Genomic DNA, 576,716 nt, shown 5'->3' on the forward strand with positions numbered 1-576,716 from the left:
ATGTGCCAAATGTTGTAATGCCTCAACCAGATAATAAACACTTCCATATTGAAAAAAAAATAATTACTCCCTTGGTGGGCTCTAGATTAATAGAATGCCAAGTTGGTTATTGTTTTTCTGTTCTGCAGAAATTAGTATTCTGATTCTCATTAGAATTTAATGAAACTTTCAGCTTACATTTCAGTAAGTTATAGCTTTCTTCTGTCGTGTTTTGGGATTTAGATAGTATTGTTGATTAGTGCTCAACACCACCTAGCAAGCCAGACAGCTGTCGTAACAAGATTCCAGCACTTCAGCATTGTCCGTGAATACAACCATCTGTAGTTTCCTTCCTCACTGAATCCCCCACCAGGAAGATTTGGTCGGCAAGGAGGCGAGGGTCTACTAAAATAGCCGGCATTGTTGGGCAAACTGACAAATGAAAGATGTGGGGGGCGTGAGGGAGTGGGGTGGGGCGTGGACAAGATGAGGTCACATATTGTTCTCGCTTTAGTTCTTTTTGCACAGCCATCTCCTGGGGAGCCTGAATGCTTGTGGAAGACCCTGGTGCAGCTTTGTTGACCTTCCTGCTGTAAGGTCAGTTAACCTGGTAAATTGCTAAGTCCAAAAACACACAGAAAAACACCCACAGAGCTTCACAGCTTTCCAGAGTGCAAACCAAAAGGGAGGCTAGATGGATGCTGCTGGAAGCATGTGAGCAGTTTGGTTCTTGACCTTCTGTTAACGATGCAACTGTTGTCTAAGATAAAACTTCAAAGTTGTAAAAGCCCAATAATTACTGAACAAGTTATTTTATAATATACATTTTATATTTCTAAAAATATACAAATGTTAATGTTATCATTGACAACCTCTTGCAGTTTTGTATTTATTTGTACAAAAAGATTTTTCTCTGAGAAGTACAAAGTTATACTGTTAGTGTTTGGAGGTTCTTCAATAGTAGACTGCATAAACAAGAAAGTTGTCAAATTTTTTAAAAGCTTCAGGTTTTGCACGTTAAATATTTGCTAATTCTTTATTTAAAAACTTGTCATATTCCAGTAGTTCCATTAAAAAGATACAATATATATTTATGTATAACAATGCTAAAAGCTGTATCAGTTAGAACTGCAACATGTTTGATTGAAACACTGATTTAAAAGCCGGGGTGCTCCATGCAGACAAATAACACAAGAAACAAAGCATTATGAGTCTACACTTTATTTTCTACTTTGAGATTACCACAGCTTTAATAACCTTTTACAATGAGAAGGAAAACCAATTGCTCATTCTTTCTACACGAGGAACACATGCAAAGACAACTCATTTGAAAGCCAATGAATTTGAAATTGTTGTCAATGCAATGGCAGCTCTACAAGGAATCCTAGCCTGCTGGTCTTATTGATTTCTATTAAACGGCTAAATCAGAATAGGCACTGATCAATAACTGTTTTGACTTTCAAATGATACTCTGTTCTATTTTCATGCTCTTCTCACATGCAAAGACTTATAATCTTCTCAACATGCATACTACAAGGGTAGAACAATTTAAATATCAGAATAAAAGGACATTTTAGACAACTGTCTCCAATTAGTAGTAAGAGAGGGCACAGTGGTTGTTTATTCTCTAAGAAATGCACAACGGCAACTTTGGGTTTCAGATGCATCAAATAAAACCACAATATAACCCTTGACAGTTTCTTTTTGGATCTATGAGTTGATTTGACTATAACATTTACTTCTTTAGGCTGTTTCCTCTCCAGATGACCAAGATTCGGCCTCAACATCTGATTCCTCAGAATGGACCATCTCACCCTCAACTATATTTTTACATAACACCTTCTTCACTTCGGCATTCCCCTGTTCCTGTTCTTTTGTTGGATCCAGGCCAGACAGATCAATATCCACCTTGGAGTTCCCATTAATTACCTTTGGGTTCTCCAAGTTCCCCCAATCCCTGTTGTCAGCAAATCCTTGATTATGATTGGTTTGCTCAGCAGATTTATTACAGGCATCGTTTGGTGTGTAAGTGGCACCAGTCTCCAAAGAGGACACCCAGAAGTCATTCTTTCCATCAGAGGTGAAGTGACTATGGAAACTGTTGTCTTTTACATCCTTTACTTTGAAAATATCGTTTTCATTCAGGGCACTGCCAAGGGAAACTTCAACAGGCTCTTCCTGATGTATGATTATTTTGTCTGATATTTCGTGTAGGTTATCATTCTTTAGATCGTGTTTAATCTGGTCACTCATTTCAGATTCCCTTGTTGTGTTTTCTGGGTTTTCCCACTCAGTTGTTTCTCCATCCTCAAGAAACTTGTGAAAGTCCTCAGCATCCTTAGTGGGATGTTCTTGGGATACATTTGATCTTTCCTTAGGAAGCGCCTCGGTTTTCTCTGTGGGAGCATCAACATCTTGTGGAGGATTTGAATCTGCTGTTACCAGTAACACAGAGCTTGGAGCTGCTATGATGCTGATGTCTTCCATATCTGACCTGCTGAGGAAATCTTTCAATTCAGAGTGATTTTCAGTTCCATCAACATGAGACACCAGATTGTGCTCACTGTCATCCTTTCTTGTCTCTGGGTTATCTACAGCTTCTTGATTAATAGGATGGATGTCCTCCTCAGTCAGCTTGTTTGTTGAATTTATCTCAACATATGAGTCACTAAAAAGTTGCCTCTCTAGAGCCACATCTTCAACTATAGTGGAAGATAGTTGTTCATAGTTTGCACTCGTTTCAGGCTCAGAGGATTCTGTCTCCTCTATTAACTTTTCAGTTCCTTTTTGCTCATTCACAAGCTGAGTGTTTGCTGAAGGTATTTCAACAGTTGGATCACTGAACAGTTGCCTCTCTGAAGCTTCTCTTGTAATTGTAGTAGCTGGTTCAAATTCAGATTTGACAATCTCACTAGAAGAACCTCCTGCTGCTTTTTCAGTCTCTTTTTGTTCTTTCACTTCCTCCTCAGTCAGAGTGCTTGCCAACTGTATCTCAGGAGATGAATCACTGAAAAATTGCCTTTCTAAACTCTTGCTTATAACTGCAGTGGTCAAAGCAGACTCGTAGTTTTCACTCTGTGTTGTGTTACCTGTAATTTCTTGTTCATTCGTTTCCTTGATGGATTTTTGATTCATTTCTAAGATATCTTCTCTGACTTTCTCATGTCCAAAATGAGTGCTGTAGCTATCTGTTGACAAATTTTCTAACTCTTGTTCCACTAGTCTGTCTATCTCCAGTTCCTCATCATAGTCTATATTAGTGTGTACAGTGGCTCCAGTAAGTTCTTCTGTTTCCTCTTCTGAATGTCCCTCAACAAAACTCATCACCATTTCTTCAACCTTCTCAGCATCTTTCAAAATTATATCATACTCACTTACTTTTTTACCTTGATCAGCATCCCTATCTTCAACATGAGTGTATCCCATATTATAGTCATCATCCACTGTCTCCTCTTCCACTTCCTCACACAGATCTTCCATGGTTCCAAATGTCTTTGGCTTGCCGTCAGCCCATGTTCCGCTTCCTGCCTCTCCAGCTTTCTTTTCCTGTTCACCTTCACTGGACTCACTTTCAACAATGTGTGATGCTTGAGTGTTGGCATCAGTGTCATCGCTTTTGTATCGGATCAGGGGACGAGTGTCTGCAAGAGTATTATCCTGAGCATAGCTGTCACTCTCCAGCTCTGTCCTCCATGACACAGAGACATTCTGCGAGTCCTCTTCATCCCCTCCCTCTTCTGTGTCAGGAGGTGGAACATGCTCCAGCTCCCATATAGCATGGTGTCCTTCATCTACTTGTGGCAGTACAAAGTCCATGTTGCCTTCTTGACCAACCTTTCTGTTCTCCTCTGGATCTTTTGTTGATATGTCCTCCTCTGGCTCAGCATGTTGCTTGTTCCCTTCATTTTCTACACCATCATCTATCCTTTCACTGACCTTTCTCTCTATTACACTGTCCCATGTATCCATCTCTTCCCCATCAGGATACAATTTGTCCTCATCATCCCTTTCATTAACTTCCACAGTGGAACTGCTACTTTCTTGTCTCATAATCACAGCATCAACATTCGAAATGCTTTCATCATTTCTATTAAAAACACTTTCAAGGGGCTCACATTCAAATTCAGGACTACTTGGTCTGGATTCAAAGGTCGGTTCAAGCATCGCTTCAGTTTCTGAATCTGAAGTCTCATCTTGAACATGCTCTGCCTTTGTCGACCCATCAGCTTGAGCCCTTAGATGTTCTACGTTTTCTTCTTCAGTTTCCCCTTCAAAGGCCAGATCCTTCAATAGTTCATCTGAGAAATTACATGGTAGCTCTGTTATTCTGACATCATATGATGTAGGGCTGAGTGCTGTGGACTGCTGGTTGCCAATTTTCTCATTTAAAGGTTCCTCCCTGCTAAGACTTAGCACTGCTGTATGGCTGACAACTGACTCAATGACTCTTTCTACCACTGTTTTATCTTCATCCTCAGACATTCTGTTGGATGCCTCTTCCTCATTAGGAGGTGATAAAGGTTCAGCATACGTGACTTTTTCATGAACCTCCTCTGGCCTAAAGTTTTCAGCTGCTCCATTCTGAACTATTTTTGGATAGGGGCTTTCTAGAGTTGCAGACTTTACTGCAGCTGTTTCTGCAGGTTTGCTTGAAGTCTTTGGGGGTTCTCTTAAAGCTGCAGGTCTTCTGCTCAAGAATTGTGTTGCAGTTATTACGGACCCTGTTCTGCCTTGGCCGGGTGAGGGGTAAGTGGTCTTGAGGCTAGCAGACAGCTGGATTGGGTAATTCTTTTTAACCCCATGGGGACTCAGAACTGCATCTGTGGCGGAGAGAAGTCATGAATAAACAATGAACCAAGCTGCTGGGATAAAAATGGCTTGTACAAATGCTTTTAGAAAAAAAATTAAATTAAACAAAGCTAATTAATTGGAAAATTCTGTCAAATATGGTATGATATCTAATACCACCACAGAACACTGTCTAATGAGTAAGATACAGTCTGCCTCACCAAACCATTATTAAAATCTATGTTCTCTAGTGGGTCTGGACACTAATGGGGAGATATCGATTTTCATTTCCTTCATTGATGTCCAGGCTACGGGAAGGGAACCCATATGGCTCAATAACCATTGGGGTCTGGTCGGCTTGTGTTGCAGGGCCCAAAGTGCCTACGTCAGCCCCTTTCACCAAGCCCCTCCATTCCAAAGCTCCTGCGCAACTAATGAGATTACAAACTGTGTCATGTACCCCAGTATGAGCTTCTACTTAGACTAAATGAAATTATTATCTCTAAAAACAGGAAGTATTCTTCTTCTCTTTTTTATCTGACATAGTTTACTACGGCAGCAAAATGACTTCATGTTCCTTATGTACTCTTAATGTTTCCATTAATTACCTCTAAATGAAATGCTTCTTGGCTTATTCAACAAAACTGCATCTCTTCCAAGGCCCTCACCATCCAGCAAAGCTCTGTGGAGTTAACAGCATGAGAAAATATTACAGTCATACACAAATAACACATTGTTTATGCATTAAAAGAGTGAAAGGCAGCACAATGCTACACACTGAACAGTGGGTGGGAAGAGCAAAAGTGCAAAGAGACTTTAGCTGCTTTCCAGCAGGAGCTCCACATTGAAGTCTGTTGTTATGGTAATAAGGAAAGGCCCCGCCACTAAGGAGCCATCTGCACAAGCCTCTGCCATCAATTCCTTTCACACACACACACACACACACCCACACGCACGTGCACACACCTACAGAATAAGGGGCACTTGGGAGCACACAACTGACGGCTGATATTGCAAGCAGCTCATGCAGCACTAATACCCATGTTTCCATTTACACATGTGGATTCCAGCACATAGACTCAAAATTAGCTGCATTGATCTAATTTGATCAAAATGTTGAGCATCGCAGCTAACCTGCAGCTCGTGATAACAACAGATCCAAAAGCAATAAATGATACAGGGGTTTGTCCTTCAGTAATGACCTCTCCTCTCCCTCCCCGTGCTGATACTCTAGACTCCCAAAGCTCATAGATCGGCCGCAACTCTCAAGAAGAGGGTGAGGGTCAATATTTTGAGGAGGGGGAGCATGAGTGAGGAGGCTCTGCTTCATAAAGGATACGTTACTCTGTTCAAAGCAGCAGAGGTTGCAGTAACAATGAAAAGACCTTAGGTTCAGACGGCCACTCTCGCCTCAGACAGCTTTTTGCTTGTCTGTTCTCATAGTGATGGATGGCTATTGATTTTTTTTGAGCTGCAGCCTAGATGTGTTTAACTAATAGTGTAAACTGAAGGTATACAATTTGATATACTTTACTGTCCTATTTTTATGCTTTATGTAGACACCCAGTGCACTCAAATTTCAGAGGCTTTTAATGTTTTAAGCCATGAATGCTTTAGGACGCCAGAATCCTCTGCTTTTAGTGCTGCATACCTGTATGTTGCAACTTCCAGACCCAGAGACATCTTCATCTGCATCAGGCTGTGGTTCTCCTGAAGGAGGTGGTCTATCTGCTGGCCCAACTCCACTTTTTCCACCTCCAGCTCCTCTAAGTGTTTCTGCCAAAACAGGGAGTCAAACAGGAAAGGGAAGCAGTTAGAGTAAGCATGATAACCTCTTTGTTCTTCTATTTTTACTCTTTACTCAACTCTTGCTAAAAGATGAAAGAGGTTACTTAAAAAAAGACAACACTTAGATGATCGTATAACTTATATATAACTATGACCTTTATCTATCCAGGTAAAATCATTGTGAAGATTAGTAAGCTGATCTGTTTTTCCTGGGAAGACAGGCACCAATGTAAGCCCACATTTGATGATAGTCATTCTGGAGCACAGTGGGGAGCAAACCTAGAAAGACCTCATCTTTGTGTGCTGGGACCTCATAAGTGACCCAGAGCAAATCCCAAACATCTATCCATAAACATGAGGCTCCCAATTGCTTTCAAACAAAATCTTTTCATTCTACTAAAATGCAAAAGAAGCATACTGAGTGAATTCGCTGAGAGTAGAATTTGAAAACAAAGTAAACTCTTTAGTAGACCTAAAACCTTTGCATGAAATAAATGCATTAAAAATGTTTTAGATTAATATTTGTATCACTGACAAGTGTTTAATTAATAAGTAATTCTCTTCAGACTTTGTCAAGTCAGAAGACATTAACACGCAACAGCAGACATGTCTAAACTCCATCTTCTGTCACAGGCTGCTAATTAAGAAGAATTCACATTAGGCTGTGGTTTGTCACTTTATGTTCTCAGCCAGGAATGACTCACTGTACATCCGTCTAGAGGCCTTCTCAGATAGAAGCAACCCAGTTCCACAATTTGCTGAATGCAAAAAGTCAAAGAAGCACTCATTCTATCCTCAATCAATAATCAATGTATCTAAATATCTAGGATTAAGTCTATGTATTAAGGCTGATTGACTAGTCATATTAATTTCATCATAAGAGTGATAAAATGGTAAAATTCTTTGTCATGATTATTTTTAAATACAAACAGTAACAGATGTGAGAAAACTTAAGTACATTTTGAGGAATCGTATAAATAAGTTCAATTCTATCAACATTTCACTGGTGTATCCTGAAATACTTTTTTCCATTACATAAAAATTACCCCTGGATCAGTACTTCAGTGTCTATGCTCTGTAATTGTTGTCTTTTCAAGCAGTGCTGAATGGTTGCTTATGCTGACCCAGGTTCTAGTCCTGCTGGAGGTTTCTTCTTGTTAAAGGGGCATTTTACTTTCCACTATTGCTACAGGCTTTGTCCAGGAGGAGGGATTGTTGCAAATCAGAGAGTCGCTTGGAATAGCTTGACTGCATTGCTTAATAACTAAACAATCCTAACTGTGGATGCTAAATTGAGTTTTCTTAGGTTTGAAAAAAATGATTAAAGATACAAAATATAATGTGAGAATTTTAAATCCAAACTAGAGCAGACTACTCACCCCAAGCTGCTGGATCTCCTGACAGTGTTCCTCACTGCGCTGGGCTACGGTCTTCTCCAGATGTAGCCTGACATCCTGAGCAGAGACAATCTCCTTCTCCAAGGTCTGAAGTTTTAGTTGGCTCTCACGTTTCTCTAGGCAAACTTGACTCAAACGACTTCTGGCCTGATCAAGCGACTCCTCCAGCTGAGCTAACTGGCCCTGGTAGGATTCTGAGGCCTCCTGCCAAGCTCTGGTCGCCCTCTGGGAAAACTCATGCCCCATCTTGAGGAGGTCTGGCGTCTGTTTGCTCCTGTGTATTTGGTTTGGAAGCATTTCGGCTCTGGATTGGGACAGAGTGGCCTCCAGGTGGGTCACATCTTCTTCGTGGGTTTGAATTAGGAATTTCATTTCATGTTCCAGCTGATTGACCTTCTCCCTGAGCCAGATCTGTGCTCTCTGTTCATCTTCCAGCTCCTTCCTGCTTTGCTCCATTTTTGTCTTGGCCAGCATTTTGGCCTCGGCTTCCATCTGTCTCTGCATCTCTAGGGCTTGTATCTCCTCAGTCAGTTTCTGAACTTCCACCTCTGTGAGGACCCTCTCCCTCCAGGTTGCATCCATTTCCAATCTCGTCTGTCTCAGCTCTTCCTCTAAGCCCCTCCTGCTTGTCAGGGTCCCCTGATTGTTGTGTCTAAAAACTTTGATCTCATTTGCAAGCATTTCATTTTCCTCCTCTAGACATTTGACCCAACTGAGGTAGGTTTCAAGGCGTCGGTTTAGGTTCAGCATCTGTTGCTTCTCCTCACCAAGGTGGTTTGGAAGGAAGATTTTATGCACTCCGTGGAGCTCCATGTTAGTTAAGAAAAAATATATTTTGGAAAATGAGGTTTCTTTCGGAAGTAAAGGGATTATGATTTGGCAGTCAGCTCTGTCTCGTCGTTCCAAGCCTGAGTCAGCGTGTGGGGTTTCCTTGTTTCTGAGGGAGCATCCCGTGAAGTCTGGTGGAGTGACTGCCAGCAAAAAAAGATATCTCTTTCTTGCTGGGTTTAATGAAGGGGCCGGGCTCATGGACACGAGGGGAGGAGTAAAAAGGGTGGGAGGAGACTGGAAACTGTGGAGAGAGAGGAGAGCTAACAAGAGGAAGGACACAGAGGGAGAGAGGGAACTGAAGCAGGATATCGGAGATGGGATGGAGGATTGTAATAAGAAGAGTGGCTTAGATAGGAAAGGGCAGGCAGAGGCCATGCAATTTGCAATATTAACTCCTTCCTTACTCAGTGCTTTGTTGTGATATGCATGATAATAGAATAGAATAGAATAGATAGCATTTATTGTCATTGAACAGAATTCAACGAAATTTCCATTGCAGCTCCCGTGCAAAAGGTCAAATATATACAGTATAAATAAGCAAACACACAATAATAATAATAACAATATATACAACTAAATTAACTAAAGGCACTCAACCACACCAAAGAAGTAGCAGCAGGTCCAATTATGGCAAAGTACAGATAATAATGCAGAAAAGCCACACATTGTAGTCTTTGGTATTCACGTTTCACCTTCTGTCACTGATAAATTAAGAGCTAAATGTTTAGTGTGTGGCTTTAAAAAAAAAAGAAGAAAAAGCTTGACTCAGGTTGTTGAAGGTTTGACAAAATGGGGACCGGTGAGCAGATGACTGTTTCTTAAAGGGTGGTCGTGAGTAAAATGTAAGGCATATGGTGCCAATTTATGGCACAATCAAGTAATGTTACCTTCAGTTGCTATGAATATGCTATTTATATCAAAACCTACTTAAAGGAAATTTGACTTTGCACTATAGCCTTATCAGACACCTAGAAATTGGCTTCAGTCTGTTTAAGAACCTCCCATCCTTTCTGACATTCCCCCTTCAGCACATCATTACAACAATGCTTATTCTTACTGTTCATGTATAGCCCTTCCACCAGGTGTTTGCTTATTGCTGCTGCTACTAGTCTGGGGGAGACATGGGAAATTGGTTTTCGATGGGTCTGGAGCTCGGCTTGGAGACTGAAGCTCCTGGGTGGAGCTTTGAGTAAATATGTGGTCCATTGCTGGAGCAGCATTAAGGCACCCTCAGATGGCTGCAATAATATATTCAAGGGTTTCACAGACATGGATGAATGAATCAAAGCAACACTTCAGATATGTTTTTGATTTCGGAATGACATAACATGATGTAAAGCTCAAAGTTGATTTTGCATAATCAACTTGTGCAAAAGTTGATTATTTTATATTGTGGAAAATAACATCATAGACCAAATCTAATCAACGTTTCCTCTCAGCTCCTGGATGCAACAGCTTGCAGATGATGATCAATGTGTAATTTATCTTAAAGACAAACCATGGAAATCAGTAAGTTGTAAGGTCCCACCAAAACTTAGACCAAACCTAAGCCCTTGATACTGAAACACCCCAAGCTCTCAAAACAAAGTGTTGAAAGACTGAAAATATAAATTTCACTTCACAAACTACCTAAATATATACATTTCTGTTTTTTTTATTTTCAGAAAGAAACTGTAGCACGTCTGTCTTACAAAAGCTCTCAGTGTGGGGGAAGTTTGACCACAGGAACAGAAAAGGTTCCCTTCAAAAGTTGTATGAACACCTGCTTTCTCGAGGTTTCCTAGTGAAGTAAAGAGAATAGTGAGGGGGTGGGCTTGTGTGTGTGCAGGTGTGTGGGCGTGCATGTATGCATGTGGTGTGTGTGTGGGGGGGGATGAAATATGTAATAATATTCAAGATATTTTAGTCTCTTTAATTCATGCATATGTTTTTCAGCTAAAAGCAGAAGGGTTTTGCAATAGCCGTGTGTAACAGGCTTGTCTCAGACGAAATAATCACTTCCTTTACATAATGCTCTTTTGCTTAAGATCAGTGGTTTTTCAGTTTAGAAGACAGATCATTTTTAAAAGTAAGACAAGAAATGGCAGATGAAGACATTCAGTATGCTTCAGTTGTCTTCAAGAATAAGAAACAACCACAACCAAAAAGTAAGTCATGTTTTACTCACACATTAGAGAAGAAAACAGAACATATTATTATTATTATTATTGGCTTATTTTGTCAGTTTTTTTATTAGGTAATTCTTAGTTGTAATATTGATAGTTGTTCGAGATACCTTCTTTTAAGATGTAAAGGATTAGTTAAAAAGAATAAGTCTCTCCAATTACTAACATGAAAACAACCCAGTTAAGGATGTTTGGAGTCCATCAGCGCTTCACTTTTTTAAAGCCAATGATTGTTAAAATATCCCACAGAGAGTCAGATGTGTTTGGGTATGTTTAAAGTTAACTAATACAAATTAATTCAAAATGTAAGGAATCCTTCACAGTTATCTTGTTAGTCCTCTCTAATTACTCTACTAACTCAAAAACTCTGTATTCTCTTCATATAGAATTTAGGTAAAATATTGGTTTCCATATTTTTCCATCTGATGATCCGTCCATGACTACAACAAGTATTATCTTAGGATTTATGTCATGATTCAAAAATTCTTTTTTGGGCAATAAATTAATTTTACTAGGAGAAATATGCTGAATAATACTGATAGGACACAGAAAGGAGAAACTCTAGTGTAAAGTCAGTCATTCAGGACATGGCAATCCTAAGGAAACTGGGCTCCTCTTGCTTCTTCAATAAGAGTAGGCCTCTCATTTCTTGGATCAAAGAGAGATTGTTAATTATTTTCATTTCAATAATTGCAGGTCCAAATAAGGAGGAAACTATTTATGCTGAAGTAAAGATGCAAAACGAAACACCTCAGGAATCTTCTGACTCAAAAGGTAAGTTGTAAAACAATTATTTTCTGTTACATAGGTTGTCAAACTCCAGTTCTTGCTTGCTGGTGTCCTCAAGTGACAGATCTGTCTCTGCACACACGTTTTTCATGTCCATTTCAGGATTCTGTAGAGCTTGATTGAATGGTAAGGAGGTAACAGCAGAGCCATGGTTGGAGACAGAAGTACTCTGGCTAAAACACCGTCACTGTTAGACAATGTGTCCCATCCCATGCAGGAAACTATTACTCAATGGGAAGCTGTGACAGACTGATGCATTGTAATTGCACAAAGGAGAGGTACAACAGACCCTTTATTTTAGCAGCTAATTGACCTTAAAACCATCACTGCTAACAAAGCTCAAAAAGTCTTTGCAACCTTCCAGTTATATAGACATTTTTTCTTTTTGAAATAAAATTTCTGCTTTTATTTGAACATTTTTTTCAGTTTTTTTTTCACCCTAACTCCACTTCTTGTAGTCTTTTGGGTTTTTTGCACTGATATATATGCACCTCTTGTACAATTGTTCTCTTGAAATTAATTTAATCTGACTATGCTCTTTAAAATCTACAGCTACTTTTCTCATGTTGAAAGTTTCTTTCCAATTTTCTTGGCAGTAAATTGGATCTTTTATTCTCTATTTAATTACTGCTGCTTGGTGAAGATAAACAATTTTATTCAGCAAGAAAACCTTTCACACAGTGTATTGCTCCCAGGTATGTGTGTACAATGTTTTTTTTTTATTCTTTGTCTCTGCCTTACTGGCCAACCTGCATCCCTGCATAGATAAATGGGTTCAGACAGTAGATGGTCGGTCAATCTCAATGCTGTTTTCAGCTCAAATCATTCAGAACAAAAGGGGAAAAATATATTTACTTTTTTGTTCACTGCTGAACTAGGAATTAATAATACTTGCTTTGCTTCAACAGGACTTTTATCAGAGAAGGAAGCAGAAAGAAGACGCCGCTACTATCAGAAGTTGTCTTGTTGTTTGGGGACATTTTGTATTATATTGGTGTTGGGAATCATAGGAATCACTGTTTATAGTAAGTGCTGTTTTAAAGAGGAAGATCCTGACTACATATTAGAGATTTTTACAGTATTTATAGTCAGTAAATCAAAAACTGACCTTCATTAGAGGTGGTTTTAAATCTAATTGGCATAATTCTATTACTTTCATACACGTTTAAAACAATAAGAATGTCTATATTAGACATGAGAAAAACTAGTGCTGAAAAGACAGTAAATTTTCCTCTGCTAAAATGATTAAAAAGCTAAAATTATCAGTTAAATTTCTACTAGTTAAAAAACATATTTTGTTCTTTTACCAGATGTATGGTATCATCAAAAAGAGCTAAACGAGCTGAAAGAAAGCGGGGCAAAAAACAAAAACTTAACAGACCAGATCAATAACCTGACACAAGTCTCAGAAAGCAAGATCCACAATCTGAGGATAGAAAAGCAGGAGCTCAAGGAGAAAAACCATAACCTGACTAAACAAATCCAGGATCTGGAAGGAGAAAATAGAAACCTGAAGGAACAAATAGACAACATGACGAAAACACAGAATGAGCTCAATGTCAGTCAAGCTCAGTGGAGCATTGATGAATACTGCCGTAAAGACAACAGTAAGATCAGATCTTCTATTATCTCAAAACAACACATTGTAATGACAGTTTCAGTTAAATATGTATTTGTTTATCTCTTGTTTAAGGGAGAAGGTGTGAACCTTGTCAAAAAGGCTGGCAACCTTTCAACTCCAAGTGCTATGTATATAATAATGCAAAAGGTTCTAATCAGAAAAACTGGGATGAAGCACAGCAAGACTGTAAAAGAAAAGTTTCACATCTTAGTGTTGTAGATAGTCAAAAGGAAAAGGTAAACGTGATGAATGAACTGAAACTGTTATGTTATGCTTTTAAAGTTTTTAACTGTTTCCCTTTTTTATCATGTTGATTTTAGGTTCATCTCAAAACAATTAGTCCTGCTGAACCAGGGATTGATGGATACTGGATTGGCCTGAGAGCTGAAGGAAGCAAATGGAAATGGATTGATGGAGCTGAGCTAGCTAACCAGTAAGAGACACACACTATCTTATACAATGACTGGTAATATCAGTAAGCTCATATTTAACTAATGTTTTTTTGTCAGGGACTGGATAAAAACAGCTGCAGTTGATGGTCAGTGTGTAACTTGCCTCAAAAAAGAATGGAAGTCAGTGAGCTGTTAGAAGAAGAATGCCTGGATCTGTGAAAAGAATGCTTTATCTGTTTAATTGGTCACATTAATTAGCAGATAATGTTTAAATCTCCAAAGGACATCAGGAAATATTTGAATGTAAATACAGGTAACCGATTAGGACTAGACTTTTATTTTGCTGTTTTCATCTCCCATAGAGATTAAAAGTCTGTTTGTTGACATCGGTTTACCCACATAACCAGTTTTTATTTTTAATGTATACATTTTTATAAAATTTATAAGTGTCCTGTTTAGCACATTAGTACATATTTTATGTGCCTATCTTGTTTTTTTATTGAATTATATAGGAATTATGCAAGAAAAGAAATGGTCTTAATCTCTGTACCTGTTAAACTTTATAAAATAATGCTTAAAGTAAAACCCACTGAAAGAAAAACAGAACTAAGTCACACTCAGTTGCCAGATGTTGTAAAACGAAGACTCTTTGTTGTACTTCTTCTGTTTATCCAGTTCTTCTGCTTTTAAACCTGACATGTGCGTACATGGTTTTTCTCCTATACAAACTGTAAGTGCTGAAATGAGCTTCAACACAACCAGGAGCAGTGAATGAGCTAAATGAGAAATTTATGCAACAAAAAAAAAAAAATCTCTTATTTGGAAAAACATCACATCTTGTGTGAAAAAGTTAATCTAAAGTCTCACCTGTAAATTAGCTGCCACTGTAAATTAAGGCTCCTTTCATGTTTATGTCATTGTTCTCATTTTTCCAGCAACAGAAACCTGACAATATAATAAAATGCTGTATATGTTTTTCCTTATTATTTTTTGAATCATCATTTCTTAGTGCTATTACATCTATAATCCAAATGCATTGAATTTGTGACATTGTGTAAAACAAATAAAAGCAGAATACAAAGATTTGCAGATTCTTTTCAGCCTAACTGAATTTACTGCTAAGACAAAATATTTAATGTCCAAATGGATAAACTTTGTGTTTTTGCAGATATTCAATCATTTGGAAATTGGTGCCTGCAAAATGTTCCAAAAACATTGAGACAGAAGAAACAGGAGACTTTGGAAGTTGATGAATGCTCAACACAGCACTTGTTTGGAACATTCCACAGGTGAACAGGTTAAATGGAGACACCAACCCTGATAGGCTCAGTCATTAACAAGCAAGGATGGGAAAGGTCTCCCTCTTTGTGAACCACTGAGTGAGCAAATAGTCCAACAGTTTAAGAATGTTTCTCAATGTACAACTGCAAGGAATTTAGGGATTTTATCATCTACAGCCTATAATATCATCAAAAGATTCAGAGAATCTTGAGAAATCTCTGGAAGAACGCTGCAAGGCCAAAAACCAACATTGAATGCTCATGACCTTTGATCCCTCAAGCAGCACTGCATTAAAGGCTGACATCATTCTCCAACCAATATCAGCACATTGGCTCAGGAAGACTTCAGAAAACCATTGTCATTGAAAATGTGTAGTGAAACACGAAGCACCAAATACAGCAACAGATATGTTAGTTTGATATGATAGTTCCCAAACGTTTAGTGAGTGTTGAGATGTGACACAGTAGTAAAGTTGTTCCTGTACCAACATTTGCAGGCATCAAAATCTAAATGAGTGAATGTTTACAAAAAATAAAGTTTTTCCATTTAAAATTGCATACCTCCTCTTATTAGTGAGTTCAATTGAATATAGGTTAACAAGGATTTACAAATCGTCATATTATTGTTATTTATGTTTTCCATAAAATAAAAACTCTTGTCATTAAAATCATTCATGAAAGTGAATTCTTGTTTGTGTACAACTAGATCTTATGGCTCAGTTTTTTAAGTTCTTTGTGTTTCAAAGTACAAAGAACCACTTTTTTGTATTATTCTGCAATGATTCTGCTCAGCCACTAGAGGGTGCTGCTTTAGTTTATGATAAAGGTTAGGAATAATTTTTTCATTACTATGGATTAATTAAAAGCAGATTTATGTCCACCAAAGTCTACTTATAAGAAAGTTATTGAATAGATGTTTTCCTATTTACTATACAATTAAGGATAAAGCCAAAAGTGTGGTTGCTAAAAGACAAACACTTTGTGTAGTGCCAAATATGTTCTATGGCAAGAAGATTTTAATTTATCAACAATTGTTTTGCCCAATTTAGATTTAATTATGAAGAAAGAGAAAGCTGTTACATCGACCACTTTATTAGGGACACTTTGGGATGATGATACTTACACACTGATGTAAAAGAAGTTCTAGAGGTTTTAGGTTTGTACTTCTGTAATTGATAATGTTTTACTGCTGTGACCTGTTTTCTCATGAATGTGCTGAAATAGGCAACGAAGATTCAATCATACTAAAAAAGCCCAAACTATGGTTTTTGTGTTCATTTTGTTGTATTTTCCAGTGTTATGTCCCCCGTCCGACCTGAGCAGAGAGCTATCAGCTGTTTAATCCAGGAGAGAATCTAGTCCAGAAAGAGGAACCTTCGATTTTACACTTAGATCATCGTTGTTAGCTGCTATTGATATGATGTATCTAACTTGATTCACAACATGAAATAATATTTTCAGCATCTATATGCTGTTTCCTTTTGGAAAATAATCTTTATTCCATCATATGACCCAACCCCAACTATTTCCCCCTTTTGCAGGTTTCTAGAAGCCAGTGTTAAAACCACAAAATATTTTGTTGGATGGCTCAAGATCTGTCACTCCCATTTTTAAGTAATAACAGACGACTGGGATGGGGAAATTTCTTTCTTTTTTTTTTTTTGCAAGCATAAGAATGAAGCTCGTTTGCATTCTGTTCCTTTCACTCAGATCATTGTAAAGGCCAAAAATAACACAAAGATATGCCAGATATTAAAAATAGTAAAAGTTTTAAATTGTCAGAGCATAAAAGATACTTGTGACTAAAGGGAAATTCTTACTTCTGCTAAATGGTGGTCGGCTTCTTGCTCAATTTTTTGTTCTTGCCAACAACCCAGACAAACTTTAGCAGTAAGGTTGTAGAGATGGCAGAGGACGAGGTTCAGTATGCTTCAGTTGCTATCAAACGCAAGAGACCGCCAAGAGGTGAGCTTTGTGTTGATATGTTTTATTAACATGATGCTATCTGTGGTTGTCTGATCACTGTCGACTGTAATGTGGATTTAATTAAAATGGGGTACCTGTAGAGATAGATAGCGAGCCCACCATTATGTTTCTGCCTGTTACACTATGATGTTCATACAGAACAGATCTATGTATTTTTCCACATCTCTACTTGGTGCCAATAAGTGTGGAGGACATTTAGTATGGTCAGTATTTTTTTTAAAATAAAAGTAAATAGGATTATTACCATCTATTTAGGCCGTCAGTTTCTTCAAATGTGATAAATTGCAATGTCAGGAAAGAAGATGTTAAAACGATGTAATTTTAACATTTTATTACATTTATTTTGCAATACTTAAAGACATTTGAACTTTCATTTATTTTAGCTAAAATACAAGAAGAGGTTGTGTATGATGAAGTGAAGATACCAAATCAAACAGCTCAGCAAACATCTGACACAAAGGGTAAGTTGTAAAATAAATAAGGTGATGCAAACATGTAATTACTGTATGTGTAAACTGTCAAGACAGGGTCAAATATTTCAACACTAAGTTGTGCAAGTTTCAGTTCAGATTAACTTTCATCAGAAAGAAAATAATTAATAAGAAAACACAAAATGTAAAAAAATAAATTGTTTACCAAACAGCAGCTGAGCCAACTGTCTAAACTGAAACTATGAACATCTCCTCATTTTCTCTAATTATATGCTTTTTTCACAAAAAGCTGCTGTACTAAAGTTTCAAGTGGTGCTGTTAATGAATTCACCTTGACACAGTCTTAGGGACTTTAAGAGACAATAAACAAAGATGTGCATTTTGAAAACTCAGAAAGCCTGGAAGATCAGTATGATGCATTTAGGATGACTTATTCACAAATAAGACAGAAAACATTGCTTTGTTGAATCTTTAGGATAATCAGTAGATACCAAGAATAATAATTTTATATTTCTCAATTGAAAATAAAACTTTTCTCAGCCATGTTTCTTTGTTAAATGATGACAATATATATTTTTAAACATTTTAAAATAAAAAAAATGTCAATATAAAACAAAAAATACTGATGCAAGTTTGTTGTGTCCTCATTAAACTGGATGTTGTATATTTTCTGATTAATTTCCGCAGGACTTTTGCCAGATGAAGAGGAAAGAAGGTTTTGCTGGTATAAGAAGTTGGCTTGTTGCTTTGGGACTCTGTGTGTGATTTTGGTCTTGGCCGTGATTGGAGTCTGTAAGTATGTACTGTAAACATGTGACCTATAACAAACATAAATGAGATAACTCTGTTAAAACATGTGGTAATGCAGTCTACATATTCTGGAGACATGGGTTCCCTTGGGTTTACTTGTAAAATAACCAATAGAGAGAACTAAAGATGCATTTTAAATTATTCTGCTTTTGAAAATATATAAGAATTCCAAATCTTTAATTAAGGAAATCCTGTAGCTGCTGGTTGTGTACTTTACAAACTAAAACAGTCAGGTGTTTGAAACTTTAGTTGTTTTCTTCCAAAAATAATAAGAATATTCTTAAAATGATTCATTTTACATGTGAAATGGACAGAAAAAGTCCTCGTACTTTTAGAACAACAGAATACATTTCTATTGGTTTTGTTTAGCAAATTTTGTTAAAGATTTCAAAATCCTACATGTGTTTTTATAAATATTTTATCCATATGTAATATGTAACATCTTGATGTCGTGCAGTTGTATTTCTTCACAAGAGCAAGTTGAACCAGCTGGAAATCAACCAAACCGCCTTGCTGCAGAAAAATGTCAACCTGACACAACAAAACCAAAACCTGACAACAGAACTTAATCAGGTTAAAAAGATAAACCAGGAGCTGCAGACATGGAAGAAAAACCTCACAGAGCAAATAGAAAGCATGAAAAATGAACAGAATGTCAGTCGAGCTCAATGGAGCATTGATCAATACTGTCCCAAAAACAAAGGTATGTTCAGATCTCTTTGTGGCTAAAGATTAGCTCTAATAATAATTATATTGGCCAGTCCAAATGTTTATTAGTTGATCTCTGTTGTTTCAGGGAGACGCTGTGTTTCTTGTCAGGACGGTTGGCTTGATTTTCAGTCCAGCTGCTATGCAGTTAATGATGCTGAACCTAGGAATCAGAAAACCTGGGAAGAAGCACGAGAAGACTGCAAAGGAAAGAGTTCAGATCTGACTGTTGTTGGCAATGAAGAAGAAAAGGTAAAGACAGGAAACTGTTTATATGAATTTCCAGCTCCAGTACATTTTCAGCACAAACTGTTGGCCTTGTAAGTGAAGTAAATATGTAATAATTTTATCTTATTGTCCACAGATGTTTCTTAAAGACAAAAGTTGGTTTAAAGACAACATTAATGGATACTGGATTGGTCTCAGAGCTGTAAAAGGGATATGGAAATGGATCGATGGAAGTGATCTGATCAATCAGTGAGAGACACATTATCTTTTAAACTGTGTATAAAACAAATATATCAGCCTTGATTTAACTGATGTTTCTCCGTAGATCCTGGTTAGAGAAGCCTGCAACTGAAGGTCAATGTGTTACTTCTCTGCAGAACCGAGAATGGAAATCAGTGAACTGTAGTGACAGGAACGGCTGGATCTGTGAGAAGAAGGCTTTATCTGTTTAAAATGAAATATTCAGATACAGGTTATTATTTGGAAAACCTAAACATAAAATATATAAAAATTCTGCTTAGATTTTCTCACAAGAGATAAACAACTATACTTAGCTATTAACCATAACAAGAAAAATGATATAATTATAATAATTGATGCAGTAACTGAAAGAATTAAAGCTGTAAATTTGCATGGTTTATGGAACTTGACTTAATAATAATTAATGCTTTGTTTTGATTGTTGATTCTATGTTGCATTGTGTTTCTGTGTTTGATATGATGTAAAGCACTTTGAAATGCCTTGCTGCTGAAATGTGCTATACAAATAAAATTTGATTGATTGATTGATTGATTGATTGATTGATTGATTGATTGATGACCGAAAGAATGAGATCATCGATACAAGCGGCCGAAATGGGTTTTCTCCATAGGGTGGCTGGGCTCTCCCTTAGAGAAAGGGTGAGAAGCTCCGTCATCCGGGAGGGACTCAGAGTAGAGCCGCTGCTCCTTCACATCGAGAGGAGCCAGTTGAGGCTCAGGCATCTGGTCAGGATGCCTCCTGGACGCCTCCCTGGGGAGGTGCTCCGGGCACGTCCCATCGGGAGGAGGCCCCGGGGAAGACCCAGGACAGAGACTATGTTTCTCGGCTGGCCTGGGAATGTCTTGAGGTTCCCCCAGAGAAGCTGGAATAAATGGCTGGGGACAGGGAAGTCTGGGCCTCCCTTCTTAAGCTGCTACCCCCGCGACCCAAACCAGGATAAGCGGAAGAAATTGGATGGATGGATGGATGGATGGATGAATGGATGGATGGATGGATGGATGGATGGATGGATGGATGGATGGATGGATGGAGTTTATTTAGCAAAGCCAGTTTCTCACTCACTAGGTCCTGCCCAACTCACCTTCCAGTAAAGTGCTGTGTAATGCAAGCTGAAGTACAGGTTTCTTGATTCGAGGCTGGACAACTGCATATCTCAGATTTTCAGGAACTACATCTGAAGATAGACTGCTGTTCACAAGAGAAAGAACTGAAGGACCTACAGTGAGATAAACTGCATTATCTGGAGAACTTGTTGGTTTTAGATGACTAACCACCTCCTGCAAAAATGACAAGGTTGAAAGCTGTGAAAAGAATCAGAATATGGCAAAAGGCAGAGGGGTCATGAGAGGAAGCTTCAATCTGGGCCCTGATACAATTGACTTTCACAACAAAAAAGTGCAAAACGTTTTTCCATGGAGCAGATAAACAATATTTTAAATAAAGCAGAAGGACTGTGACTGGGACCTGAGCTGAAAAGCTGGGTTTTGTTTTGTTGCAGGGCAAATTCATCAAATAATCCAATAAAACAGGCATATGGTTAAAAAAAACAAACGTGTCACTAAGTTAAAAACTGGTGAACCATAAGCTAAAACAAGATCAGGAGTGTGTCCATGCTCGTTTGTAGGACCAGTCACAGACTGCATAATATTAAAAGAGCCAATAATCCTCAGAAATTACTGAGCCACATGTAAAGCAGGAAGACACACGTGAATAACAAAATAACCAACAATAAGAATCCAGTCATACTTTAGCATTTCTGAAATCATTTCTGAAGTTTTCATTGTACTTTGGGGGCAGATAGACCACTGCACATGTGATGTTTGGGTTTAGTGTATTGACCGATGTTACGACTGGCGTCGTCAACTTAATTATGTAAACATGAGTGTGCAGGTGCCTGTCTCTGATTGGTTCCTAGACGACAACAAAGATGTCCAATTGGTGGCCTCCCCGAGGTGACGAATATAAAATCTGCTGACGCGGACTTCCTGCCATCCTTCCTCAGCTAATCTCAACTGGCCACACTATTTGTTATCATCATGTAAAGTTCTGGAGTTTGTAGGAGTGAGCTGCTGTTTATGTTTCTTTACCTGGTTTAAATTGTGTTGGAAAAATAATCTCCTGTTATTCATCTTTTACATACAATTATCACTCCGTTAATCCACTAAATAATCACCAGATTGATCCTTCACTGTATTGATGTTAAGACCGGCAGAAAGGACTGAACCTTTCAGATCTTGATGTTAGATGTTTTTTTTTTATGCAGATGCATCCTTTGCTACAAATAAACAAGTGCTCACTAAAGTAATCCTGTTTTATTGTACTTTAGACATTTTATTTTCTTATTTATAAACATGTTTTTTCCAGTGTTTGTAAGCTTATAATTTTGACTCTGATGAGACAGATAAAGCTCAGATAAAGCTCATAATATATATGATATATTATATATATATATATATATATATATAAAAAATTCCCTTCTCACCCACCGCGGGTGGTTCTTATCCTCTGAGCTCGGGTCCTCTACCAGAGGCCTGGGAGCTTGAGGGTTCTGCGCAGTATCTTGGCTGTGCCAAGGACTGCACATTTCTGGACTGAGATGTCTGATGTTGTTCCTGGGATCTGTTGTAGCCATTGGTCCAGTTTGGGGGTGACTGCCCCGAGGGCCCCGATGACCACAGGCACCACTGTGGTCTTCACCTTCCAGGCCCTCTCCAGTTCCTCCCTGAGGCCCTGGTATTTCTCTAGTTTCTCGTGCTCCTTTTTCCTGATGTTGCAGTCGCTTGGTATTGCTACATCTACCACAACGGCTTTCCTCTGTTGTTTATCCACTACGACAATGTCTGGTTGGTTTGCCATTACCATTTTGTCTGTCTGGATCTGGAAGTCCCACAGGATCTTAGCTCTGGCGTTCTCCGCCACCTTTGGGGGTGTTTCCCACTTTGATCTCGGGGTTTCCAGTCCATATTCTGCACAGATGTTTCTGTACACTATGCCTGCAACTTGGTTATGTCGTTCCATGTACGCTTTCCCTGCCAGTATCTTGCACCCTGCTGTTATGTGCTGGACTGTCTCAGGGGCCTCCTTGCACAACCTACACCTTGGGTCTTGTCTGGTGTGGTAGATCTGGGCCTCTATTGCTCTGGTGTTTAGGGCCTGTTCCTGGGCGGCCAGGATGAGGGCCTCTGTGCTGTCCTTGAGTCCAGCTTTTTCCAGCCATTGGTAGGATTTACTGATATCAGCCACTTGGGTTATTTGCTGGTGGTACATCCCATGTAGGGGCTTGTCCTCCCATGATGGTATCTCTGGCACCTCAACCTCCATTCCCTGTTGTCTGAGACATTCACTGAGCACATTGTCTGTTGAGGCTTTGTCCCTGATGTATTTATGGATCTTAGTTGTTTCGTCCTGGACTGTGGTTCACACTCACTAGTCCTCTGCCTCCTTCCTTGCGGCTCGTGTACAGTCTCAGGGTGCTGGATTTGGGATGGAACCCTCCATGCATTGTTAGTAGTTTTCTAGTCTTAATATCCATGGCTTTTATCTCCTCCTTTGGCCAGCTAATTATTCCAGTAGGGTATCTGATTACTGAGAGGGCATAGCTGTTTATCGCATGGATTTTGTTCTTGCCATTGAGCTGGCTTCTCAGGACTTGCCTTATTCATTGGAGGTATTTAGCTGTGGCTCCTTTCCTTGTGACCTCATCGAGGTTGCCATTTGCTTGTGGTATACCTAGGTACTTGTAACTGTCCTCTATGTCTGCCATTGTTCCTTCTGGGAGTGAGACCCCAGAAGGAACAATAACAGCCATAGAGGACAGTTACAAGTACCTAGGTATACCACAAGCAAATGGCAACCTCGATGACAACAAAGATGTCCAATATCTATCTATATATATATATATATATATAATATTATATATATATTATATATATAATATTTATAATATATTATATATATAATATAATATATAATATATATGATATTATATATATCATATATATTATGATATATATAATACATATCAATTATATATATCAATATGTAATTGATATATATTATCAATTATGTATTGATAATAATATGTTATCAAATAATAATAATAATAATAATAATCTGTGTTTTAAAGCATCACATCACCTAATAATAACAAAACCTGTTTGCTAATGTTAGCTAATGTTTGATGGCCTGATATGACTCCTCAATGAATAATATATTAAATTAAAGCATTATCCGGTTAATTGTGTGAAAGCAATACTTCAAGTTTAAGTTTTTATTTAGCTGTGTTTTACTCAGCTTTCATTCTGGGTACAGTTCACTGAACAACTCAGATGATTAAGACAGAAAGCTTGTTCAGCTTCCTGTACGAGACAGGAATAACCACACTGTCTTTCACTGTGTGGTTATTTTCAAAACGCCTGTTACAGGAAAACTGGTTTAACCCACAGTAGGGAGGGTCTGACTTTCATGTGTTAAACATTGCAAAAGAAAAAAGAAAAAAAAAGACACACACACACACACAGATATATATATATATATATATATATATATATATATATATATATCCATCCATCCATCCATTTTCTGTTCACCCTTGTCCCTAATGGGGTCGGGAGGGTTGCTGGTGCCCACCTCCAGCTACGTTCCGGGCGAGAGGCGGGGTACACCCTGGACAGGTCGCCAGTCTGTCGCAGGGCTATATATATATATATATATATATATATATATATACACTCTTAGCTGTATGCCAAGAGTGAGCGAGACATCGACTCACTGATCCACACCACCAGGATCTACAGCACAGACATTGGGATGTCATTCAGACAAGAGAAGTGTGGTCGGCTGATCACAAAGAGGGGCAAGGTCATCCGCACAGAAGGGGTCTCACTCCCAGAAGGAACAATGGCAGACATAGAGGACAGTTACAAGTACCTAGGTATACCACAAGCAAATGGCAACCTCGATGAGGTCACAAGGAAAGGAGCCACAGCTAAATACCTCCAATGAATAAGGCAAGTCCTGAGAAGCCAGCTCAATGGCAAGAACAAAATCCATGCGATAAACAGCTATGCCCTGCCAGTAATCAGATACCCGCTGGAATAATTAGCTGGCCAAAGGAGGAGATAAAAGCCATGGATATTAAGACTAGAAAACTACTAACAATGCATGGAGGGTTCCATCCCAAATCCAGCACCCTGAGACTGTACACGAGCCGCAAGGAAGGAGGCAGAGGACTAGTGAGTGTGAGAACCACAGTCCAGGACGAAACAACTAAGATCCATAAATACATCAGGGACAAAGCCTCAACAGACAATGTGCTCAGTGAATGTCTCAGACAACAGGGAATGGAGGTTGAGGTGCCAGAGATACCATCATGGGAGGACAAGCCCCTACATGGGATGTACCACCAGCAAATAACCCAAGTGGCTGATATCAGTAAATCCTACCAATGGCTGGAAAAAGCTGGACTCAAGGACAGCACAGAGGCCCTCAGCCTGGCCGCCCAGGAACAGGCCCTAAACACCAGAGCAATAGAGGCCCAGATCTACCACACCAGACAAGACCCAAGGTGTAGGTTGTGCAAGGAGGCCCCTGAGACAGTCCAGCACATAACAGCAGGGTGCAAGATACTGGCAGGGAAAGCGTACATGGAACGACATAACCAAGTTGCAGGCATAGTGTACAGAAACATCTGTGCAGAATATGGACTGGAAACCCCGAGATCAAAGTGGGAAACACCCCCAAAGGTGGCGGAGAACGCCAGAGCTAAGATCCTGTGGGACTTCCAGATCCAGACAGACAAAATGGTAATGGCAAACCAACCAGACATTGTCGTAGTGGATAAACAACAGAGGAAAGCCGTTATGGTAGATGTAGCAATACCAAGCGACTGCAACATCAGGAAAAAGGAGCACGAGAAACTAGAGAAATACCAGGGCCTCAGGGAGGAACTGGAGAGGGCCTGGAAGGTGAAGACCACAGTGGTGCCTGTAGTCATCGGGGCCCTCGGGGCTGTCACCCCCAAACTGGACCAATGGCTACAACAGATCCCAGGAACAACATCAGACATCTCAGTCCAGAAATGTGCAGTCCTTGGCACAGCCAAGATACTGCGCAGGACACTCAAGCTCCCAGGCCTCTGGTAGAGGACCCGAGCTCAGAGGATAAGAACCACCCGCGGTGGGTGAGAAGGGAATTTTTATATATATATACAGTATATGTATGTATGTATGTATGTATGTATGTATATATATATATATATATATATATATACTGTATATGGATATATATATATATATATATGTGTGTGTGTGTGTATAATATATAGCCTTAGAGCTACAGTGACTCCACAGATTTAATTCTGTATTTTATACCAATGAATATGCTGACAATACAAAGGCTCTTTGTGAAAGTTTTACGTCTTCTTCTTTTCCCAGATGACTTAATAAAGCAAATTATATTTCTGATTTCAAAAAAGCAGAAGTTCAAAATTGCCAGAGCATAAAACAGACGTATGAGTAACAGGAAATATCTACTTCTCCTAAAGACTGTAAAGACAGTAGAAATGGAAGATAGCGAGGTCCAGTATGCTTCTGTGGTTTTCAAAAGCAAGAGACCCCCAAGAGGTGAGATTTGTGTTTATATTTTAAAAAGTCCTCTGTCTAATATGATGCTGTTTGTGCTTGAGGTTATGTATGTGTTGAGTGTAATGTCAGTTTATTTAAAATATGGTAGCTCTAGTCTGAGAAATTCTCCATGAACAGACAATTTTTTGTTAAGCTGTTAAAAAGTTTACATCTGAGAATTTCACATCTGAGGGTAAACCCACAGATTAGACTGTCTCAAACATCCAACAGCATACATTAAGAAACAATTGTTGTAATCAAATATGTTGAAAACAATTTAACAAACCAAGGAATCTTCCAAGAAGCTGATCTTGCTTTGTTCTTTTTAAACAGAGCATAATTAAACATTTGCAGTTACAGTTGGTTCATCCACAAGTAAAGCTTATATTTTATGAAATAGGTAACAGTTTTTGTTTTGCATATACCAATTCATGTTGTATGAGATAGATGGTTGGAGTTAATGGTGCAGCAAAAGGACCAACGCTGGAAAATCCCACATAAAGTATATCTATCACAAGGATAGCAAGTGAGCTTATAGCATCAGCCCAGATCCTGCTGACGGGATCTGGGCTGGAGGTTCGCGGCTGTAAATAGAAGTTATTGCAGAACCTCAAGTCTTAATGGAAGATTCGGCCCAGAGCATTTAGAGTTCACAAAATAAACATCAGAGAAAATATTGTAGCAATAATTAGAACCGCAGCAAAAAGCCAAACATGCCACAATGAGATGAATCAAAATGTCTCCAAAGCATCGAGGGACTGATAGGGGCCACCGGGGGATTCCAGGTAGATTCCAGGTAAATTTCAGGTGGATTCCAGAGATGCGCATCACAGCGCCTGTTCATGCAGGGCCGGTCCAAGGTAATATGGGGCCTTAGACAGAACCCTCCTCCCCCCGGAACCCGTCCTACTAAGAGCCTCAGCATCACTAACATGTTTAAATATAGATAAGGTGAATCTGTGAGAAGGAGACCAGGTTTATTGGCCCAGTTTAAAATCAATCACCGATTATTGGTTATTTGCTGTGATGTATTTGTGATCAAACCCAAGTCAAACACAAAGGTTACACCAATTGTAGCCATGGTAACACAACAATAAAACTATAAAGATGATTCTTTAAACTTTTACAAAGTAAACTTCCTAATTAAATCCTAAATGTGCCATTTATTTTTTTCTCAGCTGAATGCATTAAATAAAATGTAATAACATTGTCATTCTCTATAAATGATGCTACAGGTTTAGATCTACGGTCTGTGTTACAATTAAACCATTTCTAGGGGCCCCTGAGTGTCTGGAGGCCCCTGAATGGCCCCTACCAGCAGCCACTGAGTTTTCTTTGCCTTGATATTCCAGTCTTATAATTCTAGGTCTCAGAGGTGCTAATATCAAACTATTATATAGAGTTAATCCCTTTGAGTTTTTTGATCTATAAATCAGTCTGCAGCCAGGTTGTTCTAGAGGTTAAATAGATATTATTAGGGCTTAATTAGTAAAATGGCAGCAAATTAGCTTATTTCATAACTTCATAACCAGAGACCTTCTCTCGTCTGGTCTGTTCAACAGCTACAGTCTCAGATCAGATCAGCCCTCCAGGACTGTCAGCAGCAGAAACAGAAACTTTATACTTGTTGGGGAAAATGTAGACTATATTTGCTTTGCATTTCCCTTCATGATGGCAATGATGGCATTCAATATAGTTAATTAGATTCTTGATTAATATGGGTTGTTGTTATACTGTGTTTTTGTTCAACGTGCCCCTTTTTAAAATTTGAGCCCCCGCCCCTCCAAAGGTCTCTGCACGGCCCTGACTATTGCGATCTGTACAAATGCATCCCTTCTGGTGAAAACCAACTAAGGAATTGTTTCATAGCGCTGTCAATTACCCCTGTGTATGCGCGCTGTTCAATGTGTCAAGGACAGAGAAACAACTTACCCTAAAAGAAAACTGTTTATCTGTCATCATTGGTGGCCATGCTCACCAGCCTTAGCATTAATGACAAGCTCTACTGTAAAGATGCTGTAGCATAGCAGAGAGCAAGAGGGAGGGTGTGAGCAGCGTGTGCACAAGCAAGTTTCTTAAAAAGCATTTTTTGTTCATTTTCCTGTGATGGATGCTTTTCCTCTTTTTAAGAAAGGATCATCTCTTACTTAAATGGATGCTACAGGATGCTCTCTATGTCTATCTATTTTAAATTACCTCAGTCTGAAGACATGCTGGTGGAAGAAAAGACACTGACAGAAACTTTCAGTTCCAAGCAAATAAGATTACATTTAATTTAAAAGATTTAGAAAATTAATTGTGTAACAAATGCAAGCTTTTGAGCCATCGTTTCTTTCAGCTAAAAAAGAGGAAGAGATTGTATACGATGAAGTGAAGAAACACAACCAAACGTCTCAGCAAACATTTGACACAAATGGTAAGTAGTTGAAAAAATAAATACATTCTAAAACAATATCGTAGCATATATTAACTCTAATAGAAACAACTCAGTAATTTTTGCAAGTTTCAGTTCAGATAAACTCTCAACAGAAAGGACGTGAATATTTTTCAAGTGGAAACTGACACATTTCACTGAGTTTTGTCTTTAATTCCTCCCCAAGCGTCAGCAAAAGCAATGACTAAACGGAGCATCATCCCATTTCAAAAATAGGCGTACTCCTACAAATAGCTGGAAAACTACAGTAACAAATGGTGCTGCACCATTGTACACTGTGGAGTTTCAGAGGGAAATGATCTACATATATTTTAACAACAAAACATCACAAAATGCTGCCTGCTGCTGTTACCATGCAAAAGCAACTGAAATATAAAGAGTAATATTTTTATTTACTGACAGTAAAGCTCCTTATTTTTCTAGTACTTAGCAAAGGAGCTTTCTTTGCTAAGTTATGACAATCAATTTTGTAAAATGTTAAAATTAGAACATTTCAATATAAAACTGCACACTGAATCAGGTTTCTCTTGCTATATGTAACTTCTACCCTCATTAAACTGTTGTCTTGTATATTTTCTGATGTGTATATGCAGGACCTTTGTCAGAAAGAAGCTACAGGTATCAAAAGTTGGCTTGTTGCTTTGGGAATCTGTGTGTGATTTTGGTGATGATTATCGTTGGAGTCAGCGTTTACTGTAAGTATGCAAAAGATAAAGGTCATGAATGAGGTGACAATCAAAGCTGGGATAATATACTGACCCAAAAAACTGAACTGATGTATAGCCAATATGTTTCCTTAGCTCAAAATTACAAACATTACAAATTACCTCATATATGTTTAAATCTGCATTACTATTATGAAATCCATAACATGTTGGTGCTTTTTGCAGTTGTACTTCTGCACAGAAGTAATGAACAGCAGCTGACACAGTTGAGAAGAAACAAAACATTCCTGCTGGAGGAAAATATCAACCTGACAAGCCTTAGCAACAAACTCAGCTCAAGTTTCACCATCCAGGTTCACAATTTGACACAACAAAAACGAAACCTGACAGAAGAACTTCGTCGAGTTAAAGAGAAAAACCAGGAGCTGCAGACAGATAAGGAAATTCTCACAAGACAAATAGAAACCATGAAGAAAACTTGGAATGAGCAGAAACCCAGGATCATCAATGAATACTGTCACAGAAGAAACAACAGTATGTTTAGATTTCCTTGTAGTAAAAGATTTTCCTTACTATTGGTCAATCCAAATGTTTATTAGTTGATCTCTTTTTCAGAAAGGAGCGGTTCTTGTGAGAGTGGCTGGATTTACTGTCAGTACAGCTGCTATGCAGTTAATGATGCTGAACCTCCAACACATAGAACCTGGAACGAAGCACGAGACGACTGCAAAAGAAAAACTTCAGATCTGACTGTTGTTGGTAATGAAGAAGAAAAGGTAAAGACAGAGCTGGGAAACTGTTTAAGTGAATTATATATATATTTTCTGTTGGTGGTGTAAGTGAAATAAATATGTAATCATTTTATCTCACTCTATACAGTTGTTTCTTGATGACACCAGTTGGGATAAACAAGGAATTAAAGGATACTGGATTGGCCTCTTGGCTGTAGGAGGGAAATGGAAATGGATCAATGGAAGTGATCTGACCAATCAGTGAGAGACATTATTTCTTAAATTTGTATTAAACAAATCTACCAGCTTGATCTAACTGATGCTTTTCCTTAGGGCCTGGATACAACAGCAGCCTGCAACTGATGGTCAGTGTGTAACTTCTCTCCAGAACCGAGAATGGACATCAGTGAGCTGTACTAAGAAAAACGCATGGATCTGTGAGAAGAAGAGTTAATCTGTTCAGACATGAAATATTCAACTTCTATAGGTTATTTAGAAAAATTAAAGCAAAATATCTATTTTATAGTTCTAATGTTAAATTTTTTCACCAGATCTAAGCAGTTATAGTTTATTATTCAATGAATTTAACACAGCAGTGTTATTTTAATTACTGTACTTGTTATAATCTAAGCGGTAAAATTGCTTAGTGAGTGCATTCCACCTTTATTGAACTCAACATAATTTTACTCTGAGGAAGTGAACAGTATTTAGAAAAAGTAAATTTCTTTCGGTGACATACAATAATTCATTTCACACATTTGAAATGGTTTTCTGCAGTTTGTTTCAGGGCCAAAATGAATAAAACTCATTGAAAAGAAGTTGAGGACTGATGTTTCTGTTTTCTTGAGCTTTTCTTTTGTTACTGTTGACGATTTTAAGTCAGCAGAGAGTGCTGCGTTACTACTAAAAATGACTGCTTTGACGAAATAATAGAAATATTTTTAAATGTTGCGGTGATGTGTCATATTACAAGTTTCGATGCATGTGCTTCTTTTAACATTGTTATTGTGAATAAAACTAATGTTTGTAATGCCAGTGACAGCTGACTCTGCTTCATGTTTTCTTGTCACCTTCTCACTAAAGCTCCACCAGGCACTGATATTGTTCCTGGACTACACAGAAGATCATCGTTACTATGTTCACTTTAAAGTAAACAGATTAGAAACATCAGCACATTCTCTTCAGTCAATACGCTATAATGAATATAGCTCCGGTTTCATTGTTCATTACTGGTTTCTCCCTTTATAATTACCGCTTGCTGCCTATGTTGCACATCTTGTTTACCCTGTTACTACCCCTGTAAAATTTATTTTTGTTTTTCATTACCCTTCCAATTATGTTCATTTCTGAGGCACAGCAATGATCTTCCCAGGTCAATTTGACTCAGGGATTTTTTTAATACGCAGTTGTGTCAGAATCCAAAACTTTCCCCCAAAATATTTTTATATTTCATCATTAACTCTATTATTAACAATTTCAATCAATATTTAGCTCAGTGATGTTCTTTACCTCTTAGAAATAAAGGATGAATGAGGATAATTCACTTAGTCATTTCTCACTTTGTTGTTAAGAGTTATTGTGTGTAGATATAAGGAAAAAAAAAAAACTAACTAGACAATATGGCTGAAAAACTTATCACAATATAAGCTTTCCATGTAATCGATATCAGTTGCCAATGACGATAAGTATTGATTACTTTTTTGGCTTAGATGTCTCAAATACTCCCAAACTGGTGGAATGACCTTTCCTGTTTTATGTGTAGCAAAAACTTAAATTGCTGCTGCATGTCACTCTTCAGGTTGTTGCTAAATAGTTTCCGTGTATCAGGACCCAGAATAGTGACATTTGTCAAGGCTCAATGACGTTCAGGTCGGATGAATGCGACCTGGCCCACAGACACAGGTCACTTTAAAAAGATTAGATACAGATCAGATTTAGAACCATATATCCAAGTTGTCAGGGTTTGTAAAAATCTAGTCTGTTTTTTTAGACAGACTGTCATGAAAAGATCAGATATGGGTTGCATAAGTTAAGAAAAATCAAATTTGGGTCACTTCAGTGTGACTGTAGAGTAACGCTCTCCAGATGACACAATATTTACTTAACATCTTTAAAAATCTTTTCTACATTTTGTTTCTGTGCCACACAAAGTATTTACATTCATGACAAATTGGCTGATGGCTGATGTATTTCCTGGCTCTCCAACTAATTTGTCACAGTTAATGATTTGTGGCCAACAAACGCTGCTGCATTACTTCTTATAAAAAGGCTGGGGTCATGAAATCATGACATTTTAAATATTGAGGTGATTATGTATGTTGTTAAATGCTTAGATTCATATACTTGTTTTACCATTATTATTGTGACTGAAACTGTAGCGAGACTGACAGTTGACTCTGTTTCATATTTTCATGTAGCCTGTTCATTAAAGCTCCACAAAAAAATATTGTTCCTGGGTTACATAAAAAAGATCATCATTCCTATGTTCACTCCAAAGTAAACAGCTTAGATTCATCAACACATCCTCTTCAGATAACATGGGCATCTGGTATTAGATACATTGTTGTCTGTTTATGTTCATTTACTTACAAAGAGCTACAGACAGTTTTCTTAAATTTAAAATTGACAGATAGTGGCTGTTCCTCAAACTAAACCAAGATTTTTATTCCCCTGCAAATTGGGGAGATTCTAAACTGTCACCACCTTCTTGTTTTTCTGCCAAGAAAATACGGGTAATGTCATAATTATGACGCTGAAATAACATTTTAACACCAAAAATCCATTTAAGAGCACATTTTCTCTTTTATTTTTATTTCTTGTTTGTCCTCCTGAGGCCCATTCCAGAAAGTTGGATAGACAAATTCTGAATAGGAGGCAGTTACTCCGAATAAACCTGCCAGGTTCTGTGATGCTCAGGATTTATGGTTTTAGAACAGGAAATAATAACAAAGTAACTCAATTCTGAGTCAAGTTACCCCAAAGTTAAGCAGGAGGATATGAAAAGCTCTCACTCAATGAAAGACAGCAAATATGACTCAACATTGCAACAGGAGGAAATACTAAGCTTCATGTCTGCTTTTCTCACCGATGGAATTACATCGGCATACGGATGACAGCATATGGAGAATATCAAAACATATCTCATTCACTAATCCCCTGAACAAATTCAGCTTAACTACAAGCACATTCCTGCTTTACACTGAAATTCCATTTCTATAACAAACATTTTTCTGCATTTGACGCAATTTTCATGAAGAGAAAATTTCTGGCTTTCACAAGGATCACATTCATTAAACATTCTAAGTTAATTTATCTTCTATGCATACTGATTCATCACTTGAAAAAACACCTGTCACAAACACATATACCCTTCTACAACATTTATACATTTTTAAAAGTCTAAAATTAATTTACAGACAATGTTAAGTTAGAGTCAAAGATCAAGTTTTGGTCAACAAAGAACAGCCACTACTAGGGTTTAACCCACTGTGGGATAATACAACTTTTATGTGTGAAGCTTTGTAAAAATGGAGAACAGTGTAATTAACCTCTTCCTCCTTTGAGGCTGCAAAAGATAAAATGTATTTTTACGGTATTACGGTAGTGAGTGCATTCACCGAATTCTGAATGTTTTACATGATACTAAAGCTCTTTATGTTGTGAATATTTTTTCTACAAGAGTGATTTATGACTTAAAAAAGCTGAAGTTCAAAATTATGGGAGCTTTAAATAGACTTGTGAGTGACATAAGATGTCCACTTCCGATAAACACTGCTCTTTTTCTCGTGATTTACTCGCCTCTTGCTGACAAAGAACTTTAACAGGAAGACTGTAAAGATGTCAGACAACGAAGTCCAGTACGCTTCTGATGATTTCAGAAACAAGAGATCGGCAAGAGGTGTGTTTTATGTTTACATTTTTTTAATAATCCTTTGACTAACATGTTACTGTTTATGGTTATGATCATTGTTGTGATTAAAGCTGCTGACTGAGAAATTCTCAAATAAAAATTTGGTTCCTCCAGGAACTTTGTAGATAAAACCACTTAATAAATTGTAATTTTTTTCAAACATTTAATTAAGAATCTATTTAATGTTTCAATACAACGTGTAAAAAAAAAGTTTAACTGACCAGGAAATCTTATTAGATGCTGATTATGGTTGAAAAAGTGTAATTAAACGTAATTAAAGGATCACACTCATTAAACATTGTAAGTTAATTTATCTTCTATGCATACTGATTCACCACTTGAGAAAACACCTGTCACAAACGCATATACCCTTCTACAATATTTATACATTTTTAAAAATCTAAAATTAATTTGCAGACAATGCTATGTTAAAGTCAAAGAACAACCACACCCAGGGTTTAACCCACTGCCCCCTCCCCTCCCCCCTCTGAAATCTTACCTGTTCATCAGAACCTTTATTGTGTCCATAGGCAACTTTAAATCCAAGCTGAATGAAATTACCTATGGAGTTCACTAAGCATCTATATGCTTCCATTAATTCAAATTATACAAAATAATAAGATAGAATACCACAACTATGCTGATGACACACAGCTATACATTAGTCTTTTACCAGGAGATTACAGTCAGGTTCAAATACTCACTAAATGTATTGAGCAGATTAATGTCTGGATGTGCCAAGATTTTCTCCAACTAAATAAAAATAAAACTGAAATATTAGTATTTGGACCAAAAGAGCATAGATTAAATATAATCACCCACCTTCAGTCTGTTGGATTAAAATGCTCTGACGAAGCCAAGAATCTGGGGGTGATCATAGATCCTGATCTGAACTTTAATAACCACATCAAATCTATCATAAAAACATCATACTACCATCTAAAAAATATTGCTAAAATTAGACGACTCATGTCCCTACAAGATTCTGAAAAATTAGTTCATGCCTTTGTTTTTAGTAGACTTGATTACTACAATGGCATTTTTACTGGAATATCAAAAAAAGCAGTAAGACAGCTCCAGCTTCTCCAGAATGCTGCTGTAAGAGTCCTAACTAAAACAAAAAGAGATAACCATATCAGTCCTGTTCTAAGATCCCTGCACTGGCTGGCTGTTGTTCAAAGAATAGAATTTAAAATCTCCTTAATAGTTTACAAAGCACTTCAAAATAGAAACCCAGACTACATTTCTGATCTTCTTCAACCATATATACCACCCAGACTTTTAAGATAATCAGAATCAAACCTGTTATTCCAAGAGTCTGCACTAAACATGGTGAAGCAGCTTTTTAGTTTTTATTGCCCCAACACTCTGGAATAAACTTCCTGCTCATTGTAAGACTGCCCCTACCTTGAGTTTATTTAAAACAAGGTTAAAAACCTTCTAATTTGATGTTACTTATTCTTATTTTTTTAAATTCTATTCATTCACTATACTCAAAATTTTAATGCTTATTTTGTCTATTTTTAATTTGCTTGATTTTTTGAATGTACTTTTTAATTTTCTTGTTCAAGCACTTGGACAGTCTTTGGCTGAAAGGTGCTATAGAAATGAAGTTGCCTTGCCTTGCCTTTAAACAGACTTGTGAATGACAGGAAATGTCTACTTCCGATGAACACTGCTCTTTTGCTCACAATTTACTTTCCTCTTGCTGACAAACCACTTTAACAGCAAGACTGTAGAGATGGCAGACAACAAAGTCCTGTGCACTTCTGTTGTTTTCAAAAACAAGAGACCCTTTTTATGTTTACATTTTTTAATAATCCTTTGACTAGCATGTTACTGCTTATGGTTATAATCACTGTTGTGTGTGAAGTGATTAATGCTGCTGACTGAGAAATTCTCAAGTAAAAATTTGGTTCCTGCGGGAACTTTGTAGATAAAAACCACTTGTCATCATTGCATGTGTAAACTCTTCTCTGACAGGCTCAGTTAACTTTAACATCACCAGTAAAAGGTGCAAGTTTTGGTTCACGATAAACAGCAGAAAAAACAATGACTAAGCTGAGACTATGCATATTTTACCCTTTTCACCAAAACTATTTCAAATACCTGTTGAACCACTGTAAAAACTGTGCTGTTAATAATCTCATTGTGACACACCACGAACTGTTACAAATTGATCAGCATGTACTTTAACAACACCAGAAGCAAAAGAAAGTCACAGTATAAAATTGTGCCTGCTCTCGTTACTACGCAAAGAAAAAAATGTAAAGAGAGAACTGAAATTAACATGACTTTATGCAGGATTTAGACTGAGCTCACTGATCTCATTTTTGATTAATTTATAGAATGGATGCCTATGCACCAGAAATAAGGAAGGGCCTGCAATAACGAAATGTTTTCAGTTCAATCTGGAGAGACTCAGACAGAGAAAGACAGCTATTAAAACAGACATACATAAATTAAAGTTCGTTGGCGCTTGGGCCCCGGCTGAGGACATCGAGCTGTGAATTGCAATAAGCTTGGATGAACATTCCCGATGCTGGTTAGGAATGTCATCCCCCAAAAAGGGAGAGCTAAGGCCAGGTGGGAGAGGCTACACTAACTCGGGCTTACGGGCTGGGACTTGAGTCTGCAAAAGTCGACATTACTGTGAAAGGGGGAAAAGTGATGTGAAGCTGGCAGATAAAGGCCAGCTGGGGACGCCACTAGGCATGGAATGGATGGATGGTGGTAGATGAAGGCCAGCTGGGTGCTGCGATGATGCAATGAGATAGTGTTTAACAGGTGCAAGGGGCCGGCTGTACATTACTGTCATAATGAGAAAAAGATAGAAGAGGGAATGGATTAAAAGTGAGAAGATGACTGCCTGGAGAGGAGATGCTAGAGCTAAGATTAGACTCATGGGGTGACGGTTAAAGGATGCAGGCGAGAGATGGGATCATTTTGGAAAGAAACCTGAAAATGAGGATGTGAAGGACAAAAGGAGAAAGAAAATTCACATAATTGTGACACTGTTGAATCTCAGCCATGTTGAATAATAATGTAGTTCAAATGACTGAATGTATCTGTCATTTGAACAGACAGATACATCCTGTATCTGTCTGTTCAAATGACAGAATGTTTTTTTGTTTTTCTAAAACAAAAAAACATTTTTTGTTTTAGAAAAATGAATAAACCAGTTGATGTGCTGTTTACTACTCAGCTGAAAGCTCACTCTTTCACCTAATGTGTTCATTTGGATTACAAGGAATTGATTGACCAAATGTATGAATCAGTAACAAATTATTAAAACCATGTCTGGACAAAGGAATGAGTCCATGCAAGCAAACATTACTGCAAAAAAGTTTTAAACCAGAGTCAGGATCAAACAACATGTATATGTCAAATGTTTCAAATGAAGAACTGCAAAAATAAGATATTAATAAGATGTAAAATGCGATCTGGGATAAGGATGTTCTTGTCTTTATATGTTTGCATAAGACAATTATTGTAAAATAAATACAATAAAAAACATGCCTTATGCCTTAATTTTTAGTTTTCAGGCTATCATTCTTGTACATCCCTTATTTTAATAAACAGATCTCCAAGACTTCTGGTAATTTCATTGTAATATTTTTTGCTTATTTCATAGTCGAGGAATTGTTTACACTATGTCTACATTTTTAGAGCATTGTGCTTTTGTTTTCAGAAACATAAAGTTGCCCTCAGCTGCAGTTATATTCCTTATATTTTTACCCTATTCTATTGCTCTGTGAACATAATCTTATTTGAACGAAAAGTTTAAATTTAGTTTGGTTAACTTTGCTTATAATACTAGCAACCCATCTCAAGCCCACCGTCCCTCTCAGTAACTTGTTTACTATGTTTGTTTCACAGGCTTTAAGACTCACTTTTCTCCACCGTCTTTCTTTACTAAATGATGACAATATTTTTGTAACATTTTAAAATGAAATAATGCAAACAAGATTTAACTTGCTGTAGTTTTGTCCAAATAAAAATGTCTGTCATATTTTCTCTTTGGTCTCTGCAGGACTTTTGTCAGACAAAGAAGCAAAAAGACGTCGCTTGTATCAGAAGTTGGTTTATTGTTTTGGGATTCTATATGTGATTTTGGTGATGGCCTTTATTGGAGTCCGTGTCTACTGTAAGTATGTAAAGAACATTTTTAAGACTGAAACAGGAAGATATTAGAAACTTTTGATGTTCATGAACAACCAAACTTTCCTTCTATATAAAATTTACAACATGACAAACCTCAAAAACATACTTCTTTAGAACAAATCAACAAAATATAAAATTGCATCTTCCTGTGTCTTCTTGGCAGCAGCCAGTCACTGCATGTTGGCATTTTGGATCGTTTCTGTCATATTTGAAGCTACACGCTTGACCCACATGCACAAAGAATCAGATAAATAAAGTTTATTTCCTTTTCAAAACAGATAAATATTTGGTTTGGTAAATGATTTCTTGAAGTGACTGGATCGGGATCGTCTTTGTGTGGGTGAGGTGAGGTGCATCCGCCGGGGGAACTCAGGTTAGGGGTCTGGAGCATGGAAGGCTGACGGAAGGTGAAGGAATCTGGTCCGGCATCCGAAGGCTGGAGGATTCTCCGAGGTTGCGGATGGGAAAGTCGTTGGAGGGCGGACAGCTGAGTATGGGAGTGGAGGAAAACGGAGGAGAGGTCCGGCTGCCAGCTGGAGCTTTCAGGAAACTGCTTGGAATCAGACGGTGGAACTCGGGCAACCAGTTTGTATAGATCCACGGGGTCACGAGGGAGGGAAATCCAAAGGCCAGAACACGGTCCTCACAAGAAGAATACTCTGCGTCACGAAGAAGCACCTGAAAACAGGAAAACAACGATGGATTACTATGAGTTGGATTCTCGGAGAAAGAACAGAGAAATAACTCAGGGGGCTCTGGGTACCATTACTGGCATAACACTCTGGCGCTGGAGAACCCGCCGCCTGCTCCTCTTATGCTGGCGATGATTATGCCAATTACGCACCGGTGCGCGGGAGCCGCCCTCCAACAGACCGCAACCTCATGGCTCCTCCTGGTGGAAAAAACAGCTCCCAACAAGACCAAACTCCAGCACCCAACAATTTCGCTCTGCTTGTTTCGCTACATTTAGTGCAAGACCTTCAATCTCCCCAAATCCAAACCACTGTTTGTTTTTTCAGAAACTGTACAGAGCAGATTAACAAAGATAAATAAATAGAAATATAAATACCACATGCGGTGGTCACCTAACGAGCCGTCAGAGCAGTTTCATGATGAACCCGATGTTTTCCCTCAGGGCGATGAGTCGCTTGAAGCATATACATGTGTGCTGTTCAGAATCCGATATATCTAATCGTTCACTTGTCATCATGTAATCAAAATATTTCCATTTTGCAGACCTCAACAACAAAATCAGTTCTGATTTCAAAACCTTGGCTCAAAACGTCACAAGCTGCGAAAAAAAAAGTTCACACCTGACAGCAGAAATTAGTCAAGTTAAACAGAACAACCACGACTTGCAGACAAAAATGAAAACTCTCAGAGAAAAAATAAAAACTTGTGAAGACCAGAAACACAGTCAAGTTCAGCAGATCCTTGATGAACACTGTCCCAAAGAAAACAATGGTATGTTCAGATTTCCTTATGGTAAAAGATTATACCTAATTATAATTATATTGATCAGTCCAAATATTTATTAGTTGATCTCTGTTGTTTCAGTGAATCGTTATAGTTCTTGTCCGAAAGGCTGGATTCACTCTCAGTCCAGCTGCTATGCAGTTAATGATGCTGTACCTAGGAATCAGAAAACCTGGGAAGAAGCACGAGAAGACTGCAGAAGAAAGAGTTCAGATCTGACTATTGTTGGAAATGAAGAAGAAAAGGTAAAGACAGGTTCAGAAACTGTTTATATGAATTGCAAATATATTTTCAACATCAACTGTTAGTTATAGAAAGGAAGGAAATATATATAATCCTTTTTGTCTCATTCTCCACAGAAGTTTGTTGATGGCACTAGCTGGAAGGACGGCGATGGTTTAATAAAAGGGTTCTGGATTGGTCTCAGAGATGAAGGAGGGAAATGGAAATGGATGGACGGAAGTGATCTGACCAATCAGTGAGAGACTCACTGTTTCTTAAGCTTTATATGAAATAAATCAATCAGCCTTCATTTATCTGATGTTTTTCCATAGAGCCTGGATACAACAACAGCCTGCAACTGATGGTCAATGTGTAACTTCTCTCCAGAACCGAGAATGGACATCAGTGAGCTGTACTAAAAGAAACGGCTGGATCTGTGAGAAGAAGGCTTTATCTGTTGTTAAGGAAGAATAATTTAAAATTAACTTTAGAAAAAAGTTTGGCTCTCTCTCTCTTCCTCAAACTCCCAGGCCCTCTCAGCGGGCGATGTGCGGCCACAAGGAAAACAACAATGCGTGTTAACGTCACAGAGTTACAGAGTTTAATCCCATACAAAGCAACGTATGAATCAACAACAAAGCTGCAGAGGAACAGAGATATGCATTCTTTACCTTATACAGACAAAGACAGACAAGACAGACAAACAAAGACAAACAAAAAAACAAAACAAAGACACGTCTTTGGAGAGAGCCGATGCAAAAAAGCAAAATAGTGGCAGCTCTCTGAATTTTTACTCCTGTACACGAAGTCTTATACTGAAGGTGTGTCTTTCCTTTTTAATATATTCCATTAAGGCGTAACCTTAGGCACTCAGAGAAACTTAGAAACTCCCTCTAATTTACACCAAAGATCAAAGGCCATTTGCTCTCTGGTAGAACAAAAGAGCCAACAGCTGCGTCCTGACCTCCTGGGTTCTACGGTCATTTTGGGTACAGAGAAACATGAGATAAGATTTCACAGATACCTGTGAAATCCGAAGTCTCTCCCGTTATCTCTCCTTACATAAATTCTCAGGAGAAACTTAAATCCAGTAATTTTGGTTCAAGGAAAGGTTATCTTTACAAACCCCAGTTTTGCTCCTCTGCTCTCAGCACCTCAAAAGATTGAGTCCTGCCAAAAATAACACATAAAATCAACAGAACAAAATTAGGTATAATTCCTGAGCAATTTTCTAATACTAAACAAAACATTTTCATTCAAACAATTTCCATTTGATTCTGATATAGTCACAGATAGTACAATTTTCAAATACATTCATCATTTACTAGATTAATAGTTCTACAATTAGATAATACAATCTTTATTAAAACATGCTATTAATACTTAGAAAAATGTCTTAGAAATTAAATGTTAGTGGTTTCAACCTTCTATGTTGTATTCAGTTTTACACCATCCCAGATGTTGGTTTCTGGAAGACTTTTGATCTGCTGTGAACCAAACAGGCTTCTCTCCCCCAGGCTCAAATGATAGTGCCTTGGGGAGATGCTAATTTTACGGCCTCCTGTGCTCTGACAACACAGCAGGAGGCCCATTGAGAGATCTGCATTTGGTTCCTGTTGTCTGAATGCTTGCCCATCTGGTTTAATTTTAAATCCTTAACACAAACCTGTTCAAAATTAAGAAATTTGTTCAAAATAAGAGTGTTCAATATACCTTTTACACATGCCGTAAGATTAACTGTATTAAGCACTAAAAATAATCATTTTTCCTCAACACTGTTTAAACATAAAATGTTAAGATTATTTGAAAAACCTGGAAAGAAAATATCGTAACATTTTATTAATTTTATTTTACAAAGCTGTCATGTTCTGCTTTTCTGTGTATTTATTTCAAGTTTCTGTGTCTCTGAGTCTCCCTATTGTCCCGTCTCCCCTTGATTAGTTCCCAGTTGTGTCTCGTGCCCTGATTACCTCGTTTGTATTTAGTGTCACCTGTGTCTCTGTCGGGTCCTTGTCTAAGCAGTCATTTGTTTGCGTGAAGTCTGTCTAGCTGTGCTTATCTAGTCCTTCGTTGCTCCAGTGCTACCGACGTTGAGCCCTGGCTTTCTGCTCAGTCGTGCTGCCTGGCAGTGGACTATTTGGTTTTGTCTGGACTGTGTCATCGTGGATCAGTATTCATCATTAAATCACCATCTGTTCTCATTTTACCTGGGTCTCAAGAGTCTGCCTCATCACCTTCCACCACACATCATGACAAAAGCTAAATATCTATATCTATAGTTTATTATTCATTATAATATCAACAGCAAATGTAATTTCATGTTAGTTTATTAACCCTCTGGCATGGCGTTGCCCTCAGGCAACAACCACATATCTGTACCTCACATTGCTCCTTTATTTTATTTTTGGGGGGGATGATTTAAAGTACCACCAGACATATTTTTGTCCAAATCAAATAGGTATTGAGGTTCATGTGACCTTGACTAACAGCAACAGGAGATGGATGCAAGATCATTTAATGGACAAAAGATGGATGGTTCATAAGTTGGGGTCATTCCCGATGAAAACATGAGGATCCACTGTACCACCATTATTTCATTGTTTGTTTATCCACAAAATTAACTTCAGTCCCAAAGGGCGACAAGCTGCTCATCAATTAACAAATGTTCCTATTCCAAGACAGGCAAAAACTGAAACAATACCTGCCACAACCAAAAATACGGGGCTGCAGGGTACTTCATATGGCTGGTGCAGATAGTGTTCCTTACAACTTGAAAACCTACACAGGGCGAGTCGTGCGACCACCAAATCTACCAGATATGGGAGCTGATGGAAATGTTGTTCTTTGCTTGGCTCAAATTCTACCAAAGAATCAGAACTACAAAATCTTTAAAAAAGAGCCTGCAGCCCTAACTTCAGTCACTGATGTGAATCTGGTTGCTACAACCCATAGAAAATCAGATAAACAGATGGTGATTCACAGGTATGTCAATAATCAAGTACCAGACATATGATATACTTTGTTTCACATCAGCAAGCATTTCCTTCCTGATATTTTACATACAATAGGGAAAAAGATTGATAGCAACACCCGTTGTGATTCTAACTCCCCTAAACATACACACATTCAAACACACAAATGCTCAAACAAAAACTATATTCATAAATAGTGGTTTTAGTAATTTGCTCAAATGTAGCATTCATAAATGAAAGTTAGTTGTTTATTTTATATTTTGTGAGTTGGAACCTCATCCAGTCATCCATCCATCCATCCTTTCATCCATCTATCCATTTTCTAACACCCTAGTCCCCTAGTGGGGTCTGGAGGGCAGCTGGTGCCTCTCCAGCTAACGTTCCAGGCGAGAGGCGGGGTCACCCTGGACTACGCTTTCCTACTGTTTTTTTCTGGGCCTATTAAAGTTTTCATGTTCAAGTTCATAATATGAACCTGAATGTTTTTAAATATAGAGGTGCTGTATTGTTAAAAGTTGAGATGTCTGTGATTGTTATAACATTGTAATTGTGAATAAAACTAATCTCTATACTGACAGTTGACTCTGCTTCATGTTTTCTTGTAACCTGCTCACTAAAGCTCCACCAGGCATGATTTTGTTCCTGGACTACATAGAGGATCATCATTACTATGTTCACTTTAATATAAACAGGCAAATATAGAGATGCTTAAGTTTCATTAAAGCACACATTTCATTTTGTTTAGTATTTCCTGATAAAATAACTTTTTATTCTTGCATGCAATTAAATTGCAGTTTTTATTATAATTTTTTAGATTCCACAACTGAAGAGACCGAAGATTCCTTTAATTGTTTCTTTTGGTCTTTGTTTTCTTTTTTCAGAGCTAGCCTACTTTCAATTACATTTTTTTTCTTATTAACCAGGTTCAATGTAAAAGCTGAGGGAAATTGGATCAATCTTTTTTTTTTTTCTCAGAGCAGCAATAAGTAAATCAACAACTATAGATAATTTTACTCTTGAAGGTTGTGTTTTTTAATGTGATTTTCTTCTTCCAGGGTGGAGTTCACAGATTTTCAGAGCTTGCAATGTTCTGTAAAACTGTCAGTATGCATGTTTGTCAGAAAATGGAGCTGTGTTCTGTTACAGTAACTCTACCTGTCAGGTCTAAATACCTATTAGAGACAATTTTAACAAACACAGGAAAGACAAGAGAGTTAGATTCTTTGTTTCTCGCGAGGAGAACGGACAGAGATGTGCTTTCAGTTACAAATCTCCTACCGCTCTGAAAACACATCTCCCGCTCCTCTGTTTTATTGATTTTAGGAACCCTGCCACACGGGGCGCTGCAACTCTAGGGGGTGGGGTCAAAGCATTTTAGTTGCAGTGCTACAAGACAATCACTAAACTAAACACATGGTATCTACAATCTAAATCCTTCTTGCTCCAAGCACGGCGTCGAATGGGACACGTTGTATAGCTTCAAAGCCTCCAAGCACGGCGTAGAATGGGACACGTTGTATAGCTTCAAAGCAACGGCTTTGTATCACAAAGAACAAAGCAGAGTTTCCTCTAGGGTTGTAAAACTCAGCTTGGAACAACTAACACCTCCATCTCTCAGGGAGGCCTGCTATGAATATCTGTCACCTCCCTCTTCCAAGGAGGGATTAGGAAGAAATCAGAATTAATGAACACACAGAAACATTATCTAAATGTAACTACAAGGCTACATAATACAACAAATATTTGATAATACTAATAATACAATTTACCCAACACTACCAAAGATAAACCACACAGAGACAAGAAGCATCAAATGCTAAATGATTAGAGTGGTTAATTTAGAAAACCTGCTCCTCATTGCTCAGACAATCAGACTGAGGCAACAATTTATCTTCTAAAACAAACTGACGAACAAACATCCAAAAAACAAAGCAAATAAATGATTCCAGGACTTATTAAATGTTTTAAACATTTTAAAGGTTAGCTGCAGCTCTGTGGAAGATGCTCCTAATGTTGCCAGATGTTAGAACCAGAAATAAAGAACTTAATTGATTTTAAAGAAGACATCTACGTTTATCCATGGAGAAGTTCATGTTGGGAAGAAGTGAACTGCAGCTCTATGAGAAGACGTTGGACACCAAATATGTTTCACACATCAAAAAGCAGAACTAAACAGCACATTTAAGACTTTTGTATTCAGTTAAAGTATATTGTGAACATTTTATTATGTTACTTCTTCCTTGTTCTGTCATTGTGTTTAAGTTAATTATACCAGATTGAGATAGAAGAATTACTGAATATAAAACCATGATTGTTTTTATGATTAACTGATAAAGACCCTCAAATATAGAAAAGCAATAGTTATATATTGAATCCACATAGTTGATAAATGGATAATTTGAACAAAAGTCAGCATAATTGAAAAAGAAAAATAACGTTTTGATTCTCATCTGTTGAAGGTAATCTTCAGCTTGTCGAAACCTTAGTTTAGATTTTTGTTTCTTTCAGAGGAAATTGAAGAAGCTGACTGTGATGATGAAGGAGTCGGCGTTGAGAAGAACATAGGAGCTGCTCCAGGTATAATACTGAAACAATTTAATTAAGGTACAAAATATTAAGCACAAAATGTCTGTAACTACCATGTCAAAAGTAATATTTTAATTTTAAAAAATTGTTTTGTTGAAATACTTGAAAGTAACATCATATTTTGGAATGTATTTTCTATCAGGTCACAAACTGAAAATATAAACACCAAAAATCCATTTAAGAGCACATTTTCTTTTTTAGTTTTATTTCTTGTTTGTCCTCCTGAGGCCCATTTCAGAAAACTGGATCACCAAATTCTGAATAGGAAACAGTTACTCCGAATAAACCTGCCAGATTCTGTGATGCTCAGGATTTATGGTTTTAGAACAGGAAATAATAACAAAGTAACTCAATTCTGAGTCAAGTTACCCCAAAGTTAAGCAGGAGGATATGAAAAGCTCTCACTCAATGAAAGACAGCTAATATGACTCACCATTGCAACAGGAGGAAATACTAAGCTTCAAGTCTGCTTTTCTCACCGATGGAGTTACATCAGCATACGGATGACAGCATATGGAGAATATCAAATCATATGTAGCAAACAAAGTTATACCGTTTCTGTAGTAAAATAGCGAGATTTAGCATGATAGTGTGATTTGACAGAAAATATAAAATACTTAATGAAATTCTCTTTAACAGAGGAAGTTCTAACATCAAGCTATCACTGTGTATCTTGATTGCTTACACATGTCATTCACTAATCCCCTGAATTCTGCATTGGGCACAATTTTCATGAAGAGAAAATTTCTTGTTTTCACAAGGAACACACTCATTAAACATTCTAAGTTAATTTATCTTCTATGCATACTGATTCACCACTTGAGACAACACCTGTCACAAACGCATATACCCTTCTACAATATTTATAAATTTTTAAAAGTCTAAAATGAATTTGCAGACAATGTTATGTTAAAGTCAAAGAACAACCACACCCAGGGTTTAACCCACTGTGGAACGGTGTGACTTAAGTGTGAAGCTTTGTAAAAATGGAGAACAGTGTAATTAACCTCTTCCTCATTTGAGACTGCAAAAGATAAAATGTATTTATACAGTATCGCAATTTAATGCAGTGAAGTGTGTAGTGAGTGCATTCACTGGATTCTGAATGTTTTACATGATACTAAAGCTCTTTATGGTGTGAATATGTTTTCTACTTGAGTGATTTGTGCAAATGACTTAAAAAAGCAGAAGTTCAAAATTGTGGAAGCTTTAAATAGACTTCCAAGTGACAGCAGATGCCCACTTCTGTGCTTTTCCTCATGATTTACTCGCCTCTTGCTGATAAAGAACTTTAACAGCAAGACTATAAAGATGTCAGACAACGAAGTCCAGTACACTTCTGTTGTTTTCAAAAAAAAGAGATCAACAAGAGGTGCGTTTTATGTTTACATTTTTTAATAATCCTTTGAATAACATGTTACTGTTTATGGTTATGATCATTGTTGTGATTAAAGCTGCTGACTGAGAAATTCTCAAGTAAAAATTTGGTTCCTCCAGGAATTTTGTAGATAAAACCACTTAATAAATTGTAATTTTTTTCTAACATTTAATTAAGAATCTATTTAATGTTTTAACACAATGTGCAAAAAAAAAGTTTAACTAACCAGGAAATCTTATTAGACGCTGATTATGATTGAAAAAGTGTAACGTGTAACGTCTGCTTTTAGTGTTGGTTTATCTACTAGGAAAAATATTTTTTATGAAACAGGTAAGTGGATTGCTTTTTTTTTTTACATAAAGTAATATATGCTGCAAAAGAATGAAAAATTAGCCCCATCTAACAAAAATGATTTGTAACTAATAAGTTTTAAGGACAAAAGTAGGAAAAGTAGAAACGCATTAAAATAAACACAACATAGAGAACAGAAAATAAATAAGAGAATCAATATGTGAATCAAAACTTCACCTGAGAATATTAACTACACACTGCAGCACAAGCTCCTTAGTGTATAGATATAACAAGACACAGAGACTCGTTTCTCATAAAGTGGGAAAGATAAATGAATGTGACATTCATGTGTTACTTCTTAAAAGTAAGAAAATATTAAAAACATAACTTTCCTACTAAGCTTATCTATATTTACAACTTTTGTGAAATAGTGTAAAGTAAGAAAAACTGACAAACAAAACTGGATGATGGCTGAATCAAAGCTGAATCTTACGTGTCTACACAGCAAACATTTGCAACTATCTGCATGTCAGCATTGCTTGGAAGGCATGTTTTCTGTTGTATCATGTCAAATGTAAATGGATGAAAATTGTTAAACACTGCCAGGGCTTTAACTAGAACTGCTTTAGTTGAATAAGAGAAGCCAAACTGTTTAAGTAAGTCTGGTGCAAAAAACAGGGTGAATACATGGGAAAGCACCTAATACCCAATAAAGGTAGGTGGAGGATTTGTTATCAGCTTGTTTCGTCTCTGAGAAAACAAGTTGATAACAACAGAAAGCTCAGGAAAATTAGGTATTTGGAATATCAAGATATTTTAAATGAAAATTGTTAAAAAAAATTGATCAAAATCAAGCGATTAAACCAACACAGCCTAGTTCACCAGGCCTGAAGCCAGCTTTCTTCCATGATCATCTCAATTGCAGGCCGAATTCCAACAGAAAACCTGAGAGGTGCAAAAGAGAGCAGCTAGGACCCCCCTGGGTGTCAAACATATCCAAAGAGGTGACCAAAACCTGAAACATGGAGCAGGTCCTTCACCAAACAGGATCAGGGCTGATGTTCATTTAAAAGAAATGCATCAGTCATGTATTCAATTGGGTCATAGAACAGTTTTTTTTTTCTTTTGTTTTATTTTATTGTTCTTTTTTTTTTTTTTGCTTTTCAGACACAGTGGCCTGTCCAATAAACTCATTGCACAGGATGTTTATTAGAAAATGTGCACATGGTAATTTTGAAATTTGCTTAATTTCATCAATTCCTGGTAACACAGAAAACTCAAGATCTGACTCAGACTCCACCAAAATCCTCAGTGTGCATCCACCCATTTCCAGAGCTGTGGGTAGCTCTTGCAGCACTCTGTGGGTTTGTTATGTGATGGGTGTGAATGCTTCACTTAATGAGCGGAACAAGCCATACAGAAAAAAACGGTCTCACCAGCTGGATGCAAGTGTATCAGTGTAACTTTAAACTGGAGATGTCTGATGTGAGGCTGTGCAAAAAAGAAAGGTCAAAGGCTTCTACTCTGTGTGCTGCAGGTGATAAAGTGCAGCATCAGATTGTTTTTTTCTTTATTTACTGAGACACTTTTCCTTTTTTATGAAAGATCAGCTCTGTTTCAGTTTGCTGATATTTTAACTTGTCTTCCAGTCTAGAGATATGCTTTCAAGTTCAAGCAAAAATATTTCACAATTGATTTAATTTAGAAAATTAATCATGTTACAAACATTTGAACCTTTTCAGCTAAAGAAGAAGAAGAGGTTGTGTATGATGATGTGAAGCCAAGCCAAGCAGCTCGGGAAACGACTGTCACAAAGGGTAAGTAAATGAAAAAATAAGTAAATGCATCAGTAAAATCTTGTACGCATCAACTCAGCTACAACAGACTCAGATAGCTCTAACATTCCTTAGCTGTTGCAAGTTTCAGTTCAGTTGAACTCTCATGAGAAACAAAGTGATTATTGTTGCCATGGAAACTGACACACTTAATTAACCCTTTTTTTATTGTTTCTCAAACAGCAGCAAACCAATATGATAGTATGTAACATTTAGAAGCTCATCTGAGCTAACCGATAACATTAATTCATAGAGTGAACACCCGAACAAATTAAATATGGAAGGAAGTTCAAGGTCAGACAAATTTTTTCAGCAGACATCATAGTCTTATGGTATTTATAGGAAAAATTGAAAACGCTTAGATTTCAGAATAAATTTTATTCATTAAAACAAAAGAAAGTTGGATATTTGGATTTGAAGTTTAGGTAATCCAATTTTGAAAGCAGCCTGTAGAACTGGTGCTAAGTTTCAGTGAGTGATTGATCATATTATCCTTGAAATTATTGGTGTTTTTAGTGAATAGATTTTAAAAAACATGCACAGATAATAAACAAAGGTGTATCTTCAGCCCTGCAGTGGCGCTCATTACAATAACACAATTTCTAAACAATAAAGATTACATATCCAAACAGTCAGTAATCACTTCATGTCTCTGATCACTGATGTGTCCTGTTTTGATTAGTTCTTATAACGACTTAGTTTCTATTATTCTTTTACTTTATGGTCTAATATTACAATTACAGTACATTCGTACATCTCATAACCCAAACCTAAACACTAAACTAGTAACTAAAAAGTGAGTATTATGTTTTGTGTTTAATGAAATTATGTTGAAGAAATTACAACAGTTTGAGCTTTACAGGCTTTAAGGCTCCTTCAAGTCCTTGGAAATCCAATTGACAATGATTATTTACCAAGTTGTTAGGTCTAGTCAAAACACCACTTCATCCGTTAAATGCATTAACTGCATTACATCTGACTCCCACAAAACCGCAGTGTGTATCCACCCATTTCTAGAGATGTGAGTAGGTGTTGCAATGCTCTGGAGTTTGTGATGTGATGGTTGTGAATACTTTATTATCAGCCAAAATATACATATATCAAAGTATCTTTTAATTTATTTCATTGTGAGCATGAATGTAAAATTATTCATTCTTTCGACTTTTATCATCTGTGTAGGTTTCAGTTGGCATTAGTGTTTTGAATTGTGATAAAGTGCAACATCAGAAATGTCTTGCTTTATTTCCTGTGAAAGACACTTTCCTTTTTTCACTAACGATCAGCTCTATGTCAGTTTGCTGGTATTTAACTTTCCTCAGTCTGTTACAGTCCCAGTAGACTGGCAGACAAAAAGACACTGACAGGTACTTTCAGTTTCAAGCAAATACGATCATTAAACAATTAATTTAAATGATTTCAATAATGTATTGTGAAACAAATAGACATTTGCTCTGTATTATTTTAGCTAAAAAAGAGGGAGAAGTATTGTACAGTAAAATGAAGAAACCAAACAAATTGTCTCTACAAACATCTGACACAAATAAGCAATTGGAAAAAAATAATTAAATGCTAAAATAATCATTGCATGTGTAAACTCTTCTCTGACAGACTGAGGGAACTTTAACATCACCAGTAAAAGGTGCAAGTTTTGGTTATATATGTTTGTCTGCTATACCCGTTTGTGGAATAATATTTTTCGGGTCCCTTCTCTGATACTGAACTATGTAAAGATCATGTATTCAGTTCTTTTTCTTCTACATTGTATGTATTGAAACATAATTAAGCTCATCAAATAGTTTCATCCCAAGAAAATTCACATAATTATGACACTGTTGAATCTCAGCCATGTTGAATAATAATGTAGTTCAAATGACTGAATGTATCTGAAATGTTTTAGAAAAATGAATAAACCAGTTGATGTGCTGTTTACTACTCAGCTGAAAGCTCACTCTTTCACCTAATGTGTTCATTTGGATTAGAAATTGACCAAATGTATGAATCAGTAACAAATTATTAAAACCATGTCTGGACAAAGGAATGAGTCCATGCAAGCAAACATTACTGCAAAAAAGTTTTAAACCAGAGTCAGGATCAAACAGCATGTATATTTATAGCAGGTCAAATGTCTCAAATGAAGAACTGCAAAAATAAGATATTCATAAGATATAAAATGCGATCTGGGATAAGGATGTACTTGTCTTTATATGTTTGCATAAGACAATTATTGTAAAATAAATACAAAAAAAAACATGCCTTATGCCTTAATTTTTAGTTTTCAGGCTATTGTTCTTGTACATCCCTTATTTTAATAAACAGATCTCCAAGACTTCTGGTAATTTTGTTTGTAAGGTTTTTATTTTTTTATTTTATTTTAATTTTTTTTCTTATTTCATAGTCGAGGAATTGTTTACACTATGTCTACATTTTTAGAGCATTGTGCTTTTGTTTTCAGAAACATAGAGCTGCCCTCAGCTGCAGATATATTCCTTATATCTTCACCATATTCTATTGCTGAGTAAACATCATCTTATTGAACAAAGAGTTTAAATTTAGTTTGGTAACTTTGCCTATAATACTAGCAACCCATCTCAAGCCCATCGTCCCTCTCAGTAACTTGTTTACTATGTTTGTTTCACAGGCTTTAAGACTCACTTTTCTCCACCATCTTTCTTTGCTAAACAATGACAACATTTTTGTAACATTTTAAAATGTAAAGGTATCAATATAAAACAATGTAAACAAAAAAGGTTTAACTTGCTGTAATTTTGTCCAAATAAAAATGTCTCATATTTTTTGTTTAGTCTCTGCAGGACGTTTGTCAGACAAAGAAGCAAAAAGACGTCGCTTGTATCAGAAGTTGGTTTATTGTTTTGGGATTCTATGTGTGATTTTGGTGATGGCCTTTATTGGAGTCAGTGTCTACTGTAAGTATGTAAAGAACATTTTTAAGACTGAAACAGGAAGATATTAGAAACGTTTGATGTTTACATCCATGGAGATTATGGAAGAACATTTAAAATGTAAATTAAAGTCATGGAAAATAGAAATTGGAATGGTTCAAAAACCAACTAAAACTGAAAACGTTTCTGTTGTTTTTGTTATATAAGGTTTTGTTCTTTACATATCTATATATCCTGTCTATGTACTTATTCTATATTATCACTACCTGGAATATGTTGATGTTTTGCAGTTGTATCTCTTGACAAGAGAGACAAACCCGAGCTGAAACAACTAAAAGACAACCAAACTTTCCTGCTAGATGAAATTTACAACATGACAAACCTCAACAACAAAATCAGTTCTGATTTCAAAACCTTGGCTCAAAACTTCACAAACTGCAAAAAACAAAGTTCACAATTCAACATCCAGGTTCAAAACTTGACACAACAACAAAACAACCTGACAGCAGAAATTAGTCAAGTTAAACAGAACAACCACGACTTGCATACAAAAATGAAAACTCTCAGAGAAGAAATAAAAACTTGTGAAGAGCAGAAACTCAGTCACGTTCTGCAGATCATTGATGAATACTGTCCCAAAGGAAACAATGGTATGTTCAGATTTCCTTATGGTAAAAGATTATACCTAATTATAATTATACTTATCAGTCCAAATATTTATTAGTTGATCTCTATTGTTTCAGTGAGACGGTGTAGTTCTTGTCCAAACGGCTGGATTCACTTTCAGTCCAGCTGCTATGTAGTTCATAATCCTGAACCTAGTAATCAGAAAACCTTGGAAGAAGCACGAGAAGACTGCAGAAGAAAGGGTTCCGATCTGACTATTGTTGGAAATGAAATAGAAAAGGTAAAGACAGATTCAGAAACTGTTTATATGAATTACAAATATATTTTCAACACCAACTGTTAGTCATGGAAATGATGGAAATATATATAATCTTTTTTGTCTCATTCTCCAAAGATGTTTGTTGATGGCACTAGCTGGAAGGATGGCGATGGTTTAATAAAAGGGTTCTGGATTGGTCTCAGAGTTGAAGAAGGGAAATGGAAATGGATGGACGGGAGTGATCTGACCAATCAGTGAGAGACACGTTGTTTCTTAAGCTTTGTATGAAATAAATCAATCAGCCTTCATTTAACTGATGTTTTTCCATAGAGCCTGGATAAACCAGCAGCCTGCAACTGATGGTCAATGTGTAACTTCTCTCCAGAACCAAGAATGGACATCAGTGAGCTGTACTAAAACAAACGGCTGGATCTGTGAGAAGAAGGCTTTATCTGTTTAAACATAAAATGTTAAGATTATTTGAAAAACCTGGAAAGAAAATATCTTAACATTTTATTAATTTTATTTTACAAAAGCTGTCATGTTCTGCTTTTCTGTGTATTCATTATAATATCAACAGCAAATGTAATTTCATGTTAGTTTATTAACCCTCTGGCATGGCGTTGCCCTCAGGCAACAACCACATATCTGTACCTCCCATTGCTCCTTTATTTTATTTTTGGGGGTATGATTTAAAGTACCACCAGACATACTTTTGTCCAAATAAAAGACGTATTGATGATCATGTGACCTTTTACTTTGAAGAGAAGCAGACCTTTTTATGAAGCAGAGCTGTATTCTACACCTTGACTCCTAAGTTAGAAATTACTTTTCTTCATGTTTAAATTTTGGGTAACTCTAACTAAAAATATTTTTATGTCTGTGAGTATGTAAAGAAGCATGGTAGATCATTTCAAAACATTTTTTAAATATAATTTACAGTATATGCTAAAACTGTGTTTTTTTGTTTGTTACCTCAGGGCAACATTGCACAGTTGGGGCCCTTTTGCTCAGACAATATTATTCTACTGCGTTGATATGCAGTTGATTACAAAATAATTATCAAAGCCAATTTTTTAACTTTATTATTGACTAACAGCAACAGGATCAGCAAGATCATTTAATGAACAAAAGATGGATGGTTCATAAGTTGGGGTCATTCCCGATGAAAACATGAGGATCCACTGTACCACCATTATTTCATTGTTTGTTTATCCACAAAATTAAATTCAGTCCCAAAGGGCGACAAGCTGCTCATCAATTAACAAATGTTCCTATTCCAAGACAGGCAAAAACTGAAACAATACCTGCCACAACCAAAAATACGGGGCTGCAGGGTACTTCATATGGCTGGTGCAGATAGTGTTCCTTACAACTTGAAAACCTACACAGGGCGAGTCGTGCGACCACCAAATCTACCAGATATGGGAGCTGATGGAAATGTTGTTCTTTGCTTGGCTCAAATTCTACCAAAGAATCAGAACTACAAAATGTTAAAAAAAGAGCCTGCAGCCCTAACTTCAGTCACTGATGTGAATCTGGTTGCTACAACCCATAGAAAATCAAATAAACAGATGGTGATTGATAGGTATTTTCCTTTCGAACCTAAATAAAAGAAAGAACCACAGACAACGTATATGAATTTTACGTGGAGCTTTTGCAAAAGGAGAAGGCTCTGAGAATTCTTCCTCCAAAGAATCCACAGGGCATTCTGGTCTGCCCTCACAACAGCTCCTGTTTTTATTGTCAAAGAAAAACAGGCAAGGGGGCAGTCAGGAAAAACAACAGAGGTCATAAAGCTTCTAACCCAAACATCTAACAACCGAGTTCCAGATGTGATATCTGATCAAAGGTCTGAGCTCGGTTCAAATCTCGGTCAGTACTGTCAAGAAAACAAAATACGACTGCTCACAAGTAGTTACTAAATTAAGAGGTGTTCTTTAAAAGGATTTAAGGTCTGAGAAACTTAGTGTTATCTATTTCTCGTAAAGTTGAACAGACAGTAATGACCTCCATACACACGTAAGGAAGAGAACACTTTAAACAGAAAATCACAATGATCTATAGGCTGAATGTAAAACTAAAGTAAGAATAAAATGATAATACCAAAAAATCTCTAACAGTGATTCACAGGTATGTCAATAATCAAGTACCAGAAATATGATATACACTTTGTTTCACATCAGCAAGCAATTCCTTCCTGATATTTTACATATAATAGGGAAAAAGATTGATAGCAACACCCGTTGTGATTCTAACTCCCCTAAACATACACACATTCAAACACACAAATGCTCAAACAAAAACTATATTCATAAATAGTGGTTTTAGTAATTTGCTCAAATGTAGCATTCATAAATGAAAGTTAGTTGTTTATTTTATATTTGGTGAGTTGGAACCTCATCCAGTCATCCATCCATCCATCCTTTCATCCATCCATCCATTTTCTAACACCCTAGTCCCCTAGTGGGGTCTGGAGGGCAGCTGGTGCCTCTCCAGCTAACGTTCCAGGCGAGAGGCGGGGTCACCCTGGACTACGCTTTCCTACTGTTTTTTTCTGGGCCTATTAAAGTTTTCATGTTCAAGTTCATAATATGAACCTGAATGTTTTTAAATATAGAGGTGCTGTATTGTTAAAAGTTGAGATGTCTGTGATTGTTATAACATTGTAATTGTGAATAAAACTAATCTCTATACTGACAGTTGACTCTGCTTCATGTTTTCTTGTAACCTGCTCACTAAAGCTCCACCAGGCATGATTTTGTTCCTGGACTACATAGAGGATCATCATTACTATGTTCACTTTAATATAAACAGGCAAATATAGAGATGCTAAAGTTTTATTAAAGCACACATTTCATTTTGTTTAGTATTTCCTGATAAAATAACTTTTTATTCTTGCATGCAATTGAATTGCAGTTTTCATTATAATTTTTTAGATTCCACAACTGAAGAGACCAAAGATTCCTTTAATTGTTTCTTTTGGTCTTTGTTTTCTTTTTTCAGAGCTAGCCTACTTTCAATTACATTTTTTTTCTTATTAACCAGGTTCAATGTAAAAACTGAGGGAAATTGGATCAATCTTTTTTTTTTTTCTCAGAGCAGCAATAAGTAAATCAACAACTATAGATAATTTTACTCTGGAAGGTTGTGTTTTTTAATGTGATTTTCTTCTTCCAGGGTGGAGTTCACAGATTTTCAGAGCTTGCAATGTTCTGTAAAACTGTCAGTATGCATGTTTGTCAGAAAATGGAGCTGTGTTCTGTTACAGTAACTCTACCAAAAATAAACCACACAGAGACAAGAAGCATCAAATGCTAAATGATTAGAGTGATTAATTTAGAAAACCTGCTCCTCATTGCTCAAACACTCAGACTGAGGCAACAATTTATCTTCAAAAACAAACTGACTCAACAAACAAAACGTCCAGAAAAAAAAGCAAAGAAATGATTCCAGGACTTGTTGAATGTTTTATACATTTTAAAGGTTAGCTGCAGCTCTGTGGAAGATGCATCTAATGTTACCAGATGTTAGAACCATCATCCCACAGCATCTGGCAGGAAAACTGGGACACCTGGGCTTCAGCACCCCCCTGTGAAACTGGCTGCTGGACTTCCTCACCGACAGACCTCAGTCAGTCCGGATCGGACAACACACCTCCGATGTCATCACCAAATGAAAAAAACCAAACTTTTTAAATATTTAGTCACTGATCTGATCGTTTCCATAGCAACGACCAGAAGCAGGACCCAGACCCACAGTGACCTCACTGATGACATCATGAACATCACAACAGATCAAAGAAGTTCTGGGGCTTTGAATGCTTGAATCTCAACACAATTCCAAACGCTTCAGTGAGATTCAGATTTTGTTTGTAGTGAAGATTTTTGTTTCCAAGATGAAAAACCTTTTCATTTTGCCACTCGGTTTGGGAGTAGGATATCTGGTGTCGACAGGGATGAGGAAACTTTTTGACCATGTCTTTCCCGGAAACGACTCAGATGAAAGTACCTCCCAGGAGGTTGAGAGAGATTTGTTTTGGGACGGGTTTCCATCGGATCCCAGAGAAAAACCTGACCCGGCTGGGGAAGTTTGTTCTGCTGAAAGTCTGAGTCATTTCTCAAGCTCCCAGGATGTTGAGAAAGATTTGTTTTGGGACGGGTTTCCATCGGATCCCAGAGATCAAGCTGACCCGGCTGGGGAAGTTTCTTCTGCGGCGAATCTCAAAGCTCAGGCTTTGATTTCAACAATTTTATGTCCGACGTGTTCAGAGAAGACATCGACAAATGGCGCATCCTCCAGGGTCTCTGACCTTAAATGTTCCCCAGACAGAGCGTCAGCTTCAACACACAAGAGCAGCAGTGGAGCTCCAGGCAGTAAGACTGTCCACAAAAACAAAACTGCCCTGAACAAGGGCAGAAGGGGTAGCTCAAAATCAAAAGATGAAGAAAGACCTTTGGAACCACTAGTACACAGTTCCCAAATAAAAAGCTACCCCGGACGGTGCAGTTTTACCCCAGAAGAAGAGGAACAAATTTGGAACAGGATGTTACTGATTCCCCCAAAGAAAAACTACCCCTTTTGGGATAGTTCAACCTCAGAAGAAGAGGAAAAAGATATGGGACCGGGGCCGTGCCGTGGTGGCTTAGGGGTTAGCGCGACCCGTATCGCGGGTTCGACTCCCGGACCCGACAACATTTGCCGCATGTCTTCCCCCCTCTCCTTCCCCGTTTCCTGTCAGCCTACTGTCATATAAGGGACACTAGAGCCCACAAAAGACCCCCTGGAGGGGTAAAAAAAAAAATTTGGGACCGGATGTTACCAATTTCCCAAAAGAAAAGCTGATCTAGATTTTAGAGGAGGAATAAACATTGAATTTTGTGAATAAACTATCAAAAGTTAACATCCTGTTTGCGGGTTTCTCTCCGGGTGCTCCGGCTTCCTGCCACAATCAAAAGTCATCACTGTTTGGTTAATTAGTTTCTAAATTCTCCTTTGGTGTGAATAAAACATCAGGGATGCACAGTGGCTCAGTGGGTAACACTTCTGCCTTGCAGTAAGAAAGTCCTGGGTTTGAATCCCAGCCTGGTTCTGTCTGCATGGGGTTTTCTGGTTCTCCATGTCCATATGTGGGTTCTCTCCGGGCGCTCCGGCTTCCTCCCACAGTCCAAAAAGATTTAGTGTGATTTATAATGGATGGATGTTAATAATAATAATTATTATTATTTGGAAAACCAACTTTCCCTGCATTTACACACTTTGAGGTATATTTCTACTACCTTTACTCAGACTGAAATATTTGTCCATTCCTCTTTGTAAAATTGCTGAGGCTTTTGGATTTAACTCTGGACTTTGACTAGACCTTTTTACCAGATGGATATGATTCCTAGTGAAAGGTGAATCTCTGCAGCAGATTCAAGCATTCTGCAGCCTCAAACTGGTTTTGAGTGTTAACCTCCATTAACGTTCGTTCACCAGGTTCACTGACCCCGCTGAAGAAAAGCATTTCCCTACATGTCTTGTCTTACTTCTTATGTCTTTCATTCAGTTGTGGCTTTGACATAGAGTATATAGATCTATATAGATCTCTCTATATATATATATATAGATAGATAGATAGATCTATATATACAGTACAGACCAAAAGTTTGGACACACAGTTGTGTCCAACCTTTTGGTCTGTACTGTATATTTAGATCTATATATGTATATAGATCTATATATATATAGATCTATAAATATATATATAGATCTATCTATCTACCTATATATAGAGAGATCTATATAGATCTATATACATATATGTGATACTTTTCTATTCAATTATTACACTAGAGCCCAAAAAAGACCCCCTGGAGGGGTACAAAAAAAAAATTGGGACCGGATATTACCGATTTCCCAAAAGGAAAGCTGATCTAGATTGTGAAGTTTTCTATGATCAGCGCAGAGATCATCCTGAGACTCCAGCTGTCATAAAGACATCCTCTGCAGAGGACAACCTCTGTAAAAGTTTCCCAACAGGTTCAGAAATTGCTCTCAGTTTTTAGAGCTTTCTGAACCTGTTCTCAAGAAAACATGTACAAAAGCAGGATTCATAATGACAAGCACACACATGAAGAGAAACGCCACACTCCACAGAAAATCCCACCTAATGGTTTCTCCTGCGACCAACCTACAAAACAACAAAGCTGTTTTTTTAGAGGAGGAAGAAACATTGAATTTTGTGAATAAACTATCAAAAGTTAACATCCTGTTTGCAGGTTTCTCTCCGGGCGCTCCGGCTTCCTGCCACAGTCCAAAAAGACTTAATGCGTTTATGATGGATGGATGTTAATAATAATAATAATAATAAATTATTATTATCATTACTATATATAAATTGATATATCTATCCATCTAGCAAACAAAATATATATCTATCTATAATATATACTGTATATACTGTATTCCCTGTATATATACTGTATATATATATTTAGATCTATATACATATATATAGATCTATACATATATATATATATATATATATATATATATATATATATATATATATATATATATATATAGTATATCCATAAAGTCAATGATTAATAGTTGTCCTGTAAATTCTGCAGTTTTTCCAGTTACCATGGGCTTGTTGACTGTTTCTATGGGAACGAGTCTCTGTGATCAATACTCTTTTTGCCTGACCGTTATTTTAAGTGGAGGTCCATATCTTTGTTAGTTCGCTGCTGTTGTTGATTAGTTTTATAGCCTAACCCTGCTTTAAACATCATATTTTTGGAATGTATTTTCTATTAGGTCACAAATTTTCGTCCATCTCACAGTTTTTCCCAACTCTGGGAGCTTATTGAATGACTTTGTTGGTTGTGATTCCCTTTAAAAGGTCACATTAAAAATATAGACTTGTTTTTCCTTATTTCACCACAATAACATGTTGATGTTTTGCAGTTGTATCTCTCCTTACAAGGAGAGATAAACCTGAGCTGAAACAATTAAAAGACAACCAAACTTTCCTGCTAGATGAAATTTACAACATGACAAACCTCAAAAACAAAATCTACTCTGATTTCAAAGCCCTGGCTCACAACTTCACAAGCTGCAAAAAAAAAGTTCACAATTCAACATCCAAGTTCAAAACTTGACACAGCAAAACAACCTGACAGCAGAAATTAGTCAAGTTAAAAAGAACAACTACGGCTTGCACACAAAATTAAAAGTCTCAGAGAAGAAATAAAAACTTGTAAAAAGCAGAAACTCAGTCAAACTGATGAATACTGTCCCAAAGAGAACAAAGGTATGTTCAGATTTCCTCATGGTAAAAGATTAGCCTTAATTACAATTATATTGGCCAGTGAGACGGCGTAGTTCTTGTCCAAACGGCTGGATTCACTGTCAGTCCAGCTGCTATATAATCAATAATCCTGAACCTAGGAATCAGAAAACCTGGGAAGAAGCACGAGAAGACTGCAGAAGAAAGAGTTCAGATTTGACTATTGTTGGAAATGAAGAAGAAAAGACAGAGCAGGAAGCTGTTAATATCACGGACAGATATATTTTCAACACCAACTGTTAGTCATGGAAATGAAGGAAATATATAATCCTTTTTGTCTCATTCTCCACAGACATTTGTTGCTGGAAGGATGAAAAGGGTAACTTCAAGGTTCTGGATTGGTCTCGGAGCTGAAGGAAGGAAATGGAAAGTCGGAAGTGTTCTGACCAATCAGTGAGAGACACATTGTTTCTTAAACTTTGTATAAAATAAATCTATCAGCCTTCATTGAATTGATGTTTTTCCTTAGAACCTGCTTCTCCATGTTTGGTTCTGATCCTGGCTATGTAGAGCAGACCAGAACCAGACGACCTGAGAGGGCTGGAAGTTTGATACAACAACAGCAGATCTTTAATGTATTTTGGTGCTAAGCTGTTTGGTGATTTATAAACCAACAACAGTATTTTAAAGTCTATTCTCTGAGCTACAGGTGCCAGTGTAAAGACTTTAGAACTTGAGTGATTTGCTCTGTCTTCCTGTTTTTAGTGAGAATGAGAGCAGCTGCAGCTGTCTGATTGATTTTTTTAGGCAAATCTGTGAAGACACAAGATAAACGCATGGATGGAGTTTCTAGATCTTTCTGAGACATCCGTACTCTAGTCCTGCAGATGGCAGTGTTACCCTGCCATCTAAGGTAACTTCCATCTGCAGATTAAAACCAAAAAGGAGCTGGTGCAACTTCAGGATGATCTTGTATTGACAGGCAGAACTTTGTTTAGGAAAGTAATATGTGTAGGCTATCAAGACAGGAGGAGGAGTTTAAAATATGTATAATTTCTTCTAAGTTTGTATGATTGAGTTGGAATTTGGTCATTTTCTTTTGTTTGATCGGATGCAGCATTGATACTAGATTGGATGTTGATGTGCATATTAACCCTCTATAAAATATTCCACACTTTGAAAAGGATTTCGCTCTCTTATATTAAACAGATATAAAACGTGAAGATCTTTTTAGCTACTTAATTATTTAGAGAAGATCTCTTAAGACAAGCAATTATTCAACTGTCAGATAAACCTTCACTTCAGGACCCTCACTGTCTGTTGTAGGACCTGTCTTTGCCTTTAATTTGATTTAAAAGCAGATTATTGTGCTATTTTCCAGAGAAAGCATTATGGATAGCTGCAACAGCAGTCTTCCTCTCCATGAATGTGATGCTGTTTCAGAGATTTGATGTGGACTCCATATTATAGTGTTCCATTGATTGGATGACTTCTTTTAATATCAAATTATTATGCAACCTATAAGCATGGACCATCTGTAGGGATCTGTAAAGGTGACTTATTTGTTTGTTTAATTTATTTTGAATACAGGTGTGCCGATCGATCAGCAACTGATCAAAATCGGCCGATTTCCGTGAAAAAATGTATGATCAGTGATCGCCGATCACGGACTCTTATTGCCCATCACCAAAACCGATCACCTGTATCTCACTTCGCAACCTGCATGTGCAGCTCATCTCCTCTTTCCTTCACATTATGCAAGCGCACGGCAACAAATCCTAAGTGATGCCATGTGGAACTTTAACGTTCTGAGGATGAATGGGGAAGTTTGCGTGTTGCGGCAGAAAATTCAGGGTTGAAGCGCGTCAACATGCATCAACACAACGAATCTAATATGATTTGTGCTTCTTCAGGTTTTCTGATTCCTAGGTTCAGGATTATAAACTACATAAAAAACAATCACCAGAACAAAACAGCCATGTTCTCAGGACGTTTTGATTTAGTAACTCGGGATTGTTTATTTTGATGCAGCCTGTGTTGTACACATTTGATTTATGTATAAATTAGGCCGTTGAGAGCCTTACTGTTAAATATTGTTTTATTGATTGCAGGTTTTCCAGTTGTCTTTTTGACTGAATAGCTGCTGTATTGTGCCTGCAAGTATTTTGCATGTTTTCTGTCTAAATTATATATGAATTTATTGCCAGATCATTTTTCCATTTTGGAAGGTCACATAGTATCATTTATAACTAACGCAAAAAATGAATACTTAGTCCAGGTGATCAGCAAAGATCGGTGATCAGCAGAGATTGGCCTCATGGGTGATTGGTATCAGCAACAAAAAACCTGATCGGAGCATCCCTAATTTTGAACATGTAAAATGTCAAAGAAAAAACAAAACAAATGAGAAAAAACAACCTTTATTATCAGGCACGTGCAAGGGGGGTTGGGGGGGGCTTGAGCCCCTGCCCTTTTTATACTTGATGCCCCTAGTGCCCTTTTTGAGTTTTTTTTTCAAACATTTTTTTAAAAATTTTTAATCTGTATGTCAGAAGCCTTGTTTGTGCCCCTCAGCAATAATATTTAGCTAAATATAATAATTTAGTAAAAATAAACTAGTCTATTAGTCTGACTGCTCTTAGTCTAATAATGACTCTCAGAGCCTCCATGTTGTTCAGACTCCGGGTCCATGGTGAGGAGGAGGAGGGGGCGGATCTGTGCCCTCTAACTATCAAATTATGGGCAAGAATATTCATACACTAGTTTGTGAATAAAAACGTAGGTCTGACATAAGAAAAACTGCTTCTATTTATATTTTCATAATCGTTCTTGCAATAGACACAGAAATGCTTTGGCTGCAGAGAAAACTTCTGACTTTAACTTCATCATTCTACTAAAGGCCCGGTTTGCTACAGGCAGTCTGAGTCGGTCCACCAACAGATATAAAGAATATCTATCTTTATATCAGACATCCTGATATAAGACATGGTATCGACTGTCACCGCGAGTCACAACGCAGCTCAAAGCCCCGGTACCACCCGGTACCACCTGGTACCACCTGCTCTCTGTTCGCTCTGCATTTCTCCTTAACGTTTTTACCAGGCGGGTTAAAGCTGCTGCTGACGGGATCTGGGCTGGAGGTTCGTGGCTGTAAATAGAAGTTATTGCATATTTTAATTAAGATTTTGTTAAAGGAAGATTCGTCCCTGAGCATTTAGAGTCACAAAATAAACATCAGAGAAAATATTGTAGCAATAATTAGAACAATGAAATGAATCAAAATGTCTCCAAAGCATCGGCGGACTGATAGGGGCCACCGGGGGATTCCAGGTAGATTCCAGGTAAATTCCAGAGATGTGCATCACAGCGGCTGTTCCTCCAGGGCCGGCCCAAGGTAATATGGGGCCTTAGACAGAACCCCCCTCCCCGCGGAACCCGTCCTACTAAGAGCCTCAGCATCACTAACATGTTTAAATATAGATAAGGTGAATCTGTGAGAGGGAGACCAGGTTTATTGGCAGAGTTTAAAATCAATCACTGATTATTGGTTATTTGCTGTGATGTATTTGTGATCAAACCCAAGTCAAACACAAAGGTTACACCAATTGTAGCCACGATAACACAACAATCAAACTATCAAGATGATTCTTTAAACTTTTACAAAGTAAACTTCCTAATTAAATCCTAAATGTGCCATTTATTTTTTTCTCAGCTGAATGCATTAAATAAAATGTAATAACATTGTCATTCTCTATAAATGATGCTACAGGTTTAGATCTACGGTCTGTGTTACAATTAAACCATTTCTAGGGGCCCCTGAGTGTCTGGAGGCCCCTGAATGGCCCCTACCAGCAGCCACTGAGTTTTCTTTGCCTTGATATTCCAGTCTTATAATTCTAGGTCTCAGAGGTGCTAATATCAAACTATTATATAGAGTTAACCCCTTTGAGTTTTTTTTATCTATAAATCAGTTTGCAGCCAGGTTGTTCTAGAGGTGAAATAGATATTATTAGGGCTTAATTAGTAAAATGGCAGCAAATTAGCTTATTTCATAACTTCATAACCTTTGACCTTCTCTCCTCTGGTCTGTTTAACAGCTACAGTCTCAGATCAGATCAGCCCTCCAGGACTGTCAGCAGCAGAAACAGAAACTTTATACTTGTTGGGGAAAATATAGACTATATTTGCTTTGCTTTTCCCTTCATGATGGCAATGATATAGTCATTCAATATAGTCAATTAGATTCTTGATTAATATGGGTTGTTGCTATGTTGCTGTTCGGAGTTTTTGTTCAATGTGCCCCTTTTTTAAATTTGAGCCCCTGCCCCTCCAAAGGTCTCTGCACGGCCCTGTTTATTATGCATTGATGCATAATAATTAAACATAAAAAGCAATACTTTCATATCTAACAGAAGTAGGAAGAAACAACGTCATCATCAGAGTTGCAGTAGCAGTATTTCTAAATGAATAATTTGACAACATATCATAAAAAAACTGTACTATGTTTCTTATAGATCTGACATAATGAATGCCTTTGTACTTATATCTTGTTCCAAGAATTGTACCTGTAGATGCTGTTCACAGACATTTGAGTCAACAGAACAAAGACTTGAAACACAAACTGTAGTGAAATAATTGTGTAACAAGTTCCAGAACACGAGACGACATTCTAAGTCAGTACCACTTCCACAATTTCTCTACAGCGTCTGTAACACCTAACTGTTTTTTCTCTGGTCTATTGTTTATTTCTCTTACAACTTCATCAAAATATGGTCAGCTTAATTCTATCCCTTCCACAATTTAATGCAAAACATTAACCAGAAAAGTCCTGCTTTTGGATTTCACAGAAGTGTGTTTGGGGAAGTTTTAACCCTCCTTTTATGTTTGTTTCTGAGGTACAGCAATAATGTCCGTGGGTCAATTTGACCCGGGGAGTGTTTAATCATGCAGTAGTGTCAGAAACCAAAAAAATCCTCCAAAACATGTTTGTATCTGATTATTGACTCCAATCCTAACCATTTCAATCAATATTTGTGCAATGGTGTTTGTTTTTTTTCTCACAAATGAAGGATCAAAGACAACAAGCTACTCATTTACCCATTTGGACATAAAAATGGAATTTACATTTTTTTTATGTCCACTGAAAAAAAAACTAGACACAAAAAACAATAATTTCCTTGAAATTGACCTTTGGCAATTTTTTTATATTACACTTTTCATTTTTTTCAATGGGTGATCTTTATAATTGAACTTGAGACACATATACTGTTCAGGGTCAAATTGACCCGCTGATTAAAATCAAGACAAATGAGTCATGCAGAGACTAAGCTGGATGCCAACTTGCATATGTATTTAGTAAAGCAGTATTTGAAAACAAATATTATGAAGACAATTCTCTCACACACAAATACATACAGTTTCCATGTATGTGTTATTTGTGAACAAAGCTGCAGTTGTGTGCACAAATCAAGTTAAAGGTTATGTAACTTCCCAACTTTCACCTGACATTTATTTGTCATTTGCTGAGTTCTGGGTTGATTTGCATTTGTCACTCACCTTTTTGAGACATTCTCACAAACTACAAGTTAGTATTTATTAACTAAAAAGACATCAAAATTTTCAAGTTACAAATAATCATGTTTTCATCAACTACAGAATCATTCAATAAATCAGATTATTATTGAAAAGTCACCAATTGAAACACATTTTATTGATTAACAATAAAAATATGATTTTTAAAAACATAAACATGAGTATAATGAAAAGTATGTATACATGCTTTTAATCCGACAAACAAAATTCATTGGGACAGATGTATATAAGACAAAAAAATAATAAGAGCAAATTTACCAAACCAAAACTAAAAACAAAAAAAAAAAAACACTGGTCAAAGTTCAGTTCTTCAACCTTTATTTAACCAGGATAAAACTCCTTGAGATCAAAGATTTGTTTTACAGGAGTATCCTGACAACAATACACTTAAACAGTTACAAAACACAGAACTAACACAGTTCTCAGATTCAGACATTGATGCAAACCGCAGAGCAGAAGTATGCAAATCAAGAACAACAAAGGGCAGACCTATAACACAAGGAAACTTTGCCAGTCAACAAGTCGGCTCTAAGTCAACATTAAGGCTGCAGATATGGCAGAGCAGGAACTTTACTATGCTACAGTGGCTATAAAAAGTAAGATAGAGCTTCAACCAAGAGGTAAGTTCATCTTCTGCATAAATTACATATATTCTACACATGTACTCAGTCTCAGCTTTTGCATATGTGATAATTGTGGTGATGTGAGAAGTCTTTCCAAGCAAAAACTTATTTTTGGCCTCAGATCTACTAAATAAAATTAGTTTTGAGCCACAAAACTTTCATAATCTTTTGAATAAAAGATAATTTATCAAGTTTTAAATTACACATATATTTTATGGGGTTGCTAAACAAAAAAAACCCATAAAAACAAAATATATCTGCTATATTGGTTATAAAACATATGAAGCATAAACTTTTATAGAATGACAGGATTTCACTCATTCAAATGTTTGAAATGCTTGGCAGCCAAGCGGCTCAGTTGGTAGAGCAGGTTCACCGTGTGCAGAGGCTGTAGTCCCCAATTCTGTTGTCTCTGGGTTCGACTCCCGGTCTCAGACTCTCCCTCTTTCTTGTCATATTACTGTTCATTAGGATCCACTAGTGCCAAAAATAGGTTTGAAATGATCATTCTTCTCATTCCATATCTCTTGAAAGAAATAGAAAAATATTCATTGTTTATAACTTTCCAACACTGGAGATAATATAATTCATTCATTCATAATGAATTACATTATATGTATGTCTTGTTCTCTACATCATGTATGTTTTAAAGACTAAATGCTGTTAAACTTATGGATCTTCTAACTTGTCAGTTACAAATGAGAATGAGACCGAGTATGATGAAGTAAAGGTGAACAAAGAACCACCTCAGGGTAAGTTAAACAAATCCACATACTTAAGCAGAGTATGTGTTTCTCTTTCTCCTTTCTTTATATGGTTAAACACATTGTTACATTAAGAAGATGAATAAGCAAAGCAATGCTGAAATGTGACACATTCAATAACTTTATATCACTTTCTTTAGACCTGAGGAACCCTTTTAGGTAAAATAAATGGTGTCCCATGAAACAAACCTCATTTTCTGAAAAGATCAGGTCAAAATTTTAAAACTGTAAAAGTTTTAATGGAAATTGTAAAAGTATTTATCTTTTATGAAATAGAAATTCTCTTGAAAGATAGGTTTAAGTTTCAGCAAATCAATTCTTCAAGATTTAGAAATGTGTTGTGATAAAACAAGATCATATTTCAATCTTTTTAGCTAAAACAGTGAAAGAAGCTGAAGTGGAGGAGCAGAATGAATGTGTTCAACGAACACCTGACCAAACAGGTATGTTTATAAAAAAAAGAGGAAAGAACAATATATTAGTAAAGTTTCCATTTAATGGGCAACATTTTTGTAGTTTATGTTACATATATATCTGTATAGAAAATGGGGTGGTTGAGGTTTTCTGCACTGGTTTTGATTTTCTCCAATTCATTTGGAAAAATTCTATCCAAGACAGAAGCAATAGTCAAATTATTTGTTATAAAACTGGTGCATCCTTGACAAATGCAGTCATTCTGTTATTGTGTTATAAAACAACTTCAAATTTAATTTTAGCTAAAACAATGGAAAAATCGGATGTGGAGAAGCAAAATGAGTGTGTTCAGAAAACTCATGACACAACTGGTAAAATTATAAAAAAAAGAGGAAAACAATTTATTATTATAAAATTAGCACCAGTTTTTCAATTTGTGTTAAAATCTTTATTTCAGAGAAAACGGATTGGGAAGGCAACTTAGCTGTTTGTTTGTTTTTTACCCAATGGATATGGAAAATTTGTAGCAGCAATAGATTTACTACAAGACTTGGTGCGTTCTTACTAAAACATACAGTTAGATATGTGGTTATCTTAAGAACACTTACAGGATTCCAGTTTTTTGTTATTTTTTAGAATGATACAAATTGATTGAGCCTGTTTCAAGTCTGTCATTTATGTTCTGTGTTGATAGATTATTCATCAAAAAATCTACATAAGTGTCCAGTTATTCAATAAAGTATCTTTACATCTGTAAATATTACTACTACTAAAATTATTTACATTTCCAACCAGTTCATGTTTAAGCTAACAAGATGTAATATTAAGGCTTTATTGTAGCAAAAGTCCTTATTTTAATCTGTGGGGGAAGCTAAAGATTATGTAGTGATGTGTCAGTATGACAAGCAAAATACAAATAATTATGAGATAAAATCAAAATTTCCACTATACTGTTCAATGTTTCTTCTGCTATTTAAATGTTTTTGTGGTAAAATTTACATAGTTTATGGAATGCATGTTTAAGTACATGGACTAACACACTGATGGAGGTCATTAGTTTATTTGATTAAATATGCCGACATTCCATAGTCAAATATATTTAATAATTCTGATTGGTCAGAAATCCAGAGTAAAAATGAGCAGGATGAACCAGAAAGTACCGTACTGCAATGATAGGGGGCAGTGTTTCACAAAATGGTTGAGAGGTGCACATAAGTACATCAACATTGAAAAGGCTGAAAACACACAGAATAAAACCTTCCTAGGATGACTCTAATTAATATTGATGTAAAAGACAGTCTTTTTCTTCTTGATGCTGAAGCAAAAAAGATTATATTTATATTTACTACAGACAAACAGGGGAGGAAAAGAGTTGTTCCTGGTTTTAAAGTTTCTTTTCCTTTCTTTATTTCTACCAGTCAAGGAAGCAGAAAGATTTTGCCGCTATCAGCAGCTGTGTTGCTGCTTTGGGACTCTCTGTGTCATTTTGGTGCTCAGCGTCATTGGAGTTTGGGTTTATTGTGAGTAAGAATGCCACTAATGATGTGACCAATACACAACCTTAGATACAGTTTTCTAATAATATTTTAGGAGCAAACGTTTGTTTATCCTGAAGTTAAATAGAACATATAATTCAGTTCTAAAACACAAACAACAAATTAAAATGAAAGAGTTACATTGATGGGGTTTTTTTTATTTTAATTTATTATTTCTGTTGCAACAGTTCGTGTGAGCACTGCAAGTGAGCTGAACCAGCTGAAATCATCCCAGAAGGTTCTGCTGGAGGAGAATCAGAACCTGACCAACCTCAACAACAAACTCAGTTCAGATTATAAAAATCTAACGATTCAGTTTGACAACTTGACTACGGCTTCTATCACCTTAAAAAACAACATCACCACGCTGGCTGTAGAAAACTACAACCTGACTGTAGCGACTACAATGTTAACAAAAAACATCACCACACTGACAACAGAAAACCGCAACCTGACAACAATTAATGAGGAGCTGAGGAAAGACAAGAAAAACCTCACAGAACTGATAAAAAACATGGAGGAAACCTGGAACGAGCTCAATGTCAGTCGAGCTCAGTGGAGCATTGATGCATACTGTCCTAAAAAAAATGGTGGTATGTTCATATTTTAGACCAACAGTTTGTGCTGAACTACTTTGTCATGTTCAAAAAATAATAATGATATTATGTAAACATATTTATTAATGGAATATTTTTATTTAAGGGAGAAATTGCACTTATTGCCCGAGTGGCTGGAATTACAACCTTTCCAGCTGTTATGCTTATAATGATGCTAAACCTTCTGATCAACGAAACTGGGAAGGTGCACGAGAAGACTGCAAAACGAAGAAATCAGATCTGACTGTTGTGTCTAACAATGCAGAAAAGGTAATGGAAGAACAATTTTAATTGATTAAAAATGTACACTGACTGAGAAAGTTGTAACCTCAATAATTTTGAGTGTTTAGTAAAGTTTTCAGTCAACATATAAATAGAACTCTCTGTTCTAATTCCTCAGGATTATGTCAAAACACAAAGTCCTGCTACAGGGGGCATTACTGGATTCTGGATTGGTCTCAGAGCTGTAGAAGGGAAATGGAAATGGCTCGATGGAAGTGATCTGACCAATCAGTGAGAAACACATTGTTTATTAAGCTTTGTATGAAACAAATCCATCAGCCTTGATTTAACTGATGTTTTTCCTTAGAGCCTGGATACAACAGCCTGCCACTGATGGTAAATGTGTAACTTCTCTCCAGAACCGAGAATGGACATCAGTGAACTGTACTGAAAGAAATGCCTGGATCTGTGAGAAGAAGGCTTTATCTGTTTAAACATGAAATGTTCAGGTTTTTGACAAGCTGTTTGGAAAACCTTATTCAAGTCTTATGCAATTTTCTGGTTTAGCTTTTTTAAAAGCTCTTTTTAAAAGGTTTTACAAGTTTCAAATGTTTTCCTGATGATTTGTCTGAAGTTGTAAATTTAAAGTTTATCAACAAATTCAAAAGCCAGACAAAATGACATTTACAGTTGCTGAACTTTTTACTGACAGTTTTTGTAGAAACTTCCTAAAGTCAACGCTTCAGCATAACTTTAGGATTCCCACTGCCTGTGAATCATTCTTCAATAGTTAAGATCATTTGTATATACTGTATAACTATTACATAAGTTATTTTGTGCAATCTATTACACAGAATAACACAATTGTTATTTTTAAAGATGTGAATAAAAAACATGTCTGCCATTTTTCTTTCTGCCAATTTGTCCCATCATATAGCTTATCAAACATTTGTGATGCCTGATTTTGATTAAGAACTCCAATAAATCTCTTCATATTAAAGCAAACAAACTGACTTTGGAAGTGAATCTTTAAGTTATCATGTTCCCTTCAATTGATGCAGATTTCTGGTGTAGATCATATTATTGCCTTTTCATATTACTGTAGCTTTAAAACATTACAGATAGGAAATAGAAGAAGTACACAAGACTGAGAGGAAGCTCACTATAGCACTGTGGTATTATGTTGTGGTCATGTTGTGGTCTGTCTAGACCACAACATGAAGATTATGCCTCCTTGTCTGACCTCAAGCAGCCATAACACTCGGTTGTACAATTTTACAGTGATGTATTTACAAGATTTTAGTTTACATTGGATTTTAGCACTGAAAATGAGTTATCTGTAACTTTTGGGTGAACTTTATGCCTACAACAATAAGCAAAAGTAATCTAAAGTACCAAGCAGACTGAAATATTCAAAAGTGTGGCTGGTTAAGATGAGCGGAGGAAAAGGATGAATGGTGTGTGGCAGTGTCATCTTATACGTCTCCTCTGCTTAGATAACCAGTCCATACTGGTTGTCCTGAGTCCAACAATCATGATTTACATATTCAAAACAATGCAGCACCTAACAACAGCAGTTGTAGCACCCCAACAATTATACATTGCCCTAAATGTTTATGAGAAAGTCGCTAAAAACTAAACATTACCCTTATTCTTTTTGTAATTTACCTACAAGTTAAAAACTGTGACCAACTGAGTAAAAAACACTGATGGATTGATTGATCCAACATGAACGTCAAAGCTCTGTAACTTCCAACTGCCACCATTTTGAACTGTAATACCTGTCATAAATACGTTAATATTTCAGTGATCCTTCATTTTTTCATGCTATATTAGATTTGTAAGTGAATAATTCACCCTGCACCAGTCATTATTTCCCTATATGTTTACCAAATAATGCATTACAGACATTGTCATCAAGAAACAACATTTTAATGCAGGTGAACTGTCGCTGTTTTTGCTTCTTGTAATGTCACATCACATTTCCCTCTCTGATGAAAATCTTGCTCCACTAAAATGAGCAAAAGGTTGATGTAACACCCCCACTCTGATTTGGTATTTATTTGACATTTACTTTAGAGATCCTGGGTTGAGCTGTATTTGTCCATCTTTATTTTATTTTTTTTGTCATTTTCACCATGTACAAGTTAGTATTCTATTAGGAATTTAAAACACATTGAAATTTCAAGTTACAAATTAGCATTTTAAAAAAAAAAAAAACACTGCAAAAACACAACATCTTACCAAGTATTCTGGACTAGTTTCAAGTGCAATTATATCAGTACACTTGAAATAAGACAAAATTGACTCATAAATAACCTTTCAGCAAGACATTTGAGTTTGTTTCAAGTCAATAATTTGTTAATATTGGGGATAAAGTATTAGCTCCACAGACAGATTAGTTTATAACAAGACATTTTTCCCACATTAAAGGTGAAACAATCTGCCAGAAGAAATAGAACTTTTTCATCAATATTAAGAATTTATTTACCTAAAACAAGCTCCTATATCTTGCAGAAAAGTTACTTATGAGTCAGTTTTGCCTTGTTTCAATAGCACTAAGATATTTGCACTAAAAATTTGACTAAAAATGCTTGATTTTGTGTTTTTGTAGTGCATTTATACTTAATTATTCTTTACAACAAACAAGAAAAGCAAAGACCCATTAAAACAAATCAACACTGGCCAAAGATTAGTGAATTTAGGCGTTGACCCAAATAAAAAAGCAGAAGTATGCAAACCAAGAGCAATAAAAGGAAACACCAACAGAGGAAACATCTACCCCTTTCTTTTACATCTCATTTGAGTTCTGATCCAGTCTGCGAGTCAAATCAAGATCAACATTAAGGCTGTAAATATGGCAGAGGATGAGGTGAGCTATGCTTCAGTGGCCATCAAAAGTAAGAAGCAGCACCAATCACAAGGTAAGTTCATCTGATTCTGTATAAATTAAGCATATTCTCCAACAGTTTAACTCAGTCTGCATCTTTCCGTACGCCAGGGGTGTTCAGACCTTTTGTCACATGAGTCAAAAGTACTCACAGGTCAAGGAAATTATTTTTGAAAATGTAACATCCCCCAAAATTATATAGAGAACTTATTTATCTGTGGTGGCATCATCCATCTCCTTTGGTGTAGATATGTTTATTTACAGTTAAGAGGTAGCAGTTATGTTCATCAGGAAGACAAGCTCTGTCTGAGCATGGCCTCCTTACCCAGTTTAAATGAGAAACCTTTGCTAAAATAAATCTGTTGCTGAACTGGAGAGCAGTTAGACTTTCTGAGCATCACAGCTCCCAACAAACTCAGATCCATGCACACAGTCACATATTGTACATTTTTTAATGAAAATGTTCAGTTACACATTTATTTTCATCTGAATATGATATATTTAATACCTGTACAGTTTTCTTCTATGGTTTAAGTTTTTGCTAACTGTAGAGTCATTTATTCCTATTTTTTCTGTTTATTATGACCTACTGCTGTCCTTTTTTCACATTGTGGCAAAAAAAGGTAGTTCTAATGTATCTATTTCATTCCTTTTTACCAGTTAGGCAGTAAATTAAGAATACAATATTTTTTATCAAACAAAAAAGCCTTTCTTTTTTCAAAATGTTGATCTTGGTCAAGAAATGGCTCAGATATCCCCTCATTAACAACCAGAAGTTCAATCTGGAGAGACTCAGACGGAGATAAGAAGACAATTAGAAGAGTTTATTGACAAACAGAATTTAAAGTCTTTGGCGCTCGGGCCCCGGCTGGGGATAACGGTTATCGCAGCGTTAGCGATAGGCTTCAGATGAGCATCCCCGATGCTGTTAGGAACGTCATCCCCCAGGGCCCGGCACTGGTGGTGGAGGTTGAAGAAGGGTGCGGGCCTCAGGACCGGGCGAATGGAGGAGAAGGGGTGGTGGTGGGTTGAGCTCGGCTGGAGAGCGAAGGACGCCATGAATGAAGGTCCTTATCAGCTGGGACTTGGTCGATGATTGGACATGACGTGGCTTGGTCCGGCGTTGATAGGTCGACGATTGTGGGCAGGTCGCTTCAATTAATGGGTCCCGGTGGGGATGAAAGAGTCTTCCAGTTTGAATTTGCGCCTAGGCTTCATATTATTAATATATTCAAGTTCCACTTCAATTTGAATTTCTTGAACATTTATCCAAAAAAATTTTTGACCTTGAAATAAATTGATTAGCATATTAGAAATAATATTGATTAGTTAGTGTTTTAGTTGTGCTGATTATTTTTAATGTGTTGCTTTCTAGTACAGTAAATGACCCAGTTCTGCATTTCATGTGTGATTGGGGAAACTATGACATACATTTTCTAAATTGTGTTGCACCGTATATTTTGACAGGTTATTTTATTAAAAGACAAAATAGCAGAGAATGAACTATTTCTGTACATTACATATGTTTGACTAAATGTATTTAAACTCACTGATCTTTCAGGTAGAAATGAGGAAGAGACTGTATATGACGAAGTTAAGGTGAATAAAGAGGGTAAGTATGAAATAGTAAAGATTTTTAAGTTTAACCATAACAAGCCTTAGAAAGTTCTTATAAAGTTACTTCAAATTTCAACCTTTTCAGTTAAAGCAGTGGATGATGCTGAAGTGGAGAACCAGAATGAAAGTGTTCAGCAAACTCTTGACACAAAGGGTAAGTTTACAGAAAAAGAAAGATATATAATATTAAAGTTCTCATTATTTGCCCCAATTCTAAGGACAAATCAATATCATGCGGAAACGTGTAAAATGCTGGTTAGCTAATATTTGAATTCTTTTTTGATGTTTCCATTTTTTGAAGATAAAAGAGAGGACAACTTGTTCTCCTTTTACACTGACTTTGAGAGATTTCTTTGAAATAAAAAAAAATCTTAATGAAAATAATTTCAACCTTTAATATTCCAAGTTGTTAATGCTTTTTTGTATTGAAAATTTAAAAGCAATCATGATCCAACACTATGGCATTTGCGCTGTTGCTTCAAATCCATATATAAGTCATTGTTTTCTTGGACAAGACACTTCATCTGCTTTGCCTGCAGATTTTATGGCAACCTTGCTCCTATCATTTAGCTGCAGGGCAGCTGTGACATAATGATGAATGTATAGCCCCGCTTTGGAGTTCTCTTGACTGGATAAAGTGCCATTGCAAGTACAGGCTATATATTAGTATTAGAGAGTAGTTTTTCTTTTTGGTAATAAAGTTAAAATACTTTATCTCCAGCTACAGACAGACAGAAAGAAAAATAGAGGCTTCTGTCTGTTTAGATTTTTAAGTTCATCTTTGTTGTTTCAATCTCTGTAGGACTTCTGCCAGACAAGGCGGCAGAAAGATGTCGCCGCCATCAGCAGCTGTGTTGCTGCTTTGGGATTCTGTGTGTCATTTTGGTGCTGAGTGTCATTGGAATCTGTGTTTATTGTAAGTATACAAAACTAAATGGCCATGAATATAACTTCTGGACATTTGATATGGTCTTTCTTATAACTTTGTTAGTTTATAAGAGTTCAATCTTGAACAAAAAAAAATTTTAATGGTGCTGAATCGTCTATTTCAGCAAGCTGGATTATTGGTTCAGATGGTGAATAATTTAAAGATGAGGGTCTTACCTCTAAAGATTCTCACCTTTATATGATTATAGATATGTCATGTTTATCTTTTTTTAAAAGGTTGTTTATATTGAAACTGAGTAGAAAGCAAGATTCAACTCTAAAATATTTTTTTTATGAAGCAAATTTCATTTTTTAGTTACAACAGTTCGTGAGAGCACTCCAAATGAGCTGATCCAGCTGATGTCAACCCAAAAGGAAAAAATCCAAAACCTGACTGACCTCAACAACAAACTCAGTTCAGACAATGCCAACCTGACTTCGGTTTCCATGGAATTAAAAAACAACATCACCACACTGACAGCAGAGAAGCACAACCTGACGTCGCTTAATGAGGAGCTGATGAAACAAAACAAAAACCTCACAGAAATAATAAAAAACATGACGGAAACCTGGAACGAGCTCAATGTCAGTCGAGCTCAGTGGAGCATTGATGAGTACTGTCCTAAACAAAATGGTGGTATGTTCATATTTTAGACCAACAGTTTGTGCTGAACTACTTTATCATGTTCAAAAAATAATAATGATATTATGTAAACATATTTATTAATGGAATATTTACATTTTAGGGAGAAGTTGCACTTCTTGCCAAGATGGCTGGAATTACCAACTTTCCAGCTGTTATGCTTATAATGATGCTAAACCTTCTGATCAACGAAACTGGGAAGGTGCACGAGAAGACTGCAGAAGCAAAATATCAGATCTCACGGTTGTGTATGATCAGACTGAAAAGGTAATTGAGGAACTGTGGAACAGCTTTAATAGATTAAAATGTACACTGATTTAAAAAAAAAGAAAGAAAAAGAAATCTCACCCCTAATAATTCTGGGTGTTTAATTTTCAGTGAGTATAAAAGCAGAGAGTCATGTAAAGGTTTACTTTTGTCTGATTTTATGTTGTTCTCAGGATTATGTCAATACAATTAGTCCTGATTCAGGTGGCGTTAAAGGATACTGGATTGGTCTCAGAGCTGTAGAGGGGAAATGGAAATGGACCGATGGAAGTGATCTGACCAATCAGTGAGAGACACATTATTTCTTAAGCTTTGTATAAAACAAATCCATCAGCTTTGATCTAACAAAATTTTTTTTTCTTAGAACCTGGATACAACAGCAAAATGCCACTGATGGTTACTGTGTAACTTCTCTTAAAGACCAACGTTGGAAAACGGTGAACTGTAATGAAACAAACGCATGGATCTGTGAGAAGAAGACTTTATCTGTTTAAAACATCAAGGATCCAGATTGAGAGCAGTTATCTGGAAAGCCCTACATTCAAATAAGTTCAAAGTGGACAAAGTTTGTAATTGAAAGGTTTGGTGTTTTTGCAACAAAATCAAAACTTAAGGTTTATGTATGCTTCTCATATTTATTATTTACATATGTAGAAATTTAAAATGATAGCCTGATTAGAAAGTTTAAGTGGAACACATTAACTGTTCATATGAAAAAGTTTGGAGTTCTTTACTTCTAAAGATTAGTAAGATGCATAACAAAAACATAACAGACTCAGTTTTATGTTTCCTTAAATTTTCATTAATTATAGTTTTTGAAGGGATTTTATATTACTCTAAGGGAAGTCTATTTTGTGGTTAACTTTCTTGGATCTACATATTTAGATGCAGTTGCTTGTTCAAAGAGATCATACAGAATACAATGTCACTTTGCTCATTAAAATCTGTTAAGCCTTATATTATTCCTCAGTTGCACAAAGATGATCATAATTTGTCTATTTTACAGGAAATGCCTTTGGAATTAATACTTTCTCTTTATCATGTTCTCCTGAGTTGATTCAGGTTTCTGCTGTAGATCAATGTCTGTGTATTCGCTTAGCTTTAACAAGTTACAGATAGATAGAAGTGCAGAAGCTTGTGAAGAAGTTGCTGACACACTGTGGAGTTTTGTATAGTTTCCATAAAATAACACCTCAGTAGTTAAAAATATATATTTAAAAATAGTTATTTGACCAAACAGAATTTAATCAGAGTAATTATTCATAAATTATATCGACATACATAAAGCCTATTTAAAGTCATATTTGTTTGCAGGAAAACAAATTAAAGAAAGGTGTAGAGATCAGAAAATATTTGTCAATTTTACTGTTTTATATTAAATGTTAAGTAGAGCAAACAAAATGCCCAGTTTAAAAATGTATGAAGAAAACTGATCCATATTTAAAATATAAATTATCTGGTATTTTATGCAAAATGAAATTCAAATATTTAAGCTAATAGATCAGAGCAAACCTACTATTTCATGAGTAGTATCAGAAAGTCAGTTAAATGTGATAACAAAACTTGTAAATATTGATTATATTAAAAAATCCAGAAGGTTTACTCAATTACTTTCAACATGTTTGTCAGTGTATATTTTAAAATCGATTATTTTGAAAAAAAAAAAAAACATGCAATATTTCATGCTACTACAATTGTAACAGTGAGTGTTATGTCTCTACCAAATTTGTATATCCAAATAAAATATTTCCCTAATTTTTCTTTGCAAAATGGGTTAAATTTAATTTTGATGGACAGAAGACAGCTTTGAACATCTGGACAACAGGTAAAAGCAACAACAAAACAGTGTTTCAAGGTATTATTATTCTAGTGAAATGCATCATGTTAACTCCTACATGACCAGGTTTTGGCTCAGTTCACCAAAGAAGAAACCTGAATGCTCTCAGTGCTGTCTGAACAATGTCAGGATTGTACTGTTTCACCTGCAGTTTAATTATTTAAATCAATTAATAATGACAACCTCTGGCAGTAGATTTTGTTTACTCTAAACTTTGACAAGTCGACTTTACTTTAAAAAATCTTGGAAATCGATTCCCTTGAAAAATGTGACCAAGTTTAACTACTATTCTTACGTTTTGTTTACTTAAGACCTTGTTGTATGAACTTAATTGTGTAAAGTTAATTTAACTTAGTTTAGTGAAGTTGTTTCAACTTAGAAATAGCAAGTAAATTATGCTCTTCTTAACTCAACTACATCAAGTTAGTCCAACTTACATGAACAGTACGGTTTACTTAGCAGAATCTAGGAAACTGATTGCCTTCAACATTTTATTTTAACAAAATTATATACTTAGCATAACATAACAGTCAATAACCCAACAGGAACCTGGATGAAGTCTGTCATGGCATCTGAATCCTGTGGATAATAAGAAAAGTACAAATTAAAAAAAGAATACGAAGTTTTAAAAGGTTAAAATATTTTTTTTCGTGGTGTTCCTGAACGCTATTTCCCCAAGCTCAGACTTGATCTAATTTTTCAACCCAGGTTTCTTTGTTCATATTTTTAATGGATTTGAGTCTTTGCAGTCGCTAAATCATCGTTTTAATAACAAAAAAACTTCCCATTTTACTACTATTAATAAGAAAAACGTTAAAATTAGTTTTATAACAACGTTCAAATATTATTTTTCCTACTTTACTTAAACGCAGCATGAGACAGCCGAGTTTGAGACCTCTATTGCGGCTGCGCAAATTGTTTTTCCCGGAAACTCCTCGGTTGTTTTGATGTCGGCTGGTTTTGTAGTCATTTATCATAAGGAGAAGCAGAACTTTTCCCTAGTCTATTTAGTTGTGTTTTACTGGAAAGAACACGCAGAATAACCTTTAAAATGGGCAGTCGAAGTTGATTAAGGAAACTGTGCGGTGAATGAAGGTAAACATTTACTTAAAGCAGCGATTAGCTGTCCTGTTCACTGGCTAGCAGAGAGCTCTTTACTCTATCATCAAAGTTGGGTTCAACATGGATTGTACAGCGCTGGAAGTCGACGCTTTCAAATTCGCGAAAACTGCTGTAACCTATGACCAGAATGCCAAATATAATGAGGCTGTGTTTTATTATAAGGTAGGTAAACAGCCGTTACTTGTCATGGTTAGCATTTAGCTGTATGCTTCCTGTAGTTAAGTCCACTTTCACTTATTCGCTCGATTCTTAATTACATTTATGAATCTGTATAGTTTCAGTTTTTATTTTGTTTAATGTTGTGATAACGTCATATAAATAGTCCTGACAGTGCTCATTGGTTGTGTTTTATTATTATTAAAACATTTTTTTTATTGGGATTCGTGTGTTAAAGGAGGCAGCCCAGGCTCTGATATATGCAGGCATGGCGGGGTCCAAACTGGAGGGGCTCCAGGACAAAGTGAGTGAATACTTGGACCGTGTTCAGGCTCTCCACAATGCAGGTAAATTCACCTGACAAATGTCAAACATGATGCTTTTCTGTTATTTCCCCTTGTTCACCAAACCTCTAATTGGTATGGTGTCCGCATAAAGACCTTTGTATTATTCAGATTTTCACACATTACAACTACAAATCTCAGTGTATTTTATGTGATAGACCAACACAAAATAATACACATAGTTTGTGAATTAGAAGAAGAAAAAAAATAATTAAAATTCTTTACAAATAATTTGAAAAGCCGCTCAAACTCAGATTGGATGCAGAGAAACTTGGACAGAGATTCTCAATTGGATTTAGTCTTTTGACTTGTCAAATTGAACATATCTATTTTAATCCGAACTCTTCTGTAGCCTCTTCAAAATGCAGTAGGTTTATCGTCCATCTGGAAAATCTGCCCCAGTCTCAAATATTTTGCTGCCTGCAGCAAGCTTTCTTCCAATGAATTCTCATTGTCTTCTTCATTCCTGTTGAAGAAAAATAATCCATTGTGAGCAAGGTGTGTTGATTGAAATGTGCAGTGTTAATTTTCCACCCCAGTTAAAGATTTACATTCTGGCCAAAATGTCTGTTTTTATCAGAGCACCTTTATTAATGCTTGCAGTGTCTGCTACAGCGCTGTTTACAAATTGCAAATAAGATTTTGATATTGCTTACTTTCAACTGTGACTTTTCTGTCTAATTTTTCCATTTAATCTGTATTTTTTCCATTTAAACGAAAACTACACCTTTATAAAAGACTTCTAATGATAAAAAAAGCACACTAAGTCCAAGACGTTCCCTTTAAATCCAACCAGTTTAACTTAACAAATCTTACTTATGTTCAACTTTGACCCCAGTCCAGTCCCAGAAGAGCGACCCACTAAAATCCCGCCATCAGGTGGATCTGGAGCGTGCCCACTTCCTGGTTACCCAGGCCTTTGAGGAAGATGAGAAGGGGAATGATGATGAAGCTATAGAGCTGTACACTCAGGCAGTGGAACTGTGCATCAAAACGGTATTTCTTCTTCTTTATAAATGTTTGTCCTCCTCCCAGTCACAGGTGGTACCCTTATCTTACCTTGTATATTCCTTTGTTCTGTTTTTTCTTCCGTTAGTCAAACGAGTCATCCGACCAAAATCTTCAGATGAAGCTGAAGCAGCTGGCTCGTCAAGCCTTGGACAGGTCAGTTCTGGTGCCGATATTTCCTAAACCAAAATGTTTGCACAAAACAGTTTTAAGCTTTTGTTTTGGACCATCCAGAGCTATTGCTTTAAATTAGTCAGAAGTCTTTCAAAAATTCAACAAAAAGTAAGATAAAGGATAACATAAATTTTTGCCTTTTTTTGTGCTAAGATCATTGTCAATCACCTTTAACCTTTTGGCATGTGAATCTTAGCAGAAAATACATTTAGCTAAAAATAAGGATTAAATAAGTTGAATTATTTATTAACAAGAAACAAAAAACAACAAGGGTTGCTTTGACCGACAGTGAGCATGCCTTTTTTTGCAGAGCGGAAGGTCTTAAAGAGTCGCAGTCCAAATCAAACTCGGCACAGTCTCAGGACAGAACGAAGCCCAGCAGCGGCTCTGGTTCTGGTGGACCGGTGCGTCAGTTTTTCCCCCTTGGGCCAGACTTCTCCCTCCATGACCGACAGCAGCCTCAACCAATCAGAGCGGTCCAGTCAAGTGAGCCCCAGGGTCAGCGGTACACATCGGAGGAGATCGAGGTCCTCAGGTGAGACTGTTAATGGAACGCATTAAAAAAGTATCCAAGTATAAAGAGTTAAAGTAACTATATATTATGTGTTATGACATTTTATTGAGTCCTGTCTGAACTTTAAAACTCTGATTAGTAATGATCTGAATCCTCTGTTTGGGTATGAAAGACTCTGCAATCAGTTTTCTGGATTCTTTTGTAGGAGTACATCTACAATCAACGGCATCGCCTATGTGCCCTTTATGAGTGTGGACTTAAAGGAACGTTTTGCCTTCCCTGTGCCCTTCTCGTGAGTCCTAATGATTTTTCTCACCCGTTTAAATTTAATATCAGCTTTCATAGATGTTTTGCCATTAGGTCCATGGTCTAAAAATATATATCGGTAAACTAAATTTGATTATCCATGCGATGAGCATAAAAGGCCAAACCTCTGACTTACCCGGTTTTTCCACAAAGTAAATGATTTGTTAACACTAAACAGGATATCTGGATGCCAAATATGGAGAATCAAAAGCTTTGGTCTAAATAGAGAAAAACTTCTATATAAATCGGATTGTTGAACAAAGATTTTTGCATCTGACTGCTTCAAATCAACTGAATGTTTTTCCACAGGGACAAAACCGGGAAACTCGCCCTGTCACCCAAACAGAAAGCCATTTTCTCCCGCTGGGTTCGACCAGATGAGATCTGCAATAATCCCACCATGATCATGTCTGTGTCCAGCTTCAGCATCAAACAGGTCAGACTTTAACTGATGTTTTTTTTTTTTCTTACAATACATTCTTAGACTAGAAGTGTAGTCACTACAATTTGTTGTAATTCATTATTATAGCATCATTAAATGTATATTTATATGCAAATTTCAAATTCACCCAGTAGGTGGTGTAATATCATCAAGTTTACAACTTTATAGCAGAACAGAAACATGTTAATATGCTAAACAGAAATAATGCACAGTTACACTGAGAATTGATGCAAAACTGTCAAAGTGTCTTATAAAAATGTAGATATTATAGCAGCAATTATTTAAAAGATAAAAGTTTTTTGTCTTTAATTCCCTGTTTATCTAGACGGTGGTCTCTGACTGTTCATTTGTGGCTTCACTGGCCATCAGTGCAGCTTATGAGAGGCGTTACAACAAGAAACTCATCACCAGGTACAAATGTAACTTCTGGGATCTCTGTGAATGTTTTTTTTGTTTTTGTAGCCGGTGATATTTAATGTAGAATATAAAATCAGAAATCATCAGTTTTGTTCTCCGCTGCAGCATAATCTACCCTCAGAACAGGCGAGGGGAGCCAGAGTATAATCCCTGTGGAAAGTACATGGTCAAACTTCACATCAACGGAGTGCCCAGAAAGGTTTGACTTCAACCATCCACTATCTACTAAGGAAGAAAAGTGCTGCTTGTACTTCAAATTTTCATCTACTATATACAGAGATTGTTTGAGGAGCCGTGAAAATAGCCTAAATCCTGGCTTAAGAAGAGGGTTTAGTCAGTGTTAAAACAGAAACTGAAATTGTTTTCTTTTTCTGTAAATGTCCTCAACTGACACAGCATTCGCTGATATAAAGATAAAATGCCTAGAATTCTTCCATAGTTTTTTTTTCCCCAACTGATCGTGATCTTTGGTTCAGGTGATTATTGATGACTACCTGCCAGTGGATCGTAACGGAGAGCTGCTCTGCTCCTACTCTAGTAACCGGAATGAGTTATGGGTTTCCCTGATAGAGAAGGCCTACATGAAGGTGATGGGTGGCTATGATTTCCCCGGCTCCAACTCGGTAAGGACCATGGCATCAAGCTGTTTTTCAGTTTGGTACTGTACCTACTGCTGTTAAACTCCTCAGATTAATTTACTTAAAGGGATAAAAAACTCACAAATAGCTCATAGGAACTGCTTACACGTCTCAGTAGAGTGTTGTTAAAGTGGAAATAGTGGTTTCATGTACCATTTGGATCTTTTCTTACATGTGTCTAAAGTCTGTGCACATATGTCCAGATTTGAACCAAAATTGGATGTTTTTAAAGATTAAAATTCAATTTTTTTTGTTTTTCTAGAATATTGATCTGCATGCACTCACCGGCTGGATCCCTGAGCGCATTGCTATGCACTCTGACAATCAGTCATTCAACAAGGAAGACACCTTCCGCATGCTCTTCCAAAGGTGACAACACACCAACTCACACTGTTACTTCTGTAACACCTCTTCTTTTCTAACCTAACCTCTCTCTAATTTTGCTTGGCTCTCTATGCATCCAGATTTCATAGGGGTGATGTTCTCATCACCACAGCAACAGGAGTGATGACTGAGGAGGAAGGGGAGAGATGGGGCTTAGTGCCAACACATGCCTATGCAGTTCTTGACATCAGGGAATACAAGGTTAGTATTTATTACTTTCCCATGCAGAACATTGAGTTTTAGGAGATTTATGAACATTTTACTTCACATCGCAGTTGCTACAAATTAATTTGGCACCCAAGAGGATTAACTTTGCTTTGTTGTGTCTGTTGCGCTTGCAGGGAATGCGTTTCCTGCAGCTGAAAAATCCGTGGAGTCATCTGCGGTGGAAGGGGCGCTACAGTGAGCGAGATGAGAAAAACTGGACTCCAGAGCTCCTTAAATACCTCAACTTTGACCCCAAGACAGCACAGAAGTTTGATAACGGTATGCTCATGCTGCTGCACACATAAAAGCACCTTCTCACCAGGCTTTAGGCTAAAAACATTGTTGTAATTTTCCTTCTTAAAGACATCAAGGAAATAAAGCACCTTTTATCACCTTCAGAGTGAATTTATTTATAGAGAAATTTAATAGAACCAAATGTAGGGCAAAGAGCTTTAGAGAGGTTGAAAACAGTTCAGACATTAAACCACCAAATTCCCCCTCCCCCAAAAAAACAACAAATCAAATATGTTAATAGCTAAACAAAAAAAATAATTAAACACATGAAGAACACAAAATAGAGGATTGTGTGCTTTAGAGATGTGTTAGAAGATGCATTACTTTAGAAATGATAAAACCACTTGACTTATTTTCACAGAAACATTACATTTACCTTTTGCACCTTTTGGGATGAAGTAGAGCAAAAAATGTCAAATTTACGAACAACTACTGGTATAAATCTTTGTTTAATAATTTTCTGTTTTGTTTTTAGGGGTTTTCTGGATTTCATGGGAGGATCTTTGTCAGTACTATGATGTCATTTATCTAAGCTGGAACCCTGCACTGTTTAAGGACTCCTCCTGCATTCACAGGTATTTCTTTGTTGACTGAACAAATCATGCTTATGTGTTTGTACAAACATTTTACAACAACATGTTAAACTAGGACTTTTATCTGCCTTCTCCATATATTTATTGCAAACTAATAAGTCAATAATCTGGCATTTGATGTTGTTGAAAGAAAATCTTCAGTAATAACAGTGTATTCATTGCTTTTTTGCATTTTTTTTACTTATTCAGGTTGCTTTTTCATATTTTCATTAAAATATGTTGTGCCTTATTTATTATATTTTTACATCAAAATAAAGGTTCAAACAGACAATAAGTTTGTTTCACTGGGTTGTAGGATGTTTTGTTCCTAGACTAACATATGTTTCAATTTGCAATCTGTTACTTTGACTAAAGAAATCTCTTTTTTTAACCACCTGCAGTAGCTGGGATGGAAAGCAGGGACCTGTTAAGGACGTCTACAGCCTTGCAAATAATCCTCAGTACAAGCTGGAGGTCCAATGTCCAGCAGGGGGAGCCGCTGTGTGGGTGCTGCTCACCAGACACATCACAGACAAGGTCAATCCCTGATTAACCATCATTGTGTCATATTTGATTTTTATTTAAACCTAATTTGCTGATCAATTTAGTTTGTTTGTTTCTACAGGACGATTTTGCTCAAAACAGGGAGTTTATCACACTGGTTGTTTACAAGACAGAAGGCAAGAAGGTTTACTACCCAGGTGAGGTTTTCGTTCCTACATTGCTGAGGTGTGATAATGTGCAGATCTGGCTTACCTTTGACCTAAAGTCAAACCGCAAAGTCAGGGATCTTTTGAAACAGTCTATTGGAGGAAACCAATTTTTCTTAACAAATGCATTTAGCTGTAAAGACCAAACATATCTTTTTAATAAATATTTCACTCCAGAAATAACACAATTGATTAGCACAAATCCAATTTCATTGACATTTAGGGAAAATAATTCAAACAGTGGTGTTGAGATTTTCCGCATTGTTCACTTTCTGCAGCCGACCCTCCTCCTTACATCGATGGGATCCGCATCAACAGTCCTCACTATCTGACCAAGATACGGCTGACCTCTGCAGGAACACACACCTTCACACTCGTGGTTTCTCAGTATGAGAAGCAGAACACCATCAACTACACTCTGCGGGTGAGAACTTTCTGTCCGAGCTTCTATTTAAAGGCTTATAGTCTTTCTATACACTCATATTTAAAAAGTAAAATTCAGCAATCCTGGATGGTTTTAGAACGTATCTTTTATTTGGCAAATTATTTGGATGAATATGATTGAGTTTAAAGTTGGTTCAGTGGCTTAAACAATAAAGAGGCTTTTGTATGAATTTAACTCGATGTAGAAGAATTAAAACCAACTTTAAAGAATTTTTTTTGGTGCCCTTATATTAAGTTATATTATGGACTCTTAGAGCAGTAGTTCTCACGCCATAAATAATAACCCATGTTCAGTGATACACCCATTAATAAGTAAGTAAAGTTTATTTATAAAGTGCTTTTCGCAGACATAAAATCACAAAGCGCTGTACGATAAAAGTCTTACTGTAGTAGGGAAAGAGAGCTACAAAAATCTAAATGCATTCATTCTGCATTGAGGAGAATTTTTCTTTTTTATTTTGTGAATGTATCATAGACATTTAGTAGCAGTGACTTTTTCACACTTCCATCTTCTCACTGTGATTTAAAATCCCCCTTTTCTATTATTCAGCCGAACTCGTGGCTGTGAAAAAACCCTGAGGCTGGATGAACGAGCCGAGGTCTTTTAAGTGTTCTGTTTTGTGTGCACGTGTGACCCAGATAGATCTGTTCAGTACTTTATAATTAATAGACTTTCCTCCCTCACTGCAAAATGCTCTTGGGAGGAGATGATGAGTTGGATATAAGATCTGTTCACCCTTAATGATGGCACGTTTCTCTTTATGTTTAACACTGTTGCATTTGCTGTAATCACTTTAGACTTTACCTTAAAATCATCTGAGGAAAAGAAATTCCAATCTCCCTTCAGCTTTGATCATTTTCTGAGAGGAAAACTGATTGAACTCCTTCTTGCTAAGAGTTTTCAGAAGAGATCAAAGTGGGGAGCTAACCTTTTTTAGAGAACATGTTCATGAATAAACTATGAATAAACGTAGAACCTCAGGAACTTTAAGAATGCAGAAATAAAAAAAAAACATGCCTGGCAAAAACTTGCCAAAATGAAGAGCTTGTTGTTCTTACTGCAATAATTGTTTTCTGTCTTTATGCAGGTGTACACTGGATGCAAATTCACTTTCGCCAAAATCCCGAATCCCTTCACCCACACTAAAAGGGTACGTTACTTATGCAGTTTGTGATGTGTTGTGCAGTCTGCAAATTGAACATTTTACCAATGCCAAGTCAACATTCTGATCAAAGCAGATTATATTTGTAACTCTGTCCTCAGATCAATGGCCAGTGGAAAGGAGTCAGCGCCGGCGGTTGTGGGAACTACAAGGACTCGTACAAAAACAACCCCATCTACCAAATAAACCTGGAGCGGCCTGCCCCCCTGCTGGTGGAGCTGCGTGGTTCCAGGTCAGATTCACAACAGAAAATCTATTAGAACAGGACTTCCCTTTGACTTTTTATGTTTCTGTATTGTGGCCATGATGGCATTAGCATCAATTATTCATGGCAAAAACAAAGCGCACCATGTCTTTAGTTTTATATTCAGATATATGTGATCTGTTATTTACTAGATTTGTATTGAAATTTAAATTGTAGCTGTAAAGAAACCAAACGTGATTCAACAATCAAAATGTTTTTTGAAGAAAAAATTGTTCAGTAGCTTGTAGACATAGTTTTAGCAGCAAATTCTTGTATTTAAATTTTTTTTTTAAGCAGTCGTTCACATCAAAGTGGAGATATTTTGAATAACTAATTTTCACAGCTTTGCTGCCTTGATTGTAAGACCCAATTTTGATCAACCTTCAGATTTCTGACTTCACATTTGACTCTAGAGAACTATTAGGTGTAAAACAGAGTTTATGTTCAGATCACGCAAAGTTTTTTTTTAGAGTTTGTCAGTGTGCGTCTGACCTTTAGCTTCATTTGATCGGTACCGATTCCTGACTCATGCCTACGGTGTTAATGGCCAAAAATCAACTGCTCTAAATTTGCAACATCCTGTCTGGTAGTTCCTCCTGGAAGTAGTGGAGTTTTTCTTACAATACATATCTTTCTTTAATAAATAATGGCAATATAAGTAATATAGGAGATGTTTTGGATGTTTTGAATCCTCCTGGTTTGGTTTAAGTGCTTTCTTTTTCCCACAATCCTTTACTCAGCAAGATTTGACCCATGCTGCTACATACAGAGAGTTTTGTTCTTTTTCTAACCTCTTATTCTGGGTTTCAAAGTGTTTTTTTTATCATCTTATGGATTGTGATACAGATTCTGTAGTGCTGAAAAGCAGACAGGGATTAACAATGTAACAGAAAGGTATCGTGATCCCCAGACATGGAGTTGCAGTGGGACAGTTAGTAGTTTATGGTTTACAAGAGACACAAGCTACTGTTTTTATCAGCTAAAATATTGTCTGAATAACCATGAATCTTATTGGCTGTTCAGGTGGAGCTGATAAACTCTCTTCTAACATAAAAGTCTTTGTTCCAAACTTAATTGCAGTTTAATTATTTTCCTTAGTGTATCAAATATTGTTTTTTGAAGAAAAAAAAACAAACATCGAAAATGAATAGTTGCCATTTGTTAGTTTTTTTACCCTATATGTGTTTCCAGTATGTGTTGAAGTTAGTGATCTCTTCCTCTCCCTGTGTTTTGCACTCTGCCTGCAGGCAGTACAGTGTCGGGTTTGAGATGGTAACCGTGTCAACGGTGGGTGATCCAGGAACGGCTTCCTTCCAGAAGAAGAACAGTGGAGATTACAGGTTTGTTCTCTAATGTTTTCTAACAACATTTATACTTAAATTTATTTAAACTACACACCAGTGTGTTCTGCTTAACCCTTTACAGCCTCATGCAATATATGTCAGAAAATGTTATATTGTCATAAATGGAATTGCGTTTACTATGAAAAAAATTCTTTTTAATATCAGTTGAATTTATAAATTTTTGTACAAAAATTAGATTTGATAAAGTACTAATTTATAAAATCTACCTGAAAATCTGAGATACAATTGATTCTTACTACGGTTAGTTAACCATTGAATCGATTTTTTTAAACTTAATTTATTGTTATATGATCCAATGAAATTCTAATTCTTAAAATTAATATAATTTTTTTATTGAATGTCCTAAACTAGGACTTTGTGTTGCCATCTCAGCCCCATATCTTTCACTACAGAGCAGAAAGCAAATGTAATAATTAATTGCAACATGTTTTTGTGAAACAACTTTATTAAAAAGAGAGAATTCTCAGAAACACATGTATCAAAATAGATACATTTGGACTGATATGGTTATTTAAGTAGGTGGCTTCTGCAGCCAGGCTTAGCTGTTATTTTCCTTTCACATCCCAACTGTCCAATACTTTGTCCTGTTTGTGGTTGTATGTGTAAACAAGTAAAAAAGTTCAAAAGGTACAAAGACTTTAAAATTATACCTGACCTTTGAGTTCTGTAAAAATGTTTCTGTCTCATAATCCAGAATTATTGCTTTTATGAAAATGAACTAGAAGTGTATATATATATATATATATATACTCATATATATATATATTCATATATATATATATATATATATATATATATATATATATATACACTTCTAGTTCATATATATATATATATATATATATATACACTTCTAGTTCATATATATATATATATATATATATATATATATATTTAAGAGCTCTGGAGATAAATCGGCAAAGTTTATGATCAAGTGGAGAAGTTGACGTCTGTTTAACCTTTTCCACAAGACATTAACTACAGACAGGCATGATGAGTTTAAATAATGGCTCTAATATTTTACGTCTAGGAAATTATAAAAAAACTTCAGACAGCAGCTTCAGTTAATGTGTATCACCTAACATCTAACTTTTTGTTTAATAAGATTTTCTATTTTTGTGCTTTTAAAGATGCGGTTTCTGCTACATGGAGTTGGACCACGTCCCAGCAGGCATCTACAACGTCACCCCCACCACCTTCTTGCCTAAACAGGAAGGACCTTTCTTCTTGGACTTTGCCAGCACTTCCCCCCTCAAAGTCTCCCAGCTCCAGTGAAGACAGAGTGCAGGACAAAAAACCAAACAGAAAAAGGGAAGGAAGGTAACGACGAGAGGAAGGCATTATGGGATCTTCATAGGACTGCAGTTTAAAAATGAGCAAAATAATGAGCACTTCCTGCAGCTCCAGGAGTTCAGAAAGTGACTTCTGCTTTACTTCCCCTGCCTTCACACAGTGCAGCCTCTCCAAGTTTAAATTGGCAGATGGTGGGTATGAAGGTCTCTGTTAAATGAACCAAGAATAATGCATAGTTCTATGAAAAACAAGGTTTGATAAACTATTATTAATAATAATCTAATCACGGGACACAAGACATTGGCATGAAAACACAAATGCAAAGTAGTTGCTACCCTGGTCAGTTTATGTTCACTCATCATTGGCATGGATGTCAAAACACTTTCGGTCTTTTTATGAGACATTTGAACTTTTTTTTCCCAAAGTGGAATAATTAAACAACATACTTTACAGTGCTTTTATTTATTTTTTATTTTTTTATGTGAATCAAGTCCACAGTTTATTTTTTACTTTTTCCCTAATCCACAGAAATTAAAATATTTATATACACTCAACTAATATTTGAATAAATTTCAGAGAAACCAACAAGATCTTGAAATAATTCTGGGTGAATATTGATCCTCTTCTTATCATCTGCTGAATTACACCGCTCTCATTCAGAAACAACCAATCAGAGCCGGGAGGTGTGTCTTAGTGCTGCTAATCACCCTTGTGTACACGCTGCTCACACTGTCCCTCTAGCTCACCACAAGGAGCTAGTTAGCATGGTTATGGATGATACAGATTTTCTGTAATGTTAAGTTGCTTCTCCACCAGTTGCACATTGAGCAAAGCTTGCATAAGGTTGATCGACTGTATCAGGACCTTCCTCCAGGCTCTGATTGGTTGTTTCTGACCGGGAACGGTTTATTTCTGCACATGGCAGTAGAAGCACTGGCATGAGCTTTCACAAATTATCTCACATGTTACAAACAAATATGTACGAGAAAACATTGTTCACAAAATTTAACACTGCAGCTTTAAGATAGTTGTATTATTTATTTCAATAGAATAATCACACACTGGAAAATTAAATGCAGGTATTTAACAATAACTGATAAAGAAGATTTTTTGTCCTCCCTTCCCTGCTTTCTTGTTTCCATTTGGAGACTTGAAAACATCAACACATATCTTTCATGTTTTTTTAAGAGTGGCTAAGAAAAATGGGTCTCATGCCATATTTTAGACCCAAGGAAAACAGGAATGGAAGTGTTTCAGTTATATTTATATAATATGGGGGGATTTTTCAATGTGAGATCAATCTACAACAATAAAAAATGAAGGATTTCACACATGTATGTATGTGTGCTTTAAGTACATTTGTAAAATGATTGCCAAGTTACTGAATGTGTCCCAACATCACTGTTTGGTTCTAAAGTTCCTAAAGCTCGTGAAGTCACTTTACTTCTGCTTCTACGGGACAAAAAACAAAACAAAAAATGTTTCCTTGAGTTAGTTATCAAATCAGTCAACCATGACTTAATATGATAGAGAAAAACCTGATGAGATGGTAACATATTATAAAGTGTTTCCACCAATTGGCTGCTAACAATGTCACATGGCAGGAAATGTTCTTCTTCTTCTGTACCTGGTTGTGGTTTTTAAACTCAGGAGCAGCACAGGGAATCCAGCATGGCGGCATCTGAATGATGTCTGCTCTTTGTGTCTCAGTGTGGTGCTGAGTGAGTCTTCACTGCAGCACCTGCTTCTGGCAGGTGTCACTGTACTGTATATGTTCTACCTGAGTCTTTATTGCCAAGTATCCATGCTCTGTTTATCTTTGCTGCACTTTTTTCATGTTTATCATGAAACTACAGCAGTGGAGGAAATTAAAATGTGATTTTCTCTCAAACAACCTGGTCAGATAAATATCTGCTGCTCACCGGGAGAATAAGACTTGGATCTGTTCTTTATGTTATACTAGATTTCACTCAATTATGGCTTCATCAATGAGTGAATATTATTAGACTCACTGGAGTTTAGTGCAGCTGAGATTATTTTTGACTTTTGAAACTGAAAAAGTGGATTTAGGACAAATTCTTCTCCATTTTGGTGAATTGAATTTGCTAAACTTTTGTGGCGTCAGTAGCTCCATCACAGCAAGGCATACTGTGATACTGCTAAACTCCAGAAATACTTTTAAGTGGATGAAATGGGTTTAATTTTATTTTCAATTTTAAAAGGCAGAATATTGTGACACTAGGGATTACTAGTTTCTCAAAAAAATGTTTAAACATTTTCAAGGAATGGCAAGTCATATTACATAACTCGTCATTAGTTTTAGATCTGCACAGATGATTCTCACATATTCTGTGCTTTCGGTTATCATGACCTTTCCATTCAGACTCATTAAATTTCCCAGAATGCTGTGTGCCAAATGCTGACTATAATATTTACCATACAGCATAAAACTGACTTTTGTTGACCACAACATTCTGCTGCTTTATACTCAAGTTGTTTTAAAGGTTTAAACCCATATTTTTGACTCACCATGTGCCACCATGTGCAGTAGTATGACTGGCTGTAAATGGAATGTTGGCTGGGCTGTTAAAGGGTAAAATAATATTTTTTACATGTTTCTTTGAATTGTCCATTATCTAGAACTTCTGTGTACCAGTGGATACATAATTTATTGTCATAAAAGCCATTTTTCTCTGTCATTCTATTTTATTTCTTTGATTTGTTTACCAGTGAAGTGGTCTACAAATGCAGCAGGACAATCTTGTACCAGCCTGTTGTATGAATGTTGATGTAATGTTTGCAGAACTTGCACTAAATGTTGAGTAGACTGATGTGATTTACTCAAAGTTTAAATACAGGGAAATGATTATATCAGTTTCTGCCTCCAAGTTACTCGATACAGGATGCATTTACCTACTTTGTTTATAAAAAGTTCATTCATCCATCCATTTTCTTTACATCACAACATTTCACTGAATTTGAGGTCATTTTAGTCATCCTGTTGTTGATTTCCTGCTATCTATGGACTCTGTCTCCTGTTGCAATACCTAATTTTGTACAGGTTTTGAAAACAGAAACATTAAGGGATGCTTTCAGATCTGTGTTTTGTAAAGCTTTGTTCCACCAACTTTCGCCATTACTGAGTTCGCTTTAGGAACTACAATAAGAAAATATAATTATATACATATATTTTTCTTAGCTTTTTTGCCTTTAGCGGTCATTAATTAAGTGTAAAAAAAAGCGGGATGCTACTGTTCTAAAATTATTTGTAAAATACATTTTTACATGCTTTAGCATCGTGTATTAGCAATTAGCATAGCTAGCATTATTACAACAGTTGTTTCTGTGTGTAAGACCCTTACCTGAACTCCAAGACTTTAAAAATTCTGCAAACATTTCTAAATCCAGCATGTTTCATCACTGGTGAATTTTAAAACCTTGCAAAGACTAAACTGGGCTACATTGTAATAAGTTCAGTGATCCTGTTATTACTCTCAGCCTGAATTAAACACGTCAGTAAATAGAAATACAGCTTTCAAGCCGCTATCTGATTATTCTTTTTTAAAATTCTTATTTAACTGGGAAAGTCCCATTGGGATAAAGAAGTTATTTTTATATCGTTTTGCTTTCTGATAATAGAAAAAGTTAACTTTCAGCTATTTTCACACAGTAACAACATCCCCACTGAAGAGTTAGTCTCACTTAGGAACCCTTTAGGACTTAAGTAAGGGTTCACACACAGGAGAAAGATGAGTTTTTTTTTCACGTGTGACTGACCTGTCAGGCTGGTAAACAATGTATTCATGCCAGTGTGTATTTTGTTTCTGACAAATGATCCCATATTTTACTTCGGAATGCATGTTAGTTCTAAGTTAGAAACATAAAAAATTGTCTAAAATGTATCTGTTATTTCTTTGCACTTCTTGATGTGACATCTGGGAAAATTCCAAACTTTTTCATAAATATTAGTCACTGATTAACCTTTCCAAATATTGAGTGGTGGACTTCAGACCCATTCCCAGATTATCAACACCACCAGTGATTTCTTAAAGATTTTTTTCACTAATCGTTGATACTCAGTTAATGTAAACCTTGATTTCATAGAGGTGCTTACAACTTACCAATGTTTAGCCATTCAAGCCAAATTGATTAGCTGCACCTGCTTTACTCATTTTTTTCATTTGATTACAATAGTTTCCATAATTTTGCAAATAAATTAGCTCACTGTAGTTTTTCTTACATCCACGTACCTTCCAGATGGTCATTTTTAACTGTGAAATAATATATATAATTTTTTTTGCTTTAATTAATATAAAAGTTATGCAACAATAAAATTGTTATCGACATCAGGTGATTGGAGCTGAGAAGTTTAGCAAGTTTGGAGTTTAGTTTATTTCAGATTTGCTGACGTAAACACTGTTAGGTAAGTCCATGATTTTTTTCTTTCCTGGTATGTTTACTATTGGTTGACAATATTTCAGCTACTGTACATTTTGTTTGTTTTTTTTTTGATAGAAATGTCATAAAATTTCTCCAAACAATTTAACTGAATTTTTTTGCAGAACCACATTTCTGCAAAGCTAGCTAAAATCTGCTATTTTTTTGTGGCAGTTTGTCCTAAGTCTAATAATGACATGTAGCAAGCAGCGTGGAAGGTCAAAGTTCAATGGCCAATTCAGCTGATCTACATTATATTGCTGAAAGGTATTTGCTCACCGAGTAACCAGAGGAATGCCTCATTCTTAATCCACAGGGTTTAATATTCTGTTGGCACACCCTTTGCAGCTGCAACATCATCTGAGAGGCTTTTGATGAGATTTAGATGTGTGTTTATGTCTGGAAGTCATTGAGCCTGATGTTGGTAGAAGCAGTCTGGACATTGTTTTCATCCTTTAAACTCAAAATTTATAGCAATGTATTTCTTTTTAAGTTAAATCAAGTTGCAGCTGCTGGGCTGATGAAAGCCTGGTGCAAAGACGGGATTAATTCAATTTTGGCGGCCATTAAAGTCAACAAGAGAAACAAGTGGAAAAACAAAACGCCTAAAGATCAACAGGAAACAAGGTGTCATTTATGTACTTGGAGACATTTCTAGGAAGAAGAAACAAGATTTTAATCTGTTGACGTGAGGATAAAATTGAATAAAAGTGTTATGCTAATTGGGGCAGATAGAATAAAACTAGACGATTGCCACAGTTTTGGTTCACATTTCACTTGAATTTCTTTCAAAGATTTATAGTCTTTGTTACATTAATGAAATAAAGGCTGAATGTACAGCGACATGCTTTCACAATTTTTTGCAGTGTTTGTGTTGATTGCAAAATGAAAAAGATTCTGATACAGTTTTACATCCAGTTAATAAAAAACCCAAAGTGACCCTGAAAAAAATCTTGAATCAAGATCTCTGCTATTCTAATAAAAACTACCCTGCATTGTTACAAGGCTACATCTACGTCAGTCACATCCTGTTTGTGAGTTTATAAAAAGCATTCTCAAGGCCTTCACCCATTTAAACCACAGACTTACAGGACAAGAAGCTCTTTGTGTTGGACAGCTGAACTAGATTAGGTTGGAGCTTCTCTAAAGCAGCACCGTGTTTCGCCGAGTGAAGTCCAATTGTCTTTTAAAGTTTAAATTAAACATAATGACTTTATTTAAAGTAAAAGGTTTCTTGGAAAGTTCTCCCTCCAGAGAAGTTCTGAGGAAAGAATCACAAGAAAGGTCCTGAAGATGAAGCCGATTTAAGAGCAAGCTCAAAATTGCACTTCACACATCACTGAGCGACACTGTTGGACTCTGTTGTCCTTCCACTCAACTTTCTAATCATTTGCTTGGATGCAGGTGAGTGGAAAGACACTCCTTGTGAAAAGTGTCAACTGTCTAGTAAGGATTGGTTGTGACATAACATTTTTAAGATGCTGAACTTTAGGCTTTAGCAGAAATAAATTCATGAAATTTATTGATCTAAGTAATATATCTATATAATAAACTTTATTTCTTGAATTGTGTTACTCAAAGTAATTCACTTCAATTGTAAAAAGCAAACTAAACTGTTTGAGCCTCACTCTGAACTAAGAGAAATCTGTTTTCCTAGAAACATTTTGTCTTTTTGTTCAATTACTTGAGTTTAAGTCCAAACTCTCCACTCTGAGCTTGAGGCAATGTGTGGCGATTACAAGATAATGGTTTTGTTTTCACTTCAGGACACTTCCAGGAAGCAGGTTTGGATTCTGGGGAAATCTTTACCTCCCATCCTCTGTTCTCAGCGTAGGGGTTTCTTATTTTCCCCTAAAAAAAAATGTATTTAAAAACAAAAAATCCTCTTCTCTCTTTGGGCAAAATGTTCCTTAAAGTTAAATTGATTAGAGGAATAAGGCTTTGCAATTTTGTCAACTTCTCTCTTTATTCAAGCTAAATTGCACCACTTGTGATGAAAGCAGACATGTTTAACAGTTTCTTGTTGTGCACTGAGGAATCTAAAACACGCGATGGGGTAAAATAGAAATAAGAAGCTGGAGCTGGTAATTTTCCTGAACTGCAGTTTGTGTCCCATAAACAATTTTTAACACTTAAGTCCTAAATATTAAACACATTTCATACAACACAACATTGTCTTATCAGTATTATAGAGTATAAGGCTAAAGGCTAGTTAGTTGTCCTCCACTGTGTTTCAGCTTCCTTTAAATGTTGAACTAAGCTGAGAACAATCCCTTACAGCATTCTATGAGCCATTTAACAGTTATATATAATTCAAACCCAGGTCAAAGGTTATTTGCAGGGAGCTGGTTTGTTGCTTCGTCATATAGTAATCCTTTTACTGGAGAAAAATGTAACTTTAATTCTTTTTATCATTTACCAGAGCTTGTTACGTCTGGTGGGAGAGTTCATGGGTGTGTGAAGGTTGTAAAGAAGCTTAAATTACACCAAATATAACATTCAAAGTTTTCTGTTTAACCATGGAGAGTGGAGTTGGACTACAGAAGTGGAAAGTAGCTTATTAACAACCCATAAGAGTTCCAGGAGTTTTTGGTTCAGAATTCAAGTCTCTGCAGAACCGCAGTCCCTCTGAAATATTTCCCGTTTGCTCCTCAGACTCCTTTGACGAGAACAACAGTTTGTCCCGGTTCAGTCTTCTGGGGACAGCTCTCCTTGTTTTTGGTGTTGCCGACTCGCGGCCGTCGCAGGTTGAGGAAACTGAAGCGAGCCTCAAGGCTGAAGCTCCTCTTGGTGTTGGAAGTCGAGATGACGTTTCCAGTCGGAGCGTTGTCCAGATCTCCCTCTGCACCTTCAGCTCGGTCACCTGCAGGTAGGAAGAAGGTCAGGTTTAATGATGGAGAAAAGAAAAGTTTAGTAAAGGTTTTTCAGTTATAGAAATGTACAATCCTGCCATCAGGCATGAAAAAAGTCCAAATTACTATGTGAAAACAAAAGTAGCACCATCCATCACTTTTGAGGTAACAGTTATCAAACTGCAGTTAGCACGATATGAGCAACATGTCTGTAAACCAGCAGACTGCAGGCTAGCTAAGCAGATAGCTTGACTAACTGCTGACAAAAGGTAGGGCAAAAAGGGGCTGACATACTGTGCAGAAATATTAAAAAATATTTTCCATTTTAAATAAAATCAATAGATTTTGCATATTTTGATGTAAAATTCTGATGTAAATCCATCCATCCATCCATCCATCCATCCATCTTCTTCCGCTTATCCGAGGTCGGGTCGCGGGGGTAGCAGCTTCAGAAGGGAGGCCCAGACTTCCCTCTCCCCAGCCACTTCTTCTAGCTCCTCCGGGGGAATCCCGAGGCGTTCCCAGGCCAGCCGAGAGACATAGTCCCTCCAGCGTGTCCTGGGTCTTCCCCGGGGCCTCCTCCCGGTGGGACGTGCCCGGAACACCTCACCAGGGAGGCGTCCAGGAGGCATCCTGACCAGATGCCCAAGCCACCTCAACTGGCTCCTCTCGATGTGAAGGAGCAGCGGCTCTACTCTGAGTCCCTCCCGGATGACTGAGCTTCTCACCCTATCTCTAAGGGAGAGCCCAGCCACCCTACGGAGAAAACCCATTTCGGCCGCTTGTATCCGCGATCTCGTTCTTTCGGTCATGACCCAAAGCTCATGACCATAGATGAGGGTGGGAACGTAGATCGACCGGTAAATCGAGAGCTTCGCTTTTTGGCTCAGCTCTCTCTTCACCACGACGGACCGGTACAGCGCCCGCTTGACAGCAGACGCTGCGCCAATCCGCCTGTCGATCTCCCGCTCCCTTCTTCCCCCATTCGTGAACAAGATCCCGAGATACTTAAACTCCTCCACTTGGGGCAGGACACCCCCCCTGACCCGGAGAAGGCACTCTACCCTTTTCCGGCTCAAGACCATGGCCTCGGATTTGGAGGCACTGATCCCCATCTCGGCCGCTTCACACTCGGCTGCGAACCGATCCAGCGAGAGCTGCAGATCACGATCTGATGAAGCCAAAAGGACCACATCGTCTGCGAAAAGTAGAGATGAGATCCTAAGGCCACCAAATCGGATCCTCTCAACACCTTGGCTGCGCCTAGAAATTCTGTCCATGAAAGTGATGAACAGAATCGGTGACAAAGGGCAGCCCTGGCGGAGTCCAACTCTCACCGGAAACGAGTCCGACTTACTGCCGGCAATGCGGACCAGACTCTGACACCGGTCATACAGGGACCTGACAGCCCGTATCAAAGGGCCCGGTACCCCATACTCCCGGAGAACCCCCCACAGGGCTCCCCGAGGGACACGGTCGAACGCCTTCTCCAAGTCCACAAAACACATGTAGACTGGTTGGGCGAACTCCCATGCACCCTCCAGGACCCTGCTGAGGGTGTAGAGCTGGTCCAGTGTTCCACGACCAGGACGAAAACCACACTGCTCTTCCTGAATCCGAGGTTCGACTATCCGACGGACCCTCCTCTCCAGGACCCCTGAATAGACCTTGCCAGGGAGGCTTAAGAGTGTGACCCCTCTATAATTGGAGCACACCCTCCGGTCCCCCTTTTTGAACAGGGGGACCACCACCCCAGTCTGCCAGTCCAGGGGAACTGCCCCCGATGTCCATGCGATATTGCAGAGTCGCGTCAACCAACACAACCCTACAACATCCAGAGCCTTAAGGAACTCCGGGCGGATCTCATCCACCCCCGGGGCCTTGCCACCGAGGAGCTTTTTAACCACCTCGGCGACCTCGCCCCCAGAGATTGGAGAGCCCAACCCAGAGTCCCCAGGCTCTGCTTCCTCAGTGGAAGGCATGTTGGTGGGATTGAGGAGGTCTTCGAAGTACTCTGCCCACCGGCCCACAACGTCCCGAGTAGAGGTCAGCAGCACACCATCCCCACTATAAACAGTGTTGGTGCTGCACCGCTTCCCCCCCCTGAGACGCCGGATGGCGGACCAGAATCGCCTCGAAGCCGTGCGGAAGTCTTTCTCCATGGCCTCTCCAAACTCCTCCCACGCCCGAGTTTTTGCCTCGCAAACCGCCCGAGCCGCATGCCGCTTCGCCCGCCGGTACCCATCAGCTGCTTCCGGAGTCCCACAGGCCAAAAAGGCTCGATAGGACTCCTTCTTCAGCCTGACGGCATCCCTCACCGAAGGTGTCCACCAACGGGTTCGAGGGTTGCCGCCGCGACAGGCACCGACAACCTTGCGGCCACAGCTCCGATCGGCCGCCTCGACAATGGAGGCACGGAACACGGTCCACTCAGACTCCATGTCCCCCACCTCCCCCGGGACGTGTTCGAAGTTTTGCCGGAGATGGGAGTTAAAGCTCCGTCTCACAGGGGATTCCGCCAGACGTTCCCAGCAGACCCTCACAACACGTTTGGGCCTGCCAGGTCTGACCGGCTTTCGCCCCCGCCACCGGAGCCAACTCACCACCAGGTAGTGGTCAGTGGACAGCTCCGCACCTCTCTTCACCCGAGTGTCCAAGACATACGGCCGCAGATCCGATGAAACGATGACAAAGTCGATCATCGAACTGCGGCCTAGGGTGTCCTGGTGCCAAGTGCACATATGGACACCCTTATGCTTGAACATGGTGTTCGTTATGGACAATCCATGGCGAGCACAGAAGTCCAGCAACAGAACACCGCTCGAGTTCAGGTCGGGTGGGCCGTTCCTCCCAACCACGCCCCTCCAGGTCTCACTGTCGTTGCCCACGTGAGCGTTGAAGTCCCCCAGCAGAACAAGGGAGTCCCCAGGAGGAGCACTCTCCAGTACCCCCTCTAAGGACTCCAAAAAGGGTGGGTAATCTGAACTGTCGTTCGGCCCGTAAGCACAAACGACAGTCAGAACCCGTCCCCCCACCCGTAGGCGGAGGGATGCTACCCTCTCGTTCACCGGGGTAAACCCCAACGTACAGGCGCCGAGATGGGGAGCAACAAGTATGCCCACTCCTGCCCGACGTCTCTCTCCCTGGGCAACTCCAGAGTGGAAGTATGTCCAGCCCCTCTCAAGGAGACTGGTTCCAGAACCAGAGCCATGCGTCGAGGTGAGACCGACTATTTCTAGCCGGAACCTCTCGACCTCACGCACTAGCTCCGGCTCCTTCCCCACCAGAGAGGTGACATTCCACGTCCCAAGAGCCAGTTTCTGCAACCGAGGATCGGACCGCCAGGGTCCCCTCCCTTGGCCGCCACCCATCACACAGTGCACCCGACCCCTTTGGCCCCTCCCACGGGTGTTGGGCCCATGGGAGGGGGGGCCCATGTTTCCTCTTCGGGCTGAGCCCGGCCGGGCTCCATGGGTAAAAGCCCGGCCACCAGACGCTCGCCATCGTGCCCCCCCTCCAGGCCTGGCTCCAGAGTGGGGCCCCGGTGACCCGCGTCCGGGCGAGGGAACACCAAGTCCAAGGTTTTCTTTCATCATTGGGGTCTTCTAAAATTCTGATGTAAATAGTATAAGAAATGGTATTATGAGAATGCTACTTTGGATGTGACATCTGAGAATGCTAACTAAAATGAAATAAGAAAATAGTTTCTTGATTTTAAATACAACATGTGAGAACTTGACTGATGGCACCAGAGCTCAAATCTCTTCATTCAGCCAAACTGAAGGGATGTAAACAATTTTCTCTCTGGATACGGTTCTGCAGATGGGTTTCTTCTCTGCACACGAGCCACTAGGTCCAACTGTCACTTTGACAAATTTTATGCTTTAGGGGAGCAGGTGTGAGCCAAGCAAGTAGCAGGAGATGGAGGACCTGAACTGAAATAGATACGCAAATTCCATCCATCTCACTTTGCTTTATTTATTTATTTTGCTCTGCTTTTGTCTATTTTCCTCTCTGTGTGTACAGTGTGCACACAGAGCCTTGTTACGTCTCCACAATTTTTGATGACCATTATTCTACAAAGACTTTTATCGAGGACCCAAAAATGCATGATTTTGCATTGGAAATAATCCCTGAAGTGGAAATTTTCTTTTTAAAAATATGTACACCCTTCTTTGAAGGTTACTTTTATGTTACAATCTTTGTAATAGAAGCAATTAGTTGTGTTTCTTTAAAACAGAAATCTACTTGTAATACAAGTAGGGCTGCAGCTAACGATTATTTTAATAATTGGTTATTCTATACATTTTTCTGATGATTAATTGGATAAAAAATGGCAATTTGTAGATTTTTTTTAATTTAACCACTTAACCTTATTTTATACAATGTTAAAATATTTTAAAAAATTAAATAAAATAAATTTTCTTTTCCAAATAAGAGATGTAGAATTATTTTAGTATAAGCTTGATCATAAGCCCTTTCTGCTACATTCAACATCAGAACAATGTAGGGCTGATCTGTTGACTACTTTTTTCAATTAACTAATTAATAACTGGACAACAAAAGGTGGGGGAAATTTACAGAATTTGAACCAAATGAAGCTAAAACTATGACACTTCTAAGTTCTGTGAAAAACATTCAGACATCTAAAATGCAAAATGCTAATATTTTTTGTAAAATTTTTGTTTAATTACTGTGATTTCACAAGCGGCCTTTTTTAAAGCCTGTATACTCTGATTGATGACTATTTGATTACCAAATTAGTAAATGATTATTTCAATAATCGATTCTTCATGATTAATCGTTTCAGCCCTGAGTGACCTCTTCTGCTGTAACTCACTCAAAACACTTTTTTCCCCCTCTAAACTGTCTCTGGTAAATCCAGGTGCATCTTCCCCGCCATCACCTCTTTCCAGGTCACATTCAGGTGACGAAGCGCCGCTGCACTCGCTGCGAGGTCCCAGCACGGGCGAGATGAGGCCAAAGTCCGACAGTGAGACGGTGCTGGGGAGGTCGAGGCTGCAGGGCCGGGAAACAAGAGCTGGAGACGACGTGGAGGAAGACGAGGAGGGAGTGGGAGATGGACAGTCGGATGAAGACGTTCCAGAGGAGGAGGAGCCGGCGAAGGGGCAGGGTGACAGGAGCTCCTGGGGGCTGCTGGGGGTCGACCCGAGGCTGCTGGTGGAGCGGGTCTCCGAGTCCTCCTCAGACATGAAGCTGCTCCCGCCACACGGCTCGTCATCGAAGCACTCGGAGGCCACTGGAGTAAAGACACGGCTGGTTTTAATACACAGCGAGGAAGAGGTCGAAAGGGTGATGGAGCAAAAGAGATAGAAAAAGATTTCAAAATAAAGAAAGAGTGGTGATATAAATAGACCTGAGAGCTGTCACATCTCTTTGTGAGGGGGTGCATCTCATTTTCAGCACACAAATCAAAAGCACGTGAATACTCAGTGTCCCGGCTTATTTTAAGCCTCACTCGCCTCTGCTCACTGTCTCCTTTAACTAGACTGCTGTTACCATAGTAACACACTCAAAGTTAATCTATAGGCCACACTGATGGATATGCAAGACGGATTCTGTGGACTAGTTTCCAAACCATGTGATCTGAAAGAGGAGGGAGAGTTTTGGGGGCATTTCCTCTGCTGAAGTCACTCTGCTGCTCATTTTTTGCTTCAGATAATAAAAACAACTCAAATAAAGCTCAGAGGTTGCTTGGATGAACTTCAGATGAAATATTCTAAAGAAAATGAAAAATAGAAAAACATGAATTCTTTTAAAAAAATTAAGTTCTTTTTCTATGTTAAAGTGGGATGCTGACCAAGACTGTTTAAATTAAAGTGGTAAAAGTTTAATGTCAGAACTCATTTTGCAGTGTTTACCATCGACTGCTAATCACTTGGTAGACGTAAAAAATTACTACTGTCTCATTGGCTTTTCTCATGTCCTGTAATTTCTCTAGAGACATAAATTAACAATCTACCAATGAATCTTTAGCATCAACAGAAATTTCAGTGGAGTCCTGGGAGAATACACTGAATTACAATATGACTCAAAATGCAACTGTTTATTGTTCTGGCATCAACTGAGGAAGCCTGTTTTATTTGAATTTTATTGTTATTATGGAGATTTTACTTTTAATTCTAAATTAATTTTTACTGCCATTGTAGTAATAAATGCCTGGTTTGTTAGAAAATGATTAGCTTTGTTTCTCCATGTTGTTCTGATGTTTTAGTTCAGAAAATGTGTTCTGTGTGCCAGCTTAATGTGTTCTTTAAGCTGCTTTTCTTCGTTAATCTCTTGTGTTTTTGCTTTAGACGCTTATCAGTTGTTAAAGGAATGACAACAAAGTCTTTAAAAAGGCAGAACCGCTGGCAGTGATAAGAACATTCCTCCTGTCCACTCATGAAACAGATTAAGGCTTTTTATCTCACAGTAAAACATCTCTACAAATCAAATTTCTGTAGGACGCAGTGTTTTTGTCATTGTTCAACTGAACAGTTAGGTTTGACATAAAACAACAAGTACTAACAGGACAGGGAAACCTTAGTAACCTAAAAGTTCATCAAACATTTCTCTGAAGCTGAACGAACCAGAGAAACCTGACTCTGAACTCACTGGAAATTCCATCCGACTCCATCTTGAAGCTGGAGACGTCGTCCCCAGAACTGCTGTCCCCCTCGGCACCGACTCCCGGTCTGCGCGGCCCAATGGTGGAGCTCCGGCGGCGCTCGTGGATTTCATCAGAGATCATCTCCAAGTTCTTCAGAGCTGTTCTGTACTCTCCTTTGGCCTGAGATAGTTTGGCTTGTCGCTCATCCACGTTTTTCTTCAGGTTCTAGAGGAGGAAAAAGGAGCAAACTGATAAATGATGCTACAAGATGGAAAGGTTCATTTTGGTTTAGCATGAACTGTGCTGAGAGCAGAATTCAGAAGTTTTGATTAAGAAGTTTGAGGAGAACATTTTGTGTTTGGAAGAAGTTAAATGTTACAGAAGTGCTTTCTGAAAGCTCAGTGTTGGACACATTTAAACTTGTCAACTTTTCATGATGTTATAGCATTTGTTTGAATTTTGCTGAAAATTATTTTTCATGCTTCTCTGTTGTAGACCTAAATCAAACGGTTTATGCACACAGGAACTGGCCATTAACCAGAATTGGCTGATTTTTCAGGTGGAATAATCCTAAATGGTAACTGGCTGACTGGAAACTCAAAATACAATCTTTAATTGAATTAGTGTTTTAGAGTGAAATCTGAAAAAATCTACACAAAATCAGATACACAAAAAAAAGTCATGTGACCACAATGTGATCATTTTTAGCCTGATGGGCACACAACAAGTCCAACAGGCACTGACATCAACCCTCTTCAGTGTGAAGGTCGTGACTGTAAGATGACTGAAAGATGCCTGCTTTAAGTAAGGTGTTTAAAACTGGAATCAGAGGAAGCACAGCAATGGAAGCAGCAATTTGACGGGAAAATATTTGGTGCATGTGACAAGACATGCTTTTTCTCAAAGTATGTTATTTTTTTAAGTAAATAACAGGAAAGCTGAACAAAGCACAGCAAAGTTTATCTGTTTTATCAGTATGAGGTCTTAGCCTCTATTGATCATAGAAAATATTTGATTTGGAAATATTGGCAGCCTTTTTGTTTGTGGAAATTTCAGAGTTAGGATAAAGATCAGCAATCTCTAGAAGACTTCTAATTTACTAATGTTAGTCAGGCTAAGTTGGCTGCAAAATGTTAAAGATATCCATCCATAATTGTTTTGTCTATTTTAAAACAGTCTAAATGTACTGTACATCCTTTAATTGCAATATCAACTGATTTAAATGAGTAATTACCCCTCAAGGCCAGAAGGCTACATAAATATTACTTAATACAACTTACTGAAGTTGTTAAAATATTTAGATTTTACTTATTTAAATCTTAAAAATATTTAGCTATTAAAGAGAAATTAAACTACCTAAACTTTGTATCTGCAAGTCAGAGCTTAACAACACTTAAAAATCAACAACAAAAGTCCGATTGTAGCATCTTTGGTTTTAAGTGTTGATTTTACATCCCAGCAAAAACAAAAAAAATTAATCCAGTAAAATCATTATCCAAAGTTGAAGCAGTAAGAGTTTAACAGTCATGACGTACCTCCAGTTGCAGGTAGTACTTCGCCTTCATCTCAAAGTAAGGCCTGTGGAGGAAAGGTCAGAGGAGAGGAGATTAGAAGGGGGTGAAAAAACACAGTACAGAGCAGTACCCACATCATCACCATGGCAACCTGCTGGAGGAGAAGGAGATAAAGGCATTGTGATGTTGGATGAGCAGGCAATGCAAAACAAATTAACACCCTGCCAAGGCAATGCACAGCAAGGCGGCAGCTTCTGATGCAGATAAACTGGATCCAAGAAGAAAAAACATCTAATTTATGCTTTAAGTATCAGAAAATATGAGTAAAAAATGCTAAATATAAAAAAATGGAAATTCTCTTATTTTAAAGAGAATTTGTTGAGTTTCCACATTGTCTACCTTATTTAGCCACGTTTTAGCAATAAAACATTTTTTTTTTCTTTTCAGAGAATATTTATATTTCATGTATTTATTTAAATATTAAGTCTGAATTTTGGAATACATTGATCAGCAGTAAATGTATACCAAAAATAGGCAGTTACATTTAGCATCATACGCTTCAGAGTTTTTGAAACCAAGAATCCAACAGCATGCTTTATGAATTACTGCACTGAGCTCTGATGCATTAAAAGCTAACTGCAAAGTGGGATACTGGTGGGTTTTTGGCAACTTACATCAATAAGGTCCTAAAATTTATATTCATCAGGTATTGGATTTGGTTGCTTCAAGTCTGGATTTTTATGCACTGCTGCTACACTCCCTCAAAATGCTCATTTTCAAACAAACAAGCAAACATATTTTCATCATTGTCATAAAGAGATCTTTACATTTCCTCTGCTTGTCCAGGCATGCCCTGCCTGCCTCGGCTCATTCGCCCTCCTCCTCACTCTAAGCTGTGAGATGCAGATAGAGGACATGACAGAGGATCTTACGCAACATTTCAGGTTGAATCAGGATCAGTTTTGAAGATGCTGAAAGAGTTTAAGACTTTAAAGCCTATAGTGTTGCAGAGCTGCAGCATGAAAAGCTAAATTTTAGCAGGCAAAAACAGGGTGTGCTGGAACTAGACTGGTAATTTTACATTTTAATGTTTTTAAATTTAGAATAAAATGTAAAATTTAAGTTCAACATGAAACCGCATCACTCAAAAATCTGTATGAATGTGTTCTGGTTTGCTCCTGTTGTCCAGTGAGCAATAAAATTTGTTCTGATGTAACTGGTCTCTGACTTTTCCATGAAACTTCACACAGTAATGAGATTTTTTATGCCTTCACATTTTCTATCATGTGATTCTGCAGTTCAGCTGCAACTTGTGACTGCGCCACATTTAGCCAGACTTCCCCTTTTTAGACACCTGTTTAAAATCACCTGACTGCTTTCTGTGGGGTTCAGTACAACAAGGTTTTACCGTTTTTAGATTAACCACTTTCCTCTGAAAAGAGAAGAACAATATCACCTCGTCACAAAAATAGAAAACTGAAACATCTTGCACCTGGTTTGGTTTTGTCACACTACTTGTCATTATGCTATTTTATAGGGACAGAAGAAAGATCATTATAAACTGATGCTGCTATGCTGAAATACAGTTCTTGGGTTTTCAGCAGAACATTTGGCTGAAATCAACCTCAAGCAGTCAGCCATGCAGCGACAGTCTGCTTGGAGGCCCTGCAGCTCGCCACCAAGCTGTGTCCACATGCTGGACCAGCAAAGGACAAGCTGTCAGAGCACATCCAGGCGAGACGCAGCTGAAAATACCACTGTGAGAAACCAGAACTCACACAAAAATATGCATGTAAATGTAAAATCCATTCTTACAAGTCCTTGATCTAGTGTATCAACATATTGTCATTACCAGTGGCAATTTCAGCATCAGAAATTCATGAACTTATGACAATGTATGAATATATAGTTTTAGAATTGCAGCAGTAGCAAAATGGGACATAAGGGAGAAGAAATTTGCTTTACAAAATATGGTTGAAATGATTACTGGTTTTAATGATTAATTTTGATTAAATTCTGCATGGTTTATATTAACATTTAAAATAAAATTACCATTTAAGAAGACAAGAAATGACCACACAACTGGAACTTTTAAACAGTGTAATGTTGTATTTTAGGTCTTACAGCAGATATACAGTACAGACCAAAAGTTTGGACACACCTTCTCATTGAATTCAATTAGAAAGTGTGTCCAAACTTTTGGTCTGTACTGTATATCTGTTTTTATCACATGCTGCCAGCCGCTACTATCTGCCTGGTGGGTTAATGTGAAATTTTATCTTCAGAATCTTCTGGTTTGTCTGTTTTATACTGTCTAAATTCTTGGACTTCTAGAACTGTGACCTAGTATCCGTTTCTACTCAGCAGGATTTCTAAAAACAACATGCATTTATTCCTGGAACTGTTTGGCATGTTTTACTTTCTCGAAAACATCAGTACAGCAGATGACGACAGGAGTTCCAGCAAGCCTTCACAATAAAAGCCTTGAACATAAATTTACTAGGTTTCTAGCATAAAGCAAAAATACATATTCAATCCAACTTACATAGATCATGACATCTTTTTGGACTTTTTCTCTTGTAAAAACCCAAGAGGTTGATACAACATATAACTAAAAAAGACTATTTATCATAACAACAATGGCAATAATTACAGTTTTGCTGCTGCTTTCACTTCTAATGAATAAAACTGAGCAGGTACAAACAATGAATGGATGAAATCAGACAACACAATTTTTATGACAACATTTCTGACAGTATTTAAGTCTTGGTGTGTACTTTGTTACAGGATTCTAGGTTTAATAATTCAATGATTTAATTCTGCGTGACTTTCAAAATAAAAAATATAGAAAAAAAAAGAACATCTGGGTGCCTTTTAAATCTAAAAAGCTTGAAGCTCAAGTCTTGTTAAAAGTTGCAGCAACAGCATTATGATTGATCTAATTTAATGTGCCAAAGCTGCAGATCAATGCTCTTACTTGGACTTGCTGATGGTTCGTTTCAGTTTCTTCTCCAGTTGCTTCATGCGGCCGATGGCTGCCGTGTATTTCGCCGCCGTCTCCTTGTGCAAAAGCTCACTTCTCGTCTTGGTGTGCTCCGCCTCCATCACCTGGAAGAACCATTGACTATTCACCTCTGCTTCATATTTGTTTAACAAATGATTACACTGTAAATTATGCTGTGTGTTTTAAAAACAAAATTCTTTACAAGACAGACCCATGAATTCGTCCATAAGTGTCCCCAAATGAATTAATTCATGGAAGTCTTGGTTTTAGATTTTGGTTGAGCATTAATCAAGACAGATTTCTATCGGAATAAAATCCTCTGCTCACCCGCTGTGTGGCGTGGTTCAACATCTCCTGCCAAGCGGAGTCGAACTGCCGGTTGTCTTCCTCCAGGAGCCTCTGCTCAGCCAGGGAGATGGTTTCCTTCGCTGCTCGCAGAACCTCGGTGGCTCGGTGGAAGTCCTGGGTGGCTTTCTGAGCCTCCAGCTGGGCCTTTTGGACAAATGAGAAGAAATCTGATATATTTCTGCCTTTTCAAATCAGACCTTTTTCAAACCAATTTTTTGACCTAAAGCTATCTGTACAGTTTATAGCATCAACACATCTTAGATAGTAAACTTTTAAAAATAATGTATTATGCATCCTTGAACAGGTTAGGTTAGGTTTATGAGCCATACAAAATATGTTCACTACATTTTTTGCACAGAAATCAACTTCATGTAATAAGATTATAGTCTGCACATTTCTCACCTCTTTTCAAAATTAGTTTTTTTTAGGTTCTCTTGTCACTTTAAATCCAGAGAAGCTGCTGCTGGTCACATCCCCAACCCAATATTTACATGTACACGTAAAAATGGCTAGATACTTGAGATGACAAGCAGTTCCAATTCAAATCCAGAAATGTGAAACCAGATTAATCCAATCAATCCTACAGACAGATTCAAATTCAACTGCATACATTTCAGTTTGATTCTGGTTATAATGCAGTTAATTGGTAAAAGGTTAGCAGATAGCATCGAGTCACTGACTTTGCAGCTTGTGGCGACATCAGCTTTACACCATTTGTATGAACACACAGTGACTATGCACACAACACTGTAACCACCCACTGAATAACTTCCTCAATTGTAAAGGGCTGCAGTCTAACCATGTGGTTTACTTAGAGATCTTTAAAAAACAAACTTTAAAGCATTCTGTAGACATTATTGAGCCTAGAGACATTAAATTCTCAGAAAGAGGCATGTGATATTAAATAAAACAAGCAAAAATTGCTCAATCACAAAGCTATTTGTTGCATTGCTCAAATGTTTTGTTGCATAACATCACTGACTTCGCCCTGGTGTTTCATGTGAAGCTTTAATGCCAAAGTTTCTCAGCTGCAGCAACAAATACAACACATCTTGTTTACACAAAACAAGATGTCTGTCACACTCCCAGACTGAAGCCTCATCAGTTGCATCACACGGGTGGAGAAGGTTTCACGTGGATGTGTAAGAATCAATTCATGTCACTGGTGAAAGTGCATAAATAATAAGTATAATGTTCAGAAATTGTCACTTTATAGAAAAGAGCTTTTTAAATGCAGGCACACAAATTAGCACTAAACTGTGTTTTATGGTAGAAGTTTAAAGGAAAAACAAAAAAAAGCAGTCGTGATAATAAATCAACACTATGCTGCAACTTTTTGAACAAAAAAACCCCACAAACATTTTAAACTTTAAAACATGTACTGTAAAGTAAAGATATTTACTTCTGGTTAATATGTTGAATAATGTTGATAACCTTGCATTTAACTCAACATAAGAAGTCTTTGAATTATGACTGTAAAACAAGAAAACAAGCACAAGCTGAACATGATGTGTCTGCGGATATAAAGAAAGTACATGATGTTAATGTGCTGAATCATCACTGTGCTGCCAGTTTATCTGTCTTAGAAAAAAATGTCTGAGTTGAATTTACTCTGCAAGGACATTTTGTATTGCATTACATGCAAAAAATATTATCTGTGATGAAGCATGCAGGTGTGAAAACTTTGGTGAATATCGAGTCAGATAGTGACTCCACTGAGCCTGTATGTGAACTCAGCTGTATATGAAGACTTGTAAACAAAATTAGACCAGCAGGTCATGCATGTTATTTAGCTGCTTTGGTCTGAAAAGCAGAAAACAATATCTGAGCTCTACAATCTTGCAGCAATCTTATAGAAATCTCTCCAAATCTAATTATTCCAAACCCATACTTTATTTTTTTATTGTTCTGTTTACTTGAATGTGATGTGGTCACATGAAAACCGATCAAGAATATTTCCTTTGCCAACAGTTTACGTCCAGACAGTCCGGGCCTCCCATCAGCCCAGCTGAATTCTGCAAACAGGTTGACATCACCACATGCTCACTGTAACTTCATTATCTACAGACATCGTCACGCCAGCGCAGCAAGATCCAAACAACTCCCGCCTTGTTGCAGTCATGGACCAAGCTTTGTTTTCCACCCAGAACCACAAGTTACACAACTCCATGAGACTGGGCCACTGTTCTCATTCCTATAAGTTTAAGTGTATATTCACTGCTGCATTGTGGTTACTAATGCCTGACTGCAGATAGATTTAAAGAGGGTTAGGGGCAGATGCTGATACAAAGCTCTCTGAGATAATAAAGCTTTGCATGAAAAGTAATAGTCTCTTGTTTCCTTTAATATGAAAACTCTGCATCACATATTTGATTGTAATGCATCTGCAACTGCAAGCAACAAGAACCTCAAGAGAGACAACTGGGTATAAAAAACAAGATGGATAGCTAATATAATAAGCTAAAATACCCAACCAACAGAACCTGTCTGAAAAGATGAGTCACTACCTGCATAATAAAGACTTTCATATTCAAGTCCACAAAAAACAGATAAGGTGAGGAGTAGATTAGGTTTTTAGCTTTTATTTGCAGACAAAATATGTAGGTTCCTGTAAAATCTGTTTTATTATTTTCCAAATTCTGATTAAAGTTTTCTCCAATTTCTACTTTTTTCCCCCATTCTAACCATTTTTATTCACCCACAAAGTCTCATAATGGGGTGAATAATGAAGAATTCAACAAATCAGCAGCCAAAATAGCTCCACATTTTCTGTTATTCAACATTCACAAATATCAGAACACTGATACTGCTTTTGGAAGCCATTTAAAAGTATTTCCCCATCATTTTTAAAGCAATAATAAACATTCATGTGTAAAAGAAAATTTCACATATTTTGGAACATAAAGTTATCCTTTTAGAAAATGATTTAGTTTAACTTAAAATATGTCGCATAAAGAAACAAGGTCTGCAAACAGTTTCCTAGTTTCCTTTGTTAATGTTTTAATTACTGGCATTTCATGATTTTCTGAATACGATTGTCAAAACTTGTCTTAAACTGAATTAAACCTGAATGACTTGCAACAAGAATGAATAGTTTGAGTTAATTAGATTGAACTGAGAGCTCTTACATTTCATCAATACCACTTTTTGTTGTATTTTGTTGACCTCAATTCCATTGGTTTTTGAAACATTAAATTATAGCTTTGAAGTTTTTAGTTGGCTTCAAATTGCATAATTAGCACACTAATTTTCTTTTGAGTTCTGCAGCTGTAATGTTTGTTTATTCTCAATCACCTTCCTGCCAAAGTTTATATGAACGGTGTCAAAGCAATGTTAGAAAAATCTGAGAACTGAAGTCCTTTCTTCATCAATAATAGAGATAAAACAAACAGTCTTCTTTTCCCTCTCCATCTCCTCCTCTGTTGTCACGTTGCCCACAATAAGCCCATCTTTCATGTGTTGACACCCATCCCACCCTTTTCCTCCCTCATTATGTCAGCACAGACATGAAACACTGCTGCTTTTACTTCAGGAAAAAACCCCCAAAAAACAGCAGATGTAATACCATCAGTAAATATGCTCCAAATAAACAAATTATCCATGAAAAAAACATATTTTTTCAACTTGTTATTGACCCTTAGTGTTGTAACCCAATGAAACTTTGTTCCCACTTTTTGTTGATTGCGTTTCAAGCCCACTGTTATTTTCATACACTCTCTGTAACAAATAAAGCCATTTACTTTTTTGTTCCGCCTCATCGTCTTCGCCCTACTTCTCTCAGCAGCATCAACAAGGCAGCCACAGGCAAGAGAAACATCAATGCTGTCACCATGCAGCAAGTGTTCAAAGACCCCACTCACTAAGTGGGACGGTGAAGAATAAGAAAATGAAAGGGGAAGCAGTAAATGGGAGATAACAAAAAGAAAGAAAAACTTTGCACAGGCACAACTAAGAATATGACCCATTTTTTCCATATCTTAATCTTAAACCAACCAATGTGATGAGCAGGAAAACTCTGTATCCCTTCTGTTTTACTGTGCCAACATGGATGAGTAAAATGTGTCTTAACATACAGAAGTAGACCAAATGCACATGAAATTCATACAAAGAATGACATTCTCAAACATTTGTCATGTTCCTTTAACTTCAGTGTGGCTTTAAATTTAAAACAAACATTGCTACTTCCTTTTAAGCTCCATTTAATCTACAAATGTGTTGTTACCGGAGCGGCTGGGTTCTCCTTTTAAAACAGCACATTACTGTTTAATACTGTGGTACTTTGTGACGTTTTTTTCAGTGCTGGAGCTTATTCTAATGGTAACTGTACTTCATGTTTAAGTTTTTTTCACCCATGTCTGAAATTCAACATATTTTACTTCTTCCATTAATTCACTGTGTTTTACAGTATTCTTTCTACTGTCTCCTCTATATTTCAATGTGTATCTTCTTCCACAACCAATTCCTTTCTACATCCCATTCTCTTTTGATTCTTCCCTTCCAATATCCATTGTTATTTATTTTGCTTCGATGAAATGAAATAAACTTAAATTTCCAAAATAATCTTCACATGCAAAACTGTGCTGATATGGACACATGCAAATATGGTGCTGCTTGTTTTCAGAAACCACATATCAGCTGATCTAAACACAGACACAAACATTCATTGTTATAAAATGCATCAGCGTGGTGAGAGAAAAATATTTTAGAGATTGCAGCATCCTGACAATTATATGCAATCAAATCTAAAGATTTGACCCCCAGCTGTTGTGCAGACTCCCATGAGGCTGATTGACACTACACATAATATCTGCCATGTTGTACTTCTTTTTGTTGGCCTAAAAATCTAGGAGGACAGAAGGAGATAATCATCCATAATGGCTCTCGATAAAAAAAGATTTTCAGGGAACTGAGTTTTCTGATCATAACACATTTTCCTTTAGACAGCCACATGATTTTCATAAAAAGAGAACCAATACTAGCGCAGACATCTTGATGCACCACTTTGCACAGCTGAATTCAGAATTGCTAAACCAAGTAAACTGAGTAAATATATCAGAACAAATAAACATGTTAAATAATCAGGACTGTGAGGGATGGGAGAGTACTGGAGTGCAGGAGATGATTCACTCTTGTTTCCAAAGTGACCTGAACTGGCCCATTTCATGATAAATTTGATTATCCTCATCCGTGTCCTCAATCAAATGTGGGAATTTATTTACACCGAAGAAAATCAGCTGAGATCCAGGGCTAAAAATACTGTCACTCTGCCTTCAAACTTCTCACTAAATCATTTCAACTTGTGTGTTTATTCCAACAAACAAAACCTGATAAAGCCGCCACTGGCCTAGATGGTCTGAGCACACTCTGGGAAGGAAACCACTTCTCGATTCAGCAGTAGGGAGCGCCGCCTCGGCTTTTGATGTCCACTTCACGCTCTTTAAAATGCAAATTAACACAGATATATGTTTGGAGCTCAAGGGTGGGAAACGTTCAAAGGAAAACATTAAAGTGACTGTAGTAAAACACAGCAGAAAGCCACAGAATCACTCTAATGATGAGACCAAACGGGTTGCAACAAAACAACGAACAGCGGCTGCGAGTTTGGTGATAATAAAATTAATTCCCCCCACAGTTTGACAGCTTTAGGGATGCTGCAACTGTACTACAAACACTGATGCTCTACTACACACCCACCATGTTAATGCACCATCCCAGGAGGTCAATGGAGGAGCAGATGGCTGTGACCTTCAGCCTTGTCTGCCTCCATCCCACCAACTCCTAAGTCTCTCCATCATTTCATCCATCTTTCCATCCCTTCCTTTGTTCAACTCCATCCATCATTACCCTCCTGTGCATTGGCACTACCAGGAAATGCTCAACTCCAGCAGATGAGAGATGATGATAAACAGGTGGAGGAGGAATGAAGGATAAGAAATGAAATGAGACAAAATATGATGACATATATAGAGAAAAAAATTTGGTTACCACGTAGCAGTTCATTATTAAGTTTTACTGTCTCTCTTATGTAAGAAATTGATTAAAACACTCTTTAATGCATGCATCCATCAAACAATGCCCATGCAGTCTTTTATTCTTCAATCAAAAAATGGACAGTTTTCCTAAAACAATATTAAATTCAAGATGGTTAAACCTTCAAGCTGTAAACACAATGTGCATTTAGAAATCTGAAACTATAAATGTGCTTACATTTAAATGAATAAGAATCATGTTATTTATTATTCTATGTCCATAAAACTAACTATACTTTATGTGCTCCAATATTTGTATATGCGGTATATATAGAAATGTTTTTTTTATGAATTATTAAGAGTATTAATGTTTCCTCTCTGAAATTAAATCTTTACTTTAAGCTCATCTAGGATTACAACAACCCTGTCAATTTGCTAGAGGCTGGAATAACAATAAAACTTTTCATTATCCGTCGAATCCTTCAGATTCAGGAGTTTACATATATTGAACAAATGCTACAGTATTTGTTCAAATTGCTTTTTAAAACCATAAGATATTTTGGGTTTACGTCCATAAGCTTCTCTCAATAGTTGGCTAGAATTTTGGCACATTCCTTCACTCAGAACTGGTGTAACTGGGTCAGGTTGCTCACACACACACAAACACACGCCCACACACACACACACACCCCCCCACACACACACCCACACCCACACCCACACACACCCGTCCAGCTCTATTATCTAAGAGCAGAGATCAGGGTTCATTGAAGGCAACTTCAAAACTATTGCCCTCAGCTTCTTTGTAAGTATCTAGGTGTTATGCTACTATCCCATCTCTGCCCAAACTTCACATCACACCTTAGCGCTAATTGGTTTCAGTCTCAAGAACGGAGGTAAGGAAGAAAAACAGCTTCTCTGGTCATGCCAGGATGGGATGTTTTCTATTGTGCATATTAAAGTATATTATGGTGTATTTAGTGTTATTATTATTATTAAAATAAACTAGAGAGGCTCTCAGGTGATTGTGCATTTCAGATATTGCAGTTGTGGTCCCTAGCCCCTGTGAATACCAAAGGTCCACTGTGTGTCCAGTCAACATCCATTTATCATCATAACTTCAAGGATTTCATACATTAGACCAATTCCGAATGACAAAGTTTTAGAAGTCTCACATACAACAATGAATGAGATGCTTCTAATTTACAGCCCTCATTATATTACTGTAAACTGAAATCCAAACCATTGAAACTCAACAGTCATACCCTTAACTCATTCACAGTTTGTTATAGGACCTCTGCTACCTTCCCGATTTATCACTCATCACTGATAATCAAAGCAAACCCAATTTATCTCCCTGCATTTTTCTTCTCCAAGCTCCAGTGGAAAATCTCCTCCAAAAATTCCATGTAATTTCCTTAACACTTCAATCACAGTATGTCTTTTCAAGCTTCACTTCCACACCTTTAAATCGTATATCTGCTGAGATCTTCTCAGATCTGTGGATCCCCAGCCTCTAAAACTGACAGGCCAAGGTGCAGACGACATAATGTAAAATAAAAAGTTATTTATCAAATTTCATATGGATGGGTTTTCATTAGATTTGCATGTCTGTTGACACTTTTCTTTTGCCACTTCGAGCACCAGACACTGACAGATGTCTTCCAAATGATTCTCCAATCCCAGTGTTGCACATTCCCATTCTAGGCCAAGTTTCTCTGACAAGATATCAACAAAACCTGCAGACTCACAGCGTGAGGCAGCACGACTGAGTGGGTGGCTGATTTCAGTTGGCAAAATTTATGAAGCGTGTTTGAGTCATTCTCTGCCAGAAAATCTGATCCTTTAAAATACAGAATATCAGCAGATTCACTGCATTTCTCTTCAATTTTAAAGCAGGAAGATAAACAGCAAGGCAAGGAGGTTTGATTTTAAAATGCGACACTAAAACAATAGAAGAGAAAACAAAACCAGAGAGAATGTTACATATTTTACATTTTCCTGGATGTTCAGAAACAGCGTGCTTAAATTTGAAACTTTATATCTTATAATTTGCAGCAAGACGTTTATGTTTGGCTAATGTTCGTCCTAAAGTGACTTGTTAGAACTGAAGTGGAATACTGAATCCCATACATATTTCAGTACATTAAAAAGTCCAACTCTACTGAATGTTTAAACTGAGACTGAGCAGACTCAGCAACACACACACCGACTCAGCAAACCTAAGTTCTGCCACCCTGACCCAGTTTCATGACTAATCAAGTTACCTTTAAGTGCACACACACTCCTCCCCATTGGACAATCTCAGTAACCATCAATGTAATGAAGTGTAAGAGATTGAACTCAAAGCAGTTTATCTTCATATGAAGGGACGGTGCACTTCTCTGAAAAGGTCATGAGTTTGATTTATGAAAAATGTATTAGCTCAGCCCAAATTGTCAATAAACAAAAAAGTTGTCCTTGATAGAGATTAGAGAGCACAGAACTCTGCATGGCAGCCAAATTTCTGACTATAAACAGTTACTGTGACAATTTGAAACTAAAAAAATAAATAAATAAAAAATGGGGGTTTTCCTAACAAAAAAGTTCCAGTGTTTTTCCTCTAATGGGTTCTGTACACGAATTAGCTTGGTTTCCTTCAGGTCACTTTAGAGCTTCATTAGTACATCAATGAAAACATTGTTTGTATTCGATTTTCCTTCTGTTATATTATTAATTTTTAATGATCAATATGCAAGGAAAGAAATTAACTACACAACATTTTATTAATGTCAGCACTCCAGCCATTTGATATCATTAACACAACCTACTGCTACATCATAAGGAAAGGTGCATATGGATTCATCACAGCTGTAAACAAAACTAGGGGTGCATAGAAATGAAAATTTGATAGATAGCCAATATTAATACTGCTGTTATGACAGTATTTATTGATGCATATTACTTCCTACACAGAGTAAACACAACCACACCACTTATTTTACTTCACTATTTCAGTGAAACACCCATAATGCCCTGCTGCATCACCATCACATTATTGAACAAATAGCACATGGCCAACCCCCTTCTGTGGTTTGAACACAGCCTCAAAAGGTCAACATGGCAGAAGGTCTTACAGCAATTAAGAAATTAAAAAGGAGAAAAAGGAGAATCCCATCCAGAATCCAAACCCCTTTATGGATTGGGACTGCTATCCCAGTCCAGAATGCATTTGAATATCACTGAAAATTAGGGGTGCACCGATTTATCGGTGCTGAATCCTTAATTTTGGGAGATCTGTGATCGGCCGCTTTTTTTACATGTGAAGCCGATCTTATCCACTGATGTTATCAACATCGACAAAGGTCTAAAAATCAATCCCTGTGCTTTTCTTTTCTCCCGTGAAAGGTTTGACTGACACACCGACCAACCAGGTCATGTCTGCACATTTACAGTTAACAATAGTCACCCCATTGTTGCCAATTCAACAACTTTCTTGATATATTAAGCACCGTTTCGGACCAAAAACTGGTATCGGCCAAAATCGGAATCTTTAAGTTAGGCTTTTTCAAAGATCGGTAATCGGCGATCGGCCAGAAAACTGCAATCGGTGCACCCCTTCTGAAAATGCCACAGTAACAAAAAACAAGTGACCAAAAAAAAATGACTTTTTTTTTCTTCTTTCAAACTGTTTTGAATACATTTCAATTATTGATTGATCGGCAACCGTATTGTACAGTGCTACCTGTTTTATTGGGTCCTTGTAAAGTCTGTGAAAACTTGCTCTATACATAAACTTGTACTTAATTGAAAGAGCAAAAAACCCTCAGTGACAAGTTCTTATTTCATATTCACCCTGCTAAGCAAACAAGTGCATCTAATTGTCTAAATGAACAAAGCTTCTTTGCTTTGAATTAAACGTATAACGATAAAAGTTTTGGGGGTATTCGGAAGGAAAGGTTTTTTACATAATGATTTGTACAAGATGTAACTGTCACATGGCCCAGAAATCTGATAATATTTAACCCTCTCACATCATTTTTAACTTTTATTTAGGATCAAGGTCGGCTGGCACCACCACCGCCACTATGGGGGTGGAGACCGTCATGTATCTGTAGCTGCAGTTATTTAGCTTCTTAATAACTAAAGTGGGGGAGAGACATTGTAACACCAACTATGTGTGCATTAGCCAAAGATAGAGATGGGGCAAAGTTGAAATGACAATAAAGAGGAAGAAATGCAAATTGAGACAACACAGGGACAAAGGAGAAAACAAACAAGAATAAAAGGGAAAAAGGAAATGAATGATAAAGAGCAGTAATACAGGAAGAAAATATCTCACATCCTCAAAAAAGCAGGAAGAACTAGGTGATAGAAAAAAGAGAAACAGCAAAAGGTTGAGAGAGATATATAAAAAATCACAATTTAAACAAATCAGGTTAGTCAAACTTTTGGTTCCAACCCAATTTGTGATCAACAACAAAACAAAATGTTCAAAAAACAGCAGCTTCTGTCACTGAACCTCTGAGGCTAAAAACAAAGCTGATAAACAGAACCAAAAACATCACACTCGGCTTAGCTGTGAAATGAGTAAAGTGTGAAAGATAAAGGGCCAAAGCAAAGCAGAGTGTGTGTGGCTTATTCTATTTATAGTTCTGCAATCATTAAAGTACAGAAATGGGTCTAGTTTTGCCCAACTGTGACCTGACCCATTTCCAGGAAGTAGTTTTAGGAAAGAAATTTGACACTTCGTGAAAAAACATTGAATTATATGACAAAATGAAACAAGTTTGCATCATTACTGAACTACCTGGTTCTACAACAATACTTCAGTTGCTTACATAGAGCTATTAGTCAGTGAGTTTCCTTTGATAGCTCACTGTAAATAGGAACTTTGCTTTATATAGTTATAAAGCAAACCATGGTTGGGTGCAGAGTAGAGATCTGAGAAAAAGATAAAAGCTGCTCTTCAGATGGTGGCCATTAGAGAGAAGAAGACAAATGTAATAGAAGTCACTGTAGGGACACCTGGATGAAAAGATGCATGAGAACAAAGCCGGATTACAGGAACAAATGATATTTCATGTGATTTCATGCAAGCATAGGTTAGAATTAATTTTATGGGATGTTTAATATTCAGAAGACAGTGGATTGATATACTTCTGGGTTTAAAAGGTTATGTATACAAAAGTGAAAATAGACAAGTGTTTCAAGTGTTTTTGAAGAAGTTTCAACCCCTCAAACATGTTTGCATAGAAACACAAAAGTGCCTAGTTTAATTTTTGCCAACCATAACAATTAAGCCAATAGTAGTAGAATAGTAGAAAAACAAAATATAAAAGAAACGACAACAACAAAAAAAAACAGATTTCTGCAGCTCATTCGCTGGAACCTGAATGAGCTGCATTCAGGTTCCAGAACCAAATGAATGCATAAATGAAGTTCCATTCTGAGCTTCATTTATGCAGAAAACCCCCTCCTTCGGAAGTTGCTGCTCCATATAAACATCTGAAGAGTGAAAATAAATAAATACGGAGAGAAGACCTAGATAAAACTGGGGCAGCAGGTGAGAGGGAAAAAATGCAATCGCATGTGTGTCCTGCTGGAAAACTGGGATGAATCTGAACTAAACGTTTAAAACACATTCTTTCAGTTATCTTAAAATGTTAAGCTAATTTGACACATCTATTTTGGAAGCATTTAGGAAGCAAATGAGGCAAATTCCTGAAAAATAAGTATTTAGAAATAGTAGTATTCTTCAAATAATATTGCTGCTGTGCAGAAACTTGAAAAATGGCAATTTTAACACAGTGTGTACTTTAATCCTGACAATGGCAACCATGAAGTCAGAGGCGTGAAGTCAAAAAAGAGAGAAGTTCATTTGCCTCATCACTTCACAGAAACTCTTTCACCACTGCCTGCATTTCAGCACACAGCTGAAAATGACCCTTCATAATCAGAGTGCTTATGTAGCTCCATGTGAGACCATTTGTACTCCTGATAAAAGATCCAAAAGAAAATGTTATTGGAGAGGAGAACTAAACTGCACACCAACACCTATAAAAGCTCCTGTGGTGTCTGTCTGAATGAGCTGCTGCAGCTGCATGGCGTCTTATCGAGAAATGCAGGGGGTTTCTTCCCTTTTATCTATACACACTGAAAAGGGAAGTAAGACTTTGTTTAAAATTATCAGTTCAGCCGCATCACAGAGTGAGTGTATCGTTTTAAACCATTACAAGGAAGGTTCAACAAGAAACAGCTGAAGGACAGAGGCAGAAGGGCCAAGACTGGCTTTAGGGTGGAGTGTTTGCCAGAAATTAGAAAACAGGGTGTGACCTCTTCAACTCAACTAAAGGAAGCAGTCCCCAAAGAATTATCTGAAGGAAAATGTAGCTAAATGCTGCAACATGAAGCTTTCTTCATATCTTCTGTGTCTGTTTGGGGACAAAAACAACTTCATTTAATTGTATTCAAAAATGCTTAATGGATCCCAAATGGAAATTAAATGTAACTCATTTAATTAAAGAGTTATTGCAGATGGGTTTGGCTGTAGGCAGGAAAGATCTCCTCTAGTGATCTGGATTATAACAAACTTGAAGAAGCCTCTGACTGAGGACAGTGTCATTAAGAGGATGGTCAGGGTTGTCCATAATTTTCTTGATTTTATGTGAAATCCCTCTTTGCACCATCATCATTTGATCTTTTTATACCTTCGACTGCAAAGAAGTCAAATAAATCTGATAAGCTCATAAGGTAAACAGACAAACTGGATCATTATAAATGGTAAAATTAAGTTGCCCAGCATTAGCTGCAGACAGAGCAAGTGGAGGCAGTAGGTCAAGGCCGAGGACAGATTTTTACACAATGAAACACAGTGCATAGCCTACAATACAGTTTTGCAGGCTATGCACATGAAAAATGTTTTTATGCTAATTTTCAGGTTTGCAAGCACAAAGAAAGAGGAAAAAATGGAAAGAAAAACTTCAAAAGAACCAGAAAATGCCTGAGAAGATAATTATGTTTGGACACTAATAGCCATTTACAAAATTTCAGCTCCAACATGTTTATCATTTAATTATAAAGCATATCAAGTCATAGTCATAAAAATACAGAAGAAAGAGTGTAGGACGTACAAAATGTAGATTAAACATCTTTTGTGTTCATTGCCATGTGGAAATGACTGACCTGTCTGGCCAATCTGCGGGCCTCCCAGTAAGGCTTCGATTCCTCCACTGGTTTCCCGATCTTCTTCACCAGTTCATCCAGCTTCACCGTGGCCTCCACCAGCACTGAACGGAACTTCTGCCTCGCATCCTGAGAAAAACAAAGAAATACAACATTTAGTGCTTTCAGCTGACAAGATTTGGGGGTCAGACAAGTTTGTCAAGTATTTGTGTTAATCACAAAAGTATTTTTTGTGAATTATTGTACAAGTCAATAAACTTTCCATCATTGTGTCAGAAGGTCTTCTCATGACCTCTGACCTGGTGGATCAATTTCCTTAAACATTATTCTGTGTCATTCTGTCGCAATCATAAAAGTAAAAAACAGATGTTTTTTTTACTACTACTGTGTTTTTTGTTTTTATATCTATCAAGCATCAAGCATTTCCTCCCGATACATCTGTGAATGTCACCGCTGACCTCTAATTCCCTTTCTGTTCAGATTGTAAATTTATTAGAGGAAATGAAACCTGACCTTATTTCTGCCTTTTCTGTGAGTCATGTCAAGTAAAACCCAAAACCACCAATTTAAAAACGAAGCTGTGAAAAACTGAGTCCAAATAATGAAATGGAAACATTTGTTTCCAGACAGAATTTGTATTTACAGTTCTTTGGGCTAAATGATCACACCATGTACCAAGCTGACACAGTTTTCATAAAGACAACTCTGTTCCAATAAAAAGCAGAAACATCAGAGCAATGCTAATTTGTTGTGAGCAGCTACTAAAAATAAATCCATTTCTGATTCAGCCTACTTAAACAAGAAAGAAATGTATTCTATATCAAAGTACTTTGTTCAAAATGATCTATTAAGGAAAATGATTCAGGCTTTCATCTTTTAAAGGTCATTACGCTTGTCCAACTGAAATAAACACTATGAGCAAACAACAGAAGGGCAATAAAAAGATGAAACATTTAAAATAATTTCAATTTAATATTGTTTCCCCTCAGCTTTTTTAAAAAAAATCATAAAATTTTAACTAGCTTTAACTATTTTACAGACATTTTGTAGATATGGCCTTTTCAATGCTTCACCCAAGAACCAGAGAGGATAAAGGAACCCTAAATAGATGTTATTAAAACATTTTAGTTTTCATCACCATTATGGTTCCTTGTATGAACAGCAAGCCTTTAACTTGTAGTCCAGTGTGTACCTGTTCAATCATTTTTCAGACGTCTATTGCAATATTTTGTAGACAAAAATCCGGAACACTCATCTCAAATCCACCTCCCTTTCTCTTACATCATAAAGGCATTTTGGCTCAGACATCAGCTGCTCACTAGACGTTTTTCAGTTCATTGTCTGTAAAACCAAGAGATGATTGTTCAAAAAAATCCCAGTTGATCACAGGTGTGTCAAAACCTCAGACCAGTTGTATGTAAAACATTTAAAGGTTGAAATTGTCTTGTTTTGCTGTATAGCCCAGGATACTCAAAGAATTTGTTTTAATCTGAATGAGTTTCTTTTCCTGGTTGAATAAAGATTACAAACAAATAAAGTCCATCTGGTTCCAACACTATGATACATCTAAATCCTCTTTCTATTCTGATGCTTGTCATGACCACATTTAGATACCTATGTACAACTGTGTTAACAAGCGACTGGAATACAAAAGAAATAAAAACAAAAGTAATTTTGGAAGAACTATTTGCCGTCTTAATGAAATAAAAAGTTCAGAGCTACAACTAGTCTTAAATCTGCATTTTAGGGAAAACTATTTACGGTTCAATGGTTTTGGTTTTGTAATCTACTTGACCGGATTTCTAGAGAACCAGTCACTAAGAGAGCATAAAGTGCTGACCTAGCAGTAAAAACCATAAGGAATTGTGACCTTTTTTAACCCTGGTCATATGTCGAAAAAAGGAAGACAATTTCAACAATATCTGTGTCAAAAGTGAAATGTTACAACTTCATTAAAAGTTACGAGCCAGCACTTCAACCTTTGAGTGATCAATGCCAAAAGTGCTGGACTACATTCATATAAACATGGCATTGTAAAATGGTTTTGAAGCAATGTGCCATTTTAGAAAAAAATTTCAAAATGTTTTAAAATGACTGATTTGATAGATGGGCTCGTCATTGTCGTTTTAAATTCTGGAATCTTCTTTGTAATTTACAAACTGCGTGTCGCATCTGAGACTGATGTAGCCGACAGAGGAGAACTTCTCCCTCCACTCAGATACTGGAACTGTGACGCATTTCAGCTTCTTAACATTCAATCTGAATTTCTTTTAATTGTTCAGTTGTAGTGATACTCCAATCAATTGGCAAAAACATCAGCAAACAAAATTCTGTCTTGAATTTACTGAATATTGAGACATGTTTGTTGATATTACTTGTCAACATCCTGAGTCCTTTCTTATTTAATCTTCTCACTCCAAATGTATTCTGTGTTTTAGGTCCAGGAACTGAGATAGCCGTGAAAGAAAGCTGATTTTTGGTCATATGAACTGTTTTCACAGTTTTCACAGTGAGCCTTTGATTTCACCAAATTTTTATTTAAAATGTCCTGATATGTCAAATTATCAGGATCCCGACCCTCTGCAGGGGTCCACAGGAACTGTGAAAGGGTAAACTACTGACAGAAACAGTTTCTCAACTATACAGCTTAAAATAAAAAAAAATAGAATTTTGCGAAAAGGTTGAATATTTTTTGTCACTCACAAAGTAGACTTTGTCCTCCCACATGGTAGGGATAAGCATTTTCACCATCTGGGTCAAAATGCTATTGAAAAATGTGTCTGACATACTTATCCTTACCCAGACTTATAAAAAATGTATATATATATTAATTCCATTACTTCCTGTTCACTTATATTTGTGTTATGGTGGAAAAAATGGTTAGAAGACAACCATTAAAATATTATTATATATACATCATGTTTTAGGGAAAAAAATGGAGATCATTTTCCAAGAAATTGTATGTACATTTGGAAAGAAATTATAACCTTAATTCAGAAAACTATTTATAGAGTTTGAATCTGATGCTGCTTGCCCATTGTACTTGAAATGCGTAAGAAAACAGCGTCATCACTGTAACCACTTATGTTTGCAATTCCATAGCTGTAAATCTTCTCCAGGTTAACAAGATGCTGATACTGACAGAAATACAACACTGCACCAGTGAGCCAGCAGCTGAAGAAGTGTCATAAAAGAAATGCTAATTATTTTTAGACATTTTTCAAAGGTACTCCGGTGAATTTCTCATTCTTTAATGTTTGCAGTAATGTCACTCAAAGACACAAATTCAGTCATACACTGATCTAACTTATAACTTGTATCTCTCTGAACAATGTTACTGACCTAAAACAAAATAAAGTTACAAACTTTTAGGAAGTTTTAATATTACACAGTTACTTCTACTTTATAATTACACTCTCTCTGCAGTTCTGGTTTATTTTCTTCTTTAACTTCCTATTCAGTTAGGAACCATTACTGAACGCTTCTATTAAGTCCCACAGCAGCCAGTGTATTTCCATAGCCCACAACAGTATACCCCAGTTTCGCAACTAGTTACAGTTTTCTACACTTGCTGACACAAAATAAAACTAACTTTACGGCTTGCCCTGATGACAGGGCAAAGCTCAAGCTATGATTCAACCTAAAAAAAGACTCTGTCATGTTGACCAGCAGTTGGACTTTTGGGGACAAAACATCTCTAAAGGGGAAAAGAGGCAGTTCCTCTAAACCTCTGGCATCGAGCTGCAGAAACAAAGTCTTAGCTGATGAGAGGTGGAGATCCCCACTGTCACATCCACTATTAGTCAAACATGACACACACACAACCTGCAGCACTTCTGGCACGCTGCACGTCAATGAACTGACCTCAAGCTCAGTCTCACATCTGTTGATGTCGTCGGTGGATTGATTTAGTTTCTCCAGCTCCCCCTAGAAGAGATAAGAGAATTCTGGTTTAAATACCAGGAAATAAAGAAAAAAAGACAGATGGCAACTTCTATCATAAAACACAAGAAAATAAGTTGCCGATGCAAATACAAAAAGTAACTAAAGGTAGAAAGATCTGTTGAATGCACTGACAAAGAATCATATAAACAAAACTGGATAGTGTAGGAATATTCAGTTTTAAAGTTCTCGTCCACCATGACTAAGCAGAACAGTAATTGCTTACTATAGCCATGGCAGTCAGGCTTTTCCTCACCGATACTGATTCATAGCTTTCTTTGAGATCTGACTGCAGACTGACTTTATTTGTTTTTCAACTACAACACACACAACAGGTTCTTTTATAAGAGTGGTAGTTTTGAATCAAACAGAAAACAAAGGCAGTATCACCTAAGATTTTAGTGAACTCAAAAAAATGGTGAGAGGTTTGTTTTTTTCTATGCGTTTAATTAAGAAAAAAAATGTGGGGATTTTTTTGTGTTTGAACTGCAGATCATCAGTCTGGGCCAATCAAGGGAAAACTGGCCGATTTCAAGCTCTATATTCAGAATTGGTGGCTCGTTAAGATTTAATGTTCACACATATATGTTGGTCTGACTATTGCAATTTGATATATTGTGCAGCTTCAGAGCACAATAATAAACAACATGTACTGCGAAATAAAAAGATTAATCTACAGTATTTCAATAGGTGTACCAATAGTACCAGTCGGTCATATACTGTATATACAGTACTTTACTATCAGTGAATCTACAGCTGCTGATTTTGAGTCCAGTCGGTTGATTGGTGATGATGTCAATGGCTGTAACCCTCAAAAATAGAAACATGAAAATATACAGAAGGGTATTTCATGTCTCCATTGATTCCTCCCTCCCAGTTAGCAGCAGCTGTTTGTGCAAGTCCAACACATGTTGTAAGTTCTGAGGATTTTTAAGTCAGTTTTATTTTAAATCATAAAAGGACCAAAGTTCACTATGGGTCTATGACAAAGAGCCAGACTTTAAACATGGACAAACAGATTGATCCTGGATAGATGGATGATGCAAATTTCCAGAGTTTATTGGGGGAGAACATGCAGAACAGGTCACCAGTCCATCACAAAAGACACAGGACAAAAAAAACACACACACACACATTGTGGGAGGAAGCTGGAGTACCCAGAGAGAAATCATGCATACATAACAAGCAAACACCAGATCTGGATTCAAACCCAGGACCTTTGTGCTGCATTATTAGGTTTTCTGTTAGAATAAATTTTCCATCAAATCTATTTATTAAATATCCAAAACGTCAGACTTGTTTATGTTAAAGTTAGTTATTCTAAAACTATTCAGGTTGTTTTATTTCAATATAGCTAATCCTGCTGTGTTTTTATGATGTAGAGCGCGTTGAACTGCCTTGTCTATGCAAAACGTGATTGAGTGATTGATTGACTTAATCATCTTGTTTATTCTTACATTTATTTAAGCTTTGCTTGTAAACCAGCTGTCCTATCTTTGAACAGTGATTTACATCCTGTATGTTTAATGGTCACTCATTTGGAGATGAAAACCGAAAGATTACAAATATTTAACAAGCTGAAATCAATAATTTCTCTGACTTAGAGGCTGATGTACGCTTGGACTTTGCAGGCAGCTCCAGGGGACACAAATGGCTGGGCAACAATTAGTCTATAAAATAAAACCTGCAAAAAGCAAAGGAAGGGAAGATGATACCTGTATTCTGGGGTCCACCTCCTCGTCCTCATAGTCAGCCTCGTCGTCTGACCTGTGCTCCTTCTCTGAACGGTCCATGTTGGAGGTGAAGGAGAGATGCCACAGCCGAACAAAGACTCGTTACAACCACCAGAGACACCGCAGACTCATCTGTCTCCGCAGGTCGCCAGCTGCAATCACCGCTTCAGACGGGAATCATCAGCCTAAAATAAATGACGTTCATGGAGGAACATGTTTGTTTCTGTCCGTCAGACCGCGCAGCAGCGTCTCACTTCGTTCCGCTCCGCTCTGTCCTCCCTCCGCACCGAGATAATGAAACAAACTGAGCTGACCGGAGAGCTCCGCTTCAGACCGGGACCGCCCCCTTACAGCGAGGCAGCGGACTGTATGAGGGGTGATCAGTGCCTCTGCCATCTGAAACAACTACATATCCTACCGAGTTCTTTCAAACCCCTGTTCTCAGAAATGAGTGGAATTATTTCCTACATTTTTCAGGCTTCTATTCTAGATGATTTGTACATTTATCAATCAATCAAGTTTATTTGTATCTCATTTCAGCAAAAGCACTTCAAAGTTCTTTACATTAAATAATTGTCCAGACTAGTTGTGTTACTGAAAGAGCTCTCCAGTTCTGCAACAACTTCATGTGCAGAATGGGAGACAAGCTGCCAGCCTGGGTGGTTTCCCATCTCAGACACTCTAAATATATTCAGATTATAAAGTCCAGAGGTGAATATCTGCTGCACTAATTGCAGCTGGAAGGTATTTCTGCAAATATGGCTGCCTGTAAGTGTTTCAGGACAGAACTCTTCATATAAATTACCCTACTTCTGAATTAAGCATAAATATGCTGATCATTTTTTGTTTTTCAAACCTAAGGAATCTGTAATTTAAAGCAATGATTGTGATTTTTGTCTTTTTATTTGTTCTGATTACTCCTCCATGGGCTGCCACCTTATTGTGGTGGAGGGGTTTGAGTGCCCCAATGATCCTAGGAGCTATGCTGTCTGGGGCTTCATGCCCCTGGTAGGGTCACCCAAGGCAGACAGGTCCTAGGTGAGGGACCAGACAAAGTGCAGCCCGAAGACCCCAATGATGAAGGAAAACCTTGGACTTGGTGTTCCCTCGCCCGGACGCGGGTCACCGGGGCCCCACTCTGGAGCCAGGCCTGGAGGGGGGGCACAATGGCGAGCGTCTGGTGGCCGGGCTTTTACCCATGGAGCCCGGCCGGGCTCAGCCCGAAGAGGAAACATGGGCCCCCCCTCCCATGGGCCCACCACCCGTGGGAGGGGCCAAAGGGGTCGGGTGCACTGTGTGATGGGTGGCGGCCAAGGGAGGGGACCCTGGCGGTCCGATCCTCGGTTGCAGAAACTGGCTCTTGGGACATGGAATGTCACCTCTCTGGTGGGGAAGGAGCCGGAGCTAGTGCGTGAGGTCAAGAGGTTCCGGCTAGAAATAGTCGGTCTCACCTCGACGCATGGCTCTGGTTCTGGAACCAGTCTCCTTGAGAGGGGCTGGACATACTTCCACTCTGGAGTTGCCCAGGGAGAGAGACGTCGGGCAGGAGTGGGCATACTTGTTGCTCCCCATCTCGGCGCCTGTACGTTGGGGTTTACCCCGGTGAACGAGAGGGTAGCATCCCTCCGCCTACGGGTGGGGGGACGGGTTCTGACTGTCGTTTGTGCTTACGGGCCGAACGACAGTTCGGATTACCCACCCTTTTTGGAGTCCTTAGAGGGGGTACTGGAGAGTGCTCCTCCTGGGGACTCCCTTGTTCTGCTGGGGGACTTCAACGCTCACGTGGGCAACGACAGTGAGACCTGGAGGGGCGTGGTTGGGAGGAACGGCCCGCCCGACCTGAACTTGAGTGGTGTTCTGTTGCTGGACTTCTGTGCTCGCCATGGATTGTCCATAACGAACACCATGTTCAAGCATAAGGGTGTCCATATGTGCACTTGGCACCAGGACACCCTAGGCCGCAGTTCGATGATCGACTTTGTCATCGTTTCATCGGATCTGCGGCCGTATGTCTTGGACACTCGGGTGAAGAGAGGTGCGGAGCTGTCCACTGACCACTACCTGGTGGTGAGTTGGCTCCGGTGGCGGGGGCGAAAGCCGGTCAGACCTGGCAGGCCCAAACGTGTTGTGAGGGTCTGCTGGGAACGTCTGGCGGAATCCCCTGTGAGACGGAGCTTTAACTCCCATCTCCGGCAAAACTTCGAACACGTCCCGGGGGAGGTGGGGGACATGGAGTCTGAGTGGACCGTGTTCCGTGCCTCCATTGTCGAGGCGGCCGATCGGAGCTGTGGCCGCAAGGTTGTCGGTGTCTGTCGCGGCGGCAACCCTCGAACCCGTTGGTGGACACCTTCGGTGAGGGATGCCGTCAGGCTGAAGAAGGAGTCCTATCGGGCCTTTTTGGCCTGTGGGACTCCGGAAGCAGCTGATGGGTACCGGCGGGCGAAGCGGCATGCGGCTCGGGCGGTTGCTGAGGCAAAAACTCGGGCGTGGGAGGAGTTTGGAGAGGCCATGGAGAAAGACTTCCGCACGGCTTCGAGGCGATTCTGGTCCACCATCCGGCGTCTCAGGGGGGGAAAGCGGTGCAGCACCAACACTGTTTATAGTGGGGATGGTGTGCTGCTGACCTCTACTCGGGACGTTGTGGGCCGGTGGGCAGAGTACTTCGAAGACCTCCTCAATCCCACCAACATGCCTTCCACTGAGGAAGCGGAGCCTGGGGACTCTGGGTTGGGCTCTCCAATCTCTGGGGGCGAGGTCGCCGAGGTGGTTAAAAAGCTCTTTGGTGGCAAGGCCCCGGGGGTGGATGAGATCCGCCCGGAGTTTCTTAAGGCTCTGGATGTTGTAGGGTTGTGTTGGTTGACGCGACTCTGCAATATCGTATGGACATCGGGGGCAGTTCCCCTGGATTGGCAGACTGGGGTGGTGGTCCCCCTGTTCAAAAAGGGGGACCGGAGGGTGTGCTCCAATTATAGAGGGGTCACACTCTTAAGCCTCCCTGGCAAGGTCTATTCAGGGGTCCTGGAGAGGAGGGTCCGTCGGATAGTCGAACCTCGGATTCAGGAAGAGCAGTGTGGTTTTAGTCCTGGTCGTGGAACACTGGACCAGCTCTACACCCTCAGCAGGGTCCTGGAGGGTGCATGGGAGTTCGCCCAACCAGTCTACATGTGTTTTGTGGACTTGGAGAAGGCGTTCGACCGTGTCCCTCGGGGAGCCCTGTGGGGGGTTCTCCGGGAGTATGGGGTACCGGGCCCTTTGATACGGGCTGTCAGGTCCCTGTATGACCGGTGTCAGAGTCTGGTCCGCATTGCCGGCAGTAAGTCGGGCTCGTTTCCGGTGAGAGTTGGACTCCGCCAGGGCTGCCCTTTGTCACCGATTCTGTTCATCACTTTCATGGACAGAATTTCTAGGCGCAGCCAAGGTGTTGAGGGGATCCGATTTGGTGGCCTTAGGATCTCATCTCTGCTTTTCGCAGACGATGTGGTCCTTTTGGCTTCATCAGATCGTGATCTGCAGCTCTCGCTGGATCGGTTCGCAGCCGAGTGTGAAGCGGCCGGGATGGGGATCAGTGCCTCCAAATCCGAGGCCATGGTCTTGAGCCGGAAAAGGGTAGAGTGCCTTCTCCGGGTCAGGGGGGGTGTCCTGCCCCAAGTGGAGGAGTTTAAGTATCTCGGGATCTTGTTCACGAATGGGGGAAGAAGGGAGCGGGTGATCGACAGGCGGATTGGCGCAGCGTCTGCTGTCAAGCGGGCGCTGTACCGGTCCGTCGTGGTGAAGAGAGAGCTGAGCCAAAAAGCGAAGCTCTCGATTTACCAGTCGATCTACGTTCCCACCCTCATCTATGGTCATGAGCTTTGGGTCATGACCGAAAGAACGAGATCGCGGATACAAGCGGCCGAAATGGGTTTTCTCCGTAGGGTGGCTGGGCTCTCCCTTAGAGATAGGGTGAGAAGCTCAGTCATCCGGGAGGGACTCAGAGTAGAGCCGCTGCTCCTTCACATCGAGAGGAGCCAGTTGAGGTGGCTTGGGCATCTGGTTAGGATGCCTCCTGGACGCCTCCCTGGTGAGGTGTTCCGGGCACGTCCCACCGGGAGGAGGCTCCGGGGAAGACCCAGGACACGCTGGAGGGACTATGTCTCTCGGCTGGCCTGGGAACGCCTCGGGATTCCCCCGGAGGAGCTAGAAGAAGTGGCTGGGGAGAGGGAAGTCTGGGCCTCCCTTCTGAAGCTGCTACCCCCGCGACCCGACCTCGGATAAGCGGAAGAAGATGGATGGATGGATGGATGGATGGATGGATTAAAACTCAGCTGCCTAGGGTTTTATGGTGAAAACATTTGACACTGTCTTCATCTAATTATGCTGACATAACAATAAACTTGATATACCGACGGGTAGGACAAACTAACAAAAAACCCACACAGAGTCTTAATAACTCCAAATATTCCAAATATACAAAAGGCTTCCAACAAAGGTGGGCCTCTTGTTTTTATTGGCATGGCACGCTTTCTGTTCAGGTTTTCACATCAGAGGAGATGGCACTGAGTGCTCAGAGACTGAAAGACAGGAGCCTGAGGTGACTTCTTACAGGTTGCATAACCGACACGACATCATGTGCCCGCACACCTCAAGGGCTGATGCTAATGGAGCTGCTCAAACAATCCAGATGTCTGGAAGCCCTTCTCTCACAAAAGGCCTCAGCACTGCTGTCAGGACTGTCCACTACCTTCTCTGGGCAAACACGTGCAATGGCAGACATTAGGTTTCTACTGAAAACTGGAGCATGATGTTCAACGAGAAACTCATGTGTCGGTTTATAACTATGAGTCTCGTGAGGCAAAGGCTTCTCACTTCATTATATACTTCTTATGTGTGATTTCACCCATCATAAACAGCACATATTTTATACAAAGTCCAGCCTAATAAAAAATTATTTATGCAACTCTCTTGGATTTACATATTGTACAAACACAAATAAGATTAAAATCTAATGGAAAGGCTTAGAGACTGATTTTAATGTGTATTTCATAATTTAACAGTCTGATAAATAAAACACTTGATATAAATGTATAAATTTTGATTCAAGTTACTGTACTTTTCATATTTTAAATAATTTAAGCCAAGCAAGATATTCAGACTACCCTATCATTTTTGGAAGCATTAATAAAAATGACAACATTATGTAAATTTTGTAAATATATCACAAAATATGTGATATATATATATATATGACACACATATGTGTTTAGCATATGTGTGTCATTGTTAATGTGCTAATGTTCTGAATAGTGTGTATTGGGATCAATGGTGTGGAATTTGTAACTGCTGTTGTGTCATGATATGGTACGTTACATTTAACCAGATATTATCCTCTCTTGTGTTTTATATTTAAGAGCAAACTGACTGTCCTGTAATGTAATTTCAATGTTAGAAGTGATGAGATAAGAATTTGACAAATTGATTTGAAAGTAGGTAAGGTAGTGAGTTTCCAGTTTTAAGAACCAACTTACCAGGTTAGTAAATCTTTGTCAGTGCAGCAGAGCCTATGATATACAGTAGTATTGCTGTCATTGGGCTTTCTGTTGATTAGGAAGGGGGTTTACCTGTAGTTTATTAATGAAAGCAGAGGCTAAGATACCATTGTTGTTAAAGAAGAGCTTGGATTTTCCTGTGTAAACTGACTAAACTTTAGAGTTTGTGTGCAGTGACTCTCTTCACCCTGTCATACACAAAGCAGGGTGAGAGAACATCATAACCTCTGCAGCCTAAAAATATCAGCATGTTTTAGGCTCTTTGGGATGATAGTGATTTTTCTGAATAACAGGATATGTCGAAGGATTTTAGAGAGGACAAAACAGTCTGCGGTATCCCGTCATTGCTCATACCTTCACCAAACTGAGAACCTACTGATCTCTGAGCAGAAAACTCAAGTACATTGAATCCAAAACAGCTTCACAGAGGTATAATTCTGCATTTGTGCTGTAAAAGCATTATTTTCAATTTTCCATCTTCATAATTTAAGTAAATGTATGTATACAATATGAAAACTAAATAGCAAAAGAATTGGCATATAACAATAACTTGTAAGCAATTTCTCAAACACATAGTAAAAATATGAACATTTAAGATAACACGAATTCTGTTGTTTTTATGTTTTTCATATATCATAAAAACCTCGAGCTCTCATGTGGTTTCTGCACACTGAAAACATGGAGATTATTTTTTATTGGTGTAAAACATGGAGCAAAACTCTAGTGAAATGTAGCCAGCTTGGTTCATTTCCTCAATTTGTAATATTTTCATTCTTAGAAGTGAAACCCTCACACCTCATGTCCTCTGTGAACGTAAGGCATGAGGATGAGGATGGTGTCAACTAAATGGTTAAACCGAGAAACGAAGTGTTTTGTGAGTTGTACATACCAGTCAGACAGTGGTGGCTTTCACAACCGAAGAAAACCAGATTGTATTCTCTTTAACTTAATTAGCTCTCACTCCCCTGAGACAGCTGTAAAAGTGGTTCTGACACGATCACCAACTAAATGCCTCAATTGTTTGGAAAGAAAAGAAAATTAATGTGAGAGTAAAGAAGACAAAAAAACAATAAGGATTCTCTGGAACCACTTTTCCTTCTTTTTCTCCAAGTTAGATAACCAGGGCAAAGTTTTATAAATGCAAGAATTACTAAGGATTTTCCCTCATAATTAGTGTGTAAAATGACTCATCGTCCTACCAACATCAGCCATTGTTGGCAAGAAAAAGGTTTTCTGCACTGCAAAAACACAAAATCTTACTAAGTGTTTGTGGTGGTATAAAACAAATTAGACCAAAATTAAGACAGAACTAGCTTACAAGGAACTTTTTAGCAAGATATGAGTTTGTCTTAGGTCAATACTTTCTTAATATTGAAGAAAAAGTACTAATTCCACAAGCAGATTATTGTGGAAAAATGTCTTGTTAAAAGTGAAATAATCTGCCAGTGGAACTAGTTGTATTTTTATTTAAAGTTCATGTAGGTTGATTTGTTATAAATAGATGTCATTTACCATCTACCCTTCTCACAAATGAATTGCAGTCCTAATGTTTTGTAGTTGGTCACGGAAAGTTTAATTTATAAACACAAATGTCTTTCACGCAGCTCCTGGTCTTGTGCAAAGTTTGCAGAACCAGATCTTTAAGAAATCCTGAAAACAATAAGAGTAACATTGAGTGAATGAAGCATTTAAAGCATTCAGATCCTTTTCTGTTCTGTGATAGACCTACTACTTTCTTGTTTACATTGACATTGTTTATAATTGACTTGTCATATTCACTGGACATAATTATTAAGACTAAAAATGTTAGTTTTGCTGCTGCAGCTGTGAATAAATAAAAACAGTAACTGTCGAGAATGTTACATAACTCTGTGGAGATATATCTTCTTGAACTGTTGTGCTGTATCATTAACCTTGTTGCAAGGCATAAAATCTGACCTCTATGCCCCCATCTCTTTGCTATCTGCTTCCTGATGAGAGAAGGATAAACAGGGACATGTTCTCTCAGCAAATAACTGCTTACAATGAAAAAACAACTGTTATTGTAAAGTACATCTTTGGTAGATATATAGATTAAAGCAATTTTCTAAAAGGTTTTTGTCAGCAAAAATTAGCCACGAAATATGATCTTTAATTACGTTGGTTGGCAAAAGTATACCTACACCTTAAATTATTTCACATTTTGTCATATAAAAACCTCAACATTTTAAGTATTTATTGGATGGTTCATAAATTTAAAAAAATATTGAATGGAAAGGGAAAAAAGATGGCTTTGATATTATTTCCAGGATTACAAATTGAAAAATCTTTATGGTACTGTTTGCTCACTAGTGTTTCATAGCTGAGAATGACAGGTAAGCTGGATTTGTATTGAAATTAAATTGTGTTACACCCATTAGGTCACTTCTTAATGTTAGTGGTAACACAGCATTTTATCGAGTAGTATAGAATTAAACGGGACATAGTACAAATGTATGCTCTATTGTTCAGTTTATTTGTAAAAAAAAATAAAATAAAATAAAAAAAATCAACATCTTTTAATTTAATTAATTTGCATTCAAAGTGTTTATTATCTCATATATTTCAGTAGGAAAATGTATCAACAGTGTTATGATTACATAAGCAAGAGAAGAGTCGAAACTGTTAATTAAGGTATGTTGCAGTGAAGACTGAAAGAACAGAAGAAAACAGTTTGAGTTTGTGATACAGCCAATTAAAATACAAGCATTGTGTGATATTTATGAAAAAGGTGCAGGGATTTTGCTTTCTCTGTTTGAATCCTAGAAGTATTAAGTAAAACTACACAACAGCACCCTCTAGTGGACAGCAACCAATAACACAATAACTTGACACGTTTCGACTCTGCATTTAAGATTTTCTTTCTGGTGCATATTTTGTGCAGGAATTTGTTTATTAAAAGAGTTTGACAGCCAAAGGTTCATATATTCACGTAATAGTGATAATTGCAGTTGGAATCTATCAAAGACACAAGGTGATTCAAAGTTCTGAACAGACAAATGATTGAACAGTGTTAAAAATGTATTTAAAACAAGATTTAAAAAACAAACAAAAAAAACAGGAACAATTGTTAAATTTAAGCATAGCATTAAAAAAATGATTATAGTCTGATAGTCTGAACTAGTAACAGACACAAGAACCTCTGCAGGACTAGGTTTCCTGGACAGGTGGGTGCTTATTTTAAGAACCAAAAACAATTACTTCTGGGTTCTGTTTGTTTCATTGTTTTTTGTTTCTTTGCCTGACCTTATTTTCAGTCATCTGAGTTATGTCTTCTACAACAGGCTTAGGTTGAAGGCAACCAGATTTGTGTCTATTTTGCATAAAGCTGTAGGACATTTTATTCCATCAACCTTCTCATGTCATGGATACACCGACTCAGTGACTGTAAGTAGCCATTTTTATGTTTCACTAAAATACAAACTGAAATTGAGAATAACCTAATAAATAAAAGTGGCTTGAGAGTAGAATCTTGAGGAACGTCTAATTTAGTCTTTGTTCTAAATGATATCAAAAGAATATTTTGTGTTGAACTTTTCCATATTTTTTAACAAATATTTTTGATTAGACGTGGGCCAGCAATTACCTATTATCAAAACAGCTTATGATTCAGAAAAAAGTATAACAGACAAAAACATTTATAAAAGGTCTACAGTTACTTTCTGCAATGACAAAAAGCATTGTTAAAACAGACATTAAACACCCAATGATTAATGATTATTACTAATGTTAGGGTTGGAATAAGTCTCTACATAAAATAAGTGGAAGATTTCTTGGCAAAATTTTTACTTATGCATGCAAGTAGGACATTTTTTCTGACTTCTTCTCACAGATCCAACCATAGTTTTGGTAGCAAATGCTTGAGTAGTACGCACTTGACTTCATGTACATGCAGCTGTCCTCACTGGTCCCATAGTAAAGAAAATGATTGGGTCTGCAAGCATAAGAGAAGAAAAAACAGTAAAAAATCTTATGCTCAAACATTATCATTCAGTACGTATTAATTATTTGACACATCTGGATTTTCAGATGTGTGGATTAAAAATTGACAAAAATTGACAAAAGTAACATTCTGAGCTGCATGGATGGTTTGTTCAAGACATGCCAAAGTTATGCTTAATACCTCATGAACAATTTCTGTACCCTAACTATTTCTTTAACACCCACCTTTGTTTACAGAAATGGATCATTTTCTAAATTTGCTAATTTAACTCTGAAAAATAAAACCAGTCTAAAATACTTCAGCATAATTTCCAACATTCACTGTCAAAGTAATTTTTAGAGTGACTATCCATCGTAAAGTAGTTTTACCTATAGGTCATGATGCTTCCATCCACCCACACCAGAGCCTGAGAGTAGACATTGTGATTGACTTGCAAGCCGATCCATGTGCTGCTTGTTCCCACAAGACCAGACAAGAAACTCTGTTTGGACAGAAGCACAGCTGAAATGCTCGAATCTAATAAGTTCATTAATGAGTCATATCTGACAGAAATGAGACAGAGATGCTGCATACACTCACTGGCCACTGTATTAGGTACACCGTTTTAATTGCATTTATAAATTGACAAAAATGTTGTATTAGCCAGCACACATGCACACTCTAAAAAGTGTTTTTGGCTGTAGTTCATTTTATGGACTTATTTACATTATTCTCACTTAATTCATTTGGTTATGTGATGACAACTAACTTTTTTGTGTTCAGTTAACTTAAATTCACTTTGACTTTACTTGAAGCAATTGAGTTCAATGCCAGTTTTGCATCCTGTCTGACCAACTCAATATATTATGATCATCCAACTCAATTCATTAAGTTTATCCAACTTAGTTTTTCTAAGTTTTTATAACTTAATTCAGTAAGTATATTTAACATGACAAATTAAGTCATTCTTCCTCAAATTATTAATTATTTTGTAATAAGTTATTCAAATCTCTTTAACTAAATTCTACAGGAAGTCATCTCAAACTTTTAAGTTGTTCCAAAGTAAAAATATTCAAAACATAACATTATAATTAAACATGTAGGTACACATTATCAATCACATTGCACTTTAAATACAGCTAGAATTTTGATGATTTAAAATGTATGTTTTAACATGTTATTTTAGTTTTTCAAAGCTCCTGTAAACTGAAAATAGAAAATAGTCTATCCATCTTAATTTATTAAGTTGATTTAACCTAATAAAATAAGAGGGGGGAGATATGCAGCAAAGGTCACCAGGCTGGAATCCAAACTGCGACTTAGAGTACTTTCTAAAAAGTGTATTTTCTTAGAGTGCACTCTCAAAAGTGTTTTGGAAACAATTTAGTTCAATGCCGCATTCATATAGATCCTGTATCAACTGGGGTGTTGCGGTGGTGCAGGGGTAGAGCACAACTCACACAAGGAGACCTTAGTTCTCAACGCAGCCATCATAAGTTGACCTTTGCTGCGTGTCTTCCCTCTCTGGCATTACCCACTTTCCTGTCTAACTACCCTCAAATAAAGACCACCTGAGCCAAAAAACCCAGGTCAAAAAGAGATCATTGATTAGTTTCTTTTTTCATTTGAAGTAAACTTAGTGATTTGATTAAGACTGACATAAATTTGTAATTTTAAGCACACTTAATGAATGCAGTTAAAAAAAACTTAATAAGTTAATTGGATGAACTTATATAATTGAGTCAGATGATCATAATATGTTAAGTTGGATGAACTTAGTAAATTTAGTTGGGTAGATATAATAAATTGAGTTGGATAGACATAACTTGTGTTGGTTAAACTTAATAAATTAAGTTGGATAAACCTAACTGAATTACTTTTACCAACTGAAGCAGTTCAATTAAGTTGGTTCAACTAGATGCATTTAGGCTTCTAGTCACAATGAAAACATCCATCCATCCATTTTCTGTACACTGTTGTCCCTAGTGGGGTCAGGAGGGGTGCTGGTGCCTATCTCTAGCAAATGTTTTGGGCGAGAGGCGGGGTCACCCTGGACAGGTCGCCAGTCTGTCACAGACAATGAGAACAACTCATTGGAATTTCAACAGAGCATTACAATGTTGTGAAAGGGGTTTTTAAGTCATTTTGAACACCAGAAATAGAAAGATCTACACAATAAAGTGACCAATGAATTTTTTATTCTTGCTGATGGTTTTGAATAATTCGAAACCACTGCAATCTCATAAGTAGGTTTGCTCTGTTTATCTGTTTAGAAAAATAAGAAGATTCTCATACCAGTTCTGTTTCATCATTGACAATCACGAGATCCGCGCCGTTCAACCCACACATGGTCCTAGCATCAAACCAGGTGCTTTGCTCAAAAGAAACCCAGTAGCAGCTCCCCTCCAATGTGTGCCATCCAGGGGAGCACACTGGGGAAGTTACTTGGGAATATATTGGGGGAATTATTGGGGGACATACTAGGGGATCTACTGGGGGGCATATTGGGGGAATTATTGGGGGACATACTGGGGGATCTACTGGGGGGCATATTGGGGGACATACTGGGGGAGCTACTGGGGGGCATATTGGGGGAATTATTGGGGGACATACTGGGGGAGCTACTGGGGGGCATATTGGGGGAGTTAATGGGGGACACACTGGGGAAGACACTGGGGGGCATTCCGGGGTGGATGGCAGGTGGGGCAATGCATCTAGGACACATAGCACAGCATAGGAAATATGAATGAGTAAATCAGAACAAGAATACAAGCTGAAGAACTATTAGGGACAGAAGTCAATTTTAAAATATAGAAAGTTCAAGAAAAGACTCAAAGTGAACAGGTTATTTCTTTTTCTAATTAGGTGAGAAATAACATCACAGCAGCCACACAGAAACACCAGAAAAAGTTCATGTGAAAGTGAACAAGAGTTTGTCCTTTTTTATATATCTGAGCCAGAATCTCAATATTAAAAAAAAAAAAAAAACTTTATTACATTCCTTAAGCAGAGGTGTAAGACTGTTCAGACTTTCATTTTTGGAAAAACAAACAAACAACAATAATAATAATAATAGTAACTAAGAAGCCTGTACCACTTTGTTTTTTTTTTTAAACATGTATGTGTCATTCTGTATGTTAAACTATTACCTGTTATCTGATCTTGTAGCTTTCTGTTTTCCTCCATCAGGCGCTTCATTCTCTCTTCATTCTCTTGAAGTATTTTATTCAGTTTGTTATTGTCGTCCTGTAGTAATTTTTTCTCTTGGAAGAGTTGATTCTTTTCATTTTTGAAATTCTGTTCATTTTCAAGTTGTTTATTTTTCTCTTGAACCAGATTGATTTTTTCTTGCTTCAGTTGATTGTTCTCTTTACTCAGTTTGGCTTTATCTTGCTTCAGTTGGTTTATTTCTTCAACATGGTTTTCCTTTACAGCATGTTCTCTGATGTCATTTTCTGATAGCAAGCTGGCATTGCATTCCGAGACATTAAAGACTTTAGAAAGCCCAACTAGAGGAACAAGGAAACATTCATTGTTTATGGTAAATCAGTGGAAAATATCTGTATTGTTGCTTGTTGGTGGCTACAAACACTAAAGGCCACTTGATCAAATATTAGTGAAATTGTAGCTTGGCAAGGCAATTCTTATTGATTCAGAAACATTGAAGTTGTATGTTTTTGGATCAATAATAATGATAACACTTAGAGTAAAGTGTTATATTTTACTCTAAGAAAAAGAACCACTTAGATAAATATTTAAAAGCTGCCGATTTCTATGACATTCATATTTAATTAAAAGAAAAAGAGAGAATTGCGCCATCCTTCATAAGAACCCTTTTAAAATGTATGTAATGTGGTTGTAAAGCGGGAAATGTGTGCGGATGCTCACCTTGCTGCCAAAAATAAATGTTGAGAGCTGATCGTATGATACAGAACAGAACAAAGCTGACTCCGACAATCTGAAGAATTTTATTACTTCCTGCAAGAAGAAGGAAAATTCAGAACTAACTATGTTCATTCAAGATAAAAATGTTATTTCAGTTTCTTCACTTCTTTCCGTTGTTAGTATTCATAGAACAAATGGCTAGTTGTAGCTCAGCCAGCTAAATATCATTAAGTATAGTGATTTATTGATATTCCAGTGATATTCTCATCAATGTAGATTGAATAAGATGTGATGTCTAACTCTGAGCTGATTAAAAAACTAATTTAAGACACTTTTTGTAACTTGCTCAAGGTTAAGGAGAAGGTTAAGAAAGTGTTTAATAAAGCTTAAAAAATAACAGAATTTTGTATACTTACCAATACATGGAAAATGGAATATAAATCTTGCATATTTCAACATGGTGGTGTATATTCTCAAAAGCAATGGGAGATTAATAATTTTCAGAAAGAGTTCTGAAGGCTTTTTATAGACTCGGGTATTAAACAAGACGAACTCAGCTCACCAAATTTGTATATATTGTATTTTGCTTGGTTAAATGTGTGATATTTGACTGTTGTAGATCCAAGCAAACATCACATGGTTCATACCAACATTTCTGTTTTTGTTAACATCTGAGCTACGGAATGTAATGACAGGCTCAAAAAGCGGAAACAAAGGACAAAAAAAAAATGTAGTTCAGCAGAATGCTAAATGCTAAGAAATATTATTTTTCTCATTTGAATTATTACCAGAAAACCTGTTTTACTGGAAGCATTTTAGAAATGAAGTACATTTGTCAAATACATGATGTCACAAATTCTCACACAAGTCTGCTTGGATTAATGACAGGATTGATAAAACACAATAACAAGCAAATAAAAAAAACTGTTATTGACAACTTTATGATTAATCATCACAAACATATATATATATATATTTCTTGATTTCTTACTTCTTAGATAAAGAGCCACACTTGAAAAGTTTTCTTTTTGTTTTATAAAAGCGACAAGAATGTAAATAATTACAACATACAAAGAAAACAAAATATTCTGACCTCTAGCCTTGACCATCCCTCTGTTGACTGGTACATTCACATAGTTTCTTACTTCCATTCTTACACTCTTACACCCTAGGAAAGGTTCTGTCTTTGACTGCTCTAGCAGTTGAAGTCTCCCTGATATTAGTGTGGGGTTGTAAAAGTCATCATGTCTTATTTGGTGCTGCACAAAAATTGCATTTTTGTCACCAGAAACAGGAAAAGAAAAAAAAAAAGACATGAAAAATATATAGACAGGAAATAACTATCAGTTAACTGACAGGAAATTTACCAAACACCTCAAATGATGACGCATTTGCTCTTGGAAAATCAACCAGTAAGAGTAATTTTTTTTTACCATTTAAATTGTGAATTTTTTATTACAAACCTTAATGGAGGGTATCAGGCAGTTTGTGTCCCAAACGACACAAGGTCAAAAACATAGTAACTGGGGCAATAGAAAAGAAAAAGAAGTTTTTGTAATAATGAGGATTTGGGCTGAGTTTGGTCTGTTCAGCCAACAATAACAGGAAGTAAATACAATGTGTTTAAAATAAAAGTTTGGCAGGGTTGTTTAGAAAGATATCGATTTCTTCACATCTCAAGAAGATCTACAACCATTGGCGTTTCACAGATCCAAAAGAATTTTTCCATACAGCTTCCCATCGACCAAGTCTTCATGCATGGAAGACTCTGATCGATGTAAACACAATGTTGGGAGGAGATAGCCCAAAATTTTGGCTTTGGGGTGTTTGGTCCACTGGAAACAGAGAAAAGACAAATAAGTGGAATGAGTTTTCATAAGAAAACCAATGAATTGACATATTTTAAATGAGTGACTTGATGTGAATTATTGAATGTGTCATGATAAAGGCATTCAGCATTCAAGACATAAACATGGAAGAGTCAATCTGTTAATTTTACTTATTTATTGAGTTTTTTCATTAATCCAAATCTCAAAATCCATCTAACTTGTGTTAGATTTAAATGCATTAAATCTGTCTCATTAAATCAGTCATGTACAGAGTTTTAAAGCACAAAATGGAGAGAAATATTATGGAGGACAGACACAGAGGAAGAGTTTACCCTGATTTCAGCAGTCTTCCATCTACCCCCCTCAGATACCAAATTAAGGTATTCTTCTCTATTTTACCATACAGGCCGATCCAGATTTTTAACACTCCTCCAATAAAAGGTCTCTGTTGGGAAGAATCATAGATGGAAAACCAAGCTATGATGTTTATGTAACGCAGAAATATCAACCATAAATACTGTTCAATTTACTGTGGGAAAATTTTCTTCAAAATGAAGAACTGTATTGTAAAAAACACAAATCGACTGAACAGAGTAAGCAAACAGAATCAGTTTTAACTTCTGCATATTTTAACAGGTAAAGGAGCACCTGTTCTGTCTCATCATTCAGCATCATGAGTTGAGCTCCTTTGCTCTCACAGTTTTGTTTGGCATACATCCAGGTGTTTGCCTCAGCAGAAAGCTGGTAGCAACTCGACATAAACCTCTGCCATCCTGGCGGACACTTTGACTTATTGGCCTCCACTATGAAATCAATGACAAAATTAAGACAAAATAAGGTAATAAAGTGCTTTAACATTTTCAAGCATTAATATGTAGTCAAAGTACAGCATGAAAAACTGTGGGAAACAAATCAAGTAAATGTTTTTTTTTTGTGTAGTTTACAGATAAATATTTTTAAAACAAGTTCTAATTCAAGATGGTAGAAGATGTGTTTATTTAAAAAAATGCATATCTGTTTTAAAAAATGTTCAATAAAGGATCATTCACCTGTACTTATTATTGCCCGAAGTTCTGATATCTGTTTTTCTTTTTCCACTCTTTCATCTTCCAGTTCTTTGTTTTTCCTTTCTAGTAAATCCTTCTCTTCTTGTAATTTCAATTTCTCTTGATACAGATTGCAGTTTTGTTGTTTTAGTTGCTTGTTCTCCTGGAGTAGGTCATTTTTCTCCTTTTCTAGTTCAAGTTTGTCTTGAAGCAGTTCATTTTTATCTTTAGCCATCTCATCTTTTTCTTGTTTTTGTTGACTATACCATTGGAGAAGTCGATTCTTCTCTAGACTCAGTTTGTATTTTTCTTCACTTAGTAGCTTGTTCTCCTGCAGTAGGTCATTTTTCTCCTTTTCTAGTTCAAGTTTGTCTTGAAGCAGTTCATTTTTATCTTTAGCCATCTCATCTTTTTCTTGTTTTAATTGACTATACCATTGGAGAAGTCGATTCTTCTCTAGATTCACTTTGTATTTTTCTTCACTTAGCAGCTTGTTGTCCTGCAGATATTTTTTTGTTTCGTTTTCCAGTTTGTCTTTATTTTGAAGCAGTTCTCTTTTCTCATTGAAAAGCTGATCTTTTTCTTGTTCCAGTAGCTTGTTTTTCTCGTTCAGACTGACTCGATCCTGATGTAGCTGTTTGTTCTTCTCAAGCAGCTCACTTTTCTCCTGAAGCAGTTTGTCTATTTGTTTAAGATGTTGGTCTTTTATTAAAAAAAGTTGTTCCCTCTCTGAAGGAAAAGCTGGGAATTCTTCCAGCAAGGTGAAATTGCATGCTGAGACATTCATACTTTTTGAAATTCCAACTAGAAATGTAAAGAGAATAGATTTATTGGACTGTATCTGGTACAACTGAAGAAATGCTAAGATAATTTGGAAATTATATATAAAAAAGGTGGTTTTGCTATGAATAAAATGAAGATATTCTTAACAGTATCATATCTGATATTGAAGAACAACCTCACTAAACAAACCATGTTATTTCTATTTTAACTTCTTTCCAGCCCTCATGGTCCCCAGCCTTTGGTTTTTACAATAAGGCAGTTTTTACTTTATTGATTTATAGCCTCATCTGTTGTTACTGATTAGTGACTGCTGGAATTGTGTAAGCTGCTTTTCCATTAAAAAAAACACATAGTACAAATCTGCTTTTTACAATAAAGTTAATTGTGTTCTTACGAACATTTTTGCTTTATTCATTTATGAACACATCTCTATAGTGTGCAATATGCTTCAAAAGATTAAGGCACTTTAACCTTTTCACATTCTGCCTAACAAAACCAAATTTCTTGTTTTATTATTATTGTTATTGGCTTTTCATCTTTGCAGTCATCTCAGTTGTTTTACAGCCGTTACTGTTTCTCCAAAATATTGTGGATTGTACTTTCAAAGTCGAAGAAGACAATAGGAAGTAGTAGGAGGATGATGGCGCAGCATGTTATCCCATGAATTATTATCATTATCATTCCATCCATCCATCCATTTTCTGTTCACCCTTGTCCCTAATGGGGTCGGGAGGGTTGCTGGTGCCCATCTCCAGCTACGTTCCGGGCGAGAGGCGGGGTACACCCTGGACAGGTCGCCAGTCTGTCGCAGGGCAACACAAAGACATACAGGACAAACAACCATGCACACACACACTCACACCTAGGGAGAATTTAGAGAAACCAATTGACCTGACAGTCATGTTTTTGGACTGTGGGAGGAAGCCGGAGTACCCGGAGAGAACCCACGCATGCACAGGGAGAACATGCAAACTCCATGCAGAAAGACCCCGGCCGGGAATCGAACCCAGGACCTTCTTGCTGCAAGGCAACAGTGCTACCAACTGCGCCACTGTGCAGCCCTATCATTATCATTATTACACATAATTGTGTTTTTTTTCAACATTAGCAGGATAGTCAGGTTTTGCTCAAATTTGTAATGGAGACACAGCTACAGAGATACATAGAGGATCCGCCCTCACATACAACACTGAAGAGAATAAAACTGGTGGGAAAACAGAGATGTGGAAAAGAACAACAGATCCTAACAGCAACTAGGTTGCTGCTATGAAAAATATCAATGTATGATGTCAGGTGTCAGGTTAGAGTGTATTCTGCTTCTTACCAGACTGATACCAAAGGTAAACGTTGAGAACTGATTGTGTGATGCACAACAGGACAAAGCTGACTCCAATCAGCTGGTAGACTCTTGCTCTTCCTATAAGAAAAACAAGAAGCACCACATGTATTAGATTCATAAATTTGATGAGAACTACAGTGGTACTTTTAGTTGTTTCTACATGTTAGGTTTTGGATAGTAGAGTTGACAGACTGAGGAGCCATAGATTAGGTGTGAATGCTCAGAACTTTAGTGATTTTATACCAAGGCATTTTTCCACCAACTGCGTTACCTACGGGTATATTAATGTAGCATGGGAGGAAGCTACAATTGCACCAACAACTCTGGGTTTGCAAGATGAATACTCATCTCACCGAGTAAATAAATAAAGGTCATACATAAAACATATGAATACATTTTCATATCTACACACTTGCATACAGTTCCATGAAAGTTCCCTTACAGACTTAATCAATTTTTTGCTTTTTTGTTACACTTGAACATTTCAGATCACCAAACAAAAATCTTTAAATCAGAAGATTATTATTCTGATAGTCAGACATATGCTCAGAGTAATCTGAGTATAAGCAGATTCAAATGTGGTTTGGAAACATTTTTCCTTAAATAAATAAAATTGTTATTTGTAATTTATATTTTGTATTTACTCAAATGTTCTTTGTCTAATAATAAGGTTAGTTTGATCTCAAACATTTTGATACACTGTAGGCTGTCTCTTAAAAAAATTAATCAAAGGTTGTTAATTACATTCAGATTCCAGAGATTTTTGAAACAAGAATATGATTAACTAGTCTAATTAATAGCACAAACCTCATCCAAAATATTAGAAATTGCATTTTTTCTAACTTCCCAGGTATTCTAATAAGCCAACTACTTTTGATTTATGAAACCACCTTTCTCTGATGCGAGTTTTCTGCTTGTAAAATAAATGGGACTGAGAGTAATAGGGCTCAATTCAATAATTTTCTCTTAGCTGTGTTTGGAACTGGAGCCATATTAAACTGAAAAAAATTGTATTTTGTAAAACTCAAATACTGATTTGAGTTAAAGAAAACATTCCTTCAGAATCCTACATTGTGTATATGTTATGCACAAAAAGTCAAAAGGAACAAATACACAATGATCAACATATGGTGTGATGAATCCTGTGTGTAGCCTGTTATATGATTGCAAGTCAAATGTCAGATTCTGCTGTATCCTGCATCACCTTAGAATTAGAAATTTTAATAAAAAATATTTAAGAAATTCTCACCTAAAGAACATCTCTGTCTCTGTGTCGTTCTGTTGGACGGTGAATTCATGTATTCATTTGCCTCCATCTTCTGATGGTCTTGGCTCAGTGGTTAGAAGAAGTTCTGCCTGAGAGTGTCTAGTGATGCCACTATCACACCCTTTTTATGCCAGTTGATTACAATGCAGTGGAAAAACAAGGTAATATATGGCCGATCTTAAAAATATATTAGGGAAATAAAATGTGGTGACAGGGAATTCACCAAACACCTTAAACTTTCTTTAGAAACGTAGGCTGCGTTTTCTATACAAGTAACTTTTTCAGGTTGAGGATGTTTGAACAAGCAGAAAAATACTACATGTTTAACCTTTAGCTTTTGATTAAAAACACATTTTTGATGATAAGTTGCAGGCTATTGTCTAAAGGAACCAGGGTGTAATCTTAATTAGCAGAATTTTTCACAACTTCACTGCAAACAACATTAGTGGTGAGTGTACCGTTTCATGGCAACGTAGAGATATAAAGTATATTCATTGCACCTACAAAAACCACACATATGTGTGGTACAGGATGTCCTTTATGACTTCATGTCCTGTACTGCTGTTATTATGGGTTGCTTTATTTCCTATTATTAGTGGTGTAAAAGTCTTAGCAGTCTTAAATTCTTAATCTATTACATTTCAGTGCATCAAAAGTACATTAAGTAAAAACACTAAAAACATAGCAGACAGCCAAATCATTAGGAGACAAAGAACAAATATGCTTAAGTTTTAAATACATTAAATCTGATATAGAAGGTAGTATTTGTGAAATTATAACTGTATCTGCCCTTCGTCATGAGGTTTGTACGTAAAATGTTATTGCTGTATGATATTGTTGAGCTGTCAAGGCTTGGTGGAGTTGAGCATACACCAACCGCTTTTTGTAGATCTAATAAAACTCTGCGGTAGAGGCAAGCCGTTTGGACATTTTGGTGTCAGACGGTGAAATGAAATAAATGCTGGCATGTCATCATACAGAGCATGTAGTAATTTTCCACACCTCGTTTTATAATGTTGCTCTCCTTTCTTTAACACTATAAACTTTATGATTTTAGTTTCTAAATCCCAAAATGCTCTGATTACACATTAGTGTGAAAGCTGCAGTCTTCCTCTTTTGTCATTATGCTGGGGACATGGAATGGACAAAAGCCTGGTCTCTGGGAGCCAGGTCCTCTGTTGTGAAGATTAGTTTTGTGTATCAAAACTAATCTTTGTGTACCAGGAAGGTGAAAAAGGCTTTTGGTAATTCTCAGAATGAGGTATTGTCTCTTCTATCTCACAACACAAATTCAGGGATAGTGATTTTCTCTGCTGATTCTACACTATTGTTAATTTCAATGACTGAAACTATGACTTCCATGCACAAGTCTGAGACAAACAAGCTAGAAGCTAGCTTAAAATGAGGATATCAACAATTTAAGTGAGATTTAATAGTAGGAAGGAATCAGATTCATATCGTACCTCATTTTAGAAATGGGAAGTTAAACTAAATTTGCTAAAAACTTGTGATTTCTCACATTAAGTTACTGTAGTTGCCCTTTCTATAATGTGTTTTTTGTAATAGGAACTGTTACAAACAAAACAGTTTGAAATCTAAAACTTAAACAAATTATTTATTTGACAGTATCAGATTTCATTTCATTGCATGTTACATTAAATTTACTGCAATTTTATGTAAATTCTACAGAAATTAATAGATTAACAATACACAAAATGCAATAATGATAATAATAATAATGCATTGCTCATTTATACAATCAGTTACAAGTAAGTTGTTATTGTTGAGTTGACTTGATTTGAAGGTCATTTCCATGTGTTTCACTAGTCAATAAAATGATCTATACCTGTTAAACCATCTCTGACCAGCAGGGGGACTGGTGAACACATGAAGCATCCAGAAATAAAACCCTGAGCTGAAAACCTCAGTGCTTCATGAAGGCCCCATTTGGCAATCAGGACTGTTCTCCACATGCTGCTCTGATATTATGAAGATTTTCCTGTTGTATTTTTTTAAATAAGATTCTCTAACTGTGCTGTTGCCACCTTTCCCTGTGTGCTTAAATGTGTACCACACCCACTAAGTGGGTTATTCTATTCTTCAGTCAGAATAGTACTTACTGTTTAATGGAATCATTTACATAATTTCTATAAAAGTCTATAAAAGTTAAATCAGTTTTTTGCATCAAGAGAAAAGTTTGCTTGGTTTAGGTTATTTCTGCTATTCTGTTTTATTGTTAGCTTGCTATTTCTGAAGCTCAGCTGCATTAGTTTCATACCAATTATTATGGGTTTTATTTGTTGTATATGCCTCTGTGTCATGGTTGTTCATGACAAAAATATTTTATTTTCAATGAGATATTTAATTAAATAAATATGTAACTGAAATTTGATTAGCATAGATATATAAATATTTATAAACAAAAATGCAAATTAAACTCAGCCAATTTAATCCTTATTATAAGACTGAATATATAAAATGGGAGACAGGAAATTGCATAAGAATGTGTGGATGACTAGTTTGAAGTGTTCTTATTTGATGATTATCATCTATATCAAGTTTCACTTCAAGTGTTTCTTCCCATGATTGCAAGCAATCACAAAACAAACATCTGAGGAAATTCATTAAAAAAAATACATTTATATACTTTATTCTCTCATTTTAGTTATTTATGGAGCAACTAATAGCTAACTAAAATATGCTATTATAATGTAACCTGTTAAGTATTACATTAAATAAAAACCCAATAGGCAGCAAATGTATTTCAGCAAAGGCGACTTTCAAATAGAGCAGCAAAATGGAAACAGTAGCGATATGAAGATAGAGCAGACTCTTTGATGGTCAGGATGAATGCAGAAGCTTCGCTCTGAGAAAGCAGAGTTGCTCAACCTCCACCCACATGCAGCCAGACCCAGTTCTACTCACACGGCTCACAGATGTGAAATCTATTTTTAACCTGTGCTCTTCAACCTGATGCTCATTTGATCTTTCGTGCGTCCTCCCTGTGCAGAAAATGGTTGTCTTTACTGGACCTACACTGCTGGTGTTGGTGACTTTGAGTCTTTTGTCTGCTGAAGAAACAGGTTAGTAAACAGTTTTTTTACTTAAAATATCTCTCACACTATATTGCTGATTCAAGACAACTAGTGTCCAAATTATAAGGCAAATAATCTAAATGTAGCTATGTTGAAAAGAATATACACAGTTTTTAAAATGAAAATTTCAGGGAAAAAGTCACGTTTTAAATATCTTGCCTAAAAATTACCAGGAAACTTTGTTGATAATAAATATTCAGAAAATCATCAATTCATAAATTTATGGATCACATTAAATAACAAAATAGGTTGTACCACATGCTTTAGGAAGAGTATAGAAATTGTAGCACAATGAAATGAGTTTAACGACATATTAAAAAGAGGTAAAACTGTTCATTGTATTTGACAAAATATACTCAGACATTTAATATTGATAACCCCGAAAATCAATCACTGTAAATCACTCCATAACTTTTTAAATCTTAATCACTTTTCCAAGGACTTTATTGATTTGGCATACAAGTTTAATTAATGTGTGACCAAGTGTCACTGCAAAACTAACAGGTAGAAATAATGTGAAGCATAAACCAAGTAGGTCAACATTTGTGGCTCTAGAAAAAAAGAACCTTGCTAAACAAATAAGACAAATAAGCTTTTTGATGGTAAGCTGCAAAGCGAATTAGAAGGTGAATCTATAACCTCACTCTCACTTAATTTGGGACAGACAAAACCAAAAGCAATGTTACCTAAATTGTTTAAACCATTAAATATAAGAACTATTCTTTATATTTTAGTAGCACACCACACGCAGTTTGTATTTCCTGCTTTGAACACTTTGTGAATTTCTGACTCAACAGTCATAAGACTCAACATAAAAAAAGCATTAAAAAAATGCTGATTTTTTTTTAATCAGCATTAGTTGGTTTCAGTGTGGTAAAAACATTTATTTCCTTAATAAAAATAAATTTGCCTAATCAACAGTATGTTCTATACAAATAAAACTGCTGTTTCCTTTATTTTTAACCAAAATGTTGTTTTTTGTTGCAGAAGCAGTTGTGAAGTTTTAATTAAATTAGACCAAAACGTTGTGACCCAATTTGAACAAAATAATTGGGTGCATTAAGCATTTCAACATCATAATCATCAGTTTAATTTATGAACACATCAAATATAAGGACAAAACTAAACACAAAACAATGTAAAATAATTAAAATTAAATGCCAAACATGATAAAACACAACAATGAAACAGATCAAATCTACTGCAAACCAATAAAAGTAGAGTAAAATCAAGTCTCAGCTGTTGAAGACCAATGAGTAAAAAGAAGCTTTGAAATAGTTTTTAAAATTGACAGCGATGAAGGAGCTGCCAATGAGTCGACTTTATTTTATTTATTAGTTATTTACTTTTCAAAAACTATCACTGACTTTAGTCCAAAATTATTTTTTAAGTCTGGGTATCAAATTTAAGCAATAACTATTACTAACTGAAGATTTTATGTTATTTCTAGAGGAGGCTTATCTGTTTTTATTAAATAACAGAAATCTGTGGTATTTTTACCAAATGTTGTCATGCGATTATTTTATATACCACATTTGATGCGGGGCTGGGTTAGCAAACCAACTCAAGTTGTGTTTGCTTTTAAATCTTGGTTTAAACACCAAAACTAAATTAGTATGTAGAAATCTACATTAATGTATCAGTGACATATTTTGTTTTTTGAACTGTGTGCCTTAAAGGTTCTTCTCTAAAGAAATGTTCATATTTTACACTGGTCACATTAAATCACCTGTTTCTGAATTTTGTTCATGATATTTTTAGCGTTTAAAAATAAATTTTCAAAATAAGTGCTTGATTATTTTGTTTGTAAGCTGTTTATCAGGTTTTGAAATGTTTTCAGCATCACATAAATTTTTTAACACTGTGAAAATGTTCTTTAAAACTTGTTCTTTAAGAGCTTTTATAAACTTAGAGCACACAAAGTAGGTAATGCCTGATGAAACTTCTGATATTTTTGTTTTTTATTAAAATAAAATTTAATTAAAAAAAAGGAGTTGTAGTGGTGGTGTCATAGTGAGGCTGAAGATGGAGCGCACCGTAAGGCTTTGGCCATTGTGTCGGTACAGGAATCACATTCCACATCTTCAGGTTTAGAATAATGAGCTTCAACTCTTGTTTTTGTAGTTGTCTCTATTAGAGCAGCAGTTTTACCAGAACAAGCCTTATTGTTCTGGTAAAGCTGAGCCCTCAGGGAACTGTCACTCAATTTCTACGTAAATCCAAACAGAGCAGCAGGTTGTCCCCTGGAAGGAGAGAGGACTGGTTGCTCTGGTTACCATGTCCCAGTTGAAGGAGTGGTTAAGATCTTGTTTACCTTTTGGTTAATTGATTTATTGTTTATGTGATAAGCTTACAGATAGGCACTAACCCCCATACTTTACTTTTGAAAGGCAATCAACAGAACTCATTATGAGTCTAGTGCAAACCTTATAATTTGTTCTTTCTTTCTCATGTTGCAGATTTCTTGATGGTCCGTTACCCTCAAAGGACCATCGAACCTCCAAGAGGATCCTCAGCCAAACTATCTTGTGAGGCAAATTATGACTTTGGAAAGTGTGGAGTGGTACATGTGGTGTGGCATAGGTTACAAGAGAATAGCGAAACAAGCAGCGAGCTGACTGATCCTGACCATTACCTAACCACAGTCAACGAGACGATCAGTGATGACAAATGGAGACGCAGACAAGTCGTGACAGAGATTATGAGTGTGACCAGAAGCGATGGTGGTCGATATCAGTGTAAAGCTACATGTGAGAGTGGAGAGCAAGCAATGGGACATTTCATTACCATCGAGGTCAAAAGTAGGTGTATCAGAAAATCATTGTTCTTAATTAGATTAAGATAACTGGCTAAAAAAGTTTAAATCATTACTGTTGATCTGAAATAAGACACTACACATTCTCTCCAGTCTAACGCCTTGTTTTGCTCTCTGTTATATTTTCTTGCAGGAAGACCATATCCCTGAGCTGCTTCTTTTCCAAAATGACAAGATAAAATGATCATGAGTCAAAGTATACTCCTCCGAAACAGTCTTTTGTCTTAAATTATTAAATTAGATCAAACTATATTTCTGTGCAGATTAACCTTTTTTCTGTTGTACTCCATTAGGTAATATGACTGTTTCTGTCAGTGATATTTCATGAATCTTCCCAACCTTTAACATGCTTTTGTGTGTAAGCAAAACCAGCAGTCATTTAAAACATTTGGTCAAAACAATCATGTTGAATTAAAGAAAGATATATTGTGTTTTATTGAAGAGTTCCAGTCATTTATGTGGAATTTATGCTTAAGTATTTGTGATTGCTTTCTATTGCAAAGTTTTTAATAAGATGAAGGTAATAAAATATGCTTGTTGGTCAGTTTTCTAAGATTTTTTGACAGTTGCATGGTTACAATCTTTGGCTCACTCCTGGTTGCCGATATATAAGGAAAGTAAGTACTTACAGACTGAGCACAAGTCTGTGGAGTGGAAGAAAAATCAAGCAATTGTTTTAGGAATTTTAAACAAAAATAGTAGCACGCAATAATATATCTTATAACCAAATCTCAGTTGTGTCTGACCTGGTTGGGAAAAACCTTCTGGGTGGATTTTCAGTTTTCTGAAGTCTGAAAAACATCTCACTAATTAAAATTTAAAAAGTTTAATTTATCCCCATAGAAACACTTGAGATGTTACCATTAAAAAACAGATTTAATTATTCCACTGAATAACTTCATCAATCATCAATATCTAAAGTTTTAAAGAATTTTTTTAAAATGAGCAAAAAAAGATCAATCAAATGATTACTTGGAAATGTATCAGCAGGGATAGTGTCAAGTTTTTTTGCGCATAACAAAAGGCACGGTCATGAGGATGCTGAATGTGCTGAATAAGATTTTGAAAGAAAGTGGAGAAAAGTAGGTCTTCATGATATAAATACATGATTCAATAAAGAAAATTATTTCTCTAAGCCATTCTGCTCAATTAAATATTATTTAAGTGAGCAGAGGTCTGATAATCTTTGTAAGTCAGAAAATGGCTACAAGGAAATAGCTGCTTTCTACAGTCAGGAAACTGAAGCTGTGACAAACAGAATTGGATGAGGATCCAACATAATAGTGAATAAAAGAGCCTAAAATGAACCACTGTTACTCAAAAAAATAAAATAAAATGCTGCAACATTTTAAAAACGTTTTTATGAGTCAATCTATGCTGTTTCTCTAGAAGAAGTGATGGTGGTCAATATCAGTGTTATCAGTGATATCAGAAACTCTTTTTTCAAAACAGAAATACTTTTTAAACTGTCTTCACTTTCAGCACATTTAAAGTGCATTTACTGTAATTGTTCACTTCTTCCAAGAACATACCTGCCGATTTGATATTCAACACATTGCTCTCTCATTTATTGAGCAATGTGATTGTTTAAGGCCTGTGAGTCAAACCACTAACAGGAAACGCCCTTGCCTGCTGGGTATTGTTGTTGAGTCCTCTTGAAAGTATAATCCACAGAGATTATGCTATGTGTCCTTGCACCGAACATGCAAACTGTTTTTAAAAGCTATTTTCAAAGTGTTAAGGAACTTCCAAAAATTAATATTTCAAACAAAATATATTTGCAAAAACTGTGGTGGTGGGCATGGTCATCTCCACAAAAGGTTCTGTGGTTTGAGTCTTGCATGCAAGCCTTTCAGGAAGTGGGTGCACATTGTACCTGTTAGTATGTTTTCTCATTTTCATCACAGAGATAAAAAAAACAGCATATGTTTTTTGGTGTAAAGATAATTACAGATTTAGCTGACTACAACTGGTAAGAAACATGTGTGAAAGTAGTGAAAGTATTAACTACAATGATTTTTACAGAAATCAGTTTTTATAGTAGTTTCAAAATCTAAGTTTAAGAAAGTAACAATTTATTTTAATGGATGGATGTCATCTCTGCATTTTAAATATCTCTTTTGTTATACTGTGGCTTGATGTCTTTTTGTGTTTTAAATAGCTGGTCACATAAAGAGAGCATGCATGTGTTTGGTGCTTCTGGAAACTTTGCAGTTGCTCTTCTCATCCTGGACAGGAAACCACATTGTCAGGTTGAAAAACTGCATCACAGAGACCCCACGCTGCTTCTGCTGGGTGCTCACTTATCATTAAAAAACATTTATGGAAGTAATTATTTGTATGTTAACTAGCAGTTTAACTGTTTTTATTTTTTGGATAATAAATTAAATTAAAAGAAATACAGTGAAACATTCTTAAAAACATCTCATCCCAGAAAACAGTTTGTAGATATTTTCGATCAAGGTATCTTGGCCAATAGTCTTTTCTTTGCTTTACTTTGCCGTGGAGGATGATTAACATCAGCACACTCATCTGGTAAACATACAGTATGTACTATCAATACATAAACAAATGTGTCATAGTCTTTGGTCACTTTTTATTCTCACTCAAAAAAAAATTGTGACATCAAGCTCTGATGAATGTGAAGATACATGAAATTCAGCTGACTGTATTGAGTTTATTTTATGTAGCCTGGATGTGAATATATCTTTGAGTTTGTGACATCATTGTTATTTTAAAGAATAAATGACTATTTGAAAGGACCAAACTGAAATGACCCAATCAAGGTTTACAGATCATCTTCAATGGATAAGAAGACATAGATGGTTAAAAATATTTTTAAAAGGGTACAAACAAAAAAGTATTTAAAAAAAATCCTCACCTGGTTCTATATTGGCATGCTAATGAACTGAAAATTTTTGTTGTACAAAAAATTTAAATACCTCCTCGTTCAAAGAGCAAACTTGGTAGGAAACCCCAAGTCCCTTATTGTAGTTTCCAATTTCATCCAGTAGACATAAATTGTTTTACTGTCCACATTTCAATCTTCTTGTTTGCTCTCTTTGGAAGAATTGTGAGATAATAGTCCAGAACCTTGTTGGGAATGTGCTGGTTTGATAAACTTGCTCTGAAGGAAAACTCTGGGAACACAAAGCCCCTCTTTCTTATTGACTGTCTTTCTCAGGACATATTCATTAACCACAGACTGGAAGTCCGCCTCTTCAAACAGCTTAGCCAGGAACTCTGAAAACAGTTAAGTAAAACAGATTGAGACTGTAAAAGAAATCGATCACAGAGGACTGCTTGTTATGCACCATATTTGAGAAACTACCACATAGTTTAACGGATATGCATTCAGACACTACATATTCACATTATATTTGGTCAATTAGAAGAATTTTTAATGTTGATGTCACACTTCAGATTTACTTTAGAGTCCAAGATGCTAAAACTTAAGGGCAATAGAAAAAAAAGAAGAAAGAAACTGTTGGTTAATCACAATAATATAGGCAAAGTAGACATCAAAAGAAACAGCTGTGTATTTATTCAATTTATAAATGAGAAAAATAAATACATTTTATGTCTCTTAATAGTCTGTGTTGAACAAAATACCTACATTGAACTTTACTGACCTTTAGAGAAGAAGTAGGACCTTGTTCCATCTTGACGGACATAGAAGTTGTCCCCCAGCTTGCTGCCAGATTTAAACCGGAGCATAGCGTGATCATAGAGGCCATAATCCCTGAACAGGATGACACCGCCAGGCTTCAGAACCTGAAAGTAAGATTCAGACCATATTAGACATCAAATGATGTTCCCAAAAATGTTGGCATGCTGTATGCATAGTATCAAAAGGAAAAATATGCTCTTAAATGAATGTTGTACAAACTAGGCCTGGGACTTTAACTTGTTAATCTTAATGGATCAATAACAGAAAAAAATACATAAAAAATATTGAACGCAATTAATCACACAGTGGAATGTAAACAGATGTGCTGTCTAACCCAGTGTTTCAAGAAGTCAAAGATTCTGAATTGAAAAACTTTGCTAATTGCTTCAAATATTGCCCTTGATAAGAATGCCCTTAATCATTATTAATTACTTACAAATCCAATATTCAATTAATTTCTCATCATGCCCCACCAACAGCAAAAACACAACATCTTAAACTAGAACACTTATTTGTGTCACTATGACACCCTCAGCACGTTTTGCTTGTCCATCTCTGTTTTTACCTTGCCAATGTTCTCTAAAGCCACCTTCATCTTATCAGGATGAATGGCCGACAGGACAAAGATGAGAGTAACAACGTCGACGCTGGCCTCTGGAACATTTTCCATCAGATGGTCTTTTGTTAAATCACACTGGAACGCACAGCAGCGGTCGGGGCGGTACAGAGGATTTTTCTGTTTCAACAGCACAAAACAAATCACATATACAACCTTCGTAGATGTTTTTAAATACTCTCAAGCACAAGCTTTCAAAACTAAACTGCACTCTACTGATCAGAGCTGCTGATTGTAATTAATTTTAATTTTTTGACATCAATAAGTCTGATTTCACTAAATCTTGAATCATTTTTGTCACTTTTTTAGTTATTGTGCATTAAAAAAGCAACTAAACTGTTAAATGTAGAATTGGGCTTCTATAATTAATCAAAAGTAATTCAAAGATTCACAGGTTGAAATCTTACTTTGACAAATTCAACAGCCCGGGGTGAGAAATCACATGCATAAACAAAGATGTTGAGGTCCTCCTCTAGCAAAGGGAAGATGCAGTTTCCTACTCCACAACCAGCCTCCAGCAGAACCAGCTTCTGGGACTCAAACTGAAAAAAGGTTAGAAAAAATACAGAATACTGTTAAATAACAATTTATTTAGTATGTGCATGTGTTGATATAAGTTCAAATTATGCTCACTACAAAAACTTTGAGACAACTCCAAAAATCTAACATTGACATTTCTGTGGAGCCAGTTGTTTCTACTGTTTCTTCAAAAATGTATCTATAGTAGTGGGGAATGGTATTATATAAATGTAAGTAACTAAATATCCAGACAAACATTACAGGGACAGAAAACGTTGTGTGGCTCACTTAAACGAGCCACACAACTTTTGGTCCTATCAGGTTTTCCTAGATGTAAAGATTTCCCTCAAAAAGTCTTTCAAACATAAGAAACCTACCACTTAACATGCTGATGGCTGCTTACATCTTTACACCCTGGCATTGTGTTATACTACATTACCGAATGCTATCAAGCTGCCAAATTCTTGGTTTTACAGTAAGTCACATTTGCTTTTAATCAGTTGATGAAGTTTATTTGAGTACTTTTTGAGAGTTTATTTGAGTACTTTTGGAGAATGATCTCGGTCTGCTAACCTCTCTACATGCTTGGAGGTCCTCAAACTCTCTGGTGGTCCAGTGTCTGTCTTTGAAGAAATTTGTAGTATTTCTCTTGTAAAACAAGTCCCAGTTTTTTTGAGCTTCTTTTTCAATTTTCATCTGTTTGAAGTCGGACACCAGAGTCCGCTCGCTGCTCAGTCTGTCCAGCTCCTCCTGGGTTAAATGTCCGGCTGTGGAGGTTGTTGCTTGTCCGCATGGAAACGTTTCATTTTTGGATTTCAATTTTACGGTTTGTGTAAGGTCAACTTCGCACTTTTCAATTCCTGTAAATGACATAATACCTTAAAACTGATTGGGTGCCTTGTCAACAAGTAAATTTTTTTTTAAAAGGCTAACATCTAGACATTTAAAAGTAGAATATAATTTGCTAAACTTTTCCACCGTTCGACGCCATCTTGTTCGTTGTTTTAACTCTACCGTGTGGAGTCAAAAATAGTAATTCCTTGTCCATTTCAGTGGCACCACTGTCTTGACATAGATACAAATTCCCAGTAAACATTAAATAAAACGTGAGATAACTTTAATAAATTATTACGTTGAGATTCTTGTTTGTTCATTAAAAACTTACTTACAACCAATTTTCGGAAGTATTTTATAGTGGAACCAAAAGCGGAAGTGCGTTGTTGTTTTGCTAATAGTTAGCATCCGCAGTTAGCACCTTTTCTTTATTTGGATTCTCTGTTGAACCCAGTTGAAGTAGCCAGATCTAACTCGGCGTTTCAGAGCATTTGACGCAAATGTAAGTTTTTAATAACTTCAAAGAAAGCCTCGACCATGAATGGGAGTACGAATCCGCTGCTGGATAAAGAGGAGCATGTTTTGAAGCTCGGAGAAAGCTTCGAGAAGAGGCCAAAATCTTCTTTTCACACCATCAGATGTGAGTGTTAGAGGCGCCTCTGTGTTTATTTACAGTCACAATCAGAAGCGACGATTGAGCAGATCATTACTAAATAATTACAACAATGTCATTGTTTTTGCTACAAGTATCTTAAAATTCGATTGGGACAATATGGATATACTATAAATTCATTCCGAAATAGTACTTGACAAGGTACTTGAAAATATTTTAGTTTAAAAATCTTAATTTTTTCTGAGTCAGAGGTTCATAGTTAGTCATCGACAGTCAAAGGTTAATAAAGATTAGGGATAGGAAAACAGAATACAATTACTAAACAATAAGACATTTGTAGACTTTATTATTCTGTATTCTACTTTTTTACACTAGGCATACAGTAGCTATGTTTACTTCTTTATCTACTCCCACGGATTTGTACATTTTGTCTGAAGAACCACAAACAAAGCTACAGACGTGATAATATTATTGGTAATATAATATTATATTATATTACCAATATAATATTATATTATAATATTATATTATAATATTATAATATAATATTCATCTAACTACAATGAAGATATCAGTTCCCATAGTTGCTCACTTTAAAGCACTTCCAGCAATCTCTGTGACTTAATCTTAGGCCCTCTTACCGGTATCAGGTGTGGGCTGCCACTATTACTTAGACCTGGAAATCTAAATTTTAATATTCATTAAATAAACAAAATCCCTGAATGTTTTTTTAAATATAGAACATTCAGGGATTTAGATTTTTATCATTTATAGAGGCATGCCAAGATGGTGTTACAGTGGAGGGATTCAGAGAGGATGACTTTTTTCAGATAAGAGTAAAAGACCTTTCCCTTTGAAACTTCTCTTTCATAGGAAAGTTTTGAACTTAATCAGCAATGCAAGAAGGTTACAATACAGAGGTACTATGAAATGGAGGTCGATAATTTACTGCTCCTAAAGTAGGCAGGCAAAATAACGTTTTATACATTATAATAACACTTTATATATTTTTACACCTTTAAATTAGAATTTGAAATAAAATTTGAATACTTTAAAGTAACAGTAAACATTTCTTGCTCCCCTTAAAAAAATTATAATAATTTTGAAAACATTCTGTTGCCTCTTTTGTTGTAATTGTGTATTTATTCAACCATTTTCTGAATGTTATAATCCTATGTAGCATTAACTTGTAAGTGGAATGAACTAGAGGCTACCTCAGCAGTCTGTAACCTAGTATTTGAAGCAAATCAATCAAGCTTTATTAGCAGACTTCAGTTCATAAATACACAGAAAGATAAATCATTTATTCATTAATTTATTTGAGATGTAATTAAATATCACAAAAGATCTCAAATGTATTATGGAGCAATTTAAACACGGTAACGCCATGCCGTTTGGCTTGGTTGCTTCTACATATACCACATTTAATGGGACAATATTTCATTTTGTGTTTGTGACTCTAGTCAGTGCAAACATTGTTAACTAGCCTTACATATACTGGAAACAACCAGCTCATCTAAATAAGCACAATATTTTAAACTGACCGAATTTGGAATGAAAGCTTTAAGAGACACCAGTACATTAGTACCACAACCTAAAGATTATTATAAACATACATATTAAGAACTCACCAGACCCATGATTAATGCCTCAATTTCTTTTTCAGATGACTTCAAACCAGCATCTATTGACACTAGTTGTGAAGGAGAGCTGCAAGTTGGGAAAGGAGATGAAGTTACCATTACACTACCTCACATTCCAGTAAGACTCTCAGAGGAGGGTGTGACACAAAGCAACTTTTACATTGCCAGTTAGGCCATACTTGACAATCCCTAAAACTCCAGTTTGACATATTGAGTAATGAGTAATATGTCAGTGGTTACAGTTTATCTGTTAATTATGTGACAACCTTACTATATAAATAAGTAAAGTGTTTCTGATTTGGTTAAAATGGGAGCTACTGGTCAGTTGTTTCCTTATTAGTTGAAAAATAGTCATTGAGATCCATCCGTCTGTTACATATCTCTAAAAATGCTTTTACTAATAAGTATGTAGCTAGGGAAAATAAAAAATAACAGAAAATTAAAATCAAACTTGTCTTTCAGGGCTCCACGCCTCCTATGACAGTATTTAAGGGAAACAAGCGACCATATCAGAAGGACTGTGTTCTCATCATTAACCATGATACGGGTGAATTCGTCCTGGAGAAGCTCAGCAGCAGCATCCAGGTGAAGAAAACAAGGTGAGGGAAAAATGCTTTAGACTTGAAGACAAACTGAACAGTTTTTCACAAAACAATCTAAAAGGTCTAATATTATGTATATGTGCTGTTTGCTTATGCTACAGGGCAGAGGGGAGCAGTAAGATCCAGGCCCGAATTGAGCAGCAGTCAGTTCGCTCCAGCCAGCCTAGCTCTCAGTTCCGGGCCCCAACCAAACCCGGAACTGGGATCAAAACCTCTCCCTCCCAAACTAAGGACAACCCCTCTCCTGAGCCGCAGCTCGATGACATCAAGAGAGGTGAGGAGGTTCAGCCGCGCACATCAAAGTTACCTGAATGCAAAATAGTAAAGGGGCAGTAGTATGTATTTTCCAGGTTCATAGTGCCATGTCATAGCAAAATCAAGTAACCAAATTACTTTCTGTTGTTATAAAAATGCTATATACTGTATATTAAATATAACTTATTAGAAATTTAACTTTGTAATTTAACATTTGACATTAGGCAGCTTGGAAACTGCAGCTCAGAGGCGGCGCTAGGTTAATACAGGTGTTTTACACAACTGAATGGTTGCCATGGAGATTAAATGATTTCTCCAACATATATGAAGGAATCAACTAAACACTCCAGGCAGGTTTTTGATGTGATTTGAAGCTCAAAAAATGTAATTTTACATAATACTACTCCTTTAAGATGCTGTAGATGAGCTTTAGAAGGTCTGACTTGGATCCGTTTGAAGAAGGAAGAAACTCTAAGCACGCTGATTCCATCCTGACAGAGCTGAGAGCAGAGGTGGAGGTTATAGAGCAGATGAGCAGCAGCGGCAGCAGCTCCTCAGACTCAGCCAGCGCCTCGGGGAGCGGCGACGACAGCAGCAGCAGTGACGGCGAGAACGACGCACCGCGGCCGCTCAGCCAGACCTCCCCCAGCCGCCTCCCTGTGGTCAACGGAGGAGTCGACCGGCAGCAGGGCAACAACCAGCTCATGAACACACTCCGTGAGTTTCTGATTACCGTTAGCTTTAAAGTGTCTCCAAGAAACAGTTTCTCATCTGTTTCTCTGCAGGAAACGATCTTCAGCTCAGCGAGTCGGGCAGCGACAGCGACGACGACTGAACTCTCTGGGTCAGCCTCTCCTCCTTCACACTCCTCCTCATCTTCCTCTTTTCTGCTTGATTCATTTGTTTCTTTGCTGTGATATTTGACTCCATCCTTACGTTGTAGTATGACTGTATTTTAAAAGTTTTATTTTAGTATTTTCTTAAAGATGGCCACCCAGACACATTAGGAGTTTATTTTTATTAGATGTATATTTTGTTTTGGAAGAGTTTTACCTGAGAGTGATGGAAGATTATATATAGAGCATTCATGCATATTTTAAGTACTAAAAGAAGCTAGTTTTATCAGCCGAATACTTCTATTTTTATTATTAAGTTTTGTTTTTATATTAAAATTAACAAGATAAAGGTTTCAGTCGGAACCACCCACTTGTTCCTCCCCGTATGTCAGACAAAGCTGTGGACATCCTCTCTTTATGTTATTGTTATTAGCACTTCTTAGCTAATAACACAAATCAAACTTGCATTCATATGCATTCTCTTTCTTTAAATACTAAAAGATTAACTGCAAAAAGTGTATAAATAGCCTTTCAGTTATTTCACATTTGATTCTTTGGTGGCTATTTGGCACTACAAAAAACAAGAGAAAGTGAATTTTACCTGCCCTATTTTTCAAAAAGAGATTCTATTGACTTTTCATTAATTATAGAGAAAATGAGGATGTTTATATCTGGTATAAAAGCTGCTCATACTAGTTCCTTATTATAACTGATGAATAACATCTTGGATGATGTTCTTTTCTCCCACCACAAGATGGCAGATAAGATTCAATATTAAAACAGAAACCTAGTCAATGAAAGACATCCATTGAGTAGGTTTATTTGTAATACCAAAAAAATGGGTTCTTCCTAACTTGGTTTGGTTTCTCTGGAAGATAACGTTGTGATTTGTTTGTGTTGGACCTTCGTTTACCCTAACTGTTACTCATTGTGTTCATCTTTCTCTGAAATAGCAACAGATGTAGATTAGAAAATGAATAAAGTCAACCATTGTGTATTTAAAACTGGATAACCAAAAAAAAAAAAATCAAAGAGAAAAAGGTTACCAGTTTAGTCGCAGCTCTTTTGTTGATTGCAGAGAGTGTTACTATCTGAGAGCTGTGTGTACTGTGTCTACCCTTCAGCTTAGACACATATCATTTTCTCGTTAATGTTTGATTTTTATATGTCATTTTTGGTCTTAATGTCAGGTACTTGAAGCATCATCTTTGTGTTTTAGAGATTTGACATTATTATTCAACCCTCCCGAGCCAATCATTGAGGCAGTTATTTAAAACTATATAAAGGCTCTACATTATAGGACACTTGGAACCACAAAAAGCTTATAGGATAACTTTTATTTGTTTCAGACATGTGTTGTTTGTTTGACCCAGAAATATACCAGGCCACAGGACCTTTAAATGCTTTACAGAATTTTAGTTTAGTAACAAAAGTAAATGTATTATACTCTGAAAATGCCAAAGAATAGAATTCACCTAGAGAAAGACATTCAGGATTGTTGATTGTGTTCAGTTTACAGTTTTACAGTCTTTCTGTGCAAACAGTATAATTGGTTACTTTGTTGTTTTTTTTAACTTAACTGCAAACATTTTTGTGTTTGGTATTATTATTTAGAGTTACTAATAAAGAAGAGTCTCAGTATTAAAATAACTAGGCCTAAACATAAAATTGTTTTTGTAAAAGATGTCATAGAGAAAAAACCTTTTATTATTACAGAGTGACTCATAATTACATTTGGGAATTTGTAGAAAGTTTTAGATCACATTTAAAATTACTTTACATACAAAATAGACTGTTTTACACTAATTGGAGTACTAAATAATCTCTTACTTACAAAAACTGACTTTTTTCTTTTCTTGTGAAAATGAATGCTCCATTGCTCCAGTTCTGACATGTATTATTGTGAGCAAAACCGCATCCAGACATACACTCCCAGTCTGTTGGTCCCAAACTTAAAGTAACCAGCAGACTAGAGACGTACAGCTAACAGAAATTTGAGTGAATATACTTTTACATCATTAAGGTTCATAATGTCAGATTTCATCACTGTCTTTTTTTTTTACTCTTTCATGCTCCAATTTATCTACATCAGTTGCAGAATCATTACAAATGCATGCTGTAGCAGTAAATAACAATAAATTGGGATCTTCCCTTTTATTTAAAAGAAGCTGGAAGGTGTGTTTTGCTAGAGGTGATCACAAATTTCATAATAATCATAAATATGTTGAGCTCATTCTAGTTGTGAGCTGGAAAATGAGAGGCTTAGTTATTTATTTTGGTGCTCAGTACTAAACGCAATACAAGCTTATAACTATATGTTTCTCTCCATTTTATGGATGAAAACACAAAAGGAACATGTTTACAGCTCTATGCCGAATATAGACTGGAAATAATGACTTCCAGCTTAAATGGACATTCTTCCGTTTTCCACCACGGACTTAAAAAATCCAACTTTGGAGTGCAAAGAGAATGCAAATAACCTAGCTCGCTAAATTAACTAAACAAACTAGATTGTCAACTTTCTAATATCCAAGGAAATATTAGTGTTGCTTAGTTTATTTTTAGGCATCTGGTAAATGTGTAAGGCTCAATTGTTGATTTACTCCAAAAAGAAACTAACATATTTTTTATTCTGTTGTTTCCCATAGAAACTGTAAAAGTCTTGCAAAAGTGTGCAGTTGTTTTACTTACTGTGTTGTATTTGTTATTTTAGTTTTGAGTCTTAGAAATGTATTTATGTGAAATTTGGATTGTATTAAGTTTGCAAATTTCAGTAAAATAGTTTCCCACATTCATGGTGAAGAATTCTGTTTGTACTTTGTGTACTGATGCATTCCCCCCTTACAAATTTATTCTATTTCTTTGTTTTTTGTCACACTGAAATGTTTTAAATCATAAAACACATTTTAAGGCAACACAAACATAACCTGAGCAAATGCAAAAAGCAATTTTTATATCAGATTGATATAATTTATTACAGGAAATATTATTCAAACCAGTGTGGCCCTGTGGGAAAAAGTAATTGTCCTCCCCAATAAATCATGAATTAACTTTGATTAACCACATTATTCGGAAAGGTTGAGTTTAATTTCACTAGCCTCATCCAGGCCTGATTACTCTCAGATGTGTAGAATAAAGAAATCACTTAAGCAGCACCTGTTTGACAACATGAAGTAGGCTGAAAGAAAGCAGTAGATGACAAATAGTTAATGAAATCAGTCAGAAAAAGGTTACCAGGCAATTTCTAAGGATTTAGAACTCCAGTTAGCCACGGTGGGAATCATTTTAAATATATGGGGGGAAAAAAAACATGGAACAATGTTGAACCTTCCCAGAAGAGGCCAGCAAACTCAAACTACTCCGAGAGCTTCAGTGACTCATCTAGGAAGTCTCAAAAGAACCCAGAACATCTGAAGCGCTGCATCAATCAGAGAAGTCAAAATTAAAAACCACTGCTGAGATAAAAGTTTCACATGTACAAAAAACATCTTGATGATCTGCTAACTGTTCCGGAAAAAAAGTTGTTGACTGACTAGACAAATGTATAAGATTAAAATAAGTGAGTCAAATCTGCCAGCAAGTCCAAAACTGAAACACAAAAAAGAAAAAGATGCTGTGGCTTAACTGTAAACAGGCGTTTCATGTTTAAAAGATTCTTCACTGGCTAAATTAAAACAATCCTTCAAAGAAGAGTGGGCCAAAATCCCTCTACAACAAAGGAAACAACTCATTTTCAGTTATCACTAATACCTGAAGTCAGTAGTTAAGTTTAGGGTGCACTTACGTTTACACTTATGGCCAAGTTGGTATTGAATGTATTTTTCTGCTTAATAATGAGAAAATCATTTTAAAATGACCTTTTTTTATTTCAATATTTGTTTCTTTGCTTTGATATTTAAATGTTTAATCTGAACCATTTAAAGCAAAAGACTCCGAGGGGCAAAACCTTTTTCATGGCGCTGTTTATATCACATTAATCCAGAATCGATTGGACAGCATAAAAAATATCTTAAAAATAAAATCCATACAATGAATAATTAGATACATTTCTGTAAATAAAAACTAACTTTACACATATTTTATTTTGTATATATTTAATAATTTAGGCAGGTTTATATATAAAGGTACGAAAATACAATTTATTTAATATTTGTTCTTTCTCCATTGCTTTTTGCTATTTCTGTATTAGTTGCAGAAGCAGCAAACAAAACAAAATATGGAAAAAGGGATTTTGAAATATCTAAAAAAAAAACAATTAAATTCTCACAATATTTGAAAATAACATTTTGCACTTTTTATGCTTCTAATTTTTTCATTTTTACCTATACTTCATCTATATTCAGCTAATTTTAATTTTAAGCATTTCTCAAAGACAATTTACTATCAGTCCAATTCTTCTCTGTTTGAAGATAGTGATATACTCCAATATTCATTTACTATAAAGAGCAGAGACAGTAGTCAAAAAGGATCTTCGAAACAAATGATATATTGCTGGTCTTAAATAATTATCGTCAAGTGAAACATATGTTTACATGAACACCTTCAGGTTTTATACTATCCACAACAAACTGTACACGGAGCTTTAATACAATACAGTACTTATTCCCTGCGATGGTGCAATAAATGAGTCACATTTGGGCATTTTTCTTCAAACAGTAACACAAAAGTACACAACAAATACATAAATAGCTTTTTGTTTCCCTTTGAATCAAACAAAACAATTAGATTTCTTGGTTCTGGCTCTTGCTACAACATGTCAATGAAGGATATATAAATTAACATCAACGACACATAATAATAATTAGAGCAATAATAATATAAAAGCTGTTCTGTCTTTTATATGAATCTGGTAAGCTTACAGTATGCACTGATGGAATAGAGATTAGCCGGGCAGTTTGATATGATGCATCAGAAAATTTCTCAGTAATGCACAAATCCGTATACCCAGTGTCTCCAACTTAAATCTCTGCAAGGAGGTGCCTGATTGGCTCTGAGATGAGTCCTCTGGCCCAAGCAGCTTCTCAAAGGCCCAAACCTGAGCGGTCCTCAGATGGTGCCCTGAGTTTTTTCTTGATATTTAGTTTTTCTTCTAAAAATGCCACAGTACTTGGCATCAGAAGAGTCACAAGAACATCTGAGATGCGTCAGTCTGTCCCCCGTTTTTTGTTTCTCTTATGTTGGAAGTCACTGCAGCACATTTCTTTGCAACATTATGGACCCTGAGTACCATGGTGCATTTGACTGGTAGACTTGAACCCATTAGCGTCCTTACCGCTCTTTGTTAGCTTGGTCCTCTAGTTTGAACACTACAGATGAGTCTCCCTAAATTAGCCCCTCCCACTCAGTCAGAGGTTAACAAGGGTCACCGTCCAGGGCAGGACGTGGGTTTGATGCAGCGTCCCTGGAACAGCACCAGATTGGCGGGGCAGTGGCAGCCGGCCACGCAGGGTTTATGACATGGTCCGATCTCATTCCAGTTGTCGCAGGTTTTAATACATCCAGGACCGCAGGTGTCATAGACTGCTTCATGTTTACACTGGGTGGCTGGGAGAAAGAAGTAGAAAAAAGAGAAAATCAGGACTTAAAGCATGAAAACTGGATGCAACAAACATCTCATAGCCTCATGCATTATTTTTAAGCACAAACACACTCGGTATGTAAATAGCAAAACATAACCCAAGCTGTTTTGTTAGCAAATCTATACAGTTAAATGCCAAATTCTTTACACTAGTTTTATGACAAGAATCACAAATTTTATTCGGGATAAAACAAACTTCCTATTTTTATCTCCCTTTAAGGATACCTCTACCATAAACACATAAACTATGCAACACTCTTAAGGTGAAAGGAAATCAGAAAGGCTAGTATTTAGATCTCAAGTCATCTCTATAAACTATTGTGTTTCTTCTATGTATTAGTCTATGAGACTGGCGATGAGTCACAAACACTAACCCATGCAGACGACGTCAGGCTTCCACTGTACCGGCACTCCTTCTCTCTCACAGGCTCTGCTGTAGGCAATGAAAGACTCACAGTAGCAGTTTTTATGGACCGGACACTCACACATGTCTGTCACACATGACCTGCAAAGAGCACAATATGATTTAGTGTAGAACGGCTTCACTTTCACAACATTAAGTCTAAATTTTCTCAGATATTCCTTGAAGTAAAATTTTTCAAAACAATCAAGATTCCTTTGTCTTCAAAGAATTTGGGAATGGCCAATTTGGGAATTTGGAAATTTTGGGAATTTACACTTTTTGTTAAATCAAGACACACCTCAAACACCTCAAAAATGATTGATTGGTTAAAGAGTAGCACAAATAGACAAAGACTCTTATCACAAGCTTAATCAGTGACAAAATGGCTTGTGGACAAAACAGTCAATTACACACACAAAAAAAATCTTGTTTCTACCTGTAGAACGGCCCAAAATCAACCACACGGTGGCACCTCTGAAAATCCCACGATTTTATCTTCTGGCATTCTCGGTGGGCCCGGAGCTTGACTTTGACTGTGCCGGGGCACAGGTGGGACGTCGACCTGCGAGGTGGATGCTGCTGGGAGCAAACATCATTTCCATCGACTCGCCATGACTCGGCAAACTCGTCCACGTCGAACTTCAATAAGCCATCACCCCCAATGGTGTCGTCTCGCTTCTGACCGTTGTAGTTCCCACAGAGGCCGCAAAGGCGACCGCGTAGGTGGGGAGCAGCAACAACTTCTACAAAACTGTCGCCATCCCAGGTGATTTCTAGACCTGCAGTGTGAAAAACAAAGCTTAGGGACTGTGGATTTTTAAAAAAAAGTTAATATGGGCTAAATTTTTAGTTGCCCAACAATATCCAAATATACTATGTGTCTTAATGTGCCCCAACCTGCAATGGTGGTGAGTTTAAGCAGGTATCCATCCAAATCGATGTGCACCCCAGGGCCGTGGTACGGCAGTGCAATGCGAGTCCCATTCCTTCGAACTGTGAGGTGCTGATGCAGACTGAGACTCAAAGCGCCGAGTCGAACTTCAACAAACTGAGTCCAGGAGAACGAGCGAGTTCGCCGAGCATCGTTCTTCACCAACACCTGCAATTAAGAGAAATTTGACTCATTACACTAATATTTAAGCTCAAGATCTTGATGTGAAGGTAAATCTATCAACCATTTCCATTTTTTTAACAGCCAGCTGTTTTGGAAAAGCTTGTTTTTAGAAAAGTATACCACTCATTTGTATTCATTCCAAGCAAATAACTCAAAATCTTTTGAGGTGGACTGGGTTTATTTTTGCCCATTCTTCTCTGCAGAATAGCATAACCTTTGTAGAAATGGATGGAAAGTGTCTGTGAACATCTTTTTCAATTATTGTCCCAGAGTCCAATTTAGGTTTAGGCCATTCTAACACATGAAGATGTTTTGGTCCAGTCCATCCCATTGTATCTCTGGCTGGTTTGGTGGTGTCAGGACAATTTGAGATTAGAGGAAGTGGATTTTATCATGTAGGTGACTTATGAAGGCTGCACTCGATTTTATATAGGGGTAAAGAGTAAAAGTGGCAAATTATAAATGCAAGACACACATTTTAGATTGTTAATCATAAGAATTTTTGAAAACTATGTTTCATTTTCCTTCCACAGTAGAAAAGTTTCCATATTGAGCTGAGGTGAATTTTTTCCTTCTATATTTCATCTAACTTGGGATAAGCAAATTCCCGCAACCTCTGTTTGCCTACCGTGAAGCTGTTGATGCTGTTTCCAGGTATTCCAGATTGGGTCCCACCACATTCACGTGTCAGCACATATTGACAAGTTCCCTGAAAGTTAAAGGTCCTGCCATCATAGGTGTTGTAGTGAGGGTCACCAAAGACTGTGCATACACCAGGTTCTGCACAGAAAAAAAGACGGAGAAAGGAAATGATGAAAAAAAAGACACGGAAAAGGTGCTTGTGCTGTTTAAATCTGAGTAACTATAAATAACTGCAGTGGAGGAGAAGCAGACCACGAAACATCACAAGCTTTAAAACAAATGTATCTTAAAAACTTGAAATCCAACTCCAGAAACGGAATTTATGAGAAATACAGAAATATTTGGCTCTAATCTGCCTTGCTCAGAAGTGAAACCAGTATATGTGGTGTGGTAAAAAGTCTGCCGTACCCAAATAAAACTACATTTTATTTTATGTGCAAATGAGGTTTAGAGGGTATTTGTATTACTGAAATAGACCATGCTGGGGGATTTCTGCTGAGGAAAAATGACCTGAGAACAAAACCACAGTCTGGACCAAAGTACTGTGAGAACTACTTAACCAAAGTGGCAGAAGTTTGCTCTCAGAAGTAAAGATTGACTCTTAGGATCATTTGTATATTCATGCAGGACTTATATATATATGTATATACAGTATATATATATATATATATATATGTATGTGGGGGTGGGCATGTGTGTGTGTGTAAAAAAAAAAGTCAAGATAAGTAAGAGATTATTTAATACTCCAATTAGTTGGACTTACTCACTTTCAGTGCAAACTGGACAGCAGCCGGTTCTGTTCAGGATCTTGTTCTGTAAGGAACGAGGTGGAGGCATTATTCATACTTATCAAAGAAAAAAAAAGACTGAAGAATGTCCGGCTAAAAGCGATAAAATTTATAACAGATCCATTTAATTAATGGGAGGACTGGAATAAACAGATTTTTCAGTTATTGGCCTGCAAAATACCAGTCAGAATCATTCAAGGAAAAATTGTCCAATGGTTGAATTGGTTCATATCCCTTCATAATCATAATGCATTGAATAAAAAACACAGTTTGAGTCATTGTTATCAGTACACAACATGTTGAGTGAAATTAAAAGTTTTAAGTTTCTTTCAACCTTGATTCCTTTCAGAAAAGATGACAAAGTTGCATGTGAAAAGCTAACTGACATTTACAAGATCATAAAACTTTGGACTGAATGTTTAGTAAAAACATGGATTGTTTTTCTAAATTTTTGCAGTTTTTCATTACTTCTAAAATGCGTAGCTCTTAAGCAGTGTGCACACACTTCTGCTAATTAGCGGAGCTAATTTTTTGAATTGCGCTTTTGCTAACTTCCCTAAATTGTTTTTTTTTTAGATAAATTCTAAAGTTGTAAATTACTTGGCTGCTTTGCAAATTTTCAGTTGATCAAAGTTAAACATCTGTAATGAAGTTTTGGTTATTGGTTGTTAAGAGTGTTAGTGTCGGTGTTTGTCTATTCTAATTTTGAAGCGGTGAAGACTGTTTACGCAGCAGATCCTTTTCTCTCATATTCTCTTTTTTCTCCCCAATAATTTTTTTTCAAACAATTAATATACAGGAACATAATAAAATATAAATATTAGCGAACAAGATATAAACTTAAATACAAAATATAATCTTTGTAATCTTTCAATGGAAAATATAATTTGAATCAAAGTCAGTGCTTTAGCATAGCTTCCACTAAATACTGCACTTTAGTGTTAGCAGAGCTAATGTTTATGATTATTGTTTTGGGATTAAAGTAACTTTTAGTTAGTGGTACCCACCAAAGCTCAAAAGAAATGGTTTGTGTTTTAATGAGTTTATAGTCAAATCAGGGATGCCACAAAAATATCAATGCTCCAACTGCGAGTAATGGACTTTGTGTAACAGGAACCTCTGCCTATGTGTTAGTGCATGTGTGTGCATGTGTGTGTTTCAACCTCCATCAGAAGAGCAGATCAGAGAACTCTTTTACACGCAGAGTTTCTGTTGCCTGAGGGACGCTCTTCATTTGCACCTGCTTCTAAACGAGGACCCTCACTGATGTAATGTTTTTCTAAACGTTAAGCCTTAATTTTGAAGCTCGAACAGCAACCCCCATTTTAACTCTAACTATCCTTTGAAAACCTGGACGGGCCAACTCTAAAGTAGAGTTTTCCTCCCCTGTCTTTTTCATGCGCACGCCACTCATCTGTCATCGCTCGTAGACGTTCTCTGTACTCCCAGCATACGCTTCAGTTCTATCCTCCACACAAAGACCACTCTCAGTCTTTGAAGAGTGCACACACACACATAGAGGAATACACACTCCCTTTCAAAATGCACACACAGTGACAGATTAGTTTTCAAGGGCCTAAATATAGGGAACCTCTTCTCTGCTGTCACTCAAACGTAATACAGACAAAAGGCTGTTCGGAGACACGCTGTCTCCAAAGGGGACCCAGACACTCGGGTGACCTGCTGCTGACCGCAGGAGGACGGCCTGGGAGAGATTGTGTGTGTCCATGTGAGCTTAGAGAGTGTGTTGTGTCAGTGAAGAGTCACAGTTGTGACCACTAAGGACAGGTGGAGCAGTTTGTGTGCTGTATACAACCAGATTACCATCACAAATTAATCCAAAACTCAGCCAACATGTGGTTTTCTCAGTTCTCCTCAGTACCAACATCCAGCTCTGTTTTAGAAAGAAGTGTTTTGAACATGTTTTCAAAGTTTGGATTCATAGTAGATGCAATAGGTTAACAGGAATTCTTTCATCTCTTAACATCAGCTGCTCCTAGACAACATTTAATCAACCAAATTATCTTTAATATTTCATTGTTGTTCAATAAGTGATGTCACCTTCATAGCAGCTGTTATTTTCTTCCTGTTTTCATGTTTGTTTTGGTGATACACCAAGAGACCAGAATGCTTTCCGTCTTGCTCAATCCACTGGAAAGTTAAACATTTTTTATAATCAATGAACAATGCACAATGTATTTTTGCACTAAACGGTTACATTTCAATATTGGCCACATTGCCCCTTCACTATTGCAAACCTTTAACAAATAAACTACATCATTTGGTGCACTTCTTTAATAAAATGCTTCCATTTTGGGCCTTGTGAAGCATTGCAGAGGTCTTAAACAATTTAATAGAGATTCAGAACATAATGTGAAGCAGTAAGCAAATTATCGTAGGTTTTGTTCAATTCATAGTGATTTTCTCCACTACTTGCAGTCCTTTTCACTCTGAATCTTCACAAACACTGGTGACGTGAGAGTGGGTGAGTTATAATTTGATGTTTTTATTTACCAAATTATAATTTCTGTGTCTAAATGACACAACCCTTGACATGGTGTTCTCCCATTCCAAATAAAACAACAAGAATGTCTATAAATAATGATGAAATTTAATCTGACATGACAAATCATGTTCTTTTTAGAGAAATTACAACACAGACCACCAACATCATTCTGTAGTCTCCAGCTCTGACCACGAACAACAGGTGAGGGCTTGTTGTAACCACTGGAAGCGTGTGAACTTGGACTAACACTGACACCAGCTCTGACTTCATGACCGGCACCGGTCGACGGTATGTCAGGAATCCACTCCATCACCCGCAGACCGACAGATGACTTCGGAGCGAACTCTGCGACAGGTGAACGCAGCGCAAACTTCTTTTAAACTCAGCATGCTGCTGCCATTTAACAGTTGTAGAAAAAATACCTAAAACCAACTACCTATGTTTTTTTTTTAATCTATGGTGAATATTGACCAGAAGGAAATTGTGCAAGCTCAGAAAGTCTAAAATATTAAGCTCTTATTCAAGTAAATATTGTTTTATTCTATTCACCAGTAAATGGTGGCAATTCCTACACATAAATCAACAGACAGTGAAATAACAATGTAAGAATATTTTATTTTTATGAAAAGATAAGAGAAAATAATTTTTGGTACTTTTTAGATCAGGCTAATAGTTTTTGTCAACATTTTGGGGCATTTATGACTTTGGAAATGACAGAAAGTCTTGAACCATAACATGGACCTGTAAGATATGCAGGTTGTTTGGGAAAAGACAAAATAACATACGAGTTGCAAATCCAATAAGCAAAAAATCCAGATGTACTTCTACAAGTGGAAGTGAATCTCTGTCACTCACCGAGGGGCAGCTGGTGATCGGCACACACTGTTTGGGCCGACACTCGACATTGCCTTTAACACAGGCACAAAGAGTGCAGTTCACTGACGACCACATGTCTCCTTCCTACAGACACAACAGGGTCGCAGAATTAGAGCACATACAGAATAAATTGGCACATTGCATTCAGACAGCATGTCATAAACCCAGCATCTGCATTTCTTTTGCTGCTTGCTAACTTAGTAATATTTGAAGCACCAATATTAAAGCAAAGGTGTGCAACCATTGCTTTAATCTACAGTAATTTGAGTAAATGAAAAAAATCTATACATAAAAATCTGATGCAACTAAGACAATATTTGTTTGCATAAAATAATGTTATTTTCTGCATCTTGATTGGAGTTCTAGTTTAGCTTAGACGCTATAATGATTATCCACCATAAGAGTAGCTCTCCAGCTCCCCATCCTGAATGAGATGATGAATGATTGATAAATAGATTATTTATCAATCTGTTCATCCCATCCATCCTGCCTCCATCCATCTATTAGTCTTTATCAAAAAGTATCTAATCTGTCCATCAATACTCCACTCATTCTCGTCCTCACCCTGTAGATTTTGTTCCGGACTCTGCAGTACTTCACCTCCTCCACCTTCACGTAAGACAAACACTCATCACAGCACTGACTGCCCTGGCAGCTGCCTGGACGTGAGCACTGCTTTCTGCACACCACTGTTGAATCCTTAAGGACAAGAAACAGAGAGTTAATCACTCTTGATCCTAGATATTGACACACACTGCATGAAAAGATATAGAAATATTTTTCTGAACTATCTGACAGTAAATCAGATAAAACATATCCGGTCATTTATTTGTTTCCTCGTGGTTTTCATAATAGTATTTATTTACCAATCAGAGGCTTAGAAAGCCAAAAAATTATTATCTGGGCTTTTTGAAATTGAGACTTCGAAGCAAGTATTACAATATTAATTACCGGTAAAAGAAATTTCTTCTAAAATTTCTTCAAATTAACAAAGCGTTAAGGACGCCACAATTGTTTGATCAAAATCTTACAACATAAAAACTAATTGTACCCAAATACAATGATATGTATGATTCTGGAATTGAAGACATTTTTTGGTCTGAGTTTAAGTCCAAAAAACTCAGACCACGTTTGGTCTGAGTTCAAATCAAAAATTCAAGTACAATCATTTTGATTGTACTTGAATCAAAAATGATTCAAGTACAATAACACCGTATTTTGCACTGTGAGGGAAGATATATTTAATATATATTTAAGAAAGTGGGAAAAAAAAACATTGTACAATCAGTCTTAAGCTCTAAACGAAGAATATTCACATTTCATATTGTCGAGAAAAGAGTAGTAAAATAAGTTAAACAGTTAAATCTGTTGCAATAAAAATGAATCTCGGAGAAAGTACCTTGCATGTGCAGGTGGTACAGTTGTTGAGCATAAAGCAAGTACCATTCTCATAGACATCGCTGTGGAAAAGACAACTTCCTAAAGAGAGATCAAACACCTTCCGCTGACCTGGAGGTGAAAGAGAATTATGTATGAAGAAAATCACATAAACAGTAAGAGCATTACAAAGGAGCTGAAGCTCAGACATACCAATACACCTGGGACAGCAATGTCCAGGAAGGGTGTGGCTCAGGTGAGCGGGGCATGACAGCACAGGACACACTTCCTTCATGCATAGAGTCCGTCCTCCCTAAAATAATTTTAAAAAAAAGATAAATCACAATTACCAACATACATTATTATGGTTTCATGTCTGTATCAGCCTCCATGTTTTTACACTCTGTCATAGATAATGTGATTTGCACATAACCTAAATATTTTGCCATGTGGGCCAAAATTGTCAAGCTGAAAATAAAGAGGAAGACATGCGGCAAATGTCACCAGGCCAGGAATCGAACCTGCAACCACCGCCACGAGACTAAGGCCTCAATACATGGGTTGTGCTTTGCCTCTGCGCCAACCCAGCACCCCAATTAGCATTACTTTTTAACTGGAGATAGGAGCCATACACAATCATCTGAAGAGCCAGAAATGGCTCCCCGGCCACACTCTGTGCACCTCTGGCCTATTTTATTGCTCAACCTCTGCTTAAAACAAAAGATAAATACAGCAAAAACTATATTTTTCCATAGCACGTTTTCATAGATACAGCTTGACACAGCATTTTAAATGTCAGACAGATACAGTAAAATCATTCAGCATCATAAGGAACTCTGTTAACTTTGTAAATAAACAAGGGAAAGTATGATAACAAGTTTGCTTGAGCATTTGTTTAAAAATCCTGGAGGGTGTCCTTATTGGGCGTCAACACATTAATACGTTCATGTGTTTATGGACCTGCCTGAAGGGTTTGTTTGTCTAAGGGGAGATGCTGGAGGGAAGCAGGAACATGGGAGGAATTAAAACGGGGAAAGCAGAGACGGATGTTGTTCCAACCAGAAATTTGTGACTCCTGAGAGACTCCAAAGCTAACTCATTTGCAGGACAGAGATCCTGTTGGAAAGGTGAATTTATGCTGAATGTGTACTCACAGTGCACATGCACTTGATGCAAGGTTTGCCTTCAGGACTGAACTCTTCCTTCTCTTTATAAAGGAGACCCTCAAAGATGCAACCTGTAGCAAAATATGTTAACCATATTTTATTTAGATGTCCTTTAAATTCAGCTCATTAAAACGCATTTTGTTAAGCTCATTAATGATATTTGTTTTGAAAATAATTCACTGCATTAAAACAGATGAAAAACACAGAAACACCAATTGAAAACATAAACAAATTTTGACTCTAGTGTTTTACAGTGAAAATAATACCAATGTCTGAATAGAAATCAGAAAATATTACAATAAATAATACTTAAAAGTCTAAAAATGTGTAAATTGGGTAATAAAAAAAAGCCAAATTATTTTGAGTACAAAGCAATTAAAATGATTAAAAACGCTGATGTTGATATGTTTTTAAATAAACTTCTTGAGTTCCCTCTAAATGAATATGAGTAGAATAAATAAATAATTATGAAAAGTTTTATCTGTTTATACATCAAAACCAATACTCACTCGGGCAGGTCGGGCAGCACTTTTTTGGGTGGATTTTTGGGTTCTTGCAATGAATGACACACTGAACTTCCGACTCTGTGATGACTCCTTCCTGAACAAGAAGCAAAATAATTCCTTCAGCTTCACATCTAAAATATATCATTACGCCTTTTTTATTTTCCAATCTTTAACTGCTATGACACAGTTTGTATCTTCCCTCTTATTTCCATCCTCATCATTGATTATTGCATGACAATTATGTTATTTTTATCCAGGCATGAGTTTATCTGTCCTTTGGACTTTTCCCAGTCTTCCCACTTCATAATCCCCACTTCTATCTGCTACCAGTCACATATATCTCAGAGACTCACCTGACAACGTCTTGTTATGCAGGGTTTGGTAGAGGTCATCCAGGATACGGAGCTGTTATAAGACCGTCCATCTAACAAGCAGCCTTAAGCAGACACAGAGAGTTAATGGTTAGATTTATTCTTTTAAATTCTCTTTACATTCTTAACATTTAGAAATTAACCAGCTGTGGCATGTACGGCATATTGAGAAGACGCAATTGTAACTATGCAGATATCTTTTAGAGGTTTTGGTTGGAAAACACTTCTTTTCTGTTCTGGAAATGTCTTCTATTAGACAAAACAGCGGCATTGTTTGTTTCAGGTTGTACCATGAACACCTGAATGCTTAAACTGGTCTGAGAGAGAAAGCAGCTATGCAACAATATCCCTAGAATAACACACATAAAGTAACTGCTGCAGCTGAGAATGAAAGTGTGATTTAGTGCATGAACTCATCTCAGGACAAAAACATAACATCCCAGATGAAACATTCATCATCCCAGATGTAAATCTCAAATATTACGCCTAGTTTTCTGCAAATGCTGAAAAATCTTTCTTCCGTAGATCATTTACGAACTGTAGGTTCACCAAGAAGAAAATCTGCAAAGACAAAATTGTGATTCATGAACTTCGTGATTAACATCAAAGGCAGCAATGAAACTGGAAGATGCTTCTAAACTGTAAGTAGTGTGATCAGATAACCTATTATTTCTCAAGATATTTTTATTTTTACTTCTTTTATGACAGGAACTACATATGATATGCAACTGTAGGCTTACTGGCTTTAAAGAGAAAACCAGCATCAGTGCATGTAGTCTCACTAGATGTGTTGCAAAAACACAAATTGATGTTTGATTCTTATAATTGCTCCTAACTATATCATTTTCTAACCCAACTTTCTTTTCTAATTTAACTATTTAAAATCCCTTCATAAAAAAAAATCTAATACTTTCTCCTCATGTTAAAGTTAATAAAAGAATTTCTCAAAGTAAAACAATACCAAAGCTGCATACAATATGTTGTAAAAAAAAGTTTATCTGTTTATCACCACTTTTTATGTCTCATAAAAAGCGGTCCCAACCTTATGAAATCTGGATTTTAACAATTCTGAAATATTAGCTACAGGGCTGCTTCAACTTTTTCCTGTAATAAACTCATATCTTGGTAATAAATCTTTATTTTGGGGGGACCTAATAAAAGTATTTTGTGATGAGAATATACAGGCCTTGGAAAAAGTATTCATACAACCCAACTTTTCCCACATTTTGTCATGTTGCAGCCACACATTCACTGAATGTGCGTTTTATTGGGATTTTAGCCTCTTTCTTTTCTTTTACCTTTTTTTATAAATACAAATCTGAAACCTTTAGCATTATTGTATTCAGTCCCATCTAACCTCACAAATTTAGAACAGATAATTATATAAAAGACCACATATTAGTAAAACAATCTGTGTGTGTGATTTGTTTATTGGAGAACATTTGTAAATAATAATAATAAAAACCAGCATCCTGAAAACCAAGGAATACACCACATGGATCAGGAATGTGGTTGTGGAGAAGTTTAACTCAGAGTTAGTTTACCAAACACCTGCTTTATCCAGGTTCTATATCAACTCTAATCCTGGAAACAGAAAAATGTACATATGAAACTCTAGTCCTCTGCCATTCCTCCACAAATCCAGCCTCAGAGCAAAGCATTTAGATTCAACAGCTACTCTTTACATAACGACCGCTCCACTGTCACCCACTTTCCTTTCAGCGCTGAATGAGAAGCCTATTCATTTCATCCCTTTTACAGTAAGCGGTCTCAGATCAATGTTTAACTTTTCATACACTGAAACCTAATCAGAGCCATTGATCTACTTTCTGCTTTGTAAAATAAATCCAGTGATGCAATATCACTGCTGCAGGAAGACTTGCAGTAATTTAGAAAAAAGGTTGAGTTCAGGTAACAAAATTCCACTGTTAAAGAACAACACAGTGGCTTGAAAAAACTTTCCTGCATTATGAACTTTGCCCACATGTTGTCCTTATACAACCTCACACTTTTATGTATTTTCTTGTGATTTTAGATGAACGGTCAGTCTAATGTCTCTACCAGCTTTGTAGAGACTGAAATGTTTTTCTATTCTTTGCAGAACAACTTCAGCTCAGTCAGATGGACAGAGAGCCTTGCTACAGATTCCCAACTGGATTTAGGTTTCTGGCCTCAATTCCTTTGTGTTGGTCTGTCAGATTAAATGCTGACAATGTACACTTATGGGTTCAAGGGGTGTGACTACATTTGCAAGGCACAGTCACCATCTCTTCCTAACTGCTTTTTATATTTTATCAGTGTAAAACAGCATCTGTTAGAAATATTTGGGGTACTTAGGACTTTGGAGCAGAGTATATAATACATCAAGGTTGAGTTCAGGTAACAAATAAATCTCACATGTTAAAACCAGCAGTCTGAAGATAGAAAAATAGCAAGATATCAAAAATAAGCTAAAGTACTGTGCACCCAATTTGAGAGAAAATGTGTCTTTTCTGCACTTCTTTGAGAGTTTAAGTGATAATCTAGAGCACTTTATGTTACAACAGGTAGTGCTATACTAAAACAGTTTGACTTGTAGTGTAAAAAAGGCAGAATCACAACCATCAGGCATTAATCAGTATATTGTGATCCCTTTCTCAGGTGTTTTCTCAGAATCAAGAGACCAACTTTTAATCAAGTTACTGTAATTAAAAGTAACTATTTTGACTCAAACTATTTCTAATTTATTTGTGAAAATTCACTATAACATTTCCAATAAATCTTATTCTCTTTAATAAAGTAAAAATAAATAAATAAATAAAAACTTCTGCAACTTTTGGCTTCCAAAAGCAATACCTTGTTGATGGCTTAAACAGTAAATGTACTTAAATAGCTAACAATAACATTCTGTACCCTCATTCAGAGGATCTGTTTAACTAACACAGTTGTAGTAATTGCTTTATTCATTATTCCTCCACTGCGGCACGTATAAACTTGTTTTCAAAAGCAATTTCAGACCACAGTCTTGTAATAAAGTGACGCATCCTGACTGGGATTCTCATCAGTTGTGAGAAGGATTTTATTAAGAAGTGAAAACACAGCAACAGGACCCACTGGTGTGTTTCCAGTAGCAAAGACAAAACAGAGTTCATCAGAAAGGAAGCTGGCCGCAGTGACGACGCAGCAATTTTCTCCACTTCTATTAATGAAGTGCTGAGTCGTAAAACAGAAAGCTGCAAACAAAAAGGTTGCGGCCCCTCAGAGAGCTAGAGGTAAGTGTGAGTGTTTTTATATTTCCATGGAGCCACATGGCTTCTTCATCAAACACATTTTCAAGCAATAAGGTCATTTTGGAGGCTTGTTTATTATTTAAATTTTAAGTTTGGTTGCAAGTTAGTTCCTTAAAAACATATTTCTTCTGAAGAAATCAGAATAAATATTTGGTTATTTTGTTGGCATTGTTTTTAAGCATCACAAACATGGCTCTTAGTTTACTGTAGGTAACTTTATTAATTTTTGCTTTGTCTGAATTGAATTTCCATCCATTTGACTCTGATTTATTTCAGTGGTAAACAAAAGTTACCTTAGACTTAAATGTGAAAATACATAAAAGAAAAACGTTCTGGAAAAAAAAACACCAAACAGTATTTTTATCATCTTGTTGCACTGCAGACTTTGTTTCAATACTTACATAAGAATTGAGGAAATACATGTGTAAAAATTGTGGAACAGCCTCCCATCTCAAGTGAGATATCCCCAGAACCGTATACTATTAAAAAAATCTTCTCTTTACACAGGATTTTGGCTGAGTATGATATACCCTTTTTATTTGATTATTTGGGCATTGTCCTTACATATTGATAGATTTTATTAGCTCGTCATGTTGTGATGAATTTCTTTACATTTGCTGCCCTTGAAGTTGTATTTTAAGGAGCTCTTAAGAGAAATTTAAGTGAGGTATACATTTCCACATACATGCTATGTATATTTAGCATCCAATACTAACATTTACAGATTCAACTATTTATTAACTTTGTGTTAAGCTATTACGCTGTAAATTATAAGAAAGTTCAGAAGAAGATTTAAACACACAGGTGATCGTCCTCAGAGATGCTTGAACGATTCTGATCCTTAAGACAAAGATCAGAATGATGCTGCCCATGCGGATGAATAAACAAATAAATCATCTTGGATGATTTCAGACTCATAAAAGTAACTATATTTCTGTTGCTTGTAAACCTGACAGTGAACCCATTCAGCAGCCAAACTGTCTCCACATGCTATGGCTGTGTGTATGTGGCTTCACATGAGGTGAAAAGACATCCAGATTTACTCCCACAGGTTGCATTGAGGCCTGGCTGTTTGCATGCACTGCAGTAAAGTGGTCTCTGAAGGTTTGGTAAATCTGTATGAGCTTTATGTTTCTGCGTTATAGCAGTTCTCCCCATTAAAGTCCTGCAGCTGCAGATACCACAGCAGGACAATAAAAGCTCCCAAGTTCATTATTATCATCATCACTGTTTATTTTACAAATCAGGGTCAGAAGACATAGTAATACATGCTCGTCTTACTCTGGATCTGTTCATCTGTCTTACCTTTGCACCGCTCACAGCAGGCGCCAGTCTGTTTCACCACCAGAGCACAGTCATCAGAGACCAGCGGACATTTCTCCTGTTTACAGTCTGCTTTCCCATCCTGTAGGAGAGAGACAGGAAGAGAGCACTGCTCAACTGTCAAAACTCTGACTTTAGTCTAACTATTATATCACATTCTCATTTTATCTCTTCCATTATTTCCATCATGTTTTATCACTATTGACTAAAAAGTCAATTGTGTTTTTTTCTTTTACATCTAAATGTTTAAAAACAGCTATCATGACCAAGATACCACCTAATAAAGATGCTTTAAAATTGTCTGGTAAAAAAAAAAAACATTCAGGCCTCATGACGTGCATTGTTCAAGGTAATCATCCAAATGTAATTATTTAATATTCAGTTTTTATTACTCTGACATGACCAACCTTGGGGTTTTTTATTTGAAGCACGAGCACTACATAAGCCTTCAATTATTTACATTTTTTTCTTCATATTTAACAAAAAGCCCTTAAGAATCTATATCTGTGACCTGATGACACTTTTTCTAAATTTATAGCCTGATGCAAATGGTACAAATCCTTTTTGTCAAATCTTCTCTTACTGTCCAGATTAAGAAAAAACTTCTCTATATATTATTAAAATGCTTTAGAAGGAATGCTGCTATTGTATAAACAGGAGCTAAGAAAAACTAATGATATGATTAAAGAAAGTGACACAGTGCTAACGAATGTTCTAGAAATGACAACCTGTTTAAAAATAATTGTTAAATAATAACATTTTTGCTTTTTAGTCAGCTTTATCCCAAATTTTAAAATAAACCTTCACAGCTGTGGGAGTAAGGAGTGAAAGGACTGAAATGTTTCTCTGATTAAATTTATTTAAAAGGAAAAGCCAATAGCTCAAAATACATCAGATAATGAATTGCAAGCTTATAAAAAAAGGCGCATTTGAGTTTATTTGGGGCATATTTTACAGCAGAAATATAAATAAAATTTTGACATAAGGCCTCTTCACCACTTTTGATTACAGCCGGGCTTGAAGCTACATGCAAATAATCTGTCGCTATTCTGAGTATTACATAGGTCAAGGGTCACATTAATCAAGTCTAGCATTTAAATATGTGTGTATGTGTTACAGTTGATATCGTTCATTAGTAGGGTTTTACTATTAAAACCCTACTAAAACCTTTTTGTTTTAGTAGGGCCTGTCTGCGTTTTATTTTTCTGTTTTAAGAGTCTGATTAGCTGTTGAAATCAGCCTGCCTGGGAGCTTCTGGCCAGGGATCCCAGAATCTTATGTTTCTGTGTTATAGTGTCCTATAACACAGAAACATAGAAACACATCTTTCTATAATATGTGTTATAGGACGCTGTGTTATAGCACAGAAGCATAAGAATCTTCACTCAGACCGCCGCTGAATGTGTGTTTCTCATTTCCAACCAGATGGAAGAAAGTTGTCACCCTGGTTCCTGCTGGAACACCCAAAATGACACTTTTTTCCTCTCATGAACTAGTTAATGAATTATAGAGATGTTCCTTACTTAGATTTATGTGTGCTTGGGTTGTTTTGTTATGTTTTGTCACAGCCAAAGAGTCGTGCTGAGACACTGTGAATAGGCTAAGCAAGAATAAACATTGGCTTCAGTCAATTCCTTTTGTGGTCAATTATTGGTTCGTAAAATAGCCCCGTTTTAATGCTGTAAATGTACCAAAATCAAGTTAATCTTAAAGTCAGGGATGGAGAAACTGAAAACATGGTTAGATTCTTCAGCAAGATATATTAATGATTGTTTTAAGTCAATAATTCCTTACCACTGATTAAAAAGTACTAGTTCCACTGGCAAACTATTTAACCTATAACAAGACATTTTCCCAAGTTTTAAGTGAAATAATATGTCAGTGGAAGTAGTATATTTTAGTCAAGGGATTATTGACTTAAATTAAGCTTCTAAAAATGTCCCTGTAGATTAATTTCGACTTATTTCAAGTATACTGGGATATTTGCACTAGAAACTGGATCAAAATACTCAAGAATTTGTGTTTTTGTGACATTTAGCTGTGCCTGAGCAGACAGATCAGCACCACCAAATGTCCAGGTCTGAATGAAGAAGATCAAATTAAACAGAATTACTGTACCTACTCTATGTTTTTTCCAAATTCGCAGCTTGGTTTGAATTTTGCAGTCTGAGAAATAAAATATGGCTCAGCCTCGACGCTTCAGCTGTGAATTTTCACACCAGCACAACAAACCTCCTGTCGCCTCCAGACACACTACGCTCTGTGTCCGTCAGCGCTGCTACAAGCACGGTGGGACCGGTCAGAACCGGCGTCGCTTAATTCTCTCAAGTTTCACACCCAGTCTTTACTGCCGTTTTCTTGCCCACTCGGAGTGTGTTTTACTTTACAAACTATGAGGGTTTGTAAAGCGGAGGCTGGCAGGTCCTGCGGCCTTGCGGCAGGAGGCTCCAACAAAGACGGATCAAACGAGTGCGAAAATAAACCCGGCCAGTTTTATATAGCTGCAGCTCTCCGAATAAACCCCAACCACACCGAGGTCAGATGATGTCATGACACAAGAAGAGGGAGGAGAGGAGCCGAGATGGAAAGAAGCAAATAATAAAGTGTAACAGGTTAGAGGGACGCTGACAACTAGAGGAAAATGACAAACTCAGGATGGGATTTTGGTTTGTTGAAGGTTACTCTGCAAATCTTAATTTTTTTAATACCTGGTCATCAAACTCAAAATTTCATTTTATTCCAGACAACAGGGATAAATTATGGCAAAATACAAGTCAGTTATATGTTAATGAGTTACAATATTCATGAAGAAGCAGAAGAATTTAATGACTTGATTAATGTCAGTTCTTATCCTGAAGCAAAGGGATTGAAGAATTTAAACTGGCAAAGATACTTTTAATTTACAGGATGCTAATATTAATCATGGCATAGTAGCATAAAATATTACCAATAAAAGTTATCAGAACATTTAGTAAATATAAATAGCAATGTACAAATGACATTCTTCTGGCTTTGGCTAAAGGAAACAAACCAGAAGAAAATCTCACAAGCACAGCTGAGATTTACATCCAGTTATATCTTATGTCCTCTTTTTAGGACAATGATAAAGTATTAATGCATTTATTTATCTGGGTAATCAGTTTCACTATAATTAATGCCATAGGTGAAAGTACTCATCAGGGTCTCACTTTGAGAACACAACCAAAACGTAGTGAAATGAAGAAAACAATGAAAATATCATAATAAATACCTAAATTTAAAAAATTGTGCTTAGTTGTCGATACAGTCTTTTAATAAGAGAAGGCAAAACCTAGCAGACAGTCAAACAGGATTCTAATTTAGTATCAGTTACTGCTCATTTAAATATTTTCTTACAAAAGAACAAAACTTGTGTTACTTTATATCTTTTTCTGCACTCTTAGACATTTTTAATAGACACCTTTTTCCATGTAACTGACAGAATCTGTTAGATTTTAATGCACCTTAGGGAAAAGTGTTACCAATACAACATGATATTTACATGTTGTAAATCTTAGACATGGTGTAATGTTCTTCAAGCCAAGAGATTTTCTTTTTTCTTCTAAATTTCTGTTCACTTCAGTATTTTGGAATAAATGCACTGTTGGAAAGAAAGATTGGCCGTGGATGTAAACCCACTAAACGGTGGAAATGTGACAAGTCAAAGTGCAAAACAACTAGAACACTATATTATCAATTGAGGATGAGGTGGTTCCTCAGACCACTGCTGTTTTATAAGTGTAGCCCCGGGCTCAGCCTGTAATTTTAAAGAGAAGCCGTGGATAAATTAGGAAAGCTACACAGTGGGTATTCAAGGAACTGCAAGGCAAAAGATTTCTATATATATTTAAACCGTAATCATCTATCATGGAAGACAGCCGTAGTTGAGTTTGTGAAACTTTCCCATAGACTGTTAAAGCTGACTGTAAACATGCGGTGAACTTGCTGCTATAAGTAAAGCAACAGGAAGCTTCTGAGTCTTGGTCCTGAGTATTCCTGTCGCAATAAGCAATAAATCAATTAATCGCATGATGAATTAAAACAAGCTCAATAATTCCCATTTGCACGATTTATCGTTTTTCTCTTTTCTCTCTCTCTTTCTACCAAAAACTGGATGACAAAAGTCCTCATTCTGGTGCTTTGGTCTCAACTGGCCCAGTTTCTGAAGAACTTTCTTTTTTACAGACACTTCATAATTCATTTTATTTATTGTTTCTGCTTTTTGCTTATTTATTTTGGATATTTACATCCAAATGTAAATAAAATGTCTTCCAGTTCCAGTGTTAAATGTTCATTAGAATTTAAAGTTTATTGGTCTCTGAGAATGTGTTCTTGTATTATTATGCCTTTACATATATTACTTGAAAATGGTCTTAAAACAACATTATCGTTCACTGCAAAATTTTCTGGGAGAATCTTTTGTCCAGCAATATTTGTCATTGTGACAGAACCAGTCCTGAGATCTGTTCTTATATAGCTACTTTTTTTTTTCTTAATTGACTTATCTGTTTTGTAAATATCCTTTATGATACCCGGCAAACAATGACACACTAAAACCCAAGGAAAACTGGGTAGCCAATTAGCTAATCAGTTAATTTGCTTGTTTTCATAACTTAATTTGCAGAAACATGCAACCTCCACACAAATGGTGGTGAATGCTCAAATATAAGGACAGTAAAACAGCACGACCAACCCTACATTTTGATATTGTAAATAAATGTATCTAAATTTGAAGTCGACCAAACACCAACCTTGTGTTCAACTGCAATTTAAATGTTTTAGTTTCTTTCATTTAGGCAGAATCAGTTGAAAACTCCTCAGACTAGTGGCAGTGTTTAATAAGAAGCAAAACCACATTTCATTGCTATTTTTGTTAAAATTTCAGTCCAGGTTACTTTTCTATCTAGTGCACAGTCATGCGCTGCTTATTTATTTTGGATAAAATAAAATCATTTCAGTTTGTGGATGTGACAAAGTGGAAAGAACATGATCAGTTTTGCAATGTACAGTAGCTTTAGGCATAATAAATGTTTGTGTTGCATTTAAAACAATTTTTAAATAGTAAAAACTTGTGAATGTGCCTTTAAATTCTGAAAATCAGCATCTGGAAGGTCATGTCCTTCTTTGTCTCTGCACTATTATCCATTAGCAGAGTATTGGTGGTACATGTGACCCACTCTGCTGCTACCCTTGTTGCGCCGGGGTCAGTGGTCACACCGGGTCACCTCGCCTTATAAACACTTGAAATACCACCACGGCACCAAGGCTGCTTGACTGTCTGTGGCAGAGACTGAGACCCCACCCCCACAACACACACAAACTTTAAGAGGGATAAGGCACTGGTATGCTTATAAGTGGGTTTGTGTCAAAGGGAAAGTGATGCCAGTGGGATGGTCTGTGGTTCTACAAATGCAGACGTGGTTTTGTTCGACTGCCTGAATTTACAACTTTTACTTTTCTTCACAGTGATCTACTTGACAAACTGTAACCCAAACTCACAGCTGAACTTTAGTTAATTGGTTAAAACAATCAATCACAAACTATTTCAGCTGCTAAGACGCCGGATTTAACCAAGAACAAGAAACTGCACAAGTAATCAGATTGTTTAAACTCAATCAGTGAAATTGAATAATTTACTAATGTGTTTATTGAATGTAAAAGGTCAACGTCTATAACCTAGCTGATCAAAAGCCTTTTGCTGTTAGCTGCTCAGCTCCAACACCACATATTCAGACTGGTTCGAGGAAAAGTCTCTAATTGGGAAAGATGAAAATATTAAACTCAGGGTGGATATTAAAAAATTATTTTAAAAAAGAAAGAAGGGACCAATAAAGGTTAGATTATGAAGGGCAGCTAGGTGTTTTTTTAAGACACTGCATTTCTGCAAAACATTGACTCTAAACTTTTGATGGAATGGGTCAAATTTACACAAAAACTTTAATTGACAAGATTTTATTACGTGATTCTATCTATGGTTTACATGATGTAGCTAATCTTGTAATCAGTCTTAATGTTGTTTACTATTGAAAAACAAAATGTTTCATAATGCCATTTGAGACAAAAGTTCTTATAAAAACACTAAAACATAAAATGCTGTACATCTGAGTTACTGAACAATATACAGTATTATCAACATAATTTCTTGAACGTTAAAATTAGGGTAGCTCTGCCACTCGGAGGCGACAGTGTTCACTGCTTCACTTCATTGTGTTTCTTAATTATTTTTCCATCTTTATTTTCCCTTTTCCTGTTTCACCCACATCCATAAAACTGTCCATCCATTTTATCCTGGTTTCCTTTTATATCAGTTCCTGGTTATAGTTTTCTACCTAAAACGGCCTTAAACTAAATGAAATATTTTCTATTATTAATTCATCAAAACAAGCAATTTTTTATACAGACTACTGTTTAATTCAAGACACACTTTTCCTACTTAAATGTACTTCAAAGAAAGCTGCTGTGCAGAAGAAAGAAAGATCTAAAGCTTTCATCTTGCAAGCATCCTTTTCCTTTTTATGTTTTCAGGTCTGGTAAAGGGATGGAGAGATAAGACGGTGTCACCTCATCACCATCAGCCCTTAAATTAAAACCCCATTTACGTCCATGGACTGTAACACCTCCCAGCCTCTCAAACCTTAATGGCCTTTTCTAAATGTGACCTTTCACCTCGCGTCCAAAACATAAAAGGCAAAAGCAGCACTCCAAGGAGACAAATGTTGTCGTGTCTCTTACTTTGTTTTTCAACAAGTAAGATAATTAATTTATCTTGAAATGAATATAAGTAGTATGGGTTGGATTAAAAAAAAGGTCATAATACATGAAAAAAGATCTCTGTTTTTAAAAAAGCACATTTAAGAAGAAAGTTAAGAACAGATGTGAAACAAACTCTGTGATATCAGTCCTGAAATAGCTACAAAGCCATTTCTAAGATTCACTTCTAAACTTACTCCAAGACCACATCAATAGCTCATTCAGCTAAATTGTATTTACATGTTATTATTTTCACTGGCAGAGAGAAGAGAGATCTTCTATTAACTTTTTAAAAGTAGTAACATAAGGATAAAAAAAGACACGTCTGTTGTTCAGCATAAATCAACAATGAAATAGTTTAAGTAGTTCTAACTTTAGATCGCCACACCATTATCACTTCACAATCAAAAGGAAAGTACGAAGAAGCCAAATTTCACTTCGAATCAAACTGCATTTGCTGCTCTGCAAAAGTTAGAAAACTTGATTGTTCAGACATGTAATTCTCACTCAATTTTTCACTGGAGTATGTCAGAAAAATCTCGTTAACTGTGACATTGTCTACATGTCAAGTCAGGTTTATTTGTTTAGCACATTTCAGCAACAAGGCATTTCAAAGTGGTTTACATCATTAAAACATCACACAGTCATCAATTACGAAAAACGCAATAAACATTACTTTTTGTCACATGCTGTCATCAAAATCATCAAGTAAATACACATAAAACATGTTGATCAGTGTTCCAGTTACTGCTAATCAAGACCAACTCTAAACAGGTGGTTCCAATTAAAATTAAATCACACATTTTTCTTACACACAATGTGAAAAGTGAAATACTTTGTGTCTTCCTCAAGCCATTGGTGCATTGCACAAAAGCTTAAAAAAAGATGATTTTCCATTTTGGAATTTCTGCAGATTTTTTATTATAATATTTAACTTTTATGACAACAAAACAAAATATAAAAAGGGTAGCACATCACAAACATCTTATTTTTGCCAATGGATGCCCTCAGTATTTGAAAGTAGCAAAGTACATTATATGCTTTGACAAATATTTGTTAACATTTTTGGGGCATTTTGTATTTGTTTGGATATGCACACTCCAAAACCAAAAGGCATAGTAGTACTACTTCCAGGAACATGATGAATTTCTGTTGATTGACTTTTAAAATAATTTTAAAAGTTGATCCACAGGGAGTCAACCTTGCTTCCACACTAAAGCCATAAGGTCGTGTAAATAACTGAATTCCAACAGTTTCTCTATCAGATATTTCAATAAAGCAAATAAAACGCACTTATTATGAGCAGAAAACAAGAGGGTAGAATGTGTTCCTATTTTGTAGTAAAAGCTAAACATGGCATTTATGCACATTAATTAGCATTAACATTATAGAAGGCAACAGATAACAGGGCTGCTGTTTTATTATCAGCTGTCTATCAAGTAAACCTCCGTCCTGTATTGATCATCTACTCTTTAGGTTGAACAACCTTTGACCTTCCTCAGAGATCCTGCTACCGGGTGTAAAAACGTCCTCACAGAGCTCTACAGGAATGTTTGTTTGATCAATTAACGGTCAGCAGGAGCTTTGACCCCTTCAGCGTCGGCTCTTGTTTTCTACAAGGATGAAATAATGCAGACTTGTTCTGCTATACATCGAAAATGCTCATAACAAGATGAGCTGGGAAAAGTTTGTTTGATTCAGCGTCACTTCCACGTGAAAAACAACTCGACTGATCAAAGCTCCCTGCTTTTCACATTTCATTATATTGTGTTTCCCGTCAACATCAGTCTATTAAATAATCCAGTATTTACACTGAGGTTTCATTTGAGATTTCTTTTCTCTTTCTCACAAAACAACCTCTAATCAGCATCTACAGCACAAATATACAGAGTCTCATATTCCGGCTCTGATTTGGGTCATACAGATATTTATTTTAGTCAGTTTCATAAATGCTGCCATGTGAAGAGATGGGGCACCATCTCTTCTCTTAAAAACCCTGCTCAAACAAATCTCAAATGAATTGTTTTGCAAATGTAGAACAGTATTTGGTAACATTGTTTACTTTGATATTTATGTCAAACATGCAAAATATGATGGTGAAATGTATATATTAATTACACTGTACAACAGAGGTATTAGTTAACAAATGACAAAATGTTTGTTTTAAAGTTGAGAATTGTTTTAAACATTGAAAAATACTGATTCTTGTTATTCTCAAATTATTTACTTTATTTTTTAAATGCTTTATTTAACCTGGACAGATCACTTTATTTCAACGTTTCAACGTTCTACATTATTTCTTGACATCAAAACAGCACACATAAAAACATTTTTCACTTTATAAAAAGAACAAAGATAACTGAAATTACAATAACGACAAACTGCAAACAAAATAAATCAACCAAAGATTTGTTTGGTTGATTTATCCTTCCACTTGAAAGGTTCAAGTGGAAAAATATTCTGGACTGCTGCGAGGTAAAGTTTTAGAAGCTATTTTGTTTCTAATTGTAGTTTTTGTCAGAGCAGCTTGTTTGCTCAGCTGTCAATGCTTTTCATGAGGAATGCAATTAACCAAGTGCACAGAATATCTTCATTTTCTTCATAACAATATATCTGAGAGACTAAACAAACTGCAAATGGCACAAATGTATTTCTTTTACTTTTTGTTTGCTCATCTCCTCGAATGTCTTCTTTGTTTTGTTTGAGGTTTTTCAACCTTTTTTTTCTGTCATCAACAGAAACAGAATTGGATTTTCAGTCACAGCCAAACCTTTAGAGTCTTGTTTTTCTCTTAATTTGTAAAATAAATTATATACAAGCACTTTTAACTTGATTTTATTTCATATCCTGTCCATCAATAGTCTTTATCAGTTTTTCCTTACGCGGTACCATGAAGCTGCTGCCTCTCTCCAGGGGTCATTGGATAACAGGCAGTGTAGAGGAGAAGTTAGAGTAATCAATAAACCTAACATCCATGTTTATGGACTGTGGGAGGAAGCCAGAGAACCTGGAGAGATGAGATCCAAATGCCATGATCCATTCTGGGATTTGAACCCAGGATTTTCTTACTGCAAAGTAAAGGTGCTACAGACTGTTTCAATGTCCCACTATTTTATATCCCTTAATAATCAAATAAATAAATAAAATTGGAATAAGTTAGAATAAAATAAAACAACATCAATCAGATTTTTTCATTGATATTTTGATGCTATTAAGCCGTGTTTCATAGTGTCTAGAGGACAGAATAGGTGATATTGTTCATAAATATCTTTATTTATGAACATATTTTCCTGGCTACACTTAGGCACAGTTTTATTTCCGTCTCGTCACACTCAAAAAAGAAAGCTTCCTCCTCCCATCCCAAAATGTTCACGTTTCTTTTTTTTTACTAAATCGTCCCCAGGTGCGAGTGTTTGTGAACAAGTATGAGTGTGTTATTGTATGGGTTTGCAGAGTTGTCTTGACTGTCTCCATGAAGTCCTGTGATGGACTGGTGACTTGGCCAGGGTGAATCCCACCTTTCACTTGTTGACTCCTGGCCACATATCTGTCAAACCACCCTGCAGGAACTAAGTGGGCAAAGGAAACAGAGGGAGGTCCTACTGAAAACTGAGCTATGAACAGGAACAACAACAAATATGTTGCACCTGCAAATAGGAAATTTACTTTGGTCCTGTGCTGTTTAGGCATGAAATCAACTGGTGAGTCAAGTCATAACGGGTGTCTGCAAAGTTAATCTTTCACCTCCTGTTGGGTGCATCATTGCTTCACCAGAGCAGATAAAGAGTGACATTAGATTTAAACGTTCTGTCCACACATCCTTAAAGAGTCTGAAGTTCATCTATACAAAAACAAAAGGCCTTGAAATGTCTTAAATCCATTAGAAAAAACACCAGTTGGCCTTTCATATGTTAATCACAGGCCTTGTGTTTTGTGGAGGAAGGACTTTTTCATCTTGTATATTCTATAGTTTATTTTTCAGTCACATGAGAGCATCTTCATTGCATGCTGTGTCTACCTTGATCACTGGTAAGTGTAAATTTATCGTCAGTTTGCTGGACAGTGTTCATCTTTGTCACTGGCTCACTTCTGTTGCCAATCCAAATCATGCTACATTCATTCTATGCAAAAATGTAAGATGTACTACTTAAATCTTAAATTTCATTCATACTGGTCTTAAAAAGGGATTAAAATGTCTTAAATTAGAGTTGATGAAAACTGCAGAAACTTTGTTTCACATTTTTATTTACATTTACTTTACACACACACTAAATGTCAAACAAGTGCAACACAAATATAATTACTTATAACAGCATTTGTTGAACATAAAGCTGAACTTTAGTTGTTACTTTCCCTGACAGGGATGTATAAATCCAGTTTTACAGAAAAGGGTTCTGCAAACCTTAAAACTGATGCTCATCCACCATTTTGAATTGTTTTTGCCATTGCTAAATCATTCACCAGAAATAACATTTCCTGACCTAAAAGCTAGGTTTAACTCTTCTGACTCAATGGAGGGACACAACAGGCGTCCGTGTAGGTCCAAGACATTCTGAAAGAACTGCATCTGCATGACGGGATGTGAAGGGGAAAAAAAGAGCCGATCTGGGGGTGAAGGAGGAGAGGAAGAACCGATGAGAGAGTGGAAAAAGACATGCAGATGGACAGACAGATAGACGAGGATGATGAAGAGAGTGACAGAGATGGACTGACTCCTTCCAAGATAACAGATCGCCATGGCGACCTATCTGTCAATCAGTCTGTCAACCACATCCACTCTCTGCTCTGCCTCAGCCTGGACATACACAATGGATTCTCTGTGTCCATACATGTGTGTGTCCATACTCTGGACTCAGTGAGCAGACCCCCCATCTCCTCCTCCTCCGACCCATGTATAAGTGACACTGGAGACCCAGTGGCTCGTTACCCCCCAAAGGGACTTCATGGTGACATGGGACCCTTTTTGGAAGTGCAGAAATGATTGTGTCGATCATACAACACTGAATTTAACTTTTTCTTCCACACAGTTTGGAAAAGTGAACTTCATCTTCCATCAAGTCACAATTATTCAGAAAAGATTGGAACAAAAAGGATCCCAACGTTTGGGGTAGTGAACAGAAAGTGAAGATGAGGGATGACAAACAGCAGCGAGTCAGTCACGCTGAAAAAGAAGCCAAAAAAACAAACAAAAGCATTTTACCTGAGAAAGCAGAACAAAAGGAGAAACCCAAAATCTAGAGGATGAAAATAGGTTAAATTTAAAAAAGAATGACCAGGATGTGTGTAAGGCTATGAAGGGATATAGTGTCTATGTGTGTGTAGAGGAAAAGGAGGGAGCGGGGGGCTGATATGTAAGTGTGTGGAGCGGAGGGGTTAAAGTAGAGATGAAAGGGCAGCCATTGCCTGCTGATGACTGATATCATTCAGCAGGACTTTGCTGATGTCTGCCTGATAACACAGAGGACAGGAGAACCTCCTGCAACCAACCAGGAGCCAAACAGTAGCTGAGGTTTACGATACATGTGAAGTATCAGAGGTTGGAGTAAAAAAGGTGAATTTGGGTAATTATTCTGTGAGCTTTCTAAATGTAAAGACGGCAATTTGCCTTGCAAAAGTATGGATAACAGAATTATCAAATGGAAAATTCATGTTTGTTCAATTTTTTAAAAAATGAAAATCTGAAGAGTGATGTGCATTTGTATTCCCCCAAAATAATTCAACTGCATTTAGTAGAGTTGGGCAAGTTGATCCAAGATATCAATAATATTGATATCATGTCAGCATCAGTATTGGATTGATGCTTTAATTCTACAGCATGAAATGTTGTTTAAATTTTGTATTGTAGTTTTTCAACTCTACCTAAAAAAAGATTTTTTTTTGATTTGCTTTCAAATGGTAATTTTTTGTGCTTTGTCTATGTAGGAAAAATGCATGGATATCATGTTAATATCATACTAAAGCACATAAACTCTGTCCAAATTCTGTCATACGTCTGGACAAATGATTAAAAAAAAAACAAACAAACTAACTCACCTAAAGGCTCTTTGGTATCAGATCGATATCAAAATATGCAGGATCGCACACCTCTAGCTTTTAAATAAAATCCTACGCAACCAGTTTAATTTAAGTAGTCACTAAATTAATAGAGTTTATCTGTGAATGGATTAATTTTAGCATCAATGCAGCTGTTCTTTACTAGAGAAGAACAGTGAACAAATAACATTATGAAGACTAAGGAACACAGCAGAGATAAAGCTGCAGAGAGGTTTAAAGCAGGGTTAGACTATAAAACTAATCAACAACAGCAGCGAACTAACAAAGATATGGACCTCCACTAAAAAAATAACGGTCAGGCAAAAAGAGTATTGATCACAGAGACTCGTTCCCATAGAAACAGTCAACAAGCCCATGGTAACTGGAAAAACTGCAGAATTTACAGGACAACTATTAATCATTGACTTTATGGATATACAATATATATGTATATAGATCTATATATATGTATATAGATCTATATATATGTACATAGATCTAAATATACTGCTCAAAAAAAATAAAGGGAACACTTAAACAACACAATATAACTCCAAGTACATCAAACTTTTGTGAAATCAAACTGTCCACTTAGGAAGCAACACTGATTGACAATCAATTTCACCTGCTGTTGTGCAAATGGAACTTAGTACAGACCAAAGTATTCAATGAGAATATTTCTTTCATTCAGATCTAGGATGGGTTATTTGAGTGTTCCCTTTATTTTTTTGAGCAGTGTATATATATATATATACAGTATATATACAGTGAATACAGTATATACAGTATATATTATAGATAGATGTATAGATATATCTTTTGTTTGCTAGATGGATAGATATATCAATTTATATATAGTAATGATAATAATAATTTATTATTATTATTATTATTAACATCCATCCATCATAAACGCATTAAGTCTTTTTGGACTGTGGCAGGAAGCCGGAGCGCCCGGAGAGAAACCTGCAAACAGGATGTTAACTTTTGATAGTTTATTCACAAAATTCAATGTTTCTTCCTCCTCTAAAAAAACAGCTTTGTTGTTTTGGAGGTTGGTGGCAGGAGAAACCATTAGGTGGGATTTTCTGTGGAGTGTGGCGTTTCTCTTCATGTGTGTGCTTGTCATTATGAATCCTGCTTTTGCACACGTTTTCTTGAGAACAGGTTCAGAAAGCTCTAAAAACTGAGAACAATTTCTGAACCTGTTGGGAAACTTTTACAGAGGTCGTCCTCGGACGTCTTTATGACAGCTGGAGTCTCAGGATGATCTCTGCACTGATCATAGAAAACTTCACAATCTAGATCAGCTTTTCTTTTGGGAAATCGGTAATATCCGGTCCCAAATTTTTTTTTTGTACCCCTCCAGGGGGTCTTTTTTGGGCTCTAGTGTAATAATTGAATAGAAAAGTATCACATATATGTATATAGATCTATATAGATCTCTCTATATATAGGTAGATAGATAGATCTATATATATATTTATAGATCTATATATATATAGATCTATATACATATATAGATCTAAATATACAGTACAGACCAAAAGGTTGGACACATCTGTGTGTCCAAACTTTTGGTCTGTACTGTATATATAGATCTATCTATCTACCTATATATAGAGAGAGAGAGATCTATATAGATCTATATACTCTATGTCAAAGCCACAACTGAATGAAAGACATAAGAAGTAAGACAAGACATGTAGGGAAATGCTTTTCTTCAGCGGGGTCAGTGAACCTGGTGAACGAACGTTAAATGGAGGTTAACACTCAAAACCAGTTTGAGGCTGCAGAATGCTTGAATCTGCTGCAGAGATTCACCTTTCACTAGGAATCATATCCATCTGGTAAAAAGGTCTAGTCAAAGTCCAGAGTTAGATCCAAAAGCCTCAGCAATTTTACAAAGAGGAATGGACAAATATTTCAGTCTGAGTAAAGGTAGTAGAAATATACCTAAAAGTGTGTAAATGCAGGGAAAGTTGGTTTTCCAAAATATTCGCTCAGTTGAACTGAAGATGGTCAATCTGAAATTAAACACGCTGAAGTCTCTGGATGAGATGCAACATAATGTAAAACAAATTCCAGGGGTCTAAAACTTTACAATGGCACTTTATAAAAGATAACCAGGATTTGTCTACAGGTAGTCTGGATTAATTTATGACGCTGTGACTTAAAATATTAACACAACAGAAGTGTCATGTTTCCAACCCGACTGTCACAACCGCAACATAACCTTCAAATACAACAGTCAAGATGCCAAGACTGTACAGGACTGTTTTACATCTGACACAATCTGTGCAGAACTCAGTTTCTCACACGTCTTCTGGACAATCTGTTGGCTTGGCTGGCGTGTGACTCCGTCAGCTGAATGCACTTAGATGATAACTAAACATGCAGATTCTCAAGGTAAACAGCAACTTTCTCCTCCTGATTTGTATGGAAGCTGTCAAACAAAGCTGTGGTAACATTTCCACTGTCAGCTGAGGAAAATGCAGCTCAAACTGTTAATTTAGCGGTTCCCGAAATTTAGGTCCGGACCCAGCTGTTGCTTGTCAGACACAATGTGCTAGAGATGGATAGGAGAAATAATCACAAATTAAAAAATGTTCTCTAAAGGATGTTTTCTTAAAGATCATTGAGGTTGTTTGTCATGTCATGATGTCTCTGTTGAGTTTGTTTATTAGCACATAAGTAAATATCTGCACATTTTGACAAGAGACAGCAGTGGATGAATATTTCTGTTGCTGTGTGTCAGAAAAAACTGCTGATCTAAGTCAATGGAAATATTTTTTTTCAAGTTTCAGGATCAATAAACAAATCTTTTTGATTAAAACAATTTATACACTTAATGGCTCTGATATCATCTATAAATTAGTAACACCTTCTGATGACTTCCAAATCTCCAATACTCCATGAAAACAAAATAATTTCCTTCTGTCTAAATAATGTGTAAAGGGACGAACAGTAAAAGGTTAAAAGATGTTTACTGGTGTCTGAATCTGGATAAAAGTTGTTGGCTTTGTTCATTTTGAGCAAATTAAACAAGCTAGCCAAAACTGACTGTCACTGTCTTTATTTTGGCTGCATTCAGACAGCAGCTATGAACTAAACAAAGTCATATGTCTCAACTAATTGGATACACCTGTTCAATTGGCCAACCACATGGCAGCAACCCAGTTCATTTAGGTCTCTATCTGTGGAGAATACAACCTGCTGAAGTTCAAACTGAATACCAGACCAGACAAAAACCAGACATTTAGTTACCAGATAGATTGTTTTGATCTAGTGAGATCTCTCTGGTTAAAGGACAAAATATCTGGCGAGCTGAGGTTCAGTGGATGAAGATACCTCTGATTAATGTCAGAGGTAACAAAGGCAATAATAGCTGAAATGACCATTTTCACAACACCTTATAACTGAGAAATCCCATCTCTGAATTAATAAGATGTTGAACCTAAAAGCAGATGAGCTGCAGTAGCAGAAAACCAAATCAGGTGCATTTTCTTGACATCCTTTGGATCTTTTAGATAAAGTAAGTTTTATTTAAACTCCACAGCTACTTGGTTGTTGTTTCTGATCATATGTGCATTCTTCTTCTGAGGGTTACTTTCAGCAGGATAATACACCATGTCACAAAGCTACAATCATCTCACTGTCACTCTCATAACAGTAATATCCCCCAATTCCAATGGCTCCAAAATCAAGAAGCACATCATAGAGCAGAGCATTCTGGGTAAAAACAACCAAAACAAACGCAAGAGTCTAATGCTAGAGGGAGAAATGGCTTGTGGTCTTTTGCAAGAAAAGAAATCCTACAACTGCTAAAATCAGACACCACTCCATTTTTGTTTATGAAGAAGGAAGTTGCACTCTGTCTCCTTCATGTTGTTTCCTTCAGTAGTTATAAGTGTAGTGCCACCACATTTGAGGGGGTGAACAGCTTTTTCAAAATATTTTGTTCATTTGACACAGTGCAGTGAGAAAGCAAACAGCACCAATTGAACCAAGTCTATCAGTTTGTTATGTGTGAAAACATCTTAACTTGTTGTGGAAGTCAGAGCTCAGATCTGGAACTAGATCTGGGATTCATTAAACACACCCCTCAGCATCACACTTCCTTGCTTCCTGTAGGATAAACTCGGGTCAGGTAACGGCATTTAAAAGCCAAAACTTTTCATTCAGCCAAAAATAAAGCAGTGACCAGAAAAGCCTCTCTGGTCCATTCTCATCCTCGGAAACAAAGAGCTCTACAGCAGTAATGGGGGATGTGGGGTCAAAGAGCACATGTTCCGGGAAAGAGTTGTCTCCCAACATTTTGTTGGTCTGTTTTAACAACTGCACCAAGGCAGGATAATGGGCACGCCTGGAAAAAAGAAACAATACCCACTTTGTATTTCACTGCAAGGAAAAACTGCATCATGACATTTGATTTTGTTTTAAATTACAAACTGCTTACCGATGCAATTTAATGCCAAAGTTTACCATCTAATCAAATCATTCAAAGCAAGCACTGATCTGTCACGAAAGACCAGCTGAAACTGTCCTGCTACTGTTGCAATCTTCCTATAAAATGATCGACTCTGTAAATATCCCTATCAATGCAAAAGGAGTTCATGTCATTCGCTCGGCCGGAACGGAAACACCAAGTTATATATTAAAGAGAGCAGAACAAACAGAGGAGGATTGATAACTTGGCATTCATTAATGTGAGCAGAGCAGAGAAGAAAGCGGGTTCCTACCAGGCAGACGCAGGTGATGCAGGGGTTGTCGGTGATGTTGGGGATGTGCAGGACTTCTCCTTCATTGTCACAGCTGGCTTCAGTGCCTGTGAAGGACAGAATAGTGAGGAGCATTCCTAATTCAAGTCTTAGAAATGCACCACACTATAGAACAATATATAAATTGTTCTGTAATTTCCATTTCTTATGAAAGTCTATCTATAATGCCAAGAGAATGTGACATTATCATCCCAAAACTGCTTTAAAAACTCTGTAAATTTGCTCAACTTTCCTCCATTGTATTCATTCATCTGTCCAGGTAAATGGAGTGACATTCGAACCCGGGTCTTAAAAGCACAAGTCAGTCACTTTGTTACGAGTGCAAATGTAACCTGAACCAACGAGTGGAAACGACTCCAAACACATGGGTTTATGGGTTGAAGCATACAGATGTCAACGTCTCAGAGCGCAGCGGCTCATGCAGGAAGAAATCTGCTCCAGACTGACTGCTCTGATGTTTACTCATGCGTCTGATCTGCTTTATTCAGAGCAACCCCCCCACGGTGACAGAGATGGGAAAAATATTATTGGATGGAAACGAGATGATGCATAGCCACAGATGTGGAAGTGATATAAAAATGTGGATGTCACTCAGGTCGTCCCTGCTGCTGAACACTTTAACATACAGCAGCAGCAGCTAGAAAATGAAACATGTTTGTTCAAAGCTCATATTTAAATCTTAATAGTTGAAATGATCCATTTCACGTTTGACATTGGCACGGATGACATAGCTTACAACACTTGACACATTTATTGGCACAGTTGGTGAAAAATATGTTGAAAGAAATGTGTTTTCATGTTCTCCCCAGACGTGTAGACAACAATCTATGTAAAACAAAAAAAATCACCTGTGCCTTATTAAAGATCCCATAAAATGCACATATCTAAAGCATTTTCTAAATGTAACTTTCTTTAATTCACCAGAGTGCTTAGTAGCTTTTAATTATTAATCCTTCTTTCTTTTCCACAAACATTGTTTTGTTTTTTTTTTTCTTTAAATACCAGAACATTTTAAACTAAAAATCTGGAGGTATTTGCAGTAAAAAAAAAAAAAAGAAAGAAAGTAAAAAGGATTACCACTGGATCTTTAAGCAGAAAAATGATCCAAAACATTTGACCAAATAAACACAAAAGACACAACAGCACAAAATGTACAATTTTCTATGGTCACCTGACTTCCGGATAGAAAAATTTAAAACAGGAATGTCCAGCTCTATTCCCCAACAGCTATCATCCTGCAACTTTTAGATGCACCCCTGCTCAAACGCACCTGAATCAAATGAATGACCAGTCCTCTACAGAGTTAAATGACAGATGAGGTCATTCAGTCATTCGATAAAAGTTTGTTGGAGAAGAAATACATGCAAAAGTTGCAGGACAGTAGTTCTTGAAAACTGGAGTTGGACACCCACGATCAGATTGTCTCAACAGAAGTAGCCAAAGCCTTGTGAAATGTTATAGGAGAACACAAAGTCCTCTCGAAATGAGGAAAGTGAGGGCTGTACAAAGTTTTAACAGCAGGGGTGCCAATGAGTGTGGCACCACTAATTCTGGTGAAAACAATTATTTACTTAAATTCGAATCCCGCCCCCCTACTAAACATATTCTCTCAAAATAAAAGTTGATGTTCCCTATGTTTCCACTGTCAAATTATGCTACTGCAATAAAATATTAAGTATTTTAAAGATTTTTATACACCTTTTACCCATGGGACCAATAAGAGTGGACGTTGCTGTAAATAGTGTTTAACTTTAGTGGCAGTTCTGACCAAATTGTTCTCTCTGGGGAATCTATGTAGAATAAAAGCCAATAATTCCCATTATGACTCATGTAAACATCTGATCCTGAATCACGCAGCCAATGCAATCAAACTCTTGTGTTTTCAAGAGGCTTCCATCACTTTGAGTCCCTGAAGTCATTCCCAGTTCTCAATAAATGACTTCAGTTTGCATCACTGCCTCTTCTGTAGGGGACACACAACATAGACACTGTAAAGGTTAAAATATTTTGTGCAACACCGGATCAATTCTTTTTATCTTTGTGCCATAACCTCTGACCTGATGTCTCTTCAGTTTGAGGAAATTATGATTGATCAGGAGTTAACCATTTCCTGAACCCACATCCCAAACTAAAGCAATGTGTACATAGTTTGAGTGGGACCAATATTCAGCATTTAAAGGGGAGATTTTCAGGCCATTCACTGATCTGTGACTACAATAAACAAAATGTATGCCAATCAAACGATGTGGTCTGCTCACATTAACAATATTGATTAAAAACTGGACCTTAAATAACAGATATACATGTTTTCTATCATCCGTAGTGGAGGGATTCCTGCAGTAACTAGTCGTGTTGTCTGACTTCGGCAGTAAAAACCAGCCTGTGGATTCGGGCAGAGCAGACAAACCCTGCAGACTCCACCACCACTGTAAAATTTACAACCTTCGAGCGTAATTAAAATTGCAGGGTTGTAAGTGTTTGGGGGGGGGTAAACGAGGGCGGAGAGGCACTGTGGATCCATCTGGGACCCAAAAAATCTTACTGTCTTGTTATTCAGCTGTTTGTCTTTTTCTCACAAATTTGTTTAAAGGTTACGTTGATTTTACCTCAGACCTATACACTCATCAAGCTGAGCAAATTATTTACATTCTCTGACCTTTATTTAACCAGGACATCAATAAAGATTAAAATCTCCTTCTTACATTAAACTGAAACTACCTCGAGCAGAACAGAAGAAAGAACCAAAGATGGCAGAAAATAGTGGGATAATGCTAATTACTTAAAAATACAAACTTTCTTCACTGGTTGCTCTAACAGGAGGGGCTGATCTTACTTCAACTGCTCCCTTTTTCTACATCCCACTGAGGAGCTTGAACTTGTTAAAGAAGGGAACCTGAAAAAGGAATCGAGTGAGCCAACTAAATGAACTACAGGTGGAAGAATTTAACCCTACAGTTAAATTCTGGAGGGTAAAGAAAACCACATAAAAACATATTTTTGAAGGGGAAGAATTCAGACAGTTGTAAGGAAAAGAATAATGAGAACAGGAGGCCATCACCTCAAATAAAACATAGATATGCACTGCCTTTTCAACACATTTGAACAAAAATAGTTTTGTGACTAAACTTTGGATTGTTGCTTTTGATAATAATAAATAAACGATTAAAATGTGTACAATTCTATTTAGAACCTCCAGCATTTTAATGTCTCATTGCACAAACCCAACGTTACATTTTCTAGCCAGCCTGTGGTTTCAGGATGCATTCATGCAATAGTGTTGAGCTACAAATAAGTCAAAGTTGTTGATTTTTAACAGATTAATGCATAAATAATCTTTTAAACTTTATTTGAGGCTTTGGGGTAAATTTCACCTATTTAGTTGTGCAAACAGTTTGATTTAAATCATTCATTCAGGTGCTTTGTTGTGAAGTACATTTAGACCAGAAATGTTGTACTTTTGATCACCGACAGAATCCTGCAGAGAACAAAATGACCTTCATTTCCACCTGCTGCACTGCCACGCTGTTTAAGTGTACTATGATAAACTGCTTCAGGTTGTATTGGGCCGAGGTTGGGTCTACTTTTTGGCATTTGGTAACTGTAAGTCTCAGCAAACAATAGTGAACTCTGAGGTTCCCCAGGGCTCTATTCTTAGACTACTTTTACATAGCATCTGTTGCTCAGATTATGTTTCTCTTGTTGTATTTCTATGCTGATGAGACACAAATTGATATTTTTGAGACTGACCACAGTAGCTTACAGTCTCTGAACTAGTCTGTCTACATAATCAACGAGTGAATGGGCATGGAATTCCACCAGCTTTATGAAAACACAGAAGGTATCGTTTTTCAGCCCAAAAATATAAGTAACACTGGTATCAGTGATGATAAAAAAACACAAAATATATAACAACCTTGGTGTCATTATGGGCTCAAACTTGAATTCTAACAATCTCATAAAATCTCTAAGTTTTTCTGTCAACACAGGATGCAAAAAACTGGTGCATAAGTCTGTGCTTGGCAAGTTATATTTTTGTAAAGGTGTCTCTAACAAATAATTGTAAAAACAAATAGTATAAGAAATAATCTAAATAGTATAAGCAGTTGATGAGGCAGGTGCAGCTCATGAATCCCTGGCCAGCACTAGGAAAATGGATCTTAAAGAACTGGTTTCCTGTTAATAAAACAATAGATTTCAAAATGATTTTAATGATCTTAAGGTGGCTGAAATGACTTGGGCCTAAATATAATTCAGAGATGTTGGTTAAGTGTGATCAATTTTGAAACTTCAGCTCATTTAAGTGGTATTCATTCAGGGTTCCCAGGACCAGAACCAAAACTCCTCAGTCTTGGAACCAGAAAACCAGATATATGCAGAAAGTGTTGGCTGCTTTAAATCACATTTTTATTTATCTGCACTTTTGCCCAAATTTGTATTGTTTTGTGTTGCTTATATGTTTCATAATCCCCCCCAACCCCCCTTTTTCATTCCTTGACTTTTAATAATCTCTGTATAAATGGTGCTAAACAAAAACTTCTTACCCTGAGGATTTCTGCTGATAATACAGACATATTTGAGATGGGAGAAGAAGGGATCTGTTCATCTGATTCAGATTGACTGTCGGGTTTGCCAAGGGAGGCCCATCTGATACATATTTTACTCTCATCTTCATGTGTTGGAGTCAGACAGAGGGATAACTACCAAAATATGGAGGACACATAAAAACTGTTATGGGGTTTGGATCTCGGAAGCTCTAAGTTGGTCCTGACAGCTTCTGGTCTTTATGTTCTTGGAATTAAAAACCATCAAGCCAAATTGAGTCTTGGAAACCAGGAGGAAAAATAACTAAATGAATCTGCTGCATTTTCAGATCATTAAGAACCGCAGAGACGCGCAAGTCCTATCAGTTGTGAAGCTGTCAAGAATCCCGCAACACTTCATCAGTTTTTCATCCACTCTGCATCTCATTCTCTAAAACTTCTGCAGTGCTGCAAAAAGTGGATGTCAGACGGAGAGCAAGCGTTCAGACACAGACGCAGCAAAGTTTTGAGGATGAAGGACAGAAAAGCGGTTCAATCTTCACAGCCTGTTTTTAACTAAAAACGATGTAATTATAACTCTCCAAGTGGCACAAACTATAATTTCAGCAAAGATCACAAGTTATCAGGGACCTTTTATCTTGAAGATTCAAATTATTGAGTCGTTTTTAGTTATTAAGTAAATAGTACAGAAATGTTAATCTACGCGCGATGGAAGAATGAAATAAAACATCAACTTCATTCCGTCCCCAGGACGCAGAGGGGATGATTTTGGTGAAGCTTCATAAGCCGGTGTCATCGTTCCTGATTCTCTGTGAAGTTCTAAGATTTCAATCATCTTAGTGTAAAATTGTGATTGATATTTAAAGATCAAGACAACAAATTGGCTGTCTTACTGAATCAAAACGCATGCGACTCTTTGTTATAAATAAACGTGTTTAACCAGGATCTTGTTTATTTGTTGATTCCCATGGTGATCATGCACCGACCTGCAGGCGAATGCCGAGGGATCGTACCCAGAACTTCACCGCTAAATTACCGCTGATGGGAAACACAGCGCGGCTCCATGGTTGGTGCGCTGAAGGCTGCAGGAGCGCAGAGACGCGGCAGCAGACTAAATAACAGAGGTTTGCAGGAGATTTTCTTACGCGCAGTGGGTGTTGTGATGTGTTATTATGAAGCCATTCGATCCCTTTAATCTTACCTGTAATTAGCGGAGAGGAAGAGCGGGGCGTTTGTAGAAGCCACAAAAAGCAGAGGAAAAACCTACAGGTGGACCGGGAGGAAGGGTTCGAGCAGCGGGGCGACATCATCGGTTTGCTCCAGGAAGAAAGGACCAAAAAGTTTGGATGCAAAAAATATTCCAGTAAAAAAAAATAAATAAAGATCAGAAATCCACAACAAGAGTCTGCCTTGCAACCAGCAGAGAGACTCCACAGTTTGTTAGCTTGCTCTGAAATGCGGAGCGACAATCAGACAGACGCGCGGTAATGACAGCGACATTAAAATGACAAAGACGCGCCTGCAGGCAGGAGACAGCGCGTCTGCACAGGTTCTGCAGGGGAAACTGAGTCCATTGTGAGCTTAAAGTCATTTATGAGGAAAAGAACAGTCACAAATCCAGTTCATGAGTGTCCATAGAGAAGCCGTGGAGCGCACTGAGCTTTAAAAATAGTAATTGTGGGGGGGGAAACAAATCTTAAATCTGAGGTATCAATCCAAAAATTCCGTTTTACGCACTGATGCTCGATGTTTGTCTGTTCAGGACTGCACGCAGCCTCCGTGTCTGCGCGGTGTTAAAAGCCGACCTGCTTCCACTCCTCCTCTGATATTAAAGCGGACCTCTGGTGTCGGAGCGCACCGCGGAGCCAGAAAGTCCTGCCTCCTCTGCGCAGCCCGGGACCTCCCTCCTTCCCTCTGGCTTCCAGACCTCTGCGAACCTCCGTCAGACGCAGTCTGTGGTCCGCTGCTTCAGATCTGCAGCTCCACGCCTCAGTTTGTTACTGCCGCCGAGTTTTTAATAATGACAGCGGACCCGCTTCTGTTTGCCAGCTACTGAACTTCTGCGCTAAAAAGAAAGAAAGAAAGAAAAACATATGGCTTTCAGAAATAAGCAAAGTCCCTCCTATAGATATTTAGTGTTTTGATTAATATACATTTACATATTTTGACTTCCAATATTTATTTAAAGAGCTATATACAACAGCAAAGTAAAACTTGATAGGCTAAATTGGTCAATTTTGCAAAAAAAGGGATAGTATTTCAGGATTATAGAAATATATTTTCAGAATTTTTATGTAAATTATGATTACCCTAATTATTTCCTCAGCTAGATGCCAGAATAAGAATTAGATTGTTGTAAAACTTTATTTAAAGCCAGAATCTTAGATACACTTACATTAATGTGCTCTGATAATGTCGTCATGGTTTTGTAAGTTTCTGATAGGTTCGTTTACAATTTTTCAGTTAAAAAAAGGAATCAATTCACCACTTCCTTGTGTGACATCATGGGGGAAAAAATAACAAAATAAGCCAAGATATCAGGAAGAGAAATGCAGACAAGTCAAATGTACCTTCAGATTTCTGAAAGAGCTACAGTTATTTATTCAAGAAATTTTCTGCTGCAAATCTCTTCCAGCCAGTATAATGTTCAGGAATAAAACTGTAAATCTGTCCCACAAACAAATGCAAAAGACCTTAGGAAAATGGTGGTTGGAGCTGGACATGTCATTCCACATTAAAACAATCCTGTTCTTACATGGACTGAAAGGTCGCTCACTGAAGAAGAAGTAGGTATTCCAAAAGCAACAGCGAAAGCTGGGACACAGTTTGGAAATGTGACATGAAGGAAGAGCTTCAGTGATGGGGGAAAGTCATGTGATCTAATGTTACTAAAATTAAAAATAGTCTTACTCATACTGGCATTTAGAAAATAGAAATCATTTTCATAGCTGACTTAGGACGGCAAAAGTTTGGTATAGTTTGAAGTTAGTAAGGATAAAAAAATGTGTGCTTTTGCCTATATTCTTGTAAAAATATTAACATAAAGTTTTTTTCTTCTTTTAAAACCTTTTGAACATTAGAATTATTTTTGATCAGCAACATACCTATTAAAACTCCTGAAACTCTAAAATGATTTTTGGTTTTGTTGTACCACCCCAATTTTTTTGTGGCCCCAGCTGGCCATCCTTTACAAAACTTTGTGGGGCCCCTGAAAAAGGGGCAAACCAACTTCCAACAAGCTATTTACTAAGGAAATGTATTTCTGACTTGATTTCAAATATTCATGAACAGGTTGTTGCTTTGTTCAAAGAATTTTAATTATAAGGTAAAAATAATCATATGACTTGATAATAATATGCTTTTAACCTTACCAACAACTCTCCTGTCTCATTTCATGGTTTTATCGTTCACACACTGGCTGCTGTTCCAGTTTAAAAAAGTTTGATTTACTCCCATTTGGTTTGGCCACCTGTTCTTAGACCTCCATGTGTTTTCAAAGTCGTGTTTATGCTTCTAGAGCCTTATAATTTTGAAATTTTATTTCAGCTTTGTTTAAAATGATCTAATTTGTGTTTAAAGTTTCTAAGAGTTTAAAGATAATAAGCATCTCATTAATAGTGAGAGAGAGTGGAGGAGCTAGATTTTTGTTCTAGATCTGAAATAAAGAATATATGTGGTAATTTGAAAACAAAACAGCTTTTAGAAGATTTCTGTTTTGTAGAGGTTTTGTTTTCAGTCAACATAGAATAAAATGCACTAAGCTCTAGTTGTCCTTGTGTTGTTTCAGCATTTGACATGAAAAAAATATATACATTAGCTTAATAATGGGTGTCATATGTTTCTTGAAAATGTATATGAGAAAATCAAGACCTGACCAGCCAAAGCAGATTCATGCATCTTTTTTGTGGGTAGCCACTGAAATGATTACCACCTTGTCTCAACATGTTGCACCAATTTTATTTTTTAGTTTGCATCCAACATCCTGTTTAGTTGCTCATGATTGACATCTTGTGACTATTGAATCCTGGTGTGATGAAGAAGCTTAAGTAAAGCTGCTGCTTCTCCTTTCCAGCAGCGAAGCCACCGAAGTGGTCCAAGAATCTGATCCACTCACAGAAACTGTTGCTGGGACTATCTTTCACTACTGAGCTACAGAGTGTCAGAAAGTGAAGTCAGACATTTTGCATCATTGTGTGGTAGAAGAATGAATGGACAGATGTTGCACCAATCACCCTGAATCATCCAATCTGAACTATGGACATGTTTCAATTTCAGTGGAACTGATTTAGCTAGTTTAGCCAATTGACTCCTTTTGATGCGGAGAAGCAGAGGCTTTACTTTGGTTTCCCTCCAGATGACGGAGCTCCTCACCCTTTCTCACCGGCCGAGTCCAGCCATCCTGTGGAAGAAGCTCATTTTACCCACCTCTAGCCATCAGTTTAGTAATTTATTAATGGAGATTTTAGATTTCAAGAAACCGAAGTCTCATTTTTAGCCTAATTGACACATTTAATCTTTTTTATTCAATCACAGATTGTTAAACATACTATTTTTTTTTCTAACTAAACAGTGTTTTTAGTATTACTGATCTACAACATAAACTAGGGCTGTGGTAGATAGACGAGCAGGAGTAAATCTTTACCAGAAACTCAGAAGGTTTGAGATTAGTCTCAGAAATTTTCAAGAAAATGCTTGAAATTTCTGAGTTTCAAAAGTCAAACATGTTTGGCTATTGAAAATCCAAGTTTCAGAATTTTGTTCTTGCGAATTTTTTAACAGTCGGAGCTCAGACATTTCCTCTTTTTTTTCTAGAAAATGTCTTCGTTTAATCTTGTTTTGTGGAAATTTACTCCCCATTTCTCCCTATGGTCGGGCTGATCCGAGCTCTGTCCCCCCAAGGAAATAATTGATTCCAATGTTTCATTATTTTTCTTTGCTAAAACAGTGATTTTAACAATTGGTTGAATAACTTTTAACAAAACTTCTGCTTGTTTCAATCATCTTAGCTGCTTTTCTTCCTTAGATACAAATACACTTTCTGAAACCGAGTTGCATCTTTGCTATGCAATAAAAATGCATATTATTCTCTGTGGTTGTTTAAGGAATGAGAAGCTCCTATTGCTAATACTATTTTTGGCAAAATTCAGTATAATATTGTTATGAAACTGATCTTTCTCAGTGGTCATGTCGCAGCACAATATGAGACATGCAATGTTATCAAGGCAAAAACATGGCATTGAGAGGAGACAGAGGGACAGTGATTGGTTGACAAAGCAAGAGGCTTCTCCAAACTCAACATGCTGTTTCATAATGCAAATCTAAGCACCGTGTTCTTATAAATCAGCAGGCTGGAGACAACATTTAAGTAGTTTCTGACAGACAAGGCAGGCTGCCTGACTCTGCCGCTGTGTTTGTGTGCGTCTGGCCTCTTTAAAGTGAAGCCCATCAGAAGCTCAGACGGGGAGAAAAAGCGAATCTTCAAAGAAATAATTAGGACCCACCCAGCAGCTTTTAACTGAGTGTCAGATGCTGCGCGCTGGAAGCACCACAGGGCTGGCTGAGGTGTGAGTGTGTGAAGAAGAGACGGCTACAGGGAGGCTCAAAGGAAACTGGCTCTGTGATGTAGAGAGAAGAAAATGAAAGCTTATGTTTTAAGAAGAAAGAGACAATGTGGAGAAAGAAAACATAAGAAAGGCACCATGCCTTATGGCAAATGGGTAAGGTTTGGTTATAGGAATATTAACCACTAGATGGCAACAGAGAAAGGTTGGGGGATTTGACCTGATCTGACCACAAGCTATGTAGCAAGAAAACTTTCTCACATGGTCACATAAACGTGGAAGGATGAAAGAAGAGAGACACTAAATCCATGCCTGTGGATTCTAGGGTCAGTGACATAAATGTGTAAATATGTGTGGCAGAAAAACACTTGTCTCTTGACAGAAAGTCAAACAGTTATCTGGTTGGAAGGGAGATTTCACAATTATTTAAAAGATGACTAAACTTTCCGGGACAAATCATCCAAAAAGAGAAGAAAAACCATAATATAAAATAGAGTTCCACATTTTTTTTAACTTCCATTTGGTCCCAACTGCTTTTAAAACAACCCAAGTGCTTAAAAAAACATTTTTAGTAATACATCAAGGTTTTTTTGTGTCTGGAAAATGAGCCGTTTCAAAAACCTTTCGATTGTTAAGCCACATTTGACGAGCACTGCGAGATTACCTAGCAACCCCAGCTGAACTCAGCTGGTTTTACCACTGCAGGCGCTGTACAGTGGCTGCTGTATAATGGGAAAGACAAGTGTTTTGTTGTTGACTTACTGTATCATTCAGCAACCACTTTCTGCATTCTTCTGCTTTTCAAAAATGTACAGTTGTATAACTGCATTTCTGTTTGCAACCATTTTCACACGCGAGTATAAATGCTGAGTTGAGCCATTAATAGCGTTTACTAGCTAGAGTAAAAGTGACAAGAGACCCTAAAACAGCTCATTTTGAAAAGAGCTCAAAATAAGCAGAAGTGAGTAGACTCAAATCTCATGATCTAAGAATGATTTTGTGCAAAATATCTGATAAACATGTTCTGTAGCCCATAGACATTTCCTAACCTGTTCAAGGAAGCACATTTAAAGAAAACTACATTTGAGAAGTGGAGATTTTAAGACTATGGATTAGTAGGGAATGTTCCTTTTTGGGTTGTCTTAACCATGTGGGAATTACCTGAGGTCATGACACTTTGTAATGTTTCTACTGCCTGCAGACGGGAGCCGGAGCTCCCAGCAGCTCTGAGGTTAAAGCCCCCTGCAGCCGGTAGGACGCTGTAGGGGGGAGAAGTTGGACTGGCTCTTTAAGCATTGGAACCTGAGTTTAAATTGAATTTCTAGTCATGGATTCTGGCATCAGAAAAGTCCACAGTGTAAGGGAAGCACTTTCCCACAAAGAGTGAACATAAAGCTCAGAGTTGACTCATCCAACACAAACGTGGCTTCTACATTTTAAATAAAAGCTGCATGTGAACTCACAGTATGCAGACAGCTGCCACTGGGGCATCATTTGTCATTTTATATTAGAGAAAAGAATAAATGGAAGGCTCTTAAATAAGATTTAAACAAAAACACAAAATGTTGCTTTAAAATTAGTTTCTTTAGGTAGAGATGGGAAGTATGACTGTGAAAGGATGACATGAATCATTTAAAAACAAATATTTACCAGAGAACAATAAAAATGCACAAAAAGACCTAAAAATAAAAAGACATAAAAATTTGCTATAAAGCAGCAACTCTCTGTGCTGTACATTCATATTTAATAGACATGCACCTTCCAGGCTATTAAATATGTAACTGCATAAATCTATTTAACACAGAAAGAAATGTTTTTGTGTTTGATCAGCTGACTGCATGTTGCTATTTCTATGGAAATTCTGCAAACGCGTCAAAAATGTATTTGTAGCTTTTTCATGTATTATATTAATGCTTTTGGTCAGTTTCCATATTGTAAACTAACTCCACTTCAGGACAAATGTTAGTTATCTCATTTAGTTGAGTAACATGTCTGAGTGAACATCCTCAGTCAGACAGAGTTGGGTGGAGCTAAGCAATAAAAACAAATTGCGTCATTTAACTGTTCACAGTTTACATCCCTGTAAGTGAGAAAACTGCAGATATTCAAGATGTTTATGGAGCTTTTTATGAATGACCTCTTATTTTCACAACACACAACACCACCCTGGAAACTGCATATAAAGTGTAAATGAGCTTCGCAGAAGCTTTGATGCTTTGAGTATGTAACTGTGCTGATTTTCTGCTTCTATCAGAGGGCATGTCAAGATGTTTTTAAACGAATGTAGAACCTGTGGGATCTATCATACTGCGGGCTTTACAAGGTTTTTGCAGGAGCACGGCCCCAGACTTAATCTTTTGGCCCGTCTCCCTGCAGTCAGACAGAAGCCACGTATTTGCAGGAAAGGACGGTTCACAGGAAGGAAGCCAGGAATGCTTTTCTTTCAGGTTTCATGGGCCCAGAGGTCATGAAAGTCATACAGCACATAACTGACTTTTTAAAACCTCAGCTCAAGTAAGAAAAAGAAAAACAGTTAAATTGGTGCAGAGGAGAAGGGAGAGGGGATTTCCCTCTGTGATTTTGAGAAAGCTCAGTTTTCAGATCGTTACCTCCAGCTCTGGACTGAGACTGGAAAGTGGGCAAAGGGTCTCACAAGCAATGTCCTCCTTACATTGAATGAACATGGAAAACACATTCAGACTATTGATTCATTCAGGGCCATAATAATAATTTAATAACTAGTGAATTGATAAGCTGAAAAACTACTTCAGATGATAACCTCAGTGTTGCAAGTCTCTCAGGAATCTAACCATAAAGCAATAAAAAAGAATTGAGTCGACAACATATAAAATATCGAATAAATCGACCTGGAAAAGCACACCCTTACCTCAGGCTGTATATAAGGCAGCAACAGAGTGAACTGTGAACTTCAGCTTCCTTTAACGCCTTCACAGCTGCATCCAATCAGGCAATTAACATGCTCAAGTCGAAGAACCACCCAAACATTTATACTGTCCCTGACAGGGCCAGCAGTGATTCACAACAGTTGGAAGGTCAGAAAGTAATGTAGGAAGAAATTTATCTTCACATATGATAAAACCTTATGGACAGTTTGTCCTACCTTATGGAACAGGAAGTCAGGATAAATAAAGAAGCAGTAGCAGGAACATCCACCCAGTCGGTTTGAACCAGTCCGATCTAAAGACCGCGCTTCATCTGACAATGTATTCTTTTATAGTTTTTTTATTGACCGGCTCTGTATTTGAAATTTATGTCCAGAGATAATCTGCATTCATACTTCCCACAGTTAAAGTATGAGACTTCAGTTTTTATAGCTTTGAAAGTGATAAGGAGAGACACACAAAGCAATAAGATGTTGCAACAAAACCTAGAGAAAAGTGGAACAAAACACTTCGTAAAAAGAGAGAGAGAAAGGAAGAGAGGACGGATGGTTGCATGGATGTATGGATGGATGGACAGATGGACATATGGACTGAGGACAGAATTAATTTTTAAAGAATGTGGTAGGGAATAAAGACTGAAAATGAAAATATTCCATTTTGATGATATTTTTGAAAAATAAGTTGCAGTTCCAAATCTTCTCAAGGTGCAAAGGAAAAAACTTACATATTTCTATAAAATCCATCAATAAGAAGGGCGATGAACAGCAGATGTCATACAAGTCTTTTCAAAAAGAACAGATAACCTTAAAAAGAAAGCAATAAAGTGTATTTATGTAAATATGAATTGATCCTTGAGCATAGATTAAATTAAATCATGGACAAAATGTGTCTCACTCCATTCTACAGAAGTTGCCTTCTAAATGTCCTAATTTGGTAAATCTAACTTGATAAATACTTAGATATAAGGGATTCTAGGGTAAATACCTAAACCAATATTTAATAGATCATCCTAATCAAATGAAACATTAGGTAGGAATGATAACATCATAGGCAAAAAAATATATTGCAGAAAGACAAAAATGTTGATGCTGTTTAATGAAATAAAATCATAACTTTGTAATGCTACTGAGAAAACTAGGTAATTTTCTTGAAACATGGGATCAGCATCATTCAAACAAACAAAAAAGGAAGACGTATCTATTCATCTTTTAAAATTTAAAACTCCTGAACCTGCATCAAATCTGGAGTAAGAGAAGTACAGTGCCACAATTATCTAATCCATCATGTTTACACCTTAAACCCGGTGAGACGAGCATAAGCTGTGAAATAAAACCCAGAGAATGACATGTGCGCCTCTAAATCCAGCCGCTGCTTATCCAGACCGCTGCTGAGGATCTGCAGCTTTCTGATTGCTAACAACTTGTTTGATGTTCTCGTAACAGCTGGGTGTGTGCAGCCTGGTCTGCAAGTTGTGGTGATTTACTGGACACAAGTGTGAAACCAGGGAGAAGTTGGTAAATCTAAAAGACAAATATTCAAAACAGACATCAAAGACAAAACAAGAGCAAGAAATTGAAGCAAATAAAAATCATAAAGAAGTAAATTGAGTGAAAAAATAAACCCTGAATGTTTAATCTCTTAAGCTACTTCAATATTTTTGCAGCAAACAAGACTTCACTGAGAATATCCTTAATCAGTGGGCAGAGCAAAAAAAGTTGGTTTTAGAAAAAAAGATTTTGTAACATTTCCCAGGAAGGAGCCATGATGTCCTCTTACCCAGCGATACACTCCAGCCCTGTTTAGCCCACTTCAATTGAACTTTTGTTTGTTTGACTAGAAAGTCCAGTCCTTTTGACGAGGTGTGAATACGTAATTGAACTCTGATGCAAACCAAAAAGCGAACTCCTACAAACCCCGGTGTCGGTTTGGTTGAAGCGAATTCTGGTGCGGTTTGAATGCATATGAATGCCAAGAGAACTGGAGACTGCTCTAAAAGGAGGAAGTGGACAACAGCACAGGGCATTCCGGGAAAATACAACCAAAACAAACATGTGAGTCTATCGCTAGTGGGAGAAATGGCTAGTGGTTTTGTTCCAAAGACATAAAAGAAATCCTACAACTAATTAAACCTGATTCAACTCCATTTTTGTGTACATTTTGTGATGAAGGAAGATGTGCTCAGTGTCTTCTTCACTGAGCACATTTTCACAGAGGTTTTTGTGACGTTTCCTTCAGTAGTTTTTAGGGCAGTGCTACCACAGACGAGGGTGGGACAGGCTGCTGATTTGGGTTTGGTTTGTTTGATGCAGAATAGTGTGAAAGTGAACCACACCAGCAACTGAACCAAGTTTACCAGACAATCAGTTGTGAAAACACCCGAGATCTATGTCCAGCTTCCCTTCAGCAGACGCTCATTTCATCCACCTGTGTCTCATTTTTTTGGTCTTGACACTTATTTCATGAACGTACAAGAGTTAGTTTTTTGGTTCTTAATGCAATTGAACCAAAACAATAGAAAGTTGGCTTTTTTATTAAGCTAGATTTCAGAGGCAAACCAGATGTTTTTGAATAATCTTAAGCTTGAATAACTTTCAGCTTGACTGAAAGGTATTCAGTTCAGCTGTTGGACTAAGATTTGCGAAAAACTGCTTGAAGGATGAAAGATTTGTATGGATTTGTCTTACTAGACAGACCTTTAAAAAAGTTCCACATCCAAGAATAACTTTCTGTCAGTGAAGAAAGATCTAAACAGAGCTGAAATATGTATATAAAAAAAACCCAAAACAAAGATGGCAGATTTGTGAAGGTTGATGGATGGAGTGGTGCAGAAAGAAAGGAAGCAAATGTATAAAGTTAACAAAGACGATGAAAGAAGATAACAGAAGTCATCAGAAAGCAATTTTTAAGGTCGCGGAGAGGAAATGAAAATCTAAAGTTTAAAAAACTGTCAAAACAAGAAGTGGACTGGGAATGAAAGATGAAAAGAAGGCAGAAAATCCAAAAGGAACAAAAAGACAAGAAAAAACAACAGAACTTCAGGGTATGAGATGGATGTAAATGGAAGAAATTTAGCAGCGTTAAAAACAGTGAAGAAAGGGTTTGTTTGATAGTGAGATAATATGGGGTGAGACTGGAATAAAAACATTTACCAAAAAAGAGAAAGAAAAACAAAAATTAGGGGAGTGTAACTTCATCTGCAGGGCTCTTCAACGTGCACCCACTGCTGGCGGCTGCCAAATTAAACACAAATGACTGTTTTAGCATCCTTACCCGACCTGTAGCTGATCCTGCTTTTATAGTCAAAAAGAAAAAAAGTGACATTAAAAATCTGCAGACAGCCGTGTTCATCAGGTTGATGGCTAAAAATATTCTCAGGAGTGCTGCTTGAATAAAAAGTTCCCGCTGCCCATGAGAGAAGATGGAAAACTGGGGAATCAAACTTTTCCTTCAGTAAAAAGGTCAGATCCAAAATTAACTTTTGACGTAAATTTAAATGCTAAACTTTTCTTTAATGAATCATGAAACATGGCACAAGATGAGGTTGAAGGCTAAAAAGATAACTATCATTTGTCAAGTTAATAAAGTAACTCGTCTTGTTTCGCCAGCATACAAAATAAAAAATTTCACTATTGTTCTTTACTATGTGTTCAGTCGTATACAGTAACACCAAATATTGTAGCAGGCATAAAAAAGCAGATAATCATCCTCAGACTTCAACAGATCCCTATATATCTATCAGCTCATAATCAAAAATATTCAGACCACAATGTGTCTAATTATTATGAGATTGATTAACTGTTATCCCATTACAAGTGCTTATAATGGGATATAAAAAGTTATATCCCATTTTCATTCAAAGCGAACTGCTCCACATTTAAGCATTTGGAACAATTCATACAAAAATATACTTACAGCTCTTGGACCAATGCAGTAGGAGGCAAAGGGGAAATGACTGCTCAGAGTTAATATATATATTTAAGATGTACTTCAATGTGGATGACGTTTTAACTGGCAAAAGATGAAAACTTAGCACATTCAATGAAAGTAATTTACTCCCCATCAACAGAACAAAAGGAGGAATATTGCACAATCACAACCACAATTAGAGGGCAGTAATTGCCTAAAGTAAGACACTTTTAATACTAAATAATCATAAATAAGTTGACTTTATTCTCATGTTTGGGTATTTTAACTACAGGCTTCACAGTTACCAAAGTTTTTACAGAAATGTCTTCTGGGATAAACAATGGCTATAAAAGCAGACTCCAAGGAGGAGCCTGATGGATGTGAACCAAAACCTGCTCTACATTTTAAACATTTCAACATATGATATGAAACTTATAGTGCATGGTATCCAGTGGATACTTTTACAAAATCACCAAGATTTCTAACAGTCTTTCTTGGCAAAGATGAGATGACGCTATTTCAACTTTTACACTTAAACATGTTTGAAATAATCAAATATCTAATTTTATTTATTTATTTTTTTAATGGAGGGAAACTATATTCAAACTAGAGGGCATAGGGTTTTTGCTCAGACAACAGAGGCTGAGACCAACATTTCAAACAGCCATCTGTTTCACAATACAAGCTAAAAATAAAAATAAGTGTCCCGGACAAGAAAACAGCCTACATTGGACCCACAGACAAGTTTAATGTGGACTTACAGAGTAACGCAGAGCTGCTGGCACAGCAACTATGGCAGGAGTCTACAAACGTTAATTCTGGCAGAAATGGACCTAAAATTCTTAAAGTCTATTGTCTGTTAATGACAAAAAATGTACAAATGTGCACGTGAGCATGTATCAAAATGGGGAAAAAAAAGTAGCTTTTCTAAAACTTGCATCCAAGGATGTGCGGACATGAAGACATAATTAGAAAGTGTCTTCATTTTATACTAATAATGTGAAAATCATTACCAAAAAGAGTAGATACAATTGTCTTTTGTGAAAGATGTTTCTTAAATGTAGTGTTTGAATCCTTTAAGGAAACTTTCAAGCTATGCCTGTCTAGTTGGCTCTGAAATGAAATATCAGAAAAAGTGTTTATGTTTTGTTGTACAAATCTGAGTTTTTTTTACAACACAGCAATTTTTGCTTCTAAAAAAATGTCTAGTTTTCTCGTTTCACTCCTATTACGCTTATTTATTTTCTTTAAACTGACATTAACGAAGCTGCTTAAATCACAGATGAGCAAAGGTTGGAACTCCAATTGGACAAGTACGTGTCCATACGCCACCACGCATCCGTCTTGAGTGAACCAAACTTTAAAAAGCGGTGAAGGTCAGATGGGGGTGGCTGCAGCAGCGGCGGCTGTGGGATGTAGCCTTGATTTACCCAGAAGCAGCAGGGCGGCCGGACGAGCCAGGCGATTTTTATTTCTGGTGGAAAGGCGGCGAGGGCTCCGGTGAACCCTCAAAGTGTGTGTGGGTGTGAGCTGGTTTGGGGCCCTTGCTGAAATTAGTGCTGCGGGTTCAAATGCTGCTGAGGCAAGACAAAGACAACGAAGAGCAGGAGGAGGAGTTTGCGTTCATCCTCACTCCTCGTCGACTCCAAGTTCACCACAGTTGGAAAACACACTCTCTGAATGGCTATATGTTGTGGATTCAGCAGAAGAGCAGCGGATCAGCGCGGTTGTGTAAAAACATCTGGGAGGAAATGGTTTTGCCACTGAGAAATGTAACCCTAACAGAATATTTACAACTAAATACATATGTAAACTGTATAAATGGACATATTTCTGTTACATTGCCCTGTTTATGTTGACATGTAAACAGTATAAGTGTGGAAGATGAACTTTATATTTTTAAATGCATATAAAGATTACATATTGCATTGCTTCCATCAGCCCTCTCTGGCTTCCGGGTCTTTCTTCTTCTCTTTTACTTTTAAAGAGGACTTCCTGGACACTTTTTTGTCCCCAGACTCCTTTCCTTCTTTCTCCTTCTTCTCTTTTTTTTCCTTGGAAGAAGATGACTCTTTCTTCTTTGTATCATCCTTGGGCTCTTTGGGCTCCTTGCTGGAATCCTTCTTTGACTCTTTCTTGTCTTTTGATGGCTCCTTTTTCTCCCTTTTCACCTCCTTGAGGGTCTCCTCTGGAACTCCTGCTTCCTCTTTCACATCTGCCTCAGATGGCTCTCTGGAAACTTCTTTCTTCTCTTTTTCTAAATCAGGAAAAACGAGACATACAAAAAACGCAGTTATTTTTTTGATTACGAGGAAAATAAAGGTTTAGCTTGAAAAGGAAGGAGGGAAATTAGACTGCAAAAGCACTAAATCCTAAGTATTTTTAGTCTAGTTTCTGAAATAACATCAAACTTACAAGTAACTTTTCAGCAAGATGTAGGAGCTTGTTTTAAGTCAATAATTGGTTAATGTTGATGGAGAACTACTAGTTCCATTGGCAAATTATTTCACCTACAACATGGGAAATTGGTCTTGTAACATGGCAAATGTTTTTGAGAGATATGAAAAATTCTGTGTGTCAAGGAGCATTTCTGGGCAGAGAATTGAATGATGCAACAAAGAAGAGATTTGGCTCTGTTGTTATTTAATTGCCCTAGAATGAGGATTAGTTCATGTTTGAAACAGACTGATGTAAACACACTTTTAATGTGAGAACAAATTGAGTGACAACAGCACCTGCTGCATGACAAAGAAACTCCTCTTAATCTAACTTCCCCCATCCTTTGTAAAGACACACACATGAATACACACAGTCTTCAGCTCCGCCTCCTCCAGCTTGAACTGGCACTCTGATAAGATGATAACAGGACTGTTGTCTACCAACAATGAAACACACTCCTTATCTCCATGAGAACAGAGAGGGTTTAGAGACCGCAGACGACAGCCTGGTATCTCGCTGTGAGTGGAGACTGCATTTCAACAACCGCCTCTAAAGGTATCTGAATGTGTCTGTGTGTGGGGAAGGATCTTTCCTCGGATGTACGTGATGGAGACAACAGGCTGTCCTCTCAATCTGCTCACAGACTCCAGAAAGAAGCTAATCAGATGGCCCATCGTCTACGGCTTTACAGACAGACTCGAGTGCCGTGTGGCAGGAGAGTGCCGTAAACACAGACTACAGTGAAAACAGCAGAGTTGGCTAGTAATGAGTTACGTTTACTCAGTTACATTCACTTTTAGGACTACTTTTACTTGTGCTGCACTTTGTACTATGCACTTTTACTTCAGTAATTTTACTATGAAGTATCACTACTCTTCAGTAACATTTGTGGATAATTTACACTGCAAAAACACAAAATCTTAACAAGTATTTTTGTCCAGTTTCTAGTGCAAATATCTTAGTACATTTGAAATAAGCCTAGACCTACTTATTTAAAAGTAACTTTTCAGCAAGACATGTGGAAGTTTGTTTTAAGCCAACAATTCTTGAAGATAGATTAAAAAAAGAAAAAAAATCATACTAGCTCCCCTGGTCTTCTTAATGAAAAAAAAAATCCACCAGTGGAGCTAATGTGGTTTTTAAATCTACATTCATAAATTATTTTCTTAAAAATAAGGGTCTATATATATTGCTAAAAAGATACTTTTGAATTAGTTTTGCCTTATTCCAAGTGTACTGAGTTATTTGTACTGCAACCTAAACAAAAATATGTGGTAATATTTTACTTTTTTGCAGTGTGTCCACTGTGAGTAACTTCACTGAATGAAGATCTTGTTTTAACCAAAAATTCACCAGACACACACCTGCAGATTTTGTTAAAGTTTCATATGTTTTGCATTCAAAGAATTTGATTTGCAAAAATGATTCTTTTGTCTGTTTTTGTTATTTTGTAATTATTTATATGATTATCATTTTGGTCCTTAAAATACAAACATTTTCACTGAACTTTATACTTTGCTCTGTATTATGATGTCATTTTTAAATATTAAATGACAGATGTTTTGATCAGCTACTCAGCACTTGAGTAGCCTTTTTACCAAATACGTTTTTATTCTTACTTAAGTAATTTCTTAAATGGCTACTTTTAACCCTTACATGTCAACACTTTTTGAATTCTCTACCCACCGCTGCTGAACATTCATTCTATCCTTAAAACAATTTAAATTTGAAGAATCTAAAGCTGATTTCATTTCTAATTCTGCTCATATAAGAAGAAAAATGAAAGATGATAAAATCAGTCTGCAACAACAAAATGTACCGACTCATAGTGTAACAGCTTAATTGCGACGGCTCATTAAACCGCCTGTGTTTTACCGCCGAAAGCCACTTGTCTCCCCACCCGACCATAAAACCACAAAACTTCAAACACAAGAGAGGCATACATTTATAGACAAGAAAACACACGTTTATATGCAAATTTACACTTAATCCACTAAATTAAGCTATAATTGAAACTTTTAAAGAATACAATAATAGCAACATGCAAATTATTATACCGCTCCCTTTTTTCTCAGAACTTTTACAATCAGACTAAAAGACACACTGGATGTGGGTGTCTCTGTCAGGATAGTGAAGATGTAAAGAAACAAATTGTCATGGTGAAAGTGTCTGCAAACACTCCTGTTGTTTTTTTACAAGCTCTGCCAACCCCCCTCCCCCAATTAAATAAGTATTTTATGTGAATCAAGAGCATTTCATCAGTGGCTCTGAGTGGGTTAATCCCATAGCGACAGGCTAATCCAGACTTGATGCTAACTGTCTGGTTACAACTTCACACAAAATCCCTCCGAAGACACATCACTCCTGAGCAGCTGAGGCAACAAACACCATGAGTCTGTGTGAGTTCATATCGAGTCCACACTGACTCGAAACAATACCAATGAGAAACATTTGAAGCAGACCCAATACGTTCCTAGAGGTTAAATGTTTTAATGTCTCTTCTGCTTTGATAGGAAGTTACTACGTGCTGGTCCTCTGCTCTCCTAGCTCTCCTAAAAAAAGATCTATATAAAACGGTCAAACCAAAATAAACGGTTAAATCGAACTAATCTGAACTCAGACTAGCTCCTTAATAATGACCAGGTCACCTACTGGGCCCATTGGAAAAGACAGATTTAGTGCTGAAATTCTTCTTACCTACAAAATAAGAGAAAGATGTAGCTTAGATTTTTTTCTTTCCTTTTCTTTTTTTAAATATTCAGTTGATTAAATAAAATGTGTATGTTTTTCTAAAATATGTATTTTTACATGTTTTATCTTTGTTTTGTTCTGTGAAATGATTAGTAGATGGGTGCTTGTTTGCGCTTAACCTTTTATACAACATCAACCACTAAAAAGGTATAAATATCTAACTCAACTATTTATATGATCCAACTATTTACATGAACAATAAACAATAAACTATTTTTTGTTTATTGTTTTTGCCTTTTATACATGGGTCTAGAGTAATTCAAATCCCTGGCAAATTTAGAATTAGAACTGTTTTTACTTAACCAAAAGGTTTGTATGGTACAGAGAAGGATACTGATATCTCTCACAAGACAACAAAATGTCAAAGGATGATAAGTTTTGAATAAAACCAACATGCATCAGTGTTTATTTAGTTTATACCACTCTAATACCACTGGTGGTATTAAAGCAATGTTTTAGTCTAGTTTTCACTGATATTTAGATTTATATTTGCTGATAAGTTTGGTTGGAAGGCCTCCTTACGGTAACCCTAATTGTAGGACAGCTCCCTTCACTGATTCTCTACAGATTTAGATTGGCATCCCCAAAACTGAAGAAATATGTTAGTCAAATTAAAGTATTCATTTTAGACCTATAGTAAATTTTCCAGAAGGATGAATAGTTAAAGCGGAACTGTAAGCACTTCTGTGTGATGTTGAAATGAGCCATCAACAGGAATCAAAATGGTTATAATTAGGTGTTATTTCTGTTGCACTCCACTTCACACTTACTCACCAAAATGGTTCTGTGTGTATCTTCCTTGTTGGCTCAGAGGCATCGCAGTAACACGTCAACACCAACACTTTATGTCTCCTCTGGCTTTACACAGGTTAAATCAAACAAGCAAAAAAGTTTCTAAGATGCAACTTTAAGAAATTAAACTTTAGACTATTTAATTTATTGCTTTTTACATTTACGCTAATAAAAAAAAACAACAGTAAAAGACTAGAATAGTGCATGCTTTTCAAAAATATTACAGTGCTTATTTGTTTTGGTGGGTATGAAAGATAAAAGTGACATAAAAGTCATATCAGATTAGAGGAATACAGCTGTTTAATTTAATATCTTAATTTAACAGTTGAACATTCAGCCTGAGCCTAACTGATGCGTTTAATGGGCTATGAACTGATTAACAGCAGCCTGGTTATGTATCCACAGATGCTGAGAGATTGATCTGATCGTTCTTTGGCGTTTCATTGGTTTACAGATGTCAGCCAGGCAGTGAGGTTCAATTTAATCTAATCATTATGATGGCTTACTGTGTTCTGTTGTTTGATGGCTTTGTTTCACAAAGGTCATATGTGTAATATTGGTTTAATACAATTTTTAATATCTGAGGTCAAAAGTTCATCAGAAGGTTTCAGTGCAAAGATACAAAAATAAACATTGCAGAACATTTTGTTTTTGTATTATATTGTCCAATAAAGGATTAAACAAATGAAAGTATGATCTGAATATCAAACTTGACTTTCAATATAAACTTCCAGGTAATCTAAAAATAATCCTGATAGTGAAAGTGGGATTAAATTTATCTTTTGGAGTCAACAGTTTCATCTAAAACTATCCATTCAGGTTAACGTTGATGATAAATCTGTGGCTTTGGAGGAACTCTGCACTGATGGGAGGTCAATAATCATCATTGTAGGCAGGGGTCAACCCCTCATTGGCTGTGTGTCAAAAGGTCAATGGCCCTCACCTCTTTGGCTTGTTATTTCAGCACAAATACAAATGTGAACTAACAAAACTCAAGTTAGATGTTCTCTTTTGCTTTAAAGAACAATAAACAGTCAAATGACAGCTAATCTGCTTCACAAAAATGATCAATATCTTTCTGAGATAAATGTTTTACTTTATATGTCTGTATTTTTTCAGTGCAAACACAACAAACTCCATCTATCTTAATGACATCCAGAGGAAGGGGGTAAAAATTTTATAGAAATCGTTTGTTGAGTTTTGGAACATTGGGTTGCTACACATTTTTATGTCACAATTCAAAAAATTTTCCACAATCAGTTTTTAAGACTTTTAATTCTTTTAGTGCATTTTAGAAATATAAAAGCAGAAGTTGATAATCAAGTTATGGATAATCAAATTATGAAAGTAGAGCCTGTTCATTCTACATTGAACAGGCTCTAACTTTGAAACCTGGAAAAGTTAGAGAAGGACAGAAGAATGAAAGGATAGGATGAAAGAGAAGTGGAAAAATGAGTGAATGGATAAATCGAGGAATAGATGTAATGTTTAGAAAATGAGACAGGAAATTAAGTCCTGAAATACAAATATTTTCTTTTTCCATACATATCCATTCTTGTCCAGACTGTTAATGAACCCTTTCAACCACAATTATGTGCACAAAACTGAATCTCACATAAACACTTTTCAAATTCCACTAATTATATTTATTACATGCTGTTTGAGTAATATAAAACATCAATGACAAGGCTGATGATAAAAATAGTTAGTTGTTAGCATGCATCTTAATTTTGTGGTGCTGAAAGGACAGTTCCTTAAAAGATGTGTGTGTAAATTATCTAGTTTGTTGCAATAATTATGATCAAACGATTGTCAGTGATTGCAATCTTTTACTAGCTCTTGCCCGTTTCTGTCTTTCACTGTTGAATATTTTCCATGTTGAACCTGAAGGACTTTTCCTGTAAAAGGTATGTGATTAAATCTCTCAGTGTTTTTGCAATCGCCAGGAGGTACCCCTTCCTAAAATGTTGATGGAAAAGAAGTCACGGCTAATCTGAAGTCTGACAGTAAGGACAGAGGACACTCTCATGCTTGGCCTTAAATCCTGTAGCGTAACATTATAAAAGTCAAATGAGCAGATCTGTGAAAACTTTCCACGTGTTTGTAGGTCAGGAACATTCACAATCACCCAGGGAGACCAAAGTGTCGAACGTTTTGCTTTTACTTCCAAAGTATGAAATAAAACTGTGTGCGAGGGTCAGGTTCTTGAGGGAGTGGTAGCAATGAGCCGATAAACATTGATGTTGTAAGACAAGATGGTAGCTTCCCTTTTGTATGGAAGCCTAAAGGTGTCAGGTCACGTCATGTCAGTGTGTTACTTCAACAAACTAACAAAGTTGAAGTGTGTAGAACAAACAGTGCAGAGCTGTGTGTGCCACGTCATTCTGATATGAAGGGATCAACATGACTTTAACCTCTTTTCACGTGGGACAACAGCTAGCTGGAAAAGTTAAAACAGCCTAGAGTTGTTTTAATCCAATATGAAACTGGCCCAGCTGGGTCCAATGTAGGTCTGTTCAACAGGAAACTAAACTATGGATAATTTATGTCATCAAACAGCATGTTATTAGTTATAGGGAATGCTTCTTAGAAAAATAAACCCATTATGATATTGTTCTCTGGAATGAGCAAGGAGGTGTTTCATTTTAAGAAGCATGTTTGTTGGCATAACGGATAAGAAAAAAGGGTGGTCACATTATTTATGTACTGACTGGCTTTAATGACATTACTGGGCTTGTGCACTTAGTGGCTTGCACGTAGATTCTGTGTTTCTGATTTTGTTGCATGTCTTCTCTCACCTTAGCTTGGGTTTCTAAAAAAAGTTTAAACAAAGATAGTGTCTTAGTTCTTGATCAGGGGATTTGTAGATATTACTTCCCTTTAACTTTATGGTTAGCAATCATACTCCCGGTACAAACTTTGAATGGAAAAAATAAATTATGTCACTTTAGGAACCAATTTAAAGGAGACTATTTTCTAGTCTGGTGAGAAAATAGCACAATCGGAAATTCAGGAAGACAGAAAAGGTTCATGGGATGATTTTCTTACAGATTTTAGGATTTAAGTGTAGTTATTATAAATACAAAGCATCTCCATGAAATATCTAAGAACTCATTTTAGTCTTATTATCCATCATATAACTTTAATTCAAATAGTTGAGAATTTTTTTCTGAATGAGTATGGCTGACATCACTGGCCATTTTCTACACAAAGTCTGTGTATAACATACTTGAGGTGCTTTCACAATAGGTGGTTACTCTGCACTGATTAATAATTACAATAGTATTGTGTTATTTTCATTGATATCATTTTTAGATTTGAGTGATCCTCTATTATTTTCAATTCTCTGTGCCGTTTTACAAAAGGTCTTTATTTTCTATCCATAAAACTGATTGAAAGCGCTTCACAAATGTTAAGTTTTTTATTTCATTGACTACTTTCTCCCTTATTAATCCATTAATTCTTCATGGCACAGACTCAACAAGGTATCAGAATCCTTTCTCAGAGATGTTGGTCCATGTTGCCATGGCAGTACCACACATTTGCTTCAAATTTGTAAATGATGTAAATCTTCTATTCCACCAGATTCCATAGGTGCTCTTGGGGCCATTGAAACTCAATAAACTTACTATTTGTGTTTAAATACAACTACACATGTGTATCTCATCATGTGTCCACAAAAAGGTGAATAGGAAAACCTTGCAAATACCAAATAGATGAGTGGTGCAGCAATTTCCACCATTGGCCTGTGTGATCCTTTAAATGACAGGTGTCTGGTTTCTTTATTCTCTAAGAGAATTTAGTTGTAAACACTTGTTTATTCCTAGTGACACAGAAACAAAAACCACAGCAACAAAGGTCAGCGTGTCCAAAAGATAAAGAGAACGACGCTATCTGTGGTTTGTTCAAAGCCCACATGTTCTGCCTGGATTCATGTGTTAGCAGTGGATCATAGCATTGCATTCATCTGCAGGGAGGCACAGTCAAAATAGAGGAGGCCGCACAGATTGCCCGCATGCCAGTGCCGTCAGCATGCCGGACGCTGAAGCTGAAGACTTACTGATTTACAGAATCCACCATGCTGTTACAGAAAGACAGAATCTGTTAAGAACTGACTGACTGGATCTGTACCAAAGTGTATGTTTGGAGATTGTGAAATTTGTGAGTGTTTATGTTGAAATCCCATATGCTTCTGTGCTGCAAATCTTAGATAGAATTATGTGGCGTCAAAAACCTGAATCTGTGTAGTCGATGGTAAACGACAAGAGAGCGAAAACAGAAAGCCCTACAACACACACTATTTAAACAAGGAGAAAGTTGACAGGTTGTATCGCAGTGCCTTTTACTTTTAGGTCAGCCTAGTGAATAATTTCATTATTATTTACAATCTTTAGCTGCGCAATAAAATCAAGTGTTTTTGTCAGAAAATCATAAATAGATTGTGAAGGGAGACCAACTCACTTTTTCTGAACTTGATAAGCATGATTGTACAAGCGTATCTGACGTTGAGATGAAGGTGTAAAACATTTGCCTATTCAGCTTATTGCACAATGTTAGTGATCCAAGCATTAAAAAACCTTTCAGTCTTTAAAAAATAATTTTAAAGGCTTAAAACATGCTTTTCAAGTAGATTAAAAAAACAAAACCGGCAAGTTTTTTTAGTAATTAAAAATCCATTGCTGTAGGAACTTGATTCCTGAACTTTAACTCTCACTCTAAAACAACTTGTTTGTACAAATAGTGGCAGCAGAATAACTGGCTTGTTTACAGCAGAAGGCTTTCTCATCCTTTATTTTGGACATTTGAAAATTCAAAAGAGATAGGTCTGACAAGATTTAAGGACTTTGTAATAAAAACAAAATGCAATTAACATTTAAATTTGGATAAATTGAACAAAGAAAACGTGAAAAATACTGATTTATGTTTTCAGATGAGGCAATAAAGTTGAGAAATGCAAAAACTTAAAGATAGAGAGAGGCTGAGACCTTTGCTTAGGTTCTCTCTCTCTCTCTATGGGTGTGGTATAGTGGGTGGGTTCATTCCCGTGGTCGGCCAAGATATTTTTTCTCTGCTCAGCTACGCCCTGCAACTAACCAACATGCAGACACACACATACCGGCACACACATAATGTACAGAAAAATATATGGTGGCTAGTCCAAAGAACCAACGATAGAAAAGAACACGAAGCTTTCCAGGTCTGGTAGTGACATAAAACTTCTGCGTTTGTCTCTCACAATCACACACCGATGCACAAAAACATGCACAAATGCATTCATACATGCCTCTGTCTACTTCCTCCGCACTCTGTGCTCTCTGTCTAAATACAGCCAACCACATCAGAGACAACGTTTACAATGCTGGGTGAGTTACACACTCAAATACATACACACACATAAACTGTAAATTTTACTCAATATGTACAGCATATACGTACGTACATAACTCTAAAATGAAAACACACACCATGCAATAAAAACTGGATGATGATTTACACATGTGAACAGATACTTACATACTGTAGCTTAAATGTAGGCTGTTAAATCTAGTTTGGGTATGTGTGTTTGTTCAGTTGGCTTCTGTTGAGGTTGGCCTGTTGTTCTTGTCTGAGACAACAGTCCATCCCTGGAAATTGTTTTAACACTCCTCCACCATAGAAACACCAAGGCACAGTTTTAAACAGACACCCAAAGTCTCTAAGCTTAAGGAAAAGAAAATCAGAGTAGATTAATGCATCCTGATTGTGTGTGCTATCTGACATCATAAACAAAGACAGACAAAACATTTAATTAAGCCCAGAGTTATTCATACCTCTGGCATATTTAGATTTAAATGATTTAATTTTAGGACAGAACATTTGTTTTCGTACATCCTGCTACAGTTCTAAAGTTCCCAATTAACTTCCAATCTATTAATGCAATGTTATGTTGGATATCTCTGTGTGTTTTTTTATTATGTTCTGAAGGACAGAGACTTGCTAGAAAACAGCAATTATGCTGACCAAGGCCTGATTAAAAAAAATCTGTTTCAATTAAAAAAAACACATAGTATATTACAATGAGTAAGCACTGAGATAAAAACTTGGCTTAACAAAGTAGAAGTAGTCCCTGATGGAGTGCTTAATTCCTATTATTCCCCATAAAATCTAATAGTATATGCACCAGCCAAGTTTTGCTAATCCATCTCTTGTATAACAGACCATCAGCAGGTGTGACTCTTTTGGTAGTTTGATGGTTTGGAGATTATCATTTTTGAGATTAATATGGATGTTAAATTGTAATTTTATAACTGCTATACAATAAATTCTGTATAACAGTTTTCCTCTTCTTCTCTCAGAAGAGGAAAACCTTTACACCGGTGTGACTAACTAAAAACAATAGCTCTATTCATCACTTTCAGATGTGTGTTTGAGGAAGGAAGATTTCAGTAAAACTGCAATCTTGGCACTTGTGAACTTGTGGAAGTAGTTGGCCCTTACAGAAGTCTCGCATATCCCCCTCCTCAGTGTCAAACCTTAAGGCAGGATATTTTGGTGTCCCCTGAAGAGGAAGAAGATATTGTCCCCCAATGATTTCTTAATCTGCCCCAGAGTCTTTTCCCAGGGGCAGAAACCCACATTACCTTCAAAGTGAAGCTTGCTGATCTGATATGTAAACCACATCAACTGACCTTTTCCTATGTGAAGTAGCAGAGGCCCCACTCTGTGTACTGTAGGAACTTCAACACATTGGGAAATCAGCAGCACTCATAAACATTTTATCAAATAGTGAGTTATCTGGATTTACGTTTACGTATCTGGATCAGTTTGAATCATTTATCTGATATAAGCTCCAGAATTTTGAATTTACAAGCCACCCTGCTACCAGCCTAACGCTTCCTGAATGACAGCATCAATAAAACTCCCACCATGTGAAATATAAATGGACAAGGCATAACCAGCAGGCTTGTGGCTTTTGCTCTTCATGAAGCTAATTATAAAAATATTTCCAGATATTTTCAGATCTTCTTATATTTCACTCTACTATGTGTTTTTCTTGTTGCTCATGCAGAGCAAAGAGAGGAAGGGGAAACACCCAGGCTGCCACAAAAGAAGCACCCTGATGGGGAAATACCCTGCACACAGACTTCCCTTCTCCCCAAACTTAAAACCAGTCTGAAAGACCCCAGAGGACCTGAGGGACACCAAAGGATTTATACCGGTTTTTAAATGCACAATAAAAGGACCAAATCACACACACCTCATAAGTAAATCATAATACAGTCACAGAGAGTTAATACCCCTAAAGTTTAAAGGAGGTAAACTGGAAAATCCTTAATCCTGTTAATAGGTAGGAAACACCAAAGTAGGATATCTGAATGGTAAAAATGCAATTCCTTTTCTCCCCAAAAGAAATGTTCTTTTTCACCTGCTCCTTTCATCTGTTTTTTTTCACTCGTGTACCAGTTCCCTGTGCCAGTTTCCATCCACTTTAATTTTTTCCTCTTTTCTCTCTTCTTATAAACCAAGTTTACCCCCTTTGACTTTATAACGATTTACCTCTTTTACACTATTCTCACACTTTTCCTGTCTATATATACATTTATTCTATCTCTTCTTATATTTCTAAATGGGCACCTGTTCAAGTTCATTGTAGGAAACAGCAGCTGTGGCTCTGCATGTGTCTTTTAATTGTACTGTGGTAAGCCACCATTCTTCCTCCGTCTCCTCCGTGCCACTGCCTCTGCCAAAGATACACTTCCCATTGCCAGGAAGGAATAAGGGGCGAAAGGAGAGAAGAAACCAGAAAGTAAGCCTTCTGACCCCTGCAGGGTGAAAACAGAGGAGACATTGTACTTGCATGAAGGAGTCATTTCATTTTTCTGTATTTCCCACATCCATGGATTCCATATAATCTGTGAATAAAATCTCTCATCTATTATTTGGATTTCATTTTCTGATAAATAATTTTGAATCACTCAACTTGCAAAAATAACTTTCAGTTGTAAATCTGAAACATGACTTCACAATTCTGGACATACTTTATCCCAAAGTAAAATTAAATGTGGAAACTCATATCTTCCAAATACGTATATTCAAGAAGGTTTTTGTGAATGATGATGCTGTGGGCAGGAAGGATCTCCGGTAGCAGCAGTCAGCAATCAAAGTGAAGACTGATAGTGATTAGACTGTCATGGCATGCTAACAGCTCAATATCTGGAAAGTAGAGATGGTATTTCACAGTAACTTGTCCTGGATAACACCATCAGTTGTTGACCAGCATCGCTGGTTCACCTCATTTGCTTTTGTTGCTCCTCTTTAAATCTGTCTGGTCCAGGAAAAGGAATGTTTAAGTTGTATTCAGTGTCACAAAAAAGCTAGCAGTGTAACAAGATCTAAGTGATATAAAAATTCAACAATATTTCAAATGAAGAGCCAAGTATAATCCAGAAACCATCAAAATGGGACTTCAGCAGGTGAAGGAAATGACATAAAATGACACCCTGTTGTTTGAGAGTCTTATTTTACAGCCAGAAACTTGGTGCATTATGAGATGCCATAGGCATTTACGAAGTTGGCTTGTTGTCAGACTGGCAGACAAGACTTTGTTATAAAAGTACTGAAGAAGTTCTCGCCACTTTAAAGTGCTTGTGTGGCAGCAAGCTAAAAATAGTGACAGAAATTACTTCTACATACTGAAAAATGTATTACTAGATAACTGTTAGCTGTTAATAAAGCTGAAGTTTGTCTTTGCTACGTAGCTTCCATTGGTGCTCAGTAAAATTTGTTTTTCACACTTTTTATTAAGTTTGGACAGCACTGTATCATCTCCACTTATAATTACTTAGATTCATCAATCTAGAACTGTATAATTATACAAAGATTTATGAAAACTTTATCCGATTTCAGAAAAAGATAAAGGATGTATTTTCAACGTTTTTATTATTATGAGACGTTACAATTAGACAAGAATACAAAATGCAAATGAGGGATTGGAAATGGGTACTACTCATTTTCATACACATGTAGCTTTGATTATTTTGTACCATATAAGTTTGATACCAACTATATCTGTAAGTTCATACCTACCAGAGTGATATTTCACACCTGCTTTGAAACTGACAGTTCAAAATTATTTTTCAAATTTAGTCATAGTTTAACAGAATATTCTTAGCTTACTCTAGTGAATTATGCCTCACAGCAGGAGGTCATTTTGAAATATTCTGCTTTTTTGAGGAGTTGTATTATATTATTAAATCAGTCAGCTAGCTCAAAAGGAGATCAAAAGAAATACAACCTGAAATAGGCTGTAATGTACATACTGAATTTAATTAAATTAGATGTTTTCATCACTGTTTAAATTCTTAATTAGTGTATTTACAAAGAAAAATATAACAATGTGCAATTAGTTAAGTGAAATGATGCAACATACTTGTTTAACAGATATGACAAAAGCAGATACCAACAAAATGACAACATGAGGATACAAAATCAGGTTACTGATTGATAAATAGGCAAATTGGGCTTTAGCTTCTGGAATTGCTTATTGGAACTATAAACACAAAGTGTTTAACAGAAAAGGCATACATTGCATTTTTTGTACAACTAGCATTATAAAATACACTGTGTTTGTAGAATTATTTTAAAAAGGCAATTAAAGAGCTATGAGTTCAAAAAATATTTTTTTCCCTTTTCACTTTACTTTTTTCTGTTTCTAAAACAAATCAAAACACCATTAATGACAAGCCGACAGCATGGTGACATAATATTAGTGCAGGTTGTCTGACCATCCTTCACACCGCCTGTTTGTGGTGCTACGGTTGCCAGATTCAAATCCATCAACTGTGCCTACAATTAATAAGCCACACACGCCCACGCACACGCGCACACACACCGACACAGCAAATTTACAGCAAACACACTTTATTCCACCAAATTAACAGGCAGAACTGCTGTGACTAGAAACACATGGAGCCTTTTGACAAACACAAACATACCAAATTGATTCAACAAACAGCCTTCAAGTAATGCTTAATATGATTTTGGAATGACTCAGTTATTTTAATGAGATTTTACCTAAGACGCACACACACACACACACACACACACACACACACACACACACACACACACACACACACACACACACACACACACACACACACATGTTCGCCTGGGGAGGAAAAGCTTCCTCATTAATCAAACATTTTCAGCAAGCTGCAGTCACACAACTCAGCTTCTTTCCTAGAACTGAGTGACACTTCCTTAGCCTCCTTTCTTCCTCTGCAGCAAGATAATCCCTTAAGTACTGTTTGTGGTTTCACAGAACAGTTCTGCCAGTGGCTTCATGGTAAACTCTTTTTTTAATGGCAGGCATTTGGGGAATTAATAACAACTAACAGACATATTGAGTTGCTTCTCTCACAGATGTTAAATATGTAAACTTTTACATATTACAGACTGCAACAGTAGGCCTACTCCTGTCCTTCCAAGGATGAAAAAATCATCTTCATCTCATGATTTTGTTAATAGTAAAATTGAAGTGTTGAAGCCAAGAGAAGCTTTCTGAATAGATTTTAATCAGTGCAATTTGTCTAACTTGCAGTTAGTATATTAACATTTTAGGGACATAACCATTGAAAAATTTGTCACGATTGACAAATGCAAATTCATCCCAGTTATAAGTTCAACTCAGAACAAGTAGTAATAATGAAAAACATCGGTAATGTCATCACTTTCTCACAAAAATACATAAACATGTTTTCTATATTACATTACATATTTTAAATTACAATTTGCAGCCGGAAAACAGAATTCAGACTGTTGTGGTTTTACAAGCTGGGGATACTGTAAGATATCTTGAATAGATAGAAAATGTATTGTTCAAAGTTCATAGAACTCTAAAGACTTTTACTGTGAAAGTTTGCATTTCTTATGCTGCCTTGACTTTCAAAAAGTAGCTGCTCTTCTAATTGCTTCAAGCAAAAACTGGAATATTATACTTTTAGTCACAAAGGAAAGAAGAGCTTCTGATAGAATGTTGGTCTGATTAGTTTGATAAATAAATCTAATTAGCTGGTAATAAGTTAATAGGCAAAACACGACCATTCTGAAGACAGAATTAATTCTGCTAATAGTTGACTTAAGCAATGCTGATGTTAGCAGCATTCATTCTGCTAAGAGTTGTATTAATGCTGTCTTCAGAATGGCGGGGGAGCAACTAGCTGCTGGAGACACTAAAATACTAATAGTATTTCCTTCTGCTTCAATTGAGAAAAGAAAAGGAAAAAAAATATTATCGTTACAGAGTCCATAACAAGGCTAATTTAACTCCTGGGACTCTTTAAAATATTATACTTTCATTGCTTCCTGCTTGCGCCTGTGGCAAGGCATCTCAGATGTTGGAATTGATGGAACGACAAAAAAATAAATAAATGTTTCAATTATAGTACTTTAAAAGTGATTTAATTTTAAAACAGCTGTACCAACTAAATGGTATCGGAAATCTGAAAATGTTTCATTTCTCCCACATAGGTACTTAATAAAGTGGAAAGAAAAAAGACAAGTTCTTCACAATTTAATATTGCCTCAATTAGACCTCAATTAGATTAAGTATGAAAGGCAATTTATTACGTCACTAACTTCCGTGCCTGTACTAACTTAGGAGATAGAATCCATTTGATCCAATATTGATATTAGATCAGGTTAAGGCCACCAATCCATCAACCATTCCAACCAGACAAATATCTGGAGACATTTTAGTGCTGCCGGGGGATAGCCGTTTGTTATTTTTGATGCAAATATTCCAAAACAGTGGAAATTTTGTTTGACACAGAAATGATACTTGAGGATGAAACTCAGGAGCAGCAAAATTCTGCACCATTAATCAAGTCTTGCTGCTAAGGATCAACAGGAAAGAACAAGTTAGTAATAAATCGTTTAACCTTCATACGCCATGCAATATATAAGATCTATATATATTCTGATTTCTTTTTACAGCTGTCTCTCCTAACTGTGCTAACAGTGCTAATTGATAATTTGCAAAAAATACTTTCACTTGAGATTCTTCATTTTCAGTTTTCTTCTTCTGTCTCTATTTCCCTAGCATTCCCACACACACACCAGTAAAGTCTCAATTGCATGTAAATTATTGCTGCAGTTCTTTAACCACAGCTCCAAAGAGCCATGAAGACTCCTACTGCTGTGAGCCTAAGCCAGGCTGTAAACACATGCATGAACCTAACATTTTAATGAAGAACGTTTGAAGGTAATTATATACTTTCTTGGGAGTGTTAGGATTATTTTTCTCACAAGATTCTAAGATGGAGTAGCAAGTAGCTTTGTTTTAAATGAGTTGCACATCATTTTGGTGTATATCAAAATCCCTTTAAAACAATGCTAAACTTAATTTGCCTGCACCCACTTTAAATATGTGACATAATTATCAGATTTACTTTGATTTGCACTTAAAATAGATGTAGTACAAATAAAGTTTTTACTGAATGTTGTGGCTGGTACTTGGATATTAACTCCAGCATAGGTCTGTTTTTCATTAAAAAAAATGTTCACAGCTGCTAAAAGTTTAGATTTCAAGAAACTCAGCTCTCAAACACCAGGCTTTGTATGGACAGCAGCTTCATGCAGAGAGGTGAAGAGGGAAAAAATCCAAAAGGAAACAGACATCAGATGAAAACACATGAGAAATACTGAACATGTGCAAGAGGGTGGGTCATCTTTAGCAGAATCATCACATTTCATGTTAACACAGGTGTGAATGTGGGCGGAATAAACATGCATTTGAAATTTAAGAGATCTGGCAAATTATACTACTCATCAGCGAACATGCACACTCACACTCACGAGTACAGCACACATACAGGCAGGACTGGGGTGAATGGATAACTGCTCACTTTGAGTTTACTTACACATTCAGAGCTAGTCAACCACACCCACATACCACAGACATACACTTTGAGTTTTGGACCTCTGGCTTCTTGAGCTGCTGTCCCGTGTTTCCTCCATCTACTGTACATCTGGAAACATCTGCAGAAATTGATTTTATTTGACTGAAACAATTTCACACTCACGACAGTTCTGTACTGTGTTTCTATTATGCAGATTTAAACATCACAAAAATAAAAACTTTTTTCCCTCCTTCAATCGGAAGGAAATAAAAAATCTCACTTTTTAGTCTTGATATGGCAAGACTAAAAAAAAGTTTGGCCTAATACACAATTTATTTGTTTACATGCAGCCATGTTACATGCAAGTTACCACCAAACCATCTGGATAGAAGATTAACTTTAGACAGAGATGCTAATTCTATATTAGTCAGCATTACGCATAATATTTTTACATGTTGGTAAAGTCAAGCTGATTCTAATTTGACCTTTGGACATTTATAAGAAACATTTTTGATATGCTGAAACTGTTTAGATCAAATTGAAGTTATCAGTCTATGCACACCCTCTATATTTTACAACTTTAAACACACATACACATACGCATATTTCCCCCCATGTGCCCTGCAGACACACACACACATTCACAAAAAAGTGATTAATCTGACCACTCCTGTTCTTTGGCAGTGTGTTTCCGCCAGTAAATCCAGACTCTGGTGGCAGCCTGCATTCCACACACACATACATTCACTTTGCACACACTAATCAGACGATCTTTAACACAGTTCACACAGTCAGATCCACACATCATCCAGCTACAGAAAAATGCATGCACACAAAAAGTATGCAACTGTGAATACAAGTATAAACATCCACCTAGATTTACCTGTTAATCAGAGATGAGCTAAGGTTACTACAATATAAAGGTAACACTGAAAATCAATAAAGTACCACCTCTAATATTTTCTATGGGAAAAACAATTTTTTACATGAAAAATATTTTGAGAATATTAGAGGAAATAATTAAATATAATACCATTGCTGGAGGCATTGTATGGTAAAATTGTACCATAACAAGAAATGGTAAAAGTGTAGAACACACTTTCTGTAAGACATGCACCTATTTTGCATGGGCCCGATCACCAAACACCCACATTTTTAATAGAACTGACATCTGACACGTCTCTGCCTTTAGATATGCTAACAGGACTCGTGTCATTGTCTCCAGGCTGCAGTTTCTGCCTGCACTCCAAAAATACCTCTTTGATGGTAGAGAGTGTCTCTCCACCTCCATTAGCCCTTTTGCTGACATTGCAGGCACATCAAAAGCTGAGTAAGTGTATATAGTGTTAAAGTATTAAAAACTTTGTGTCCCTTTCTGACTACGGATTCGTGCGTCAGCTGATTCCTCTCCGGACATTTATTAGGAACATCAGAGCAGGGAGTGCAGGTTCAAGCAAGGGCCAGTCCCAGACTGGAAAAGGCAATTTTCTAACATTCAGATCTTAGTTACATACATTTAAATGACGTCAAACAAGATAAACATAGTGCGTTGGTTCCATAGTTACTTCCTGATCTGATGCAGAGCATAATGACATACATGTTGGGTCTCCTGCCAGAAAAATGGGAAGAATACAGATAAACCAAAACCAGAGTACTGAGATGAGTGCCTCAATCTGGCTCAAGCCCATCACCAACACAATCCTGTACACTGAGAAAATGAGCATGAACAATACAGAATTCTTTTTTAAGTATTCAAATGAGTTTTGATTTACAAGTTCCATTGCAACTGTTTCGTTTGTATGTAAATTTACTAATGCAACAAATGAAAATGACAAAACCTCAATTGTTGGAAGAGCTAGGTAATCTTCCTTTTTAGCAACTTTTATTAGAAACTAGTGTTGTTAGCATCTCATACTAGAACAGTAACACTCTTTGTATTTTCTAAATTGTTCCCAAATTCTTTCAGCAATCTAACATTTCTTAATGTATTCATATTCAATAAATTAGAATATGCGTTTCAATGAGGCTCATTTGCAATCTTAAAAATAACCTTTAAAAGATATCATACATAATTTTTATTATGCCCACATTTTCCATGGACAGCAAACTCCATTTATGTTTAGAGATGAAACCTGCTTTTAAACACAAACACTACGGGAATATTATTATCTAGCTCTCTCATGAGTACCATCAGCAACATTTCTGTGCTAGCTAACCTTTCTGTCTTCTCATGGGAATCCTACACATCCTAAATATTACCCAACACGTGATCATGCCATTCACTGCAGACAGGCATTTCCTCCAAACACTGTCAGTTTTACCCCAGTAAGTCCTATTTTATTTAACCGACAGTTTAAAGTTTAAAAATCCTGACCCCGTTTTCTTCCTTTGATCTTAAAAAAATGCTCTGATTATGGAAGTAAGAGACGGTTAGCACTATGGCCAACTATAAATCAAGAGTCATTTCATGACTTTCACCCTTAAATGAAACTGACAATAAATAAAAATACCTTTTATTTTCTGAGTAATCTGACTGTAGATGTGCCTCTACTCTTTTAATTACAAACAATTTTATACTGTGAGTGATTTTTTCCAAATAGCAACATCCCATATGTCGGGTGTGTATGTTTAGAGGGTGTGTGTATGTGCATGTTGTGGTCAGTATAGCCTAATTGTAAGGGGAAGTGTCTTATTGGGCAGAGCATATGTATCATAATCATCATTAAGAGTGGTGCATCCTATAATTTTACCCTAAAAATTTCTTAGACGTATATGAACACACACAACCAAAGATAAGTAGGAAAGAAATTTTTTAAGACAACCCAGAACCAAAATGACCTCATTGCTCGGGATGTTTTGGCTGTCTAATTTATTATACCATACCTTATCTAATCAGGCAAGGAAAACCCAAAAATACACACAATCAAACAGCCTAAATTTATAGCTTGAGATAAGACAAGGAGCTAAACAGTAAACAGGAAATGTGTGAGCCTGTGGGAACTAACATACAGTTTTACCCCAACCTTTCACGGATAAAACAGTACGTTGATTTTCAAAACGACTTTGGTAGAATGTACAGCAAATCCAGCTCTAATGTTTGTCTTTTCTGTTGGTAGCAGGTTGACTACAATCTCTGAGTAATTTCTGAATGGATTAAAATTGCTAACATACCAGAACTATCCCTTCTGTTTACCAGCAAATGTATCGTTCCAGTGTACATCTAACAGAGCTCTGAGACAAGTGGAACCAGCAGTGAAAAAAAAATCCATGACAAGCTCAAACGTGGCCGCACGATGCAAATAAATCAGGATTGCCTCTATGTCAATTACTGCAAAGCTGGGAGATTTTCTATATCCAACGTAAAACACAAACTGCAGATGAAACACTCCATCATTTACCTCAGTGCAAAGAATACAACAGTGTCTTCACATTTCACCTATTTGGACAGTTGCATTGCAAAGAGTTTATTACGTCACCTGATTATAGGACATTGTACAACTGCATACCTGTTTGCTAACAAATAGTTTTTCTTCATACCTAAAAAGACTCGCATTGTGCCTCATAAAAGTATGCATAGCCAAAAAACTTCTCCTTTATGACTACAAGGTGTATTTAATTTTAAGACTAATACACCAATATACAAAGTAGAGCAAAAATAATTAAATGAAAAGGACACATGGATTTTCCTTTTATTTTCAAAATCTGAAGAGTGTGGTGTGCATCTGAATTTAGCCCAAAATATCCTCAGAGGTTAGGGACTACAAGTCACCCACGAATAGCTAAAATTTGCAAATACTTGAGCGCCCGCTTTAAAAACACTTACAACTGCCTATTTTAATATTTCAAAAACCAAATGTACCTTAATATGAATTAATACATAGTGTGGAAACTGTCTAGCAATATCAATAAAGCTAAAGTAACAGACCGTAAAATGGCTCCTAAATTGGCTGCTTTGGCAATGCCAGCCAACAGCCTGTCAAGTAGAATTGCACCAAAGGCATTTCAGCTTCAAAAGCTACATTTTCTTTTGAATATTCCATGTTCTCAAAAAAAGTGAATTGGCAGGTTTTCTGTGAATAATTTGAAATCATATTCACAGAAAAATCCACAAATAGGTGAATCTCCAAATACTAAAATTCAAATGTAATGCCAGTGTACAGAGGGCAAGGTTTTTAGGTCTGTCTCCACCAACTTTGCTGATCGAGAACAGGGATGCCAGGTTCAGTCCTTAATGGCTACTACCCTGCAACATTTAGATGTATTCCTTCTCCAATACCCCTCAATCAGGTGTGTTGGAGAAGGAATAGCAGGAGGACCGAAGTTGGACAATCCTGATCTAGGGACTGAATTTTTGGTCTGTTCTTCTTTTCAAAATATTTCAAGCTCAATGAAATGGGAAGGAAAATGTATTTTTAGCAGTAATTATCAGTTCTTCAAAAGGTTCTCAGTTGGGTTGAGGTCTAGGATTAGGTCCATTTTGACACATGAAAATGCTTTGATCTTGCATTGCAGATCTGGCTATAAGTTTAGAGTCACTGTCCTGAAGGTAAACATCCACAACAGTTTCAAATCTTTTGCACCATCTAACAATATTTTTCGAGATTATGTTGCATTTAGTCTCATTCATCCTCCCATTAACTCTTGCGTAGATGGTGTGTTTGGATCAGTGCAGATTTCTCCACACTGTTGCTATATCACCTGTATCACTCCACCAGAACTCCCATTAGCCTTTTGGCTGCTTCTATGATTATTTCTCATTTTGCCAATCCTTTAGATGCATCTCACATCTTGGTAGGTTTGCAGTTATTTGTTCCCATTTTCAGATGGACAGAACAGTGCTCTGTGAGATGCCCTCCTTTAAAATTTTGCACAACTTTATTCCTGATTTTACTTGTCATGATGCTGTTTGCTCACTAATTTTCTCTCACAAAAATAGCTCTGAGGCCTTTAAAGAACAGCTGCATTTATACTGAGAATAAATTACACATCCTTGGAGTCTATTAACTAGATTTTTTTCAGGGGTATAAGAAAGAAGGGAAATTACTGAACACTGAGAAGTTAAAGGCATTGTAATAAAGCATAAAACAGACTCAGCTTATTGCACATGTGCTGAGTTGAGCATGTGTGCCAATATGAGTGTGTTGCCAGCAAAAAGTTCACCGTCATGTCCACACGTGTGAGGAGATTTTAAGTTTAAGTTATGGCTGTGTGTGAATGAGAGATATAATGCTACTCTTTGTGTGTGCATACATGCAGGGGTGCGTGGGTGCGTGCGTGTGTGCAGAATAAGACTTATGGGTCGTTGGAGTGAATGTTTGTCTGTGTGGGAACTTTAAGAAAACAAGCAGGGTCTCAACAGAGGTAAAAATGAACTGAGTGTGTATTGTGGGTTGTTAAGATGAATGAAGGTTGTGACACTTTTCTAAAGCAAACAGCTCTCTGTTTGTTCTTGCCCTATCAATTTAGAGGCCTGCCTCTGCCTCTGTGTGAAGGAGTGAAAATAAAAAGTGAACAGGCATCTGAAACAATAAGCAGAGCTATTTTATTCCAGTGGAAAAAAAGTTATGTTATTTGGTAGAAAAAATAAACAAAAAAACATACAAGTAACTTTAGCAAATAACACTGATTTTAACCCACCTGCAAAACATTATGCTGAATCATAGTGTTAGCAACTTAATGGCTGATGCATGTGTTGCATGAACAGAAATCTATAGGTCGCCCTTTTCATCAGTTACTTTCTGTTCTTCAATTAACAAAGGAACACTGGGACCAGTTGTGTGATCACATAGAGTATTAAGTGTGTGTGTGATAAAGTCAGGTGCTGTTTTTATGTTCTTTCCCCTCATTATCTTCCTCAAAGTCACACAATGCTACAACATTAGCTCATCAAAAAAAGGAAGAGAAGATGAGACACAACTTGTCTCCAAATACAGGAGAAAAAAGAACCTAAACTCAAACTGTCTGGCCGATTTATCCTATGGATGTGCACAACATGTCACAATTTTATTGATCTACACTAAGTGGTAGCTTGTGCAGCAATTAGGAAATGAATTTCTAACTGCTGGGTAAAAGAAGACAATATATATATATTTTTAAATACTAATTATTTTTGCTTGTGTTTGATACAAAGAAATATCAATTTAAACTTCTATTCACACAGTACTGCCACCCTGACTGCAAGATTACTAATGCGTCAGGATCTGACTTGGGACTGACAAAACAGATATATACAAATCACATTTAAAAATCAGAGAATTTAACAATAACTGTTTGTATTTGGATTCTTATTTTGCTTCTATGAGCAGAATCAACTTCTGTGGTTAGACACAATATCAGTGGGATGGTTATTCATCACAATAGATGTTTACAAAGCGCATTATCAGCAAAACTCAGTCAAATGAAGTTTCCAACCTACTTTAAAAAAAAAATCTCTAAATGTTTAACAACAAAGAAAAAAACTGAAAAGGAAAATTCTGGAAGATAAACATTTTATGATTAGAGTTGCTGCAATGAGCCACTGTTTGTGCAACTCCACTCCAAAATGTAAACAGAACATCATTTCCATCAAATTCTTATACTTTACTGGCAGCGCTTTTATAAACTATGTAACATTAACAACAAAACCGATAAAAAAAACTCAGACATTTTCTTATCTCCTGTAACAATGTGTGAAAACTGAAAAACAAAATCAAATAAAAATTGTCCACCTTAATTTAAAGGGGATTGTGGTCAAGCTCCTGTTTGGTTTGATCACATTTGCAGATAAATGTATCAAAGCAAATGCAGGCAGATGAATGTGGTGTCCAGAGTACGTATAAAAACATCTAATTCAGAGATTAAGATGGATATATTTTGCGCTCTGACTTGGCTTTGAAGTTGATCCCCTTTTGAATCCATCCCGTATACTACTCCTTGGTTTATGTGAACAAAGTTCAGTTTATATAAATGTGATTTCCTCTTTGCTGCCCAGTTAAAAAACTTTTTACAAACAAATACTTTTGTATTTTCAAGGCACACAGTGCCATTTTATAGCACAGCCATGTAACTGTTACTTTCAGTTATAAAAAATGCTGTATATATCAAAGAAACTTGATTTGCCAATTTAACGCCTTGAAATTTGGCCTGTTTCTCTTTAAGAAGCTGCTCCTCTATCTGACATTCCATCTTAAGCACTTCATAACAACAATGTTCCTCCATTAAGCCTTTAACAGTGTTCTTAGGAGCGGTGCACTGAGAAAAAGTTGGTATGATGAGCTCAGCAAATGCATAGATCCACCAAGTGTTTGCTAATCTACTCTGGATTCCTCCCACAGTCCAAAAACATGACTGTTACGTTAACTGTTCTCTCTAAATTGCCTTTATCCCAGTTGCTCAATGTGAGCCTCTAAAAGCATGACTATAACTCAGCCTTAAAGCACCTTCAAAAAGGAAGATTTTAAGGAGTTAAAAACTAATCAACATCCAAACTGTATCAACGCAGAGTAGGAGTATTTGTTCTTAAAAACCTTAAATTATATTTGTAGCAAATGTTTATCATTTACAGTAGGTTTAGAAGTATTTTTCCATGTTTTCCTTATGTATTTCATGTCTGGTTTCTTTCATGTGTTCAGGACAGCTGATGCAAACCATTGGCAGGCTGTTAATGTGAAATCTAACTTGCTAATCTGCAAAAGTGAAAGCCCAGCCAAAGTTTTCAGCCTCTTAATGAGGGGAAAAAACCCAAAATAAACATTTGTCCAGGTTAAATATTTCCTTCAAGATTTAGGTTCCGCCGTTGCTATGCCAAACACTCAAACATCAAAAAACTTTGTTTACTTCCTCAGTCTCTTCTGATTATGTCATTTGTGCATATTCAGAAGGTTTTTTGGACAGAACCACTATGAAGGAATCAAACTGTCCAGCATTTACAGACAATGAGAGCGATGTGTTTCCCCTCAATAACTGTCTGGAATGTGTGTATAAAAGTGCATTATCAACTGTTCAAACATGACCAATACAGCTGCAGGGGTTTACAGTACGTGCTGATGCATAACCATCACATCAACAGAGCACAAAGTCATGATTACCTCAGTGATTGCAGCAAAATATCTTGAATCTACATTTTCAAATTTATTTAGAACTTTCAGTTTCTGTGCGTGTATCATGCAGGATTTTTGCTGGTTTCATTACACACTCACTTTGCCCAGCTCTCTCAGTCCATCTGTCTCTCAGCGCCATCTCTAAATGCTCCATTCATGAATGTGATGAATGGCCATGATCATGTGCATGAGGTAGAGCCAAACACACTAAAACGCCTAAACATTGTGTAGAGGGTGTGTATTAATTTGCAACCAACAGTCTTCTCCTTAATTTCTGATGACATTTTTACTGACCTCCATATGCATTATGAGAAGAGGATATGACAACTGATTGGTTTGTCCCAGATGGGCTCTGTATCTGACAAGATAATTTCCAGATGGCAGATGGTAGAGGAAAAGGCAGAAAAGATTTTTTTTTCAAACGTGGAAAAACAAATTCTGAGCTGCAAACAAGTAAAAAGGCAGAGTTGTTCAGTTACCATAGGTGGTCATGGGAGAGAAGCTGTGCTTATGGAGGAAGGGAAATCATCCCTGCAGTCTTTATGGAGCTCTCCATGAGACACATACTTTTACATAAACTAAATCACACTGAGAGGAAGAGGTTATGTTCCCTGTGGTCACATCATCAGTCAGAGGTTTGTTTTATTTTTGCTGAAACCCCCCCACCAAAAAAAATCCCAACAACCTGTATGCAGAAACGGTTATAGACGGCTTATGTTTATTCAGGCATCTGAGAAAGTAAAAGTAAAACAACTCAAAAGTTTGGATAAATAAAATAAAGAATATCTGGGCATGCAGAGTATTTATCAACTAAAAAAAACAGATTCAGAATTGTCTTCTGATAATTCTGGAGTTATTTTGTAACTCCACTGTTGTCACATGGTTGCTCAGTAGGACACAATGTAAATTGTGGGGCTTCCTTAGGCAGATTACTTTATATATAGTAGCAATGTGGAATGAATCTGACAACAATATTATTACAAACTGAGCTGGTCTGTATATGATTAAATGTAAAACTTTATATGCCTGGAATGCTTGGATGCCTGAATATTGTATAACCATATATCTGTGGTTGTACAATATAAATTAGACAAGTTTTTCATGTAAAGAGCCTTGAGATGATGTTTGCTGCCAATAGGTCCTGTATAAATCAACTTAACTGAATTGAAACAAGAAGTGAACTAATCCTCGAGAATATCTTACTGAATGCATCTGCAGAGCAGTGGAGGGAGACAGAAAGAAGGAGAGACAGATTGTGGGAGGAAGTGTGTACATTCCAGGCTAATCCTGATAGGACAAACCCACTGGTTTTCCAGCCACTACCACTACATGTTATGTACTGGTAGTGCAGCAGAAACACACCCATAAAGTCAGACACAAGAAACTTCAGTCATACTAAACCTTTCCCCGGCCATGATGTTAAAACTCTTCTTCTAAATCAAATTTCAATAAACATGAGTTGAAAGAAAAGGGAGTCGGATTAAAAACCCTACAACATGAGTAATACCTGAGCAGCCACACACACCTAGGCAGTGCTTGTCATTTATGTGCTTGTGGTTTGACGCTATTTGTTAAAGGCTTGTGTGAACGGATGTTGGTATGTTTATATGTGTGCAAACTTCACACATTTTTTGTTTGAATATCAGTATATGCTGGTGAATCTTTTACATGTGAAAGAAAAGGAGCATGTGCTATTGACTGTGCTTTATCTTTTGTGGTGATGACTAGTAAAGTGTATTTGCACAAAACCGCAAAGACAGAAAAAATAAACATGTTCCAAGAAAAGGAATTAAATTTTTTTTATCTCATGTCCCATAAATTTGTTGGAGTATACCAGCACTATTCATCCAGTGACCTAACCCACACAAACACACACTCCTACAGGTGCATCTTGCAGTGTGTATTGAGTTCACCACAGCTGGGATATCCTATTTTCCTAAAACAGTTAGTACACAATAACCAGATTAAGAAAATCCAGTACCAAAGCAACCCAAACCAACTCAAAAAGATGGCAAGATAAAACATCAACAGTTTTACTAATCACACTTTAGTTGTGTAATTAAAAAAAACCAAAACATAGTAATAAAGACAACTGCTGAAATAATAACAGGGACATTAACTGATTTTTCTAAGGAGTCCAATTTGCAAAGCCAATGCAGTTCTGTATTTGCGTAACAAAATGTGGATTTCATTACATGAAACAGCTGTATATTACTCTTAAAAATTAAAAGCATTTTGCCAATAAATCTGTAATATGATATTAGTGGGTAAACCAGAATTATTACCAACTTTCCTGGTCAATATTTTGTGCACAAACAAAATAGTTTGTGCACAAAATTATGTATCTTACAGCACAGAGACATAAATATAAATACACAAACTTTAGAGGGGATAAAAAAGGATAAAGGAGCAATGTGTGCATGCATTTGCAGCCGTCATATACAAAGGAAGAAAAAACTGCAGGTTTATTGTGTTCCCCAAAGACATACTAGAGAAATAAACTCTGTTTTCTTTCCCAAACAGCACTTTGTAGCACTGACCTGAAAGTAAAGTTTCAACAGTTTGTGTCCAATATGTGTGGGGTCTGCAGAAATGTTAGCTGCCCTTTTCTCAAGCCTAGAATTGTTCAAATCCTAAAGAGACTGTCACCTTTTCTGCAGACTTAACTGTTCATTAAAAATAATAATCTAAACAAAATGAAGGTAGTTAAGCATAAATATTGATGATTTATTCATCTGTAAAAAATATTAGTAATAAATACACATTTGATATTTATTGACAATTTTGTCACATTCTTACAAGGACATTTCATTAACATACATGCGTCTATTTGTAGATTTTTTTTAAATCTATTTTTCTTTATTGTATGAACCATTTTCTTTTCATTCTGTTGAAAATCTGTCATATCAGTTTAGGCATCATAGTATAATTTTGCATGGTTGTTATGGAAAAATATGAAAACTAGCTAAAAGAAAATCTGGATCTGTTGAATTAGTGTCACTACATTTACTGCTGGTGTTTTTATTGGAAGGGGAAAGTGACTTCATTGTTACATTTTAAGGGTCAATGTTCTTATGTTATTCAGGGTCAAAGAGGAAAGAATCTGCTGGAAATCTCATTCACAGGAGCAAAATTAAATGTGAAGAAAAGCACGGTATAAATGGATAGTAAATGAACATAAAAGCTATCTGTCTTTTAACAAAGGAAATGCCGTGTTGGGACAGACAATGAAGACTGTTTTTCAGGAGATCTTGGCTTAACCCTAGAACCCAGCTGAAGTGGCTTTGAACAGAGGTGCTGTTCTGTGGGTGAGTCTGACTCTTGACCTGTCATGGAAAAAACTTTTCACAGAAAAGAAAGAATAATCAGTTTGGCTTCATGTGAAAGTTGCAGTACAATACGGGCTTTAAACACGACAGAAGCAGAACGAGTTTTGGGCTCCAGTAAAATGAGGCTAGAGCTGATGATGACCTGAAATGAATTACGAGAAAATGACCTCAGCCACTTTCCACATCTCCTCGTCCTCACTCGTTTAATGTGGGCTGAGATGAGTGACGCACCCTCTCTTATCAGCTCTCTATTCTTCCACTTCTCTCTACAATCATTTCAGCTGTTTCGACTGCGGACACTCGCTCACGTCTGTGGTTATTTATGGTGAAAAGGGAGGGGAGAAAAAGAGGAGGAACAAAGACTAGATGACCTCATCTTCTGGTTAAGACTCTCAGAGACATCAACTGTCACCTGTGTTTCTTCAATAAGAATGAAAAAGGGGTGACCATCTTATGAGGGCTTTGTTATTCTGATCTTTTGAAAATCTTGGAGTGGAGTGAATGTTTTAGTGTTTTTAACAGCGGGGCACTTGGCTGTCAGAGTGGGAACATCAGCAGGACTCTGTGTGTTTCCAGAAAATCCAAAAGCAGGAATGATTTGTGTGGGAGAGATTGAGGGATGTAAGAGGGATGGAGAGATGGACAACTACCTGCTGTCTGGATAATTAAAAGTTTTCTGTGGAGGCAAGAGTGTCATGAGGACACATTGTTGAGGAAGTTACTGTGGACACCACATTCACAAAGATCACACACTGTGGGACAAAGAGATGGATAAAGAAAGAGATAAGAGGAAGGGAGTAAAAATGGTGTCTTGCTAAGTTATTCATTAGTGGTGCACTAATTGCATTTTTCTGGCTGAATGCCAAACTGCCGATTCCGATTTTGACTGAATACTGATTTTTTTGTCTGAAAGTTGTAGTGAAATGTTGCTAAGTTGGCAAATGTTGAACTACAGAACTACAGGTATGTAGTATTCTGTAATATTAAACTGTATCAATCCCAATTTTGAAAAATAAATTCTAGATTGAGTATCGGTGACAGTGTGCTCGATCCATATGGGCACATCTATTTAGTCTAATTCTATGCTTCGTGCCCTTAGCAACTTCATGCTTTATTGTTTATTTTATTTATTGTTATACTTACAATTCGTAATTGCATTTTCTTAACCATGTTGCAGTTTATTTTTTACATGTTTGAGCAAGATAGTCAGCCTCTTGTTTTTGTCAGTTTCAGTTTCTTTATTATTTATTCGCTTTATTATTTATTGGCTGATCTAAATCTCAGATATCTGTATCGGAATTAGAAGTGGAAAAAATTGATTAGTGTTTTTTTGAACCAGTTACACATTTAAATGTATTTCATGACACCAGCCCTCGAGGCCTGGATTTGAAGACTCCTGCATTAAGCGTTTTCATTTGTAACTGGATGAAAATATTGATTATTTCCTTCAAATTGATGGATACAATGAAGTTTGTTATAATGTGGCAAAATGTAAAAGGGGTATTGATACCCTTTGCAAGGCACTGCGAAAAAGGTGCAAGAGAATCAATACGTCAAAGACAATGGAAAAATAATCAACTAAAATTCAGAGAAGAAAAAAACATAAGAAAACATGACTTCTCTCTGAAGTAATGAGAAGGTTTATTTAGATTTATGCCAATAAAACCAAATAAAAGTATTACATCTTACACAGCACGGAACAACTCCTTAAATACGGTAGTGCTTATTTATGTAAATCAATTCTTGGACTCATACAAGCACGCATGCACTGAGCAGGTTTGTTCCAGCTTCCTGAGCTCAGTGCCAAGTTTAACATGTGCAAGGCAGTTTGGGAATGTTGGCCAAGGAATCAACAGGAGGAGAGTAAAAGAAAGAAGATAGTGTATGTGCGTGAGAGAAAGAGAACATCGACCTTTAGAAATAAATGATGTTATAAAACAAGACAGAAAAAAAAATGAGGCAAGGGAGATCCCAGAAAAAGATCAATGGATGGAGGGAAAGAGAGGAAAAAGGAGAGGAAGGAAGTGAAGTGAAAACAGATGGATGACAAGAAAAAGACAACATGCTTGAGAGAAATTGCCGCTGCTCAGGAATACAAAGTAATGACACTGCATGATGACAGGTTTACGTTCTGCATGCAGTAAAATGTCCTCTGCTCAGTGTCAGCTGTATGATGGAAAAAGGTAATTAGAGTGAAAAACAGAAAAGGAAAAATGTGGAGAAAATCAGCAAGAATACAGAATCCGTGGACAGAAAGACAAAAAGATAGGAGATGCAGGTTGTTAACTAGTTTATGTGAGTAGCACATGATTTTCAGCAACAATGTATTTTACTGAATATCAGAAAAATGAATGATGATCTTTGGAACATGACTCGAAAATATTCACAGTAAATTTGCCTATTTGTAGATTTTTTGTAGAGCACTACCTCCACTAAATTACTAAAAGTTCAAGGGGTGTAAAACCTTCTATTAAATATACTGTACATCATAGCATTGTTAAAATGTTATAACTACAAATAAACCTAAAATTCAACTCCAACAAATCGCTATGACTTTCAGAAAAAATAAAGGCTGCATTACTGGAATGATTTATTAAAGTGGATTTAACAACCGCACAAATGTCTATAATCACTAGCATGTTTTTACTCAGCCACCCACCCTGCTGATAGCTCAAAATCTTAAACACAATCACAAGAATTGGTTGGTGATGATAATGATGATGAATAAGCCCTGTTCACGGCCAATGTGCTCCTAAACCAGCAGAGAGTTTGTATCTGATTGGTTAACTGCCAGGAAGTGAGATAGAGGTCAAGAGAAGCAGCACTGGAATAGAAACAGGTTGCAAAGAACAAAATTATAATTATTACTTCAGAGGTTAAAAAAGTTTGTAGTTATATTCCTATGCAGATTTAAAGAATTTAACTTTAAAGATTAAAAATACATATTATTAAAATTGAACAAGTTTTTTAAAGCTTTTTTTCTTTACTTGTTTTTGCCCACTTGCCTCCAAAACATTCCAGGTTACAAAAATAGGTTGGGGGTGTTCATGTCGTAAAATAACATAACAAGGGATTACTGCACATTATATTACAAATCCAGCAATAAAAACAAGCTAAGCAATCACACTTTTATCTCTTCATCATTTCAGGATGAGCTGCTCAGTGTGTGCATGTGTGAGTGCAAAAGGGAGAGCAGGGTTAAACCATGTTCTCATATGCAGGTCATGTCTGGGTCAATCTCTCTGGCTCCAGCACTTCCCTGCTTAACTCCTTCATATCCTCTGTCCCCATTTCTTTCTCTCACACAAACATGTGTGTGCATAAAGTGATTTTTACATGAACATACAAAAAATAAACATTTTAATGGAAAACAGTTTGAATGAATCACTTGATTTCTCACAATTTGATTTGTATGCAGTTTAGTTTAGTAAACTACATTGGAAAACACAAAGCAGCCCAGAAAACTGGAACTTTAATTGGTTGGGGGAAAAAAGCATTTCACTGCAGGACTCTGTCAGTACTGGTCTCACTGGGATGGGCCCAGTTATTTGTGGTCTATCTCTATACTCTTACAAGCTACTGTCACACTGTTGTTTAATTTGTCAAGTGTTTTTGGTGTATTTAAAAGGCTACATCTACTAAATGTGAATCTAAATATGACAAAAAGAAGTACAAAGGGTCTATAATATAATGTCTCCTCCATTTGTTTATTAGTTTTTCTTTGTTTTAAATATTTCATGATCACCTGACTATCTGAGAATGATTGCTCATTGTTACACACACATTTATTAGTGGTTAAAATGTTATTCACTGAATTACTCAGATTATAAGAAAGGCTGCCCTCAAATAGGGCCACTTCACACATTTGGTAAGGTGATTTGAGAAATGTGTGCAAATAGAGCAATTGCATAGCACAATTCAAGTCATGGTGTTTTTGGGGCATTTGGTGTCAATTTGCATCACTATATACAGTAGCATCTCTTTTTGAGAGGCTCATGGAATTGTTCACCATATGTAAATAAGTTTGTGGCTTAGCTCAGGGTCAAATCATGTACACAATAGTAACAGATACAAGGAAGTTACGTATTTAAAACTCCTCATCTTGTACGCCTTTCAAGGCATATGTGTTAGAGTGTGGGTATAAGATGCAATGTATAATTTGCGATGCAAATCTAAGTGACAGAATACCTAATGGACACATTAAACCGGGTCTCAAATATAAACTGCATCAGTAACCTGGTTTAACTAAAAAAAATGTTATATTTTCTTTGTACTCAGAGACTCTAAACGCTTTGAGGTGTCCATTCTTGATGGAAAACAAGCCAACATAAATTATGCTAAAAAAGTGACAAAATTTTCCAAAGAATATAAATCTGTGAGTGGCTGACCTTAAAAAATACTGTGCAGGAATGCTCAGTTTGGTGATTTGACAAAGAACCACACATATAATTATACCTCAGCTATCTTAACCTCAGGGATTCCAAAAATTTGTCTGAGCCACTTCCAAAGCAGCATGAACCGACATGGAAACTGTGAAATGGAACCACCCCGTGAGCAAAACGACTCTGGTTTGGGTGTTTGAACATCTTTCTTAGGTTTCATTTTGTTGTGTTTTCTGGCCAGTGAGGCTATCCTTCCACATTTAGTTGAGTCAAACAGATGCTCTGTAAACTCCCCTAATGTTGTTTGGTATGAGGTTTAGCAGCTGCAAAATAAATCCATCTAGCCATTGTAGAAATCCACAAACAATTACATTTTTTATCTTTTGAAGAATCTGTGAAGAAAAACCACACCCGAGACCACATAATACCTACACCACTCAAACAGACTGCAGCTTTAACGTGTGGAGGACAGAGAGTAACAGTATTACTAAAGACTGGGAATGACAAAGTATACATAAAACAGACTAATTTACTCATTTGACTCAATAAACTGGCAACCCATATGTATATTAAACCTCCAAGAACAATTCATAAACTTTGCTCTTGATACTCTGGCGTAACAGAACCAGTTGCTGCCAGTTTAAAAAAACGTTCTATTTCATTGTAAATTAAAACAAAACAGCTACAACTATTCTTAGTGCAGGTACAATAACATTAATTACTCTTATGTTACTTTAATTGCCAAATAAACACTGTATTCAGTCTAAATTAATATTTAGTGTTAGATTTTAAGCACTTGCATCTCATTGTTAGTTCATACTGCCTGCCTGTTGTTGTCTTCTAAAAACACTTTCCTCTGAATTTGTCCACTGTAGCTTTAAGAGAGAAGTTTTGAATTTAATTTTCTTGTAAGGAATAGGAAAGCAGGTAACATGAAGAAAAACTGAGTATGTTCACTATTAAAATATAAGTTGAAGTTAGATTTAACTGTATTTTGACATAAACTGGTGTCAAATAAAACAGATGTTCTTGTGCAAATTAGATCCACTTTCTGACATTCTGTAAATATCAAATACAAAGACTGATAACCAAATCAAGCCAAATCCTGTGATTTACTTTTGAGTTCTTTTTAATGAACTACTCTTAACTAATGCAAAACGATTCTGATTGTTACGCTTAAATTCTCAGTTTACCCCAAGAAACCTTTAGAATGATTACAAGACAGAGTAAAGGGGTAATTTGGGAGTAACGGATGGTTTTTAGAAGCAGCACCAGTCTAATCAGAAGCCGATTAAGCATCTAAAATAAAACCCGGAACTGAAGACCAAGACAAAAATAGACAACCAGGGAAAATAAGGGCCAAGCGCTGCTTTAATGTAAATATCCACTGATTTGAATTGATGTTGGCTGATGGAAAACAAGAAGACAAACAGAGTATCAGAGCCAGATCCTCTAAGTAACTACATCTGAATCCGTGTTTTAGAAGAGTAGACCAGTTTGACTGCATAAACATTTCTCTAAAAGATACAGCGAGAAACAGCCTAACACATAAACTGAGCTAGATATAAACACATATACCACAAGCTCAGACAAATGTCAAAACCCAGTGCTTCCAAGAAAACTGTTCATTCCTCCTCACACACTTCCACGCCCATACACATAATATGACAAATACACATAAACACCGCTCAGTATCTTTGCAGAGAGATGTGCTGTGCCATAAACACTGGGCCATAACTCCATACACCGCAAAAGACAAAAAATGCTCTCAGCATGTATAAAGGCAGAGTTAATCAGTACCTCTATCTAAGGGAGTTCCCCTAAAATTTCACACTCACTATGCAGCAGAGTGTAGGAGACGGTTAAGTGTTGAAATGACCTCATGCACACATATCACCTTGACACTCTTTTCATACACACACAAATATGAACACACATGTGGTGGAAAGGTCATCAAACTCAACAGGCTCTTGCTCTGGTCAGGGCTCTGCTGCTTTTGTTTGAGCTAAATCCTCTTCCTCACCCAGCAGCCAGCGCAGCACCAGCTCAGCACATAGCTGCCCCTCTGTTTGTGCTGGGAAATCAGATAGTGACTCCATGGCCAATCAGTGGTTTCGGATTACGCACATGTCAGTGGATGTATGTTTTTAAATGTGATCATATAAGTGTTTGAACAGAGGCTGGGATTTTGACATTCCTGTTCTGATAAATATACATCTCCATGTGTACCTGATTTAGATCCAGATTTAGATCTTATTAGTTCTGATCTTTAAAGAACAACCTGCGGCAGGCACTTTGAAAGTTCACAGCAACATCCAAATCAAACACGCAGCATTTTAGCAGACTAACACAAAGCAATCAATATTCCAAACTGTGAACTGGATTGTTACCCCACAATATACAGGCTTCTCCATAGCTGTAGGCTATTTTCCATGAATAATTTGAAGTTACATTCCACAGAAAAATCCATGAATAGGGGAATATGTCAATTCCCCTATTCCCCTAAAATCTTCACATTTTTGCTTTGAAAGGATTTCCATACACTCTTCCTAATCTCCACATGTGAAAATCTCTTTTCTTGTGAAGCTTATGTTGAACCTCATCCCACTGATCTGTTGCCAGGTTAACTAAGACACGTAACCTTGTACCTTGTACAGTACATTTTTAGTCGTACCGACTACTAAGCACACTTTGCACTAGAACCAAATTCACCCAATCGCACTCACAAATGTGCACCCCTTCATACACAGATGCACAGATCTTTAGGGGTAATGTGCCTCGCCCATCTTTTTTCTTCAGTGAATTGGCACATCTACCTACACGTTTCAGAACATCAACACATTGCTGATCATGTTTAACCAAAAATCTGTTTTTGACAGCTTAATTCATTCTTTTTGTACCATTTCCTAACTGTTAGTTAAACTTTGGTATGTGTTGCTGAGAGACGACCAGCATACACATGTGGCGACTGTGGGCTCAGCACAGTCTGGGATTGATCATGTCTCATTAATAACTGGGATTAATTAAGAGCCCCAAAACAGGGCAGAGCCAAAATCTGCACCAGCTTGCACATGTGTGTGATTTTGTGTCCATTTTCATGGAGATAGATGAGAGTTTAGGTTGAATGTATGCATGTGTATTTGTGGGAACATGTGGGTAAATGACCATTTGCTGAATAAATGAGGAATGTCCTGTCTGGGACTCTGAGCACGCATTAGATTGGTTTTAGAGGTATGGCGTTTCAGAGTGTGCGAGCAAATGTCTCATTTCCATGGCTCAATATTTGCCATGGAGAAAATCCCGGCCTTTAGCCTAATGAAGGAAACTAATCATGGCCACTGTAATCACACAAATACACACTTTCTATTACTAAGCACACACTAGCAGTGTGAGTGAAGGAAAGGACGAAGATGGGGCAAGTATAAAAGGGTGTGAGCTAGACCAAAGGGAATGGAGAGGAAAGAACCCATTATGTACCCATAATACTTCTGTCTGCGGTCTAAAGCCTGTACTTTGTATTGAGTCAAAGCCAAGACCAGAAAGACCAAACCGACTCTTTCTACTGACACTGATCACTTTTCACTCTGCTAGAGAAAACATTAACGCTTTCAAAGGAAAAGGTGATTTCAAGATTCTTAAGAAGTTCTGGAGAAATTGAAAAACAACATAATTACCTTAGAGCCTTCTCAGTCAGAATGAACTTTTCCTTTTTTAGTTTATTCATCTCTAATATTAATTTTTTAAGGATCATGAAGGATTAATGAATTCTGGGTCTTGTGTTCAGTCTTTATTTACACTGATTACACCAAACATCCCAGAAATAATGAGTGCAATCAACATCAGGAAGATGACGAGAGAATTATAATTAGAGGGAATACAAACAAGCCAACAGTTTTTCCAGAAGATTACACTCACTTTCTCAGATATATCAAATAGCTGTCTATAATTTAGGATCAAATTCACGACATGGCTGTGATTGAGCTCCTTGTTGATGCTGTCTGTTAGTTGTGACACATTCCCAGTAATTTCATCTTTACTTTTTATAGAGTATATTAAAGATGAATTCAAAACTTTCAAAGTATTAAATGTTTGCAAATGTATAAGGACACACCTTGCTTAGCTGGTGTTCTATTTGTTGCACAAAGCTGCAACATCTCTTGTCACCATGTCTAGTTTACCTTTTTCCATTTTCTGTATGAAGAGTTCAACTTAATCCTCAGTAAGGAATCCTTAAAATGCATTTTTGGGTCGTAATCTTCAAAAAAGGAAGAGGAAACCCTGGTTTATAGTAATAATTTATGTGTGGTATACCTGTTAACGTTTTGCAATATTGCAAGTCTGTTTGCTTTGAATTTAAGTAAAGTGAAAATACACGCTAAAAGAAACACAACATATTTCTGCGGCAATAATTTGAATTTTGTGCTGTCAGTCTTGTTGAAGAGGTAAGTGTCGCCACACACAGAAAGATGTGTCTGCGCTCAGTCTGCTCAGTGTCTACTCACCCACAATGAAGCCCTTAGCATAGCACACACACACATATGCACAAGGGCACAGTACGTTTTTATAAATAGTGGCAGCTGACGAATCCTCCCCCCCGGTTTGACCCTTAAACTCTTGCTCTACCGTCTGTACCCCCAAGCTAATTGACACGTCTGCTCTGATAAACTATCCGCACATTCTCTAAAAACACACAGAAGCTCCCCTTGAAATAACACAATGCATCACTTCAATCTGTTATTCAAGAGCGATCAATATTAAAAGAAAATAGTGCTTTTTATGTAAATTATGTGGTGCCTAAATTGCAAAACAGCACATTTTACAAAAGTGAATAAAAGTAGAAAAATCAAACTGGTAAAGGCATACAGAGGACATGACAGGACGAGGAGTTCAGTAGGGGCTCTAATAAAACACATGTTACCTATTGGGTTTTGCGCTGGACAGAGGATAGAGAAAGGGGCCTACACTTCCCAGGCAGCCGGTGGAAAAGTACACTCTACAATTCATTGTTTCCTTCACGCCAAATTAAAGGTCCCTTGTTTAAAAAAATGGGGGTAAGGGCAAGGTTGAGGGAATTCAAGGGGGGAGGAGCAACAAAAAGGAGCTTTTATTACAAGGAAAAACATTCTATGATCACCACAAAAACTGCTATGCTTCTGTCTGTAGGAGCAAATTTATACTCAGAGCAGAGTTTTAACATTGTTAAACAGGTTTTCAGCAGTTTTAGCTTATTGACTTTGGTACATCTTTAAGTGTGTAATCACATTTTTCTGGGACAGAATACATTTATTCAGAAAAAATAAATTACATTATGCAAAATTTGTTGATATACTTAAAAAGCTTAACAATGTAGTACAAATTGCACAAACTTACATGGTGGCGGATTTCAACTATTTTCTATAAAATCTATTGAGGCAAACAGTAAACAACCCTATAAAAAGCTCAGAAAATCGCACCAGCTCTATGGTAATAGTGACAGAGTGACAGAAAAATGTTGCCATCATTCATCATATCATCAATAATATTGTAATTATCAAATAAATTACTTCCATATTCTACTGTATGTTAAATTTGGATTACGCAAAGATTTTCAGAAAAATGCAGGACAAATAAATGAATAAATAAATAAATAAATTTTTCTAATTTTTCGAGATCACTAAATTTGTAAAGGGGTCTCTTTAGCAGAACACATACAATATTTTGATTACAAGCACTCTATAATAAGTAAATAACCATGTAAAAGGAAAGTGCAAGTCACATCTCAAAAGCATATTAAAAAGACTGCATATCTACAGTACATGAGTTTAGGAGTAATTAGTGAGTAATTTGCTCTCATAAAATGTGTATCAAAGTATAAAAACGCAACAAATATCATATTTTGCTATGTGCTTATTTATAATTTGAAAAATTAAGTTACCTCCATTATTGAAATTTACAGGTGTCATACCAATGACCCATGAAATGACCCATGAAATGTACGAAGTGAACTATTAGCACCCATAAAATGTATTAGAGTAATGGCTATACAGCTGAAAATAGCTGGTGTGGGCCTAATGTGAAAAGCAGCAGGAGGTGTAAAGGCTGGTTTCACCAAGATGGAAGCTGCATTTCCTACATTGGCCTCCCAGAGGAAGAGCTTTCATTCCTTCTGTAAGGTTCCCTCAGGAGCCAGGGTCTGAATGGACACTACTGCATAAACACCGGCTCTCTACCACATGTTACATGACCTGAGGGGAACACACAAATACACATCTGGGTTTCCAGCTCTCAAAGACTGTCTGGTTTGTTGATGGTTATCGTAGTGAGAACGGTTCCTGCCGCTCCCTTTTTTGCCTCTTTATAACTCCCCTCACTATCCCTAAATCTGTTTCTTTTCCCCTCCTTCTTCTGTCTCCTACTCCCTCTTATCCATAATTTACAGAACTTATCAACACGCCTTTGATAAATCAAACTACATGGACGAAACTCCCTGTTGCATCATACTGGCTACATAAACATATACATTTTTCCCAAAGTAGTTGCCGTTGTTCAATTCAAATATTTTGTTTAGCCTTTGTGGTAAAAAAAGAGAAACTCAACATTCTTGATTGTGCAAAGATTGTGCAAATTATATCTTTGAAGTTTGAACACACTGAGGCATATGTGAAAAGATGAGGGAAACATAGAGTGAGTTTGTGTAAATACATCAGTACAGATTTCCTGTCTCAACATCTGTTCTGTATGTTACTTTCAGTTTTCAAGACTTTAGACAGTTCAGTGTTTTATGATTTAAACATCATCATCCAAAAGGTACATGTTGTAACAAATCTGACTAAAATTTTATGAAAAAAACCATTGTAGAATAAATGGGTACTTTAAAAAATAAAATAAAATCTTATGCTTTTATTAAGGTCACTAAGGTCAACCAGTCCAGGTAAATCTATTGTTTTCCATTCCTGATGTAGGGATGGATGTTTAGTTTGTCATTGTGTTTTTCATGTTTTAAATTGAGCTAAAGTCACTTTTGCAGGTATTTTTAATTTTTTTTAGCTTGCTCTGCTTACTTCAAGTTAAACCTATAGCACAGACCATGCCCTATATTGTAGGCATTCAGTTTTTCTCAATCTAGGTGTTGTGCTCCACTCCACATCCCCAAACTGGAAGAACCCAAGTGGTTCCCAGAACAGAAGGGACATACAGTCATTCCTAATGGTTCTAAGTCTTCGTCAGAGTCTCTTCCAAGTGAAATGTGGTATGCATGTTAAGGGGAACCTATTATACAAAATTCATATTTTGCACATTTTTGTACTTCCAATTAGGTCTCAACTGATTCTAAAAACAGCCTAAGCGCTTAAGAAAACCACTCAGATTTTTTCAGGTTATACGCTAATGTTTTACAGTGTCTCAAAAGCAAGCCACTTCAATGACCTCCTGATTGTTAAGTCACAATCGACAAACACTGCACCATTACATTGCAACCCAAGTGGTGGTCAGCTGGTTTTACCACTGTACAATAGATGCTGGAAAAGACAAGTGTTTTATTGTATACTTAACATCCAGGAATTACTTGCCACATCATTGTTGGTTGTGCAGGAGGTTCTACTTATTCTGCTTTTGTGTCAGATTCAAGGTCAAAGATATAAGTTTGAATAATTGCACAACTGTTTCCAGCCACTTTCATGTGAGTGTAAAAGTTTAGTTGGGGGGGAGTAACCATATGACAGCAGTAACATATTTGGATTTTAAGTGACAAGAGGCCCTAAAGCAGCTCATTCTCATTCTCATTCTGAAAGGAGTTCAAAATAAGAACTGAACAGACTAAAATCCCATTTTCTTAGAAACATTTTGTGCAAAAAATGTAATGAACATGTTTTGTAGAGCAGATAGACCTACCCTAACCTGTTCAAGGAAGTATAATAGGTCCCCTTTAAAATTACAAATGGAGGCATCCAGGAATTACACAGATCTGCACCGTCTTAAATGTCTCCTTTTGATGCAGAGGACCAACAGCTCTTCTTTTGCTCCCTTTCCCACTAGGCTGTGTACCACTACAGAGGATGGTTTGATCTTAGTAGGTTTTTAACATTGAAAAAATACAGTCAAAGCCACTTCAGGAGCTGTTTTTTAGATAACTGACAAAGATGACATTTTGAAGAGAGGGCACATCCTAAAAATACCCATATTTCCCAAACTAAACAACTCTTACAGTTGAATCAAGCGCAGTATTTGCCTGACACATCTCATCAGTGGTTTTTCAGGTCCAGAGAAGGAAAGACCAGGTCAGTGAGGACATGTTGCAGAATATATATTGTGAAGCCCTGGGATTAACAATGGATACTTACTGGTTCAGTGTAGATGTAAGCATTGTTCACTATGTAATCCACAACACTCCTGATGTTCCAACACATCGTAATTTTTTTTTTTATCTCTCTATGTCAACACAACTGTACCTTTTATAAAAATAGATGTTTTATTACTCCCATCTTGGCCCACCCCACCTGCATTATTCTGCTTCTATTTATGTCTATGTAATAGGCCGAAATTTCAACTGATTGCTTGCCAAACAAATTAGAAGCGATGACATGATTTGTGAGGTGAAACCTTGTGGTTCTCCATGGATCCTGGAACAAGATAAACTCATCCAGACTAATGAGTTCCATAATAGATAACAGCAACAAGGTCATTTATGTACGGTAAATCCTTCTCTGATAGACTGCAAGACATTCTCAAATAATTGATCCATCAAAGACAAATGCTACATAAATGAGCAATACCAATATGGCTTGACTGAGTAGCTGTTGCAAAGGTTAAAAATCTTACATTTTCCATTGCGTGGTTCAACAACTCTATATAATGCAGTGGTCTACCTTGGTACCAGACTGGTCGACAAATATTTGGAGCGCCATTCTCTTCTCTATCTGTAATCACAGTGAGCATTAGCCTCCGACTAAGAATAGCTGATCAGATAATACTACTGCAAAGACATTAGTGGAACATTACACACACATTAAACAGCCAAGCATCCCATCATTGCTCCGACAACACAACCAGAGCCAAAAAAGACTGTTCACGAGATGAAGCGATAGCTGTGTACTTGGGATTCAGTTGGTGTTCACAAGCTTTGGAGTTTAAGAACAAAGGAAAGTGCTACTGCTGATGTTGATAAGCTGAGACCTCAAAGTTTGAACTTTGACAGGTAATAAAAATGATGACAATCTTAAATTTATTTCTAAGTCTGCTTTTTAAAGAAAGGTAAGTATTCACTTTTTCTTCACTCTCTCAACTCTGACATAACCCATCAGGTTTTATCCCTCTTATTTCTAAACTTGTTGTCTTCTTGTTGGGCTGCATGTTGGCTGAGAATCCTTCAACTTCCACAGCAAGGTTGTGTTTTACATTTCTTATTTTCTAATTTGTAAGGTTTATTTGGAAGAACATTAAGTTGTTCATGCATTCTATAAAAGCTTTTAGCATCATGTTTTTTCTCAGAAGCTCTTGTCAGATCTTACTCTGTTTTCTTGAATGGACTCGTTAGGCTCAGGGGCAATATTTGTTTGTAGTAAGTAACTGGGAATATTTAAACAAATAACAACCATTATAGCTCTGTCCTTGCATTTTTATGTTCTAAATTTTTGAGGAACTCGTGGTCTTTATTCAATTTCACGACATGCACCATTTGAATATCAACAATGTGTTTAAAATATAAAGCCAAATAAAATGCTTTGAAAAAGGAAGCCTTTTTATCTACATGTGGGGATAAGTTGGCCTTTAAGAAAGCTGGAGAGAGCAAAACATTCAGCAGACAACAGGAAGGCTAACAGAATATGGTAAAGTTGCTCCTTAACGACTTTTGAGCTTTTAATCCCCATCATTGAGCATACTGCATTTGGAAATGTTCACAGCTGTTATAGAAATCTGTCTGTCTGTTAAGGCACAGACATTCTAGAGAGAATACATAAAGACAGACTGCTGGGCTAGTAATTACAAACAAAATATGAACATTTGTTCTTTAAATGCAGTAAATAAGTTTCCAAACTTATTCACAAATTAGGATTTTGAAAATTGAGAAAATATCTTTTTATTTTTAATTTATTTTTATTTTCAAGAAAGCCTCATGCATCTATATTAAAATAAACATGCTGACACTTTCACCTTATTATGCTAGACCACTACAAGTTGTGTAATGTTCACACCCACTTTTATAGACTCAAAACGTCATTAAACATTTACACACTCGCTACTATGTGCACACACATCTAGCATTCAGGCTTAGTTTAATAAGCCACATTTTACTCTCCATCTGCAAGGACACTTAACCTCAGAATGTCTGTGTGTATACGTGGGTGAGGGTTTGTGGATGGCCAAACAAGAGCTCATTCTCTGTCTGTGTTTTTATTCATGGGGGGTGAGCCTTGAATAGTGAGACCTCTATCTGTCACACCCATCAAAAACCACAAACACACACATAGAAGAGAGACTCATGGGTCAGAAACTCAAGGCCTTAGCCCCAGATGATCCTGTTAGGGATGAGAAAACCTGCCTGCTGGGCACGACGTGTTCATGTGCGAGTGCAGAAGTTGGATGTGACCACCAGCCCCAGTGTGCCACAGTAAAATCAGTAGCTCTGTTCACTCTGTTACCGTTTCGACAGAAAGACACAGCAGGACTGTGTGATTTATCTCTGCTGATATAAGTTTCCTCTGGCTTCTAAATGAGTTACTACAAGTATCTTTACCTGTGAAGGAAATGAGAGGATTTGGCTGCAGTAAATAGGCATAATTTACACAGATTTCCTTCTGCACATTAAAAGCTGGAGGATGTGACTTCATATTAGACTAATTCAAGACTCATGATTAGCAAACAGTTATTATAATAAACTTCCTAAAATCAGATACTGAAGACACAAATCTGCCAGTATGCACACTGTAATTTAGTTGATATCTATTATCCCATAATTTATAAGTATTTTGATTTTAATTTGTGTAATTATTACTATGATTTAGGGTTACAATGCAATTGTTTTCAGGGTAACAGAGCATCCTCTCAAATGATCATTAAGCGCAATCTTTTCCAACTTTTTCTTCAATCTTTTTTATTTTGAAGATGTGGCTGGATTCCCTTTAAGAATGGATGGTGATGTGTATCAACCTACTCAGTTGACTGAGTACTAGTTTATAAATTTAAGTGTCCAACATCACAGTATAATATTCTTCCAGATTCTTGTTGCAGAGATTAAAAAGCAATGAATTAATTACCAATTATTTTAGATGTTTACAGGACATCAAAAGAAGGAAAATGTATCATGTTAAAAAAGATTTATCAAGTATTAGTGCACATTTGTACCAAGAATACCCAATCTTAAATTACAGATAAGGCAGAAGATTTCCAATTTTTTCTACTGAATGTCCTTTGTGCTGTGGAGACAACTTGGTGTATCATCAAGTAACTCTACCAAATACACTATCAAATCATAAATGCTTGGAAACAGATTATGAGTGTGAGTGTTTCATTTTCCTGAAATAATATTTCAAAAATTGCTGTCACAATCTATTTTTTTCAGAGTCTGACTCATATCCTTCTCCTTATCTGTATTTTGAGAAGCTTTCCAAGAGGACAATAATGAGCAACAGCTTTTATCTGGATTCATTGCTTAATGGATAGATCTTAACAACATGCTAATGCATGAAGAACATTGCTAATGGGTGAAGTATAGCACAGCAGCTAATGGTAAACGTTGAGGGGAAACACTAATGTGCTTGAAAGGCTGTTGCAAATTAGCAACAGAAACTGTCAGAGTAATGTTTAAATGTACAGTATGTATGAGTGTGGCGATAATATCAAGTCTTAGCTGTTTCAAATTTTTAGTAATTTGGTATTAATCAACTCATTTCCACCTTGAAGATACTTTGTACCAGTATTGCAATATATGATTTATTATAATTTTCAATAATGTATATGCAGTTCATTTAGGTCTAAAATGGAAGGAAGTTGTGATGAAATGGCAAAACATTAGGATAAGAAATAGTGAAGAGGTGAAGTGACCTGGAGCTGGACAAAGCTCTGGCCTGAATGATAGTAGCTATGGGAGGATTTCTAAGCAACCAAAGGAGAACACAGGCAGGGATCTGACATTGCCTTTGATAAGACTTCTACAGACACAAATATAAGATCAAGGAAAGGCACCAAAGTTAGGTCCAAGTTCAAATTAACTTCAAAGAAAATAAGGCAAAAATAATCTTAAAGTTTACAGTAAACTGTTAAAATTCATTTATATTGATGTCTAATTCCAATGTGCTAGAAAAAATAAAACAAGACATGAACCTGTTCTTTCCTGTTTTCACATGTATGACTGTGTATGGTTCCATGTGTGAATCTGTGGTCTGGATCATGTCTGTGATCCCAGGTGGGCTGCAGGGGAGGAGCACAACAACAAAAAGAGATGCAGCGGCAGGAAATAGAAGGAAGACACTCTCCCTTCTCCTTTTCATCTTTCTTTTAGCCTTCTGCTTCAAGAGAAGGAAAAACAAGGAGTGTGCTCTACAATCCTCTCTCCCTGTGTCCAATTCTCAGACATCTTTTGATGCCTTTCAAGTCGACCAGATGAGCTTTCCGGTTGCCATGTATCCTAACAGAAAGATCTGTGCGCACAGGATTTGGCATGAGGCCTAATTACTTTTAAGTCTTAGACAGGTAGGCGGAAGGTGTATGTGAGTATTTCTTTGTGTAAGAAAATATGAGCTTTGAACTGATTTGTTCTCTGTCACCTTGTTCCTTGTTTTTATGGGAACTGTAAGCGGGCCAGTGGATCTGAAAGATTTTCTGGCACTTTGCCACCATCAGATAGGATAGAGCATAGGAATACTCTACAGAAGAGTTGAGTCTAAACCCTGCTTAGAAAACACAACAATGTTTGCATAATACGTAATTATTTTTGTTAAACTGTGATGAGATTTATAGTAAATAACAGAGTTCTGGCATGGTCATGACCTTAAACAGCAGTTACCTTAAAGGTTAATGAAAGGAAGATTGATGTGATATATTTTAATCCTCATGATCTCGGCTCTACTACTGTTGATCTTTCATTACCTATCTAGGATCAAAAAATTGCCTCAAACTTGATTTATGTCAATTCAGCTATCAAATCCTGCTTTTTTTTCATTTACCTGAGGCAGCTGGCCAAAACAAAGTCTGTCTGGAAGTACAGACTTCAAACTCATGCATCCCTCCTACAACACCTGATTCAAAGGTTAAATTACCTTCTTGGCTTGTCAGTGGGTTTAAAAAAGTCCATTAAGCATTCTTTTGATTCAATTTGCAATGTTTGGGAATCATCCAAATATTGTAAGCAGTGGCACTTGAGGACAGAAGTTGCAGACGCCTGCCATATTCCATCATGCTCTAAGCCCTATGCTCTATTACTGATTCTCCCCAAAACCTCCTCCAAAACCAGAGGGGGAAGTCTTATCAGTTGTTGTTCAAAGTTGTGACAAGAGTTCCTGATGAGCATTAGGCAGGCTCCACGTCTTACTGTTTTTAATTTCCATTTAACCCTCTTTAACTATCACACCGTTTTAGTTGCTTGTGATTTCATTTATCGTAATACTTTTCTTTTTGCTTTACTCTAGTTTTATTTGCATGTTGCTTTATTGTACAGTACTTTAGTCAGCCGCAATTGTTGTTTTTAAATATGCTTAATAAAAGTACAACGGCGTGTGCAAGTACGCTCAAGTTTTTTCTGTCTTTCTATCACAACACGTCTGGAAATGATGTTATCCTCATTCATTTCGCTACTTCCCGAATCATTTCCCCAGTAACCTTCATCACTCTTTCCTGGTTTTCTTTTAAACACAAACCGCAGACATGATCAGGAGCTTTCCCTGGCAAACAATACTAATTACAGATTTTTATTTGTAGTTCTGCCCTGTAATAGTGGTGTCTATTGGGGTGTGTGTGTGTGTGTGTGTGTGTGTGTGTGTGTGTGTGTGTGTGTGTGTGTGTGTGTATAAGAGAGAGAGAGAGAGAGAGAGACAGAGACAGCAAATGAGAGAAACAGTCAGGAAAAACGTGTTAAGTCTCTGTTTTGATATTAAGTCTTGGTTCACCATACACAAACACAGACATAAAGCCCAAATAATTGTGAATAAACTTAGGTCTGAAGCACTGTTCTTATGCAGTGTCTTTGTACTGAGCTTAGAGCAGATGAAAAAGTAATATCACCAGTCTTGTGGTGTTTTCAAAGACAGATGCAGACTAGCAGCTGTAATATGCAATGCCCCTGTGAGCTACCTGATGTTTTCCTGTTCAGAGGACACAGCAAAGTTCAATGGGTACAGCATGTAATGGAGGAGATTGTATTAATGCATGCAAATAGGTTTTAAAGTTTACATTGGCCCAATAAAACAAATTTTTACAATGCAATTCTGATAATAAACTGTATAATGAAGTTACAATGACTTATTGGTATTTTCTTTTTGTTATTGTAGTTACTGTAATTCTTATGAGACTAGTGCCACTGTGACAGGAAATAAAACATGTACAGTATAAAATGATTGATTTTAATATTGTCAATATATGATACAAGGACAGTTCTGCTCTTAAAGGGACACGGATGCTAATCAGAGCATCATCAATCTCTATGAAACATTATCTTAATTAATAAAACAATCCTTGTGCATAATATCAAGTATTTCTTGTAGCCAGGTAAATCTATAGGGTAAATATCCATCAGTATCTACACTATATGAAAAAAATAAACATTTTGTACTTTCTACAACACTTTGCAAAAACACACACTCAATGGAAACACACAGTGTTGTGCTTGAGGACATACTGTAAAAGTCAGGATCTCCAGTATCTTTTGTTGTAGAAATCTTGTATGAATCCAAACCTAGTATAATTTGCATCTCCTGCAAATACCTGCCCACCAATTCCAGTGACAACTTAAGTAATCTTGATAAATCTTCTTCTGCTACATTTCCATTTCATTACTATTGCTCCTGACTCAACTTGAAACAAGCCACAACTTCTTTAATACCAGAGTGAGTTACTGTAGCTACTGATTGAGGCTGAGCCGCTAGATGTAGCTACATTCTTTAAAGTGTTCTTCATGAGGATTTCTTCCCATTGTAATAAACTGTAATCATGAGATTTTCCCCAAAAAATAAACACATTCATTTACTTCTAGGTAACTGTCACATAACATGAAGTTGATAAATTAGAAGAGCAGCTAAATGCTTTTGTGAAATCAGTTTTTTTTAACAGAAAGAAACCCTTACGAAGTTGAAGCCATGCCTCCTCAAAGACCTGGAAAAACTTCTCCATGCTTTCCTAATGTATTGTCAAGACTTCTCTAATGCTCGTTAAGTCTGTCTAGATCAATTCTCTCTGCATTGTTTAAACTCTGTTGAAAATGCAGCGATACATCTTTTAACTGGCACCAAAACACCATGAAGAAATGACTCCAGACTTGTAATCTAACAACTGGCTTCCTCTTAGCTTCTGAATTTATTTCAAATGCTGCGGTTTTTAAGGCTTTAAGTGATGTACTTCTGTAATATTTAGGTAAAACTCTGCAGGAGAACGGCAGTCCAGCAGCTGGTTTTTTTTCATGGTTGTTTCACAACTCAAATAAAAAACAATCTGCTTCAGCAGCTGTCGAATAGGCTATCTTTAATTGATGCACTATGTAAACAGTACCAACATTTTAAACTTTGCTTAACACTATTTTTTTATTAGATCATAATATCTAATAAGAATGTATGTGGTTCAACATTGTTGTTTTCTTCAAATGAAGAAGGGAAAAATGAGGCTGATGATAGCTGACTTAGACAAACGCCTTGGAGAAATCTACAAGCAAAGCAGCACAGTGTTGTTTTCCAAAGCAGACCACATTTTCTTTGTTCTTTTTACTGTATCTTAATTTCATGTTTGCTTTGGTTCTAACAACTGATTCTGATTTGGTCAGAATCAGTTGTTCTAGAATTGACTATGGCATGAATAAACGAGTAAAAGTATTAAATATGCTTGTAAGGACAGAGAGTTAAAGATGGCTGAGTATGTAATTGAAAGATGAAAAGGAGTGGGGTGGATTATGCAAATGAACTTTAGTGAATAAAAAAAAGGATGAACGAATCGTACATAGTGATATACGACAGAGTGTAGGCATTCAGCTAACATAGCTCTTTTCTGGAAAAAAACCCTCCTCAATTACTCTTCTTCATCTAACCTCAAGTACTTCTGCTTGTTCTAAAGCATTATGGGATATAGAGTCCATTCTGTTAAATAGTCAGTTTTGAACCAAATACTAACTATCAAATGCTAACTAGATTTATGAAACAACTGTAACTAAAATAGTTACTTGTATTAAATTATAATATCCCAAATAATAAGTCCTAAGCAAATCCTGTTTAAACCCAAAACAAATTCTCAACAGAGTATTTGGAGGGATTTCGTTTGATGAAGCAAAAACAGTTTACTCCAGACGACTTTTATTCTGTGGTTGCATCTTAACCAAGTGATGTTTGTCTTGCTGTTTTTGTGTACGTATTATGATTGTGATAAAGAAATAAATTCATTAATATATAAAAGTGATTCCTGCTAATGATGACAGACATCAAATCAGCTTTGAGCATTTTTTATACATTGTGTCCTAAAAACAGTCAATTGGTTAAGATTGTTAAAGTTAAAGCAATATGTGTGGTTGCTGACATATTAAAAAGATAATAGCATAGCAAATGGAAGCACAGTAAAAGATACACATGTGAAATCTGAGAACTTACTCCGCACACTGATGTGCTGCCTAGACGTACACTTTGTATATTTGTGTGTATCTAATGATCCCCACGTCGGCTTCTCAGTGTCTCCCACACCTCCCCTTCTCATTAGCGGTGACGCCTGAGTGGATTAACCACACACATGTGCACATCTAGCACACACAGACAAACCAGGCACTAATGAAAGTAGAGCCCATCAAAGAGAATCTGTACTCATGTTAAGGCAAGACAAACCATCATAAAACAAGGATGTGTGCCCACCAAAAGCCCCTTTGTGGTAGTAGTGTGTTTCTGTGTGTGTGAGTCTTAGGAGCATGAGCCAGCAAATAAGATGTACTTTGTTTTATGTATGTTTATGTTTTTAGAATTGTGTGTGTATCTACGACATCTGGTTATTGTTTTCAGGATTATATAAACTAGTAATACACTAAAAGAGATTAAACCCTACAAAAGAAGACAAAAATCAGAGACGGAAATGGAAATAAATATGAGAAGAAAACTCACTTCAGAATTGAACACAGACCAAGATATCTGTCTTTCTGATCTAATGTGATTCAATCAAACTGACAGATGGAAGAGCAGACTGAAAGAAGAGTATGGATAAAAATATACAAGTGGCAATCACAGGCCACAGAAATTCAACTGAGGATGTGAGTGTGATCCAATTTAAACAAACAGCAGTGGGAACAGACCTGCTTAGTATATGCCTGTAAAAGTGATGACAGTTTTTCTTCTCCTCAAAGGATTTCAGAAATATCCTGTCCATAAAACTGTGCTTTTGAAACTTTTTTTAAACATTTTACTCAAAAGGTTTGTACAACTGCAAACCAAACAATAGATTCTAACTAATAACTAATTCTATAATAATATTTGTCTTCTTAAATTTTGTATAAAAAGTGGTGTAAATTAATAAAAATGTTTAACCAGATGTATCACAATTCGGTCACAAAAAAGCATAACAAATACCTTCAAAGACCTCCCTGTAACTACAGACTTTGACCATGATGAAAAACAACAACAACAAAACAAAATTGTCAGAGAATCTTATAGGTAAGTAACATGTTCATATGGGGGGAAAAAAAACCCTCTTATTGAAAAAGCATCCCCCAAGGCTCTGTGTTAGGCACAACACTTGTAATATTTCATAATGAATGTTCCAGATGCATCTCTCCAGTTTTATGATGTTTATTGTCATGGAAATACAGTTGACCTAACGTGGTCATTTGCAGGTTGTTTATGGCAGTCACAATTGTTCCACAGAAAAAATAAAACAAGAGAATAATAAAAATACAGGCAGTTATCTCTGCTTTATGTCCACGTGAGGTACTAAAATTAAACTTGTGCCCAATGTATGCTCCATTCTTCTTTATATGGGTTTTGTACTTTTATGATTTTAAATATTTTAAATATGCAACTTTTTTTCATTTGTTTTACTCTCAATAATGAAATTTTAACTCAAGGGTAAAAAATGGCTAAAATGAAAAGGTGGAAAGCTAAGGAACATGTTAGTAATCAATCTCAGACACTCAACTCAAGCTAATTCATCTAAACATTTCTTTACGCATAGATGATCAGTTGATTCAGTGAGTAGGTTCAGTCTTTTTCTTTTTGGCGCATTTGATTGACAGCAGTGAGAGGTCCATCATATTTTATATTTTATTTATTCTTCAGTTATTGCAGGAGCACCCCCTTGACTAGTTGCTGTTCTTGGCAATCTCTTTTGTGACATGGGCCAAGAACCCGTTATGTGTCTGAAAACTCAACTGTGCCCATTCTGAAGCCCATGAACTATTAGGAGTTAAAGCAATACGTGCAAGTTAGCAACATGATATAACACTGTCTCCTACAGTAGTAACAGACAATGAACAGGTAGCATCGAGGCTCTGGTCAGGATTTATTGTCATCTGTCAGGTATAAAGTTCTGATGAATTGTAATATTATTTGGTTTGACAGGATGACCCATAATTGGAGAAAAATGTACATATGTAACTGCAAAGAAAAGTAGAAAATCAACTTACAGAGGACTACATGTTCCTACCTTTCTTGACTTTCTTTGATGGTTTCTTCTTGATGAATTTGGTAATTTCTTGTGAATGTTCCAGATCCTCCCCATCACCAGAAACCTCTGCTATTGGCTCAACACCTCCTGTGAGTAAAACATAAACAATACGATATAATAGGAACATGTTTTAAAGACATAGCTGAAAGAAGTGGAGCATCTTCACAAAAGACAGGCACCACGGGGTCTTTGTTTTCTTGTTTTACCAGGTTCATCAACCTTCTACCAACAAGTTGACATTGCAAAATACAAAACATTTAGAAAATCTTTTCAAGTGGGTATATTGTAAAACTAAAATTACACTTAGACTGTAAATGTTATCCCCTAAGCTGCTAAAATAATTAGGTTGGTAGAAAAAAAGTCCCTCAAAGTAAGAAGCAATTGTAAAACAGTTATTTTAATTGTGGGTACATAAGAGAAAAACCCCAAAGGTTTTTAAAGGCCTTTTAAAACTTTTCAACGCCTGCTTTAAGATTTACATAGCCTAATCAGTTGTTCTACAGACAAAACGCGTCATTTATCAAAAATAAGTAATTTATGTTCCAGACATGAACAATTACATTCTAAAATTCAGACTGTTTGCTTTCTGATTACAGAGACAAAGGAGAAAGTTAAAGTCTTGAGATACACTTCTGACATCATCTTTCTTTTCTCCTTGGTTCAGAGCTAAACTTTAATTGGTATGATTCAAGTTGCTATTTACTCTTTGTTTTTATTCAGTCTATTTTTGTTTCGATGTTTTACAATGTGTCTTAACTAGTAGTTGTAAAAGTTTGGGTTTATTTAATGTCATATAAGCAGCAATGGCTATGTGATGGGAACAACATATAATAACAAATTAGTTTAATTATTTAATAAATAAATAAACATACAAACAATTGAAACATAAAAAAGCTTCATGTTTTTTATAAAGTTCCTAGAAGAACTTCACTCAGAACTTGACATCTTCCTTTTCTGTGAATAATTTTTTTCCTTAAAACTGATTTTAAACACTCATGTTTTCTCTGCACTGTTTGTATATTTCTTAAAGAATACATAAAGATAACGTAAAGATTAGATTCAATTTCAGAAGAATATAAGCGTAGCTCTGAACAAGTGTTTGGACATGTGGTGTGTGTGTGTGTATATGAACTAGGATGTGTGACGTTGTGATTGTGTGATTTTGTGTATGTGTGAGATAAAAATCCCCAGCAGAATCCCCTGGATCAGTCTGGATTTAAGGAGCTCCTGAGGCCGATGAATTGGACGCCTTGTCTCACCCTCTACCCCATCTTACAGTCTCCTCCTCCCCTCATCTCTCTGTCTCCTGCTGCGTCCCATCCTTACTTCTTCTGCTTGTGTCTTCCATCACTTTGAGACTTTCCTTTACCTACCACTCAATACAGTATATACCTCAACTCTTTCTTACTACCTCGTCATCTATACTCTTTTATTCTTTTAACCTGGCTCTTGTGCTTTTTCTCACATTTTCTTCAGTCCCTCCTTCTCTCCTCATCTTATCCCACCCTTCCCCTGATTTCCTCTGATCCCCTAGGACTGTGTCCAGTTTCAGGGTATTTTCAGTTAACGTGCACAGCACACACTGTGCCATTGTGTATGTGTGCATTTACAAGACAGAGCGTGCATGTGTGTCTGCCATCAAGTCTACCTTAAGGTGTCTGAGAATGTGTGTGTGTCTCCATCTCCCCCTCTGCGTCTACATTTGTGTGTGTTCAGATTATAGTAAGCCCTCTCTAATATTTATCCTGGCCTTTTTTAAAGCCAATCTTGTTCCCTTTGGTCAGACCACAGCCTGTGGCTTCACACACACAACCACAACTCAACGTCAGTTGTTTGAAATGGGATAGGCCTCACTCCTAATTGGGCAGGTGTTTTCTCAGGGCACCTTGCTTTTTTTAACTCTGTCATACAGTTCAGTGGTACATATGTAGGTGTCTGTTTTAACCAAGGTTTAATATCAACATCAGGTAAGGAAATTGGCCACCTCTGGAGCAGCTTATGATGAAAAAAAAAGAAAAAAAAAGTAAAATCACATCGCATACAAGCCTTATCCTACGGCTAGCCCCACACACATTCCTCTGACTCTTTTGCTTCCTGTAAATAGCAGGTATTTTGTCATCTGGTCAGAGTTTAGTGCATTTATATATTTCTTTTGGCAGGTCTAATGTCTATATTCAACTGTAGACGGGTTATTAGCAGTTTTACACAGTACAAGTATTGTTAGAAGTTGTAGTGGCAGTAATTGCTTCCATTACAGTAATTATTATTAGAATTTAAAACAAAACTACAACCAGTGGTTATACTAGCATCACAAACAAGGTATACAGATAGATTTTAATTTCTAATATTAGTACAGATATAAAAATGATTTTTGTAATAAATTAAATCAAATGACTAAAGCATTGAAGTTTAGCAAGTTACAAAAGCTGCTGCGACCCTGCTACTTGTCTAGGCATATATGTAGTAAATGTGCTCATTTTTTAAGCATAACATTGCTTTTCTCAGACAAATTATCATCTTTCTTTGTGTACTTGTAAGGAGCCAACTTACAACACTGCACTGCACATATAAGAATGCATATTCAAATATGGAATCCAGGAAATGAAAGACTTAAAAAGAATAACGGTTAACTTTTAAATTAAAAGTACAATATGTAGAATATTTGAATGTAAATTTAACACTTTACAAAATTTACTATCCAATTTTCATGTGGAATAACTTATAACTTCTTAAGACTTGATGTGGCCAGTGGGTTGTAAAATGCAAATGTCTTCCCTGGAGACTTCCACCCTACTTAACATATAGATCATAGAAAACCTATAATATATTCAAGTCTGTATTCAGTTCTGCTGTCCAAAATTCATTCAAATTGTTCATATTTATTCTTTGTGACATTAAAATGCTGATTAAATCACAAAGTCTCCCATATTTGAGTAAGTTGCAAGAGAAGTAGTAAAAGAAAATCAGAAATCATTAGATGTTTTATGAGTAGCTATTTCCATCATAATATCAATCCCAATAGATTTTAATTACTTTAAATGAAATTTAAGAAGCACAGTGGCACAGTTACGGTCACATCAAAAGCCGTGATCCATGTTTGATCGGTCGGAACATTACAAGCTGCATAAACCAATGCGTGACAACTTGGGGCCACTTTGAGACAGTTTTAGAGCAACTCTGGACAGGCTGTTTCAGGGGTTAAGCTGCTTCCAAACGACGGGTCTGTTTTGGTCTGAAATGCGGACACACCAGAGCATTCCAGCTTTATTCTGGGCTGTGGTTTGAAGATGGGGGTGACACTGTGCTACTGTGGTTACCGGCAATTTGGCTGTGGGCTTTACGCTTTTTCAGTCCCCCCTCAAGGCACACATGTTCACCCCCCCACGTGTACACACTTCGACTCATGTATCGTACCCGCTCTAACCTGCTTTTGAAGGCAAAGATCAACATTTAGGAAGTGTGTAGCTGAAAATCGTATTTCACACACAGGATATGGATATTTCATGGGTTGAATATTGTCTAAGCAGGTTACTGACATTTCGGTGACATTGGTGGGTGAATGATGAACCTCAGGTAGTGGTGAATTCTCCCCTAAAATAGCACCCTGCTAATTTATATATAGCAACATGGAGGAGAACTCTTCAATTTGGAAACCCCACACAGACAGAACACAGACAGCTGCTCAGAATTACACACATAACATGACCTACACTTAAATACATTACATGTAGTTTCCTGAGCGGACCCTCACGTATCCATGAACAGATACATGTATGTGTATGCAAATACTGAAGGACGTATAAGCGTTGCCCATCTTCTCCCCTCTCTTTAATTCTGAAATAGATACTGGACCCAAACCACAGCTACCAGTGGAACAAAGTGAAAATAGCCTGTGTGGATAGGAGAAAATGTGCGCGCTTGCTTCAAATGGACTGTGACTTTATTAACTGGGGGAAAAACCCTTGAAATAAAGTCTAAAAAGTATTACATTCTAAAGGCGTGACATGAGAAAATACATTTAAAAGATCAGAGGACAGCAATGTGTCATCGAGCTGGAATAAAAATACTCACTATAATTAATACTGACAATAAGTTGACTAATAATTTTTTAATTACATTAGTAAGTTTATGCTTTTGGTTTGAGCGCAAATGTGACAGAAAAGGAAAATGAGAACTGCCTGAAATAACTGAAAAACTCAGACAAAAAAAAACACCACCCTGTCATTTTGCTTTCGGCCCCCTAGAGATGGAAAATATCTCAATTCAGTCAGTGATGCAGACTGACAGGGGAAAGTGTGTGACTTCTCTGGCTTTGGGTAGAAAAAAAAAAGATAAAAAGCCACCCTATCTTTATCTCCTCCCAACTGCATTTACTACACCACAGAAGTAAGGAGTATGTTTTTTACGTGCTCGTTGCTTTGTGATTATCTCCAGAAATTAGAATTTTACTGTTTTTCAGAAAATATTAGTTATTAATACTCAAGCAAAAGACACTCTGGAGCATAGATTCTGAAAGTCCAGATTCCAATCCAAATGAGAATCGAATGGCAAGTGAAGCTGGTCCCAGTCTACCTTATTTCTTTTTTACGCTGTCAACAGAAGACGGACCAAGAGTTGTGTGGGAAAGAACCAATCACAGTGCAGTATGCTGCTATAACGCCAGGCAATAATAATTATAGTATTTTAAAGAAAAGTGCCTTGTTTAGCAGTGTGCAGCAGTAAGGGGTGTGACGATACCTAAAATTCACAAGACAAGTTGAAACACGAGACCGAGTTAACGAGAATGAGATGGGATTTTAATGTTACTAAATCAAGTTTATGCTGTAAAAAGCCCTTCCTGTGTTCTGCAATTTTTATTGATTTTTGCCACAAACTCAACATTTCCTTTTATCTCTTCATCATAGGAACAGTGGGTCACTATGAATGGTATGTATGGTCTACAGTAGAACATTTCTCAGCATGCGCTGCGATTGTGATGTAGCTCAACAAACCGCTAGACTAACAGCCACTGGTTGTTATAGCGATTCCTTCTGCCTCCTTCAGCATCTTGTTACATCCTGGTGAATCAGAAAAACAAGTTTTTGTCCACACCAAATAAAAAGAGCCACACAGAAAATATGTTACAAACTGAGTGACTAAAAAGTCACATTAAAACAAGGAGCAAACAATCTAACTTTATTTTATCACCCCAGAAAACATCTACCTGCCCAACAATTTAAGGAGAGAGATACAGTATATATTATAGCTATATGTGTTCCTTCTTCATTTTTAAATATTTGAGCCCCTTAGTAACAAGTAATTATAGGCATAAAGTGCAGTTTTTGGGGTGTAATTTACAACCAGTTTTGAAGGGATTTATTCATCACTACCTCTTCTGGAAATTAAATGTTTGAACTTTGCTCTAGAGTTTTCTAAAACACCTGATCTATTGCATAAGTTTTAGTGGCTCAGGGAGAACGAAAAAATAAGTTAATCTAAAGTTCAGCTAAAATGATATACCAAGTTTGTTTTCTGTAAAGAATTATATTTTTTAACAATAATTACCTTGGCCAGATTTGTTAACCATATTCTATTATGCAGTCAAACTGATAAAAAAGAGCTATTCCTTTAACATTAGTAAATAAATAGATAAACCAACTTATGGAAGTTGATTTGTACTAATCCATTGATAAATAGATGATTTAAAACATACAATTATGATAATGAGAATGTTTCTTGGATGAATTAATTTTGTTCATCTGTGTTAATTGCAGCACTTAAGAACAAAACCATCCAGCTGCTACTGGCTCATTTTAAACATACTGCTGATGATTTTGTTCCATGAGGTGGTTCTGTTCAGGCGGTTTCTATTTCCAGGAAACTACCAAAAACACATTAACACCGACACACACACTTCCTGCCAGTGAAGTGTAACTTCATGTGTTGTATCCCCAGTGTGTGCATGTCTCTTTTTGTGTGGTTGTGGTCTTGGAGGGGGGAAACGATTTCCGTAAGTCTTGTTGGAAAAGCAAACAAGTGTGTATGTTTACGGGCGGGAGAGAAAACAAGATCTAGGAAGCCTATTTACTGCTGCGCTCCGTGTGGGTGTGTATGTGTGTGTGAATTTTGGTAGAAGCCCAAAATGAAGTCCGAGACTCCATGATTAAAAAAATAAACACAAACACTCAGTCACTCCTTTCATACATGCAAATATTGTAATTTTTAAACTATTATTTAACAGTATTTTTTGAAAGAGAAAACAACAACAGGGATTTATGCTAGAGTTGTAATATGAGTGCAGTGCATTTAATTTTAATTATTTATGACTTATGTCTTATCCACTAAGTAATAAATTACAGGGTGCTTAAAGGTCACAAAAATTTAGGATTTATTTGTTTTGCACATAAAAAACAATAAAATACTTAGGCATATTTTGTATACATTTTTAAATCATCACTTAGAATCATCACTTAAAATCTAGAAAATTGCCTAACCCAGTTGCATATTTCAAGAATCTGGATATACTAACTCTAATAATGTTTTTCTAATGTTGTAAATTTGCAGTTACTGTAAAGTCTCTTTTGTCTTTATTGTCATAATTAACGTTGTGCAATCGTGCATGCCTTTCACTTTGCTCCTGGTACACCTAAATTTGCACAATATATTTCACTATCAAGAAAAAAGTCCACAAATTCACATTTTTATAATAGAAAATCTTGCATGATTAACTATCGTCAACACCAAAGTTTTCAGTCACTACATCTGCTTTAGCTGCCCATCTAATTTCATTTTATCTTCCTCTTTTTTTTCCCTTCTTACTCACCTGGAGCAGCAAGATTCTGAATCTGTGCAGGGATCTGGACATTAGCTTCAGAGGCCAGGGTGAGCCGGCCTCCCTTCCCAATGCGATCACAGAGCAGGGCTATGTGTTTCTTGAGGCGGGTGGTGTCTTGGGGAAGGCCCAGCACTGGACCGCCTGCCTGCGCCAGAGAAGTGGCCTGGTCCTTGGGGCTTCGTGACAAGCAGCTCCGGAGAAGGTGGGAGACTGCCGCATCACAGCTCTCCTCCCAGCCCTGATGAAACAGGAGAAAAATTTAACAGAGAGAGATAAGATGTCTAGTTTACTCTGTATGTTAGCACTGTAACAAATATAAGAGTAACATGATGGTCCAAATGACTATCTGCGTCTAATGTAATCTTTACATGGATTTTATGATGTGTATGTTTTAAAAATTATAATAAAAGAAAAATACACAATAAATTTCCAAACACCAGTGATGAAGGACGTCAGACTGGTGAAAAGGAGAACTTTGAGGATCTCCATAATTTGGTTATCATGTCCTCTGTGAAGAAAGTCTGCAGATTTTGGTGAAGAGGACTCCATCTCGTTAGGAAACCTCAAGATTTAATATTTGCGTTTTGCAGATTATATGCCTCTGTTGCTTCCTTAGACAGCATGCACTGGAACAAGTGTTGCTTCCATGAGTGTTGGTAGGATGGAAAGTGGAGATGGACAGAAGGATTGGGGTTTTGTCTGCAGTAAAGGGAGTCCTGCTCCAATCTGTTTTGGTGAACAAAAAGCGGAGCCAAAGTAAAAACGCTTTCAATTTATCGGTTGGTCTACATTCCAACCCCCACTTATGGTCATGAGATATGGATTATGACTCAAAAAAAAACTAACTCCCAGATACAAGTGGCCAAAATTAGCTTATTTTTTAGAGGATTGCTTGACTGAGGCGGTTAATTGATTTTCCAGCATCAGGGTGCCAGGTATAGGCAATATTTGTACTGTAATGCTCACTGGATGTTAGATGCCAAAGAACTGACTATCCCAGTGACTTTTGTCATGGTAATGGTCCGTCTTGTCTGTCATAGAAAGGGAAGAACTGATTTGAAAGGAAGGACTGATTTTTCAGATCCTCCATTGGCACATCCTTCATACAGTATGATAGTGAGATATGAATCACATCACAAACAAATCCAGGATACAAGAGGCTGAAATGAACTTCCTTTGTAGGGCTAGGCCTTATTGACGGCGTGAAGAGGCTCATCATCTGGTTGAGGTTCAGAGGACAGCTGCTGCTCCTCCTAATCAAAAGGTGTCAGTGGAGGTGGTTTGGATATTTGATCAGGCTCAACTCTGGACACATTCCTTTAAAGCTCTCCTTGCACATGAACACCCAATATTCCCTCCAACGTCTAGATATTCCTTTTTCACTTGTGAATGCCTTGGGATCCTCCAACAAGCTTGAAAGTGTCTTTGTGAAAACAGACTTCTCAGTTTAAATTTATGAGGCTGTTACCTTAACAACACGAATTTGGATGTGCAAAGAACAATAGAAGAATGAGTTGAAATTAAACAAGTTTGACTATATACTACACCTCATGGAAAGTCTTGAATTGTCAGACATTAGAAAAAACTCATTATGAGTCAAACAGAAAAAACTTTCAAAACTTCATTTTCAACTTAAGTTAGTAAGAGGCAAATGTGTGTGTTTGTTGCGTGTAGGTATTAGAGGGGTAAGGGTGTGTTGACAGGTACCCTTCCCCCTTCTAAACCCGCCATTCCTTCCTTCCCCTGCCTGCCGCCACAATGATTGACCTGTAATGAGCTATAATGACAGGTAATCAGCTCCGTAATAATGGTGACAGAGTGATACTGACAGAGAGAAAGAAAGAAAAAAAAGAAATGAAGGGCAGCAGACATAAAGAGATGGTTGTAAAAGGTCTAGGAGATGAGATGGCAAGATATATTAGAGACTGAGCACAAGATGAGCGGAAAGGTGAAGAACGATCAGAGATAATGATGAGGACAGTAGACAGGGGAAAGATCTTGAGAGAGGAGAAATGAGAGGGGAGGAAGTGGAGGAGGAGGACAGATGGGAGTTGGGTGACCTGTTTGTATCACAATACCTCACCAGATTATCAAATACTTAAAACAAAATAACTGCAGGTTTCTGTGGAAACTTGGCAGGCTGAAGCACACACCCACTGACACAAACATTTCACATACTGTTGAACAATATTTAATATATTTAAGTCTGAAGTGCTGAGATTTGTCACTGAGAGAGAGAGGAAGCGAACAAAGCAGAACAGGTTTAGACTGAGGGATAGGACAAGAAATTAAGACAAATTGTTTAACTTGGAGACTATACAGAATGTGTTTTAAGAGAAATAATATTTATGGACAACAGTAGGTTTTTTAATGAGGATGATTTAAAGGTAATACACATTCATTTTAACAAGTATTGGATCAAATGTTTATAGGAAATCACCATTTTATGAGCAATCTATAAATAAAAGCAGCTATAAAGACAACTTTTTCTGAGATTTCATTTTAAATAGTTGGACTAATAGTATGACTAATTCTTCATTATATTTTATTTTATTTTGAATTTCTGCTGCAAAATTGTGATTTAATTTTGCCTGTTACTGAATCACAGCAAACACATTTTAGCAAGCTGGGAGCTTTGGATATGTATGTTAGGTTCATTAACTTTCTATGACCTAAACTGTACTTTAGGAGTCAGTGTTTGTGCAGATTTTCCTCTGAAGTGCCCATTGGAGATATTTATTGTGTTACCAAGGAAAAAAGCCAAAAATGTTGACGCACTGGTTTCATGCACCAAAAAAAACAATAATTGCCCATCTGATCATGCCACTTTCTACTTTTAAAACATTTGCTAAGCCTAAAAGCATTCCAAAAACATTCAGGACTCTATGTCTCACAGAGAAAAATCCCAGGTGGAACAGCAATGTTACTGAACTGGCATGGATAGCAACAACCTTGAAATGCTCCCAAAGAGACAGGTAAAGGTTCAGAGAAAGCGATATCACAGTTCTGACATCCCTGTCAAGGCTGGGAAAGTCATTTTGGAGACTGGAGTTACGCTTCTATGACAACAATGTATCCAGTCTGTTTCCGGGGGAAACATCGTTCACTTTAACTAAATGAGCGGAATCCTTTATCTGAATGAATGTTTAAAACAGGATTTGGTATTATATAACTGCTTCATTCATTGTCGATAAGAGACAATTTTATCGACAATCAAATAGCCTGTTTTGGCTATGTATGTAGCTGCTACACTGATTATCAATAAAAGAAATTTTTAGGATGAGGCAAGATTATTCGTATGTAGCAGTATTTATGAGAACGGTAGCTCAAAGTGCTTTACAGAAAAATATCTAATGAATTGAGAATAAAAGAAAAACATAAAAAAGACAAGATGCATCATATAAAAGCATAAAAAGAAAGACAATATTATAATACAACCAAACGACAATATGACATGATTTAAGACAATAGAAAGAGGAAACAGCTTCTGCACATCTCAGGTTTGCAGGCAGAGGAGAATAGAATAAAACCAAAGCCCTTTCTCCACAACTGTGGTTTTAATCGACTTTTCCCCAGTAAGTCCCGGTCAGATTCATCTCCATATGCAGATCCTGTGTATGGAGGTGGTTCCTGTTTTTTGGAACCACCTGATGAGGTGGTACAAGCCCGACATAGCCAGGTATTTTTCAAGCGAATTGATTGGCAGCAGAATGCATTGTTTGACTGCCCTGTGGATTTACTTACAAGGACATCTCAACCACTATTTTCAATCTACAGTGAGACCATCATAGTTAGCAAGATGGCGAGTTGCAAAACAATAATTAAATGGTCAAACCTTGAGATCCAAATCTCTTTACAAATTGTAGCAGAAGAGCGCATAGCTTCAACTGGGCGGGGAAACCCGCACCAAACAAATAAATGTAGAAATTTAGGAGAAACTGGAGAAAGTTGCAGGATGGGAGCTGTCAAGGAAAAAAAAAACGACAAGGGACTGAAGGCAGCTGTGAGGAAAATTAAAACTTTAAGCAAAAGTGATTGTAACATTACAAGCTTAGTAATAAACCTTGTTCTGAATTACATGTCTAATTTACCAAGATTAAGCAGAACAAAATTAGGGAAAGTGTCACTTATGGATCATATACTGGATGTCTAAAAGTAGTTTTTATTGTTATAGTATATGTCTTAGTGCTGTGTTCTTGTTATAATTTAGTCATTCTGACCCAGCAAGGAAGAATTCATAGAAAACGGGTGTAAGAGATTAAGGGATTTAAAAGCTTTACAGATGCCAAATGATTGTATAGTGGTTTTAAACACTCATAGAAAAAATTTTACAACTTTGGAAAGTCATCAAAGCAGCAAATATTTGTCTAAAATCACAGAGATTGAAAAGTAAACAATGGAAACATGTGCATAACAAAAGGCTAACGACAAGGTTTGCCAAAGTCAGTCTGAATGGATTTTAGATGCCAAAGTGTCCAATATGGTATTATGAAAGGACATTCATCATAAAAATAAGTAAATAAATAACATTCTTAATTTTTATAAAACCAGTACCTGGCAGCATATGCTAAAGTCTGCATGCAGCTCTAAGACTAAAGAAATGATGCTCATACCCTTCTACTTAAATATGTTACTCCAATTATAGTTTTTTGCAAGACTGCAAAACAAGAAAGATATTTATATACACACTAACTGCATGAAAAATGTAAACTACATAATACCAAATAAGTAAAAAAAAATTAATATGAAGAGTGTTTATGAACGTGTGAGTATTGTTATTGCAAAGAAGAAAGAGCATAATGTAAAAGAAACATCATAAATAACAGCAAAGAAATGTGGTATACATGTAAAATGTCAGCAAAAGGTATAACTGAAATAAGATGTGGGAAGAAGGAGACAGGTACTTGAAGTGATTGAAGAGGATGAAGAACAGAAAGAGACAATAAACAGGACAAGCCAGAGGTGAAAAACTGAACAAGAGAAATTATGAAAATAGCAGCATTTCTGCTCGTCTCGAACAAACTATTGTAGCTGCAAGACGGGATCTTTGTGTTCTGGGTAACAGCCCATGAGCAGTGAACCACATTTAACAAGAGAAAAGAGAGATAGCTAATATTACTTTCTCTATGTCAGGCCTCATCTATGACAAAAGCTCTCTTGTTTATGAAAACTGAAAAAGGATCTCATAAGGGAATAAAGAAAAGTGGAATATTAAGGAAATCATTTAAAAAACAAGAACAAAAGAATTTAAGTACTTAATTTTTTATGTCTTATTTTAACAGTCTCATAAAATTGAAATGTTTATCTAAGGAGTTGCAAAATGTTAACAAGATTAGCCTCTGGGTTGTCTATGGGGATGAAAAATGGTAAACACTTTTGAAAATGATTACATTTGCAACTGCAGTAACAGTTTAAGTTGGAATCATTTCTTGGAAAACTTGTTGGGAATCTAGAAGCAAACTAAATCTTTTCTTTTCCTTCAACTCTCCTCTCTTTTGTCTCTCTCCTCCTCCTCATTATCTCTTCCACGCCTCTTTGTTTTCTGTTAATCCAGCACTTCAGCCGTCTATCCTGTTCTCTGACTTTATTCATGTTTGTGACATTCCAGGGATTTATCCCTCTTAAAGAAATCCGTACTTGCACTCAGTTGCATTGACCTCACCTGCAGGGTCACAGAAAAGGTCAAAAGTCAAGAGTGGGCTGAGGTGGATTCACACTGGCACCAAAATAATTTTCTAAAAATTCAGAAGATTCCTTATTCCTTAATAAAACTAACAAGAAAAGATTAACTGCATTTTTTATAGTTGTATTAATAACAGATGAAACATATAGTCATTCAATTTTAGATAAGACACATTTCCACTACAAAGTCCAGCCATTTACAGTTTGTGTACATGTATTTGATACCTTTTAACACATTAATTGATAAAGTCATTGTTCAATGTTTTGAAACCTTTAGTTTAACTCCAGTGTATAATTTGATGTATTTTTATTTTGGTGCTTCCCATGTTATTATAAGCCAAAGTGCTAAAAGTTCAAAGCTATTTTAAGTCAAAATATATGCAGATGATTACATCATCACATTTTTATGCACACAGTCACATTACAGTGACAGTGTGATGTGACAGTGCCGCGTTGTCTGAAAATAGCTCGTCAGTCCACCTGTTTGCCTTAATGTTCTTGATGTGACCCTAATTATTTCTAATTCACTTAATGCCAATAATCCAAGTTATGAAAACAGACACACTTTCAAAGTCCATCAAGGCTTATCAGTTGTCCTTCTTAACTTATTTTTGTCCACAATTTATCGCTCTCTCTCGTCCTCTGTAAGTTTTGTAAGATGCTTTCCATGCAGCTGTTTTGATGTGACTGTGTAATGTTGGGACAGACAGACAGTTCTGGAAATAGACTTACTGGTAATGAAAGCTCCAGGGAACTGATCAGAGTCATGGAAAATTTAACACACTGACACGAACCAAAGATGGGCAGTTATAAAAATTAGAACACTGCACAAAAATATATATAATATAAATAATATATTATTATTATTATTATTATTGAGTTATGCAATTTTTTACACTTTGTGAACAACCTTTTACAGAAGGCAGAGTACATGGGAAACTCAGCTGCTCTCTGCATAAACATTTTTGAATTACAGGTCTAATTTACCAAGTTATGACATAATTTTTATTCCTCGAGGTGATTGGACAATCACCATTTACAATCACCATTTAAACTGGGGAAACACAAGAAATATTTTGTTGCATTTGGAGTACCCAGAAAAAAAAAACATAATAAAACTCTACATGTATTATTATTTATTCATCATTATTATTATTTTAGAGCAAATTCAGGTACAGATTGGTGACATCAATCTAGGGCAGATAGTTGTTTGTAGCTAATGGGATTCTCAAGTTACACAAATAAACAGCATTTAATTTCTAAAGTACATACTTCCTCTGGTGTTGAACTGCAAAGAAATATTTAAAGGTTAAAACTAAATAAGTTTAATTATCTCTATCAGTTGCCTTTTTTAATTTGAAAACAGAAGTAAAAACGCACTGCATCTAATTTGGCATTATGGATGGTTGGAAACAAAGTAAGGCTAAACAGTAGAACACATAGAAAAACCCTTATTTCATGTGGATTAAAAAAAAGCAACAAAATCTCTCATCTGATTGGCTAGTTTTATTAGTCAATGTTGAGTCATACTGAGGCATAAATGTTGTGCCAATGTTTGCATTAGTAACCTTAGAGACATGTGCAACATGGTCAATTACTATAAGTTTTGCCTATATAGTTATTTTCGTATGTTTATTCAAATGTTCACATGGAACACTAGAATGAAAGACAAATATAAATCATTTCTACAATTACAGAAACCTTAGTTTCTCAGACTTTACTTCACAACATCACAAAAAAAACCCTAACCACTTTAATCTAATTTCTAAACCAACCACAGTTTAACGATAACACAAACCAAGACCTTTAACATGATGTTTCATTGGGTTGAAAAATTTGATTCCAATGATCCATGTTCCAATTAGTGCTACTGGACTGAAAAAGCTGTTATTCTAATGGAAATGATTCTAATAAAAATAAAAACATACACAGCTTCTATTGGAAAAGAGGTCCTTTGCAGTGTGGTTGCAATAAATGCTGGAGCTCTGTCAACAAAGATGTTTATAGAGCCAAGTCTCCTGTAACATGCATAATACACACTCATCACAGCTATAATCTACCACAGCAAAACTCAGACTCTGACTCTTATTAAAAAGCTAAACTCCATCATATTTGTCTTGAAACCACACTCAAACAGATTTAATGCTGAACTCAGAAAAAGGTAGTGCAGAAAACACTCACAGTATGGAGCTGACAGGTGAGTGTTGAGAGAAGTCGAGTTGGGGTGTGATTGAGTGTGTGTGAAATCCTCAGAGACCAGAGGTACTTAATATATTTTAAAAGTTTTGAGTGTGTGTTTAAGCTGGGGGTGTGTTTACCGAGCAGGATACAGATGGATGGAAGGACACTGACATGTTAATTGCCTCCTGTAGGGGTGTGTATGTGTGTGTACCAGCTGCGGTGTGTCCTGCAGCAGCGGCAGCAAGGTGGCCTCCAGAATGGCGGTCTGGTCGGGGGTCAGGCCCTGCCACAGGGACAGGAGCAGCACCAGCAGGTGAGTGGAGCTCCGCAGACGGACAAAAGCCTGTTCCAGTAGCGCCCAGTTCTCCTCTGCAGCCTCGGCCAAAGCAATGACCTGGAGTAGACGGAGACGTGTGAGGAACTGAAATATTTATTTTTTTAGCTTTATTTTATCTTTATTGATTCTTAAGGAAGCAAATTTTATAAATCACATACAATAAGGGGTGGACAATGCAGAAACAGAATTTTATAGTGAAATTTTGTGGTAATATTGTGAGAACGGTAAAGATTATGATAGAAAACAAACTATCACTCATACTTTAGGTAACTGCATAATAACAGTATGGCACAGCATTTATAGTGCCACAAACACAAATGTTCTTAAAAAACTTTTTACTTTGAAATAGGCATCTTCAGGATGCCTGTTACTTAATAAAGTTTGATTTAAATTGCTTAACTGCAAACAGTAGCTGCATGTATTAATATTTTCAAATTTACTGATATTTATTGATGGTCTTGTGGGACAGTGGAGAAAATAGCAAAAAATAAAAATAAAAAATAAAAAAATTCTGATAATACTGCCAGTTTTGAGATTTTATTTCTCAGGCTAACCTGAATTGACTATGAATTTCAGCTTACTATGATAAATCAAAATTCTGATCATAATACGATTTTTTTCACAATAAATGATATGCAACAGGGTAAATGCCGACCCCTACTCACAATATCATAATGCCAATTTTCATAAAGAAAAGTAGACCTGTGCATCATGATAATTAAAACAAAACTTTTATAAAACAAAACAAAACTTTTACTTTTGCTAATATAAAATAAAATTAAGTAAACTGCAAGGAACACAAATAAATAAGAAAAAATAAACTCAAACATAATATCCATAATATTAAATAATGATAAAGTCTATCTACTACAATAGAGTGGATTATCAGGGTGGATTCTTAGCTTGTAAAAATAAAATTGGGTCTTCTGAGTTTGACTTATGTTAACTAATTTTGCCACCAGAAACTAAATTTTGCAGTCTTGTGATTGAGAAAGGCTGTTATTTTTTTTCGTCATTTTACATGCATCAAATGTTATATCCATTTAGTCATGTACGGTCAGTTTGTCCTGTGATAACCATTTTCTTGTACCGCTCATTTTACTTGTTAAAAATAAAGGTCATTAGATATTTGTTTCTTTTTTGAATTTCTTGAGGTGTAATACCAAAATAAACAACCTTGGGATGTTCATGTTGAAAATATCTTGTAGGGCACTATTTATACCAAAAAACTAAATGTTTAGCATTTTTATTTCCAGATTTTTTTCACCATGTAGGAGGATGAACAGGCACTAACATTTTTCAAAGTATTCAAAGAAATGCATAAATAAATAAATTCCAACTTTTTCTCCTCAACAACTATAAATCAAAGTCAAGGTGACTTTCTGTACAACATTTACATTTATCCCAAAATGCTCGAAGTGTTGACTGCGCAGTCTGTGAAACAGATTTATGAGCATCAAGCTGCAGCTCCTTCATTACTGTCACCGGTTGCTCCCTCAGGTGGCTGATTTACTCCTGTTGATGTTTGCTTAAATTCATCCTAAATAACTTCATCACAGCATTCCATTTCTTTACAGGCATTCACCACATCCCCAAATTAAACACAGCATATTCATTGGTAAAACTTTCAAACCTCATAAATTATTTTTCTCTTCAAAATCCAAAACTATAAAATTGGGTGTTCTGGAGGTTCACAAGCTGGAATTTACATCAAAACACAAAGTAGGAATTAATATGAAATCTTAGATACAGCTGCTAGTAGTTTCCACTTGTTTACACATGTAAATCACACAAATGTTTTCCCTCAACCAATAGATTGAAGTATCCTTGTGGAAAGAAGAACATAGGTATTTTGGAAATCTGAAAAACTTAATCAGCAAACTTAATTATGATAATATACTTAGCTGAAAGATATTTATGCTGGTTACCGAAACTTTTTTAACTGAAAATGTGATTTGAATTGTGAAATTCAAATAATACTAATAATAATGATGTGATTAAAGCTATCAGTAGATACATAATTTCATTATAATGATATAATGGCATATGTTGCCATCTGGTTAATGACAAAAGATTTATCTATGGAAAGAAATGTAACTATCCAATTTTTACTCTCAATTTTCTGAGAACTGATAATCCAATTCCAATGTGGGTGATTTCATTTTTCAGATGCATGAATATATTTCCACCTTTTCAACCATGGCGATTTGTGTATGCAATGAGTTGGCTATGCAAAAACAGTTAAATTTCTATGAAGCTACAGCATAGTGAGGAGAGAAGCAAGATTAAGATACACGTAATGGCAGAAAAAAACTAAAGCTTCTAGACTTTATTAAATTACAGAACACTGGTAAATAACTGAGAACAAATAAATGCATTAATTAGGCGTGGTGGGAGCAGCTGAATCTGACCTATAGCCGGGGGTCAATCCCTCTTTCCCTCCATCACTGCAACAACAAAGAGGTGGAGATGAGTGGAGTGGAAAGGACAAGCGATGACAGAGCAAGATGTATGAAAACCAAGACAACAAGAAAGGACAAGTTGGACAAAGAGAAAGAGGGAAACGGGAGATGAGGGAGGAGGATGAGAAAGATGAACAGACAGAGAGTGAAAAAGAAGAGGTGAAAGCAGATCTGGGACTAATGGACGACTGTGTGTTCAGAGAAATTAGTGATGTGCAGGCCAAAGTGCCAACGTACACCAGCCGCTTGTTTGACAAATGGATTCAGAACCTGGCATTTGATCCTAGGAAAACAGAAAGCAAAGACTTAAAGAGGTAATGCTTGTGTGTGAATGTGTGTGGGGGTGTGCATGTGTCTGTGTACCAGGATAGAGAAGTAATTGCCAAAGTAAGCCGTTTCTATTTACGTAACACTAAGCTACAAACACAGGTTAAAACACCAGTTCACTTCCCCTTGATTCCTGTGGTAACCTCAGAAAGTCCCTGTGGCTGGGGTCATCCGTAGGTGCTGTGTCACTCACACCTTCCACATAACCCATAAAAATACACCCAACAATGAATATAAAAGCCTAAAAATGGCTGACATGTTTCAGGAATTTGTATATATTCACAAGCTATAAAGGCAAACCCTCAATTTCTTTCAAATACCGGTACACGGTTTTACCTTTATTCTTAAAGAACTTTTAAAAATAAAATACCAGCAGACAGAGCAAAGACATGGCTAACAAGGCCATCCTATTAGTCATAAAACAAAAGACATCAAAATATATAACCATAACTGAAAAAGTTGGAATTATATGCTCACTAAAAATGTGTCCATTTTATAGTGCAATGAACACTATCTGGGAATGGTCTGAGGCAAAGCTTTAAACTTCTGAACCTGGTAGCAGGATCACTGACTAGCTACAAAAATGAGTTTTTGCAAGTTTCAGAAAGTTAAAGCTATGAAATCTAAGAGCATCTAGAATATGATGTACATTTAAAATATACATGCATTATGGAAAACAATCTCAATAAGTTAACTTACCAACAGTCTAATTACTTATTTAATAACCAATGCAGCTCTGGTATGGGGGTTAATTACTTTAACAGCTTAAAAATAAAATTTCTACATCTTCAAACAAAGTATAATAAGTCTCATAAGAGTTATTAACAGTTGGTTTTTAGCAGATTTTTGAAATATTAAATTCTCAAGCCAAATCTTGAGAAATAGCTCTCCCATTATAAAGGAGCTTTTAGTGGATAAAATAAGACTATTTTGACTACCATGTTGAAGCATAGCAAAGCTGCCAGCCTCAGGAGCAGAATACTTTCACAGCTTCATGGTTTCACCACAAATTCCTTCATTTGTTGGTCTGTGAGGGAGTTAAATTCAAAGCGCTACTGAGGTTAAACCTCAACTTTTCAAAACAAAAAAACATCCAAATGCCCACCTTTTTTAAACGTACAGTTTTTATGTCACTTTGTGGCAATGTTCTTGTTTTTGTAACCATTCAATATTCTTTAGAGTTATAAAATCCTACTATCCAGAGCCAACAAGATTTTTGGATTTTTTAGCATTCCTTCTATTCAACAGCCAAAAACACATCTTCATCACTCTGAAGACATACACAAATATGTCCCAAACCACCCTGCTCAGGGGGGTTTCTGAAAGTGTGGGTGTATTGATAAAAGCTCCTGCTTCGCTGAAGGACTTCATTGTTGGCAGCTACTGGGCTCCACACACACTCTGATTGATGCCAGCTGAGAGAACACAAAGGTACATTTAGCCTGGACACACTCATACACACACAACTAGAGATTAAAGAATACACATGTGAGCCTAAAACCTATATATGAATTGGCAAAATACATATATACTTGCTTAAATACACACAGAATAGATATAAACAAAAAACTGACACCCAAGATGTTTTCAACACTTTTCTTTGAGGCAAAGGGACAGACAGTAGAAAACAGTAGACGTATGTTAACAGCTGAACTACTGGTGACCTTAAACAACCTGCAGTTGAAGCTGCTGAGGTCAAGACCTTCTAATGTGTTTGTGAAAAAGTCTGGAGTCTATTCAACACACATAAAAGAGACATTCTGCTTCATCTTAGGTGCTTAAACCTGGTTAAAATCTCAGTGACATGGAGTAACTTTGTGGGAGTGTTTTCTTTAGGACCAGAACCAACACAACCCTGAAATTTTAAATGCAATCTGAAAAAAGGAGGGAATGGAAAAATTCAATCTTTCAGCTCTGATCTATCCTTGCATTTTGTTTAACCTCCCCCACTAAGGAGCAACAAACCACATACAGAAAGTCACACAAGCAGCCATGTTTGTATATTCACACATCATTGCACTAAGATATGCACACGCATGTAACTGTAGCCACAAGAAATGTAGTGAAAAACACAAACAGAAAATCATGGGTACCCCTTATCTATGGGAATGCATGATTTAGAGCACAAACATAAGTAAACATATACAAACGATGTGGCTAGGTTAAAAAAAACACCAAAAAAAGGGAGACTCTATGAGATGAAGGCTGCACAGTGGCACAGTTGGTGTACTGTTACCTCATAGCAAACGGTTCTGGTTTACAGTGCTGGACAATATGGCGGAAAAAATGTACCATGATATAAGGGATTCACATCAATCGATATAAACAATTATTGATTAGTTTTTTTTGTTTTGAGTATCTGAAATACTGCCAAACTGGAGATGTAAATTTTCCTGTTTTATCCACCGCTTCCTCTCAAACTGTTGTACTCATTTTCTACCTTGCTTTTTATTTTTAAGTGAATGTGAGGAACGGTGGTGAAACCTGAAACCGCTGCTGCACAAGTTACTCAACAAGTTGTTGCTAGGTAACCAAAAAGTGAATGAGTTAATTGATGCCACCGACCTTGAATACCTGGCTAGAGTTTAAACAGAAAAAGTCTTTCCTTTGCCTACATCCATCAGAATGCCTTGTGGTTCTGGATCAAAGATCAGTAACATTATAGAACATTCTCGCATAGACATTTTCTATTTATATTGATCAAGTGTCTATCTCAATATATATTATTAATTTTTTACTGAGCCCTACCCAATTGCAAGATTAGACACTTGTAAACATATGCCTCGCAGAACTCAGTACATCAACAGTGAAGTTAAACATATTGAAAAAAATAACAATAATAATAATAAAAATTCTTAAACCAATTGTTTTCTATTTTAAGACATTGCATATATTGTTTGGAAGAATGGATCCTGAATCCTTTCTTCTTCGTTTCTTTCAATAAACATAAAAGGATGATGGTATAGAAGTTTTAGTGAGAAAGAATAACAGGTCTAAAACACTTACTCAGCATACCATGATATCAGCAACTCTAAATAATAGGCCAGCAACATAAATGTGCTCCTGTAAAACATCACTGCCAGTTAGTAAAAGTCAACATGACTGCAAGAGGAAGAACATAAAACATCTGGTTGTGGCCAGAGTTTTATCTACATGCAGAATGACAGGGAAAACAACGCTGAGTGTTTTTCAGTGCACAATCCTGTTTGAGTGCATCCCCCACTGAGCTGGAATATTAGATGTTTCCTGCTCAGTCAGCTGCAGCAAACAGCATGAACTCCACACACATACAGATTAAAACTTGTTGGCCACTTTACTAGAGAGAGTTGCTCAATTGCTTGTTCACATAGATAGCAAGTCAGCCAATCACATAGCAAAACAATGCATTTATTTATGTAGATGTGGTAAATATGACTTACTGAAGCACAAACAGAGGATAAGAGTAAGCAGGAAAGAGGATTAAAGTAACTTTTATTGTGGAATGGTTGCAAATGCCAGATGGGCTAGTCAGAGTAATTCACACTCTGATCTATTGGAACCTTTGTTCTGATTTGCAGAATTATAAGTGTTTTCAGAGGGAGTTTCAAGTATTCACTGGTTTTTGCTACTCTAAGACAGCTGCTGTTCCTAACCACCAAGAATTTCAGGGGTCCACTGTGTTCTTGATTACATCAATAATAAGTTCTCAGTGGTTCTTCATCTACCTTAAATGTATGTATGTATGAATTTAATGTTTAGTATTCTGTTATTTTACAGGTTACGACTGGTGACACTACTGATCACTTATTTATACTAAAACATTTAATATGACTTATCAGCTGATACCTAGGGTGATTCTAATTTTATTTGCTAGAAAGAAAGAAAGAAAAGAACCGTAAACATTGGGAGAAATTCACATTAGGGTCAAATGACAGTACCAGAGATGGCTGGATGTACACATCTGTGCATTGAGGCTCTGTTTCTGTGACTTAATTAAAGAGTCAATTAGTATCTCGGTTTAACGACAGATGGAAACACACAATCCATTTCCTTGTTAACCATGAGTAATGCACACTCTCATACGGATATAGTTACATATGCAGGCATAAGTACAGAATCTGGAGGAATTAAAGACACTTACCAACACTCTCTCATTAACATGTGCTCAACTCCCATAGTGACAGAAGTGCTTTCACATACATAAGACCACATTCCCTTTGTAATGTAGGCCAAGTTACAGATTCATGGTTGCACTTAATCAAATGTTGAAGTTACAGGGTCAAACATCTGCATTTGTTCAATATGAGACTATTTATTATTTTAAAGTTTTATGTGTGCTGCTAAGCACCTGTATAGACGCAGGAAATCATTGTGGAGACATAAAGTGTACAAAAACAAGAACTACAAGAAGAAATTTAAACAAACCTCATTGATCCCGAGTTCAGAGGGCAATACAGCTATCCAGTCTGTGGCAATTATTGGATTGTTTATTGAGGGTAAAAAGTCCAATTGTACCTTTTCCCACAGTTGAAAAATATCTATACTGCATTTTAGAGCTAAACTATACACGGAATCACAAAGGTTATATCAAAATCTGCAACATTGATATTTCTAGTGTCATTTCTTTAGACTTTGCATGTTGATAATTTTAGTGGCTGAGTTGCTAAAGGTCACCAAAAATGGTGCTCAAGGAGAGATGATGGAAAATGGTCACAAAAATCTGAGTTAATCATCACTGATCTTATTATAATGTTCAGCAATAGTCTCGCTACCCATGTTTTCTGCTAATATCGGGAAGTCCTAAATGTTTATTCAGTATATGTCCAAATTGAAAAGTGAACTATCTTTTCCTTTTATTATTGGTTACTGATGAAACATAAACATGAATGGATAGAAACATTATCAAAGCTAAACTTTCTAGGTTTTTTTTTTATCAGTTTGAACAAAAATCAAGAAAATATTACACTTGTTTTTTTGTAAAATAAACCGTGACATGACCTAAAAGTGTAAGTGGAAACAGTAAAGAAGAATAACAAAAAAAAGAAAGACATACGAAGGAGACAGAGCTATCTTACAGGCAGTTAGATGACTGATCAGCATCTCTTTTGTCTCTATGCCAGATGAGCAGACAGACACTATTGTCTGAGGTCAAAACAAACATAGGCATACAATACTGTCTGTCTACACTCCCCCTGATAACATGTCATGAGATAAGAAAAAGAAATAGAAAGAGTGAGAGAGAAAAACAAATAAAGATGAGTAGAAAAAGAGTGGAAGACAAAGAATCTGTCAAAAAGATTTTTGTCTTGTTTTGCAGTTAGAGAAAAAAAAAGGGCTCGTGTGATTAAATCTGGCAGCTCAACCACTGACTGTCGAACATTTCAGGTGTGTTACGAAAGGCAACTATCTTGCTTACATAAATGTTTTTTTTCATAGTTACTGTACTACTGTACTAAATTTCACCATCTTGCGCTCTAAGTTTCATCTATGTACAAAATAGTTAAGTGATTATTAGTCAAACTGATCAGAAGACAAGGCTATCCACTGCTGCATCAGCCACTCAAGCATTCTGCATGTTGAAGTGAGTCAACATCCGTCAGTGGATACAAAGAGTTTGATAGCAACTAACAAATTTGAAGATCTGTTTGTAGAGCAAATTTAAGATAATCAAAAGAAAATGTAGCTTGGGCTGAGATACCTAGATGCAACGCTGCTCTAATAAATACTCTAATATATACATATATTATAAAACTGCCTCAAGCATGGCTTTGTTCATGTAATGTTGAGCTTATTAAGGGAAGTGGATAAAATATTTTTTAAAATAGGGCTTTAGATGTGACCACCAAAGATTTGTCATCAAACAGGTCAATGGTATGTACAGATGTAAGCCGAGATTATTCAATAAGAACAGGCTATAAAAAGAATACCATAGATCAGGCAACTAACTATCCACTTCCAATAATTTATAGCAAAAAGCAGTAAAAAAAGAGAGAAAGAGAGAAAATATGATTTTGCCTATTGGACATAGCTATTAAATTACATCACACTGCAAAGACTTCCTAAGCAGAGTAAGTGCTGCAGATCAAGTGGCCATTACTTTTTAAGTGTTCCACTTGTTTCAAGGTGATCTACATGGCTGTAACAGAAATGATATCTCAATGTGAAGAAACTGAAATAATATATGAGTTTCTTTTGGCTGCTGAAACATTGGGGTTTGATTTATGAGGCTGTCCTTCTCCGTCAAAGAGCCGAAAGGCCTCTTGTGTTTTCTTGAACAGCAAGGTGGAGCGTAAAAGAGAGACAGAGACTCTCTGCTTTTCTTTAGCACAAAGTCACAGAGAGCTTTATTCTGAAGTAAAAGATTGGCTGTGCAAATCTGCCATCACTCTTCATCATCCTCTTCCTCTGTCAGTTATGAAAAAGGCTGTTTTTTCACCAGTCAGCTTAAAATATAGGCAGGCGAAACACTAGTTCACTGCCTGGGTGAAATCCCCCAAAACACACAGACAAACCAGTACAACACTTGAGTCTAAGGAAACCAAGACCCTTAAGTAGAGAAACAATTAGCTGGATTCTAAGTAACTGAAGAAAATATTATTTCATTGAGAAAAGACAAGAGAGTGGTGAGGGATCTCACAAGATTGCCACAATAGCGAAGTCTGTCTCAGGAAGTGCTACAAAGTGACTGACTTCATTTGGTGAAGTGGGACTGAAACTTTATTATAAGGCTTTGATATAAAGATTATTTTTTTCATATTAAAAAGTAATTATTTAACTGTCTAATAAGGACGGCTCAAACGTCTGCATGTCAGTGATTCATTGCAACGACACCGAAAGGCATCACACCATACAAAAACCATATTTACTCAGTTCAGTTTAGCTAATTTATTTTCAAAGTTAATTGCACCTTTAAAATTTTAGTACAAAACAATGGAATCACATTTTATTTATTATGCCAATTGGTAAAAAAGCTTTCTGTTTAAGGAAAACCAAGCGGTAGTCACGACAGGCTCCCAAACAGTAAAATACACAAGCGATAAACCAGACGATGGAAGGTGTCACAGTTAATTGAACAGCATCAATTATTTGTGACTTCGTTTATATATATATATATATATAAAAAAATCAAGACAATGACATCACAGGAAATGTTATGTCATCAGTCATAATACAGCATAATACTGTAAATTCTTAATGTTGAACAAAATCCACTTTTTTTCCTGAGATTCAAATGTGTTTTTCAGATCACCAGCATACTTTGACAATACAGATAACTACTTCCTAATCTTTAAATAAATCTGGACTGCATTTGATACTCATTAGTTAAAACCTTAGTCTTATTTGATGAAACTAGATCTGGACTATTTTATATTGAACATATTATTTAATACGTAGGTTGAAATTTCTGGACCCATTTTTCTATTTGCGAACAAACAAAAGACAAACAAATTAAATACTTTTTTCACCTTAAAATGACAGGAGAGATTAAACAATCTTTAAAACAGTTTGCGATTGATACTTCTATCACTGAGAAAAAGGGGAATTCTTGCTAAACTCTTACTTTATTCTTGGCAATTATAAATTGACAATTATTTTAAAAACACTTTCAATTTAATTCCTTTATAAAATATAAAATATGATATGTGGGTTTCTTTAACTATTTTTAACTAAATATGACAATATAATGTTAATTAAATGAGATGAATGATTTCTATGAAATGTCAACCTCTTAATATTTCAAATATTATTTAAGACAGCAAAGAACATAAAGATTTTTAAAATACATTTTTGGTTCATAGTCCATAATCTTAGTTTCAATTTAATTCAGTTCAGTTTATTTGTTAAGTGCAATATTGAAGAGTCTTACAAGAAGAAGTTAACAGAGACATTTTCTATTCAAAGCTTGACTGTCTTGTATCCTTAGACAAACTCAATGAAATCATGGGTTAATAGAATGAACACAATAGTTCAACACAACATATGAAAACAAATGCATGGTTACTGTTACAATAGCTCATCTTCTATCAAAAACTCAAATGCACAGTTTCATCAATGCACTGGGTGGTCCCAAGGGCCCAGAGGCCCTAGAAGGACCAGGGGACCAAATTACAGAGCATGACCCACCGCAGTGTCACCCAAACCTGGGATTAACACTCGGGCTGAGTCCCAGGCCGCCAGTAGCCCCGAGCTGTGTGAGCTGACCTCAGCAGGTTCAGAGGTGACCTTGAACACATAAGTACATGTGCTAGTTAGGGCCCACCCAGGACTGAAATAATAAGGGGGTTTGGCTGATCCAGCTGGACCATGGTTGAACTGGAGATTTCAGCTATGATTAGACTGCTTATCTGGTTTCCTGAAATATCCATATTTTCTCAAAACATAAATCTGAGATAGGTTATTGTTCACACCTGGCAGCAGACTTGAACTACAAGAACATGAGCATTTCCCTTTTTACCTAAAATTTATTTACACAATGCAACAGTATTTTGTAAGATCCTACATCCTGACTTCTGCTCCTGTAGCTCTTGAATTATCACAGGTGTCAAAATGATTTTTCATTAAACAAAAGCACAAAGAAGGATGTGTTGAAATGTATGCATGTGCTACAAAGTGCAAATCCCTAGCAGACATAAGAAGGGTGTTGTTACAAAAATACATATCAAATTTACCAGTTCTCATGTCTAAGAAACGTTTAGAAATGAAAACCATATGTGTGAAATAGAAATTGTTTGACTTTGCAAGTTTTGCACTCCAGTTGAACTAAAAGGACATAAGTTTGTTCATGTGTATTCATAAAATATTTCCCAAAGGATTCAAAAATGTTCCTTATTAGAGTGCTAAAGATTTACATGTAACGAACAGTGGAGTAAATAGTTTGATCAATTATCTACTTTCAAAAAACTGTCTGGAACCGGTTGCATTTTGCTTCAGTGTTATGAGTTTGAGTAAAGCAGGTAAAGAACAAAATATGTAAGGAAGGCTGACTAATGAAATAAAGTCTTGACATCTTAACATTAGAAAATCTCACGTAGGGAAAGTTAAAACATCTGGAGGTCTGACCAGGTGAAAGGAAACTAAAGGGAGGAGATGGAGGGTATGAGTCTTAAACATATACACAAACACAAGTATATACACACATAAACACATCATTAAGAGATAGACACGTTTAGAAGTGTGGTTCAGGTCAAAGGTCAAATAGATACACTGACACACTTATGCCCCAAGGCAAGGCATTTAAATCAAATCAGGCTGAAACACACATGCTCTTGACACAAACACCCTCGGACAACCTCCCAAAGAGACTCTGCACGAACACATACGACTCACGCAGTTAGCAAGTGAGTATTAATAGCATGTGATGTGTTTTAACCCAAGGGCCTTTTTCACAGCAACAGCTGCAAGTTCATCGTGTGTCCGTGTGTGTTTTTGGGTTATGCCTTCATTAATGGTCAAAATATACATGAACATTTTTGGCATGCTTGAGAGTTCATAGGTGTAAGAAAACTCACTGACACACCTGCAACATATATCCTCTTATGCAATTGTTCTCAAGGGTTCTGGGGGAAACTAAATGTGCCAATTTTCCTCTTAATGCCTTAAAGCAGTGATCTGCACATCAAATTATGAAAAATCTTTTTTTGTTCTAGTTTATTAAATGTATCCAAACATAAAACTATTATTATTTGTTTCATTTATGTGTTTACTTGAAGCAAAGTTTACACAAATGCATTTTTTATGTTCTGACCTTTGGTGAAGCAAGGTTCAGTTGTGGCCTCCTGGATGAGTCAAAGCACTCTTGGAATAATTGTGTGAGGTTGGCCACCCCTGAAAAGGTTCATCTCTATTCAGTGTTCTCTTTGTTCATGAATTTGTTCATGTCAAAGGAACTTTAAAATATTTTTATAGATTTTATTTTGACAATTTGATAGCACTACATTTAAGATTCATTTAGTTTGGTTTGCATAAGAAAAGTGGAGTTTTATTTTTTGCCTTTAGTCCTATATTTCTACTTCTTTTCACATGCAGAGTGTGACTCAAAGCTCACCTACAACTAAAACTGTAATCAGTCTTCACATATGAGACACCTGGTTGGTCTGTCAACTTTCTCTGACACATTTTATAGTCAAATAGTGCATCAACAGCTAAGGGTTCAATTCTAACTTTATTATCATTAGACTCTGCAGTTTTATATATTTTTATACATAAAGAAATGAAAGATTATATGACGAGTCTGTATTAAATGACTTGATTTCATCTCACTTTTTATCTGTCAAAACACTTTATGGCAATTTATAATTTTTGTTATCAGCACACTGCTGTTTAAAGAATTTGTCAAAACCAATAAAAATGCATATAAACCAAAATATTCCTCATGTCAGCTTAGTTGTAAGACTTCATTCTCAGTCAGGGGCTGCCAACAAGTATATTTGGCATTTCCTCTTAAGTTTGGAAGATTTTTAAATGGAAAAGACAAAAGTTAAAACTGTAAGATGAGGCTGTACTTTTAAATGATAAAACCTTCTTCAAATATACAACTTTTATATGAGTTAAAGTGTTCAGTCAATTGTAATGTTCTTAGTTTTATTTTCACACATACACACACAAGAAGATAACTTCAGTTTGACTATTCATAAAAATATCTTCGAGTTATTTTCAGTCTTCTCATATGTGCTGTATGTTGCCAATGTGTATGCGGTCTGTGGTGTGCTGTGTGAGCATGTGTGTTTGTGGGGGGGACAGTGTTTAGTCTGAAGCCATATTTAGTCTCTCTGGTCCTACGAAGAGGCCTATAATCACACAGGGCCTTTCTCTCTACTCATTACACACACACACGCACGCACGCCCCCACACACACGCGTACACACGCACACTTCATGGCCTGTCATTAACAGTTCACACCAACCTCCCAAGCTGTGCATGTACAAATGTTATAGCTGAAAACTAAATATGGTGGGTTGTTTGGATGAAAACACACATAATTAGGGAAGCATGAAAATGCACAAATGCATTTGTTAGGACGAACAAAATGCAGTGCGCACACACAAACACGATACAGAATATTCATAAAGTCATACAGAAGAAAGTGAGACACAGCTTGTTTGCCCAGCAGTGAAGTGAACATGACTAGAAACTCACACATTTGATTATTTTCTGATCAATACACACAATGTAGCAAGCACTTGGTTGAGGGTACAACAGAACTCTTCAGTGTGTTACTGTTGCTGAAGGAATAATTTTAAAACAAAATCAAAGAGGGAACAGAGGTGAAAGAAGACATTTTAAAAGTTAGGTGTATATTCTACATGTTGAGGAATATCTGCATTTCATTTAGCCTGCAAAAGAGGGAGAGAGAGCAAGGCTGTTAGCAGAGAGTTTATCCACTGTCTCTTATGGCAAATGTTGGATTGAGATATTTGTTTGCAGTCTGAATTATTTGAGAAATACACACAGAAACTGATGTTTTGTCATACTAGGCCTACTAATCATACTAAGATCTAATAGTTATAGTTGATATTTGTCTTTGCTTATAAATATAAAAACTCTTAAGATTATCCCCAATCTATAAATCCAATCATTTTGTCTTTAGTTTTTATTTAATTTTCTTGAACTCAGAAATACTATGTGCTGGTTGTTGATGTAGTTATATACCAGATAAAATATGAGTTTTCAGTTTTGGCTGTTTATGATACGGTGCCTAATGACACAAGCAATCCTAGATCAGATTGTCGTAAAATAAACTCACACAGTCCATAGAGTGTGAAGGATTTCTGACTCTAATCCAAAGTCATTAATACATTCAACATTCTTTCCAGAACACAGAATTCATTGACAAATGTATTATGTAACCATGACTCCAGGTTGACATACCAAACCATCTGCCTCCAACAGAGACACAACAGGGAGTAACCACATGGTTGCTTTGGTTGCTTGTTAAGGCTGTGATTTATAGACTCCCACTAAGAATCCCTGAAAAGGCTCAGTTACAGGACTGTAAATGATGGAACATTAAAGATAATTTTCCTGATTTGGTTAGCATACCACAGGGGAATACTTGCTCTGTTCAAACATGCAGTTTCAGCCACTAATATAACTATCCTTTCTAAAGCAACACATTATGACCACTGGCGGCCAGACATCAACAGTGTTATTGATTTTGGTTTTGAACAACGTGTTTCTGTATTTACTTCTGTAACATGCATGTTTTAGAGTCAAAGATTAAAAATGACATTTAACAAGCAAATTCTTAAGATTTAAGTAAATTAATGTCAACTTGAGGTGGGGCTAGAGTTTGAGTTCATCATATGATACAACATACTTCAAAATGAGTGAAACAGAACTCTGTGTGACTGTAGATTATGCTTCGTCTGTTTGTGGTCAGAGACCAAAACAAGGCAGTCTAATCTTAGCAGACAAAACAGACAGAGACTACAAATTACCACCACACACAGAGACACCACACACACATGCCCAGTCCCTTTCTCCTTTTCACCTGTCATTTCCCTTCCCCTTTGTTCTTTTTCCCACTGAATGTTAGCCTGTCATGTCTGGCTTGTGTTTTCTTTTGTCCTGCTATTTTATTGTAGTCAGTGTTGAGGAAATAATAAATATGTAAACTTAGAAAAACTTGCTTCAATATTCTCAGACATTGCTGTAAGTCTTACAGTAGTGTTTCTTTTTTAACACTACAAAAAAACTGTGGGAATTCACTTTACCATCAAATTATTAAATTTTAGTCCACAATCAATTCTTTGTTTTCTCATTCTGAATAATTGTGGTAAAACCTTGTTACATTGAGATTATCGACCCATACATTGTCTTCTGTAAATGTGATATTGGGTTGTGAGGATAACAGTACCAAAAGGTAAACCTAGGATGTCACCTGAAGGATGCCTTTGAGGTGGCATTCTTCAGCTCATTCTAGGAGATCCCAAGGGAACTCCAGGGAAGATGAGATATACAGTATATTCCCTTTAGTAAGTTCTGAGTCAGCCTGACAGTCTTCTCTCAATATTACAAAGTCAGGTACCCAGAGGCATCATGCGCTCCTCTCTCAATCTTTAAATCTGAGTACAGCCACCCTACAGATGAAGCTAATTTCGGCTTCTTGTGTCTTAGATTCTGTTCTATTGATCCATATCTCATGCCAGTAGATATGGCATGAGAAATTCATGAGGTTTGCTCTTTGGTTTAGATCTTTCGTCACTACAACAGACCGGAGAAGCATACACATCTCTCCCACTTCAAACGCAGCCACAAACAGTTTCAGGGCACACTGGAAGTCATGGCCTGAAGAAGCCAACACAACCACATCATCTGCAACAATAAAAAGATCTAGAGGTTCCCAAACCACTCATCATCCTGACTATGCATAGAAATCCTGTCCATGAACTCCTCAAACTAAGATTGGTCGGTCACAAGGAGAAGCCCTATCAAAGTCCAAGATGAGCAAGCTGGATTCATAAAAGCAGAAACAACTGTCGCTTTGGGTAGAGAAAGATCAGATACTCCTTAATAGCCACCTGGAACCCTCCACAAAATATCTCATGGGAAAACAAGCACACACGTAGCAAACCAAAGATATTTATTCCTATGAGTGTCAGCAATCAAGTGTCACACTTGATGCTCTGCAGCCACAGAGATTTTTTTACCACTTCAGTATCCTCTGCCTCAATGGTGTAATCGCTTTTGCCTGGATATTTATCTTCTGGACTGAGGAGACTCTCAGAGTGCTTCTTCATTTCATTCCACCATCATGATGATGTCTTCCCAGTTTAGAGTCCTCTTTCACCCCCCAAAAAGAATTTACATAGCTTGGCGTTTCCCATTTCTGAGTCAGCAATATTTTTTTAAGAACTTCCAATCAAAACTCAAATCTAAAGAAATTTGAGTGACATAACTAAATTTCATTTATATGTAGGTTTGTAGAAATCTACTTTAAATAATCAGTTGATAAACTGGTACAAAATGTCCCCCTTGTGTGTATTACCTATTCTTTGGCAGACAAGTATACAAAGTTTATTCAACACAGGGAAAGTCACTGTTCAGGCTTGTGAAACCTTACAGTCAAACTGTTTTTTGTATTAATTGTGACTTTAGGCTATTTTAACACAAAAATACAACCATCGTTTTGGCTTGTTGAAAAAAATTGCCAATGATACTAATCAAGATGCATCACTAAACTAGACATTGAAATTAATGGCTGTTTAGAAAGTTAAAAATATTTCAAATACATAAAGGTTACACTGTTGCTAAGCTTCAAAAACATAAAAAGACAAATCTGAAGAGATAAAGAGTAAAATAATTTAAAAAACATACCTGAATGAACTTGCAAGCACTGCTAAAAATCTCACCTTGAACGGCTAGATAGTGCTACTCCCTCATCTGTGTCTTAATGTCACATAAACCAAGGGACTGATTTAATGGTATTTTGTCAGCATTAAAAAGAAAACCATTCAACAGTGGTGCAAATCTGAAGTTTATGCTACACGTTGAATTTGTTTATATATATATACAGTATATATATAAAATGAACTTTTCCTAATGAAGACCTTTAGAGCAACTACTGCTGCCTCAGTAACCAGGTCGTTGTTTGTAGTTGTTTATCCTTATCATAAAAGGCAGCTTGATAAAAGGATAACTTTCCTTCTGACAGAAAAAAAGTCAAAAATCTTCTGTACTTACAGACTGACACACATAATCACACAGATCTTCTTTATACAAACAAAGAGTTCCACGGTCCAAGCTGAACCACACACTTGATGCAGTCCAGACGAAAGAGACCTGAGAAGCCAACAAACACACACACCCACTCCGCCAGGTCTGAGGTGATGGTTTTGGTTGTGGTCCCAGTGAAAACGACACTAATTTAGAGCTAAGGAGTTTTGGCAAGCTGAGACGAAATTCCATCATCTTACAACAGAGCGCTAAATGCCAGCAATGATAATGTTAAGAACAAGAGGTCACTATGGAAGCTACTGTGATGCTAGCACAGATATCACCTTCTATGTTCACTTACACTTCTAATGGGATAAAACACACAGTTAGCTTTGCAACCTGTACTCCATATATGTGAAGAACACACAGATACATGAACACACAATATCAGTAATCATAAAAACACACACACACGTACACAGACTGCTCAAACTTTACAACCACAGTAAATACATTTTCCCCACAAACATACCTGTGGCAGGACATGTGTTTCTGTATGGGGTGTGTAGGAGTGTGTGAAAGTATGCCCCCACCATATGTGTTTGCATTTCTCTCAATAGTCTCTTTTGAAGGAGCCAGGAGAGGGAAAAAAAGAGGGAGATGTGAGTTAGTGAGTGAGAAAAAAAGGGAGAGAAGGAAAAAAAAATGAGGGGAACTCTGGGAATTCACTAAAACAAGATAAATATCCTTGGCTTGGCGTCGCATGGCCGCCACACTCTCGGTTACACACAAACGCACACGCCGACACAGACGCTGATTACAGAATAAATATGCGTAATCTCATGAATCAGCCATTGTTTTTGAGATGAAGAAACAGCTAGACATCAACCAGAGACAGAGATGGTGACTCTGCAGAAAGTGAACTCATGGAGGTGATCATTCATACAGGTTCATACACATATGTTTCATTGACAATACATATTAAAGACGCAAATGTCTTTGACAATTTATTACCATAAACCTTCAACCATGTATCTGTGTTTCAAATTCTGAGTACTGGAGCAACAAACTCATAGTTTCACAAAGTGTTAATCCCCATAAATAAACTTCAATTTATTACACTTATACAAGCAGTTTGGAGAAACTTTAAACAAATCTGCATAACAACTGGAAAATGTGCCCAAAATTTAGAGCTGAAAATTTTTTGCTTACTGCAGGCTTAATTAAAAGCCTGGAAATTATGGTCATACAGTGTTCTTACAAAACTGTCCAGCATATGAGTAGGAGCAGAATTTGGAGTTTCAAAGAAATTCTGTATTTTATCCTAATAAGTAGATTATAAAAGCTGTTAAAATAAAGACTTCAAACTTGATTTCCACTCTAAAGATTTAAAACGTGACTTGGACGTAAGACTCATGTTAAGTCTTAAGTCAAAGATGTGAACATAATCCCTTAAAGAGTAGCTCATTGAACCAAATATTAACATTGGCACCTGGTTGTATAACCTTACATACAGTATTTATGGGCTTGACAGTACATGCCAGAATTACGAGGTTAACAGCAGTCCAAGTTGTTTTATTTTTATTTATTACTGTCATTAAGCAGATATTTTAGTCAAAAAGCTGCAACTCCATCAGAAAATGGCCATATTCTCCTGCTGAAGGGTGAACTTGATTCACAGAATTTAGGCTTTTAATGGTTGATAACAGCCTCTTCATGTTTAAAATACAATAAGTTAAACATGATGTTCCATACCCATGCTGTTAAGTGTTTTAAGCCGTTAACAATAAAAATATAAATATTTTAATTTTAAATATTTTTGGAAATACAGTATTCTTAAGAATTTATTAATTGATAATCAAATTGTGTGAATGTCCCTCTGCTTTGGTTTTAATTGCATGCATAGACACAAAAGGGTGAGACGTCTATCTCTGTGAAGATCTCAGTGATTCTCTGTACCAGATTAATTAAGTGACTGATCTGTCTTTTCAAATTTTTGGTGATTATTAATGTCTAGAACATGTGAACATATGCCATTTTTGTAAAATAACATTTGCATGAAACCTTGCAAAAATAAAAAAATCTTCAAACCTCTCCCTCAAAAATCTAAAGGATTGCAGTTTTTTCATATTTTTCTATGTCCAGGAATATAAAAATGAACACAAAACTGTTAAGAGATAAAAATGTTAAATGTTCTAACATAAAAGGGTGAAGGTTTAGGTAAATGACAGAATAGACAGCGTCCAAAGTTAGAATGTTTCCTTCAAGCCTTAGGGATTTGACTTGGAAAGAAATCCTTATGAAAATCTCTGGCTTTACAATTTATGTCCTGATCCAAACTTTGATAAGAAACAGCCTGCTTGAGGAAAGAAAATACAGAGCACATTGCAACTCATTTACAACACATAAACTAACTAAACAATAAGGTGAGCAGGATCATAAAACAAAGGAACAAAGATTTACAAAAATCTATCTCCAAGTTCAAATTTCATCCATCCATCCATCCATTGTCTGTTCACCCTTGTCCCTAATGGGGTCGGGAGAGTTGCCGGTGCCTATCTCCAGCTACGTTCCGGGCGAGAGGCAGGGTACACCCTGGACAGGTCGCCAGTCCGTCGCAGGGCAACACAGAGACATACAGGACAAACAACCATGCACACACACACTCACACCTAGGGAGAATTTAGAGAAACCAATTGACCTGACAGTCATGTTTTTGGACTGTGGGAGGAAGCCGGAGTACCCGGAGAGAACCCACGCATGCACAGGGAGAACATGCAAACTCCATGCAGAAAGACCCCGGCCGGGAATCGAACCCAGGACCTTCTTGCTGCAAGGCAACAGTGCTACCAACTGCGCCACTGTGCAGCCCGTTCAAATTTCACATAAACCGAAAGAAAAAAATGAAATGGAATTTTTTTTTTTAAAAGGGAATTGTAGTCTTTAGTTAAACTAATTTACTTATGGCTGCAAAGATGCATGAGTTAGAAATCTAAAAGTGTGGAAAAGTTAATAACACAGATAAACCCCAGATAATCAGTAAATCATCTGTTGATTAGACCAACTAATCATCCAGCTAAATCCAGTTTTTACTGTAAGATGAGCTTTGTAAGAAGAATAAAAATAAAAATAAGACTAAAACAGTACAAACAAATTGCTTTAAACAAACCAAACTTTGTATACCAATGTGTTGATTTATGGGGTTTTTTTCCTATTTTTTTTATGTCGCAAGACTTCTAAACCAATACCAAACATGTCAAATGTAATTTTATGTAATAGATGTTAGAACATTTGGTACCTACAATGAAGGCAAATGTTTTCCAGAACCTTTTCAGCATCCATTAGCTCCATTTTGGAATGCAGATGTGTACATTATTTCAGTGTAATATAGTTCAACAGACTGGAAATCATTATGTGTATGATTTCCATACACTCCAACCACATGACATACTTTGTACAGTTATATTTAGAGCTAATTAAATAATGGAATAACCCAACACACAGGGATCATTGTTGCAGCAGTACTTCTCTAACAAACAGGAATGTATTTAATCAAAAATCACAGGCATATGGTGAGATTTCTTTTATGAGGGGATGGTGTATAGTTGGCTCATATTCACTGGAGTGTGTAAATTCTTTTAATGGGGGAGTCATATAAAGAGCAGCAGACAAAGACTTCCTGACTGGAATAAAATGAGCTCAAGCAAAATCAAACATTAAACACATCACTATTAGCTCATATTAGCAGTTTATTTGGTTTAAAATGTTTGAATTTAGCTGAATGATTTAAAAAAAAAGAATTTTAATTTTCTTTAAAATTAACTTTCATGTATTGAAAGTGTTAACATAACTAGGCAAAAGGTCAGGCTTCTCCATCCTAAAATATGATAAACATCCACCACATCAAGCATGATGTTTTAAATACAAATCTTCTGTTTTAGTATTTTACTTTTTATTCCATTCGTTTGGAAATTGTTGTGAATTTATATCATTTTTAATAATATTGTTCAGAAACATTCTTTGCAACAAGCTTGCATTGCTTATTTCTTTGACATTGTCAATTTGTGGCATATTTGTGTATTTTTGTTACAGGGTATGTTTGTTGTTTTAGACTCTGTGCATTTAACACAGACAACAAGATACATTTGTCTAAGTAAAGACACATCTTGCATTTTCTTTATTTTTGTTATGTTATACTACTTTTGGATTATTAGTTTTCATTTGTCCCTGATGCAAATTCGACTAAAAACCCACCTGTTTAGGATGGTATTTGAAATGTGATCAATTACAAATTTATTGATGGAACCTGACTTAATGTCGTGTTTTGATTATTGATTCTATGTTGCTTTGTGTTTCTGTGTTTGATATGATGTAAAGCACTTTGAAATGCCTTGCTGTTGAAATGTGCTATACAAATAAAATTTGATTTAGATATTTTTTTTGATTTGTCAAATATTGTGGTATTTAAGACTTTTATATAAATAAGACAACTCTCATGTATAATCTCATTGTATTGGAAATTCACAGCCTTTATTGAAAAGCCCAGACCAGAAAAGGAGCTTTTCAATCACCACTTCAATGTGGTCCTCTGACATACAATGTCAAAGAAATCATATACATTTACAATTTTTGGTCAACAGCATGAAACTACACATATCATCTTGTAAGTTGCAAAGTTGGTTTCATTTACACCACGGCTAAACAAAAGCTTCCCACAACCAGCACAGAATGTAAACAGCACCCTGCTGTGGTTTTCAGTGCTTCAGTTAAAACTTGTGTGCCAGAAAAACAGGGAGGTGGAAGGTTTGAAATGGTGACAGAGTCAAAACTGACCTCTGACTCCGAACACAGTCAAGCGTCATTCAGTTGTCGCTGCCAGCCCTAATAAATCAAAGTTCGCCCGTCCTAATAAGTCAAAGTAAGTGTAAAATCAAATCTGGTCTGCTGGCACTAATCTATTCGAACGTTTAATTAAAGCTGAAGAATAAAAGGATTTGAAATCTCTCCTCCTCTAATCTCCTTCCAGCGTAATCGCTTTCCAACACAGAGGACTTCTTAAATCTCCTGCTTGGTGCTCAGCAACAACAGCAAACAATGATGTAATTAACAGGGTGGGATACTTTTTCTTATTGTAATCCAAATTGGTAAAAATGTCATAATTCTACAGAATAATCTAATAATGAGTCTCTACAAAATGTAACTAATTGTATTATTGAAAGTTTTGTCTAGAGGATTGTCGCTTTAAATAACACAATTTGTTCCTTTTTGTGCTAGGTGGACCGTTGAAACTTTTGAAAAAAAGTGCTTCATTATTTTCTATTTGCAACAGGTCATCTCTTTTAAAACCATCCTGTAATGACATTTGTTAAGCTGTCTCGTTCTTTGCGTATTATCTTCTCTTCACAAGCAATAAGCTCCCTCTGTTTTCTGTTATTTTCCTTATGCCTTTACTGTCCCTTTGGTTTGTGATGAAGATATTTTACATGCAGCGCAGACAGCAAATAAATAAAAGCAGATGAAATAGGAAGAGTTAGATAAATGGACATGAATTAATATTCTTCTGTATCATTTTATGCACTTTTTCTGCTACTTCTGTTAACATGTGATACGCTAATCTGCATTACATTTTTCCCCATTTTGGCAAATGAGTCTCTTTTTGTTTGTTTTTTCATCAAACAGTTCAGTTAAGCTGTTTTCAAACTCGCATTTTGAAGAATATGCTTACAATAATATTTTAACCCTCTATGTGTGTTTAAACTTAAACATTCCAGCTGGAAATACTGCAGTGTGGCATCTGGGTAAAGAGCAAAGGGCCTAATGTGAAAAATACATTGTTTTATTCTATGCTTGTCAAGAATGGCTGATGAGGTTCAATGATGACTGTTTTTATGTTGGCATCTATAACACATGTACCTAACCCTGTGCAGAAAAGTGACAAGAAAACGAAAAAAAAAAAATGGAAATGCAAAACAGAAAGGACTCCGAGGCGACATCTCCTCTAAATTCAACCTCTTTGGAAAGGAGCCGATGAAGAAGAGCTAGAGTTGTGGTACCTGGGTGAATAAGCTTTGAGTGTCTGGATTGAATGTCTGGATTGAATGCTGAGGACATCTGCATTCCTGTATGAAGACCCTCTGGAAGAATTTTTTTTTAAAATTTAAGGCCTGCAGTGCATGTGCAAAAATTGCTTTAATCTTTTCTTTTTCCAAATCTCACTCTTTCAAGTTCCTTTAAACTCCCTCAATCCACCTCCTCGTCTTTCTTCTTTCACATGTCCTCACATTCGGTGTATACACACAATGCTCACCCTTTGTATGTCTGTCTTTCTAGTCTGCCTTTTCATCCCTCCATCTCTTCTATCTTTCTCAGAATGTTCCCCTCTGATCCCTTCCTTAACATTTTCCAACCCCTCCCACTGCTGACCACATCCACATGTTAATAATAAAGTCTCCTCCAGCTCCACCACATCTATGAAGAAATCCTCTGGCAGGTCATCTATGCCTGTCTGATAAAGAGCAGCACAGATGCTTCATCCTCACTTCTCTCCTCATCCCTCTATGTTTTTTAACATGGTGTTCATACTGAAGTACATTTTGAGCCCTGAACATGTGGCTTGACCTTAGTAAGAGACCGGTATGGATTGTGAAATATTCCACCCACGGCTGCACCAGCACTCAATATTCTTCAACCTGATTATAATCTGGGGAAAAAAGAAAAAAAGATGACACTTGATATGATCAAGCCTGAGGAAATTAAAAGAAATCAGAGCCAGACTTGGCTCAAATTTATCTGGTGGTCAAAGAAAAAAGAAAGAAAATATAGATTTTTATTTATGCTGAAAAGCAAAGCTAATGCAGATAAATTAACCTGATCTTGCTGATATAACAAAGTAGTACAGTGTCAAACTTGATACATTTTAATTCTAGCAAATTAATGACCTGATGCAACTTGGAAGGAAATAGGAGACCAATTAAAGTCCACAACAATTTAAAAAGGCGGACATGACCTAATTTGCTTGTTCATGGCTGAACAGAGAAAAAAATCTGATGCGGTTCAAAAAACACATGAAATCACATCGTGCTTTCAGACTGCCCTGCTAATTGCATGGTGATTCAATGGATAACAGGGCTGCATCATAATATGTCCTCAAAGTTCTCCCTCAGCTAAAGCATTTCAGCATCTAAATTCTATATCAGGTGTTGCTATTAAAGCAGTGAAAGTTCTCCCAAAACAACCAAATCCATTATTTGTATGGAGACCGTGAAAGCATGTCATTTGGAATGCAACAGCTCCACTAAATAATGCTTTTAAACCTAACCTAACCAAACCAAACCAAAGGTGGTTGTTACAAACAGATGATCTAATTTCAAATGATCATCAGAGAAGCATTTGCATGCATCTAGATACCTGGTTTTATGAATCCATAAGCAAGACATTGCATGTGGGGGTGTGTGCACGGGGGGGTGTGGGGGTATGTGTGGGTGTGTGTATGAAGAAAGATTCTGTGGAGTATATTTGATTTAGCAGGGGTTCCTCATTAAAAGATAAAGAGAGAAAATCTATCATCAGGGAGACAGCCAACCACAGTGGACACTCTCCATACAGCCCCATGAAGAGAATGCTGACTGTCAGCCATTTGAATGAAAGACAGCCATTCATTGATAAGACAGTCACATAAACAGACCATCTAAAGGAAAACAAACCAGACCACCACCGCTTTTCTGTGCTTCATTCAACCTCAAGAAGGGTCTCAGTGTGTGTGATGGCGAGACAGTGAAAACTCGAATGTAAATGTGTTTGTTCTCAGGGTAAAATGTCCCCTGGGGGGAAAAGACTGCGAGAGGAAGTTTCTATGCTCCCATAAGTCCTTTAATCTGAATATCAAACACACGTGGCTCCTGAGGGACTGCCATTCACCACAGATAAACCCTCATGTTCCGCCTGTTTTAATAAACGCACAGTTGATAATGTGATAACAATTCAACGGTCCACAGAGAGTAAAGTACACTCAAGAGAACAGATGAGATAAATATACATCTTACATGTTACTGTAATAACTCTTTGTTCAAAATTCTCTTTCATAATCATAAGATATATAATAAAGTGTCTGAACCACAAATGCCATTTAGTTATTTACAACTTTTAATACTCATGTTCAAACAGTAATGTAACATTGATGTAACATTGTAATTCAATAGCTTGTATGTTAAATGAGAACATGAGCTGGGTGGTTTACACTCATATTACGTCTACGTATGTGGACCAGGTTCTTGTACATTTATCCTTTTCTGTGTGGACTGTTTCAAGCTTTCTTTTCATGTTCAGATATATCAACTAATTGTGTAGAACCAGTGTATGCATTTCTCTTTGTAAATGTGCTACACTGGTTCTGACTCCTTACTGTTCCTACATAAAATGAGTGTAGCAAGAGAAAATGCTTTGTACCTGCAGATACATCAGATAACTCAAGATGTTTTGAAGGAAGGTACTGCGAAGCACATTTTTGTAAGAGATGGTTAAGTTTGTCCCCATCTTTCCCCATGGTTTTGTTTTGAGTCATTTTCTAATTATATCTGTGTTTATTATTATCAGAAAAGGTTTTACCATATTAAGTTATTTATCTTTGTTAATAGGGCTTTGCCACATCAGTTATCGTCCCTTTGTTATGATTTTTCTCTATTATTGCTCGTGTTTCTTCCTCTGTATGTTTGGATTTATTTTCATATGTTAGTTTCTGGCCGTTTCCATTTTTGCTTATGGTTTCCTTTGAGTCTTAGCTCAGCTTCTTTTGTGTTAATTAATCTTCCTCCCTCCAGCTGTTTCACATCCCCTCTGATTAGCTCACCCATTTCCTTTATCTTTTTCCACCCCTGCCTCAGTATTTACTCTCCTGGTTTTTCCATCGTTTCTTGCTTCATACTTTCAGTCTCCATTTTCCATGTGCTGTGGTTCTTGTGTTTCTTCCTATTAGTCCTCCTGTTTTATATTATATTAAATAAATTGTGCTCTAGTTTCTGTGCTTGGATCCTATATAAAGCTGAACATGTGAACCTTTATACAAACTCACTAAACGTACAGGATCTACTGATAAAACAATCACAGAACCTAATTTCAAAAACACCAAGCAATCCCTTAAAGATGTCAGTTTTCCAAAATATGACAAATTAGTAGCACAATCACAATTAAAATATGAAACACAACAGTGCATATAAAAAAATATGAATGGCTTACTCAGGTAAAAATAAAACAATAGCCTATACAAGCTTCAAATAAGCATTTTATTTTATTTTTTTCTCTATAAAAAGATATCAGAGTTGAGAGAACTGACTGTTAAAGGTGGTGGTCCTGCTCTCCACAGTGGGATCAGTGTTTATGCGTGTAAAGAGCACCATTTGGGGCCAGATAAATCAAGTGGCTGTCTACCAGAAGCCTCCATTAGGGGCCCAGCGAGGCCCCTGGATGGCCTGTCAGTCACCCCGTCAGTCAGTGAGCCACCCTCTTCCAGTGTTTGAACTCATAATTACAGAGAGACTCTGCTTGGTTTGGCCCAGAATGGCTCCCGAGGTCCCCCACCACCTCCCAGAGAGCAGCTCCTGCTAGCCCTGCGCTAATGCTAATACTAACAAACAACGAGCGTTTCGCCTCAAGAGGAAACGGCGCTGAGAAAAATATTTATGAGAACTGAAAAGACTCTCTCCCTCTTCATCCCCCTTTGGGCTTTTCTTCATTCATCTTGCACAGACTCATTCAGGGCTTTTAGTTTTTATTTCGTTGAGTGACAGCTCTGCGTTAGTTTGGTTTTAAAAAGGTTAGCACGGTATTTAGAAAGAAGAACACTAATGGTATGCACCATCTGAAGAGTACTTACAAAACAGCTGAAGTGGACAATGTAAAGGCCATAGAGACTGGTGGATTTTAAGCAGTGACATAGAAGCTAAAGGAGAAATTACCCCCAACATTGGGAAAATTCAGAAATAGCCTCCAAACAAGCTGGTGATTAGGACTCATACCTAGTTTGTCTTCTCAAAGTTAGCTATGCTAACACATCACAAGCCATCACTCATAAGTCTTTCTTTATCCTGAAACTCATAAATCATAAGCGGCTGTTTGACAGATTGGGTATATTTTGGATTTCAGCCACTTTAGGCGGCAGATGAAAGTTTTTGCATTCAAACGTACACACATTTAAAGTAAGATGTGGCCTGCTAGATCTCAGGAGTTCATGAATAAAATATAGACCTACAAAGGCAGCATGAACAATGGAAATATTATCCTCCACTGCATAAATGTATACTCGAGCACAGAGTATTCTCACAGGAAGCATATTTCTCTTATCTCTGACGGTTCGTCAGCGATGACTGGCCACTGCATGTGGAGACACACACTGCTAACGAGGTGGGGGAAATTCTTCCCCCCACAATCATCCAAGATTGATGCAGAAAATTTACCCGGCAGACATTCCTCTGAATCCAAATGAAAGAGGTGCCTGGTTCACCAACATTCCTGATTGGCCACACATTCCTTTACGAGTCTGACGACGGTGTGATTGCAGGCATGGAGCCACGACTTCATGAGGTTAACTTTCATAAAAGTTCCATTTTCAAAGTAGTCAAACCAGGTTTCACCTGGTGAAAGATTTATACTACAAAAACTCAGATTTTAACCCCTCTGCTAAAGATAAAAAAAACATCTGTTTCTCACTTTAAATCAAATGTGTGAGGTAGTGTTTGAATTGTTAATCCTCAAAATAATAATAATAAAAAGACTAGCTGATGATTGTAAAATGATTTGTATATAACTTGCATCTCAATATATCAAACAAGAAATAAAAAACGATTGTGAGAAAAACAGAAATAACACTGAACTAAAACAGAAATACTACAAAGATAATTATCAAAATGTAAAAACATTCCATAGAATAGCTTGGACCTATTTAATTTTCACTTATTAAACCACAGTAAAACACCATAAAGCCGTGTTTCAGATATCTTTAAAAAATCTGGAATCAAACTGCTGAGTTTGTCCTCGGAAGCATGACTTTTAATCCTGACATGAATTATTAATTTGACGCATTCATCACTCTTCCGACCAGCCATCAATAGCCTCCATTATGGCGATGTGTATACATTACAGAGTGTATAATGTGTCAGAAACTTCCCGCATGCGAGCTGCTGGATGGCGGGAAGAGAAGGAAACAGAAAGAGGAAGACTGAGGGAAAGTAAGAATGATGGACAGGAGCGACAGCAGAAAGCAGTACTTTGAGGATGAGAGTCAAGATTTCGCAGCTAGAAATCAACCTGAACGACGTGAGACAGTGGTATTTTGAAAGGTTAGACTCTTATGGATTTAAAAGGTCAGGAGTGTGAGTTACAAGGTCGCTCAGACTTTACAAGTGATGCAAATTTTGTAACGAACCTGGACATTTCACTACAGGGGCCTACTATGAAATAATGGGCACAACGACAGCTTTTTTTGTAGTAGTTTTTGTGTAGAAATCTACATCTTCACAGCAAAATGTCTGTTGCATAATTTATTCTTGCAACTCAGGATGACTTTTTCTCTGTTTCTGTGTTATCCATTCATACTTAAGACGTTATCAGAAGTAGAGCTGGAGAATAAAACAACAATCATGTGTCTAGCAATAGACATATGATCAATATCAATAGAGAATATGCAGAATATTGATCATTTCACTGAACTCCAAACCCAACTGTACAACTTTTTGGGGCATGTAGGTTACCTAGAACAAACCTGTTGAGTATGTTGTGGAGCATGTTTTGAAACCATGCCTCATAACTGCTTAAAATTAAAAAAAATAAAACAGCAAAGAGTGAATAGAGAAAATGAGCACAACAGCTGGGAGAATATTGTGAAGAAAAGTTCAAGTCACCAGTTTGGCACTATTTTGGATATTTGAAACAAAAACCTAGTCAGTAAATATTAGGTTACTGACGTTTGACTGACATGAAACGTTTATATTGTGATATGTTTTCAGCTATATCATCCAGCCCTTGGCTTAGCTTTTCCTTGTCTGAGCTTTGTGTAAAGAGAAGCTGGTGTCTGGAATATGCAACCACATATTTAACTCATAGTATCACTGGTTTAAAATGACATACTTCTCTTGTCTATTTTTGACACCTCTACAGATTTGGAGTCTTATTCTAGGGATTATTTAGTGTTTGGAATGCTGAGTCAGCTTATTCTCCATATGAACAGCTAAAGCAAAGTTACAACTGTGGATCATAGCAAATAAAAGGAACAAAAAAAAACCACACAGAAGCTCAGCTTCCAAACCTAATATTCAGACTTTTAACATAAAATACCTGCTGACTTCATTTTAACACCACAAATACCATTACAACTGACTAAAGTGTTTAGGGCAAAGACATCAAACAGAGTTGGTATAAAAACACTTAAAAGTGGATTTATTTAGATGGGACCAAGTAGCCAGCTTAAGGTGAACTCTGTTTATTTTAGCTTAAATGGCATTAGTAATTCAACAACCTCATTTATTTTCTCTCATTAGGCTCCAACTAAAGCCTGAGAATCCCGGGAATCACTTTACCTGAAATGACTGAGGTATCGAAGAACAGGGTTGGATGCAGCACAGCTCTGCTAAACAACAAAATGCTGACAGCTTTAGCAGCTAATTAAGGGATGATGTCACCCTGCCCTGCTCAGTTAACAAGAAGCTAATGAAAAGTGGAAAAGATGACCGCCAATTCATCCTCTAGAGTAAACAGCACAGGCAAGCAACCATCACTTTATCTCACTCAGAAACGTTTGGTCCAGCCCTGCTCTAAGACTCGGCAATCCTGAGTCTCTCCCTTTTTTCAGGGAGAGCGAAAAAAGGTGGACAGATGCTTTGATTTAAAATCTCTTTTACATTGACCTCAGTTTTACTGTCCACACACATGGATCTATGCCTGCTTCTTTTTTTTCAGCACAGTCAGTGGGCGTATCGCACTAACTTTAACCATCACATTAGATGCCAGATCCCAAATGTACTTATAATCAGAGCGGCCTTGGTTATCCATATCTATCGCTGTAGTTATGGATAGGCTTAGGCAGGCTTAGGCTGCTAGAGAAATAATGAAGACTTTCCTCACTCTGTTAAATTCTCCTACTACTCTCCAATTTTGCATCATCTTCTGTTATTTCAGCTCTTAACTTTATATTATTTTTTTTCTCTTCATCATGCAGGAGGACCGAATGCTGCAAGTCAGTGACCTGCTGGGTTTCTCTAGATGGAAAACTTTTTAACAATCTATAAACTGAACCTGTCCATACATTGTTTGGTAACCATTCTCTGTGTATACTTTACCTGAGATATGTGTGATTGGCCTGAATAAATTGTTTTTCAACTAATGAGAAGTTGTGAATTGGTGCGATATAAATAAACTGAAATAAATAGAAAGCATATACAACTCCAAACCCATATTTACATCATTACTTCAGTTTCTGACCCTCAGACATGGCTTTAAGGTGTCACAATATATGGACTGTCCAAGATATCCTCACGGGCTCCACTAACATCCGGCCTCAGAAGACCTACAAACTGAAATTGGTCTTTTGAATCATAGATGTACACGCAAGCACAAAGTGATGATGTGTTGGTGTGAATTTACAGTGTGAAGTTTGTGGTCTGGTGGTTTATGGACTTCCTCTGTTTAGCTGTGAGATCACCCCCACTTTCACACACACACACACACACACACACACACACACACACACACACACACACACACACACACACACACACACACACACACACACACACACGCCCGCACGCGCACCCCCACAGGCATACACACATGCATGCAAACGCAGAGAGAGAAGCTTAAAGAGGTGCTGCTTACTACTGATACAATTTTACCACACCTCTCTCTTTCACACTCTATGTCGTTAATGGTTTGTGTGTCATTGTAGTGATTCAAATACAAAATTAGCAAAAAAACACAAAAACTTGACCTACATAAATCTGCAGAAAAAGCTCATTTTTCTTCACCTTCCTTTTTAGCAAGTTTACATTACTTGCTTTCGCTGTATGGCTCCAGCTTTTAGACATACGTTTTCAACAGAGTCGCTGTAAGCTCTAATGTTAAGCTCCATTTATTCCAAACCACTTTGATTTGTGTTTGGGATCTTTGATACCTTAAAATTCACTATTGGGAATTGGATTGAGACGAATCCAACTAATAAAAAATCTCCAGGCCAACTGACATTTGCAGCTGCTCGCATGTTGATTGACAAGTTGATTGTATTCTGAAAAACATTCTATGCTCAGAGGAGACAAAGATGGAGAAATTTTGGGCAAAATCACAGGAACATTGATGGGAGGAGTCGAGCATCGAACCAACTGTAAAGCATGGAGGTGCATCATGTTAAGGGGTTATTAGAGGTAAATTGGACAAGGTGCATGAAGAAGAGGAATCATCTCCAAGTTCCTATAAATCCTCTGAATTCAGTTTTTAGATGGCTGAAATGTCTGACATAATTTGATATTTCAATGGGACTGTAGACTGAAGCACACATCAAAACTGGTTTAGAATGAATAACTCAGATTTATTTTCCTTGTGTGTTGGCCTTGCCTTAATCCATCCATCCATCCATCCATCCATCCATCTTCTTCCGCTTATCCGAGGTCGGGTCGCGGGGGTAGCAGCTTCAGAAGGGAGGCCCAGACTTCCCTCTCCCCAGCCACTTCTTCCAGCTCCTCCGGGGGAATCCCGAGGCGTTCCCAGGCCAGCCGAGAGACATAGTCCCTCCAGCGTGTCCTGGGTCTTCCCCGGGGCCTCCTCCCGGTGGGACGTGCCCGGAACACCTCACCAGGGAGGCGTCCAGGAGGCATCCTGACCAGATGCCCAAGCCACCTCAACTGGCTCCTCTCGATGTGAAGGAGCAGCGGCTCTACTCTGAGTCCCTCCCGGATGACTGAGCTTCTCACCCTATCTCTAAGGGAGAGCCCAGCCACCCTACGAAGAAAACCCATTTCGGCCGCTTGTATCCGCGATCTCGTTCTTTCGGTCATGACCCAAAGCTCATGACCATAGATGAGGGTGGGAACGTAGATCGACCGGTAAATCGAGAGCTTCGCTTTTTGGCTCAGCTCTCTCTTCACCACGACGGACCGGTACAGCGCCCGCTTGACAGCAGACGCTGCGCCAATCCGCCTGTCGATCTCCCGCTCCCTTCTTCCCCCATTCGTGAACAAGATCCCGAGATACTTAAACTCCTCCACTTGGGGCAGGACACCCCCCCTGACCCGGAGAAGGCACTCTACCCTTTTCCGGCTCAAGACCATGGCCTCGGATTTGGAGGCACTGATCCCCATCCTGGCCGCTTCACACTCGGCTGCGAACCGATCCAGCGAGAGCTGCAGATCACGATCTGATGAAGCCAAAAGGACCACATCGTCTGCGAAAAGCAGAGATGAGATCCTGAGGCCACCAAATCGGATCCCCTCAACACCTTGGCTGCGCCTAGAAATTCTGTCCATGAAAGTGATGAACAGAATCGGTGACAAAGGGCAGCCCTGGCGGAGTCCAACTCTCACCGGAAACGAGCCCGACTTACTGCCGGCAATGCGGACCAGACTCTGACACCGGTCATACAGGGACCTGACAGCCCGTATCAAAGGGCCCGGTACCCCATACTCCCGGAGAACCCCCCACAGGGCTCCCCGAGGGACACGGTCGAACGCCTTCTCCAAGTCCACAAAACACATGTAGACTGGTTGGGCGAACTCCCATGCACCCTCCAGGACCCTGCTGAGGGTGTAGAGCTGGTCCAGTGTTCCACGACCAGGACGAAAACCACACTGCTCTTCCTGAATCCGAGGTTCGACTATCCGACGGACCCTCCTCTCCAGGACCCCTGAATAGACCTTGCCAGGGAGGCTTAAGAGTGTGACCCCTCTATAATTGGAGCACACCCTCCGGTCCCCCTTTTTGAACAGGGGGACCACCACCCCAGTCTGCCAATCCAGGGGAACTGCCCCCGATGTCCATGCGATATTGCAGAGTCGCGTCAACCAACACAACCCTACAACATCCAGAGCCTTAAGGAACTCCGGGCGGATCTCATCCACCCCCGGGGCCTTGCCACCGAGGAGCTTTTTAACCACCTCGGCGACCTCGCCCCCAGAGATTGGAGAGCCCAACCCAGAGTCCCCAGGCTCCGCTTCCTCAGTGGAAGGCATGTTGGTGGGATTGAGGAGGTCTTCGAAGTACTCTGCCCACCGGCCCACAACGTCCCGAGTAGAGGTCAGCAGCACACCATCCCCACTATAAACAGTGTTGGTGCTGCACCGCTTCCCCCCCCTGAGACGCCGGATGGTGGACCAGAATCGCCTCGAAGCCGTGCGGAAGTCTTTCTCCATGGCCTCTCCAAACTCCTCCCACACCCGAGTTTTTGCCTCAGCAACCGCCCGAGCCGCATGCCGCTTCGCCCGCCGGTACCCATCAGCTGCTTCCGGAGTCCCACAGGCCAAAAAGGCTCGATAGGACTCCTTCTTCAGCCTGACGGCATCCCTCACCGAAGGTGTCCACCAACGGGTTCGAGGGTTGCCGCCGCGACAGGCACCGACAACCTTGCGGCCACAGCTCCGATCGGCCACCTCGACAATGGAGGCACGGAACACGGTCCACTCAGACTCCATGTCCCCCACCTCCCCCGGGACGTGTTCGAAGTTTTGCCGGAGATGGGAGTTAAAGCTCCGTCTCACAGGGGATTCCGCCAGACGTTCCCAGCAGACCCTCACAACAATTGTTGCCTTAATCTCCATACAAAATAATTTTACTATCGAGTTCATGCCAAGAAATAAATTTACTATGTGAAATTTAATCCTTCATGTGATAATTTTATTTTTTATCTGAGGTTTGGTAGTCGGTGGTCAGCCCATCTAATTGTGGTCATAACTTTCAGTTTCTGAATTAAAAATGAAATGACATATTACAGAGTGTGGGCATGTGTCCTGTTTCTGTCTCTGACCTGGTTGTAAGTGGCGTCCAGCAGTTTGTCCAGGTTCTGGAGAGGTGCCGGGGTCTTGTCTTTGAATCGGGTCAGCAGTCGCCTCTGGATAGCTCTGAACTGGACAGCTCGCTCTGACAGCAGATCCTGATACTGCTGAGCACTGACACGCAGCTAAGATAAACCAAAACAAAATACCAAACATTTCACTTCTTAATTTTTTTTTAATAACTCCTAAACATAACATGTCTGGGTTATATCTACCTGAAAGTGATTGTCTACAGACAGGAAGTATTCTTGAAGCGGCATTGGACCACTAAAGCTTTTCTTAAAGTCTTTGATTCCCAATTTGGAGAAATGTTGATCAAACCTTTGAACGAGTTCCTTCACCACCAGCCACATGTCCTCAAAACTGTCGCTCTGAATGCGGTAACGCTCTATGAAGAAGGGAGATGTGCAATTTTTTGTTTTTTCTCAACATTATGATCATCACAAATAAAGTGAATTACATCCTGGAAGAAAGTGAACTGCAAATGCTTCTGGTTGTAATAATAGAAAAGAGATAATCACTATTTTCTTCTTGCTAATTTTGGTGCAAAATGCTACAAAAGACACTAAAAACAGCATCAGTAGCTGTGGATATAAATTGGAAAGGGAACTCTTTTGAAACGTTTAATCCCATGTTCTAACTAGCATCAATGGTGGTTAACCAGCACCACCTCCTGTATGAGGTTTCATACTAAGACTCACGGGAGGTCTTAGAGGCCAGCACAGTGACTTTGGCTCCTGATAGAAACTGAAAAGCCAAACTGTTCCCATCCTTATCTTCTGTTTTCATTGAAAACTCTGCAGAGGAAAACAGAGAGAAAGAAAACAGCGTGATGAGACAGATATGACAGTCTAATCATGATACAAGACGCCAACAAAGGTGAACAAAATACAGTCACACTCTTCCCAAACACAATGAAAGCTTACACAAATCCCTCGTGAAAGAAAAACAATCAGTAGCACTACTGAGTTTGTGTTTAGACGGCAAACCGTTGAATGTAGCCAACTACTAGATGTTCCCTGTGGTGAAATAGCAAATACTCATGCATAACACATTCATATAAACATACAACTACACTCAAACATTAGGCTAGGTGTATGAATATAAAAACAATCTGACATCTACAAATGTCTTTAATTTCTCTCCAGTGATTGCAGGGATTGTTGTTGTTTTTGCCCTTGGAGGGAAGTCCTCAGACAGCAAACTCCCTGGATGGACCACAGTAAAATGGTTTGTAATATTGAGTGTGATTTTCAAGAAGAAAAGTTCCTTCATTTGTTTAAAAATTAACATTTTGTTTCAGATTTATTGTAAATATTTTGTGTTTTTCCCAAATAGTTTTGCAAAAGATGTCACATTAAAATCTTTTAAAAACTTAGCCTTCAATGTGAGTATATTTATTAAGTACAGAAAATAAATAATTATTTGCTAAGCATAATTTTTGGAATTCCTAATTATTCCTACTTCCTCACTGAAAATTAAGGCTGGATGATATGACTGAATAACATATCACAATACAGGGGGGGAGGTTATATCAGTTCATGTCAATAATTACTGTTGAATTTTTTGTTGTTGATTTGTTTTAAAATCACTGAAATAGTGCCAAGCTGACTTGTTTCATTCAAAGTTTCCTCAAGAGCTGTTATTCTCATTTTCTCCCTTAATTACACAACTTTGTTTTTTAATTTTTAGACAACTATGAAATGGTAAACTGCTGCTACGCAATTTACTCCACAGGTTGTGCGCTAGTTGATGCCACCAAATTTGCTTAGTTGTGCGTGAGAGGTTGAGCAGCTAAAGCCTACATCTCCCAAAATGCTGTGCGTTCTGGATCGGAGTTCAGTGAAATTATTGGGTATTACCTACTGATATTGATTATGTCTTTATACATTGTTATTGATTTATTTCTAATGAATTTCTAATTCAACTTAAATACTGTATCTGCCAATGTCAAATTATCTAATAGCAAAATAAGATTAATTTCTTTTAAGGGGTAAAAAGAAAGATCTCAAATTTAAGGATACAATTTATGTTGTTTTAGATATTTTGTTTTTCAACAGGAAACTGTAAACTTTCATTTTAGGGACCTTAGTTTCAATCTAATTTCAATCAACACTACAAAAATATTTACTTCAGAATTTTTTTTAATTTCTAAGAAAAACTGATAACGCTTTCAGTTTTAAACAGAAATTACCATAGCATTTTTAATGCAAAGTATTAATAATTACCTCTGAAGATAGCGCAGAGGTCAACTGGTGGCTGGTTGGTGTCCACAGTGACCTTAAACTTGGTGTTTTTGGCTGGAGATGAAGGTAGACACACCAGAGCCAGAGGAAGACTGAACCTGGACTGGAGAACCCTGGGAACCCCTAATGAAAAGTAAATACTTCGAAGTTAAAATACATTTTCCATAATTACCACTGCAGCTACTACAAACATATTATCTTGTAATAATTTTGGGTTACTCTGCAGGCTTTGTCCCTTCATGCTCTATTCTTGATAAACATCCTCTAATTTGAAGCCGACTTCCTCTTCAGGTAGATTGTTGTGAAACTAAACAAGGTCACTACATCACCTCTGAGTCTTTCTCTCCAAACAGCCAAGAGGTCAACATCTGTTAGCACAGTAAGCACTATTGGTGTTCAGATTACCTGAGTGCTCAGAGACTTAATATCAACACCAACTGTGAAAGTGTGTCTGGCGAAGATCCGAAAGAGAAGTTTTGTAAAAACTAAGTTTTCAGCAGAAAAAACCCTCCCAAAAAAACAGAGAAGGATAAGTATGTCCAATGACAACTATGTTGTGAGCTTAAGCAGTGCTGAGTTTGGCAGAAATCAAGACTTAGTAAAAATAACCTAGCGAGCAAGTAAAAGAAAGGTGGAGGAATAGAGGTTTTAAGAAGAGATGAAGTAAAGTAACCAGGCGAGAGGAGAAAACCTAAACTGAGGAAATAACTGGAAATAAAACAGCATCAGGGCGACTGAAGCAGAAATAACTGGAATTGACAGCTGGGTTTGGACGGAGGTTTAATTGTGGAAAGTCCCTGCTTATTTCAAATAGTAACAATTACCTACAACTACTGTGCACCTTTTCATTCCAGAAAAGCAATTATTAGGTAATTATTTTAATAATTCAATTTGATTTAAATACAAGAACTGAAAGGCATCATGAAAAAGGAAAGCGGTAAAGCCAAAAATAACAAATCTTGAAAAAAATATATTTTAAAATAGAAAGACGAACTGCAGTCCAGTTTCCTCAGTTTTTGCATGCCTAATTTAGTCGTTGACCTTCGTTATGGATGGCTGAATAGGTAAGCAACATATTACATTCGACAAACACAAAGAAGGGTCACATAAACATGTTGTTACTGTGATTATGGAAAAACTCTGTTAGATGTGAGGTGAAAGAGCAACAATTTCAAAGCAACTTTTTAGCACCAGGGTTGTACAAATGAATCAACTGTTACAAGTTTCTAATTTACATTTATACTGGGATGTTTTCATATTTTAAATTAGTTCACACCTGGATAGAGAAGAAGAGACTGCTCTTCACATGACTGTAACTGAAGAAAAGTCTAAAATGTCCTTTTTCCATCCTACCTCCAAAGTACTCCCCAAGTTGTCATTACAGAATGTTCTCTGAACACTGAAATTTACCAGCATGGAGACTTTATTTCAGCATGAGCGCCCCAACCATCTTAAAAGGTCTTTCTAAAATTTATTTCTATATATCCTTCATAAATCATACTGTCTGGGAACTGACAAGTCTTAGAGGAACCATCTTTTCAACAGTTTACAGTTTTCTTTCACTACACACTCAAAAAACCAGTTTTATAGTATAAATAAACTGTTCCATGCTAGAAAAAGTGGTTGATATTGGGACAGACTACAGACTTTTCTGTGTGTGGAGTGTGAATACTTGGAGACAGATCTCTATAGAACTTTACATTCAGGACTGGCTCTAAGTCTAACATTTCTTCTAACCCTTATATTTTTTAAGAGAAAGATAAAACAATCAGATTTTCATCCATGCTAGGCAAAGGAATAAAACTTAATTGAGGCACAAGTTGCTTCAAATCCTTTTTAAATTATGCCTGACTAAATGATGGACCAAAATTTGTTAGCAGGTCTGACAGACATTAATTAAAATCCACTCAATATATATATATATATATATATTTTTGGCTTTGGCTTTTAAAAAAATAACATCTTCTGCACACTGAAGTCAAAAACTTGCAAGAAATTGCACTATTAGAATGTCATGATAGTCATGAGATTGTCATACAGCAAAAGTCTTCAGATTTGTTACATATTTTAAGGTACTAAGTTACAACATTTAATTTCTCTTTGCAATAAATAAAGGTTTTTATTATTATTGAATTTAGCTTAAATATGCTTATATTTGCATGTCTCTGCATCAGGTAAACTGACTGAAAGAGCAAGAATAAAATTTGAGAAGACGACCCGGTGTGCCGGATCAGGTTTGATCCACAGCTGCAGTGATGTCACCTCCGATGTATCTGTGTGGGTATAAAAGATACGTGTGGAAACTGGATGTAATCTGCACATGCTCTTTGGGTTTTTGTGTGGGCCACAGGGAAAACAATAAAAAGAAACAAACCCTGCACATTCCACTCCTCAAAAGCTTTGTTCACATGCAGCTGTTATGCATTACCTACTTCACTTCCATAAGTTCTGCATGCTTTAGCTTGATGTGGACACAATTAAAACCACATTCAGTCATTTTTTTTAAATGACCTAAAATAAGAAAATGTGAAGTCTCACAACTTTTAATCTGTGAGCTGGAATGTCCAGGTAAAACTAATGTCATTTAATCAATGACAATGTATACTTTACCCCACCTAGTACCTGTACAACCAAACCCACAAGTAATAGCAATAAGACAGAATTTTAAATATTTATTCAGATTTTATTCAACTACTATCCTTATATGTATAATTTGCAAGTCATGCTGCCATTAGTTCTCTGTTTTTGTTTCCATAGAATTTGCCTCCCAGACTTTTTCTTCTGTGATTAAAATTGATGAGTATTAAAGGAACTCATAAATTTGACTGCACTGGATTATCATTTAAACTGAACTAAAATATGACAAATTATAACATGCAGCCAACATGAGCAGCTCAATAATAATGAGCTGCTCATGTTGGCTGCATGTTGGAGTAGCTCAGTTACATTAGAATTGATTTGTCACCCTTTGAGCATCTTTGGACAATTATTCCCTCTAGTTTTGGATAATGTGCAACTGGAATGATTTTTGCTCTTGTGTTTTTAATTTTAGAAAGTTTTTATGACAACAAGAACTTGTTTTTACATCTGGGAGCAGCTGAGTTGCATCTCAAAAGCTCAAATAATAACTGAATTACAACCCAGCTCAGATCTAAAGGGGAGTGGCAAAAGCAAATGAGGTGGATTATTAATGTTTGCCATCAACTGATGATGTCAACCATTACATGTTAATGTGGAATATTATCTCTGTTGCCTCAATATTGAGCTGGTAGCAATTTACGACAGTCATGAGACCATCATACAGCAACAATATTCAGTCAGAGGCCTCCTCAGATTTGTTGTAAAACTGACTGCTGTCAGAGTTCCTTCCTCCCTACAGCATCACCACAACGACTCTGAATATACATGGATGATTTGAGCTATGATAACATTTGTCTTTTGGACAAAGACAGTATTTTTGAATGGAATTTAACTAAACTGAATTAGAATAGCATGTCACACAGCATGCAATGTGCCTCAAGATGATATTCATTGTAAATTGATGCTATATAAATAATCTATAAAAAATTGAATGATCAATCAGCGTTTGTGGGAGTGCGATAATGCAAAACCTCAAAAGGTTATGACAGATAATTTGTTTCCATCAAACTAAAAATGACTAAAACAAACACTAATGAGTATCTAGGAAAACTAGAGCTGGAATGTTCAGGTAAAACTACTGTAGTGAAGGGAGTTTAGGTTTAGCATGGATTTGGGTCAGTTACTTTTTAGGATAACATTAGAACATTTCATGGAAATAATTTCTCTTACACAACTAAGACAGCCATGATGCTGACATAGTGTGTGCTTAAAAATAAAAGCTTGTGAGTCTCTGTCAATTGATGCATGCAAGAAATATGATATTACTGTGTAAACTCCATAGAGTATGAAAGGAAAAATTGATAAAAATGCATATTTACATTTTCCTGAGTGAGGAAATGTGTGTATGGGTGAGAGACTTTTTCTAAGTATCACATAACAGGAACATAAACACTCGACAGCCGTCTTTTCCTGTATATATAGTAGTGTGCATGTTTGGAAAGTATTTAGAGCACCATTGATGATTAGTACATTTTTAACACAAAAAATATATTTATAAATGAGGCATACAGAGGCTAATAAGTATGCATCGAGCAGACATGTCTGTCTGTCTATTTAACGACTACTTGTTCTAGTCTATCTAGGACTGCAAGCAAAGCACTTACCTTTTGGATTAAGCTCTGCAGAAAGTAGGAAGAGAAGAAGTAAAAATAAAAAATACATTCTGAGAGCTCAGATAAATGAAACTGCACAATTGCAATCCAGTAATACATAAAAGAAGAAGAGGACTTTAATGATGAAGAACAAATCAGCACTTATCCATATGTTCCTAACAGACTCCTTGGCTCTCAGTTTACTGGTACTTCCTCTAATCTCTAAAAGTTGAATGGGAAGCAGATCTTTTAGTTTTCAGGACCCTCTATACACTTGTGGAACCAGCTCCTAGTTTTAATTTAGCCTTAAAATGATTGCTTTAGTAGATTATAGATTATAGTTAATAGTTCACATTTAAAATTGGAGTTATGTTTCTTAGATTAAAAGGCTCATCTGGGTAGCACGGTAACTAGATAATGCTACCAACAGCTATAAGCAATCTCTCCCCTGTTGTCTACCTTTTACGTTTCTTTAACATAAAAATACTCGTGCATTAGTTTATTTTATTTTATTTTATCTGTCTCCTCAAACCCCAGTCGGTCATGGCAGCCAGGTTCTGCTGGATGTTTCTTTATGTTAAAAGGGAGTTTTCCTCTTCACTGTCACTCCATGCATGCTCAGTATAAGGAATCGCTCTAAAGTCAACAAAGCAGGCAATTGTCTACTGTCTCTATGTTTGTCCAGGAGGAGTGAATGCTGCAAGCCAGTGACTCACTGGGTTTTCTTGGAAAATTTTTCAAGCAATCTGAATAATGAACTTTATTGTTTGATAACTAGGATCATTTGAAATGTATGTATGATTGGATTTACGTGTTGTGAATTAGTGGTATACAAATTAATGGAATTGAATCAAACCTATCCCATCAATATGTGGTTACAGAGAAATTTAAGACATCTTATGAAATGGTTTTTCCTGCCAAGTCAAAATCAAACAGTGCAGCAAGAGTAGGATGTTGCAAGTGAGCCAAGCTGACACTGAATATGAGGAGACATCCTCAAAAATTATAAAACGTTTATTACAAGCTGGACTGAGAGAAATAGCCAAATAAAATATGTATGAGTAAGTACTGTATGTATACAGCACAAACTATGAAGTGTAAATATAAACCCTTGTATGTCATGTCACACTGAGAACACCTGCCAAACAACATATGAGATGTTTAAAAGGAAAACACACAAGACTGAGTATCTCTATCCCTGCTCCTCAGGGCTATGTTTTACCAGCTGCTCTGGGATTTGAAAAGTCTGTCTGCTGCTTCTCTAACTTTAAGCCACAGCAATAGAAGCCAGGAAGATTAAGATCTGATTTGATTGGTTAAAGAGGATTTCCTTGGAAGGTGAATGGGAAGCAGATGGATGAGTTGTAAGCCAATAGAAATGGGAAGGAGGTGCAGAGTGAAAAAGTTCCCTTGGCAAAATTGATGAAAGTCACGCTTTCATATGGGTGTCTCTGTTTACTGTAAAAACTCTGGCTTTCTCACCGTCTCTCGTGTCATAGCCTCATTTAAACTTAATGGGAAAAAAATCTGATTTATTTATTTTTTCTCAACTGGTTCAGAAAGATCTTCAGTTTTCACCAAGTCACTAGCAGTCAAAATCTGTAAAATGCCTCCTTTATGATACTCTAAAAAACATTTCATATCTGTCTACTTCTAGCCAAGGAGGTCATTAAGTGTGACTACATCCAAGATTCCTCATGGACACTTCCTGTTTTCTGCTGTTGCCAGGCAGACAATGACACATCACTGACACAAAATCCAAATGTCCTGGTTATAACTTCAGTTTTGGAAACATTCAGGGAGCAGTTTTATAGTTGCATATTTTGTTTATCAGCACCTATAAGGAGGAAACCTAGCTGTTAACTATTGTAATTTAAAACTAACATATCAAACTGTCCCTGTAATATTTATCTGAAATCTTTTGTTGCAACATTTTAACTGTTGCTTTACAGAATGATACACAATGTTTATATTGAATTTCTACCAATATAACATTTTGGAAATTATAGGTGACTCAGATACAAGCTAAATAAATTTGTATAGTTTGATCTTTTTAATCCATTTGTTTAATCCGATGATTTTATTGGACAATTAAGGATTGATTACAGTTTTGTCATTGCAGGGAAATGGAGGCTTTGGCATCACAAAAATAAATAAATTTAAAACATCAGCTGGGTGGAGTTAGAAAGTTAGAGAGAGTTAGAGACTGAATTACTTCAACTACCCTTCATAATGTCAAGGAACAGCATACTTAGCAACCTTTTTGAGTCTGTCAGTGCAACAAAATTACATTTTTGACAATGAACATTTCCAAGCTACATTTGGTGAAAACTAAGCCTCTCAAAGAAATCAAAAGCTACAAATAAGTTTCTAATATAAAATGTAAGAGAATGAAAGATAAGGATGAAGAAACAATGCTGAGTTACATGCTCCCTCCAAAATCTGCTACAGAGCTTTTGTATGATACTCACTAACAAAGACAGCTAAAAACATAAACTGCTTGGCACAGGGGATGAGACATGCCAACAAAAACTCAGTGCAAATGGGTTTCAAACATGGTGTTCCAACAAACTGATGCAGCTCCTAGAGACATGGGTATGTGAAGATGTTGGTCATCCTCCAAAACTTGGTTAAACAGGAGAAAACAAAGACAGTTAGCTTGAATCTTTGGTTTTCAGTTGCTGTAGTAACCAATGAATCATGGCTGGCCATGTTTTATGGAAAGTACCATCCGCATGCAACTATTCGTCACTCACATGAAAATAATCAGTATGTATGCAAGCTAACAATGCACTGTAAATGCCAGCCTGACCACTTGATCCCATTCAAGTGTGTTTGTGCAAAGCCCACTCTCATGGTTTTAGGAAAATCACAGAGGGGCACTAATGAAATTCTTTCTAGATTGTAACAGCCCTTGCCATCATCAGGCCTTCTTTGAAGGTTTTAAGAAGTCAACAGTCTTAAATGTCAAAGCCTTTGTAGAGCTTAAAGATGGACACAGTAGCCTCAGGGTGGGATTGTGTTATGCGGAGTAGGGTGGTGTGGAGGCGTAATCATCAGGCCTGGGTGGCAGTGAATACAAAGTGTTGCATTCCTTCCAAGCCAGAACAGCATTTTGGGGATAAGAAGTGATGAGGCACTACTGCAGATTAGCACTGAAGAAACAGAAAACTACAATCAAACTCCACCACATTGCTATAGGAATGCTCCTGGAGAGAACCACTTGGCATCTCACCACAAGATGGTTTACTGCAGTGGACACAGCGTTTCAGAACAAAACCAACCCTTTATTAAAGCAGTGTTGGGCCTGGCAACAATACCCTATTGGCATGCTAACCCACACTCTGGTGTCAAGTGTTAAAAAAAGCAGTTGGCATGATGCGACAGTGATGTGGTAAAGGTTTAATTAGGTTTAGGTAAAACATATGTCAGTTTGGGAAAAGATTATGAATTGTGTTGAAGTGTCAGGATAAAAATAGAACAGCACATAAAGTCAGAAAAAGGTTATAAAATACCACTTTGCCTATCTGCAATTGTTAGCATCTATGCTACAGTTTTTTTTTTTTGCAAGTTTGCAAAGCAGTTGGGTAAATGTATGCATTTTCTCTGAGACAAATTTGGATTTGTGGAAATATTTTCAGTGGCAAAAGACACTGATGGTCCTGGCATAGAAACTAAAAGAGTGCCACCTTTCAATGTATCACCATTCATAAGCTAGAGTGGGCAAACTACAAGCTGAATATCCACACTTCCTGATCATCTCAACTTGCAGCGTCACCACTAATTAACTAGCTAATATCAGCTTATTACACTAATATTGTTCTTTAAGGATGAAACAAGAAAGGGGATAGTACAGCATGAAATAAGCACAGAGATGTAAACATTTTTGTCTACAGGTAAAGTAAGTAATTAAAACATTTTGTTTGTTTTTTATATATATGTATATATTTCTAAATTATTTAAATATCTAAATTCACATCATACATTTCTAACACCCCAAGAAATCCACAAAACTTCAATGGCAACAAAACATTTCTTCAAGTATCATTGAAACTTATTTTCTTCATAATTAAATTTTCCATAACTTCATAAGTGGACTAATTTGTTTAGATTTCTTTCTATGTGTGAATCACTTGGGTAAATATCTGTTGCAAATTTCATGTCAGCAGAATTAGAAATACATTTTCTGGTGGATGGGTGGGGGGACTGATGTGTTCAACAATTAGTTTCTCTATTGTCCAGGGTGCCAAGCTTAAAGCACTCAGGATCCTCTCCAGAGCTTTTAAAATTGTTTAGATTTTTTTAAATTATTCATAAGTCATGCTGATACAGCAGCTAGGACAGCTTTTACTTTGACAACAAATATTGCGGCATCTTCGTCCCAGCTGAATTGATTTCTTAAGGTAATAAAAGGCTCAATAGCCAATTTTAAGGCTTAGTAGACAGTTGAGAAATTAGTTGCAAGAAACTTTAATCTCTTATAACCCATTGTCAATTGTTCCTTTCTCCCCTCATAACATACTGCCATTGTTTTGTTTCTTTACATTCACAGTATTGTGGGTTAGGGTTAGGCTGATATCCTGCTTTCCCCAACTCTTCTTCTGACTGTTACGGTGTCTTATTCTACCCTTATTTTTTCTCTATATTCAGCCATCTTTTCACCTGAGTATAGCTATAAACTAACCTACGTCTCTTTGCTTTCCATCTTAAATCAGACTTTTCTAATGCCTAACGCCCAACAAGTGCTTTCCAAAACTCAAAATCACTTTCCAACATGCTCTCGACAAGCTGCTTTGCTTTTAAGGCCCATTGAAATACTCCAGACTTCTTATTTTCAGCTATTTATAGCATCACAATAACCCTTAACAAGAAAGAAACACTTCCCAATATTTCCAGACATTTCACATTAAGTGTGCTTCTGGGGAGGAAAAACTGTTCCACCAACAGAGGTCTGCCAAAGCAAATGTAATCCAAGGGAAACAATAGCACAAAACATAAGCCTTTTTTCATGACCTGATTTCCGAACAAATGCAGATCCTTTTTTTCTTTTAAAGGAGGTCTGTGACATTTAAAAATAAAGAGTGGTTCTGTTGCTTTGGAAAGTTATATCTTCCAGATATATTGCAAAACCTGGAAACAGATGCCTGGAGGCAGCAAGGGGATGAACTGGGCTCATCTGGAAAGAGCCCAAATGTCATTACACCATTCCAGTTCTCTGTTAGCAGGATGGTGTTCAGCCCTGTCACACAACCATAGTTTTGATGTTACAGACCAGACACCTGCTAACTTCATAAGGTTTTTGCTAATGCTCCAGGTATTTAAGAACATTTTACATCTACTATAAAGATAAGTTTTATATATAACTTTTTTTCCCAGTGAAACTATATAAAATCTGTCCTGCAGTAAAATCAAATGTGCATTTACCATAATGACTATTGTAACTGGTATTAGATCCTTACAACTTTACAAATAAACAAAATTAAACATTTCATAAATATGTGCACAGGTAGAAATACAATTTTTATAATGGAGCTTCCATTCCCTGCATATTGATAGCTAATCTGACAATTTTATAAAAGCTACAGAGATGAGCCTAATGGTTCAAACAACATATGGTCCACTGCAACTTTACATAAAAACATCACAACGGAGCTTCAGCACATGAGTTTTTACTTCAATAAAAACTAATGCAATGTAAAAGTCAGTGCCTTACAAAGAATTTCAATGCCTCCATTAACCATCCTCAACAACATTGTGCCTGCTGTGCAACACTTATGGCTCCTAGGAGCCACCCTTTCTCGGGATCAAAGATGGTCCTCAGACGTAGACACTGTTTGCATGAAGGCCCAGCAGAAACTGTGATTCCTACGGCAACTCAAGAAGTAAAATCTTCCACAATTACTACTACTGCAACACTGTTTTTACTCAGTCTTGTCTGTGTGGTTTGGTTCATCCATAAAACAGGACTAGACTACATGAAACAATTAGGTCCACAGAGAGGATCATCAGGGCTTGTCTTCCCCCCTTGTACAAGTCAAGGGTCAGGAAAATGGCAACTAACATCTCTGCAGACCTCACACATCCTGGACACAAACTGTTTAAGCTTTTGCCTTCAGGTCAGCAGGCTATGTGCAAAAACCGGCTGCCACAGAGACGGTTTCTCCCCCCAGGCTGTCTCTCCGATGAAAACAATAAACATCATACAGCCTCAGCTACTCTACAGTGAAATAAAATAATCATATTTGCAGTAAAACCTGCTTTTCTTTTTTTGTTGTTTATTTCATCCTATTATTTTTATTATATTTTTATGCATGTAAAACCAAAGTCAAATTCCTTGCTTTAGCCAAAGAAGCTTCATTTGAAAACAAAGAATGACAACAAAATGTCTAATAATAGAAACCAAACACATGTCACAAGGGTCCTTTTACCTGTTGGCGAACTATAGGACACGACAATATCTCCAGTCAGATCAGCAGGGAGGTATTGGCCATTGAGGAAAGCTGAAAAAGCCACTTCTTTGGTTGAACCAACACCTGGAAAAAAAAACATTTTTTTTAACCACCAGATAAGGAACAGCTTTATTTTTAAGTAGCTCCACCAGTGTATTTCTCTGGATTTTAAAATATAAAAATTTAAGCCAGTTAACAAAAAATATCAAAATGATTTGTTTTCAGCAAACAGTTACCTTAACATGCTCATCAGAATTATTATTGGGAAGAATAACAACTATAAAATATTACATTTCCTAAAAAATAAGTTTATTAGAGTTGCTACTTAAACAAGGCAAACTATGACAGTATATCATCACTCCTTGCACATTTTTGCTACTACAGGGTAAAAGTGGGTTTTTCAACAAACACTATTATCTTGAATTTCATACCTAAATTTAATAGAAATGAGGTGGCTAGTAATAAAGAGTAAAAAACAGACTCAGACAAATATAACATGAGTAAAAATAAAATGCATTTTGAAATGATTTCATTTAATAAGCAAAAAAAATGCTATTCCAATCAACCTGCCCTCACTGTATGCGGAAAATAATCTCCCCTAAACAGCTGATTTTACAAACCTTGGCAGCAACGCCCTGTATCAAAAATATGTAAAGTCATTTTCATTGCTGTGAATGAATTTTTGCCCCCCTCGTATGTGACAAAAACAAACACACATTATCTGTAAAGGGGCAGATCCAGTTCCATTGGACTGGATTTGAGTTTAGGCTTGGACTTTAGCATAATGCAAAGAAAATGGCAGCAGAAAGTTTTACAAAATGGCCTGTAGTAAGTAGAAGCATTTTAATAGATGATCCCCTTAAAGTAAGGGCTCTTCTACAGAAAACAGATCAAGTGAGAGTAACTTATTGCCTTGATGTTGGATTTATTTTAAAATCTACGATGTGTCAGTTTGCAAAACTCAATGCTACATTAATTTGGATGTGAAAATAAAGTTATAATAGATATTCTTAACTGATATCAGTTCAGCTTCTTAACTAAAAGGACACTGTATGATAAAAACAGAAGTTGGTGTGTCAACCAGACATGCAAACACAAACACGCAGTCAGTATTTTGAAGTTGGTGACAGAACTGGACACTGTGTGCTCAGTACTAACCAGATCCTTTAATGTGTATACACACACACACACACGCCTAGTACTGCTCAAGCACTGCTTACATTCAACATCACTATGCGAGGTGAAGACATAAAATAAAAGCTTCAACTAGAACTCTACCCTGTGTGTGCGTGTAAGTATATGTGGGGGTGAACCCAAGACTGAAATTATATGTACCATGAGAGATGGGTGATGACTTGTAGCTTCCTTTAAAACGCCTGAAAACCAACAGAAAGTAGAGGGGGAAAGAGAGCTGGGGAGAAAGAGCAGGGATCAAATACGGCTGGAGAGGAAAGGATATATTACAGCTAATGGCTCCATGCAGTCAGACACACACATGCACACACACACGCATACAGGGCGGTATGTTGGTGAAATGGGGCGTGATGTTTTTGGGCCCAGTCTGTTACAGGTGACTGAATCCCGAGTGTATGTGCATGTGTCCAAATGGAAAAGCATAAAAGTCTGCGTAATTTCTCAAAGTTGAGAGTAAAGAGTGTGTGAATGTTTCTGAATCTGTATATCACTGAGGTTAGTAGGTTTAAGATGGAACAGTAAAAAACCTTGATGTGTTTAATTATGCATGCACACAAACATGCCGAGCTGGTAGTGATGCAAGGCCCTCCTGGGGAGAACAGACAGATCAACCAGAGGCTAAACAGATGGAAAAAAATAGATAATAAAGAACTAAATTTAAACATAAAGACCTGATTTTTCACTTTTTAAATAATTTTGCAAGACTATTTCTAAAACTGAAAAACCAATTAGAAAATAAGCCTAAATGGAAAATAAAATATTGTATCATAAACCAGTAAAACAGCTTTTTTTATTCCAGTAGCTTATTTTTATGTCTTGTTTAAGCATACGGTTAGTTCCCTCCCTGCTTGTCAGTCAGTCTGTCAACTGAAGGCTTTTAACCTCTGTGCCCTGAAGGTCACCCTGGTCAGACTGGCTTAAGTGCTTTAAGTGTTTTCAGTCCCGTTAAAACCAACAAACACCACCAAAGGAGACACAAAGTAATCCCTCTTCCTCTCTTTTCTTTCATTTCTCTTTAGCTCTTCATTATACATTGAAACACATTCAGACAGGCCAGAACAAGAGCTGTGGGCATCAAATCTGTGAGCACCAGGTAATGCGTCTGATTGACCTCTGTGTCTGACCCGGTGAGACTGTTCAGACTGGCCCCAGTGTTCTCAAGCACATTAAGCTATTAGCACCCCATCCAAGAAAAACAAACTCCTTAAAGGAGACTGAAATCCCCTGCTTTACTACTGTACATTTCTCTTCCTTTTCCAATCCCTAACTTTCACCTTTTCTCCACCTTCATAAACTATTTGCTTTTTCCATTTCTTTACCGCTTTAACGTTTTCCTTATCCACTAGTTTGCTTGGGGATCTTAGCTTTATGCCACCTCATCCCTTTATATTGTCTTATTTGATGATATACTTGTCTCTTCATGTATCCTTATGCGAATGAAGGCTAATATATTTAAAAAGTTAACATAAATACACATACTAAAAGAAAGTTATCTGAGATAAGAAAAAATAAGCTTTATAGAACTCCATTGTCGAATCATTTTTATCTATATTTTGTTTGTGCATTGCCCTTTAAAATCTTATACAAAACGTCATACTTAAAGATACGCTGAAGGAGCCTTCAACAACCTTTCTAATCAAATAAATATTACATGATTCATTCTAACCATGTTTGTCTGTAATAAAAGTAAATAAAGGAACGGAGAATGTCTACTTCACCTGCTGGCGTTTCTGCTAAATTTGTGTTCACTGTTCGGTTTGTAATCCGGCCAAAATCTAATCACAGAAAGTGCCTCACTGCTGAGAGTGATCTTGACACTATTCAGGGAGTCATACTGTGTGTTCATGCCAGGGGCAGCTCACTCTCTCTGTCAGGATTCAGGTTAAAGTACTTGACGGCTCAGGTTAAACTTATGATGGACTTTGATGAAAAGGTTAGAGGTAATGAGGGGTGAAGATGGGGATCAATACCACACAAGGAGCAAGAGCCATAAGTGTGCTTCTCTTTCCAGTTCTCCCCATATGCAGATAATATCAAAACCAAAACAAATAACGGGAAAACAAATATTAATGATAATATTTTGGCTCTTTCGTGGAATTACAGTGTGTGTATGATGTATGTGTGAGATGTTAAACAATGACCTCATGGTCATTGTTGGCGTGGATTAGGTCAGGTCTCATAAAATATGCCTGTTCAAAATCATAAACGCATTAGTATTGCTATCATGCTATCATGCTGACATGTAGTTACCAAACTAAAGTGGATAACAGAGCAGAATTTCTTTATTTGTAGTGACAATTAACAACAAGAAAATGTTCTGGATGACTGGAGAAATATGATTGCCTTCAAAATTATTGGCATCTTCAGGAAAGACGTGGACAAAGTCTGTAAAATAGCAGGTTGCTACAGAAATAGTTGTGAGCCACATATCCTCCTTGGTTTGTGTTGTACCAACATACACATAAGTCCCATTTAAGCCTTACTGGTCACAGGAGAGTAGCTATATATTCCTGAAACTTAATAAAGATCAAGAAGTAACTCAGCATGTTATTTAGTTATTCCCATTTTCAAACATAGCCAGGAGAAACACAGCTTTTTGTCAATTCATATGTATAACTCAAGTCATGTATTACTAATTAAAAGTACCTAGATATTGCTATCAACTTAAAAATGCTAAAGCACAAAATATATTTGTCTAATATAATGGTGAAAATACCTTTAGCATGTATGATTTTGTTGAAAACACGTATCTCTGAAGAAATTAAGCTAAACATGAAGAGCTTATTTAGTTCTTCATGTTTTGTAATGAAGAGCTGAGCCACTAAGAACCTGATTGGATTTTTTAAAATTATCATTGTATAACAACATTGCTGTGATAAAACATTTATTTGTTTGAGGCTTTTCAGACATTTGAAAACTGTTGTGGCTGTTGTAGACATATCTTAATTAAACTTTATTATGCTCTTCTATCTTCATTGTTTCAATTAACATTTTCTTCTTCAGACAATTAAAGTAATTCCAGTGTTGTAAATTGGAATACAGGAAGATGATGAGAGAAATAACAAAAGGGTCATTAGAGCAGGAAAATATTAAAGACATTTTAGAAGGAATGAGTGAAAGAAATAATCTGCAAAAGGAAAAAATGAAATGAAATGGCGAGAAAATAAGTGAAGAGAAGGAGGGAGCAGGACTTACGAGTGGGAACGGGAGGCAGAACAAAGGAGGTAGTGTGTTGGACAGGGGATTGAGCCGCCATCTGAGACGAATAAAAACTGGAATAACAATAAAAGTCAGAGGGCGCTACTTCCCCTACTCTTTACACACATCGTTCACCGCATGTAGGTTTGCGCTCACACATGTATCAATGAGGTTTTACCTTTTTTTGTTACGTTTTATTCATTTTGGTAACTCAAATTCACACCTATAATGAACGTTTGCAGACATGTGGACACATTCTAAAAAGAGGAATCAAACAAAGTATGTTCACACAGCCAACAGCTCTACAAAAAGAACAGAAACAGAGTTACACTGACCCTTGATTTTACTCATGTAGCTTGTGTGTTTATATGTTTGGAGAAAATCTTTATCAAAAAACTGCATTCCTTTAAACAGGAAAACGGTCAACTGAGAGAGAGACTGTAAAAGAAAAAAAAAAAACTAATAAAAACCAGACTGAGAAGGTGTCACAGCAGCACTGTTAAAATATTGCTTGATGCTAGCTGGTGTTTCTCTAAATTGCCAACAGATTTTCACATGACATCCATTACTTTGTCACAACTACTTCGATAACTAGTGACCAGCAAAAGCTATCTACTGAGGAATGCGCATCAAAACTTAGAAACAGTTTTACCTCCTGGAACAGATTCAGTTTGACAGTATCCAAGGTGGAATTAAAAAAGTAAAAGGATTACGAGTTGAGTACCGTATTTTCCGGACTATAAGGCGCACATAAAATCCCTATATTTGCAAAAAAAAAAAATAGCCAATGCCCTTATATTCCGGTGCGCCTTATGTATGAACAGTGTACCGTATATTTTATTATGACTTTGGTAAGCGACAAAGCCACTCCCCTTGATTGTCGAAGCATAATCGCTGCTGGTCAGAAACCTCGTGGAGTCAGCTTTCTATGCTGTCTAGACAGCCTTGTGGTTCACCACCCTAAAACAGCTTTCACGAATCATGAGCTTTCATGAAGGCTGGAATCATCAATGAACAGCCAAGCAACAGCAATGAGACTGAATCGGATGATGACGAGAGGGATCCGGGCTTGCTTGGACTGTTGGCCAACTGTTAAATTCCGACACCGAAGACGAGAAATTTGATGGATTCGTAGAAGATGAATGATTGAAAAAGTGAGTGTATTTTTTTGTGTAACATTGACAGTTATTGTTAATGATTTGAATAAAGTCTGACCTATCTGACTACCGTATTTTCTTTCGCTTTATGCGCCTTATAATCCGGTGCGTCTTATATATGAAAATAGATCCGTTCACCGATACTGAATCTTGTAATCCGGTGCACCTTATAGTCCGAAAAATACAGTAAGTTATTGTTGTATAATATTTTACTAGCAGTTTTAGAGTCAACAGCAAATAGAAATTTGATTCTTTTATAGTAGACCTGGGCACTTAACAGCCCACGGGTGCAGCCCTAGTCTTAAAGATTTATTTACTGAGGTCAAAGGTAACATGTCTTTTCCTCGCAATCACCCTAGTTTGTAGCTCCTGCCTCAATTAGATTTATGTCTGGACTCTGACTGGACCAATTGAAATCGAAATGAAAGATTACTTTAATAGTAAATCTGTCAGGGGTATGAATAATTGTGGGCTTAACTATCTGGTTCTGAACAAAAAAATAATAATCTGAAATGGAAAAAATATTTCTATGTCAGAGATCTAAACTAAAAAGATTATCTATGAATCCCAATGTTCTTCTTTAAAGAACAAATAGTCCAAAACATTGTTAATACTTAAGAGAAATTGGGATTTTATTTCGTGTCATTTCAGTCCTAACATCAGTACTGCTGCTTTGATCTTCTACCAGAAAATGAATTAAAGTGGTTTCCTTCTGTGCAAATAGGCATGTGATAAATGGGTGCACTAATTCTTAATGCACTGATAGATTTGGACTAACACTGGATTAAAACAGGACCGTATTTTATTTGTCTGATGGTATTAATGTTGATTCTGAATTAATGCTTAGGGATGAACAAAGTCTCCAAAGTGGATAAAAGTCGATGGAAAACTTTCTGCAATGTTATCCCTGAATGTGTGCTTGTGTATTATGTCCTATGACCAGAAGCATTTCAATGGTTGATTTCTGTTAGTAGAAATAAAAAAGCACGACAAAAACAGGCAACATTATTTTACTGTAGATATTTGACATTTTCTTAGCTTGCTATAATGACACGTGTCATGTGAATGCATTTAAGCAGCCATGGATAAGCATGTGCAAAAAATTTGATATCCCTGTGAGTGCTTGTGTGTGTAATTGTTCTTCCTTGAATGTATGCCTTTCAGAGGCTTCTGGGTTTGACCAGCTTGAATGCTACCTAAACTCATATAAACAAAGCATCTCTTTGGTGGTGTAAATGTGACGGGATAATGACTCGTACCCTCTGATCTTCCACATAAACAGTGAAACTTGAAGAGCTGGTGCCAAAACAGAAAAGCTTAGAGCAACTATACCCACGAGAAACATCCACCAGTTTTCCCTTCATGGAATGTTTTTTGGGGCAATTTATTTTTGACTTACTCTGAGTTTTGCTGGCAGATCTTTAATTGTTTACTCTAACAAAGAAACCAAGTTTTACTTTTGGTTGCGGATTATATTTTTGTGGCAGCTGGATGTTATAAATTACAAACATCTCTTCCACTTGCTCTATACATTGTTACTGTTTCTATATTTAGCTGTAGGTTTCCTTGTGCTATGGAATATTATTGTCAAAACTCTTAAAATTCTTAAATTCTCATATGGCTATTGTAAAAAAAGAGAATATGGGAATAAAATCCTAAAAAAGAAAAAAATACACGACAAATTAAGTCTATTAAGGGAATATATGTAAATGTAAAAAAAACCTAAACTAAAATTCATGGGGAATGTACCCTGCTGTGCAGCTAGAGCATCATGCTTGCATTAACAGCTGTAGAGGTAATGTACAGCATATGCACAGGTAAGAATCCACTGTGGTAAGATGCTTTTCATTTCTGAATAAATGGATCATGAATCATAGGAAAGCGGTCACTTTGAGTCAGGACTTAGGATAAATGGATGGTCCTCCAACCGGCTGCGAAAGCTTCTCACATCTTGAAATCATAAATTCACAATCTCAAAGAGCTTGGTGTCTACTCTTCTGTGATGGATGAGGGTTTCAGTACACGTCAGAAGCAGTTTCGGAATTACAATAAAAGGGGAGTTTTCTGTTAGTAATCGAGCTTTTATGCCCGAATACATGGTTTCAGAAAATAGCTGGTTCACTGTGTTAGTATAACCTGTGGACATTCACTTGACATGTGACCTCATAATCTTGAGTGAGATTTACTCTTTCATTTTGACAAGTGTGCAGATTAAAAGAGAACAAGCAAAGATTGATAAGGTAACACCATTTTATTCAAAGCTTCAGTCCAGATAAATCTACTGTGGCTGGGATGTGTTTGTACAAACCAAGCAAGCAAGGAGCAGATTATTCATGCTTGGCTGCTTTTTTCCTATTTTAGGGAGTTGCTACATTTGGTTTATTATTTCTTAGGAGGAGTCACTGGTGTAAATTTGTTTTAACAGACAACAAAACCTCATGACACACAGAGAACCAGTATGTCATCACTTATGACATATCTTTCTCTCCATGGAAAGATGATTCTCCTTGTTTAGGTTTGGTGATGTGCTGCCATGAAAACAATGTTCTACTCAATTAATTCAAGATTTAAAAATACGACTGAAGACAAATTACAGGGTATTTCTATAGTTTGTAGAGGTGTTTATTAGTAGCAGTGAGGCTTGGGTGTGACTCATCAAAATGCAATCAGCTCCAGCTTCATAATCATTTATTGCAAAGACAATCAGAAGTTTAAAGTATTACTGAAACTACACCATTTTTGTGAAACCATGAAATCAGGTGCAAAGTTCATTTCAGAATAGTCAAATGCACAAATGAGCCGAGAAGGAGTCAAATTGCATTACTCTATGAATTAAATTAGAACAATAGTTGAAGAAATGGCCTTTTGTTAGTTGTTACATTAAAATGAAAGTAAAATTTTATTTTAATGAAGGCAAGACATCAAAGTTAATTGTTTGCACCAAGTACTCCAAATAATCACATACTTTTACAGAATGGTTTAATTGTAGAAAATAACGGTTCAGGATCTCCCACAGTGTCTAGAGCTATGTTTTCATTACAAACGTGCGCAAAACTTTGTCAATATTCTGCTAATGTCAAAAAACCCAACAATTGCAGAGTTTCCATTAAATAAGAATCACAACTAAAATTGCAGGTGAATACGTTTGTTCAAGCAATAAGTCATTAAAAAACATCCATAATGATCCTACCACTTCCTGTCATCTTCTTTGTGTTTTCCACCAACAGTAACATCTGGTTGTTGACCACATGACTTGTGTGGTGCAATAAAAATATTTCCATTGCAGTTTTGCTAACTTCACTCATTACAATATGATCAAAAAACCACAAGTGTTTCAAAGTTGCAGTGTTTTCAATAAGCTAATTAATTTTTGTAATTCCAATTTGCGCTTTTATATAATCAATGGAAATACGGGTTAGAATTCACCAGGACTTTTCAGGATTGTACAGTCACCAGTCCAGGACTAGCCCAGAGTTTGCAGCAGGTGGGTGTCTGTGCATTTGTATGAACATTGACGAATATGCTTTTGTACAATGTTCACTTCTGACCACAAAAAATAAAAAAAAATATCAGGAACAGACAGAAATTTTGCAGGAAGTCCAAGTTTTAACTGCGGAAGATTAATCTTTTTTTTTTTTTTTTTGCTTGTTTGGGAGATCTGGAAAATCACTTGGTGAAGAAAAGGTGAGCATTAAAGAGGTTTGTGGAAACAGTGAAACATTGTGATGCAATCCATGTGTTAGGTGTGAGTCTCTTCCAAGGGAGTGGGCTTACGACCAATTCTGACAAGGACTGTGCACTGAATAAAGATTGAAACATTCTCCAAGAGCAACATCTTCCAGCAATCCACATAGCATGTGTGGATGATATGTGTGTTTTAAGGCAAAAGTAATAAGTGGATAAAAAAAAGAAATCAGAACACGTTTTTGACCCAAAACCTATACTAAATCCATAGGGTTCATTGAGAACCAAGAAAACTGATCAGCTCCAAGGTACAATAAAACATAAGTGAGTTACTATCAGTCATGATTTGTCCAGAAATGTAGGTCTACAATAAAATGGTAGACCAGAGTATAAAGGTTCAGAAAAAGGTTAACACTGTAAGTATTAACTGTTTGCATGAGCATGTTGTATTTGCTAATTAAGATCTCTGAAAAGTGTTGAATATTTTGCATATCAGCATACATCATGTGAAAACAACTGCAACAACAAAGAAACCAACAATTTAAAAATGTGTGCATCATCTGAAGCTGCTCCCAGTGTATGCTGAATATCCATATTTAAGTATCTCAATGGAGCAGAAAAAGCTCCCGTAGACTTTCATGACGTGGAACATGTTTGTAGCTGCTAAGGTAAAAAAGATTTAGAATTAGATTTTCTTATAAGGACTACAGTACAAAAAGCTAGGAGAGCTTTAGCAATTACACATGAAAAAACGGCAATGAGACGTGGTTAAAGCAGACTCCAATCACTGTGTTAGGACATGCCTAATGTTGTTTTAATGAGCTGACAGTACTGGTGTTTAGGGTTAAAAGGTTGAGTGCATAAATAGTCTGGGTGATTCAGTTCAACATTAGTGCTGCCTGGAAGAGACCAGCAGTAGAAGACATGGTGTAAACACTGATAAGAGCCAGACAAGTAAAAGTTAGCACACTCCTCTCACTCACACAGGAGTGTGTGTGTGGATCAAAATGTGAAGTCGGATGAGATGTTCAATACATAAAACACATGAAGCAGACCCTGAGAGGACCCATGGAAGAGCATAAGTGATTGACGACAGATGAAGAAAGATCTTTCACAAAACCAGATGCACAAAGCTGTGGATTATTTCCCTTAAAAAAAAGTACACAGTACTGTATTATATAGGTCCTTAAATCCAAACAGAGTATTATTTGAAGTTTCTTCAGTTCAAAGAACTCCATAAGCAGCATTAACAAGAAACATCCAAACAGCTGAAATGTGTGTTGCTTTTATTTAAAATTATTCATCTGTTAAAAGTTTTTTACTTTTTTTCCACAATATCCATATATTATTTATCACACCCTTAAACTCCAGCTAAGATTGAGGAAATAAGGAACAGGCAGAACAAATACACAGGAAATTAATGCAAATAATTCAGAAATCAACCATTCATCACATATGTGTGGGCAAGTAACCCTAGCAGACAGCCATAAATCCTGCATGCACACACAGAAACACACGCCTGCATACACACACAAACAAAACTAAGAGGAGCAGTTTACTAACCCATTGGCTCCAAAACAAACTGGTCTTGAGTGACAGCCAGGGGGGGCTGGACACAAATGGACAGCTTAGCAGACTGTAGGACAGAGTTGGTCTTCACCTTCACCTGCAGGAAAGACAATGACAAAAGGTTAACCTGGAAAGACATGTTTTATTTTTTATGATGCCAGCAGGCTGGCGGTGTCTTAAAGCCCTGACGAAAAGAAGAAGAAGAACAAGAACAAGAAGAATTATGAAAATCTTTTTTCTTTCTCCATCTGTGTTTGGATTTTTTAAAGGCTGGTCTTAAATAACTCTGCAGCTACTCCTTCATTGTATTTTATTTGACGCAACAAACCAAATTAACACAAATATTTCAGATTACCTGTTGGCAGAGGGATAAGGGGATAATTATTAGGGTTTGATCTGTAGCAACAGGGCCTGTTCACCTTAAATAGTTGATGAGTTAACCATAAATTCTTCCTTGCTTAAGGTATACTTGTCTGACCAGTCGGACACCTAAAACCTGGCTGAAATTCAGATATTCAACAATACAATGCTCCAAACCACAGCAGCAAATCTACCATGGGACATCTGAAAAAGAAAAGCATAAAGTTTTGCAATGGCATAGTCAAAGTCCAGATCTCAGCCCAATTTAAAACACTGTGATGGGACCTTAAGAGATATGTGCAGAGACTAATTGGACACTTTGTCGTTATGACAGTATGTAGACAAAGAAACAATAAAATAATTTACCTGTACAGTAACTGAGGGTACAGGCAGACCATCAATATCTTGGATTAGAGCTTGCTGTAAAAGAAACAATTAATATATTTAAGCTTCTGCATGTATATCCTTATGTTTTAAATATCTAAATATTAGTTCATGAAGAACATCTGAGCTTGTGTGTTTACCGATGGTGTGTCGAGGCATGAAGACACAGTCGCCTTGACAGACAGGTCATCCACAGCATCAGATTTGGGGAGTATATCTATGAAAAAAGGCATGCATTTAAAACACTGCAAGTGTCTTAAATAAATAAATGCTTGTTTTAGTGTTTATTTAAATATTAAATACTTTGCATTTTCACAAATGCAAGGTATTAAATTAAGAAATAGAAATACTTTTGTGAGAAAACATTGGTAGTTTCGGGTGAAATTAGATATTTACATACAATGTTTGAAAATAAACACAAACTGTAAAAGTTGGTTGTTCGGAGTGTCATAAGTATACAAAAGAAATGTTGAGTGAAAGGAAAATGCGCGTAAGAAAAATAGTACAGAAGCAACAGGACTACCTGCAGTCTTAAGAGAAATGCTGAGCAACACTTATTCAGTAGTTTCACAAATTATGGACAGCCTCAAGACTGTGCAGGTTGGCTTTTGCGATTGGTGAAAAACCTTAAGTTTCCACATTAAAATCCCACTTTCTGTTAATTGTTTCCACACATAAACATAACCATTCTATTGTCACCTTTGTGTGCACAACTAGCGTGTTTTTATGACATAACGCAAGAAATGTATAAAGTCCAACTCCTGTGGTAGTAGAGATCTAAAAATGTCTTTCAGAATGGCAGTACTTGGAAATCTTTATATTTACTCCAGTGGTACTTTGCATAAAAAGTTTAAAAACCACTGCCATAGTAATATAAACTTCTGAAGACATGAATTTGAAGACAGCTGAAGGAAGACTGTTACGACCCGGGGCCTTATGGGCTGGGTTGCAGGTGTCAAGTTTTTAATGTGCACTAGTAAAGCGTTTTTGAGCAGGTGTCCCCTTGCAGGTTTTAGCGGCGTTTCCCAACAGGGGTTTCACCGCGTTATTTCCTAGTGTGGAGGTACGGCGGGTAGAGCTTCCCTATCCCCTTTCCCTTCATATGCTCGGGAGCATTCCATAGTTTCGAGGGGGTGACGGCTTGCTGGTCACCTTTATCGTACCACTGGTTTTTAAATGCATAAAAACCCATCGCTACGCCTCCCAAAGACTAGGGATGAGTTTGTAAGCTTCTTCGCTGGCAGTTAGCGGGGACACACTGTGGGTGGTCATTTTGAGTTTTTATTGTGCATTAAATTGTCACTTGTCCGTCGTTATAAACTATGGATCAGATTGAGGCTTTTAATGGTTAAATGTTTCGTAGATGTGTTAAGAGCAATTATAATGATGGCAGAGCAGTTATGATCTTGCCTTGAGTGTCACGTGGAAATGTGATCGGCACTTTTAGAAATTTTAGATTTGTTTGAAGTTGGTGTGTTTAAGCCTTGTCTAAACTCGTCTCCGTTTTTAATGGCGAATATCACTGGTTTGTCCGGTGAGCAGCAAACGGACTTGTTCGAGTTTCAAGTTCAGTGGAAGGAAAAAGTGTGCTTTGAGTCTGGTTGTGAAATGACCGTTCTCGTGGAGGAGTTGGCCCACGTTTTGATTGAATCCCTTAAGAGTGTGGTAGTGGACCATGCTGGGGTTGTTGTGGGTGTGACTCCATGTTATGTTTATTTGATGAGGAGAATCCTGAACACTTGGTTAAGCAGTAATGTGACCTTTTGGTGTTGTGGAGATATTGGCTCACTTTTGGTTTGACACTCTTTTGGTGTTGCTGGCTGTGAGACAGCAGTAACTTTGAGTATGGTGCTGGACCATGCTAAGAGTGATCATGTTGTGGGTATCGATCTCCATATTCTCGGTCACGTTTGCTTACCTGACTTGTGTAGCAACGTTTTGTGGTAATGGACCACTTGTTGCTGTGACCTTTTGTGTTGGGTAACACCAGTTCAGATCTGGTTGGATTGCTGGTTATTGCTTTGGGGAATGGTAACTGGGTGAATCCATTTTGATTTGGCTGTGAACCTGTGGTAGGTCACTTGTGTGTCAGGTCTGCGTTCGTAAGTGGTTTTATCCTCTGAAGGTACCTGGAGGGTGTTAAAGCAGTAAGGACATGTCCTGTTTCAGCTGCTGTACCATTCTTTGCCAGTCTTCCTAACCAGTGGCCAGACATGATGGGCACAGCAACTTATGGCTGTGGGACATGGAGGCTGACGATGTGACGGCTGTCATCCTGAACACTAAATTTTGGTAACGTACTACCAGCCCAAACATTTTTAAATTCATATTTGTTTTGAGTTTTTAAAGGTTCCCCTTTGGGGCCCTTTTCTTAAGGGTGGGGGTGTTACGGCCCTGAGCCTTATGGGCTGGGTTGCAGGTGTCTTGTTGTCTGTCTTTGTGCTCCTCCCCTTTACAGGTGCTGTTGATTTTATTCATTTGGAGCACAGAGCATTTAAACCTGGCTGTCTCCACCTTCTGGGTCGCCTTCAGCGTCCACTCTGCCTTGATGCTTGTGGTGTTTTGTTGCCAGGCCTCAGCTCCCCTCCTTTTGCACGTTTGAGTTTGTCTTTGTTTTTGCACTTCAACAATTCCATATGCACTCATACACCACATCCAAGCATTTGAATTACAGCACTGATACTGACATCCTCAATCCATTGTTGTTTGTGTTAATAAACATTCCTTTTTATGCACTTTAATCCCTGCATGGTCTCCCGTTATTCTTATGACCTTGAGCCAGTCGTAACAAAGACGAAAATGAATGAAACTGCTATGTGGGCCAAACTTTAAAGCGGTTTAATCCTATTTATTGTACAGTAGAATCAATGAAATTGAGAGTCCAGTTTCGTCAGGAAGTTGCTTCAAATTCAGAGCATTTCAGAGCTCTTTCTCTTGTATCCTCTCACCTTGAGTCCTGGTAGCCTCTCTGATGAACTTCTGCAGTTTCTTCATCTCAGCATCAATCTGCTCATAATCAGCCTCCCTAGCATCTACTTTTGGAGTTGAGAAAAAGGAGGGGTCTGTACCCATGTAAGAGCACAAAAAATGTCCATCTGAGCTCAGACTGACCACAACACCCTTCAGCTCCCTGAGGAAAAAAAACAAAAAGAGGACAGGGTTAACTCTGTAACATCTGCTGAGAACCTGTGCTTTACATTTTCTTTGTAGTTCACCTCTATTCCTTAAGGATAACAGAAGGTGAAGCTCAGTGCAGGCTTTTAATGTGGAAATACATGATAAGATGGAGAGTATGAAGAAATGCTGAGTGATCCAATAATGCTTAAACTGTGAAGTAACTTGTTGCAGATGTGTTTGTGTGATTTCTGTTGCAGTTCAGTGAGGAGGTATTACATTCATCCGCACACACACGAGACAGCCTGCTCCACACTTGCACAGGAAAGTGTCTGAGGGAGCACTAAGCTTTCACTTTAACTGTTGCGGGAAGGAATTGATGTTTACAGAGGCAGGACAAAGATTTGCAAAAACACACATCTCTACGAGCTGTCATTTTTACTAAAATAAGAAAAATGCAGAAGACACGACAATTTTTTAAAACATTGTTTTGGCTACTTGTATGAAAATAACTGTGGATTCTGCATAAACGGACAAATGAACAAGAAAACAAGACAACTGCCAGAATACAGGCCATTTGTTGACAGAACATTTTTCATACTGAAAAGATTAAGTGAATTTTTACAGATTATGGCATAAAGAAGTCGCCCTCATTATGTTGATGGTTCATGATGACTGGTGGCATGGTGCCAAGCCACTGTGTGCCAGACCTGCAGAATCAGCACTATTATCTGCAAATTAAACAGCCTCAGCATTTAGTACGACCCAATATTCCTATTCACTAATATTCTTGATCCAGCTCTGTGGTTACCCTCACTGCTCTGATCCTGAATCTGAACATTAAAATGCTAACATGAGAAGAACCTATTTTACATATTTGGCAGGAGTTTCATACTTATTGGTTCTCATAAGCTAGCAGGGGTCTGAAACCTTTATAATCCTAAGAGCCATATTTGTGTTCAGTCTAGCTAAATAAAACTTTAAGAGTCGCAAATGTTACATCACCTTTAATAAAACCACATACAACAAAGAAGACAACCTGAAATCTTTGATAAATTTCTTCTTCAGAAAATTTGTTGCCATTTTTAAAGAACCCCGTTTTATTTTTGTTTTAGGTTTTTGCAGAACAGAGATGTAAAAGTTTTATGCTATTGCAATTTGAATTTATGAAAATGAAATATCAGACATAAGACAGTGGCAGAACTATCAGGCACAATATTATGACCACCGGTCAAGTAGTGTGTTTGGTCACCTTTTCCTAGTTAAACAACCCTAATCTAGAGGTATAGGGTCAAAGAAACTAATAATCATGATAAGTTGTTATTCTCTGTGGAACATTTTCTAAATTGTTAGGTATGTTGTTAGATTTGTTAAAATAAATGTCTGTGGACAGTTTAGAATGGAAAAAGTGGACTGGGTCCACTTCAGGGACCCAATATGTCCCTGAAGCAAAGCAAGAAACAATTTTGGAACCCTACAGTAAATCTACGGTGAGCTGCTGGGGTGTGTGTTTGTTTTGCATGATTTGCTGTGTATTTGTGTAACTCTCCCACACTCCTCCATGTCCCACAGACACACCGAACGACCCGATGACTATCAAAAGCTTAAAAACAACATAGCCTCAAACTAAACCAAACAGCTACCCAGACACACACTATCTCCTACATCTAAACCACACATGCGCAAACACTGGATCAGAGACCTCATCATTTTTCAACTGTGTTTGTGCTTTACGTTGTAATTGTATCAAATTGCAGCTTGATTGTAGTTGTTTGGAAAAAGACAAAGGATTGGCTCTGACTGGTCCCTCCTCACTATGCTATGATTGGCCAGCTGGAACACATTGCAGGGTTATTTCCTGCCAAAACTCTGGATTTTACAAGCTGATAACTGAGTCAGCGTACCTGTTCCATGTTTACTAGTGCTCATGTGAATATTTACGCCTACATTCAGAAAAATGCATACACTTTGTACAGAGTCTTTCAATTTTAAGGAGATTTGGTAGACCTTAGATTCCACTTTTTACTCATTTACTTAAAACTAAACTGATTTTTACCTCCCTTGACATCTATTTTGTTACATACGGTGGTAAGATAAACTTACACAGTCAGTCTTGTTTATCTGAAAGTATGAGCAACTGTTTCTTTGTATTTATCTGACATTAGAAATGGAAATGTTTAGTCAAAGAGTTGTTTCCATTAACCATTTTCAGACTCACACAATCAAAACCCTATTTAATGACAGGTTGTCTTGTTTTTTCCCATTTTGAATAGTGGCTCAGAGGAATTTATTTCAAGGATTTTTACCTGCACGTGACAGTACTATTTACTAGATAATGATAAGATTTAAATCAAATTAAAATTCAAAAATACTTCATTTATCCAAAGGTAAAATTAAATGCTTTCATAACTCATATCATCCAAGCAGCTTCAAAGAGACATTGTGGATGGCAACGCTGTGGCAGAAAGGATCTATGGTAACAGTCAGTCTTGCAACAAATCTGAACATCCCTCTGACTAAAGACTGTTGATGTATGGCAATCTCATGAACACATGCTAACAGTTTAATTTCCAATTAGTAGGAATGATATTCCCCATAAACATGTCCTGAATGACTCCATCAGTTTTTGTCAAAAACTGCTAATTCACCTAATTTACTTTGCCTACTACTCTTTAAACCTCTTTTGGGCTTCTTTTTAAACCATTCTGGGGTTTGGGGTCATATTATTTGAGCGCTTGAGATCCTAATCAGCTTCTCCGAGATGTAAAAAACAATACTTTATTGCCACGGTCACATCATAACAATTGCCAAAAAAATTGAGCAAAAATTATTCCACCTGCACAGCATCCATGATACCTTGCCAAAAAAATTAAGAACAAAAGTCTACTGAAAGAACAAATCTAAGCTAACATACAGCAACTCCAACATCCTGCCACCATGAGCGGCACAATTCTAGAATACAAGATAAGCTCTACATGGATGAGTATTGCTTTGTGCATCACACATCAGCCCCAGATGTGCTGTTTTACTGGCGGGGAACTTACGGGAGATTGGCGACACGAACAGCCACGGGGACAAAGGGAAGCTGGGCTGCCCACTTCAGCGTGACGTCCTGGTAAACCAGCAGCATGTTGTTGTGGTTACCAAGCAGCAGGTTTGTGGTGCCATCTTTCACTAAAAAATAATAACAGACAAAAGAGATTAGGCAGAAAATCTGTCACTTTTAAACATTTTTGAAGCAGGCTTGTAGATTATGGAGCAATAAAAAAAGATCTACAAGTCAGAGACATTTTGAACACAAATTCTCGAGTCAGATAAGTAGGAATTTTTCTGTAAGTTAAAAAAACCCCAACAATCTCTCTGGTGCATTTATTCACATTGGTGTCTTGTGGTTAGAAAGTTATCATCAGTTTCATAGGAGCACAAATTTGAGGTTTTAGTTTCTCATTCTTAGTTACATGAAACAGTGGCACATATTCACAAATCTAACAACCATGGACAAAAATAACAAATTCCTGTGGTGGGTGGCACTGCCCTTCAGGATGAGAGCAGCTTGAACTCTCCGTAACAGGGAAATCATCTCTTTACGCTTCACATATGGTTTGAATAAGAGATGCTGTCATCAAGATCCTTCATTCAGACACAAACTCTGCTCTTATAGGTGTACTGTAAATACAGCTTAGGCACTTTCTCTTGTGAACCAAGGCTAGAAACATGAAATATAAATACTGCCTGTATATCAACTCGCACCATCCAGTCAACCCACCGATGGTGCAGTTACCACCTAGTGAGATCTGAGGTGACGGCCACACGCAAAACAAAGCTCACAGAAGTTATAATATAGTAACAGCGGTCAGCAGGGTATTACAGTGCTGGGGTCAAAATGATAGAGTGTATGTTGATGCCACATCAAAGCAAACACACCTTATATCTCAGCAGACTCCTAAAAATGACAGTTTAATTATAGAAGGAGGAGTGTGAATTATGGTGTTTTTAACCTTTTGTTCATTCCTGTCTTCTCCATTGTCTCCATAGTAAAGCCAGTTGATTTCCATTGTTGCTACTTGATTTTCACTGTTGTAACATGTTTCTGAGCTAATTTTCTTCTCAAACTATGTATGTATTTACTTTACTGCTTGACATTAGGGCTGGAACTAACAGTTACTTTAGTATTTGGTTATTCTTTCGATTAGTTAGATTAGTCAGATAACAAAAAATGGCACATTTTCCAGATGTTTCATTTAAGTCTTTTTTATACAATTAGGCATACATGATAAGATGCAAATAAGCAATTCACTTTCTTTTTTTGAATAAGGAAATAAACATTTTATTGCCTGAAAAGCACAAATGTAGCATTCCTGTAGTGTACATGCTTGGTTATTTGATGCATCTGCAAATTATACTTGTAACATCATCATGTGAAAAGCAAAGCCCTTTCTACTTGTCCTTTTAAAAAATGGTCTATATGACTTAGACTTAGACTGACTTTATTGTCATTTTGCATGCACAGGGTGTATACAGAACGAAATTTCGAAATATGCTCCAGTTAACAATAATAAATTACTAAATTAGTTGAATTTTTCAATAATAGATTTATAATGATTAATCTGATTAATTGTTGCAGTCCTATTTGACTTTTTAAAGTCCTTCCCTCCACCCCAATAAACCTGATGTAGAATAAAGATATAAGGAAAAGATAAGGAAAAGGGTAGAATGCTCAAGCCATTAAAACACAATGTTCAGCTGTAGAAAGGGATTGAAAACCATTATAAAAATGCTCTGTCTAATACATATATTTTTTTGAATAATAGAAATATGATCTCACTACATTCCTTGGCATGATAACAGGCTCTTGAGTGATTTTTATGTTTGCATGCACATAGTGTTTAGTGACCCCAAAGTGATTTAGTTTAAATGAAAACTGAAGGCCGCTGCATATGACTTACATCATTTCATAACAATAAAATGACCAAATAATAATGCGTGTATTTGAATAGATCTGTCATCTGTTTATTGCATTCTTACAGTTAGAAGTCATCATTATTTATCATAGAGGTGAAGAAATCTCATTTTGGAACTGAGGCCAAAACATTTACAAAATAAAAGAAAGAAAGGAAGAAAGACACAGACAGACAGAAAGAAAGATGGATGGAGGGGGACTGTCGATAAGGATAAGAGATTTGATCCATCTGAGGCAGATGTGAGGCCAGAGGCCAGAAGGAAAGAATTAAAAAAAAGTCTGCAACAGATCGCTGTTGTCTACACTCCTTACACAACACAAAAACTATGAGCAAATGTTTTAAGACAGTGTGACTGTTTGATTTGCTACTGAAAATTTGGTGGCAGTTCAAATAGTCACACTGTTAATATGTACCTGCTGAAAATATTTTAATCGAGTTATTGTTGACAATGCAAACTCCAGCCATGTGGAAATCTTCCCAACACAGTCAATAAATATCACAGTCTAGAGAATCTTGTGAGGTAGAAGCAAACAAAGAGTCTCTTCTGTTCAGAAGAGAAAAGCTGTAGTTTATGTGCCAATTTTTCTCCACTTTACCTGAGATATAAGGTAGGAAACAGCTGGGATTAAATTCTAGTTTCTTCATGAAGCGTATTTGTCCGTTATCACGAAGACAGAAGAGGTTCCTCTCGCCCAGTACCATGACGGAGGAAGAAGAATGGGAGAATGAGGGTACTGATATGTCCAGGGCCTGTTCTCCCAGGACAAATGTCCAGTCAGGCTGTAGAGAGACACACAAAATTAAAGCAGACCATTCTAATTAATATTATTGTACTATTCTTCAACTTTAAATTAATGTAAATTATGAATAATCACTATTTGAACAAGCCTTCAAAAAACTTGAAAGACTCGCATAATTTTTGTTACATATTGCGACTGTAAGGCACAAACAAGATAACTTATACAGGATGTATATGACTGAAGCATAATTTCAAATACTTCTGCACTACAAACACTTTTAATCAAATGCATGTGGCTAATAGTTATGCAACCAAGAGGTAATAACAGATAAAGCTGTCATCAACCTCAAAAATTAAAGAAATCAAGGATATAATGGTAAAACTGAAAGAGCAACAAAAACCAGGATAGCAGATCAATTGTACTTGGGTATATTTATCCTAAACATATCATGTTCAGTGGACATATAAGATATAAATACCTTTTTACTCTACATTGTTAAAATGCAGACTATTACAACTAACAACTCTGTTAAGCAAAGTGTATAAAACTTTCTTTTTAGATATCAAATGTGCAGAAAATGCATTTAAGGTTCAATTCTTTCCTTTTTTTTTTTTTTAGCAGGGATTCAAATGTGTCGCTATGTATATGTTTGACAATCAACCAAGCTCATTCAGAACTTCGGTCTATCTGTATCTGAATTTCAGACTCACCGTCAGCCTCTTGCCCCCAGTTTTAGGGAGTAAATCTGAATCCTGTCGACTCTCTGCATCTGTAGCAATGGCCAGAGTCTCATACCTGAGAGTCAAAATGAAACAAACAGTTACTGACAAAAACAGTGATACTATTTCTAAAATCCTGTTCAAGTACTATCAAGAGTGCTCTTTTGTATCAATATAATATGTAATTTTAATCATAATATGATAAAATTAACACAGGTTATCCAGCACTGCATTTAAATTTTCAGTTTTATCTTTAATTGTAGCTTTGCTTTCCTACGTTTAACTTGGATTTTAATTCCAGCTAACATTCTCTTTCCATTGTTGGTTAATGTTCAAATGTTAAAGTGAAATATCATAAAGCATGTTAAAAAAATTTCCCTTATTCACAGCCTCTCTTAAATCAGTCAACACTGTAATGACCCACCTTTTTCAGGAAATGGCAGTTAATCAGTTTTAGTCAGTGAACAGTATACATCTGTCAAAAAGTTAAGTGGTCAAGCTGATCTGTGGTCAGTTGACTTTGGCATTTGTAGTGTTAGCCGTTTTCCAGTAAGAGGCTGGCAGACGAAGCAGCTTGGCAGGAATCTGTCTTTCTTCACCAACACCTGAATGAACAGCGCTCTAAACGTAACCCAGTATGACTCCGAACCACAGACCAAACACTAAATACCTGCTGACCTAGCCAGTCTGTGTTATCATGCTGAAAAATGTCTTTGGACCATAAAACTGGTATTAATCGAATCAGACAGGTTTAAAACCTATATTAAATAACAGCAGTCTTGATCTATAAAGGCATCCAGTGCATCACCTCATGGGCTCTGCATGTTTTATTTTTTTTATTTTAGCGATATGCTCATTAATATTATGAGCATATCATAATATTATCATAAGGATTTTATTATAATATTACAAGATAACATTGAGGGTTCTTCCATACAACAAAAATGACAACAAAATTCTGTACGTCTCCAATGCTTACAGTTTTTTCTTGAAAGCATAAATACAAAGGGTCACTCTGAATTTGTGACCATTATTTGTGGTCAGGAGGAACCTGTATTTCTCTTGAACCAAACTGGATCAACGTTTCAGCAGTATCCACAAGTTCTTTGATAATCAAATTGTATAAACGGATTTTAGAAAAACACATTGAGAAACGTGTAAAACTTTCTTCCTTTTTCACAAGGGTCAAATGTAATAAAAGAAGAAATCCTAAAGTTAGATTTTTGCAGTAAAACACATGATTTATTGTTTCTACTCATCCATAGCAGCCTCTGCTTAGCCTCTGCAAAGACCAGCAGGAAACTAATGAGCTTTATGGATGACTGCCAGTAAAGAAACATTTTCATCATGCTGTGAGCACTACTTGGAGAAAAAATAACCTAAAATATATAAAATGTGTCAGGGCAGGGATGTTTACAGAAAAGATTTAGTGAATTCACAGGCATACCACTGTCTGAGTGACTGAATTATATTCCACATAACACTAAACATGTATACTTGTTTGATACATATGGAGACGGGTAATGGTAATGTTTCCTCAGCTCAGTCCACTTTGATTTTATTAAATGATCATTTGACTTCAAAATCAAAGTAATGTGCTTTAAAAAGCAGAAAATGCAATTTCTCAACAAATTTATTTGCAATCTAATAGCCATTAGCTTTATTCCACTATAGTGGCATTATTTTTCATAATCAACCAGTCAAGTTTATTTGTATAGCTCATTTGCAACAAGGCAGTTCAAAGTGCTTTACATCATAAAAATATAAAAATACAAAGTCATATTAGACACTACCCATTCAACAATTTAGAAAATCAGTAAACTTTATATTTTGCGAAGTGCCATCATTATATATTAAAATGTTGCTTAGTGTTTCACTTATGGTTCAAGCCTTTTAAAGCAAATTTGAAATGCAGTGGTGAGAAAAAACTGTGTTCATCTATAGCATGAAGTATTTTTATTCAGTGGAATCAGGTTTAATTTGGGATTTTATGTCTTAAACCAGCAGGCAAACTAAGCTTGTGTGCATACAAATACAGATTTGTGTATGTTTCTGTTCTGGTCCGCTCAGTGATGTTTTATAGTAAAAATAAATAACTTCACGGAAGGCAAAGCTTATAATATTAGCCATGATTTTCTCTACTACAATACTATTTGAATAGTTATGAAATTGTTTAACCTCAATGTTTAAGATGGCAAATATTTGTCAGTTACAGGTCATTTCTGTATATAAAGAGGTGGATTTATTCACTAGTTAGATTTCCAGAAAAAAACTGTTGCCAGCAGATGCATCACAGTTGCTTTTTAGAATAAACCTACTTGTAGCCTTCAAGCTGGCGTGCAGAAGACACGGTGAGGAAGCTGTCGGTTCTGGGATTGTAGGCCAGCGGACCGGGCAGCAGAAAGCCAGGAAGGAACCTGCCAAAAGAGTAGCTGTCCTGCTCAAAGAACATCAGCATGCCATCCATAGACTGGATGCACAAGGAATGGTGACCTGATGGAGAAAAGTGGGAACAACGCACAGAAGACGGTTCAAACTCCTACTATAGGAAAAAAAGCAACATATCATCCAAAGACTGACTTTTGAAAAGTGTGAAAAAGGCTATTTAGTCCAAAGCTTTTAATGTAAATAACTTCGACATATCAAAAGTAACACTTTTCTCTATCCTGTACTTAAACTCAAAGGAACGTTTTGCTTTCACTGTCAACATTATCATTGAAAGGAATTATTCAGATTCTTATTGATTTACAAAATTAGGATTTTTGTTTTTTTTTTTACTTCCTACTTTGAATTTAAGAAGTCGAACTTGTCAAATTCCTCTCAAATATCTGTATCTATGTGAGAGCATTTTCCAAACATTGCAACAGGATTCATATACATTAAACTTTTCACACTGTGTAACATTACAAACACAAACTTCACTGTATTTATTATGATAAATTGTAAGGAACAATATCTGATTTTTAATTTTTTTTTATAAATAAAAGACTGAAAAATATGGGGCGCATCTGCACTTGGACCTGATTAATTTTGGGAGGGCAATTGGCTGATACTTACATGTGCAAGATCTACATGCTTGCAGTTAATAATAGTCCCCTCACTGTCGCTAACTCAATGACTTTTTTTACAATAAATACCAACATTTCAGACAAAAAAATCAGCACCAGCCAAAATTGGAATCAGTAAGTGAAGCTTTTAAAAGATTGGTAATTAGTGACTGGTCAGAAAACGCCAATCGGTGCACCCCAAGTATTTATCTTCCTTTATTCTGATACCACAGTAAACTCCAGTGCTAACAACTGTCTTCAGGAGTTAACTTTGCAGGAAAACCAATTGTGAGATGGGAGACAATAATGTTTAGATTTATATTCTGCATTACAGCAGCTGACAAACCCTGGATGACTGGCATTGTTCTGTTTTATTTCAGCCCTGTTCTGTTTTGTTCTGTAAGGTGTGCTTCCCCCCATGGCTGAATCTGATATCTCGATTAACACCTCCACACCCACACGCCAACACACCTGAGTTTAAGTGTAGGCGTGCACACGCGTGTGTGTGTTCAGTAGGAATGCCAGGATGTTGAATTTACAAAGCCCTAACTCACAAAACACACCGACACGTGCATGGCCATAAAGCAGTGGAGCTACGTGAGCCGCAGAACTATAATTAGGCCTCAATGCGCTATTAAAAGTCATACTGCCATCAACTACAGGTCAGGAAGACAACCTCCTACAGCGCAACACCTACACACACACACACTTGATATCCATCACCAAGGATTTAGACAGAAAAAAGTTTCACACACTTACACACCTATGCCATGTAAACAAGTGAGAGTGTGTTAGTGATGAGTTGTCTTTCAGGTTGGCCGTTAACACACACAAGGACATGGCCTTGAAACCGCACCACATGAGCACAACAGCAGATATAGGAGGAAGGCATGCATGCTTGAATATTCGTGTATTAGAGGGTGTATTGTGTGCATATTTGAAGCATTTACAAAATAAATACATGAAGAAAAGAGCATGAAATGTCTGTCTCAAATAACTGCTGTGTGACTACTCCAAATGTGGAAAAATAATGGAAACACACAGGCCTGAGGTAACTGTAGCTCTAACAGTGTCTGTCATCACTGGGGTTGTGTGTTATTTCTAATCATGTTCCGACTGTAATTGTAGCCTCTTACATAAAATCAGATTTATTTGAATAAAAGCAAAAGTCACCCACCTGTTATATCAGTAAAAGCTATTTTTCATAATGGTATTGCATTTTTTACACACTCTATTCTTGGAATTGAAAATGTAAAAAAAAAAAAACACTTAATACCAAGAAACAGCATAAATAAAACCTCTAAATTACATATTTAAGCTCTAATATGTGGCATTGCTAATATTCAGTTTATACTATTTCTTTCTTAGTGTCTAATGAAACATTGCACATTAAAAAATGTACAGTATAATTTGTTTGGAAATACTAATGGTATATTAATATTAATTGGGTATTGAAAGTTATTAATATTTTGGAATTTCTAGAGAAAAGCATTTAAATATTTCATAAAATAAACTTGGTGTTTGATGTGTATTAAGATAGATTTTTTGAGTTGCTGAGGACAAACAATATACACAAACTTTAAAGCTTGCAAATTAATACTCAAACTCAAATACAGAATATTGTGTGACACATGATGTAAATTCTCATCAAATATTCTCTTTAAACTAGGGCTCAACAATATTGATATCTATAACGATTCACCCACATTTTTTCTGCTTTGCTTTTACTTTTCAATTAGCAAAAACCTTATTAACCAAGCTTTAGCATCTTGGTAGCGAAGGCATAATTCAGGTGTGTCTATAAATCACAATAGAAGACTAATTATCTAACAAACTAGATATCTTACTGGCAAACAGAGTTTAAATTCATGCTGTCTGAAATATATTACCCTACTAAATAGTACACCCAACAGTTAGCGACTGATAATGTACATGCTTTAATTCTGATACATTTTATTTAATTGCTCTTGTTTAAATATAAACTAAGAACATAATGATATAATGCTGAATATGATATCCAAAAGAGGAAAGACCAAAAGCTTAAAATTAAATGTTACTAGGATTTTTTTTTTAAATCCTCATTACATCAGGGTCTTTTTAAGAAACACCAGATGTGAGCAACAAACCAGAAAGGGTCACAACGACCTGAGCTGGAAGAGAATTAGATCTTCCTTCAAGACAAGAACCTTACTGATTTATAAGGAGTCTGCTGATAAAAAACAGCAAACAGCGAAAGAACAACATGTACTCCACTTGACACAGCCCTATTTATCAATAAGAGAAATGGTAGAACTCATTGCCATAATATCAAATGTGCTCATGTACCTAGCATGAGGGCACCACAACTCAGACACAGTAGAGGAAACAGGCCTGTATTATTAGTATTATTGAAAAGAAATGTTAAAATGAGCCGCCAACAAAGAACAGAGGCTGGCTGCACGCTGCAGAGGGCAGCGCCTCACCTCTGTGTGAGAACATGAGAGTGTGTGAGAAACACACTGTCTGTATATGTCAGAGTGTGTGCCCAGGCTTTTTTATTTTTGTGCATGAATGTTTGTGCACGTGTATATATGTGTGTGTGCGTTCACCTAAGCTTGTAAAGACCGGTCCATACTTTGGGGTTTGTGTGTGTGTGGCCTGAATGTGACCCAAACCCAGAGGCAGCTCAGTCATTAGAGCTGTATTAGTGCAGAGCTGCTATTACAGCGCCTACAGCGCTGCTAAATGGCTGCTACTATAGACCACCATACACACACTGACGCACTCACGTGTAGCAGCAGACACGTCTTGTAAAAACATTCCCACGCACACCAACTTCTGCGTATTAAGGCACACAGTTTGAACACACTGTCACACAAATTACATTTATAGGTACCAGGTTTCTCTGGTTGCTCTGTGCACCTTTTCCTGTTCAGTAACCTATCAAAGGAAACCCAACAGTGTCTGTTAATCACTGAGTGTGTTTGTAATTTTACCATCCATTGCCTATACCCATTTATCATTGCAATTAGAGAGATATTAACCTAATTTGGACAGCGGGGGGAATCTGCAGTACCCAGAGAGAACTCATGAACATTGAAAATAAACCAAGGCAACAGTGCTGCCAACTGTACCACTGTGCAGCCTAATTCAACCAATGTTAGAAACAACAAATAGTTATTCAACAAGTTCTTGTATACTTGTATATACAATGGCTTTGCACCATTTCTAAATTTCTGCTAAGAATTTTGCAAACTACTATGATCAACAGAAGAAAAAATATATATACTGCTCAAAAAAATAAAGGGAACACTTTAAGTGTTAAACACCTGTTTAAGTGTTCCCTTTATTTTTTTGAGCAGTGTATAATAATAATGCTAAGAAGACATGTAAAATTATGTTTGTGCAGTTTTGACTTTTAAATTACAGAAGTTAACTTCTAGTAATGTAAGATTATTCTCCAGCTTAACTATGAGTTCTATGCAGTGATGGGGAGAAAAAAGGGAATCCCCCTTCAAGAAGCAATACAACATCCCGTTCATTTAAGTCATACAACGTTCATTAGAAACTGAACTTCTGACGTTTCACTGCCATCTAGTGGAGAAATAACACACAGGAAAGAAGAGGAGGGTTTTAGTTTTGAAAGGGGCAGTGTATTTTTTTGTTGATCGATTTTGCTTTAAATAATTATCAAAATAAATGTATAGTTTGTGAGCTTGTGCCTGAATTTCAGACTCAAAGTTATTACTTTAATGGGGTTTATCTGAAAATACCATTTAGATTAATTTACTTGGGTTTAAAGTGCTTGAAATCTGGGCTTCATGCCTGGACGGGAAAATGCACTTCATACATATAAAAGCTTGATTTTGTGCGAGACCTCAGTTGACATATACAAGACCTGCTCCACAGTGTTGTAATACCAGAAAGTACATACAGACAAAGTCACATTCATTGGTTTGTGGCATGCATGCCGCACGTGATTTGAGTAAATGCTGAGGTATTGGTTTTAATGAGCCCAGGCTGCTCTTTCTATCAATCAAATACACACTTCCACACATGCACACCCACACACCCAGGCTCCCTAAACACAAAGTGAATGACAGGCTCATCATGCCAGGCCACAGTGTCTGGCAACAGCTCTCTTCATACACACACACACACACACACACACACACACACCCACACACACACCTCGACAATAAAGCCTTTATTTAAAAAGGTCATTTTCTGTACTTTAAAGGGGGTTCCCTGTGCGTCTGTGTGCACGTGTATGTCCGTGTGTGTGTTTTCCTTGGGCGCTGACTAACTGAGGGCTTTCCCCTACTTGGTTTTTCCGAGAGTCCGGTGAACTAAAGATGGAGCAGTTGTATGTACCCTCTCACTCTCCTTTGCTCCTTGCACACAGCTTCAAACTTTCATGCATTTGTCAGGTGCTGCCACAGCCCCTTTTATAGAAACACACACATCACACACTGACTCACTCATGCACATTTATTCCAATGAAGGAAAGTACACAGGACATTCAACATTAGAGCGTGACTCTTTAGTTTGCACATCTAGAGGTTAAAATTATTGCCTCTTTTTTTTTTCACAAAACATCTCAAACGCAGTCAAATTGGATTGAGAGGCTCAGTCTTTCCACATCTTTCTTTTATGCATTTACCCTGGACTTTGAATGAGCCCTTCCCGACTGAGCCCTTCCTGTTTTCTGTATATCACCTTGTGTTTATTTTCATCCAATTCCCAATCAACTCTGAACAGCTTCCTCGTTTTGGCTGAAGAAAAGCATTCCCACGGCATGATACTTACAACACGATGTGCTATCCTGGGGGGTGATCTATAGTCTTACTTTTACAACACACAGAGCATTTAGCATGTAAGCCAAAAACTCAATTTTGGTCTTATCTGAGTAAAGTACCTTCTTTCAAATGTCCCCTATATTTGAAATGTCTCCTATATATGACTTCTGGCAAACTGCAAAAAGAATGTCTTATTACTTCTTTTATTTACATTGGTTTTCTTTTCCCAGTCTTCCACTAAGGCAGGATTTTTGGAACGTATGACTTATAGTTGTTTTGTCTACAGATTCTTTGACCTGAGCTGTAGCTCCTCCAGAAATATCATGAGCCTCTCTGTTGATTCCCTGGGAGAAAGGCTATGTCTTGGTAAATTTGCATTTTGTGTCACAATCTTTCCATTTTTGGATTGACTGAACAGTGCTCCGTTAGATGTTAAAGATTGGTATTAGTTTTATCATCTTGTCCTGCTTTCCACAACTTTATCCCTACTTTGCCTCAGCTTTTCTTAGTGATCAACTTTATTTACTAATTAGGTGACTTATGAAGACTACTGGTTGCAGTGCTAGAGTTTACCCAGAGGAATCTGACTAAATAAGGCTGAAACCATTCTCACGCAAGATCTCTTCAACTTTACAATTATGCACCACTTCACATTATCTTTCACATGAAATCCCACTGAAATTAACTTGAAGTTTGTGGTTGTGACATAAAATGTAAGAGCTCAAGTTGTATGAACCCTTTTACAGGACACCGTGTTTGCAAGGACGTTAACTTGCATAATGCATTCAAACACTGGTAACATATCCAACTACCTGCTATGAGCCCAGATCTAATTTTAGGATTAATTTTTAAATCTGATTTTATTCAAAAGCATGGAAGCAAATAATGATTTGTGTGTGTGTGTGGGGGGGGGGGGGAGAGAATCTGTATCCTTCTCTAATTGTTTGAAATTTAAATTGGTTTTAATAAAAGTAGGAGTGGAAATATTAAGAGAAAGTACTCAGTAAATATAAAGACACGCCCTTTTACCCTCTACCAGAAAAAAGTTTGAGTTAAAATCTGGATGCACATACAGCAAAAAGTTGTGCCGACATTTCTTCAGCAGGCAACTACAACCCAGAAGGATACAAAGCAGATCATGTGACTACCTGTGACTCCTCCAAAAGTGCCATACGTCATGTTGCAGGCTGTTCTTTGCAGGTTATGCTCATACATTAACTTCAGCTGGTACTGATCTCCATGTTCTACATTCCCTGAAGTACCTGAGCAACAAAGAAAACAAAAAAATATATGCTTACTAAACAGGGGAGGGCAAAAATTATATGATCAGTAGCTATGTGAAGGTGTCTGTTACCTGTCACAGAGTAAACTGACAGCTTCCTTGGGTGAAGAACAGCCAGATGAAGGAGGTCTGAACACCTAAAAGGAATTTTAATTGAAAAATATAATTGCAATTATATAAATACTGACTTTTGAATAAAAAATAAAAACTGAAATATGTGGTTATTGATCAATGTTTAGAAGCTCAAATCTTGAATGACATGAGTCAAGGAGGATAGATTCAAACAAAACAGTTCCAGTTAGTTGTAAGTTGGATTAGAGAGGTCTCTAACAATAGGCACAGACATGCAGGGCCAGCAGTTCTGTCCTCAGATATTCCAGAAAGGCAGATGCTTCCTGCCTCTGTGGTAAAACTCATGTTTTCAGCCTCAGGATGGAATCCAGACTTATTTTAACATTCACTTGTAAAATAATTACTTTAACAGCTGGTCCATTTTGTTTTAAACACTGCTTACAGTTGTGTGGTAGGTGATATTCCAGTGAAGTTAATCCTAGTTTTTTATATAGTTCACCACAAAACCACAAAGAAGTCCTCTTTTTGAACTCAGCAAAGCAAAAGCAGCTTTTCTAACTTTCAATAACTCTTTATTTCTCTTTATTTGTTTTGCATGTGGGGGCAACAAGGAAGTAAAACTTGGATCCCAACCCTTGAAAATTGACCTTGTCAGTGCTGAAACAAAACATTTTACCATCTGCCCACCTCGGCCTGACTTCCACAGCATTCCTCAACGACAACCTCCAAAACGCCCTGCAGCCTCTGAAGAGTGTTGTCTCAAAAAAAACCACATGTTGAAAAACATAACATGTTCCAAACAGACTGATTTAGTTGGATTTTGCCCCCAATGTGATGATGTGGGAAGCCTTTGATATAAACCACAGCTTTTCCAAGAAATGTCTGTTCCTGCATAGCCACAAAAACGCCATGTGAGGTAGTAGTACCAAAAATAATGGCAAAACAGGGAAGCAAATTTGACAGTTATGTCTGAGGCCAACATATTGATATATTTCTTATAAAAAATCTAAAGTATTTACAACACCATACAACTCTGAAGTGTAAAAAGCAGCAACTGTATTTACTATTAGCCAAGACATATTGTTAGAAAGTGTATGCTTACATTCCAGGAGCACCACAGTATCTGAATCAAATAACAATAAATGTGACATAAAGGCCCATTTTTACCAAGACATGACAACAAGTTGTTAAGCATAAGCAAGTTGATTTTCATAACCGCAAACCGTTTTAATCTTAGTCAGAGCTTTTGCTCCGACTATCTATAGTCAGAGCAACAGCTTCAAAGTTTACAATTTCTGGAACTCTGATAATAGGGGTGGATGAAAACAAAAGTTTATATTGCCACTACGCACATTGAGTAAGACTGCAAGGGAGGTAAAATACATTTCGCATAGGAATGACCATATATGAGTCAGATGAAAATACGATTGAGATTTTTGCATGAAAGTATGAAAATATGGAAAAGCATCTCATGCCCACTTATATGTATTAAGCAGTAAATCAAACTTTATCTGAACACTTTAGGTAAGTGTAACACAAAGTGTTTTGCAGACATTAACATGCATAAAACCATTAGGCGATACACAATGATCAAAGTAAACACACAGAGAAAACAAATAATAATATTTAAAATATTAATATCAAAACAACAATGACTTACAGGTATGGTAACATATAAAGCCCCAGAGAGTAAAGTATTTGACAAAAGAAGCTCTGTAGCAGTAAAGCTTGTGAAAAACAACATTTCTGACAGTTTTAAATTTTTTCAACCATGCCTGTGATTTAATTGAATGGGGGCTGCGGGGAGAAATGCATGAGAAGACCAGCATTCAGTGATGCATTGCTCTCACTTATTCAGTTAGCAAATGCAAACATTAATCACTGTGATTCACTCAAATTAGACACAACAATGTATGAAAGTTGGATATGCGAGTTACAAAATAAATGTCCTGAACCCGCAAGTTTGCCCTAAAATAAAAGAAAATACGACAAGTGAGGCAAACATTCTACACAATGCATCACCCCATGTTCCTTTTTACTACTTGATCTGGGTTCAAGGTAAATACTTACGAGACAAACTTCCCAACTTCCACCTGAATAATGGCATTTTGAAGTTGAACTTCAAGGAGCTGTGCATCAGCCGTGCCACCATCGCTCAGCTTATTGGCATTTGGGGAGAAAATCCGCAGCATCCCCATGTAGCTGCCCACAACAATCTTGTCTGTAAGATAGTTAATAAGACAGAAGGGAAACAGAAATTACTACTCACTATATTTAGGCAGGCTTTTATAAGGTGATTCTGGAGGAACTGCAGAAATATCCCCCTGAACACACCACTCTGACTTTGAAACATGGCAGAACCATAATTTGAATACACTTTTCTTTAACAGCGACAGCTTAATGGATGACAATACTTGAAGAAACCATGCAGAAGACTTGGCACAGTACCCTCCACATTCAGCCAGAGCTACATTAGAAAGATTATCATCAAATTATATTCATGGTTTAGAATGACAGAGTCCAGGCCAAAATCCAGTTGAAAAACAAATGAGATCATTTGATTTTTAAAGATGCTCTCTGTCTCTGTCCTTTTTCAAAGTTTCAGTCTCAGGAATTTCAGTCTCTGACAATATGAAGCTGGTAGAGCTATAACCCAGACCACTTGCAGATGTTATTGGAGCAAAGCATGGTTCTACAAATCTTGACTCAGCGTAGGGTGAATACAAGTTTTATTTAAAAAAATTTTGCAAAACCATGTATCATTTTTCAACTTTATTATTATGCATTAATCTGCACATATATCTATCACATAAAACTCCAATGAAATTCATATAAGTCCATGGATGTAAAGTTACAAAATGTGGAAAAGTTCAGGGGCTGTAAATATTTTTGCAAGATACTTTTGTAGATACCAAAACGTACACTGATGTAACTTTGAAAATTTGTTGAGAGGGGGAAATCCAGAGACATTTTACTATTCGTGACCTCAACAGAAGTATACATTCAGGTCAGCATGTTGTAAAGATAAGATCATCATGACAAACTGACCATGTCCTGTACCACTGTTGTCCACATCTCCGACACACAGGCATCCCTGGTCAAATTCCTCTCCCTCTCCGAGAGCAGCTGACCACCAGTCACGGGCTTTGAAAAGAGACATGGCGCCTCCAACTGGACAGAGCAAAGCAGAGGGGGCAATCTTGATCAATGCATATGAGAAACAAGCATTTGTCTTTACACTGCAGATAGAAATGTCTCTAATTAAAAAAAAAAAAAAAAATAGTTCACACCAGGACATATAACATTTACTATTAAGCAAATGAAATGAAATATTTTGAATAAGCAATGCAGAGTCAGCCCTTTTGCCCTGAAGAGGATTTAGCTTTGGATCTTTGCTCACTACTAAACATTTAGCATGGAGGAGAATGAAGAGGCGACTAGGTGGGGGCAAGCAGCTTTTCTACTTGACAAGTGCTGAGCAGGTGGAACAGGCGGTTAATCCAGAGAGAGAGAATCCCTCCTATCTTCAGCACACTGACCTTAAAGCCTGAGTGGCTTTTAAAGCAAATTAGCTACAAAGGCCTTTTTCTTTTATTTCAATTCTAACAACCACACTTAATTTCAACTGCTTGCAACTACAGACTTGATAAAGACAAACAGTAAATGAGTGAGCATTTGTTTTATAATAACTGGAAGTTTGGACCATTTACATGGAGTATAACAATGCTTGTTTTTCTATAATGCATTTGAAAACAGAAATCTAGTTCTGCAGACTATTTATTTAGCAGTTCAGATATAAAAATAAAATGTTTATTATCCAAAGGAAACAATATATGCGCAACATTAATATCATATCATGTCGTGAAAGTTATAACCTTAAACAATCAGCCTTTGTTTATATGGGTCTCAATGACTTGTAAGAAACCATGACAACACTATTTCATGTGTAGTTAATGGCTAAAATTACAATAATTAACAGCACAGTACTGTTAAAGGATCAACTTCAAACAATTCAGAACAACTCTGGAATACTCCCTGGGGAAGCCCAACGCACCGGAGGGTATCTGGTTTCATTTACAGTTTCTTGCTTGGGAAACATAATTTTTGTGTTGCAACAATAAAAATAATTAATGACATACATCCAGGGTCCGCTTTAATACTAAGCATGAGACAGAACAACTGAACGGGAGCTATCGTCAAGCCCACTGATTTAACTTTAGCTTAGCCGCGGCTAATTAGCTCTCTATCCAACTTCCCTGCCTATAAGCTAGTAGGTCAGGATAAGTCTCCCAATATAACCGGCATTTACCGCCATGAAAAACAAGCATTCGGGGATGTTTCACAATTTTCTAACCTTTACAGAAGCGTTACTCCTCGTTTGTTATTCCTGCTTCACGCAAACATCACATTTCTCATCTTCTCGCTTGGAGCCATCGTCTTGTTGTCATGACAGTGACGCTAAACGGTGAAGAACAGTTAGTGCGCAAGAACGGAAACCAAGGGGTCCATGGGAAAGTAAGTTTTGATTTGAATAATGACTATATAGATTTCTGGCGTTTTTATAAATTATACATTCAGCACAATATATATATATATATATATATATATATATATATATATATATATATATATATATATTATTCCATGTCTTTAACATAGCATAATATCCGAATGTAAATGCCACTTGAGACGTCATATACCACAGCTTGTCGATAAAGGACACGTTTGTCCTTTAAACAAAAAAACATACTCTAGATCCATTTAACTATTAGTGGCTGGTTTTAGATCTTTTTTTTTTTTTTTTTAATGGAAGCAGTGCAGACAAAATTTAGGTAGTTTCATTAGATTAAAACATTTGAAGACTTGAGACAGATTTCCATATCCATGTTCTTGGCTTGAATCAAAAGCCCTGCTTTTATTTTATTTTCCCCCCCATTCTGTGTACAACTCATTCATTTAGGTAGGAATAAAAGCTTGTTGCATTGTGTAAACAATAAAACACTATTGTTGTAGGCTTCTATGTACACAAGTTTTTACACAAAAGAAAATCTATTAAAAAACTACAAAAAACAAACAAACAGATTTTCTTTTAAATCTTTGGATAGATTTAAAGGAAATTTTTACAAGTAAAACCCCCCAACCACAATGCTACTTATTGTTATAGATGTGTAAAAAGTCCTTAATTAAATTTGCCTATTACCACAGTATAATCTCATGCTTGAAATTTATTTAAAATAACTATTAAAAATAACTTGTAGCAAAGCCCCTATACCAAAACTCCAGAAAAATATGCTGCATTTTATATAATTTTATACTTTTTATGTTGTATTGCTAAATTTTAAGATCTTGAAATAGAAGGCAGATTGCCCGCAAATACATTAGATAAATAAAAAAACAGTTTCTTTAATTCAATAGATGTAGATTGAAATAAGACAGATAAACCTTTGGTGTTCCGTTCTGTGATTCAGTCATGGCTTCAGGAAATTTATTGCATGTTTTATTCACAGCATCAAAGAAAACCATCAGCTTATAAAAATAAAACACACCAGTCAGAAAATATATCATAAGCAGTAAAACAATATACATTTCCATATAATTTCCCATATACACAGTGTGACAGTATCCCCCATTTAAATGATAAATATGTTTTTAGTCTCCCATTTCTCAGACATAAACACTATGATAAGAAAAGGCAACATGCAGGTGATAGCAGCACATTTAAAACACAAACAAATCAAAGGGGAACACCGAACACTGAAACAAACGGAGATCATTTAGCTTTAAACTCCAGAAAAAAAATGTCAGAGGCAGTGCTCAACTTTAACCACTGAATTTAAAAAAAGTGATTAAAAAAAACACTTGAACAGGTGTTATACTGGGACTTACAGAACAAGGAACATTATTTTTACCCCTTTTTTTTGAAACACCTTAGATATAATCAACATAAGAATCTTTACTTACAAGCAAATCTGAAAGGCATCAACTTGTTTATGATGTTGTAATTCATTGTAGCAGCCACAAGAGGTCAGCTTCGGGTTTAAACATCATCTCTAACATTCAACAACAGTGTTTGGGTGAATGAGCTATGCTGAGAACATCATGAATATTTCATTTGTAGAATGAAAATCTTTATTTTATTCCTCCTTTGTGAATTAAAAGTATATCAAATTAGTACATTAGAATTAAATAAATATGTAAACATACCTTTTTTTGTACAAGACTGTTTCCAACATCAACAAATCAAAGCTATAGCCATTTGTTTTCTGTATAAAAGAATTTAAAGTGCATTTCCCAGTTGTCGTGATCCTGTCAGTTTCATTTGTATGACCTAAATTCTTCATTTTTCTTTAGAAATACTGTTGTCATTATGTTGGTACTGCCACAGAGCAAGACATTCAACTTGCTTATCAGGAAATAGTTTTCAAGGTCCTTATGATACTAAATAGTTTCTTGTACTTTTAAAATACTAACTTTGGCAGACATGAGTGGACACAAACAGGTCAATATGACACAGCCTAGTAACATTATGCCTCCCTGCTTGAACCTGCTTTATCATGGACAAATCTTACAACATCAAAAATATTTTTAAAAAATAACAGCCATAATGTGTAAGCCACGAGGATGGCGTAACTGTATTTTTTCCTCATATCTCTTTTTATAAGAAAAAAACATTGGGGAATCAACATGAGTAGTTATTTCAGCTAAAGAAAATCCAGAGGCCAATTGTTGCAGCTGTGAAGATTTTATAAATATCAGATGATGTGAAATGTCTTTTTAAAATGCTGTAGGAGATTTGTTTGAAGAAAGAGGGCCGGAAATTAGAGTAGTGGAGGAATTAGACAGAGGTCCGGAGTCTGGCTGCAGTGGGTATGAGAAAGCAGAGAAAGGGGCTGTGGATTCAGGGGTGAATTGGATAATGGAATTATAGAACCTTCTGGAGAATAGCATTGGGCACTTCCAGTGTCTCGTCCTTCACAAGGACAATGTCATAAGAGTCCATGTATTTGTCAAGGTGCTCTTCTACCTGCAGAAATAGCAAAAAACTTGTAAATAAAGCACATTGCTCGATCAACACAAAGCACAAACGACCACTTCAAAGCCTTTCTGGTAAATTTAAGACAGCTGTATTTCAAAAGCAAATCTTGTCAGATCAGGATTGGATTATCCCACATTAAATACAGATACTTTACATCTTTGATTTCTTTCTTCCACTATAAAAAATGGCAAAAATACAACAATAAGAACCAAAGACTTAAAACCCTGATTTAAAACCATACAAAAGGTGAAAAACAAAGTGTCAATTTTAAAATGATTAACGGAAGATGTAATGTGAACAAAGACATGCAAGGTCATTTCAATGTAAAGCAATGGAGGAAATAAATGTATTTCAGTTTAACATTTTTTTCTGACAAAATGGAGAAGAGAATAAATTCCTGGCAAATCAAATGTTTTTCAAACTGTTTTTTTCTACACAACACAAGACTTGAAAAATTGATAGAAGTAAAATATTGTACTTTCACAGACTTTTCAAGAGTGCACAGGAACTATTTTCTGGTCTAGAAAAGACATATACTGTCTCAGCACAAGCTTTTTGCCACATAAAACATGTCTAGGATTATAGGGAAATAGAATTTCTTTAAAAAAAAAAATAAAAAAAAAGGAGACCTGAATATTTGAAATATTAATGGCTTTACCTTGTCATTGAGGAAGCCGACCTTGAGCATGTTCTCCACATTGGGAGCACCGTCGGCCATGGTGAGGTCTCCCAGCGAGTCTCCCAGCAGGATGATGTTACTGTAATCCCTCAGCTGTTTGAAGTAGTCAGTGTTCCGCAGTGCACCTTCGTGTTTGTTGTACACATGGATCAGCTCACCTTTGAATCCCTTTAGCACCCCCTGCAGGACAAAAAGATCCATCACTTGTATTCAGAGTTGACAGAACTCAGATAATTTCTGAATGGTGAATGCACCAAGCTGTTTCAGTACATCAGCTGTTCATTCAGATTGCAACAGAGAGGTAGACTTTGGCAGGTACTGCATATTTCACCTTTTCTCTCAAAGCAGTTTTGTATTTAATGAGGAGAGGACTTTCACAAAACATGAATTCACACCCACATTGGAGACATTTTTTTAAATAACAGGGCATGAACTCATTCTGAGTATACTTCAGTACCACCAGAAAGAATATATGACAGCAGAGTTTCTGTTTCTCATCCTTTTGAACTTTCAACCTCTCTCACTTTGGAAATTGATGAAATTGGAAATGTTGGCAGCATTTTGTAAAGCCCAGCATTACTGTAAAAGTCTACATTTTCTTGGATATACACACAGAGACTGATGTCTATTAGTGACGCTAACAGTGCTAATTGAACTAATCACTCATTTTTAAATAGTGAAACCCTGTTTTACAGCAACTGCTATCTCAAACATCATTATGTTCTCACTATGAATAATTGCTGAGCGTGTACAGTAGCCTAGAAGGAAATATTTTTAAGACAATCAATTATCGTTTGTGTTAAAAATTCAAAACTGGCTCCTTCTCATTAAGAGGAGCTAGTTGAGGTGGCTCGAGCATCAGGTTAGGATGCCTCCTGGATGCCTCCCTGGTGAGGTGCTCCAGGCATATGCCACAAGAAGGAGGCCCCAGGGAAGACCCAGGACACATTAGAGGGACTATGTTTCTTAGCTGGCCTGGGAATACCTTGGGATTCCCCGGAGGGCAGCCCAGGTGGCTGGGGAGAGGGAAGTCTGGGCCTCCCTTCTTACCCTGCTATCCCCGCATCCCAACCCCAGATAAGCAGAAAAAGATGAATGGATGGATGAAAACTGGTAGAGACCAGTACTGGCTAAGCTCTACAAAACTAGTGAATGGAAATTAGCATAGATTTGTTGTTTCTATTGTTGGCTCGTTAATTTATATATTTATATGTTTATATATAAATATGTGTGTTTTTTGTACAGAATACTTATTTTACCTGCACCAGTAACACTTGGATGTATGTATATGTATATATACATATAGATATTTATGTATACTTTGGCAGCCAAGCAACAACGTTTTGTTACCAAATGTGGAATGACAATAAAGTAAGTCTAAGTTTATAAATATGCGATTGGTGTATTTCTTCTTATGTTTAGCTGTTTAATGTGCCAGTAACGTAGAAAAAAGATGACTTACTTTGTCATCAAAGTCCATGAAGTTAGAGACGACCTTCATATTGGGGTGGTAAACGCGAGCCTGGCTGATGACTTCCTCCAGCACATCCCCCAGACCCGCAGAGAAAATGAACACAGGCACGTTGTGCTGATGCAGCCGATCAAAGAACTGCTCATATCCGTCTCTGCAACAAAACAAGCAATCAGTTTATCCTGCTGTCTGACTAAGTAAACAAATCCACATAGAGGTCTCATACATTGACTTCATCTGATCCTCTGGAGTTACCTGAGGACTAGGTCAGACTCCCTCACTACCTCCGGCAGTTTGTGCTTCTCTAACCGCTGCTCAACAAGCAGCGAGTGGGACTTAAAATACCTGGAAACAAACACATCTTTAGGAAAGTCCAACTGTAGGAGCTGCAAATCACAGGTCACATGATTTGGAGGCGCCTGAATTACCATTCCACCATAAAAGGGTATTTCTCTTCCATACTCAGGTGAGGGTCAATCTCAATGGGATAATATTTATGCTTCAGCTGCAGCAGCTTCTGCCTGCACTCCTCTGTCACTAGTTTGCAGTTATCAATAACATCTGTGCAGAAAAAAGATAATATTAATAATATAATATGTGTTTCCAGCCTGATTCCAATGAAGGTGTAGCATTTGTATGTATTACCTCGAAATGTAATACTTACTGTGCAAAGTCGGACAGCGTTTTCCATTGACAGCAAATTTGCTTATTGTCATGTCAAAGTCTGTGATGACCTAAAATGTTCAAAAATCATTTTACTTATCAGAAGTTTGGAGAGGAGTTTGATAAAACAGGCATCAGAAGAGAAAACCGTGTCTGTCCAAAGACTCTAAGAACAATTCAGCAATGCTTCAAAGGAGAAGGGGTAGTAAGTTGGAGCAAATATCAAGATTTGATGATGTACCTGGAGTTTGGAAGCTCCTCCTTTAATGAGGCCACAGATGATCTGCTCCACCCTCTCAGGGTCTCTCATGTGCACCGTGGGTTTCTCAAACTGAGGCATCTGGAGTTAAACACAGAAAAAAAGACAGAAATGGGAATAAAATTTAATAGAGCAAAGAGTTTTGTCAAATAAAAGAACAGTTGAAAAAATAAAATAAAAAACATAATAAAAACTGAGTAAAAAAAACCCCATAGGCAACCACATTCTATATACAATATGCCTGACGGGAAAAATACAAAAAATAAACAAATGAATTCATAAATGTAGTGATTTAAATATATTGGGACCAGAACAAAAACCCATTCCTTTAACAAGAAAATCAAAAATTAAGATGCAGATGAGGAATCAGAGGAGTAATGTACTTGGACTGACTTGTACCAACATTAACTGTGATCTACATTTGCTTTAAGAGGAGTGGCAGATGGCATAGAGACTACATGTTGTCTCTTGTCATTTTGTATACCAATTTTTGAATTCTTATATATAGGCTGCAGAAAATTAACATCATGTTCCTCATTTCAGACATGATACCAGAATAAGTACAATGGGGTTCTTGGCTTTCTAACAGAAATCTTGTGACTGTGGATGCAGAAATGAGCAAAATAAATCCTGCTGGTCTCAGTTTAGTTTGAGACCAGATATCCACTGCAAGCTAATTTATTTCTCAAAAGAATAAATGCTTGTTGGCAAACTTACATTTAGTTTCAATATAACTCTTAATTGTTTAGTTAAGACTGGAGATACACCCAAAACAACCAACCCGCCCAAGAACACAGCTTCAACTTATGCAATCAGAACTAGACTTTCTAACATCTCATATATCACTCTGATCCTTCAGACACATGATACTCAGAACATAAGCTATAAATAACCATGAAGTTTTTGGGGGTTTTTTTCCAACTAAGATGTCACGTAGAGAAACAAAGCAAGCAGAGTCAAAACAACTATAAAAGTTATTTTTTGCTGAGAGTCAAATGCATTTGCCATACTACTCGTCTAATTTCATGTTAGTTTACAGCCTTATAAAAATTGTAGTTTAAAAACTCTTTAGAGGGCAGGCTTTGCGGTTGGATAGAGTTCAAAGCATCGCTTGTAGAAACATGACAACAGTAATTACAGACAAATTGCCACTATTTTGCAAAATGTTTATGATATTATACACATTTCTCTGCATTTTGTATATATTATCTCCTATGCAACATCGGATTTTAGCAATGTAGATTACCAAATTAATGACTCCCTTTTAATTTTCTTGATACCAGTATCAGTACTCTAAGAAACAAGCACAGGTATTTCAGTAAGCAAACAAGCTGCATACCGGCACATACAAGCTTACCTCTGGTCTGTTGTTGTTGCAGGAACAAGAGTGAAGAAAAGATTGTGTGTTTGCGCAGGGTTTATATACCCACAGAAACAGGCGGGAAGAAAAAGGGGGAGGGGAATGTTGACCAAAACTGATTAGACAATGTAACCCCTCCCCAGCCCACAGGCTCAAACACACAAACACACTGACACTTCTAGTTCACACACACACAAAGTCCACAAATGCAGGGGACGACAAACAGATGTGGTAATGGGCCAGCAGTGTTAGACTTTTTCCAGTAGTGTGACCTCTAACCTTTAAATTCAATTAGAGGGGGAAACCTTGCTTTCAGAAGTACGCCTGCTGAATACTCATATTTCTAACACACAATCTACTCCACACACACACGCAATAAATAGCCTAAAGCCACATTAGAGGTCATAAGGGTTAAGTTACTGGGTCTGACCAAACACTGGTCCAGAAGGAGCGCATGCAGGGTTTCCTCCCACTGAAGGAAAGGCCTACAGGACCATGAGACCCCTCTGTCAGGGAGTCTTGCCAACTCCTGATAATTTCAACTGCAGAAATGTTCCCTGATTTCAAAACTTTGCCTGAAGTGGTGCTTCGAATTCCAGTCTCCAGTGTGCCAGCATAGTGACCATCCTCCAAATCAACTTTAAAACCTCGAGATATTTGATTAAACACAAGCAGGTGTGCAATTCATTCATACCAGGACTAAGTTGTGAGACTGTGAGTTCAGGCCATAGCAAGGCCTGAACTCACAGTCATACAACTATGAGTGCTCATAGTTTATGAGCACTCATTTTATTTCATTGTTTATATGTAATTATTAGAGCTTCAGTCAGTTTTTTATGTGTGAGGGACCAAAGTGTTTTTTTTCTGTTCAGCTTAAATCATATAAAAATTTTATTTTAAAAATTGATGAATAAAAATAGATTATGACAGAATTTTTGTGATACTTTAAAGAGTTTTGTCTTTCTGTTGCGGCTTTAATATGCAGAGATGCAGTATCAGTGCATTTCTCAACATGTCTGAGACTCAGATCATTGAACATGTTAATCTGTTTTATCTCAAGTAGCTGAGAGAACAGGCAAACGCCAGATCAGTAGAAGAACAAAGAGATGTTGTAGTGTCTGGTTCGTAAGACTTTGGATACAGTCAGTGTTATTGTGAACAGTTGACATAATAATGACACAAACCTGTGTGTCAAGCTCAAAGAAGGTCTGTGTGCTAAATTCGGCACCCTTGATGTAATACTAATAATAATCAATTGTATTTATAATGCACTTTATATCTCAAATTGAAATCTCAAAGCACACATTCACACACGGATAATGGCAAGCTACTGAATGCCAACCCTGGGTCAGGCTGACAGCAAGGCGATCCACTGATTACAAGGAAAACTCTTACTGCCATACCACCATCTCCACACCTTATCACCACCACATCGTTCCCAAGTAATTTATGGTCAGTATTAGTTACATTCAATTTCTAGAAGCTTCTAAAATCAACTTGTGTTTTAATTCCTACACAAAATCAGAATTGAGCAAAAATTTTACTTGGCAGACTTTATTTATTGCAATGTAAATACTGCAAAAATGCTGCTCCTCTGCTTTCTGAGACTTTGGGGCTCCCATGACCAACATTCTGAAAGAAACTCTGGTCAAAAGTTTAGATGAGTTACACTTGTTGGACAACAGCCAACAATACGAGAGTATATAAATGCTCTGAGGGAAACCTAATTAAACATGAAGCAATCATTTCTACAAACCTGTCCATCAGAACAAACAGTTCTACTTATTTCTATGAAATCATAATGTTCAGTTACATTCATCATTCATTTATCAAATGTAATCATCTCTTCAGTTCACAGAATGAACAATCTTTCAGTCACTTTTTAAATAACATTACATCAGATGTTTGACTGAAGACTGACAACAAAGTTTGTTGCATTTTTAGCAGCTTCTTCAACTATTTATCCTACAGCTTTGATTAACTGGGTCCACTAATTCAATCTCTAAATTTGAATTATTGTTTTAATACAATAAAGTCAGGTATAGGCAGGAAATAGTAAGTCACATACAGCACAAGCAGGAGGCTGATATAAAGTATGTAACTTATAGGTGTATGTTTCCTGGAGTCAGGATCTGGTCTGTAATCACCTCCTGACTGAAGGAATGTACAAAATTTAGCTCTGCATTTTCAAATGATAGATTGTCTGATTTCTCATCCAAAAATCATATCCTGCAGATTTCTGGGAACACGTGGCTAGATTTCAACTTGAACCTTGAACGCTTTCCACTATCAGTGTCTTGAAAAACAGTTTTTCTTGTACTATAGGAAATGGAATTATACGAAGTACAAGGATAGTGACTAAAGTGTATAAAAGTATTTTCAGTACGTGGAATTACAGGGGAATCCTGACACATCTGGCAGACAAATTAAATTGTCAAACCTCAAATACAGCCAAAAAACAAACCCCTGTTTCTTCCTTGCGTTCAACTAACCAAATGTGACACCTGAGCAAATGATAACCTCTGTTTGCTCAGAGCCAGCATAAATGTGACTACAAAATAGTCGATTGTCTGGCACCAAACTTCTGTCAGCAGCAACAATCTGGACCCGCTGGACTATGGAAAGAAAACAGTTATCAATCAGCATGGGGGTGGAGGGAATGGGGTCACTAGTTTCAAGATATGCCAGGAGTATAAGAACGTACATTTTTGAACCACTAATGTTTTGTCTGTGGTTTGAAGTCCATGAGATAAAGTGACCAGAGTTGCTTTCTGAGACTAAGAAAACAGAATAATTAAGTATTGCTGCAAATTGACAGTCAGCTGGTTGAAGAAAGTCTTTCAACCAGCTAACTGGCCATCTCTAGGGTAAAACACTTTTGCTTCTCTTTAAGGCATGACAAATTTAAATATTTTGAGATTTAACCATGGCCACAAAAAGCAGTCAGTGTGAAAACTAAAGAAACCAAAATCTATTATATTAAGCTCATACGGTTTTAAACTGATATCCCATGAGAAGAACAACCCCTAAGCAGCCAATTGCAAACTATAACTACATGAGCAGATGGATTGAATAATTCAGCTGTTATTAAGTCACATAGCAGTAAACAAATGTTATTTCTTTAGTAGTGGTAGAACAGGATAAGTATTGTTTATTTTCTAGTATAAGTAAAATAATAATGTTACACTGTAAATTTCTTGATATGTTAACTAGAGAGTCTTAAAGTTATGAAACAATCAAGAGTAAGTTTAACAAAAAAGTTGAGTTTTCTATAAGAAAATATTAAAATTATCGTCTTTGCAAAAATAATTTAGTGAATTCATAAGAATCATTTAGTTGTATTTTGTATGATTATTTCTGGCCAATCTGCTTGGCTTTTAAAGCAAAAACATACCTTCAGATATTGGCAAAGACAACATCACAAACATTACTAAAGGTTACACTGGCAATCAAGAAGTACTGTGTCAATAATCATTCGACTTCAAGATCATTATAAAAAAAAAGACAAGGACGCCTATAGAATGAGGTTCAAACATTGTTTGCCATGGGAGATGGATGTATTGGTTTAATGCTTAATTGAACACAGGATTTTTCAAACTTGTTTGAAAACTAATCTGACTGTCACAGCAAGAAACCTAAAAATGGTGCTAATAAATCGAAATGACTTTAAAAGCACTGAAGGCGACTGATCAGTTATCGTAAAAAACAAAAAACTTGCCACCCCAGTCGTGGAATAAAATCTGATAAATGGCTGTTGGACCAAAGGTTACAGAGTGTCAGACTGCTGTGGACACAACCTGAGGGATGACTAACCTCAGGACTGTGGCTTTAATCAGATCCACCTTTGACATACAACTGTGCGTTTACTGATAGGGCTGCAAATTTTGCTGTCCACACCTTTTCTCCTAAAAGCACTACATCATCGAATAATGCTGCTGCAGCATCTGCATTTTACTACTATTCGCAGTATCGAGCAGGTGATCTCACTAAAAACCTTAAAACTCTAAAAATGGATTCTATTGATACCCTAAGATTAGAGATGCATTTTTTTTACTTTCTTTTAAACATATATATGCAATGTTTTTACAAAATAGGAAGACAAAGTCTCTTGCTCGGAGACACAGCCTGAGTGAAGAAACTGACTCTGTGGCAGCCATTTTTTGCAAAGGTAAAAGTCTACACAGTTTGTGTGCAGAATGTCTAGAGTCTGCAAAGATTTTGGCCAGCAACACTTGTGACAACAATATATTTTAAATGGCTTGCATTCACACATTGCGTACCAGTTACATACAGACTAGTCATATTTAATAAATCTGAATATGCGTTCAGATAAGATAAGGGTTTGTCAGATTAAAGATAAGTTTTGAAAATAAAAAACTTTTATGTAGGTATTAAACAACCTTTTTTTATTAACCCCACAAGTCTATTATTTTTTAATGGGCTTATGTAATATTCTAATTTTAAATGTCATGTTTCCATTACCAACAAGTGAAAAATCCTCATAATTAACAGAAGCAAAGGCTTCCACACTATGTAATGTGTTTTACTTAATAATGAAGTTCCTATAGCAAATGAGATTTTCAGTAATATTCAAATTTATTGACTGGTTTTGTTTTTTAGCTAGTTGGACTCATTCAGTTCTTTATCAATACACCTGATACAGATTTTAGAGACCAAAACACAATAACTCAGGTTAGTTCACAAAATAAAAGGGTTGAAAAATTGCAGTTTATTTGAAACTGATGTCACTGTATAACAATTTCTTATGTTATGATGTAGCCCTATTACATCTACTACCGATACAACTTTTGCAACAATACATATTGATAAAACTGTCTTGCATTTTCAATTATTACTTGAGCACAAAAAATATTTATCAGTATTGTTAATTATGTCTCCATCTATCTTCCAGTCAAGTTATGTTCCCATAACACTCTAAACTAGATGTTTGGCCCCATTCTGTCTCTTGCCTAAGTTATAAAATTAACATTAAATAAATATTCCACAGAACTGATCAGTCAAGCATGTGTGATATCAGCATCCCAGTAAATATATAATTATGATGAAATATGCTTAGCTGTGCCCACATTGGTAGCTGCAATGTTTGTGATAATGAAACCCATATGTTTCTAATGATAAAGCATTCTGGAGAAAATATGTTGGTGAAACCTCAGGAAAACTATACCCACCCCTTTGAAGCTTCAAATGATAAAAACAAGCAGCATTACTCAAATCCTTATTAATTCATGCTTGCCAAAAGTGACTAGTAGTACTTTTCAAATTCTCTCTGTCAGATCTGACTTTGGTGCGCGTGTCGATATTAGAAAGGTTTTGATGAACAATAGGAGAAAAAATAGCAAAGAGGTTTTGAATTTTTTTAAAATATTCTTTTAATGTTTCCTGATTTTAAACATTTTCCAAACCAATCTTTAAATCAGTCTTGCCTGTTTTTGACAACTACAGAACATTCAGTTTTGCAGATACTGTTTTATCAGTATTTATTACCAGAACAGCATGTTTCTTCTTATAACCTCTATATAGTAGGAGTGAAGAACATAATGCTATGATTCACAACAGTGCAATCAGTAAGACTAAATCCCAAGACCGTAGGGGAAAGTTTATGTCCATCTCTAAAGAACAACAATGCCAAGCAGAAAGATATTGAAGATGTAAAGAAGGAAATTTTACTATGTTCTGCCCTCCAGAGGTCAACAGAGCAAAACACACTTTAAAACAAGCATTAAAACAACCTAAATGAATCTGCATCCAGGTTACAAGTATTAAAAGCTAAAGAAGCATTGTATTCCTGTTTGAGATAATATTAAGACATGCTATTACAGCGGCTGACTAAAGCTTCCTTTTACTGTAACCACATTGGTAGCTGCTATGTTTGTGATAATGATGGCCATCTGTCACTTATAACAAAAACAACCAGCACGGATGAGGATTTAGTAAATGAACTGAACTTTTATTTTAAAAAAATGTATGTTTTCAGCTTTGTGCCAAAAAAACCCTTCTGAGTTGCAAATACACTCAATTCACATGGTTTGTATCTGGGTATGACTGAGAATGCACTGGCTTTTTGTAAGCATTTTAACACATGACTTTAAATAGTATTTTAAAAAAGGGAGTAGTCAGCAGCATGATCATAATGTTAAAAAGATTATCTTGAAACTTGATTCAGAATGCGGTGCCATGCTGTCATCACCTTTATTCATCTATAATCTAATCATAATAAAAGTTTACAGTGCGAGTCAGACCAAAATTCAAGGGAGGAAATGTAAGTGCAGTTAAACAATATTAATAATTTTTCACTCTACTTTGTTCATCTGGAGGAGATCATAACTGTAGAAAAATGAGGAATAGTATAATAAACTTTAAAATATTACAAATGAGTTAAAGGTGTTTATAGTACAGATTTTTCCTTCAGATAAATAAATTGGTTAACCAACAATTTAAAAAAAAAGGTCAGTTTGTTGGTACAAATGTTAAAACTCAATGAATGTAAATATATTCAAAAGTTTAATAATCTATCTATCTATGGAAACAGATAGCAGACTTTTTCCACATTTACTTTTTCCATACCGTTTTCTCAAAATAAAGAGTTGCTTTTTCTTGAGATAATGAGAAGCCTAAATGCAGAAACCAAATTTTCCAAGACTAACTTATCTCAAGAAAACTATCAGGAAAAGGTTTATGCAGAAACCTCTCAGTTTTTGTGTCTACCTGAAAGCTAGATTTACAAATAATTTTCATTTAACAGGTGCAATTAAATTGTCTTTAGGTTCGATATTATCAATGATTTCTCTCCACTCTGCAGAATGGAGAGAAATCAACACAAGCGTACATTAAAATACTTTAAATACACATCCCTGATGTAATGCATTAGTTGATATCCTTTTTTGATATGGTTTAAAAAAAATTTATGTTTAAAAATGAATTTTTAAACATAACTTTTACATCCTTTTTTTATAAACAATTCCATAGCACATTTGTTTCGGTAAACTTGAGCTATGGAGGTGGAATCTGTGGGTAAGCAGACAAACATAAGAAAAACACCCACGGATATAAAACATATTCTCTTTGACAGATCTTTGTGTGTGTTTTGCTGATATATAAACTTGTTTCAGTCCGGATGTTTTTGCTTACCGACAGCAGCAGGAAACATTAACAGTAGAGGGTAACAAGTTTCCACGCTGTGGATCACAGTGGGAAACTGTCTCTGTCAGGCAGCCAGTCGCTACTACGTCCCAGTTTAATTTCCTTACCAGAAGACTGGATTAGTAGAATAGGAGAGTCAACAGAGAAAAGCTTGTTGGCCTGTAATTTGGCTTTTATTCTGTGTCCATTTTAACCTTCCAGCTTTCTGAATAAAAGTGAATCTTATTAGGATAGAAAAAGTAAGACAGTGTTATGTGAGAAATCTAGTTTGATTCTCAATGGAAATTTGGCAAAGCTGGAAAAAGTATTGTGACAAAGTATTGTGTTATGGTTTATTTTCACTTCACCTTAACTGATGCTGTGTTGGTATTCTTTATGCAAAATAAGACAGGATGATGTTGCTACTGTTTTTTGTTTTGGTTTGTTTATGGGTTTTTTGCCATTTTAAGTTAAAAGGCTATACTGCTACGTGTATGTTATTGCTCTTATTTTATATTGTGTGTCTATTTGAACTTATTCAACTTAATATTGTTGCACATGTGCGAACCCAGAAAAAAGTCTGGCTCTGTTTAATAATATTTGTATGCAGCTATATAGTGCTTAACTGAACTTGAAATAATTTCAGGGTTGTTTATGCCGTTTCCATGTGAATGCAGTGCAAGTTTGTGTTGCAGAAGCTTGCATAACCTGAAGGAAGCCTGGTCAAGCGAACACAGCGGCACAAAGCTGTTTTCAGGGCAATGAGAAGTTGGTAGAGAGCTGAACTGACCAAGAGCTCAGCTGCTAAGACTTTGAGGTTAAAGTAAAAAAGCGTGCAGGTCCTTCTGTCCGGTAAAAACTGGCTGGTGACCTCTAAACAACAGATTCCGTTTTAGGGGACCAGCTGCGCAGGCGCAGTGCATCAACCAAGTTAAAATGCGCGAAGATAAAAAATAAGCGCGAGGTTTTCTTTCCGTTCATAATCTTTATAATAAATGTCGCCATCTAGCCTGGGTAATATTCCAATCTAAATGTAGTAGAGCTTTATTTTGAAGCCCACATATCCTACTTCCTGTTTCATATCAACGTTAGGCTACTTAACAGCGCAGTTAGAGAGTACTTTAACTCACCATCTCTATGATCTTCGTTTTCTTCCCAGCTCGCTTCTTCTTTGCTACGATGTACTGGGCCAGCGCCACACCGCCGAACACGACACAGACACTAGCGCTGGCTGCGGCTCCGACCTTCACCATGGCCGTCCTGTCCATGACGGTCCGGTGCGCTGCCGCTCACCAGCTCTCCGCACGAAAAGTCCCGTCCTCCTCCGATTAACAACGGGCGCCTTCCTACTGGTGCTGCTCACACACAGAACCAAAGATCGTCTATGCAGAAAGAGACTGGTTGCTCTCACTTATGATAAGCTGTAATTATATAAACAACATATAAACTACTACATTCTCAAAATCTTTCAGGGTCAAAGATGCCACAATGAACAAATAAATAATCTGTCAAATAAAAATGTATGGCCGCTTAAAGAAAAAAAAAAATATATATATATATATATATATGGGGGGGCGTGTGTATATATATGCAGTCTTATTTAACAAATTGAAATGTAACTAAAAAGTTAATTTGTAAATTGAAACATGGTGGGTTGGTTTTCAAACATTTTTTTTTCAAAGGATAATTTCTAAAAAGTGAACATAACACTTGCTTAAATGCTGTTTTCAAAAGCTAAATCTTGACAAACTAATCTTAATCTTGAGGCTTTTGAGGTTTTTTTCTTCTTTTTTATTAATTAACATCATGTAGGCCTGCTGCATTGCCTGTTCACACAGAATGCGAATCAGTTAATGACATGGCAGCATTACAACCAAAGTAGGTTACATTAATTATGTTTTTGCTTTATTGGGGAAAAACCTTTTATCTTTTTACCTGACAGAAAACAATGGCTAAGCAAGTAACTATGTAGCCACAGGCTAGAATATTTCTGAAAGTGCAGTCCATGGCAAAACATGCTGTGTATTCAGAGATGTAATCTTTATTTCTACTTGGCTAACACTAACACATAAGGTTGAAATAAAGTAACAAAGCACATGTTCTATCTAATGTATTAAAGTGTAACTGTTTTAGGCTTAATATCTACTTTTCATCATTTTATACTTCTCAGCATTCTAGACAACAGCCATATATGAGCAAAGACAAACGTGAAAAAGAGTTCATGTTTGTGAAAATGAATTAGCCCGCTGAGTGCATACTCATCGTCTGAGCAAAGTTTTACAACATATTTTGCATAACAGCCAGGCAAATAGCTATTTTCCCCTCTAGTATTCTTCTGTTTTAATCAAATGTGCAGAAATTCAAAAGAAATCTCCCATCTAAAAGATGTATTAAAGTGTACAGCCTGGTTTTATAATAAAATACAAATATATATATGAACACATAACGCCTTGTATGAGGGAGATCCATCATGTTTTGGGGAGGAAATGTTTTCATTTTTAATGCAGTTAGTAAATAGCATGTTTACTAACTGCATTAGTCATGGTCTTTCTCTAATTAAAAAAATGTGCTTTAAGTAGGCATGCTGAACCTGCTGCAAGTTCTCTTAAAGAAAGGACAGTAACAGAAACAGCCTAAACAGTAGATGCAAAGGGAAACTGAAATATCTCCTTTTGATACGAAAATGACTAAGGAGCAGCTGCAGATTCAAGCTTGGAAAGATGTAATTGGGAGATGGAATTAGGCAAATGTTCCTGTCTCTTAAAAGCTCAAGTGTACAGTTTGACCTTATGAAATTACCTTTAAACTTTTTTAAAAGTAATTTAGATTTTAAAATAAATATCCATTCATCTGTATGTGTACCTATAGAAAAGAAGGTTCTTGATTGTGCTACCCATTGCTTATTTTGTTTTGTTGGGCCCAATTCTTCTGTCATACATCGATCTTTGGGAATTTTAAACAACACTTGCAATTAAGGCCTCCCTAAACTGCAAGTGTATTTTTTGGTATAATTTTTTGCTCAGTTAGACTTTGCATTTGAATCATTTGTGGTTGGTAGAAGAATAGTATATAAGTATTGTAAGCAGTATTGTTGCTGCAACAGAGAACAAAAAACAAGAAAATTGTCATAGACTTTGCATCAATGACAATTTGTGTTTGATGGCCAAATCCATGGCCACGCTCCTTTGTCGGTAACTCTATTTATGCACAATTTATTTTTTCATACAAACACAACACTTTAGTTTCAATAAAAACATTTATTAGTTGATTTGGATACATTTGTTCTATTTGTTAGCACGCACATTTAGTTAACATATGTATTTATATTAACTTAAAGTTAATTTTGTTTGCTTAAGATTAATTCTTTATTTTCCTGCCGGTACTTACCTGCCTTGGAGTTGCCTGGCAACAGATGGGGCCCAGGGCTCAGCAGGCTTAAATGCTGATTGGACTGCACCACTAGTTCCTGCTAGCAGGGGGAATTTGTAGTTTCTTTGTTTAGATAAGTTTTGTATTTAAGTACCGTAAATATTAATATTTAAAGTTTAATATATTTGATTTTCATTTTGAGTCTTTAGTTTAGCAAAACTTAGCTGTACTGTTATTTGTTTTTGTGTTATTTGTAATTGAATTCTGTTTAGTTACCCCTATTGTGTCTTATGAACTCAGTTTATCTTTTGTCATTTATAATCTTTGGGTTAAAATAAAATAAAACCCAATTTTTCTAATATATCCTGTGAATCCTCCTGCTTTTAACTCGGCCCATAACAATGTTGTTTATAGTTCTTAACTGCTGGAAAAATGAGGAGTGAGATCTTGGTAGTCGTGATCTTGATGGTGGTCACAAAACTAGAAGCAAATAGAGTAAGATGCTGGCTAATCCTTTCTTACTTTCTTTTAAGTCTCCAAGTACTGACTTTGATTTCATTTTACAATTGGTTAAAAAATGTACTGCTGAAAAGTGTTCATTGGACACATCTCATGTGTTCCATTATTCCATTTACAGTTTCAGTTTAGAGATATACGTAATATCTTTTAAAACAAAGTGCAATGGGAAGTTTAGTTATAAGCAGTTTGCATGCCATCCTATATTTCAATTAACCTGTAATAAAGGGAGATTTTGCATAATAGCCATCCCTCTTAGCTGTCTCACACTGGTTTTCCTCAGACAGATAAGTATGACAAACTACATGCAAATATCATACATACATGAAGTTTGACCATATCACCAATATATAAACAATGTATTACTTTATTCTATCCATCAGTACAAAAGACAATTCTCACAGCAGCAGAATGAGAACCACCTCCGTACAGCTAGAAAATAAACTAAAGTTAAATGTATTAAATAAAAGTGGAACCTGAAAAATAACTCATCTTGAGGGCAGAACTCGTATATATACCCTCTGTATCTTGCACCGATGTTCTCAAGTGAAAAACCAACGAGTGTTAATCTCATTCTGAGGGCTGACTCATTCAAATAAGTCTGGGAAACAGTGGCAGGACTATTCAGGTGGATTATAGCTCCCTCACTTCCTCAGCAGACGTCCACTATTTTACTGGAGGTAAGATTCTTCAGAGCTTTATTGGATTAAAAATGACAGTGTTAAATAGTAACTGAGAACAAGGTGCTAACACAATGAATCAGTATATAATGTCTTTGTCTAATTTAAAATGTGCTGATGTCTTTGTCAATTCAAGCTTTCCTGTTTATTTTCTGGGACTTCTTTCATTTAAGACATTAGCTTCTAAAGAATAAATAATTAAAAAAGCAATGAACATGACTGGTTGCTAGGTAGGCCTGGGGGTAGAAGTATAAATTTACCAGAAATGCTGAATCGTCAAACTAAACAGCTAATTTTTATGAAAATCAGCAGCAGGATGTACAGTGGCTTGCAGCAGTATTGATAGGCCTTTAACTTTTTAAATTATTTACATTGCAGTGTGTTTGTATTAAAATCCCCAGAGTCAATACTTTGTAGAGCCACCTTTCACTACAAAAACAGCAGCAAAACCTTGAATAAATTGCCAAAAAATATTCAGATTGTCAGTTTTTCTCAACACAAAGCACATTGAAGACAAACCAAATAGATACATTCTGGTTTCATCAGACCACAGCATCTTTGTCCAGTTTGATGTGCATTCCTCGCAACTTGTGAAACTTTACCTCTTCTTATTTGATTTCAATAAAGCCGTTTTTCTTGACGTTACTTCACAAGCAGATTTGTGGAGTTCACAATTATTTTTTCTTTACTTGTCAAATTTTCTCCCCCAGTTTCAATGGATCTCTTTTGTTTTGATTATATTGTTTTATAACTTAGCCCTGCTTCAAACCTTTTCATAGCTGGAACACTAACCTTTCTGATGAATTCATGAACAAGAATTCAAGCCTATTTGGGAGTGGCTGAAAACACTTTTCAGTATTTTTATTTTACAAATCATGTGTCCCTTTCTTTCCACTCATACTTCTGTCTCATTAAACTTTGATGAGACACATTGACTTTGTGGCTACAACGCGACAGAATGTGTGTTAATGGATATTAATACTTTCACAAGGCACTGGATAAGAGATGCTGCAGCAGACGGCAGTAAGAATTTACATTTACAGTCACTGTGTGCATACATGAAGAATAATAAAGTGCTCAACTGCATCACTGGCTCTTAACATAAAAAAGTAATTTGACTATCCTAGACTGCTTCCCTATATTAAAAGTTTTAATCAGCTTTTGAGGTTTATTGTGTTCTATTCTATAGCAAAGAGAGACATTTAACATTAGTACTTTTATCCCTTTTCCTGAATTAACCAACATATACAGTATGTTGCTTATCTTGCAAGGGGCAACAGATGCCAGTTGTGAACAAAATAAAACCATTTGAGGAGGGAAATTGTACCGCTCATGGGAAAGTCTTACGAGAGTCATGCAAACATTCTGCAAACATAGAAGCAGATAAGAGATGTCTTTTCATGGTTTGTTGAAGGACAGAACTGGACACGTGCAGAACAAGTCAGAAGTGTACGAAAGAAGGCTGTTTCCTTTGATTCAGTAAACTCCATGTGTTTCAGATGAAGGTAAGAACTTTGAAACGACTATTGCTGGTTCAACTCCTAAAAGATAAGACACAATCCGTCTGAAATAAATTTGTCTTTTTAAAATGTTAGAAAATTGTTTTTTGAAGTTGTATGACTTTAGTTAAAACAATTGTTTCACAAGTCTGACATGTCCATCTCAGATCTTGACTGCTTAAAAAAATGAGGAAGCAACCCCGGTGGGTGTAATCCTTCAGCTTATGATCACAACTCTGGAAATGAGTGGAGTAAGTTCCTTTATCACTGCTACATTTAAAAAAATTATATCCAAATGTTTTGGTTTCAGCTAGTTTAATCATTTTCTGTTTACTCTAAATGTGACTATGCATTTTCTTCCATCCACAGTTCCAATTTGGAGACATAATTTCTTATAAAACAAAGTGTAAAGCTGGAATTAGATACAAACATTTTGCTGTCTATGTGGGAGATGTAAATATTTGTGGGAAAAATGCAGAGCACAACGTTTATGAACTAGCAAGTAAATATCAGTAACAACAATCCAATAGAAATAAATTATATTGATAAACTGCTTATTTCTCATCTGTTATTTGTTTACAGAGAAATATCATGGTAAATCGTATAAATTTGCTAAACTGAAAATGAATGAAGAGCCGGAGGTGAACAATTTCCTTGATGACTATACAGACCCTTTAACAGGAGTGACATATGGTAAAGGAGACGACAAGGACATAATTAAACGCATCACTGAAACGTATCAGAGCAGCACAATATATGGCTTCCTTCACAACAACTGCGAACACATTGCTACCTACGTCCGATACGGAGTCAGGGTGGCAGTGCAGGTACGTAACAGGTTGCATTCATTTTTCGAGCATCTTACGTTTAGAAGCGCAAACAAGGAAGAAGGAACAATGACTCAGATTAAGAAAATGACAAATTTTCTTTCAGTCATCAAAACAGATTGTCTAACAAAATACCTACTTACTAAACGTAGGCTTAATACACCAACAAACAGCAAAAGTATCCTATTTTCTCACTTATCAACAGTACAGAGATTAATATTAACATGTATTTCTAGTGCTATCTGTTGGTTATCTTACAGATTTATATATTTGTAGTGTGAAAACTGCATAATATGTCCATATACATTGAATTTAAGTGATTAGATAAATGGAATAGTCTTCACAGTATACTGTATAAAAATCCCTCAAAGAAACTTAAATTCAGCAATTCAATATTTATCTGAACATTACTGATTGAGACTGATCATACATCATTTATCTGGATTACTTACTAGATGTTTTAATTAATTTGCTGCCATTTGTTTCTATTATTTTTTAATTGGCATAAAGGAAAAATAATTTAAAATCTTAAAGTTAAAATCCCCATGAAGGTGCCCGTTTTACTGCCAGAAACTGTTGGGTTTTCTATAGCAATTGGCTTTAAGACTTTTTGAGGTGTTCAGTTGAGAGATTAAGCTCTTTGTGTATATTAGTTTACAACAAAATGTCAATGTAGCATTTTGAAGGGAGTCGTTACTTGGGTTCTCCCAGCACAGCAGCTGTCAGAGGCTTTTCACCCTACTTTTAAAACTTCATGATTTTGATGATGAAGGTCATCATCATGACCATCAGTGGACATTTGCCTCAAATTGCATCACTTCAAAATCTATGTACAGACACAATCCCTGAAACATTATAATGTGCTGTATATGCTTGAGTTAAACCTTAATTCATTTGAGGTTCTCCCTGTGATCAGAATATACTTAATAGAGGGGAAATTGCTTATTGACAAGCTACTCCATCCAAAGTGTAAAATATTAGCAGATACAAAAGTAACCATAAGCAATATAAAAAATATATACAAACCAATTAAATTATTTCTACTCTGTTCATGTCAAATTATTTTTGTAATGACCTGACCATGATGTGTATAATTCCTTGTGTTTTATTTACAGTTCAACATGACTGGTGAGGGTCTCGTATTTGGCAATGATAAGTTTGACAAAAAGCATTTGCTGGCGCACTTGAGGAAAAAGTCACAATGGTCCTCGCATCACAAAAATTAAGAAGATTTTTGTGAATGCGCGTGCATTTAGAAGACAGAGTTTCAGAGATGTCAACATGGACACTGCACCTGTGGAAGGATAATCTGTAGCAACTTGGAGACCATCTGTATTGAAGAACACAAAGTCTGCAGTTTCAAAGAGACAAATAAATAGGAAAATAATATTTATAGCTACTTTAATTATTATTTTCAAGCTTTATCTCATTTTATACACAGAAAAAAACATTTTAGAAACACAATATTTAACATTTTACTTTTTTTAGCCATCAAGAAGAAAAATTAAAACCCTACAGATGTGACTGAGGGAGTGTTTATGTGCTTCTATAGAAGAAAAATCAAAATACAAGTAATTTGGAAGGAGGGAACAAAGTTGAAATTAAAACGAAAAGCTAAAAAGCACTACTGTAAATAAATAAGAGTAGCCTCTTAAATGTATTGTTGTCGCAGGTAATATAAAAGGAGCATGCTCTTCTTCACAATGCATAAAGATCCACAAGCCTCAGTTCAGTTCTTTTATTATTTCACTCTGTAACTTTGCATTTACAGTCACTGACAGTGTTTAGGCAACAACAATATTTCAGTGGGATAAAAGAAAAGTAAACAAGAAAATGTGTTGAAATGTTTTTATGTTTTCCTCTGACTTACTGGGGTAGCATGAGCTACATAATGTAACACGTCTATTCGGGAACTCCATTCGTAGTGCAGTGTTCTTCTTCATCATCGTCCTCTTTCCAGCTTTTCTTAGAGCAACTACTCTACAAGTCGGATTCCTTTGGCCTCCTCCATTTTCCTCAGGGTCTCATCCCATTGGGTGAACTGCTTGGAGAGCAGGAACATCTACAAAGAGACACCAATCTCTTATATGAATCAATTATACAACAGAGAATGATTGCTAAAATCCAAGTTACTGTATTTGTGCATTTCTTAACTGTAATTCTTCCATTTACGGCACAGTAGGAAATGAACTTGTGAGTGTCAAAATATATGTTTTCGTGGCTGTTTTGCAACATGATTTATTGTAATAAAACTAAAAGTTTATTCTGTGTTGTGTACCATTTTGTTGTATTCCTCAAAAAGCTTCTTGACTTCCTGTGACTGAGCTTCAGTTTGGTCCTGAAGAAAGAAATCACCATATTTGTTTTCTGGAGGGGTTTGTGTTGCTTTTTTTTCCCAACTTTATTATGGTAATAGATGTAAAATTTCATCATACACAACACACAGGGCAAAGGAGAGACCAAAAAATGACCAATAGAAAGAGAAAAGGAAAAGTAAATAGATAAATAAACAATTAAGAAAAAAACACATTAAAATATACAACAATAACAGATGTTTAATGTACAATTATGGTTAAAATGAAGTACGCATTAGAAAGCAACATATTTGTGACTCAGTTATTAACAACACATATGGTAGTAAGATTCAGAGCAGTATAGCTACCTGTTGCTTGATGTGAATCTGTGAAAGACGCTGCAGCTTGGTTGCATGCTCAGGTACATCTGTGGACAGTGCAAAGCAGGCAGTTGACAGAGGCTTTAAATAGAATATAAATCAAGTCAAGTCAAAATAAACATTCCCCTCAGTTTATACTGTAGTTATACAACACACATTGATGAACATTGAATTGCAGAGGTAATGAACTTGAAATTCACATATCAAGCCAATATACAAAGCATTTTTTCTGTCTACTTCAACTAGTAGTAAAACATAAATAATAAACAACAATAAACCTAATTAAATTCCATGGCAGTGCTGACACAGTTGCATACAATTCCCATGTTTCAAACCTCTAATGTGGGTGCTGTCCAACAGTGGCTGTAAATTGTTAACTTGCTCCAACAAAGCAGCTTCAGAGAGCAAAGAGTCCTCCTCTATGGAATAACACAGAATACATTTCATTTATTAGTTTATTCGACCGGGAGTATATAAAGTATATAACCACAAGTAATGCAACTCCAGTCAATGGTTGGGCATTTCTGTGCATTAAAGTACATACAATTTGTGAACCGAAATACAGTGAGAATTCATATAAACAATCTTGCAACCTCCAAATTAATATAATAGAAGACATTAAAACATTAAATTTTATCAAGATCAAGATACCAAAAATACATGTATTTTCCTCCTTATATTCATAAACAATCTTGCACATTTATATAAGTATTCTTGGAAGTACTCAGTACACCGTACTGCAAATCAGGTAAAGCATTAGGCACAAAAAGCAAAAGGTGAGAAACATTAAAAAGATCACATTTCTACAATGTCCTCTTTGCGCTTACCTGCAAGAATGAACTCTAGTTTCATGGCATCAGGGAGAGTGATGTGGTCAGTGAACTGGGGGTCCAGATACTTCATCAGGTCCTCAACTGCATAATACGAACATAAGTAAGTATTTACAGAAATAACATTACAAAAATTAAATGTCTTCAAACTGAAATATTGCTATTGTGTTTAATGGATATCACTGAAACATTGTTAACATTTACAGGATTCCCAAACTTAAATACAATGACTGGAAGGATGGACAAACTCATAAATGGAAACAAAACCTTTGCTGATAAATAACAATCTATAAATATTTAATAACACTTTTCCCCTCCTGTTTCCATATGAAACAGTACAAGAAGTTTCACAAAGCCTAACTGAATTCATTGATGAGTCAAACTAAAGCGAGACTCACTCTTCTTGTGGAGGATCTTTACTCTCTCTCTCTTGTTGGCCGTGTTGATCAAACCTCCTTGAATTCTGACTAAAGCTTCTGCACACTGCGGAAAAAACAAAACAAATATCACCTTAAAACATCGCCTAGAAAAAATACAATAGACCTTCTTGTGACCGTTGTGTTATCCTCAGCATAAAAAGAAAAAATAAGCAAAGTTCAGCTACTAAAGGCTACAACATAATATACAGTGTTTTTCCAGTCAGTGCATATTTGGCGTTTCATTCTTTGTTACATATTTCAGCAAAACAAGGATAGCTTCAGTAAGTCTTTGTAAGTTTTTTTTTTTTCTTCACATCACAAGATGCTCTTACAAGACAACCCCTATGGCAAAAACCATTCCTGCTGGCCACGTAGCCAAGACGTGTTTAATGATGATCACATTTAGTGCAAATATGTAAAAAAGCTATTCTTATTCAATTAATAAATTAAATGTTGTTATCATTACTGACGTTCTCATAATTGGTCAACCGTTAGCTTGACTTTAATATTAACTATCAATAAAAACTCAAAATAACATTTGGTTTGCATTCCAAAAAATTAAAAAAATGAAAAAATAAATAACACACACAAATCGTCGTTGTCATGTTACATATCTTAATGTGTGTGAAATTTCTGTTACCGAATAGCATAAAGTTAGCATTTTCTACAAGGGCGTATACTCGCACTCAGAGTCCGAAGCATCGCTTGTTGTGCTAAGCTAATAGCTAACTACTGTATATTTCTATATATTATGGAGGAGACCTTGACGGGTTTTCCACTTTTGGTTCTTCTCTCCCCGTATAGTCGGTTCTCCAACGCCTGAACGCGAATTTCGAGGCTGTCCGTGTCCAATTTCTTGTCCATCTCTGAGCTACAGATGATAACAAACAACAGAAACCGAACCTCTTTAGCTACGTTACAAGTAGCGTCGCATATTGATGATGTAACACTACAGTACTCATTTGTTTTTATAAGTTATTTTTTTAGGAAAATGAATTGACTGTTAAATACTAAGTAAATTTAACCAGTAAATTATTAATTTAATTGACTAAAATATATAAAAATACATAAAATGTATATTAGAACTTTCGCTAGGTGTCGCAGTTTTGCTATAACTGATGTCTTCCGGGTGATAGCAGGGGGATGACAACACTGTAGGGCCCGTTTTTCCATTCAGATTGTCTGTCAAACATCGACAAAAAAGTAAGATTTTTTTCCACATAACATTGTATTTTCTTAAGCACATTGACTACCCGTTTCGGGAAAATAAAAATAATGACCTGACAGCAATCACTCTAGTTCACTAACCCGTTCTTTGAGTTTCCTCAAGCTAAGTTAGCTTAGCTAGCATTGAAGCTAACGTCAATAAGGTGGATCACGGTTGTAGTTTTACAGGCGTGGAGTTAGTTTGGAAGCCCAGCAGGTACGTTTGATCATCTATGAATTGGCAAACACTCCTAAGACTTCAATGTCTTAGAACACATGTGCTGAGCTACGATTTGGAGCAATGATCACACTGCTATGTGGTTTTGAAAGTTTCATTTGTAGAATGCTTTCTGTTCTGTTTATGCCAGGAGGAAGCTGTTCAGTTTTAGGGCTGCATCTCTGCTTTGGGGGTGCTTATTCTTTATGTCCTACTGGGAGGACCAGCTGCAGCACCATGGCAGATGACAAGGACGTATTGAGAGATGTTTGGTTCGGCCGGATACCCACATGCTTCACTCTGAACCCGGATGAAGTGACTGAGAGAGAGGCAGAAGCATACTATGTAAGCACAACTGTTACTCTCTGTTATTTACATCAGTGATCACTGTCATCCAGCAACATTGTCTATAATACATACAGTTGCAGTATATGTCATTTGTAAATTACAGTCTTTTTTTCTACTGTTTATTATTTTTCTTTTAGAGTTGCACTCATGATTGAAGCCCACATATTTGTCATTCTGAATATAACTTGTTATTTGTAAATACATAAACAATAAGGGCTTCAATTTATTTATTTTTGTCACAACAGATAAAGGTTGTCACAACCTTTATCATATATTTCATGCTTTAAAGTGCAAATCATTGCTAACACTTTATTTCACAGGATGCAATATATGCAAAGATTTATTTTGAAAATAAATTCATAAAACAGTGCTTTGTTTTATTGTTTTTATTTATTTAAAACATTAATACATGCTTTGATGTCTGAATGTGAGTAATCTCATGATTCCCTCATTGTTTTATGCTCTACTTGTATTATACTACTTGTGTGTCCTTGTCCTCAAAGCAAAAAACCTGCTATCTGATTTTGGCCACAAAATGTCTAATTGTTGAATCTCAAGTCTTGGATGTGAATTCTAAATGTTATTCAAAGTATTACTTCAGCTCTGATTCAGGCAAGAACCAGTATTAGCTAGGCCGTTATTCAGATACATAGACTTGTTACTGTTTCGCAAATGTTGTTGTGTGCTTGCTGTTGTTTAGTTTATTTTCCTCCCAACTTGCTGCAAGTAAGTTGGGAGAATAAAGTGATATACTGACATATTGACTGCTATTAATGTGTTTATGCCTCTTTTGTGTTAACTTTGTCAGCTGCTGCTACCCAGAGTGAGCTACCTGCCTGTTGTCACAGACAAAGTGAAGAAACACTTCCTCAAAGTGATGAGGGCAGAGGATGTGGAGGAGATGTGGTTCGAATATGAAGGAACGCCGCTCAAATGGTATGAATGGATTCTAGTGTAATGCAACTGGAAATAATATACTTTTATTCTAACTCTAACTGAAAAATGGTTTTGGAGCAGATTCTCATGGGTTAAATGTTCTGTATAACAGTACCTATAGCTCTAGCTGGTGTTAATTAATAATCTTCATTATTAATGATAGATATAATTGCTAATGAAAGACTTTCTTGAATCAGTTTTGATGATATTTTCATGATTCATCTCTCTCAAACATGGAGTTAGAGAAGGGCTTTCAGTTTGCCATAAGTTTTTATGTAGCTCTTTAGACAAACTGAATGCAGACAGTTTAGTGGGTTTTATCATTACATTCTGGCAGAATTGACCCTTTGAAGACATTCATGATCTTGATATGGACCAAGGCACCCCTGCTTTAGAATAACAGAATGTAGGGACAGTTATAGCCACAAAGTGGCACTGTTGCAAAGCAATCAGTTGTACTGTTAAAATGTCAAGATCTCTGGTTTTTGAAAATTTTATTATGGGGATCTTCTATATTTTGTTTCCTTAAATTTGAAAATTGCAATTCCATTCAGTTCATTTATGTATTTATGCACCAGTTCACAACAACTATCATATTAAGACACTTTACAACAAAACGTCAATTTGATTCAGTCTCCAACATGAAGAAACAAATGACTTCTTAGATTTAATGTGAAAAAAACTAAAGATTTTCTAAACTCTAAAATCATTTGGCAACAACTCATACCGAACTAAAATACTTATTTTTTTTCCTAAGGTTATTCAAATAGTGTTTTTTTAAGCTAGTGTTTTTAAATTACAGATTTTTTTTTGGCCAAAATTAACTTTTGATAAAGCATTTTGAGTTACAGATATAACGAGTATACACAGTGGGTTACTTACATTATTTTTAGTTTGATAATGGAATTAAATTTGGTTTTGGCTAACTAGTAACTAGTTTTTGTATTTTTGAGCAGATTATAGATTACTAAAAAAATCTCCTGGTTTTATTTACTTATTTTTTTGCATTCCAGGCACTATCCTATTGGAGTTCTGTTTGACCTTCATGCCTCTAATACAGTCTTACCCTGGAACATCACTGTGCACTTTAAGGTAAGAGCCAATCAGAATGTCAGCACATACACGTATCACAGGAAATGTTTGATATTTCATCTCCTATTAGAAAATGAGAAGTTCATCATTGCAGGCTGTTAACCAATTACTCATAGTATTATGACTACTGACACAGCTCATATTGGTCAAAAGTATTACCAAGGTAATATATATAAATACAGATTACAATCAAATCTGTAAAAAAATAAAATAAATTGGAATTGTTCTGGGACATAATTGAATATTTTATTTTTATACACCGTGTTCCAAATTATTATGCAAATTGGATTCAAGTGTCATAAAGATGACATTTCTTGTATTAAATTTATAGGTGTTATTGTGTGTCAGGGCTCTTTGAATCACTATAATTAATTTCAGAGAGCTGGGTGGATTAGTTTGGTGAGCTCAATTAAAGAAAATCTACTTAAGATTTCCTTTAATAGCCATTATTAAGGCCACAGGTTTCAAGCAGTATGGGAAAGAGAAAGGATCTCTGTTGATGAAAATCATGAGATAGTGTAGTGCCGTATGACAAGATATGAAAACATTAGATATTTAACAAAAACTGAAGCGTTATCTGTGAAGAGATTTGTGGCTGATTCAGAACAAAGATGGGTTTGTACAGATAAAGGCAGAATGAGGAAGGTTTCTGTTAGACAAATTCATTGGATTAAGAGAGCAGCTGTTAAAATGCCCTAACAAAGCAGCAAACAGTTATTTGAAGCTGCTGGAGCCTCTGGAACCTCAAGGTGGAGGATCCTCAGAGGCTTGCGGTACATGAACCTACTATTGGGCCCCTAACCAGAGCTCACAAGCAGAAACGGTCGCAGTGGGCCCAACCGTACATGAAGATTAATTTTCAAACAGACTTGTTCACTGATGACTGCTGTGGAACCCTGGATGATCCAGATGGATGCAGTAGTGGATTGGTGGTGGATGGTCACCACATCCCAACACGGCTGTGACATCATCAAGGAGTTGGTGGAGTCATTTTTGGGCCAAAATCATGGGGGGAGAGAGAGTTGGTTGGTCCCTTCAGAGTCCCTGTAGGTATGAAAATGACCTCAGCAAAGTATATGAACTTTCTGACTGATCAATTTCTTTCATGGTTCAAAAAGAAGAGCCATACCTTCCGTAGCAAAATCATCTTCATGCATGACAATGAATGCTGCAAGGAATACCACTGTGTCATTGGCTGCTATGGGCATAAAAGGGGAGAAACTCATGGTGTGGTCACCATCCTCCTCTGACCTCAACCCTATTGAGAACCTTTGGAGTTTCCTCAAGCAGAAGATCTGAGGGTAGAATGCAGTTCATATCAAAACAGAAGCTTTGGGAAGGTATTCTGACATCCTGCAAAAAAATTCAAGCAGAAACGTTCCACAAACTCACAAGTTCAATGGATGCAAGAATTGTGCAGGTGATATCAAAGAAGGTTCTATGTTAACATGTAACTCGGTCTGTTAAAATATTTTTGATTGAAATAGCTTTTGATTTTAGTACACGTGACCACTTAATGCTGCACATTCAAAGAATGACCGTTTGCAGTTCTTTATAATCCATAAAATGTTTAGAAAATCTGCTGTGTATAATAATTTAGAACAGTGCATTTTGAGTTTTTATTTTTGAAAAAAATACTGCTCTGATGGGGAGCTTTGTTCAGTAAAATTTGATTTATACTGTAATAGTTCATGACTTGAAAATTATACTGACCATCATTTGCATTAACCATTTAAGAAAATTTGAGAAATTATCGCTTGCATAATAATTTGGAACACGGTGTAATACGTGGAAACCGTTACTTAGCGATATACTTTACCCTTTTGTGTGGATTTCTTCTTTTTATACTGTTCTAAGTCTGTATGTGAATGTTTGGCAGAATTTTCCAGACCAGGATCTGCTGCACTGCCTGTCAAATTCCATAGTTGAGGCTCACTTCATGTCCAGCATCAAGGAGGCGGACGCCCTCAAGCACAAGAGCCAAGTAGTCAATGACATGCAGAAGAAAGACCACAAACAGCTGTGGATGGGGCTGCAGAACGGTAAGAGGCCACAAACAGCTGCAAGGGAAGTGACATTCTATTCTGCAGTCACACATTCACTGACGAGCACCCAGATTGACACATGTTGTAATTCTGCAAGTCATCCACCTACATGCACACTTGCAGATCTGTGTAAAATCATCTTGGAGACACACCTAGTTTGTATGAGAAAGATTCAGTCATGTATCTGAAGGATACATCCAAATGGATCTGAAGATGTTTGTACAGGCTTTTTTTTTTGGTGCAGGTGACATTTCACATAGTTTCCCATTCAAAGACATGAATGTTTTTATGTCTACACTACAAACACAAAGAACAGTGTATGTCCCTGGCCTCCACCTGCTAGTTCTATTCACACAGTCAACATTTAACAAGAGGCGGATTCAAAAATGGTCTGATTTGTCTAACTTGTTACCAACTAGTAGAATTTATTGGAAACTTCTATAACAGAAACTTGGCCTCTCCTCTTCCTAGTGAGCTGCTGCTGGAATCTTTAAACTCTTCTAACATTTGGCAAGAACATCCAGAAACAAACATATGCTTGAAATAATTCAAGGGGTTTAGCAAGAGCAGAGATGAGTTGCATCACCACCGAAGCAGCTCTTTATTATGCAAACAACTTCTGAAGTTTCTCAGTGCGGTGTTTTTAGCCCGTAACCGTTGTGAAAAGTGTTTGTGAAAAACCCAAGGGCCTCAAACCGACAACCCTTCAGCTGCTCTTCTCTCTTCCACTTTTCCCTGAAACTAAAACCATGAGCAAGAAGTAAGCCACACATCTCAATAAAACAAGGAAGGTACAAGAAAATGTTATATTGAGGAAACGCTGACTAATACCACTGTGCTCTGAGGTGTTCAGGGTACCGTTTTGTTTTTTGTTTTTTTCAACTGAGAAATGCAAAAGGTTTTAAATCATCCTAAAAGAAAAAGTCAACTCGCAGAAGAAAGTGAGAGATGAAACTAGATCTAAGCTAAAACTCTCATGTCCATAAGAGAATTGAAACAGAGAGATCTTTAACTTTCATCCAAGAGAATGAAAACCAGAGCGTTTATATGGACGGTTTGAAACTAGCATATGCTTTTTGGAGACCTTTTCCTTTTTTTTTGTTTTAATGTATCTTCTTGTTTTAAATCATGACTCCAACAGAAACTCTAATCTGCACAATGTTTTGTTCCCTCCTCAGAATGCACCATCAATATCTTACATAAGAATGTAATTTGCAGCATAGATGTAAACATTGCAACTGGACAGTTCTTAGCTTTTCTCTCATAAACAAATCTATAGAGTCAGCAGGATATTGCTTGACTAAGTTAGCACTAGAGAAGTCCCCACCTAGTTGGTTTTGGATGCTGTGGAGCTGGAAGGATTTTTGTTCTTAGATTTTAGCGTTTGAACAGTTGTTCTGATGCATATCTGTGACAACAAGGTATCATTTTAACAACTGGGAGCGGCTGATTAACATCTCAAAAACTCAATACCTGAGCTACGAGAAGGAGGAAGTTCAAATAATCTCTCTACCCGCCTTTGTAACTAGACATGACTACAGAGATTTGAAGTGGAGCAGCAAAAGAGGTGGATTAGCAGTGCTTACCAACAACTGACTGTGTCATCCAGGACATGTTGTTGTGAAATATCTCTGCTTCATGGAAATTGAGCTGTCATGATAGCCATAAGACTGTCATCCAGCAACATTCTTCAGTCAGAGGTTTCTTTAGATTTGCTTCAAGACTGACTGCTGCCAGAAACCCTTGCTGAACTTCGGACTGAATTTGATCATCTGCAAGCTACAATTTCTGAATAATTGTGAAGATCACACAATTATTCAGTAAAAAAATAAAAAATAAACAGATGACTTTTCGTAATAAATTAAGTAAATAAATAAATTAATTAAATAGGACACATTCTTTTATTTATTTTGCTACATGTTTGGCCCGAGTTGAGGCAGTGTGTAAGCTTCTGGGCAGCTTTAGGTTTGTTGTTTCCATCAGACATTGGTAGCTTTACATTGCTGAATGTTATGGTCATTTTATAGATGATCAGTTTGTGTGTATTTATGTTACTCCAGATAAGTTTGACCAGTTTTGGGCGATGAACAGGAAGCTGATGGAATATCCCACAGAAGATGGAGGCTTTAGGTACATCCCCTTCAGGATATACCAGGTATGTATATCAGGTAACACACACACTCCTAAACGAACTGTTCATATATTCTAAAACAACCTTTCGACCTAGTTTGAGTAATTTAGATTTACATTAGGAGTACAAATTTGTGCCTGTAGATGGAGCCAGAGTGTTGTCTAAAATCTGTTTTTGTTTCAAAAGCAAAATTACTTGGTCACTGACCCCATTTGTCTGATAAGGTTATTTTCTGCATCATCTACCTACATTTTCAGAAAGACAGTCTACATGTAATACATTTGTTCTGCAAGTTAAAAGAAGCAAAATAGATTTACTGTTTTAATAAGGTTACCATCCTTATGCAGTTTACAACGCATAAGTGATAAATAGTGATAGTGAAATCACTATCACTGAATAGTGATGGTGAATAGTGATATTCACTATCAGTCTTAAGATTTGCACAGGGTGCAAATCTGTTCTTGGATCCCTACTTCCAATAAATGGGAATAGTTTTGTTTTGTCAGTTTTCTAATCCATAACCATGAGTAACTCTGAATACTTACTCACCGTTTCTTTTTAAATTATGACATGATTCACAACGCTCCACTTATAAAAGCTCTTTTTTACCTTCTCTGAAAACGGAATCAAACATGTCTTTACATGTCCTTACTTATCCTTGTGACCTTTGATATTTTCAACATCTAAATAGGGAAAGCCTGCTGGCCAGACGTATTTACTGGTATATATATGTTTTTTCGAAAGAATGTGTTTTCTTCTGTACATTTGATACCTGTGACAACCGTTGTTGGCTGCACTTCTATTGCCCTGAGTGGAGGCAGTAGGCGAGCTTCGGGGTTGAGTCTGGGAAGAAAAAGCAGAAGCAGACAGGCAGCCTAAGGTCGGGTGTTTCCACCAAGCACTAGCTTTATCCTGACTCAGGTAAAAAGTCCCCTTAGAGGACAAGAAAAAAGACGGCTGCATGAATAAGAGGCTGATTCTCGGATGGAAAACATTAGCATGCTGCAGGCCAGACACCAGGGAGAAAAGCTTTTTGAGTCAAGTGTGAAGCAGAGCAGGAATGAATGGTAAGAAAAGTGTGGAAAGTTATGGTGCAACTCCAGGTTTTTGTAACATTAAAAGAGGTCCCCATGCACTCCTCAAAAGCCTTAATTAGTCTGGAATTTGATTTCAGTATTTTCCATGTCTCTAAATACATAGAAAAGAAAGGAAAAAAGATTGGAAAAAATTTAGTTTTTTCAGACTTTTCATGCCCCATAGACTACTGTGTTTCCTTCTTTTTTCCATCCTTGTATCCTTCCTTCTTTTCCTCACTTAATTTTTTTCTGCATTGTTTTCTGCTTTCCCTTCTTTTTGTATTTTTGTTTTTCCTTTTTTGTGTCATTTCTTTCTTCTGTTGTGTCTCTTATCCTTTGTTCTTTCTTTCTTTAGCTGTTTGCTCATTCCTTCCTTCCTTATGTCCTGCCTCTCTTTTTTCCTAGTGTCCTTTTTTTCTTGTCCTTCATTCTGTCTATACTTCTCTTATTTCCTGCTTCTGTTGTTTCTAATCATAAATCTCTAGTTAGTTTTGGTACAAGAATTCTTATCAGGTCTAAAAATTCTGATGAGCTCAATCTGAAAAATTATGGCATTTTTATATGAAAAAATGTTCAAAGGATTACAGAGAATTGGTTAAAGCAAAACCATAAGAATCTCTTTTTACAATCTGTTCGAAAGGGTCCATTGAAATAAAACTAAAATAATGAGGGAGGATAAACCAATCAAAAAATAGATCTGGCCTAAAATGACTGTAAGTTGTCATGTAGTGGAACAGAAATAGAATTTTTGGTGTGAAGAAAGCAGGACTTCCAAGTAATAAGACACTTGTGTTAACTTTCCTGTCAAGCATGTCTTTCCATCACCATATCTACTTTGACAGCTGGTAATTTCCCAGTGTTAATTTAAAGCACAAGTTTTAATAAAACCTCCACATATGGCTATATTTACATTTTTCACAACAATTGAAGGGGTTAAGGATGCACAGCCGTAGGTCACTCACACTTTTTTTTTTTTTTTTGCAAAAATATTAAGCGCTTTTCTTTTTAACTTTCACATCTTTGAAATATCCATAAACTGTTTAACACTATAAGAAAAGCATTCTTGCTTTCAGTCATAAAACCAGCTCTTTAAAGTGGCCGACTGAAACATGCAGTCAAACCAACGCAACACGCCCTCTTAGGCATGCACTTGCTGTTGCTGTGAAGCCATCTAACTGCTGGCGGGGAGAATGAGGCCAGACCCTCCCAGCTTCAGGCTTAATTGAAAGTTTCTGTGGTCATTTATGAGCTGCCATGGTTTCATGACAATTGCAACATCAAAGCCTCTTTATAGCCTCACTATGCGATTTCCATATACGCTGGAGAAAATAAGCATAATTCCTGAAAAGTCTGGCTTGTTGTAGAAAAGAGTGTGGTTTGAATCTGACAAACTGATAAATGTTTACAACTGCAAAGAGTCTGGAAAGTCTGGAGTAAAATGTAAACAAAATTAGTTAATTATGATCAGAAGAAATACTCATGACGATAGTTTTTTTTTTTCAGGATGCCTGGCTCAGAATAGGCCTCTATAAATGCTCATGGAGAGCAATAATATCATAATACTGTGATTTTATTGTTTAAAACAAAACTTTAAAAAGAAAATTTCCTTCTTTACTCAGTTTGTTTAAAAACAGGACAACAGCTATTATAATACTACTATAATATCACATAATAAAATAACATTTAATTATTTTTATATTGGCAACATTATTATGCTTTTTATTATATTTTGATACTCATAATGTCCGAGGAAATGGGTTGAACGTTGAATAGTGAACACTTTACTGAAATGGTGAATTGTGAAACCACAGTTCACTATTTCCGACAAGGAATCAGCTTTATTGGCCAGGTCTTTTCACACAAACATGGAGTTTGACTTTGTTTACACATGCTCCCAGTTTAGACATTTACATTCTACTGAAGCTATTAAAATTTATGTCAAGTTTATTTGCAAAGCACATTTCAGCATGCAAGACAGCTTAAAGTTCTTCACACCATAAAAACATTATTCAGTAGCCAATTATGAAACAGCAATAAATATTGCATTTTGTCAAATGCCATCAAAATCAAGAAGATATACATATAATGTATTGTTCAGTGTTCCAGTTATTAATCAATCAAAGGCTAAAGGTGGGTTTTTAGCTTTGATTCGAATGAACTCAATGTTTTGACCGTTTTGCTGTTTTCTGGAAGTTTGTTCCAGATGGGTGGAGCATAAAAACCAAATTCTGCTTCTCCATTTTTGGTTCTGGGGATGCAAAGTAGACTAGAATCAGAAGACCTGAGTGGTCTAAAAGGTTGACACGACACCAGGTCTATAATGTATCCTGGTGCTAAGCTATCTATCTATCTATCTATCTATCTATCTATCTATCTATCTATCTATCTATCTATCTATCTATCTATCTATCTATCTATCTATCTATCTATCTATCTATCTTTCTTTCTTTTAGGGTGATGTGCTCTATTTTTCTAATTTTTGAACATGAACAGCAGCATTCTGGTTCAACTGAAGCTGCCTGAACTTTTTTAGGCAGACCTCCAAAGACACTATTACAGTAATCAATGAGACTAAAGATATGGATGAGTTTCTCAAGGTTTTGCTGGGACAGTAGTTGTTTAATCCAGGAAATGTTCTGATTTTGCAATTGTCTTTATATGTTTCGGAAGGTTCCAGTCTGAGTTCGTCACTACACCCAGTTTTCAGGCCCAATACATAACTTCAGTTATGACACATCCTTGCATTGGATTGTTCGAAGCATTTGCTCAGTGTTTGAATTGGTTCATGACCACCTTTACTTAATTTTCAGAGAGAGATTTAAAATCAAAAACCAAACCATTTGCCTTTTTAAAGTAATAGAATTAAAAACATCAAGACTGCTAAAAGATCAAAAAGTCACATAGCCTTTTTAAGGATTATATAAGAGCTTGATGTTATTAGTTCAATTATCAGTTTCAGTAGAAACCATGTGGTTCAATGCTTCAAATGTGATTTCTAGATAAAGTACTATTATTGTATTTCGCAAGTATTTTTTTCCACTTTTATTTTCCAGAATTATGTAAAGTAAACACACCTTTTTATCCGACAAGAAGTATCTAAACACATGGTTAATATGTTTTAATTTCAACAATTCTATCAAAAATCTATTTAAATTTGTTGTGATTTACTTGGACATTTTTGTAAAGCTCTTAACAATAACGTACCTGTCATCGCACATGTACGATTTTCGATTGAACTTTGATTTGAACTAAACTGAGTTGGTGGGATATCCTCTATCTGTACATTGCAACATTAGAGAGAGGTGCTGCCGCCAATTTCTACATCCAATGTGATTTGTCCTGCTTTGCTAGCTTTGACTGTCAGACTTGGGTTGACGTGCCAGTTTCTACTCACCACCATTTATTCACACTTTCAAAAAGACACAAAAAAGTCCTTGTAACTCAAGAAGGGCTTGATGGGCCTTTAATGGCATCCTGTTTTTAGGTACAAAGGTGCAATTTTGATTGTGCTGCATTGCTGACATCGCTGATGCATCTTTGCGCAAGTTCTAAGTGTAGGAAGTGACAACACCAAATTGGTGTGTTCTTGTGTAATAATGACCCTGCATGCTGAAGCATGCTGCTCTTGCCATTATGAAGATGATTTCTTAATGGAGGCTTAAGAGCAGTGTTGTATAGTAACGAAGTAAAAATACTTCACTACTTTACTTAAGTATATTTTGGAGTACTTCATACTTTCCTGGAGTATGAAAATTTTTGATGACTTTCACTTTTACTTCACTATATTTCCGAACTTAATTGCGTACTTTTACTCCGATACATTTTCAATGTGTGGTTTAGTTACTCGTTACAAAAAAGCGAGAGAGAGAAACAAAGTGTTTTGACCCCACCTACTGATTAGCAAGTAGTAAGCAGGCTACCGAACAAAGTCCGTAGCCTGCTTGCCTGGGCTTGTTCATCACCACCAATAGGATACACCTTCTTCTTCTTCTTTTCTATTATGGCGGATCACAAGCAACTTTAAGGTGCATACCGCCACCTACTGTACATGAGTGTGTAGAAGCATTACTTCACATCTATTAAATTCTATTTTTTAATTTTGTATTCTTAAGATAAATAAACAATGCTTTCCTTAATTTGTGAATATCTGTTATGTTTCCTTCATTTCCTAATATACCTTTAAGTTTCCATTCATGCCCTATGTTTCGAACTATTCTCTTTAATTTTTCCCTTTCGAGTTCATTTGACTTACAGTTCATCAATATGTGTTCTACATTTTCTTTCTCTCCACATCTCTCACATTTATCATTATTTTTCCTCCCTATTGTATAAAGCATGTCATTTAAGTAGGTATGACCTACTCTTAATCTACTAATTATTATTTCTTCTCTTCTGTTTCTTTCATTAATGCTTCAAATTTGAACTGACTTTTGTACTTCATATAATCTTCTTCCTTTCTTATCTTCATTCCACATTTTTTGCCATTTCTTGATTTCTTTACTTTTAATTAGGGTACACCTGTTTCGCTTCTCCCATTAAACACAAAGCAAGTCTCGCAATCAGTAGCAGTCACATGGAAATTCTATCTTACAAAAACTCCCCGTCCAACTTGAAGAAACACATCGAGGTAACGTCTTATGAAATGGTTATAATCCTCCTGTTTCAGTAACTATAGCTTGGTCACTAGGCACTACTGTATTGTGAAACGTTGACCATAAATTAACTTTGTTTGGCATTGTTTCAGTTCCACACGTGGTATATTTAGCTTAGGCCTAATGTTGACTGTAGCAGGCTACCTAGACTCCTCTGTTCAAGGGGGACAGAAGCCATAGCGATAGCAATTTAGACTAAATTTAACGAATATAGGAAAGGCATGCAAGTTCAAAACCAGGTTTACAGATGCCAATAAGCTGCATTTCCCTCCCAATTCTTTTTTTCTTTTGCATAATGACCAGTTGTGTGCACCACCTACTGACTGTAGCATTGACTGGTTCACTGATTTGTGAAGTAGAGTAATCGTAACAGCTCTTTTTCTTCATGTTGGCCGCATTTTCTGTACTATTTATTTTTCTCATTTTCAGCACTGACCTTACTTGAAGGGAAAACTTAAGGCTTACAAAAACTTTGTATTTTCTGTCCTGGAGGGTATACTAAGAAGCTGGTTCAGTTGTAAAGCAGGTTAAGTTAACCTTGTGCTATAGGTAAAGCACCTAATTTTCTTAACTAAATGATGCCTGCAGGTATATCTATTAGCAGGTTTAATTTTGCCTGCACTTGGTTGTGTACATTATTTTAAGTGTATTTGACAAGTTTACCAAAATATAAAAAATGTCATTCAAACTGCATTTGCTTTGTTTTACTTTTTACTTGTACTTTTCATTACATTACTTGAGTACATCCATTTTTACAGTAATTTCCATACTTAAGTACAAGAAGCTTCAGATACTTTAAGACTTTAACTCAAGTAACATTTCAGTCAGTGACTTCGACTTTTACCAAAGTCATATTTTGGAGAGGTACTTATACTTTTACTTGACTCTGAGATTTCAGTACTTTATACAACACTGCTTAAGAGTTATGTGACAATTCTTTGCTTCTGTTTTGGTCTTTGAATCGGCAAAGGCAGCATAGTGAGGTGGTATAATTGAGGGATCTTAATAAAATAAAATTTCAACAAATAGTTTATCTCACCAATTCCTTTCAGAGTGAAGCTTGTGTAAATAGATTTATACATACAGAATGATATATCTCAAGCATTTTTATCGATAAATTTCATTGCTTATTGTTACGGCCCGGCTCAGATGGCCGCAACAAAAAGTAGGGAGGACACGGCAAACCCAACGGTTTTTAACCCCTTCAGAGGCATTTATTAAAAACACAAGGTGTCAGCTGTGCCAGCGCCGCCTCCGAGTCCGGATCTCGTCTGCTTCTGTTGTCGGCCAGCCACACATCCCGATTAATGGAACGGCGCTCCTTATATACCATCCCGGTGTGGGAGGCACCTCCCACAATCAAGGACCTAATGGAAAAACAGCCTGCACTATACAGCACACACACAGGACAGCACCGCAGGGCCGTCACACTTATGCTAATAAATATCCAGTATTCGTTGTCTCTGAAAATTAGAATAGGATTTTATTCTTTGGTCCTCCTGAAAAGTATGTCCATGGTACATGCACTCGATACTGAGTTGGAGCTCCTTTTGCATGAATTATTGAATGTGACATGGAGCTGATTATCCTGTAGCTCTGCTGAGGTGTTAAGGAAGTCACATGTTCTCTAATATTTGTCTTTAACTCTTCTGCGTTGTTGGATCGGGTGTCATTTGAAAGACAACTTGCTGTGACGAACCAGCTTCTTTAGCAATGACTTTACGTTTTCAGTTCAATTGCTAAAATAAATGAACTTTTTATTATTAGTCAAATTTATGGCGAAGCAACTCTGTAGAGCATTTTCTGACAAATTAAAACTGAATCTGATGTGCAAGGCCTGTTTAAATTAGCTGTCTGGAAGAAAAAAAACCTAAGGAGAATAAAACTCTGACACTTGAAAGTTATTGTATTAAAAGTTATGTAAGAAAGTTTATTTATTGCAATTGTAAGCATACCTTGATGCTTACAACCACTTTCCCTCAACAGCCTTGTGACTTAGCAGAAATCAAGGTTACCCTCAAATGATGTTATGCTTATGTTATACATCTTTTTCAGCTGCGTTTTTGGGGAATTGGTCACATAAATGCACAAAAACATATACTTGTACTGTAATTAATGAAACACTAACCAACATTTAAATATGTAAATGACGGCACTTGGAAAAATTTTAATTTTTCAATTGTTTATTTCTTTGTTTTTTTATGATATAATGTAAAGCACTTTGAACTGCCTTGTTGCTGAAATGTCCAATCAAATAAAAATTTATTGGATTTTTAAAAATTTATTTATTTTAAGGTTGAGGATTTTTTAAATATCATTACTAACATTTCTTAATGTTTTTAGTATTGAGAACTGCTTCACACAGTTTCTCTCAGCAAAATACATTCGAAGATAAGTACAGCAGCGTAAAATATAATGAAAGACAAAGAAAAATTAATAAACCGACAAAATATCTTGAGCAAAATTAAGTCCACTCTCAAATACACACACACACACGCACCTGGACTCCTTTAAAGTCTAAGTGTAGTATTTAGTGTAAATAACGTGACACGTTTGATGCTCGCAGAATTAATGACAAGATTCAGTCTAAATAACAGAGAGGCTCATTTCCGTCTGGCCTGTTGTCTGTGGGGTGGAAGGCACCTCATCTGGCAGGGATGGCAATTAATGTGTGTTCAAATATGTGTTTTTTTTATTATTTTTTTTTATGTTGCAATAATTTGAAGAAGAGCAATGTGAACAAAATTAACGTTGCAAAACATGCAGTAAATTTTTTATATGGATACTCTTAAACTTATTGTTTCTTTCTTGATAAGTATTGTAACGTCTGAATACATTTTATATATGTTTTTTACAGTTAGGACTTCTCACTTTGGCTAACAAATAAAATCAGATTATTTTCATACAAAATTCAATTTTAATCATTTTTTTGTTTTTTCAATCCATCCATCCATCCATCTTCTTCCGCTTATCCGAGGTCGGGTCGCGGGGGTAGCAACTTCAGAAGGGAGGCCCAGACTTCCCTCTCCCCAGCCACTTCTTCCAGCTCTTCCGGGGGAATCCCGAGGCGTTCCCAGGCCAGCCGAGAGACATAGTCCCTCCAGCGTGTCCTGGGTCTTCCCCGGGGCCTCCTCCCGGTGGGACGTGCCCGGAACACCTCACCAGGGAGGCGTCCAGGAGGCATCCTGGCCAGATGCCCGAGCCACCTCAACTGGCTCCTCTCGATGTGAAGGAGCAGCGGCTCTACTCTGAGTCCCTCCCGGATGACTGAGCTTCTCACCCTATCTCTAAGGGAGAGCCCAGCCACCCTACGGAGAAAACCCATTTCGGCCGCTTGTATCCGCGATCTCGTTCTTTCGGTCATGACCCAAAGCTCATGACCATAGATGAGGGTGGGAACGTAGATCGACCGGTAAATCGAGAGCTTCGCTTTTTGGCTCAGCTCTCTCTTCACCACGACGGACCTGTACAGCGTCCGCTTGACAGCAGACGCTGCGCCAATCCGCCTGTCGACCTCCCGCTCCCTTCTTCCCTCATTCGTGAACAAGATCCCGAGATACTTGAACTCCTCCACTTGGGGCAGGACACCCCCCCTGACCCGGAGAAGGCACTCTACCCTTTTCCGGCTCAAGACCATGGCCTCGGATTTGGAGGCATTGATACCCATCCCGGCCGCTTCACACTCGGCTGCGAACCGCTCCAGCGAGAGCTGCAGATCACGATCTGATGAAGCCAAAAGGACCACATCGTCTGCGAAAAGCAGAGATGAGATCCTAAGGCCACCAAATCGGATCCCCTCAACACCTTGGCTGTGCCTAGAAATTCTGTCCATGAAAGTAATTTTTCAAATTTACTAAAAATTAAAAATGACAAATTATTTTACTGAACTTGCTTTTATTACAGTCATCCACTCTGGAACTTAACCTGAATTCAAAGTTCAAATAAATACAACCTGTAAAATAAGATGGTAGAGATTAGGGAGGCAGACATCACTCTGAAATATGGAAACACAAGGAGTTTATTGGTTTAAGAAAAACATCCAGATTTTCCAGGAATTACATCTTCAGAAACAGAAAATTCAATTATTCAATAAATCATTGCCCAGTGCTTTCCATTACTTTTGCCTAAACACTTGCCCACATTTCTATAGGTTTACACATTGCCGCAATTTGTTGCCACTTTCATTCTATTAATAGTATTATGTTGGTCTCATTCTGTTGTTGCGTAGTTACATGCGTGCATTTACTTTGTTTTTCCAGTCTCTCTTCCTGCTCTAACAATGATGCCACTCGCGATTTACAGTAAAAAAGCAGCAGGTCCAAACCCCCTTACTGTGAGAAAGTAGATTTTTTTTTTAAGGAGAGAGCTTTGCATTGTGTTTGCACTGTAGCAGTTGCCACTTCATGACTCAATGTTACTCACCAAACCCCAATGCAAGAGCTTGCAAATAGCCTCCAGCTACCCGTTCTTCGGGAAGGTGCCAACTTCGACAAGATACCTTCCAGGTATCTTGTAATGACTTAATCCGATGAGGGGGCTGTGGTGACGGCACAAAATATGGGAATTGTGGGAATTGTGGAAACAGTTGTGAGAAGACTTGCCCAAGGCAACAGGTGATATGCTTGTTTGGTTGGGTAAGTGGCGCTTCGCTGCGTTTACAGTAATGGCTTTGGCTGAAACATGACTGTCAGTGGAAAATATTTTTGTATTTAGTTTCCTCTGGCAAGCAGCTGAAGAACGACCACGCATACTCTAAGCTATGTTGTCAGGAAACTGCTGATGCATACAGCTGTTCTGGGTGACGCTAAGTATGACTAAAATGTGGAAATATCAGAATAGTGGTTGATATGTAGCACACAGGCTTCTGATCAATTCCATCAAGTTCTGCAGAAGTCAAATATAGAAGTCGATTGTAAGCCAGAAGGAAACTCCTACAACATGTAGGACAGTGGCCCTAAGGACGAAGGCTGAGAAACACAGTTGGCTATATTTTGGAAATATAGTAAATGTGTTATTACAATTTGTAGACTTTAGATGTGTCAGTAAGGGAATAGTGTTTGGGGAACAATTATATATCTTTGTTTATCTTTCTGACTTTGTCACGCTTCATTTCTAACCTGCTGAATTCTTCTCCATGTCTATTTTGATTCTTCAGCTTTATTTATAAAAGTTCAAAACATATTTAAGTGTAGTGATTGACTCAGTCCTGAACCTCCAAAGACATATAAAGATAATTACAAAGTTGCAAAATGCATAGTATTTCAGAATCCTGAAATACTAATACTAAGCATTCAGCTTTCCAAGTTCCATTTTCTTTTGAATATTTTACATATGCTCTACAAAAAATCCATGAACAGACATTTTCTTTGAATAGTTGTGACTTGTGTTCCACAGAGAAATCCACAAATAGGTGAATCTGTGAGCACACCTATTCGCAGATTATGAAGTTGAAGTTTTAATTTACCAACAGCTGACCTCAGACTCCAGTGGATATGCTTTCGCTCACCCATCCGTCTGGAATGGCACATGGGTTGACAGTGCTTTATTCCTGTCCATTATTTTACCTTCAATTAGGTAGATTGATGTCTCCCGCATCAATTAGGGCACATCTTGAGTTCCGTTGGTCTTTTCCATCAGCGAGAGCAGGTGATATCTTTTCAGCTAAATCCTAATGACACCTCACTCTCTTTGTATTGCCATGTGCTGCTGTGCCAGCTAAGGTGTCAGGCCAGCTGAAAAGAAAGTGTCTTCATCCAAACAGTATCGGGCTTCTCTCCTTGGGGATCAATAGATCTTCTTTGTACGTTGGCCAGCTCAATAATTCATGACCACCTATTTAAAAATGCAATGAAGTAGCTGTCACTTAGCACACTCTCTCTGCTCTGGCTCTGGATTGTGATCCCGCACGAAAGGCCTTGCTTCCTGTCAGTGACTCAGTCTTTCTGCGTAACCTGAGCGCCGACTTCGCGCCTCCCCGGCCACCTTCCTCTTGCTGGTTCTCGCCTGGCCCTGGGGTGTGTAGTTACCATTTGGATACTTGATCTTAGGCTTTGCTGGTTTCCTTTTCTCAGCTCCATGATTAGACCCTATAGTGTGTCAAACTCCCTGTTTGACACCTCAGGTTGGGTATCGGTCTGCATCACGACTCTGTTTCGGAGAAGACAGTTCTTTTATTCTGCTGTAGTTCTTTGTAGGTAAAGTGAGGCAGGAGTTCTTTTTTGTAATAGTAAAATTCAAAAGTTGAGATCAGATTGAGGATGTTTTGTAATTGACAAAACATTCAGGTACATCTATATGTACTGTTAACTCTTATTTATATGAAGACTGTAGCTCCTTACTTTAGGTATGGATTAATCAAATCTAAGGCCTTGATCAAATCAAAAGCGTTTTAAAATGATGAGCATATTAAAACATTGTCAACCTGAACAATTACATTTTATTTAACTTAAAATATTTTATGAAACCGAGATCTCTTTAGGTTCATTTATTAAAATGTTTACTTTTTACCTTTTAGAAGAAAAAAATATTTATGTTGAATTCTTAAATTTAACTGTATTACACCATACAAAAATGGCATGGTTAAACATAAAATTTTATTTTAAATAATTAGAATGTTAGTTTTGACTAATTTGTAACACCCGGTTTAGAGATAAATATATTTCTAATTGATCTTGCATCAACACTGCTGCCACCTGTCACAAACTCTTGGATGGTCTCCAGCCCATGAGCACTTTTTTAATGATGTCAGAACGTGGGTCACTTGGTAACAACCACTAAATCATTCACCTGCGCTTTAAGTGACTGACATTGACAAAGTGCTCCGCTGCTGACATGCTGGAATCGATTTAAAGAAAGACGTAAATCTCAAAGCATGCCTAAAAATGACATGCCTGGAAGACTTTTCACTGGATTGTCTTGCTTCTAGTATGTTTACAAAAATCTCACATATCTGAGATTATTTTGTGAGAAATTTAAACTCGCCAAGTGTAAATTTACAGACCCATTCAATATATTAGAATATATTTAAAAACCCATTTAATAATGATAAAAACATGACATTTAAGATGAGTATCAGATCAATAAAAAAACAATTTTCTTAAAGCAGAAATGTGGGCTTAAAACAAAACATAACAGCTTAAAAGTTATCGTTGGAGCCTATTGAGTATTAGATGAATGTAGCATTTGGGAACAAAAACCTGTTCCCGGTCAAGTCCATCCAGTCAAGCGGCCAGCCAGCCAGCCTGGTCTTTGGAGGGTCACAAGGAGTTGTGGTGAGGGGGCAGCTAAGAGCAGAAACCCAGAAAATAGACAGAAGAAACATCTGATGCATCACTGGATACCAGTAATTATTTCTGAAGTAATTACACTAGGAGTTATTTGGTAATGTATTGCATAATTATTTGTAAGACATTGTAGTTCACTTTACAAATTGAACAATAATCTTGATCTTTGATTACCAATGTTTCTTAGAGATGCACAATGTACTAAATCACAATCTTTATTGCAATATTACAATTGCACAGCACTGTTTGGATGCATTATTTGGAGTCTTTTTATTGTTAGATATCAGGCTTTCTTGGTCTGGACATCAATACTATATTTGGCCCCGGTTCCCTTGATGATCGGATCTGCTTTACATCTTTAGTAATTGAGATGCTAAAGTTTACTGAGAGCGATGGGAAGTCTCAGGGTAATGGCAAAGAAATGTGTCTGGAAAATGTGGGTTAAATATGCTAAATATCATTTTACACAATAGTATTTCCAAATACATATATTTTTGTGATATTATGGAACCCTAATACATATGATTTAAGTCCTGGTTAGTAACGAATGAAAAAAGGCATCACAGACCAGCAATGTTCTGAAGACTCTTTCACTATTACACATTCATTTAAGATCTTAAACTTCTCTGAAATGGTTGATTAATCACATTAACCACTTCCTATTTATTTTGTTTGTTTTTTAGTTTCCCACCAAAGCCTTTTAGGCTCGATTCTATGAAAGTATGACTTTAAATAGTGACATTTTTTTTCTCCCAGTTCAGTTCAAAGACCATACCAGTTTCTACTTGAAGAATTATCAAAGTATAAGTTCTTGAGTCAAGCTCTCACAACTGTGGACACTCTTATCTGGCGTCTGTTGGTAATTTCACAGGGTTTCTTTCACATCCAAGTCATGGAATGTTGTGGTGACTCGGTTGAGTCAAAAACAGTGGAACACTGTATTCCTGAGAATATTTCAAAGTTGTTTATCTTTTCTGTCATGATTTACTTTGTTTACATTTAGCCGTTGCTCCTTCCCAGAGCATTGTGTTTTGTTGTCAGAAGTGGGAAAAGCTTTACTTCCTGGATCACTTGACAAGTAACTTAGGGAGGCTATGGCCACAGTTCAAAGACTCGTCATAGTGAGAACATGTATCATTCTGTAAGTAATGTCAGAAAAGGAAAGATTACACTGACAGAGCAGATGTGATCCAAGATTAAGCTTCTTATAATATTTCGACCAATTCAGTTAGAAAATTATTTCTAATAGTTCCTTATGTCACTCAACAAAGAGGAGCTAAACTGTACGGATAATTTCAAGGAATTTAGACCCGTAGGTCACAGTGTGAATGACATTAAATAGATGAGTTTAAACCTTAAGAGAAGTTGTGGATTTGTCTTTTATGGACTGATTGAGAATGTAACATTCACTATACTGTTCTTTCCTTCTAAAAAGCACTTGGAGTGCCAGACGAGCTTTTAGTCTCAGTAGGAATCTATTTTTCTTCTAGCTACACACTAAAGTACCAGATAATGAGATCCAGACTGATTCTGAACAATAAAACATATCGGCGTCACTTGTAACATCTGTGAAATCAACGTAGATTGCTTAATATTACATTCTAAACATTGAGGCTCATCAAACCACCATTTCACCAGGTTTTCATTCACGACATCTTGCGTGCATCCTGTTGTGGATTCTTTCACTCCCTGCCCTTCTAACCTCTATTAATCACATCAGAAATTTCCCACAGCGTTTTACAGAAAGCCAGTGTTTTACTGGATATTTTGTTTTCGCCCCCAAAGTTACCTAAATCAAATTTATATTTTTCCTGAGGAGAAAATGCTTTAGTTAGATGTACTTTTTTACATGGACATTTAGCATCAATATGTGAAATTAAATATTGCATAATCATAATAATCATGCCCCTTGAAACACAAACTAAAACCTTTTTGTATTTTATTTGAAATTATGTGATACACCAATACAAGCTAACACATAAATGTAGTGATATTCTTTGAAGACTAGATGTTTTTAGAGAACATTTATGAACTGATGACAACAGAGACCAGAGAAAACACTGGTGAACACATAAGTATCGAAAATCAGTTTTTGAAAGTATACATGGTGTACAATTAAATTTGTCAGCAGCTTTCTCTCTTTAAATATTAACAAAAACAAATACATATTTTTGCACATAACTAGAGGCAGACAGAACTATGAAGTTAGAATAGATAATCCTTTATTATCCCACACCTAAGAAATTCAGGTGTGCCAGAAGTAGAAGGTAAATAAAAGTATGCATATTCAAAGACAAAGAAGGTATATGTAAAATAAGAAACTGAGAAATGGCAAATTTACAACATAAGAAAAATACTGCTGCACAGTTATTAAAAATGGCATATTATGTTCAAATGAACTGTGTAACTTAGTGGGGTAATTTAAAAAAATCGGAATAACTTTGCATGTCCATAAAAAAACATCAAAAATGAAAAAAATTTAAATAACTGCAGGGATGTAAACTCTTATTGAGTTTGACACTGTCTTATTGAATCTGTAGAGTAAATATTTGGTTTTTGACAGCTTAGAAGCATTTTATTTATGTGTATTAGTTTAATTTGCTGTGCTTTAATTGCAGACGCTGAGCGACAGGCCATTCATCCAGAAACTGTTTCGCCCTGTTTCGCCCGACTGCAACGTACACACACTTGGCGACCTGCTGAAGGAGATGTATCCAGATGCTTTGACAAATGATGGTAAGCAATCAAGCAGCGATTTCAAGCATTACCAGCTAACCGCTATGTACAGACAAATTTTTGTCTGATTTTTTTATTAAATATAAGCGGTGTTACTCTTGATAAAGAAAAAGGAAAGGACTCTCCTCGAGGTTATTTTATTTGTTGTACTTGTGAAGGAATTTTTGAGATCCATATTTTCTGATAAAACTGCTAGAGGACAAAGATGAGGGTTAATAGCGTTTAGATTGAATAAAGATGTGGGCAAACATAATGAAAGTGAAAAGAAGGGATGAGAGGAAAGCTTAGATATGACAAGAATTTTGAGTTTTCCACCTGAGACACACTTAGCTATCAACGATGGCTAAGTGTGTCATTTATTTTTACATTAAGGCTTCCACCTACACTCACTCAGAGGACAGCCCAAAATACATTTAAGTTAGATGTGAAGTTTACAAAATATTAGGGATCTAGACCAAGCTTTGCAACTGCTGGTGTCAAAACACTTCAGGTGACGTCTACTAAAAATGCAGGTCAAATCGACTTTATAGACAGCCAACTGTGAAACTGAGTTGGTAAAAAAAACCTCCAAGTTCTATTGCATAAACAACTGGCTCAACATTCAGAGTCAAAGAGTGTTAAGTTTGATGTGGATGAAAATCTAACAATAACTTCACTGAAAATATGAAAGCAATGTGGAGTTAAGTACAACACATTCCTCTTTATCGCCACCTAAAACTGACATTGTTTTATAATTGTGTGTATCTTTTCAGTTAGTTCACATGCCGGACAATGATTGCTTTGTTTTGTCCGATATGCTGCTGGGGTGCAGCAATATATTAAATTTACACGTCAATAACGAGTTCAAGAGTCAAGTTTCATGATACCATGATATTGTTGTTGAATAATCTGAAGAAATATGAATGCATCACATTTTCCTCACCCTTATCTCATTCTCCTTGAGCTTTAGCACACTGGTTTATACAATTTATTTCAGGTGCAAACATAAGGCAGACCATCCAAATGCTGTAATGCGTTGTTGGAAACCAGAGTTAGACTGCATAGCACATTAAATATAGGGAGTCATACTTAAACTATTTTCCTTTCCACCTCAATCTTACATTTATTTTGCCAGATGAGGTCACACAACAGAAGGTAGATACTGCTCTGAGAGAGACGTAACCTGTAAAAGAAATATGGTGGCGTATTAATATGGCATGCTTTGTAATCTCATGAAACCCCTTTAATATGTAGCATAAAAAAAATTAAGTACTAACACTGAGGCTTGTCATGATAACATGTTTTGCTGAATGATAAACTGTTTCAGAAATTATTTTGAAATATAATACTATGATAATAGTAATGCAAGTTCCCTCTCTCAAAAACCAACTTGTATTTTGTAGAGAACACTTAACACTGAAACTTGAAGATATTTGAAATATCCAAAATAAAACACAACAATCAAAAACAATAAATGGAAATAAATAAATTAAATTGATTGTCTCTGAACCAAAATATATTAATCAGAATGGATATGATCAAACTAATAATAAAGTGTTTATTATACGACAGATTTACTTACACGTTACCTAGTGGTATTAGTAGATCTTTGGACATCTTTAGAACGCCTGAATCCAGAGATTCCTCTTTTTTTTCTCCACTTTCGGTTCAACTTGTTTTTCCCAAATAAACTATCCAGGTTTTAAAATTTAAAAAAAAGTTTTAAATCTAGTTATTAAAACAATAGACAGTTACCCTGAGTGATTTGAATATATTTGTTTTTACTGTAATTTTATTGATCTGCATAAAACACACAAATGGTAGTAATTGATCCGTACCTGTTGTTTCCTGGTTTCTAATTATATTTGGACAGCAGATGGAGCTTTTAAGTTCTGTGGGTTTGTGGTGTACCTTGGAGTTGCAGCTGTAAGGGAGGAGAGCTGATGATGAAAGAAGAGATGAGAGGAAAGGGATAGAGAAAGGCCAAACAGCAGTCAAAACAGAGAGTGTCTGCAAAAGAAGAGAGGGGAAGTAGATAAAGAGACAATAGTATGTTGGGAGTACAGACCCGCAGGAGACTCACCTGCACAGAGGCGACAACCATTAATACCGCCTTCTCTTGTCTGTCTGCCTACCTGTCTGTCTAATAGCCACTGTCTTTGTGTCTCCATCCAGCATCTCTTTGCTTATTTCTCACACTCACTTTCATATCCAGAACTGAAAAACCTGGCCGGATTGTAAGATTTTTACTCAGCTATATCAGCTTCTCATCACCAGAAAATATTTTATTTGGTTAAATACAGCAATAATACCTACATAATAGATTTTGTAGAAGTGGGAGGTGTGTGGCTCAGTTGGTAGAGCAGTTGGACTCATCAATGAAGCCGTCTTGTTGTCAGTTCTCAGATTACATGTGAGATTACTGTTGAATGAAAGGCCACCAGTTCCAAAAGCGCTCCTTAAAAACGGCAAGAAAATGTGTCTTGAGCTTGTGTCACTAAAAACATTCTGTCCTGTGTTGCTACATATCTGATGGTCACCTTCTTGGTTCATTGCTCACTTAAGTTTGATTGATTTTTTATTTATTTATTTATTTTCAGGATAGCATATATTAATGAATGCATAATGTTGTAATTGTTGTATCATAGTGCTTGACACCAAGCACCTTGAGCCTTTGAATACCACAAAGCCATTGATGTACAGATGAACCCCTCTATCATCTTTTCAATTTTCTCTGTAATCAAGTTACATGCTTAGCCATGCTAGAGTGGAGTTCAGATCCTAGAGTCACAGGAGGGTTTGGTAATCAGGATTATTGATGATTTTGTTATTGATGTCACAGAAGAAGATATCAGTTGCAGGTTTTTGTGTTAAGTGATTTGTACACAGTTTTTCCTTGTAGAATTTGTAGTGAACCTGCAGTCGAGTGCTCCGATAATTTGGGTAATTGCTACTTTCACTTCTTACTATTGAATCACTTTTCCACGGAGGCATTTTCCTAACAAACACAACATTCACTTTAATGGGAGCAGTGGAATCAATAACATCTGACATTTTAAAATTTAAGTTATCTACCAACTCATCTACAGAGTGGCATGCTAAAAGGGAGATGGGAGATTAAACTTGATTGACGGTTTCATAGACCATACTTGCACTGACATTTATAAATTCAGGCCGGATTAACAACCCCCAGTTTCCATTGCGAAAAGGATTTACAAATGGGGATTGCGGTTTGCAACACTGTTTATAAACACAGAAAGTAAGTTAAGGACGAAACTAAATATTATACAACCAATATTAGTGTATTTGTTTCCATGGATGTCATTGTTTGGCTCTGTGGGAACAGTGTGGATCCTTGTATTTTTAGATAAAAGGCTAAATTAAACAGGTTGTTGTGTAAAGATCATTATTTTTGAGCAATGTATTTACTTCAAGATCCTTTGTGAAACAGATACAATACTAGAATTCATCTTCTCATAACATATTTCAATGGTTTCATAGAAACAAGAGGGTTTTTTTGTTGTTGTTGTTGTTTTTTCTGCAACTAAAGTGTTTTTATTGTACAATGCTTAGGCTTGGATTCCGGTCTGTAGTAAAAGCTGTTTAGTTTAGGCTTTAGGCAACAAACCAGCCAACGCTTGAGATGGTCTCTAAACAGTAACATCTGCTAAACACTATGATCTTCATGAAGGATATTTTTAACCATGTGATGGATGGTTTTACGGCCCCTGATTTGTTTCAGTCCTGTTGCTCTTTATATATTTAATTGGGACTGAATTGCTAATTTTTTATCTAGCGTGAATATTTCCTGGAAAGAAAAATAGCATCTTACTATTTTTTTTTTCTACTTGTTTTTTTTTTCTTTTTTTTTTTTTTTTTTTACCTTGATCTAACTTGTTTTTCTTCTTTGATCCTATATCTCTGTCTCAGGTGTAGTCTTCAACATCTTCTGTCTGCTGTGGATGCCTTTTATGTCTTTGAGTTTAAATCTCAGCTTTCTTTTCTCTCCTCCCTCCAGAGAAGTCTGCCAGCCTGCCTGGTTGATCAAGGTGAAAGTGGCCCTTTTGTCTAAAGACGTTTGTTTGGTTTCCTCCTCTTCCTCGGGTGGTAGATAGGTTGGATGATAGCCAAGGATTATGGTGGCGTGTTTAGATTAGAGAACCCAGGGAAGTGTGTTCAGAGACTTTGTAGAGCGGTGGTGTTTTAAGGGAGTGGTTAGCAGGTATTGTTCATAAGTTCAGAGAGCTTCTTTTTACTTTTTTTTTTATCTCCATCACCCTAACATATAACAGTCTGGGGTGCTCTACATCTCTGTGATCTTTCAAACATGAAATAACAACCCTTTCTTTCAAACACACTCCCTCCCTGTTATGTCTGAGAGAGGATTTCTATTGACCCCTCTGGGACCCAGAAACCAGTTGCAGCAAACAAATAGGGGTGGCTTGCATTAAGAGCTGAAACGACAGGGGATTCCCAAATCTTTTGAAAGCCATGGACGAAAGTCTGTGTTGCCATGAGGCTACCCCCGCGCCGCTTGAATCAAACTCAAAACATTGAGTTCCTGTAAGCAGTGGTCAGCTCTGACGTGTGTTCATACTGTCTCATACTGTCTCATGTATTTTGTTTTTCTGAATGCAGGTGTGTTATTGAGCAAGATTTTGGCAGAACATTTTGGGTTTACTGCAAAAATCAGTCTAGAGGGCAGTACTTCCCACATGTTAAATGGCTGACAGATAATTCTCGTAAGCAAGGTGTCTGTTTACTTTAAAGGTGACTTTTCTTTTTTTTTTTTGGGGAGTTGTGCCTAGTGTTGAAAAACCCTGCATTGATATCTGTCTGTGAATAATCAAAGGAAACCCCCACATTATCATAATCCCCCCACAACTCCACCCTGGCCCCTCCTTTTCAGCCGGGTGACAAATCCACACCGTTTCCCACCCACGTTCCTCCGCCTCATTCCCATGTGTGGCACTGCCCACGCATGAATCTCATGCCCCTTCACAGAGCCTGCCTTGGCAGCCAATACAGCTGTGCTTATCAAACACTATGTCTCAATTCAGAGGCTGCAGGGGGAAGTGCAGGTTTCAGTGGCTGTTTTGATACAGATGATAGTGGGTTATGGTTCGTATGTGGAGGCGTTTGAGATGTGCGACAGGGGAATTCAGAATGGCTCGAAAGCCTGCTTGATGACGCTGTCTATTGTTGACTGAGATGAGCTCTGCTTTAATCTTTCTGCTTTCTAACTCTAGTCACAACAGAATGGCTAAAAAATTAAACAATTAGACTATTGGAAAGACATATCAAAATACCATCAAGACTGAGAAACCCTTCTGTAGAGAGACCATAACCTATACTTATTAGTTCAGTGAAATCTTCTACAGGATCTTTAGAAATATTCTTTTGTGGCAAGTCCGTATGAAAATGTTATGGATCTGAATCTTCTATTTTCTCCACTATTGACAGATTTTGTTTTATTGTCACTGCTAGCCAAATTTGAGTTGTTTTGCCCTTTAAAGATTTGTTTGAAATGATTTAGCCAGATGTGAAAATATATTTGCCCCCCTTTTTAAATTTACCTTACTTTTTTGGTTCAGTTTTACAACTTACTGCCAGACCTGTTTATTGTCATTACTGCAGAAAGAAGAAACCACCTAAATAAAATCAATTATGTAAAGTAGTTTAAACCAGTGTTTCCCAATCCTGGCCCTTAAGGCACACTGCCCTGTGTGTTTTAGGTAATTCCCTGCTGTAGGCCACCTTATGTCAATTGATGGCTGATTAACAAGCTTTTACTGAACTGCAATAATCTGAATGAGATGTTTTTAAAGCAGGGAAACATATAAATTACTGGTCTTAAAGATCTTGTAAAGCAAAACATTAGGCCTAGAGCTAAAAATATGCCAGAACAGATGAGAAGTAAAGTCGTTGACATACATCAGTCCGTAAAAGGTTGCACAACCATTTCTGAGACTTTGGGACCAAAGTGTGAACCTTACCAGGAATTGCTTACCAAATGTACCTGGAAAGAGCAGTAGTGACTTATACATAACGTCACAAAAGGATCTAAAGCACTGCATGCCTCATTGCCTCACTTGATGTTGATAATCAAGTGAGGCATCACTTGATGTTGTTCATTGCCTCAACATCAAGTGAGGCAATGAGGTTCACAATTCAACAAAAAAAAGGCACTGAGCAAAATGCCATCTATGGGTGAGTCCCTAATAGAAAACCACTGCTGACCACAAAGCGCACAAAGATCTATTTCATATCTTCCAAAGAAATGTCTTTATGATTCTCATGACTTTTGTCAAGATATTCTGTGGACCTATGAGACAAAAGTGGAGCTTTTTGGAATGTGTATATTACATGAGGTATCAAACAAGTACAGCATGTGAGAAAAAGACATGCTGTACTGGAACATGGTTGTGGAGCTTTGATGGTCTCGGGCTGCTATGCCTCTTCAAGAACTGGAGGGTTTGCTATAATTGTCTTCCCACCCTCCAAAGGAAAAAAAAAACACAAAATTAAATTTTAATAAATGCAATCTTGTATTTGAAACTGCTTTTGTAGTTACTTATTATCACTCTGTGGTATATACAAAAGGTGTGTCAAAAAATAGCAAAGAACAGTAGAAGTCTTTTGGGGAGGAAATACATTTTCATGTATTGCACTCCATCAATAGTATGTTTACTTATTCAGTCGTTGATAGGAAAAAATAGCTTTCACTTGCTTCTTGCAGCATCATAAATGTGTGTTTATTTACCCATTAGTTAGTGGATTCTTATGTCGGCCTGTGAGTCCGAACTGCTGCCAGTTATACGGTCAGACACAGTTTGGTGAAAACTTGCGGTCTTTGTAAATGACATTTGGCTGTGCTTAGCTGAAAGAACATGCCGTCTTGGCCAACAGTAGAGTACCACTTAACCACAGGGTGTGTGTATGTGTCAGCAAAAAGCCATTTTTTTTATACATGGGCATCTTTCCATTGAAATACTGTTATCAAAAATGTTGTTGTGGCTTGGAGGAAGCCCACTAATTACATTACAACTGCTGTAGCCTTCTTTTTCAGTTTTATTAAAACCTTGTGCTAATTTTCGGCCTATTTTGCTTTGCCTTGCTGAAGTTTTGGTGGACTTGACTGACTGAAAGCAATATTTACTTGTAGGACTTCTTGTTTGTCCAAATTCTGAATATGCAGAATCAGAATTTAAGTTTTTCAGGATTTTTTTTCAGAGCTTATTTCTGGCAAGTGATAATAACCAGTTGACGGTACCTTTGAAAGAGTGTATTGTAGTTCACAAAACAATAAGAAACCGTGTGTATCATTGGTTCCTCTTATGTGTTCTTCTTTAACAAGGTTTCATAAGCATGATAAACTGATTTGGTTTATTTGTAATAGAAGATACACATTATGTATAGCATAATAAAAACTTATTTTTTTAAAACGTTGTTCTCAAAAGAGTAACGATATTTGTAATAAACAAAACAAGTAAATAGGTTTATAATCCAAAACAATGCAGAATGGTTTAAATATAGACTTAAATGTATATTTACTATAGAAATACTTTTTAAAATGGATTCAAGCAAAGTTTTTCTTATTGTTAATGCCCTCTTCAGAGATTCCCAGAAAACGGTTATCAAACTGGGAAAACACCTGATTTTTAACATTCCTCACTATTGTATTGTGTCATGTTAACCTCATGGTTACATCTGCACTTTTCGACAGCATGAGGGGAAATTAAAGCCTCTGTATTTACTGTAATCACAGGCAATTTTGTTCTGCCCTTTAATGTAACACAGAGTAAGACTTGTTTTCCTGTTTACATTATGATCTCAGTTCTACTCATGAGTTATTAGCTGTCACTCTGAAGGAATTTAAACTTTTTTTCCATAACATGTTTTGTTTACATTTTGAGGAGATATTCAACTAGTAGCTCCTGAAGTGTTTCAAATATACATATTACATGCAACTTGACCATCTTATTCCATGCAGTCACTTGTCACTATTGTGTAAATGTGACAACAGAAGTCTCTGAAATTTACTGTGCATCAACAGTAACATGCAGTATTGTGTATTTTTGACATGCTTGTCAAAAATACTCAACATTCAATGCAACCCTTTTACTAAGTTTTGAGTTTATTTCCTCAATATTTAACTCAGACAATATATAAAAGATTTTGAAATGCACTATCAGTGATTTTTGTGACTGATTTTAGATTTCTGGCATACAGAAATCTAAAATCAATTTTAGCTGCTCTTAGTGTCTCTTAAACAACTAAATTATAACAAATGGTATTCAGGATATTTTTTGTACTTGCTAAAAGAATTTTAAAAAATGTATCTGTCTTCACAATGGCCTGTTCAGTCACTGTTCAATTCAGACAAATTGACCTGAGGCATGCAGAAGGACAGGCTGTTTTTTTTTTTTTTTTTGCTTTTTTTTTTGGAAATGTACATTTCTGACAGACATTGCACTGAATATTTCAACAAAATCATTTTTGAAAACATCTGCAACACCAAAAATCTTGATGGTAATTTGTTTTAAACATATTTGAAAGGTTGATCTAGTGGGATTTTGCAGAGTTTCTGGCCTCTGGGACAATTACAGGATCACACTAGAATGCTAGAAAAGTTGGATAAGAGGTAACATTTTTCAACTGGTGCAAATATTTTTGCAAAGGTCAAATATGTTTTTGGGTTGAGAAAGTTGCTGTTAGCACATTTCCTTTAGACTTAGTTGATCAGTTATTTAAATATTTATATTTTATGCTGAGTTAAACTCATAGGCCCAGATTTTTACCTGACCTGACCTGAACCTTCAGAGCCACATGAAGACAATTACAAAGTTGGCCTTCTATCACCTGAAGAGCATTTTTAGGATTAGGGGACTGATGTCTGAGTGAGATCTAGAGAAACTCATCCATGTGTTTATCTTTAGTTGCATCAATTACTGCAACAGCGTCTTCACAGGTGTGCCTAAAACAATCAGACAGCTGCAGCTGATCCAGAACGCTACTGCTCGTGTTTTCACTGAAACAAGGAAGTTAGAGCACATAACACCAGTTTTAAAGTCACTTCACTGGCTCCCTGTAGCTCAGAGAATAAACTCTAAAATACTGTTGCTAGTTTATAAGTCACTGAATAGCTTAGCACCACAATACATTAAAGGTCTGCTGTCATCATATCAACCTTCCAAACCTCTTAGGTCTTCTGGTTCTGGTCTGCTCTGCATTCCCAGAACCAAACATTTAGAAGCAGCATTCAGCTTTTATGTACCAGAAATCTGTAACAAACTACCAGAAAACTGACAAACAGCTAAAACATTGACTTCCTTTAAATTTAGACTAAAAACCCACCTGTTTAAGTTGCTTTTGGACATAATCATGAAACAATCAATAATCTGATGTGTAATGTTGACTTTGTGTTCTATGACTTTGTATTTTTGTGTTTTTATGATGTAAAGCACTTTGAAATGCATTGTTGTTGGAAGGTGCGATGCAAATAAAATTTGATTTGATTTGATAGTGGTAATGGCTTTAAACCCTTGGTGCGACCTTCTTGGCTGCTTGACTGAAAACACTCTTCAGTTGCAAAGTCACCTTTACCTTCCCCAAATTTCACAAATATTTAGATTCACGACTGAACACGCCTCAACTGTTCTGATGGTGCAGGCTTTAATTTTGCAATCTTGAACTTAGATGAATCTTTTTTTTTTCTTTTTTTTTTTCCCAGCATCCCAGACTGTTTCAAGAACAGTCTAAAGTGGTTTTACTGTGAGTGTGAGTCTGAGTAATTCATATGGAGGTGGTTATTGGGATGACATATGGGAATATATGTTTGACTGAAAATGTTGTGTAAGATGTTGTGGGTGTTGCATACACTAGATTTCCCCCATTTCTCATAGTGAGACTGTAATACACCTACTCCACCTACATCTTGTCAAGGCCTGAATGTAAGTGAAGAGTATGAAACTCCTGCCAGAAAGGCGGTGTGTGTGTGTGTGTGTGCGAACCAGAGAAAGTATCTTCTCACCTTTTATCAGTGAAGCAGGATCACACCTTTTACTTTCTGTGCTTTCTGTCCACCTTCATTCCACAGTGTCTCAGGATTTTGCTCATTTTACAAGCTTTTCTTCACCTTAATGAGCTCATTTTTATTTATTTCCTGTTCTTTCCAAGTCTACAAAGTTTTTCAGTAACATTAGCCCACTTAAAAACAGTATTTTACTTATATATGTGAATAAGTAGAATACTTATTAACACAATTTATCTAAATTATACTTGTAATTTAGATCAAATTTAAACAGTATTTTCATCCAAGTCACTTTTAGTCAGATCACAGGGTAACGCAGAAACACACAGGACAAACAGCCACACACACAAACACCCATACTCACACTCATAATGGTAGATTAAATAGCTCAGTTAATGTAACAGTCTTTTTTCTTTGGTTGTTTTGTATTTACTGTGGGAGGAAGTCAGAGTACACATGCATGGAGAGAACATTAGAACTTCATGCAGAAAGACCTCTGGCTGGGATTTGAACCCAGGAACTTTTTTGCTGCGAGGCAAAATGACTACCAGCTGTGGCACCTTGCAGCCTAAAATGAGCTAATATAAATCAATAGATCCTTTATTATTTTTCATGCTTGTATTCTGATTTCACAAGTACTTTATATTTTCAAGTGTCCAAGTTATGTGTTGCTGCTACAAAGGTTTTCATAAAGCAAAAAGCAAGCAGTTCTGGCGAAGGGAAAAATCTTAACGTGACTGTTGAAAGAAAGTACTGCAGCCATTGTTTTCAGTAGGATTATCATCATGCAAACACAAAATCAAATCCATAATTTTGCTTCAACATACAAGTTGTAATTTACACTTTTGCTGAAAATATTTGTTCCAAATAAGACTTTACAGTTCTTAATGAGTTTTACTGTTGGCACAATGCTCCATCCGCACTGTACCACCTTTTTGTTTTGCAACATCTTTATGGTTGCAGCTTGGTGGTTAACGTCTTGCCACTACCACCAACAGCTCAACTCTTGTCTGCATGATTTTTTTTGTTGTTTAGGCATGCTGCAGAAATATTTTTTTTTATTTTAAAGAGTTGAATTATTTTATTCATGCATATCCTTTTTTCAGCAAAGATACTCAGTTTCTTTACATCTTGTACTCCTAAGCCTCTGATTTATCAAAATTGATATAGGATAGGAAAATCAGCTACCTTTATTATATTATGTTATTAACATAGCAAATTCTGCATAACACACAGCGTTTCATTTCATTAGCCTAAATTTGGTATTTCTTAATTTACCCTCTTTCCATTGCATATGCAACCTTACTATATTTACCATATTTTTTGTACAGTATGATTGCATAATATTGCATGAAAAACGTACAAATGCAGCGTAATTTTCGTATTACAGTATCTACTGAGAGGTAATAAATTAAAAGAAATCCAAAATAGTGCAAACAGTATTAGGATCTTTTGCTTTTTTTATTGCAGTTTCATTCAGAATATGTATTTCTGATACCCAAGAGTACTTGTTAGCTCATTTTCTGAGAGGAAAATCTAATAAGAGGTTGCATTGGACATTGCAAATGCAAAACTTGCATTGGACATTTGATGCAAGGTTTGTGCAGATTTCATCTTGTCAGTTTCCCAGCAGGTGTTGGGTGGAGCTATTTCTCAGACCGTCAGTTAACACACAGCCTCAACCGTCCTCTTGATATTACGTGGAACTGAAATGTCATGTACCCGGTGGGTTGTACTGCCAGTGCTTATGTATATGTATATATAGGTTATTATATTTATTGGTGTGTGTGTGTGCGTGCATTTGTGAGTGTTCAGGAGTCGTTGACGGGAAAGGGCCCTTTATTATTCGTCCTTGTCACGCACATGCAGTGTTTCACCTATAGCACAGACATGAGATCCAGATGCTGCCAGACCACGTTCTACATCTAATTACTTGCTTACTTTAAAGTATTACTTTCAAATTAAAATCTCACATAAATGTAAAAAATATTTTTGCCTTTTGAGAAACTTTCTTGCTTGGCAGCTGTGTAAAACAATTTTAGCCTGTTTTTGTGATCCCATTTGCTGCAAAAATATTTGGTCTTAATCACAAATAATTCTAGAGGTAAATTATTATTGGGAAGTAACAATAATTTTGCATTTTAAATTTTAAAGCAAAGTACATGCAAGAAATAAATTACATCACTTTAGCCACATAGCTGCATATTTTCACTGAAGATATGTAAAAATATCATTAGATTATTTCAAATATTTTTTTTAATGTCGATACTCAAATTGAGAACACTAATAGCCCTTCTAATATAAAATATTCATAAACGTATATTTAGATATTGCATTTTTTTGACATCATACCAGCTCTTCAGCTGTAAAATATTTGTTTTACATGATGTACAGTTAGTTAAGTTAATATAATGGAACGACAGTCTTTAAAATCTTGCAAAGTCTAAAGTTAGAAATGACAGCATTGAAAAAATGTGTTTCCTAGATTTGTGTATTTTTTGTCTGACACCAGACTCCTCCAGTGACTTAAAGCCTTTTACTTTTTATTATCTTTATGCTTTTTAATTACCAACTACTTGTGATGAAGAATAAAATTTGTTGAAAGGTTGTGAGAGATCATTGGGCTTCACAGGAAAAGCTCGAAGTATTCATACACCATTGCTCGAAGCACGTTTTTTTTTTTTACTCTTTCTCTCACATTTGCTTATTGTTACCTGCACAGTATGTGAAACAACATGTGAAAACATAGGGCATTTGGTTAATCTTCTTAGATTTGGTCAAAATCTATTGGAAATTGGAAAAAAAAGCATGAGATTTTTATTTTTTATTTTCCAACAGTTGTCAATTAAAAGGTTTTCAGATGCCTGAATGTCCCTACAAGGTCAAATATCGTGTCTGCAAATTACACGTCTTCAGTGGGTTCAGTAAAATCGTTTCTCGCAACAAACGTTTTCGGTCACGGCCTTTCAGCAGCGGGTGGTATCAGTTACAGAAGGCCAGCGCATCCGGACACAAGCCTCTGCTTGCATATCATACATTGTCAGAATGAAAGGTGAAAATTCAAATCCTGCTGCCAGTGCATTCAAAAGCAATCAACTGTCACTTTACCGTTCTTCATAACTGAAAGCACAGTCATAGTCACTTTGGTACTTTCTCTCTTCTTCCTCTGTCTCATCCACCACAAAAGTGGTATTACTGTCGTGTCTGATGTGGTCTGTCTCACCTCATGTAACCATTTCTTTTCTCTGCACAGTTCTTTCCTCAAGTTTTGTCTTTATCTTTTTTTAATCAGATCATCTTTTGTTTTTTTCCCTTTACAAATCCTCCCTTCTTCCATTACTTGCACTCTTCTTTCCCTCTCACATCTTCTTAACTTACTGATTTTCTCCTCTGTCCATGGCTATTCATTTTCACGTTCTTTAATTTGTTTTTCTTTGCTTTATTCATCTTTTCCTCACTTTTTACATTTGTTTTCTACCTCTTCTTACTTCCAGTTTTGTAATGTGTTCAGTTTAGTCATTTTCTCCTTTCTGTTTATGTTAAAGAGTGCTGTATCCATCAGATCGTCGCCTATTAGCAGTTTAGTATTTGTGATTCACCTAATTGTGTGGAACGCAACTCCAAATCATTCCCATCAAATTCACTTCTTTGCAGATTTTTTTTCTATATAACATATCTAAGAAACTGCACCTATAAGACAGAAGCTGAAATATCTAAGAGCAATGCTACTTGGAGAGACTGTCAATAGTTTGTCATAGCATGATGGCACCACAACCATGCTTGACAGTTGTGTCGATCTTGGATGGGACACCCATTAACCATCTTAATTTTTTCTTCTGTCCAAATAAAGGAATATCCTATTCTCTCTTGGTCAAACAAATATGTTTTATGCTGGCAAAAAGTAACTACCACCTGCAGTCAATCCACACCATTTAATTCACTTCAAATTCAAAATTATTTAATTTCCTTTTGGAAATTAATATGCTGTTCATTGGTGGATGATGCAAATATTTGTAAATATGTGAACTTCTCACTGGAGCTATCAATGAGCCTGAGTGTTTACAATGTGAATACCTTTCCTTTCTCCTTCCAGGTGAGCAAAAGCGCTATCAAGTCCTGATCCACGGCATCGAGCCTCTGCTGGAAACTCCTCTGCAGTGGCTCAGCGAACACCTGAGCCATCCTGACAACTTCCTGCACATCTGTGTCGTCCCTGTGCCCACTGATTGAGGCCGCGCCTCTGCACCTTGTCATCCCAAGACTCATCAGCCAATCACCTGCCAACTGGATAACCTCAGACATGGTAGAACTTCATTGTGGAATCTTGGAACTAACAGACATTAAAGGAGAAGAATCATATTATTAATCACAAATATGAACAAGATCTCCTTTATTTGGTTTCATTTCCATCTGGTCACTGCTACTACTCCTCTCTCAGAAATTTCACAAAGGATGAAAGGAACTTTTCTTGTTCGAGGAGCATCTCTTTAAGAAACAGGTGTCAAACTCCAGTCCTGAAGGGCCACTGCCATGCAACTTTTAGATGTGCCTCTGCTGCACCACACCTGAATAGAATAATTAGGTCATTAGCAGGACCCTGGAGAACTTATCCACACAAGAAGGAGGTAATTAAGCCTCTCTGTTCCAGTGTTTTGTACCTGTGGCACATCTAAAAACTGCAGGACAGTGGCCCTTGAGGACTGGAGTATGACACCCAAGCTTTAAGAGAAGCGATTGCTTCTTTTTTTCCCTGTTTTTCTGTTTCATATATTCTCCAAATAACCAAATATATACACTGGAGGTGAACATTTTTAAAATTTCCATTTTCCTTTTGATTTAAAAGACTGTCTTCGAGACAGGGATGCTGTTCTGGGCATTGAGGGGGAGGATGTGGTGTCAGGTTGTGCTGAAGTTGCCTTAGTTATTCACCGTCATGCATCATGACTTAGATGGTGTTGATAAGTTTACATCACAGTCTGGAAGTCACCTTTTTAAGAATACTAATAAAACTGTAATATTTCACCTAAATAAAAATATAAGCTTGACCAGTGATTGGTTCTGGAAGTTTTACAGGATTCACAGGAATTTGGTTGGACCAAACTCTTCCTGCACCTGCTGAGTTCAACATCTAATTCTGCGCTATCTGAAGATGCAACAAAATAACAAAAAACATCTAAATTGTTATGCTATGGCATTATTCCTAACTTAACATTAAGATGTTAATTTAACTTTTAAAAATATATATTTAAATTGTTCTTCATGTTCAGCTGCAAATTTGAAATTTATAAACCTGTCATTATTAAACCAAAAGGTTAAACTAAATCTGATTTGTTTTTTACCATGTCTGCAAAGATGGAAGGAGATGCAACATTTTCACATGGTGTCATCAGTCGTCAAGTGGTTAATGAGCTTCAATGATTATGTTTGGAGGTCTCTGGGAAAACAATCCACACATCTTAAATTGCAGGTGTTGATTTCTCGTCATCAGTACAACGTTCAGCTTGGTTTTATAGTCTTTTGTGAGACTTAGCCCAAACTTCTTCTATCCACAGCCAAGCTTAAATGGGCATCTGGTTTTGTTAAAACTTAAAGAGCTGAGCGTGAATGATGAGACTGTTAGCTTTAGGTGGGCAACTTTCTGGTACCATTTAATGCATATGTTTTATTTAACATATTTAGGTTGTAGACACACAACTATATCAATATCAAACAAAATGCTCAAGCCATTGGATTAGTCCACCAAACACTTTGCATCCTAGAAAAATAGGATGAAAATCAAACTGTTTTTGATTGCTTGTACAAATTTTGCCTAAATACTTGTGTAGACAGAAAGCAATTTGATTTTGTTTCTGCCTTTTCAACTACATGTAGCTCTTGAGGATCTTATTTGCAGTTCAGTATTTGTTTTTGTTTCTGTGAAATATGCAGATTGTTTTTCTTGCTTATCTAAAATATTCAAATACAAGAAAATGGGGGGGGAAAGTTGCAATTCAAGCATAGAGCAGTTACACTGCTGCCAAATTATCTGAAACAAGGCGGCCACTGCATGTTCCTCTTCATTACAAGAAAGACAAATTTGGCTTTTTGGGCATGTTAGTGATGCAAAGAATATCTATGCTTATGGGATGAAAACAAGAGGAGTGACACCCAACACTCATCCTACAATTGTCAAGCTAATAGTGAGGATACTAATGAAGCAGATGGTCCCAAAAACAAAATGTCAAAAAGAATTATTGTTGTGCACAATAAGCACTTTAAAACTATATTATTATACATGCATTAATTCTATATTTTATCTTAAATCAACTAAAATTGCTTAAAGAAAATGTTATAACATATCTGATTAAATTTAATTAACGATGAAACAGTTTACTTGGTCCCATTTTTTTCATCAGGTAATTGAAAGTGCGTTACAGAAAAATAAACAAAGGAATACTGGTAAAGTTTAAGCATCACTTAGAGACACATAAAACTACACAAAAGCTAACTTAAAACCTAGAAGTAGGTAAGAAATTATAAAAAAAAGCCTACTGAGCATTAATTGGAGAGCTGCAGCAAGCAATGTTTTCAGTTCTTTATGAAAGTAGACAAACTTTTCTTAAATAAGAGCAATTAGATCTTGTATAGCATTTTTGTTTTAAATATAAACACTCTTAACATGGAAAGTTATTATTCTGAGAATGTCATAATGTTAAATTATTTTTGTGAAACAACCTGCACCTTTAAAAAGAAAAGTTCAATTACCTGCTGAATCATTTGATATAATACAATGTGAAAATGTCAAGCTTCTTTCTAAGTGTTTTTTTTTTTTTCTGAAAATGTTGCACACTTATGTTTCAGGTTCTAATCTTGTTTCTGGAGATTTATTTTTTAAATCTATTTACATAAAAAAAGCATTCTGGTACATCTTGAAGAGAAATATCTGCAACATTGAGGCTTAATGATTAGTGAAACATGAATTTTTATTCTGATTTTAGAGAAACTTTCCCTCTGCTTTCTCTTTTTGCTTTATTCATCTTTTAAAACACATCTCCCCCTCTCATGTGTTTTACTGCTGATACTCACCCTCCCTCTTGCTCTTCATCTCTTCTGGTTAATTATCTGCTGGCATCTACTCGCTGCTAATGAGACCGCTAAACTGTCCAGACAGGCCTGGGGTTGCTCTGTCACTGTGTGCGCTTTCAGGGAGTCGAACTCTGCAGTGTGAGTACGTGTACATAATTACAGACACCATTTATAGCCCCCTGCAGGTGTGTGAGTGCAGATTCAGATGTCTACACACACATAGACGCTTGTCTATTGTCACAATGCCAATCTGCTAATTTAAAGTGTATGTTGTGTGAGTGATGTCACACATCATGTCATCACTTCACTGCTGTTTCTGCCGCCAAGAATGATTGGACCGTGGTTTTTATGGTGTTGAGTCAAAAAGCCGCCACTCGGCGTGGGGTAACGTGTCTGTTTTTGTGTGTGAAAATGTGTTTTGTATACTATGCAATCTGGGGCCGGAGACGTAGTGATGAACTGTCTGACACACACTTTAATGGGATTTCCCGGCCCGTCATCCATCCCCCACACTGTACGGCACACCGAGGCAGAAGAGGCTCTGAAAATTAAAGCCGAGCAGGAGTGTGTTGCTTCGTGAGGGGCGGAGATGGAATGAGTTAAATTGCTTGCAGAAATTTATTTCCATGTCAATTTGAGATGCTTTAGACCTGAATCAGAACTGATAGCATCATTCCTCCTCATTCTGTCCAGATCGTCTAGACAAGTTCTGACCAGGTTTAGTTGTAAATATTTTTAAAAAGAGCCCAAAATCTTTACCTGAAGCAGTCGTAGAAGTTTATTATAGCCAAAACACACAGTTTCACGTTCCTTGTAAGTCAACACCTGGGTTACGATCCCCCATCATGGTGGTTTCAAATGTCTAAGAGCCATTGCACACCTGAAAGTCTTAACTAAGGTTCATGGTTTTTGTTTAATTGTGAATATTTGATCCAGTTGGTTTGTACTTCCCACAAGAATGTGATACTCATACTGTCACTAATGGCATAGCTATTTTGGCAAAAATGTACCTTAATTTTAATATCATTAGGCCGGTCACACAAAAAAATGTTGCTGGATGATAAATTGATCCAGTAACTATTCCGGTAAACAATATTAATGCTGTTTTGAGACCATTTTCAAGTAATATATTTATAATTATTTAAGTAACTTAAGTTTGGCCTCTGAAAGACCAATAAACTTTAACTTTGTAAAGAACACTTAACACAAGAACTAAAACATATTTTAAATATTCAAAGTAAATCACAACCATAAATAATAAAACAGAAAAAGAACACACAAAACCAAAAATAAATTGGTTAAGTCTCTATAAAGAAAATTGCTATTCAAAAATATCTATCATAAAAATGGAAATCATCAAGCTTATTTTAATTGATTATGTTAGTTAATTGTGACAGAATTAAATTTCATCATTGTTGAGATGGCACTATAGCATTTTTTTTAAACAATTCATTAAGTGATAGAGCTATGCTTCTTGGAATCCAGAAGTTGTGTGTTTTTTTTGTTGTTGTTTTTTTTTACTTCCTTCTTCCTCCTTCCTGGAGTTACGTGTTTTGTCCCCTTGGGCAAAACACATAAACCCAAATTGTCTACCGATCTATGCATCACTGGGTGAATGCACGTGTTTGTCAGTGCGACAGGGTAAATGTGGATCTGACGTAAAGTTCTTTGATTGGTTGGTTTGACTAGAAAAGTGCTAAATAAATTGAGTCCATTTAAAAGTCAGCACAATGTGAATTGAACAAATTCAACCTAAATCTCAATCTCTGAAGTTGAATTAAATGTGACTAATTCCATGGGTCATACACACTTCCAGCTAGCAATAATATTTAACATTTTATTTTCTTTAGTTTATTATACCATCTCCAGCAGTTTAGAAATACAAAAAACAGGCAGGTTTACAAACTTTTGCTGTAATTAACAACCAGTCTATTTAGATTTAAATCACGGCCACATTTTATATCCACGCTCTCATTTTGTCCTGTCCTTCTGATTTATACCTTATGAACAAACTACTTCAAACTATGTGTTTTTATTTTCTTCTATTGATGGTTAAGCAGTTTTTCAATGGAATATGGAACTAAATCATTAGAAAATACTAAGTTACTAAACATAGTTTAATTTCATTCTATTTAGTCGTACACCTAAATTCCACTGATCGTGGTTTTTGTATCAGTTGAGCCATCTTTCATGTGACAGATGTGAACCACTGATTAAAACAAAAAGAATTTTGTGATTATAAATGATATTTTATCGGTCATACCATAGCAATTCCTTGCTTATAAAAATGAATAAATGTAATTCGATTCTTTTGGAAGGCCTCTTAACCATCACCCTAATCTTTAGCTCCATTCACAGATTATCTTCAAGACAATCAGGACTTTTATCCTCTACCAAATATTAATTTTACTTTCAATCAGGCAAGACACATTGATAGGTAGTTAAGAAACTAAGTTAATAAAAAATTATCAGATTTGTTATAAACTACTCTAAATAGGTGACACCTAAGCAAACTGAAAATAAGCTTATGTAAAAAAAAAAAAAAAAACACCTGGCAAAAGATACACTGCTTCGTTAAATGATTACTGTATAATTATTTTAACCCAGCCCATCTTTACTGGGACTAATGGCTGACTCCAACCTCTTAGAATATGCTGACCATCCTTTAAAACAGTTTTTCAATATGAAACGTAATTGCCTAAGTATGTAGAAAAAAAAGTTATGTAACAAATTTGAGAATATATATACAACTATTTTCTTATTTACTTTTGTACTGAGCTCTGACAATAACAGTTAAGAAACAACACATAAACTTGTTGTGCTGGTTGATAACCAATGTCTTTATTAAGCCAAACTGGAAATCCTTCCCTCTCTGTTCCAATAAAAATCCAATAAAATCCAAAACACGTTTACCGTATGCCTGATTTCGACCAGATTCCGTGAAACCAGTCTTTCTCATACACACACAGTTTTACCATCAGCTCAGACCACAAACTATGTCATCTACTTCCCCTCAGTCCCCTACTGTCCTGCATAATGTGGTGAAACCACAGCCTCCCGTGCGCATCATACCTTACTTGCGAGGACCTTCATTAAGATAATCTGTTAAAACCGTCAAACTGTCTTGGATCTTAATCTCTTGCTTACAGCTCAGAATAGGATGAAGTTATGTATTTTCTTTCCTCTATTTGTCTTAATATTATCTATACAATGACATCTCAGCTCTGAAATGGCTCCATTAATGTCCAAAATCTAGCTTGTCCCCACAAACAAGGACAAACTGTATAACACACACGTGCACACCCGCCTGTACACCCCCACACTGTTTTGCTTTTTTAGGCGTCTCAGGGGGCTGCTGTGCTCTGCTGTATATCAGACAGAGATCAAGAAGATCAACAGATGAGAGTGATTAGTGATGAAGAGGAAGTCATGAGTGTTTTTCTCATCCTGAGCCACACAAACACGTTACAGCGGGACACTGGGACATGTGACATCAGAATGTCGCAGCAAACTTTACATTTCAAAACGTTAACTCTGTAAGCTGCTGTGAGAGTTGGTTGGAAACGGGAAAAATCACCAAATCCTAAACAAATTGAACCAGATTAGTTGCCCTTATGTATCAATTTCTGATTTACATACAGTTGTAGTTTTTCTGTCTCTATGGTTTTGTTTTTGTGTGTAGTCCCTTTACGCACACTGCTTTAAAACATCAATAAATCAATCATTATCCATGAGTTTTTAAACATGTGAACAGATGTTTGGATCCAAATGACTGGAAAGCATAGATTATTAAATTAAAAATGAGATCTTACTTTAAATGCATGTCTTCCCAGATAAATGTCAAATATAGTTTAACAGTACACCCATAAATCAAAAGTAACAAAATCCTGTTATGTGGAGGTAATTTAAGCTGACAGTGCAACAGCCGATGAACGAGGTTTCTGTTGAGAAAGAATCGAGTTTCCTCAAGTTTAAGCAGTAAACACGCTGACAACCAAAAGCGTACGCGTGTGTTTCTTTGTCTCTGTATTCCTGGCAGCGTGACACACACACACACACATCTCCTCCTTTCTGTGGTTCTCTCTCTCTCAGTCGTGTCTCTGAAGACAGAGGACTGGATGTCCATTTTTTAACGAGAGCGACGGCCTTTGAAGTTCGGAATGATTCAAAGGACACGATTTACCCCGCCCCCACAAACACACACACACACACACACACACTTGAGAGTGCGCTCAGATGACGCACTGAAAGCTTGTTGTCTTGTGTGTTGGGCCTTTTATCTTTTAGACAGTTGCAATATTCTTTTTGTATTCAAATCACATAATTGCTCCTCCACTTTTGTTTTCACTTCATTTCCTCTATTGACTCTCTTAAGAGGAACTATTCCTGTTTATTTTTGTTTTCATTTAATGGTATTCAATCCAACCAGTAATGGTGATTTCCAAGTCACCAGCATTTGCGTGACAACCTGGAACATCCTATGAATGCAACAGTTGAGGAGGTGTTGAAAGAAAAAATGATGACAGTGATTTAAGAAGTCCTCTTATATAAATATTTATATTTTATTTTAGAGTTCAGTATACTGGTAGATTTTTTTTATGTTTAACTTTGCAGTAAGTTTTTAATTACTCCTAAAGCAAGTAAGAGATATTTCTACACATTCACATAAAAATATTTTACACTTTCTTCCTCCATGTTCTTTCAGTATAAATTCCTTCCTCATTTACAGCTTAATAAGAACAGCAGGAACTACAGATTAGTTGTCGTGTATTTTTATTTTGCAGAGCCATTATGTCCAGAGAAAAACAACTATTCATCTTTAATTATTTAAAATGATTTTTTTGTTTGTTTTGAGAATGAAATGCACATTGTTTTCAAAGTTGGGTTTTCTTTTATCGCCAAGTCAAATGTGTCACAGTTGAATACTTTTTACTCAACTGTGACATAGCAGCATTTAGTCTTTTCATAAAACATTCCTCTCTGTGTTATCTTTATTATGACATCCACAGTTCTGTGTTTTCTCCTTAGATTTTAGGTCTGTGGTAGCCTGGCCATTCATGTGCAACTCTGTTTGAAAAAATTCTCACTTCCAGCTCAGTCTGGGTTTTCTCCCCTTCACTCTGATTCTCGCAGGTAGATTTTCTACTGGCCCAGCAACCAAACAGAAGTTTTGAACAATGTTGATTTTCTGCTTCGTTTTAAAATTGTACTCTTCCTGTAGTTTTAGCAACGGCAGCAGAGGAAGTGAAGGAAGGCATTCAGTCCGTGTTGACCAAGCTTCCAAATATCAAATTGACATTAATAGCCGCCTCGTTTAGCTTGGGGCTTCTCTTCGGATTGGAGGATTGTTGTTTACGGCACAGACAACTTCCGGTAACCTTCATAACGTAGAACTGACGCACTACATTCCTCATAGGCAAATGTTAGCAACTGGGTAAAATTTCAACACAGACCATGCCTCCAGGAAGAAATTGTTTCTCAATAGTCGAAAGCTCAGACCCTCTGTACAAAGCAAATAGTGTTTAACCAGGCTTGGTCTGTGGAAAAAGATCAAGCATTTTTGTTTTGATTTCCTCGTCGTCCTAAAACAAAATAACAAATAACTTATTTTCAGTGGTCTTATTTAAATTATTCTGGAATTTTAAAATGCAGTGCATTCTAATCCTATTAGGATCCTATTAGACACTGAATGACAAAACATTCAGTGTCTTGTCTTTTTTTATTATTAAATAAAGCTTGCAACACAAACTGTGTTGTGTTGAGTTTTACTGAAGACTACAGAGGTGCAGTTTTCAATTTCCTTGATTGCATGGTTGCATGCAAAAATAATTAACGACCTCAAAAATATGCAAAACAACAAAGACTCGAATCTGAGTTCTCAAACTTTCAGATGTTTGTTGCATTTATGTTAAGAAAAAAACACTCATTGCCATGAGGTCAAAGTAGTCTGAGAAAACAACCAAAAAACTTTTCCCTGGAAATGCTGTCTCCTTTCAGCAGTCATCTGTTTACACACACACACACACATGCCAGCGCACACCCCTACACACACACCAACCTTTTATTAACCTTGTCGCCCTCTAATAGGCAGGTGGTGAAGAGACGGAGACGGACAGACCCACAGAGAAACAGAGAATATGACGGGAGGATGTGGCTGATGGGGGCAGCCAAGCCATTACACTTTGATCTCTTCCTCTCCGATACCAACACACACACACACACACACACACTCTCTCAGACACCATTAATAAGCAGTGTGTGTCGCTTTCCGCTCATAGCCTTCGGGTCGGGACATCAGGTTTGCTACCCAACCGTGCATGTGTTTGTGTGTTGATGTGTGGCTCCTGACTGTCTGGTATTGTTTGTCACAAACTGGGCAAGCATTAAAGCTGTGTTCAAATGAATATTTCCCTGTCTCTATGAGACTCAAACTTTCCCACTGTAAAATGCAACTCTCTCAGGGTAAATTAATAAAAGCAAGTGTTGCAAAAAACAAATAAAAATGTGTCTGATACAGATCAATTTTGCAAACAAGCATAACTCTCGGCTGTCATTTCTTTCTGAAATGTTCCCCCACCGGACCCCCACCCCCGTAATCCCCCAAATCACTCTCCTACAAAAGCATGTGTAGGGGAAATGCTTTTATAATCTTTTGACAGATTTCAAAAGTTACATTTTAAAATCTGTCAAATTTAACTTAAAAATACTTTGTTCACCTTAAAGGTACATTAAATGACTCGTTTTATACTATTTTGTTTAGAGATGTAAATGCTGATGTCAGGAAGGATCTCCTGTAGCAGTCCTCATTACAGTGGCTCTGTCATAAGGACTGAATACACTGTTGTTTTAATATATTTCGAAAAGTTTTAGAGCCCTGTAGATGACTTTGGTGTTCATCCAGGTGGACAGTGAAATGTTTATACTCCACCATCTCTTCTACTTCTTCCATGGTAGAAATGTTGCTTGACCTGTTTCTTCTCAAATCTACAAGAATCTCCTTTTGTTTTTTCCCATTCAAGATGAGATGACCATGCCACAAAGCTTCTTGACCATCTTTGACGGCATAGTCTTCTTGGTATTTCTCCAGATGACAGGAGTCTGTTTTGTATTGGATGTAGTTCTTTAATTCTGTTATAACAAATAGATTCTCTCTTATTTTCCCTATGGGGGAAAAAAAACTACATAATAAAATTATGCAATTTTGAAATTTCATGGGAATGTCATTGTGTCCCTTTTTTGTCATGCTTTCTATATTTTTTATTTATTTATTTATTTTTTGTCATGGGTAATTTTGTGTAGTTTCTTCATCCATTTCCTGGTCAAGGAGGCTATTTTGGGAAAAGTATGAAATGTTTTGATGTTGCGTGGGATTTTGTGTTGTGAGACAGGCCGAGTAAGGACTTTCCGAGAAGTGGACTTGGTAGCAACGACCTATGAAGCAAACATTCATGGTTTGACAAGGACAACCGAGGGAATCTCACTTCTATGGTTTGGCTGTACTTGTTTACAATCGACTCTGTGTCATTTTAAGTTGTAGTGTTTAAAATGATCAGCAGTAACCATGACAAGATCTTTGCCACTAGGTTTTCAAGGTGTTCACTGGTGTGATAGAGAAAAGATTGGAACTTAGTGTTGAGAACATGGAAACACTTTAAGGGGGCGTTTCATGATTATTGGGTTCTGAGGGCTTATCCACTGATGTTGAAAACTGATATATTAAATATAAAAATGTCCAGCTATTTGTCCATATTAATATAATTAGCATAAACCTGCATATGTTTAGTAGTGAGCCGTCTGGTTTCGACAGTCAGTGATGATGCTACACTAACTGTTAATTCAGTTTTCAGTGAGTTGTCCATCATCATTAAAGTGTGGATTTGTGGGCAAGCGATCATCTTCAAATCCCATCAAACCCTCCAGGGTATCCATAGCTTTCCAGTAACCATATAAAACACTTCATCGCTGAGCGGCTCAGCTGCGTGTGAGTGGATCCGAACGTGTGGATGGTGTACAGGAAGAGAATCTGGCTGTTTGCGGTTTCAAGAAGAATTGAAGAAGACAGAGGCTCCACATGTGGGAGATTCAGGAAGAGTCGGCGGGCTGCTTTCTGCTGAGTCACTTCGTCAACCCCCTACACATGTTCGACAGCCTGAGACGCTGATCTTTAATGAGATGTCTGGCCTGCTACAGACAGACAAAGATGGAAATCATAAAGCCAAACTGCAGTGTGGAATCCAAAATGGTGCAGAGCGAGAAACAAGTCAGATTATTGAAGCTGCCATGGTTTCAGCTGAGAAAAATAAAACAGTGGAGTCATGATCTTCTTTGTGTTTGCATAAAAATGGGATAAATGAATTTAAAAGCAGAAAAACATGAAATAATTTCAAACCACAGGATCTTGTTTTGGTTTGGTGCTTGATTCACATTTATCTCCCATGTATTTTATATATATATATATATACAATATATATATACATATATATATAGTTCTATGTGCATTTAATCTTGTCTGCATGGTTGTTCATTAAAACTTTGTCTGATAATTAAGACACATCAGAATTATGTTATAAAGAATAAAAACCATAAAGGTGTGATTAAAGTAAGAAGTTTGATTCTGATAGGAAGGTAGGAGCCACTTTATTTTTAACTTGTGGTTTGGAAGAACCACATCAGCTATCATGCACTCACTTCCTGCGCCATACAGGGGCTTCTGTGATGTGGCAAAATTAAGAGCCTGTCAGCCTCCAACTCATTTCCAGCTTGGGAGCTGATGACAGCGTTTTACCTTTTCACAAGGCTCCCATTTCAAGCAGAGGTGTACTGAGTATCCAAAAACTGCAATCAAGTAAGAGTAGCTTCAACTTATTTCTACTCCTCCAAAAGCACAAAGTAACTGTCCATGAAATTACCAGAGTGTAAAAGTATTTGGTAAAAAGGCTACTCGAGTAGAAACTGATCCAAACATCAGTCATTTGATATTTAAACATTACATCATCATACAGACCAAAATGTGGAAACCTTGCCGTTTCAAAGACAAAAATGAAACTCATTCATAATTAGCAATGTAATCATAGTAGTAATATTTCATAATAAACATACAAGTTAAAAGGACAGTGTAGTAAACATATTTCTAAAAGTAATTTTTTTACAAAGTTCCTCAAATAAATTTAACTTAGTACTCAACTCTGTTTTTAATAATGATACATGTTGCTGTGAAAAAGAAACTTATGTTTCTTATGAGAGTGTTGTTATTCATCTGTTTTCCATTCAGAGTCGAAACCTTCCATACTAAAGAACTATATTTTGTTCTCACAGTGGATTACTCTCTACAGTAATAACAAACACAACAATCAGACTTAATCCTACCATGTATAAACCAGCCAAGGTAAATTCTGCTAACATGGCAGTATTGTAGAAACATTTAGCCCACCACAGCATTGCATCACGGCACGTTGTGTCTTGCTAGTGTAACTTTCAGACTGCTGCAGTAGAACTGGGATTCTGGAGAAAGTCAAATCTTATACTTTAAACACATGCTGTAAAAGTCAACAGTGAGGTGAATAGGTGGGAGAGTTATCAGAGCTGCAGCTGTCAATCACAGTGGTTCATAAAAAGCCACGTGGAAGGTATTACAGTCTTTTCTAAACCTCAAGATTTTATTAGTTGCAGGCTGAGTCTGTTTGAGACCATACTGATATCATCTATAACACCTGTGTTGCTATAAATAAGCAAATGATTGAGTTCTTTCATGTCCCCTTATATACACTAGAAAAGCACATATTAGTTAATTAGTGAATGGGTTTATACCCCTTGAACTGCAGTTATATAAAATAAATTAGAATATTATTGAAAACTTTCCATATTTTAAGTAACTTGGTTCACTAAGTGAAAAGTATTATACATTAATTGATGTTTAAACATTTTATTATTTTAAATGATATGAAGAAATCTTTGGCTCCATGCATTTTCTTCTGCAGCTACTACACTATTACCATAGGTTTACTGCCTATTGTTTTTATTTTCAGATAATGCATTTCATTTTAACATCAGATTCATTGTTTTATAATGTAACCTTTCTTTAATCTTTTCCACAGCTTTGTCCTTCATTATGCTTTTTGTTCTCTAGTGTACTCAAAAAACAGCTGTATTTGTTATAAGATTACATACAAATAAACTCAATTTGTTATTTAGGTACTCTTATGCAAAGAGTTTGAATGCAAATGTTCACCACGCTTTTTTGGTTTTACTTGTACAAATGTTGAAAACTGTATCCTTTTCTTTCCATTTCACAATTATGTACCATTTTGTGTTTGTCTGTCATGTCAAATCCCAATAAAATACCATTAATTTGTAGCTGAAACAAGAAAACATTTGAAAACTTCAAGGATTACAGATAGTTTTGCATGACTTTAGGTTTTGTTGCTGTCTAGTTGACTGCTGAGTCAATGAGTTGTGGTGTAGAGGAGTCTGGGAGCAACAATGACAGGTTATCCATAATGTATGAATCACATGAATCACTGGCTTGGATTGATTATTAGAGAATTTGAAGTAGGACTGGCTATGCTAACCTCATGCCAAGACTACAGCCTCAACATATCTACACCGAGCTGCCACACTCCAATAATGCAAAGTGATGCAAGGAATTGTTTTCCGTTCAATGTTCTTCTATGATCTTGAGATTAGTAATTCATAATCTCTGCTCCAGTAAATACAGTGTGATGATCAAAACCGTGCACTCAAGTACATGCAAGGGTCCCAATTGCATACTTTTCATGGTGCACTTAAAATAAAGTTCTGGCTTCATATTTACATCTCAAAAAACTTTAGCCTTCAGAGCCTTGGGGCAATCAACTCACAAAGATCAATGAAGAAATTAATTTGGGCATTTCGTCAAATTTCTTATTTTCACCAGGGTGACTTCTTTCACAGGTCACCCTATTGAAAGAGGTCTTGATTTTATTTCTGGTTAAATAAATATTTATATATATATATATATATATGAGCACAGAGACCACCATTTTAAAATTGTTTTGGTCTTCCCTCCTCTGCAGCAAGGCTGACACTGATGGTAGAGGTGCGTAAATCTCTCATTTATATAGGGAAATTTCCAAAAATGTCAGAAAACATCCTGGTGCAGATGTGATACCAATTGTGCAAAGCAGCAGGGAAAGTCCTACTTCACAATAACAGAGCATCATATGTTGACCGTCACATTTGAAATAATTTTGATGTAATCCAGGCACATTTTAACTGTCATGAAGATCTTTCAGACTTTAGGGAAGTCATACATTAATTGGGCGCTAGTAGAGGTAGCTTCAAGCTCAGCTTTGAGTTTTCAGATTTCCTGAAGAAACTGTGATTTTATAACAAGATGTTGACACACAAAACATGTGTCAACATCTGACACACAAGAGAGATGATCTCTGGCTGGAGAAGCATCATAACCAGACGGAATATCAGTTGTTTGCATCTTTCATTATGTTTTGATGCATATTAAGGTATATTTGATGTTTGGTATTTTAAAAAGGCAGCTAGAAGCATTTTTTTGAGTGGTCTCATGTATTCAGTTGTAGTCTCTAACCCCGTCCAATCCTCAGCATCTACTGTACACATTTACCTAATATTTGGTAGTTTTCCTTTGGTTATGGTTTGTCATGTTATGTCCTGTTGCTTTATCAATAACATATAAAAATGGAATGAAGGTAATCAGCAATAGGCTGATGTCAATTTGAGACTTTAACTTTCAAGAAAGTTACTATTATATCCTCTAAGGATCTGGTGATTTTTGATCTGATGGTGTTGCTGATTTAATCATAGTGTTGTGCTCACCTTATGGCCAAGATTAGCACTGATTAGCATCTAATATGCTAACAAAAACAGTGTGTTGCTTTTGGGAAATAAGCAAAAGATCAAATGAAAGAAATTATTGTCCAACAGCTTTTTCCATTTTAATTAAAGACAAAAGAGAGAACACTGAAAAAGAACAAGATGAATGGATTTATAGGAAATATGGATCTAATTCTTTCATATTTGCTTTCAATCATCTGGATCTCATTTATGGTGAATGCTTTTAATGAAGTACAGAGGGTGACACCTTCCATAATTGTACCTTTAACAGAACACATCCAAAAGAAATATTTACTGCATATCATTTGGCAGCAACACCAACAGAGTCTTTGACTTCCTGTCAGAAAGATTTGGAGACAAAAAATATTTCTGGGAAGCAAAATAAAGGGATAGAGAAGTAAACGGGTTTTGTCACCCATTCAGACCAGTGACCTTCCACTTCTGTCTCAGCGACATCACGACATGATTCTGCAAAGCACTTACAGGAAAGCAGTCGCTGGGGATACCGCTCAGATTCTTTAGTGGCGTCATGCTGGAGCGCCGATTAGGCGAGATGGAGGATATGTTTTTGTGTGTGCGTCTCTGTATATATGTCTGTGTGGGTGTTGAAGGGTTTGTTTGGCTTGTGGTTTTGCTTTGATAGAAGCTAATCGCAACATGTCAGGGAAAACTGACTAGATCTCCCGAGAGACAAATGATTAATCAGTAAATAAGACATGAAAAAGGACAAATGTTTTTTTCTTGTGATAGCTGTTGAAGTGCACGTTTTTTGGTGGGGGGTTCATGTTTTTCCTTGTAATTTAATTTATTTGTGGAACAGGTTCAAGTGTGTTTATGTGTTTCCTAAAGGCATGACTGTTTGTTTGAATGAGTGAGATTGTGTGTGTGTGTGGGGGGGTGTGCGTGTGTGTGTGTGTACATGAATCATGAATACAACACCAGAAAAGCAGTCACTTTTCTCTTTTCTTCAGATCCAAAGTTGGAAGAAAAGTAAAAGTTTTTATAAAACAAAATAGATTCACAGGTTGTTGTGATGAGGTCACTTCAACTTGATCCCTCAATACCTGTCCAGAAACTTGGGATTACAGTAGCTACTGTGGAAATATGTTGTTTTTTTTTTTTGTTATTATTATCAATCCATTTTATTAAGGGAACACTGGGTCTACTGAGAAGAAAATAAAATTCATGGTACACTTAGTACATGATAGTTTGGATTTCAATCAAAAAAGATTCAGCTTTATGTCACTTTTGATCTGCAGGTTTCATGTACAGTCAAGTATCATCAACATTATCAGTGTTCATTATCTTTGTCAGCATTTGCTAATTGTGTCATGGCATTATCAGTCATCAGTTTGTTATATCATCATGAATGATCACATTCACTTCTACTCCCAGTGACTAAAAACACAACAATATTGTGTATCCTCAGGACGAGAATGCAGGTGTCAAAACTGCTGTCTCTACAATCTGTGGACTGAGGTTTTCAGAAATGGTTTATATTTTGTGGCAATAGATGACAAAATAAAAAACCCCTGAATACCACAGGACGTTTTATTGTTTTAGAAATTCAAACCAGTGTCCATTTTACTGTAAAAATGTGAGTGATATATTTATTTGCGCCTGTCTATGAGGATCTTTTAGATTCCACCCTGGCCAACCATTTGCATCTCAATACGGCATGCACTTTAATACTTCAAAATGAAAGAGGATGCAAAATGTTCAATTGACACCGGATATTATTTATTTACGAAGACAGAAAAAAATTGTCAATGTTCCATCACAGGCAGGAAATATCTGAATATAGATGTCAATAAGTACAGGAAAAGAAAATAGAACAGCTATGTGATCACAAACCAAAATGTCACTGTTTCAAATTAAATAATTAATTACCAATGTAATATTTAGTTCACAGCTCCAAACTAAATATTTAGTTAGCATGCTAACTAAATATTTGTTATTTAGTGTGCTATTTAGGTAGCAGCTTGCTAACTAAATATTTAATCTGAAGCTAAATATTTAGCTTGTTAACTAAATATTTAGTTTGAAGCTAAATATTTATTATACAAACTAAAAATTTTGTTTGGAGATAAATACTCATTTCATATAATAAATTCTTAGCTTATTAGCTTTCCAACTAAATACTTAGTTTGGAGCTAAATATTTAATTTGGTAACTAAATAATTAATTTGGGACAAAATATTTAGCTTAACTAAATATTTAGTCTGATAATTAAATAATTAGTTTGGAATGAATAACTTGGTGAAAATATAACTATAAAAAATGCTTCCTTTATCACAGGCTAAACAACCCAACTGACTGTGTAACCTTACAAACAACAACCCATAAAACATCAATCAGGTCAATATAAATATCAAGTTTTATGTTTTAGAAGTTTTTCAGGGGACACTTGTTTTTACTTCACCAAAATGCACATTTTTACCCAACCTGTTAGTTTTTTTCACCTCAGTGATTAATAGCTTTCAACAGGAACTACTCAGTGTAGAAAAGCCAGCAGAGCAGATTCTGCAAAAATATTCCTGAGATTGTGGCCACTAGCAGTATATGTTCACAACACATCAAAACATGAAAAATAATGACTTAATGAAGCAGTGAATGAAACCATTGTAGGAAGATAAGGAATATCTGCAATATAAAATTTTGGTAAAGTTTTTAAAATTTGTTTGCAATATTTTCTTAAATTGTATGTTATTATAAATTACTTGGATGTGTTTAGAAAGACTCTAATCTATCATGACAAATCAAGGCAAAGCAAACATTACCACAAATTTAGAGCAAATACCTCATATTACCATATGGACAAAAATAAATTGAAGGGAAGTGAAGCATGAAGCAGACATCATACTGTCCTGGAAGCACACTGGTTCTGTGCAGCAGAGAAGGATGTGTTTTTGAGTGACATTTGCATATCAACCCCAGAACTAAAAAAACAAAAAGCAAAAAAGAAACTTAAGAAACTGTCATGCTGCAATGAAGAAGCCATTACTCCAAAAGCCACACAATTTCTCAAGTTACATAAAATGTCTCCAGAGAACTTCATTTTAGAATAAATATACTGTGATCCAAAGAAACTAACATTGTTTGGCTTAGTTATCCACACTTTTTCCATGTGGAGAAAAACGTTCAATGCTTGAAACCTGAGATCACCTAAAGTAGAGTGGTGGCAGCATCATAGAATAGAATAGAATAGGATAGAATAGAATAGAATAGAATAGAATTACTTTATTCATCCCAGCAGGGAAATTATTTCGCAGTTACAGCAGCATAGAGACAAGACACACAACAACCACCACTGAGTAGCAATTGTAGACAAAATAAAAATAAAAATAAAATATAACATGCTGTCAATATAAAAAGCAGCAGCGGGAGCATGTTGTGGGGTGTTCTGTACCAAGAGAGTGGTGTGCTTCACAAAATAGATGGCATTATGAGAAAACAACATTGTGTTGAAATATTAAAGCATCAGGCAGGAAGCTAAAGCTTGGGTGCAAATTAATCTTCAAAATAAAAACTGATTTTAAGCATAGCCCCAAATTAGCTACAGAGTGGTTAAAGAACAATAAAATCAGTGTTCTGGAGTTGTCATCAAGTTGTTTTCAATGGTCAACTATAATGCAAATCTGGACCAGTTTTCCCACACACTATGAAAGGAACATCAACATTTTTAACAAAATACAAAGATTCAAAAAATGAATCTGAGTAAAGCTCTATTTTAAAGAATTATTGAACGGCAGTCGTCACATTACAGCTTCACATTTTCAGGCAGAGTTCAGTTCACAGTAGCAAACCCGTCTGTTAGAAATTAGAGGGACTTGGCCCACTTTCAGTCGTGGGCGTCCTTTTTCTTCAACACAGTGGGCGTTTTACTTGGAAATGGAGTGGTGTGTAAAATGAGATAAGATTTGAAACTTTATCAAACAGTCTTGTAAAATCAGAACTCGTTTAGCTGCTGTTCAGCACCGTTTTCCAACAAATACCAACAACTGGCTATGCACCGTTTCGTTTCAGTGAACCTCCCACTCATGTATGCTTCCCCTCCCACCTGTACTCTGCAGGTGCTGGGCAACAGATAACCACACAGTTGGGTGAAGTGAATATTGGCTTCATGGAAGAAGAAATGATTAGAAATCCGCTCTTTTTCCCCCCGCAAATGAGAGCCAAGGTTTTTTTAATGTTTTCTTGGTTTTTTTTGTTTTAATAGGTATGTAGTGCAGAGCAGATTTCCACAGGCTCAGTCTTTAAAAGATAGACATGGTGCAGTATAATTTTCACGATCACTAACATCTTAGTAAATTTCGCTCTTAGTAAAAGCGAAATCTGGGGGTCTATAAAGGCTGACTTGTGAAACAATTGCATTATGTTTTGATGCCTGCAGCTGGAGTCATATTAACTCTAAATGTCACCAGTATTCTCAGGACCTTTTTGTACTCATGTAACCTTTTAATTATAGATTGTGGGCGTCTCTTTTCTTCAAAACTGCGGGTGTTTCACTTTGGAATGGAGCTGTTTGTCTGAAAGGGGGGCTGCGCAAGATGAGATAAGATTTGAAACTTTATCAAGCCATCTTCTAAAAACGGATAGCGTACAAACAAACCTCGTCTCGTCTCAGGCAAGTGGAAGGCAAACTTGTCGTTTCGGTGCATGCATCTCGGTCTGTGGGATATCCCCCCTCCTCCAGAGCTGGAAGGTGATGTCCTCCCCCGGTCAGAAAAGTGCCGTGAAACCCCGACGCCATCTTGCTGAGGTAGTGGAACTCGCTGTGTCAACGTGTGACTTGAGAAGTTTCCCTGATAGTAATAATAAGATCGAACAAACAGGAAAGAGCGATGTAGTGTGCAAAAGTGAAAGATGCTGAGTCAAAGGGTGGGGGCGCGCCGGGTGTTTTTAGTTGGGTGATGAGGTAATGGATTCGTGCTTCTTCTGTAGAGTAATTTTTTACTCTCCTCGGTATCCTGGACCATGTGAAGGTGGAATATGTTTCATCACTTCTCGATGAAAAGTTATCTTGAACAGCTGACTGATACACAGATTAGTTTCAAAGGAAAAACTCGTCTGTCATAAATATGCTGCCAATTCGACTTCTTGGAATTTGCATGAATGTGGAACATCAACGCATCATTCTGAGACCTTGTTGTAGTTTTAACTGCAACAACGCAGCATTTATAGCTGAATCATAATCATTTCTAGAGTTTGGAGGCAGCTTTTATTTCTTCATAACGTACTCAACATAAATCCATATTTTTACTGTTGCTTTGAGAAAAAGTGTTATATCCTAAGTCTGTCATCAATTTTTGCAGAGACCTGGCAGTAAAATGTGTGTTTTATATAGATTGTTTTAACCGTGTAAACCACCAAAAACACATTGGACAGCACTGCTGGCCCTCTCTTCAGATCACTTCTTAGGTTTTTCCAAGCAATTTAGATCTTTGTACTGAGAAGACTATGAAAGAAAGTTAAATCTGTGTCATTGAGATATTTCTGTGTTAGTCTTGCTGGATATTTTGACCAGCTATTCTGTTAGAAAAATTTAAACATTATCCATTTTTCATTGGCTGACAGTTGTCATAAGATTTTTATTATTTATAATGTGATACACTTTAAAAAAGTGCACACTTTTGCCTTTGTGGGGGAGAGGCCCACAGAATCCCAAATCCTCCTCCATACTTAACAGGAATTTTCCACATATTCATACTTTTTGTGACTGTACGTCACACTGTGTGTGCTGCATAAAAGTTAAATTTTAGTTACTTTTGACCAATGCACAGAGTTCCAGTTACAACCCTAAAAATGTATGGCAAATGTCATGTTTATGTACAGATATATACATATAGTTTAGTTCTTGTGGTCATTTCCTGAGTGATGATCAGCTGTTTTGAATTGTGTGTTTAAAGAACTGGGCCTTTGTGTTACATTGTACATTTTCAATAGAAACAGCAAGTCATCTTTTACAAGTTAAAATTTCCTACATACTCTGAGAAATGTGTAAAAGTGTAAATAAATAAAAAATCTGTTACTTTACATTCATTTTGTAGAAAGTGTTTTCTAAAATCTAATTTTGTTAAATATATGTGATTTATTCCTTAATGTATGAAATCATAACATGGATTTTTAAAAAGAAAAGTTAGTTTTAAATAATGCTACAGTACAGCAATAAATGACTCATTTATTTTTATCTTGACAAAATAACCAATATAGCAAAGATCTATAATTTCTATTGTATGCTAAAGCACTGTTTTGAGCACAACCTGTGTTAATGATAACCCATTTAAACCAGGAGCGAACTATGCATCTACAATGAGATTTCTAAAAGCCCAATGCCCAAATTGGAACAAAACAAATATTTGTGACAAAGAGTTAACTTTTTTTAAATGACAGGGTTGAAGCGTGTAATTGGATAACCATTTCTCTTCCAGTTCGTAAATGTCTACATTTAACATGAGCTGAAGCTCTGAAATGAGCCATGTTTTCCGTCTTCTGTACGGGAGGATAAAAGACAGACGACAGTTACTGCAGCCCAAAGGCAGCAGGAGCTGTGTTCCCATTTCCTGCTCTAGTCTTAAAGCTTAGTATTTGAAGGAAACAGACATAAACATTCACGACTTTCCACCAAAGAGACTGCTTAACTTCAGGCCCAGTGATAAAAGCAAGAAAATTGTTAGCTGTAAGGTTGAATGTAACAACAAAGAAAAGAATAGCTTATTTGAAAATCATTGTCATATTGTTTTGATAAGTCTCTAAATCTTTGATTGCTTTTTTGTTTTTCTACTTACATTTCCAATCCTCTGATAGCTTTGCTTGAATTTAATACATCTTTCACACCCAGGTGTTCTTAGTTATTCTGAGTGATTAGACCTCTTCTCGGGTTGAAGCCAGGCAGAGTTACGATGTAAAATGAGAATCCCGCAGGACGTTAGCTCTTCTCCTCTCTGGCTGCTTTCACATTTGTTACTCTAAACTAGGGGTTAAAATAGGATTTGTTGCATGTTTATGTGGCCTGTTTTGCAGGTGCCACAGTGGCTCTATTACATGTTCAAATAGACTAGAATACCACAAATGAGTGATGAAAGATTTCTTTTGGGCTACTTTTTAATCAACATTGCATTCAACAACCTTTCTGTTGACAAGTAAATGTGAGATTAAGTGTACAAAATAATGAAGTGACACCTACAGAGTTTATATTTCCAGGATATCTGCTCTAAAACCTCCATAACATAAAAGTGAAAATATATTTTCATTAATTTTTGTAAGTATTAAAAACATTTAAAGATGTTACACAAATAAGTGCATCCGATTTCTATTGATCATCTTTGAGATGTTTTTACAACTTGACTGGAAATTAAATACTTTGAATTACACCTTTGTCCATGGAAGGTCTCACAGTTGATGGATCAGAGCAGAAAACAAAGGAGCCGCGTACTGTAGCTCGATCAAAATGTAGCACACAACGGAATATGCAAACTAAGAGCCACACTGGCTTGGTTGTAACATTTGTGGTGATAAAGTGCGTCCAAGGTTTCTCAGAAAAATTAAAGGGAGCCCTGCCAAAGAGAAACCAACTTCTGCTTTTATGGAAGATGATGCGACACTTCCCACAAAGAAATGTTCTGTAGAAGCTGCCTCAAATTCAAAAGGTTGGAGGAACTGCAGGGAAAGAGCAGCACTTCACATTTCCCTGCAACCTGGAGGGGATGTAATGTAGAGTAATTAGTTGTTGAGAAAACCATGGGAGTTTGTTACAGTTGTCGCACTGTTTGATAGTTTTGAAGTGTTGTGTCATGATTTTTATTTAGATAGATTTTTTTAGAACAATACCCTTGTATTTGACTTTCGATGTAGCTTAATATTCCCTTCAGGATAATTCAAAAATACTACTCAGGTAATTTATTCCCTGGCTTTGCTCAACTTGCCAACTTGACAATAATTAAAAAAAAGAATTTTCTTTTCTTGTAAGACATAAATGCATTCTTACCATTGCAACTGAAAGGAAACATCCTGAAATAAAGGTAGAAAATTGTTCTAACTTCTGTATCATTTGTGCTTACATAGAGGACAGCATAAGTAAAAAATTACTAAATTGTCCCCGCTCTCTTCTACCTTTGAACTGACATAAAAACAACATAATCAGTAAAAGTTTAATTTTTAATGTTTTAATAAGTGCAAAATGTTTAGTATTTTGTGAAAATTTTGACAAATGCACGTCTTCAAGACGTGTTGTAAAAGTTCCTCAAAAGTATTCATGTTTGTCTGTGGATAAAAAAATGCATATTGGAAGTCAACTAGTTAAAGTTAAATATCATCATTGCTGTCTCAGCAAAATTACTCGACCCAGGCCTGATGTCGAGAAGGGGAGGAAGACGCCTCCCTGCGAACATGATGACACAATTTTTGTCACTCGACTACGTCAATGAGAACCGATTTCAACACTTCACATGAAGCACCAGAGAGCCTTTAGTCTGTAGATCGGCTTGCAAAAGGACTTGTCCTTTGCTTTTCCTGTTCCCTGCCTCCCAGGCAAAATACAGATTAACAACACTTTTGCTGTTTGCCTTTTGGACAAAAGAGAGGGGCAAATGTTCCTTTCAAAACATAATTTCTGTATCTCACTGTTTGACTGTAAGTCATCACTTTTAGGTGAGCAAGGGACAGAAGCTGAGTAACTGTATGTCAGCATCACTGGTTTGGAAAGTTGTGTGTCAGTAAAGGATTAGTTTATATCGAGTTTTGAGCAATCAGAAGGAAAAGGATCATATCCCCAATTCCAACTTCTCAATTCCCTTCAGCCAGGTAAACATTTAAAGAGGGGTGGCAAACGCAAAGGTGGTGGATTTGCTGTGCTTATTAATGACTCATGATGTTATTCATTAACTATTGAATTTCATCTCTGCTGCCTGGAAATTGAGCTCAGTCATGACAGCACTGGGACTGTCAAATAGTTTTCACTCAGAAGTTTTTTTTTTAATACACTGGACGGCTGCTACTGGAAATCCTTTCTGACATTCGTTCTGCTTTTCACAACGACTCTATGAAAATACTTGGATGTTAAGTGTTAAAACATTTAATGTCCTGTTAGGAAAAAGTATTTTTGAAAGAAATGTTGAATTTGAAACATGATGCATAGCCATGATGTTAAAGATTACTCCTGCTTGTTAAAGAAAGCAGGTTGATTTGAAAGAAAAACTGACATTTAATCTATAAATGATATCCATAACAGGTGCCAGAGTCAGAATCATGAGGGTTTAGACCACTAAAACGTTAATGTGGAGAACTCCTTCCTTTTTTTTGAGTGAAGGAAGCCCACAGTTGACATCTAGTTGTCAACTGTTGGGTAAGAAATATTCCAGTTATCACTTTTACGCAATCATTACTGTTGGAAGACACCTCGGGCTATAAGTTTTTAATCTGAAAATCTAAAAGTCATCTGTAAGCTGCACTGCACACTGCAGTGAGCATAGATTGAACATGTACCAGGCTGCCTAACATGATAAAAATAACACTGTCTAATTTATGTGCATGTGACTTTGACAATGCCTTTAAGCTGTTTTAGTTTTGAAAGTAGACAAGCAGCTCACTGCTTTAAAGAGTATTATTGTTGGGCCTACGTCCAATACACAGTATGTATTACAAAGAAATGTGCCTTATTGCTTGAGGCATACAGAACCAGTTCTTTCTTGCCAGGACAATTTATTCTTCACAAGAACTCAGATAAAGAACTGCTGGGAAATCCTCAAAGGTCCCTCCTACTAAAGCATTTAAACCACACAAGCATTTAAACCAGACATCATCTGAGTTCTGCTCAGATGTTGTCACGGACAAGCAGTGAAACTCCCAAATCAGGGCCGCAAGACCAGAATAAAGTCATTTTGTTCTTGTAGCCCTGGGACCAAGAACAAATTATGCATATGATTATGCATAAATCTTTAGACAATAAACCATTCTTCCTTTACGAAATATGGCACTGACAAAAAGGGAAAATAATGTATATGAAACAATAAGAGCAGATGAAGGCATCCTTCATTGCTATTTTATCAAATCTACACCATCAGTGTCTTGATAATTCCATTGCCTAATCATCCCACTTTGTGATCTTGACTGCCTTCATTTTGTCTGATTGCACAGTTAGCAACAAGTCAGAAACCTAACTTTGAATTAAAAACAAAACCTCTTGCAGCGGTGTTTCAGTAGAGGTGGCTGATTATTTGTTTGTCCTTCGGAGAGGCAACAAGAACGTTAACTCTCACCAGTGGTGTGGTCAGGGGAGGCAGATGAGGCAGAGAATAATACATAATGATGAAATAATTTATATTGCTACATTTACCCTGTGGTTTGTACTATAAAGTATTTATTTTTCATTTAGCTTAACCAATTTTGATAATTTTGTTTCTTCAAAGTCGCTGAATTTTCGCAATTTCCCATTCAAATGCTCAGCAGCGAGCTGAGCCTCACCTGGGATTGCGCAACCTCTTGCTAACTGCTGGCTGCCATGCTGTGGGAGCATGCTCCTCCTGTCTGTTCACTGTCAATAAAATGGTTAAAAAACATTTAATATATGAACTGATTTTCCATAATTTAGCTTATTCATATGATATACAATGTTTTTTGTCACCAACTGTGCGTGTAACGTGTTTCGTGTGCTGAGGAGCGATCATAAACGACAGAGAACAGATTCGAGGTGAGGCAGGCAGTTTTCTTGCCTCATGGCAGGGGGCGCTCATGATCCCAGACATTGTGATTCCACAACTGCAGAGTAAGAGACAGAGAGCTAGCAGTACTAGCAGTACAGTAAACAAGTGAAGTGCAGCAATATATTTATTGTTTTGTCATCTCTGCCGACGTCAACATCGATGACGACATTTTTACACTTAAATAGTTTTCTAAAGTGGATTTTCAATTGAAGCAGGAAATAATACTAAATACTAAAGACCAACACCGGAGCTGAAAGGTTTGCTTCCAAACAGAAGGATACCCGCTTTTCTCACACGAAGTGCTATACAAGAAAAGACAGGCTTTGTGAATGTCCTGCCAGAAACGGCCTTCTCTGCTTTCCTGGCTTTCTTTTCTCAACTTGTTGCACTGTGTGGACTCGGATGAAATTTTTAATCAACCTCATATTCAAAACCAGGTCGCACTAAAAACGTTTGGGATGTCGAAGATAAATTTGGCTTTGGATGAACGGACATTTTTGTGCGGTGCACGGACTTCATTTATAAGTAAAGGTAAGACAGGAATACATTTTTCTAGTCTTTTTTTTATGAAATGTGCGTTTTATGGTCTACAGTTTGTATGCGTAAAGAATAAAGAAAAGAAACATAGCCTGCAAATTGCTGTGTTAGATTAGCTAATAGCAGCGGTAACTATAATCTACCACAGCGATCACTTATTAATAAAACATTAGAACTAAAAACATACTGCAACAGACTGAATGTTCTGGTCTTTGTGCAAAATTGTTGTCGGTTGCTATGGCAACGAGTCTGCTTGTAGCTTGATCGATACAGAGAGCGAGAAAGAAGTGGTTTCGAGTTGTACTTCGGTTTTTTCCTGTTTGCTGTGGCGCATAGCACGAAATTAATACCTACATTTTCAAGTTTCATTGAGTTAACGGAATTGTGCTACCTCAGAGCGGATGACGTGGAAAAGAATAGTCTTCTCGCCCTCCAGCATTGTGCGCATGCGCGAAATTTCCGTATGTAAAAAAATAACATGCAAGGTGTCTGTATTTGTAAATCTGATTAAGTCAGTGCCTCACCAGCTATCAACCTCACCGCATATCACTGTCAGTCACTATTGCAAACAAAAGGCCTCACCATTGGTCTATGCCTCAAAGATTTTTTTAATATGATACCACAGAAAATGCTAGAGTGAAACATTTTTCTGAGGTTGCTCTGTCATTCACATCTGCTTGCTGAAAGAAAGTTGCTACACTTTCCCTCAATTACAGAGACAAGTTTAGGTCACTGAAAACATCTGGTAGAGAGACTACATTTTGTTGAGGATTATTTCATATTTTCCTTTGGTTTATGTAGGACTGATGATATGACGGAAAAATGTATCATGATATAAACATTTATCAGTCGATATCAATAATTATTGATTAGTTCTTGTAAATATCAGGAATACTACCAAATTGGTGGCCCTTCCAGTTTTCTCCCCACGCTGCATATTTTTAAGCAGTTATGAGGCATGTTGGTGAAACCTCAAACTGCAAGTTACTCTGGTAACTGGCGCAGCAAATTGCTAGGTAACCACAATGTGAGTGAGTTAGTTGATTCCACTCACCTTGCTAAGCTGGGTCGTAAGAGATTGAGCAACTTTCCTCTGTCTACGTTCCCCAAAATGCTGTGCAGCTCTTGATCAGATTTCAGTGATTATGCATAACTCCCACAAGTGTGAGTCAGAAGTGATCTGCTCAATTTACTGCCATCTTGGTAGGTAGCCGAAGCCCAAAGCACAAATGAAACATGGCTTTGAGAACAACAAAAAGAAAGCATATGGAAAAAAGAGTTTAAGACTTAATACTTGTAATGTACTTATATTGTTTATAAGTTAGACAGGAAAAAAGAAGCAAGCTAGTTCTAAACATATGGCTTGTTTATTGTTGTTATGGCAACTCCATAGTAACTGTCATGACAGTTAGTTACAGATGCCTGCCAAGATGGCTGTCAGCTAGAAAGCTCCTGAAAGTGTGACGTCAAATTGGAACTATGTATTCTATATATTCAATATTCTATCAGATATATCTATTGACAGTGGTCCCATCTGTTGTGAAATATAGTTTTTGATTTGTTGTCCAGTCGTAGGTTTATTTATGAATGAAAGTAAAAATAAATAAATACATAAAAGAATGTTATGTGTTACTTCAGTCATAATAATTAAAATATTACATTATGCTAGGCATCAGTGGAAATATTTGTTGCTTATCTGTTCAAAATAAATAAAATAAAAGTAACTGATCAGGTCGCAAGTTGTTGAAGTTAGAGGGTAAATATCTTGAAAATTTAGTTGTTTTTTTTTTTTTTTACAGGAGAGTATATCAAATCAAGGAAAAACTTTAGTCGTAGGTTTTTTTTGTTTGCGTGTTTAATTTTCATAATAAAATTTAAATAACAGAAACAACAACAAAAAAGAAATAAAGAGTCATAGAGTCTTTTGAGTTTAGATTAGAGCAGTGACATTTATATCATAATTTACACTTTTTGACATTTTGCACATAAATAACTTTGTAAACCAGCATGTAAACAGAGACAGGTATTTTAGGGGATTCTCCTCTGGAGTGAAAACTCTGACCAGAGAAAGAGGAAAGCTTTGGTCGAACATTTGAAACATAATGAAAAAGTAAAAGTAACTACAGGTTATTGAAGTGCACCTGCTACAGAAAATCACAGCTGCTGTAGTAACATTAAGCTGGTCCTTAATGCAGTTTTGTCCAGGTTTACAGATATTGTACACAGTGTAAATTATATAAGCATCGGCACTGAAGGAATAAAGTAGGAGGAGGGGGGCCAGTGCATAAAAGAGGGCCGAGGTGCTTAGGTGTTCTTAACAAGGCAGCAGATGGATGGGGCTGTTTTTCAAAAATAAAACTAATAACAGCAACAACATGAAAAATATATACAAAAAAGGAGCAAACACTTCATCAACACAACGTACATCTTCCCTTCTTCAGCATTTCATTCTTTTAGTCCTTCTTCCCCTGTTTAGATTATTTTGGAAACTGAAGCCAAACAAACTTTGGGTTTTAGCATCTAGTGTAGCTCCCCGAAAACATTTAAAATCCCTGCTGGATACTAACATGATTTCATAAAAAATAAAGATAGAAAACAAAAGATAAGAACAGGGGAAATGACGGCTAATCAGCCTCCTGAGTCCGTTATGTGCTACATTTTAAGTGGGCTATGCCACTCCTTTGGACCGCATGAAGATCTGCTCTCCAGTTCAGTTTGGTTTCTTCTTCAAGTAGAAAAAAAAAGGAATAAATAAAAAACTCCCACCTTCAGCTGTCCCTTTGAACACACAAACACACATATCATCACATCCACACTGAGGTAACTGTTGTGAAAAAATATACAAAAACTGAATGCCCTTTTTTGTTTCATTTAAATTAAGGATGCATCAGAAAAGGACATAGACACTTCAGGATTCAGACGGGTTGAAATAACGCTTTTCTTTGGAAATGAACTAATTTACTGTATGTGCCATAAGTAGGCAAGGTTTTCTACTTTTCCTCTGGCTACTTTCATTTTTGGTATTTAAATAGATAAGCCCTGAATAATGGACACGGAGGAGACTAATAAGGGCAACGACAGAGTGGCTATTTACAGAGAAATTGACATAGGGTAAAGCAAATTAACATCAACAGAAATAATTGTTTTCACCCTATTAGTCAGCAATCCATTCACTTATTGCTTTTGAAGACACAAAATTAAATGCATAATAACTTAGATTATATAACAAGTAATTTATCAAAAACAAGAATGTTCAAAAGAAGAAAAAAATCATTGAAAAATGATAATAGAATTATATTAATTACATTAAAGAAAAAAATCCTTTTTAGGTGATTGTCTAAGAGTAATAAACACTAAAACCACTAAGTAGTCATTGGACATTGTCTCTTGTAGCCCTGAGTGTGTGAGTCCCTGATAGGTTGAAAGCATGGCGTATTCATGGGGATGACAATAGATAATTATTTATTTACAGCTGTTGCTCCCGGCAACAAGTCCACCATGCAGTTCAGAATCAATTTTTCATGTGACTTGCGCATAAAAAAGTCTATCAAGCATGATCCTCTGACTCCTGCTTGACGGTAATGCTAGCAGCAACTGGTGAGATGGGGGTGCTGCGGCGGATCTTGATAACCGACGTCTCGTTCGGGGACTCGAATGCACCATAACCTGCAGACAGAAGATCGGTGGCAGTGCCATTGTAAGTGGGATGGTAGTTGGGGGACTTAAGGTCAGACTCCCTCCACAGCATCCCCAAGACTTGTTTCTCCAACATGGCGTCCATCTCCACTGACCCCTGCAGCTGCTCCAGTCGCTCAGCGTGCTCACTGACGTCGAAGCGCTCAATCTCTTCGTTGGCGCGGTGCACCTCTTCCAAGGCAGCTTGACTTGAGACATTAGGACTGCCTGGACCAGAGGTTGCAGCCAGGCAGTAGCCCTTCAAGTGTAGCCGCAGGCTAACCAGGTGGATGTAGTGGCGGTGGCAGTGGGGGCATTTATGTGGACGTTCGCGGGAGTGCAAGCGCTTGTGCAGCTTGAGGTGGACAAACTGGGTGAACTTAGCAGGGCAGAGCTTGCAGTGATAAGGCTTCTCCCCTGAGTGAAGGCGTAGGTGAGTTTTCAGGTTGCTGGTGCTGCTGAAGCGCTTGTGACAAACCTGAAACAGGAGATCACATTAAAACATGGTTTAAGCAGCTTGTTGTTACCTGTGAGTTATTACAAATAAACTATCTAGCGAATCAGCTCTCTTTGAACAATTTGTCTCACCTGACATTCATGTGGTTTCTCCCCAGTGTGAACCAGGTAGTGTTTTTGCAGATGAGCGAGTTGAGTGAAACCTTTGCTACAGGTTTGACATTTGAATGGCCTTTCTCCGCTGTGCACCCGAAGATGAACCTATAAGGGAAAAATAAAAGCATATTCGCTTAGGTCTCTTCAGGTCATAACCTTGATTATTATGAAGTAGAAACATCTCTTTGTTCATTTAAGTGCCATAAACCTGCTGTACTCCCAGCTGATTACACTGCACGCCTTTCAGAGTGCAGGAATAATTACAAGGTAGCAAATCAGATCAGCGGTGATGATGTTAAAAAGCAATAACAGAGCAAATCCCAAGTCTTACCTTTAGGTTTGACAGCTGCCCAAAGGTCTTACTGCACACGTTGCACTCATACTTGATTTTGCCATTCTGCTTCTTCAGAGGGTAAGGCAACGCCTTATATCCTGCTGACCCTGCACCACGCTTCACTTTGGTCAGATTAATAGCCTCTTCATCTAAGTGACGTTCACTAGTGTTTCCCATATGGGCTGAGGTAGGCTTGGTTGGCACCTGCTCGCTGGGAGGTGATGTGGCGGCAGTTGGCGAGCCGCTGGAGGGAGCGTGAGCTGGTCCGTGTGGGTTAGGATGCCCTGGATAAGAGCTGTGAACTCCTGCTTTGTCTCTCAAAGTAGCAGTTGAGAAGGCACTTCTTGGCCCAGGCAGGAGGTAGTCTCTGTGGGCAGAGATTGAGGAGGGGTGCACAGGTTCAGGTATTACAAGGCGCCTTGCTGCAGGGTCAGAAGGCAGGAGGGATAAATGAGGGGGCATTAGGCTGCTATACACTGGATAGATCCTAGGGAATATCCCTCCTACAGTTGGGACACCACCGCCAGGGAGAGGATAATGTGGTAGGATGTAACGTGGGTACTGAGCAGGGTAGAATGTTGAGGGAAGTGGGGCAGATGGAGGGGAGTAACCAGGGTAAGGATAAATAGAAGCTGGTGATAATGCTGGACCAGAAGGGCTACTGTGAGGGCTGGTTTCTGGGCTGCTTCTTGCAGAAGGGCTTGGTGTGGCCGACAACTGTTTGCCAGGGGAATGAGTTAAGGGGTAACCAGGGTGGCTGGGTTTGAGTAAGTCTTCAGAGAGGGGGTAACGTTGTCTGAGAAAAGGGTAGACAGCACGGGGTTGCAGGGGCCGCTCCGGGCTGTCAGCACAACGTGGGCGGGTGGGAAGAGGCCGGCTGGGCTCCCTCTTGGGAGCTGAGGAGGACGAGGTGCTGTTGGTGCCACGGAGAATGGACAAGACACTGTGCTCCCTCTTGGGAGGACTGGGAGTCATTGACACTGGAGACATACTGGACATTTCAACTGTGCTGTCGTCTCTGTCCACATGCTGCTGCTTGACCTCCATAAGCGACTGCTCTGTAAAGACAAACCAAGACAAAATCAGTCATCAAATAGATCCACATGGCAGCCCACATTAAAGATATGTTAAATCTAACAGGGTGTTTTAAAAGCAACCTATTATATTTCCTTGAACAGATTAGGATGGATTTATGGGCCAGACAAAACATGTTCATTATATTTTTTTACACAAAATTATTCTTTGATATTGAGATTTTTGTCTGGTCAGTTCTGCCTATGTTGAGCTCCTTTCAGACGGACCTGCTTTACGGCTTCTTGTCACTTTAAATCTAAATAAGCTGCTGCTGGCCACGCCCCCAACTCGCTGTTTACATTCACAGGGTAAAATGTTTTGCTGGGATCATTGAGATTATTGAACATATTAACGTTAAAATGAGAAGGTCTAAATACATAATATAAATTCCAAAACCTATCTGACTAAATGACTGATTCAAATTGATTTTGATTTGATCTAAATCTATTTGGATTCTATGTAACCTGACATGAATTGGACCAGGTTTTAAAGTGCCTCAAGATGACATTTGATATGATTTGGCATTATATAGATGAACTGAATTGAATGAAGGAATACCATAACTAACTCAGTAGACTAATTAGGTTGACAGAAGTGATGAACGAGGGTGAGGGGCAAGGTAAGGACCAATCTACAGGAAGTGAGGCGTGACATCTGCCTCCAGGGCTTGTGTGTGTGGGGTATGCGATGCGTGTTTGCCTATAAAATCAAGATAAAATCAGAATGGTGGCAGACAGACAGGACTGATGGAGGGTTTCCTGCTGAAGATATCCTCAGAAAAAGCTTGGCCTCCACCTGCCCTCCTCAGAGCACACACAAACACGCCCCACCCCACGTGACAAGGTACACACACACACAGAGGCGCCTGTGGACAAAGACCTCTGTCTGATTTGTTGACTCTTCCTCTTCTGAACAACTTGCACACACTTCTGATCAAGCGCTTACTCCCCAGCTTTTTCTGGCCATTTGCTATTGTTTCGAGGTCGAAGGGTAAATTAGAGAGCTTCCTCCCTTTAGTCACTCACACCTACAGTCGCCTCCCGATGATGAAAGAGTGGATTAGGGAGGGGAGCTCCCTAACACACATGCTAAAAGCTCTGTGATGTCAGTTAGTAGCACATCTCGGCTGTTAAATTGCCACAGACGAGCCTTAAAATACAGCAACCTATTATCTTAAAGCTCCTTTACAGCCCACCTAACTCTTTACCATGAGGTCGCCCAGAGGGGACTCTGTGTGTGTATATGTGGCTGTAAGAAAGTGTGTGAGAGAAATGGAGGCTGTCAAAAAAAATCCCAAATGTAGCACTGGTGAAATTTACCTCTCTTTCCCCATACGATTTGCCTTCCCAGTCACACACACACACATGCACGCCCACGACCAGTGACCCTTTCACCAGTAATAACGGCAGTGTGTAAACATTGGGGTTATCAGTTAGCCTTCCTCCTCCTCTTTTTCCTCCTCCTCCATCCCTCTTTCAGAAAACAAACAGGTCAGCCATCTTGGAGATATCAATCTGTCAACACGGCCCTTCTGCCAGGAAGTTCAAGTAGTCAGCCGAGTGGGTAGGAGGTGCGGCTCAACCAAACCCTCCTCTGTCTCCTCTCTGGTCTCTTTAAGTGACATGTATATATCAGGGTTATTGGCCAATGCACACACAAGACTACTATGTGTGAGTTTGCATGTGTTCAAGATGAAAAGCAGGGTGTAAATGTGTCGGCATGTCGCCCTTATATCAGCATGAGTGTGGGAAGAGAGGCTGTTCTTTGAGTATCTTTGAAGACACACACACACACACACACACACGGATGACAGGTGTTCTCGAGTGCTAAAACTTGAAGAATGCAAGATGACGGCAGCAATAAGAGCGAGAGAAGTAGGGAGAGGAGAAAGTGAGGGAGTGAGACAGCGATGCATGCTCAGTCATTTTGCTCACACATACACACACGTCTGGTTTTGTAATGACTGTACTGGAAAGAGGCGATGCAAAGAGAAATGATACAGGCAACAGTTGTCTCCTCCCACCATTTAGGAATGTGATACAGGATGTCATATAATTTGGGCCAGAAACTCTGGTGCCCCTCTCTGGTGCCCCCCATAGGCCCAATTTGTGCAAATAATAATGTCATCTTGTGAGGAGCTATGTGGTCAATATGTGCAAAGGCACTATTGCAGACTGAAAAAGACTAGAACTATGAGCTATAAAAATTTATTAATCTCCATTCAACATCTATGTATTTTATACAGATTTTATGGCTGAATAACACATTTGTGGTATTCCTCACTAAGCCAATATTTTGCAATATTTAGTTGCAAATCAGATGGGGGTGTTTCTACCAGTTTTGCACATGTAAAGATTTACATCATTGTCCATTTGTCTTTGCAAAAGGTTACTCAAATTAGGTCAAGCGTTTGCAATATTGCAACAGATTCTCAATTGGATTTGTGTCTAGGCTTTTACTAAACTGTTCTACTGAAAACTTAACCAGTGGCCTTGTCAAAAGTTTCTTCCAGGATTGCTTTGAATTTAGCTCTATCCATCTGTCAGTGACTCCATAGCAGGATTCTGTCTCCACCATGAATTTTGCATGTCAGTCAAAAAGTTAAAGTTGTCTTGGTAGATTTGTATTTGTGTCATTTTCATCCACTTTGCAAAATTATGTTGGGATTTCACAAACAATCCCTCTGGAATACATTCGAGTTTGTGGCTATCCCAAATTGTAACCCTAATGTTCATGCGTGGGTTATAATCTTAATGTATGCATGCTGTTTGAAATTACTTTAATTCCCTCCTGCTGCTGATATTTGAACATGAAAGATTATACAGTAGACTTCCAGTATTAATTATTGGTTTGCACATTATATATATTTAGTATTTGCAATGACAAGGACTTATTTTGCCAGCTTCCTCCTCTTTTACCTTTTGCCCTTTAACTGAGTTTCGGTCTAACGTTACTTAGTCAGAAAGACTGTGGTTTTCTTGGTTTTACTCAGTCAGTCAGTGACATTATTTCTTACTTCGCTTGTAGAGCCAACCTCTTATGAGCCACCGTAACAGACAATTGTTTTACTCATTTTAGGAATGTAAATTCAGATAGCTGAGAAAAAAAAAAAACGAATGAAAGCCCTTGAAACTTAAAGCTCGAACCCTGGGACAAGTGCAGTCAGCAAAAATCCAGGTACAAATCCACTTTAAAGTCAGCTGCAGGTCAGCAGAGGCCTGCGGGGGCTCAAATGACAGATGAGGCTAATTAAAGACGACTCATATAGTAAGTTCACAATGTGTTGAGATAAAGGAGGAGGGGGATCAGGGGATCCCTTCTGTTTCTGTCCCCAGGTCATGCGCATTTTTCCCTGGGTAGTGGAGCCACTCTGGCTGGGTGTGCTGGTTCCTCTGCCACCTTAAGACTGCTATTAGCTTGCAGTCACACCTGGAAACCACTCAACTCCTGCTCTCAGGCTTTGTTTCCCTCTGAGCCCCCTCACTCTTTGATCAGCTTAGCCAAAGTGGATGACTGCAGTGAGTCTACCGTGGTACAAATCTGGTTGTGAGAGGTGAATTCCTCTGTTGATATTTCAGGTAAAATCTTAGAATAATGACTAAAAGTCGCTGTTGTACATCATATTTTTATCATTTTGTGAATACAAACAAACTTTAAGCTCACTTCCTAATAAAAATTGCCAATGAAGACTGAGTCAAGCAAACGTACTCTGTCTCTGCTGCGTTTATTGAGGTCGAGGAAGGCTGTGTGTGTGTGTGTGTTTGAGAACTTTTATGTTAAAAGTGGGTCTTTAAGTGTGTAAGACTGTGGCATTAGGGGCCATACAGCCCTGCGTGTAATTACACTGTCACTGGCACACACATGCACACGCCCACGCACACGCACACACACACACAAGAGTACAGCGATGGCACTGACAGAGATGAAAGGATGTTGGTCTTGTACTTTTGTAAGTGTGTGTGTTTAAGAGAGAGAGAGGAGAGAGAGATAATGACAGACTAACGCTGAGAGAGGAAGGAGACATAGCTACACTAAAAAACAGGCTTTAATAGCGGCGACAGGACACATTCAAGACACATGGACATGCACCACCGATTGATTTAATGTTTGTAATGCAAGCCGGTCACTCCTTTAGGCTTCTAATAAAACCACTGATTTTATTGCGCAAAAGAATCTGAAAGAAATTTCTACTTCTCATCAGCCTCATGTCTCATGAAAGGATGGCAAACAAAAGGTTGTTGAACTTACTGAGTTTTTGCATCATCAGCTCCCCTGATGGCGGGTATCTCAGGCGGCGGGCGAAGTCATGACAGTACCAGACGAGCAGCTCGGCGCCGGCTGGGACGGGCTTCACAGTGTAGAAGTAAATCTCCATGCCATTCTGGCATGCTGCCAGGTTCTGCTCTGCCACCGATTTGGCCGGGTTGACGTACCGCATCCAGTTGGAGCGGGTCTCATCCAGACCGTCCACAAAGTGGTGAAACTCACCATCAACAAAGATCTGGAATGAAAGAAAATAACATTTGTTTTGATCAATTTCACAAGAACAAGAGTTTTATTTTCCTTTTATAAAGTAAAAGTTTTACTTTTAAACTTGCAAAAAAAGGAGCACAAAGGCAAGAAATTGATTGCATCATCAAAAGAACAAGTAACCTACTGTAAATCTTTAAATGAGGCAGTTGTAAATGACTAGAAAGACATGTTTTATCTCAGTTCAAAGCATCAAATTAACAAATCAAACATAATTAGTCCATCTGCAATAAATGTCATCTAAACCACATTTCTTAACCCTTTTTCTTTCTCTATCACCCCTTACCATCTCTCTCCGTCTTCATCACCTTCCGCGAGGCAAAAAAAGACAGACAGAAAGTCTATCACGCAGGAGGAGATCCTCTTTTATATTGAAAAGGGAAAGGAAGGATCAAATCATTTTTAACCTACCACCCTCCCCCATCCCCTTGTGTGTTACTTCTTCATTCTCCCCCTATCTCTGCCTCTCGTTTCTGTCATCTCGCTGCGTGTGAGAAAGTGAGATATGAGCATGAATGGAACCTTAATGAGTTAAGTTTCTGCTTGTGGTTACACTTTTTCTTTTCAAGCGAGTCAAACCCACTACACACACTCACGCACACGCACCTTCTTAGAGTATGTAGGTAGAACAACCATGTAGGTGGTTCGTGAGCGTGTGTTGTCTCATTGTCAGTTACCGGTAGTGATGGAGCGTGTTTTAACCATGTATGTGTGGATTTACAGGAACCTTAGTGTGGCATGTTATTTGTGTGAAGGTGACATCACATCCCCACACACACCAAACAGAAAGCCCTGTTTCCTGTTCAACTGACTGCTTTTTGAAGCGAGAGACGTCACAGGAAGGGGTCTCTCGGGCTTCTGAGGAAATGTGTGTGTTTTCAACCGGCATACTCACCCTCCAGAAGTACTTCCGGTTTGCGTCTTTCGGTACGCTGTCAGCCGTGTAGATCTCACCCACCAGGGGACCGAAGCGGGTTCCTTTGGGGATGTACTCCCGGCTACACACTCCGACCACCTACATGGCGACATACACAGACACAAGCAGGTAAAAAATGTATGTAAGATACAGCAAAGTTTGCGTCTGTTTTTGGAAACTGCTGTGCACATCCATCAGTGACAAGACTCATTAGGCTTTATTTTAGGTCCAAAAACACGCAACCAACCAGCTGTCAGTAGAGGCGATGATTAATGAAATATGGGCACGCTTCGTGTGACTTTGAGCTCGAATGTTTGGTTGAAGAATAACTAAAAAAATCTCTTTCTCTTTCAAATCTCTTTTTCTTGTCACACCTCCAATGATCGCCACATCAAACCTAAACCACTGCCACTTCAAATACTTCAGGGGAAAACACTCAGATACTCAAACGAAAAAAATCCTTTCTCTTCTGTATTTTTTTTTTTTTTTGCTTTATGGGCTGATTGAATCACAGAAGAAGGTGAGATAAAGAAGAGGAAGAGGAGAATTGCAAGGAATTTTCTGCCTAGACTCCAGCCATGGATAGACGAGAAACACGCGCTCACATTTTTTTCTCTCTAGCTAAACCCACGCAAACACAAGTCTTTCCCAAACCCCTTGTTCTCCTGGTGACGTGGGAAATCCCCTTTTCCTCTTTTCCCTTCACAGGACGAGACTCAAGCTTGTTTGCACACAAGCTTTCTTTTCTTACTTGTTAAATCGTTTTAGGTCTTTCCTGATGTCTTCGGAGCAAAACGCAGTTTTCTTTCATCAGCTTGTCCCTTCTTCCTCTCCTGGTCAAACTAAATATTAGCTGATGGAGTATCAGCTCGTAAGCAAAACACACTCCTCTTCACCGCTCTCCTTCCCCTTCTTACCTCAGTTCCCTTTTGATAAGCCACTGATGAGAAAATCTATGCGATCACACCGTTTCACTGATAAACTCACAGTAACAAAATTGACAAAGCTGGAAACTTTTGAACTGCAGTCATGCACATTTTTGCTGGTGTAAACGCCCTGGAAAAAAACACAAAATGGATCAGAGATGCTTTAAAAAGAAAAAGAAAATGCTTTTGTTTCAATCTGACGCAAAATTCTGAAGCAAAATTAAGACACAAATGAACACAGCTTCTTAAATCCACATATAATGAACATTTTAATGAAAAATGTGAACTTTCAGGTGCCAGCCGCCGTGAGTTTTTTTATGTTTTATTTTAACAAATTACAAGAGTGTTACAAGAAGGTCATGGTGGCTGATTGTGAGTTGAGGAAGATTAAAAGATGAATTATGCTAGTAATTTTTTTATTTTTTCATGTCCTATTCCAACTCCAGGTCAAAAGGTTTAAATTAATTTGCTGCAACTTAGTTACTAAACGTAAAAGGTGATATTAAAAGTGTAAGGTGTTCGTTAAGGTGCTGTACAGTGCCCCCTGGCTGCTGGCATGAATATTTCAGTGCGGTGAGAGGTTTGTGGCATGACACACAACTTTCAGGGCTAAATCACTGTAATCTTCTCAGCTGACATGAGTTTCAAACGAAAGATTCAAGCTGAAGAAATGTGTTTTTGTGTAAAATTTGCTTCCATCAGTTTTTATCCCACTTACACACATTTCTTTGTGTTTGTGTGTGTATGTGAGGGTTTACAAGGTAGACACGGCAACCCCCTGCTCTCCGTTTCATGACCAACAACTGACTCACGCCCCTGTTAACGTACAGATGGCTTTCTCTGCTTGGACGCGTGTGAAAAGTTAAGACGGGGGAGAAAGTTTTCCTGTCTGCTGGCAAAAGACTTTGTGAGTGACTGTGTGGGAGTCTGACCTCTTTGGTGCCTGCCAGGTGTTTGAGGACCAGGTTTCTGGGCAACGATGCCTCTGCTCTTGTCGTCATCATTGTGAAGTCAGCGTCTGGCCCCGCCTCCCATGGCGTGTCTTTGACGATGTATGTGCACTTCTCCTCAAACTCTGCCTCTGCCCAATGCGTCATGTCTGCCTCCTCCATGTCCATGTCCATGTCCACGTCGGTGTCGGTCATCGTCTCTGCTCCGTCCGAACCTGTGCTGGTAGCTGTGGAGGCCATCTTGTGGTTTGTGCCGTCCTGCTCCATAGTGTGCGCCCCCTCACTGGTCAACATGGCCGAGCTATGAGAGGTCGCCTGGACGGGGTAAGAAAGAGAAAAAAATACCTTTCATCATCTCTTCTTCATAAAAGTTCTTAAAACTTCCATCTGGAAGTGAACAGTGAGGTAGGAAAGAGATTAAATGGAAAGCAAAAGAAAAAAAAGATGGAAAAACAAGACAAGCAGAAAAATACCAAACATGCGATAAAAAAACCTATGAATATGACAAGTACAAAAACAGCAAATGGTTGAAAAAATCAGATAAGAATAAGAAAGGAGGTGGGAGGAAAGAACTGATTAGGAATAAAAAGGAGACAAAGATCAAAATGAAAGATGATAAAACACTGTGATGAGTAGAGACAAAGAGAGGAGAGGAAGATCCGTGATTATTATATGTAGTGACTCAGTGGGAAGAGGGGGGTTGAGTAATGCCTCAGTCACACACAAACACATGTGCACGCACACACACAAGCGCAAAAGCACACAAAGGATCAGGCGGTAAATGTGTCGTCAGCCGTTTCGACTAGATGGTAACTAATTTGGGAAACGATTCATTCATGTTTCAGTTGCATAACCTGATTTGTTAGATTTGTCTTTTTCTCTGCCTTTGGAATCTAATGATTGTTTGACATTTTTTTAGGAAACTTATTCTACTTTTGTCTCCCTCTATGACATAATACTACCAGATTAGATGACCACTGCCCTCAAGCAAGATAAAAACACAATGTAGCAAAAAAAAAAAAAAATCAGTCAACAACTTTTTAGTTAATATTCAAGTTTTATATAGTTTTTGTACATTCACATTAAGTGGAATAAAATAAATTTTGGAAATCAGGCTCGATAGTTTCCACCTTGAACACTTTCACTATCCTTTTGCCTAACGGTTTCCAAGACCAGTCAAAATATGGCTCAAACAAATCTGTTTATCGGCAATTTTTCTGTTTTTTCACTTCTCTATATTATGACTCATTGTTTTTCTGACTTTAGAAAGAAATGGTCATGTTTCCTTTTTATCAGTTATTCTGTATATAAGTAATATTTCTCAAAAGCATGCTGAATTTACTCAGATATTGCAAATGTAATATTGCCCATGTTTCTGCGCTCTTCGACCCCCACCACCCCCCATTCACCCACATCTCCCATGGGTTGAAGACAGAGGAAGGAAATGCTGTCTGTGTCTGAATGAAGCTAAAATTGGAAGCAGAGTGGCAAAGCAGCGGAACCGGCAAATCATCCCAACTCCCGGCGTGTGTGTTCTTGTCTGAATGTGTGTGTGTGTTGGTAATGGACAAGGGGGAAGTGATGAGGAAGGGAGCGTCAAAAAAACTTTTCCATTTGGGGGGCCACGGCAGCGCAAACAAAAGTTCAAACACGATCCCACCCAAGACAATCCCACACACACACACAGGAGCAGAAATCCACACAGGGGACAACATGCTGCTTGTCCCACGCTGAAGAGCGGAAAGCAGCAGATCTTCGTTGACCACATTTCGCTCTGTGAAATTATCTGAAGCCACAAGAAAGAAAATTGTTTCACTTCCAAGTGACTTCGGCTAAAGCAAATAGGGTTTTGATCCCCAAGAGTAAAACAAGTTTCTGAATGAAAAGTAATTATAAAACTTAAGTTTGCTTTAATTAAGATTCAATTAAAAGCCACAAAAAAGCAAAAGCATCCTGGATTCAGAGAATATTCTTTCTTGCAAAACTGACCTCCCTTGCTTAAGAGTCACATAAAAAAGCATGTTAAAGTTAATTTTAGTTGCATTAAACATTAAACACAAACAGACCAAATGCCCAAAATACATTAAAATCCAACAAAAGCCACAGTATCCATGATTTGATTTGTAAAACTATAAAATTCCCAGTGAGTAGTCCTTCTTTTTCCCAGACAGCAGCTGAAAACTCGCATAACCAGACGTCTCCGCTTTATTTGCCATTGAAATGAATCAGATCAAAACAGTGATCACATATTAAAATGTCTCTTTTAATATCTTTGCTTTCAGCAAAACTGTGAATCCTGCCTTTGCATAACAGCTGCAGCATCAAAAACTAATAGTGAAACCAAGAACCAAGAAACAATTCATCTCTCGTGTATTTAGACCAACTGAAAACATTTAAAAGCTGAGCCTGCACAAAGTCTGAAAGATTTCAAACTTAAACATTGACAAGCATAGATGGATTGTTTTTAATCAGAAAAATGGAAAATACTTAAATTATTTTGTTGCCATTGAATATGCCTATAAAATTAGAAACTTTATTGGAAAAACAAAACTTGTTTTTGCATAAATTAGTGAATAAAATGTATTAAAGTAAGCAAAAAGTGCCTAAATTTTAACACAATCCCAGGAATCGATTTATGAAATACCCCAAAAGCACCAGCTAAAAAACAAAAAAGGTTTAAGAAATTTGTCCAAAAACTCATTTCAGTGTAATAATAAAAATCTTAAAGTTTGTAGATACTGCAAAAGTAGTAAAAGTTAAAAGTTTAAAAAAAAATGTCAGATTTAGTTGACAGTCTGTTTTTGGAGTTCACAACTTTTAGTATAAATCATGAAGTGTATACCAAGTGTCAAAAAAGTCCAAAAAGTTAGATAAAACCCCGTACAATTTTCTATGTTGCACTCTAAATCAGTTGTTAGTAAAATGACAGAGAAGCCGAGGGTGTTCAGAGCTGCTCTGTACTCACCGTGTAACTTTGGTCCCATCCACACATAGGGACGAGCACCGGGATCCTCTCTGGAAGTCTGCCTGTGAGGATAGAGAGTTTATGCGGGACAGGTGTAGTTCTCCCCTTCTGCCTTCCCACTCCGAGTGCTAATACTCCACACCGAGCTCTCAAGTTTCTTTGGGCAGGAGTGTGTGTGTGATCCACTTGGAGACCTGATATTAAATGCCTGACAACATCAACATCTCTCAGACTAAGCCCTCTCCCTCTCCTTCTCTCTCTCTCTTGCTCGCTCACTTGAAGCCACACCCACAAAGCACTTCTCACACGGCTTTCACCTGAGGCCATGAGCCATACACACACAAACACACCCCCACACATAGCTAAAAATGTAACTCCTATTTTTCCATCAAAATAAAGATTTTTCTACATGATAATCACAAGGTGATTGTGTGATTTGGTGTATTGATGTGTGGAAATGTCTTCGACCAAGTTTAAAATGTAAACATGTATGCGCATTCTTGTGCATGATTGTGTCTAGTGTGCGTGTGCGCGTGTGTGTCTGTGTCTGCATGTTTGTGCGCTTGTATAAGGGAAGTGTTGAGTCACCGTCACAGGATGTCCCTCTCTTCCACAAGATAACACACACACACAAAATTGCACTCTAGGGGGCAGAACTGATCTGCTTTGGTTTCTTTTGCAAAATGAAATTTAAAGTACACCCACTCACTCTCCTGTGTTATTCTTTGCCCTTTCTCCGTCACTCCCTTAAAAGCGTTTTCTGCCTTTGAGTTTGTCTTTTTCTTTCTTGCATTTTTTTTAATATTAACATTCTTCCTTTCATCCCCCCAAATTATGAAGTCTTTTTTGGGTAAATTAATTAAGACTGAGAAAAGTGAAACTTATTTTTGTCTTATTGTATTAAGATATAAGAATGAAAACAGGTATGAGCACTGAGAGGACTGGTAAAGGGAGTGTCTCCGACTTACTCCAAGACTGTTACAACACATGCGTTAAAGACTTTCTGAAGAAAATTTTTTAGAAAAGCACCTAAGATTTATTAAGTTTATTAAAATTTCACTCAAACAGTTTCCATATGCTTATGATTTTAGTGTGTGCCTATTTTAAAACCGACTAAAAGAGCTTTTGGGACGGGAGAATGGGGGTAGAAATACCTTCTCCTGATCCTATAAACAGCCTTCTGCTTCCACTTCTACTCTACAATCATAGCTAATACTAGCTGCTGTAAGCAGTTATCGCAATCAATGATCTAAAGAATTTCTGCACGCCTTACTATGTTTTTCTCTTTCGTCTAAACTGGGTGAGCAACGGGAATATTTTTTTAGGCTTTGTTTGCTTTTAACAACTGTGCTTTTCTCTCTGGGCTGCATTAACAATGTCCATTGTGCGTCCTTTGAAGGAGAATAACAGTATTCAACTTTTAAGTGTTGCACAATAAAACAATAATTTTTTAAAAAAATCTAATTGATTTGACCTGAACGTTTGAAATAAATATGGAGCCTCATCAGGACAGAAAAAAGAGGGAAGCACTTATGCAAAATCCTCAGCAGGACTTAAAAGCGAAAGAAAAACACAGACTTTTAAAAATCCTCCAAGTGTCCCCTCACATAAATATATGCTCGGCCAAAGTGCTTTGAAATCAGAAAATTTTACAACTTATGATGCTTTTCATTGTTAGCAGACTCTGGCCTTGAATGCATGCAACGCGAGATGCGAGGTTACAAACAATACAGTCTGGTTAAAATTATAAACATCTGCTATTTAGTTTAAGTCAAATCCATTCTTGAAAATTAGTCTTTACGACTCTGTTGATGTCAGTCTTAATATGCTTCATTTTGCAAGCTTAAATACTTTCATAACCTCATCTTCAATTAAATGGTTGTGTTGACAGAGATTTATTTACTATTACAACTCTGGAAATAAGAAATGAAAAAGAAACTCTAAACTTTAGTGTTTTTCGAGTGATCATCGTGATTAATGATGCTGGATTTGGAGGCAATAATTCGTGATGATGCAGAGAACCACAATTAGTTTTGTCGTATTGACTCTGTTACAGTTTGTAACGCATGTAATTACGAACTGCTGCTGATTTTAGTACAATCCCAATCAGCTCAGACTTGCTCTAAAATGATTAATTCTCTCAAATAGTGTTTCTTTACTTAGCTTTTCATAATTTATGGAGTACATTTTAAGTAATATTGAACAAAATCCATTTTATGCTTTAATATACATCTATTCTTTTTTATTTCAATTCAGGGTCTCACTCACTCACTCACTCACTCACTCACTCACTCACTCACTCACTCACAACAAAAGCTCAGTCTCTTACTAACACTGGAAATTCCCATCTAATTGTTCACCCTGTTTCCCTTAATTTAACTCCCACTCACCCACCTCACTCAATCCCCCTTTTCTCTCCATCTTTCCTTTGATTTTGCACATTGTATTTACAAAAATGATTTTCCACACTCACCCCTCACGCTGCTTTTTCCATGACTTTTCTCTCAACCATTTTTTTGTCTTTTTGAAGAAAATAAATCACTCCAGAAAAAGTCATTTGTTTGTCTTTAAGCATTTTGATGTTTGCTCGCGAGGATTTTAATCGTGCAGCCATAAAAGAAAAGAAACTGCTGTGGCGAGCACAGTTTGTTGGACAGAAACAACAAAATAAATCTGTGGGAAATGTGACATTAAGATCATAAATAATGTTCTACTAACGTCGAGAAAGAAAATGCTGGAACAAAAACAATTCGAATTTGTTGATTTTTTTGTTTTTTTTATTTGGCGTTTTCTTTTAATTTATTTAAGTGGGAATTTATACTTATGTCATTTCTTTCTTTTCTTGCATACAATAACATTAAAATGTCAATTCTGTTTCTGTATTTAAACTAATAAGTCAAGCTGCATTTGTTTGAAACAAACACCCTACGCACATCTTTGTAGAAAAAAAAATAAATTTTTTGTTCCAACTAGAACACTGTGTTAAGCTGTGTAATTTCCTAATTGTATCTTCAAGCAATCATCAGGGTTAGTGAAATGGGCCTTAATTTCTTTGAGTCTTTTTCTTTTATATATAAAAGAAAGATTATCAGGAAAAGAAAACAACCAACAGGAAGACGACAAAAAGACAAGAGACACCGGACTCTTTCACTCCCTCTCAATGGTGACAGAGGGTCTGACCACATCACTCGCTGCCTACTGCTTCCTGCCAACGGACGACCCCTACACACACACACACACACACACGCACCCATACACACATGCAGACACCCAGACACAGAGCTGAAGATCTGTCCCACAGCTGTCGGACATGTTGATGCTCAGTGTTTTCTCTTTGTGCAAAACAACCAGATGCAGAAGGGGACCAGAAAGCTGAGAAATACATTAAAACATGCAGTCGTATGTGTGCAACTTCTCAAGACTTCCATAAAGCTTTTGGAAGCTTTATGACATTTTACAGCAATCCTCTCTGTAATTAGGGTTAGCAGAATTTCAAGATTTTTAGGTTAATTTTCAGTAATTAGTGATGAACTCAAAAATTCTGTCTCTTTCTGGCTTGTGAATACACCACCAGTTTGTGTACTATCTTTGAAGTGGAAATTGTTACTTTAAAAGAAAGCTCAGTGTTAGCTATTTTCAGTCAGTAAGATATTTAAAAAGACAGAAAAGAAAGAAAACAGACATGTAATAAGCTACCTCGAAGACTTTTAGCAGATAGCAAAATGAATATATGGAGTACACCAAAATTACTCTTTCACAAAACATTCTGGACATCTTGGAAATCTTTTGGAAAGATAAATTCATGGTCTACATTCTCTCAACAATGCAAAAAAACCCCCAAAACAAAACAAAAAATTATATATATATATATGTATATATATATATATGTACAGTATGTGTGTGTGTATATATGTTTGTTAGACACGCCGTTAATTGCTCAAATCACAAATTCAAGAGGCTGAAAACAGTTTAAAACCAACTTTGTAATTTTGTTGTTCATTTCATACAATAATAGGAAAATCCTTTCTTAAAGTGGCTGCTCTTTCAAACATCTGCATAACATCAGTTTTATATTCGGTCAATGCATGGTGGCACAGCTGGTAGCACTGTTGCCTTGCAGCAAGAAGGTTCTGGGTTTGAATGCCACCTGGCAAACTCTTTCTGCATGGAGTTTGCATGTTCTCCCTCTGCATGCGCAGGCTCTCTCCGGATACTTCGGCTTGATCCCACAGTTCAAAAATATGACTGTTGGGTTAATTTGTTTCTCTAAATTGCCTTTAGGTACTGTTTGGTTTGTGTGAGCACGATTATTTGTTCTGTGTTTCCCCGTGATGGACTGGTGACCAATGCAAAGTGTATACTACCCTGAGCTTCCACGTAACCCTGGACTGACAAACGGGTATAGATAATGTGTGGATGAAGCATTTTCAGTTCTGCTTTTACATACATATATATGTAACAACTTCAACACCTTCACAGAGTCCAGAGTTTGGAAATCTACTTAACATTTTTCATCAGTATATCTTTTCTTCCAACATCAGTTATTATGAGTATATGTGCTGAAGTAAAAGTATGCTGGACTAAAGAACAAACAAACATGAAACTTTCTGGATTAGCTAAGAGTTTATTAAAAATTAAAATTTTTGAAGAACACACCGGTGGTACATAAAAAAACCAGTGACTCTATTTTAAATTAGCCAATTTAATATTGAGTCACTACCATTTCATAAAAGGTCTATATCCTAAGTAATAGCCCTGACAAATACATCCTCAAGGATGTTAAATATTTCAAATAGCATGAATATGGAAATAACAGAAACAGAAAAACTCTCCACGGCCTAAGATTTTTAAAAAGCAAGTATTTTCTTAGCAAATCTTCCAGATAATCTATCTTTGTTCAGGACGTTCTAACTACACTAGCTAAACTAAACATTTGTATTAATTCTCTGATGTAGTTTAATTTGTTTGGCCACTCATTTATCCACTTCTGGAAAGGTTGCCCACTAAACAGTTATCCCACTTTCTCATTATACAGTCATTGACTAAAACTGAACAACCACCACTTTCCTTAGAAGCAGCACTCCTAGATGGCACTTTCTTACACTCTAAAAGACCAGTGAAATACCTCCAGGTAATCTAGATGATGAAACATTGCTAGGGCAGAAATTGTTGATGCCAAAAAGTTGGTGAAATCTGAGGCCAAATCAGGGCAAATATGAGAGCAAAAAGTGACAGAAATTCTCAGAAAACCAGAAGAGTTGATTATTCTATTAAAACTGCAACATCACCTGAATCAATAACTTTCCTTTGAAGAGAGGTGTTTGCTGGAGCTGGTGGGGCCGTTTCTGGTATTAGACACGGTTAGAATAGTCTGGGGAAGATCATGCTGCTGTAGAATCTGGCTTTTGCCATGGAAATCTCCATCCTGCATGTGGAAAAAAAGTGCAGCGAGGAGTAAACATTTCCATCACTGAACAGAACTGCTGAGATCGTATCCAGTTTTCAGAGATTTATCCCAAAGCAAAGAGTCGATTTTACTCATCACCTCTCAAACATAATACACCTTTGATGGCACTTGTATATCACACCTTTGGTGTACAAGTCTTTATTGAAATGACAGAGGTAGGTCAAAGTTCATGTGCTGGTGCATGAGGTAGTTAGACTTGAGTTTGCATGTAAATGTCAAATGTGAGGTTGTCCTTACTTCTCATCCTCACCAATCAAAGCAGTGAAGCTGTTGTCAGGAAAGCATATAAACTCACACTGATGTGATACTAAGCTGCCTCTGTTGTGGGAACTGGCAGCGGACCTGACAAGAGCCAGATGATATAATAATTGTGCTTGGCATTTGTTATACCTTACCCATGTCATTTCCTTTTTCCCTTTCTTTGTGAGGATCTGCATAGCTGCAGGGTAACTGCATTTAGAAAGGTGGAGTGTCTTTAAGGTGGGCTTCACCTCAGTGCACACAAACAACTCAAGTCAACGTGAAATGTCCCTTTTTGTGTCCCAGAGGTCCTACCTGCATGCCTTCAGGAGACAGAAACAGGGGACAAAAAGGAAGCAAAGACCTCCTGGGTCTCTGTTAGTTTTACAGTGGGCCACTATCACACACACAACAACTTGTGGATACACACACACACACTTTCATCTTACATAAACTCCACTTGCAAGTTAAAATTTAAGAGTTCCTTGAAATTTTCAGTCTGTAAAGACCCTTAAAACACAAGCAATGAAGACTGAGGGTGAGCTGAAAGTCAGATAAGTTAAGGGACTTACTGCAAGTAATATTAACACTGCATTCTCCATTTAAGAAGAACAGTGACAATTTTGTTTCATAGTTATAAGTAAAAACTTAGATGTCACAAATATCTGTCCTTTATAAAAAAATATTTACTCACTAGAGTATTTGTAATAAAATTCAGTAAATCCTGGAAAAGACCATCACTGATCACAACCCTAAAGAAATCCAAGCCCCCTTTTAAGGATGGAGACATAACTTATGTATCTAAAATATACCAATAAGTAGGGAAGCAAAACAATATCTGTTTTTGAATGAAATTGTAGCACAAAATTATATAAAAACATGTCAGTCAAGTAAAGAACAAACATAATGGAAAGAGTTCATTTGAGAACCCAAGCCAACATCCCACAGATGAAACTGTTCGGTTTTGGAAAAAAAAAGTAAATTTTTTGTGTGTTTTTGCACCTGTAACGAATACAGAACTTCAAAAAGCCATCCATTTTACATGGGGTGTTGGTACCTATTTCCAGTGATGTGTGTTACTCAAAGGCAATGTAAAATGGCCAATAAATATAAGATTCATGTATTTGGACTGTGGAAGGAAGGTTGAGTACCGAGAGAGAACCCATGCATGCATGGATAGGACATGCAGAAAGCTCTGGACAGGACTTGAACCAAGGACCTTCTTCAAGCCAACAATTGGATTGCTGGATTGCCCAACTTCAGAAATATGTAAATGTAGTAATTTCTTGATCCTTTTGCGATATATACAGTATATACAGTATATATATATACTATATATATGGTTATATATTTGGTTATACTGTATATACATATATATATATATATATATATATATATATATATATGTATATACAGTATAACCAAACATTTAAAGTCAGAATTTAGATGTCTTTTTAAGCATGTAATCATAGTCAGTTGAATTAAATCTTTTGTGTTGTACCTCTGAGGCACCAGGGAGGCAATCAAGTTCACTAGCAGGCAGCATGATATGTAAGGGTTTACTTTGTGGTCAGCTGGTCAGTATATTTATGGCAAACACACCAGAACTTCAGAAAGAATTCACACAAATCTGTTTTCATTCCACTAACACAAAGCACAGGTTATGCTCAGGTGTGCTTAGACAAAGCAAATCACTGGACTTCAGCTAACAAGTTTATTTTGTGGTGATAATGATTCCAAACAAGAGATGCAGAGTTTTTTTCTAGTAAAACTGATCGGGCATCACATGCTAACCTTTAGAATGAGAGCTGCTCAACACACATTTTCTGCAAAATGCACCATGGGAACTCGGTAGCTCCACTCCATGCCTCCATTGCAGGTTGGTGATGAAATTTTGTGAAAGAGGTGTGGTAAATTTACCAAAGAGCTGGATATGCTTCTGATTTAAATTAGCATGCTCAGAAGAACCACACTTTCAAAGAGAGAGTTCAACTTGATGAAACTCTCCTGACTGGTAAACACTTTCCTCTCTTTTTTTTCTTTCTTCTCTCAAGCCTTCCCATCTTCCCCCGTTCTCTTCCCTCCAGTCTCCTCCTGAGTCCCAAACATTTTAATTGCAGCCCACAGGCCATTTGAAGCCTCAGTGAAGAGATCAGTCATTGTCCATTTCCTTTGTGTTAGTGTGTGTCACTGTGTGTTACTGTGACGGTTACACCATGGGCCTGTGCATGTTGGACCCTCTGTGTGTGTGGATTTAGGGAGTTAATCCCTGAATAGAGAAGCCATTAGGGAGAATTAGGCAGTTTAGACGTAGCCATGATCCCCTCTGCTGTGCGTGTCAGGGGTTTCAGTGTGAGCAACGGCGTCTACGTGTGGCATGTGTCGGGTCAAGGCCCTTCAAAAGAAGGGATAGAGGTGCATCAGGAAAGTAAGAGGGGGGTGTGGGATAGCGTATGTGGTCATCAGTTCCCGTAATCTTACCAATCTGCTTGTGCTGTGTCCCACACACACGTACACAAATAGGCTCATCTTGACACTCTCAACAGATGGCCGTAGCAGAAAGGCCAAGGGTAAACTTGTGCAATGCCTAAACCAGACAAGCACCCTCCAAATGAAAGCCCCTCCTCTTTGTCTATAGCTAATCACTTTGTCCTCGGCACGCAAGCAGGACTCTTAATTAAGTGGCAAGTAGTCTGTCCTTGTTAACAATGTTTATATGTTATACCAGTGAGGAATCTTGCCCTGTATTTGACTTAAGTTACAATTTCAGCGAAAAACATGTCATACACCAACCTCTATAATTATTTTTATGGAGCCAATTGACTTTCGTTTAAACGCTCTGCAAATGTATGGAATTTGAAAGTAGGATATTTTCATACTCATTATTGACATGAATGACATTAGTTTTAAACTTAGACTAACAAATTTTAACCACTTTTCAGGGTGAAATCATAAACCAATGATTGACATAACCTATTTTTAAATTAAAAAATTGGATGCACAAGATGAATTTGTTGATTTTCCAATTCACACTGGGTCACGTCTGGCATTCAGCCCTAAAACACAATCACCCAATAATATTTGGGTAATTGTCTTTTAGATAGTTGCATTTTAACCCAAAATGTCATGTGGCCTTTAGCTAATATCCTGGCTCAACATTTGACAAATCTTGCTGATATAACTAGTTGCTTTGTATAGCATGGGCACTGATGATGGTGGAGAAACAGTTTTCCTGGAGATGTAAGTTGTTTCTCTGAATTTAGCATATTAAGCAGTGCCTACACATGCATGATTGACAGCGGTAAGACACTCCTCCTGGCTCCAACAAGTTGTTTTTGACTGGGAGCAGTCCATTTATTCAGCAGCAATAATAGCACTGAGAGGAGGTTGGGGAACTTGATTTTTTCAGATATTATGCTGTCACGACATGGTGACAGTTTTAACAAATGTGTAAAAAAAACACCTTATTTTTTAAATAAAAGTTACATACCCCAGTTTTAAAGCACTTGACTTGTCCATTTGGGTAGAATCTAAATTCTGTCAAGCTTGAAGGCACATGTGTCAAACTATAGTCTTAAACGCCTGGCGCTCATCAAATTTTCAATGTTTCTCTCCTACTTGAATCAAATAATTATGCCATTATTAGGACTTTGAAGAACTTAGCTATATGCTGAAGATGTGTATCAAGCATCTGGGGTTGTTCCTGAGCATAACTAAACAATTTCATTCATCTGAAGGTAACAGTTTACATCCAAACCATGACAAAGTGGCGACACATGTGTATAACTTGCACTCATCTACAGTTCTTCGAAGCGATAAACAATTGCTTAGAAATGGCTCCAAAAGATTTTCCCAACTTGTGCAACTCTACAGTTCTCCTTCTTAGGTATTCTTTGAATACATGTGGCTTTCCCAGTGCTTTGAGTATTACACATTTCATTGAGTACCTTAAAATGAATCTGTATGCTGATGAAGAAAAACTGGAAGTATTAGCCACCCTTTCTGGCATAACTGCATACTACTGACCTACTGTGTACCAGAAATAATTGCTTAATTCAGGAATATACAACCTAGTATCTCAAGCAAGTTGGACAGTCTCACAACATTACATTTACACATGCATACATAAAATATTGCAATTTATTCACATCAGTAAATCAGTAGTATTTCTGAAGTTTAATATCTCACTGTTAGATTATCCCAACAAGGATTACCTGGAGGCAGAGACACTCGGAATTTTGTTCGGATGGGAATGAAAAGAAATAATGTGTGAGTTATTTTAAGAAAAACATCATAAAATTCATCAATGATAAAACTTTTTTTTTTTAGCTTACATTCAATGCCTATAAAGCACCTGTGTTTTGGACTGGACTGAGTTTTCTTAAGTCACAAATTTACTTAAGTCTTCTACCCATTCCTGGTAGAACTGCAATATCAGGAAAAGTGAGTAGTCACTGTTTTAAAAAACTATAATGACAAGACTACATTATTTGTACCTGTTTTGACTTATCATTCTGTGAGCTTTTAGGGTCTTGTCACTATGAGGGTAATTTTTGCTGCTTTTGTCATTTTTGGTAAACTGGGCTAATCACCTAACCATTATAAATAATCCTCCAACAGTCATAGTAGAGCGAATGATCTCATCTTTGCAAAGAGGATGTAAATTATACCGTTTTCCTGTAAGCTTTGTGCCAGCAGCTCTGACAAAGCTTAAAGCATGGATCGTTGTATTGTTTGTGGGTAACCTGTGTTAGACACGGCAGCTGTTTAAGTTAGCTAGCTGAATCAAAGATGTCTTGGTGACTTTAAAAACCTTTAGAGTAATTAACTACTACCTTTAAATTTATGAACCTTTGTTCTTCACTTTGCCTTGCCCAAATAGTCTTCCCATAAAGTCAGGCAATGAACATCTGGAAGAAATATCTTTGGTTCTTGTTGATAACATAAAAAATAAAGATAAGCACAAATAGAAAAACCGAGCCATAACTTGAGAATGTTCACAAAACGTGAAGGTGCTATGACTATGTTTGTTATATATATATATATGTATATATATATATATATATATATATATATATATATATATATATATTTTTTTTTTTTTAATAATATTACAGCCTGATTACAGAGCAGTCTCTGTAATCAGAATCTGTGTTGCTACATCATGTGTCACATTCAGTGAACAATGAGCCTCAGTCCTAAGATAATCTGAAGAGCACCACTAAGAAACAAAAATAAATCAAGTTTTTATAAAGCACTTTAGTAGAAGAAAACAGGACTCTGAGGCTTCCCGCACTCACTCTCAGGTAGCCATTAAAAAGCTACGGACATAAACATGTTCCAGCTATCTTCCAGTAAATAGCGGAAACGTGCAATGAGTCACCAAATGAAACGGCAACATGGAGATAACGCACACACAGGCACATGCGCAAACACACGTACACACACATGCACACACACACATCACATCTGATGTCACACAACCCCCCGTCTTGGTAGTTTCCACTAAAATGAGCCTGAGGACAAACCACTGTTATACACGGGGACTGTGGTTAAAAAAAATCTAATTAATAGTCACTTAATTCTTGTTTGTGGTATTTTTTTTTTATCATGCACCGTATCACTATTACATTCCCACAGTATGTTTAACATTCCTAAATGATGTTTGTGGTCCTTTAAAATCTGATTAATGTAATGAGTTTGTTCTGTTTTGGTCTTTATTTGTAGCAAAACAAACTACAGCTTTTACTTAGAAATGTTATCATTTGCAGGTGCTTCTTTGTCTTTCATCAGATCAAGTGTTAGACAGAGGACCAAAATGCAGGGCAGTTTGATGAAAACTAAAGTTGTTGATTCCCAGAATACCACAAAGTAAATTTGGTCATAAAGGTAGATGCATAGTGGGCCCCTATTTATCCTGAATTTGGTTACTCAGAGTCTGCACATCCAGGTGTGTGAATAATTTTGGGTTTACCTGTAAGGACCTACTTAGTATTGGAGCTTGAACTTGAACCACCAATGATATACCTCTGGCTCAACTAAAAGGGGTAGTCACAGTCATAGTCACATGATTTTCTACTTGAAAAAAATCAGCAAGACAAACATTTTGCAGAAATAAGTGTAAATTCAAAAAATGACTATCTGGAATTAACTTATTATTTATAAAAGATTTCTCAATGCTCTTGGCTAGATGTAGAAGACAAATTTTAGTTCTAAGCTGTACACAATATTTCTTTGGTTCCACAATCCTGGGAGCATGTTGTGTAAGCACATCTTGTTGCAGATGTACCCAACGTCACTGGTGCATTAACAACACATAAGCCATAAGGTGGAGTGCATGTTTGAGGATTTAGTGCAGAACTGCCTTCTGAAAGGAGCTTTTGGGATATAGCAAACAAATACCTGACATGCAACCAGAAGATTGAGCATGATGTACAGTAGAGATGCAATTCTGTTATTAGTGGAGGTCTGTAAAATAATTTGTGAATTTTCAAAATACCTTATATAAAAGAGTGTAAATATTAAATGATATTGTTTTGAAGATATAAAGGAAATGCAAATTTAAACTTAGTCACTTGCAATTTCTTTTAATATTTCAATTGAACCATTCATAGTGCTAAAGCAAAGAAATGCAGAACAGAGTAACTTATCATTTTATTTTATTTCATAACCTTGTATTTCTGGATCTATTTTTTGCCATTATCTGATTGACTAGTTATCAGTGGCTTTAGGAAGCACATGAAGTCGGCCTCTTTTAACCTTTCTTCTTTTAATGTTGATTTGGTTCAGATCATTTAAGAAACTGTCTTGTGGGGAGCAAGAGTTCAAAAATCCATTTGGTTAAACAAAGTTGTGTCTTAGTAAATGTCCATCAAACAGTCGTAAGTTAGGCAAACATTCAATACACAACCTTTAACCATTAAAACCATCACATTAAGTTAATTAGGATTCACACCTTAAATTGTAACTACCCATTTGATACTTTTAACTTTCACTAATGTAATCAACCTGAACACACACAGTGTGTTAAATGCTTTACAGCATTTGTGATGGAGGAAGGAAATCTGTTGACACATCAGTGACACTGCATTTTCTACCCCTAAAGCCTGAAATCACACACAAAAGATAACTTTCTGATTACTTTCTCCCCTGGATGAAACTCTCTGCCTTCAGGGAAGATTCTCTGAAGAAAACAGAGGCTTTCTTCAACTCTATTCTTACTTTAAAGGAGTTTTACTTTAAGTTTTTGTTTTACTTTAAGCAATATTTTACTAGTACAACAATTCAGGTCTTATTTACATTGTGTTTTGATAAATAGCACTACTTTGGAACAAAAATAATCTCAAGGCACTTTACAAAACAATTTTTTTTCCCAATATTAAGATAAATATTTATTAAAAAATGTCAAAGTATGATCTGAACTGCAGACGGGGAAAGAAAAACCTCTCCACTACAGTTGTTCAATATCAATTAAATGCTGGATTAACATGGCTGCACGATAAGTCACAATATTAATTTATTCTACCCTGCACCGTACTATTCAATTTACTCTTATATGCTTGGATTGCAATAAAAATGATCAACTTATAAGTACTGTAGTATGTATTAATGCAATATAACAGTTATTTTACCACGTTTCTGGAGTTTGCAGCAGGTCATTGTTGTCAAGTAACAAGACTTAATTACATTATTTGTGCTATAAGCAGCTCTTCCATTGGTGCTAATTGAAAAATCAATAAATGGATGAATGCTAGGGCAATGGGCAGCAGCTTGTACTTATCCATATGCTTGTTTGGATGTGCTCTCTGTTTATTTTCATGTCACTTTATTTGACTTACTTGTTTCACACTGTGTCAGTGGGGTCTCCTTTTGTGGTTATTGTGCTTCTAGTGTTCATGGGTGCGTGTCCAGATTGAGTGACCACTCATTAGAAGGTTAAATAGGATCCGTTGTCTGAATGCTGTGCTGATTAAGCTGAAGTGGTCAGGGGCTAGTGGGCACCTGCCATAACCCGGCTTGATCTCATCAATCACACACTGACCTGGCCGCTATCTGGTCCCCTGGACTTTGCAGAGGCCCCGAGGCCTCAATGCTACCCCTTATCCCGGAACTGGGTACATCATTACCCCTTGGACCTGGAGCCACAGTGACCCATTGAGGCCCTCTGTTCTGTCTAACCCTGGCCACAACCCTAGCTCTGACCTTTTGGGATGACAGCTGAAATAACCCTAAAGAAATAGCAAAATATAGGAATCTCTTCTGAGATTTGACTCTAAAGTGCCACCATTAGAATGTCTTTTCTATTTTAAAACCTTTCTTGGACTACATACTATGAACTCCATACTATTGATCTACCGTAGATGGTAATCCATTAAGAGTGGAACTACTTCCTTATCCAGCTCTGAATTTAAGCACACTAGACATCTTTTTATCTCTGATATCTTACTTGAGCAAATCGTCGGCATTCAGATGTCCTACAAAAGTACAATTACAAGAAAAATTAAGAAAATCTGTCTTTGTGGCTTATATAATCAGGATTACATGGTTGAAAGCTCAGAAGCTGAAACAGTGGACTATGCCATAATTGTAGTTTCAGGTGGTTTAATAATAATCTGTTCACTCCTTTAGGATAAACCCTCAATCAGGCTTCACGTGCAACATATTAACTGCCTAAAAAAAATCAATGAAAGAAACCATGCCCCCAGCTGTCAGCTATAAATAGGATTCAGATTATCATCACAATTAAAAACAAAACACCTAAATGAAACTGACTCTTCTTGTGGTTTATATAATCTGGCCAAATGATATCAGGAGCTCTTACCAGAAGAGTGACTAATACAATATATTGCTGCTTTTCTGACATACATTAAGCGTTTAATGGACATGTAAGCTATTTACCAGCTATACATATTTTTGCTTCTGTGGTTACAGTTTGTGTAAGTGGCATTTGAGTCTTGAGTAAATCATATTTATCACTGAAACATTGGGGGAAAGAAAAGAAGCATCAAACCTGCAGTTAACACCGACCTTCGCAGGATCTGCTAGTCACTCTTCTGGTAAGAGCTCCTGATATTATTTGGCCTGATTATATAAACCACAAGAAGAGTCAGTTTCATTTAGGTGTTTTGTTTTTAATTGTGATAATAATCTGAATCCTATTTCAGCCTTTTACAGCCATGCCCCCAGCTGACAGCTGTAGGTTGGCAATGTTGGTCATTGGGCAACTACTGTACCTGGATTCCACCAGCTAATAATAACCATTATATATATTAAAATACCAGGAATCCAGTCCATTTACTCAAACATGACTTCTGAAAATGTCAATCTGATCTTAACAAACAATTTTGAAATCTTTCTTTGGTCTCTATTAAAGGAAGGTTGTTATGTAAAAGTAACTTCTTCATGCAATTCATGCAATATTATAATGTTATTCCATCATCAAAAACATATAGGGAGTGTTGCATTTTTCTTTAACGCATGTTTAAGGGATTCTTTATTCTCTGGTGGCAGCCATTCAGAAGATGAAACACCTAAGCGCCATGCTACTAGTTGGAGTGGCTGGCACTTACAAAGCAGCCAGTCCAAGACCGGCATTTATTTTCCTTGCTGCTGATTTTCTGTACCCCCCAAAAGCAGAGATAAGGAAGACCATGAAAGTGCAAAGATGCTTTCCACTCTGCATATTAATTCACATTGAGGTATATTTTGTGTTTGAACTACTAAAATAACGAGTTGTAAATGTCTTTATATGGGGTCTCAAGTAGCTGTGGATTTTAATAATTTGTGACTGGCTGTCAATACATAGTTAAGTATACTAAAGGTTTTTTTTTTTAATCTTATAGAGGAAATGTGGAGGTGTGTTGGGGTGTGTATATGAAGGTTTGTGTTTCCTATCTGACCATAGGGCTTGGTAACTGGTTCAAAGTTTATTGAGATCTGATATGAATTCATATCACTTTTTCATGATAAGATTGTATGAAGAGTATGTGATTTTTTTTAGCACACAGAAAACCAGAGAGGGCATATGACTGTAACCTTTTTACAGTAAGGAACTGACCCTGAGGAGTGAAAGTGATGTTTATCTTTTATTCCAGCTTTCCTTCTTTATTTTAGACAAAGAAGAAATGTCTTTGCAAAAAAATGCATTTCTTGTAATATAAATGTAAATGTTATTCAGAAGCACACCAAGCACACTTCAAAATGAGATTAAATCTGTATTCCAGATTGTTTGGATTACTATGTCAGTACTCCTACAATAAGCGCAATACATCAAATTCTTCATAACTCTTAAATATGTTTGGCTGACAGTCCTATATAGTAAATAAAGTTCTTACAGCTTCTCTAAATCCAGCAAGAAAAAAGTGAGAGTTGTGCAAGTCGAAATAAACACAGTGTTTATGGTATTTAGTTCCAGACAGGGAGGACTTTGAACTTTATTATGAGACAAGTCAAGGCCCATATCAGCGAACTGCCTGAGCTGATTTATTTATTAATGTCATAATTGTAAGTGGTTGTAAATCTTTCCACTTTGAATGCAAACAATAGTTTAAACAGCAGACACTCCCTTTGTTTGAATTTCTGAACCACAAAGAATTAACCTGCCAGAAGCAACTACGAACAAGACACAAAGTATTAGCTTCTGTGTAGTGCTTAACAAGGGAGGAACAGTTCAATATTTTATTAGCATTTAAGATAAAAAAAAAAAGACCCAAGACTGAGTCATTTCTGAAGTTCACTATTGACTTGGGACTAGAAATGTCCCAAGCATTCAGTTTTTTATAACTGAGAAACTTTTTGTGAACTTATTTTTGTCCACTGAGGGATCCGGGTTTTTATTTTAGGGACAAAATTTGTAACATCAGTTCTCACAAAACAATGAACACCTTTCTACACCCCTTATAACGATTGGAGACTATGGGCATTTTTCTTTTACATTTTTAACCTGTGGACAAAACAGTTCTCAACAAAGGTTTTAAGATGTCACGAACCAAAATTATCCCTATGGTTCTATCTATTGTTCATTTAGTTCAAACAGCAAATTTTAAGTAATGTTTGACTATTTGTGCTTTACATGTCTAAAAATTATGAAACCTTAACATCTTGTGTATTTGGATTTTGATACACAACTTTGTCAGACAGAAATGTGAAAAATAAATATGCTTCCTAAAATAACAAAGCTCAAAAACTGTCAGAGTAGCATAATAAATAAGGCTCGACAATGAGAGTATCTACATGTGGAAACTATGTGTTTTAAGTTCGATGAGATAACCATAACTTACCGACTCAGTCAGATATTTTAGACATTATACTGTATCTCCAATCTTCACTTATATGTTTTCCTTGCACTTTGTCACTTTCTTCTCATGCATTTTAGTTACAGCAATACATCAGCAGAACTTTATCACACATGTTGTAAAATATATCATAAACCCTGGTGATCTCTGATAAATCTGATAAAAAAGAATCACTAGACAACAGTGCTACTGTATTGAGTTAGTTATATGTTTGTTTGCCTAATTGCATGGCAACTGCATAATTAATAAATACATGCTGACATGTGTAGCATCAATTTTTAATTTGGTAAACATTTTATACACTGTCATACTTATGTGCATGAAGGTCAATATAGAATATGTAGGCAGGAGTTTTCATGGCAGTTGCATTAAAATTGTCACATTAACAGCCATTAAAAAGAAACATTTCAGTAAAAAACAACTTAATTAAACATTTAGACTATTACTTCATAACCGCAAATATATTGTCATATATCTGTAGTACAATATTCATCTCACAATAGACTGGAGTGCAATAATTGTTGGCTTTTCTTAGTGTTATTAACTTGCATTTTACATTTTAGTGTAATATTTAGTCAGTGACATTAGCAGCTGATTAGACAGGACACAAATAACATTGCCCAGAAATGCTAAAGGTCACATAGTGATGGAAGCAGAGATGAAAAAAGAAAATAGGAAAATATCTGATATCGCCATTACAAGATTTTGGAATATTGTACAGACCTGGATCATGAGTGTAGTTTAAGATCAGGAGATGACAGTTTTGGATAAGTAAAAACATGTAACCTTTTTTATTATTTAAAGATATAATATAAAGATATATTTTATGTACCTTTACAGTACAGGGACTATGTACTTGGGCTTATGACACATGAAATTATTCTGAAAATGCTTAGTTGTTTTTGTTGTTTTATTAAATTTAATTTTAGATTATGTATACAGAATCAGGGAGGACCAAAAACATAACTCTCCTTCATGAAATCATGTGCAGCTGAGGAATTTCTTCCACATACCCCTATTCTCAGATGTTCAGTTTCAAAACCAGGAAACTGATACAAGATAAAATCTAAATACCAAGGCAGAATCACAGCAGGTTTTGGCACGTGGCTGCTGCCATAGAGAGAAGTTTGGCTTCAGCCCAGCTTCCCTGGCAGTCTGCCAAGCTAAACACACGCACACACACACATAACTGACAAAACACACTACCATTCACAAGTTAGCGCCAAGCTCAGATAAAGGTTTCCCTCGATCTGGCTGGGTGGTTGTATGTGTGGACAGGGAGAGTGGGGAGAGGAGGTAGTTTAAGTACAGTCAGACAGGAGAGAGTAAACACTGATAACTCCCAGCTGGGTGTGTGTGAGTGGTGTCTGTGTATTCAAAAAGGCAATGTGTGCACCACCACCCCCGACCCGCACACACTAAAACACTTCCGAGACCCCCAACCTTTCCATCAAATCCATCGTCCCACACACACTTCCACCACTTTGATGAGGTGAAGTAGTGTGTCTGTCCTTAGTATGTGGGAAAGGGTGTGTGTTTGTGTGTATATATGTATACATATGTGTGTGTGTGTGTGTGTGAGAGAGAGACGGAGTGCCTGATCTGTTTTGTGTAAAGATCAGACGATTTGGATCATGGGCTCGACGGAAGTGGAAGCCACATACTTTGAAGAAAAAAGAGAGGAAGAGGAAGAGAAAGGGGGGGGAGGAATACAGAGGAGTATTAAACAGTAGCTGCATGAAGCAATGGTATTTGTAAGTGATTAGTTCATTTCAAATCAGTGCACAACAGGATTTCTTCTTGCACAAGAAATCCTGTTGTTCAACTTACATCATTTTTTAATTTGGCTGATTTCCTTGTTAATAATCCTCATTGTTCTAAAAGATAAATGTCTCTTTGACATAACCTGTAGATATTCACTGAGACAGGCTCAGTTGTTAGTTTTAAAAAAACTAACTGCAGTAAAAGAAAGCCTTTATATATGCAAAACTCCCACAAACATAAAAAATGCCTTCATTTATCTTTAATTTGTTTCTGGTGCACCTGAATTTCTGAACTGTGGAACAATAGAATATTTCTATTCTATTCTAATTTATAGTTTTGCTAATAATGTTTAAACTATTATTTGGTGTGACTTTCTCAACATGGCTTTTGCCTTGAATGCTGTTTAAGGTTAGGTTTAGGTAAATTAAATTAAGTTTGCATAAATTTTAAAGTAACATACCTATTTGTATAATTTTTGTTTAACCTTAATTAATACAGAATATACATATATTTTGTCCCACAAGAAAAAAAAGCAAAGGGACAAGCAACTAAAGAATTTAGGTTCATACAAAGACAAAAATATTAAAATACTAAAAAAAACAACAACAAAAAAAACAAAGCTAAATTAAGAACCACCTGCTGTACAGTAAGGGCAAATTACCACATAAAACACTGTGCAAAAACAACATCCTCTGACCCAAAGGAATTTTGAAAAATGTACAAAATGTCCATCTGTATTTGTGCATTAAAAAAACAACTGATTGTGTACAATGTTTACAGTAATAGGAAATAAAGTTGTGCAGACATAAGAGATGTGCAAATACTAGCAGAATTGCTACTTGAAATGAGTAAAACTGTGCAAATAATGCAAACATCAGCAGCACTTTTTGAGTTGTTGGGAGCAATGATAGCTTTTGAATACTACTCAAAGGAAGAGTCTGTGGTAATGTTCCTTTGTGCACCAAGGATGCAGCAGTCTGTCATTGAAGGAGCGATGATGGTTCATGTAATAAGATTATTCTATATGTCAGAATAACCTTATGCCATGTGGAGTAACTGCTGAAAAGACATTTTTTAAATCAGACATTGACAATTATTTCTCATTATTATGTTTATGTACTGTATGTGCTAAAACATCCACTTGTGCAAATACCATTTTCCCCTATTGAATAGAATAAGTTATTAAATTTCTTTATTAATAAGAAAAGACATCAGTGTGGTTAGCTTAGGGTGAAGATTTGATTATTAGAAAAATGAGGGGCCTGATTTCACGCTTTGATTTTTTGTAACTACAGCAAGTAAAAATTAACAATGATTTTTCATCACCTGTAGTTTTCTGAGAGATTTATCGCTGCAACTTTTGTTCTTTGCCCTAAAGTGGGAGTTTTGGCTCCACGATGGTTGGCCTGATGACACACAACTCTGTCTGGCCTGTGGTTTCCTCTCAAGTGGTCAACGGACCTCCCTTGCACAGCAGTTTACAGACGTGCACGTACACGGAAACTGAGACAAACACACACATGAAAAACTACACGCATGTGCACAGAAACACCAGAGATACACTGATTGAAGCAAAAACACACACAGGATGAAAACATGCTGCTCAGGAACTAGCTCAATCACACTGATACACACACACACACACACACACACACACACACACACACACACACACCCAAGTGCACGCCAACAGCTGTTTCCAACATGCTGAGGCGGTCTGGAAACCACTTCCTCTCAGCGGGTCAAACACATTTTATTCATTTACTGTTCGCTCAAACAGGCTGGCAGACCACTTTCACTGCACACACACACACATGCACTGTCTGCGAGTTGGACTGTGTGAGCGACTGTGTACATGAAAGGAGCAAAACATGTTTTTTCCATGTTTTGGATGGATTTTTACTGTGTTTATCAGAGACACATAGTTAATCTAGTACTAGTACATTTGAGGACACCATTTATGAACTGTTTGTGTGTGTCTTTCTCAGTCTGGAGCTTAGCGCTGGTGAGAGCCACAATGACTATTTAGGAATCTTAATGGCAAAATAAAAAAGTAGAAGTTTTACATTTTAAAGATGTGAGCAAACTAAATCATACGTGTTCAACAAACCCCTTCACGTCGAGGCTGGTGGCCGCTGTCTGCTCAACAGGGATTGGCCAGCGCTCTGTAAATATTTAGAAGAAGTAGAAGGGTCCACCGTCCAGCCTGTCGCCATGGGAGACGGATTGCCTTTTATTTTTCAACCCCTCCCCAAATACACACACAAACTCACGCCCATACACAAAGACCTGCACACAGTTATCTCCGGTCTCAGGCCTATAACCGCAGCCACCAAGTTGAATGGATCAATCACGCACACCAACAGATACAAGCTGCAAAGTAGATATTAGACGAGGTGTTGATATCCCCCCCTGTGCATACTCCTCTGCAACCCCTAAATGACCTTTCACCTCACCTCAGTCTTAGTCCAACCAATCAGAGACCACCTCTCTCTTCCTCAGTTGATGTTGTAGTCACATATAAGAACTAACTGTTGTCTTTTGTCTAATAAAATCATGCAGTAATCTCCATATTTCTAGCCAGCAGAATTGATATTTTTCATAGGAGGATATACAGGGATGTGGAAATATTTGCCTTGATGCAGATTTGTTTGTTTTTTTTCCGCTTATTTGTAAGTCTTAAATGTTTTGGATCATCAGACAATTAAGATCAGTCAAAGACAACCTGAGTAAACACAAAGTGCAGTATTGAAATGATGATTTCAATCATTAGTAAAAGCACCATCATAATTTTTCTCCCCTACAAGTGTTTGAGATAACTTGGAATGTGTCTTTTATGTCATTAACCAAAGAATTTTAGGCTTACACTTATTTGCAGAAATAATATAATTCCAAGTTGGTGGAATTCTGTGCTTGAATGCCATTTTCCCTGACTTGCATTCAAATATAGACTTTAACTAGAACCTTAACATTTCAAAGCATTCAGAGGACTTGCTGGTGTGCTTCAGATCACTGAGATTAAAGTAGAAAGTGATTGGACTTACTCTTTCAGGATTTTGTGGTAAAGAGCAGGCAAAGCAAACCTATGGAGCCTGCTAGGGGACGTGGCAGATTTATTTTTTTTTTCTGTTGCGTTACCTCGCAAAACTTTTGCGTTACATCGAAATAGGTTTGTGTTCTCTCGCAATAATGTACTAATCAGTTCATGGAGTATAATTGAATACTGTAAGGTGGCCATCGTACTTTCTGTTATTATGTAAGGTTTTCTTAAGGCTTTTCCACGTGTTAATATCTCGTTGTGAAACATCTGAAGTGTTATATATTTTTCTTTAGGATAGAAATACACCACACACCTAAGATATAAATGGAAAGTTTCCGTAAGAAGGAAAGACATAAAAAATACATCCAAACTATTTGGACTATTTCTGAGTTATTTTCACGGGGAAAAGGTAATGAGTCATCTGACAGTTTTGATTATGTCTTTTTTGTGTAGTAGTCTATATGGTTTAAAGGGCCATTTTCATGTGGAGTTCCATCTCAACTTTACACAAACAGACACAAACATGCAGTGAATAAATCGATTTTCAATAATTTTTTTGCACAAAAGAGTTAATAATAAGCACGTTTTCACTGATGCTCTTTAAATGTGTAAATATTTGAAATGTTAAATTTACATTTTTGACTGTATACAAAATAGACCAGCAAATATTGCAGCAGGCATATTGCGAGGTAAATTATTAGATATAGAGATACATTCATTTTAAAACTGCAGTTGGCAAGCAATCAATCTGTTGATTCTGCCTGAACACAAAGTCCATGGACCATTTACAATCTGCATGTCATAACATGTTTTGCACAATTAGCTCTAGAAAACGTCTTCTAAATTAAATAGGTGGATGTTGTACATTCTTACTTAAGTCTACATATCAGTACAGCTGCAAAAATCAAAGTGTTACCTTTTGGTAGTTCCAGGTTTTCAAAATTATGTTTAAATGGTGTTCACTCTTGATAAGGCCATTGAAAATATTGATCACGTCCTTGTTTTTTCTCTCCATTGACAACATTACTTATTTTAATTTGATGGAATCTAAACAAGAACTGCATTAATATGCACAAATCAACCTGAAGTCCATTTTTTTCTACCAACTTTGAGCCATATCAAGGATTTTACTCAAAGTTGTAATCAAAGTTGCAGAAAATGTTTTGATTTGTTCTGTTATGTGTTGCTTGTGTTCTTTGGAGAAGATGGGCAGAAGAACTCGTGTTTTAAAAATTGTACCAGAAAAAACAACTGAACTTACAGACTTGTATATAAAAAAAGATATATGCTTATGTTAAAAGACATAAAGTGGGATTACCAACATTCATGAGAAATTCTGGAGAAAAGCTATTTTGTTCACCACGTTTGGTATTAGAATTGTAACCAGCATTAGTTCTTCAATTTCTTTCTAAAACAAGTGGGGATAGCCCATGGATGGATGTATTATTTTACCCCATTTTAAAACTATGACGTTACTTTGGATTGTTCCTTTATGTAAAATCCTATTAAAATAGACGTACAGAAATGACATTGAAAAAATCCAGGAGTTATGAATCCTTCTGCAAATCAATGCAAATAATTTATTCCATCATCTCCAACATTAGCAAGCTGGGACTTTAGGAGTAATGTGGAGATTCAAAGTTTTGCTCAAGGACACCATAACAATGTTCCCATCAAATCACAATTTATCTACTACTGACCTGTGACTGACCCCTCACTGATAAAGCTTTAGATTATTGCTTTCTACTAAACCACGATGATGAGTCCATCACTGTCCAAGAATTTTCATCCATCCATCCATCCATTTTCTGTTCACCCTTGTCCCTAATGGGGTCGGGAGGGTTGCTGGTGCCCATCTCCAGCTACGTTCCGGGCGAGAGGCGGGGTACACCCCGGACAGGTCGCCAGTCTGTCGCAGGGCAACACAGAGACATACAGGACAAACAACCATGCACACACACACTCACACCTAGGGAGAATTTAGAGAAACCAATTGACCTGACAGTCATGTTTTTGGACTGTGGGAGGAAGCCGGAGAACCCGGAGAGAACCCACGCATGCACAGGGAGAACATGCAAACTCCATGCAGAAAGACCCCGGCCGGGAATCGAACCCAGGACCTTCTTGCTGCAAGGCAACAGTGCTACCAACTGCGCCACTGTGCAGCCCTCCAAGAATTTTCTTTGGTTTTAATGTCCCATTTCCAACTCATCCATTGGATCACAACCTTTGAGAATTACATAGAATAGAAATAGATTTCACCAAAAAAAATCTCTCTTCTTTTTCTCACTGTGAAGGTGGAGCACAATATGACTTCTACAAGAATGATTTAAAAAAAAAAAATTCAACATTAAGTTATCACACTGGTGATGAAGAAATGGTGTAGACATCCGAATGAAGAGAAACATTATTAATGCTGGAATGATTATGAAAATCAAGATGCTCCCTGAAATTATTCTTACAATTTGTATATTATGAGCTTTGACCTTTAACCTTTTGAATGTTTTTATTTTGTCATTATGGAACTGAATGATAACAAACACAACTGAGGAACCACACCCTCACTGACTCTTTACCTTTCTTCCTTCCGCTATATTCTGACTCCGTCTTTCTTTCCTCTGTCAGCCAGCCATACATCTCACGTCCTCCACCACACACACAGACACACACTTCCATTACTGCTTCATCATGTTGACCCTGCATCAACCCCCTCAACGTCAGCTCTGACCCCATTCTACCCTTCCTCCACTCATTCCTCTTCTCCTCTTCACCTTCTTCTGTCTCTTCACCTTTGCCTCTTCCACTCTCCTAACTCCACCCTTTTCTGCCTTTTTTATTGATACTTCCCCGTTCCTCTTGTTCCCCCTTCAACACTTTTTTATTCTCCTCTTCCCCTCATTTTTCTATCCTCCGTTCCTATGCATGAAAGAGTCATTGTGTGGTCATACTGAAGGACAGAGGGAGCAGGGAGGTAGAGAAACAGAAAGACAGACTTCAAAGATGGATGTGAGGAAGGAGGAGAGACATTGAAGGGGTGAGCACATGAAAGAGGAGAGGAGTGAGGGAAAAATGAGGAGGTGAAGAAAGTGGTGAAAAGTAAAGGAGTTTTTTAAGGAAAGACTGTCATGTTTAATCAGCTATGTTGGAAAAGCTATGTCGAAAATGTTTAAAATCATCTTTCTCTGAAACTTCAAGGAGTTTCTAAGGCATCCTTTTGTTCAACCTTCTGCACAATGAGCTGCAAAGTTAAACCTGTTTGTTGGCGTCTATTGCAGTCTGATGTTATTTTTATGAGCTTGTCTGGGCATTCCTGGTCGCTGCCCCCTGAGTTTAACACACTGCTAATTAGAGACGCAGAAAAGGGACAGAGAGAAGGAGAAAAGAAAGGACTTGGGTAGGAAGAAGAGAACATAGTACTTTGTGAGTGAAAAGGGCGGGGAGGAGAAGAGTGAGTGTAATGGCACCTATTAGCACATACCTTTAAAGAGTAACATATTTTACAGACTGGCAGTACTTCATAATGGCTGAAGAGATGTGGTAAAGAGGAGAAAGACCAGAGTTGAAAGTACGATTGATTATTTTCATGCAAGAACATCTACTATTGTGCTTTCCAACATAACAAGCAATACAGTTGCTTTATTTTATACATCCATCCATCCATCCATCCACACCTTTGTCCCTAGTGGGGTCAGGAGGGGTGCTGGTGCCTATCTCCGGCTAACGTTCCGGGCGAGAGGCGGGGTCACCCTGGACAGGTCGCCAGTCTGTCGCAGTGATTTTATACACACCATCAGAAATATTTTTATGTCATATTTCCAACACTGATTGTTCTAAGTACATTCAAAAGCCTATTCCTGACCAAAATTTAGCTCCTGACAAGATTGAAGCTCTCCTACAAAATCTAAAGAATATCTGACTGTTAAATTGCTAAAACAATGAGAGTTTGGGGTGTTTTTAACAGATAGTTGCAGATTGTACAGCAGCATGAGATGATTCATCCCTTTAACTGATTCATTCAATCATCAAAAGCATTGATCAGTGCATCAGGTTGTAATATTAATATGATCATAAAGAAATCTATCAAGTCAATACCAAGGCAACTTTATTAACTTTTGTCCCAACAGACAAGAGAGTCTTACATTCATTAAAACATATTGATAAAAAAACACATAGAAAAGAAATTGACATGGAATAACTTAAATACGTAAACATAAAGGTCGGATATGATCCAGAAGATGTGTTAGTAAAGTGATATTGTAGGGCCCTATTTTGAAAGATTTTCAGTCATTTACTGGAATTCTGGCCTATTCATCCTGAGAACTGGTGTAACTGAGTCAGATTTGTTGGCCGCCATGTTCACACACACATGTACACTGTACTCAGTTCTGTGAGTACAGTGACCCCTGGTATCTACAAAGGTTAGAGACCATAGCCGCTCACGACAAGTTAAAAAACTCAACGAATTCTTGAGACCCCCTCTACAGATGCTTGTAACAGCCTATTTTATGGTTTTAACACCAAATGTGCTTCAACTTGCATAAATACACACAATGAATCAAATCAAATTAAATCAAATTTTATTTGTATAACACCTTTCAGCAACAAGGCATTTCAAAGTGCTTGTTGCTAAGCTATTTTGGCACTATGGAGGAAAGTAGGATCTCCAGTCTTCAGGGTACCGACAATCAGTGTCAAGGAAAGTAAATGGCACTCTTAGATTGGCTTGCAAACACCAGCCAATGTATGTCAAGTAGCTTTGCTGCTAGATATCTTTCCCAAAATATATTTTTTTCATATTTTGTGAATAGGTGAACCAGGAAGACTGAGGCTTTTTAGGATCCTCGTCCATTTGAAAGACACATTCATGCACACTCTTTCACTTCTTGATTGATGGTTTTACCAAAAGTTCTTTCCTCATGATGGGATCTGTTTTGGGAAGTATATCAGTCAGGAGCCGTCATTGTGAAACCATGGACACCAAGCATAAGTTGCACTTCATAGTTTGCAAACCCAAACATAATTTTTATTAACACTTTTTACAAATACTTGTGTTACATAAAAACTTATTATTGTCTGACTCTCATCATGCATTATTGAATATGTTAATCTCCAAATTACCAATTTATTCCTATTTTATTGGGATGTGTCTGTCTATTGGTGAATTTCTTTAAATTTCCATCAGTTCAATTCATTCAGTTATTTACTATATTATTACCCAGCAAAAGCAAAAAAAGAGAAAAAATCCAACTCATAAGCGAGAGACACCTTGCTCTCTCTGCTACTTGTGTTCATCATTACTATGCTACACATGGATATTGCTACATTTTTGTCCCACTGAACACTGTTGGAAACAAAAAACTGATGTTTTGTTAAGTTTATGTCACTAGTTAAGGTTTCATCATGTATTCAAATATTTTCCCGTTTTATGAATTCCTTGGAAATGTTACAAATCGACAAATGCTTTCAACACCTGCTTGCTTGTTGGTATTGGCAGCCAGAGAAAGGATTTAAACGCCCATCCTGTTACTCAACAGAGTTTTAGTTACTTAGTAACTCACCTATCAAACACCCTCCAGAGGAAACCTATCAACGCCAGTAGCGTGCTGACATCAACTACTTCCACTCACTGCCTTCCTCTTCCTCCTGGCCTGTCATCAGGTGACTCCTCCTTCTCATCTTCTCCCACTCCATTTCCCATCAGACAGACCTTATCTAACATCTGACCAATGATGAGCACAGATAACGGTAACAATCCACACTCTCACACTTTAAAAACAACAAATCACCTCTTAGTAACTGCGGGGCAACAGGTCACAGCTCACAGTGTTCACTGTTGTTCCTATTTGGTTGGAAGTTATTTTATAAGAAAAAAAGAATGTGGCTCATGGCTATACAAAGCAGTCAGTATTTTCTTTATGTTGTAACATTTTTTACAGCCAACATTTGCCATCATAACTTTAAAGCAGCCAATATCTACTTGACTTTCACAGCCTCACTCACATTTTCTTTCAGAAAAACTTTCATCTTCCTGTTACCTTTAAACAGGCTCTCTGTCCCTGATGAAGAGAAGCATTCTGAAAGCATGATAGTGCAACCAACATGTTTCACAGCAGGGATGCATGTTCAGGTTTATGTGTAGTGTTAGCTTACTGCGATGCTGCCTTATGCATACATAACAAAAAGTTTAATTTTAGTCTTATCTGACTCAAGCACCTTCTTCTGCATGTTTACAGTGTCCCTATGGCTTGCAACAAAGTGTACACAAGAGATTAGTTTTAACAACAGCTTTCTGCTTTCCACTCTTCCAAAATGGCCACATTTACAGAGAGCACAACTAAGAGTATGACAGAGTTACCACAGGCCACTTGGGTGCTTTAGAGATTAGTCTGTCACTTTAGCAGGATGGGAATGTTCTGGTAGATTTGGAGTTGTTCTCTACTCTCAAGCTTGGGACGTTGCTTTATAAGCTAACCCTACTATAAAATTCTCCACAATGTTATCCCTGACCTGACTGGTGTGTTTCTTGGTCTTCTAGAAGCAGTTATTTTTGTACTGATGTCTTTCACAATCCTTTGGAGCCTTCACAGATCAGCTAGATTTATACTGTGATTAAATTACACGCAGCTGGACTCCATACTTACTAGTTAACTGACTTCAGAAGTTGATGGTTGCAAGGAAATTCATTTAGAGGCATCAGAGATAAAGTCATCTCAGGTTTATCTGTATAGAACATTTCAGCAACAAGGTAATTCAAAGTGCTTTAGTCATAAAAACATCATACAGTTACCAATTATGAGACAATCAAAAAACATTACATTTTGTTAAATGCCATCATCAAAATCATCAAGCAAATATACTGTACATCGGATACATTAATCAATGTTCCACTTTACTACTAATCAAAGGGTGTGGATGTTTAGCCTTGATTTAAAAAAAGTCTGTTTGATGTTTTGCAGTTTTCCAGAAGATTTTTTCTAAATTACTGGAACATAGTATCGGAATGCTCCTTCTCCATGTTTGGTTCTGGTTCTGGGATGCAGAGTAGATCTGGAAGGTTGATATAACAACAACAACAACAACAACTAATCTATAATGTATTCTAGAGCTAAGCCATTCAGTAATTTATGAAATAACTGAAGTATTTTAAAGTCTATTTTCTGAGCTATAGGGAGCCAGTTTACGGACTTTAGAACTGGGTGATGTGCTGTATCTTCCTGGTTTTAAGAATGAGAGCATCAGAGTTCTGGCTCAGCTGCAGCTGTCTGATTGATTTCTTAGGCAGGATTGTAATGACACTGTTGCAATAATCAGTGTGACTAAAGACATGACTGAGTTTCTCTAAATCTTGCTGGGACATTTTGCCCTTTAAGACTGAATGTTTTCTGGTAGAAGGCTGTCTTTATGTGTTCCTGAAGTTGTTTTACTTTTGTGTAACTAGGTTTTTGTGTGTTGGAGATTTCTGCCCAGGTCACTCTTGAAGATGAGTTCCAGACCTCAATGGGGTTTTACCTGGTTAACTAAAGGAAAAGGAAAGCAAAGTCCTAAGTAGACTTACTGCACGTTTAGAGATTTCACTTCTGCCAGCAGAGAATTTCAGCAGTTTTCATGAGTCATTACAATCCTAAATTACTTGTTACACATATGCTGTAAGGGGTTTCGGTATTTCCTAAGTGTAAAGCAAGGTTACTGTGTTTCTACCTTTGTGTGTGACAAGCATATTTTGTTATGCTCGGATATGACTGAACATTTCTGAAGCAATACCAGAGGTTAAGAGTGTGGAGAGGAGAAGAGAAATAGAGGTAGCTACATGGATAGTGTGTGTGTCAGAGAGTGTGTGTCTGTGAGATCCTCTGTAATTTGTCCAGGCTTTGCAGTTAGCCTGTAATTACCCTTCTGGCATGCACGCACACACAAACCAAAAGATGTGTCTCATGATAGCCCATGTGACCAAGATTATGTGCAAAACACTTCATATTCTGCGCAAGTGACACACATACACAGATATACACACAGGCGACTGACTAGGAGTGTACTATGAAATCCTCATAGCTCTTGTGACATACACACACCTACACACCCCAACCAGTTGTCATGTTAGTTGACAAGTGGACAACATATTGGCTCAGTGGAGTGACTGTTTTTACTGGTTAATATTTAGTTAGGGTTGCAACTCACATGATCGATGTAGTCTGGAACTAAAAGAGAGAACAAGCAATGAATGACAACAAGCGCATGGGAAAATAATGCTTTGGCAATTTAAAAAATCTTTCAGAAAAAATCGAACGGCGTTATTAAAGGGATGGCATTTGTTTGACATGTTGGTGCTTCTGGTCATCTTTGAATCGCCTCAAACTTGTACAAAATGCAGCAGCTCACGTTTTAGCTTTTGGCTTGCTATTTATTTCAAAATGGTTTCAACTATTTTAAACTGTTATTATTTTAAGTTTGAGTTTCTTAATGGTCTTGCTCTCCCTTAGTTTTTTATGTTATTGAACTTCAGTCTCACCAGGTCTTTACCACACAATCAAGATTTACTTACAGTTATACAGACAAAGTACATATAATATACAATAATGTACATATAACATATATTTATATACAACATATAAATTAGTACATATATTGGCTGAATGGTTTAGTGCCTTTTACTTCACCAAGGCTTCTATCAACTTAACTGTTACTTTGTCAATAAATACAATTGTTTATTTGAGATAAAGGAGTAACCAGACAAAACCTGGTATTTACCTTATAAAATAATATAACGAATATTTAGTTTCACCTTAAATATACACCAGTCTTTCAGCAACAACAAAACGTGAGCTTTGTCTTCTTATTGAACTATATGGAAATAAAACATTGAGAAACGCTTAACCTTCATAGTGATATTCCTGTCAGCAACGAGAGTCAATTGGTGTGAGTGCATTTATGTTCTGAAGTAACCCTGGCTCCCTCTATCAGCACAGGGCTTAAACCCACAGGAAGCCACACATACACCACAGCCTGCAATCATTAACCTGCATCACACTCACATGGAAGCACACGAACAAACTCACATGCATATACCACTGCATTGCAGCTTTTGCATCCACTAAAAATTTCACAAGTTCACAGGTTGATTGGTAAAAGCAAAACTTAACTAGGCATGTGACTCATAGCACCGGTTAGAAAACAAGACGGAGTCATGCTACTGAGCAAACCACCGAAGCTAGTCATCAACTCATCAACAAGCCCACAATGAGCAGTCAGGCCCCTGGAGATATGGAAGCTGTCAGAGCCTCAGGTGAAGCTAGAGCAATCAATCACTGATAAAACACCCCAGCTTTATGGTCCTGGAACAAGGTGAGCACTGTTTACACACTTTTAGATAGAGAGTTTGTGAAATAGAAAGTATGGAGGCCAAGGGCTAGCCCTGTAACACCCTGATAAAATATGTCACCAGGTCGCCATGAGCCATCACGTACACACAGGTAACAATGGAGAACTCTAAAACGCCTCAAGACAAACCTGTAGAATACCTCAAACATGTAACAAAAAGACGGAGATAACATGTATTATGCATTTTAGGATGTGTCTCTCTTTACGGTAAGGTAAGACAGTTTCAGAAATGGACACAGAAACACTGACAGTAAAATCCAATCTGACTCACCATCATTTTTTTCTACATACGTCAGTCTTTCTGCCATCGTCATCAACATATTTTTCTTGACATGTTGCTAATATTTGCTAACGTCAAGCATTAATTTGTTCCACACACTTGAGGTATTAACTACATGTATTTTTACCGTAAAAGTTAAAGCCAGCAACAAAAGGGTTTGTGAACAGCTCAGACTTTAACTCACTTTATACCGAAAGAACACGTCCGCCTGCAGATAACTTATAAAAGCAGCGTGACCTGTTCAGGTGAAACCAAACGACTTTTTCTAAGGAAGGGATCCAGTTTTGTTCTTCAAAATACAATAAAAACTTCCGGCACTGCATAACTACATGTATTGCATTTGAGGTTGTTAAAGCCGTTGTGTTTACAAAAAAAAAGTTTCTGTTTGGTCTCCTGCCACGCACACAGTAAAGACTTTAAATGAGCCGAAACAAATAGTATCATTTTAAAATAGAAAGTAAAACTAACATTTTTCCAGGTAATCGGCTGACTAAAAATTATGAAATGTTTGCATGATTATTCCTGTCATCTGGAGAGGACTCTGTTGTTGCAGTACAATGTAATATTGGGATTATAAAATCCCAGTATTAGGATAGATAGCATAAATAAGTAATTGTCCACAGAGGGAGATGTATGCAAGGATAATATCCTTAAATATATCCACTCACACATACACACAGTCATTGGAGTTGCCTCTTTTTGCATAACAAAACAAAATTTGCTGTAAATGTCTCTTAGTTCACTTATTATATGTGTGACATTTAGTGAAACTCAAACTAGTCGATTGTGTTAAGTAAAAATAGCATCATGAAGTCCAAAGTTCCCAAAAACAGAACTTCAGCAAGCAGGTATTTCTCTGTGAGGTATTTCTTTGTGACCTTTGTGTCCTGGGTTAAAATCCTGGCCTGTGATCTTTCTTTGTAGATGGATTCTTTCCGGGTACTCTGGCTTCCTTCATAAACAGAACTGTTAAGTCAGATGAATATTTTTGATGGCATATAGGATGTGCATGGTTGTTTTGCCCTGTGATTGACAGGCAACCTATTTGCTTCTTGCCCAATGACTGCTGGAGGCACCAGCTCCTCTGTAACCATTCAAGAAGATCCCTTAATGTTGAAATACTAATAAACACAGTTGTCAGTAGTCATCAGAATTTATTGTGACGCAACAAATTTGATTTTGGATCCAAATGTGTTTTTTCTCATTTATCCGCTGCCCCCAGCCAACACATTACACACACATTGTGACCAAACTGACCCACACATGGTGACCAAAGGGACCCACCAGCTCTGCAATAACAAGGTAACGAGGTGACAGAGACACACACAGACGGAGCCAAGGGGGAAATGTGTGTGTGTGTGTGGGGGGGGGAGGGTTGGTTAAACAGCTGAAGGTCCAAATTGATTTCAATTGGCTTTTGCACTTATACAGACAGAGTGACTAAGAACACACACAGACACACCCCAACTTTAACCCCTCAATAACACACAGGTAATGACCAGATCAACAGTAGAAATGACAAAGCTGCTGGAGACAGAGTGTCTGGCTCCATATTTAAATTCCACTCTGTCACTGTATGTTTGTGTTCCTGCATTGCTTCAGCCCTTCTGCTTTATTACTGTGTTATTTATCAGCAGTAATGAACTCAGGCCTCCAGCCTCACCCAGGTTTTAAATACCAACACGACAGAACAAGACTGGAAAAAACTTTCCATCGATCATTTTTATCACATTTACAGCAGCAACAGGTGGCACTACCAGTTCTGGAAGTATTTTTTTTATTAAATGCACATATAAATATAGTTCACAATTATGTGAAAGAAGAAATTAACAAGAAGTTCTCATGAAATGTCAGTTTTGAATTTTTTTTTACTTGGAGACATCTTTAATTTAAGGTATAACAAGCTGACCTGAAATCTAGAAATCATTTTATTCAATGTTTGTTCAGCCTTCAGAGAGCAAAACGTGACTTTTACAAGCTTGGCATTGGCAGTTTGATTGATGAGACCCTTAAAATAAAAACATCAGCAGGGATTTCTGAGCAGTGTCATTACTGGTCACCTTAGATTAAATTAGTTAATAATTCAATGTTTGTTGTGTGTATCTTGAGGTTGTGTTTTAGGAGGATGTCTTTGGTTAGTCTTGAATCTGTTCTTGTATTTTGGTTCCATTTGGAGCTGCTTTTCATGTTCACTCGGAGTTTTGCCTTCAATCTTTCATTCACTGTTGGATGAGCTTTGTTATTACATGGATACACAACACGCGTGGGGCGTGCCAACAGCTTTTCCTCTGCAATGTTATCAGTCACTTATTCATTACAGTGCGCTGTAGTATTTACTGGAACTCTGCCAACCATCAGCTGTGCATGGGTGGGTTTGTATGTGGGACAGTGAAAGAGCTAAATGCCATTATATTCTCAGCTCTCATTCGCCTTTAAACTGTCACTTCACCAAACAATAAATCTTTTTTTTTATTATTTGAGATCAGTTTGCAAAACTGCTGATCAAATAGTGATAAAGCTTGTTTAACGGCTGAATATAAATGCTGCTGTTGTACATGTTGATATGACTCATGAATAATGTGGGAAAATGTAAAATATGAACTGTAAAAACACTTCTAAGGTATAAACATCATGGCTGAAAACTGGTTCAGCAATTTTTTCATAACAGTCATGAGAAAAGAAATCTAAATTATTGTTATGTTCCAGCTCATAAAGTGTTTCTTACTGGTATTTTGCTGTTGTTTTTACATACATTTGATGTGTTTTAATGTGTTACACAACAGTTTAAGTAGTGTGAAAACTATTATTTGACCCAGATGATGTTTTATATCAGCAGCCATGTGGCAATAATGTCATCCTTGATCCATATTCCATTAATCTTAAAATAAATGTATCCATTTATTTTTCTCTTACCCTCACAGTCGTTTGACAAGATACACAAGAAAGAGACAAGAACTACCAACAGTTCGGGGAAATTCATGCCAGTTAACTGTTTTGTATGAGCTTCTATTTTAACCTGTGTATGTCACAGTGAGAGTGACAAAGAGGTGCAAGCCTTTTAATTACACAACTGACATACTTAGGAATTCAGGGAGTGGGTACTGTGTGTGTATGTGTCTTTTTTATCGCCCCCAACCCGGCCCTGGCCTTGTGCCTGCGCTTATGCATAGATACATGAATGCTTTAAACTCTCTTTGTCGGCGTAGATGAGTGTGTGCTTGTGAAATGCGAGACGTTCCAGTTATCCCAAGCGGCCGTCAGTTAGCTTGTTCACCTGTTGTGCGGCACGAAGCCCAAAGCAAGCACAACGGCAGCTGAAAGGGTCAAAGTGCATCCCAGAGTGTGTGTTGGAGTATCAGCTATTGTTATTCTTTCTTCTTTTTTTTCACTCAGCCTTGTGTTCGGTAACTCTGGTCTTTTTATAGCTGCTCTTTGGAGCACACATACACACACACACACGCCCACACACCCCCACACAGCAATGTGGCAGTGAAAGCTAGGCTACTGCTGTCGATTTTCAGTCCTTCCTTTCTCGATCAGCCACAGTAAAGATCACCTTTCACACACCCGCCTGTACTGTGCTTAACACAGAAGCACCTTCCCTTACCACACACCCTGACCGCCAGCTACACCTTCATTGACAACAATTTATTGGACCAATTATGTTTCCATCTACAATGCATTTTTTTGTTCCTACCCAAAAATAAAATTAGATGATTTAGTATTATCTTGAAAACAGTCAGATCCCTACAAGGGTGTTGAATTAATGAGTATGGCCTAATGAGACCATACTCAGTGTGGCCTCATTAGGTGTCTTTTACTGTCTAGTTGCGGGATCAACATGCAGCTGATCCCGCATTATGTTCATGCGTATGAATGAAAGGATGTTGTTTACTGAATGGAAGCAGGAAGTAATAGAAAAACATGAGCATGAGTTATGGAACTGTCAAGTACGTGTTGAAGTTTGTGCAAACCTTTCTCCCTCCCTTCTTCTGTCTGTTTCCAAGGTAAGAATATATCACTAAACTTTTTTCTTTTATACATTTTATTATGCACAGCTACAGTATATAAATTTTATAAGGCTGGAGAAGATTACAATTATTTTGATCATTTTAAATGGAACAAAAGCATTTGAAATGCATTTATGAGCTTGGTCACAAAACAAATTAAACTTGTATCTCAAGGTTCCATCGTAGTCCTAATAAACAAAAAAGTATAGCTATTCAGTCATTTACCTGACAAAACAACTCCAATTGATTTCCACTTGTACAGAAATGCATGTTCAGTCAGAAAGACAGTGTAATATGACTTCAAATGCCAATTGATCAAGAAAACATCAATATAAGTACTTTTTAGCAATCTCAAAAGAACAACTCATTTATTAAACATCCCCACTTTTAAAACATTTACCCAATTGTTTTAAAAGAGTAGAGTAGAAATTAGAGTAATAAAAAAAACCCATCTACAAAACACTATAGACTCAGACGATTCAGCTAGTTAGAGGGCTAACCAGAAACATGAATTCTGTGGAAAAAGCTGTTGACAGATGATTCAATCGAATTGGTTCATTGACTTGACTTAATGGATTCAAAGGAAACATTGTAGTCTCAGATTTTTTTGAATGAAGAAACACCAGTTGTTGTTGTCCATGAACACCACTCAAGAAATGTCAGATCATAAGCAAAAGAAGATAAACAAGGACGCTTGATTTTTTTTTTAACAAAATGTGTGGTGATCTGCTGCTTTATGCAAATAATAACAATAAAAATCTTAGCTGCACTAACCTGTTGGTAAATTCTAGTTCTAGTTTCATCACTATTCCTTCTTGCTGCATGCAACTCAAACACATTCATGGTCGCACAGACATAAATACAAAGAGACATGGTGTGCGACCCCTGTCTGCATCTCTATTCCTGTCTTGTCGCCAGGGTCAGAGTTGACAGTAGTCTTCAAGCTGCTTTAACAGGCAGTAAAAAACTGCAACTGAATACACAAGTCAAGGTGAAGAGAGGAGGGGGTTGGAGGGCATAGTGTGGCGCTACTTCAGGGTCTCACTTAAGGCCCATCAATGTTCATAATCTATTTTTTGTGTATAATGTTGTGTTGAGCTTAAAAGCATGGCTGAAGACGCTATGGAACTTAATGCTGAAGGAATTTTCCAGACTGAGATACAGTTGCAAGGCATTACTTCTACTTTAGAGTGACTTTCCTCAAGAGTTTCAGTTATATGGGTTAAAAAATATATCTGCTTGCAATGTCTACACTCTGAGCATTTTTTAAAGTGGTAGAGAAAGACTTTTTTTTGCTTGAACACTTTGCTCAAGAAGGATGGAACCCTGGGTACTTTTTCTGCTGCATTATCTATGTGCATTTATATTTAAAAATACTAATAAAAGGGAAGAGATGCTACAAAATAAAGTGAGGGGAGGTGGAAGCCAGGCATGTTCTTCTTACACACCTGTCTGTGGAACAGCTGTCCTGGGAATCAATCTGCCTCTCCTGGAGCGTGGCGAGGATGAGCTGCCTTTGTAAAAGGAGCCTTTTGCTTTCTTAGTATTTGCATGTGTGTGTGTGTGTAAGCATATATCATTGTGTGGAAATGTGTGCCCTTGTTGACATTCAGACTTCGCTGTAGTCTGAAGATGTGAGCCAGCCGACAAGACAACTGTCAGCAAAAAACGCTAAAGAAAAAAAGGGTGTAAATTTGGTTTTTCTTACTTGTTTGTTTCAGTATGAATAAATGTATGTATTAATTTTATATAAAAAGAGAAAGTGCAGAAATTAAACCAAGATAGAAAGTAAGAACTAGTCAAAAAATTGTCTCTGTGTACTGCTAATAGGAGTTTCACTTAAGGTATTATATACTATATTGTTGCCATCTTTCCAGATGTTAGCAGTTACTGAGTTTCTTTAAATGTTACAGTGATATGCTGAATGAAGGTGGTTTAACTTTTACCAACAAAGCAGTGACTTATGTCAAATTTCAGCCAGAAAGTTCAAACTGAAACTGATATTTCTGTTTCAAAAAATTAGTTTACAATTCCAAACTTATTTAGCACATTTCAATTTTTTTTTATTAATCTGTTTAACTTTAAAAAAGACAGTAATTGTTTGCAACAACTACATTATCACTACCTCTTTCATATTGTTTGAAGGAACATTACATTTCTTTGAGTAACTTTAATTTTAAAAAATCATACTCATGTAGTTTCAGGGTTGTGATGCTAAATATTTAAAACTTAGTGGAAATGTACTTAATGGAAAATATACAAATTGTGTTATATTGAAAGACTTTTGGGATGTAAAAATGTCACCATGATAAAAATTTCTAATTATAAATATGACATGTACAATCTAACTGATAAACTTGACAATATTTGTCCATTCTATCTTGCTCAAATGTCAAAATGTTCATTTCATCTCCCCTAACAACCTCCCCAGTTTCATCTGAATAAATATAAGCCCCGAGCATCATGCTGCTACTACTTTAGTTATGGCGCTCTTTTGGTTTTGTTTGCCACATAAATTATTGTTTGGCGCATAAACTTAAGCTCTTAGGCCACAACAATAATCATGAGAACAATTGTTATGAAATGTTTTATGATATTTTTAAAGAATATTCTTCAAAAAATTAGAGGACAAGATTTGCAAGAATGAGCAAGACTTGTTTTTATCTGTAAAAACTTTGTCATTCCATGACATAAAGAATCCAGATGTATAATTACATATGTGTCCACATAATGAAGCCATGTGTTGCCTGTACTTGCACAAATAAGGTGTTGCCTGGTGCAGAATAATGTTTAGTGACAGAGGTGATATGTGCTCCATCTGTACTGAAGCTGCCATTTACACAAGGCCATCCACACACACAAACATTTAACTTGATGGCATCTAAACTGATGGCCGATTACAACAATGAACAGCACAGTGTGTGTGTGTGTTGGGTGTGTGGGTGCTGTAGGCTGTGATTGGTCCTGTGATTATGCCACATTCTCAGCTGAGCTCTGCCAGTAAATCACACGCTCACACCCCCAAACAGCGTCGCTGAATCTTTAACAACAGCACACCACCCTGATTAGTCTCATCCCACAGTCACTAATAAAGTCTAATTAGTGAGGATGTGTGCATATGCGTTTATGTGTGTTTTGCTTCCCCTTGCATTGCTCCCATGGGAAATTTTCCCAATCTATTTCCTTCAGGCTTTATTCCGCATTCATTCACATTTACACAGTTTTTTATTATAAACTTTCCCTGCATTGCACTTCATCGTTCACTTTATTTTCTCTTTCTTGAGTTCAAAGTTCAACATTTTATTTGTCAAACTGTGACTTACAACCCAATATATTTGGCTCTTTGATCCCTTTTGTTATAAAAATAACTAATTCTTTCCCAAAACTGTAAAACTTTGACTTGAATATTACTAAATACAGATCTAACTTCATTTTGCCTTTAACTCTGAAAAGTTTTCCTGACTCTAATGAAGAAAAGCATCCCCACATCATGATACTGTCATTACCATGTTTCAATGTGGGGATATTTTGTTCGGGGTGATATGTGGTGTTAAATTGTAGATTAGAGTTTTGCATGTAGGCCTGCAAATTTCAATTACGTTTGATTTGACAATTAGATTTCTTCTGCGTTTGCTATGTTCTTGGGTCATTCAGTCATCTTGACTTTGCAGCTAATTAAAGTGAATCCAATCACTTTAAAATAAACTCCTATATCATTGTTTTGGTATTTACTCATTTTTTAAGTTTTTGTGAAAGCTAAAATTTGTAGATCTATTATAAAACTGACAGAAGAGACTTAATTGTTGAAATGCTTTAGATAGGAAAAGAGTGGAAAAAAAACATTATTTATGCACATTGAGAGCAGTGACCAGTAATATATGTAAACCAGAATAAAATATTTGTTCGAAACTGATTCCTGTTTATACTCCAAAATCAAAGAATACGGAAGTTGATTAGGGCTTCTAAAAAAAGAAATCTGACGTTAATCTCAGAATTCTGACTTCAATCTTTTTAGATCAAAAGTTAGAATTAGTTGAAAGTTGAATTATTTTTCTTTTTTTCAGTGGCCTTAATCCTCTTCTGTAGAATTCTGAGAAAAATGTCTGAAGTTGGGTTTGTCTTTTATATATTTGTGGATATAGTTACATGATGTAGCAACAACAACATATTCTCTCAAATTGTCATTTGTTGAGATAGAATAATGTATTAGAATTTGTTGCACAAAGCTAGACCCAACTGTTGCAGATAGTTAAAATATTAACTATAAAACAGATAATCTCAATGATGCTAAAATAATCTCAATAATTCCTTCTCCATTGTTCTTTTTGCGGTGGATTAGTGTGACATAGACTGGACATAACTTTCTATTTTTAGAAAATATTAATCTAAAACTAATAGGCAGTAAAAGTGATGTGCAGCTGATGGTAACAAAACCTGAAATGAAGATGTGCAGAAGGAACTGTTAGTGTGTCTCAGTGTGTAATTGTACCTGGTTAACCTTGGTGGTTTCATTAGTGGCCCAAGGCCACCAGGATAAAGATGAATTAGGAGGCCAGGGGCTACAAATTTGTCTTGGACAAGGCCTTCTCTGATTAAACCAGCTGGACACACACGGATATGTTGGCACGCAGACGAACGAGCACAAGCTCATACATGCAACGGACGTCAAGGACAAGGTGCAAGGATTTAACATACAGTGTCATGAAAAAGAACCTATCCTTCCCATACAGTACGTACTGTATTTCTTCTGTTTTTGCTTTTTGTCAGACTGAAAGGCTTAAAAAAACTAAAATGATGAATTATTATATTTCTTAAGGGAAAAAGCTGTCTAAATCAACCTTGCCCATGTAAAAATAACCTTGCCCCGACTGTCTAATCATTAACTGTTCATTTTCACTAGACGCACCAGCAGCTTGATTACTTGTAGAAAAATAAAAAATAAATCACCTATATACAAACTATTTGTCAAAATTAAGAAGGCTTAAAGATCCCAAAAGCAACACATCATGGCCCAACCTAAAGATATTTGGACCTGGATGACAATCCAGTGACATCTATCAGTTTTGAAAGTTTGACAAAGGTATTTCTAAAGCTTTAGGACTCCTGTGAACTTAAGACTATCATAATCCACAAACAAAGTAACCAAAATTACTCAAAGAGCACATGAATGACTCCACAAGAGCACTAATGAATGAGGAGCAACCTCTGTAGCACTGCTGACGTCTTTGACTCAGTTAAGGTTGGTGCTCATAGTGTCCATGGGCCACAGCAGAGTACTGCCGCTGACCAAAAATAACAGAAAGGCCCGTTTATCCGTTTTTTGGCAAAACATTTGCCAAGGCAGTAGTGAAGTTTTTCTTTTTGAAAGGTGTCCAGTCTGTTATATCTAGCATAAACGAATAACATTTCAGAAAAATCACATTATCCCCTTTGACAAGGCAATCAAGCATGAAGGTAGTAGTGCAACAGACTTGATCTGGACAACTTGCTGTCATTGACAGAGCCATGAATTTTGCATTCAGCAAAAAATGTAAAAAAATAATGTCCACCCATCAGTTTGTGACCTTAAACCTTAGTGATGGAGCAGGTCAGTGATCCAAAGCACACCACACATTCTTACTTGAAACCTCCCAGTGTGGCTATTTAAAGCACAACCACATTGATATATTAATTACACATAGGGCCAGGTTGGGTGGGATACCTTATTCCCATAATCTTCATTTTAAAACTTTGACAAAGATAATTTTTGTACTTTTTGGCACAGTGCTTTTTTGACATGCTATTGACTGGTGGTTGCAAAGCAGGCGATAATTATTTTCCTTGGCACTGATTGGCTGTACCCCAAAAGAGGAGATAAGTTAGAATGTGGATTTTGTTTCTGCAGTGTAGTGGACAGTTTAGACTGTGCATATTACTGCAAATTAAAGTAGATTTGGTGTTTGAACAATTAAAATGGCAGAAACCTTGCAGATCTAAACGGTTTTAGCGAGAGTTTGAAGTATTTGTGTATTTCACCTATTCACAGGGGACTGCGGTCCCTGACCCCCAAGAATACGGGAGGTCCAGTGTATAAGCAGAATATTCTAAACTGTGTATTCAGCTAACAAATGCACAGTAATAAACTCAGGCTCTGCAGACCTTTGCCTGGACACACGAATGCTTACACGAAACAAAAAGTGTTTAGTTTCTCATCCAAGTCCTTTGTGCAATCAGTACAGAACTGGAACATATGTTTGCTGTGTGTTTAAAAGAGAGAGTGTTGACCTTCCTCTACAGTCACTGCGTCAGAGCCCCAAAGCCACCAAGATGTTTAAGCGATCATGTCAGCTTTACTAAGAAAAGTGCAGCAATCGAGAGTTGTTGCAGCTTTGCATTCCTGTTGACAAGATGACTGTTGACGGTCATCTGGAGTTCACAGAGTGCGAGCTCTGATCCCTCACCTGTTACAAGATTATACAGACCTCACTATAACAAGGTAGCCATTGCTGCCTCGTAATTAACAAACCATAAACATTGGCTTTAGTCTTGGGTTGAGACACTATTTGTAAAAGGTTTTCATTTTCATTTTCTATATAATCATTTCTTTTGTTTCAGAAATCTTACAAAATGTTCCATTTTCTTAATCATCAAGAAGAAGGCTCAACAATTGAGCTTTGCTGTTTAACATTTTCAGTAATGCGTAAATCTCCAACTAATTTGAAATATGTATAATAAAATACAAAAATGCTTCTGAAGCACATGACACAGCAGCTGTTTGTTTGGCTACTTATTGCCTATTTGTCTTTAAAATGCTACTTCTATGGGTGTGGAAGTAATAAAATAGACTAAAGGTCGCTGTGTATGAGTGTAAGTAAGCCCCTCCAGGCTCCCTAACTCTTTCACTCACTCTGGTAATCTTGTTGAGGAAGGGTCAGCAGGTTTACTGGACAGTTGGAAGGGTGATCTAGGTCACCTTTCTCGACCCTTAGTGTGAAATTATCCGACTAATACCCAACCAAGACCCTAAATCCTGCCAGGTCAGAGGGACTGTGACCATCTTTGCGTGGAAACACACACACACACACACAAGCATACAGACTGGTAGAAGCCCCTTAGCAACTACTTTCTTGAGATCCCCCCATTTAAGAAGATAATTGTTAGAGCTCTGATCCATTCTGGAAAGGTGGACTAACTGGCTTTTTCCCAATTTTTTCTTGGTAACTTTTCTTCCTCCTTCTTTATCATCAGAACAAAAATATAAATAAATAAATATATATATATATATATATATATATATATATATATATATACATATATATATATATATATATACATATATATATATATAATTTATAGGAATACAAAAATTGAACATACATAAACATATAAGTAATTGGAAGAAAGATTCAGATTTCAAAATAATTTTTAAAATCATTCTTCATATGATGTGCAAAGAAGTTATGATTTTCGTCATTAGCATCCACCAAAACCATGCTGAGTTTTGTGTGATTCCTGAGGAATGGTGTAAGTGTAAATGAACCAAAGAAAGTAGGAATGAACAAACTGACCCAGAGTAACTGAAAGTGGAGGCAAGTTACTAGAGTCCTAGCTGACCAGAAGATGTTGGACGATCTAAAGTCTACAGATCAAAACATTAATTGCCATTTCTTCTCTGTGTACCCTGGGTAGCTACCATTCAACATGAACAAGCCCTGGAAGTTACAGAGAGACATGTTGCTCTGGTGGGCGTTCAGTTTTGTTAGATTTAATCATGCTACTACACCAAGCCATGCATAGCAATGAACAGTCAAAAGCAGCCTAGAAAGGCTTTTGCCTCAGCTCAGACAGACATGGGCCACACGGACAACCCAGGAAGTGGTGACATGATCAAATAAAGGAGGCCCTTGTAATGTGGGTTGTATTTAGTGGTTGAGAGGAGGCGGCAGTGGTAGCATTCAGCAGGACAGTCGAAAACTCACAACCACATTGGTTTTATGTGCTTGTCCATTTGCTAAACAGACTTTTTTCCACCCTTGCAAGAACGACTGCTGCATTATCACACATGGAGTGGTCAGTGTTCACACAACCTGCAAACATACTTTTGAATAAGAAAGGTAAAAAATATAAAGTTCATCTCAGTCCATGCGTCCACCTGCAAGCCTGCTTCTCAAACAACTCTCTACAGAGGACAATGGTGAACTCACTAATCACATATTTAAAATTACAATTATGAACATTGCACATGCCACTGTCACAGTCCCCAATGATGCCCTCTATCAGAAAAGGTGGAAATATTAGTATAACCATTTTTGCAAATAATGAATGAAAATCCATCTGTCCATCCGTTTAGCTTTGTACACCTTGTTTATGTTTCTTTCAGATAAAATATGGCAGAAACTAAACATACAACTTTAAAACTTTCTTTCTGGGAAAGTATGTTTCACAGGTCTAGAAACTTGGAATTTACCATTCAAACACCTGAGATAGTTGTTAAAATTTTAGGTCTAATTTCAAAAACAGCAGCTGGGAGTACAAATAGATATCTTTTGAACTTCCTCTGGAACAACATCTCAACGACATACTTTTTCTAGTTTTTTTTCTGGTGGGTTTTTGGGGAAAAATGTGCTTTTGTTGAAAGCTGTGACATTTTATTGGTTAAACACAAACTAGATTTGTGCCATGATTGATATTTCAGAACCACTCTAGTTTTAATCCCATCTGCTTGTGGATTTATAGCCTCATTCCCTCACTTTGTTGCATTAGAGAACATCAAAAGAGGAACAGATCCCATTAATCTCAGAAACTTTCCCTCTGTGTCTCTTTTTATTAGTTTTCTTTCTCTTTAACCTTCCCTCTCTCAGACACACATTCATTGTGTAGCATGCGTTGAACGGTTTGGGTGCATTTGATTTATTTCTCTACGTTTCCTCCGTGGCTCATTTCCATAAATCACATGTCAGTGTGTTTGTAGCTTGAGGGACGTTAACAAGAGGCTCCAGTCCAAACACAGCGTGCATAAAACCCCGAAACACTTCCGACGAGTAGAGCTGACCGGCTCCATCGCAACATCCATCAGTGCAAAGAGCAGGTCGGAAAATTTCTCCTGGAGACAGTGAGGAAATGTTTTGTCATCTGAAGAGCACTTTTAAAAGTCTACTTTCTCATGCCGGACCACATGCAGAGCTGAGAGAGGGCTGAAATCATCATCAGCGTGTGTTAGCTCATGTTTGTTTATCAAGTAGTGTATGCAGCCACATGCTCATGAGTTGTAAAGTAATAGGTGAAGCTATAAGTTGGGTGGTTGCCATTGTTTCCATAGAAATTGCCACTCAGATCCTCCTTCCTGTGTTGCTGGGTGGACAGCAAAGTGGGCGCTTGTGCAGATGTGTGCGTGTGCGTGCGTGTGTATTTCCCACGGTTCTGTGATTGAATCAGCCTCAGATACTATCTACTGTCCTCCCCCGCACCTCCTCCTGTTTACACAACATTTCCTGTCTGGCCTGAGGAGTTAAAGGTCATACAGTAAACTGGGGATGAATTTTGGCCTTGAGTTTGGTTTGGTTTGTTGTTATATGAACAAATCAGGTAAACAGAAATCAGGTTGTATATGTCGGAAATACACAATCAACGCACTGGGACTGCAGAGTGGGAGTTCTACAGGGCTCTATGCTGGGATCAGTCATATTCATTCTTTCTATTATCACCATACCAAGTGTATATATATAAATATAAAAAAAGTAGTATATGTACTATACTAGTATACTAGTAGTATATGTCAATAACTCTATATTATACACACATGCCAAAGCCAAAAGCTTCACACATAAAGCCAAAGCTGCTTACTCAGTGTCTGCAGCTATGGTTTTAACATACAAACAGCAAATTGTTTACATCTCAATTGAAAAAAAATGTCTCCATCAGACACTGAGGGTACAACAACAAGCATGTGTACTTGTTATTAGAGTGTGCAAAAGCTTTGGTGGATAAAATAATATTTCTAAATATCACGTACTGTTAACCTGGTTTCAAGCTCCTTAGACATTAAAACTTGTGAAATAATAAAGACACTATGTTCTTGGTAAGAAACCCTTTTGTTATGCTGTGACATTGTAAGGACAGCAAGTACATTTTACGTCTTGAAAGTCATCAATATTTTAAGAAGGGTGGTCTTGTTTTTACAGTTTTAAATGTGTTTGCTCATCTGTCATGAAATGACTCTTCAAAGAAAAGACAATAAAAACCAGATCACAATCTTTAAACATCACAAAAGTAACTTTTTCTTCATGTGCTGACTTTTGATTTGTGATCTTTGGCTGGATGACATGAAATACTTGATAAGTTCTTCACAGGTTCTAAAAGACCTGTCTCATATTTCCCAAACATCTTAATTAAAAAGAAATTTTGGAAAGTGTTCTGTGAACTGATGAGAAAAAAGAGGAACTGTTTGAAACATGTTCATCTTGTTCCATCATGTGTAAAACTGACAAAGCATTTCAGTGAAACAACAACATGCCTACAGTGAAACATGGTGGTGGTAGTGTAATCACATGGGTCTGATTTGCTCAACTCTTGCACAACTTGATGTATTTGGTGGAACTATGAATTCTGCTCTCCAGCAGAAGATAATGACACACAATATGTGACCATCAGATGCAGACTTTGAACTACCTTTTGATCACAGTATTATGATGATCAAAAGCAAACTGTCAAGTCAGTTTTGTAATTGTAATAAAATCCAATTACAACATGCAAAGAACAGTAGGCCAAATGTACAAAGTTTGCGGGTGAATAACGTTTTTGATAAGGCCAGGTTTGGTTAGACATCTTTGATAGGTAATCATCAAGTTATCTTTGTCTAATATTTAAAGTTGTTTAAGGATCATATTTAAGCGTGACAACAAATACTAAAAATTTAAGAAAATTGCTACATTTTTCATTTGACTATACTCAGTTTTTCTAAATGTTGTGTATAATGTTATAATGTTTCAGAATGTATAAATGCCATGCATTTTTTTGTTCATTTAAATTACAATTAGAAAAATCTCAATCTGAGATTGATGCTGTTAAAAGATAGAGTGTAATATAAATTTAGCTGCCTTAGTGTTTCACTGCCTCAGTGACATGTCTATGCACGCAGTTTCTCATTATAGACTTGGCAATATGCGCACATTGAGCAATACATTTTCTAACTGTATAGAAAATGCACTTCTGTGTATTTGCTTTAAGTGTGGTTCTGTTTTTAATGGCTTACGTAGAGCCTAGATTGGTAGTTGCAACTACATAAAGTGTGATGTCATTCTTTTGCCAGGAGTGACAACTTCAGTGGAGTTGAGTGAAAATGTTAGACTTTGGAATAATTTGTTTGAAAAGATGTCAGTCAATTGTGAGCTTAATGAAATCAAATAGTAGACATTATGTTTCAAATTCTCAGATTCCAAGCATTGCCATTGGAGTGAGGCCTCATATTATTATCATTTTGGCAGTGCTGCAGGCATCACTCCGTCACAATCCCACCAGGATCGTGGTACTCTGTCATTATAAAAAAATAAACCACAATGACTTCCCTTCCCTTCAAGATACTCAAATCCCTTTAATTGTTGGCATTTCTTATAAATAAGGTTGAACATAAATGTCCACAGTCTTTGCAGAAGATAAATATGAAAGTAACACTTCTTTCAGTTTGCTATTCTTGAGTAAGAAAAAAAAAAGATCCATCCCACACCTGATGTGCTTCTCTGGAAATTCAAGAGGAAGTTTTGTGGTAGTCTTGTAAACTTGTCCAACCGGCTAAATTATTGCTATGAGTAAAAGTGCTGTTTGAGCATTGAGCAACAACAAACTTGCTGATTTGTTGTGAGCCTATTTAAAGGAAATTGTGAACCTATTTAAAATCTTAAATTTTCCATCAGAGTGTACAGTGTGGCCATGTTATTCCTTAAGATAAATTCACTCCATGTCTCCGTAGATTTCATTCATCAGTGGGAAATACATGATTATGCAATTACATTTTAAAACTACAAGATTTTAAACAATAAAATGTAAGCCACATACAATTATATGTCAGATGAAATAAGATCTGTGTTTTATGCTTTCTAATATCTGAAAGTCTTAAATATTGGGTCCTGCATTAGTTTACTAAAATGTACAAAGGTATCATAGACATGACCAGTAAAGACCTTTAAAAACTATACAGTGAGCTCACAAAGCTATTTGCACACAATGTCTACAAACCGGAGTTTGCACTTCTGTCAAATTCTTGAGCTGCACACAGTAGAAGATCGACTCCTAAAATCCAAATGAAGAATACATAGCTTCTGTCTCTTGGGTGTTGCAGATCGGCCACATGTAAGATATTGTAAATAGATTTAAGTGAAAGTCCATCAACATTTTTGTAGACCAATGTAAAACACGACTTTTGTGGAGTTGAATGAGCAATCTGAAAGCTTTGGGCTACATGGTGACACAGTCATACTGACTGTCATCTTGCAGCAAGAAGGTCCTGGGTTTAAACCTCAGTTGGGGTCTTTCTCCCAGGAATTTATCTTCACCAAATCCATGCTTCTCCAAAAACATCAATATTAGGTGAAGCAGCCTCTCTGAATTGCCCTCATTTATTAGTGTGTATATGTGTGTGTTGTCCTATGTATTTCTGAGTTACCCTGTGATGGACATAAAGACATCACAGTGATAATGTACAAAAAAACAAAAGAAACATGAGATATTCTTAAAGCTTTAGGAGACTGCTTGATCTTGGCAGAATCTGGATTTCTTTGTAATGAAATATTTTTTCTGCCTTTTTGATCACTTTTGCACCTGTGTTTGTTGCTGCAGAGATGAAAACTACGACCTCAGATAAAGTGTGAATTGCTGGCATCTCCATTAACTTAATGTAGGCTAATGCAAATATTTTATGCAAATATGTACAAAAATATGTGCTTCATCATCTCCTATCTATAGATGCTTATTGATAGCAAAGGACTGTGTAGGTTTTCACACATTAACACCTAACTATTTTCTTTTCATATTACATAGGTGAATAACGAAGAGGACAATCTGGATATACTGTATTTTATGTCACTTTTCTTGAAACAGGTAAATCTATTTGAGAAAAGGGATTTCAGTTTTGGAAGTTTTCTGTTCTAAACATTCAGTTGCACCTTGAAAGGAATAATACTGTAAATATTCATCCACTGTTCCTGAACAATAAAGTGGATCTTTACAGCTCTGTTCACTGTATCCCACTTTTAGAAGCACTTGGAGAACCTGTGTGTAAAAATCAGAGGCAAAGATTGGTTGGGGACTTTTGTAAAAGAGACAGAAGGGAGGAGCACAGGGGCATAAACACGACCAGAGTGAGGTAACTGGTGCAGGTGATAGTTACCTGGCCTTCAAGTCTGTAATTTATTGTCAACAAGCATGCTGATGGGGACATTTCCTCTGAGGTGCCAGTCCTGTGACAACCTGATGGAGCCACTGAGCCACACCTACCTATGTCTCTCTCTTTGATCATTGATGTCGTGGACCTTTTAAACTAATGCTGTGGGAAAACCCCTATTTTCAAGAGCATGTCAACTACAAATCTAGGTTTGGAGATGTTGTCTGACTCATGTTAAAATCTAACCATCAATCAGTGTATAGATGAGTTTTTGTTGTTTTACTCAAAAAATAATAATAATAAATCATTATTTGTACTACAATGTTTACAAGAAAAACATAGGAAATGTCAAAATTGAAAGTAAACAGAAAAATACCCTAATCATCGACCAGAAGTCATTCATTGTATTTTTTTTCTTCCCTCTTCTCCCTCTTAAAAGTCCTTAAATAAGTTCCCAGACAGAAAAAAAAAAAAAAATCAGAGTGACTGATTTTCTCCTACTGTTCGTAGCACAAAGAGCTGCCTGCCTCCTCTACACATTTCTCTATTTAGCACAAAAGGATAAATTCAAGTGTTTAGAAATTGTGCCAGTTAAGAAAAATGGAAAACCTGTTGCATTTATAAAGTTATAAATACAACAGTTGGAACATTTTTTTTGTTTTTTGTTTTACTGAAAAGCAATTGGATAATACAACTTTTTTTTATCTTTCAGTATTAATACCTAATGCAATTAAAACTGACATGTCATTGATGGGCTGGTATAGAAGTATGGAATATATGTTGAAAAGTCGTGCAATAAAGATATTCACCACCCCTGGAGCTTCAAAAAGGACTAAAAGTTTTGTAAGATATATGAATCACCTTGTTAAACAATCCTATTCACCAAGCTCCGAGCTTTGTGTTCATGGCTGTCAGACAAATGTTTGGTGTATTCTGAAATCTAGAAATTTAACCTAATCCATTGCTAAATCTAATATTTTTTTATTTATATGAAATTGTTGTCCTTATGAGGGGCCATAAAATGGGTTTGCTGAAATACCTACAAATAGATACTTTTATTTCTAGAGAGGGTTCTTACTCTGCAAATCTATCTCTGGTTTCCTTGGAACTATGCCAAAAAAGTAAATAATAATAAAGATCCAGGAAGTCACTGCCTCTTTCTAAAATTGATGGGAATTTTCCTGGCACAAAGGAAAATTCCTTGTGTGTCATCTCTTCCAGTGATTTAAAATTTCTCAGCTGAATCAAATGGGATGTTGCATCATTGTGATTACACCCACCACACCTGCTGGTAAGCTGCCAGTCCCTCCAAGGACATCAGGCACTCTTGTTTATAGAAAACAAGATTTTAACTGAAAAAAACCCAACAACATTTCAAAGAATTTAAGATCTGAGTAAGGAGATTTCTGGAAAGCCACTGGATACTGAATAAACCTCAAACGTTGTCTTTATTCAAAATTACTTTGTTTATGTGACAGCAGCTGTAGCATACATCTATTTCAACTTACTGTTAGAAAAGGATGAGGAAAAGGGAAAACAGGAAAGTAACCAGTAACCGGTAGAACGTGAGGCGTGTCGTGACCTACTTTGAAAGTAGTTGAACTGAACTGAAATAAATTGATTTCAATTCATATACATACAGTATATATATATATATATATATATATATATATATATATATATATATATATATATAAGGTCTGAGCCAATAGTGCAAGGTCTGGGAAGAAAAGCAGAGTACCACCAACTAATCACGCAGCTTCTTTGATTGCTTTGTCTCACAGAAAGAGACAGAATCAAACACAGAAAGACAATTAAGTTTATTATGTCCATAAGCACTACACAAAAATCATGTTTTAAACATTGTCTTAAAATTTTAAACAGGGTATCCTGGACAAAATGTGTGAGCTGCTTTAACAGGAGGGGAGCTGCTTTAACAGGAGGGGAGCTTGTTAAGTGAAAGATTTGCCTCCCATTGTACTTCTAGAAACTATACACCTATACAACCTGAGTGAAGTGTTGGAAACATGTGGAACAATAATCATTTGATTATTAAGAGAATGGTGTATAAAAAGGGGAATTTTAAACTATATTTGGTATTAACAAAGAGTTAATAATGAGAATCTAAAGAAGGATAAATATTATCCTTATTTTTAATTACCACCACAATTCTCATGTGAGTGTGCATAATTGTTCAGGTCCTGTATGATTTTTGAAATTCCACAGTGTGTGATGGATATAACAACACATTTTCAATCAGTTTCTGATCCATCTCTATCTTGTTTTCTGTGACTTTGTGGAAAACAAAAACTAATTCTAAAAGAGCTATAATAAAAATAGGAATGCCTGAAAGACAAACAGAAGGGCAACAGCTCCTAAAGTTCTTTCTGCCTTGAAGGGAAACTTGACATACATACATCTTGACAGTCCTCCTCTACATATTGCTCTGTGCCTCTGGCAGCTGTAAAGCAGCAGGTTTGTAGGTTTTCAGGCTTTGGATGATCCAAACTATTGACTAATGCATTGGAGCCAGGACCGTGGCTAAATTAGCCTGGTGGCCTACCCCTGGGTGCGACATATGTTTTACTGTCTGTCTGAGTCCTCTACCAAAACACAGACAAACAATCCCCCATGTACAACCCTTCTAACACACACAGAAAGTGTACCCCCTGCCAACACCTCCTCAGGTCAAACAAATCCCTTTCAAATCTGGGCCTGTAGCCAAGACACAGGGGGTAAGGCGGGTCTTTGAGTGCGGTTCAAAGTATCACTGTGTTTAAATGTCTTACTAGGTGTGTATGACCACCTGGATGGACATTTAAATCATTGAGATTCTCTGCATTTTTTAACATGATATAGTCTTCTTTATGTGCATGTCTCTAAATCCAGAACAATCGACTTCATTTTGATATCATATAGTTTGAAAATAGACCTTCGTGAAATTTAATCTCAGTAGAAATCCAGCTTTTCAACCAGCATCACAAAGACGAAGAAAGACAGTAGACATGTTAAGGATGAACTGGTAGAGAAGCAGTTTCTAAAAACCACATAGGTAACCGTGGTATGTATGGTAACGTATGATGAATGTCATACAGTAAACGGTTCAATTCACATCCAACTGTTTTGTAAGTGACACAGAGATGATAAGGTTGAGAGTCGGCACAACTAGTCACCAAGACCTGCATCAGCCAAACTGTCACTTTGTGCCACACTAGTACAGTAGTTGTGAGGTGGCTGCCCTGGTGGAGAAGAAACGGGTCTAGTAGGCCGCTCCACAAACTTGGTTCTATCTATTTGGATTGTGGGGAATGACGCATCTCAAGCGCTGTTAAATCCATCCTGCAAAAATAGGAAGGACTACTGGACATAAAAGTAATTAACTGGAGAAGCAGCCAAAATACAAGTGATTCAAATCACAAATTCTACTTCATTTTGTTATTTTGAAATTCCATTATTTGGTTGTTTGAATTGTTTTCATTATATTCCTTAAAATTCCAAATTTTGCACATATTTTTCTCCACCTGATGACATCATCAATTACTCAGAACTTGAACAAGTTTGGTGCAAGATACTTTTGTATTCTTACATGTGTAACTTACTTACTATTTAAGTTACACATAACTTATTATTTAAGTTACACATGTAAGTTTATTACTTATTTAATTAAAAAATATATTGAAGTAGTCCTATTTTTATTTGAGTACTATTTCTGGGTACTCTACCCACTTCTGCTAATTTGGGTAGGTGAATCCACAAATACTGAACCTCAAATCCACTGTATTACCTTCATTCTCATTTCTTGTATTTGTATTTTAAAATACGCCCTAGAAAAGACCCTCAAGACTTTAGTCTCACGTGTGATTCCTTTTCAGTTCTTTTTAAGAAATTCTGAGAATTATTTTCATATTTATGGCAAATAGTAACAAACAATGCACACCATTATCCCACATGAATTTAGGAGTAAACAATCTTAGTTGTGTGCCATTGTTTTTTGCAAAGACATCATGAAAAGATCAGACAGATTACATTAAGCTGAGTGTATTCTGCACATAATTCCCTCTGTCGGATGCATAATGAAGTGAGCCAGAGCCAGTGAAATAAAAACAATGACAGAACTTCAGACTTCAGTGGATTAAAACGAATTTACCAAAATAAATAGAGCAGGGAAACTCCCATGCAGGTTTTCATTGTCCTGTTGTTTTAAGACAACCATTTTCATCTGAGTTTGAGGACTGATGCAAAGGATTTTGGGTGGCGGTTGCTGCTTCTGTACGTTTTAGATGTTTGACATAGAGGGACTGCACCCGGGGGATTTTTTGGGCTCGGTGGAGGATTTGGGTTGCGGTCTTCTCTTGCGAGCTCACTGTCAAAACTTTGAGATGTTTGACCTAAAATTACAGCAGAGAGAAGCAAGAGTGGGAGGGATTTGGGACATTTTTCTGCAGCATTTGTATGGTTTTCTTCTATATTTTATTTTTGTAATGTGTAATTCTCGATTTACAATAAAACATTTTATTATTTCTGTCATTCCTTGAATGTAAGGGAATAAAGTAACTTTTTCCAAAATTACGTTTAAACTAATTTCAGCTAATGTGCTTTATTTCTGGACAATTTATTTCTGAACAAAATATTCATCTCTGAAGTTTTCTAAAATTCTGTCATGGCCACATTTTCTTGCATTCAATGGAGAAAGAAGATCACACACAGTGTCAAATCCCTCTTCTATTCTCCAGATGGCCAAATATCTTGCCCAAGATTAAAAATTTAACCATCACATATGCAGTACTTTACTGAACTTTTAGTCTGTGTTAAGAAATCAAACCAAATTTACCTGAAGCTCAGGTTTCTCGCTGCTCCACCACCAGTCTGCGTTTCTTATAAATAAATGCAGACTGAAGAACTTTGACAACGCAGTCGTCAGATTTTTATTCAAAATGTTTTATTTCTCAATTTACAACAAGGCTGTTCTGTCCTGAATATCTTTTCCTCTGAGCAACACTTGTTTGGTCTAGTCATTGTCCAAGCTGAAGTTCTGTTCTGTCACAGCAGTAGGGAGAGTCTTCTTTGTCAGTGAGCTTTTTTTCATAATCTTCAGAGGCTGGTTCTCTTTCTGGAATGCTTGAATTACACCCTTGGATTAAACCGGTGAAGAATTAGTCTGAAGAGTTTTGTAAGCAAGCAAAATCGTCCTCAAACCCCTTCAATCTATAAACTGATCAGACTTTAAACATCAGCAGCTCTGAAGCAATGAAGTCTTTAGATCAGAATTGGGGCAAATGTAGGGACGTCATAATGTAATTAACTTTGGATGTCTGTGCTGAAACTTACATTGTAACTCATAGTTAGCGATTATTTATATAAAAAAGCTATGACAAATATAACCAGAAAGCTTTGGAGTAAAATGACTTCAGCAATGTAGGTCACGGGCAAAGCAGAAGTGTTGAACTACCATCAGGCAGTCTCCTAAATTTTAACTTGTCTGTACAGATTGGACATATTCAGAAATCTTGATGAACTGTAATTAAATCATAATAATTTTGCGGCATTCTACTTGGAACATGTCCTAACTTGAGTATATTTTATTCAACTGTGATTGAAAGCTTTTTCTGTTGTCGCTGATGTTTGTTGCTTGGCAACCTGAACCACGTCTGGACCTGATTAGCAGCATTCTGCAATTTTTTACAATTGTCAGAGTTTCTGTCACAACAAATAATGAAAAGTGTTGGTTTTGGCTTAATATCTTTAGATTTTCTGTGGGTTGTGTGAGGCACTTGGGTTAGAAGAGACATTTGATTGACAGAAAGGTGATATAAAACAGGGCGCAAACAGTCATGAACAAATTGGGCTCTGTCTGACCATGTTAATCAGGGATTGTTAATCTGATTAAAGTTTTTGAGTCAAGTTTTTGTGAATTAAATTACGTTTGGCAAGATATTTCAAATCACACCAGTCTTGGCAAACATTATTATATGATTTATTTCAGAAAGGAGAAATGTCTGCAAAAATCTGTTAAATTTAATCGCATATTACTATATTTGCTCATTTTCTCATTAATATTTCACATGGTTGTCATGCTTTTTCATCACCTGTAAAGAAAAAATGGAGAAAAACATTAAAGTGTTTGCATACACTGAAATGGTTTAATCATATAAACACATCATTTTACATCTACAACTTATTTTCTCAAGATTTTTATGGCCACCAACCAATAATGTCTAGAGATGTCATCAATTATATTGCATTCATTGCAATATTTATTTTGAATGATTCTGACAACTTGTTTATGCAAACCTAATTTAGAAAGATTTAATCTCTTGCTCACAAGCAGAAACTAATCAAACAATAAAGAGAAGTAATTCTTTGTTATAGAAAGGGACATGAAGACCCAATGGCTCCACTTCAGCTGACTTTGAGCTTGTATCAATAACAGAGAATTCAGGAAATGCTAACATTGGCCCATTTATAGCCTGTATTCTTTGCTTCTTTGCTTTAAGTTTTCCGAAGAGTTATGAAAATGGGGCTACAAGCTGTTGCCTTGTAGCAAGAAGGTCCTGGGTTCGATTCCCGGCCCAGGGTCTTTCTGCACGGAGTTTACATGTTCTCCCTGTGCATGTGTGGGTTCTCTCCAGGTACTCCGGCTTCCTCCCACAGTTCAAAAACTTGACTGTCAGGTTAACTGGTCTCTCTAAATTCTCCTTAGGCGTGAGTGTGAGTGTGTGTCTGGTTGTTTGTCCTGTCTGTCTCTGTGTTGCCCTGCCACAGACTGGCGACCTGTCCAAGGTGTACCCCGCCTCTCGCCCGGAACGTTAGTTGGAGATAGGCACCAGCACCCCTCCTGACCCTTCTAAGGGACAAGGGTGTACAGAAAATATATGGATGGATTATGAAAATGATCCCTGTGACATTTGCCTTACTTTTATGATGGCACCATTCTTTGAAATAGATTTCCTCCCAGGCTGAGAGCTGTCAAATTTCTCATTTTTATACATAAAAATATAGTTTTCTTTTTTACTTAAAACTGAAAGTGAGCCTAACATGTTACATTTTAAACTGCTTCCAAATGAAACTTTGCATAGTACCTACCATTTCAAAATTTCACCATAAATCTGAATTATTAAATTATTAAATTATTATTTTATAATTATAAACCTTGGGTTTATAATTATTATATAATTATAAACCCAAGGTTTTATAATTATTAAACCTTGGGTTTTTTTTTCTATGCAATTACATTTTTCTAAATTAATTGTTTGATAGTTCTACCAGTGTCAGACTTGCTTGTTTGTTGAGGTGGACAGAGGTGGAGGCGGAGACATAAAAATGATACTTAGAATTTAGAGTTTTGGAACAGTTCTTTGACAATGATTACAGTTTTTTTTTTTTCAATTAAAAATCTAAGCATCAGATGCATTATTATCTTTTAATAATGACATTTTAGAAGTAATACATCAAAGTGTAACTAACATATTGCCTGTTACACTTTGCATAATAAGTGTGTTATTTGTAACTCTTTCTTGAACTTTCTCTTGTATCTCTATTTTAGATTCAATAAGAAAGTGTCTGATTTTGCAGTCAGTGCTGCCTGAAATAACTCTGCTGCAACTGCAGATATTCGTCCTGGCGCCAAATCCTGGCCAAAGTAACATTTTCATTTTTTCAGGAGCACAAATTTACAGACGGGAAAATTTTACAATGAGACTCTGAAGAAGACAGCTACAAGAATAGAAGAAACAAAAACAAGCTTAAATAACCCTACATGTCTGTGAGACTAGAAGAGTTTAAGTCTGTTATAGAAGATGTAAGTCTACAATTGTGTTAAGAAATTGCCTAACAGTGCAGAAAGTTTATCTTATCAGAAAATCCATGTAAGTTCAGCTTCAGATGAATTTATTTTATGTTGTTTACTTTACAACATTACAGATAAATTGTAGTGATGCCTCCTTATTGGCCAATGAAGGAACAGTATAGAGGTCAGTGGTCAAAGTCACAGCTCCTTGACAGTATAACTTAAAGGTTTTCACAGGAGTTTTTCACAACAGTGGGTAAACTCTAATGATGATGGATGCTGCCGTGGTGGAGAATCCTTGCATTGTTCATGTGACATTCCTGCCAGTCATTTTGAGCTACATTTACCAGCCTGCCTCTTTCCATAACAAAGACATGGGTCACCTGACATCCCAACTTCACCCACTTCACTCAGCAGCCTCCAAGCTAAAGTAAACACACTGTTAATTCAAGATAATTCACCATAACCTATAGCCCCAGCCATATAAATTCCTTATCTTCATCCCCCCTCCAACAGCTACCCATTCTTCCCTGCTTTGCTCTTCCTCCTCCTCTTTTTCTTAGTTATTTTTATCCTTTTATCCCTTTTTGTTGGATTTAATGGATGTTTGGTGTTTTGTTTTTTTCTTGTCTCTTTTTGTTCATAGAATAGTTGCCAAATCTTTATTTGTAAAAGTCTGCTGAGAGTTGCTGAACTTAAATCCCCTTCATCAATCATACAAAACAGACACCATATGGAAAAATACATTATGCAAAAGGAGATTTTGTTTCAGAATCAGACATCTTAAAAACATCTATAAACACATTTAAGTTTACTGTTGACGCTTTTTCTTCCAACCATTCCAATTATTACTTTTCCAGCATAAATATCAAAAATGATAATTTTCTTGTTGGCAAATGGGTTTAATGAAATTTCCGCCACCTTTATACTTTCAGAAATTTGCCTTTTTTAGTGGAATGTAATTATTCTTGGACCATTTGCCTCATCGCAGATGTTTTCATGGACCATTTCTAAAATATTCAAGAAAAAATGCAACTTTGGAAGCAGAAATACTTTGGCAGAATGCTGTTTGACATTTGGTTGATTTGGTTTGATTGGATGTTGACAAAGCAGCTAATCGAGGAGCACTATTCATTTTCCTTGGTGATGATTGGCTCAACCCCTAATAAAGGAGAAAAAGAGGAACATGTATGTTATGGTGCATTTTATCTGTTGTCAGAACTCATAATCTTCCCATTTCCATGTTCAGTTATGAGGATGGTGTGCTCACGTTAACCTTTAGAGAGCATGCATTACTGCTAGATACCCTATCAACAAATTGTTATACTGATACGTAGTTAGATTATTTGCTAATGATGGTTGCACTAGAATTTATGTATGGATATTAGCATGAGTGTGTCTGAAAATAAATGGATGGTGCACTTTTGAAAATTTTATTGGTAAAGGCTTTTATTAGAAAGCTGTGGATATTTTTTCTTTTTTAATTTCAGAGTTTATCATATCTTTCTGTTTATTTTTGACGTGAAATTTTGATAAAATACACTGATGTTTGTGTTTTTGAACGTGATAAAAATGTCAAACAGTATGAATAATTATGAAAGACACAAAATGGATAGATTTTAAGTCAACTCAAAAGCTTTGTTTCAGATGTTTAATTATCCTTTTTGTACATTTAATATCTCAACTTAAATTAAGTTAAAAAAAAAAAATGGGTGTGTTAGTAAAAAAAAAACTTCTATTATTTGGAGAGGCATCCGTCATCTATTCACCTCCTCACGCCATGTTAGACAGCATCATTCAGCCTCTTATCAGGTGAGTCTTCCCTCCACCCTCCACCTTTTAGTTCTCTCACTCCCCTCATTTACCTCTCCCTTTTTCCCTCTGGCCTTTGTCCCATTCAACAATGGGGCGATCAGGGGCACAGGAGGCATAAAGGGGTAAAGGGGCAGTAAAAGGGAAAAAAGAAAGGTGGTGTTGATCTCTTGTTCTTCACGGAGAGGTGATTCAGGTAAATAGGGGCCTTTTTCTCCTCTCTGTTGTGTTGAAGGTTTGGAAGCACAAAGAAGAGGTTTGTGTTGGCGCGTGGGCGTGGGTGTGTGCGTGTGTGTGTTAGAAAGACTCTGCATTTGCCACAATGAGTTGTTTCAAGTAAAACTGAGACGAATCTGTGACATTAACTGCTTATTTAATTTGTATCACAGGAATGATTTCACATGGTCTTCAATCTCTTTCCAGAAACTATAAAGTATCCAAGAAATGCACGGAGAAAACTGAAATCAACATTAGGAGTTTTTATTGTTTTTATCCTTGGAATGATGACCTTAGATGGTCTTGGTTATTTAAACTTTATATGTTTCAAAACTATTGAAAAGTGCCCGAATCATGATTTTTATTCATTTAATGAGCCAGCACAGTGCCAGTGCAGCTGGTGAGGCTACAGGGATAACTAAATAATATTTTAAGATTTGCAAACAAACAAAAAAACCTCCAAGATAAGAATATATGAAAAAATTCAGTAAAAAAAACTAACTAAAATAACTTTTAGTTTCAGTTATTTAAATCAACTGAAGCTAAAATGGATTTTTGTGTAAGAAACTGTGTAATTGCGGTTACTGAATATTTTTTCACCAAATGTTTGTCACTAAATAAACAGGAAAAATGCACCCTGGTTCTATTTGCTGACATCTCAAAGATATAAATATTTTTACTTTCAGTCTTTGTGTTAAAACCGGACTCTGACAAATGTGATCTTTTATTATTACAATATATTATTTCTAGTAAATTTAATTTGGACTGTTTTTTTCCCAATCTCAAAATAACTAGTTCTTTTGTAAAATGATTTTAGACATACCTAATCAGTTAATATAACTATTAAAACTGAAGTACATGTTTAGGGGTGTCACCATTAATTTTGAACTGGAATGATTCCAGAGCACAAACTTTTAAAGTACATATCATTTTCTTAGTTTTTAGACCTAAACACATCCTGACAGCTTGTCTCAGCCCACTACAATAGTTCCTATTACAGAAAGTAAATTTTGTAATTTGAAAACATGAAGCTGCTTTTTTGTCTCATATAAATCAGGTTGTACTTGAGATGGATTGTTTTACTTTTTCATTAACTTAGCACTTACTAATCAAATTAAAGTGTGTCGTCACATATTTAATCATTGTAACTATGGCTTCTTTAATAATCTAAAACTCAGTGCTCTCTTTGCCAGCAGCCTGAGGTTGCTTTTGCACTGCCCTGGTTATCGCTGGAGCTGTCAGCACCCCAGGGAGAAGCTCTGGCTGTTGGGAGGGGGAAGTCACCTGGGTCCCCTGCACCCCCCATTCCCTTCCCTCAACCTCCATCTCCTCTTTATGGGGAGATCAGAGAGCTAAGAGTGGAAGGTGAAGAAAGAAGTCTTCTTTTCTCTCACACTTGCCTGCTAACCATCTTAAGCACAAATCAAAATCCAAAATTCTTGGAAGGCAAACGTTGGACATTAGTTGATGTGTTCACAAGAGATCCAATGCAAAGGCAAAAGAGAGCGTAAGCTTTAACTCCAGCAGATCCCTGGCATGATCAAAGGTCATAATTACAATCAAAATGAAGTATTTACCACCACAAGTCTTGGAAAAATATTTATACTATCAAGACAATGTTATTTTTGTAAATATTTAATCTGAAAAACAAATCCCTGCCAGCAAACAACCGGATCAACTGATGTCACCTGTCAAAGGTCAGAGAGAAAGAGCAACAGTATGCAGGTATGTGCGAGTGTATGTGAGAGAGCGTATGAGCTCTGAAAGGGAAAGGCTCCATTAAAGCTCACCTGTTCTGACCCCTGCAGGTATGCTCTCATTCATTCATTCTTTCATTCACCAGCTTCTCCCTCCCTTCTTTCCTCAGCAGCCCCAGGCCTCGCTTTGAACTCACAACTGCAGTGCTATGGAATAGAGTGTGCGCCCGAGAGTGTGTGTCTCGCAGGGCGGGGGTGGACTTTAAGAAACGAAACAGAGAGGCACTGTTGAGCAGAGGGTAACGATGAAAACATATCATTTTCCTAATGTATGATCTCTGGATGATTTATAGACATAGTATAAGTCAGAATAGCTTCATTACAGAGTGATGGTTTTGCCTAAGGTGTTGGCCAAGCATTATTCACAGATAATTAATCTTGCAGGAATAAAGAGGCCTCTCAGAGAGCGTGTGTTTCTTGGAATGGAGATGACATCCCTGGCAGCCACACAGATCTAGTCTGATCTTCTTTAAAACAGTTAATCAGGCATCCACTGCAGATTCATTTAAACTCTGTTCATGTGTCAGATGTTTTTTTTAAATAAATATTTACATTGTTGGACAAACCATGTGGCATTGTAAATATTCTTCAACATTAGGTAAGCGCAAAAAGGTTCTTACTGTTTAATTTAGTTCAGATTTTTCTAGGCTTTTCGTAGGCCTTTTCAATTTCTCTCAGAACTTTGACTGCTATTTAAATACGTTTTCAGTCGAGTTCTTTTAAACAGCCATGAACTGTATTTGATTTAAAATCTCTAAAGACCTTCAGATGATCATCAACTTTGTGCTAAATTTTAACAAACGACTTTGGGAAACAGCCAATGATTTTTCGTCATCCATATTCACTTTTTTGAAATATAAATTTTGTTAAGTAAAAAGTACGTTAAGAAACAGCATCCGTTGAACTAATAATAGTAATAAATATATTCCTGGATGGAATGGAATAAAGAACGTATTTTGCAACAACAATTACACAGCTAATTTGTAATTTTGAAAGAAACTGATTTGCATAACCTTATCAAACTATGCAAATGATAAACTTACTAAATAAAGTCTGAATGTTCTAATGCCAAAACTACATAAACTTTAAATAACAGCTGATAAATAAGTAGTCAGTTTTCAAGTCAGACTGCTTATTCTAGCTTTTTTTTTAAAGTCCCAGGTTCTTGCTTTTTGTTTCCATCAGAAAAACAAAAAAGTTCTATATTAAAAAATATTATTTGGTAGGGATCCAAGCCTTAATTTGTAAATCCCCAACTTCTGTGAGTCATTATACCCAATAAAATTAAAAACCTGCTTTCAGTAATATTTATTCAGTCTGATTAACTGTTTTAGTTATAATGCATCTGTTACCTCTCAGATGTGCTTTTTGGTTTGCTTCTGTGCAAAACATTTGGTCTGAACATTTTTTATTTTTTACAAAAATTTCAAATGTTGTCTTTATCCTGATATGAATTCTTTGTGATAGATTACTTTATGATATTTAAATATATTGAAAGTTAAGTTATATTTATTGCCTATTTTCATACATTGCTTTATGTATTCATTTTTTGTCATTCAGAAATTCATTAGTTTAATTAACAATAATCAGATTTAGTTGCTTAATCATTAAGTCAGTATCTGATGAGCCAGGTAACACACACACACACACACACACCCCGTCAGACTGAGTCAGTCACCCCTGCTGGGCGGTGTAGACACAACCCCACTGAGCACGGACGGCCTGATAATGGGCAAACAGCGGGGAGGGCTTTGCTTTAATCCATGTTAACATAAGAATGGAACAACGGACTAGATTCTGGTGGAACACTAACTTCTCATCTGGTGTCAGGTGACAGTTTGGATCATCCCGAAAAGACTGTCTGTGCAGGTGACTTAAACTCGTCAGGTTAATTGGAGGCTTGGCTACATTTAGGAACAGGTGTGACCTCACACACCCCCATTTGGTCTTTGCTTCTTCCTCAATGTTTTATATTTTTGCCACCTAATTCTTTACATCCATGCATTCAAACTGCTTTATTTGGTTTGGTTCTTCTTTGAAATCTGTGTAGGAAACTGTAACAGTGAAAACAATCAAAAGATTTCATTAAAACGCACAGATGTCACCTTGGTGGGTTTTTCATGGACAGAATTAGAATGCACAAGAATTAGTAGGCAAATTCAACTGTTTAATGTCCGCAAAACTTTGCTCTGGGGAAGTACTGCGAAAAAAAGATAATGGAATGAAACAGCGAAAGAGAGACACTGAACCTCTCAATGTCTGTAGTATCTTCAGTGGCCTCTAATATAGCACACATATATACAATATGTGAGCTGTGTGTGTTTGGGTTCAAACAGTTAACACTTGAACTGTTTATAGAAACACTATAAGCAGATAAAAATTTGATTTTTTCTAGAAAAATCCCCATAAAGATCGAAAAACAAGCTGTTCTCACTTGCAAGCTAAATATAATGGAAGAAATTTAGTTGAAGACTTTTGCAAAAAAAAAAAAAAGAAAAAATAGATGTAGAGTTATAGATATAGATAGATATAGAGTTTTATGGTTATGACATTGAGTAGTTACATTGCACTGTATGTGGAACTGAAAAAGAAATTATAATTTAATTATTTGATCTTTTCTTTAGTTTCTCTAGAAAAAATGACAATAACTTGTTTACAGCCCCATGTTGCCTTCAAGAACCACAGTGGTCAACTTTTGCTTGATGATGGTTCGCTGCATCGTTTCAAGCAAGAAAACAGACTTAGAAAAATTGAGATAGAGAGGAAGGAAGGGTCACATACTCTCCCCTCTGTGCCTTTTATGAGTGTGTGTCTCTGCTCTGTTTACATGTTAAAAGCTCTTTAATAAGAAGCTGTAGGGGAAGCTAGCAGACAGGAACCTTTCATCTCAACCTGTCCTGTCACACCCAAGGGGAGGGGGACTTTATTTATGGCTGCACGCAGGTTGGCTCTTTGTATAGAGCACTTACACAGTCATCTGAGTCAGACTGCAGGCTCCAAAGGAGGATGAGGAAGGCCTGGATGTATTGCACATTACAGAGCACAGATTACATGCCAGTGTTAACAAAACACTTGTTATCAGTGATGGAATCTTTGGGCTCAACAGGCACAACAGACAGATTTCTTTGATTTTTTTTGTTTTGTTTTTCACTTGTATTTCTTGCCATTTTCTTCTGCTAATGTTTTGTTGTATTTACTTTGCTCATCCTACTGCGTCAATGAAATTCTAATCATAAAGGTTATGCATTCAGATCAGGAGTTCATTTGTTGCTAATATTCTAGTTAGCAGTCAAAAACTGTGCTGGTGCTGAAAAGAAAAGTGCATGTCACATTTGAACTTGAATTCCAACCAAAGACAATCCTCAAAAAGTCTAAATTTTTACCAATCGTCATGGTTACATCTGAAGAAAGTTGCAGAAAAGTGCAACTTATTTGGGTTTTCTCAACTTGCATTAATTGGATCTTTGGATTTTTGTTCTAGTCACATGCAAGTTAGTGAAAACAGCTACTAGAAAACATGTTGCATCACAGTTTGTGAAGTCAATTTTTCTAGAATTGTGGGGCTAAAGGTTGTCACTGTGATAATAGAGTAAAATAATTAGCAAGTTCAGTGGTTTACACACTGCAACATGCTTTAAGTATGATGCCATTGATGCGATATGTAAGTGCTGACCTCCATAATTTGATAAATTGAATGCTGCACAAGTTTCAGATAACACAAAAGTAGGAAAATCTCAGTAACACAATTTTGACACAATGCTAATTAATGTATTATTAATGACATTTGCTGATACCAAATCTGGTCCGATATCACCTCTGTTAACCAATCTCTTGCTCTTGCAGATGATGTTTTTATGTAGGACAGTTAGCTAAAGTGCAAGTCAAACAATAGTATGGTTCCTCTATGTTTTGTTATGACTTGTTGATATTTCAGTTAGCAACATATTAATATGTGGTTCCAGTTAGTCACTCCTGAAGCATTATATTTACTATGACTGTTGTTATTACGACGGATAATAACAACAGTAATAATTATTGTTAAGACGGATGGAAAGCTACAGCAGCATAAGAAACACTTAATTTGAGAAAACCCAAACCAGTCCTTAAACAAATCCCTAAATCAATGATCAATGAGGTTTTTATAATATATAAATAACAAAAAACTTTAAAATTAACAGAAAAATTGTAAGCATTGCATTAATAGAGTTCTGACCTATAAAACACATAGAGAACATTGATTTTTCACATTAGGGCCTCCTTTGAATCACACAAGCCAAACAAACTAACTTTGGTTTCATCTTGTGAGGTGGCTGTCTCATTAAACTCCTAGTTTGGACACAGCAGTTTTCCCTTATTAGTATGAAATAATAGAGTCAAGTAACCAAAAGTAAAGAAAACTGCTCCTGCTGTCTTAATAGTAAAACCTGTAAGATTCCAGTTGTAATCAGACTACTTTAATCTCATTGCATTTGTTAGCTCAGAGCCCCACCCAGCTTGCACCAGACAGCATGACCTCCTTGATGAAGCTCTCAGACTGTAAATCAAAGAGCTGAATGAGGGGTTTGTCTCGGATGTGAGCTAATTTTTGGAGACACATGAGTTATAAACCATCACATTATCTCCTGCTTCCTCTTTTTCTCATATCCTCTTGTGTCTCCAAACAGTGTGCAGAGAAAATATCTAAACAGGACTGAAAAATGCGAGAAAAGTGATGTGAAAATCCTGAGAACAGAGACAAAGATATGGAGAGCAAGGATCAAATTATTATTTACTAAATGTAAGTTAGATGTCAAACCAAGTCATCTCTTTGTGTATCTCATTTAATAACATGAAAAGGAGGATTTTAATGGCCAGAATGTTTTCACACAAACTCATGCTAAATGCTAATTACAAAACAGGGCTCCAAATACATGTGACAGCTTGTTTTTGTCTTCTCTGTAGGTGTAAACAGTATGACTGTGATTGATCAGTTCCACCGTGGCTTTGTGGACACGCTTAATCAGCAGACAAATCAAGGTCAGGCGAAACTGCATCACTTCTTTTTTGACTTTATGTAGTACGCCCAAGAACAAACATCTCAAATCTGAGGCCTAGATTTAAAAGTGAAATATTTTACATCCATGGCATGTAAAGGATTATGCATGCAATTGCCTATTATTCTCTAACATCTAATCTGATCACCCTGTTTCAGTATCTCATTCTGTGGGAGTCATCGTATGTGACTAAGACATTGGCTAAGACAGAAACTATTGAGGGAAAAATAACATGTCAGTCATTGGTCTTGGTTTCAGATTTGAAGTTTAATTGTGACCCCATGAGCTGTTGGTCAGATGATGATCATTCTTATGTGACCACAGAGAAAACAGCTCAACTTCATGTAAGTCCACCTGACTGTACCAGGTCAGTTTTTAAATCAAATTTGGAGTCAAACTACATGATATTTCTGGAAAGACATATTTTCTCCTGACACATTGGATAGATCTTTAATATTATGGTTGTAAGAAAGAAACAAAGTGCAACTGGAACAACACCACAATCATAAAGGTCCTGATGTGCACGACTCAGGTTTTTTCATGAATCCAAAAATACGTTCAATATCAAAACGGGGAGTTTTGTCTTATTATTATAGCTGACAAATTAAGACAGTTATGTTGTGCTCAGCACAATCCTCAACAGTCTTTCTGGCACTGTAATATACATAATTACAACTGTGCAACCCTACAGTGTTGTCTTGCTCTGTTCTGATCCGAGGCCAGCAGAGTGACGAGCTGCTATCTAACTTTCCCTTCTGAGGCAAGTTGAACTCTGAACTCTTCACCTGGCTGTGATGGAAGCTGTGGAAACACACACAGACACACACACACCTGCTCCAAATCATCATGCACACAAAACCCAAGGTCGAACCCGCTGTAAATCTGTCCTGACACAACACTGCCACATACACACACTGGCAGGAACATGTCTGAACAAAGGCAAAGCTGCAGAAGTGTTTTATTTCTGTCTGTAACATCCTTTCTCCATTTCAGTCTTCAAGTCTTTATTTTTAAGCCTGAACCACATCAGCAAGTTGTCCAATTTGCAAATTTTGCAAATGGGGACTTCTGATAGAAGACAAGACCCAAAGAAATGAATCTGTTTAACATTAACTCACATATTTTCTACTCATGTAAGTCTTTTCTTAATTTGGGGATTTACAAAAGAATTTTTCACTGTACATAGCCTTGAAATGACATAAACACACAGGCTTTCCAAATTGTAATGTGTCTCTTAAATGGCTGGGTGGGCCTGTGTCATTGTCTCCCAGTTTCCAAACATTGACACATTGTCTGACAGCCGACACCACTATATACTTTTCTTCTCTCTGTCGTCTGGCAGACAGATCCATAGCAACTACTTGAACACTAGAACCTCCAGAAGTATGCAGAGTGTAGATGTATATATTTTTTGAGACATGCAAAGTCTAACCTTCCAGTCTTAGACAATTAGACCAACACAAACAGCTGAGCAGATAATGACTGAAACCCCAGAAAACAACACTCCAGCAGACAAAGCATCTCCATTTTATGGCCCCGAATTCCTAATTGTAAAAACAGAGGCACAGCAGTTGCTGCAGGAAAAATGTGAAACTCTGCTACATCCCATCAGCGCAGTGTCACACGCATGGACACTAATAAGACTGCAGCAACACTAAAGTGACGAGTTGCTACAAAAGAGAAACCTGCTATCGCCTGTCAGGGTGGCCTGTGTGTTACACCGAGGGTCTCATAACAGAGAGGTGACAGTCTGATCCCACCAGGTTGTCGTTCTGAGCCCATAGAGGGTAAGTTAATCTGGAGGAGAGCACCATCTAAGGCAAGAGGTACACACTACATCATTGAATAAAGTACCAATCTTTCTTTCTTTTCAATAGTAGAAAGGGGCAGCAACATTTGTTAAACAAAACTGATCATTTCTTTAGGAAACAAGCTTGATGATTCTAAAAAGACACTAAATTGGATTTTTCTTCTATACATTTACGTTATAATTTGAATGTTACAACTAATATACTTTATGCTAACTCTCCAACTCTCAAATAATGAGTGGAATATGCTTTCTAAGATTAGAGATGCAACAGACAAAATGTTGTGGCTCATTTCTGAACACAGGTTTTTGTAAACCTTTGAGCTGCCAATACCCATTTTTGTTAATCCAAATTTCTTTTTTTTCTGTACCGACAATGTGAGAGGATAAAAGAACTACACTGAAAAGAATGTACCTTCCTGTTATTTGCCAAAAGTCTTGCACTTTTTTCCTTTGACTTAAATACCTTACTGATACTGAACATAGCTACTTTTAACTTTTCATTCCCTAGTAACACTCTCTACACTGAATGGTTTTGTAGCTGGATCTGTTAGTGCTTTTGTGAAAATATGGGAAAAGGTGTTTTTTTTTTTTTCATTTTCCAATGGTTTTGCTTGATCAGGGCCAGTCAAGTGAAACAAAAAAAGACTGTTACAATTCCAGTTAAGTGCCAGTTTCTTTTTTGGCAGGAAGATCAATTTAAGTCTCATCCATCCTGGTCTTTTAAAGGTCTTTGCTTTGCTTATAATGGATTAGTTGAGTTGCTGTAATTGACGTAAAGAAGCCAACTCTTATCTTCCTCAGTTGAATTGCATGTTTTCTTTTTTCCCCATTTAGAACAGCGGGGAAGCGAAATGAGCCTGTGTCACATTATACATATTTTCCTGAAATACGCAATCTAATGAATTAGTGCTTCAAGTATTCCTTTCCCTTTCATTTTAGTGTGACTTTTAATGTAGTAACATTAAAATTCTTACTTTTGATTTTTCTGCTACTGTAATAAAAACTATAAACTTAAGCTGTGTACATAGATTTTTTTCCCCACAGGATTAATTTCTATCCAAATCTTTTTTGTTTCATAAAAAAATAACAAACCCAAACTGGAATGTTGCCCCCATGTTGACCAACTGTCCTAGTGATAATCGTTTCTAAAAGTCCACTAGCGTGTCATCGGCCTTAAAAGTCTGAAGTGTAAATCCTCTATCAGTAGCTCTTTCTTTTCACTGCAGCTGACAGCTGTGCTTCAATCTGACAGAGAGCTCAGCCTGCGATGACATTCCTCTCATTGTCCACATGGATAAGGTGAAGCGTCTTCTAATCCAAACATAACCCCCGTGGACATCTCCTCGTCCTGCTGCCCCACCTGGGATCCTCTGTGGCCTTGCGGTTTCAAGAAGAAACACACACCCTCTGATCAAAATAACTCCTGTCAAGCCTGCATGCGTGTACTGCCGTGTGTGTTATGATAAGGCGTGCGTCCTAGATGTCCGCACTCAGAAGCACACGCGTGGACACCAGTCCAGTCGCCTGAATAAGCAAAGCGAGGAGGAATGTCAGCATGTCCAGATCAGTAACATACACACTGTCTCACGCACAAACAGTAAACTAAACTGGGCAGTGTTGTGCTGCTACGCTGACAAAAAAGTGACAGCTGCAGCTAGGAGAAAAGGGGTTGATGAGAGGAGGGAGGTTAAAAACAGGAGACACTTCCGATTCTTAGCTTATCGTGACCAAACTCGGAAGCAGATTTTAACAACAGATTAATCCTTCACTTTCATCAACTCAATGGTGTTGTTACATTTTGAGGAATTAGAATATAGTTTTTTATTTGTACTAATTTGCTTTGACACCAATACTATTAGAAGATTGAATACAAGTTTTGAGGGTAGTTTTTGAAACAACTGTGCACTAATGAACCAAATAATTCATTACAATTCATTTCATTTATATAGTAGAATTTCAATCCAATCATACATTCCAATAAGTGTGTTTTTCACACATGATAGTACTGTAGACTTGGTTCAATTGGTGACCAATATTGCAACATTTGATAATTTCAACTGGTACTGTTCGCTTTCACACTGCGCTGTGTCTCACAATCCAAACCCTTTGAAAAACCTGCTCCCTTCCTCACCTGTGGTGGCGCTGCATCAAGAACTACTGATGGAAATGGCATAAAAGCCTCTGAAGAAGATACAAGTTGCAAAATGTATGACTAGAGTTCACTTCTTTGGTCCACATCAGAGTTCTATTGCACCTGCTCAAACAAACCAGACTTTCTAGGCAAAAAAAAAAAAAACTTGATTGAAGTGGACGAAGCAGAGATGGTGTGTGAATGCCTCCCAGCATAAACCTTTAATATATTTTACCATTATTATATACAGTTATTATTATCAAATATGTACAAAGTAAAGCAACACACATTTTTATTAGTTTTTAGCAAAAATTGTAGTTCATTCAAAATGCTATATAAAAAGAGTGAAAAGAAAGAAAACTGAATCTAGATTTTATTGGAATGGCTTCCAGACTAAAGAGAAAAAAAGTTAATTTGATCTCAATTTCCATAAAAGAAACTAATAACTCATTTAAGTCTCATCAGTTCATCAGTGAAGCCAAGAAACAAACTGCATTTTTTAGTCTGAACCAAAGAGAGAAAAGGAACCCATTATAGGTGTAACATCAGCCTGAGGATGAGTTTCAGATGGAGAGAAAGAGCCATAAAGGCTTAAAGAAAAAGAGAAGGGGATTAAAGTGAGAGGGAGGGAAAAGGTAGGAGTAGTAAAGAAGGACAAAGGCATTTAGTTTCACAGCTTAAGGTGTGAGCTGTAAATATTTAATGGCAACATTTTCTCTTGTTTCTATTCAAGTTAATTTTGTCATCTTATCTAATTTCTTTCCATCTGCCAGAACTATATAAACTTATGGCCCTTTGACCCCATTTAGGGATAAGATAGTTGGAAAGAAGACACCCTACATGAAAAATTGTGTATCCCCCACAATTCAGTATTCTGACCTTGTATTCCCTGCAGTATGCTGTCCACTGTGTGCTGTAAGTCAGCATCGTTCAACAAACTACCTTCAGTACCTGGTAGTTTTTTATTTTTATTTTTTGTTGACATTATAGCATTACACAGTTGCAGCTGACTTGAGAACTACAGACCCTTTGTGCAAATCAAATTTGCAGCAAAACTCGATTGCCGGATGGGGAAGATTGGGTCAAACATTGGCATAAAAATCTGAATGAGAATCGAATGACTTTTGGGCTGAAAACACAGATAAGTATCTGACAAACCCATTACCTAACTTTGGTCTGATTCTTCTCCCACATAATCTAATGGCATTTTGCTTTTATAAGTACTAAAACATCACTGGAACAAAGTATTTGCAATTGTTCTTACTAACTGGAACTAGTGCAGGCTACAACTTTCTTGCTTACAAAATACTAACTTTATGATGCTCTCTCACACATACAAGGGTATCTTTGTGATGGCACTTCCCTATATCTCATGAGAAATCAACATTGGGCTGACTGAAGACTGGGACACTCCACCCTTTGAAGTCATACAGTCCCACATGTGTGCGCAAATCTGACACAAGTATTTATTTTTTTGTTGCAGTTATATAAAGGGGAATACAAAGGCAAATTATTACAAAGCAACAAACATGTCTTTGGTAATACTTTGTGCTTGAGTAATAAAAACACAAGTTGCACATCTAAACTCAGGTCGCTGCTGCAGCTACAGAGTGAGTGAGTGAATTGTTCGCTCCTCAAATTACACCAAAGCCTTTAATCTGTGACCCAGAGAGAGGGATAGATTCTACTAACAGGCAGAAAATATGACAAGATCACAGAGGATTTTGTTTCTCTGTGAAACAAAGAGTGAATGAAATGCCCTAAATATTTGAAGTATTTCACTAAGAAACATATCCAACAAGCTAAATCTTCAAAATTCTAAAAAATTTGCCTTTTCTCTTGGGGGTAGTAGATGTTGGATAACTTTATTCTACCCATAAAGACAGTCTTATCCTCCTATAGACATGATATTGGATTCTTGACTCTTGCTTTTCTTGTTCTCAAGAGAAAAAAAAAATCAGACTGTCGGTTTTAACAAAACTTTTTAAACCTTTATTAAATTCTCCCGTTCAATTGTGTCTTGGACAATCATTTTGGCCAGAACTCCCTAGGAAATTGTTTCTGTTTAGTTTCTCCAGACTCTCCTGGCTCTTCTTCTTGCAGTTCAGTATTTGCGGATTCACCTACTATCAGATTTTTCTGTGAACCATAACTCCAAATAAAGAACTGTGAAAAATTAGTCAATTTTTACATGTTTCAGTTGTTGTTTAAGATCATGCTTAGACAAGCTAAAGTTGTGACTTTGACTAGGTCCCTCCAAAATCTTAATTTAAATGTTTTGAGCCATTGAGAGGTGAACATGTTGGTGTATTAAGTTCAACAGCACATTCTAATCAGGGTTTTGTCATAATTTCTGACCAAAATCTAGTTGTCAACTAAGTCTTCTCACATTGTAGCTGACAATTGCTTGATAAAATTACCTGACAAAAATACATATAGACATACAGTATATAAAGTTATCAAAATGTAAAACCAAATCTGACTATTTCACATTGTCATTAGGTCTGGTATATCTAATCAATAAAGAACTTTCTTTCACTCTAAAAAAATGTGGTCTTGTTCGAATTTAAAAGAATTTTGCTAATTCTTTTCATTGCATGATTCAACTACTTTCCTGGAAGGAACTATAGCTGTGGTTGTGCCCTAATTTTGGAATGAGCATTCGCTTGCATGACATTGCAGTAATCCAGTGTTGACTCATACAAGATAACAAAATGCTGAAGAGATTATTAGAAAGAAGTCTTGTGCAGTGTATAATCCTTAGGTTTATTTTCAGGTTCTGTTGCATGTCTATATTTGGGATGCAAGGTTTTAATCCATTTTCAGTTTCCTGATGTATATGTGCTTAAACGCCCCCACAATCCACCAGACCAGATTTTCAGCTGTTTCTTAATATCAGCTCTCAGAACTGTGTCACAATCATGTGAACACAGCTTCATTGTTAACATGGTTCCAGATACCATTGTGACATGATGATATTAGGCAATATAAGTTCTCATTTTACACATTTTAAAATGTGATTTCCTCTTGTTGACCATGTATCTTTTTGTTTTGTGACTACCACGTGCATCGACTCATGTCAGCAGAATATTTAGTTCTTTCGATTCCAAATATTCAGTAAGCTTGAGCTATGAAAAAAAAAAAACATATGGGGATGTTTATGGTGCAGTGTCTATGTTATTGTGTGTTTGTTTCTATTAGTCACCACTAGTCCAGTTTTGCCCATCTGAGCACTGACATCAATGACTATTAAAATATTGACAAACTGAATATGTCGACATGCGGTTTATACAATCAGAGTTGGTGCGTCATCACCTGTCAAGAGTGAATGATGGGAAAAGTGGGGATATTTTACAATAACATATCTTCTGAGTCACAGCTGAAGTGAAACTCAAATCCCGAGTCTAAAATTCTATCCCTTCTACATTCACTAATTCCTCACTATTTAGCAGTTTATTCACAACTGCTGCTGGAAAAAAATGTCTCTAACTTATAACATTTATGTTTTGATTTTATTTTACAGAAAACAGAAAAAGTATTATATCTAAAAAATCTTACTGTAGTACATATTTGCCTTCTAAATACTTTTGTGGCAATACAGAGAATACAACATACACTAAATCATTTCATTGTTATTATTCAATATATGCTGGAACAACAAACCAGCGTCCCTTATTAACTCATTTATGTTTCAACACAACATTATAAAGAATTGCATGATGATATTAGGCAATATACTGTACATAGAATTGCATAAAAATCCGTGAGGGACGGCGGAGTCCCCGCTCGAAATTCTGTGAAAGAGGTGTACGGAGCTTTGTGCCAGAAGCCCATTAAAATGCTGTCTACATCGTTTTAAACTGTGTGATTGTGAGTGTGAGTGGGAATAAAAATAGCAATAGGTATTTTGTTTCGTATAACACGGTAGGAGTGTAACCAGTAAACCTTTTATGGATGCAAACTCGAGTAAAAACCCACCTGTTTAGGATTGTATTTGAAACGTAATCAATTACAAATTTATTGATGGAACCTGACTGTTTTTTGTGTGTTTTGATTGTTGATTCTATCTTGCATTGTGTTTCTGCGTTTAATATGATGTAAAGCACTTTGGAATGCCTTGCTGCTGAAATGTGAAATTTGATGGATTGATATAAAGATGAGACTTTATATTTAAATCACATAATTACATAAAATATCCTCTTATAGATAGTATGTTAATAACTTGCTTAGCTTAACTCTTTAGTCTATATGCTCTGCTTCTGTTTACAATGTCCAGTTGTTTGGAAAAAGTTTGCCTTGAAAATAGATTTTTATTTTTCAAGAGACTACACATTCAAAAGCTAACTGATTAAAAAACACAATTCGATTGCTATGTAGTATATCTAATAAAGATCTGCTCTACCAATTCTGTCTGAATAAATTGCCTTTTGCAACACTAAAAGACTGAAATTTGATTGGACGAAACAACAATAACAGACATGTACAGGAAGAGCAGCTACAAAAAACTGTAAAAATAGAGAAAATAGACCACTGTTAGTAAGTTAATAAAATGTAATTGAGCCAACCTTATGACTTAAGTTGCAGATTAGGGTCTTTTGATAGTGTTTAGGCCAGCAGAGAAGGCATTGAAAGCTTTGACAGCCCCACTGTAACCACAACAGATGGGCCCCCCCAACACACACATTAACAACGCCAACGCTTATTACTTCCTTTCATCTGGGCAGCTTTAGACCATCGTTTGTCTGACTGGATAATCACTTCTGTACACACCAACATGCACATATGCACAGATGCTTACAACTGAAAACTGAACAACACCAAACACAAACTGTGACATCAATGACTACAGAGTTACAGGAAGAAAAGGGGGGTGGGGGTGGGGGGGGATATGACAAATAGCCATGGATACAGTTTCTATAAATAACTGTTTTGTTGTAAAAAAAAAAAAAAAAAATCTAAAATCTGATGTAGTTGCATGCATGGCATTTTATGTTAAAGAAACTGTTGACTCCCAGCCTATAAGAAGGCGAGGCAATTTTGAAACAGGCACTTGTCCAGCGTTTATTATAATCCTGAACAACCCGAGTCTTTAAATCGAAAACAATACTAACTCTATAACTACATAAAAGTACAAGCTGCTTGTATTGAAGAAATTGAGAAACTAGGGAGTGCTTGAATATATGTAAATTAATATTTAAAATGAGAAATTTTGCATGTGAACCCACATTTATAGGGTGGCAAAATTAGAATATTTATGTAATCCTGGTTTTGTGTTTGTGTGTAGTATCAAATACGCTGCTACATACTCGGTAAAGTGCACTTAGTACACTTGGCCCACTTTATGCAATGCACCACAACTAAGCTTGAGAGTCAGCAGAGTGTTCTCAGATTTGAAGAAATCTCAAAGACTCCTACTTAGGAAATTCCGACCACTGCAGTCACATGACTTAATCTTGTGTCTCCAGAACGCATTCATCTGCAAGTTTTAGTCAAGTTTGAAGGTGACAGTTTTGGAACAGATGTTTCTTTCTTGGTCTGCTTCATGTCAGTCCATGTTAATGTATAACTTGGTTTACTGTCAGACTGGTCTTCTGGTTCATGGTAGGCTTGAGATGTAAGGGGTTGCTTTTGAAAATTCTAGCCAGTTTCATTTAATCTAAGGTTAAGAATTTGGTGGTCAGATGGTAGAAAAAATATCAGCAGGCTAATTTTAACCTTATACTTTTACTCAATACTTTATTGAGTATTTAAAATACTTTTTAAAATGTACTAGGATATACACTTCACTGGGTAAAGTAATCACAACAGATGGCACTCCCCCTGATGCAAACGTTAGTTCAAAAATTCAATTAAAGGCAGTACTTGCTTTTAATGTGGACTTGCATAAAATTTTACAAGACTTTGAATGTTGTTTTTCTGACAGATTTCAGTACATAAAGTTACAGTGTTGATATGCTAGTAACATTATTGCACACTCATAAAACACCATATATGGTTGAGTACCCCAATTAACTGTTTTTATTTCATGTTTCACTGGAACAGCATCCAAAGTAACTTACTGACAGTGAAAGGGCTCACTCAGCATTCAGACCACACACACGTATGCACGCACACAAACATAGCAATCTGACTTCCTCTGTTCAGGCCACAGGCTCGCTCAGCTTCCCGTGTGTCTGACAAAAATGAGAGAAAAACATTCACTTTCAACACACTTTCACTTCGCCTTCCTGCCAGAACTTGCATGCTACTGTGCAAAGAACACTGAGAAAAGAAGACAAATGAATCCTGGAAAAAAGGAATTAACAAGAGATGCTTCATTTATACGTATCATTCATCACAATTCAGCTGAATGAGATAAATCACCAAAGTTAAATGGGATAATCATCAAAAGCAGATTTAAAATTTTGAGGGAGAGCTTGAGAGTGAGCAAACACATTTACTGTCATGTTTTCGGCTGAGAAACTGGTCATAAATTGTTGCCTGGAGACTTGTAGTGGCCTAAAGCAAGAAATGTAACATCTCTAACCCATGCATATATTTTTGCCATGGGTCTAGAAGCATTCACTACAGTCGCAATTCATGCATTTAATAGTCAAGGCTACAGTTATCACCTTTGCCTGTGTACCTTTTGTTTAAGCCACACTTTCCTTCCACCCAACGTTCTAGTACTATGCTTGGGCACAGTCCAAGGGTAAAGTGTAAACTTTTTTTGCGATTAACTGTTGTGGCACAATGACTGTTTACTGGACAAATGTAAAGTAAAAATTCCTCCACATGATTGTGTAGGCCATAACATGTCACAACATTGCTGTTTTAGAAATCCCGTATAAAATGGTACGATGTGATGTAACATTGGTTTGTATCGGCTGTAAGTCATAATTATCTAGATAAACTGAAATAAATGCTTTAAATATATCACTCCGTATGTACTAAAACTTTACAATATATTTTTAAGATGGTATTGCTCAGTCACTAACAGAACATGTACCAGTTGTGGCATTTGTTCTGGGAACAATAAGCACCAGATACAAAAATCCACATGTCAAGGCAGGGTTCTGTGGATTTAGAGGGACTTTCAGTTTTACTCAGATGGTTTTCTAGTCTGACTCTGGTTGAACTGACCAAACATTAGGGGTTTTAAGCCAAAACGTCACTTTTTCATAAACTTTCTGCAAGTGTTTTTTGTGGGGTTCTTTTGCTTTTGCTTTCAGAGAAAGAACTCACTCCTTTAGATTTATAGGTTTGGCCCTTTTCATCCAGCTGTATTGGTTGCTTGTGGTTTGTCTCTAAAATTCTCTCACAGCTGTACCATAATTTTTAAGGCTCTTTTTCAATACACCTTTCTCAAGCTGAATGGCTAGCTTATTGCTTGCTTATAAAACCTTGAGTTTCCATCAAAAATGGTTACATTTCTTCACAGCTACTAAACATTATGAAATTAGATATTAAACAACATGAAATGAAACACGATTGTGATGGAATGCTGCTCCGTGGTATGTGTGGAAATAATCATATTTTCTTGGATGTGAACAGAACGAAGGAGATGACTATAGACATCAGGAGAAACAAGAGTATTTCAAACACTATTTCCGTCATGGGAGACATTATGGAGGTGGTGGAGGATTATAAATAATTCAGTGTTCATCTGGACATCAGACTGGAAACAGAACAGTCTGGAACCTCAGAAGACACATTTCAAAAGAAGGATGCACCATAAAATGAAGAACATTATCAAAACCCTGAGGATTATCTTCCCTAAGACTGTCATACCACAACAGAGTGTCTTCAGTCAGAGTTTAATTTTGATTTGCTGTAATACTGACTGCTGCAGAAGAACCTTCCTGTGCATGAGTGTTTTATGTCCTTTTCATTGCTTTTATTCTTTGAACTGCAGCAACATCATAGATTAAACATGATTTATGAAAATGACAACAGGACATAGACCAGATGATAAAACATAAATCATCTGTAATTTTTAATGCAATCATATGCATCAAAAAAGCATAACTATGCTACAGGAAATATCCAGTCAAAGAATCATAAAGTGAATGTATCTCTATGTTACAGATTAGGGCAATGCTGAGCAGGACTGGGTAATATTAAATGAGAAAAGATGAGGAAGTCTTTTAGGAAAGGCATGTGTGCAATTTCTCATGAAAGTGATGCTAGAAACTGCAAATAAGCATTGCTTTGAGAGGAAGTGTTTGACAAACATTATGCAAAAAGGAAAAAGTGTTGGATTGCAGCTAAATGTGGCTTCAGGTTGGGTAAGAAGGTGTTGAAAGTGAGTGAAGACACGGCGACCGGTGAAGACCAACACAAGCTGGGGTGCAGTTTTGACACACAGTCCGCACTTTCAAAAACTGCCCTCGGTCCCTCATTGCTTCTTGCAGTGGTGTTCATAGGAAACTGGGCCGTTTTTTTTTTTTTTTTGCTTCTGCGTGAGAAGAATAAGGAACTCTTTGTGGTGACGTTATTCTCATGCAGACAAACTGAAATAACCATAGTTTTATTTTTTTTCATTATCTCTTCCACCCTCACTAAACCAAATAAAAGCAGAAGTTTGTTTTTTTTTCGTTTTTTTTTTTAAAAAGGTTTTACAGTATGACTCAGGTTTGTTTGATTTGTTTTGTCTAGCATTTATATTACAGTTATCCAAAATGCTTTCACATGAATTTCTTTTAATAATATGTTTTCACATCTTTTAATGCAACATTACTCCAATTACCTCCCCAAGAGTACAGTAGCCTGAAGCCAAATTTCAGTGTTGTAAAGCAGAATGAGACATTTTATTTCCCTGGTAATGTATTTTATTCTGCTTGATAGGAGACAAGTTTATGTTGTAACAGCAACCATATTAGTGCTTCTGTAATCATTTCATTTTCTGCTGTCTTTGTTCAAAGAACTAAACTATTATCCAAAATTAATCGGTAGTTTATGAGTCAGACAATTAATGCTTTACTCATGCTAATCAAGCTAAAAGGTGAAATGATGCTAATCCTTATTCAGTGAGTCACCATCTTGCAAACTGCTAACTGAGAAAAAAAAAAAATCTAATCCTTACTGAGGAGAGCACAAAGTCTCGTCTAGATGTATAACAAAGACATTTAATCCATGAGAAGCACATTAGAACATTTTGGCAGCTGGCCTGCGTGTGTGTGTGTGTGTGTGTGTGTGTACGTGGGAGACAGTTGTGAAATAAGTATTACGAATTAAAGACATGCTTGGTGATCATCATTCTACGTGCTTATCAAAGTTACGTCCTCATCAGCTCAAACTGCCCCTGATGTCACGAAACAGAAAAGTTCATTTTCTCACACTTTACATTTTAAAGTTTAAACACAGTTCAAAAAGAGCTAATTGATACTTGTACCAGTGGACTTTGAGATATTTAAATTAACACTTTGCGGATACTTTTCACACTGCTCTTAACCCAGATTAGTAATTTCCCTTGGTATTGTTAAAATGGACCATTACTGTATTGACTTAGACGTCTTTTCACTAGATTCTCAAACAAAAACATGAAACAATCATCTTATGTTGCTATGGTTAGAATGTCATTAACACATCAACACCCTGGCACTCTGAATCTAATCTGGTTATCTCTCTGACATCACCTGTAAATTGCTGATTGTGCCAGCACCAATTCTGAGGATTAACTTATGTTGATGTTCTGCTCACTCTACTGCAATGATAGCAATTCTTCGGTATCTCTGTTCAGCTTTCTAAGCTGCAAAGCTACAGGATAAGAATTTAAAAAGAAAATGCCAGGGTAACATCCAGGAAGGGTTTAAAGAGGTGACCAGATGGAAGGCAGATAATCTTGGGGTTTTGTATCAAAAACAAAGACTGTAGCATAATTTCTGAAGTATTACCATCATGTTGCCATACACATGATTACTACTCATCTAATAGTTTGTTATTCCATCTTTGGCTGCCAATGTAAAGTCACCTTTATTGGTAAGGAACATGTTAGCAGCAGATCCTGTAAGTGGTGTAAACTGGGAGGTGTGGTCTCCCGGATTGGAGCTGTTTGACTAGAAAATTCCACCCATATTCATTCAGACTGAGAAACCAACATTTTGGAGGCCAGGTAAACTTTTGAACCCAACCACCAATGAACCATTTTCATTTGCAGTTGCGAGTATTATTCTGCTGAAAGAGTTAGCAGCTTTCAGGAAATACCATTTTTTAATTAAAGGTTGTACATGGTTAGCAACAATAGTTGAGGTTTTCCCATATAGATTTTATGTGTTATTTTTACTGTATCTTATTTTTATTCATGCTACTGTGTTAATGTTATTTTACATTACATTACATGGGACTAGGGATGGAAATTAGCATCTTGCTAAATCTGGTGAATTAACCACAGTGTTGTTTGTTCTTCAATAGGCATTGCCCTGTTGAATTCAAATTCAATTCATTGTGCATCAGTGAGTCTTTTTCTCTGCTTACTGCCTTTATTAGTAGCAACCAACAACTGCAGATCAGGGCCCAACAAGAGTTGTAGTTAATTACAATTGACTCAGACTCCTTACCATTACACTTTGGTCTTTGCATTTGAACAAAATAAGTCAAAGATAAAAGTTTGTCAATAACCCTCTAACAAAAGCAAGTTTTGATTTGTTACGTAATAATAATTATTACTCACAGGGAATTTGCATATACAGTATTACTATCTGTAAATACTTTAAACTCCTTAATAGTCTGCAAGTCATTGAAGCTTGTCCTTGTCTGAAATGTAAACTCAGAGCTTTTACATTTTATCTTGTTATTTTTGTATGTGGATCACAAACTTTGATCAAGATGGGTGTTTCAACAAATACTTAGCCCTCTCCCATAATCTCTTAGAGTTTGAAAGCTTGTAATTAACTTAGAAAGAAAGTAACTAGTGCATCAAATTTTTCCTTCTGTCACTAAAACTTTGATATGGATTTATAAAATAGATCAGAGGCTCTGAAAAGAACATTCAGTCTCCAGCTTTCTGTGAGACAGGGCCTAGCGAGGACAACAGGCCGACAGGAAGCCATGTGAGAGTGATTTACCTCCACACTGACTCGCACATGTTTGTCTGTTTTGTAATCTGCATTTTAGAGGACATGCAAAAAGGAACTAATCATTGCAAACACCACATGCCAGTCACTCACTGCTTTCTCCTTTTCCGACCTCTGCAGGCCTTCTTTTTTGTTGTTGTGGTTGCCAGATCTGAGGGGGGAAATCCCCCCTAAATGCAACCAGGCTATTGATGGTAAAATGGCTACCAGATCAGAGAAAAGGAAGACATTGACGAGAGGAAGCGACAGGCAGCTCTTTGATGGCGGTCTTGAGGACAGTCTCTGCGTGTGGCATGTGCCGTATATGTTTGTCCCAGTGTATGTTCTTGTGTATGTATGTGAGTGTCTTGTCATCAGTGTGGGTGAACTTGACTATATTGTATATATGTGCTTGTCGTCTGTCATTCCACCCGTGAGTGACCACAGTTTATATACACAAAGCTGAGCAGGGGTGGTACTTTGAGTGTTAGTGTTAGTGTGGAAGCAGGGGTGTTAGCAATCCCTGGGTTTCAGTGGTTAACCCCTAAACTTTTTATTTTTCAGTGCAGTTAGGGGATCAGTGGGGGGCATTTCAGCATCAGCACCGGTGTGTGGGCACTTTATATTCTTTATTGGCCAGGAGCGACGAGGACGGGAGGAAGTGAGGAGAAATTTAGAGTGGGAGGAGAGCATGTGAGGAAATAACGGCCACCAGCTCCCCAATACCCAACATGCACTGCTTGCTCTCTTACCCCTTCCCCAGAAAACCCCCGCACACCAAGACCGGAGGGAGAAGAGGAGGCTGCTGGACCACAGACCACCCAGAAAGATGGAGACAGACAGCAATGCAGACACAAAGACAGACAGACATTACGATTACAGGAGACAGACTGTGAGGTTGAAAACAGAATCAAATCAAAAAGCATCTGGAAAAGAAAGAGTGAAAGTTAATTAAGGCAATTATTCACAAAGGCATCTAAAAAATATACAAAACTCACTCCCAGAAATGTAGGAGTTGTAGTCATACTAAGTCAAAAACATGGAATCTAATTTCTTGTCTAATAAATTTAATGTATTGTATAATAAAAAAAGAAAGGTTCACAATAGAAATTGAAATTTAGTGAATTTGCAGTCAAATAATATTATGAATAAGTATAGCATTTTTCAAAGTAGCAATAAATTAAATGTATTTTTCAACCTCTCCCCGCCCCACACATACCATGCTGTGAAAAAGGATTTACCATTACAGATTTCCTCTGCTTTTGCTTTGATGTCAAACCTAAATGTTTCTAGTCAAACATTTAGGTTTGATTAGAAATCTTAACAACAATCACCTGGGTAGATGTAAAAAGAGATTTTTAAAAACATTGTTGTATCTATTAAGGAAAATAAGCTGCATAACCCAACTCCTTGTGAAAATATAGTCACCCTTCTTTTTAAAGCACAAATCAACTATGATTAACTTCTTTTTCAACTTTACTAGTCACATTAATGAGGAATTACTTATGACTTGTATTAAACCCACTTAAACAGAACAAAATTCAAAACAAGGTGAGAATAAAGTTATTGACATCTATGTGATAATGGCTGTAGAGCCCTTTCTAAGGTTTTGGGACTTCAGCAAAACAAAATGATAAGCATTGCACACATCTTGAGAAAACCTGGAACAGTGGTGAACAGTGCCATGAGTTGAATTCCTAGTACAATTGCTCCAAGAGTACATCAATAACTCATCCAAGAGGTCACAAAAGAAGCCACAACAACAAATGAAGCACCGCAGGCCTCACTATCCTAAGTCATCCCCAGTGCTCATGATTCAACAGCCAAAAATAGACCAGCAAAAATGGCCTCCGAGGGAGAATTCAAATTCAAACCCACTGCTGGCCATTAAAACTAAATGCTCTTCTCACATTTTCGTATAAACATCTGGATACTTTTGGGAATATGTTCTGTGGACTAACGAGACAAAACTGCTGCACATTCAACTAAATGTCCCTTAGCAAATTACACTTTATCCACAGACGTTTTGTCTGATGTTTTTGGCATCATTCTGGTTGAATGTTTGGCCAAAATTATTGGATTTATCTGTTTAGAAAGCAGCTTAATATATCTTTATTTTCCACTATGTTCATGTTCACTTTCTAAAGGTTAGTTTTAGGTGAAATTTTTAAAAAATGGAGTTGGTTCTCCTATACAGTCCCGTTTAGGTGTGTAGTCCACCATTAAGTCTGGCAATGAAACAGCCCCACAGCATGACACTACCATGACCATGTTTGAAAGGTCGTACAGTTTGTACCTCAATCTTTGTAATCTCTGCGTCAACTGACACTAATATTTCAGCAGTTGAGGCTTGAGTTTGGTGATTATTGGATTATTTTAAAACATTATCATCTAAGGGTGGCACTTTGTGTCTTCTTTCATATCTTGACAAAATAATGAACACATCAGAGCAAATTATAGTTGTGCACAACTGTTTGAACTGGTGATCTTCAAATCTGCAACTGCTTAGAAATTAATGTGCAAATCTTTCCAACTTCTACAGATCTAAAGTTTTCATTCTTCTAGAAAAGCAGACTCCAATTCCTGCAGCGAGAGTTACTGTCCTGCAGATTTTAGATAAATCCCATTTGAATCAAATGAATGGCTCACTACAAGATCTTTGACAAATTTGATGGTATGCTATTGATGATTCAATCATTTTAATGAGCTATGTTGGAGCAGGAATGCAGGGCAGTAGGTCTCAAGGAAGGGAGCAGGGGACCCATATATCAGCAGAACACCTGCATAAAATTTAGTTAAAGTATTTAAAGGAGGGAATATTGCAACAGCATCAAGAAAACCTTTAGAAACGGAACAAAAAAAGGGAAGGAAATTGGTTGAATGAAAATTAAGAAAAAACTGAAAGACGTTTCAAGGAATGTCATGTAACTGCATTGTCCATGTTGTGTGGATTGAGTATTGGCTAATTACTTTACTGAAAGCAGAAACAGCTAAATAACATTAGTGATGTTCATCAGATGAAAGAATGTCCACTCAAGTTATTTTAATGTTCATTTAATTTATATTTTGAAGTTCTTTTTAGACTTAACCCTATCAGAAAGCATTTTAGAATTTTACACAAGTCTCTGCCATGTTACTATCACAACTTTTAATTTGTAAAATAAATTGGTGTATTTCAACTGTCTGTTTACAACACCAGTTTACTAGTAATAGCATGTTACCAAAAATAAAATAAAAGTGGGCTGCATGATGGCACAGTTTTTAGAACTGTCCAGGGTACAAATCCTGGCCTTGGCCATTATCGCAAGGAGAAAAAACAGAGAGAAAACAGAACATTTGAAATACCAACAAATAATGCAACTTTGAGAGTAGTAGAAGAAGAAAGTGAGGAACAGTGGTCATATTGTCCTCCAGCACCCTAAGCTTATCGCAGCATAATTATGGAGATAGCTCTTTATAACCTAAACCCTTAGACTGAAACATGAGAGAGGCAGTGATTAAATTATTATATTGCAAATCCTTCAAGACAAGAGCACAGAAATACTAATGATAGGAGAAGCTCTCAGAGGACATCACCTTTCACTTATTTCTGCCAAAATATTCTTATTTAAAATGAAATAAAGTTTTAAAAAAACATATAAGACTAATTATCATTCAATATGTAGAATTGATAAATCTCTGCATGGCAGCTTGTGATGTTGAATCTCAACAAATTTAAAGAGTCACTGCATGGGGGATTTCACTAGTTCCAGAGGGGAAAAGGAATGTCTTTATTTTTCCAACATGTTCTGGAACAATAAAGGTTTGTCTACACACCCTGTTTTTATTTTCTGGGCAAGACACAGAACTTCAGGACAGAGAAACATGCACAGCTTTCAAATTATCCTCATGTATCCAACATTACCAGGTTTCAAGGTTTCAGAGTAAGCCATAAAACTACTTTATGGCTTACTCTGTAACACTTCTGATGTGGAACAAAGGTAATACACTTTAGAACTAAACCTCCCCAAAAATTAAAGGTTTAAAAATATACAAAGGCTTAACGTAAAAAAATGCAAATGGAATGTCTTGCCGATGTAGATTTTAATTTTGCACAGAGGCACAAACAATCCACCTATACCCTCAGTACCGAATCTATAGAAGTTTCTATAGTGACGCCTTTGCACTGCAAACAGTGTATATACATTTGTACGTGGGTAGATGACAGAGTGCTGTCTTCGCCACATCAGTGTGAGCAGTGTTTGTGTGGTTTCCTCCATCTCACCGCTGCCTCCTCCACTCAGCCTCACTATTGCTCCGTTTCCCTCAATGTTGTTAACATCTTTAAAGCTTTTTGTATCAGTTTCTAACACAAGGCCTTTATTCTACTGAACAATACATGAATATTTTACTACACTGATAGTTAGTCCAATGATCTGAAGTCACACGATTGCAATTTTTGCTGCTAAAAGCTGATGAAATACAAGTTATCACCCATAACTTACGAGAAACCTTTTGGGACTTTAACAAATATTCCTTATGTTTCACCTCAATAATAATCATTTACAAGACAATTATTAGTTGTGCATTCAAATAAACCTGGCCTTCAGGGAAAAGCGGCAATAATTGTGCTGTTGTGGAAATTAACTCATAAGAACTTATATCAGGGATTCTGCCTGTAAGACACTTCGGTTCTTCCTTGATTTCACATCCGTCATCCACCTGTTCAACACTGAGCTACTAGTTTCTTAGTTCCTATATGAACACTAAATGAAACCTAGAGAATAAGAAAAAAATAAATGTGGCAACATTTCTTATTAATGCTTCTGTACGCAGCACCTGAGCCAGAAACATATTGTGGTCATGGAGAGCCAGAGAGGGGGAATCTCTTTCCAATGTGCCAGGGGCTCTACAGCCCCTGAAACATCTCTTCAATCTACATAAAAGCAGAAGTTGCAGGTAAAAACGGAAAGAAATTCTTGGAAGGTTTTTAAAGACATATTCTGTTCAAATGCAGAAAAGAAACTGAGGGTGAATTGAAAAGCTACTTATCCAACTGGCAAATAGTGTGAGAAATCCCCTAACAGTGGAAGACATGAGGTAAATTTTTCTCTGATCAAAACATCAGCGTATCCCAAAAACCAGCACAGCTTCAGAAACGGCATTTATTGCTGGGGTGGCGGGAAGTAACATACCAATGATCTCTGATGAAACCAGCTACCGTTACTTTGTTTTTGACCAATAATCCAAAAGTATGTCTTGACTTTCTGATTGTCTGGCTCCCTATTTGTTAAAGAATGGATGGTAAAACCCTGCTCTGGATCTTTAAAGCACTAAAAGGACTTGGGGTGAAATAAAAGTTCTTCATTGCTTGCCAAGTATGAGCCATGTTCAGTGCCTAAAAAAGTATTTATCCCCTTGGATGTCAAATCATTTTGTTGTAAATCATTCAGAATCAACAAAAGTTGATGAACACAAGTACAAAAAATATCTTTAACGTCAAAATGAAAACAGATTTTTACAAAATAATGACAAATAAAAATATGTTACATAAAATAAGAGATTACATATATTTTCACCCCTTTTATGAAACCAACTTTGGACAGCTGATTCATAAAGCATGCATAAATTCAGAGACTGTATCAAAATCTGAATTATTTAAAGGTAAAGATACAAAACATATGGACAGATATTCATCCATCCATCCATCCATCTTCTTCCGCTTATCCGAGGTCGGGTCGCGGGGGTAGCAGCTTCAGAAGGGAGGCCCAGACTTCCCTCTCCCCAGCCACTTCTTCTAGCTCCTCCGGGGGAATCCCGAGGCGTTCCCAGGCCAGCCGAGAGACATAGTCCCTCCAGCGTGTCCTGGGTCTTCCCCGGGGCCTCCTCCCGGTGGGACGTGCCCGGAACACCTCACCAGGGAGGCGTCCAGGAGGCATCCTGACCAGATGCCCAAGCCACCTCAACTGGCTCCTCTCGATGTGAAGGAGCAGCGGCTCTACTCTGAGTCCCTCCCGGATGACTGAGCTTCTCACCCTATCTCTAAGGGAGAGCCCAGCCACCCTACGGAGAAAACCCATTTCGGCCGCTTGTATCCGCGATCTCGTTCTTTCGGTCATGACCCAAAGCTCATGACCATAGATGAGGGTGGGAACGTAGATCGACCGGTAAATCGAGAGCTTCGCTTTTTGGCTCAGCTCTCTCTTCACCACGACGGACCGGTACAGCGCCCGCTTGACAGCAGACGCTGCGCCAATCCGCCTGTCGATCTCCCGCTCCCTTCTTCCCCCATTCGTGAACAAGATCCCGAGATACTTAAACTCCTCCACTTGGGGCAGGACACCCCCCCTGACCCGGAGAAGGCACTCTACCCTTTTCCGGCTCAAGACCATGGCCTCGGATTTGGAGGCACTGATCCCCATCCCGGCCGCTTCACACTCGGCTGCGAACCGATCCAGCGAGAGCTGCAGATCACGATCTGATGAAGCCAAAAGGACCACATCGTCTGCGAAAAGCAGAGACGAGATCCTAAGGCCACCAAATCGGATCCCCTCCCCACCTTGGCTGCGCCTAGAAATTCTGTCCATGAAAGTGATGAACAGAATCGGTGACAAAGGGCAGCCCTGGCGGAGTCCAACTCTCACCGGAAACGAGCCCGACTTACTGCCGGCAATGCGGACCAGACTCTGACACCAGTCATACAGGGACCTGACAGCCCGTATCAAAGGGCCCGGTACCCCATACTCCCGGAGAACCCCCCACAGGGCTCCCCGAGGGACACGGTCGAACGCATTCTCCAAGTCCACAAAACACATGTAGACTGGTTGGGCGAACTCCCATGCACCCTCCAGGACCTTGCTGAGGGTGTAGAGCTGGTCCAGTGTTCCACGACCAGGACGAAAACCACACTGCTCTTCCTGAATCCGAGGTTCGACTATCCGACGGACCCTCCTCTCCAGGACCCCTGAATAGACCTTGCCAGGGAGGCTTAAGAGTGTGACCCCTCTATAATTGGAGCACACCCTCCGGTCCCCCTTTTTGAACAGGGGGACCACCACCCCAGTCTGCCAATCCAGGGGAACTGCCCCCGATGTCCATGCGATATTGCAGAGTCGCGTCAACCAACACAACCCTACAACATCCAGAGCCTTAAGGAACTCCGGGCGGATCTCATCCACCCCCGGGGCCTTGCCACCGAGGAGCTTTTTAACCACCTCGGCGACCTCGCCCCCAGAGATTGGAGAGCCCAACCCAGAGTCCCCAGGCTCCGCTTCCTCAGTGGAAGGCATGTTGGTGGGATTGAGGAGGTCTTCGAAGTACTCTGCCCACCGGCCCACAACGTCCCGAGTAGAGGTCAGCAGCACACCATCCCCACTATAAACAGTGTTGGTGCTGCACCGCTTCCCACCCCTGAGACGCCGGATGGTGGACCAGAATCGCCCCGAAGCCGTGCGGAAGTCTTTCTCCATGGCCTCTCCAAACTCCTCCCACGCCCGAGTTTTTGCCTCAGCAACCGCCCGAGCCGCATGCCGCTTCGCCCGCCGGTACCCATCAGCTGCTTCCGGAGTCCCACAGGCCAAAAAGGCTCAATAGGACTCCTTCTTAAGCCTGACGGCATCCCTCACCGAAGGTGTCCACCAACGGGTTCGAGGGTTGCCGCCGCGACAGGCACCGACAACCTTGCGGCCACAGCTCCGATCGGCCGCCTCGACAATGGAGGCACGGAACACGGTCCACTCAGACTCCATGTCCCCCACCTCCCCGGGACGTGTTCGAAGTTTTGCCGGAGATGGGAGTTAAAGCTCCGTCTCACAGGGGATTCCGCCAGACGTTCCCAGCAGACCCTCACAACACGTTTGGGCCTGCCAGGTCTGACCGGCTTTCGCCCCCACCACCGGAGCCAACTCACCACCAGGTAGTGGTCAGTGGACAGCTCCGCACCTCTCTTCACCCGAGTGTCCAAGACATACGGCCGCAGATCCGATGAAACGATGACAAAGTCGATCATCGAACTGCGGCCTAGGGTGTCCTGGTGCCAAGTGCACATATGGACACCCTTATGCTTGAACATGGTGTTCGTTATGGACAATCCATGGCGAGCACAGAAGTCCAGCAACAGAACACCGCTCGAGTTCAGGTCGGGTGGGCCGTTCCTCCCAACCACGCCCCTCCAGGTCTCACTGCCGTTGCCCACGTGAGCGTTGAAGTCCCCCAGCAGAACAAGGGAGTCCCCAGGAGGAGCACTCTCCAGTACCCCCTCTAAGGACTCCAAAAAGGGTGGGTAATCTGAACTGTCGTTCGGCCCGTAAGCACAAACGACAGTCAGAACCCGTCCCCCCACCCGTAGGCGGAGGGATGCTACCCTCTCGTTCACCGGGGTAAACCCCAACGTACAGGCGCCGAGATGGGGAGCAACAAGTATGCCCACTCCTGCCCGACGTCTCTCGCCCTGGGCAACTCCAGAGTGGAAGTATGTCCAGCCCCTCTCAGGGAGACTGGTTCCAGAACCAGAGCCATGCGTCGAGGTGAGACCGACTATTTCTAGCCGGAACCTCTCGACCTCACGCACTAGCTCCGGCTCCTTCCCCACCAGAGAGGTGACATTCCACGTCCCAAGAGCCAGTTTCTGCAACCGAGAATCGGACCGCCAGGGTCCCCTCCCTTGGCCGCCACCCATCACACAGTGCACCCGACCCCTTTGGCCCCTCCCACGGGTGGTGGGCCCATGGGAGGGGGGGCCCATGTTTCCTCTTCGGGCTGAGCCCGGCCGGGCTCCATGGGTAAAAGCCCGGCCACCAGACGCTCGCCATCGTGCCCCCCCTCCAGGCCTGGCTCCAGAGTGGGGCCCCGGTGACCCGCGTCCGGGCGAGGGAACACCAAGTCCAAGGTTTTCCTTCATCATTGGGGTCTTCGGGCTGCACTTTGTCTGGTCCCTCACCTAGGACCTGTCTGCCTTGGGTGACCCTACCAGGGGCATGAAGCCCCAGACAGCATAGCTCCTAGGATCATTGGGGCACTCAAACCCCTCCACCACGATAAGGTGGCAGCCCATGGAGGAGGACAGATATTCAGTTTTCTAAAATAGCCTTTTCATAATAAATATATTTAATTTTTTACAGCTGTATTTTTGTTCATCAGACTTTGGTCTATGTGTTATGGTGCCTTTATTCAGTTCAATTAAATTTATTTATATGTCCCTAATTCACACTAAATATAGCTGTAACTGCAGCAAGAGATCATTCTGAGGGATCAGAATCTGAGAGTCTCAGCATCTGAGTGAGGGGTGGTAGTCCACACGTTTTAGATTTTTATTTGTAGGAAATATTGAAACTCATTTATCATTCTCCTTACACTTTCAAAGTATGTGGTCGTTTGTGTTCGCCTCTCAATAAAGTACAGATAAAGTGCACTGAAGTTTGCATGAATTTACTTCCTAAAGATACTTTCACAAGCCTCAGTAGGATGGTAATATTTATTCTGCTCTCAAAGAAAATTACACCTTGCTGCAAATCTAAAAACAAGAGCTATCAATATTACTTTTAATAATGAACGTATATTACAGATTGCTTGTAGCTATTGCAGACACTTTTTTAAAATTATTTGTGTGTGTGCTTGGGTCCATGTCTGATATATGGAACACTGCAAGATGCACATATTTAGTCAGTAAAGGAAGAAGATCACACAGATAAAAGAAAAAATAATGGAGATTAAAATCTTTGTTCTTATATTCCAGGATCTTAGAAATTTTAGGGTATCTATTGGAAACCAGGGAATTACAGAAATGAATCACAGAATAAAAATAAAGAGGAATGTGTTTAATAAACTGTTTTGTGCATGCCCCTTCTAAAATGCAACATCAAGTGGAAAGACATCATATTTTTAGCCAACAAAAAACATGTCATGGAAAATACATCCAAACCATCATCTCTATTGTTAACAGCTTCTTTTCAGTCCTAACTTTCCTCACTCTTTTCTTCTCTCTCTAAAAGAAAAAGCAGAAATTCTTTTTTTGAGGGGGAAAGGAGGAAGGGGTTTGAGAGGAAGAGGTGAGGTGGAAATTCCCCTTGTGGATCCAAGTCAGTCAGTTCCACATAACAATCCGTCTGACTCTCTGACTCACACCCCTATCATACAGCAAACCCTCTTGTCAGATGATCCACATGGCCAGATATATAGAAATGGACAAAAGGTTTTGAGCTGTAAAGTTACTGGAAGAGGCGCAATGCACCTGAAGCTGCAGCTGTTATGCATTGCAGATTGTCTAAGGATCGGTAACAAACTCAGTTCTACCATCTGAATATAGTAAAACAAATATAGTCAGTTGAAACCAGTTATTAACAAAAGCTGCACAAAAAGAAACAGAGCTCTTTTTTGGCAACGTCTTCTATTAAATCTGACTAAACCTTTTTAGAACCATTAGGGTTAATAATGAAAGAGAGACTTTTTAAAATAAATCTGTCTTAGAGTGTTCAAATTCAGATATGTATAATAAAAAATTGCAGCAGTGTAATGGCTGATAGGTTAATTTACAACATTTGAGTTAATTAGAGGCATACTTGTAGTAATGAAGCCTAGGCGCAAATTCAAACTGGAAGACTCTTTAGCCCCACCTGCATCATCCAGTCGGCGCGTCCCGCTCATCACCGCCGACCTATCAACGCTGGACCAAGCCACGTCACATCCAATCACCGACCAAGGCCCAGTTGATAAGGACCTCCATCCATGGCATCTTCCGCTTTCCAGCTGCGCTCAACCCTCCTCCACCCCTTCTCCACCTCCACTCTTCAGGCTCCCATCCTTCACCGACCCCTACCACCAGTGTCGGGTCCCGGGGGATGACATTCCTAACCTACATCGGGAATGCTCATCCGAGCTGATCGCAATTCACAGCTCAATGTCCTCAGCCGGGGCCCGAGCGCCACAGAACTTTAAATTCATGCATGTCAATAAACCTTTTTAATCGCTGTTTTTTCCATCTGAGTCTCTCCAGATTGAATTGCTAAACAACACTTAAAACACACTGCTTCTGTCTCTAAAGTAATAAAAAAATTTTTTTTTAATTATGCAATGGATCAGGAAGAAAGCTGTAGATCTCCAGAAGTCTATTTCATTTTTGTGACCAATTTCCAGATAGCTGAAGCTGCTACACTCATCTTTTCAAACAACTGTATGCATGTATAAATGTCACTGAAATCTTCCATACCTTTCAGGCAGAAGGTTGGTTCTTTGTCCCAAATATCAATATATTAAAGATAGCATTACTAAAACTGGTTACGAGAGATTCAATATAAACGTTTTGGACACATGTACTGTGGGACTATGCAGCCAAACTTGATGCTATAAGTTAATAATAAGCATTGCCACCTCTGGTGGAAAAAAGGGGGAAACATGGATGATTTAGAATATCATAATAACTGGGAAGGATGTGGGTGGCAACATCATGTTCAGAACGTACTTCACAAAATACATGGCATTATGAGGAAAGAACATTATGTGGAAATATTGACGCAACATCTCAAAACATCAGGCATGAAGGTAGATCTTGAGCACAAAGGGGTCTCCCAGATGGACAGTGATCCAAAGTAGATTTCCAAATTAGTCACAAGGTGAACTAAGAACAACAGAGTCAATATTTTTGGAGAATTCATGACAAATCCAAGTCTCAATCTTGTAGAAAACAATTGAGCAAACATGACAAGGCATGTGCGGCCTAGTATGGCGGCCTACTCTGGTGGGTGTAAATGAGTCAGGTTATACCTGACTCATTTACACCAATTTTGTCAGGAAGAAGGAGGCAAATTCCAGTGAGAAGCTTGTGGGAGGATAAATAATATTACACAGTTTATAAGACAATACTACCGAATATTAAGGATGTATGTATGAAAACGTCTGAACATTTCTGAATATATATATATTCAATTCTGATAAGGCCAAAACATTTTTTTTTCAAAATTGCTGTGTTTCTATGAAGCCATTGTTTGTTTGTTTTTCGAGATTACAAATTGTGTAATTATGTGGTCTAAGGAAACACAGCTATTGTCACCGTATTGTTGGACTTATTTTTTTATGGGCCCCAAGTTTTTAGAATTTTGGGAAGAAAATACCAAACTGTAGATGCTTATTTCTAATATCCTGAGTTAAAACAAATACAGTTTTGAAATAATGATTTAATTTATTTAAAATAATCGGTCTGGGCATGTGTGGAAAAAGAAAGGCCCCTACACCTATTAACTAAGTTTTTGTGCAAGAATTGGTTCAAGGTCATACCATAACATCTAAGTTGAATTTCTATATCTTAATTTTATTGTTATTGAGCCAAGTAGAGTTGAACCTGCTGCTGTAATTTTTATCTTTGTTTGTGCTTCATGACCCTAGCATGCTTGTGCTTGAGGTCAAAAATTGATAGTAAACATTCACCTTAAGGATTTTGTCATAGAAGGCAGAATTGATACTTCTGTCAATTAGGAACAGGCATCCATGTCCTGAATCAGCAGAGCAGCCCAAGATCATCAGACTACCAGCATTCTGTTTGTTGGTTTGATCTAGTTTTTCTAAAATGTGCTTTCTTTACACCACTTGCAACAAGACTCACACACAAGTCTGGTCAGACAATCTAATATTTTCAAAAATAGTCTTAAGGATCATCGAGATGTTATCATCATGAATCTTACCAACTATTACTCTGGCAAGTAAAGTTTCAAGTTCTTGGGATGCTGTTTTGGGTTCCTCTGAAACCTCATGCATTAGTCATCACTGTGTTCCTTAAGTGGTTTTGGTAGGCAGGCCACTCCTGGGAATGTTCATTGCTGTTCCATGTTTTGTCCATTTGTGCCCTGCACTGTTTCACTGGAGTCCCAAAGCTTTGTAAAGATGGATTTGTTACCATGTGCAGACTAATAGATTTGTATTTTAGATCTTTCAGCCTAATTGCTGTTGTCAGATGGGTTCTATGTATAGGTAGTTTTTGACTCATCATTACCCACATAGACCTTCTGTATGTGTGGGTAATGAAATTTGACTCAGTTAAATCTCAATTTTAAAAAGAAGAGCAGATGCATTTTCTTATGGGCCTGGTCTGGAGAAAGTAACCCCATCATACTGTGTTTATCCAAGGATGCTTGAACATGCAGATGTCAGTCACTGCCAATATTTAAAAAACAAAAGTGAGACATATAATTTAATTATGCCTAGACTTTTATGACCCTGTCAGTCAATATGACAGACAATGAAAAGGTCTGCAGTCACTGGTAGTTAAGAGAGATATTTTTTAATGGGAACCTGGAGGTAGAACCTGTTTCTCAGTATCAGGATCTTACTAGTTTCTGTTTGGATGAGCTTTCCATTAAGAGCTGTTGAGTGTGATTAAGTTGGTATGTCCAAAATCCCTTCTCTGAATAATTTGCTTTGTCTTCAGTGTTCTCCAAACATGTGGCCTTTCTATACTTGCTGGTGACAGTTTGGTTGGGGTAAGACTCATACAGTCAAAAATACTCAGAGAAGTCTGAGATTTTTGGATTTTGGTTGTATCTTGGAAAAGGACAGAGAGTTTAGATACATTCTTGGTTGAGGCATTGCTCTTTCTAGTTAAGGCCTGGGTATTGTTGGGTTCAACCGTCTCAAATAAGGCTAGGGATAATTACAAACGGAAATAGCGAGACAGGGCGTGTGTATGTGGAAATGTGTGTGTGTGAATTTTTGTGTATGGATCAGTCTCTGGGTGTGTTTGTCGGGGTGTACAGACATGTGTTTGTCTGTGGTTTTTCAGTGTGTGTGGGCCTCACTCTGTGGTAAGTGACTGTTGCGCATGATCTGTGACGGCAGCATCACCTCTGCTCCTATAGGTTTTGCTCTGATGGGTGTGTGTGAGGAAATATGTTCTCTCATTTTTATTTAATTAAAAGTAAAAATGTGATTACACTGTATCACAAACATTGTACGTTGACTTGGGACTATCAGCCCTTTGTTTAAAATTGGGAGGGGCTTAAAGCCTTGATTAGATATCTTATTTGAGTCACCGTAAACTTTTACTTGTCTTATCCGATTCTTTTTGAAATGTAGCCAAGTGCTGTACCTGTTTAAATATAAATATAACTATTTAATTGGAAATGCTTTTGAACATACATACATGTAGTAATCAAAATAGTCAAACTGTCAAAATGACATATTTAGAGCCAGCTCTGTCGCAGGTTGCAAAATTACAACAATTATTTATTAATGGAAAAAATATAATACACTAAGTAATTATTTGTTTTTGCCTCACACTTGTTGGATAACTTGATGTTAATACTTGGTAAAACTCTCTTTTCTTGAAAAAAATATTGAAATCTTTACATAAGATTGTTACAAAAAGAACAACATAGTTTTTGTTCAATTATCTTTAGATTTTCTAAAGTTACATGCCCTCCTTCATTACCCCCATCCTCAACTCACCCTACAGGTTTTATTTATGATTTAGGTTTATGGAACTGAGAATTTGTCTCTGATTAACCATTTCTGCTTTTATTAGGCAATATACTATATGATTATCCAGCATACTGAAGGTATTTGAAGATTTAAAGGGAAGGCTGAGGATGTGTTTGAAGATTGTGGTATTTAAAAAGTTCATGGCAATATGCACCCTAAGGAGGTTCCCATAATATCTGGAAGAGGAATGTCACAGCTCCTCGACCACACATAACATGCTCAACATTTTATCACAGTTTCATGTTTGTGATGGTAGGACAGAAAAGACTTTGATCTGACCTGCCTCTGTAAAAGTTGCAGTGCATTCAGATTGCTTCTTCTGGGTTGTTATGGACACATGGTGACCCAAAAATGTACTTTCTTTATTTCAGTTCACAAACTAGTGAGATTTGGAGATGTTTTTACTCCCTTTACTATGAGAAATAATTAAAGGATCCTTAAAATAAATCAAAATAAAAAATATTTAAAAATACATTATTTAAAAATGTCTAATTCTCAACATTACAAACCAGGCACCTGATTAAAAGTTAAGAAAAAATTGTATTTTTGAAGTTCCAGGACCTTCTCTCAAACAAGAACTTTTATATGTCTAGTGTCAGAAAAAGTGTGGCTAATATCTCTGCAGACCCCACACATCCTGGACAGAAACTGTTTACAGTTTTACTCTGAGGTCAGTGCTACAGTACTATTTCCAAAAACGAGCCGCTCTAGAGACGGTTTCTTTCCTCAGGCTTTCTCTCTCATGAAGACAACAAAGACCTTACAGCCTGAGTAGTCAACCATTCTGATGTAAAACAATATAAGCCAATTTATAGTATTTTAGCAAAACTATTGGTACATATAAATGGATATAAATTAGGCTTTTTATTTTTTAATCTAATTATATAAAATCTCTATACACTGTGAACATGTAAAACCAAAGTCAAATTCCTGGTTTATGCACAGAAACCTGGCAATTGAAGTTCATTCTTCAGAGATTAGATAATTGTGCCCCTTCTAAAATATCACAAACTAATTAAACTAAATTTATAACTTTGTAATAAATTTAACTTGGTGACCATTTAAAATGAATGTAATTTTAGATGGTCACTGATCTTGGAATGAAACTTTTTTACCAGTCGGTTCGAGTTTTTTGATCTGTCTTGTCTGTTTGTCTCCTCTGTTTGTAACGGCACGGCACACCTACTCAGGGTGTGTTTATGTGTGCTTTGTGCTTTGTCTGTCTTTGCCCACACTGTGTCTGTCTACTGTGTGTGTATTTGTCCATACTTATGCTTAAAAACTTAAGAGCTGCTTATTAGTCCTAAAATCCCTCTTGCTTTCGATTGTGTCTGCTTCATTGTGACTCATTCTGCGGCACTGTTCCTCGCTAATCACAGTTGGATTAAATGTGATAAGTTCTCCTTGTTGTGCTTGTTCAGTAACAGATGGAGGTTTTGATAGGGAAAGGAGAGGCATTGAGCCAGACAGACGGCGGTGGCTCAGAGATCACAGAAAAAATGTGGTATTTAACTCTGTCTGATTTCACATTTTAGTATTTCTCAATAAGGATGCAAAGTCACTCCACTGCTAAAACAATGACTGCTGCTGTAGCTACAGATAAAACAGGAAGTTTGTCAGCAGTTTATTAATTTCAGCATTTAAACACAACATATTATTAAAGCATAAGTGGCCATCTGTCCATGGAGTACAAACATTTCACTTGGAATACCTTTCTATGATGGAGTTCATTAGGTTCAATATATGGTAAACATATAAAACTGTCCCTCGGATTCTGCTATTATAAATGCTGTGTGGGCTTTATTGTGACACACTGTTAATAATCAGTGTTTCACCCACTTTCATGTATTTACATGACAACAAGAGGAAGTTGGAGCTTGCAGCCCTGTTCCTGCCGCAGATCAATGAATACATCTCAGCAATGTGAACGTCTTCTGATTCTACTTTTACATTTCATGTCAACATCTAAATTGTGTTAGACTAATAACCTAAGTTAACTATGAGAAGCAGCTCAGCAGTAGGACATGCATTTCTTTTTAATTCAACTTTTATCCACAGCACCCTCCATATTTCTTTGAATGCATGCAAAGTCAAATTTTTTGTGGCTTTGCAAGATACTACCCCTGACTTACTTACAGCTTTATTGTTTATTTTTTTTTATCATAAATGTTTCAGAGAAATCCTGCAGTATTTTTGATAGGAGTGATATGACTCACTATTCAGGGCCAGAGAACAGTATGAGTAATGGAAATGTCATGAAGTTTCTGGAGGAAGAATATATGTATTCTGCAGATTATATTGTTTTTCTGACTTGTAGCCTGTGGTTTAAACTAAAATATCTATTTTACAATTGTTATTGTGAAATCTGGACATCAAAATCTAACCACTGGCTCATTAGATAACAAATAATAAACAGAGATAAATCATAGTTTAGTATTTGTGAATCCTTTATTTTTCATGTAAAAATCACAAGACTAACTTCTGTGCTTTTTGACATTGGGAACACTATGCTGTAGGTCACAAAAGCTTTAAAATAATATTTAATAATGGAGCTGATCCACCTTCATCGCAGATTATCCAAAACCAATTTTTGATCTGTGAAATATTTTCTCCCGTCATCACATCAGATCAGTAACAACAGCCACAACAGGTGCACCAGTAGGCAAACTGCGGAGCAAGTCAATCTGATTCTGTTGGGTTCAGATAGATAATATTCTCATTAGACTTTTTTGATGCTTCAGTTGATTAGGTTTGTTATTGGTCTTTTTTTTTTTTAGTTCCACTGAACACAGCATAGTTAATAATCAATTTTGTCTAACGTTCATATGTGATGACTGTAGTTATATTCTGGTAAAAAATATTATTACTCAACAATAACTTGACATAAATATTCTATTTGTGTAGTAGTGAAAGAAATATCTTTAAGAAAACATTAGTAAAACAACATGATCCAAAAGGTAAACTTTTTGCATTATCAAAATTGTTGTGGTGGCTTTGATCAACACGTTGGATTTCCCCCCCAATAGTCTGATCTATGTTACAACAAAACAATCTGGAGACGATAGATAGGATTTTAATAAACCATCTTTCAAAAGAACTGAAAGGATTAAGAGCTTTCATACAAAAATCACTGATGAAGACAAGCAGCTATGCATGAATACCTTTGAGTTTTGTTGGTGTCTTGGATGAATGCCTCTTGAGTATCATGTAATGACAGCTTGGATTTCAGTGGTTGACAGAAGGTGGAATCCGAATTCTGAGGAAAACCCAAAGCACAGTTTGTGCACCCAGAGGATTAACCTGACTCTGTTGCTCCTTATTAGCAAAAAAAAATAAAGTAAAATAAATTAGTGTGCAATCCATCAACACTCAGCTTTGTCATCATTTCAAAATGTGTCTGGAGACTGAAGTTAAAATTAGCAACAGGTGCCAGAAATTATATAACAAGAATGTGCATTACATATTCCTAGTAATGTAACAACAAAATCCACCACAATTTAATTCCAGTTAGATATTTAAAAAACAAAATTGTTTAATCTGTTAATAATTTATTACTTTGCTCTCTTTGCTGGCATTTCTGACCAATATTTGTGTGTCTCTGCTCATTATTATTTATTATTGTTGTATGCTTATTCTTATTAGTTTATTTATCTATTTTAATTTTTATTGTGTACTATGCTAAGACAAAATTTCCCCCCTTATCGGATCAATAAAGTATTACTATCTATTATCTTATCTATTATCTATGTGGGTAATCTGGCTACCTCCCATAATTAACCTGCATATGAAGTTAATTGTGGGATTAACCTCATATACAGAATGGTTGTTTGTCTAAAAGTCTTTTTTTCTACTTGCTAGACCTCCACCTCTTGTCTTTGTAATATATTTACAAATGTAAATGTATTATGAGTCCTTCTTAAGCTCCTTAGCTGGAGCTAGAAATGTATCTTTGTCCTCTACTCGGTTCTACTATATTCTGTTTCCATACTTACTTTCTTTGTTAAAGTCATACTTCCCTTTCCTTCCTCTGTTGTTTCCTTTAATTCTGCCCCCAGCTTCCAGCCCCATTGCCCCCTACAATAATCCCCACTCTCCTTCCTTCTTTCTCTGTCTGTGTTGTGTCTTCCTTAGTTTGTCCTTTTATCCTTCAGAAGACGAAGAGAGCGAAGGCCTGTTTGAAGTTGGCGTCTGTCCCAAAACCAGTGGGCACACCTGGAGGGCAAATTGATGGTGTTGTTCTCGTGTGGTACACACACACACACAAAAAGGCCTCCACTCATTTTCTCACAGACACTCTCTCTGACTGTCTTTCACACACGTTTCTATTCTCACTTCAAAGCCCCATGACTACAGGGCTCTGAAAGACTAAATACAGTTTACCTTCAGCTCTACTGACTGATCGGCTTCCTCTCCACGCACACACACGCACTACAGGAAACACACGCACGTGAACACAAACGCAAAGCCTGCACACGCAAGAAAGTCTGATGACAATATGTTTTGGAACTAAATGACCCCCTTCCTGCTACAAGAGACAAGTTTGTTTTGTGCTCGGTGTGCATCTGTGCATGTGTTCATGTTTACCCTTGTCTCTGTGTCACTTCACACTCATCAGAGGTTCCTGTCTGCGTATCACCATTACCGTTACATCATGAGTCTCCTGACAGAGCTAAGTATACCAATGTTTACAGCTTTGTGTGTCATCTGCATATCCTAAAAGTTAAAATGGTAGCGAGAAAAAAAACCTAAACCATTACAACTTTTCAAAATTGAATTTGAGAAAGCCATATTCATGGTCCTCACTGACAAAAATGTGTAAATGGAATTTTTTCTAAGCAACATTCTCACACTCTTCACAAAATATAATTTTTTTAATAATTTAATTTTAATTTTCAATGGATTAATTTGGCTGCTTCTAGAACATCACAATATCCTACTTCGGTTTTAGTTATACTTTTGTTTTTTGTTTACACCAAACACAACTTGCCAAACAATCTGCTGGGTTTAATATTTTCTTGCATCTGGGCAAAACATTTTAATCTGTAATAATGAAAAGTATAAGTCATCTAACGTGACTTGAAAAACAGTTGTTCCGTAGATTAGAGTGCACATCCAAACTTCCCTGCAGTTACAATGCATTCAAATATGAATCATATTTTTAATTAATTGACAAGCTAGAAACAAATGTGATGAAATTCTGTTACTGGAATTGGTGTCTCAAAGCAGCAACATTTTTTCATCACATTTTAAAGATTTGCAGATTAAAATAATAGTAGATAAAATGTGTTGGGTGACGTCTAATGAACTTGCCTTATAAAGGCAAAAATAATCTGAGCCTTACAGAAATCTTTTGTAGAATTCAGCTGCAATAAAGTATGATATTACAAGTACTTCAAATGAGAAGATGAGTTATTAAACTGAAAACATTTACCAGGTTTCTAGTAGGATTTCACTGTAACATCATGTCAAATTTAACTCCTGACATCTGATATTGTTTCTCATCTTCATCTCGCTCACAACTTATGAGCATTATGAGATCACTATTAGTAATGAAATGACAACTGTAACTCAAACATGAAACTTGAGTAGTTTAATATTGTACTTTTAAGTCTGATATGACTTAAAGAAGACCTGAGGAAATGTTGATGGCTGAAACATTCGGTGGGAGAAATAAGACCAAACATTTTATTTAAAAAAATAAAAGCAAATTGAGTAAATTGAGACCAAGCATGATTAAAGATGAGATGATCATTTCAAAATCAGACAACAGCAGACCAGGATTTCCTCAAAGAAAACGTTGCATCACATGAGAGGAAACAGCTGAAGGTTTACTGTTAGTGGACATTTTCTGAGGCGCACTGTGAGGTTTGAGATGCCGAATGAAAATTCCCATGGATGTCATAAGACGATCCTGTCTGCCCTCGTGTTTGTGTCTGTCGGGTTTTTCTCAAATACACACACGTGAACACAAAGTAAAAGCAGACAGACTTGAAGCTGGGTGACTGACTTGTATTTTGTAAACATCTTCTATTTACACTGGCCAATCAAAGCGCAGATCCATGACATGGATGCACAGGCAAGTCTTTGCCTGTAGTTGTAAGATGCACAAGAAGGTGGATTTACACACATGGATGCTACAAGAAGCAAGCACATCTTTACACCTTTGCATAAGCATACCAATAATTTGGTCTTGCATACACATTCACATTCAGAACTGTGTGATGAAATCCAATTATAAAAAATGGCAGTTGAGCTCCTCTAAATCCACAACAGACATTTGTTTTGACTGTATATAGTTGTGGGAAAATATTTACCCCCATAGAGCTCTCTTTAGTTTTGGCTTTTATGTCATAATTTTTATATTAAAGAAAGATAACCTGAAAAAACAAATTCTAAGCCAAATGATAATTTAATTGATCAAAACCAACTAGAGCCTATGTGGAAAAGTAATCTCAACCTAAACCTAATAAGTCATGGTGACTCTGTGAGTTCCAACAATACTAAGTAGTTAACTGTCAATGTTATTTTATTATTGTTTTAATTTAGTCACTTCAAAACTCAAAGAAATATCACATATCTTAATTTAATGTATTTCAGACATTAGGCCACTCCAAAACTTAAAAAAAAAACTTCAGTCATTCAGAGATAGATTTGGTGGTAAGATTCTGATCTTTAGTTGTTTCTTGTGACAATCAAGAGCACCAAAAGATGCTAATGTGTGACATTTTTTTCTGCAAAATTGACTCTTCTTTGTAACTGATGGTTCCGAGTTACTGACAAAGGAAGGTGCCGACAGAAACCAAAATTATTAGTCACTGTCAACAATAGTGTCAAAGCAAAGAGTTGCACAAGCAGCAGCTCAACTTCTTTTGTGCTAACACTCTCCCTGCTGCTGGACAGGTAGACGTTATTTAAGGCAAGTGTCCTTGACTTTTGACAAGCAATCAAGAGACAATGATTGGCTGTGATGTAACAACTGAGCCCTCTCTTATTTTAGTCATCTTTACAAGTTGTTTTTTTTCCCCCACCAAGATATGTATGTTTGTTATAGCATGACTTTGAATGAAGCAACAGGAGGTATATCGTAACTTCTAACTAAATGACCAAGAAGTATACTCACTGGAAATACCACAGTCTCATGTGAGTATGAGACTATGGTACACTAAATTAGGTTAGTGGACTTCTCTAAAACATGGCAGACTTTCCTGGAAAATTGCTTTCTAACATGATTTGGGTAACTGACTACGTTCACTCTGACTATGTGTTAACACCAACGGTCAAGTCTAAGGTCAGTGCCGTACACACAGCAAATAAAAGAGTCAGATCAGGTGTAGAAAAATAAAAATAATAGTGATCTAGTGATAATTTAACTCCTATGTAAAACATGGCATTGTGCAGTAACCAAATCTTTAATTCACTTCCTTTCAAAACTCTAAAACGACATTAAAATCAGTTAAATTCCCTGTAAACACTGATTTACTGTAGCAGAAATGAATGGAGAATTCTCGATGTGTGATTCTCTCTTAATATATCTGAGCTTTTATGTGTTTGAGAGTGTGTTCTTCTGTCAGAGTCGTGAATTATGCTGTATTGCATATCAGTGTGTGTCCTTGGTTGGAGATGAGTTGTTTGAGAAAGGGAGGGAGATTCAGTCCAATCCTGATGGAAACTGGCAACCTTTAAATCACTCTTTAGTTTTGGCCCTGAGGTCATGGTAAAATCTGTGCTTGCGGATTAAATGAAAACTCACTCTCCCTATCAGTCTCTGTTCATCTGTCACTAAAAAGGGAGGGAGGATCATTAAGTGGATAGAAAGAGATGGAGGGAAATGAAGAAAATATCAAAAAGGACATAACAGATACAGTGAATTGGAGGAATGAAAAAAAGAGTAACTGGAGAAAACATGAGAAGGAATATGGACAGAGAAGGTGAGAGAGAAGGAAAGGGAGAAAGGAGTAAATAAGAAATAGCGACTGTGAGGATTTGACAGTGTTGAAAGGAGAAAGATGAATGAAAAGGAAAAGGAGGGAGTGAGATTGGAAGTGGAGGTGTTGAGAGTTATTGCAAGGCTGATTAGAGAAGAGAGGGAAGGTCGCAAACATAGACACTCACATACATCTTATTCAGAGGCCATCACAGTACCGTCTCTCCTTCTCTTCTCTGTCCCATTTAATCTTTTTTTCTGCTTGCTAAAAATGTTGAGAATTTCCTTTTTGAGACAGTTGCTTTGCATAAGAAAATGTTAAATACTTCACTATCCCTTGTCAATATAGGGATAGTGATTTGAGATGAAGATCTTAAACGTGTTTATTCACCTCCAAGTTGTTTTTAAGTAGTACCTAAAACAATGGTGGCTTTGCAAAATGTTCTGCAAAATCGTGCTCTCTGCACAAATTGCAGCCCAAACCGAGTTGAGAATCTTGAATTCTTGCCAGTGAAGCTTTTACCTGTCAGGAAGACAAATACATGCTTTCCTTAGCGTCAGATTTCAAAGACTTTCATAAAGACAATAGGAAACAAAAGAGGACTTTTATTTGGGTAAATAAGTTCAGTGATTGATGACATTAAGTTTTTGGTCATGTTTACATCTTTACTGCATCTGTCTCCAGGTGTGGCTATAAGGGAAAGCCCTGTTGATGCCGCTACCATTTTGCTCTTGGTATCAAATGTCTGAGTCAGTGACTCATCAGATGCCTGTCTGGGTATTAATGACTCACACAAACAGAAAGGGATGAACAGTGTACAAATAGATCCATTCCTCACCCACACACAGGGAAATTATTCGCTGATTGCTGTGTGCCTATGGTTTTTCGCGCACACACTCACAACCCCCCACACACACGCACCCCCCCCCCCCCCCCCCCCCCCCCCCCCCCCCCCCCCCCCCCCCCCCCCCACACACCCCTGCACACCCGCAAATACACACAGGTGGACGCAAACACGCACATAGACTGAAGGCATTCCCATTTGTGAATGACTCAGCGTCTGTTCGTAGCAGACAGACAGAGGAATGTAAACAGCAGTAGTTGCTGGTTGAAATCCCTTCAGAATGCAAGGCACACTATAGCCTTTTGGCTTTGCTTTTGCATGGACACGACAGATACCAGCCGCTGTTTACTCTCTGCTTTGATGCTTTTGTGCATCATGTGGCTTTTTAACGCCACCCTGCTGCTGCGCATTCTTTCCAAAGTCAGGCTTTTTTTGGAAAGCCTGATTTTGTGAATGTCAAAATGAGCTTTTGAAAAATAGCACAAAAAAAAGACGCCTGTTTGACCAGTGAACTATCATGTAAAAATGCATTTGAGTTTCTATAGTTTTTTTGTTACTTCTTAAAATGTAAACTTAAACAGTTCCATGCACCAGTGTTTAACAAAATGTCATGACAGTATGGTATTAGACAGATAATCAGTGGAAAGATCAGGCTCCTCTGCCAAGGGCACTAGGGAGGTGTGAACAGCACATACATAAGCTTGATTGACAGCACCAAGACACACCATGTATTTCTTCAGACGTCAATAATAGCTCAGGAAGGAGGTGGAGGAGCTCAATCTTTTCACTGATTATTTGTCTCTTATTTCACTGTCACAAAATGGTGACAGTTTTAACAAAATATTTAAAAAACACATTTTTGTAAAAGTTAGCTTTAAGCATCTCCAAATGTTGCTACCTTTATTCAAGAATTTTTCTGAATAACATGACTTTTGCTTATTTGGACATTTTTTGTAGAGCCTGTCTAAAATATTCAAAACAAGATGCAGCTTTGGAAGCTCAAATGCATAGGTTCACTGAATATATTTATACATAATGAGGTATACTTAATGTTTGAGCTAGTATTCAGTTAAAAATGTTTTTAGAAATG

General features: G+C 37.0%; 19 protein-coding genes and 2 long non-coding RNA genes across 30 annotated transcripts; 10 read left to right on the forward strand and 11 right to left on the reverse strand.

Moving 5' to 3' along the window:
- Positions 1-1,184: 1,184 nt before the first annotated feature.
- Positions 1,185-8,964, reverse strand: nes (nestin). Its single transcript, XM_028013517.1, has 4 exons — positions 7,935-8,964; positions 6,419-6,543; positions 5,376-5,449; positions 1,185-4,799 (listed from the first exon to the last, which is right to left on the reverse strand). Exons 1-4 carry the CDS (start codon positions 8,763-8,765, stop codon positions 1,723-1,725), a joined length of 4,107 nt encoding a protein of 1,368 aa, XP_027869318.1. The 5' UTR covers positions 8,766-8,964; the 3' UTR covers positions 1,185-1,722.
- A 1,755-nt stretch (positions 8,965-10,719) lies between these two features.
- Positions 10,720-15,701, forward strand: LOC114142316 (C-type lectin domain family 12 member B-like). Of its 2 annotated transcripts, XR_003594990.1 has the most exons (9): positions 10,720-10,930; positions 11,645-11,722; positions 12,334-12,432; positions 12,646-12,762; positions 13,048-13,344; positions 13,431-13,594; positions 13,679-13,791; positions 13,868-14,063; positions 14,919-15,701. XR_003594990.1 is itself a non-coding variant. In XM_028013539.1 (8 exons), exons 1-8 carry the CDS (start codon positions 10,864-10,866, stop codon positions 13,944-13,946), a joined length of 1,014 nt encoding a protein of 337 aa, XP_027869340.1. In that variant the 5' UTR covers positions 10,720-10,863; the 3' UTR covers positions 13,947-14,831. The 2 variants fall into 2 exon arrangements, 1 of the variants encoding a protein (XP_027869340.1); XM_028013539.1 differs by lacking the exon at positions 14,919-15,701 and having other exon boundaries at positions 13,868-14,831.
- Positions 15,702-15,929: 228 nt separating this feature from the next.
- Positions 15,930-19,831, forward strand: LOC114142317 (C-type lectin domain family 4 member G-like). Its single transcript, XM_028013540.1, has 7 exons — positions 15,930-16,995; positions 17,400-17,477; positions 18,135-18,239; positions 18,715-18,960; positions 19,054-19,217; positions 19,330-19,442; positions 19,519-19,831. Exons 1-7 carry the CDS (start codon positions 16,860-16,862, stop codon positions 19,643-19,645), a joined length of 969 nt encoding a protein of 322 aa, XP_027869341.1. The 5' UTR covers positions 15,930-16,859; the 3' UTR covers positions 19,646-19,831.
- Positions 19,832-25,985: 6,154 nt separating this feature from the next.
- On the forward strand, positions 25,986-30,942 carry LOC114142318 (C-type lectin domain family 9 member A-like). The gene is made up of 7 exons (XM_028013541.1): positions 25,986-26,077; positions 28,416-28,493; positions 29,105-29,206; positions 29,402-29,710; positions 29,792-29,952; positions 30,056-30,168; positions 30,241-30,942. The coding sequence occupies exons 1-7, from the start codon at positions 26,017-26,019 to the stop codon at positions 30,359-30,361; spliced, it is 945 nt and encodes a 314-aa protein (XP_027869342.1). The 5' UTR covers positions 25,986-26,016; the 3' UTR covers positions 30,362-30,942.
- Positions 30,943-33,701: 2,759 nt separating this feature from the next.
- On the forward strand, positions 33,702-40,373 carry LOC114138377 (CD209 antigen-like protein E). The gene is made up of 6 exons (XM_028007594.1): positions 33,702-33,805; positions 37,851-37,964; positions 39,218-39,445; positions 39,539-39,702; positions 39,817-39,935; positions 40,012-40,373. Exons 1-6 carry the CDS (start codon positions 33,745-33,747, stop codon positions 40,151-40,153), a joined length of 828 nt encoding a protein of 275 aa, XP_027863395.1. The 5' UTR covers positions 33,702-33,744; the 3' UTR covers positions 40,154-40,373.
- A 6,119-nt stretch (positions 40,374-46,492) lies between these two features.
- LOC114142208 (asialoglycoprotein receptor 1-like) lies at positions 46,493-53,628 on the forward strand. Its single transcript, XM_028013353.1, has 7 exons — positions 46,493-46,609; positions 48,649-48,723; positions 51,552-51,706; positions 51,922-52,291; positions 52,385-52,548; positions 52,663-52,781; positions 52,858-53,628. The coding sequence occupies exons 1-7, from the start codon at positions 46,549-46,551 to the stop codon at positions 52,985-52,987; spliced, it is 1,074 nt and encodes a 357-aa protein (XP_027869154.1). The 5' UTR covers positions 46,493-46,548; the 3' UTR covers positions 52,988-53,628.
- A 12,258-nt stretch (positions 53,629-65,886) lies between these two features.
- LOC114139103 (asialoglycoprotein receptor 1-like) lies at positions 65,887-77,559 on the forward strand. Of its 4 annotated transcripts, none has more exons than XM_028008765.1 (8): positions 65,887-66,012; positions 66,708-66,767; positions 67,154-67,222; positions 68,612-68,713; positions 68,917-69,321; positions 69,431-69,594; positions 69,725-69,837; positions 76,255-77,559. In XM_028008765.1, exons 1-8 carry the CDS (start codon positions 65,946-65,948, stop codon positions 76,382-76,384), a joined length of 1,110 nt encoding a protein of 369 aa, XP_027864566.1. In that variant the 5' UTR covers positions 65,887-65,945; the 3' UTR covers positions 76,385-77,559. The 4 variants fall into 4 exon arrangements, with proteins under 4 accessions (XP_027864566.1, XP_027864575.1, XP_027864583.1 ...); XM_028008774.1 differs by lacking the exon at positions 76,255-77,559 and adding an exon at positions 69,914-70,546; XM_028008782.1 differs by lacking the exons at positions 65,887-66,012; positions 66,708-66,767; positions 67,154-67,222; ... (2 more) ...; positions 69,431-69,594; positions 69,725-69,837 and adding exons at positions 72,360-72,474; positions 74,002-74,048; positions 74,139-74,207; ... (2 more) ...; positions 75,727-75,890; positions 76,064-76,176.
- Positions 77,560-78,381: 822 nt separating this feature from the next.
- capn7 (calpain 7) lies at positions 78,382-93,422 on the forward strand. Its single transcript, XM_028012377.1, has 21 exons — positions 78,382-79,011; positions 79,244-79,352; positions 80,188-80,345; positions 80,446-80,513; positions 80,842-81,066; positions 81,251-81,337; positions 81,661-81,787; positions 82,119-82,204; positions 82,316-82,409; positions 82,687-82,833; positions 83,111-83,217; positions 83,313-83,433; positions 83,574-83,718; positions 84,209-84,308; positions 84,707-84,842; positions 84,931-85,006; positions 85,294-85,439; positions 86,548-86,610; positions 86,724-86,854; positions 88,114-88,206; positions 89,361-93,422. The coding sequence occupies exons 1-21, from the start codon at positions 78,910-78,912 to the stop codon at positions 89,503-89,505; spliced, it is 2,466 nt and encodes an 821-aa protein (XP_027868178.1). The 5' UTR covers positions 78,382-78,909; the 3' UTR covers positions 89,506-93,422.
- sh3bp5b (SH3-domain binding protein 5b (BTK-associated)) lies at positions 90,693-127,408 on the reverse strand. Its single transcript, XM_028012378.1, has 9 exons — positions 127,082-127,408; positions 125,289-125,351; positions 121,425-121,553; positions 108,271-108,435; positions 107,917-108,047; positions 104,961-105,003; positions 103,431-103,650; positions 101,719-102,072; positions 90,693-96,823 (listed from the first exon to the last, which is right to left on the reverse strand). Exons 1-9 carry the CDS (start codon positions 127,157-127,159, stop codon positions 96,612-96,614), a joined length of 1,395 nt encoding a protein of 464 aa, XP_027868179.1. The 5' UTR covers positions 127,160-127,408; the 3' UTR covers positions 90,693-96,611.
- Positions 127,409-135,176: 7,768 nt separating this feature from the next.
- On the reverse strand, positions 135,177-139,055 carry LOC114140521 (killer cell lectin-like receptor subfamily B member 1B allele A). The gene is made up of 3 exons (XM_028010493.1): positions 138,860-139,055; positions 136,954-137,066; positions 135,177-136,576 (listed from the first exon to the last, which is right to left on the reverse strand). The coding sequence occupies exons 1-3, from the start codon at positions 138,911-138,913 to the stop codon at positions 136,432-136,434; spliced, it is 312 nt and encodes a 103-aa protein (XP_027866294.1). The 5' UTR covers positions 138,914-139,055; the 3' UTR covers positions 135,177-136,431.
- Positions 139,056-140,453: 1,398 nt separating this feature from the next.
- LOC114142129 (C-type lectin domain family 4 member E-like) lies at positions 140,454-143,633 on the reverse strand. The gene is made up of 5 exons (XM_028013226.1): positions 143,328-143,633; positions 142,927-143,081; positions 142,611-142,723; positions 141,543-142,284; positions 140,454-140,542 (listed from the first exon to the last, which is right to left on the reverse strand). The coding sequence occupies exons 1-4, from the start codon at positions 143,557-143,559 to the stop codon at positions 142,119-142,121; spliced, it is 666 nt and encodes a 221-aa protein (XP_027869027.1). The 5' UTR covers positions 143,560-143,633; the 3' UTR covers positions 140,454-140,542; positions 141,543-142,118.
- Positions 143,634-155,199: 11,566 nt separating this feature from the next.
- Positions 155,200-158,505, reverse strand: mettl6 (methyltransferase 6, methylcytidine). The gene is made up of 5 exons (XM_028012261.1): positions 158,002-158,505; positions 157,317-157,451; positions 156,859-157,029; positions 156,256-156,397; positions 155,200-155,866 (listed from the first exon to the last, which is right to left on the reverse strand). Exons 1-5 carry the CDS (start codon positions 158,299-158,301, stop codon positions 155,664-155,666), a joined length of 951 nt encoding a protein of 316 aa, XP_027868062.1. The 5' UTR covers positions 158,302-158,505; the 3' UTR covers positions 155,200-155,663.
- A 144-nt stretch (positions 158,506-158,649) lies between these two features.
- On the forward strand, positions 158,650-165,004 carry eaf1 (ELL associated factor 1). Its single transcript, XM_028012263.1, has 6 exons — positions 158,650-158,902; positions 160,542-160,636; positions 160,981-161,117; positions 161,222-161,394; positions 161,874-162,092; positions 162,161-165,004. The coding sequence occupies exons 1-6, from the start codon at positions 158,800-158,802 to the stop codon at positions 162,208-162,210; spliced, it is 777 nt and encodes a 258-aa protein (XP_027868064.1). The 5' UTR covers positions 158,650-158,799; the 3' UTR covers positions 162,211-165,004.
- A 1,673-nt stretch (positions 165,005-166,677) lies between these two features.
- On the reverse strand, positions 166,678-206,286 carry bmper (BMP binding endothelial regulator). The gene is made up of 16 exons (XM_028012260.1): positions 205,455-206,286; positions 199,674-199,759; positions 182,113-182,212; positions 177,521-177,603; positions 177,171-177,261; positions 176,650-176,732; positions 175,709-175,808; positions 175,518-175,627; positions 174,683-174,817; positions 174,098-174,202; positions 170,716-170,761; positions 169,935-170,086; positions 169,090-169,291; positions 168,629-168,971; positions 168,164-168,294; positions 166,678-167,755 (listed from the first exon to the last, which is right to left on the reverse strand). The coding sequence occupies exons 1-16, from the start codon at positions 205,561-205,563 to the stop codon at positions 167,574-167,576; spliced, it is 2,058 nt and encodes a 685-aa protein (XP_027868061.1). The 5' UTR covers positions 205,564-206,286; the 3' UTR covers positions 166,678-167,573.
- LOC114141618 (uncharacterized) lies at positions 189,475-205,082 on the forward strand. The gene is made up of 3 exons (XR_003594880.1): positions 189,475-189,589; positions 200,522-200,525; positions 205,071-205,082. It is a non-coding gene; the product is annotated as an uncharacterized LOC114141618 (long non-coding RNA).
- Positions 206,287-216,864: 10,578 nt separating the features above from the next.
- bbs9 (Bardet-Biedl syndrome 9) lies at positions 216,865-367,221 on the reverse strand. Of its 2 annotated transcripts, XM_028013514.1 has the most exons (23): positions 367,081-367,221; positions 365,775-365,897; positions 364,797-364,947; positions 362,727-362,791; positions 362,521-362,634; positions 355,866-356,040; positions 353,539-353,623; positions 352,685-352,868; positions 350,172-350,301; positions 346,962-347,143; positions 344,154-344,230; positions 343,996-344,049; positions 343,264-343,366; positions 332,447-332,551; positions 326,031-326,045; positions 321,769-321,909; positions 320,242-320,337; positions 319,756-319,928; positions 319,513-319,665; positions 284,971-285,153; positions 276,885-277,134; positions 270,062-270,169; positions 216,865-218,880 (listed from the first exon to the last, which is right to left on the reverse strand). In XM_028013514.1, the coding sequence occupies exons 2-23, from the start codon at positions 365,884-365,886 to the stop codon at positions 218,561-218,563; spliced, it is 2,976 nt and encodes a 991-aa protein (XP_027869315.1). In that variant the 5' UTR covers positions 365,887-365,897; positions 367,081-367,221; the 3' UTR covers positions 216,865-218,560. The 2 variants fall into 2 exon arrangements, with proteins under 2 accessions (XP_027869315.1, XP_027869316.1); XM_028013515.1 differs by lacking the exon at positions 326,031-326,045.
- Positions 367,222-368,176: 955 nt separating this feature from the next.
- Positions 368,177-382,695, reverse strand: nt5c3a (5'-nucleotidase, cytosolic IIIA). Of its 2 annotated transcripts, none has more exons than XM_028013204.1 (8): positions 382,465-382,695; positions 372,817-372,915; positions 372,577-372,646; positions 372,341-372,473; positions 372,168-372,257; positions 371,904-372,066; positions 370,421-370,621; positions 368,177-369,750 (listed from the first exon to the last, which is right to left on the reverse strand). In XM_028013204.1, the coding sequence occupies exons 1-8, from the start codon at positions 382,600-382,602 to the stop codon at positions 369,649-369,651; spliced, it is 996 nt and encodes a 331-aa protein (XP_027869005.1). In that variant the 5' UTR covers positions 382,603-382,695; the 3' UTR covers positions 368,177-369,648. The 2 variants fall into 2 exon arrangements, with proteins under 2 accessions (XP_027869005.1, XP_027869006.1); XM_028013205.1 differs by lacking the exon at positions 382,465-382,695 and adding an exon at positions 374,192-374,304.
- Positions 382,696-389,863: 7,168 nt separating this feature from the next.
- On the reverse strand, positions 389,864-393,089 carry dctn3 (dynactin 3 (p22)). The gene is made up of 7 exons (XM_028012279.1): positions 392,911-393,089; positions 392,128-392,212; positions 391,727-391,813; positions 391,235-391,318; positions 390,888-390,946; positions 390,504-390,563; positions 389,864-390,287 (listed from the first exon to the last, which is right to left on the reverse strand). The coding sequence occupies exons 1-7, from the start codon at positions 393,010-393,012 to the stop codon at positions 390,201-390,203; spliced, it is 564 nt and encodes a 187-aa protein (XP_027868080.1). The 5' UTR covers positions 393,013-393,089; the 3' UTR covers positions 389,864-390,200.
- Positions 393,090-393,228: 139 nt separating this feature from the next.
- atg5 (ATG5 autophagy related 5 homolog (S. cerevisiae)) lies at positions 393,229-430,934 on the forward strand. 4 transcript variants are annotated; one of them, XM_028012275.1, is made up of 8 exons: positions 393,229-393,351; positions 393,723-393,916; positions 394,728-394,855; positions 395,869-395,947; positions 397,827-397,989; positions 400,053-400,147; positions 415,753-415,870; positions 429,976-430,934. In XM_028012275.1, exons 2-8 carry the CDS (start codon positions 393,809-393,811, stop codon positions 430,110-430,112), a joined length of 828 nt encoding a protein of 275 aa, XP_027868076.1. In that variant the 5' UTR covers positions 393,229-393,351; positions 393,723-393,808; the 3' UTR covers positions 430,113-430,934. The 4 variants fall into 4 exon arrangements, with proteins under 4 accessions (XP_027868076.1, XP_027868079.1, XP_027868078.1 ...); XM_028012278.1 differs by having other exon boundaries at positions 393,254-393,351; positions 393,726-393,916; XM_028012277.1 differs by having other exon boundaries at positions 393,261-393,571; positions 393,726-393,916.
- Positions 430,935-434,474: 3,540 nt separating this feature from the next.
- Positions 434,475-443,274, reverse strand: LOC114141628 (uncharacterized). Its single transcript, XR_003594881.1, has 2 exons — positions 439,156-443,274; positions 434,475-437,008 (listed from the first exon to the last, which is right to left on the reverse strand). It is a non-coding gene; the product is annotated as an uncharacterized LOC114141628 (long non-coding RNA).
- A 14,686-nt stretch (positions 443,275-457,960) lies between these two features.
- Positions 457,961-472,363, reverse strand: prdm1a (PR domain containing 1a, with ZNF domain). Its single transcript, XM_028013487.1, has 7 exons — positions 472,014-472,363; positions 469,031-469,363; positions 467,152-467,271; positions 465,975-466,227; positions 460,650-461,710; positions 460,295-460,423; positions 457,961-460,184 (listed from the first exon to the last, which is right to left on the reverse strand). Exons 1-7 carry the CDS (start codon positions 472,338-472,340, stop codon positions 459,579-459,581), a joined length of 2,829 nt encoding a protein of 942 aa, XP_027869288.1. The 5' UTR covers positions 472,341-472,363; the 3' UTR covers positions 457,961-459,578.
- Between the last annotated feature and the right edge of the window lie 104,353 nt (positions 472,364-576,716).

This window comes from Xiphophorus couchianus, chromosome 3 (genome assembly GCF_001444195.1).
Source record: "Xiphophorus couchianus chromosome 3, X_couchianus-1.0, whole genome shotgun sequence".
NCBI classification, from domain to species: domain Eukaryota; kingdom Metazoa; phylum Chordata; class Actinopteri; order Cyprinodontiformes; family Poeciliidae; genus Xiphophorus; species Xiphophorus couchianus.

Coding starts and splice junctions, on each gene's coding strand:
- sh3bp5b (XM_028012378.1), bottom strand. CDS start 127,159: ATGGACCGTTCAGAGAAGGAGCACAGGTCAGACGACGAGGCTGACTAT. Junction 103,651..104,960: donor AGTACTACCTGCAACTGGAG/GTACGTCATGAC, acceptor TTCCTCCTCTAG/AACCTGAAGAAAAACGTGGA. Junction 96,824..101,718: donor TGAATGTGACCTGGAAAGAG/GTGATGGCGGGG, acceptor TCCTACCTGCAG/GTGACCGAGCTGAAGGTGCA.
- LOC114142318 (XM_028013541.1), top strand. CDS start 26,017: ATGGAAGATAGCGAGGTCCAGTATGCTTCTGTGGTTTTCAAAAGCAAG. Junction 29,711..29,791: donor CTGTCACAGAAGAAACAACA/GTATGTTTAGAT, acceptor TCTCTTTTTCAG/AAAGGAGCGGTTCTTGTGAG. Junction 29,953..30,055: donor TTGGTAATGAAGAAGAAAAG/GTAAAGACAGAG, acceptor CACTCTATACAG/TTGTTTCTTGATGACACCAG.
- atg5 (XM_028012275.1), top strand. CDS start 393,809: ATGGCAGATGACAAGGACGTATTGAGAGATGTTTGGTTCGGCCGGATA. Junction 395,948..397,826: donor ACATCACTGTGCACTTTAAG/GTAAGAGCCAAT, acceptor AATGTTTGGCAG/AATTTTCCAGACCAGGATCT. Junction 415,871..429,975: donor AGATGCTTTGACAAATGATG/GTAAGCAATCAA, acceptor TTCTCCTTCCAG/GTGAGCAAAAGCGCTATCAA.
- LOC114138377 (XM_028007594.1), top strand. CDS start 33,745: ATGTCAGACAACGAAGTCCAGTACGCTTCTGATGATTTCAGAAACAAG. Junction 33,806..37,850: donor AAACAAGAGATCGGCAAGAG/GTGTGTTTTATG, acceptor TGGTCTCTGCAG/GACTTTTGTCAGACAAAGAA. Junction 37,965..39,217: donor TATTGGAGTCCGTGTCTACT/GTAAGTATGTAA, acceptor TCCATTTTGCAG/ACCTCAACAACAAAATCAGT.
- bbs9 (XM_028013514.1), bottom strand. CDS start 365,886: ATGTCTCTTTTCAAAGCCCGTGACTGGTGGTCAGCTGCTCTCGGAGAG. Junction 352,869..353,538: donor CTGGGGGCAAGAGGCTGACG/GTGAGTCTGAAA, acceptor GTCTCTCTACAG/CCTGACTGGACATTTGTCCT. Junction 343,367..343,995: donor TACCCTCAGTTACTGTACAG/GTAAATTATTTT, acceptor TCTTTCCTGCAG/GTGAAGGTGAAGACCAACTC.
- bmper (XM_028012260.1), bottom strand. CDS start 205,563: ATGATGTCGCCCCGCTGCTCGAACCCTTCCTCCCGGTCCACCTGTAGG. Junction 174,818..175,517: donor GTACCACCTGCACATGCAAG/GTACTTTCTCCG, acceptor CTTGTCCTTAAG/GATTCAACAGTGGTGTGCAG. Junction 168,295..168,628: donor GATTTTGGGCCGTTCTACAG/GTAGAAACAAGA, acceptor TGCTCTTTGCAG/GTCATGTGTGACAGACATGT.
- LOC114142129 (XM_028013226.1), bottom strand. CDS start 143,559: ATGGCTAAAGATAAAAATGAACTGCTTCAAGACAAACTTGAACTAGAA. Junction 143,082..143,327: donor TCGGGCAATAATAAGTACAG/GTGAATGATCCT, acceptor TTGATTTCATAG/TGGAGGCCAATAAGTCAAAG. Junction 142,724..142,926: donor TGAATGATGAGACAGAACAG/GTGCTCCTTTAC, acceptor TCTTCCCAACAG/AGACCTTTTATTGGAGGAGT.
- mettl6 (XM_028012261.1), bottom strand. CDS start 158,301: ATGTCATTTACAGGAATTGAAAAGTGCGAAGTTGACCTTACACAAACC. Junction 157,452..158,001: donor ACCTCCAAGCATGTAGAGAG/GTTAGCAGACCG, acceptor ACCTTTTTTCAG/TTTGAGTCCCAGAAGCTGGT. Junction 157,030..157,316: donor GGGCTGTTGAATTTGTCAAA/GTAAGATTTCAA, acceptor CTGTTGAAACAG/AAAAATCCTCTGTACCGCCC.
- nes (XM_028013517.1), bottom strand. CDS start 8,765: ATGGAGCTCCACGGAGTGCATAAAATCTTCCTTCCAAACCACCTTGGT. Junction 6,544..7,934: donor AGGAGATCCAGCAGCTTGGG/GTGAGTAGTCTG, acceptor CTGTTTTGGCAG/AAACACTTAGAGGAGCTGGA. Junction 4,800..5,375: donor AAGAAGCATTTCATTTAGAG/GTAATTAATGGA, acceptor TCTCCGCCACAG/ATGCAGTTCTGAGTCCCCAT.
- LOC114142208 (XM_028013353.1), top strand. CDS start 46,549: ATGTCAGACAACGAAGTCCAGTACACTTCTGTTGTTTTCAAAAAAAAG. Junction 51,707..51,921: donor TTAAGACTGAAACAGGAAGA/TATTAGAAACGT, acceptor GGAATATGTTGA/TGTTTTGCAGTTGTATCTCT. Junction 52,782..52,857: donor GGGAGTGATCTGACCAATCA/GTGAGAGACACG, acceptor GTTTTTCCATAG/AGCCTGGATAAACCAGCAGC.
- LOC114139103 (XM_028008765.1), top strand. CDS start 65,946: ATGGCAGAGCAGGAACTTTACTATGCTACAGTGGCTATAAAAAGTAAG. Junction 66,013..66,707: donor GATAGAGCTTCAACCAAGAG/GTAAGTTCATCT, acceptor CTAACTTGTCAG/TTACAAATGAGAATGAGACC. Junction 67,223..68,611: donor ACGAACACCTGACCAAACAG/GTATGTTTATAA, acceptor TATTTCTACCAG/TCAAGGAAGCAGAAAGATTT.
- nt5c3a (XM_028013204.1), bottom strand. CDS start 382,602: ATGGACAGGACGGCCATGGTGAAGGTCGGAGCCGCAGCCAGCGCTAGT. Junction 372,474..372,576: donor ACGCTGTCCGACTTTGCACA/GTAAGTATTACA, acceptor TTTTCTGCACAG/ATGTTATTGATAACTGCAAA. Junction 372,258..372,340: donor TACCCTTTTATGGTGGAATG/GTAATTCAGGCG, acceptor GTTTGTTTCCAG/GTATTTTAAGTCCCACTCGC.
- dctn3 (XM_028012279.1), bottom strand. CDS start 393,012: ATGGACAAGAAATTGGACACGGACAGCCTCGAAATTCGCGTTCAGGCG. Junction 390,947..391,234: donor GGACAGCACCCACATTAGAG/GTTTGAAACATG, acceptor CACTGTCCACAG/ATGTACCTGAGCATGCAACC. Junction 390,564..390,887: donor AGATTCACATCAAGCAACAG/GTAGCTATACTG, acceptor TTCTTTCTTCAG/GACCAAACTGAAGCTCAGTC.
- LOC114142316 (XM_028013539.1), top strand. CDS start 10,864: ATGGCAGATGAAGACATTCAGTATGCTTCAGTTGTCTTCAAGAATAAG. Junction 10,931..11,644: donor GAAACAACCACAACCAAAAA/GTAAGTCATGTT, acceptor CAATAATTGCAG/GTCCAAATAAGGAGGAAACT. Junction 12,433..12,645: donor ACACAGTGTATTGCTCCCAG/GTATGTGTGTAC, acceptor TTGCTTCAACAG/GACTTTTATCAGAGAAGGAA.
- eaf1 (XM_028012263.1), top strand. CDS start 158,800: ATGAATGGGAGTACGAATCCGCTGCTGGATAAAGAGGAGCATGTTTTG. Junction 158,903..160,541: donor TTCTTTTCACACCATCAGAT/GTGAGTGTTAGA, acceptor TTTCTTTTTCAG/ATGACTTCAAACCAGCATCT. Junction 160,637..160,980: donor TTACACTACCTCACATTCCA/GTAAGACTCTCA, acceptor CTTGTCTTTCAG/GGCTCCACGCCTCCTATGAC.
- LOC114140521 (XM_028010493.1), bottom strand. CDS start 138,913: ATGTGTGGGTTGAACGGCGCGGATCTCGTGATTGTCAATGATGAAACA. Junction 137,067..138,859: donor TCAATGATGAAACAGAACTG/GTATGAGAATCT, acceptor CTGTCCAAACAG/AGTTTCTTGTCTGGTCTTGT. Junction 136,577..136,953: donor GGAAGCATCATGACCTATAG/GTAAAACTACTT, acceptor TTATGCTTGCAG/ACCCAATCATTTTCTTTACT.
- capn7 (XM_028012377.1), top strand. CDS start 78,910: ATGGATTGTACAGCGCTGGAAGTCGACGCTTTCAAATTCGCGAAAACT. Junction 81,788..82,118: donor CCAGCTTCAGCATCAAACAG/GTCAGACTTTAA, acceptor CTGTTTATCTAG/ACGGTGGTCTCTGACTGTTC. Junction 86,611..86,723: donor CCTTCACCCACACTAAAAGG/GTACGTTACTTA, acceptor CTCTGTCCTCAG/ATCAATGGCCAGTGGAAAGG.
- prdm1a (XM_028013487.1), bottom strand. CDS start 472,340: ATGGCCTCAGGTGAAAGCCGTGTGAGAAGTGCTTTGTGGGTGTGGCTT. Junction 467,272..469,030: donor ACCTGGCAGGCACCAAAGAG/GTCAGACTCCCA, acceptor GTCGCCATGTAG/GTGGTCGGAGTGTGTAGCCG. Junction 461,711..465,974: donor GCTGATGATGCAAAAACTCA/GTAAGTTCAACA, acceptor TTGTCTTTACAG/AGCAGTCGCTTATGGAGGTC.
- LOC114142317 (XM_028013540.1), top strand. CDS start 16,860: ATGGTGGTCGGCTTCTTGCTCAATTTTTTGTTCTTGCCAACAACCCAG. Junction 18,240..18,714: donor CTTGGCCGTGATTGGAGTCT/GTAAGTATGTAC, acceptor GATGTCGTGCAG/TTGTATTTCTTCACAAGAGC. Junction 19,443..19,518: donor GGAAGTGATCTGATCAATCA/GTGAGAGACACA, acceptor GTTTCTCCGTAG/ATCCTGGTTAGAGAAGCCTG.